Source organism: Emys orbicularis, chromosome 10, assembly GCF_028017835.1.
Source record: "Emys orbicularis isolate rEmyOrb1 chromosome 10, rEmyOrb1.hap1, whole genome shotgun sequence".
In the NCBI taxonomy this organism is placed as follows: Eukaryota; Metazoa; Chordata; order Testudines; family Emydidae; genus Emys; species Emys orbicularis.
This window is the reverse complement of record NC_088692.1, coordinates 80,757,148-81,333,863: the sequence shown is the minus strand read 5'-3', so window position 1 is coordinate 81,333,863 and position 576,716 is coordinate 80,757,148.

Sequence of the window (576,716 nt, the reverse complement as noted above, 5' to 3'; positions counted from 1 at the left end):
TGCCAGCAGTCCATGAAGAACTTTCTAGTGATGGAGTGTCTAGTCACAAGGAGCTGCCTACTCTCCTTGCTTTCATCTATGCATGCACGTTAAAAGAAGTAAAACATTCTTTAACTATATTTCTAATATTATTTTTCCCATGTGAGCAATTGCTGTGGTTGCTAAAGGGATATTATTCAGGCAATGAAAGTAGAGATTGTCTGCAGTCATGAATAGAAGTGATGGTGTCCATGAGACAATCTTCCTTGTAGACCATATCATGAAAAAGCTTGAGAACATCTAACCTCTGGGGAAAGTTTGGTTGGACATTATAAGCCTTTCCTCAGCTTATTCAGAATTATACAGCTTACCTTCGAGCAACTCTGAGGGCTTGATTTGCAAAACATCACTCGTCTAGGTCCCCGTGTGAAAATGTATGCATGGTTGTGTGTCTAACTGGTGCACGCAATCCTCATAATTGCCCATGCAAATTGGTTATTTGAATACACACATGGCCAGGAGGGCAGGCAATTAGCCACTTGAATGTGAAATTGCAGTAACTGCGTGTGCGTTTTTGTAGGCAGCCTTGGGATTCTGTCTGTTCAAAAATCAGGTCTTTAAAGTCTACTTGGTGAGTTTTCCAGAGGTAAACAAATTCCCTGAGCCCAATATCCTATTGAAATCAATGGGAGTTTTTTTCTAAGTAAGGACTGAATAATGATTACAGTACTGGTCCTAGAGCATCAGACTGTCAAGATGGCAACTTTGTGTTAGGTTTTTAATTATTCTTATTGATATTTAAGATTCCTTCAATTTCTTTTGAATGATTTTCTGCCCTTTGTAATTACAGAGGATGTGGTGATTAGGCTGCCTTTCACAGCACTTCTCAATTTTCCTTTTAAAGTGGAAGATTTACACGTAGATAAATCAGTGGGGCAGTGAGATGGGGAGGGGAGAATATTTATACCAAATAGCAATATTTTTGGCAAAGGTATTTGTGCTCTGGTAAAAAAATATTTTTGGTTGCTTAATCATCCACTTACGATCTGCTTCTTTGTGTCACGTAGGTGGGCTGCCAGTGGAGAAGCCAAGGAGGGCACAGGTGGATTCTCCACGCTAGTGCTGCACAGGCTGGCATTTAAAATGGGACAAAAAGTAGGGAACACAGAATCCACCCTCCTGGTTAAGGTGACTTTCATCTTTATAGTCAGATTCTCAGTTGCACTAATTTCAGAGGTGCTACACACCCACAAAACCCATTGAACTTAATGGGAGCTGTGGATGCTTAGTGCCTATGAAAATCAGGACACGTTTACCCAAAGATGGATTTAGGAGAATATATTGAGATGCCTAGGTTTGAAAATTTTGTCCTTAAGCTTTTAAACTTCAGAGCTTGTCCAAACCCATCCAGGCCGGTTGGTCTCTCTCTCTGCTAGTAAATCTTTTGACAAACTTTGACAAACAATACACTTTAATTCTATTGATATCCAAGTAACGCTCACAGTTATTTAATGTGTATAATATACCAGCCATAACCACCAGACTGAGATCAAAAGGAGCAGCTCCCTTTTAGTAACCAGACACACAGCACCCTTACCCTCCATAGTCGGCATCTTGAGATGATCCCCATCATCTCAGAGAGAAAACTCTAACTTTGCATAATTGAAATAAGGGAGCTGTATTATGCCATATTTTTGTTTAAATTATGCAAGACTGTGAGATATGCAGGGCATAAGGAAAGTAGGAACAAGGCCTTTAATTGAATTCATTATCCATTTCAATAGAATTGTTAAAAACCTAAAACAGAAGAGCAATTTTGCATTCTGCTAACATAATTCACCTCCATCTGCATTATACTTTTCTGTGTGTGACTCTCTCTCTCTCTCTCACACACACACACACACAGTCCTTAGTGCATCAGTTGAGAAGAAACACTCTACCATAGTAGCTAAACCACTTAGATCTTACATATGACAATAAAAATGGCTAGTATTGAGATAGTTAGAATAATCTTATCATCTACAATTCATTGCTAATTATAGCAATAATAAAAAAGGCTTCACCTAGAAATTCCAGTTGTCGTGCCAACTAGTTGCATTTATTCTCTGCTGCTGTCAATGAGTGCATTTACTAGGCCTTTCAAATGCAGCATTTTAGAAACTCCAGTTGCTGTTGGGTTTGCTCAGTCCACTGCAGATAGGAATTCAATCTGTTGGCCCATGGTTCTTGAAGGAGACTGATTTGTTTGGTTTTGCTGTCCTTTCAGTTAGTGCATGCCATGGATGGTAAAACAACAGGAATAATTAAGACAGACATAGTTACATATGCCCTGAGATCAGAAATATAACTTTCCAAAAACATCAGCCAGAAATCTTAAAGAATCAGGGGCCAGTTTGTATTGTTACACCTAGTAACAGTAAGAGAAAAAGAACTTATTTACGATTCTGAAGCTTACACAAGAAGTCTTCTGGAACTACTACTTCAGAGCAGTAATATATTTTCCCCTTTGGCAGATGTTCTCACAAGTTTTAATAGAATATTCCACATCTGAGCAGGGTGATCCTCTTGTGGGCATCTCCCTTTCCCACCACCTAGGCATGAACCTATTTCCTAGAACACAAATTTTCTCTATATTTAATTTCCTCCACTCTCATCTGTCCTGGCCCTCCCTTTCCCATTTGGCCCTCTGTTTCCCAGGCCCTAGTGATCTTTCCTCCTTCTCCCTTGCTGCCTGCCTATCTGTGATGACTTGTGCCCTGTGGCTGGTGTCTGACAATAAAGTCAGATACACCTGGACTCTATCCAAGCTCTGTGTCACTGATTTCCTTTTCCATTGGAAGCCAACCTGCAAGGTCCCAGAATTCTGCTACTGCCCACCGGAGGGACGTGTGTGCGCGTGTGACAGAGAGAGAGAGAGAGAGAGAGAGAGAGAAAGGGAATGGAACACTGGTGATAGAAGAAAGGGCAACAAGTATATGCATATCACCTGATATAGTCCCTGGATCAGAACTGTGAGCATCAGGTTTTCTGTGTGATATTCACACTGATGAGTACAAAGTTCACGTTCTTCCAATAATTCCTCACTTTCATTATTTCCCCCAAATACTCATTCTCCAGAATACGCACAGAAAACAAATAGAAAAGAAAGGCAAAGCAGACAAATGTATTGGTGTTTGATTTATTCCAACAAATGTTGGCAGGAATCTATTTCTGCAGCATTCGGACTCAGCTCCAGGCCTTATGAAGAGATAACAAACGTTACATACTATTTCCCTTTGCGGCTTTCTCCGGAGAAGTGTATCAGTAGTTGGGGGTAAAAGAAAAGTCACACACACTCCCATACTATCTGTTGATATTAATGCTGAGAGTCTCAAAGTTGAGGGGTGTCTCCCCACGAGTGCGATAAAGTCTATAGCTCATTGTTCCCACACAGTAACAATCAATAGAAATGTAATTACTTGTAGTCCTATTTGGCATAGCTAAAAAGGGTATCGCAGCTTGGTGCTAGTTCTTCCGCCAAGGACGCAGCTTTGCAAAACCGTTCCTTTTATCCTTCTTTACATATTTATTACAACTCTTTAGACTGATCCATGCAAACTAAATGAAAACAACCAATAGAAAGAGGCCTGCTTGTGCCAGCAATCCCCAGACTGTCAAGCGATCACTGAAGATTGGACAGGTCCTGATGAAATAAATGTTGGCTGCTGACTCTTCCAATTTTGCAACACTCCTCTGTGTCACTGGAGCAGCCTTGTCCAAGATTGAGATATTTGCAAACTGTCATCTTTCATAAATATCTGCCTTGAGTGACACTTTGCTCCCCCCCATTTCCCTTTGAAATGTACCTAGCTGGCACTGAGCCTGCGGAATTTCATTGCTTGTGATAGGTGATTAGCAAAGAGATGATTTCCTCCTCCCTTCCCGCTCTGCCAAAGGGCTGAGTGACAGGTCCAAAAGGCGAAAGGCAGACTGGGGAAGCAAATCTGCCAGAGGCATAAGTGATGACACTCCGAAAACACTTCATTCATCTTGCCAAATTACAGGCTGGGCTGAGGACTGATGGGGGGGGGGGGAGTCTTTTGCATTTTCCTAGTATCCTCTCAGCTCTAAAAGCTGAATATTGCAGAAGGGCTCTTGGCGTTGAAAGATGCTCACAAGAACAGAGTGCTCAGTTCCCCTCTCCATCTTTTCCCCTCTGAAAAACTAGCTCATACCTTTCTGAAGTTAGTGGCTTCCGGACCAAGCATATAAACAGTATCTGTCCTGGCCCTCTCTTTCCCATTTGACCCTCTGTTTCCCAGGCCCTAGTGATCTTTAGAAAACTACCCTCCTGTCGTAATAATCAAAAATTTAGGGGCAATTTTCAAAGGCACAAAAGAGAGCTAGGGGTCTAACCCCCATAGACAGTCAATAGGAGTGGGGCGCCTAACTGCACTACATGCCTTTAAAAACAATCCTCCCCTAATTCACTTACTAGGAAATGCCTCACATGGGCAAACTGGACACTTGTGTTTGAAATATTACTTGACTCTATTTTGGAGGGGCTATACCTCCCATGCTGGTGATCTGGGACAATGATTAGCTTGGTCCTAGGGGAGCTGCATTAATGGAGCCACCAACTTTTGGATGGCAGGTAAGACTGATGTTCTGAGGACTTAAAGGCCATATAACAATCCATGACATATTCATGCTTAAGTCCATCCCTATTCAGGACAGCACTCAAGCCCTAAAGAGGGATGGCTTCCTGAACTGGAGCCAATGACAGTCACTCTCTGTCACCCGGAAATAGCTCAGCTACCATATATTGAGGGGGTGGAGACATGGAACCCTTGGGAATGGGAGTATTTTAGTGGCTCTGTGGCCACTGTTTGATTTCTCTCAGGGATTGAGTCTCACCTCAGGAGATACTGTGGCCCTGTGTGTCCGTGGAGACTGGCCTGGTGGTGTAGCTCAAGCTGTGAACTATGAGCAGAGTTTGTAGGATCAGAATGAGACGTTTATACCTGCAGGGATCATTTAACCCAATTTAATCAGAGATGCAACCACTTCATGGGCGGAGGCTTACAGGGTGGACTACGCAGCAGGCTGCACAACAATGAAAGGACGAGGAAGGGAAATTGTCCAAGGACTCTGGAATGACAGACTCCTACCCTTACAAAATATGCTCCAGGAGCCTTCATTTCCAGGAGCAAATTTAGTTTTAAAGGCACTCAAACTTTTAGGTTTCACCTGAAAAATAATGGGCCAGATTCTAGCATCAGTTACATTGGTCTGATAGCACCAATGTCACAATAAGCACATGTTAAACATTAATGCAACTGTTGACTAATCACATAAACTGGACTGAGAACTAAACCAGGAATAACTGCCTATGTCACTTCACATTTTCCCTGGTGCAAATGAGTGCCAAATTTAGCCTTGTGTTGTTATGAACTTGGCTAAAATTTCTCTAGCATCACCTGCCAACCCCATCTCTCAGCAAGTACTGAAAATGGAGCCTGAGACATAATACATTGAATTCCTATTGAAAAATAGAATCCCTATCCTATGCTGGGAAGAGTGAAGTGGTTACTCTCTGAGTGGAAAAATACCTTCCATGCTTAGCTCACCATCACAGTATTGTAGAAGTAGAAGATGGAAAAGAACTATTTGATTATCCATTCTCAGGACTGTTCCCTACAGAACATTTACTAATGCTTCTGAGATAGTCTCGCCATGTAGATTTTAAATAATATTCACATTGCATCAGAACTGAATGGAAAGAGCTTTTAGAATACTCAGACACTTGGAATCAAACATAATATTGTTCCTTGCATCCGTAGAGCACTAAGGGTATGTCTACACCCAGCCGCTAGTTCGGCGGCTGGGAATCGAAGTTCTGGGTTCGACTTATCGCGTCTTGTCTGGACGCGATAAGTCGAACCAGGAAGTGATCGCCGTCGACTGCGGTACTCCAGCTAGACGAGAGGAGTACCGCGGCATCGATGGGGGAACCGCGGCGTCGACGGGGGAGCCTGCCTGCCGCGTGTGGACCGAGGTAAGTTCGAACTAAGGTACTTCAAACTTCAGCTACGTTATTCACGTAGCTGAAGTTGCGTACCTTAGTTCGAATTGGGGGGTAAGTGTAGACCAAGCCTAAGGATTAATGACGGTGGGGCCCAAAAGGCTCTGATAAGTGCCCTAGGCCTGCAAGGTTATACAAACCTTCCAAGCTACTTCATACTGCTGAAATGGAAAAGAAATCTCAAGTTAACAGACTTTCCTTGAAAACATTTTCAAGCTTTCTGCTTCCATCTGAGCTGGAAAACGAACCTCTTCTGTGATCATTTTGTGCTAGGACCAGGAAGCGTCAAGATATATGAAAATGGAAAATAGCAGGGATCAAACTTGGCTGAATCTTTTCAATGAATTTTGATATTAAAGTGTACAAAAATGGTCTTGTGCCATTTATTCTGGGTTATACTTGAGAACGTGTGTACAACAGTCATACAGCATTTACATAGTGATTTACATCTTCAAACAACAGCTAATGACATCTCACTCCACCATGCGAGGTAGGCAAGTAAATAAAGTGTTCTTATTCCCTCATGTTAGATTGGGAAACCCAGTAACAGAGAAATAAAGATGAGGGCTTCAAGAACACATCAAGTCAGTGGCAAAACAGGGATTAGAACATGGGAGCCCCAGGTTCCCTTTCCCTGGCACTAGCCACAACATCATATGTATATGGGTGTGTATGAAAACACATTTGGGTCCCGTATCTATATCTTTAGATGTACAGAAAGTGATAAATGGCATATATGTGAGCACGAGATGCAGTGTAACGCAACCGTCCACCTACAAACACACATACCGTACTATATGACAAATTAATTGTACATTAATCAGGACAGAGTGTCCTAGTGTTAATGCAAGCTACCATGTCATTTACCGTTATTACTTATACAGCTCTGGTCATTACTACATTACTATCATTTAATAAAGTGTATTATTTCAGTCCAACTAATGTCACTGGTGAACCTATTTCTAGCCAATTTGTATATTTCACATGATGATTTTGCGCTGGTCTGACTCTTGTGTTTTCACAAGGAAGCTGCCATATAAATGAGTTCTCTCAGTAGAGTTTTGCAAAACATTCACAATGTAAGGGAAAATGACTGCATTTTGTTTCTAGTTTTTTAAGTTCTTTTAAACTCCAAAATGGGCTAGTTTTGCCTTAAAATTCATCAGTGTTTGGAATTTTCTTTTGTTCCAAAATGGGTAAATTTTCCAGCGAGCCTATTTCTGTGTAAAAAAATGGGTTTACTGCAAGCCAAAAAATGCTGCCTCAGAATTTGACGTTCAAAATTTGGGTTTTCCCACGTTTGATTCAAAAATTGCTATTTTGTCACAAATGAAATGGCAAGTTAAAAAAAAAAGGAAAATCTGAAATGTCACATCCACATTTTTCTCCAGCTCTTCTCTGAATGTCATATTGACCCTATGCCTTAAAAGTGTTTTAAAGTTTCTCTTGCATGTTTTCTAGGACATTTCTCTTACTTGTGCTGAGTATAAAAATGCAAATAGGGAACATTGATCTAGAATGGAATATTTTTGTAATGTTTCCATTAAGCAGCAGATGCTGTTACCAAGCTGTCATCTCTGTTGCTAGGGAAATTTTATGTGTATGCCAGAAGACAATTGGTTGGGATAATACAGTCACCCTATTGCACGGGTTGTTGCACGAGTTCCTGTAACGCCATTGGACTGAAGAATCCCTGAACATGGGACCCACATCTGCAGCCCTTGCCCTCCTAACTCCAATGGGACTATGGATTGCATGATCAGAACTTCTTGCAGGTAGACTATATAAATACCTATCCAGCTCTCAGAGTCACCCACATACTCGCATATGCACTCAGGGACAATTTCCCCCCTGTTGTAACTGTTGACTTCATTGGAGCTATACGAGGGATTAATTTGATCCACACACAGATCACATTTAATTTCAAAGTGTGGCATCTCTTTTATCTGCAGGACAACATGGTAAAACTGATTTTGATATCTTTTTTCTCGAACAGCAGGCTGTGATCAATGTATGTATTCAGAGTATATATTGAATGGAGTAAGAAGGTTACCATGTTCACAATTCTCCAACATACTGATAAGAAAACCTTATCAGTATATTGGTGAGTCACAAATGGCAACAGGTCACATCAAATTTTTATCAAGCGGCATAAAGATCATAAAAGCAGGTTCCCAAGGCTACCTCTGCTTTAATAAAATGAAGTCATCCATGTGTTGCTTTGTATTAATATTGCAACTAGTTTAAACATATATAAGCCATTATTTTTCCTCAAGTGTTAAATCAAATTGAATCACAGCTTTTTATGAGCAATAAAATGATAATAGACCAGATCTGGTCAGCTAGGATAATAACTTGATTCCGTACTTGGGATGTACATGTTTAAGGTTTCCATGATAAAACTGTAATTTTATACCCTAAAGTGTGTTAATAACATTAAGTGATGTAATAGTGAAAGTGAACTGCAGAATATAATACCCATAGGGCCATCATAATAGAAATAATTTATAATGTAACAGCAATAAAATCTTTAATGTTATCTCAGTCTAGTCCTGTCCCCACGTCTGGGGTTTCGGATTACACATGATTTTTCTATGGATTTACGTGTTAACCTAAAATAATTAAGAAAATGGTTTTCAGAGTGCAAGAGCCTTTGAAAGTTGATGACCTGATGATCATTTTATTAACTCTTTCATGCCCAACAAATTCCAGTGTGGCTAGTAGCTAGCATAGCATGGGGTAAATATTTTCTTCTTAGAGATGAAAAACTATTTTCATATTTAATACCACTGAAAATGATATATATGAAAATGATATATATGAGCATGTAGATCCTATTAAAATGAGGCTCTCTCATTCAAAAAGATATGATGAATATACATCCATTCCCTGCCCCCTACTCCTCTCCCCCCATATAACCATATGCATATATTTACATAGACAAAGAGGAAGATTTTGAAAGTCTCCTAACAGATGTAGGATTTCAAGTCCCATTGAAAGGCAAAGAGGCTTGTGTTCTTAAATCTCTTAGGTGTGTTTGAAAATCCCATCAACAGATCGATATGCACTTATATATTAAACACAAACCTATATAAGCAACCTGAAAGCTGCCTTTATTGGCCAAATAATGATTCCTCTGACAAAAGGGGAATCCCTAGATAAACTAAAACTGGCTCTATACCTGCTCCCTTGCAGCTTCTGGGATATGGGGCATGTGGGGTGTATTGGGCTGGGGGAAGAGGGACTGTTGAAGGCAGTTGTAAATTAGACCAACTAAACTGGACTATTCCAGCTTATGGCATTGATGAGGGAAACACAAAGGTGGCATAAAACCTGTTGCTCCTGCCCCTTTGGGTCTTGTGCCAAGCATAGATCAGCCAAACCTGAGGATTATTACAAAGTGTTTCCAGTATAAATGATATAAAATAGTTATTGTGCCATTAACAAAATTCTCTGCATCTCAGATCCTCTCTGGGCCCTCAGGAGAGTCATGGAAAACTATGGGAAATGTACAAAAAAGAAACTTATCTTGAAATATGCATGTTATACATAATTGTCCCTTTAAAAGCATATGCATTAGAAAATATTAGGTCCCTAATCTTCTGTGACATCATTACACAGGCTTCCGATTAAACACAGGCACTCATTAAGTGTAACATTTTATTTTAGTTTCTTTGTTGGAATTGTTAGACTTCCTGACCAATTCCAGCCAAGCTACAATATGCACTATGAAAACTCACAACACTGTAGATATAACATCACCACCACTTGGTGTATCCATAACTCCTTTGATCTGAAGACCTCAAAGCACTGTACAAATATTATCTGGTGACATGATGTAACAGCCTTGTGCAGGGGGCAAATAATATTATCCCCATTTTACAGATGACAAAAGCAAGGTATAAAGATGGGAAAGTGACTTGCCCACAGTCGGATAGTGAGTTAGTGGTAGAACCCAGGAGTCTTGAGAAGGAACTGCTAAGAACCCCTGTTTCAACAATGGCTAAATTATTATTATTTTCTTAATTGCCATTGTCCTTTCTAGGTTCCTGTACTCCAGGAGGGCACGTGCTATGCAAACCACGGGCAATTGGTGGGCAATTTTGATCAGTGGCAAGTAGCTGTTTGTGTGTATACACACACACACACACACACACACAAATGCATCCAGCTACTATAGACTGACAGCTCCTTGTCTTCTAATAAAGCTGTGGTGTTTTCTTATGGAAAAACAGTGGGCCATTGATTCAATTAGTGTGTGCATTTCAACTGCATTTGCCACACTTACATGACACTTCAAAGTTCTGCAGATCTAAGATCAATATTTAGTCCCATGCAAGCACAGAGGATGATAGCAAAAGCGTTGCAGGCGTTGTCACCCACAGGCTTGGGAACTAGTTGCAGCAGGTTCAGAGGCAGATGCATAGAAAGACCCTTCTCATCCAGAGTAGTCTCCCAAGGGAGACTGCCTTTCTCCTTGTGTCTCCTGTGCATTTAGGAAGCCACACTAAGTCCTGGCTCATGTAATACACTGCACCTCATGGAATCCTGGGGGGTGGATCAAATATGGACCACTCATCTACCCATAAACTGAATGCATAATCCCAGCAACCAAGAGACCCTGAGGCAGCTGCTTGGATAATACAGGAAAACTAATTTCAATTCTGCTGTGTTCACAACTCTTACGTGTTTGCTTTCAATGAATAATCAAGTACTGGCACAAATACTAGTGAAAATGGAATTTTAAATGCCAATATTTGCAGTTTGGGAGAACCTCATTCAGTTTCACTCTGAATAGATTTGCACTAGCTTACATAAACCAGTGTGGGTCTAGTTTTGGCTGGTTGGGGTACAAAGCTCATGATAGAAAACTTGCATGGGAAGTACATATATTTGTCCCCAGTTCTCTGCTTCTGGCTCATCAAAAAACCTGTGGAAAAGCTTCTTTGCAGGCTTCCCACAAGAGGAACTTAAGCAGAGCTTTCAAGGATCGGGTTCAGCAGCACATTTGTGCATATGCTGTCTTTGATTTGGCAATCACATTTATTCTCAAAGCCCCTACCCCTCTGTAGACTCCTATTCTAAGAAAGAATCTTCTGCATGGAGGGGCTGTGCATAGGGCCACTGCAGGCCAGAATTCAGGTAAATGTTTATATGGCCAAATGTTTCACGAATAAGGCCCCATATGTGAATGTGTGTATATATCCCAGCCTGAGAAAGAGCGAAACAGCTTTTGTCTTGGATCTAAAAACACCTCGTATGTTGAAAGCTGAGTGGCACTGGCATTTGCTGCTGACGGCATTGCTTAAGGAGAAAAATTTTGCAGAATATAAAGTTTCATTTAACGCAGAGGGGGTTTCGTCCCTAAGCTGATCTAGATAAATATTTCTCAATGGTGTGCTAGAGAATAGGACTACTCTCTGGTCAGTTGCCACATAGCTGCCAGAGCAAAATAATTCAGGTGGTTTTTTTTAAGCCTGCGAGAGAGAAAACTTTGATATCCAACAGCCTGATGTGTTAAACTCATCTTAGCCTCTACGCTTTGGAAACAAGACCTCATGCAGTACATATAAATACCATCTGCATCCAAATTACGTCAACATGTACGGTAATTGACATGGCTGTAAATTATCTGCTACTGATGGACACCAGAACCGCTGAACTGTGCACTCAGGTGCCTCTTTCTGGCTACAGAAATAAAATTACACCTTTACGTAGCATCAAAATGTAAAACAGGCTGTGCTGATAGTGTACCAAAGCTTTTAGGCCTAGCTCTATTACAAGAGTAAGGAGTGGTAGAAATGCTTGTCACTTCTTCAGCTGGATAGGCATGACTGGCTTCAAAAGGAAACCTAGGAATGATAGATTAAAGGAAAGGTGGCCACCAACTCTTCTTTCCCAAAGAAAGTTCAAAGCCTCCTTATTTAGGTTTTTATCACACTAAAAATGGGAAAGGGGGTGAGGAAGATAAAAATTTAAAAATAAATATCTTAAGAAATTATCATCTGCACCTCCTCCAATGTGTCTGGTAAGCAAAGTGTTAAGTGAATTGTAACTAGATCCTCAGGAGACAGTTGCAACCTGGTTATCAGTGGCAGTAAATGGAAGATAATAGCCCCACTAGAGAGTTATGAAATGGCTTGTCTTTGAGCTGCCAAAGTGTTTAGACTCTCTTTTATTATATTCACAGTGGTAATCCGATATGTCCTGACTTCTGTCATCTGTATGTAATGCTTATCAACTCTCTGCCAGTGATTCACCCTCTTGTCAGGGACAATTATTCCTCAAAGTGCTGAGGTTATGACTGAAGCAATATTATGACTAGAAAGAAAATATGAAAGGTGCAGCACATCACAGCAAGCAATCTTGAAGCTGACGTCAAAGTGAAGGAGGACATTGTTGATAAAAAAGGGAAAGTTTTGTTCTAGTGCTCCCAGGGCAGGCCTGGGCATTGCTAAGGTCAAGTGCGCATACAACTGCAGTAATGGAAGAATTTCCACGACTTTATTAGAGCCATGTATTCAGGCCTCTCCAGTTCGGGTTGTGTCACCATTTCTGATATAAGTCTCTGTTTACAGGCATTTAGAACAGAACAGGCAATATTTTGGCCCTAGCACTGAAAGTTGGCAGATAAGAGCTCAGCTCAGGAGCAATTCATTTTCCTACAAATCATCACAAATAAGGAAAGCAATCGAGGGGAATCAGGATCCAGTTTGCAGTCATTCTGGGATCTCTGAAATTCCGTTAGAATTAGAGAACCTTATGAGTTTCAATTCAAACAGGTGATGAGAAACCTGATTCATCAGGTGGAATTCCCAACCTTTGAGATCCCCTTAAATGCGTAAGGAAAAGCTAATAACATTTTGTCACACTTTATGCATGGCTTATGGATTCAATAGCGGGAACAAATGACCAGAGTGACCACCTTTGAATGGCTAATGGGCTTGTGGCTAGGAAAGAAAGAAGGCTCTGGGGAAGCTAAGAGGCCGCGCTAAGCTGAGTGGGCTAACAAACACAAGAGGGGCACTGAAGAATAGAAAGCAACTTGAGAACTGAGGCATAGTTGGGGCCCAGAGGTAACAAGCTTAAGGCCAGTGGAGGAAGCTGAAAGTGTGGGACATGTCAGGTCATTTTGTCTCCTCTGAAAGGAACTAGAGACCTTGGTTCAGTAGGCTGTGCCAGTGATGTTGGGCAAAAGATTGTTAGTGGATCTTATGGTGCTGCAGGAAGGTTACCAAGTGGTGCCAATGGCCATGGTGAAGCTGCCACTGGCCAAAGGTAATACCCATTCTCTCTGTACCTTGTACACATACGCACAGATAAGAATCAGTATGGATTGTTCAAAACAGGTCAGGATATAATTCACCCCACTCAGTGTTTTTAGCATCGATGCTACCAGAACTGGGTGGAAGTGGTGGTATCTGTGGCTTTAACAGTCTTCTCTCTTTAATTGCACTGTGCAAATCCTGTTTTGTGTTTCATCCTTGCTAACAAGAGCTTAAGGAATGTCACTTCCTCGGCAGGGAGGGTCAGAGGATATCTAACTGCCAGGGCAGTTGTGATCCTGAGAAAGTCCCAATCTGTGGGTGAGAGCATGGAGGACGGGGGGAGAAAGAGGAGGTCAATGGTTAACTTTAGTGAAATTACGTTACGAAGTGGAGCTACTTAACCATTTGTTCCCCCAACCAAGTTGAAAAATACAGCCTGATTCTTTTTGTGAGGCTTAGCCTTGTATTTGATTGGCATCCCTGATTAACTGTACTTGAGGCAGAGAAAGAGAGAGAGCCCACATGCACCAACTGGAATCTGCTTTCGTCTGGGGGTCATGATCAGCAGGGTCAGCTGTGCTTCCAGCAAGAAAGAAAAGAAGCCTCCTAAAGCAACCAGGAGAGAAAATGAATCCCGGTGCCTTCTCTAGTATATTGCAGTAATGTAATATAGCAGCAATAACCCCCAGAGTAGCATCTGGTGAACTTGTGACTAAATGCAGCCTGCTTTGCTCAGTGTTCATGAGCTCAGGATGTGTTTATTCCCTCTCACGCATCACACTGCCAGATAGTTATTGCCTAAATGCAAACAGTTTCAAAAATATTTCTGGGCGCCTCCATGTGCTCCCTTCAGCTTGCCTGGCAGAGCAGCCTGGTATTGCTTTCCCAGCAGCATGAGGGTAGAACTTTCTGCAAGTAAGAAAATCCAGAAACTTGGGCAGCACAACAGATAAACTCCTGTATTGAGCATGACAGGCAGTGGTGCGGGAACAATGTGTGTAGTGGGGGTACTGAGAGCCATTCAACCAAACTGCAAACCCTGTGTGTGAGGGAAACCACTTCAAACCAGGGGGTGCAGCTGTCCCCACGGTTCCAGCTTCTTTTATGACCAACAAAGTCGACAAAAACTTGGTCTAGGCTATACAACGTATTGATATTTCTGACACTGCAAATTCATCTCTCTAGTGCTGTGTGTAACGGGGGTATTTCTGGATGCCAGATTTCACTCTGGCAGGTGGTATTACCTACCAGAAGCAAAAGGCACCATTCTGGCCCTGCAGGGTATGAGGGACTCCTCTGAGTTTAATAAGAGTTGTTCCTGCAGGGATAGAGAGTCACATCTAGGGACTCCCAGGAAGAAAGGAAAAGGGCGCGGCAGTCCCTTACCAACACATAGATGTGACCATTGGCTCTGCCACCAGCTACCACATTGCTTGGATTTGAATTACATTATGAAAATACCCATTCAAAGCCGAAAATAAGAGCAAAGGGAACAATTTAGTGGTGATGGCTGTAGCCCCAATCCTCTCTGCTCCCTCTCCCCCTCTCATCCTCCATGTTTCAAGGCTGTTCTATTCATCCACTTCTCCGTCCCCCCCCACCCCACTAGGTAGTTTTACGCAATCCCAGGTTTATAACATCATGTTAGCAGCAGCACTAATAACCCATGATTCCTTTCCCCTATTGTGTTTTTCAGAGGCAGTAATCTGGGCACTCCAGTAGCACAGTGCTGAGAAGCTATGGTGTGTTTCTATAGCAACCGACTAATCCACAGGTGGAAGGTGATTGGACACCTTTGGCACCGGCACGATAATTTGAAAGATCTTTTTCACTGCGCTGTTCTGCGGCACGAGTTCATTGTATTGCAACCCATCGAATCTTTATAACCCACCTTGAAAATGCAGCCATGGCTGTACAAATCATTGCAAAGAGTGAGGTGACTTCCAGCAACAAGCCCTTGAAATATTTCATGAGCGGTTAAGAGGCCAAGTTGGGAATGGTGAGATGGGATGGGCTAAAACAAAGGGCTATAACAATAAGCCAGCACTTACTCTCTGAAGTCAGGAATCCTGTGCATGTGTATGGGTTCTGGTGAATGGTAATGTTTGTTAAAATGGGCATAGTGGGAGGAGTGCTGGGCAAGGTCCCTGTAAAAGATGGCCTTCTCTGGTAAGGACCAGGGAGGCCTGGGACTGGCCAATCATGTTTAAATTAGCCCCACCCTGCCATATCTGTGCTGGGTGTAGGACTTAAAAAGGGAGGAAACTCAGCAGTTTGGGGCTGGTTGAGGAGGAAAGCAGTTGAGTTGGGTTATAACATTCCCACATCCAACTCTTCCAAACCCCATTAATCCTGACCTGTTATCACCATCTCTTCTAAGCCATCTCTTTTATAAATGAGTGAATTTAGTATTTGCGAAAGGCATTGGATTGAGATTCCCTAGAGCCTGAAGTCCCAGCCTGAAGTTTCAAAAATGACAAGTGATTTGTGTTTGGGGGGAGGGGAGAGGGGGGTATGGCAGCACAGGGCGGGGGGGGGGGGGGGGAACGATGACTAGATTTTTGAATGCCAAAAATCAAGGCACCTTAAAGGGACTTTATTTTCAAAAAGTGCAGAGCACCCATGTTCTGAAAAATCAGACCTCTTGACAGTGTCTCATGTTGAGTTCCCTAAATCTGAGGCATCTAGTTATTTTTAAAAAGGCTTTCAAAAGAGTCTTTATCTAAAGGACAGTTGTAGCACAGGCAGTGATATGGCAAACTTCTCTATGTTGTTCTATTTTAAGTTCCCTGGACCCGTGGAATCTGTTCTCCCATTTTCGTTTTCCCCCTCAGCCTTGTTGCCCTGCCAGTTACAGTTTGTGGCCAAATGGCATTACATACACTTTCTGCTCCCAACTTCACACCTCAAACAAAACTGGGAATATTAGATAAGTATACATAACTTTAAATATAAACATTAAGTATTATAATAGAATCATAGAATATCAGGGTTGGAAGGGACCTCAGGAGGTCATCTAATCCAACCCCCTGCTCAAAGCAAGACCAATCCCCAACTAAATCATCCCAGCCAGGGCTTTGTCAAGCCTGACCTTAAAAACCTCTAAGGAAGGAGATTCCACCACCTCCCTAGGTAACCCATTCCAGTGCTTCACCACCCTCCTAGTGAAAACGTTTTTCCTAATATCCAACCTAAACCTCCCCCGCTGCAACTTGTGACCATTACTCCTTGTTCTGTCACATTCACATTCCCAGTTCTGTGTTTGCAATGTGAAGTGGGAGCAGAAAGTATATATGATGTAACAGCTCAGCTCATAGGGATGGGAAAAAGGGGTCGGGCGAATCTTATAAAGAGAAGGAAATAATGAAAATTTGTCTTTAGGTCCATATAATCAAATTATAGAAAGAGGCGTTTATACCAATTGTCCAATTTTATTTTTTAAATTTTACCCATCCACTTGGAGCTAAATTTCATAGCAGAAGGATTTCAATAAGAAGGATATGTCATTTGAAGCCCCACAAAATAGTTTTGCTTGTCTGTTTAATAAAAAATTGATTTCAATGGAACTACACGGGGATGGCCCTTAGTTTTTAGGAGGAATCTGAATGAAGAGGTAGGCAGTTTGGATGATTAAAACTAAAGCATTCTCCATCCCACTCCAAGGGGAAGCAGACAACTGGGGCCTTTTTCATAAAACCCTTACAACAACTGTTAATGTGCTGGACACCTCATTAGAAATAGTTGAAGACAGGGTCCCTAGTCTGAATAAATTATCATTTAAATTCAGCAAGACAGACCAAGTGAGCGATCAGCCCAGGTGAGTATAAGATGGTCACATGGGATCTCGGGAAGGTGTGCAATACATCTTGATTATTCTCCAGTAACTCATGCCTTTAACTGGCATATCCTTGTTCCTTTGGAAGGGCTTGAATATACGGCAATGTTTTTCTTTCCAATTTACATCAAACAGCATAAAATTTGGCAGGCTTGTTGTTTTCTTTCTTTTTTTTTTTTTAATTATTAAAAGAAACAAATAACTGCTCATTTCTGAGGAGCACTGGGCTGTTTCAATTTTCACCATGCCCTTCATATCAGAGAGGTGCTGAAACTTCAGGCTGTGGCGAAATGGAAGATGCAGAGGCTTTCACCTCTAGGTTATCAGTTTGAATCCATTCTAGATCAGTAGCGATCCAAAGTTATCACCGTTTTGTAAGCTGTCCAGTGGCCTGTGCAAAGTCAGTTTGTGGTCTCGGTCCACTTCCCCGTGAACAAGTTTCCACATCACAAATACCATCACCACAATTAGCATTAATTGATAGCTTTGCTGACAGCATAGAATTCAAGGACTTGATAGGCTATAGAGACAACTCCCCACTTGACTCTCAGACCGTGGTAGTGGGGAAAGTTTGTACTGCTGCTGCCTAGGCTGCTCCTAGTCTGTGTTATACCAGAGTGGGCTCAAACCTGCGGTCCTTACTCAGCTACTGATACTTGGAAAATACCATTGACTTCATTGGGAGCTCTGCATTACTAACAACTGATGTGTCCACAGGAGGTCCATAGCCCTTTACAGAGCTGAATTGCAAAGGGGTTCCCCCATCCCCTACACTGCAGGGTTTGGGGGGATTAGCAGCATTAAACCAGGCCAGCCTCGGTTAAGTCACCATGCATCTGAACTGCAAGGGGTGAATGCAGGATGTATCGCATATCAGATTGTAAGTGACTGGTGTAAAGAATATGAATTCTGAGTTTTCTTGAAAAAGATATGGGGTACATCACTGAAATAAATCAGACAACATGTGAAGCTAGTCTGTGTTCTAAGAGACATGACAATTACATGACCTTGTAACAAAGCATGGTCAAGATGACACTGATACTACATGTGAAACAGAGCCTTGTGGAAAGTTGCTATTCTTCAAGCTCTCTTGCATCTAGACATCTTTTAAGGGATTTCAGAATTTAGGGTGAAAAGTGGATCTTAGGTCTTTTTAAAAAAGCCATTTCAAATCCTCATTCATATCACAAATGCTTTTTTCTCCTTTTTTCTGTAGGCCACTTAAATCTCTGGGGCCATGACATTGTCTGGCACTGAATACAGCCAGCCCCTTTTTATCATTATAAAGAAATAATGAAAGCACATGGTAGAGATGTGCTAGTATTTCAGCGTATGGTGCCTTCCTCATTCTCCATAGATAAGCCTTGAAGAACATATAGTATGATGATAACGTTAATTATTTCCAATATAATAATGGAAAATTCCTAGCAATTCAAAATCATTCCTGCTGCCTAGAATGAATATATGTTCAAAGTAAAAGAAACCAAACACATTCCCACTTTTGTGAGTTAAATAACAGCAAGTGACCTATATTTTATTACAGTACACAGCTGTTTTATCACATAAGTAAATAAATCACCATTGAACCAATGTTGGGAACAAAAATTTTGAATAATAACACAATTAACTTTTCCCACAAAAGTCCAAGCAGCCCACTTGCTCATAGTTGCTACAAGCTGTGATTCCCACGTGAAAGATATCAACTTATTTCCTTTTCCTGTCAATCATCTGTACCATGTGGGGCCATGGTATGTCAGGTTATGACCTTTCACTCTGGGCATGAGCCTGAAAGCCACTAGTGAATCACCCAGTTTAATTATTTAGGCTGTTTCTAATAAATATAAAAATGTGGCCCTAACATATTTCACATGCTTGTTCAGTTCTGGCTTTCAAGCCTTTCTTATCAGGCCTACCAGCCTGAAAGTTTGCTGTTAGCATTGGAAGGAAATCTGTCCATCACAAAGTCTATTACTTGGGCATTGGGCTTTTCTAATTGATTTTGAGCTTCCTGGCTCAGGAATCCATCGCCCTTCATATTGTCCACAGGGGAGTTTCTAAAACTTTCCTTGCCCCTTTTCACACAAAACTGGACTTCTGTTCATTGTCGCAATCAAGAGCCCTGATGCTTCAACGTTCACAAGAGAGTTCCTGCAACGTGAATTCAGGTGTGGGGTGAGTATTCACCGCCCGCCTCCCTACTCCACAACCTCATTCTCTATTTTAATTTTATTCTCTAATATTCTCTCCACCTGTGAAACAAAAACAAGTAACGCAGTAACTTATGATACAATGTTTTCATGTGCGATGCTCGCAGCTCCCTTTCCAAGCCCCTAGGAACAGGTTATGTATTTCTCCCATTCCTGGAACTCCAGGCAAGCCAAAACAGCAGGGCAACCCACCTCTGAAGCTTCACTAATACAGAGAATGGAAATCCCAATAAGGGTTTCCCTTAGGGAACTTCCAAATCCTAGAGCCACTGGTCAATGCAAGTCACTAGTCTGGTTCTATATTTAGCATTATTAATATGTAATGAGTTCTTACTGACTGTACTGCCATTTAAGTGGAAAGTACATTGTAATATTTTCTTCCCTAGAGAAAGGATTAATCCTGTGTACATTCTAATGCATTGCAAATATTTATGCTCTAATCACAACAAGACTTCCAACTGGTAAACACAGGATAGAACTAAATATGAGAAAATAACTGATGTTGCCTTTCGGAACAATAAATCTTTAAATCTAGATTACCAGACCCAAATATTACTTTGAAACATTCCCCAAACGTACAGCACTTTCCCAACATTTCTTGCTATTTTTTCTCCTATTGCTTCAGGCCTATATAAGAAGGCAAGTGTGAAGCACCATCCTCATGTTTATATATTAAAATATATAAAGGTATGCTAATTCAAAGGAAAAACAACCCTGTATGCTCATTCATTAACTCTGTCGGCTGCTCAGGACTAGACCTGGTCAGAAAATGGAATTTGCATTCTGTGCAAAAATACAACATTTCAAATTTTATTCTCATTCTGAATCGGAATGAAAAGTTGAAATGTTAAAATGTACCTCTAACAAAACGTCCATAATATTTTGGTTCAGAAACATAAAAATGACCTTCTTGAAATGTTTCAGTTCGATAAGATCAAAATGAACATAAAAGTTGAAACAAAATATTCCAAACTTATCAAAACAAAACATTTAATTTTGATAAGATCAGAAAGTTTAGTTCTGGCTTTTAAGTTTTATTATATTATATATATACACACATTATAGTCATAATATAGCATAAGTACAACCTTATCAAAATGTAACCTTATTGCAATGAAGGGTTTTACTAATGTCCCATCAATACTTTTAACGAAATTGATACATTCTCATGAAAGCTTTTGAATTGGTCAAATCAGCATTTTACAACAGGAAACTGTTTTGTTGGAAGCAGCAGAGGGTCCTGTGGCACCTTTAAGACTAACAGAAGTATTGGGAGCATAAGCTTTCGTGGGTAAGAACCTCACTTCTTCAGATGCAAGTTTTGTTGGATACTTGTTTTGTTGGAATATTTTTGACCAGTCTACTCAGGACACATCAAAAAAGCATTGAAAATGTAATATACTATAATACAGGGGTCGGCAACCTTTCAGAAGTGGTGTGCCGAATCTTCATTTATACACTCTAATTCAGGGGTCGGCAACGTTCGGCACGCGGCTCGCCAGGGTAAGCACCCTGGCGGGCCGGGCCAGTTTTATTTACCTGCTGACGTGGCAGGTTCGGCCGATCGCGGCCCCCACTGGCCGCGGTTCGCCGTCCCGGGCCAATGGGGGCGGCGAGAAGCTGCGGCCAGCACATCGCTCGCCCGCGCCGCTTCTCGCCGTTCCCATTGGCCCGGGACGGCGAACCGCGGCCAGTGGGGGCCGCGATCGGCCGAACCTGCCGCGTCAGCAGGTAAATAAAACTGGCCCGGCCCGCCAGGGTGCTTACCCTGGCGAGCCACGTGCCGAACGTTGCCGACCCCTGCTCTAATTTAAGGTTTCGCGCGCCAGTAATACATTTTAACGTTTTTAGAAGGGCTCTTTCTATAAGTCTATAATATATAACTAAACTATTTTTATATGTAAAATAAATAAGGTTTTAAAAATGTTTAAGAAGCTTCATTTAAAATTAAATTAAAATGCAGAGCCCCCCCGGACCGGTGGCCAGGACCGGGGCAGTGTGAGTGCCACTGAAAATCAGCTCACGTGCCGCCTTCGGCCCACGCGCCAGAGGTTGCCTATCCCTGCTATAATATGTCGGCAGAAAACCCAGGCCCTCCCTGGTGAAAGAGAGGTCTATCTCAAAGCATCGAGAAGGACATCACATCTTGGAAATGTAGTAAGAGACTGAGAAATTTAAAAAGCAAACAGTGAAACATGAGGGTGTCAAATTCATTTAGAGAACATGATATATTGCACGGAACATGCTTCAGTTTGCACTCACCTTATGTGGCTTTTCAAAGATTGACTTTTCATGCACTAAGTTCAGTGACAGGCAGCAGAGCAGTCTACCCATTACTGTCCCTCCCAGGGAAGCTGTGGATCAAATCAAATAAAGTTACTTAGTTGTGAACATGGAACCCCATTGTCAATTCTCTGAATCTAAACTGGACAGCTAATTCTCGCCTAGTAATTTGATATGGGCAATAGGTTGTCACAGCATCCATTTTTCAGTTTTAAATCAGGCATGGGTGAAGAACTTTGCACTCAGTGATAGAGGCTTTTTTTGTGTTCAGCTCTCTGGCGATCTTCCCAAGCCGAACACTGATCTTCCCAAGGCAGGATGGAGACTCAGAGGGCATTGACTGGCTCAAGGCCATTTAGCTGATGGTGTCCCCAGCAATCTTGCCTTGCCCACACATACTCTATATGTATCATCTCAGGACCAAAGTGCAGTTCTACTCTGAAAAGTGACTATGAAAAAAATCTCCCTTCCTTGCATGTACAAAGCCAACACAGCTTTGGGAGCTGCATGGTATTCTGACTTTGACATCATCATCAGAATCACCGAGTTCCAGTAGGAGCGCCAGTTTCTTTCCTCAGTTTCTCCAGTGTAACCCCCACAATGGAGTCTTTGAATGGGGCAGCCAGCATATAAACAAAGGCAGAATTTGAAGACTCATGACGTTGCCAAGTGCGATTGAAAGCGGAATTTGCTGCGAAGAATCTGTTGTTACTAGTGATGGTGCATTAATAACCCAGCCTGATTTTCAGATCCCAGGTCGGGATAGTCGGGAGAAAAACCTTGCCTTTTACTTCTCTATTAAAGTAATAAAAATACACAAATGCCAATTTACATTTGAAATGGAAATCACCCAGACATACTACACATGAAATCCCACAATGCTGTTATATAGAACCACTTAACTATAGAAGCCATTCAAAATAAAAGACAGAGCCTGAACCATTCTCAAATAAGGAAGTGCTGGTTTAAATAAAAACACCATACGTTTGCATAAAATAGACTGCCTATTTCCTAATTATCTCTTTTGTGTCCTCCCAGTGCAGCTTCACAGTACCTGTACAGCACTAGATATTATTTACAATAGTAGCTCTCGTGCAGTGCAGGTAAGTTCTACTAAGGTGGACAACCTGGGAGCAGAGGTGCTTATGTAACCCACACACCTTCTGGGTGTGGTGTTCTGTCCCTTCTAGTGGCACCGAGAGAGAGAGAGAGAGAGATTAATGAGTTTGCTCTACAGCCTTAGCTAATAGCCATATGGCTTTTAGCTTATGCAGTAGAGGGTCATGCATTAAGCTCCAAAAGCCCCAAGTTCAATCCCGCCCGCCGACGACCAGGTCCGGGATTTCAACTGGGAAGTCTCTGAAGCTTGGGATGTGCTTCCTCAGCTAGGGGAAGTATGTAACCCACACACGATCTGGGTGTGGTGTTCTATCCCATCTAGTGGCACCGAGACCACTACAGAGAGAGATTAATGAGTCTGCTAATAGCCATATGGCTTTTAGCTCATGCACTAAAAGCCATATGGCCCGAGGTTCGATCCCGCCCGCCGACGACCGGGGTCTGTCGGTGTTACGCTAACTCTCATGATTTTGGGTGGGGAGGTAGTAAAGCTCCACCTGCTGGAATCAAATTATTACTTGAGAATCTCAGCTTTTAGGAAAAAGAAAGAAAAAAATACATTTCGAGCTGTCCTAGCTGCGGAGAAAAGCTTGAACTCTAAATAAAAGACCTGTGGTCCAGCCGCAGCTGCTCTGGGTCAGCTGATTCAGGTTCACAAGGTCCAGGCTGCAGGGATAAAAATTTCAGTGTAGATCAGGAGTCGGCAACGTTTGGCACGCGGCTCGCCAGGGTAAGCACCCTGGTGGGCCGGGCCAGTTTATTTACCTGCTGACGCGGCAGGTTCAGCCGATCGCGGCCCCCAGTGGCCGCGGTTCGCCGTCCCGGGCCAATGGGGGCAGTGGGAAGCGGCGCGAGCGAGGGATGTGCTGGCCGCGGTCTGGAGCCTGGGCTCTGAAACCCCGTGAGGCAGAAGGGTCTCAGAGCCTGGGCTCCAGCCTGAGTGGGAATATCTATACTGCATTTTGTAGCCCCACGAGCCTGAGTCAGCTGACCCAGGCTCTGAGATTTGGTGCTACTTTTTTATTAAAGTGTAGACATACCCTATGAGTTCCAACTCCAGAAAGCAAACAAAACAAACAAACAAACAAATCCAATGTCTTTTTTTCCCCAATCTTATTAGTTTTGGTACCTGCTCATGATTTTTGAATGCTTGGAATTGGCACTATTGCAGCCGCAGTCATGTGACACTGTAGTGCATTCCATTATTCCTTCCTCTTCATCCTCAATACCCCCTCAATGAAAGGCAACTGGAGAGAGTAAGAGCTGTCTTAGGTTGTAACCTTCACATAGCTTTAGCCCACTCTCGATTGCTAAATAAACCTTCCACTGACTTCAGTGGAAGTGCCATATAGGGGTGGAATATGGCTTACAGATTTTGCCTAGAAACAAACCCATGAAGCTGCAAAGGAGCCCAAACAAAAAACAAATCTACCAGTTGCTTCTCCCATTGCAAAATCTATATGCAAAAATTGATCACACTGCATTCTCTCAAATCTCTCTGGCTTAGCTTAGGACAAGTTCATTCTCCCTTGTGAAAGCGAAGGCACTTCAGCATTAGAAAGCAACACCTGTTGCCCTTGGTTTCATATGCCATCCTACTCTTTTTAGTCGCCTCTTCTTTCCTTTTTGGGGTGAGTTCAGTCCCAGTTTTGAAGTTGTCGAGCAGAGAATCAGTTGGCCCTTTCTTTCTCAAACATACAGAGGGGATGCACCTTTGGGCATTCATTAGAACAGTGTTTCCCAAACTTGGGACGCCGCTTGTGTAGGGAAAGCCCCTGGCGGGCCGGGCCGGTTTGTTTACCTGCCCCGTCCGCAGGTCCGGCCGATCGCGCTCCCACTGGCTGCGGTTCGCTGCTCCAGGCCAATGGGAGCTGCTGGAAGTGGCGCGGGCTGAGGGACGTACTGGCTGCCACTTCCAGCAGCTCCCGTTGGCCTGGAGCAGCAAACCGTGGCCAATGGGAGCCACGATCGGCTGAACCTGCGGATGTGGCAGGTGAACAAACTGGCCCGGCCCACCAGGGGCTTTCCCTGCACAAGCGGCATCCCAGGTTTGGGAAACACTGCATTAGAAGACCAGAAACAGCAAACTCATGTGAGTTCCGAATTTATGTTAGATTTCAGAGAGAGTACCAGTGACAGTTATGTTTCCCAGCCCGCTGAATGGGACTATTTCAAAATAAATTGAGGACGTGATAGGAAGTGGAAAAAAAATTCCAACTGTATCCCTGCTTTTTCCTTGGATTCCTATGTTGACTGATGGGCCATTGTTTTTTAGGCTGTACCTGCTCCTTTAATAATTTCACCACTGTCAGCTGTGAAATCCCAAACAGCTTTCAAATGACAAAAGACAGAGAGGCTTTGATGCTTCCCTAAGGCCATGCTCAGATGTCTTTGACATGAAGGGCTGGAGATATGAGAGAGCCTCATCCAGGTGGATGCAAACATGTCCAAGGATGTCTTTTCTTCCCTTCCAATCAGCTTGTTAGCTTCACCATCCCAGACAACTGCAGAGTTAGTGGCAAGACTAACAAAAATGGCCCACATGTTATTTTAGTCATTCAGCCATTATGAGGCAGTAGCTTCCAGCTAGCTTGGCTAACATTAGCCCCGTGGAAACAAAACTGAAGTCAACTCTAACAGGCTTGCATTTGTAAAATCATGGCCTCCTACACAATTAGCAGGGTGTTACTAATAAAAATACACAAATGCATGAAAATGCCAATGATCTGGGCTGTCGTAAAAGGAGAGTCTTTGAAAGAATGAAACATAAACATGAGCATAAAAAGAAACAGAACTTGAAAAACAATTACAGACATCTGAGGGTTGGTGAAGAAAGAGTGAACTGGGAATGCTGATCAAATATAAAAGACAGGCCCAGACCAAACTCCCATATCCAAACATGCCTGAACTTTGGGGATGTTTGAAATGCAAAACTGGATCTAGATTTACATTTTACAAATACTCCTGTCTTTACTGTGGATGGAACCAAAATACTAGATTCAAACATCACCCCTGAACTTAAGGGTTCAAATTTTGCACCTTAAGCCCATCTTTGAGAAATACAAGAGCCCTTTCTCCTTTCATTGTGCCTACATGAATATATATAAGCCGCTGCTCGAACACAAGTAGTGAGTATATCAAGCTCATGTGAAACTGAATTGTAGGAATGTTTTAACATTCTATATGCTTTGTGAAAAACTTAGATTATTTGTATTATTGACTCGTACCAGCTAGGCTTGTGGAACTACCATCTGCCATCTTCTCTGTCTTTACACTTCTAGCAAGACGGATTAAAATATAAAATTAGGTCCTGAATCTTCAGAGTGTTGCTAAGGCACTGGTGAAAGGAAAGAGGGTGTGGATGGGCTCTGCATTTGGCTGATTTCCAGGTGCCATAACAGCCACTGGAAGTCATTGGCAGCTAGTGTAAGATAGAGCAGCCTAGAAGTTGCTCTAACTTACACTGTATATTGTACCAATGCCAGGAGATCCCAGGAGTGCAAAGCTGGCTAGGTAGACTATTAATAATACTATAGGTCAGTCTGATTTTGGCACTAACTGTTTTCAAATTTCTAAAGTCATTGTGAGTTGTACGGATAAATTCCATGAAGCTCTTTGAAAATGTAGGAAGCATTATCTTTCAGTTCAAATAACTTGTTTTTTTGAGTTAAATGGCAAGTACCTTAAATGTCCATAGGATCATATCTGAAGTAACCATCACAAAGTTTGCATGGATTTCCTGCAATTTCTATAGGAGCTTTTGTGTCAAAGTAAAGACGAAGATATGCTGGTGAAATAGTATTTCATTAATCAGAATAGTTATTACATACACAAGCATAAGCAAGAAAAATTTAGGGGGCACTCTGACATTGAAATAAGTGGTAATTTTACTTAAAACAATTATAGTTCTTTGTTTTGTTCACCTTGTTCTGTTTATTCTCTCTAACAACACATAAAGCTTCTCTGGTTTCTTTAAATTTGCAGAGAATGTTAACAGTGATTTCAGAACCTCATATACTTAAGCAATCATTCAGCATTTAAGCCTTGTGAATCAATGTTAAGATTACATGAGCTGCAGAGCTGTGGATGTGGATACAGGTATCTTGACATCATGAGGAGACAAGTGAAATATTCAGCTATTGCCTACGTTTAGAAATGTATTTGCCTGGCCATGAGGGCTTGCTAAATAACTGTGTTAATTTATTTAGATGAATGAAACATTTTCATTCTTATTACTAGTTTTTCCTCCTCTTCTTTGCTTTCAAATGCTAAATGTTCCTCACATGGAACACTTATAACACCAACACTCACAAATACATGCAATGTCAAGTGCAACACAATCTGACTTGAAACAAAATTTCAAGTGAAGGCTGACCCTTAGGAACAGAAGAACTGCCATACTGGGCCAGACCAGTGGTCCATCTAGCTCTGTATCCTGTCTCTGACAATGGCCAGTACCAGAGCTTCCAGGGGAAGTGTACAGAACAGAGCAGTTGCAGTGATCCACCCCTGTCTTTTCCTCCCGGCTTCTGGCAGTCAGAGACTGGGATTGCCCTGAGCATGAAGTTGAATCCCTGGCCATCTTGGGAAATAGCCATTGCTAGATCTATCCTCCATGAACTTGTATTTCTTTTTTGAATCCAGTTATACTTTTGGCCATCACAACATCCCACGTCAAAGAGTTCCTTGGGTTGTGTGTTGTGTGAAAAAGTATTTTCTATTGCTTATATCAAGCTTGTGTCCTATTAATTTCCTCAGATAACCCCTGTTTTTTTGTATTGCTGGAAAGGGTAAATAACACTTCTCTAGCCACTCCTTCCACACAATTCATGATTTTACAGATTATCATATCCCTCTTTATTTATCTCTTTTCTAAGATGAGCAGCCCTAATCTCTCCTAGTATGGAAGACATTACATATCCTTGATCATCTTTGTTGCCCTTCTCTGAAACTTTTCCAGTTCCACTGTAATCTTTCTGAGATGGGCTGACCAGCACTGGACAGAGTATTCAAGGTGTGGGCACACCATGGATTTATATCAGCGGTTCTCAAACTGAGGCAGCCGCTTGTGTTTGCAAAGCCCCTGGCGGGCCAGGCCGGTTTGTTTACCTGCTGGGTCCAAAGGTTCGGCCAATCACGGCTCCCACTGGCTGCGGTTCGCTGCTCCAGGACAATGGGGGCTGCGGGAAGTGACGGCCAGCAAATCCCGTGTCCCGCACCACTTCCCGCAGCCCCCATTGGCCTGGATCCCTTTTTTAAAAAAAATTTCAAGATCTGAAATTTCATCTATCTCAAAAACTTCTGAGCAGCCCTACGGATGCCCCAAAATGGTGTATAAAATGTTTATGAAGTTTTTGTCAAAGTTTTTCCCTTTTATGTTTTGAACATTTTTGACAAGTACCAGGACAGAACTTAGCATTTTTGTAGGGTTTCGTGGGTTTTAAGTGTGTTTCTTAAATATTAACTCATCCGTCTTCCCAAAGGTTAGAGAGACAAGGTGGGTAGCCTGAGACTGACATGGCTACAACACACTTCATTCACAAAGGTTGGTAGTAACAACTGAGAAACAGCATACGGGTTTCAGGTTCTTTTTTGCAGGGAGGGGTTAATGAAGACCCTCTTCTCTTCTGGAATTCTGAATTCAAATTCTGGCTCACAATGCAAATGCAAATGAACCGCGTGGTTCATTTTCCCCCTCACATCACAAAATGACAGCACAGTTTGGCATAAAACAGCACAACTGGCAGTCCTTGGGAATAGAATAGCAAGGTTTGTTGCATGCCAGGCTAGAGGCACATTGGGCAGCATGATGCAGTCAGGAATTAAATAGCAGGGGTGTTGCAAGCTGTAGTTCAAGTGAAATGGCAGTCCTGGGGGTATTCGAATTTAAATAGCAAGGAAGGCATTACTGACTAGCATGGAGGGTGGGGAAGCTTGCAGGTTGATGCCTCGAGCTAAAGAGTCCCTTGCACTAAATTCACCCTTAAATTCATTTCCAGTATCTCATTTGGGTTTTTTGTTATTTTATATATAGATTTTTAAAGCACTTCTCCTGAAATCAGTACATTCTAGTTTCTTTGCTCCGTAATTTAATAAAGGTCAAACCAATTCTTTCCAAAGAGTTACAGCTCCTCCCAGCTGAGTGCTTCTAGGTCAGGTTTCAGCCTGGAACAAATATTTTATGTTTGAGAGTTAAAGGTCTCTCAAAATTGCGGTTCATATTGGAAACCCTGACATAGCCTTAGCCATACTGGCGCAAGCGGGTGCTGCTTTAATAAAAAAGCCCTTAATCTCATTTGGCTCTACCTCAGTGGCAGCTTGAAGTACTTGGATCAAACAGTACAGCTGTGAGTTGTGACACTGCCTGGACTGAAGCCCAGAAAACTTTTCCCAGAGAAAACCCTGGAGGGAGGGGAAAGAAAAAAAAAAAAGGTTTGACAACAGAAATACAATACACTGAAGTGTAAAAAAAAAAAAAAAAACCCCAACCCCAAACAAAACAGAAACCCCAAAGATAGCTGGAATCCTTCTTCAAAAGGTTACTTTATAAGGTAGAAGAGTCAATTTGGGGAGTCTTCAAGCTACGGCTGCAACCCATACTTTGTAGTACGATGCCATATGACCAAAGCCAAACAAGGAATATGGGAGCTGAATTATACCACCCATTCAACGTTCATTTATTTTTTTAAAAAGGCAGCTTTGAATTTTTGAAGAAGAAGAAAACAATTGGGGTAATAAAAAAGGGGGTTGGAATAAGTGCCATAAAAATACCTAGCATGAGTGTGTTCACTTTTTTTTCCCCCCCATTATTATTATTTGAATCCTCAGGATGATCCCTTCCCCTAAAGGAGATAAAGAGGGGAAAAAACCCCAAACAACAAAAATAATAAAAACCACATCTGGGTGGAAGGAAATGTTCTTTTTTAGAAGGCAGCAGCCTTGCTCAGGAGTCAGAAGGTCAGAGGGCGAATTTCTAGTGATGGAAAACATTAGAGCTTGATATTTCTCATCTGTCAGTCCCATTAAGTACCAGTTTTTAAGGACTCAGGACTGTGCAATGTGCCTTTCTTCAAGTTAGCAGGATAATAAAGATTCCGCTGCCTTTTGCAGATGTTTAAAGACATGATGTGAAAGACAAATTCTTCTCCTAAAACCCTCAAGAAATGTCACTTCTGTGTCTTACCGAAAGAGCTCCAGCACATTCCTCACATAAACATCTGCCGGAAACATTTGAAAAAGGAGGCAGTTGAAATAATGGCTTTTGTAGGCTTCTTGCTTTTTTTAAAAAAAAGAAAATGAATTTGTGGAAAGTTCTTTCTCCCAAAGCAACTTTCCTCTGCAAACATGCATCAGATGATCCGAGAGAGCAAGCTGTAAAATGAAGGCAGGAAGAAATGGTTGAACTATTCCTTCACAGCCTTCTGTATCAATCACACCTCAGAGATGGGCCTAAATCAGAGCTTTCTTTTACTTCAGAAAGTTGTCACTCTTCATTGTTAGACCTGCGGCCTGCCCCGCTTCCCGCAGCTCCAATTGGCCGGGAACGGCGAACCGCGGCCACTGGGAGCTGCGGGCGGCCGTGCAAATGTAAACAAACTGTCTGGCAGTCTGCCAGCAGATTACCCTGATGGGCCGCAGGTTGCCCATCACTGGATTAGAGAGAGATGGAAAGATGTGTCGGGAACTTCATTCCTACCCCATATCAGTGAGTATTTTGCACAAATCTATGTATCTTAGAGTTTTGGCCCATCACTTTAGTATCCAAATGTTTCATGTAGTAGTCCCTAGTGGGGTTCATGAAGGGTTCTGTTCCTCTTCCTTCCTTGGTTATAAGAAGCTGTGCTTGGGGTGTGTGAACCCCACCCTGTGAACAGGGTTGTCAGCCCTGTGAATGTGTAATATGGGGCAATTCTACACAGACAAGGGAATTGATTGGATAAAGCACAGAAAATGTGATTGTTCCTTGAGACCAGAGATGGAGAACAAAGGACTCAATCTGCTACCCTTTCTCACCCTATGTAGTACCTTCCTGTGTGTGCACCAGCAGGGTCTACTAAAGGTTCCCTGGTGTGCTTTAACATAGTTCTGTTTCAAACTGCACAATGTTAAAGCACACTAACAGGGTCTACACAGACCAACTGATGGTCTTTAGAAATCACCCCTCTGTACAGTGTATTCCCCATGTAGACAAAACCTCATTAAATAGTCCCACTGAAATCAAAAGTACTATTTCTCCAACTCCTTGTATCTGTATTTGCCAGAAGCAAGAAGACAGGAGACATGCCTCCTAGGGTCTGTGGGAAAATGAAGCCCTAACTTTGATATAAGGAGTGTAGTAAACATTACGTTAGACTATTAGTGTAGACTAGAGTAGGTTAGAATGTTGTAAACCCTATGTCTTGAGTACAGTCTATCAGCAGAACTCAAGGACATGAGGAGGAAAGAAAAAATCACCTTCCATTTTCACAGACTTTAGAAGGGCTCTTCCTACACTAATGCCCATGATTCAACATGGTAGCCTGTACCATCACATAAATCTGCCCTCAGTTACATCTATGAAACCCCACAGACTTTAATGGGGTTGCATAAGTGGAACTGAGGCAGAACTTAGTTGATCTCTCTCTAAAGATTTGTAAAAGGCAGTTCATTCATGTGGGTCAAATGACAAAATAGGCTTAACTGTAGAACACTTAATATTTACAAATATTCATGAAATTATGACAAGCACATGGAACTTCACTAGATTCTGTCTGAAATCAATTGCAGGGCAGAAAATGCAAAGGGTCTGATTTTAAGTGGTCGGGTGCAAAACTACAATAAAAAAAATCATGCAAGCAACTGCATACCGCAATGACCTTTATAATCACCATGATTACATGTGCAATACATGTGCACACTCCCAGCTAAGCATTAGATTCTGCCATAAATGTTGGTGTTAGAGTTTACTAACATTCCACATGCTTTGAGGGATAACTCTTATTTCAGGGTTTCTTATGTTCGGTAGAAATGTGCCTAAAGTGTTAACAACATATCTTTTTTATTTCTACAACAAATAGAGAGGTGGAGGCCTTGTTTCCTTTTAGTTAAACAGTCTTGATTGTCTCATCAAGCTTACTGGGAAAAACCTCTTTCCAAGTTTAACTAATGGAGGTGCAGAAAAACAGTAACATTTTCCAATTGTTTCTTATCTATTGGAGCCCACTTTCTTAAGTTGCTAACAATTGTCTTTCTTGATGATTAGTCACCACTGGATATCAGATGGTTTTTATATATTTACAAAAAAGGTTGAAAGTTCAACCTTCCCCAGGTTTCCATACAGTAATAAAACATCTTTCATGTGATCTTAGATCCCAGAATCCCTTGTGAGTTAGAGGCAGTTGCTGGACTTCTCTCCTGCACATGGCTTAATAAAATGTAAAGTTCACTGGGTTTGTGAGAAAGACAGCTTATTTCCCTGCATATCCCCAAAGATGCTGCAGGATCTCTCCATGGTGTGACACACAGAGGCCAAAAATCAAGTTAATTGCCCTTGTATAGAATTTGAAAGGTTCATCTTGTTGCCCGCCTAAGGGGCTCGAGGGGACAACAATGGTCCATGGCCCGGTGTGCTTGGCACCAATAAAGACACCGAGGGGAGAAAGCAAGCCAAGTTTATTTCAGAGCTCTGAAATGGCACTAGGAGACCAGCATGTTTCAAATCCAGTGCAGCAAATACAAACAACTTTTACCTTTTATACTTCAAACTGTTTGCATACATCTTTTTGTCTGTCTGTTTTTCCTACCCCTCCCTTTTAGACAACTGTTACAATAAACTCTACATAAGCTTGTGAGAAAACTTTCCCAGTCTTTGCGACCTTGAGTTAGACATTTGCAAACTAACTACCCCCCTTTTTCCTTGCTCCTTATTTGTATTATTTCTGCTAGTGTGAGTGAAACTGCAGCCATCTGCTAGAAACGCTGACCAATACATTTCTGCTTCAGCCTGCTTCAGAGCATGTAAGCAGTTAACACAGAAGTAGGTGAGAGTTCACAAGATGGAGTTTGGGGGTTCAGATAGGCCCAGAGCAAAAGAGTTTCATCGACACTTTGGCCTTCCACTCTTCCGAGTTACCTGGTAGCTATGCCTAGTGGACCCCAACAATCTCACACTTTTGTTAGTGAATTGATTTGCTTTTCACCTGTCTTTGGCCAAATTCATTTTATGTGTGGCAGCATGTTAACATGAAAGTATTTTCTTGGTTTAAGCATTTAGGGCACAATCTCCAACTTCAGTGGGACTATCATCCATGTTGAGATTACTTGAATGAATAACAGTTGAAGAAGCTGGTCCTTTGTCCTTTCCTTAAAAAAGAAAAAAAAAAAAAGCTAAATCCTTCTCACTTGACCCAGGTGATGAATCTCAGGATTTGGTCTAAAGCAGGGGTCGGCATCCTCCGGCACGCGGCTCGCCAGGGTAAGCACCCTGGCGGGCCGGGCCAGTTTATTTATCTGCTGACGTGGCAGGTTCGGCCGATCGCGGCCCCCACTGGCCGCAGTTCGCCATCCCAGGCCAATAGGGGCGGCGGGAAGCCGCGGCCAGTACATCCCTCGCCTGTGCCGCTTCCCGCCGCCCCCATTGGCCCAGGACGGCGAACCGCGGCCAGTGGGGGCTGCGATCGGCCAAACCTGCCGCATCAGCAGGTAAATAAACTGGCCTGGCCCACCAGGGTGCTTACCCTGGTGAGCAGCGTGCCAGAGGTTGCCGACCCCTGGTCTAAAGTATCTGAGCAAAAGCAAAAATACAAATCGTCCTACACTAGTGTTTCCCAAACTTGGAACGCCGCTTGTGTAGGGAAAGCCCCTGGCGGGCCGGGCCGGTTTGTTTACCTGCCGCGTCCGCAGGTCCGGCCGATCGCGGCTCCCACTGGCCAATGGGAGCTGCTGGAAGTGGCGCGGGCCGAGGGACGTACTGCCCTACACCATTGTTTAACACAGCTGATAGCTACCAGCTACACAATAAGGCAAGATGGTTATGAACAGGCACTGCTTATATTATGTTGAATCACAAATGCCCCTTTCTCAGATAATTTGTAACTAAGAACACAATTCATCAATGGGACTTCAGTGAGAGTTACCTGTGCTCTTTCCTGCACAGGAATATATTTAAAATACATGCTTAAATACTTTGCTGAAACATGGCCTGAGTTGGTAAAGATGGACATTTTAGGAAGGTTTGACAATTCTTTTCAGGGAACTTTCTGCCAGAGTTTTAAGAGATCACTTTCCTAAACCATGTTGTGGGGCTTTTTACCTCTCTATATAAGACATCACTGAACATATATGCTTGGAAGCCCGACAAGGCTGCTAAAAGAATATGCCTTTTTTAAGCAACAAACCAGGTGTGATGCAGACAGGTGCAATATGATCTTCCCCCCACTGATCTTCACATAACTTCAGACCTGACCTGAATGAAGCACTGGGCCCCAGGGTAAGAGACAACTCGCTCATGAAGAAGAGAATGATTATGCTGCTGAATTATTTGAATTAGCTTTGTGAAATATCTTCTGTGTTTTAGGTACAGATAAGATCACTGTGACGGGTTGGATCACAGAACCCCCCTTGGGAACTGCCAACTGATGTGCCAAGACTACTTCTGCCCCTGCTTCCCTGCCAGCTTGGGACTCCAGCACCCTGTCTTGTTGAGCCAGACACACCAGTCTGCTCCAACACAGACCCAGGGTCTGAACCACGTGCCCCAAAGTTGCAGACTTAACTGAAAGCAGGTTAAGAAGTGTTCCTGTCTTTAACACTCAGATGCCCAACTCCCAATGGGGTCTAAACCCAAAATAAATCCGTTTTACCCTGTATAAAGCTTATACAGGGTAAACTCATAAATTGTTCACCCTCTATAACAGTGTTTCCCAAACTTGGGACGCCGCTTGTGTAGGGAAAGCCCCTGGCGGGCCGGCCGGTTTGTTTACCTGCCCCATCTGCAGGTCCAGCCGATCGCGGCTCCCACTGGCTGCGGTTTGCTGCTCCAGGCCAATGGGAGCTGCTGGAAGCGGCATGGGCTGAGGGATGTATTGGCCGCCGCTTCCAGCAGCTCCCATTGGCCTGGAGCAGCGAACCGCGGCCAGTGGGAGCCGCGATCGGCCGGACCTGCGGACGGGGCCGGTAAACAAACCGGCCCAGCCCGCCAGGGGCTTTCCCTACACAAGCGGCGTCCCAAGTTTGGGAAACACTCCTCTATAACACTGATAGAGAGATATGCACAGCTGTTTGCCCCCACAGGTATTAATACATACTCTGGGTTAATAAATAAGTAAAAAGTGATTTTATTAAATATAGAAAGTAGGATTTAAGTGGTTCCAAGTTGTGACAGACAGAACAAAGTGAATTACCAAGCAAAATAAAATAAAACATGCAAGTCTAAGCTTAGTATAGTAATAAAACTGAATACAGATAAAATCTCACCCTCAGAGATGTTTCAATAAGTTTCTTTCACAGACTGGATGCCTTCCTAGTCTGGGCACAATCCTTTCCCCTGGTCCAGCCGTTGTTCCAGCTCAGATGGTAGCTAGGGGATTTCTAATGAGGGTCGCCTTTGTTCTGTTACACCCCCTTATGAGACTTTGGCACAAGGCAGGAATCTTTTGTCTCTCTGAGTATCCCCCCCACTTTCTAAATTGAAAAGCACCAGGTTAAAGATGGATTCCAGTTCAGGTGACATGATCACATGTCACTGTAAGACTTCATTACCCACTTGCTAGCACACAGGTATACAGGAAGACTTACAAGTAAAACAGAGCCATCTACAGTCAATTGTCCTGGTTAATGGGAGCCATCAAGATTCCAAACCACCATTAATGGCCCACACTTTGCATAATTACAATAGGCCCTCAGAGTTATATTTCATATTTCTAGTTTCAGATATAAGAATGATACATTCATACAAATAGGATGAACACACTCAGTAGATTATAAGCTTTGTAATGACATCTTAGAAGAGACCTTTTGCATGAAGCATATTCCAGTTACATTATATTCACACTCAGCATACTTTCTTAAAATCATATAGAACGCAACGTCACAATCACTACACCTCACTTTATCAAGGTCCTGTAGCAAACAAGAGGGCCCATTTCACCCACACAAATCCACCCAGAGTGGAGGACGTTTGATTGATTTATTTTTGTAATCCATTACCATTGTCCTTTTTGAACACACATTAAATTGTCTCCATGTTTCACTGATCTCTGTTTTATCATCTCAATACAAAAGCTAGAATTTTATTCTAGTTACAAACAAACAAAATTAGGATCTGAATAACTTTTGCTTTGAATTCAGTATTTGTGGGCAACGATTTGAATGGGGCAAGCCAGGACCTAGTCTCAGCTGCAACATTTGGGTTTTTTTTTCATTATTTTATTTCATAGGGCGTACTGTTGAGGAGAAAAAGAGGTATCTCCAGCTGTCCTGTTTTTATGCGTTTGATTCTACAAGGTGCTGAATACCATCCGTTCTCAATGAAGTACTAGTAGCTGAAGTACTATTCAGCTGCCAACACCAGGGATTGCACAAAGGATCTCCAGGCTGCATACTTCTTCTGGACTGAGGAAGCTTCTCCTGCGTATCTGCAGTTTGAATCCCACAGGAGCTAAATTAGGGACCTCTAGTGCTGAAAGTCTTTCTCTATAGCCTGTGCGAAAGAGCCAGGATCTGTAGCAAGGGGCTAGAACAGACTCACATTCTCAATTGATCAGGCACAGAGGGAATTCATAACACACCCTGACCAGTAGATTACATCTACACTTAAGAATCTCAGTCAAAGTGAAGCTTCCCCTCGTGTGCATTCATTCATAGGCCTGTAGTGATCCCTCGGTCTGAGGGTCAGTTTGAAAATAGATTAAAAAAAAAAAAAATCTCAGCAGGAGGTGGCCAAAAGGAAATCAACAGTATTGAGAGTTGCAAAAGAACTAGCCTCACACTTTTTCAACGTATTGATATTCTCCAGACCAATTGGCGGGGTGTGGAGGGGAAGGAGCCATTACTGTGTTTAATTCTAGAAATTCTCCATTTCCATTATTGCTGGAAAAGTCAGCTAAAAAGCACTTGAAATTGGTGATGTATGTTGTTTACTCTCTTGAAAAAAAATATCCTCTCCGAATAGGGGAAAAGGTTAGAAACGATTTGTACTGCACTGATCAATTTACCCGAGTTGTCTTTCAACAGATTGTATTAATGGAACTTCATTTTCTTTTATTCAGTCACTGGCCAATTTCTTCTCGTCTCTTAAAAAGATCAATGAACACGTCTAACCGTCTTTGCACAAAATGAGCCTCTATTTTTCCCTTAAACTTTGAAAGACTTTATTATTTTCATTTGTAATAGATTTCCACCCCCTCCTCTTGCTTTCAGCCCCCTGCTGTCAATTTTCTGAGGCCTATCTATTCTTTCTCTGATATAGGTTCTGTCTAAACAACTTAGGCTTTCCTTTCTGCAAGGTTCTGGATGCGACAGGTAGGAAATAGCATGTTCAGTTGTCAGCCATCCATAAACAGGTGAGAGCAGACCTGGGTTCCTTGTTTAGTGCTGGTGCTAACAGAAGGCACCATCACTGAAATCGGAATACTGGTTAGTGAGATTATGACACCTTTACTGATTCCAGATAGCAGCTTATTCAGGTGAGTCATGCCAGTGAAATCAATGGGACCACTCAAAGTAAGATAGTATTCAGCATGACTAAGGTATCAGGCTATGGCTCAGTGTAACTAGTTTTAATAGGCAATAGTTTCAATATTTGATTGTTTTGACAGAGAAAAACCTTCTATTTTGAATACTTCTCTCAGCCCAAATCAATACGGTGGCTACATACCTTGGAAAAAGTTTGGATTTAGGCCCTGATCCTGCAAAGCTTAGACATGTGCATAAATTTTACTAATGTGGGTAGTCCCAATTATATCGATGGGCCTGGATAAAATAACTCACAAGAATAAGTCTTTACCTAAATCTCAAATCAAACTAGGGGACTGATTGTGTAAAGGCAGGCGTGGGTTCTTATTTTATCCAAACTCTTTCACCCATGTTAAGCTACAATTTTACATTGTAGGGTCACAGGATTTTTTTAAAAATCTTTAATTGTGAAAGTGGGAACTACAAATAGCTGTTAGACTGCTTTTCATGGAAAGATAAACCAACAAGCAAAATTCAAGTGACTTAACTTTGATTGCATGTCCCTTTTTGCCTATAATACTCATCATACTATATCCTTAGTATACCCCAATAGTTCATTGGTGCCTACTGCATTTGATTGCTATAAAATGTAATTTCTTTGCTCAGAGAGTGCATATGCTGAAGAGTCCTCTTCTGTCTGGGTTGACCCTCCTCAAACTCTATTCCATCAATTACTATTGTAATTGGCTCTTTCCTTTGGATATTCTTGACGGTACACTACTAATCTTGTGAAAACCTGCCCTAATTACTCATAATTTTTTGTCCCAATGAGCCCAACAAAAAATGTCATCTAAATAAATGATGGAACACAATCCATGCAGTTCACTTGTCCCTGGACTGCCCATTACGACAATGTGCTCAGTACACAGAACTTCTGGAAAGAACTTGTCTCAGTTCCCTTGAAGAAGGTGGCCAGAAGTGCAGAGATTTAAGAATTTACTGGAGGCCAGCTAATATTGTTTCAATGCTGCAACTGACCATCCACGTGAAATTTTCCATGTACATAGGCACCACTAGCAGCTGCCACACACCTCATTTGAAAACAGATACTGATGTCAGTGTACAGTGCTACATTAAAGAAGGCACTAGGGTCGTGGGTCCTCAGGCTTGCTTGGAGAATGCAGTGCTAACTGTGTAAAAAGAGCACTGGCTGCACCCATAACTCATCCTGAGAAAGCCCAAATATGGGCCCAACATGTGACAGACTCAGAATTAAAGACCCAAAGAAATTATTCACACCAGATATTTAAAATGCTGAAGAATTCACTCCTTTATTGTGACTCTAAAACCTCCATTTCTTGAGTCCTCATTTCCGATGTATATAATTCTCAACATTAAAAGCCAGGGGACATCACATTTGTTTGGAACATAGCTACCACGAGGACTAAAATGAGTCATGTCCTTCAAACTGATGGACAGTGGAGAGGTATGGCTTGATTAGGTTAAGGATTCAAAAAGCACTTCTAAATGCAATCCACACAATTACTTACATTCAAGGACAAGCTGAGCCAGGGTCATCACCAAAAAGCTCCTACTGAACTTGATAGTGTATACAGGCATGCATGCAGAGCACTAGAGCTTGCCTCACATTTAAATAAACACACCCGTATGTCATAGGATCATGGATGTTACAGAGGAGTTGGAAAATCCCAGAAAAATGCGTTAGGTCATTTAGTCTGAAACTTTCCCCTTAACAATTATTATTTGAGCTACAGTTTACACAGAGCCATCAATGACTGGTCACCAAATGAGATTTATTTGGGTCCCATTCTCTTTATCTATACAAGTACAAAACACAACACTCAAATTCCAATGTAAAGCTTTTTATAGTTAGGTTTGGTTATGTTCCACATATAATGAAATCCTGCATTCTGTAAAGAGAATTGATAAAACTAGTCAGTTTTGCTTCACTCTAATGGTGCCAAAGATCTAGCCTTTTAAATGAAATGTTGACAAATGGTGAATGATGGCAAAACCTAAAAATAAACATTCATGAGACTCCAACAACCTCCTAGGATTGGATTCTAGAGCTGGCCCAAACTCTGAATTGCTGTTCTGTGGAAAATCCCAACATTTGTTTCAAATCAGAAGAAAACCAAAACATTTCGAAAATTCTCAAACTGAAATGATCAAAAAATTGTTTGACGGTCGAGCAGAAGGTTTCGTTCTGATTTCGACTTGAAAATAAATAAATAATTTAAAACAAAAAAAGTCTTTTTGAAATGAAAAATCAAAACATTTCATTCCAGTATGGTCCTTATGAAACACTTTGTAATTTTTTCTTTTTGTTTTTTTTGTTAAAATGTTGTCAACATCAACACGTTCTGGTTGAAAATTTCAGGTTAGATGAAATAGCATTTTACATCCAATAAAAACTCCACTGGAAATGTTTCTATTGGAAACCTATAGGATCATTGTTACAGTGACTGCCAATATAAAGGCAGCATTTATGGATAGGACTGAAAGAGCTCAATGACTTTTTCTAGTACACTGGGAATCAGCAGTGATCCTGGGGTTTCCTAACCAACCTATGAACTTTACACCTTAGATCAGGGGTCGGCAACGTTTGGCACGCGGCTTGCCAGGGTAAGCACCCTGGCGGGCCGGGCCAGTTTATTTACCTGCTGATGCAGCAGGTTCGGCTGATCACGGCCCCCACTGGCCGCTGTTCGCCGTCCCGGGCCAATGGGGGCGGCGAGAAGCCGCGAACAGCACATCCCTCGCTCGCGCTGCTTCCCGCCGCCCCCATTGGCCCGGGACGGCGAACCGCGGCCAGTGGGGGCTGCGATCGGCCGAACCTGCTGTGTCAGCAGGTAAATAAACTGGCCCGGCCCGCCAGGGTGCTTACCCTGGCGAGCCACATGCCAAACATTGCCGACCCCTGCCTTAGATTCACAAGGCCAAGAGAGTATTTAACGTCATGCAGGGAGGGTGGAAGGGATCATGGAGTGAAATAAAAAGACACGTTTCCCATGAATCAACATGAAAACTTTGTCAACATGTAAATCACCGTGTAATCAACGTGTAAAAAGAGACAAAAATAAACTGAAATCTTGACGTTTGCAAAAGCTGAAAAAAAGAAAAACATTGATAGCTTTATCCTGTAGCCATCTTTTACCCTTGCACAGTTCTAGTTCCGTATGCAGATGCCTCTGACTGCCTCCCTTTGGCTGCTGTGTCGCAGTTAATAAGCAGGCACTGTATATTTGGCATGTTTTTGAGCTTCCATTTGCCATTCATTCCTTGTAGCACCTCCTTTGGTATAGGTCTAGCATAGGGAGCTGCTGCTTATTGGGAATTTATAGGCCACTTGACATATGGTGCAGGATAGTATACACTATTTCCAACCAAAGTTCCTTTCCTATCTTGTTCCAGGACTTTCTTTGGTCCATGCCCAATAGAATCCTAAACTCCTAATCAGATGTTAACAAGACTAGTTCTCTCCCCCCACATTTGCTGGCTTTGTGTGGCTTCCAATTTTTCTTGGGCGCAATAACAAAATCTGCTGGCATTCGCATACTGTGAATAGCTATTGCTGAGGTGCTCTAGCCCAGTAGTTCTCAACCAGGGGTCCGGGCCCCCTAGGGGGCCTCAAGCAGGTTTCAGGGGGGCCTCCAAGCAGGGCCGGCATCAGACTTGCTGGGACCCAGGGCATAAAGCCGAAGCCCCACTGCATGGAGTGCAAGCCCGGGACCCTGAGCCTCGCCACCTGGGGCTGAAGTTGAAGCCTGAGCAATGTAGTTTTGTGGCAGCCCCTGTGGCGTGGGGCCCCGGGCAATTACGCTGCTTGCTACCCCCTAACGCCGGCCGTGGCTTTTATATGCAGAAAACTCTGACTTCCCCCATGCCATTTCCTTGCCTGGGTGGTGTGGTACTGATTTTTCTCTCCCCTTTTCCACTTTGTGATGGAATGATGGGTTACTTCAATTACTGCTTTTCATCTACTTGGAAAGTGGAAATAGAGGTGAATCAGAACTTTCCCCAAGCTGTTCAGAGCCAGCATAAATCAGTTCAGATGTACACTTCAGGGAGGAGGAAATTTTGGATCCAGTGTTCCAATTTGAGTTCATTCCTATAGGACAGGCAGCAATCGGAGTTTTCCTATGGCCAACATCCCATTCAAAAAGGGAGTTATTCGCTCTGCTGATTTATTATCCATGGCGATGTTGTGGTGACTATGTGCTGTGTTGAACCTCTTCAATGAGGAACTGATCCCACTTGCATACAAGTCAAAGAACAACTTGAAGTGACTTAAATATGGCTTGATTCTGCACCAGTTAACTACATAAGTTGCCTTGGCTTTCTGGCTCTGCATCTTGGTGTCATTTTCTGTTACAACTTGTGGGTTATGAGCAATCTTACTCACTTGAGGTCTAGTGTTGAGAGTAACCAGCCACATTCCAGTGGAGATAATCATAGCACAAATCATTATTTGCTCAATTTGGGGCTGACCCACTGCTCACTGAAGTCAGTGGAAAGACTCCAATTGATTTCAGTGGGTACTGGATAAAGCCGTTCAGGGCCCCACTGAAATCAATAACAAAAGTCCCATTCACTTCAATAACTTCTGGTCAGCTACCTTTAGTCCACTGAGGTCCTAGCTAGATTCTTAGTCTCTGTAACGAGTTAAATGCCCACTCAGCCCATTCCAGTCAGTGCAGGGACGACTCAACTTACTGGAGAAATCCACTCCAGACACTGGCCACTAGCTGGAAGATGCAGCAGTACAATACTAAGCCTTTTGAATGAACAGAATATCTGCTGCTCCTGAAAACATTGATACATAGTGTTTGCAGCAGCTTTGGAGAAAGATTTTTGTAGGTGAAAATACCTGATTGTTGAGCATGGCCTGTAGCATACAGGCTGGTGCCCTCTTATTTAGGGAAGAACATGTTTTTTATCCCAGGTCCCATCAATATTCACTGACTCTGGATTACTGGCTCCTTGCAGCCCCTCTCTCTTTATAGTTTATATTCCCTTGCATTTTCTTTTATTCTGTTGTCTGCCTATTGTTGTTGCCTCTTTGAAAAGATCAATAACAGGTCTTACAGTCTTGGCATAAAATCAGCCCCTAATTTCCTTTAAACTTTAAAAGACTTCATTATTATTATTGTTGTTCATAAGAGGGATGTTTCTATCTTCCTCCTCGCCTTCAGCCCCCCTGTAGCTAAACTTTCTGATGGGGCTTTGTGCTTAAAAGGAAATTAACTGCGAAGAATGCACAATTTGACTTAAAACATATTGATACTGTAAAATGAAGAGTTATTTAATGCATTTTCCGTCCCCAGTGAAGTGCCGGTGTAAGAAACAGTGGGGGTTGCAGACAAGTTTCTGAAAATGGCATTGTCGTTGCAAAATATATATTTGTGCGAACAGGGGCTCCTTTTTCCTCTAACGATTTTGCACCATTGTTTCTCTTTTGTTCCTTCCATTAGTTTTCTGTGACCACAAAGGAATTTCAGTATCACAGGTGAGAAAGACCACGCCAGTGTTTCTGATACTGCCACTTTAAGTCCCACGAGGAACAATGCTGCTCAGGATATGAAAACACTCTGGTCAGTTTGTGTCACTACTCAGGTTAAACTCCGAACAGGAAAAATACAAACAAAAAAAACCCCCAACCCACCACAAAACTCTGCTTCTGGTGAAGAAGAAAAGGCATATAAGATATACTCCTATCACTGCTGGAGTTCCAACACCGTCCCCTACTACTGTGAGTATTAGAACAACACCCAGTAGTGCTGCTGTATTTCTACATCAAGTGGTATTTCCATTAGGGGTTGAAATAGTGACAGGTGCATTGTGAAGCCTTATTTATTAATGTCTGTAAAGTGCTTTGAGAGCCACGATTAAAGGGTGTATTGCTGAAAGCTTTCCTATTATCAGCAGGCGTGCTGGCCATGATACTCAGCTGCAGAGAACTCAGCTCTCAGTCACCTCTTTGCCTCCTCCAGTCATAGGGCAGTTGGTTGGAGGCCAAACCGACCCTAGTGAAAGACAAACTAGAACAGCCACAGCACTGCTTTAACTTATACTAGGTCCCCTAGGGGACCTTCCACTGGGCAGGATTCAACGGAGTGCATTGTGCTCTGTCCTTGGCTCCAGAACACCCCTTTCCTGCCCCAAGCTTGTCTCAGCTTCTCCCTGATTTATGCCACACGAGGTATCCTGTGTGCGCCAACACAGCAGCTTTCAGGTCACTTTGCACTATCCCCACAGTACCAGTATGTATGAGAAAGAGGGAGCGTTCTACTGCCTACAGCATGGGGATGTCCCAACTCATACCAATAAAACTTCTATACTGCACTATCCGATCCTGTATCCCACCCCTCTCTCTCATCTGGAGGTTTTATAGGTAGGAACTTGGGAGGGGATACATTGCACAAGTTGGGAAGACGCAAGTTATTTATGCAGGTCAATATACGTAAGTGACATGATGCCTGCAGAACATAGCATTGTACAGACGTGAAAGAAACAGATGTCAGAAATAGTTGAGCGTTATAGAAAATCATATAAATAATACTATTTTATCTCTGCACTTGCAAAGCCAGACTGCCTTACTTGCCATGAGTTTAATTCTCCAGGGCCCAGAGGAAAGAAAAAAGTATAACAAATACATTTTAGAAACCTCAAAAGTTACCTAAAGTAGTTTTTTTGTTTTGTTATATGACAGTATGGCAGCTTTAAGATCTAATATCTCAGGACATCCCTAGACACAAGGGCTGGAACAGTAGTAGCCCTTAGAAAGTTTCTTCCAGTTTGAAAGATTCTACCATTTAGACAGATTTTCTGTGCTTAAAATGGGAAACACCAATGGAATTAGCAATTCTAAAATGGGCAGATATATTTTTATTACAACTTCTGTGAAACCAGGAACCATCCCTTTCCAGTCTCAATTGCTCATGAGATATCAGACTATCAATCTGATAGCGGCATTTGTTATAAACCTGGAACTGATTTTTAGCTATCCTGCATCTAAGCACAGTGGAATTTGGGGGCAGGAGGGAAATGCCACATGTGGGGTGGAGAAGACAAGTTTTCTCTGACGGTGTTTTCGGTTGATTGATCGATCTATTAATGGTATCTGTTTGAATCTTCTCTAATGGTAGACAAGACCCTGGGCAAGATCAGTGGGAAAAGTAGAGGTGAGGTGGTCAAAGGTCCATAATGATAGTTAATTATAACATGGCTTCCCAATTTATCATGTGTCCACAATCTATAACATAAATTATTCTTTTTACTTTCATAATTGTTAATCACATTAAAACCTTTTTTCAAGATTGTGTGTGTGTGGGGGGCATGTGTATCCTTTGAATTTCAGCAAAGTCTACCCAGGTAGTCTTCCTCTCTCCCCCCCCACCCCCCCGCAAGGATCAAACAGGTATTTGGATCACACTTTACAAAAATAATATTTTTATCAATGGATAATAAATGATGAATTGTTGTTTAGATAAATGATTCACTGTTATAGATTCTTGTGGTGTCCAGCCCACAAATAGCCTGCTTATAACCATACCTTATAACCATCTATAATATATGCTTATAACATAGTAACCATTTACAAGTCCTTTATAAAATGTATAAATGTATCATTAATATACACCGTGACCATTATTTGGTGACCAGTACCCTACAACAGGGCTGGATTAGGACAGAGGTTTTCAGCCATCATTTTTAATATCTAGTCATTTGGGTTCTCCTATCCATAACCCACATCACTATCTTCTTCCTCGCTAGAAGGCATTTCAAAAGTTAACAGCAAACTGAATTCCAGAGGATTTCCTTACTCATGCAAAATTCCCACTGAAGGCTCCTACTGAGTCCTGATTAAAAGTCAATGGGAGTTTTGCCTGAGTTTTTACATTAGTGCCTCAAAGCCCATCATGAACCAAGACCCCATTGTGCTAGGCGCTGTACAAACACAGAACAAAACGACAGCCCCCAAAGAGCTTGCAGTCCATAAGACAAGAGATGACAGATTGGATGCAGAGAGATGGGCGAGAACAAGGAAACAAGGAGACAACATTGTCTAAACAGACTAGACACATCCTGGACAGAGGAAGGGGTAGAACACTCCAGCAGAGTGAACAATGTGGTGGTGGGTGTGTCGGGTTCGGTCACAGAGATTCCCTTGGGACTGTCACCTGATGTGCTGAATTTACCTCTGAGCCCATTTTCCCTGACAGCTTGGGACTCCAGAACCCTGCCTTGTTGAGCCAGACACGCTAGCCTGCTGCAACACAGACCCAGGGTCTGGGCCACACCCCTAAAGCTGCAGAGTAACTAAAAACAGAACAGCATGTTACCTGTCTCCAGCACCCAGACACCCAGCTCCCAGTGGGATCCAAACCCCAAATAAATCTGTTTTACTCTGTATAAAGCTTATACAGGGTAAATTTGTAACTTGTTCGCCCTCTATATCACTGATGGAGAGATATGCACAGCTGTTTGCTCCCCCAGGTATTAATCATTTTGGGTTTATTAATAAACAAAAGTGATTTTATTAAGTATAAAAAGTAAGATTGAAGTGATTTCAACAAAGTAAGTCACAAAGCAAAACAAAACAAAACACACAAGTCTAAACTTAATACATTAAGAAACTGATTACAGGTAATATCTCACCCTCAAAGATGTTCCAATAAGCTTCGTTCACAGACTAGACTCCTTCCTAGTCTGGGCCCAATCCTTTCCCCTGGTACAGTCTTTGTTAGTTCCAGCAGACATCTCAGGTGATAAGCAGGGGTTTTCTCATGGCTGGCCCTCTTTGTTCTGCTCCACCCACTTTTATAGCTTTGGCATAAGGCGGGAATCTTTTGTCTCTCCGGGTCCCCACCCCTCGTTCTAAATGGAAAAGTACCAGATTTCAGATGGATTTCATTATCAGGTGACATGTTCACATGTCACTGTAAGACCCCTAGTCTCCATTCCCCATGGGCTCATCCACACGGACCCAGGAAGGCTTTCAAGTAACTAAGGCCATTTACAACTCATTGTTTCTGGAGCACCCTTAATGGCCTCCACATAATATGTTTACATCAATGATACAAGTTTATATCTTATTCTCCTAACTCCATATATAGAAATAATACATGCAAATAAAAAGGATGAACACACTTAGTAGATTACAAGCTTTCTAATGACACCATAAAAGGGGTATTTAGCGTAAAGCATATTCCAGTTATGTCAGATTCATAAGCATATATCCATAAAACATATATAGTGCAACGTCACAGTGGGCAAATGTCATGTTAGTTCCATGATGCGGGGGGAGGGTTATCTATAAGAGATCAGCTAATTGGGAAGGGAAGGAAGAGAAGAGGACAGAGCATGAGGCGGGAACTGCAATGGAGTTCCATGTGATTTACCAGGTTGAGATCGGAGTCAGGCCCTAGATGCTTAATAACAGAAATCACAAACAAAGTTTTTAGTTCAGATGAAGAAAACAACAAGAGAGATTCATTTCTCCATAGACCATTCCCTGTCTCACATGACTATGCAAAGGTTTTGTGTGGAAGAGGAAAGTTTGGATTTCTAATGGCTTTCAGAAACAAACACAAACTGCAGTGTAGCAACTAAAAGTTAAACTTGCCTTCTAGGGTTATAGTCCTGTCCCTGACTGATCTGTTAGGCTTTGTTTATGATACAGAGACCAAATGATTTACGTTTTTTTGATTTAAACAAACCCACTTATGCAGAACACAGTAACATAGTAAAGTGCCAAAGAAGAAGGAAGACGCACTGATGAGAAACAGATATCACAGCCATTAGTATTGATTGGCAATTGATCAGGGTATGAGTAAGCAAAGGCCTGGAAATTCAGTGTGTAATAGGCACAGAATGATTAGTGTGTGTAAAGAAACTTGATTTAATCTGGTTCAAAAGGTGCATTTCCCATGAAGATGCACTTTGGTCAGAAGGCACAAACTCATTAGCACACAAATAAGAGCCATGTAGGGAGCCTTGTGATCAGGATTACTGAAGACCATTTCTTCACAAATAAGAAGATCTGAAAATATTTTTCAGAGGATACCTTCAATCAATAGCTTCATGTTCAAGACTCCATGGGTAGCCTCACCTGGGGTCTTAGTTTATCTAATTCAGGGGTTGGCAACCTCTGGCATGCGGCTCGCCAGGGTAAGCACCCTGGCGGGCCAGGCCAGTTTATTTACCTGCTGACGCTGCAGGTTCGGCCAATTGCGCCCCCACTGGCTGTGGTTCGCCGTCCCCAGGCCAATAGGGGCGGCAGGAAGCGGCGCAGGCGAGGGATATGCTGGCCGTGGCTTCCCGCCACTCCTATTGGCCTGGGATGGCAAACCGCGGCCAGTGGGGGCCGTGATTGGCCGAATCTGCCGCGTCAGCAGGTAAATAAACTGGCCCCGCCCGCCAGGGTGCTTACCCTGGCGAGCTGCGTGCCAGAGGTTGCCGACCCCTGATCTAATTAGTTGTTTTTGAAGACTGCTCTGTGGCCAAACCTTTATCATATTACTGTAGTAATATTACGAATAACTTTTTTTGGAGGGGGAGGAATTTGTGCTTCGGAAAAGACACGGATCCTAAGTGCTTGTTGACGAACAAAGTCTTTTGTTTAGCCAGTAGTCGGTTCCAAAATGGCTCAAGCTTAGGCATACCTGAAAGCGCTTCCTTTTGAATGTGTGTCTATTATCTCTCTCTATAAAAAAATTGTCATCTTGACAGAGGTATGTGAGTTAACTCTTATTACACGTATACTGAGCTAAAATGACATTGCTTTTCACTCTTGCCCTGGGACCTAATGAGCTTCAGCACTTGAGAAGTGAAAGACCAATAACTTAATCCACTGTTTGAAGCAATCCCTGTTTTTAAAGTAGTGGCTGTATTTGATTAAGCCACTGTAAAGCTCAGCAGAGCTGTGTCAAGTTAAATTATATTCTTTCCAGTAAAAATGCCATTTTACATGTAACATCAAACTTCAGACTTATTGCGTTTTTAGAAGACTGAGTACCATTTATTTACATCTAGCCAGATTTAACAGCCACATGGCCAGTTAATAACAATCTGCAGCCTGGGGATGCTACAGGAATGGGTGTGTTTTAAAGAACTAAAATGATTTATAGCTTAAGAATGTTGGGCCAGATTTGCAAAGCTATTTGCATCTGTGGGCACCTTAAATAAGTGCCTAGTGCAGGGATCGGCAACCTTTGGCACGTGGCCCGTCAGGGTAAGCCCCCTGGCGGGCTGGGCTGGTTTGTTTACCTGCTGCGTCTGCAGGTTTGGCCGATCGCAGCTCCCACTGGCCGTGGTTCGCCGTTCCAAAGGTGGCCGATCCCTGGCCTAGTGGTTCTTCAAAAGTTCCTAACTCCCATTGATTTCAGTGACTTAAGTGCCTAACCTGCTTAGATGCTTCTGAAAATCTCATTAAGCACCTATCTGCACCTTAAGGCACCTAATTACTTTTATAAATATGGCCCATTTATCAGAGTGATTAAAAAAGTAGCAGATTTGTCATAATCTTCTCTTTTTAAAATTTTTTATTTAATCCTGGGTGAAATCCTTGCCCTGTTGAAATAAAGAGAACATTTGCTATCGACTCCAGTGGGACCAGGATTTCAGGATCCCCTAAATTTTGGTGCTTGTGAAAGTGAGAGGCTGATCAAAATTAGTTCTGCCAATGACACAGCAATCCGCTACTTAACCTACAGCCCCCCACAGGATAATCTAGTCCTGTGCATTTCCTGAGCAAAGACTATCCAACAATGGCAAAGTGTTTGATATGGAAATATCAACGTGCACACAGAAGCACCAGCTTGACCCCCCCCCCCAAAAAAGCTAATTTCATTTGTGACCTGAGTCATATTTGGACCTCAATCTGCCAAAGTAAAAGACTAATCAACTATAACCATTAGATCTGGAAACGACCAATGAGGTCACCTAATGCACCCGTTCCCTACATTATACAAAAGCACAGCTTCACCAGGACTTCAGGTGATCAACTCCATACCTTAGAAACTTGAGGCACTGACCAGCTATATTACCATTAAATCAATTTTGTTCGGTTTCTAGCCCAGGCCAGAATTGGTTGGGAAAAATGCATTATGTGTATTGGCCTGGGTAGTTTCTTTGGCTCTTTGATCTCAATTGCTCAATATGCATTGACAAAGAATTGTAGTTTAAAATGTGTAGATGTGCAAAAAGGGACCAAGCTAAAGTTGGCAACCAAATATATAGTTAGGTACAAGGTACAAGTACAAGTTGTTTGCAGGGGCATGCGCAAGGATGTAAGTTTGACTGCTTTTGGAGGAGCACGTTAAAAACACATTAAACCATCTCAACACACGCACATGCATCATATGCACAGAACTAAACAGCAGCACACTCACCATTTCAACAAATATCCATGCTGTTTTTCTTCCCATTCTAGCACTACAGCAGAACTCTAGCATTAATCCACTGTGAATACGTAATTGGGGGTTGGGGGGGAAGTAAATGTGTGCAAACCAAGTATGTGTATATCCATAAACCTCCTGTTACGGGGGTACGTGTACAACCTGAGTTTGCATGCGCTCATAACTGCATGTTATAAGGCAATACGTTTACTTCGGTTTGGGAGTGCCAGTGAGAGAAAGCACAAGAGACAGTGAATTGATCTGCAGAAATACATATATTTTTGAAGACGGGGGGTGTGCATGCTCCTGCTGGCCCCCCTTTTGTGCATGCCACTGCTTGATCTCCAACTTCAGTGGGAGCTGTGAATCCTGAGCAACTCTAAAAAAGCAGGTCATCTTTTACTTAGATCAGACGCCTAAATATGGCTTTTAATATGAGTTACTCGCATTTGAAAATATTGGCCAAAATGTATTCTGAAGCAACCGGGATGGATTCAAGCCCTCTCTCAATGCACCACTTGTGAAGTTTTAACAGTGCTGATGCATAGTATATTCTCAGCAGACATGAGATGTTAATTCTGCATGCCATGGCCACAGTACCTGGGGTCTGCCAGCAGTGATGGGTGGAAACACAGACATTTTGCTGTCTTTCACCTGCCAGTGCAGAGGAAATAAATGTCATGCATTTTAGTATCAGATCATTTGGGAAGCCAGAAGTATGCTTAATACAGGAAGATCTAATCCCACTAGTAATTTCTCCCCATATGTGATTGTATATGTGGTATGTGAATCAACCATTAAGTCGAGTGCTTGGTAGCTGGAACACTTCAGACCCAATACCAGAATGCCTTGGGAAGCCAAACAAACTTTTCTTCTTCACTGTACTCATGGGAAGAAGTAGTTTTCCCTCTTGGAGGTTAAAATATTTGAAAAGTTTGGTCCTATATAAAATTCTGTTTGTGCCGTTGAAGTTCTAAACACTGTTTACCTGAAGTGTTTCTATAATTCGTAAACTTTTGAGTTTCAGGTTGGTGATTTGCGAGCAGCAGATTGCACTCTCCTGAACTAAATCTAACAAGCGCCACAAAGTGAAAATAAACTGGAGAGACTTGAAATAAAAATCACTTCAAGAAATCTAAGCATGGTGAGGGTTTTTCCCCCCCCCTCCCACTTTAAGCCAACTAAACTCCCAACACATTCTGATCATCTCGCCACAGTGTGTCTGTGCTGGTGACAACTGATTCATGTGTACATTTGCATATCCCCTCAGTGCCAGCAGCAGAATACAAAATGGGTCCTCCTGCTCTGGCAGATGACACAGCGCTGGCAAATCAGGAGGAGCTGTCAAAAACAGCTGTCCATTAAAAGAGTTTGCTGAAACAACTAAGAGCTGTTTGAAAATGCTAGGTGGTAGAATTTAATTGGAGTAGCAACTGTTCAAAATTAAGATTAAAAGGACCAGTCGGTAAAAGGGAGTTTCAGGTTTTTTGTTTGATTGTTTTTAAAACATAAAATATTTATTTAGGTTTTTACAAACTTAAGTTTGACGGTTTCTTGTGGCTCCTTGCTCATGCTGCATCTCCTATATCAGTAAACATGGTCAGACCCATAAAATAATCTTTTACAGATTAAGACTATCAAATATTCAAACCACTGCCCGGGACATTTAATCTTTGTTATATTTTGGAAACCAGATCAAGAATTTGTTCAGATTAAACTTCTGAAAATTGGCCTTCATTTGTGCGTGTGCAAACAGTCACCTGACACTTTGGAACACTAGTAGCATGGTGGATTTCATAGCTTGTGCATACTAGTAATGAAATGCATACATACAAAAACCCAAGCTCAAATTCTCCTACTTGGGCTCTCAGTGACAGACCGTACTGCATATACATCACAGTTTGTTTGCTTAGACTCCGGCAGAGATTGCAAACTTGCATATACACAAGTAGAGGCTGAAGTAGGGGCCCTTTCAAATATGCCCCTTAATGTGAATGTTTTGTTGATGAAAGACACAAGTGCACTGACCCAGGAAAATAAAATCCTCGTTTGGGGCTTGATCCAAAGCTATTGAAGTCAATGGTAAGCCCTGCATTGACTGCAATGGGTTTTAGATCAGGAACAAATGCAACATGGGTAGCAGAAGTATAGCCTTCCTTTGAACACACAGTTTTGAGCAACGTGCCTCCAATCTCACTTGTTGAGCCCCCTTCCACTCCCATGGGTGAGTGGCTAATTTAATCTCAAAGGCCTATTTTGTCCTTTGTTCTTCTCTTGTGTGAGAAGTGCTGGACTGTGTTGATAATTGATGCCAAAATAAAAATAATTTAAAACAAAAAACATGGGGACTTATTAATGTCAATAACATTTTAAATTGTACGTTTGCTGATTTCTATTTTTTGTAAACTATACTTTTCATTAACTCTGCGCCACATTGCAAAACCCTCTGTTTTCTCAATCCACACACACCCACACCATTTTCATGGCATTACTTGCTGTATGGCAGATATATTTAATTACACTATAGGTCTGAGTGCAAAGGGTAGTTTTTAGTTAAGGGTCTAGCCTAGGATTCAGAAGATCTGGGTCCAATTCATGGCTTTGCCTCAAATTCCCTGCATGACCTTGGGCCCTTAGATCTGATTCAGTAGAGTGCTTCAGCATCACCTAAGCAAACACCTAAGCATTTACCTAAGCACACACTTATGTGCCTTAAACATGTGTTTAAATTTAAAGATGAATTTAAGTGCTTTAATTAATCAGGTCCTTGCTCTCTCTCTCTCTGCCTCAGTTCCCCATGTATCAAATGAGAGTAAGGATCCTTCCTTTCTTCTGCTTTGTGTCTGCCTTGCCTATTTTAGATCCAAAGAGTTTGGAACATGGACTGTCTCGTACTTTCTGTATTAGGACAACGAGGCCTCAATCTCAGTTGGGGAATAATATGAGTGATAAATAATCAAAATATACATGAGCCTAGATATGTTAGTATCTTCAGACTTACAATTTTGCTTTGGATGGCCTAAAATAGCATGAAAGAATTCAGAGTAGTTATGGACATTCTTCTGTAAGATCTAAGAAGTTTTAGGATTGAGATCATTACAACTTTTTAGTCAGTTGCTACCCCCCCTTTAAAAAATAAAATCTGTTTTAAAATGTAAACATAAAACTAGAACAATAAATCAGCAAATGTGCAGCTACTAAAATTAAATTTCCTGGGCTGAAAGAAAAAATAGAAGTTGAAAAGGCATTCGACTCCGCTTCTGAGTAGAAACCTTACAGTAATGCCTATGACTGCAAGTATATATGCAATACGTTGCAGCCAGAAGTAGCAGTGACAGCTGGTGGGTTAGTAAACAGATTTCTTTTTTGGTTTTTTTCTGAAAATTATACTTTTTTTTTTCTTTAATAAGATTCTTCTCTACATCTTTGGTTTCCATTCAGTGATGAGACCCTTTCCAATTTGTATCCAAGCTCCATTAAATATTTTATTGGACTTAAAACAGATAAATAAAATAAAACAAAAAAACAAACAATTTGTCACATTCCATTGATGTTTGTAGTCTGTTGACATTATATAGAAATACAGGTCTAGTGTCTAGCAAAGGTTGGAAGAGGGTGGGGGTAAAGAGAGAACATGTTAAGAGATACACACACAGTCAAACACATGGATACTAGCACATCAGTCCTCTGAGGGGTTTTTTATTATTATTTTCAGCAGAGTTTTATTTGTGTCTTCACTTCCATTCTGAAATTTCCTCCAGGACATTCCTGCTTTTATCCCCCCACCTCCCTCCCTAAACTGCTCAAAATCTCTGCTGACTGAGGTAGACTTGAGGAAAAATAAAAATACCCCCTCCCCCAAACAATCCAGAAGAAATTACCTAACAGCATGAAAGACATCAAGACTGTTATTGTCTGTTTCTTTGCATGTATATTCATATACATCTATTCTTTGATATATTGGGGCGAGAACTAGTTTTAGGAATAGGTTGAAGGAGAGAATTTCAATTCAAAAATCGTAATTTCCGTATGTATTAAAGAACTGTATTTAAAGATCTATTTTATGTCAACTAGCTTTTAATTGTTCATCGGCCTCAGGGGTAAATTTTGAGCCAGTCACATACACAGCTCCTGTTAACAGTAATCAGGGTTGTTCACACTACTCCTTGTGTGGAAAATGTAGCCTTCAGGGAATAGGCAACTATGCTTCAGATGGAATCTGTTACTTTATTATTTCTTTTCATATCTAAATAATGCCCACACACAAGGAGATCAGTGCAGAAAGGCTAGTAATGTCCAAAGTAGTAAAATAGTTTAATTTCTAGCATTGGTAATGCAACTTCCAACTTGTAAAAAAAAAAAAAAAAACCCACAACCCACCAACCATCCCATAATATGAAATTGTAATGTACCTATACATCCAAACCTGGGAGGTGCTATGTGCCCCCTCCATGAGTGTGATGGGTGATGAGACAGTTCGGCACCTCACAGAATCAGTGATGCTGAGAATGGATCGGAATCCATCACTATTTTGGAAGTTAATGTACCTTTTCCACTCCTCTTTATGCAATTATCGGGTATCTATTTCATATCCATAAATAGTATTGTATGTCATTTTTTTCATATGTGTTAATGTGTGGACTGTAATACATGAAGGAGCAACTTTCATATTAGTTCATGTATACATCAACATATGAACTCCTAAGTCTTTGCATATACATTCCTAATATTTTTACATTAAAAAAATCACTTTATATAAAGCCCCTACATGGGGGAAAAAAATGTACTTACAAATTATACTATCAACAAAAAGATTGTCCACTGCCTTTGCACAGACATATACATGTATGTTTATATACACACACATATATAAATATATACGTGTTTATATATACATACACACTGAATAATCAGACTCAGTCACCCCAACACAAGACATGTATCACAGCAAAGACATGAAGAAAAGATTAAGCCCTTCACCCCAAAAAACCTACCACCCTTCTCTCACTACCTAGCCTCACAAAGGTCCTTGTGAGTCAGGGAGAAAAGATTAGCCTGGCTGGTGGAAAATACCATTCAAAGCTGAAAATGCACAATGCTTTGGTTCCATGGGCTCTGAAGCAAAATCAATAACATGGTTTCAATGCCTGAAGCTTCTAGTGGATTCAATCTTGCAATAGTGTATTTTATTATTGATAACTGGGCCAAAAGTTAAAATTTATGGGAAGCAAAAGTAAAGTAGTGCATTAATTTAAGTGGCATTCCTAAAAGGAATGAAGAACTTTCAACTACTGCTGAGGTAACACCGTTTCATCTTGATGAAAAATTAGCTTTTAGGGTGTAAGTTCTGGGCAGTTTTAGGAAGCATTGTAAAACTTCTTACTCAGTCCTTCTACTAACTGCAGATATTGGAATTCCCTTGGTAATTTGTCTCCTGTTTGGTATTCCACCATCTTAGGGTAGCTAGCGCCATATATGTAGCTTTGACGGAAACAAGAGTATCCAGTATGTTTCATATGCTGGGGAAAATGTGTTGATCTAAATTACAGTGTAATTGGTTGACCTAAAAGGCACATCATAAAATAATCATAGAGGAGAATAAGCTGGTATCTTGTACATTATTGTAATTACTGAATCAAGATCCATTCCATAATGAGGGGCCCACATTGGAGGTAAACATAAAGTGTACAAGTCTAGGTAGTTCAAATCCATTAAACTGGAGAGTTGTCACAGTGATTATCATGGCATTGTGTTAGGCTAAGGACTAGAAAGTGACTGCAGCAATTGTAAAGAACCCAATAAAAGAGGTGGAGGATTTGATTAAAGGGATTGGCAAACTTTGGCACGAGGCCCGTCAGGGAAAGCCCCTGGCGGGCCGGGCCGGTTTGTTTACCTGCAGCGTCCGCAGGTTCAGCTGATCACAGCTCCCACTGGCTGCGGTTCGCTGTTTCAGGCCAATGGGGGCTGCGGGAAGCAGCGCGGGCCGAGGAATGTGCTGGCCACCCTTCCCACAGCCCCCATTGAAACTCCACAAATTAACACTGATTTTCTTTTAGAAAGTACTTCAGATTAACAAGCATGTTAAACTAGCAGGTCTGAGGCAAACTAATGACTGGATGTTCTCTCTCTCCCCCCCAGGTTTTCTTGGACTGAGTGCATTACTGCAGTGCAAAGAGCAGAGTATCATACCAGTTGGGCAGAAGCTCTTAGCTTTCCTTGAAACAAACCTCTAAAGCCAGTGCACACAGGCCACTGAGAAGCCATTTTAAGTAAGTAAAGCTCCCATGATGGTTATCAGCAGGGCAAAATCCAAAAGCTGTCTCTGGGTCCAGCTGCATACGATGGGGTCAACTGCAGAGACAACACTGATCTCAGCCAGAGCAAAGGCGGCTGTACATACAAATGTAAATTGAGAAAGAAAAAAGGGGTGGGGGTGGGGGTGTAGAGAAATGAGGGATCACTCTTAAATCAAACGCTGTGGCAGGTCACATTGCTCACTCATCTGTGTGTGCACTTCGTGACTCTCATTCCGTTCTTCTGGATTCTCAAACAAAGTGCAGAGTCCTAAAAATATTTGGAACTATTACAAAGCATAAATTAATAATGTGTCGGGAAAATGGAAAAAGGTGCCTTGGGCCTACTTAGAGCACAAAATGATCTCAACCATTATTCAACAATGATATGAAGATCTTTTATTTCATTTCTTCTTAACAGTTCCCTGTGTTTGCTATCATTTCTTGCCCAGCACCGTGTCAATAATTACTAAATTAGCAGGACGGCTGTACAATTTCAGCTCAAGTGTTATTACTGACAAGTCAAACAAAGAAAGCTGATCGAAAAGATGGGACTCCATCTCCTTATTTAAATGGACCGTGTTCACAGAAGGAGATTGAAGCCCCTTTTTCTTCAAAGGAAAGAGGGAAGGGAATAGTTTACATTTTGTGCTGCTCAAGGACAGAGTCAGAGGAAATGCCTTTTTAATGTAAACCTCTTTTCATTTCCAGGGGACAAAAATGAAGGTTATTTAAAAGAATCATGCTTGGTGGAAGAAGTAATTACATTTTTTTCAAATCTCAGAGGAATAATGCTTTTATATTTCCCCAAGATGACCCAATTTGCTTTGTGATATGCTCCTTTAAATGGAAGTGTGCTGACTCCTTTGAACTGCATTGTTTTTAGTGTCTAAAGAAGCTCCCGTCATACCACACTGGAGATTAAGTCTCATACCAGTCTCCCAAATAGTCATAAAGCTATTCTTGGACTATATGGCCCATGGATCGAAACTGTAATATCCATGCACAGGTTCTTCCAAAATATCCATGGGTAACACCTGGATTTAGCTAATGCTTGGAAAAGTACCTCTTGGACAACCATAAGAGATTAGAGAGAGAACAGCTAATTCTTATATAGATCTCAGCACACGTTGAGATAAGTTCCAAAGCCTTGCTATGCTTATGGCAGTTCACTGGCCCCCACTTGATTTTTTTTTTTTAACTTGACCTCTTCAATGTTTTTAGGGGGAAAAAACGTTACATCGGCTTAAGTGTTTCTAAAAGTACATCAGTGGTGAAATATAGGTGCAATTTTTCCCTCACAGGAATAATGTCTACTCACAAGAATAGTTCCATCCACTTTAGTTGGACATTTCACTTCAATAGGAACTACTTTGGTGAGGAAGAATTTGCAAGATCAGGCTTTATATTCAACAGTTACCCAAACTGGTTCGAAGTTTGAAGTTCAAAAATTTATTTTGAGTGTTGTTCTTGTTTAATCCAAAACACCTGGCCCATCTCTGTTGCAAGTCTGTTGGGAATAGGCTTTTCCATGAGCATTTCTCCAGTACCTTCAATTTGGACTGAAGGTAGGAAGAGTAAAGAAAACTATAAAAATGTAAAACAAAACCACAGACAGACTATTTGCATTTTATAAACATTCTTGGTAATTTTGCTACTATCAATCTCACCTATCGGTCAGTCTTGTCCCTGCAAAGCATAAATTGATATCATTTGAGTCCAAATTCCCCATGATGACAATGAAATACATTAGATATGGGGCAGAATTAAAATCTCAGACCTGAAAAGCCCCACATAAAGTACCCACTCTTGAAATATTGACCCAGTCTTGAAATCTGGAGCCATTTGAATGCACCAGCTTGAAACTGTCTCTAAATCAAATGCAAATATATTCTTGGGTATTGTTTTAAAGAGCAAATTTCCAGGAACTCTCATAGCCACATGCAGATATAAATATGGATTCAGAAAATATGAATTTTCTGGTAGGAAGAGTGTAATTATCCCCAATTGGAATTTGACTAGTATTCTGGATTTAACATCCAACATTCCACCTAGATAGAATTTCAGCTTTGCAGCTAACCCACTTGCTGTTGAAAGTGACTTCATAATGCTGGGAACACTGAGCAAAGTAATGCCAGCTAAATCATCTACATTATTCCTCCATGTGAAACATTCCCCTTATTCTCAGGTTCCCAAACCCATCCAGGCCACTTCTGTGTTTTAAAACAACATCGATGGGAAACGACTTTTATGAATGCCAGAATGACTTTTCTTTTTAAACAGAATCAGTGATAGTGTTTACTTTGGCAAGGAACAGATTTAGTGCTAGTTAAAACCTTTTTTTGTTGACTTTTACACTCATTACATGCTGTTGCCGCAACTCACAAAATTCCTAGCACAAAGCCAAATAGGTTCTAAAATCTCTGTTCGTTGCCTCCGAGTCAAGTAAGCAGAGGTTACAATTTAAAGAAATGACATTCTGAAGAACAGAACAGCATCCTGAGGCATTAGTTCATAGCAGATTACGTTGTAATATTAGTTACATGTTAGGGTGGTTAAATGCCTTTATTATTTAATGTTACACAAGTAAATGACATTTTTTAAAAATGTCCCTGTGCTTATTATTATTAGTTTATTAACATTTTCAATTTCAAAACAAGTAACAACATTGAAGTATGGAATACGGACATTGACATACAAAAGAAATTATATAGAATATGTTTACGGAAACATATACACAGCATCTGATTCTTATTTCCACTATGGTCATTTCACACTGCACTGGCGGTGTACAGGGGGCTTATGTTGGTGTAAATGTGTAAAGGAGGCCTTTACACTGGCCCAGATCATTTAATTTAAGACAATTGTCTTTATATAGGTAGGGTGGCATTTTCAAAAGGGCTCAGCATTTGTCTAATTCAGCTTGCATCGAAGTCCACGGCAAATCTTTTCCAAAAGATATGCTGTAGCTCAACCTCAAGTTATACAGGAGTTACTGGGTGAAGTTATACAGCCTATGTTCCATAGGAGGTCAGACTTGATGATCATAATAGTCCCTTCTGGCCTTTCAAAGAAAAAAAAAAAAGATCTATGAAAATACCTTTTCTTTAGATAATGTGTGTGTGTGTGTGTGTGTGTGTGTGTGTGTGTGTGTGTATATATAAATATATATATGCACACACCCATCCACTTATACATTCAATATAGATCAGGGGTCGGCAACGTTCGGCACGCGGCTCGCCAGGTAAAGCACCCTGGCGGAACGGGCCAGTTTATTTACCTGCTGACGCGGCAGGTTCGGCCGATCGTGGCCCCCACTGGCCGCGGTTCGCCGTCCCGGGCCAATGGGGCAACGAGAAGTGGCGCGGGCGAGCGATGTGCTGGCCGCGGCTTCTCGCCACCCCCATTGGCCCGGGACGGCGAACCGCGGCCAGTGGCCGCGATCGGCCGAACCTGCCGCGTCAGCAGGTAAATAAAACTGGCCCGGCCCGCCAGGGTGCTTACCCTGGCGAGCCGCGTGCCGAACGTTGCCGACCCCTGATATAGATAGTTATCCTATCTTAAATTAAATTTTGTGGGACTGATCACTTCCTCTGACAGTGAAACCTACAAAAGAGGAGAAGAGGCAGAAGAACTCTTCAAGAAAATCCTTCATGGAGCTCTCTGCAAACTGCCACATCAAGAAGAAAATTTTTAAGTCCCTGTAGAGTTTTCAGGGGTGTGTGTGAAACCCACTCCCCCATAGATCTCCAGATCCACTGCTCCATCCTCCCCATGGCTGCCTTGCTCTGGGACACCCGCTGCTTCTATAGGTCCCCTTGCAGCTTACTAACAGGCATGGAATGGGGATCTGAGGGAATTATGGTATATCTGCTCCTCCCGTCCCCTTTCCCAGTCTATTCCCCAAAGTCTCAAGAGCCCTCTTCACATGGAAGGGGAAGGCTGATGCCTCAATGGCAGGGTCCTAGCAGAGGAAGATCTACAAGATGTTCTCAGGGAGACCATCCTGCCCAGTGCATGGAGAATAAGGATAAAAACAAAAACTTTGTAAGTTGTTAATTAAAATATAGTTCCCAATCCTGCAAATAGTTACTGAGTGAGTAGTCCTTGCTTGTGTGATTAGTCTGTTAAAGCCAATGGGAGTACTCATGTAAGGAGTAAAGCTGTGCCAATAACTCATTTTCAGTTTGCTGGCCAAACCAAAAAGTAAAAATAAATTCATTAATTTTGACCCCAAATGACAATTTTTTAATTTTTTTGTCAAAACAGAAAAGTCTAAAAGGGTTCATTCAGGGTCAAATGAAGGATTTAGGATAATTTTTGAGTTTCTTAAAAATAAGACTGAAGTAAAATTTGAAATGAACAGTCATTTCAAATAAAAAAAATTGAAATGCTTTGTTTCAAAAACGTAAAAATGAAAAGTTTTGATTTTTTTGGAAATTTGCTTTTGGTTGTGGTATTGGTGTTTTTAACCAAAGCAATTTGGCAAATTCAACACAAATGCACAAAATGTTTCAGTTGACTCAGCTCTGCATAGTTCAGGGGAAAAGGCTTCAACAGAATTTTTTTTTTCAGCTTTTGTACTGATTTCTTCACAAGTAAGTCTTTGCAGGATCATTGTTTCCATGTATGATAGAAGCAAATTCTGTGGTTCTATAGCTGGTGTTCTCTCCTCAGCAGGGATTTGGGGTGAGTTAGGATGAGGATCTAGTCATTTATTTTATTTTGAATGTTCTTGTTAAGACATTCAGGATCAGATTCCCAGCTGGTGCAAAATAATGTAGCTCCATAAAGCTATGCCTATCTGTACCTGATAAGGTTCGGGCCCTCAACATTGTCAATGTATTTTCAAGCTTCCATCCCCAATATTGAACGCTATGATGTTTGGCATCAAACATTCAATTATATGTGAGTTGCTTCTAAACAAAAGTTTTCTTAATTGTTTCAGATACACCATCTGTTTCTAATCAAAGCCATGTGGAAACTGGAAACCCTTATAAACATAGCCCTAGGTTTCTTTTTGGAATGAAATAAGCTCAGTAGTGAGGGGTGGAACTTCAAAGGGTTCAGGAGGTGCTGTCCTTATCCAAACCTACATGCAGTTTGTTGGTCTTATTGCGCTAGTAATCTCATGGGAGTCTTGCTTTCACACTAGACTTCTAATTTTCATCAGAGTGGGAAATACCATGAACATTTCTTTTCCCATTATATTTTAGTTTCTGGATAAAACCAGGGAAGGCAGAAGTGGTCAAGAATTTTTTGAAAGAACCAAACAGTTTGAATCTCATGAAGTTAAAGAAATAGTGAATATTTTGGCTGAAATACTTAGTTCCAATAAAATGAGAACATCCCTATTTCATTCTTCCCTAGAAATAATTTTCCTTACGCGTCAGAGTATTTCTTAACTAACCAGAGTGGTGTTTACATTCCCCATGTAGGACTTCCTGTGTAGCCCTATTCTCCTCTCCAGAAATCTACTACAGAGTAGCTGGCATGAGACAAATAAAGAAAACTTCCTTTGGCCAAACACCAACACATTTCAACAAGTCTTGTGATCAAAGTTCAAAAAAAGAAAATAGAACTGAGAAAAGTAATAGTTGCAAGTGCTCTCAACAGCTATTGTGGAATTGCCTAAGGCAGTGGTTCCCAAACTTGTTCCGCCGCTTGTGCAGGGAAAGCCCCTGGTGGGCCGGGCCGGTTTGTTTACCTGCCACATCCGCAGGTTTGGCCGATCGCGGCTCCCAGTGGCCGCGGTTTGCTGCTCCAGGCCAATGGGAACTGCTGGAAGCGGCGGCCAGTACGTCCCTCGGCCCGCACCGCTTCCAGCAGCTCCCATTGGCCTGGAGCAGTGAACCGCGGCCACTGGGAGCCGCGATCGGCCGAACCTGCAGACGCGGCAGGTAAACAAACCGGCCCGGCCCGCCAGGGGCTTTCCCTGCACAAGCGGTGGAACAAGTTTGGGAATCACTGTCCTAAGGAATAAGAAATGTTCCAGCTTATAGAATCTTTAAAATGATAGCAGCATTTCAATGAAAAACCAAAAAGAAAAAATCACTCAGAGAAATTTAGCCAAGTTCAGTTAACTTGGGGGTCAAGAAGGCAATGTTATTAGTCCCAGGTCTGAGTGAGAGCTTGTCAAGAAAAAATTGTTTAGTGGGCATGATATTTTTATTTTCTCCTCACCCCCAAAGATTTACTGTGTGTAATTGCTTTGGAAATTATGGCTGTAAATCACTAAAACACTTCTGTGATGGTAACATCAACCTGTAGAGAGAACCGTTAACGCTCCATTTCAAGCACACTTGAATTTTTCAATACACTTTAAGGAACATACTCTTAGAGGCCCACCACAATAGCATGGAGAACTAATATTCCAGACAATTAGGCCATCTGCTCCAAATAGGACAATTAAAGCACTGACATCTTTAAAGCACCTTGTTCCTCCTTCCTCTGGTGTTACTCAAAGTAGGGAGAAGGGAAGCTTTTATTGTTTATAAAGTATGGGGCTGAAAAGTGTATGAACATTTAGTAGAAACCAAAGCATCTTACTCTGTTGCAGAAGGCACCAGTTGGTCATCACTGGGCCCTGTCACCAAATGTCATCTCAACACGGTCATAACTTAAATTGCTATGGTTTTGGGAAGGGTATAGGTAGGAAGGACATAAAAGCAGAGTCCGACATCTAAAATCTTCCCCATTCCTTTATGACATTTCCCTTTAAAACTTATGAAATTCATGGTCGCTAAATAAAAGTGAAGGTCTTTGGTACTTGAATTTAAATTGAATATAATTGGATACCTGTATGTCAAAGCACTCAGACACACAAAGCCAAGTATCTGCACATCAATAGGAAGGCAACTGGGTCACAAGAACCTATAGTATATATGATACATCTTAAGGCTGTTCTTGGAAGCCAATGAATTCTCTTGTTACACACTGAAGTGGATGTCTCTTATCAAAGGGGTGTTTATAATGGTGGACAAAGCAACAGAGCCAGAGCCTACAGTAATCTTCCATCAAAGGTAGAGAGAAACCCAAGAGCCTAAAACAAATCTCTGCAATACCTATCATAAAACATTTGAGAATATTTCTGAACCTAGAAGAGAGGGCAAAGGGGAAGGAAATCTCTAGACTAATACAAAATAGCTATCATTGTAATTAGATTGTACAATTCCTAACATTTATTTTTCATGATAAAATGGGTTAGGATGCCTGAACCTAACTTACAATGAAGCTTGAAAAGGAATATAGACTGATTATTCTCTATTTAGTCAAGGTGTATATAAATACATTGTGCTAAGCACATTATTACGACCATAACATAAGTTTGAGCCTTACAGAAATATAGGAGGAGTAAAACAACAATATTAAATAAAACAATCCTAAAGTGGTAAAGTTGTTTTAAGTTTAGATAGCAGGCTGTAGGTTTAGTCACCGCCAGTATGCCCAGCTCTTCCTGTAAAACATATCAAATCCATAATCATTTAGCTGAAAATGGGGTTACGATGACAGGGTAGCAGAGTCATTGCTAATGCTGGCTACTAAGTATATCAGCACAACCAAGTACCTGAATCTCATAAGCTGAAATGTACAGGTTTTTAATACAAGACTTAATTTGACAAGGCCAACTCTATATCCCTTACACATACAAAATTCTGCTTTATGGCATTTATTGCAGTATCCTAACTGACTTCCCCACCCCGTCAGCCTGTATAGATTTTCTAAACTCATGCAAATTTACCCAAGATGGCTCATTTTAATACCAATTCCCCAAGTGCTAGCATTCTAATCATTAACTAATTGTCTCTGAGCTCTATTGACAACTCGGCCACCTTCTTGCTAATTTTGCAGACACAATGGAGGCCTCGGAGAACTAAGTTAACCTTTCAATGTCCATTGAAGATCCACAGGTCTGATGACAATTGATTGACCTGGCCTCTGTGTTAGATAAAATCTCATCAGCTTTCTGAATGATGTGTGTAATGAGGCATCGTTAATTGACAACAGGTAGGTGAGCTTAGATGTTCCCTTCTTTGTTTCTCTGAGTAAAATGGAGAATTAGGATGTGCGTTATGGGTGCAAATCTGCAAAACATCCGAGGTTGGGACTCTGCCGTTAAGGAAGTAGCAGTACAGATGCATATGTATAAATTTAGTAAAATGTAAATATTGAGTGCTTATGCTCTGCCCTCTATTATCAGTTACATAAGCATGTGCTCCTCTCTGTGTTCTTAAATGATCTTCTGTGTGGATCAATAGATTAATTCTATATAGAGTATCTATCACTATGGAGGCATGGCAGAAGGGGAGAGGCAATTCTTGATTTAGTCCTAAGTAGATCTGGTCCATGAGGTGAATACCGGTGAAGTTTGGTAATAGCCACCCTAACATATATTAAACTTAACATCTCTGTGGTGTGGAAATACCAAAGAAGCCCACTACACTAGCATTTAACTGAGGGATCGGCAACCTTTGGCATGCGGCCCACCAGGGAAAGCCCCTGGCGGGCCAGGCCGGTTTGTTTACCTGCCACGTCCGCAGGTCCGGATGATCGCGGCTCCCACTCCCACTGTTCACGCAGCTTCCCGCAGCCCCCATTGGCCTGGAGCGGTGAACCTGTGGACGTGGCAGGTAAACAAACCAGCCCCGCCCACCAGGGTGCTTACTCTGGCGGGCCGTGTGCCAAAGGTTGCCGATCCCTGATTTAACTTCAGAAACAGGAACGACACAAAAATGAGGAAGCTAGTTAAACAGAAATGAGACGCAACAGTCACAAGAGCAAAATGCCTGCAAGAAGTAGTTGGAAGCAAAAAAAAATAAAATAAACCACAGACATCCTTTAAAAATTGGAAGTCAAATCCTACTGAGGAAAATAGAATGGAGCATAATCTCTGGCTAGTCAAGTACAAGTATGATTAGGCAGGCCAAAAAAGAATTTGAAAATTTAAACAGCAAACAATTCAAGTACATTAGAAGCAGGAAGCCTGCCTATCAAATTGGTGGGGCCACTGGAGATCAAGATGCTAAAGGAGCACTCAAGAAAGACAAAGCCATTCCAAAGCGAAATGAATTCTTTGTACGGGTCTTCACTGCAGAGAATGTGAAGGCGATTCCCACACCTGAGCTGTTCTTTTTCTGTAACAACTCTGAGGAACTGTCCCAGACTGAGTTGTCAATACAGGAAGTTTTGGAACAATTGATAAATTACACAGTAGTGAATCACCAGGACCACATGGTATTAACCCAGGAGGCCTGAAGGAACTCAAATATGAAATTGTAGAACTACTAACTGTGGTATATACCCTCTCTTTTAAATCAGCTTCTGTACCAGATGACTGGAGGATAGCTAATGTAACACCTTTTTTTTTTTTTTAAATAAGGCTCCAGAGGTGATCCTGGCAATTACAGCCTGGTAAGCCTAATTTCAGTATCAGGCAAATTAGTTGAAACTATAGTTAAAAAAAATAATCAGACAGAGATACATGATTTGTTGGGGAAGAGTCAACATGGTTCTTGTAAAGGGAAATCATGCCTCAACAATTAGAATTCTTTGAGTGAGTCAACAAATATGTGGACAAGGGTGATCCAGTTGATATAGTGTGCTTGTACTTGCAGAAAGCTTTTGACAAGGTCCCTCACCAAAGGCTCTTAAGCAAAGCAAGCAGTCATGGGCAAAGAGGGAAGGTTGTCTTGTGGATCAGTAACTAATTTAAAAGACAGGGAACAAAGGGTAGAATAAATGGTCAGTTTTTACAATGGTGTGAGGTAAACAGCAGTGTCCCCCCGGGATCTGTACTGGAACCCATGCAGTTCAACGTATTCATAAGTGATCTGGAAAAATGGGTAAACTGAGATGCAAAATCTGCAAATGATACGAAATAACTCATGATAGTTAAGTCCAAAGCTGACTGTGAACAGTTACAAAGGGATCTCACAAAACTAGGTGACTGGGCAACAAAATGGCAGATAAAGTTTAATGCTGATAAATGCAAAGTAACACACATTGGAAAACATAATTCCAACATGCCTGACTAACCTAATTGCCTTCTATGAGGAGATAACTGGCTCTGTGGATGAGGGGAAAGCAGTGGATGTGTTATTCCTTGACTTTAGCAAAGCTTTTGATACAGTCTCTCACAGTATTCTTACCAGCAAGTTAAAGAAGTATGGGCTGGATGAATGGCCTATAAGGTAGATAGAAAGCTGGCTAGATCGTCAGGCTCAACGGGTAGTGATCAATGGCTCCATGTCTAGTTGGCAGCAGGTATCAAGCAGAGTGCCCCACGGGTCGGTCCTGGGGCCAGTTTTGTTCAATATCTTCATTAATGATCTGGAGGATGGTGTGGACTCCACTCTCAGCAAGTTTGCAGAGGACACTAAACTGGGAGGAGTGGTAGATACGCTGGAGGGTAGGGATAGGATACAGAGGGACCTAGACAAATTAGAGGATTGGGCCAAAATAAACCGGATGAAGTTCAACAAGGACAAGTGCAGAGTCCTGCACTTAGGACGGAAGAATCCCATGCACTGCTACAGACTAGGGACTGAATGGTTAGGCAGCAGTTCTGCAAAAAAGGACCTAGGGGTTACAGTGGATGAGAAGCTGGATATGAGTCAACAGTGTACCCTTGTTGCCAAGAAGGCTAACAGCATTTTGGGCTGTATAAGTAGGGGCACTGCCAGCAGATCGAGGGACGTGATCATTCCCCTCTATTCGACATTGGTGAGGCCTCATCTGGAGTACTGTGTCCAGTTTTGGGCCCCACACTACAAGAAGGATGTGGAAAAATTGGAAAGAGTCCAGCAGAGGGCAACAAAAATGATTAGGGGGCTGGAGCACATGGCTTATGAGAAGAGGCTGAGGGAACTGGGGTTGTTTAGTCTGCAGAAGAGAAGAATGAGGGGGGATTTCAACTACCTGAAAGGAGGTTCCAAAGAGGATGGATCTAGACCAGAGGTCGGCAACGTTCGGCACACGGCTCGCCAGGGTAAGCACCCTGGCGGGCCGGGCCAGTTTTATTTACCTGCTGACGCGGCAGGTTCGGCCGATCGCGGCCCCCACTGGCCGCGGTTCGCCGTCCCGGGCCAATGGGGGTGGCAAGAAGCGGCGCGGGCGAGCGATGTTCGGATCAAGTTCTGGGCAAATGTTTGAGGGAGGTTGATTCTGTCTCACCAAATCACCCCCATCAGGTAAGAGTAGCTCCCAGATGGAGCCCTTGGAAGCTACTGCAATACAATGGGAGTTATTTGTATGGTACAAATAGAATAACAAAGCAAAGACCTTTGGCTGCAAACCAGTTTGCCCACCCCTTGATTTTAGATTGAAGGAATGAGGAGATCACTTACTAGAAAAGAGAGAGTAGCATCCAATGTTTCTCTCAAACGAATTACCTGGCACATTAGAGGCAGAAGAACACCCTTGGTGAGTGCTATTATTGGTGCTGATGGTTCCACATTTAAACAGTGTAGGTGTGAAAATTCCATAGAACTAGCAGGACCAATGCAAAGAGTAACGCTTATTTAATCAAAGCTGGTTCTTGTTACCACGGGCAAAGCAGGGATCTGTCATCCATTACTAACTACAATAAGTAAACCTGGTGTATGAACAATCTAATAAAGAATGTTGTTGCCTTGGGCAGTTGCTTATGGATGTTGCCTACTCACAGGACCACCATGCTGATCAGTAGAATTCCCTTCTCCATCTGAAACCATCATGTGCTCATGTTTTCCTGTTACTAATGTAATGATTTTCCCATAGTCACAATATAATTAGTCTTTATAATTAACATGCGTTTTGCTGGCTATATTTTTCTTAACACCTCTTCAATTATCTAATGACTGATCGTCATAAGCAGTCAGTTTTGCTTTAGAGCACCATTCTAGACCACCACTATATTATTAAAGGCATATAAATTTTAGCCAGTGCAGCTTGAATTTTACTTCCTACTGTTGTGAAATGAAGATGATCCATTTTCTTCTCATCTATCTTTAGAGACATCCACTTGTTAAGGTGCTGTCTAGGTCATCTCTCAAATACTGCACGCTAAATTAAATTCATTGCCACACTTATACAATTAATATAGATAGGAAAATAGTATACTACCTCTAGAGTTACTATCATTTTTCACACCAGCATCATGATGGATTCTGAACTGTGTCGATACCATGATTGTAAACGTGGGGGCTGCGTTAAGGGGTTTTCCTCTGTAGCTTCTTATGATTAAAGTAGACAACTGGGAGTCAGTTTTCAATTTCCACAGACTCACTGACTGACCTTGGGCAAGACTCTTAAGAGGTCTATGCTTTAGTTTTCCCATCTGTAAATTGGGAACATTACTACTTAATTCATCACAGTTTGTAAAATACTTTGCAATCCTCAAGAAGGAAGACACACACTAACAAGGTCATTGTTGTCCTTCTCTGGTTATATTACAGTAGTATCATAGGGTCCTGATGGAGATCAGAACCCTGCGGGGCTATGGGCTGTACACACACACACATATATAGGAAACAGTCCTGTCTCAAAGAGCTCACAATCTAAAGATAAAGGAATATTTTAATCCCCATTTTACAGATGGGGAAAACCAAGATTTAGTGATTTACCTAAGGAAAGAGCTGGATGTTAAACCCACATCTTTTCTATCCCTTTCCATTGGCTAAAGCACATGGTTCATCCTTCTGCCCAAATGCTCTCAATCTGAGACAGTAAGTGTGTCTACTCATTCCTTATATTTTGTACTGGTGGCCTACATCATGCCCTCCCTTAAGAAAAACCCATGAGGGTGGACTGTCCTTGAGGAGTTTCCTTTGAATTCTCCTGTTGGACAAGGGTAGGCCAAGGATTGCCCTCCCAGAAAAAGCATGGGGTTGGCTCAGCATTTAGGGTGATTGGTTGGAGGCCCAGTAGCTCACTCTCAGGAACTCCTCGGCTCTCCATTTATGGTGAGTGTCACAGTGTTGAGGTCTCTTCATAAAAATGAATACAGCCCTGGAATATCAACTTTTCTGTCAATTCCTGGAAGGAGGAGGAGGATTTCCAGATCAACCAAGGGCACTAAACTCCGTGGGGTCTGGACTAGGGGCAGGCAAGGGGTGATGGGTACCACAGAGGCAATGTGGATTTCCCCTATCCTCCCTCTCCATGTCGATGGAGAGACTCCTCACTTGAAGATTCTATGCCAATGAAATCTGAAGATTGTGAAACCAGGAAAATGCCCATTCATCTCTGATGGGTGTAGAATGACATGTTGAATCCTAACACTGAAGTCAGGCAGGGGCTGTGCAGATTTGTTTGAGATTTTAAAGATATTAGAGATTGTGCTGCAAAAAAGAGTCAAACTAATTATCATTCAAGACTATAATGAAGGCTTATGGATAGTTTCTCTCGTCAGTTTCTACCAGACTGACCATTAATTCTGGGACTGACAAAGAGTACCTAAGCAGATCTAGTCTGTCTGTGGCAGGGAACAGCATTTTTAGATATCACCACATTGGAATGAATAGTCGATAGATAGGCACAATGGGGGCTGTGGGAAGCGGTGTGGGCCGAGGGATGTGCTGGCCACTGCTTCCCGCAGCCCTGGCCTGGAGCGGCGAACCGCGGCCAGTGGGAGCTGCGATCGGCCGAACCTGCGGACACCACGGGTAAACAAACCGGCCTGGCCTGCCAGGGGGCTTACCCCGGCAGGCTGTGTGCCAAAGGTTGCCAATCCCTGGATTAGAGGATCACAATGGTTCCTTCTTCAAATATTTGAATCAGTTTCCCTTCTGATTTAAAGTCAGTTTAACTTTCTGGTTCTCAGACACAAGACTCGTGGGTTTGCAGAGAAGTCCTAAAAGGAGATCGGGTTTTCATCGATCTTTAGAGAATGATGAAATTCACAATGACTGAAGTGCAGGGGGAAGTTGAAGTGAAATTCACACAGCTTTCGAACCCCACTCCTCCCACCTCAAAATCCTCTGCGCAGCCATTGCATGGGTTGGCATAGCCACCATATCTGGGTAATCAGCTGTTGTGATCACTCCCCATACCATCCTTCATCTCATCCTACAAGAGGCAGATGCAGTGACTGCCTCAGCAGCAAGATTCCGTGTTCTACCACTACCCACTGCAGGGCTAACGTGGCATGAAGGCCTTATGCAGACTACAGAGTGAATATCACCCACTGATTATTTTTTAATATTAAGGCCTTTTTTCTTTTTGCAGTAGGCTCCTTGCACCCACGCACAGCCCTGTTGACTGCAGCAAGGCTCTTGTACACAAGCTAAATGTAGCTTGGGCTCAGGTAGCCAATAGCCTGGTGGTTAGGATTCTGAATCTGGCTGAGGAGGAATTTGAATCTGGATCTCCCACATCCCAGCTGAGTGCCCTAAACACTAGGCTCCTAACTGTGAGAATCTTCCTTGATAACAATAATGGGGACCCAATAATAGTAACAATATAAATTCCCAGACTCAATTTAGTCCCTAAATCAATTGCATTTTTTTGTTATCCTTTTATACTCCCATGGTATAAAGATGGCTGAAGTACAGGTTCTTGCTAAGGGTATATTTTCTGATTAAAAATCAGACCAGACATCAGTTCTCCTTTTAAAAAATAAAATAAAATCAAAACTAAATTTGTTACCTTAACTGACTTTCTTTCAAGTTCAGTAGTATGATAATTAGGGCAGCAGTGTGACCTGTGTTATGCATCCAGGCAGGGAATTCAAGGGATGTAATCTACCCCTTGATCCTTTGACTTAACTACTTACGCTGTGTGTTGGGGAGGGAGGGGGGGAATATCAGTCTCTGAAGCTGGTTCTACCCTTCCCGGTCCTACAGGTGGGCAAGGAATGAGTGGTCAGAGCCTAGATTCCAGGCCCACAATGGACCAGCCTGTACAGCTGTGCCAGGATGGACAAGGAAGTAATCTGTGCCAGTGTAGGGCAGGTGCAGATTACTTACCCTTTGGAAGAAGAAGGGAACTAGGGACTCAGATTCCAAGGCCAGAAGGGACCATTGTGATCATCTAGTCTGACCTCTAGTACAGGGGTCGGCAACGTTCGGCACGCAGCTCGCCAGGGTAAGCACCCTGGCGGGCCGGGCCAGTTTTATTTACCTGCTGACGCAGCAGGTTCGGCCGATCGTGGCCCCCACTGGCTGCGGTTCGCCGTCCCAGGCCAATGGGGGCGGCGAGAAGCGGCGCGGGCGAGCGATGTGCTGGCCGCGGCTTCTTGCCGCCCCTATTGGCCCGGGACAGCGAACCGCGGCCAGTGGGGGCTGTGATTGGCCGAACCTGCCGCGTCAGCGGGTAAATAAAACTGGCCCGGCCCGCCAGGGTGCTTACCCTGGCGAGCCGCGTGCCGAACGTTGCCGACCCCTGCTCTAGTATAACACAGCCCATATGACTTCCTCAAAATAATTCCTAAAGTCTATTTAAAAAAAGTCCCATCTTGATTTAAAAGTTGTCAGTGATGGAGAAGCCACCACAAACCTTGGGAAATTGTTCTAGTGGTTCACTATCCTCATTGTTAAAAATGTGCGCCTTATTTCCAGTCTGAATTTGTCCAGCTTCAACTTCCACCCACTGTGTTAGACCTTTCTCTGTTAGATTGAGGAGCCCATCATTAAATATTCGTTCCCAGGTAGATTCTTACAGACAGTAATCAAGTCACCCCTTAAATATAGTCTCTGGTCTGCTCCAGAATCAGCACATCTATTACCCTTTATTCAGGATTTGTGCAACAGCAACAATCTAACCCTTAGTTGCATTGAAGGTTCAGGTGCACAAATCTCACATGGGATACTTTTGTTGATGGACCAAATCCTGCACTCTTAAGTTAGGCAAACCTCCCACTCCCTTTCATTGGGATTCAGGATTTTCAGTAGGAGTGATGCCTGAGTAAAGACTGCAGGATGTGGCTCAATATTCCTTGATTTTATTGGAGTCATCATTTTGTCTCTGATTCTTACAAGTGCTAACAGGTTTGAAAACAACCAGTCACAGCCAATACATTTATTTTTGTTTTAATACATCATCAGCTGGCTTTCTTTATCTTGCATTGACAAGTTATTTCCTCTGTAGTCAATGTTGTTACCTGCACTGCCATGCTGATGTGATGTTTCACTGTTTTTTCCTCCCTACCCTGAGTTTCCATGGAAGTAGTTTATTATTATCATCAAGGATGGACAGTCCAAATACATTTAAACAAGGATTATGCAGAATTTTGCAAAACAAGCTTGTAGCTGTCTACTTCTTCCAGCAAGATTTTATTTAAATAAGCAGTTTTCATACCAGAATACAGGAACTAAATTATCACTGATACAAGAAAATGTTATTTTTAGTACACCTAGCAAAGCAGAAAACCTATATTGGAAAGTTTTCAGTAGAACACAGAATCTTACTCAAGCTGTTATGGTGGATGTGACATTTTTATCAATATAAGTGTGTCGGGGGAAGGGAACCAACCCTAATCAAATCTGCCTTTTTAATAATTGACTTGATTATAATTTTTTTCAACAAAATAAAAAGCAAAACAATGGGATTTGCTATTCCAGATTTGTATTGTGCCCAAATAGGCTCTGATCCTGCAAAGATTTACATGCATTCAACAGGACTACTTGTGCTTAACATTAAGCATGTAAGAATTTTCAGGATTGGGGCCATCGGAACATGGTGGGGGGGAGGGAGGGGAATGTTTTCAACAGCTCAAAGTGGTTATTAGACATCCGCCTCCCATTGATAGCCAATGTGATACTAACTTTCAAAGGGAGTTGGACACCTTAATCTCTTTGTGCCTCTGAATGTCTCCACATGGTCCCTGCCCCAAGGATCTTGCAGTATGAGAGCCCAATCCAACCAGTATTTGGACACTGATCCTGCAAGCTTCTCCATGTGGGAGAATCTCTGTGCCTGCATGGAACCCCACTGAAGTCAATGGAGATGTGCCCACATCAAGCAGTTTGCAGGGTTAGGGTGATGGACTCTACCTCAAGGCCACCTACTTATGACCACTGGGGAGAATAAAACATAATACTCTTGCAATCGTTCTCTTTTTTTATAACCATCCTAGAGAATTTAATTGAGAATTATATTCCTGCTATAGAGTTCCATAAGAGTGTAAAAAAAAGTCCAGAGACAAACCAGATTCTATTAAATTCTGCAGGTTTCAGAGTAATTCTTTAGAACCCAAATGGTTTCATTCCTCCAGGATATGTTTTATAAGGCCCTTTTATAAGGGCAAAATCATTCTACTTGGGGGTGCATAGGGAACCCCTGCCTAACTGTGTCCAGTGGCTAACAGCCACCCATATCCTGTTCCCATCCCAACTTACAGTAATCCATTGGTTCCGCTCCTGGCAGTGTCCTCTGCTGCTATAAAAGGACAGACTTCCAAATTATTATTTCAACTTCACTAAATTTCAGAACCAAAAATATCAAAGACGGTCCCTCGGTCCTTCCTGAAAAGTCTTATGGAGTTTACCAGGGATGAAACAAATATAGTCCTATAAAGTCTTCAAAAATATCCAAAATAGGACTTAAGCATGCAAGTAAATTCACCCCTAATTCAGCAAAGCACATAAAAATATACTTAAAGTTATGTGCTCAAGTCCCATTGACTTCAGTGTGCTTATGTATGTGCCTAAGTCTTCACTTTGCTGTACTTTGCTGAGTACAGAGGGACCGAAATATGTGCTGAAAGTTAAGCATATGTTAAATTTACTGCTGAATAGGACTTTAATAAGTTCTATTGAAAATGACTCCAAACACTTATACAATTTTTTTTTATTAAAAAGAGATTATGTCTATAAATTCTTTGGACCATCCCATAGAATTCTACAGTAGGGATACAATTCTTCATTACATTCTACAGCATGATTCAAAGCTAATTATGGAAAGGTTATAATTTTCTACAAAATTGTATAAGGCTGTTCCATAAGATACACTTTAACGTAAACCAATCTTTGACTTGCTACATCTTTTGATTTTAATTCCTTTTCAATAATGCCATTTTACTTGATTTCTTTTGTATCTTATATTTTACATTAAGTGCCTGATTCAAAGCGCTCTTTACTTTACTTGATTCATGCTCTAGCCAAAAATCAAATCTTATTCTGGGACTGAGTGATGTGGTGCTGGGGGAATTCGTTCTTGATTTTCAAAATAAACTTCACATTAATTTGTAAATTGCCATTTAGCGGCTGATCAACACTGACATACATGAATTTCCTAGGCAATTTGTGAATTTCCAGTGTTACTTCTGCCGCTAAGACTATTAATATAAATTGCATTAAAAACCTCAGCTTCCATTGACTCTGTTAGCACAGTCAGAGCTTTCATTATAATTTTTACTTGCCATTTGATAGATTTGTGTTTAACACTTGTGGGGTTTTTATTAAACTGGCATTCCAAGTGCCATGGCTACACAACCGACAATGTCACTGTTAAAAGCTTTTTGCTTTTGTCTTTTGAACAGGCCCCTTTCATTTCACAGATTTTTAAAATATTGAATGTCTTTTTGAAATTGGGAAGAAACTGTGCAGAGTCTGAGCCTGGGAAACCCTTCTCAGACCAGTGGTGCTACAGATTTTTCTCTCTCCTCTTCAGAACCCTGTAGATGGAGCCCTGAACTAAGATCTTGCTGCATCTCTAGCACAGATTGACTTCCTTTGGGTTGATGATGATTGATCGTGTTGTTTTCTTCATTACTTTAAACCTAATCAGTGCTTGGTGTAATTTGAGTAATGATTGCTCATTATTGGCAATTGTGAAGTTTAAGGCTTTCTTCATTTTACCTCACACGGCAACCAGTTGGGAGATGCTAGTACCTCCCCATTTGTGCAATACTGGGGGGAGAGGGAGGCATGGGGGAAGCTTCATCTCAGTGATAGCCAGGAAAAAGCAAATAGTTTTGTGGAAGTTTTATTATTGTGCTTTTTATTGGCAGGTAACTCCTAGAGTTACCCCCTCAAGATCAGATCTGATCACGTAAGAGACATTTCTCAGGCATTGTCATTCAGGTCTTACTGAAATTCTTGAGTTCAATAAATCATGCTATTTCCTCACACACCATGTCTTATAAAGTGAGATAGATGCATTTCCAAATAAAAGCTTGCTGGGGGGGAGGGAGGGAATAGGATAATGAATGGGGATCATACATGGGCCAAAAATATATTGTGCATCATTAACAAACTGCACTTCTAGCTCCGTTATTTTAACTAAGTACAAGGGGCTTTTGTTTTCAAGTGGAGTGATTGATTTACTGGTTTTAAGCTTGGTAAGCACAGAAAAAGATGCTCAGATTTTCACCACTTACAGGACGTACTACAGAAGTCTGGCTAAGCGTTTGGTTGCTCATGCAGATTCATTTATGCTGAAATAATTTTTAGGACATCTCTTAAATCTACAGAAGTCAGAAAATTTCGGAGTCATATTTGCTGGAGTTAGGACAGTGTTCTTAAGACAAAAATTTTTCTTGGGCCTACTTCTGCAGTTAAATCACTATAAAATTATAGGGACTATAAAGCCACTAAAAATCAATGCATTTACATCACTACAACAAAGGGCAAAACTTCTCTTTTCAGCCATGTTGCTTCATGAAATATTACATATTTTGAAGTTTAAAAAAACAAACCAATTTAGTCCAGTTTGGGTAAAATATATGGAGCGAATCCTAGTTATGACTTATTACTCTAGTTCACCTCTAATGCTCTCCCTTTGATGTATTTATATAAGTGACTCTGTAAATATATATTTACAGCCCCATCATCTATTGGAAATGTTTTATATTTGGTTTCATTTTACATAAAAAAAAAATTCACACTGACCAGAAAACATATGAACCTCAATTTGTTCTACAGTAAACTAGCTAATTTTGAGGTGAAAAGGTGTTTAACGGTATCAATGGAGCTTGCATGGCCCTATTCCCTTTTTGTAATTCCACGAGGCATTTTGTAGTAGAGAAAGCAGGAATGCTTTCTCTCTCTACCTTACTGAGCTGACATCTAACAGCCAAGAGCGTAGTATCAGTGACATACTCAGTAACTGAGGTGCCTTCAAATGAGGAGGTTATGAGTTTCCTACCCGACATGATCACACTCAGCCTTAGGGGCAGTCTCAGTGCACGCAGCAGCACTGATAGAAAAAGTCTTAGCAACAAACCAGGCGCTTGCTGGAGGGGACAAGATATCTCATTTGCTTAAGTTAGACCAGAGGACACGATGTGGATAAATATCAGCTCCCCCCTCCCCCCCCAAAGAGACACTGTCTACTATGACTGTACAAGTAAAAATAAATACATTCTGATGGTTATAACATCACAATAATATGATCATTTGAATTCATATGGAGAACAGTAAAAACAACATGCTTTCTGATTGAATTATCCTAGCTCTTCGCTTTTAAGTTTCAATTATAGATACAAACAATGTATGAGAGAGAAAGTGAACAATAAATAGCATTTTCTATCAGATGTATAAAAAGCAGTGAATTGAGGGAAATGATTTTTTAAAAAGACAAAAGTGTAGCCCATCATTAAGATGAAATCTGTGGCACTAAAAGGCTGGCAAAATTCAATGTTGCTGTACTGTGGCATAGCACTATATATGCGATATTGCACAGACTCATTTGGATAGGATTCTGACTTCTTCAGTAATTACAAACCACAAAGCAAAATATTACAAGCAATAGGCATGTGATAACTATATTCTCAAATACTGAATATATATTAAAAATAACAAGCAAAGCATTTAAGTGTAAGAGGCCAACAAATATGTTTAAAACTCATGACGAGTGATAATCATGGCATGCATTTTTAAGAGGTAGACCAATATTCATAGTAAATATTGAAGATGCCCTGTGTATGTATATAGGTTTCATATGACTAATATTAGTTACAATATAAAACAGTCTTACCAAATAAGTCAGGTCCCTACCAGGTAATGCAGTAACAAACTGTATGCTGTGTATGCTCAAACACATACACGTGTAAAAACAAAACAACTGGAAAGCATTCAGTTTAATGAAGGTTAAAAACATTAAAAACCCACATGTTCAGTAACACTAAATTAACTCATTTTGTTACTGTAACCCTTGTTCCTGGATCCCCCATCACCTGTTTCCTTTTCTAGTCATGTCTTTACCTCAGGCCTGATCCTGCAAACACTCATATGTAAGAAATTTTACTCAGATGAATAGTCTCACTGAAGCCAACTGCACTACTGGTGTGGGTAAAATTATGTAAGTGTTCGCAGAATGAAGCAAAGCTTTATGAGCCTGCTTAACTTGTATGCACAGTGAGTAGCCATATTAAATTTAAATTTAACTTCTAAATTTGAAGTCAATATGGCTACTCACTGTGCATAAAAGTTAAGTGTTTGAAATGGACCAATTTTTAGGGGTTTTCCCCCTAAAATTTTCAATTCCCCACCCCCTAAATTGTGACAAAAAACATTACTGAAAATGTTTTCAAAATGGTTGATTTTTTCATTTATCAGTAAATGAAAAATTGATAACCATTTCAATCATTTTTTTTTAAATAAGGGACTAAACTTGTGAAAAAAAATCTAAAAAATTCAGTAATGTCAACAATTTTTGAAAAAGGCTCTTTTGATGGAAAAAAAACAAAAAACCTTTGTTCAAAAAAATGTCATCCACTTCTAGTGCCTGGAAAGTTTTTGGGTGTCCACTGAACAAATGATCAATGCAGTTGTTTGCTTTGGGCATGTTCCGCAATGAATGGGACTCATACTACTTAACTTTGACCTTCTTGGCTCTAACAGGATGGCAAAGCCTCATGGGATGGTGGGAGTTATTTCTCTACATTGAGCTGCTAAGGGTCCCAGATACAGATTATTTCTAGCAACTCCTTTTTCATTGAGTGACCTCACTTTCTCTCCAGAGACACTACAGCCCCCATAAATTGCAAAATATTCATACTTCTGTTTCTCAAAGGAGTGCATCAATAGCATTTATAGGAAACTATTTGGTCAGCCCTGATTGGCTGGGAGGCTTGCTTATGTACCACAATTTTCATTGGTCAGTTGCTCTGCATAGAGAAAAAAAAAATACTGAGTAGAGATGAACAACTTTGAATCCATAATTTTTTTTTGCACTTGGACCTCTGAGCCAGTCTTCTCCATAGATAAATGGCACTATTACACATATGATTTGGTCACAACTAAAATTTGTATAAAAATAGACATGAAAAACTAGATATGGGCACAAACACTGGATCTGAAACTTTGCTGACATTTGGTTCTGATTTCAGATTCAAAGTTCTCAACAAGGAAAAAATAATATAATTATATATAAAAATAGAAAATTTAAAGAGTAAATTTTTGCATTTTTTGGAGTATTGTTTCTCATTGTTGATCAGGCTTAGATTATACCAACATTTATTTTCATTTTTAATTGTTACAAAGTAGAGTCAATATTGCATGAGTTTTCCTGCATTAATATGAATAGAAAACTAACTCTGAATACACAGTATCTGAATATATTCAACGCTGCAACATTGTGTTTCATGAAGATGCAGGGGAAAGCTTTTGGGTAGAATTGTTGGCCTCCTGCCACAGAACTAGAGAAGGAAACTATATTGATCATTTCTAGTACTGAAGTAGGTGAACTTTGAGTTCAAAACTCAGTCTCTAAACACAGTATATTATTCTGAGCTCAGAGGTGCCTTTAGATCCATCCCCCCGCCCATGAATGGAATGTAGTGAAGTGATACTAACTGATAGAGACTATGGTCTTCTGATGGCAGTGGCATCCTTCTTTTATTTGTACATAGTGGGGGGAGGGGGGGGGAGGAAAGAGGTGGAAAGATGGTGTCATGTGTCAGAAGTAGTTACAGTGCCAAGGAGCTGCAAGATGAAAAATAAGAAAGTGCTGGTAACATTTTTTGGCTAGGGATAGAAAAGTGGAAAAAACCCACAAAGAAATAAAAAGTGTAGGATAGAGCATGAATACTGGAAGAGTGAGGATGATGAGTACTTAGCCCAACTCTTATATTTGGGGTGAGCGGGACCTCACAGTTAATGGGAAATTTTAACTACCTAGAGCCAACGGGGTAGGATTGGATAGGTTCCTAAGCCACATATAAAATACAGGAATTGGCTAAGATGTCATCTAGAGGAAATACTATCCTGGGTCTGCTTCTTACTGGCAAGGGAGACTGGCTGAGACTAAAACAGAGCTTGGTACCATTGACCTTGAGCTCCTTCAATTCTGCACAGTAAGCACACATAAAAATGGAACACATGAGTATTAGATTTCCAGAAAGCAAATTGTGAGGAATTACAAAAACCGAAGAGACAATCCTGTCCCTATGGAATCCACAAGAGTTTGAGTTCAGTGGGCACAGGACAGATGCAGTAGGAGCAGGAAGAAGGGTAAGGAATTCTAACAGACAGCATAAGTGAGATATAACAAGCTGCCACACCAGTAGGTTGAACTGACAGGGTTATCTATTTATCTTCATGAAGAGGCTTTTGTCCTCTTGTTTGTACATACCTCCCCACCACCAGGTGACTCAACAAGCAGCAATTGTTGTGAAGATATGTCATTCATTCTTGTTTCTGTGTGAATAAAATACTGCCAAGGATAATTAAAGCCTGTTTCCACATTTATCATGGAGTCACAAAGGTCTCCAAGGAATGAGCCTCAACCCAAGAAAGGCTTGTTAGGCAACTCCCCTTTCCAGTCAGTGCTCAGATGTGCCCCCAGTTTGCTGCTCTGTCCCAGCTCTCTCTTTGCTGGTACTTGTGCTTCTTAATTGTTGCTTTGGCAGACATGATTGAATTGGTTATTGAAATATTTCTATATTGAAGTTGTTCAAATTATTTCACTTATTGAAGGAATGTATTGCTAAGCTAAGCAAGAATGACATAATTTGCACAAGAAATTGATAAGCTCCTAGAGCAGAGAAGAACTTACAGCTGCTTGACCACCACTGAGAGAAATATTAAGCTGTTCAGTTGGCCCGTACATACTAGTGAGGCTCTGGGGAGCACCTTGTTAAAAATAAGTCACCAAGTGGACAGGACATTTTGAATCATTCACCCTGCCTCCGATGGAGTTCACCCCAACTTTGCTAAATCATTCCTGCCAGAGATACTTTTATCTCTGGGGCTGGTAAGAATTTCCACTGAAAAGAAAACAATTTTTGGAGTGTCTGGATTATGACCAGCATGAATTATTTTCAATAAGCTCCGTGGGGAAGCAGTCAGCCCCCCCAAATCCCTCTCAAAAGGGTCTTCATCCCATCCCAAATTACATAGAACTTTGCACAGTACTTAGGCCAGACCCCCTTAGCTGGTGTGCATTGATAGAGCTCCATTCACTTGAGTGGAATGATGTCAGTTTACACCAGCTGCGGATCTGACTCGGATACATTTTTCAGCCACAATGTATAAACATTTCTAGTGAAGGGCACTTACTGTAAGATTGCTGCCAAGTGGGTTTGCCTCTCATTTAATATTATTTAACTAGGAAGATAAATGCATAGATTTCACAGTACACTGCCCCTTCTTTCTGCCAGCTGCCATAGTACAAGGGGTTTATTGCAGGCTAATGGGGAAATATTTTGTGGGGCTCTTGTTATTGAAGTACTGGCAACACCCACTGTTAAGCAGGCATTTTGAGCTTGCTTGAACCTCTGGCATACTTCTGTGGCTGAGGAAAATATTTTCCTGCCTATCCCATGACTTAGTTACAAAAATAAAGGGCTGCCCTTCATTTCACACCCCTGCTGGAAATCCTGCCTTCCACAAGTCTGACATGGAGAGTGGGTAGGGTGGGAAAGAGAAGGGACTAGTCTTGATAACTGAAGCTCTGCAGCTGTCTTGGTTGTTCTGTGCTGGTATGAATGAGAGCTCCTTATATGGCACTACTGTGGATATACATATGCCCTTAAAAAAGTAAATGGAAGGTGAGAACATTCCTCCCTTAATATGTGAGTGGAATCCTAATACAGTATTACTGGTGCATTTCCCCCCTTTGAAGCAGTGCTGTCCCAAAGTTAACCTCCTTACATATTATTCCAAAGGGGCAATAAGAATGCCTACTTAGTGCTTCGTTGTCTTTTTAATGTGTTTTGATGTAATATTGTATCATCTTCTTGCTACCAGATAAAGAAATCAAAACCCAAATGGAAATCATCTCCTACTACCCTACATCATGGTCTCTTTTTCTGCATATTTGCTCAGATTATGTGCCCTTAAAGCAGTGTGTCAAATCTGATCAGTGATGAAACCCCACTGTTGACCCACAATCTTTGGAAGAGATTCAGCAAGACACATTCTTCCCAGTTACACTAAAGAACTCTAATAAAGCTCAAAATGGGTTCAATAGAAATCCAGATCAAAATCTCCTTGATCTTTGAGGAAGTTCAGATCTAGAGCCACACTTTGCTGCAGTTTATTGATTGTCTGAAGCAGCAAACATGTTGCTCAATCGTAAGAGAACAAACTCCAGTTCACTTTTCCAAGACATTCCATGATAAAAGATAAAATAAAGCTTATTTTGTTTCACCACCGTATGAAATATGGTCCTATTTTTTCTCCCCAAAGCTGAATCCTACAAAACCTAACCAAGTTCTCCCGATGTACATCAGTTGTAAGACCCAAACTTTTTTTTTTTGGCTCTTTTTGAAAGACTTTCCTGGCTGGCTCTCAGAGTTCTCCTCCTCAGTTTAATCAAAAAATAATTTATTATTGCTCACTGTAAAGTCATGGAAATCAAATTCCATGTGCAACATAATTTAAAGAGCACATTTTATAATTCTGCTCTCAGCGTCTTTTGGCTGTGATTTCAGATGGCAAGGAAAACTCTTTGGAGCTCAATAGTGTTCAAAAATTGTTTTGATTAGTAAAACTGTTATCCAGTCTTCTTGCCTGATCCCCAGTTGATTGACTTAGAGATAAAGTTTAAACCCTGAAATACTCAGCAACCACAAGGTGTATAAAGCAACTGCCCCAAGAGGATTCAAGTATTTCTACAAAACTATTTCCAAATGGTGCTCCATAGTTAACCCTGCTTAAAATGCAAGCCACTCAAACAGGTGGAAGCAGTTTGGTATCACGTACCTCCACTGTCAGTTTGAAAAAAGGATCTTTTGAATCTCAATACCACAAATGTCATTGTTGAGAGTTCAAAATATTGCATTCAGCTGATTTTTTCCTCCCGCAGTATGGGATTGTCCAGGGACCAGCAATGTGTACCACAAAACAGGCTCATATTTAATCTAGAGTTCTTGCCAGAGATTCATCTCATGCAAATGAAGCAAGCTAATCAGGATAGAGATGTAAACCTCTCTCACTCAACACATATGGCAGAGCTGTGCCAGTGCAGAGAGAGGTGAGGCGGCTTGTGCCCACCTTATTCAAGTCCTGCAGTGGCCCGTGTGGCTCTGAGATGCTCAGAGAACTGCTCTAAAAGGAGACCTAACCCTTGTTTCAATTCAGCCCTCTGGGGCTTTATTACTGGGGTGCAGGTCTACTCCCGTCAAGTCCCCAATTCATCTCATCCCTCCCCAGACCCTGCAGCTGGCCCACTTTTTTCCCCTCTGAGCCCAGGGCTGCTGTGGAGCTGCCATGGATGTTCCCTGGTGCTCAGTGTCTTTCAAGAGCTGCTTGGAAGCTCACTGAGTCAAACTCATTTTTACCTGAAAACAAGTGACCCTATTGCCATGGCACCGCAATGGGGCCAACCTTACGGATGGGGGAACATGGGCAACCACCCAGGGTGCCATGGTTGGGGCTGGGGGGCACCGTGATCAAGAGGCCACAGAAGGGCTGTGCCCACCCAGGAGGTGGGGAGGAGGATGAAGGGCGCTGCAGGGTGGGAACCAGGCACTCACATGCACTCCCTCTCCACCCTCCTGGTAACACGACACCTGCAGCGCTGCCGCCACTCCACCTGCTGAGTGGTTGCCCACTGCTTAGGGAGCAGTATGTAAAGGGTGCTAAAGAAAAATCTGCCCAGGGCGCCATTTTACTGAAGGCCAGCCCTGCATTGCAAGATAGACAACTGATGAAGTTCCAGCTTAACTCTGAACTGGATGGCATATGCCTGGTGAAAGCCGATGCTGAAAATGATTTTTACCTAGTTCCCATGCATGAATTTCGATAAGGAAGTGAAAAAAATCCTTCTGAATCAGACAGAAACTAGGAAGACTGTTTAGAGTTATCCATGTAACTGTTTATGGCAGGAAATCTCTCCTCTGTAACATGCCTCGTTTTTCTATCAGCAGTGGACATACATATTGAAAAGGAATTTGCCTGAAAGTGTGTGATTAGATAACCCATCTCACATTTAATGAGAATTTATGGGCATTAAGCAACTTCTTGTGGAGCCTTTTAAAACCAATTCAATGCCACTGAGCTGATCATTTATATCCGTCCTTGTACTAAGATAGTCAAATTCCATAATTCACTTCACCAGATAACTCCCTCTCAGCATAAGGCTTTGCTTGCACTCATTAGAATATCATTGATACTAAAGAATACTATTATTTCTCACTAATGACATTATTCCTCGTGAGTGAGGACGGCCTGTACCTGTTACTGTACTTTTGATTCTAAATAATCCTATTCTCTGTGTAAAAGCACGTCAGGACTCTGACAGGGGAGGTAGTCTAGGAGCACTGGAAGTCCTGAGTTCTAGGCACTAGTCCCAGCTCTGACTTGCTTTGTAGCCTTGATCAAGTCATGCAGACCTGCTGCTGCAGTCACCGAAACAGCAAAGCAGATTCACTGCAGCCTCAACCCCAAAGGCTTACCAGTGTTGCAAGTGCATGGCATACTACTGTGGCAGCCACTGGGGCAGAGAAATAGTAGTGTCTCTGCCCTGACCCTTCTGCATAGTAAGGGCCAGATGTTTATTGCCCCCTCCACTCCTGAAAGGAGTCTTGGTGGGAAAGACCTAATCAGTAGTGTTGGAACAATTTTTATAGTGTGGGTGCTGAAAACCATTGACCAAAACTGTGAACTCTGTATATGATGGAAACTACTTCAAGCCATGGGGTGCTGCTGCACCCCCAATACTGCTAGTTCCAACACCCCTGGACCCAATGAAAAGCAACTGCTCAGTGTCCATTGAAGACCTGGGGGGAGGGCACTGAGTCCCAGGACAGAACAAGTCCTGGTCATTCATCCAATTGTGTCTTTGGGTCACTCTCAGAGCTGTGGGAAGGGTAACAGGGTTGTGTGAACATCATTAGTTTACCTCAAATAATCGATAGACTGGGGTGAAGTTGCACAGATTCAGATGGAATCCAAACCCATCCCTGATTTCTGGTGCATTCTGGATTCCAGCCAACCTGTTTGTGCAAGTCTGATTGTGAGATGTGATTAATTAACTCTGTAAAGCACTTTGAAGATCTTCAGATGAAAGATACTATGAAAGGGTCAAGTATTGTTTTTCATTCAGTTCCTTTCTTAACAAGTTTGGCTTTAAGTTTGGATTTTTTTCAATTTCCTCCCCGGAGTTTGGAAACAGCGTTTTGGAGCATTCAATCTGTTCCAGAGATTGGAACCGGCCACCAGAACTGGATCTGAATTTCAAAGCTGGTCCCTAACACCTGCAATGTCTGGGCTCTCCATTATTGCAAGTGGCCATGGTCTGTCCTCACATCGCACCTGTGCAATACAGTTATAGCACTTTGACTGGGTTCCAGTCCCATATTCATTTATTTTTTCCTCCCTGAATGCTTGGGCATTTTGCTTATATAGGAGGTCAGAACCCAGATGCTTCAGGGGAACTTAGAAAAGATGTGATGGGAAGGGGAGTGTGGGGGTCCAAGTGGCATATGGAAAAAGGACCTCTCTCAATATTGATACTAAAAATATAATCTGTGTTTGTGAACCAACTTTTTTATCATTACCTGGAAAATATACCACTGTACATCACATGTGTGCTCACCATAAACTGATTTAAATTAGAATATAGACCTATGTGACATGACGTTCATTACATCTGGAGCGCTGAAGGAATTTCTCTGAAAGCTGGTACAATGACCATAGCCAAGTATGTCCTGTCAAGTCTCCTTTTTTATTCAATAGGAAAGACACAGGAAGCACTCAGTCCCTTTCCGGCATTGTGCACAGCCAGGTTCTGAGGAGGCATCAATTAGCATTTCTCTTGATGAGTGTTTGACACATTATTATTTAAACTCTTTCCACTGCCAGGTCTTTGGGATAATTCTACCCAGTGCCAAACAGTCTGTCAAAAATCTTGCCTAACGACTCTGTACATTCCATGCTTGAGAATTTAAGCAGATGCTTTATATGGCTAGGAAGAAATAGCTCTTTCCCTATGCTTACTGTGGAATTTCATGTTGTTTTAATGATGCCCAAATTCCTTCCCATCCGACAGGTTTCCTTCTGAATCATGCATAAAATACACCCTTTGCTAGAGTATTAAAACACTGAGGCGAGAACACATCAGCTGTGTTGCCTTGAAGGCCTCCATAATGTCAGGAAGCAGAGTGATATCAGGGATGACTTAAGGCTCCCAAATATACAGGCTATGTTATATACATGCATGTCATTGACTATATGTTAGCTGGATATTAAGAGCTGAGCATTGAGTAAATCAATTATATAATAGTAAGGACATAAAATTGTTTGATAAGATTTACTGCAACTCATGTTGAATAAAATATTGTAGCTATCGTGTGCTTAATGAATAAGGAATGGGGCCAGGTGTTTGGTTCTGGATCAGATATAGATTAAGATTTCGGCTAAGTGGTTTTAAAATCTTGAAAGCTGTTTTTCTAACTTCTGGGCCGCCAATGGCAGAAATCTCATGAATATAGGCCATCTCTAGTGAGTTCCGCCATTCAAAATGGAAGCCCCTGCAGTAGAGGCTCACACACTATGCTCCGGAGGTCCCAAGTTTGATCCCACCCACCAACAATTAGGGTCCGTCAGTGTTACAAGAGCAATTATTTTTGTGAGATTTCTGCCATTTTGGGCTGCAATCTTATGAGAATGAGCATTCCCATGAGATGTTAGCCATAGAAAGATGAAGAAATGAACATCTTTTCTTTCTGACTCTGAACTGCAACTGCGAGCAGCAGTTCAGATTTAAGGATTCAAATGGGATCCCCCTGAAATTCAAGAAGGGTAGGGTTCAAGGTTCCAGATTTGTCCCATTTCTAAGCTAAAACAAAAACAAAACAAAACACTTGCTGATCATTAACATTTTAACTGAGGCATGAAAGTGTCACACACAGGGTCATTTAAGCCTCAGTGTATTTTTAATATTTCATCGGCAACTTTTGATTCCATAACTAGTTATTTCATGTAAATTCAGAGATCTATTTTCACAGCAGTGCATGACAATAACTCCAATTGGCATTATGAGATGTGTGATTGTGTGGCCTCAAGCAAAGGCTACAGGCAAAGAGCACACAGTGCAGCTTAGGAGGGGGAATGCAAAGGTGGCTTTAAGTCACTTTTGAGTCTCTTCCTTTTCTGTCCATCTCCAATCCCAGGATAGCTGGGCACTGGTCTGGCCCTCCCCATGTAGCCTGGAGTCCGCAAATCCTGCTTCTTACCCCACAGTTTTCTCTTGTTCCCAAACCTCTTAGTTTTTTTCTTCTCCCTCAATCTCACTCCACCCCTCACTCAGTCCTTTCCTTCCCAGTTCTTCATCTCCCACAACTCTTAGAACCTCACACACACACACACACACGTGTTGGTCTGGGCAAGCTGGCCTCTTTGCTCAATAGCTGCAATAACACTCTCTCCCCTAAACCTGCAAACTACTCACAAGCCCTGTCTTGGGTTCCTTCTCCGGCTCCCTCTGGGTCTCTCACTGGAGGAAGGGAGAGGAGCTGAAGTCAAGGAGGCTGCCAGGGAAAGGAGTTTCAGCCATGGATCCCACCCATGCTGGCAGCTCACTAAGAGTTGGAAATGCAGCTGGGAAAATGGAGAATGGATTCAGAAGCCAGAGCCTCAAGCCAAGAGTCAGGGGCTAGGCAGGTCTGACTCAGAGATCATATCACATCACCCACTGGACAGAAGTTTCAGCTGCTGTGAAAGATAAACCAGGCTGTCTCCCAACAGAATCTCACAGTATCCTTAGAGTGCTCCAGGTCCTTATGTCCTGTGTGATGCATGCATGCATGCATACAATCACAGGAGTGATGGTCCAAACAAACATATAATAAGAAACTCTGGCAGCCACAGACAACAGAGAAATCATCAGGCCTGCATCCCAACCAGGATCCTCTCACTTGCTGAGAAGCTGTGGCCGAACATTACAGCAACTGAATTGCACATTCGGAAAGACAGTTACACATTGCAGTGAATGCAGGCTCAAAATATGCATCTGGGAGCAGGCACCTCACATATTCTTCTCTCCCCTCCCCCGCCCCCCCCCCCCCAGCACCACACTGAGCCACATTCAACGGAGAGGACTACAGTAGTGTTCTGCTTAACTGAGAATCTCCTTTTTCTCTTTACATCATTTTTGCTCTGTACAAGAAGGGGACAGAAATAAACAAACATTCAAAAACCAGCATTCACACAGCCAAACTACAAACCAACAAAACTACATCCCTCTACTGATGAGGAACCTTAAAAAGGTCTGGCTGAATCGTTAGAAAAACTAAGTGATCCCCTCTCCCTCCCCCACTCTAATATTCCCACAAAATGTCCCTCCACTCAATAGGCCATGAAGCAGGATCTCCCCATAACAATACATCTTCCCAACTTTGTGCTGAGGTAGAGTGATCTGTGGATCACCAGGAGCCCAAAGCCTTGAGTTCTATTCTTTGTGTTGTGAGAACTGGGGCAAATCACTTCACCACTCTTTTCTCGATTCCTCCATATAGAGAATAGGTCTAAGGATACTTACTGTCACAACTGGGGCATGGGCAGTCTGAGCTATAGGTCAGAGCAGGAGCGAGGCTGCCAGGAGGCCAGAGGCCAGACAGAATCAGGAAATCAGTAGGAGCAGGGATCACAAAGGAAGCAATGCTGATTATAGAACACCTAGCTGCATGGACAACTTCCTGTTCTTGTGCTTGGGTTAAATAGAGGCTGGGGACCAATCAGGACCCCCCAGTTTTCCACCAATCAGAGCCCAAGACTGGAGTCCTCTGTCAGAACTCAGTTGCTATTCTAGCAGGTGTCAGCAGATCAGTGTGTGGAAGGTTGGGTCTGTCAAGCTCCTAAAAGCCCTGTAGGCCAGGGTTCAAGACCTGTGGGCCTTGATGCTGGCTATCTTTTGATCTACACATGAAAAGTGTTCCATAAAAGCTATATATTATCATTGATAATTGGGAAGACCCAATATGGTTTGGAAGATTGCAGGCTAACACCACCTCCTGGGTGGGGTCATTCAGCCCCAATCCAGTGTGGTTTTAGAAAGACAAACAACTCTCAAACCCACGTTGTAACACTTCCTCAAATTTCGGGTATCCAACTTGAGATATCTTAAAAGGGTGGGTGTTTTCACTGTTTTCTGAAAATCAGGCCTCATTAAAGTCCCTCAAGCTGGATACCCAACATCAGTAGTCACTTTTGAAAATCTTGGCCCTATGTGACTTTGATCATTTAACTTCCACTATGATATAACCAACCTCAATTTAATAAAATACTGTCTGGAATTTTTCACAGACATCCAAAGAATGGAATTTCAGCTGAGGCATCATTTTTTTGTGTGCCAAACATTGCATGCTAATAAAAGTTCTTTGAAAAGGCAAGTTTCATGGTTTTTTCAAAAATATTACATTGAAAAATGTCTACAGCATAGAGAGCTCAACACATTTATATCAAAATTTTAATTTAAAAGGTTGCCATGATATCCTTTGGCTACTAAATATCAATCCTGGAACCTAGGCACTGACCCCTAGTCGATACAATAGCTGAAATATCTTACACTGGTTGCTATTAAAATGTCAACGATTACCCACAGCTACCACTCAGTGATAGCTGAGATTTTGTAGTTGTTTCTCCACACTATAATACATAACTGTGGTATCTCAAATAGCGCTGTCTGGAAACGGTTGGTATATGTTGATGTTTAATGGTAACCACTATAATCATAGTACCGAAGACCTGCCAACCCAAACTCATGACACAAATTATCATTGCTCTTTAGCTGCACTAACTATAGCCTATTGCACTTTGCAGCTGGAAGTTTCCATTGCAAGGAATTCCAAAGGATTTTTTTGTGGTGGAGGAGAAGAAAAGCGACAGGCATAAAAACTAACTAAACCTGGTTATTCAGAGAGGCCATCTTTTGGATATGTTTCCTTTAAGAGTACATTATATATGATAATGGCTTCATTGTCATCAAATAGAATACAATTAATTTTATTTTTTAGTGTGTTATCAGCAAGCAAACCACCACTATTAGCTAGATACCATCTGGGAGTGACAGTTTCCTTATTACAAAATATGTAAAAATATGGACTCCCTTAAGGAATCTGTTGCACTGCATCTGCTCAGATTTTTGTTGTATGCTAATGGATTTTAACCCAGCATATGAAGCACGTAAAAAAATAACAGAAAATTTTCAACTAAATTACTTGTTTCACATTTAAAGTGTCACAAAGACGGAGACAGCCACATATGCAGGCTTAGGTATAGGGAATTGAGAAGAAACAAAGAAGTAAGGAGCAGGCATTTCTTACCTGCTGTTTTGTTATCCATCCCTCTCTCTCAAGGGGGATTCTAGCTGCCCACATAATTAGGGCCACTTTATATGTGAGCAAAGTATTGGGACTATATACTGCTGAATCTCCAATAAGCTTAGGTGATAACAAAAGACTGATGGCTAAAGCACAATTTCTATCCTTATTTCTCTGTGTTTGTAATATATTAAACAATCACAATGATTAAATGGGCTATTATAATTATGAAACCATTCTCCAGGCTAGTTTCCTCCCCCCCATGGCCTTCATACATTTCCTTACCTCCACTTGCAATGCTAAAATACTGAAAATGAATAGGAATGACATGCAGTTTGGTTAGATGACGAGAAATCATCGGGATTGGCTGTGAATACAGTAGATTAAGACTCCTCTTTGCTGAAATATGGATGTCATCATCTTGGAGAGAATGACCCATTACCAGAGTTGGAAAATAAATGACTGCACTGCAACCACGGGGCAGAGGAGGTTTTTTTTTTTCTTTCCCTCCCCACTGTACAATTATGCAGAGCTGTAGCTTTAGGCTAACAGAATTTTTGCACTTGTAAAGCAGTTTAGTATGAATTGCTTTTCCATGGATCTATATCCCCAGGCTCTCCAATGTGAAATATACCAGGCATTACTTTTTCATTAGCATCAACATAGGACACTTCACTAAAAAATATTTCATGAGCTGTTTACACTTCATATATTTATATATATTAATTAGAACTGGGAAGACTTTGATTGCACATAAACTTTTTGCATAACTCCTCTCTTCATATAACAGTAACATACCACCTGCTGTGAAGTCCCAGAGATCTTCCAGACTATTTGGGAAGAGCATCATCTCTCTTACTTGTGTCCATATATAAAAAAGAAATTGTCTAATGAGATGGAAGCGGCGGCCAGTATGTCCCTCGGCCCAGGCCGCTTCCAGAAGCTCCCATTGGAGCCTGCGGACGGGGCAGGTAAACAAACCAGCCCAGCCCGCCAGGGGCTTTCCCTGCACAAGCAGTGACACCAGTTTGAGAAACACTGGGCTAACTGAATGATAGAGCCAGGAATAGAACTTAGGTGTCCCCATCATCTCTGTCCCCTTCTCTAATCTCTAGACAACATTGCTCTCCTATAAACAAAGATTCCCCTCATCAAAATCAAAATACGATACTCTCCCCCTTTTATTCTCAATGAGCCAAGTTCAGTATTTGCAATTTCCCAAACTTCCGCTTTGCTCCACAGGGAAATGCACAGGTGTAAAAATGCAAGGCCAGGTCAGAAATTCAAAGAGTGGTCTAAGCTTGCGGAAGGCACTTCTGTAGAATGTGTTCAATTAAAAAAAAAAGAATAAAAGTAATTTGAAATTCCTTCAAAAACCTAAGTCACATTTTGGTCTTTTCCACTGTTACATGACTTACTACCTGCTGATTCCAGTCTCATCCATGCAGGTTAGACAATTTGACCCAAATAAATCAGCATGTTTAGACACACGACTGTCATAACAGGAAGCAGTGGTTTATGACAGACTTTGCTGGCCAGACATTCCAGCTTGCCCCTCCTCACCAAAAGGGTGAGTGCCGTCTTCATGCAGAGAAAATGCAGCTGGTATGACAGCAGAGGATGGCTTTCTGCTGGGGCAGAGGGAAAAATAAAGGCATCTGAGAATAACACTAGGATTTGCCATTCTGACTGGCAGGGAGCATATAGACTTTGCTGGAGGAGGGGTCCCATGTTCAAATGACTTGGGTCTGTGGCTTCTTCAAAGAAATAAAAAACCACCAAAAACAAACAAAAAACCCCTCTGGTGTTAATGGTATAATGAAAACAATACTTCAGCACCTGGCTCCCCTGTGCATTAAGAAGGGAAGAGACCCCTGGAGTGCTCATTTTCATTTACATGGACACACTTTATAATAAGTGGCAGAGCATTGCTGCCTCATTTGGTAGTCGCCGTACTACCAATGACTTCTGCCACCTTTCACTGCATTATCAGCACACAAAGAGCATCTCTGAGTGGTTCTAATGACACTCTACCTTGGTTTCATGAAGGGTGCTGCTGATGTCTATCATATCCTCTTGCGGTTGAATGGTACAGATTCAGCAGAGAAAGTCAAGTCTTTAATACATTTTTATGTCTTAGGCCTTCTTCCATTGAAGCTGATGGCCAAACTCCAGTTGACTTCAATAAGAGCTGGATCCTCTGGGGTTCCATTTCTCGTGGCACGCCTTGCAACCTTTTGGGTAGCTTTCTCCATTGTAGCTGAGATTTTCCATCAGAAAGCATGCCAGACGGTAGAGCCGTGTATGACTCTAGTCGCCCCTTTTCAGAGGCTCACTCTCTGTTTTCTAGTTAGCATCACTCTTGATTTCGGTGTCAGTGGGGTCAAGAGTACAAAATCAATAGTATGGTAATACTGACTTTGCAGCAAGTTGATTTGGGGTTTGAGCACTAACTGCTGAACACTGGGTGAGAGAATTAGAATTCACCCACCTAAAAGCTGAAGATTCTCCAAGTTGTAGCAAGGTGTGTGTTAGAAAAGGCCAAAGGGGAGTTTATAATGGACTTCAATGAAGTCAGAGCCAGTATCATTCCAGTATATTTCTAACACGATGTTCAGGAATGGATTTAAGTGGTACTTAATATTTCTCTACCTACAGTACTTGCTGTCAGTAGGCGCTAAATAAAAACGACTTACAATGTAGCTTTGAACTTGGTGAGCCAGTAGAGCTCAGGAGAGCTTTACTAAAAGCCCCACAATAGTTCAAGTTCACAAAGACATAATTAAAATGCACAGAGAGAGGTGCTCACTGAACTGCACCTTCTAATATTTCACAAGTTACCTCGATGCTGTTTCTCCTGGCCCTGATAAAAGAGTTCTTCTTCTTCTCCTCAGACCCAAGCCTCTTGAATTTAAGATTCATTGCTGTCCAATTGGCAAAGGAAAGTTTCTCTCCTCACTGGCATTGTAACTTTACGAAAGCAGTGGAATTCTTTTTTCTGAGCATTTTTTTCTCATTAGATGGAGTGGTGACAATCAAACAAGTCAGAAGCACGAACAGGCAAATAAGGAGGGCCGCATTAAGGCATATGCAACCTGGGCACATGCCTACGGCATAATTCATGGGGCGGGGGGGGGGGGGAGGGAGGCAATATAAGCTAAGCTGTGCCCTGTCCACCAGGTCTCAATGTCACCTACTCAAATGTGGCCCCCTCATGACAGAGGTGCACCGGGGCCAACCTGAGTGGGAAGGCCAGCGCTGATGCCCCTTGCTACTGCTGTGGGACCAGCTCCAGCACAGGTACCTGAATCAGACCAGCCGAGGCTTCACTACCATCATCCAGGTGCCAGATGGGGAGCTGCGGTGAGTGCCCACATGGGGGAGCTGGCTGGGAGAGGGACGGCGGGGTGCTGACACCAGGGATTTAATAGGGCAGTGTCTCAGAGTGTGCAGCAGGAGCCAGTCACTGATTGACCTGGAAAAGAGATGATTAATTAGGAGCCTGTTGCATGCATGTATGTTTTTCTGAGGCCCAATCCAGGACTGCAAATAAGGAGCACCCTAGATGCACTGATGCCCTAGCCAAAGATAGGACTTAGCCCATTCATGATCTGCCACCCCAGTCACCTACTCACTGCATCCTGCTGCGCACTAGCCCACACCTGCTCCAATGCTTGTGCCACATCTTGCTCAAAATGGAAGTCCCTGCTTCTGTTTAGTCACGTGCGGCAGCTGATTTTTGCTCCAAAATGCTTCCGATGAATTATTTTTCAAGGCTCCAAAGACGGGACCTCAGCAGCCATTGCTTTGTGGGGCACATCTGGGATCCAAAGATGCCCAGTGCACATGACTGCTGGGAAATGAAGGTACCATTACCTTACAGTACAGGAGGCAGAGAGTGCTTGAAAAACTCCACAGGCAGAACAAAACGGTTCTGCAATGGCCACCTGGGGACGCTCCAAAATGTTCCCCGTGCTATTCTGGTGTCCCGTTAGATCTGCTACCCTAAGCATCCACCATCTTAGCCTATGCTTGAGGCCACCCCTGCAAGTAATTTTCTAGAGTGGTCAAGGAAGTTTTTCAGTTGTGACACTTTCATACGACAGCATTATTATAAGGTATTGGATGTTTTCCATTTCTTTCTGTCATGCAAAGTCTATGCAGCATTGAACGAGGAGTCAATAGCCAGGATTCTTCAAGTAGCCAAAAAATGGTTAATAAAGCCCACCGTTTTTGTACAGGTATTTCAAAAATATTGGATGAATGCAAATCCCAGGCTCCCAAATCAATTTATGTATTCTCTCTTTTCTGTTCTTGGTATTCATACATTTAACACCTAATCATTGTATTACTCACAATAGATTAGAACACTGCAATTTGAATCCTGCATTGACCTCTGAGTGTTTTTAAGGAGACACTAGCAGGGGAACTACTAGAAAGGCAAACCACAGCAGAGGAAGAGTGAGAGGTCTGTTTCATGTCAATGTTTCAAATTACCCCAAGGAAAGGAACACACATTTTTGCTTCTGGGAAGTTGGCTTTGGCAAGTGGGCAAAACAGTGCAAGAAATCTGATGAGATGTCAATACTAGATCAAAGAGATTCATCAAGTAAGCTGGAGAGTGAGTTGGGAACCCTGGGAATTATTGCTCGGTTCCCTCATGCTTTGGTTCTTTGCAAATTTCTTAAATTTAGCAATAAAATTCAGGGTTGCCCTCTCCCTTGTCCTTGCAGTAATTTTACAGATTTTGATTGCAGATATTATTTTAGACTAGTCTTTAACTGTTAGTTCTAAGTGCTCAGATTTAGCAGTATATTAGAAACACAGTAGCTTTACCTCCTACCTGTAGTTCAGGGACTTTGTTTTCTTCTCCCGCACGACTCCCCCTCCCAAGTTCAAGATTTCACTACTTAACAATTCGTAGTATTGATTCAAAGCTTTAACACACAAACTTTAATAACAGCAAAAGGCTTTGGCAATTTGGCTTTAGAAATGCTAAGTAGCTTTTCATTGCGTTTGAAAAAGAGGTTGGGAAAAGGGAACTGAAAGACTGATGTCAGATATTGGTTTGAAATCTTATAGACTAAGTTTAAATTTTATACTTTAACAATGGGGGTATTCATGTGATTGTAATTTGACTCATGAAAGCAAATGTTACTTTAGAAGGGGGTACATTCATTTTTAAGTCATATTGCCATAGGAAACCTTTTCACAAAACAACATTTTAAAGCCTTGCTACATAAATTTTATTTCATAAACATATCTGGACTTTTAATATTTAAAAGATTTTAAGGACACAACCTCATTTTCATGGAGACATTGGCCATGAGAGTTAAGCAGTATAATGCAGAACAGGCATTCTCAGGTTCTCTTATCGTTCTGGATCACAACTTAATGAAGAGATTGTCTCATGGACAACTCTCCTCTAATTAATTATCAGAAGAACCACCTCCATTTCCATTCACAATCACAAAACACCCCTGTGGCAACTATAGCAATTACTCACATGGAGAAATTAGACAAGTATTTCATGTATTTGCAGCTGCCTTATAATGTGAATACTAGCTAGAATGAAAGATGAGATGTAACCAATACTTGACCTTCCTGCTCACTTAGGACCACCAGGAAGTGTTTTATGGAGCATGATGTGAGAACCATTGATAGTAAATATTAAATCAAATTGATACAGGATAGTACAATGACACTGTCCTAAAAGGGTGTGGGTAGGTTAGGTGTGAGTGCATGGTAATTCATGGTGGAATTAACTAATGAAGGACCTGATCCAAAGGCTGGCAAAGTCAATGTGATTCCTTTCCAACGATTTCAATGGACTTTGGACCAGGCCTATATTGAGAGATCCAATTGGGTACATATATAACGAAATGAAGAAGGAACTGTACTTACTGTTCAGTGATACACCACAGCAGTGGCCAAAACAACCCAACTGCACTCCAGGGGCTCTGATCTGAATTGCACCATCATTTTGTACAATTGGATTTGTGCACAGGTGCACACAAGTTAGCGGACCATATATATGCTCAACAGCCCAGGTATATCAAAGGAGCATGAAGGCCTAAACATTCCTTGCAGCCACTGACCTCCTTCTTTCTGAAACTTCATGTCCAATCACATTTATTCTATTGACACTTTTTTTCCACATGTAAGATAAACATGTAGGTGAGGGAGAGAAATAATCTCCATGCGGAACTTTTGGATTATATTTAAAAGTTGATCAGATATACTCCTTAAGGTTCTCACCAGAACAGAGAGCCCACACAAGATTCTGCGGCCCAAGTAAACCTTAAGGGAAAATACTTTCCCTACTTCTTTGGGTTTGGAGAACATGATGACAGAAGAACTGGCATAGTGTGCAGAGTCCCTGAACCCTTGCATGGTTCAGAGTCCAGCTCTGTAGGGGGCCCATGGGCAGCTGCATGAGGGGAAGGAGTATAGAATCTTAGAAGTGTAGCACTGGAATAGGTCCTCTAGTCTTGTCCCCTGCACTCAAGGCCATTCTTGACAGGTGTTTGTCTAACCTGTTCTTCAAACACGCCAATGATGGAGATTCCACAATCTCCCTAGGCAATTTGTTCCAGTACTTAACTACCCTGACAGTTACGAAGTTTTTCCTAATGTCCAACCCAGGGGTCATCAACGTTTGGCACGCGGCTCGCCAGGGTAAGCACCCTGGCGGGCCGGGCCAGTTTATTTACCTGCTGACACGGCAGGTTTGGCCGATCGCGGCCCCCACTGGCTGCGGTTCGCCATCCTGGGCCAATGGGGGTGGCGGGAAGCGGCGCGGGCGAGGGATGTGCTGGCCGCGGCTTCAGCTAAGGCTTTATCAGTGCGGAATAGACCGGAAGAATTACTTCTCATGTCTTGCTTACAACACTCCTTCTAATACATCCCAGAATGATGTTTGGGTTTTTTGCAGAAGTGATACACTATTGACTCATATTTAGCTTGTGATCCACTATAACCCCCAGATCCCTTTCTGCCGTACTCCTTCCTAGACAATCATTTCCCATTTTGTATGTGTGCAATTGATTGTTCCTTCCTAAGTGGAGTACTGTAATTTGCATTTGTCCTTATTGAATTGCATCCTATTTACTTCAGACCATTTCTCCAGTTTGTCCAGATCATTTTGAATGTTCACCCTATCCTCCAAAGCACTTGCAACCCCTCGTAGCTCGGTATCATCTGCAAACTTTATAAGTGTACTTTCTATGTCATTATCTAAATCAGGGGTCGGCAACCTTTGGCACACGGCTCGCCAGGGTAAGCACCCTGGTGGGACGGGCTGGTTTGTTTACCTCCTCCGTCTGCAGGTTCGGCCAATCACGGCTCCCACTGTCCGCGGTTCGCCATCCCAGGCCAATGGGGGTGGCGGGAAGCAGCGGCCAGCACATCCCTCGGCCCGCACCACTGCCTGCCTCCCCCATTGGCCTGGAGCAGCGAACCGCAGCCAGTGGGAGCCGCGATCGGCCAAACCTGTGGACGCGGCAGGTAAACAAACCGGCTCGGCCCACCAGGGGCTTACCCTAGCGAGCCGTGTGCCAAAGGTTGCCGACCCCGATCTAAATAATCAATGAAGATATTGAACAGAACCGGACACAGAACCAATCCCTGCAGGACCCCGCTCTTTATGCCCTTGCAGCTTGACTGTGAACCAATGATAACTACTCTCTGGGAATGATTTTCCAACCAGTTATGCACCTACCTTATGGTAGCTCTATCTAGGTTGTATTTCCCTAGTTTGTTTATGAGAAGGTCATACAAAACTGCATCAAAAACCTTACTAAAGTAGAGCTATACCACATCTACCACTTCCCCCCATCCACAAGACTTGTTACCCTATCAAAGAAAGCTACTGTATTGGTTTGACATGACTTGTTCTTGACAAATCCATGCTGACTGTTACTTATCACCTTATTATCTTCTAGATGTTTGAAAATTGATTGCTTGATTATTTGCTCCATTATCTTTCCAGGTACTGAAGTTAAGCTGACTAGTCTGTAATTTCCCTGGTTGTCCTTTTCTCCTTTTTATAGATTAGCACTATATTTGCCCTTTTCCAGTCCTCTGGAATCTTCTATGAGTTTTTGAAGATAATCACTAATGGCTCAGCTATCTTTTCAGTCAGCTCCTTGACTATTCTATGATGCATTTCAGCAGGCCCAGGTGACTTGAAGACATCTAACTTGTCTAACTTCATTTTGTTATATATATATTTTAGCTTGTTCTTTCCCTATTTTAGCCTCAGATCCTACCTCATTTTTTCACTGGTGTTCACTGTGTTAGATGTCCAATTGCTACTGATCTTTTTGGTGAAAACTGAAACAAAAAAGTCATTTAGCACTTCTGCCATTTCCACATTTTCTGTTATTGTCTCCCCCCCGCATTCAGTAATAACCTTTATATTCTGTTCTGCTCCCTCATATCCTGTCCTGGTTCTTTATTCAACAGTGTCTGGAGTGGCCAGAGTATACACACATCTTTTGTAGTCTTCTTTCCCCTACCATGCAAAGTAACACATGAGGACCAGGAAGGCTTACTCCATTCCCCTGTGGAGCTCCTCAAAACCAACACTTCCACCAAGGCTTAGTGCATTATGGACTGAAATAGGATTTAGATGGTACATAGGACCTTGCAAGGGCCTTCTGCACTGGAGTGAACTTCACACTTTTATTTCTTATGCAATTTAAACACAGGAGTTTGGGTTTGACAAACTCCAGGCTGCTGCCCTCCACCCACTTCCTCCTGCTTGGATTCATAAGGGAGAGGCAGCTATGGGGAGGTAGGGGAAATAAATTATATAACATTGTTAACAAATTGAAATACTTGGAAAAGTGAATTCCCTATTTTATAGACTAAGGCCTTGGCTACACTGGCGGTGTACAGTGCTGCAACTTGCTGCGCTCAGGGGTGTGAAAATGCGCCCCCCCCGAGCGCAGCGAGTACAGCGCTGTAAAGCACCAGTGTAATCAGAGCCTGCAGCGCTGCATGCTCGCTCGCAGCGCTGCAAGCTATTCCCCTCGGAGAGGTGGAGTACATACAGCACTGCGAGAGAGCTCTCGCAGCGCTGGCGGCGCGACTACACTCGCGCTTCACAGCGCTGGGAAGTCCCGAGTGTAGCCAAGGCCTAAATAACTGTCCTAAAATTTTCTGCCAGATGGAAGTTGTTGACATTTTTCTTTTCATGGCCAGGTCCATGGATATCCATCAAGCTAAGCTGCAGGCAATGGTACTACGGGCACAAACAATAATTAACAATGCTAGATTCATCTCCTTTGAGTGCTTGGCATGGAGTCAGTGCAGTTACACCAGGAATGAGTTTGGCCATCAGTTGTTTAGCAACAGCACATGAGAGCTATAGTTTTCTGAAAGCTTCCGGGCCAGATCACCCTTGCTCTTTAGCACCTTTCTTAGGGATGATCCAAAGCCCAATAAAATCAGTGGTAGATGCCCATTGATTTCAGTGGGCTTTGGATCAGGTGTATACCTTTCTGTGTCTAATCCCAGAGCTAAAAAATAAAAATTCAGAAAAGGAAATTTTTACATGCTGAGAAATCACTTTCTGCAAGTGATTACATCAAGTAGTGCCTTTTATGCTGGAAACACTACAGAGAAATAATATAAAATTACACACACAGAAACACATTAAAAGAACATTATTAAGGTCGCAAAGTCAAGCATTCAAAAAAGTTAGAAAATGCCAGAATTAAGGTTGCTTGTACAACCTTAATTTGGCCCCCTTGTGTGTAAGCATTATTTTATAACCTTTAATTAGATGATCACATACTATTTTTTTCTACAGGACCATCTGACTCATTCAGAGCAAAGAATGGATGGTGCTCACTTAATGAGCAGCTATTCAATATTTTGTTTTCTTCTCATTGTTCAATGTGTGGCCCCCTGCCTTATTTACTGCACACTATTCACATCCTACTCTACAGCCGGAATTATTCATTTCCACATGGGTTTTTCTATGGTGCTCACCTGAGTGCTTCACAAACATTAATTTGATTTTCACAGTACCTCTCTGAGAGGAGTGGGTATTATCCCCATTTTGCAGATGAGGAACTATGGCACAGAGAGAGTAAGATCAAAAGTATCCACTAATTTTGGATGCCCAAATCTAGAGGGCTTGGACCTGATTTTTCTTGATTTTTTTTTAATATAGCCCTTTATAGGTCTCATTGACGTTAGTTGCAACTGCGAGTACTCGGCATTTCTGCAAGTCAAACCTAAGGGTCTCAGGTCAGACACCTAGAAAACAGGAACACGCAATTAGTGATCGCTTGAAAAAGTTTGGTTTAAGTGACTTATACACTGTCACATAGGAACTCTGTGGCAGAGGCAGGGATAGACTCCAGTTCTCCAGATCAACATTCAAATGCCTTAACCATGAAACCACCCTTTTCTTCCTGCAATCCCCTGAGTCATTCACTACACACCTTCCAAGGGTCCTTCCACGGAGCCATGAGCATGAGTGCCATATCTAGCGTGGTTCACGAACTCCCCGCACACCTGCCCCTTCTGGCGCACATCTACATAGAGTGTGTCAGATTGCAGTCCCTCTTCCGGCACCTTCAGAACCTCCTCCTGAGGTACTGGCTGCACTTCTCCCCCACACCTCCTGATCCTGGCACACCTTATCCATGGCCCCATAATGTCATGGGACCTTCTTGCCAACCTCCTCCTGCCATTGGCCAAGATGGCCATCCATCATACCAGGAGGAGGAAGTTGGATGTGGGGGGGCATTCTGTAACTGTGGGGCCTCTTTCTGTTCCCTTGTGAAGTCACATCTCAGAGCAGAGTTCTTCTGGGCAGCATCCACTGACTCCCTTGACACCTTTGAGGTTCTCTGCCCAGTGTCCTTTTCCAGTTCCCTGGTTTTCACCCTATGACCTTCACTCGCATCCCTGTTCATTCATTTGTTGTCCCCAGTATTCACCGGTACCTCCCTCTCAGTTGAGGGGGAGGGCCTTTAGCTATGGATGGACTTAGTGACACCGTCTCCTTACACACCTTCCAGCTTCTGCAACAAATGAAGCAGGGCTCCTACAGATGACAGTCTCCTTCACTAAACAACCATGACTGATCCCCAGAGCTGGTCCATCCAGTGCACTGAATCAGGCAGGAGATCCCTCTCCCCTCACCCCAAAAATATCAGCCTGAGGAAGACACCCAGTATGGAGAATTTCAGCCCAAGTGGTTAAAGTTTGGCAAAGTTATAAGCAGCTAAAAACAGGATCTTGTAATGGAAAGTGTCAGGCAACCTTCATAATAGGTGGTGGTACCAGTACCACCTGTAATAATGAAACCTTATTAAAAATAACCAGGAGAATGAAACTGTGGCACAGATTATAATTTTAGTTACACTAGTTTAAATACTGAGGAACTCCATAAAATTTATTTCCACCAGTGTAAATCAACAGTAACACCAGTAGAGTCAATGAAATAATTCTGGATTCATATTAGTGAAAATGAGGTCAGAATCTGACACTGCAAAAAGAAATCAGAATGTGGTGAAGTAAACAGGCTTCCACAATCCAGCCCCTGTTGTTATTTCAAAGTCTAGGGTTAAACTATGGCCAACATTTTTTTTTCATATGCAGTTTTCTACAGGCATGCAGTGTTCCTTTAAGAGCCTGTATTCTTTTAGTGCCTAAGGGTCTCTTTCCTCCACTTTGCCTCCCACCCTTGAGGTACACTTTGTCACTGAGAGCACTAATCTCTGAAGACCCTTTTCAGGATCAATGATTACAGTGTTGCTGTTCTCTTGCTTTGCAGCCTTTTAAAAATAAAATAAAATAAACAAAAACCCCAGCAGGATAATCAGGACACATTCCTTTTCATCTCTCATAATTTCCCGTTGCAGAGTTCATGTCAAAAATGCTTGATTTCCAACCCCCTTGCCCAATTGTAAGCCCTTCAAAGGGAAGAGAATAAAAGTTGGAGCCAGAATCCCTGACCAAATGCTCTTGCAGCCAGGCTCACGCCAGCTTTTGAAGTCCCTCAGCTCACCTCTTGATGCCAGGCAGGCCCCTATTATTACCAACATTGTTAGCCATTTCAAGCTCCATTTCCAGGCCTATGTGGACGAGAGAGCAAGGGAGGCCCTTTCATGTCAGACTCTGCAATGCTGCTTCAGTGTTTGAAGGATGAAAGTCGTCCGTGTTTGTTCTGTCCGCGGTGCACAACATTTGGCTTAAAAAGTGCCGGATGATGACTTTCTGAAGTGGAGTGGCTCATGCTCAACACAATCAACACTAATGGCGAAGCTGCAGTCAGAGCTTTTAGGGTTTTTTTGTTTGTTTTGTTTACATGTAACTAGAAGTGTGAATAAAATACTTGAAACAGCAGCACTTTTTAATTAAAAACAAAACAAAACACTTTCACAGACCAAAGGAGCGGGGTGTGTGTGTGGGGGAAGGAATAGAACCATTGCCCTGGGACGCTGCTACATGCGAAAGATTGTTTATTGTAAATAGGCCCAAGTTATGACAGCGGGTGTTGCAGAGACACAAAGTGGAAGGGGTTGCAGGGTGTCCTTCCCTCCTCACAACATGTGTGTGCTAGAGGCAGCCAAACCACAGCTAACTGCTTGCCCTGATCCCAAGGAGGCTCATAGCACAGAAGCAGCTCTTGATGTCTCCAAGAGAGGCAACTTCGGTCTGGGTGTGGTGGAGACATAGCTATGGTTCTGATCAGCCTTCCATACAGCAACTTGTGGGCTGTACTGGGGGTGAGGGGAGAAATACAGGCTACCCCTTTTTGACCCTACGAAGACAGGGTGTGTTTTTTACTCTCACTACGTCCTCTATTAAGGCTCATTATGTCCTCGCTCAGTCGATGAGCTTTTACCTACGTCTGTTCTTTAGGGGGTGGAGGGGAGAGAGAAAGAAATCCTCTCCGCTGAATTTCATTTTCTAGGGAACGAAGCCCTGAGACGTTTTGGCTGATTTCATACTGCAGCAAAGCTGCAGCAGTGAACGTGCTGAGATAAGAGAACCCAAAGCAAGTAAATAAATAAATAAAAAGGAAGTTCTTGTTTTGGTTTCTCATTAGTCATGATATTTAGCCTTTTATCGCAGCACAGTTCACATCCTCCCCCTAGAAATCCGGTGCTATATAGTCTTCACTAATAACAACAACAATGCTAAGAAATCTGAAAGGATGGAATGGGTGGTCAAATGTAGTTCTTGGTCCAGCTGTGTTTAGTTTTCAGATGCCCATGTGTTCCTTATTAGGCTGTCTTCCAGCCCTTCTCTGCCTCCTTTTCTATTCTTCACAGTCCAAAAATATGAACCAATTACAGGCCACAGAGTGAGCTATTTACCCCCTCCTGCCTTTACACAGCTATTTCCTGCCTGCTATCAGCAAAGTTAGACAAAGATGACAACAGGCCCAAGGTTTTTACCATAAATTGAACCATAAGTGGGGACCTGAAAACACCCTAAAGCTGTTACATTTTATGTAAGGGAAAATTTGAAAAGGATTATCCGAGGAAAGCAATCCGCTCCAGACTGAAATCTATCTCACTGGTGTTTATATGATAAAATAATTGCCATTTAGGCTTCTATCACAGTTGGAATATGAATCATATGTCTAGAGGGGTCTCCTGTGGAGGTTCAGGGGCAGAGCCTCCTTCTTCACCGTAGTAGCCTCTCTGGAGGTACACTTGGGTCTCTGGGCCAAAGAAAACAGTTGTGATTACAGAGTGATAGAGCCAGCCACATGCTGATTCAGAAACCTATAATCTTCTCCCCTCCCCCCAAAAGCAACAAGTCTGTAAAACTCATTCACTTGCCAGGGGCTGTTTATTCTGTTTAATGGCCACCTATCACCCCTTCACTCATTCTTTTTAGATTTACTAGACAAGCACAAAGCAAATTAGTGCAAAATGCTTTCAGTCAAGTGTCAGGTGGAATCAGACTTGATGAATACTATACTGCTGGGTTTTATAACTGTAGGAACACGTATACTGACAACATTGTCTCCTTCAATTAAAGCTACACTGCCTGTTTTCTGAATCCCTCGCAACTCCCCCAAAGTCAAACCTATAACTTTTTAATGTCTTATTTTAATAAAGACATTTTGACACACCCTGGGATGGAGCAAGCTGAGAAATCTCAGTGCTGGAATTTTTATGATGTGTTTCAAAAATGTATGCTTCAAAGAAAATATTTAAGTGACACACTGATCTGCAGCAAAGTGTGGATATGTTCGAAAATAGTACCGTGTCTGAACCTTGTAATGTAATATTTATAGTATAAATCTTGCTAACTTGCCATAAAAATTATTTTTCAGTCTTGCACAGCCACAAACATACAAGGCACAAGGTGGGTGGGGCTAATTTATTCTTGACCAGAGGGTGTATTTCCCCCTCAACACTAATGCATGGAGTTATATACACACATCGTATGTGCATGTACATGAACATTATGCTCGTTGTGAATGTTATGTACATGAACATAACCCCAAGGGATAAATTGCATGGGGTTTTAAGAGCATGATTTTACAGTCAATAGGAGCCATGTGGCTGAAACCCATACACATCTCTTTGAAAATTAATTGCCCTAAGCCTAAAATGGTTCCTATCAGCATACACTTGGTATGATGAGCACTGCTCTGAGTAAGGCGCTGGACAGTGCTGGGTCACACATGGAATGCAGGACAGTGCAACTTACTCCTCTAAATGCATGGAGCCCATGCAACAGCTATGTGTGGCGAACAGGCCAGGACTGGGACCAAGCCACCCTCCCCAGAGCATCAGCACAACAGACGGTCACACTCTGGCCTTCTGCTGTTACATTAGTGATTAGAAATATCTTATGCCATTTATTTATTTAGTGCCTCTTCTATGTAACCTAAAGCTCGTAGAATGTTTGGCTCCATGGAGGTTGCATTAAATCATCTACAGTTCCAAAGCTCTATATGCCAATCAGCACCAAGGAGCAGGATTTAAATAAGCCATTAAGGAAACTCAAATCTTATAACACTCGCAATCAGCTTGGGCCTGAAATTAGTTCTCCCCTTCTCTTCTCTGTAGTCTGAAGTTCAATACAATTTTTGCAACCCCCTTGATGTTGTAATGAATAGGTGCCCAGGAAGACTACAAATGTCCCCTAATCCTCACACTATGACTGCATAGATTGCCGAATCATCATGGAGACAGTGCTCAGGACCTTCTGTTTAAAAAGCAAAGCTCTCTACCGTGCAAGAGAAATGAGATTCTCCAGTAGCTGTAGTATAATTAAAATTTCTATTCTACATGGGCCTCCAGACACTAGAGGGCAAAATAATCACACAGCAGGTCTTGGGTAGGTCTGGCATTGCATGCCAGAGGAATGCCAAAGGCATGTCCAACAGGTCTGTGAAATGCAAGCATCCAGTGATGCACAAACCCATTCTGGAGGGCACAGCTAGTCATGTAATGGGAAGCAGTAGCTGCAGCCTCTACGCTGTAGTAACAATTGCAGGAAGGCTGCAAAGGTGTTCCACACACTGCCTCAGGAGTAGAAGGAAGTGTGACAATATCCACTGGTGCCAATTATGTGGTGGGGATTAACCTTCTCAAGGGGGATGAGGTTTGCCCCAAGTTAAGGATCGAGTGGTATCACTGTAGCTAGAAGCAGTTAATTCTATTCAGAAGCGCTTTTATGATAGTATTCTTCCATCACTGAAGGGAGAGGAAAAGTAGTCCCCCTAACGGACTGCTTCTCCAGTAAGTACAGGGCTACTGGTCCTACCATGGGCTGTGACTTTAAGAATTTTCATAACAAGACTTTAGCAGAGGATACACAGACTCATACAGAAGCTACAGAGAAATGACACAATCTCTGAGGCACTCTGATACCATGGTGATGAGTGTGGTATAAATAACTAACTAGAATGATGGATTCAATCCTTTTATCAAAACCCTTGCAATTCCCATTTAAAGGCAGAGAAAACAATCAAAAATGCAAAGCAAAGGTACTTAGACCAGTTGAATTATTATTGTTTAAAATCAACATAGAGCCATTGGCTCTTGCCAACTGTTTAAATTTCTGATTAATTAGCACAACACTTTGTAGATGAAAAGCACTATACTAAATATAACATTTCTCTCTTTTTTCCCCCAGAAGTTAGTTGGATTTTACAGAAAAAGTTTGGTTCTTCCTACTTTTATCAGGCACAGTATGAGCCTCACAAAAACAAACAAAAATCAATGATGCTTCGCAAGGATTGAAGAAGGACCTTGGTTCATAAAGATGTCTCCTGAGCACTCTTTTTACCTTAGAGCTGTTCCAAACCAAAATTGGAAATGTACACAATACCTTTGGAAAACATACTATTAGTAAGCCAGCTTTCGATATTTGCATTGGTAACTCATACTGATTGCAATAAGCAGAGGAATATAATACACATTTTCGCAAATATTCTCACTTATTGAAGGGCTCCCTTAGAAACCTAGGGACATTCCCTATTTCATCCACCTGATGTCATCCAACAACAGATGCCCAAATGGACTCAAGTTGATCTGAGTAGGGCTGTATAGTTATCCAACCTTTGAGCCACTTCAGCTCTACTCTAGGCAGTCATTTGTCCTTACTAAATGTACCAGTGATATGCAAGCTTAAATGCGGTGGGACTTCGGGAAAGCTCATTTCTTTCCCTCATCACATGTCCAAACTGCCTCCTTCTCCTCCCAGCCCTCCTTTCAGCCTGTCCTGTTCAGCTCCCTTGCCCTGACCCTGATCAAAACTCTTGCCCCTTAGTGATATCTGACTCAGGGTGCACATGTACATGGGGGGCCACTTGGGGCTTGGCACAGTCCTCTAGGCCAGGGGTCGGCAACGTTTGGCACGCGGCTCGCCAGGCCGCGATCGGCCGAACCTGCCGCGTCAGCAGGTAAATAAAACTGGCCCGGCCCGCCAGGGTGCTTACCCTGGCGAGCCGCGTGCCGAACGTTGCCGACCCCTGCATCAGACCATGGGCCACAAGCTCAATTGGTATAAATCAGCAGGGATTCACTGACACCGGTTTAAACCAGCTAAAAGTCTGGCCAAGACTGGACACTCCCATTGACAAAAACACCAATATTTTTAAAAGGATGGTACCAAGTTTAATGGAAAAGTCCACCAAGGAAATCTGTGAAACTTGCACATCTAAACCATTTAAAGCAATTACCTTTTCTCTTTTCTGCAATTTCATTTCCTACAGGGACTAGTGCAGGGGCTTATTGATTCCATGGGGAACTGAGAGCCTTGACATTTAATCCTATCAGGGGAAAGCAGCTAAGAATAACAATTTCACCTACAAATCAAAGTTGCAGAGTTCTCATTCAAACTGAATAATTCGGACAGATTTAACAAGCCAACTTTAAAAAACAATTATCAAAACATTGGCTCTTTCAACTTCCTTTATCTTTTTAAGGTGTGGCTAGTATAAAATTAGGATCAGAGCTTCCCATTTGAGGGACCTGTACTGGGACATTAGTTTGGCACCCCTAGGTCACCTTGTTTGAATCTCTTACAGTTGGGTATGGAGACCCGAAGTTGCCACCTTCAATGACTATTTGGCAACATATGTAAAATAAGTTCAGTGGTCTCACTCCAGTAACTGTCCATATCATAATTGTTACTAACTGTTCCCTACTTAGTGTCTGACTCAGCAAAAAGGATTGCATAGGCCTAGTCTCTTTCATTTGAGACCTACTTTTTCATCCTTTGAGATGGTTACTCAATCTCATGGGGGAGGCTCACTGATGGGAGGGCAGAGCCGCCCCTTGGGATGGTGAATCGGGGTGACTCTTCCAGGCCCCTCGCTTTGGGGGGCCCTGCGGGCCAGTGCGATTGGCCGGTGCGGTCAGTCCTGGAAGAGATGAATCCGTCACTTCCGCCCTGGACCCTGCACCCGCCTAGGGACGGCCCTATGGGAGGGCATGGGGAAACTATGAAATGTTGCTGTTAGAGTTGCTTGAATTTTTTCACCTTTCTGGGTTTTATTTAAATGAAAAATGGCATTTTTTGCCAAACCAAAAATTTTTCATTTTGGTCAATATCTGCTAACTTTTCAGTTAAAATAACAGAAACTAAAAAAATGGCAATGTCGATACTTTTTTTTTTTTTTTTTTTTTTAGTTTCGTAAAAATGTTTTTTTAAAATCTTCCAAATTGTAACAAAATCCCTAAACGGTTCGGTTTTTGAAAGACTGAAAATAATGGGAGAGACAAGGTGGGTGAGGTATCATCTTTTATTGGACCAACATCTGTTCATGAAAGAGATAAGCTTTTGACTGCCACAGAGCTCAAAAGCTTCTCTCTTTCACCAGCAGAAGTTGGTCCAATAAAAGGTATTATCCAGACCCACCGACAGAAATTCCGGGTCCCAGGGCCAGGGCTGTCCCTGAGGGGGAGGGCGTGGCCTGGGGCGGAAGTGACAAATTCGTCACTTCCGGGACCGCCCGCACTGGCTAATCATGCCAGCTCGCGGAGCCCCCAAAAGTGCGGGGCCTGGAGTGGTGTCACACGCCTAGGAGCCCTGTGGCCCACCCAGACGACTTTAAAGGGCCCAGGGCTCCCGGCCGTCACTGCTACTGCGGCAGCGGTGGCAGCCGGGACCCCCGGGACCTTTTAAATCGCCAGGGCCCCTGGGCAATTGCCCCCTTTGAGGGCCTGGTATTATCTCATCCATCCTGGGACCAACAGGCTACAACAACACTGAAAAAATGGGTCATGGTTTCAGTTTTTTTGATGAAAAAAGAAAAAAAAACCATGACTTTTTTTAAAGGAAAAAATTTCAAAATACCCTTCCCACATACATGCACAGAAAAAATTGCCATATTTTGACCCCTTTAGAAAAATCATATAAAATAGCTCCTTGCCCTCTTGGTTTGGTATTGAAAATATGATAGATTTTAATCATCCAAAACTGTCATTATTTAAACATATAAGGTCTTCCAATCCTTTAATTAATAATAGATAATGTTATAATAAACTCAATACCTGATCTTTCCCAAGCTACCCTGTGGAATAAACCCTATTCTTGGCTATGATGATTCAGCTGCATTTGTTGTCAGTAACAGACAAGATATTTTGGCTCAGTATATCCTTTTGGAGATTGAGTTTGGACAGTTGGATCATACAGAACAAACCAGGGACTCTCCTAGGAATAATAAAAGATTGGTATTTAAGTATATTGTATAACCAGTAAAATGCCTGAAAAGTACATACAGAGAATCAAAGAATGGTTGTGAGTGGTTCCTTATTTATGTTAGAATTTTACCTGTTTACCAGACTAAAAGCTAGATCCAAAGCTCACTGAAAAGATTTTAGTTGACTTAAATGGGCTTTCGATCAGGCCCCAGAACCTTGGCTTAGCCAGCCATTGTCTATGCCATTCAAAAGTATGTGCCTAGCTTGTAAGGGAACTGGATTGTTCAACTTATGCATGGTGGAAGGAGAGGCAGTCAGCATCAATACGTCAGGGCCCACCACTTGCACCTTATCATTAAGGTGCAGCTGAAGGAGCCTGAAGTACCAAACGAAAGGTAAAAGAACTGGTCATGCTATTGTGGTTGGAACCACAAGTCTATGATATTCCTAAAGGCAGGCAATTTAAATACAAAGTATTCACACCATACAGTGCCGAGCACAATGTGTTCCCGGTCCACGACTGCGGCTCCCAGATGCTGCTGCAATACAAATAATAAATAGGGAAGCTCTGGAGGTGTATTGAGCTTTTCACATTGATGCGAGGTTATCAGACTGGTCTATGCAGCATCAGGCATCCTGGCCTGAACATATGGGCATCTGTCTGGCAACTACTTAAAACCCTCACTGCTCATCAGTGCTGTTTGGGAGAACTGGTGGGAGTGAGATTGGCCTCTTGACTGGACCCATCCTCCTGGGTCATTTCATATTATGTCAGGCCAAATTCTGCTCTCAGCTATGCAGGCATAAGCATTCCCACCCTAACGAAGTCTATGAGGGAATTAGTCACATGAAAGTAATTATGGTGGGAGACGGGGACAGCTCTCCTGCCCAGCTTTCAGCAACCAAATGGGAGGCAGAAGAGCAGAGGGCAAGGATCAGCCTGAGGCTACTTCTTTGCACAGGGTTCAGATGTTTCCTCCTGACTCTCCTTTTCTGGTAGCCTATCAATTCTTTAATTGCCGTGTTCGAGAAGGAAGGAAACTACAACTGAATGGGAAGGAATGGAGGGATTTCCTGGTTCGCTATGAAGTCCAAGAGCTCCCTGGAGATTCCTGGTGCCAGCCAAAGCCCGCTGCTGGAAAAATCTGGAGGAACACAGCAGAGATCTGACCAAAGACTTCTTAGAATGCTGAAGGAGGCCAAAATTGGACAACCAGCACCGTACTGAGGGCTTCAAAGGGCAGGAGGGAAAAGGAAGGAACAAGAGAGTAAGAAAGAAGGTATACTGCCAGACACCTCATGTGCATGTGGCATCATGCTCCTGGGGGGGTTGGGAGGGTGGAGGGTTTGTTCCCCCCCAACTTTGGTGGCAAAACTACTTCTTTGGTTACCCCCATGTCAGTGAGTACAAAACATGGCTAGTTATCTTGACACTCACTGTGTACTGCATTTTTGGATTTAACGTTAAACCTCTGTTTTCTGCTATCTGATAGGCAAGAAGAGTACATTCTGGTGGTTAAACCATTGATCTGGGGTTCAGGGGATCTGAATTTTTCCCCCAGTTCTGCCACAGACTTGCTAGGTAGGTAAATTACTTGGCCTCAGTTTTCTCTTGTGCAAGACAATGATAATAATATTTATCTCTCAGGGGTGATGTGAGGCTTAATTAACATTTGTAAAGTGCTTTGAGCAATTGGCCTCCTTTTGTTCTCTCTTAGTATCCAAAATGGTTAGCTTCTCGGGTCTCATAAACTCATCCGACAATCTGTTTCTTCACTGCCTGTAGGGTTGCACAGAAAAATCACCCCTTTCCCACATTATTGGAAGCTCATATCAGAAGCCAATAGTGAAAATGACAAAGATGAGCCCCTCCACACCTCTGCCATTTATTTCCAGATTTCAGGCCTTCACTGAAGTGTGTTAAAGTGCATTCCCTATTACCCAATGTTAAAGTTCATTCCCTATTACCCAACTGACATGCACTGCTCAAAAATTATTTCATTCATTAGTAGTGCATTTCCAAAACCGGTCCTTTTTATGCTGCCAAAGAGTATGCGCCATAAAGCAGTTGTGAAAAATACTTTGGAAGACATAAACCAGCCTCTGTTGGGATGCACTAAATATGTCAAAGTGAACTCAGATGGTCCGTTAGCTCAGTAGAAGTGGCATCATGGTGAAAGGCACATTCTTCTCCTAGCAAGCAAGAATAATGGCTGAAACACTTAAAGACTCCACCTTATTTCTCCCTTGTGAAACGAAATGTAGATTTTACTACCCAACCATTTAAGTCACTCTGTTTATGGTTTGCATAATTTTTACTCTTTCCAACTATATTTCACTTTTAACAACCTCGAGAGTTTATCATCTGATGTAGCTAGTGTTTGAAATTTGTTGTATAAAGACATCTAAGAAACCACAAGCCAAAGGGTAGGATTGCTATCCCGGAAGCTTTCAGGACCAGGTTTTGCCATTACCTCTGCAATGCCTCCTTTATGCACTCTCCTTGGTCCTCATTCTATCCCTTGTACAAATTTGGTTAATCCCTGGTTTTGGACAAGAGTCACAAAACAATCCAGACAGCCCATATACTAAATCTACTGCAAAGTATGATTTCCTGAACATTTCAAAGATGAATTACAGTCCTAGTCTAATATATGATTTAAAAATAGGAAAAAGAGAGAGAGAGAGAGAGAATAAAAGATGGCTGACTGCCAGAGTTTTGTGTTAACTTGAAGTGCAGAGGTGATTTTTAATGCTTCAAACATCATTCATGAAATATTATATATGTAATTTGTACTCACAATAACATGCAAGCTCTCCAAGGAAACATTAAAATAAATAGCTTCTTTAACTCTTTTGTACCTTGATCCTATCTTATTTGGATGAATCAATAAAAGAGGGACATAAGATTGATGGAGGACAGATCAGTAGGGCAATCATGTACTTTATTACATATTTATGAGTCTGGAAGATCAAAGGATGTTTTTATGCACATAACTTGGCAAATGTGTTTTGCCACATTCAGATATATTCCAAGTGACTTTAGCAGGAATGTGAAAGGAGCTGGCATGCTGCCCACAGTGCTATTTGGTAAGACTTTGAATGATGGTGGGATTAAAAACCAAGATAATAAAAACATACACGGCAGAATGTTTATACATGCATGCAGTATATACACATACATATGTGTGCCTTTATAATGTGTGTATATATGGCATCTTACATACTGTGTTTTATATAGACACACACACTCAGAAAATAGGGCCCTTATGCACCATTCATTTAAGTTATTGGGAGACTTGCATTTTGCTTCAATGGCTGTTGAATTAGGTCTGTGATGCAAAGAAAGGAAAGAAACTGCAGTCGTACAACATTAGGTTACAGATTGCCATGCTCAAAAATCAGGAAATGAAAAAGTTTGCCTAGTAACATTAACTAACCAGCATCAGTTGAACTGTTACAGCTACAATGTGTGCAATAAGGGGGAGCTGATGTCGCTATTACTATCAGAACTGTCACTTTTTCCTGAATATGCGAAAACTTAATGTTTCCCTATCTTAGTTTTATGCATAAAATATGTGTCTTTGCCTTTTTGTATTGGGGGAGGGAGGAAAGGAAAGTGGTGGAGGGGCACTGCCTGTGCATAATAAAGCTAGAATTTCAACGCTTTGGAGGTCCCAGACTCAGGGAGGTGAAAGGGTTTGGGGATGCTGAATTCCCACCTTTGTGGAAGAAGGCTCTCCAAAATCTTACTTCATATGCACACAGTGCAGGAAGCTTTGCCTACTAGTCATGGACTTTGTTTTGAAATTAATCAGACACATTTAATTCATTGTCTTGATAACAGGACACAAAACTCTGCCAGGGACATAGTCATTGTGGTTCCTCGAAAAGGATATACGTTTTGTGATTTAGCCACTGGACTGGGACTCAGGAGATCTGGATTCAAGCCCCATATCTGCTACAGACTTCCTGTGTGACCTGGGACAAGTCACTTAGCTCAAAATGTTCAGAAGTATCCTGCGATTCTTGGGTACTTCAATTTTTGGGAGCCCCAATTTCAACCACCACAGTTTTCAGTAGTGCTGATCACCAGCACCACTAACAGAAGTCAGTGGGAACTAGAGCTTGTAACCACCTCTGAAAATCAGGACAAGGGTAGGCTCCAAATATGGAGGCACCGAGAGTCACTGGCCATTTTTCAAAATGCTGAAATCTCTCTGTGCTTCAGTTTCCTATCTGTAAAACTGAGATATTTCCCAACCTCATAGGGGTATAGTAAGAAAAAAAAATCAGATATTATGGGGAGAGAGAGATAGAGATAGAGACAGGCAGATAGACAAAGAAAATATCTTCTTAAAATTGTAAGACAGCAGGACTGGTATCACTCTTCAGTTATTGTTTAAGCTTCTGGGTTTTTTTTATTATTATGTAGTAGTTCATAGTAATTTTTGACTAGGTTTAGCAGAATTTGATTGACTCAAAGATGCTGTAGACGGCTGTCATAATGTGTTAATATATACAGTATCTGCCAACACCATGAAGGGAAACATCAGGATATTACCTGCAGCTACTGAGGTGGGGGGGGGCTTGGGAGTTCTCACTACTTGAAAGGTGCTACCAACATTTAGAATAAAATGTTAATGAAAATAAAGCTATTGATTCACGCACTGGTTATTAGAATCCCAGAAGCAGAGAGATTAGAGATGGACGAGACAGATTACTTATCATGCTGACTAATATTGTCTCATTGTTTCCTTGTATTCCTGTCTGCTTGCCTGTCGGTATCTATCTGGTGTCTCCTGATACTTAGGCCAGGTCTACACTACCGCGGTAGTTCGACAGCTGGCAATCGAACTTCCGGGTTCGATTTATCGCGTCTGGTCTGGACGCGATATATCGATCCCGGAAGCGCTCGCCGTTGACTGCGGTACTCCAGCTCGGCGAGAGGAGTACCGCGGAGTCGATGGGGAGCCTGCCTGCCGCGTGTGGACCGCGTCTGAACCGCGGTAAGTTCGAACTAAGGTATGTCGACTTCAGCTACGTTATTCACGTAGCTGAAGTTGCGTACCTTAGTTCGAATTTGGGGGTTAGTGTAGACCAGGCCTTAGATTGTAAACTCTTCAGTCAGGAATCATCTTTTTCTTCTGGGTTTGTACAGCACCTAGCACAGTGGGGTCCTGGTCCATAATGAAGGCATAAATCCTGCATTGGCAAGGTCCTAGGGTAATTAATAAATACATAATAAATCATCATCATCATCATCATCATCTACTCTATCCCCTTGCCAATGCAGGATTTCTGCCTACAATAGATTTGCCACTGCTTTCACCATACTAGTTTTAAATAAAGCAATAGAGCTTCCACTACTTCTCCTGAGCGATTGCTTGACCGTACAGTAAATCTCACTAACAACTTTTTTTCTTAAACTGAATCTTAGTTTTCCTTTCTTAACTGAATCCTATTTCTCCTTGTTATGAGGCTGTCAATAATTCTTTGGCCTTGGTGTTTATTCAGATATTAGCAGGGGTTCTCATGGCCCATGCTAGACATGGTTAGCAATTTACAAGACATAGTTAGCTGTTTTATTCATTTCTCATAAATTACTCTTTCTAGGTCCCTGATCATCATCTTCTTGTTCTCCTCTGCCTCCTTTTTTTGTCTCTGAGTTGCCTCCTCTTTGTCAATGTCACTGTCATTGAGGTACTCAGAAATGAACAAAGTGTTCCAGCTATGGTTGCACCTGGTTATGTCTATGCTAGACCTTTTTAGGAATTTCTCTCTCACTGCACTGACACCATAGCAGCTTCACAAGTGGCAGCGCAAATAGACGTTAGTATAGACCTGGCATAGCTATTTTTTCCACCATGTTAGTTATATGGACTGATATGTGGCTATTTACTTTTTTCCAAGCTTTACTTTACTTGTTCCTTATCAATAGATATTTTTACAGGGGTTTCCTTATTGTCTCAAGTACTAATTCAGCAAAGTATTTAAGGGTGTGATTAAAGTTGAGTTTATGAGTAGTCCCAGTGCCTTCCGGCACATGCATAAATGCCTTCCAGAACTTTAGCATGGGCTTAAGTGCTCTGATGAGTCAGGGCCTAATTCTTCAAACATCTTTTTTTTTAATAGAACAAAAAACAAAGCATCCAATCAGTTGTACTCAGAGGATTCTAGAGATTGCTACCCATGGATAGTAAGTCTGTTATTTTCAAGAACTACTGATAGCTTTGAACCAAATGTTTATTAAAATAACATTACAAAAAAAAAACCACACACACAAAAAACCCACACCCCTAATTGCTTCCCAAAACCACACCCAGATCTTTCCATGTACTCCCAGAGCTCAGTAAACAACAGTGTTATGAACTAGTTGGGGGGTGGAAAAGCATAAAGCCGCACTGAAAGTATAGCAAATCTAAATATTATATGTGAAATATTAGCATTACCGCTGAACGTTTCTCTGTTCTATCGGACAAATAAATTTAATTCATCTGTATGGTTAATCTCTACAGGAGGTGTCAGTGAGATGTATTAAGTGGGCGGGTTCTGTTTGTATTGCTACCTATTTCAGCAAAGGGGCAGAGAAGCACACTGAATGTAGGCTAATGCTGATCACCAAGCCATAAGCTCCTCCCCCTGCAGCTGCTTCTACCCTGTTCAGCCCCTCCCCAAGGTTCTCCAAGAGAAGTATCAGATAAGTGTCACTGTCCTGCCCTTGTCCCTGTTGATATGAAATCGGGGCAGGATGTGCCTGCCCTCATCTACCTCCCCTTGGCCCTGAGAAGACCTTCAAAGAGGAAGGATGGTTTTGTGGTTAAGGTTCTTGACTGAAACTCCAGGGGAGTTCACTGAATAAGGGGCATTCCCAACTTTGGGAGAGAGGTGCTTCAAAGCACTCCTTCAATACCTAAATGTAACACATTATGTTAAAGTAAAACTCCTGCACGTGGCTCAGCACCTCACTAATAATGGTAAGTGACAGCAACAAACAGCTATGTAAGCAGGTTTCTGTCTTATTTGGAGACACCAATGTATGAAGCAATGCAACAGAGAAGGCAACCTACTGGCATTTTTCAGGGACTATCTCCTGCATTATAGTAGATGTTACCCTCATAAGGGATGTCTCCACTGCAATCAAATGTGGGATTGCAGCTTGGGCAGGCACACCTGCTAGCTTTAATATAGCCAGTATGGCTAAAAATAGTAGTGAAGATGGATGGGCTTCAGTGCAGGCTAGCAATGTGAGTATGTTCTCCGGGTCCTGGGTTGGCTTGAGGAGCCTGCACGGAAGCTCATGTCACTAGGTCGACACTGATATTTTTAGCTGTGCTACACAGACTTAAATTAGTGCCTGGCCATACTATAATCTCACCTCTGATTGCCGTGGTACCCATAATGGTCTGATACACTGGGCTAATCGACCTTAGAAAATTGTACCCATATAACTGAAGGTGTGAATTTAAACTGAGATAGGGTATGTCCATGCTTCACGCTGGCGATGGGGGGAGGCAGGGGGAATTTTCTGCTATCTCTGAGCTAAAAATAAAGTGTAGCTGTGGCAGCACAAGCGGGGGTTGGAGTGGAGAGGGCTAGCTGCCCCGAGTACGTATCTAGCATCTTGAATGAGCACATCCTTGGAGTAGTGAGCCCCTCACACCACTTGCACCACCTTGGCTACAGTCTGGTTTTAGGATATGTCTCCTTGAGCTCGGAATTACACCCCGAACTCAAAGTGTAGTCATACTCATAGTTAAGCTGGTGCTAAAGGCTGTGTGGACAGTCTGATTTCGATATCAGCGGGGGTTAATTCGACTGAGTTTAATTAAGTCATTTAGAAACTGGCTTAACTAAACCAAAATAAGAGTATCCACACAGCCTTCTGTGCCAGCTTAACCATGGCAGATTAAAATTCAAGTTATATTAATACAACTTTCTGGTTTTGCTCTGAAATGGCAAAACAGCATCTGACTGAAAAACATAGTGGGCCAAATTCATCCCTGGTGTAATTCCTATTGTTCAAGATATTTATTATCACCTGCAGCTCAAGATCAAAGAAGACACGGCTAGAGGATCTAATTAAAATGTGAGCATGCAATAGACAAGCTCTGTCTTTTGTTCAAGCAGCTCTTACTTAACACTGCGATCTGAATTTCACATAGTTCTTGAGGTCAAGAGTTTTGTTCTGCAGCTAAATCTAGAGAGGTCCTTGTCTTGTCCTTTGCTCTGGAATAACAAGATCACCTGTCCTGCCCTGCCCTGCGCAGCCCAGCCCCAAACTATTCAATTGCAACATATTTAGCTATGGCAGGGCTTTCTTAGCTTTCAGTTTCTTATCAAAGGCCAAGTACAGAGAGAAATTTCAAATTGTGAGTTAATTTTTTATCCCATTGTGGGGTAAGAAACCTCCGTTACAAAAAAAATGAAGTATAACAAATCAGAACCCAGGAATGGCAGAATTGGGGACAAGGCCATCCCTCTGTTCATTTTTCCATCATATACACAAGACTGTAATAACTGTAATAGTAATATTAATTTTCTAATTCGGCTTCACCTGCTGGCTTGGTTTGATCTATCTCCTTAAATCACAATTCTTTGCATTCCTATAAAACCATCTCAGTGGGCTTTACAAGCATTAATCAACTAAGGTCGACACCAGCCCTGTGATGTTAGTGCTATCTTCATTTTACACATAGGGGAACCTAAGTGGAGGGAGATTAAGTGACTTGCCCACCGAAGTCAATAGCAAAACCTCAATTGGAGTTCATCAGAAAAAGATTCAAGATACAAGTATGTGGCAGAGTAGGGAATAGAATGCAGGTCCGTACCCACTAGGCAAAGCTCTCATTTTTTTTCATTTGTTGTTGAAGGGTCCATTTTTTTTTTTTTTAATGGAGATATCCCATCTCCTAGAACTGGAAGGGACCCCAAAAGGTCATCGAGTCCAGCCGCCTGCCTTCACTAGCAGGACCATGTACTGATTTTGCCCCAGATCCTTAAGTGGCCCCCTCAAGGATTGAACTCACAACCCTGGGTTTAGCAGGCCAATGCTCAAACCACTGAGCTATCCCTCCCCGTGCATACTTTGATTTTTTGACTAATGATCCTCTGCTTTCCATGTGTCCTGAAGAATTTGATTTGCTGTCATGAAACAAATATTCAATTTCCCCTATTTGCATCATTTGACTTTTTGCTAACATTTGAAAATGAATGTTCATCAAAAATATTTAAAAGGAAAACAAAAAGATATAAGTGCAAAGGGCAGTGGTGTACATAGTTACGGTTGACTACTGCTTTCCATAAGACAAGACTCGCTTTCAGTTACTTATTGTTTTCCCAAAGTTTAACGATTTGGGCTAACATTTTCTCCTTTTGGGCTGAAATATTTTGGAAAGTGACAGAAAAATAGTTTCAGTCATTTCCAAGAATGAGGTTTGGGAAAAAGAAATTGTTTTGCCTATATTAAAATGCATTTATAATCATGTTGTGGAGAAGCTCTAGCCCTCCATCCTTTGGCGCAGTGTCTTCAAATTTGACAGAAGGGTGACCCTGGGATTGGAGAGGTGCCTTTTACTGCCCTCATAAAAATCCACCCTCTGCACATGCTCAGTAGAGGTTTGTTAGAGGCTAGTAGTACAATTCTCTGAACAGTCTGTTTATGCTGAGTATGCTCCACCCCTGCAGGGCTTTATGCCAACATACTGCCCATGCTCCATCCCCATAGAACTCCATGCCAGCCACAATGGCTATGCTCCACCCCACAGGACTTTGTGCCAACAACACTGGGCATCCTTAACCCCCACAGAGCAGGACTATTCCTGTAATTGCTGTTGAGGACTGTTGTGGCACTGGGCACCATAACTGAGACCAGAGTGCTCTCAAGTGGTCTCCCAGGGGGTGCTTATGCTGTGAGGAGGAGGAGGAACAACCTGACTCAAATGCAGAGGGGAGACAGGTAAGAGAAGTAGGAAAAGAACAGCCTGGAAAGAAGATAAAAATGGAGAGGATCACTAACGGATAGAAACAGGGGGGTCTGTAACCACCACAGTAAACTCCTCACCAGAACCTGAAACTGAACCCTGGATCTCCGAGTACTAACATTCCTCTGCTGCTACCAAATATCTGCAATATCCAATGGCAATGTCTCTCTCTCCATCCCCGTCCAGTAGGTGGCCCACAGACGATAACAGCTTACTACTATTACCAGTTACTCCATTAGCTCAAGTGGTAGACGTTTGGGCTGCAGATCTAAAGATTGCAACCTTCTGATGACCTATGTGGGTGTCAACATGATGGAATTTCCATTTTAAGTCTACTTTTTTTTTTGAACCTAGGAAATTACATACAAAACACTATGTTAAAAGAACTTTAAGGTTGCAAAGTCAAGCAGTACAAAGTTAGGGAATGCCAGAATTAAGGTTGACCATGCAACCTTAATTCACCCTTCCCTGCTTTGTGCCTATGCATTATGGCACAGTTTTTACTTATAAGATCATATACTATTTTTGCCTCATTCCATGCTTGATCATATTGGTTAACCTCCTTGTGCATCACTTTCCTTGTTTATAAAGTGGAAATTATGTGGTATTGGTGTGCTTGAGAATCAATCAATATTTGTGAGGTTGTTTGAGATTCTTGGGTAGAAGATATGAGAGACTTGGGATTCAGTATGTTAGGTGCCATAGGAACATGCAGGAAAACATAATTCCTACTCTACAGAGCATTTAATCTAATTTAAGACAAAACACCTAAGAGGGTGTAATATGCAAGAGAAGGGATTGAGTGAAGAAGACTGAGGACAATAATGATAGGAATATGTGGTTACATCAAATATGACCTTGATGGCTGCAAGTTATTTAGTGTGTGTGGAGGTGTGTGTTAAGTATAAGATAAATAAACAAACAAATAAAATAGACATCAGCCCACTGCCCCTCTACTTCATCATTATTAGTTGGCAATTTTCTGTAGGCATGTTGGAAGAAAAGGGTGTTCCGGATGGATTTGAAGGAGGACAGGGTAGTGACTTTACAGACTATTTATGGATAGCATTCCATGCATAAGAGCAGCATGGAAGAAAGAGTGCAGATACTTTTGTGAGAAGTGGACAGCCTGGAATCATTGACAGAACAGCGGCAGTGGGGAATTGATAAAATACAAGGGTAGATAAATAGGGAGGGTTTGAGCTGTGAAGGGGCTATAAGGTGAGGACAAGAAACTTGAAGCTGATGAGGTGAAAAAGGGGGAACCAGAGGGATTGAAAGAAGAGAGTGACATGGTTGGAACAATGGGAGATGATCTTTGCAGCTGTGTTTTCAAGGGATTCAAAGAGTGTGCCAGGGAGGTTAGAGGAGGTAGTCAAGATGGGAGATGATGACAGCGTAGAGTGGACTTTTAACTGTGGAGTCTGGGATAAAAGTCTAAAACTTGGGAATGTGATGGAAAGAAGTGGCAAGATCTGGACATCGCCTGGATATGTAAGGCAAGGGGAATGGTGGAATCAAGATGGCACCCAAGTTGATAGGCCTGAGTGACAGGGAAGATGGTGGTGATGAAGTTGTTTTTCAGTATTGTCCATATTAAATTTAAGCTGACAAGAAGACATCTAGGATCAGATGTCAGAGGGAAAGGCAAAGATCCAGGGCTGGATGCTTGAAGACAAGTAAGCAGAGAAGTAGAATTGTGAGTTGTTAATGCCAAGGGAATAGTTGAAGCTGTGTGAACAGATATGGTCACAAACAAAAAGGGTGTAAATAGAGAAAAGAGAGGATCAAGGACAGAGTCCTGAAGGTCTGAAGGAGCCCCAGGAAGAGTGGGAGAGGTAAGGAGGACTCACTGAATGAGACATAGAAGGAATTAGCAGAGAAGTAGGAGGAGAACCAGAAGAGGATGGTTTCAAAAAGAAGTTTATAATCAACATTGTCAGAAGCAGCCAGGAGGTCAAGCAGAATGGTAATGGAATAGTGACCTTGAGATTTGGTTATGAAAGTTACTAGAGACCTTGGCAAGAGCAGTTTCAGTGAAGTGGAGAGGGCAGAAGCCAGTCTGGAGTAAGGAGTATTATTATCCACTGTGCTAATTGGATCTGGCGGGACCTGCCTCCAGTCCTGCTCTGTCAACAGGACATTTTGCTGTGACATAAGGGGCCAGATTCTCAAGTGGTGTAAATCAGCCCAACACCACTGAAATCAATGGAGATACATCAATTTATATTTGCTGATAATCCATCCTTGGGCTTCGCGAGAGGCAAAGCTAAAACATAACATTTTAATTATGTATTTACTTAATAGAGACAGGAACTTGGAGCTGATTTCGGAAGGACTTCCTATCACAAATAAATCACATGCACCACACAATGAATAACCCTCCCCTCCCCACAAACCTATAGACATAGTTGCTATTTCTTTATATTGTCTAAACAGTATAAAATTAAGCAGATCATAAGCCAACTACTCTCATTACACAGTTTGATTAATCCAACAGGGTAACAAACTCCAGGAAGAATGATTAGTTGTTTTGCTGTACATCAGATCTTTTCCCTCCTTTGTTTTTTTTAAATAACTTAAAAAAAAACCTTGCTAGAAATTAGCTGAATTATTAATCTCTTACCCTTTGCAGCCTTTGCCTTTTGGATAATAGCCAGGGGATCGCAGTACCGTATGTTGTTATAGGAATTCCCTTTTAAGATAGAAGACATATATATTCTTAGACATGCAATAAAACTTAGAAGCTTTAGAGTGTGCATGAGATGATCTCCCTTGACGTTTTATTTTTAACCCATCTATTTGGTGATTTAAAACCAATGTGTTTGAGCGACTCTGGAATCAGGTCTGTTTTAGCATCTTCAGTGTCAGTGACGTTGGCGCTGGAATTATACAGGAAATGCAGTGCTTAAACTTAAAATTAACAAGGGCTCTCCAGAAGGAACAAAAAAGGTATAAATTATGTCTGATTGAACAAACACAACTCCACTGTTGAACAGCCACTCAATGAAGAGGGCAGGGAGAGGCAATGGAGCACGGTAATGTGTAATATTACTAGTCAATGGTCTGTGCGCAGCACTGGGCTCCCAAATGCTGGAGGTGTCAGGGAGATAAATAGCAGAGTGTCCTCCTCAAAAATATGATTAATACCCTCTCCGGTCCACTGCTGAAGATGTAGTGGGTGCAGCTGGTTTGGACAGCAGTTGCACAGAGGAAAAAAAGCAGGACGACTGCAGCAGAGCAGAGAGGGCAAAGAGTAGGACAAGTAGTCAACTGAATGGGAGTGCTGAGCCCCAACAAGAGGAGAAGTAGGCCAGAGCTGGCTAAAGGTCACTTTTGGCTGCTGTTTAAGTAATGTTTATAGAACTTTCATGCATGCACAACTGAGTCTCAAGTGCATGGTCTTTGGAGGAAAAGAGGGAGAGAAAAGTGTTCAAGTTCATTGTCTCTTGTAACACACAGGCCATAAGTATCTTTCTGGAGCCATTATTCTCCCCTATACCACCACCTGCACAACCTATGCATTAGGAAGAGGCTGCTGGATATTGAGAAGCATTAAAGATTGTAACATTTTCTTTTGCTGCTGGCTGCTGTTTCATCAATCCTGAAAACAGTCAGGAAGATGACAGCTGGTTTTCACTTCTCATGGTTTTTAAGGGATTTAAATGAACAATTGCCTGAAGTTCTCAGGAGACATTTCTCCTGGCTTCCGTTGTTACCTACACAGCAAGAAGAGACTGCCCAGAGTTCAAACTTTGGCCAATAGAATCAGGGCACATTATAAGAAAAGTGAATCTAGACTCTAACAAAGGAAGAAGGGTGGTGGGAGAGGTACTATTTTAGAGCATCTACTGGTGGTTTTGATCCTTTCGGACGTCACTTCAGCAAGAACATGCTGTAAAATCTGCAACTCACCAGGGGAAAGGTTGCTTATGACAAATTATGAAATATATAACACTATCAATTTACACAGATACTTCTGTTAAATTGACACACACATACACAAAGTTCCTGTAAGTTCTTATTGATCTGAAAGACATTTGTACTGAAATGTGATAAATCAAATGTTTAATAATCACCAGTTCAGCATTCTGCATCACCACCACCTGTCACAACCCCCTGGAAACAGGATTAACATAAGAAGATATTATGCATGTCAGCATGACACCAAAGTGGCACTATATTGATCTGAACTTTAGAGATGTGCAGTGCCATTAGCAAAAAAAGAATGCAGATACCAGTAAACAGGGAGATGGTTGCCAAATTTACATTGATGTTTCCTTCCTCCTACAGTTTCTCAGCGGGCTCCCATATCTCTTCATTCGGATCCAAACATTACCAGCCTATGGTTCCTGATGGATTTGGTGCAGCCTCTAGCAAATTCATCAGCACTGATAAAAGGCCTCTTCCTGAGAGTCTTTTGCAAGATTGGGTCTGGACCAGGGGTCAGCAAACTTTTTGGCCTGAGGGCCACATCTGGGTGGGGAAATTGCATGCAGGGCCATGAATGTAGGGCTGGGGCAGGGGGTTGGGGTGCGGGAGGGAGTGCGGGGTGTGGGAGGGGGCTCAGTGCAGGGGGTTGGGGTGCAGGAGGGGTGCGGGATGCAGGAGGGGGCTCAGGGCAGGGGGTTGGGGTGCAGGAGGGGTGCGGGATGCAGGAGGGGGCTCAGGACAGGGAGTTGGGGTGCTGGAGGGGTGCAGGGTACGGCAGGGGCATCAGGGTGGGGGTTGGGGTGTGGGGTGCAGGAAGGGCTTGGGGTGCAGGCTCCGGCCCAGCGCCGCTTACCTTGAGTGGCTCCAGGGTGGCAGCGGCATGCAGTGCCCTGCGCCACTCCCGGAAGCGGCCGGCACCAAATCCCTGCAGCCCCTGGGGGGGGGGGGGGCGGGCAGAGGGCTCCGCGGGCAGGTACCTCCCCCGAAGCTCCCATTCCCTGTTCCCAGCCAATAGGAGCTGTGGGGGTGGATGCCTGCAGGTGAGGGTAGCGCGTGGAGCCCTCTGCCTCCTCCCCCCAGGAGCCGCAGGGATGTGCCAGACGCTTCTGGAAGCAGCGCGGGGCCAGGGCAGGCAGGGACCCTGTCTTAGCCCCACTGCGCCACGGGCTGGCAATCCCACAGGCCAGAATCAAAGCCCTGATGGACTGGATCCTGCCCGCAGGCTGTAGTTTGCCCACCCCTGGTCTGGACTATAATGCAGCTGATTCATTCAAAGGCCTAAATAAATCTACCTACCTGAACTGCTGCTCTGCGAAAACAGCAGGCTTCTTTAAGAGATCCTGGCAGAAGAGGCCCCTTTTTAATGTTTGCATTTGCTTTTTAATGTTGAATGTGTATGCAAATTACAATGTTTTGGTATTTATTAAAAAAATCTCTTGCACAAAATATGGCTAGGACATTTTAGGACAAAAATATAAAATACATGTTTTATGTCAGAAGCAAGGGTTAATATTTTTAACAAATGAGACCTTTACATGCATATGAAAATTGCATAACTGCTTTATTAAACTACAGTCCAAAATGCTGTCTTTTTTTCTTTTTTTTTGGAAAAAATCATTTGTGCAACAAAATATTAAGCATACTCTGCTACTCAATTGGTAAACATGTCAAGAGGTGGGTTAGTTATTCATGGTTCAGGGGCACAGCCCCTTTCAGAAAGAACTTTTTTTTTCACTCTAATGAAATGATGGATAATCTGGAAGTAGGTGCTTTAAGAAGATATTAATCATTCTCTGTGGTAATGTTAATCATGCGTTCCATCATCTCCAGATGCTGTGCATCACCTTCCTTGGAGATAAAGGGCACCCAAGCCAGTAGAGTCCTTTTGATCACCTTTCTCACAGTAACTCTCATATAAGGCATTAAAAGAAGTCTTCACATTTCAGGGCAACCTTAAAAATGAAATAGAAAGTGGGAGACTGAGGTAATGAAGGAAGGGATTCATGGACTTCAGTCCTGACCTTGTCACTACTTATTCTGCCCAGATAGGAGGTGGCTAATTCTCTGGCCCTTTGTCCTAACCTTTGACATTTTTCAGTGCATTATTTGGTATGAGGGAGGGTGAAGAGAAAATCCCTGATAATAGGAAATAGAAAATTCACAAAAAAGTTTTTTTTAAAGCAACATTAGTTTCCTGGAGTGGAGGGACCTGCAAAATTATTCCCACATAGTCCGGTATTCTACTCTTAAAAAACATTAGCAAAAGTCAGGTCAGATTTATCTCAGCATAATGTCTGTGATGTCTCCTCCAGTTAATAAAACGCCATGCCACTGGAGAGACTTCTGGCCAATTAGACCATTTTCATGAATAATCTTTTTATAGGCTTAAAAAATGTTGAGTATAAACCTAGGACATATCTTAGATGATGGCTAAAATATCTTCCATTGCTGATCTGATTCTTCATGTACGCCAGTGCATACAGAAGAAATGTTGAAGATTTCTTAAACCTAAAAGGTTACTTTGTATAAACTGTTGAATAAAGATAAAGCACAGGGGAGTCAAAGGCAGGCAGTGTTTCTGTCACAGCATCTAAGTGTAAAAGAAGAACAGAAATAGTATTAATTTTAAATACAATAATCCAGTTTTTCCCATGAATGTGTTTTTATGCAGTATATATTAGAATCCACATACATGGGAACTGCACTCCTCCGTTGGAAATGAAAATCCCCATTAAATGGAAGTCCTAATTAATACAGGAGATAATTTAAAAAAAAATTATACTTAAAAATAAGCACTGTATGAAACTAAAAATTATTTTGTGGAATTTCACATGGAAATTTTTGCAACCACTTTATGCAAAGCTTTGCATCACATCTTATTTAGTTTCTCAGGAATTTTTGATAAAAGGTCTAATTTTTTTGGCTTGGAAAAAAAGCAAGGTACAGGAATTTTCACATGTACTCCACTCGATTCTATCATTGCTTGTAAACAGACCGTTATTCGCTAGAACACATCAGGCATCTGACAGCATTTCCCAAATCGTGGGTCATGACCCCAAGTGGGGTCGCTCTATCAACAAATGAGGTCGCAGCAATCCCAAGTGTGCCGAGAACGCCATTTTATAAAATGGCATCCCTGGCACAGCGCGATCTCACTCACAGTATATGTGCCAGGTCACGCTGTGCAGAGGATGCCATTTTGTAGAGCAGGGGAAAAGTTTGGGAACCACTGCATCTCAGTGTGTGTATCTGTGAATATATATACATACATACTCACTATTATTAATTATTATTTGTGGAACTAGGTCATGAGGTGCTCTCTTGTGTTTTCAGCTAAATTTAATCCAATTTAATGGAAACATCTTTGGCACTGCCTTATGGAAAGATTTTAATTTTCTATGCCCACATGCCTAGAATCAAGGAGACATTTGCCCTTTACTTACTCTCCTATCAAAGGACAGAGATCCCTTAGGAAGAGGACCGGATTCAATGACCCAGGAGGTTCCTTTCCAGTCCTATGTTGCTATGATATACCCTTGTACAGAACAGTCAAGACCCAATTGAAATTAGAGAGAATAAAGCAAAGTACTGATTGGCAGTTTCAAATAGATAAAATGGAAAATAATATTATCTGTGAAACACCAGAAAGAAATTATCACCCTGATGCAACCTCACTGAAACCAACTAGTTTTGCCATTGAGTTAAAAGGGAGCAGGATTGTGCTAAATTCCTGAAGAGCAGCTTTAGACTTTAGCTGTAATGGAAAGCAGAGAAAAATTCTAATGCTGTCTGATAACCTACAGGCCCCATGTAAACTGGTCTCTTTAGATTCAGTTATTCTCATTCTCTAAGTATGATTCTTCTGGGAAACAAAAACTCTGCTGCCTTTCATATAAAGCGGTCTCAGCTATAAAACATGTTTATTATTTATGTTTTATCAAAGCATAGAACTGATGCAAAAGAGAAATTGAGGGAATCTATTTTGGGGTTAGGTCCAATCAACAAGGGAGCAAGAGAAAATAATAGGACATTGGTTTTTGCTCTAGCTAGTAAAAGATTGGCAAAAGTTTTGTAGCCATTGTGAAGTGAGCATGGAATGCATAGGGTTTTTTTCCCCCCTCTTTTCTCTGGAAAACATGAAATACCATGATAATAATTGTGGCCCAGAATTTCAACTCGGCCTTCACTCTCGTGTACACAAACAAAATCACTTTTGTACATCGTCTTCTGCGCATAGAAATGATAGGATTGATACACATAGGTCGTTTTGTCACTTGCATGCAGAAATGATCATATATCAAAGCATCAGAGTTTCAAAGCAGTTGGTACATCACAACCAGTTTATCAAAAAGCACGTATATTGACAGGAGGTAAAAGCGTGATCAGGAAAATGAGTGGGTAGAGAGAGTGGTGGAGAGGAGTAGGATGTTTGGTGGATACAAGGAAAATATATTTGGAATGAAATTTATTAAGTCCTGGAGGCATCCTGAGATAGTGATCTAGTCTCCCAACTTATTTGTTCTGGAAAGTGAAGTACGTTCCATTATTGATAAGGCTGCCTTTGCCATTCACTGCATTTCATGATATGAAAACTTCATTTGGGACAGAAGAGCTGGAGAATAGAGATACAAAAGGCCTTTTTGGGAGAAACGTATAAATCTCGGGAGAGCTTCCTCTCTCATCACAAAGAGCTGATTTAGAGGATGAAAGCTTCCCACAATTCCAAGCAAATTGCAATCACAGACCATTTGAACTGGCAGGGGTCAGGCAAGGGAAAGGGTGTTTGAAAGTTCATGATGGCTTTTGGACAAAAATACCTGTGCAAAAATAAACTAAACAGCAGCCTAGGTGCCTGTCAGGGTACCCAGGCACCAATCTAATCTATCCACAAAGTATAATTGGACAGTTACGGAACATAACTTAGCACTTTTAATGTAGACACCTTCGTACCTATGCTGCTATACAAATAATTAAAAAATAGTAACTTTGCAATAAGTCACATATTTCCTACATAGAGAGACTTAGTAGTCTCTCAGTGCTGCAATTACTTTTTGACACTCTATTATTTGATTCCTTATACATGATGAAAATCAAAAGATAAGCATGAATTGTTTCCAGATTATTCCAGAGGCTTAGTCATTTTCAGTGATTAGTTATCAATGAAATCTATCTCCTATAGATCTGATCAAATGCACTTAGCTGAACGGGAATCCTCCATTTGATTTCAGTGGGCTGTGGATTGGTTTCTGTGTTCGCTATATCTTTTTAATGACAGTTTTAGTGCTATAGTTACAGTTTTGCCACACTACTGTCTGTTAGTAACAGACATAAAAGCCTAGAAGAAAGGTAAACAGTGTAGCTTGATTGCTTAGTTACATTCACATCACCTTTCAAACACAGACAATATGAAATGTCCTTCTTCAGCGTCTCTGAATTTGTATGAAAGAAATCTTAACACTCAGATGGCCCCCATCACTGCAATATCTGAGCCCATCACAAACAATTATTTTTTTCTTACACCAGCCCTGTCAAATACAGAAGTATCACTACACCCATTTTACCACTGGTGAAACAAGGCACAGAGATACTAAAGTCACCCAGAAAGTCTATGGCCCAGCAAATGATTCATATGCTTTTAGAGATCTAATTAATTAAGCTCAAGGAAAGAGACAATGCAGATAATCAAACAACTAGGATTCTCTTTACTTTGATTGTGGTGATACTGATTTTATAATGGAACTGATATATGGCATGTGTGCATTTCCTGAGTATCTGAATAACAAACCCTTACCTGATTGGAAGACATCGGATTGCCTTGTGCAGTTTGTCTTATTTTGGAATTCAGCAGGGAAATGCAACAGTACAGTGACCTGCAACAGAAGATTAATACAATATTAGTTGTGTGTGTATTTAATATTATATATCTACATCTATATTAAATGATCTGAAGAGGGAATGTAAGGGTACTTATCTAGACTGACGACCAAATCTAGAAACCTGACTCGGTCATTATTCAGGCAAAACTCCTACTAAAGTCAAAGACAATTTCCTTGAATAAGGAAGAAATATGGAGTGTAGGATTTGTCACTGTGTTGAGGCGGATTGTTTGATTTGAATTTGATAGTGCTGAAATCTTATAAGCTCTTCTCGGATTTTGCTAAAAATGGACAACTGAACAAACATGGGTAAAGGAGTGAAGTCAAAACTAAGGTCAATTTGAAGTTCTCTCTGTCAGCTGGAATGCGGACCACTGTGAGGTATGTGCAAAGGGGAGGTTATTAATGAAGATACTGTCGAGGGAAAAGCTCGTTGAGTTTCTTGGTTGTGTGAATATTGAAATTCCGTGTAGGGTGACCAGACAGCAAGTATGAAAAATTGGGACGGGGGTGGGGGGGGTAATAGGAGCCTATATAAGAAAAAGACCCCAAAACCGGGACTGTCCCTATAAAATTGGGACATCTGGTCACTCTAATTCCGTGGCACTATGGTGGATCAAAGAAGGCAATAATAATGGTAAATATATGGAATATTACATTATGATCATTTTAACTCACATATTTAAAAAATCTTCATTTTCAAGAGTGCTCTTTGTGTTTATCAACTGAACATTATTCTTACATTGGAAGTTTTAGGGCCCTCCTCCACCTCTTCCATCTTATTTACTATTAGCTTTAATGAATTACCACAACGGAGTTTTCAGAGCAGTCAGTAGGTCCAGTTTACAGTTTAAACAAAGTCAAAAATGTGCAATTGAACAGGTCAAAGATCAATAAAAAAGGTGATACTGATCCTACCAGGTGCAGAGAATATATGATGCCAAGCTACTAAAGAAAAAAGGAATATCTAACGGCCCACAGACAATCTTTGTTCAACCCGATTTATTAAAAAAACCTCTTATTAAACACTGTAATTTTCACAGTGCTGAAAACGTAGAAGCTTTAAATTCCAATTTTAGTTGTGCTGAAAGATGTGAAATAGTTTCTTTTAAATACTTTTCTTTATGAAAGAAGACAATAAAGGCTGCTTATTGGCCCTCATTATCCCCACCTCGATTTGACTTGCCTACCTGCTCCACTGCACTGGTTCAAGACAATTAATCCTAATATTCCACCCTCCTGGTGTAATTTCTCATCTTGGCAGGTCTCTTTCTATAATGACTAAAGGGGAGTGGCCAAGTTCTCAAAACCTTGGGGGTGAGCCAGATACATTTCCACACACAAGCCGATAACAATTTGGGCCTGATTTGTTAACGAAAGGTTGCATTTTCAAACAAAACTGTATCTGAAGCCACTGGGATTAGCAAAAACAACTCTGGTCATTAATAAGCTGAACACAATAAAGCATAATTACAGTAAATTCTGCTGATACTGTAAGAGTGCATTGCAGGAGATTATTAATATTTTATATTTCAGAGACAATGTGAACATTTCCTCAATATCATTCCAATTTCATAATCGTAGATAAACCAGGTCCTATCAGACACACACAAAATTGTGGGACAGGTCCTCAGCTAGTGTAAATCAGTTCCGCTCCTTAGCTTGTACACTGAAGTCAATGGAGCTCTGTCGGTTTTCACCAGCTGTGGAATACATGCTTCAGACAAATCGTGGGCTAAATTCTGCTCTCAGTTACCAGGCTGTAAATCTGGGGTAACTTCATGGATGACATTGGATGGCTCTAGATTTAGAACCACTTAGATGAGAGCAGAATTTAGCTCATTATTTTTCTTTAATCTTCCTTCTTCTCTTCCTATTCACTATATTTTACTCCCTACTTCACACTGTGGAAATCCCTAGCTTCATGATCAGACCCAGATTTCACTTCTAGTCATGGAACAGCCTAACATAATAGACCTCAAAGTCCTGAGGGAGAACCTCAGCTGGTGTAACATGGCATAGCTTCTTCAACTCCAGTGGGAAAACACCAATTTGTACAAGCTGAGGATTTGTTCCAGGACAACTTTATATATAGAAAAAATATTTTATCTTATTTTAAAGGTGTTTTACATTTATTCAGATTTTAATTGGTTTAATGTATTCTGGGTTTTTTCCCCCCTGCCTTACTTTGAAGTATCAGGGATTGGCCGCAGTTGGAGATGGGACAGCAGACAAGGTGGACCGATGCTTTGAGGTGGTACAGAGAAGCCCTTCTACATACCTGGTTTGTGTGTCTTGCTCACATGCTCAGGGTTATAATGATCACCAGATTTGTGGTCCCGATGGAATTTTCCCCCAGGTCAGTTTGGTAGAGATCTTGAAGGGGTTTTATCTTCCTTTGTAGAGTGGGGCATAGTATGCCTACAGGGATCATCTCAGCAGAAACATTGAGGAAACATTATTGTGTTTAATTTTTACCTTACCGTCACTCTGGCTGGAGGAGATGATGTGTGTCAATTTTATCAGAATTCTTTAATTTACCATTAGTTAAAATTTCCACAGAAGATATTCATGCATTACTAGCTGCTCTCAATTAGGAAACAACAAGCAATAAAAATGGATTTGACTTCCAGTAAGTGGGCTAGCAACATACATGTTTTGAAAAGAATTAGGCCACAAGTGTATGAAAGTCATGCCAGAGGTATAGCGGTGCAACAAATATGACACAGGGTTACATGTAAAAACCTTGGGCCAAATTGGGTAAAAAAATTAAAATTCTACCAAATATTTTGGTAAGGTTACCAAATTGACCAAAAAAATTGCTTTAATTGCTTTATACTGGCATAATTTTAAAGTAACTCAGCTGATAACTCATAAGAAAGCTAATTTTAGTCTCAAATGTTCAAAGTCCATGAAATTGCTTCTGTACTCACAGAATGACTTTTGTGCATAACCAACAAAATGAAGACTCTTCACACTCAACTCCTGTTGATTGATATACAGATCAAGAAATTCACAAATGATTTCAAATAAGGACTAGACAGAATTTTTTTGAGACAGGCAAATTTTGAGATCTGTCGATAATCTAAGAACAGAAAAATGCGTGAAATAAATCAAGGAAATTATTTGTTGTGAATTATTTAGTAAATTCTTAAATTAATTAAGCTTTATAAAGAGCTTTGAGGTCCTCAGATTAAAGGTGAGCTACGGATCCAAAGTCTTTTTATAAATTAGCCACATATCCTGTCCCCCATATTAGCCATTTTGGATGCTCCAGTGAAAAGTGTAAACACTATACATTGGGTGGACAATTTTTTTCTGACTCCATCTGATGGTCAGTTTATACCCTAAAGAGTATGGTTTGATTTATCCTAGATAGTGTAATTTCAAATGTCATTCTCATTCAGACAGGCCCAAATTCAGCAAACATTTACACTGTGCTTAAATCCCACTGAAGTCAACTGCACTGCTCAGATGTTTAAAGTTAAATGCTTTGGTAGTTTGGGGTCAGAATGCTGATCATGAGCTTTCTTGCTCTGGTGAGTTAGGGCTAAAAATATTTAATTCTGTTTGCAACTCTCAAAGCTACCTACCTCAGTAGTCATCGTTACCTTTCTTTTTAAGCAATCAGCAGTAGTTCCAGCTACACTATAAAATACACAGAAGAGGATATGCCAACTCTATGCAGTCTCTTGTTTACCCCTCCCCCCCACACACACACTCAGTATAGCAGGCATGGTTGGGATGGCAGGGGGCAGGGAGTGGCCAAGAGCCGTGCACTCTTGGGAACCTGGGCCAGCAAAATGTAAGTGCTGACAGTGTAGGTTAGAGCAGTGGTTCTAAAACTAGGGCCCCCGCTTGTTCAGGGAAAGCCCCTGGTAGGCCGGGCCGCTTTGTTTACCTGCCGCATTCGCAGGTTCGGCCGATCGCGGCTCCCAGTGGCCACGGTTCACTGCTCCAGGCCAATGGGGGCTGCAGGAAGTAGCGTGGGCTGGGGGACGTACTGGTCGCCGCTTCCCGCAGCCCCCATTGGCCTGGAGCGGCGAACCGCGGCCATTTGGAGCTGCGATCAGCTGAACCTGCGGATGAGGCAGGTAAACAAACCGGCCCGGCCCGCCAGGGGCTTTCCCTGAACAAGCGGTGGCCCTAGTTTGAGAACCACTGGGTTAGAGCACTTACATAAGAACATAAGAATGGCCATACTGGGTCAGACCAAAGGTCCATCTAGCCCAGTATCCTGTCTTCCAACAGTGGCCAGTGCCAGGTGCTTCAAAGGGAATGAACAGGTCATCATCAAGTTATCCATTCCCTGTCGCTCATTCCCAACTTCTGGCAAACAGAGGCTAGGGACACCATCCCTGCCCATCCTGGCTAATCACCATTGATAGACCTATCCTCCATGAATTTATCTAGTTCTTTTTTGAACCCTGTTATAGTCTTGGCCTTCACAACATCCTCTGGCAAGGAGTTCCACAGGTTGACTGTGTATTATGTGAAGAAATACTTCCTTTTGTTTGTTTTAAACCTGCTGCCTATTCATTTCATTTGGTGGCCCCTAGTTCTTGTATTATGAGAAGGAGTAAATAACACTTCCTTATTTACTTTCTCCACACCAATCATGATTTTATAGACCTCAATCATACCCCCCCCCTTAGTCATCTCTTTTCTAAGCTGAGAAGTCCCAGTCTTATTAATCTCTCCTCATACGGAAGCTGATCCATACCCCTCATCATTTTTGTTGCCCTCTTCTGAATCTTTTCCAATTCCAGTATATCTTTTTTGAGATCACTTAGATCAGTCCAGAATCTGCTCTAATTTATCAGAGAGGCTGCACTGATCCCAGGATTGTGGAAGTGCAAAGGTGGCTTTTAAATAGAGCTGAGTGACTTTTTTTGGCAAATAGTAAAATCACCCAAAAATATGTTTTTTAGGGCACAAAAATATTTGTGAATTCATGTCGAATTCAGCAAATAGTTCAGCGAGAAAATCGAGATGGTTTGTTTTGGCTTCAACACTTCATTTCAACTGTTTCAGAATGAAAAGTTTTGACTTTTCATTTTGAAATAGCATTTCATTTCAAATTTTAAGCTTTTTTTTTTTTTTTAATAAAATCAAAACAAAAGAGAACGTGAAAAACACTGAAAATAACCCTACATGAAAAACTGGAAAAATAGTTTCTGGACAAACAAAATGAAAAACTAATCAAATTTCACTTTGGGTGGAACAAAATATTTTAAGAAGTCAGTTTTGGTTAGAACAGAACTGATTTTTGGGGGGGATTTGCCCCCAAACTGACAAATCTATTAGTTGCTTAGTGCTACGCTTTAATCCATCTTTGCTTCCCCCCTCAGATCCTGAGCTGACTGTAGCTTGGGAAGGCTTGAAGATTTAGCCCACAGTTTGTTCCCCTTGAAATGTGGTAGTCCAGGGACCCATTCCAACTCCAGACAAAGGCAATGAAAGAGGCCTATTTACGTCTATAGTTCTAGCCCTGAAGATGCAGACATATTTTGCAGTAGTGAGTTCCACAGCTTGAGGGCTTTTGTTTGAAACTCTTTTCCTGAGGTGTTTCAGAAAACTTTATTGTACTATATCTATCTATCTATCTATATCTCACCACTATCTTGTTGACATCTGAAGCCGCTGGCAAGCTAAAACTATCAAGATGATGGAATTATACACCCAGCTAGTGTTGCTTATATTCACAAATAATTTCTGAGTCTTGTAGCAGTAAAAGGTTCCGAATAAGACTCAGTAAAGATAAAGCTATCTCCCTGGAAGAAAATATTCACCTTATTACCAGTTGTAACCAGTCCGTCATCAGCAGCATATTTTTGTTTCTGTGCTTTAAGCACTGCATGCATTGTGCCTTTATTATAATACAAATTAGTCTATTAATATTGTTGCTAGTGAGTTTTATATTCTGCGTCGCTTTCCCTGCACCTTACAGCTGATTGTGCTTCTCCTTGCTCTGCTTCTTCCTGAGAAGAGTAGACTCACTTCCCTTTAAGCTTGCGAACTAGTATGTGATCAGTAGCAACCTGCACTATTTAGTGGCAAAGTATCACAGATTATGTTGTCTCTATCTCTGGAGTAACTAGAGACTGGAAGAGTGTTTTTACTGCCTTAAAACCCCTCACACACACAAGCGCACACGCAAAGCACAATGGCCTCTTTTATTCCCCCTGTAGGCTGGTGAAAATCAGGAGTAACTCCACTGAAATCAGTGGTGCTATACTGGTATGCAACTGGTGTAAGTGGAAGGAAAATCTGCCCTCGGGTCCTGTTGAACAGAATGGTGAACAGAACTGTTCAGACTCTGCGTTGACCCTGCTAACCACTTGCAGATATTAATTCTTAATATTTTGGACAGACACTCATGACTTTTCAGATGGCTTCTCCTTCTCATTTATCAGTCTCATTTATCAGTATATTTTAACGGTGGTGAGAGATTTACTGTCACTGTATTAGATACATTCATTTTGACTCATGCAAAAGCCTAGTGTGAGTATCCAAATGTTGGACACAGCTGTTAGCAGACAAAAGAGCGACCCCTTATTATTTTTGTTAAACCTGACAGCTCACACGTTGGAAAATCGCATAATAATTTGCAGTTTAGCAGCTCTATTACCTCTTTGTACTGTTTTCTCAGATGGGGGAAGGGGAACCAACTTGATATCAATCGTTCCCCATGCCAATTCAGAGTAGGGAAACCCCCCAGCCTTTCATTTCAAATCAGCGGCACCTCTGCTTTGATCCAAAAGTCCACAGCTGGGAAGCTGACATGAAAGACTCATGCTTCCCCTGCTCAAAGTGGTCTGCCTCCATTCCACCAAATTCACTCTCTGCCGTATACCTCTAACAAATGCTAGCAGAGTCACCTCTGCTCAGTTTTAGCAGAACCTTTTCCTCCCTGTCATTGAGGGAGCAGGCATATTAATCACACTCAGCCCTACTAACATTAACAATCCGTCAAAGTGGCCTACGAGATGCTTCATCTGCTGTAACTAGGAAATTCCCCTGAAGACCTGCTGATTTGTCCTGGCACTTCTGCCTGTAGGACAAAACAGACAGAAACCACTATTTCCTCCTTTTTTCTTTTCAATTTTTTCCACCCTTCTTTCTTTTCTGCAGTAGCTCAGAGCTTATCGAGCATGAACAACATTTTCGCTGAAAGAAATGCTTACCCAATGTTATCTCTTTCATGGTACATGGGTCTTTACTGTTGATGACATCAGGCTAGGGGTCGTTAAAAGTTCCTTTTGCAATAATGTCAGCAAGTCAATACAGTGACTCTGTGATTCTGGTGCCTTGCCATATTTTGACAACCTGTTTTTTACTCTTTCTTAAGCTATTTAACCATCAAAAAAGGTAAAAATTCCAGTTTCAGCTGGCCACAGCGGGTAAACTTTCACCTCTGAATGGATCAATCCTAAGCAGGCTGTTTGGAATGGGCACTACATGTGATCTGCCTATGACAACACTATAAATCACAATTTTGGCATAGTATGCATTGCTGATGGAACAGACCACACATGCTGTAGCATGCATTGTTTTTTAACTCATCATTATCACATATGACAATAGTGGTTCCAATTCACTGTCACCCTGAACATTAAATCATCATTTACCCCAGTGCAAAAAAAAAAAAAAAAGTATAAAACAGCACCAAATCAGAAGGAGTGTGTTTTGCATCCACTCTGCACTGGCATAAATAACTGCATGAAGTGCAAGGTATGGTGCATGATATCCAGAATTTCTTGTCAATATATTAATACAGGGACCTGCTTTTCTAATTTGCTACACAGAAATTGGAGACGGAATCTGCCTAATTACACTCCACCCTTAAGCATAGTATCAGAGGCTATAATCACTTATTAGGCAGTTTAATCGATCCTGGTGCTAGCTGAGGATCATTCCCTATAATACATTCCCTAGTGTTTTGTCCAATCTTGATTTAAGAGTCCCATGTGACTGGGCTTCTATCACTTCCACATGGGAGACTATTCCACGGTCTAATCCATCTCACTGTCAGCATTTGTCTTTATATTCAGTAGGGATGGGGGGAAATCAGACAGTTCAAGTGTTTGTGACCCTTTCAGACTATTATTAGGGTTTTCAAAGCTAGCTAGAGTTCACAAATAGGGCTCACTGGAAAACAAGAATTCTGTTCTGCAAAAAAATGTGAGGTTTCAATATTTGTTTTCATTATGCATTTGAATGAAAACTAGAGCTTTTATTTTTTTTTTAGAAAGAGAGTGAACCACCCCAAAACAACCAATCGTGGGAGTCGGGAGACCCATGTGCAAGTCACTGCTGTGCCTGGTTAAGAGCACAGACTTGAACCTGGATCTTACACAGCCAAGCAGAGTGCCCTAACCATGGGGCTATTGGCAAGTAGGCCAGCATATATATACAATTCCCCACCAGCACTATTCACAGGTCCTTCTTCCTGTAACTTAAACTCTCCCCACCTCTTACGAATGATTTACAAAATCAAAACAAATTTCAAGCTAAAGGGAAGCCTGACTGTATTAGGGATAGAAGAATCACCCCGCAAGAGCTAGAATGGCATGCGTGACCTACTATTTACGATGGATAGATACTGTATTTTAACATTTCATTAGAATTTTACTCACTCTCCCTTTCTATTTTCTCGTTGGATTTTTCTCTGTCCTTTTCCCACAGTCTGCCTTAACCCAATAATATTGAACATCAGAGTCCACAATGTTTGAGTGGCTTTGAAACTAGGCCAAACAAATTCATCCAGTCATCATATTTTGCCTCCATTTTCTCCATCTTAATTCCATCCATTTACTCCCAATTAAGTACCCTTATCCCACCCTAAAGAATTCCCATCTTTGGGTCTTACCCCCATTCAAATATTTGTAGTTAGATGGCCTTTTGCTTGCTAAGCTTATACCCATCTTAATCTTTTCTCATAAATCCATTTCTGCAAGCTCCATTTTGCTTGCTCTTTTCTGAAATTCTCTAGTATGTCTTCCTGGTAATGAAGTGATTAGAAATGAATGCACTGTTTCAGGTGTGGTACCACCAGACCTCTACGGAGAAAGGCTTCCTCCTTGTATTTCCTACTTGCTCCAAGGTTTGATATATGTACCTAAACCCAACACCGTCTATGGTTTTGCACTTTTTGCCTCTGCATTGCACTGCAATATTACGCTATAGGACATGTATACTCCAGAAGTCCTGGCTTTTTAGACAGTACCAGTAATTGCCCCCAAGAGGCAAATACATCCAAATACAAATACAACAAAGAAAAAATGCCTCTTTTCAAGCCATTGTACAGGATGTTCTTACTGGTATTGTTTAAAATGAAGTATTTATTTATTGGCTCATATACAAATAAGGCACTTTTATCTTTGCTCTCCATATATTCTGGTGAGTTGAAATAATTAAAATACCATTCTTTAAAATGATGCAGTTAATCCCATGCCTTTCCATAGTGTCCATCAGTGTGTCTGACAAAGCAGGGTAAATGTCAAGATCCTCATTTTACAGATCGGGAGGGTGAGGCATGGAAGGGTGAAATAAGTACCCTAAGGTCACCCAGTGACAGAGGCAGGAATAGAACACAGAGCTCGCCGCCCCAGCACTGTGCTCTATCCACTGGACAATGCTACCTATCCGCTGCTTACTGAAGGCTCAATTCAGCAGCCTTTAATCACAGTAGAGAGACAAGGTGGGTGAGGTGATATCTTTTATTGGACCGACTTCTGTTGGTGACAGAGACAAACTTTTGAGCTTACACAGAGCTCTTCAAGTCACTGAAGGTAGTGAAGGTTGTAGGACTGACCTCTTATTTTCTAATTTTGTATAAAACCTAATCATGAGCCTCAGGTATGCAGCAGAAACATCACCACAAACTACAGTTTAGATCAGTGTTTCCCAAACTTGGGACGCCGCTTGTGTAGGGAAAGCCTCCGGCGGGCCGGTTTGTTTACCTGCCGCGTCTGCAGGTTCAGCGGATCGCGGCTCCCACTGGCCGTGGTTCGCTGCTCCAGGCCAATGGGAGCTGCTGGAAGCGATCAGCCGAACCTGCGGACGTGGCAGGTAAACAAACCGGCCCGGCCCGCCAGGGGCTTTCCCTACACAAGCGGCGTCCCAAGTTTGAGAAACACACTGGTTTAGATACTAAAGACTCCAATTTCCCTTGGAGACCTGCAATTCTAACAAAACAAACAAACAAAAAAGTCGAAAAGTCACTAACTGGGAATAAGAAGAGCTAATGAAAAGAAGAAGCAAAAATGGCCGAAGATAACCCAGTCAGAAAGACCTCACAGCAACGGTGACATCCTGGCCCCATCAAAGTCAGTGGGAATTTTGCCGTTGACTTCAATGAGGCCATAATCTTGCACGAGGCTCAGCACCTCGTGTAGCATGAAACAAATTAAAAGCACTGAGCAACTTGTGGGAAGAAGGATCAGTCCCTATATCCTTACTAGAGTCTATCCTGATGAATATTCTCAGCTCTCATTAATTTGGGTGTTCCTTGGCAGCCTCCCATCCACCTATTGATGCAACCTGACCCAACGCAGCTGGTGATAACTGAGAGAGACTCAGCACAGTGTGATATGGCTCCAGAGAGGCACCAAGAAGTGTATTTATGTTGTTATTTTTAAGAGTGCCAAAATGCAACATACTGTCTGCTAGTAGCATAAAGTGGCAGGGAACTAATGCACTTAGGCCCTGATTCAGCAAAACACTGAAGCATATGTCTAACTTTAAGCATGTGCTTAAACCCCCTTGACTTCAATTGGATTTAAGCATGTGCTCAAAATTAAGCTGTGTGTTTTGCTGAATTGGGGTGTCACCTAAATACAATAGGAACATCAGGTTCTAAAAGATAGTGCTCTAGTAAGAGTTTTTCTTTTGTACCATTCCACATCCTGGGAATTAAGGTCTGCATTCACAGGGTTAAAAAGTTGGCACTTTAGCACAGATTAGGCCTGGGATATTTTTTTTTAAACAGGATCTTGGATGATTAGAATGAAAGGCCTTTGTATCTCTGAAGAGTCTGGATAGCCAACTTCGGCATTAATCCTCCAAAGTTAAGGATTTCTCTAGTTCAGAACCTCTCAAACTCTGATCCCTGGATGAAAGTAGCTCACAGAGCCTTCCTGGGCAGTCCAAGGTGTGAAACCAAGCAATGAGGGATTCAGATGTTAAGAGGGAAGGTGGTCTGTACAGAAGCCTTTTGGCAAAAGAGAGGTCTACAGAATGACAAGCGAGGAACAGCTGCTGTGGCCGATACATTATGCTGTTTACTTTAACATTTTCTCAACAAAATGGTTAAGATTGTGACAGTGAATAAGCAACCTCGAAAGCTACAAGAGAATTGCTTTGGCTGTGGATTTAATTTCACTAGCTCTCCCGTGCAAGCCAACCCGCTGCCCCTGAATCCCCCAAAAATAAGCTTAAACTAGAACTAAAATTTCTAATCATTCTTGAATAGAGGATGTAGGTGCACACAGTACAGAAAAGGGCAACAAAAATGATTAAGGGTATGGAACAGCTTCCATATGAGAAGAGATTAATAAGACTGGGACTTTTCAGCTTGGAAAAGAGACGACTAAGGGGGGGGGGGGGGGACTATAAAATCATGACTGGTGTGGACAAAGTAAATAGCGAAGTGATATTTACTCCTTCTCATAACACAAGAACTAGGGATTACCAAATGAAATGAATAAGCAGCAGGTTTAACACAAATAAAAGAAAGTATTTCCAATGCACAGTCAACCTGTGGAACTCTTTGCCAGAGGATGTTGTGAAGTCCAGGATTATAACAGGGTTCAAAAAAGAACTGGATAAGTCCACGGAGAATAGGTCCATCAATGGCTTTTAGCCAGGATGGGCAGGGTTGGTGTCCCTAGCCTCTCTTTGCCAGAAGTTGTCTAGATCTGTTGGTTGTATCTTGTCTTATACTTAGACTGTAAGCTCTCTGGGAAGGGGACAGTCTTTTCATTTCGTGTTTGTACAACACAGTCCATGAGTGGGGCTCCTAAGCAATACAATAATATAAATTATTAATAATAGTTTTTTTCCTAAGTAAAGAAAAACATAGCACCAAAAAACTTCCTGCATATTTAGAACTCTGCAGTTCACTTTTAGATTGTTAGATTATACAAAGGGATAAACTGCTTGGCCTAGATCAGGGTTTCTGTCCGCCACTTCCAGCAGCTCCCATTGGCCCGGAGCAGCAAACCGTGGCCAATGGGAGCCGTGATCGGCCGGACCTGCGGACGCGGCAGGTAAACAAACCGGCCCGGCCTGCCAGGGGCTTTCCCTACATAAGCGGCGACCCCTGTTTGAGAAACCCTGGCCTAGATCTTAAGGGGACATAAATCAATGTAGCTTCATTGATTTAAATGGAAATGCATCCAATCAGACCAGCTTAAGAACTAGCCTAAAGTTCTTACACAGTCTCAGTGTTGTCAACTCTTGGAACTTTACCATGAGTCTTGCATTCTTTAGTGGTTTTCCTAAAGCCCAAGCTCTTGGACCTTTGAGATCATGAGAGAACCTCACCTTTCATTTCAAAAATAAAATAAAATGTAAGTTTCTAGCGATCATGGCTGCGGAGAAACTCTTAAAAATGTGACTCATGTGAAACACAAAGGCTCAAAATCCATAGGGCAAATAAAAAGAATACAAAATATATTATTTTTTAAAAGTCTCGTGATTTTAAGTCAATCTCATGAAACCATGGAAGGAATGTAAGAAGACATGTACAGAAAAATGGCATTCAAATAAGGTGCCAGTGCACCCTGATGATCATAAAAATGCTACTGGATCTTTAGGGTCTAATTTGCTAACAGATACAGATCTGCATACTTTTCAGGCATTAACACCTGAACACACAGGCAACAGAATTCATACACCTACAAAACATATTTGTCCAAAAGGGCTTTACACACATCCCCTCTGCATGTTTTTGCATCAGACCCTTCAGAGCCACAAGTAGTTAGGATCACATTTTGGTGACCAAACATGTATCATATTTTTCAGGCTACTCACATATGGACCAGATCCTTTTCTGTGTTATGGAAGCGTTAGACAGTTTTGCACCAGTGGAACAGCATTCCCTGGCCTCAGGCAGATGTCCACAGAATAAGGGTATTCTTGGTTGGCATATACCACCGTAGCAGATCCTATACCACTTCCCCTTCCTGCCACTGGGGTAAGGTCTGTGATATGGAAAGCGGCCTGGCTGTCTAGTGTCTTAGTGGAACAATTTACAATGGCTCTTAGGCTGCACTAATATGTACAATTGGATTGTCCTAGACCAGAGTAGCCCAGCACTGGCAGGGTGCGAAGGTGGTTTAAACTCACTTTCATACCCCCATAGGGCAGATCCTCAGCTGGTGTAAAACGGTGGAACTCCATTGACTTCAATACATCTAAGCCAGTTGACGTGAGCTGAGCCCCACATCTCCAGCTGCGCCGAAAGCTCCTCAAACAGAGCTGAGGCTGAGCCCAGCAAACATTTGGGACTTTAAACAATTCCCTTTTTACAAACCCATCGCAGCTCTCAGTCACAGGAGATTTTAATTCTCAGCACATTTTTGACTTAAAACGATTAAATTAAGATAATACTAAGCATCTGTGTGATTTTCTACAGCGCGTCGTCTCCCTTCAGCGAATCTGGAGACGAGTCGTTCCCTGTTAGAAATACTAAAAACCTTTTGTTGGTATCATAGCGCTGACAAGTGTAATACTGACAGCAACATCATATGAAATTATAACAGGAATCTTCCTTTCAGCAGTAGGTCTTGATAAATTGGACATACAGATTCCTGCTATTTACTGCAAGGTAGTGTGGCATCACTTATTCTTTTTGTTGTGTTTTTTTTTTTTGTCTTTAACAGGTGCTAATTATTGAGCTTCAAATAGCGTAAAATATAACAGCTGTGCATACTGTCAGTGCTGCATGGGCTGCTGAGGGTGTCTATGTGTACATATGCCAATGTGTGAGCAACTGACAGTGGGTGGTTTTGCTGTTTGCTTTATAAATACATTTGAATAAACTGGATTTTTTTTTTTTGGAGGGCAGTGGAAATTAAAGTGGGTTTCAGCTGAATTAATAAGAAGTTGGCCCTCTAGAAAGTCTGTTACATCTTCACCGTGGCGCTAAACGAAGGGGCATGCTTCAGACTGCCTGGCACAGGTAGGGGGTAGAACAGGTAGCATGGAAGTGCTCGTAGAATATGGACATTGTTCTTGTCCCTTTGAGCTCAGCTCTCACAAAGTCCCATTAAGTCAGATCTTCAGAATGATTTTAAGATGCATTTATTGGAAGTCCCAGCATTTGAAAGCAGTGGGAGTTAAAGGGTCGAAAAAAATCAAGAGAAACCAGAGTTTTAATGTGCTATTTTCTATGTGAGCCACATCAAACTGCTGGAGTGGTTCACATAGCAGGTAAGAGTTGGTTGCTGAGACCCTTCAGTCTAACAAAACTTTTCCCTTTGTGATCCGATTTAAACGGTAAACCATAAATGCCTTGGTGCCTCCCTGACCAAGATAACAACCTCCAAAAAAAAAAAAAAAAAAAGGTCTAAAAATATTAGTGCCATCCGTTTTGTGGTAGGGTCAGGCTCTTAATCAGTTTCAGGGTATAGCTGTTGGAACGGGAATGAAAGCCTTTCTCCCTGAATAGTTTGCTCTCCTCGGGTTATAGTGAAACAAAATATGTAAAGTTTTTTTTTTTTTTTTTTTTTGCTTCTAAGTGTTACAGCCACTCTTTTAACTTTCCTTTTAAGTTGGAAAAATGCAGTGAATAGAATCGTTCTTTTCAACTCAAAACTTCTTCATGAAGGGCTGAGTCTTTTTTTTTTTTTTTTGGTTGCACAGGTACTAACACGCCAGCTTCAGATGACCTTTACAAGTATCACATGGAGGCTTTATTCTGATTAAAATAGGTCTATGCACACAGGGGGGAAGGCCTGTGACACCACTCCGAACAAAACCTCGGCAGGACAAGGTGTAAAAGGATAAAATATATTGCTTCCTCTAAGGGGAAGGGGTCTAAAGCCTCTGAATAACAGAGAGACATGAAAACAGTGTTTCACTTTGATTAATTCTAGACAGTTCTTCTTTAAGCAAATGACTAATGTGGCCCTTGACCTGCTAGAAGAATTCTTTTAGCTCCATCCTTCAGGAACCCCAAAGAAACAGTACTAAGGTTACACCTAATGCTGACCTACCTCATCCATCTGCTTTCAGTGGGCAAATGTCAAGTTCATATTCTTTTCATGACGATGGCAGGGGTGGGTGGGGGAAAGAGGATGCAGTTGGTGTAACTTAATACTGGTATCGAGATTTATTTACTACTGATCATGGCTTGTGAAGTTTTTGTCTCTTGCCTATGTGCAAGGCTGTTTGGGTCAAGGTGCATATGCCAAAAGAGAACAGGTGGGGGAAGAGATTGAGAGAAAAGAAGGACTAAAGGATGCAGCAAAATACTAAGGAACAAGAGGCTCAAGGGTAAATTTATAGTTATGTGATCTGAGCCCAGAGGGAGGCCTGTGCACGAATGCTCCCTGACCGTAAAAACGCACTAGCTGGTAATGGCTGCTAATGGTGCAGGGTGATTTTACTGAGTTAGACATGTGTGCGTGGGGGAGGGGAGGGGTCACATTTTGGAAATGAGCCGCTGGTGGGGTGAACACATAAAAAACATGGAGGTAGTGAAGTCATGCTTAAAATGATTAAGTTTGCTCTGCTTCCACAGTTGCCTTCCAATATATTAATGAGAGTCAAAAAGAAACATGCAATACATAATACAAGGAGCCTGTGTGGCATTTTATGCTGCTCGCTTGCATGATAGTTCAAGAAGTATATTTGGCATTTTTTCCTGTTAATTGTGCCGACCTTTTGCTCCCTATTCACAGTCTGCACAGTAGCAGTCTCCCCGTCTCAGGACAGCAATGATGAGGCAATGGATTTGTTCGCAAGTACTTTGGGTTCACACGTCTCCCATTTTCAATTAGCAGATGAATAAAAGACCTAGGGCTGGGTTTTAGCTTTGATTGCACTTTTTCAATTAATTTTTTAATACGTCTCCTCCCACTCTCACACCACTATAAAGTCCTTCCAACTCCAGCCTTTGCACTAATACCCGATGGACTTGGTGGAACAACGCCATTACAGGCATCCACAGTGCTTATTCTCATCTGGTGACTGGGGATGCTGGCTCAATGGTGCAAGGTCACTTGAACACCACTCCCCATTACCCCGAGGCAACTGCTTCCCAAGAAAAGCCAGTTACTCACACTAATGAGATCACAAAACCCACATGCTTTCTTTGAGTGTGATTTCCAGCCAAACCAGCAAAGCTAAGAAAGAAAACGGCTGTCCTTGTGTAGTCTGGCCTCTGTGCCTTCCTCTGCTGAGCTGAAATAATGGCCTAATCCAAGGCCAGCTGAAGACAGTGAGAGTCCTTCCATTGTCTTAAACAAACCTGGGATCAGGCCCTAAATAAATAAGCCGCTAGGGCAATTTAACTAGGATGGGGGCGTATGAATAGTTCTGGCTATCAAAATTAAAGACCAACTTCCAAGTTGGTGAGTTTACTTTGTTATCCTGTGATGTATGGGTGGTGTTTTAAAAAAAATGTAATTCAAGTGGTAAAATCTTCATTCTTTCCATGAATGTCTGATGCTGCATTTTAACTGAGTCTCAGCCTAAACTGAATTTAATGAGTACAGGAAAAGATAAGTGTGCCCCTGGCTGAAATGGCAACTCTTGCCTGTGCTTGTTTGAGACAAAGCTGCTCTGTGAAGGAGCAAATAGAGTAGACTCCTATTTTAATAGTTATTCTGTTTGCAGCAAACGTCACTATATGATCAGTAGGTCACTTTTTCTAGAATTGCAACTGACACATACAATTCAATCAATACAATTTTACCCTTAACATCCATTGGAGTTGTGCAGGAGTCAATGAGAGCAGAATTTCTCCCTGAGACTTCCTGTTCCCAAACCCACCCGAAAACCCATCTGCTCCACAAAGCTTTCCAGCTACAAGACCATATGCCACTCTGTTCCCCCCCCCAATGCTGTATTGTCATATTATACACACATGTTCTTGGAGACTGAGAGCTCTTTGGTGCATGGACTTCATTTGTGTACATGGAAGATACAGTATGAATAGATGATTTTACTTCACTATGCTCTCCTGAATGTGTAAAAAAAAAAAAGTTTCCCAATCAATAACTGGGATATTGAAGGAGTTTGGTCATAATTTTTCCAAAGGAGAGGCCTGTTTAATTGTTTTGCATGTAATTTACTTGATAAGAATGAATGAAAAAAAAGACATTCCAATCTGTAGTATATTGATGACACATTCCTGCTTTAGTTATTGCCAACGCCATCCTGAATTCTTGATCTTTGGCTGAGGGCTGCTCTCTCTCTCTTAAAAAAAAAACACAGATGGAGAAATTTAAAAGTAACTTAAAACACATGAGCGGACTTACCACAGTCAGGTTTAACATATTTGTTGGGTTGTATTGGCTGGAGGGGTTGGGGGGCGGAGGAAGGGGGGGAGATGCCAAGCTTTAAAATCTCAGTCTAGTATTGATTGCTATAAAACTTCCTATTCTAAGATGTTCAGAAAAGTCTAATATGATAGTTTAAAGAACAGGCTGTATTGTTTGAACCTAATGCACATAATATTTTATACATTAATTTGGGAGCTGTGACGTTTCTGCTACAGGTTGGGTAAGAAGACCCTGTTTTAAAGGAAAGGGTAACAGAGCGTATGAGAGAGTCAACCAAAATGAAATGTGTTATTGTTTCTTAAAGAATCACAGGCCGCTCAAACATACCAAGAGCCTCTCGTTAGAAGTCACCACTTTCAAAATGCATTTGCAAGCTGTAATGTTCCAGCTCTTGAATTGGATCATGAGTTCCTAACCTCCACTGGTCTGGCCTTTGAGCAGAACTTGAGAGGGGGAGTGGAGGGGAAAAAAAAGAGAGGGCGCGCAAAAGGATGAAGAAGAAAAGCAAAATAAATCAAAAGCAGCTTTCTTGGTAACACCAACATCTCAAAGGCCAAGTGTAAAAGGACCAGGCCTCTAATGATATCAATTAGGCTCAATACTCTGTGACATTTTAGATATATTGTACCCACAGAGTATACTCAAGTCCATATGTATAAGGTCATTAGCTGGGTCCAGAACATAACAAATTATGAGTAGAAGGGTTTTTTTCTCTCCTAACACTTTCCACTTTTTAAAATAAATTACACTCCATAATGGTTTCATGTTGAGAAGCTAATTCCACTTAATTTTTTCTTGCTATACCAGGGAAATGACTATTATATCATTGCATATATGAAAAAGAAATACTCACTAAATTTTCTTTGCTAACTTGCCAGAGCTAAGACTTCCTTTAGAGGATTTCATTGTATAATTGGTATAAAAGATAACAGGGACAGAGCCCTTACAAGACACTATCTGCCTTGGCTAATCTTTTTCACTGTCCCTCATTACACTGTGGGCTTCTTCACAGAACATAACGGCATGTTCTGAAAGGGAAATGGTAAACTGCTAGGAAACGCAAAACAAGAGTCTTCAATATTGTCTGCTTGAATGTTTTGGCAGCCCCTCAGAAATGTTATCTAGTTCTATCAGCAATGTCTCAGGATGTGGTGACCACCTAAAGGCATGCTCGGAGGCTGACAATAAACTTGTGCTAATCCCTGCACTTCCTGTAACAACAGGCTTCATGCTGGAGCTGTCGTCATTTTTCAGTCCTTGGAGAGGAACTATGCCAATTTAGGCAAACACAGCAAAATCTTGTTACATAAATTGAATCAGTTCAGATCGCAGCTCCACTGCGCTTTGCATGATTAGGCAGAAATGTTGCCTCCGTCGAGGATACACAATTGTTACTTATCACATTGAATGATAATGTCATTTCCACTGGAATAGTTTAAGACAAAATGCTTCAACATATATATGATTGAATATCCAAAAGCACACACACACACCTCTCTTACAAAGCAGTGGGTTGTTATTGATTCTAGATAAGAAACAAGTTCTCAAGTATAGCGTTATAGTTTGCTATATGAAAACCAGGCATCTATTTCTTGTTTTCTAGCCGAGCATCTCTTGTAAGGTCAACATCTTTCCAGTGCTGCCCCCAATAGGTGTGCAACACCTATAGAACTAACCTAGAGCAGCCTTCTGATAGCAGTGAATAGCCCAGAACTGTCAAAGTACTCAGCAGTAGGGCCACTTCCCCTCCCCATTCTCGGACACACTCTCTCTCCAGCTAACACAGCCTCTCCCATGGCATGACTCACAGCATAGGACCATGTGCTCTGGCTATACACAGCTTCTGCCTGGGGGGACTTCATCCCTGTGCTGGGGGCTCCTTTCTGGCCCCCATATGCTGCTGGGGTAGCATATAGGGACCAAGGCAGGGTCATTCTAGCCCTCATGTATTTTGATGAGTAGTCAGTAGCAACCAGAAAGTTGGCAGAGGGAATCTTGATTGCAAATCTTTCAATAAAACTGAGCTCATGCAAACTTTTTATCACTATTTCTTTGCTGTTACACCTTGCTTTCAACGTGCACCTTGGCTTTTTCCATCCACTCGATAAATGTTACATAACCTAGAATTTATTTTCACTTGCACTCTCTTTTTCCTTCTGTCTTCTTCCTTATCCAACACAGTCACATCTGTTTTACATTTATCTCGGGGGGAAATACTTTATTTATTGTCCTCTGTGTTTCTTATGGTTTAAATGTTTGTAGAAACGGGAATATCAAGGGAGGGAGATAGAGAGACAGGATCAGTTTAATTTTTCCAAGGGTTGGGTTCCCATAGTTCCTTTCTTTCTTCAGCTGTCAATGCCAGGTGATCTCCTAGACCCATATTTGTTGGGGACGACTGCATTTTTAAAACAAATGTCCATAAGTAGCTGTACTAAAGTAAATTATATGCATACAAACTTCTTATATGTAGTTAAGCGACAACATTACGTTTGTCTCTGTACAAGACACAGCAGAGAGCCCCTATATATACATTCATACACTGTACACTCTACTAAGCCCATTTACCATGCTGTAACTGAACTCATATGAATTTTCAGACGCAAATAACTTTCCTGTAATTTTCTGTTGAATAATAACCCAAGGTCGCCTTGAGAATTCCTTATAGGTAAAGCTGTGCAGGTATCACTGCCTGTCAGTATAAAATACCTGTGTATTCTTCACACCCATTGAAGAGCTCCTCTGGGAATGGTCATACCTCTCTTGCCTTCTTTCCCCAAAGAAGGCTTTCATGTCCCTTTGGAAACTCTGGTGAGTCTTTTCTCTGCTACTCTATGCTTCTCCTTTCTCAGGGACCTGAATCACAGCCACTATACCTTTCCTGCTTGGGAAGGCTAGCTGCCTGCCAACTGAGCCCTCAATCCTCACTGCTCGCTGAATTGGCTTGAGGGGTTATTGGTGAACGCTGCCAGGTATCCCCTCACTTTCCCTCTCACTCTAAAGCATGCTGTTTCTGCCGCATGCCAACCCCCTTTGGGTCCTGGGAGTTAAAGGATAAGAGAAAATCTTGCTGAGTTTAGAGCATGGTAGAACCACAAAAATATTAAGTTTATCCAGATAATCTTAAGGAAAATTTTTGTAGCATTATTTTCAAAAAGCATGTCTTGCCAGACAGTAGAAATATGCACTGATATCTTGGGGTTTATGATATGGGGCTCTGTAAATTCCAGCATTTTTATTAAGGTGGAGAATTTCATGGGTGTGAGAGGTGTTGGTTTGACAGCTCCCTAACTGTACACTTAAATATACCCACAAAACAGGAACTGCTTGGGCAGCGACCCACTATAGAGAGGGAACAGATGCAGAAGAAAAAGGAAAGTATGTATTAATATTACAAGAATTCTGGTGGACCTGCTTCAGGAGAGAGTTCTGTAACTGAGCTGAGAAGACCCAGCTACCACCAACTGCAGATAAGAACACAGGGCAGGGAACCGACAGCATGAGTGAGGTCCTGGATTATCAACACTTCGTTACAGCCGCTCTAGGATTAGCTTTGATTTATGGATCTTGAGTCTGGATTTTTGAAGTCCTATTTCTTATGAAGGATACTGTGACAGGTTGGGACTCACCACCCGGCGCCTCCTGCTGGTTGTCTCTGGGAATTAGCTCTGTCCAGTGGAGTGCCCCCTCCTGGTGGTGTCCCGTCCGTCGTCTCACCCTCGGTTGGCGTCTGAGCCCGCGTCACTCACCAGCTCGCGGCGTCCTTTTCGAGCCACTTCCCTCCGGCAGTGCCCTTAGTCCATCCTCGCCCCCTTCCGGGGGCAGGTCAATCCGCAGTCTCTCTGCGCCCCAGCCAATGTGGGCAACTGCACCTCCAAAGTCACACCCCTCTTGGCAGGGGGTTGGTGCAGCCCAAGACGGCCCCTCCCGTCGGCCGGGTGTAAGGCAAGGGGAAAGGGGGGGACCCAGGCCCGCCCACTACTCTGGGTCCCAACCCAGGGACCCTCTAGTGCAGGGGTCGGCAACGTTCGGCATGCGGCTCGCCAGGGTAAGCACCCTGGCGGGCCGGGCCAGTTTTATTTACCTGCTGACGTGGCAGGTTCGGCCGATCGCGGCCCCCACTGGCCGCGGTTCGCCGTCCCGGGCCAATGGGGGCGGCGAGAAGCTGCGGCCAGCACATCGCTCGCCCGCGCCGCTTCTCGCCGCCCCCATTGGCCCAGGACGGCGAACCGCGGCCAGTGGGGGCCGCGATCGGCCGAACCTGCCGCGTCAGCAGGTAAATAAAACTGGCCTGGCCCGGCAGGGTGCTTACCCTGGTGAGCCGCGTGCCGAACGTTGCCGACCCCTGCTGTATTATCATCATTTATATGTGGGGGAGGCAGTGTTCTTTCATGGATAGGGACATAGAGTTTAAGACCAGAAGGGACCATTAGATCAACTAGTCTGACTTCCTGTTTATCACAGGCCATTAATACCACCCAACACCCACACACTAAACCAAACATGTGAAATTAGACCAAAGTATTACAATCCACAGGAGACCTAACTATTAAGTGCCACAAGCAGAACATAGGAGCAACCAAGATGCACCACTGCCTGAGGCCCCTGCAATGGCAGGGAACTGATTAAATGAGATATATCCAGATGACCCCAGCAAGTGACTCGCATCCCACGCTGCAGAGGAAGGCGAAAAACCCCAAGGTCACTGCCAATCTTATCAGGGCCCCCATTGTGCTAGGAGCTATTCAAACAGTAAGGCAAAGACAGTCCCTGCCTTGAAGAATTTATAATCAAATTTAAAGCAAGAAGCATTAAGAGCATATAAAAAAAAATGGAAGAGATGGGGAGGAGATGAACAATAATAGGAATATGTAGTACATAGCAGCTAAGAATGTGATTGCTACCAGTTATGCAGGGGTTTGGGTTTTTTCTTAAGAAATAATCAAATACATCAAATTGATCTCCCAAGTCCCCATTGGCCATCTACCAGCCATTATCACTTGGTCATTTCCCTTAGGCAGCACAGTGAAAGTGGGTCTGAGGCAGGATAGGAAGAAGGCTCTACAGACTAGGTCAGGGACAGCATTCAATGAGTAGCAAAATAGCCGAGCATGTCTGTGTTTTTCTCCATGGCTGATCCACAGGGGGTAGGTGCCTGCTACTGTTCCCAGTGGTAAAGATCTGTGCTTTGTAGCTAGAAGTTGCAGTGGTTAGCAAGGACTGAATGTGGAACCTCCGGCTTCAAAACTTAAACCCTTTCCCACTTGAGCTAAAGGATTAATTCTATTAGCTAGGGGCAATAGCAGGCACTAATCCTCTCTGGACCAGCCACATAGGGGGAGGACACATTTGGCCATTGTGTTAACTCATTAATTCAGTGCTTTCTCCATCCAGGTACACAGAAAAGTCCCTCAGCTAAGCAGAGTCTCATATAAGTACTCATATCATTCTCCACAGAAGTGATACAACAAAGCCCTATCACCTGGAGTGTGATTTCTCTCTCTAGTCTACACGATCTCTCTCGCCTCTGAGAACACTATGATCCTGTGATATTTCCATTAGTGGAATATGAATACCAAAAAGTAAAATGAAAGCAAAGCCATGAAGGGTCTATTCATGATTTTATTTTATTTTTTTAATAAAAAGCTTTAATGTTAAAAAACAATCTGGTAAATTAATTCTCAGGTGCATGCATAAAATAAGATGTCCTTTAGGAGTTGGGAATTAGCCCAAGAGCATCAGGGATACAGTAGCAAAGGGCACGCTTTAAGAATGCCAGAAAAGATTTTGTAACAAATTAAGCTGTGGATGAAACTGTGCCTGATGTTACAGGCCATTATTATGCACAGTTATGAAACACTGGTATGCATTAATAATAAAGATCAGTGTCGCCTTCTAGGGAAAAATTGAGCATTCTTTTAATTAACTTAAATTTTTCATCAAATTGATTGAAAAGCTCTCATCCTTTTTTACTTTCATGTATCCCTACATTTTATGCCGTAGGCTCAGAGCAGTTTTATCTCCAATACTTGGTGTTTTTGAAAGAGTCCACGTGTTTTGAGCTTCAAAAAAATATCACAGCAACAAGCTAGAAGCAAGCTGGGGCATGAAATGAGAAAAAATATGGAGCAGCTTTCAAGTAAATCACCTTTTAAAACTTTATATATATCTTGGAGGGGAAGAAAGAAAATGCTTTTTCACTCACAGAGTGGCACTGGTGCACTGCGGTGCTCAGGCGCCGAGTTGGCAGCTACCATGAAGGTGAGGTGTGAGATTTCTATTGGATATGTGCAAGATGTCTAAAATATTGATGATTAACTTCTTTTTACGACTTATTTGTCTTCCTTCACTGCAAAACCTCAAGCCTCCAGTGTGGTTCAGGTGGTCTAAGAGCATGGACTCCTTCCTCAAAGGCTCTGGAGTACGAATGGATCCACTGTCTGCAGTGCACCTTGGTCACTTGTTCTGCAAAGTCGCAGTCCTTTTTCCTGTCTCTCTTTCCAGCCCAGTGCAGCAGTGTCATGGAGCAAGATAACTCAGAGCATTGTGTGGGGTCTCTATAGCCTGCCCCTCCTGACAAAAGATTTCATCCTTTGGCTCTTTGTGCGTACGGGCTGTTACGTTAGCACCTGTGTAAGCACAGTGTGCTTCAGCTGCACCCAGTCCCACTCAGGGCATAACGTAGGGGTTCGGAGTGGTGGCTCTAGCCAACTCTGCCAACTGAAAATTCCCCCACACCAGTGGAATACTTAACTGCTCACTCAGTCTCCAGTGTACCACCAGAGATGAGGAAAGGCCACTTAGTGGGCTGAGGGTCTAGCCATAAAATTCCTTAGAGATTTGGATACTCTTAAAATGGAATCCAAAATGTGAGGTCTTTCTCTACATTGAACCATAAGTACCTTTTGAGGTTTGCCCGTCACTATGTGAAAACTTCCCAGTTCAGTACCCAAATCAAACAGACAAAGGATTTCCAATTACATTAGTATCAAACCCGTGTGATTCTGAAATATGACTTTTGGAAGGGAAAAAAAGACAGGGAGGAATAAAATATTTTCATCATTCACTAAACACACACGTTGAGCTTCATCTTCCCATCGATATGCAAACACGGCCATCTCCACCCCATTGTCTGTTCTATAGTAATTGAATGGGAATATTTGATATTTTCAAACATGGCCTACAGTCATAAAACCTTGTGCAGTCCTGATCCTGTCAGATCTCGTATGATAGGAACTGTCAGGCTTGGTACTTCTATGGGAAATTACTAGAAATTTTATGGGAAATTTATTAGAACAGCTCTGTGTGCTGGGCCATGGTGCTGGTATTTCATCTGAGCTGGTACTGAACCAATATCCCATGTTGGTCAGAGAGGACACTGGAGATGGTATACCTGATTCTCCTCTCCCCTTTCACTGGTGTAAAAAAGGTGCAATTCTCTTTAAGTGAACTGAATTTCCTAGGCTCCGGCACTTTTATGACTACAAGTTTCCATAATACCTTTCATAAGAGTAGGGATTTTGGTTGAAATCCTGGTCCCATTGAAGTCAATGGGGCCAGGATTTCACCCAGGAAGTCTAGTGTTATCAACAAATTCTAACTCAGGTGATTATATTCTGCCTTTCTAAATCTCACTTGGAATTTGAACTGGGTAGTGTATTCTTCTTCGCTTTCTGTCTTCATACTCTTGTGTAGCGTTCCTGTGCACTGTTAAATATTGGCCGTGTTTCGTACCTGAAGTGGGCGCATTTCAAGTGTTTGTGCAAGTATACATCAGTTTGTTAAGTCTGTACAGCCCTTTAGGATATATAAAGGTGAAAGGTACCATATAAATATATGATACTGAGCCTAATTCTCAGCTACACCCACTTTTAAGCCCCCTTTACATTGGTAGAACAGAATAACTTGAATTCAGTGTATAATCTTTAGTGTAAATGAGAATTCAAGATATTGTTTTGGTTAAAACTTAGTTGCAGTGCAACTGTAAAAACAGGCAACTTTTTAAAAGCAAACCTGCTACTGTTTTTATTTAGCTGGTTTAAACCATCACTTTGTTGCCACACTTACAATTACTAATTAATGGATCCTAATATTATACTTTTACCCAGACACGCCTCCCTTTACTTTGCCATTTTTAATGTGTACAGCACCTTATACTGCATCAGCAAAGATTAAAGTTCCTCTCATTGACGTAGAATGAAGGCAAATTATACTGTTTGCAAGAGAAGAGATAATAAAGGAGAGAGTCTATAGAAATACTTTGATGAATTATATAGTGGCAATTTTCTGACATTAGTAATGTAGGGCAGAAGACAGTGTTTCTGATATATAGATGTAAATTCATCATCCAGACTGCATTAAAGAAAACCACATAAGATTCCTTGATTTTTGGATTGCTTACAAGAGCAATCAGTAAAATGTTATAGTCTCCTCCAAGAAAGCTCCCTGAGTGCAAAAGGTGAAGCATTACATAGATGAAATAGCTACCCTTCTGTGCTAACCATCATAAAAACAGAGTCATGCAACTGACTTTCAGGGGTCTGTACCAACATCTAAAGGAAAGTATCAGGGATTTGTACTATTCAGAAAATGGCTAATATGGCAGATAATGTCCGTCTCTGAGCACTGCTGGAAAATCAAATGGCGGCTTCTTCTAAAATGGTTTTACTTGTTTGTAAAACAAATTATTTTAGGTTTTTGGTTTGTAAACTAAAAAATTTAGTGGGTAGTTAATGGGGATTAAAATGACCTGGTCCCAATAGATTGAGCTCCAAATGATATTTTATTTACGAAGTACTCCACGCCCCTCTGGGCCAAGGTGCTCCAAAATAATTAATAATGAATATATAATAAAAGCAAAATAAAAATACTAATAGCATAAAACCAACCACCCTTAGTCTAACAATGAAGAATGCCAAGTATACTGCAGTTTGGACGTTAGGGCATCGTTTCTCAACCTGGGAGTAGATAGCAGGAGGGGTCCCCTAACTTTGTGTTATTGCTAAGTGGGGTCACAGTCTGGAAAAGCTTGAGAAGCACTGTTTTAGGGCATGTCACATGCTTTTCTCATAGTCAGAGCTTTTTTGCCCTGCATTGAATTTGAGCAAAAATTAAGTGAATTACAAAAACAACAAATATGTTTTATAAAGAACATGAGCTCTGCACCTACAGCAGTACGCTAGTCCTAGAACTATCTCACAGATCTCCACTTACCAAACTGTTGACGATACATTCAACCAATATAATACAAGCTAGGAGCATTACATCAGGTGAACAAACTCTCATTTGGTAATTGGTCTGAGGCAGGGCACTCTCTGTAACCAAGGCTGAGCCATTTTCCAAGTAACTGGTTCAGAGGTGTTGGAGACACCACAAGTCCATGGACTGAATTCTGCTTTGTTACACTGGTGTAAATGACAGAAGAACTGGTGCCCTTACATCCAGCTCCACAAAAATCACAAGGAAGCGTATGTCCTAGAGATTCAGAGCAGATGACTGGGAATCAGGACTCCGGTAGCTTACCCGAGCTGGGGTAGAGAAGCTTGAAATTGCTGTCAGGAATCTGGTGGACCCTCAAAGCCAGTGGCTGCGAGGAGATGTGATTAATCAGTGTATCCCCTAGCGGCCCTGACCACAACCTGTCCCCATCTAACAGACCCGCTCTCGTGGCTGCATAGACTGACTACAAGGAGAGTGCTGGTGCCCTTGTTGGGCTCTCTCCCCCTAGGGATCTTCCCCTGAATCTAGGCCAGAACACCTCTAACCAGTGTATCCATCTCTCAGACACACAAACATAAATTCTTACAGCTTTTCACAGAAAATAATTCATTATGGACCTTTTTTCAACTCGACTCAAGCCACTGCAGGCCCACTAATGTCCCCTGTCTCATGGGCACTCGCATACCACACGATGGGCCCAATATTAGACAGACAGACACGTGCAAATCATATATTCATGACTCAAGTCCCTGATCTGTATGCTCAAAATGGAGGCACGTGCATTTTTGCAAGCACACTATCACAGACAATGGCTGAAAAATTTGCCCTAAAATGTCAATTGACTTGTTTTCTAAAGAAACAAAGGGTTTCGCTTCGTTTTCTTCCCCCTCACCGTTATGAATTTGGCTGTTGAAGATAATGGGCAGATTCAGCATCTCAGATCAAGAGACCAGGTACTGCTGTTCACTTTGTAGTAAGGCAGAGAACAGTATTAAAGAAGCAGGACTCAAGGTATAAGGCCGGCAGCAGCAACAGTTCATCCAAAGCAGCAACAACTCAAGAAGGCAAGCCATGGCAACTGAGGGGAGGCTGGACTCCAGGATACCCGTGTTCTTGTTCTTATTATTACAACACAGCGTGACTAAAAAATATCAAATCAAAGAAAAGAAATTCCTGCAGGCAAGGGGCAAGGGAGGAGGCTGGCCACTGCTGGAAATGGAACTTATTGTTCATCTGTGTAGTGCAGCAGGAAACAGAAATCACAAAAGCAAAGGCCAAGATCAACAGCAGGAGTGGTGCTGAAAGCAACAACAATGTTCTGAACGGGAGCAACAGCCTCCAGAAGAGGTTCAACAGAAAGGGACTTCCCACCCTCTTGATCTTACCACTACAGCTCCTCCCACAAGGCATGCCTCAAGAGTCCTCCCAGGTGTTTGCCAATGGGGAGTGGCTTCTCCCCACTCCTCACATGGGTTGGGTCCTAGGTTCTTTATTTCAGCATCTGGTGCCTCCACACACGGTAACTCCTTTCTGTGCCTGGACACAAGAGGTGCTGTCCCTTGGGAAAAGAATTCTACTACTCTGTTCACAAGAAATATAATCCACTACACAAACAACTAGGCTGACCAGATGTCCCGATTTTATAGGGACAGTCCCGATTTTGGGGGCTTTTTCTTATATAGGCTCCTATTACCCCCCACCCCCTGACCCGATTTTTCACACTTGCTGTCTGGTCACCCTACAAACAACACAAACCATATTTCTTGCTCTCCCCTCCTCCATCAATGTTTGCATGTCCCGATCTGTTGACAATCTCTCAATTTACAGACTTCTGTCTACACAGAAACCTCTAAGCTGAACCAATGAATCTTATGTATTTAAATTGCTGATAGCCAGACAATGCAGCTATTGCCTTTAAGTTTGCACTAACTGATTGAGAACACCCAGCTGATTTTATTGAAACGCTCAACAATACTATGCACTTTAGTGCATGAAATCATGAGAATAAAGACAGAATGCCATCGAAGCTTTTGTCTTGTTGTTGTTGTTGTCTTTTCTATATATTTGTTGTAATCAGCAAAAGCAGCGGACCACACAGGAATGGCCACCACTCCACTTTCTAAGGAGGATTAGTGAAAGTGCAAGTTAGAGCCTGGAAGAACATTCCTTGCCACCAGGCTAGTATTAATTTCCTGTTCAAAAGGGGCTATATTGTCAATGTGACACTTTAATCAGCTACCAAAGTGACTCTGGGAACACAGGCTTCACAATCAATGTCAATGTATTTCATGTAGTTTCAATACCGCTTAGTCATTTTGCTTCAGAAGTGCGTGAGGAGGGTCAATACATTTCATTAGTTTGCTTCATCTAAAGGACAGTACAACATCACAACTTTGATTGTATTATTAGAATTGCCTTAATGTGACACCAGATTCCCTGATTGTGCAATACCAGACACTGAAGTGCTGGAGGGCAGTCAAATTATCCTTCAACCACACATATCCAGCCAGCCCCAGCGAAAGATGTTGCAAATGAAAAAAAGGAGAGAAAAGAAGATGGTGCTTCATTTACATAGTACACACTAGATTATAGCTGCTATAAACATATACGAAAACATGGGCAGACTGAGCTTACAGTTTCAAGGATGCCAGCTCTTGGAAAAGAAAGTCACCGTTCATTTTAGCTAAATATTTCAAGCTCTAAGGATATTTGGGATGCTCAAGTAACACAGCATTTTAGCGTCTGTATTTATTTTTCTATTTCTAAATCAATCAATCAATAAATGCACCCATTGCAAAAGTGTCTTGCCACTTCTATAATTTCTAAAAAATAACACTCAGAATATTAGTTTTTACCAAAAAAAAAAAAAAAGAATTTCACTCTAGATCAGTGGTTCTCAAACTAGGGCCACCGCTTGTTCAGGGCTGCTTCCTGCAGCCCCCATTGGCCTGGAGCAGCGAACCGTGGCCACTGGGAGCTGTGATTGGCCGAACCTGCGGACGCGGCAGGTAAACAAACTGGCCCGGCCCGCCAGGGACTTTCCTTGAACAAGCGGCGGCCCTAGTTTGAGAACCACTGCTCTAGATAAAACAAACATAGGCCTTGATCCCATAAGCACGTGTGCACATTTATTTATTAATTATTATTATTATTATATGTATTACCATTGCACCTAGGAGCCCTAGTCATGTACTAGGCATTGTGCTAGATGCTGTACAAACAGAACAGAAAAATAGTCTTTGCCCCAAATTCTTACGTATAAGATAAGGGACAACAGATGGATACAGACACACAGATGGGGAAAGAAGACAAGACAAGAAAGCAATGAGACAATGTTGGTCAGCATAATAGGCTGTGGTTTCAGCACACAAATGGCCCAACCATTGTCACAGCGAAGGAAACACTTCAATCATTTCATGGGACTACCAGACGATTAAATACATAAATATTTACATAATATTAAATGTTTTTGGAATGAAGGCCTATATTTGTTTTCTCTTGGGTGGAGTTTATGAGAGTTTACTTTTTGGGTTAAAACTGATATTCAGGGGGGGATGAAGGAGAAAGAAATAAGGAAGAACAGGAGCATGGAGGGCAGAGAGAGACTGAGAAAGAGGGTAGAACAGAGTAAACAACTCATCATCTGATAGAGAAGAATGTCCACAGTGCCACTTGTAGAATGCATTCTGCTGCCATAACCTGTGTCCATGATCTCCAAAGGTACCTGAACCCATCCTGCTGCTGCTCACTGGTATTTGTTGTTGGGGAAGTGCCTGTTCTTGGGGACTGTTTCCTTCCTAGGAGCTTTTACTCCACTGCTCCCAACCTACTGAGGCCTCTGGAGTGGGGGACTGCCCTCAAAGTAGAGGAGAAAAGCTCATATCCAGGGCCCTAGGACTTTTCACAACGGAGGTGAATTTGGCCCATTCTAATTACATATAATTTATTTCTTGTTTGCTTTTGGCTAGGAAAGGTTTCAGGGAAATAGCATCCTCGCTGCTAAAGGGGTATCATCTATTCCTGATGACTAATCCTTGCTTGAAGTCATCATCCTCTCTTTATGACCGAATCTTCTGTTACTGTGGAGATGCTTGTGATGTCATTAAGGGTATGTCTACACAGCATTTAAACACCAGCGGCTGGTCCGGGTGAGCTGATTCAGGCTTGTGGGGCTCGGGTTGCGGGACTAAAATTGCGGTGTAGACATTTGGGCTCAAGCTGGAGCCCAAGCTCTGGGCAGGGCCGGCTCTGGCTTTTTTGCCGCCCCAAGCAAAAAAAAACAAAAAAAACACCTTGTGGCGCGGCCAGAGCCAGGGTGCAGGGGGACTCCCTGCACTGCAGACGTGCCCCGGCTAGCGGGGGGTGGGGTGGGAGAGGCAGCGGGGGGGAGAGAGAAGGGGGGCGGCCAGGGCTTCAGCGGGGCGCTCGCCACGTGGCCCCTCCCGCCACGCCGCCTGCCAGGAGGGCTCCACGCCGCTCCGGTCGGCGGGGAGGGAAGGGCGCGGGCTGCCCTGCCGGGCTTGCTACAGACCTGGCACCGGCTGGGGCAGACGGAGTGCACAGCCTGCTCCCAGCAGGGCGCTCCCCTCCTCCGCACAACCGCCCCCTACAGGGCGGCCGGATCGGTGAACAAAACAAAACAGAACAAAAAAGCGGCCGTGCCACCCTAGGATTGGGCGGAATGCCGCCCCGTAGAATCTGCCGCCCCAAGCACGAGATTGCTCGGCTGGTGCCTGGAGCCGGCCCTGGCTCTGGGACCCCACAAGTGGGGAGGGCTTCAGAACCCGGGCTCCATCCTGAGCCCAAGCATCTATACAGCAACTTTTAGCCCCACAGCCTGAGCCCTAGGAGCTCAAATCAGCAGACTCAGGCCAGCCGCAACCAAGTTGGGGGTCTTTTATTCCAGTGCAGATGTACCCCAAGGGGCTGTATTCTGCAAAGTGCTGAGAGCCATAACCTTCCACCCTATTTAATGGGAATTGAGGTTGCATGGTATTTGACAGTATCAGGCCTCAAGTGAGGAAATGAGTTACAGTAAGAGATAAAGTCCCTAAAAGCCAGCATCCTGTTATATTAATGTACCTAATAAAAAGCAATGAAAGAAAGCATCAGAACAAAATGAACACTGGTTCTTGGCAAGCAGGTACTGGGTGAATCCCTTAAGGGAGAGAAAGAGAAATGGACTAAAAAAGAATTTTAAAAAGTTCAACATTTGTGTTTCCTGTGGAGAAGGGTCTTGGGACTGGTTTAGTATTTAAAGTAAATAGGGTAAGTCCTGCCTGGTGTAACTCCACTGATTTAATTGCATTTAGGGCAAGGATAAGCTTAATTCGGTGATGCAGGTCTATAACATTCTTCTATCATGCTACATCAGAATTAAGCAGTTTATAAATGGATTTAAATTTTATGTTGGGATCCCATAGTGATGATGTTCCTACACAACAGGCTTCGCATTGGTATTTTTAAATATTTAGAAGTCACTGGAACTATGCCAGTTTACACCAGCTGAAGATCTGACCCCGAACATTTCCCCCCAAATGTTTGCCAATGCAAGAAGTGCTTCCAGCCATATGTATAGCAGCAAGATACCTCCATGAGTGCAGCAATGCTTTTTTCATAGTTTCTCTTCACACATACACACATTGAGTATCTCAGTGAGGTCTCTTCTCTCCAGTTGAGACTGTAAGAAACCCACTGAAATTTTCAAATACAATGAGAAAATGACATTCCAGAAGAAGAAAAAGTAGGCTGCTGCTATTTCTCTATCTTCCTAACTTACACAAGCCCTGCAGTTCCTGCTGGTTCATCAACCAAAATCAGGTAAGAGAAATATTCTGGCACCTTATCTGCTGCATGCTAGGTCAAAGGTCTATCAGAAAAAGGCCTCCTAACATTACCTTTGCAATGTGGCCTGTCATTCTGGAGAAAAGCAGACATGTGGTAGTGATAAACACCACCAAGGAGTCAATCTCCACATCCCTTCCCTCCCCACCACTAAAATATTGGAAAACAAAGAACAAGAAGTAAAAATCTTACAGATGTTCCCCACAGAGACAAGAAGCAACACTACACCAGTCCAATTACTGCTTTAAAAGATCCTCTACTTCCTGTAGTTGTGAAAAGAACAGCACTATTGATGGAGACTCAGTTAAATCAAGAAAGTGAGAGTACTTTAAAAGGTATGGACCAAATTTCTAAAGATATTTAAGCAGCTAATGATGCAATTAGACACCTATGCATTTTTGAAAATTCCACTAGGCATACATCTGCATCTTTACGTGCCTAAATACCTAAAATCTCTCCCTCTTTTGCATCATCTGTTGAAAGGGAACAAAGGAAAACTTCCCCTGAATGAGAAGTCTACTTCTGAAAGAACTTCCACTCAGAAAGTGTACTTTAGATAGCACCACTAAAAAGACCATACCTTTCTAGTGGTACCAGAAAAGAGAAATAAAATAACACTTTTGTTTCTCCTCCATTTAAGATATCTTCAATTGACGGAAATTCTTAAACCCAGAAATGTTGCAAAACAATGGAAAATTAACCCCCAAACCACTCAACATTGGCCTAAGTTTGCTCCAACTGAAGTAAATAGTAATACTCCTACTGACTTCAATGGAAGCAGAGTTAGGCCAAAGTTGAATGATTTTGAAAATCATACTCTCAAAGCCTGAAGGAAAAATATTCCCCGTCTCTTTGATCATTACTTTGGGACGGAAATCTGGGAAGATTAAGATTTCTTGTGAGTTGTTTTTGCTCTCATTTGGTGAATGCCACATTAGATTACTGCTTAACACCAAAAATTTGGGTGCACAGTATCCATCTTTCTTTGATATTGCTTTCTGCATTTGTAAAGGGTAGAGCTCATTTTGACCAATCACCCTTAATAGTTTCACAAGATATGGATGGTGTGGTGCGGGCCGAGGGACGTACTGGCCGCCGCTTCCAGCAGCTCCCATTGGCCTGGAGCAGCGAACCGCGGCCAGTGGGAGCCGCGATCGGCCGGACCTGCGGACATGGCAGGTAAACAAACCGGCCTTCCCTACACAAGCGACGTCCCAAGTTTGGGAAACACTGCCTTAGAGGATTTGACCTATATAGAGGCAATGAAGACTTCGTTTCATGTTTAATGTAATTTTCCCTCTGAAGCACAGAAACCAGGGTAAATTCCACTGGAAATAAAAACAAAATAAAAATGTTCAATAAACTTAATATATGAAAATAATAATTGAGATATTTACACACCAAATTAACATAGTAAAAAACAAACATGGCATTTGTGGCTTGAAAACAGGTGTAAAATATTAGGAAACACTTTCAAATATTTTAAATAGACTTTGGAAGTGCTATATAGTACTAGGGGGGGGGGAATCTAATCAGAATGTATTGAGTCTTGTTACTAACATGAAACAATATAACCACAAAACCATTTAATTATAACATGGGAAAATAAATTAGCTTTAAAAAATGAAACTGCTTTTTAAAATTCTGTTCAGATTCAAAAAAGAAAGAGTGATGCTTTTTGAAGTCGGCACCTAAAGCAGCTGTGTTCTACACAGCCCTCTGATTGTGTTTGCTAATGGGTGAAATACACCGCACTCCATGCACACGTCTGATTGAATCTGTCTTGGCACTGAGAACACTACTGAGGCAAGCAGAAAAGGAATCTAGGTCCCCAACCTGCAGGCAGGTCAGAGGGCTGCAACCAGAATAATTTATTTCACTATTCCAGCCTATAGGATGAATTTAGTGGCTGCAATTCCGCACCACCTGCAAAAGGGGATTTGGGGCTATTGGATACATATACATGTAAATTACTAGGTCTCCACCACTACAGCAGGGCCTCCTATAGGCCTTATGAACCTGAGTGAATTTTACCTCAATTAAATCACCACAGGACAGGTCCCACAGTCCTCAAGCAGCCTGATAGATGCAAGGCTCATTGAAATCAGTTAAAAGACTCCCACTGACTTTCAACAGGCTTTGGATCAGATCTCTACACTGAGTAAGGATCATATAAGGGTCTCCAAACAGGACGGACTCCATTCAGAATGGTTAAAAGGGCTGGATTTGGCTATGGAACTGCTGCAGGTCCAGATTAACATCCCAATGTGGATTCAAATCCAGTGGGATAAAGCTGGGGAAGAAGACATGGGGTAAACCTCATGTCCTCCTTTGGGATATAGAAAACCAGGAGTTAGGATTGGGGTGGGAAAAGACTGCTCCAAGGATCACAAATTGAAATGAAGTCCTGGCCCTTTAAAATTCTCTGTGCCTTGGAGGCTGAAGGGGAAGGGGAATCTCTGTGTGTGTATTTACAGGAACTGTATGCTATTTAATGGAATTTGCCCTGTAGAATAAGAGTAATTTCAAAAAGCCAGGACAGTTTATAAATAGTCTTTTAAAAAAGTCGTAGTAACTTCAAATAATGGTTGATCATGCACCAAACATATGATGAAGCCATCCATTCTGCTTTTCAAGGTAGTATCTTTAGCATGAACACATTGTTGTATTAGAGAAGCTTCTTTTATCCAAAAATCTTTGATGGCATAGATATGTTACAATCTATTTAAACACACCCTGTACACTTAAAGTATTTTTAAATGTTATTTTATACTGAATTCCCCAAGACGTAATAATGATCTGGCACTTATTATAAAGTGTAAAGATATATTCTGCTCACTTCAATAACTTACAATTAGTTGAACCACATTTAATTATTATTTGTTTTTAAAAGTAAAGACTTTTCTAAAGACCTTTCTTGCCAAATTCTAACCCGGAGCATATTTTGACAGCTAAATTATAAATCACTAAAACCAGGGATATTGTACTGGGCCATCAACAATAGTGAAGCTAGTGGATGTTGCTATAATAATCATTATGCTCATCAGAGTTAAATAAAAGCCAAAATAAAGTTAATCAAAGCCTTTTATGTTGTATTTGTAGGACAGCTTCCTATGTCTTGTTGCATTCTTCATATAATAGGAATGACATTTCAAAGGCAGGTCAAAAAACAGGAATTCCTGGAGTCTTGAAAATTAACACCTTTCTCCAATTATAAGTCTATCGGGCAAAAACTCCCCAAAAGAATCCAAGAAGTCAATGCAAGTTCAATGGGATTCCAACATGTGTGTCCTAAATTGGTAGGCTACATTTAGGTCATTATGTTTTGCCAAGCAGCTAATTTTCATTTTTGAAGTGCTCACGGGAGGTCAGGACGAGTTTAAACATCAAAAGTTTATAAATTTAATAGTTTCATAGAGAACAGAGGGAGAAAACTTGCCTGAAGTAATACTCTATTGTGATACTACATGGTCAACCTTCTATCCAGGACAAACTACACAACAGAGAAATCAATACTAGTGCACTGGCATGTTGGAAAGTTTCAAGCAAGGGTTACCTTTAAAAAACAGATGAGATTTTTGTGCCAGAAATCATATTCCTTGCCACCCCACAGCCTGATCACATTCATACCTTCAAATGTGGGTAAGTGTGATAGAGTTTTAGAAAGCACTCTGAAATACTCTTTAGTATTTCCAAGACAGTATAAATGCAAAACTAGATATGGTAGGAGAATGTCAGGTTAAATTTGAGTGTTAATCAAAATCAATTATATACAGGATAATTAGAAAAAATTCCACAATTCACGACCTCTGGGTATTTGTCAGTAGGTAGAGTTTAATGGGAATGCTTCCCCTTGTTGTAAGCTCAAATGAATGGGTGAAATGTTTTATCCACTAGCAAAGACAATGCAGCATACATAGTTGCCATTAAAATGTTTATGTCCTGGCCCAGGCATGGACAGCCAGGGCTAGTGGTTGGAGCTGGACACAGTGGGTAGGGTTGGCACCAAACCTGAGTTCAGAGCCAAAGTCACACCCCTTGGGCATGATTCATTGCTGCATTACTCTGGGTTTATTCTGTTGTAACTCCATTGATTTCTGTGGAGTCACATCGGTATAAAACTGGAATCAGGCCTCATCTTTGCAATCTGTGAACACGTGTGCAATTGAATTTTACTAGCACAAATGGTAAGAGAGAGCAAATTTTAAACTCTCACACTCAAATACAAGTGCAAGGTGACTTTTCAATTCATTTCCCACAGACAACATTTGTGCCAGAAACCTGGTTATAAGAGTTATATTCTTCTAGTCAGGAAACAGAAATAAATCCATGTTGCTTAGGGGACTAACCACAACAAGGCAACACAACTGGCATTTTAAATTTCACTGGGCAGACAAAATTTGTGAAAAAATGTCAGATAATTTCAAATAATGAATGAATTCCAAAAGAATCACACTCCGTTGGTAGATGCTCCACAGACAGACAAAAGGGCTAAATTGATCAGATACAATATTTGTTGTCAAATTATTTCCTCAGCTTTATCGACCAGTTCACTTTCAGTATCTCTGAAGCTAGCATGCCACTATTCAAGAAGAGCTGTAGACAAAGCAGCAACAGAGGGAAATGAATGTGGGAGAAAAAGGGGAGAGGGAAAGAGAATGAAAACTAGTTGGAGGCGAGAAGAGGGAGGGGGAGCTGCCTCTGATGTGTCAAGCCACCAACTCATGCATTTTTCATGGAGACAAGCTTGTTTCCTATAATGCAACAGTAACCTTCCTGCTTTTGGACCACACCTAGGAGTGTCTGTTTATATATGCTGCAGAGTGCTCATCATATAAAGAGAACTCTTTGTTTAAGTTACGTTTAAAACCTAAGTAAAAGGAGAACTTGAAAAATAGAGATGTCTCAGGCCAGTTGCCATTTGCTAGGAGGAATGGGTTTTATGAATTTCATGGCTGTGTGGCATTCACTCCCATCGTTCTTTGAATTCCTAGCAGCAGCAGCTAAAATATTATTTTAAGCTGTGAGTATGCTGACCTTTTGGAGGTGGGTCCCCATCTGGAAGGTGAAGGGCAGGTATCCTGCTGGGATAATGTCACGCTTCGGCTTGCTGAAAACTATTGTGAAATGCACTCAGAGTATGACGTTATCTCAGCATGACACACACACACCCTGGAGTGCCCTACTGCTTAAATGACAATCCTGAAAAGTGGTGGAAGGATGGCAAAGATAGACACTGTTTCACTTAGGGATGCTGGCTAGATGGACTACAGAAGCTTAAAAAATAAATAAAACAGACGGAAGATGATTTCAAGATGGACAGAGAGTCTAAAATCTCAACCTGTCCCCCCCTCCCCCCCCAAAAAAAAGAATTCCCAGAAAACATCTTAGGTACAATATATTGGTTAGTGCTATTTGATTCAGTAGCTGGGAAAACTATTGGCCAAACATTCATTACATAAATCAGCTGTTACAATCATAGGTCAGTAGGGGCCATTTATATGAGCGTGAATTGTGCAAAACTTTATATTAATCAAATGTGTGGCATCATCTGGAATGCTGTATGTAGTACAGGTCCTGCAGTGGCCCTGTCACTTTGTGGATTAACTTTTCTCATTACCTTTTCTTTAAGGAGGAAATACGGATGCTTTCATATCACTAAGGGCTAGATTCTTACATACCCTTACATGCAGTGGCTTCTGTGGGACTATTTGTGGACTAAGGTATTATAATACTTGAGTAAGGGTATCAGGTATTTGTTAGGGACCTAATTCTGCCACTCTTACTCACGCTGAGTAGCACTGTACTATGCAAGGAGTCCCATTCATTACAGTGCACTAATTAGACAAATGCATCTGAAAACACGACACAGTGTCAGTGGTAAGTCATGACTCAATTATTCACTGATTTATTTGCCCACACAGGGCAGTGTGTGGGGCTCTTATGAAGAGTGTATTTTGTTGCAGCTTGGGAGCTTCCCCGGGTTAAAACTAGCCCTGTAAGCAAGACTGCGTGAACTACACCTCTTCCCCGATATAACGCTGTCCTCGGGAGCCAAAAAATCTTACCGCGTTATAGGTGAAACCGTGTTATATCGAACTTGCTTTGATCCGCTGGAGCGCGCAGCCCCATCCCCCCAGAGTGCTGCTTTACCGCGTTATATCCGAATTCGTGTTATATCGGGTCGCATTATATCGGGGTAGAGGTGTAATTTGATTGGCATTAGAACCTGATGATATCTCAATCCAGTATATGAACCTAAACCGTTTTTTTTTAAGGCCACCATCCAAACATTTCCCTGGAGGAAAAAAAAGTAGGACTGTTCCATAACTGAAGAATAGGTACATCTGGAGGGTTTGAATATGCCTATCAAGCGCTGGATGATGAATGAGCTGACCAAATTGTGTTTAATTGAGGTGGTGGTAAATTTGGACATTTGAGGTGGTGCAGCAAGGTTAGTCACTAGGCACAGTGTGATCGCAATTGCTATTGAGGTGAGGAGACACAGTAATAGACAAGCAACATGCTTATAGAATAGCACCGTTTTCTTTGTTTTGCCTGCCCTTCCTCTCTCAAAAATGGTACCATTCATTTCAAAGGGATTTTGGCTGGCATTGAGTTCAGACAGTTCACACTGAAAACCTGAGCCATTAGTACTGAGCATAAGTCCTGACATTGCCTGCCCTGCAAAATACTACCCACCCTATCATAGATAGGTAGAAATCCTTATGTCTGAAGGTGCTAGCACTTTTCAAAACCATTTTAGTCCATCTCTAATGGAAATCTAATGGAAATCGTAAATTACTGAAAAAGGTCCACAGGTGCTGAAATTTACTACTGTGTTGACTGCTGGCGAGGTCTGAAACTGAAGAACAATGCAAGATGTGCTATGAAAATGAAATATTTATGACATTCATATTCTCCCTCAAGCTTAAAAAAATCATAACAAACCTTTTGCTTGGTGACCAAATAATAAAGCAACAGAAAGTAAGAATGCTGACCTGAACTGGTATTTTTAGAACTATTTTTGCTAAATAGATCCTTCTAACAGCAGTTATTCTCACATTGCAACAGTCTCCGGGTATCAAAATAAACTGGTCGGAGTGGGGTGAAGAATGGAATTGTTCGTCACACAGAGTTTTGAATAGTCAAAAATGTTTCTCTTATGACTTTTTGGGGGGGGGGGTTAAATTTATGGAGGCTGGGGTGTGGAAGGAGAGAATTTTTGAAACTGCTGGAAATCAATTAGCAGTTAACAGCTTTAATTTACATAAAGACAGGAGTGATTTGGAACCTGAACATCATAAGAGAAAAAAAGTATGTTACAGACCTGATCTGGCTTGCCACTGGCAGCTCTGTATGGGCTTCACTGGGAACAGGATCAGGCCTGAAGAATAAAGGTTGACTTTGAGCAAGGACTTCAAAGATGGTACGTAAAGTGTCAAGGAAGGTTCAGATATTGTAAACTGGACCAGAAGCAAGTGGTCAGGTTAGGATTTTATGCAACTCTAAAAGTTGGTGGCAGTACTGTTTTAAACGGTTCACACCTCGCCACACTTGGAATCTTAGAGGGTATCATACTGATAACAAGCTGCAGGTGTGTACCATATGTATAAAAACATGGGATTAGGGATTTTACCTCAAGGGGCACATATGCATCTATAACACAATTCCATATATTGGTGCTAAATCTTAAAGGTAAATGTAAGATTGAGAAGTAAGTGTAGGTTGGTTATTATGAGATGCAGGGACACGAATGAAACAAAAAGTTTCAAAACTGTGAATGAACGGCGGGAACGTTTTAGAAAATACAGAGCTTCTGATTGCCAAGCTGCACACAAAGAAAGCCTGGCAATTTGGTTTAGAAAAGCACCGACTTGCCTGTCTTTTCACACGTTGGACCACAGAGATTGTCCTTTTGTTATAGGCATATACAGCGCAGAGCACACTGAGGCCACAATCTCAGATTGAGGCCTCAAGAAACAATACAAATAAATCATCATCGTCATCATCTACTCTGCAGCGTTATTGTGAAGTTGTACGATTTTTTTTTAAAGCTTTGGCGTACTATGTCTCAAGATTCTCATTAAAGTTTTACAGAAAGTCTCTCTTGTGACCCCCCCCCAACTCCAACAAGATCAACGGTTTACAGCTTTAGGTCCCGAATCTGCAACTAGTTATGCATGTGTGTGAAGATACTCACATGCATGTTTGCAGAATCTGTCCCAATTTGTGTATTTAAATTGGGATTTTTAAAGGAGCTAAGCACCCAAATCTCATAGAAATTCAATGGCAGTTAGCATCTTTGGGTTCCTTGCACAATCCCAGTCTTAACTGTTTTTGATAGTCAATATTAACATATTGATTTCCAGTGTCCGTAGACTGTGCCAGCAGTCAACTGATGGAACCCATATGATTAAACTGGAGAACTGAAGGTAAGAGGCATAACAGGAGCTCAGAATTCAGAACTATATGAGGACAGGGATGGAATTAACCTCTGGCATCCTGGTGCTGAACCTGGAGGTTGTTGGAAGTTCCCTTAGGCCCCGATCCTTCAAAACACTTAAGCATGTGCTTACCTTTGAGCACATGAGCAGGCTTATTAAATCAATTGGATTACTCAGGCACTTAAAATTACTCATGTGGTTAAGTACTTCACTCAACTGGGACCAAAGTCATTAAAAAAAAATTGACTGGCACTTGGAAGGACAGCTACACCAAACTTTTGTGAAATCTTAAAGATTTTAAGGCTGTTAAATGTCAAATCTGGAAAGAGCTTCCAAGTGCTGCTCTGTGTGTGTTGATTTGATTTGTATAAGGATCAGACTGAAATAGGTCATAGAGAGCAAATCACTTTAGCACGCTAAACAGTAGTAATAATTTTAAGTGCTATTTTCCCCTTGAGATTAATTTTATTTTCTAATACAACCAGAGGCCAGTTAGAGAAAGAAGAGAAGAAAATGACATTTGACTGGACTCTAAAACAAAGCTTAATGACTGAGAAGGGACTCAAATATGATGGTAAATGAGGAAAGACCATTATAATAGAGCAACACTTGGCATTTACAGAGGGCAAAATTCACCCTTAGGTAGAGGGCCTAAGCATATATGGGACTTAAATGTTGCACTGGCCACTCTGCACAGGGATGGATTTCACCCAGAGATCTTTATAATAGCCTAAAAGCTATACAAACAAAACCACAACAATTCTCAGAAAATAGCTAGCTAGCTTAGTGGGATCCCCATTTTCCAGCTGGGAAGACAGAGGCAGAGAGGGGAAGTGGCATGGCCAATGCCACATACTGAATGAGTAGCAGAGCTGGGATTAGGCCATTCTCCCGGGCATTGCAGATATTTATTAAACAACAAAACCCTAACTAAGAAGTGTTTTTACAAATTACATAGGCAATAAACCCAAGACACCTGGCAAGAATTCTCTGCCGCCACACCACGCAATCAGCTGGATGCTCGGTGAGGTTTGAGGCAGGTGCTGGCCACTAGCAAGGTGAGGACATTCCAATTTTCCCAGGGGCCTCTACTAGCAAGAGCTGCAAACCTTCTGAGTATCTGGACATGATTCTTCTGTCTCATTTCTCACTTCACAGTCTCCATCCTCCATTGAATAGCCACTGCTACACCACTGACTCTCCAGGGCACCCAAAAATTCCATCCAACTATTGACTCCTGTCTGTAGTAGTCCAGTTCCATCAGCTGAGATTTTGCCTCGCCAGATTTTGCCGCTGTGTTCATTCACCTAATCCTTGCTAGTAGCTTTTTCACCCATGTTTGTCCAGTAATTTATTTGAAACATATCAAAAATGTGCATCAAATCAATTATTTGTGAGTGTATTCAGCAAATTATCCAACCAGCTCTATATCTGGGTGAATAATTTTTAAAATAAATAAAATAAAATAAAAATGGATTTCCAAATGTTTCTTGTGCAAAGATATCTTTGTTCAAAAATACATATATATCCCCCCTTTTTATTTTGCAAAAATGTTAATTTCCCCCTCAATATTAAGTCATTTTTGCCCATAAAAATGATATATTTTAGTAATTTTCCCCACAAATGAGCACAAAATGAGCTCACTTTCAAGTTCGCAATTAAATTTACGCCTACCACCCACAATTTTCAAGTGGTTTTACGTTTCATTGTGAATCAAATGGCTCTAAGCTTTAGGCCACAGATCCTGCAAAGACTTGTACGTGTGCTTAATTTTATGCTTGAATATTCCATTCATCCTGCACATTTTGGAAGCATCAGGGCCTTAGATGCAATTAGATATTCCGATGATAGTGCCCATTTTTGCCTTGTGCTGTCTTTTCATTGGCTTACAACACCCTTTCCCCTCTTCTCTCTCTCTCTGACCAGCAACTCTAAAAACAACTTCCTTGTTTCCTACCACGATATCATGCTCTTTATAAATTGCACATGGCTGCACAGTGTAGTAGATAGAGCCATGACTTGGAATGGCAGCATGAAGAATTTAATTATGGCTTTTAGTCCTGTAGTCAGTATGGGATTAAGCCATCTCCTAGTACAGTCAATGAAAAGACTCCTGGGATTTGGATTGGGCCCTATATGCTGGTATGTCATTTGGAGGCCTGTGCACAGAATGTTTGCAGTATTGAGGTTTAAAACATGAACCAAACACTAACGAACTACAGTCCTAATCTTGAAGATTTATACACTTATGCACATACGTAACTTTATACATGTGGGCAGACCCACTGAGTTCATAAAGATTATTTACGTGTGTAAAGTTACTTACATGTGTGTTTGTAGGATCAAGGCCTAGAACCCGAACAGCAAAGGCTATTTTAAAAATAATGTTTCCAATAGCCCCTCTTGATCTACTTCTTGACAGTAGTTTGCTTTAGCAAGGAAAAAACATTCTGAGTATTATTTTATCTAGAGCTCTCCATCAGGTTTCAGTCTGATTCTCCACAACTCCCAAGATTTAGGGTGCAATATACAGTATTTCCTTTTATAATACAACTGTTTTATTCGATATGAAAAGCATATGGTGAAATTTGAATAAACTATACAATTTCCCCTGGAGAAAACAAACTGAAGTTGTAAAATAAACCTACTATGGAATCTGAAAAAGTAATCATGTTTAGAGCACACAGCTAACTACTGCTCTGCAATATTATATATTACTGAAAGTTGGAAAGAGAGCAAAGAGATTTTCCTAAACAAAGAAATATATGAACAACAAAGACTACATGAAAGATAGACCTGATAATTAAATTCAGAAAGCGTTTGCAACAAAGTCTTTTTTAGGTAATACTTTTGCAAATGTTTATTTATATTTACAGTGCTTCTTTTTTATATACATAACTTCCTCTGTTAGATTCACATTGTTTTGTCTTCTGCATCAGCTCCTGCATTGTTTTGGACTGTCAACCTCTCTACCATGCATTTGAACTTTCCAGTCTGTGTCTCATTTAGGGCTAGATCATACAATCGGATCTGTGTGGGTACATATCTGCACTCATGTGGAGCCCAGTTACCTTCAAATACAAAATACTGTATAGACAGCAATCTTTTCACCCATCATTAAAATGCAGCCACGTCTGGGGTGGAACTAACAGTAGATGGCACTTAACAAAAAGAAATGAAGGACATCATCATTCCCAACTGAAAAAACAGGGGAATTTTAGATAAGCGGAACATAGTTACCCAAACTGAAATCTGAATAGGACATTGAAATACTATAGGCATCATTTTTATATGTTCAAATTAGCTCTACTGGATTCCAAAGATGTCTGAGTGAAGCATAAACACCCTTTGTCATCAAGAAATAATGGGCTAAATCCTCAGCTGAAGTCAAGGGAGTTTACCAATATACAGGACCTGAGGAACTGGTCCTTTAATTGCTCTCATAATATCCTTTTAGGATTTGGAGCAGATTTTAGAGAGGAAAAGAGAACTAGGCTATTCCTAATAAATAAAATAAAATATAGTGTGCTTGCTATTTAAACTGCCCCAAAAGCAACTCTGTTCTCTTTTTCTCCTGAGCTACAGCCTACATGAGAAAAGAGTGACCCCTCATTAATACTCTCCTTACAGACTGCTTATTGTTTTTACTTGTTTTATTTCCTTGCACTTGGAAATAGAAGCAATAAATTTCCAGGGAAATGAAACTCACTTATCAGATTTTCCAAGCATCAAGTTTCATATTAGGAAAGTAAAAAATCATTCTAACTGGACTCAATATAGCTGTAAACCAATATATGGAAGCTGTATCAGAGATTAAACCTTCACGGTAGACTTGCTCATATGAGCTTCCCAATTCAGTCACAAAATCTTCTTGTAAGAGACAACAATTTACTGGGCTGGTATTTAACGATTCACAGTATAGTTGTCTTAAAAATAATAAATCAAATCAATGTAGATGACATTTAACAAGAGCAAATATTGTCCGCAATTGAGGCAAACTGTGAATTGCAGTGACAATCTTTATCCTTCTGCAAACCTCCTTTACCAGCTTGTCTGAGTTTTAAGACTTTTTTTTCCTAGTCAATCTGCAGTTTTTGTATTGTAAACTCCCTATCCCCCCTTACAAAACTCTTTGAAAACTATTTCTTGTTAATAAACAATAGATACACATTTTACAGAATGTTATTCTACGAATCACTTTTGTTTCTGACACTCTCATGCTATGAGCCTAATACAGAATTGGGCCTTAGAGATATATCTTCTTGCATAGGATTCTGCCATCAATTACACTGGTGCAAATCCAGATTAACTGCACTGACTTTAATGCAATGACTCAAGATTTACATCAGTTTCAATCAGAATTGGTCCATGGAATATAACTCTCCCAACAGGGTAAATATGGAATATTTTGTGGGGAAAAAATCAGTTTCATACTATTGACCAAAGGAAAAAAAAATAACGTAAAAGCACTTACAAATCAAAAAAAAAAAGAGAATGTTTGCAATTAAAAATCTGTATAATGTATGGTTTTGTGTGTATTTATATGTGCATGTATACACACACACACACACTCTCTAACCTATATGGAAATAAAAAAAATATAAGATATAGAAGACAATGGCTCAGTAAAGGAGAAGAAGCTGGATTTTTAATTCATTAGGGATTCCTGGTTCACCTTTAGTGAGCAGTTTGCCTCAAGGACTTTATTCACTGACAGTCTAACTGACAAGGTACCTGCTTCCGAGCAACCATTGCAGATTGTCAGACCAGGCTTAAATACTACATCAAAGTTACTGTTAGATTTCAATGAAGAGACACTTCAATGTGTCCCAATCATGCCTTAATTGTCAAGTGTTTTTTCTCTCTCTTAAAGGGTGGTGCTATATTTTTCCCCATAAATTCTAATTTAGCCAAAGAAAGCATTGGTAAGCTATGAAAACAAGTAGTTTTGCAGTAAGCCCCTTTTTCCACTGGCTGCCACTAAGAGGCACTGCAGCCTACTTTATGGAGGTTTTTTAAAAAAAAAAAAAAACCAGCCACCCGGGTGAAGTGCATATTCCACACAACCGTGGCTCTGGTGTCATTCCCTATTTAATGGCTGTCAGTGAGGGGGAAAGACAACGTGGTGGGTAATTAAAACCAAATTGCAGGCAGGAGATGACTGCACAAGAATGATATTGTCATTAATACTGATTTAACATGCACCTGGGTAAGGTGAGGGAGCGCAGCTAGGGAAATCGAACAGACACAATTTAAAGATGTAGTGTTTCCAGCTGAAGCATGTTTAAAAACTGAATAAAACCATCATATTTTGACAGCAGATATAAAACTGAAACAAATGTGCTACACATGTCTGTAAAATAAAACCCCTCCTACTCTGCATTCCCCACAAAGCAAGCTCTGTGCCCTCTCTGAAGTTCAAAAGTAAATTTTTTTAAAGGTTTTCTTGTTGGGTTCTCTCACATCTCATTTTTTAATATGCTCATTGCTTTCTCCGCCTGGACAAAGCTGACTGACAAGAAGGGACCTTTGATAGACAAAAAAACACTGAAAAATCCAGTGCATCTAAGGGGGGGGAAAAATCTACTCCATTAATATTTCAGTGAGTAAAGATTTCCCACCTGGTATTTAGTGCAGGATTGTGGTACAATTCACTTATGAAGAAAGGAAACTGCAGAGTAGCTAGTGAGATAGGAGATAAAACAAAGGACATTTGTTAACGATAGCATGTTGCAGACTACACTATTTTGTGATGTTGAAATCCAAAAATGGATTTTAAAAAAAAGCCACTCCAAAACAAAATCAAACTCTCAGTTTGAGCCCAGCTTCTGCATAGCTAGGAAAGGTTTGCCTTCTGATGAGCATACAGCAAAATGTAATGAAAATCAGCAGCTCCTAATAAGCATTCAAAATTAGCAGACTGTTTTCTGAGGGAAACATTGTAAGTTCGATGCTATGCCAATATTTTCACGATCTGTCCAGCTAAAGAAGTACATTTGCAACATCTGCAAGCCTGTTTCTATCCCAGAAACTTGCACCGTTAGGATTCATGTCCATTTCAAATAAAGTGAACAAATTTCAAAGGGTCTGTTTAAAAGCTGAATGCCAGAATAGCAACTAAAATTTAAAAATACATTTCTAAGAAAAGTCAGCATATTGGTACACGTGAAAGAGTTCCACCTATTACTAAAACCATAGTAGTGATTGATCAATTGTTTTCTGGTTTAACCTTAAATGTGTGCATTACAGAAATGGCTGTCCTCCTGCCCGGCTCCTAATGAAGTGACTCATTAGAGATTCCAGGAAGATATAGTGTCATTCCACAGAGAAAGTAAATTCAAAGAACATATCTCAAAACATGAAATAAAGAGCTCAGGTAGGGAAAAGAAAGCACGTTGGGCCTGATCCAAAGTCTATTGAAATTCTGGGAAGACTTCTATAGCCTGCAATAGACTGTGGCTCCATCCTGAGATTACTACAATAAGGCAGGATTTCACTTTCTTTTTTCCTCTTTAAAATAATCATGGTATAACTGAAACATTTCCACAAATTTGGGATTAAATTGCAAAATGGTTGTAGGATCATTCTGATCTTTTGCTAAATACCTCATAGGCGAATTATAAAAACAAAAGCAAAAGCAAACCACAACAAATAGACTACGGTAAAGTGTGTTTAGTCTGTCGTGGGATTTTGTTTGTATGTTTGGGGGAGGGTTGTGTTTGTGTGGTTTTGGTTTTGGGCTTGGGAAGGAGAGCTCAGAAAATGCACCGTATTTTTCAGTAGGAAGCCAGTGTTGCAAAGCACAGTGAGCACCTCTGGGTCAGATCAGGCGACTTGGAGCACCCTGACACATTAGATATGTTGAATCAAGGTAGCGACATTAAAAAAGCAGGGTGAGAAACGGCAGATGTAGGAGGTGGAGCAATAACTTGCACATGTACTGGGTCCACTAGCTGGCTCTGTCCCAGTCTCCCTGCGTGACCTGGAACAAGTCACAGTCTCTGATCTGTACAGTGGGGATGATAATGCCCTGCCGCAGAGGGGAACTGCAAAGATAGCCTGAGTCCGAATGCCTACACAGCAATTTTACAGCCCCACAGCCCGAGCCTGAGTCAGCTGACGCAGGCCAGCGGCAGGCGTTTAATTGCTCTCTAGATGTACCCTTAGATACTGTAATGACAGAGGCCATAAAAAGTACCTAGAAAGACAAACAAACAGTTTCTTTCTCTCTGAACGTAGGGGAGAGGTTGCTGATGTTTAAACAAAAACTTAAAAGGAGAGGTGAAATCCTGGCCCGACAATGGGAGTTTCAGTTACTCGGACAGAAAGGCTTGGAAACTCAATTCAGTATCAGACTGGAACCTCCAAAGTGGACGTCCATACAGATGCCCATGAGATCACATACCTGCTGCTCATCTTTAGCTCAGATGTCTCTCTTTCTAATGACCTAAGTAACTGGAAGTCCAATAACACTTAACTCTCACAATCCAACATACACTGGTCACAATGATGCACCAATATGTTAGGCATATATCCTATGACCATAATGTGGTCTATGATTTTTAAGATCAAGTCTGGGATTTTGCTATCAATTTGCTGGATTACAACACTTAATTGATAGTAATTTTAAAAGTGAATGTCTTACTTGGAGCCACACATATTTAAGGGGGAACCCCGCCCCTGTATCTTTATAACTGTTGCCCAGAGAAATGTCAAGACAAATTGCAATAGAGAGCAAAATTATTACTTAGTGAGGCACTTACTACAAGCAGTTTAATACATATGTATGAAAAATTCAGAGTTGGGGAAAAAGAGAATCAATCTCTTATTTAACTTGAAATCTCAAAGGCCCAAAGCCTGCAAAAACTTACGTACATGCTTAATTTTACTACCATGAGTAGTCCAAATGAAGTCTACTGACAACTTTTGGTAGTAAAGTTAAGAACATGTAGAAGAGGCCTACAGTAGTTTTCATTACAATATTTCATTTTGTACTTTTTCTTGTGAATGATGGCTCCTTTCCCTCCAGCCCTGTCTCTTCTTTTCTATCTCTTGTAAAGAACCTATTGCATAATTATTATTCCCATCTAGATGAATGCTAATAAGGCTGCCATCACCGTAAATCTGAGCACCAACGTACTTAAAAATAAAACAATAACAATTTTCCTCTCTTTTTCCAACCTGTAAAAGAAATGGCCTCGATTATAGATTATCTGTTTGCATGTGGATGCATATGAAGACCTATTCAAGAAAAGCTAATTTGGAGATATCCAAATATGGGGAGGTCAGCAGTTTCATGGTTTTGTTCTAATTACTTTAAGAAAAACAGTAATATATTTAAATATACATATATATTGGGAGAGGGGAAGCACAGTAGCCTATAAAATCTTTGCAAGTTTGCCGAGCCTGAGTTGCCAGAAAAATCTCAGCGGTGAGGAGAAAACCTGTCACTGGATCATCATCTTCATCATCTCCTCAAGCTTGAGGAAAGCTTATATTCAATATGCTCAGTGCTAATAAGGCTTCAAGTAATGTCACAAAACCATTCATGCCCATAGGGCACCTGACTCGAAAGGGAGTGATCACCAGTGTCCAAAGTAGTCTTGGTGATTCATCGACATTATTCTACTCATCCAAGTACGAGCCTTATCTGGTTGGAAAACAAAGGCAAACACATTTTAAGCTAACCCTGGTTCACAAAAGGTGATTGCATTATGGGAGCCATGTAGTGTAAGAGATTGTAAAGCAGTTACCCTGATGTTTAATACTGGGTTAACATCAGAAGAGAACTTTTACTGTGAAAAGTACATTTTCTTGAACTAATTTTTAAATAGGGCTGGTTGGAAAACAGCAATTCTGTGTTGTGAAAAAAATCGGAGATTTTGACACACTTGTTTTTGTTCTGATGTGGAATAAAAATGAGACCTTTCAAAAAAAGGTTGTGAAAAATACATGGGAAAGAGCAAAATGTCATTAGCCTGTTGGTTAGAGCACTCATCTGGAACATGGGACACCCATGTCTAAGTCTTCCTCTGCTTGACACGGAGCAAGGATTTGAATCTCAGTCTCCCACATCTAAGGCAAATGCCCTAACCACAGGACTGGAGTAAGTGCAATTGCCTATTTGTTTACATAGCTGTCCCTTTCCACGCACCCCTAAAAAAAAACAGTAAAAAATTGTCAGTATTTTTGACCTGCTCTATTACACTGTTGCCACAGCAGGATACAAACTTTTTTAAAAAAGTATTCCTTGTACTGGATTTATATGCTATCAGTGTAAAATATAGATAAGGCCAGATCCTGAACTGGTGCAAATCTGGGTTGCTTCGTGGACTTCAGTAGAGCTCTGCCAATTTACACTAGCTGAGGATCTAGCAAAGTATTTTTTTCAGAAAGGTGGAGATTGCCAGCAGCAAACCCAGAGACATCCAGGTTAGTTGCTGTTAGTTGCATTCTCACGAGAGCATAAAGGTGTGCTGATGAGACAGGTTCAATGGAGACAGACATACTGGGCCAGAACCTCAACCCTTGGCCTACTTGCTTTGCACTGGCAAGGCAGTGCAAAGCAGCTGGACAAGTGACCTAAAGAGGCATCGGATGATTTCCTTTGCATAGTGAATCTTGATTATAAACCTTCATTAACACAGGGTTATTTTCTAAGGATGCAGAAGAGTCAAATGTCTTGCTACCATTTCAGGACTTCCACAAAGAGCCATTTTTAAATTTTTTTCTTGTTTGGAGTAATGTAAATAGATTTTTGTTTGCAAAGAGAAATATTGAATGTTGGACTTCTTAAACTCAGCAAATACTGTAATATTAATGCATTCCCCGAGTGGATTATGAAATGTATCTTGTAATTTGTTGCTGTCATTAGTTGTCTTTTTGACTCCTGAAAAAAAGAAGTAAGATTTCACTTCAAAAAGTTCTTCTTTATTATCTAATTATATAAAGGTGGCAGACTAATTGGTTCTCGTGTATGGATGGAGACAATCACTTTATCTTTATGATTAGACATATGGAAAGGATTTCTAAGATCTGTAAGACTGTTGGTAGCAGTTCATCAGATGCTTTGTATACAACACGTCACCTGTACAAAATGCTGCATTCTGCATGCAAGCCAGATCCATGAATGCATACATCCGAAATTCATCCACATGTTCACATTCACAAGCAACAAAGATGTATTATAGTGGTTTCTGTTCTTGACACAGACTTGGAAACAAGATGATCATTAAATAAATACTTAGATATTTTGTTAAATTGTAATTTTCATAGGTCCAGATTCAGACACCCATTGAGTAGTATCTCAATCCTTGCATAGGTCAATGGGACAACTTGCAAAAAAAAGGTACAAATCAAAATGAATAAGCATATCAGAATCTGGTCTACTGTGAATAAGGGTGGAAAATATCCAGCCCTATGTTAGTTGTTATGCGTGTGTATGTGTATGCTTGCATATTCATCATACACATAGATATAGATATGACACAGAGAGAAAGAGAGAGTGTGGACATATTTTATTCCAATATTATTTCACAGGAACTGGACCTAGACTATGGAACTCACTGCTACAATATTATACACACACACACACACACACACATCTTATTTGAAATAAAAATATTTTTTGTAAAATACTGGTATGGTCAAGTGTCCAGAGCTCTTGCTCAGCTCTCTAGCAAGCTGTTGGCTACAACTCAGTGTTGTAATTCTCATTTGTAGTTTTGAGCAAATTGTTAAAGAAAAAATAGTGCTAGTTGTTTTATATATATAAAAAGTCATTGCTGCTCTTAAAATGGCACTTTAACTTGTGCTTTATCTAACTGTATCAATGCAATGAACATGGTGCCTCCTAAATGGTTATGAACTGGGAAGAGTACAGTGAATACCCAAATTCAGCAAAGTTGGCACAGTATTTGTATAAGTCATACAGCCCTGCACCAGCAAAGTCCATTGCATACTGGAAGGAATTTACCTCTGTGGAGGATGGGCAGTGAGGCAACCTCTGTCCCCCATCAAGACTTTTCCTGTGGGGGAGGTGCCATTTCGTTACCCCCGCCCCCCAGGATTCCACAAGAGCTCTGCCATGCAGAACCTCCAAAGGGGAACCATCTCCTCAACAGCAAAATTACTGAGCATGATCGATGAGTCCCTTGGCATGGGGTGGCGAGAAGGGATGGATTCATATCTTTCACTACGTGAGGGGAAATCTCATTAGAATTTTTTTTATAAAGGTGTGGGGAGTTGATACTCCTCCTACTTACACTGGTTTAGATCCAGAGTCACTCCACCGAAGTCAATGGAGTGACTCAGGTCCAAGTGAGAGAAAAACCAGGCTCTACAACTTCCTTACACTCAACCTTACTTGTTTATTTTTCCGAATTCCTGATATGAAGTAGAAATATCCTCCGTTTACAACCTTGGAACATTGTTATCTCAGCTTCTAGCAATTACCATTATCTGGCATATTCTCATCTCAATAACTCCTATAAAGCTTTACACATAAAGATTAACAAGGAAGGCCCTAGTCAGAGGAAGATTTTGTTCATAATTGGTGCTTCTCATATCGGTAAAGTTGGGAATATTTTAATGGCTTTCTCAAACAAGCACTTCATCTCGCTTCATGAACTTGTCATTGTTGTATGTTAAATATTGGTGTTATTAAGGATGCGTCAAATCTTTCTGTCCTTACAAAACGACACAATCATACTAAGTGCTGGGCACCTTATGCTAAGCCTCTGAACCCCTACTTTACCAAGTAGGAACTGAGCATGTAAGGAGAGCAGGATTAGGTCTCCTTTTAATAAACAAATGATATTTGATAAATAATTCCCATCTTAATAAATCAAAATCAAAAGTGTATATCTGAGAAAAAAATAGTCCCAATATATTCTTGTGGAAGATGCCCCTATTATGAATAATGTTCTAAAATATCCCATAAATGAATAACCTGCAATGCATTTCATTTAGTGAAAGTTGAGAGCGCTCAGCATCTTGCAGGATCAAGCCATTCAAATTTGGAGCCAGGTTGTGATATTCTTACTCACACTGAATAGTACCTCACACTATGGGTAATCCCATGGTGCAGAGCAAGTACTCCTCAGTCTGAAGAAGGGTATCCTCATTTATTTATGATTTGTATTACCGCATGCACCAGGACCCCACACAAACAGAGCGCAAAAGGACACTCTGTCAGAATCTGATTTCAGGTGCAAAGGGGGCTGTAAAATTTTGGAAAAGAAAAAGGTCACCAGTTTGTTCTGCAGGGTTTGAGCTCTCAAAATTTTGTTTCTATCAAAGTTTTTCAGACCTTGAAAATACCCTTTTTTCTCTAAATTCTGCAAAATTCACTTCTAAGTTTGAAACGGCATGAATTCAGAATTCAGCACGATTAACAATCACATGAAACTAAAGACCTTATCAAGGTTCAATGGTATCCAGTGTCAGTTTTGCTACCAACTTCAATGGACCTAGTATTTAGCCTTGTGGTGGCAACTAACCTTCATAATGTTGGCTTGTGAAACAGAGATCAAGGAGGTGTGGAGCAACATATCTGAAGTCACAAAGACCTTTACGATATTTGACATACCCAAATACACACAGATAGATGTGCCCAGAGATATATGTGCTCCCATTCTACATCCAAGACTTGTACCAGGAACTGGTCCAGTTAAGGACAAGTATAACTTAATTGAAACTGGCAGTCAGGGAAAACGAACTGAATATGAAATTGAGAGCAGACTGACTACTTTTGCTTTTATATTATTATATGGTATGGCAACTGATAAGGTATCTTGCTTCTCATTAATACACCCTCAATGCACCCAAAGCAGAACTGATTATGACAAGTATTCTGTAAAACAAACCTTTTAAACCCCTTCCAAACAACATGTAAAAATCACACAGTAAACTTCATTGTAGGCAACTACATGGGAAAGTATGCCATAAACCAGTCTCGCCACAAACAAATTATTTGTAATGCACATTATAAATCAATCTCCCCATAATTAACCACAAGTCATAGCATGCTGTGAGGGACCAATATGTAGTCAAACTACATGTGAAAACATGCTAGAAATAGAACAGGAGTACTTGTGGCACCTTAGAGACTAACAAATTTATTAGAGCATATGCTTTCGTGGGCTACAACCCACTTCTTCAGATGCATATAGAGTGAAACATATATTGAGGAGATATATATACACACATACAGAGAGCATGAACAGGTGGGAGTTGTCTTACCAACTCTGAGAGGCCAATTAAGTAAGAGAAAAAAAACTTTTGAAGTGATAATCAAGATAGCTCAGTACAGACAGTTTGATAAGAAGCAAGTGTGAAAATACTTACAAGGGGAGATAGATTCAATGTTTGTAATGGCTCAGCCATTCCCAGTCCTTATTTAATCCTGAGTTGATTGTGTCTAGTTTGCATATCAATTCCAGTTCAGCAGTCTCTCGTTGGAGTCTGTTTTTGAAGTTTTTCTGTTGTAAGATAGCCACCCGCAGGTCTGTCATAGAATGGCCAGACAGGTTAAAGTGTTCTCCCACTGGTTTTTGAGTATTATGATTCCTGATGTCAGATTTGTGTCCATTAATTCTTTTGCGTAGAGACTGTCCGGTTTGGCCAATGTACATGGCAAAGGGGCATTGCTGGCACATGATGGCATATATCACATTGGTAGAGGTGCAGGTGAACGAGCCCCTGATGGTATGGCTGATGTGATTAGGCCCTATGATGATGTCACTTGAATAGATATGTGGACAGAGTTGGCATCGGGCTTTGTTACAAGGATAGGTTACTGGGTCAGTGTTTTTGTTCAGTGATGTGTGGTTGCTGGTGAGTATTTGCTTTAGGTTGGGGGGTTGTCTGTAAGCGAGGACAGGTCTGTCTCCCAAGATCTGTGAGAGTAAAGGATCATCTTTCAGGATAGGTTGTAGATCTCTGATGATGCGCTGGAGAGGTTTTAGTTGGGGGCTGAAGGTGACAGCTAGTGGTGTTCTGTTATTTTCTTTGTTGGCCCTGTCTTGTAGGAGGTGACTTCTGGGTACTCGTCTGGCTCTGTCAATCTGTTTTTTTACTTCAGCAGGTGGGCATTGTAGTTTTAAGAATGCTTGATAGAGATCTTGTAGGTGCTTGTCTCTATCTGAGGGATTGGAGCAAATGCGGTTATATCTTAGAGCTTGGCTGTAGACAATGGATCGTGTGGTGTGTCCTGGATGGAAGCTGGAGGCACGTAGGTAAGTATAGCAGTCAGTAGGTTTCCGGTATAGGGTGGTATTTATGTGACCATCGCTTATTAGCACAGTAGAGCTAGTCAGGAATTTCTTGATGAAATGTTTTTTCATCAAAAATGCTAATTCATTAATATTGAAACTTTTAATGGGAAAAGTTTCTGTTTTGATGAATTTCTTGACTTGAAAAATTTGTGAAAGGAAAATTTTTTAGGTTGTGGGAACATCCCTTTTCAATATTTTCTAAATGCAAAGTTTCAGTTTTCTGTTAAAAAAATGACATTTTGTTTTAAAATTAATTATCAAAATCTAAACAAAATGTTTCAAATGAACGGATCTTGATTTTTTTGGGGGGAGGAGGGATTTTTAATTTGCAAAAAAATTTGAAATTGATTTTTCATCCTGATTTAGGATGGGAAAAATTTCCAAAATCTTAAAAAGTTTAGTGGAACAGGAAAATAGTTTTTTGCCCAGATAGAAACAAGTCTCAATATAAACTACATACAAGTTTAATGATACAGGAATGACAGAGGGTTGAACTGGTTGAGAAAAAAGAATACCATGGTAAACTTTATCTATTTATTTCTCTTTTTCTCCTGAAACTTGAAATGTCATCAAATTTAAATATTTCAACCATTTCTACAATTGATCAAAATTGAAGAAAATATATTCACAATAAATATTGAAAAAATTCCCATTTATTTATTAATATTTGTAGTTTGTATGTTTAATGCAGCCAGGGCCGGCTCCAGGCACCAGCTTAACAAGCAGGTGCTTGGGGTGGCCAAGGGAGAGGGGCGGCACCTGCGGCAATTGGGGGGCGGCAGGTCCCTCACTCCCTCTAGGAGCAAAGGACCTGCCACTGAACTGCCGCCGCCAATCGCGATTGCGGCTTTTTTTTTGCTTGGGGCGGCAGAAATGCTGGAGCTGGCCCTGAATGCAGCTAAAGGCTTAAAGCATGCCAGCACTAAGCCATTTGACCACCTGGGGTAGGCTCAGCCAACCATGAAACAAGGACCTTGTGAACTTTATGACTAACCAAAACGAGCCAATCAAGCTATTAGCAAAAATTTGCAGCCTTCTTTAGTCAAAAAACTTTTCTGAATCCAGAAATTTTGAAAGGGAAAGTTTTTAAGTTGTGGGAACATCCCTTTTCAGCTGGGTTTTTAAATCCCTCTATAAATTATGTCACAAATGCTGCATTAGTGTTTGCAGAACAATAATACACCAACTACCTGTGATATTACTTGTCCAGAGGACCACACTGAAAACTTGCCTAAGGCCCCAATCCTATAAACCTGTATGCACATGCTTAACTATATGCACCGCGAGTAGTGCTAGTCAAGTTGAAGTGTAAAGTTAAGCACGTGCATAATCGTTGCATTATTGGGACCTAACTGTGCATTCCATATATGTATTTATGAAAGCTGGTAGGAAAACAGAAAACATTTTTCATACAATATTTTTTGCAATATTTTCGGTCTCCTTTTGGGGCAAAATTTTGTTTAGCTGAAAATTACCTTCATACGCACCCATAAGTATTCTTACGAATCAAAAATGAACAGTGTTTAAAAAATGAAATCAGAAACATGATACTGTGATTCTGGAAAAAAAAATTACATTAAAATAATAGTAACGCTACATGGGCACCCAGATAGCATGGTGGCAGGCCCATATTAGCCCTTGATCCTGTAATTTGCTGCACCCATGTGCATGTTGTTTCAGGACAGGGGTTTAAGTAAGTAGAAGGTAGGTAGGCAGGCAGAAAAAGACCTTGTACTATTACTTTCCCTTGTCTGTTGTTCTGGTTCTGTCTGTGTCCCACATTTGGGCCTTGACAAACAGACCTTTCCTTTCGGTTATTGCTGTGCAAGTCTTGAAGTATTCCTCAGGTAACACCATATTAAAAAAACAATTAAATGTAAAGCAAGATTAAGCTTCAAAAAGAATCTGATTTTTTTATTTTAGTTTCTGACTTTTGAGAACAGATCTGTACATTTTCCAGACATCCCACACATATTGCCCATTCCCAATTTACAGAACCCACATGTCTCTCGATGCACCAGCTGCGTCAAATGAAAGTAATTATCACCCCAGACAGAGTCAGGTGTTAAAGGTAGTGGCAGGCATTTTGTGTAAGGAAGAAAAAATTAGGAAGAACAGAGGCTGATGAAAGGAGACTGATTTCTGTTAGTCTTTTGGCAGAGAAAGAGAGAGAGAGAGGGAAATAGTAAGTAATAAAAACCCATAGGGAGTACTTTCAAATGCAGTAGACAGTGAAATAAAAGTTTACTTGAAAAGATTTTTTTAAAATAAAGTAACCACTACCAAGCAAAAAAACAAAACAAACAAACAAAAAACCCCAAAACCCTAGGAATCAGATTATAGTCAATTTAAACTAATCAGAAAGTGGTGGGGACACATGGGAACATGGATTTACAGAATGGGATTAATGTGACACATGCCCCTCATAAAAAAAGATGAAGTATGAATCCTTGGGAAAGGCAACGGCATGCTACTGACAACGCACGCGGCTTTCTTTAGGGAAGCCTTCCTGGTCCATTCAGTGTCAGCAATGAACATTTGTTGTACAGTGTACAGAGCGAGCGAGAGAGAGAAAGAGGATACCACTAAAACAGTTGTTGGGAAGCAAGAACAGTGGGTTTCATCTGGGTGCAGAGGATGAGAGTTTGCTCACACCAACTACAGAGAGGTCAGATCTGCTCAGACTTCTTGCCTTCTTTCCAATGGTCTGAGAGCCTGATCCAAATCCAGATGAAGTCCATGGAACTCTTTCCATTGACTTTATTAGGAGTTGGTTGACAACCTAAGTATTTACCCTACATTTTTCAAGAAAGCAGATTTCAGTGTAGAACAGAGCATGTGAAAAGTTTGAGGAAGTAAGCAGGGTAAGTGTATACTCGGAAATGTTATAGTAAGGAAACTAGTGAAAATGGAGTGTTTGAGGCCTTAATAAACCTTTGTGTATGCATGGGGGATAGTACATATAGGTTTACTTATCTAGATAGTTCCCCAAAGCTTGAAATTCAACCAAGGCTCATCAGAAAGTTGCTTTGGTTCATGGGCGAAACTGAGCTAATTTATTCCTTTGCACTGAAAGCATGTGAATTTTGTGGTTTCATACAGTTTTGACACAAAACCAGACAAGCCTTTCCACTGCATCTACAGTTGAGATTTCTGAGTATTTTTTTTAAATCAGTGTATAACTCTGATAGCTATGAGTTTGTGAATTTGCATGAATTAAAACTGAAGAATATTTTTCACCAATCCTTGTGAAGCAAAAACCACGCACAGTGGCTCAGCAAAAGAGCATCCTAAATACTCCTAAAGGAACTCTTTCCAGGCTCATGGACCCCTAAATTGCCCTAAAAATAGGTAAGGGCCAAATATAGAATTTCGATAGGAGTGAGGCACCTAACTTCATTAGGCTCTTCTGAGAATCTCAGCCATAATATTGTCCACATATTGCAAAGCACTGTGCGTTTCAGCCCTTACTATTTTTAGAAAAAGACCTGAAATTCTATAATGAGCTATTCCCTGTATTGTCTATCAGATTCAATAGTAGAGCGGGTTGCAAATTTTCAGATGGAAACTGCTGCTTTACCAAAAGCAAAATGTGTTGCAGAAATGTGTCAATTTCAATAAAATTTCATTTAGAAAGAAAAAATGAAGAAAGCTTTTTCAGCCTGGAATGTTTCGATTTTGTGTTTTGAAATTACCTTCCATTTCCATTTCTCATTTTATACCGCACTATAAGATTTAAAAAGTCCAAATCAGAACAAAACATTTCACTTTTCTCTAAACAAAATATTGGTTTTTTAAAAAAATTTCCTTTTGCAGAAAATTTTGATTTTTTTTGTTTTGTTTTCATTCCATTTTGGAATGGAAAAAAAATTCAAAATCACAAGCTTTTCCACAAAATGAAGAATCCAGTTCCCATTCAGCTCAAGGCACTAGCATTAGAAGTAGTAGTTCTTAAGATTGCACAGGGAACAAGCAACAAAGGTAACTGGGGGTAATGCATCACAGCAAAGCACATTATTCCTGGACTGTATGACTCTCAACCCTCTTTTCCAAATGTTAAAAACTAGGCTTCTCAGTTCATATCAGGTCACATTGTCTTGACCCTGTGTGAAACACGTAGTTTCTGTTTGTGTTTTTCCTTGCCAAGTCTCCTCCATGGATGGCAGAAGAGAGGTGGTGTCTCGGCGGTGATTAGGTGAAAGCAGGGGTAATTTATCAGCAATTCTAGTGACTCCTAGACCCAGTAGGGTTCATTCTGTCCCATCATAAATAAAAGCTTTGATCAAACATCCAGGAAGAGAGGCACATGCACTCTACGTGTTGTTAAGTTGCTGAAATGGGTAAAACAGACCAGACTGATTCTACCCCAACAGTCAACACTCCAGTTATCAAAGTAATGTGAGTAAGCATAGACAAACTGAACCACGGAGATGGTTAGGGTTTGATCATCATGATCATTATCATTATTCTCACTGCCGCTTTCCCTGCTCTCTTGGAGAAGTCACAAGTTGTAGCACTCCTAGGAGAGCAATATTCTTTGTCCACAGCTTACCGGTAAGCAAGATTCGAGGTAAGCACACAGAAAGTGAAACTAAATCTGCCTGGTGTCTTTTCAAAGACTTTTTAGATGAGCATTTCCACCGTGTCCAAGAGGCAAAAATCCAGTGAATTACATGGGGTTTTTGTTGTTGTTGTTTTTTTTGAGCAAGGCTCTTGATGAAAGTTAGGTAATGGGTCTATCTTGGACTGCAATTAGTTGTGACTATGTGACTAGGTTCTTACATGTACCGTGAATATAAGAATCTACTGTATATACTTTGTCTCATCAGAGATGTGTTTCTTCAGGAACAATTCTCATTTTCCTGCTCTCCTTCTGTACAAAATGTTTGAAATTAACTGAGGTGCAGGGTACACAAAGTGCTTCATTAGTACACGTGGCTGCAGTGGTTGCACTATTAGTGCAGGGGTCTACATTAGTGCATGGGTCTACTACAGTAGTAATGCAGGCTCCCTACTGCAGACTGAATTGGTGTTAGCAGTTTGTAACGTGTGTCAGTCAGACGCAATACATTTGGTGACTCTGCAGTGTGTGAAGTTGGATGCTGAAAAACAGTTTAAGCAGAATTTAAAAAAACATCAGCCAAAATCTAGAACAATATTTTCAAAAACTACAAATTATATCAACTTTGCACCTGACTCCTTTTTTGCCATTGTGAAATGGAACTGGGGTGGACTAGACTAACGGAGGTGAGAGTATTTGGTGGAGAAAAATTCTACGGAAGAAATTTCTAGAGCAGGTGGAGATCACCTGTATAGATTTAAAGGCCTGATCCTGCACACACTTATACATGTGGATAACTTTTACTGACTGAGTACATTGGAAATACTGATGTGAATAAAGTTAGCACCCAGGAGGTAGTCACCTTTAATGACTTAGGGACCAATCCTGCAAACACATGTATGGCTAAGACATCACAATGATGAGTGCTATCCTAAATAGAATAAACTAGATCAGGGGTGGGCAACGTTTGGCACGCGGCTCGCCAGGGTAAGCACCCTAGCGGGCCGGGCCAGTTTATTTACCTGCTGACGCGGCAGGTTCGGCCAATTGCGGCCCCCACTGGCCATGGTTTGCCGTCCCGGGCCAATGGGGGCAGCGGGAAGCGGCGCAGGCCGAGGGATGTGCTGGCCGCGGCTTCCCGCCACCCCCATTGGCCCGGGACGGAGAACCGCGGCCAGTGGGGGCCGCGATCGGCCGAACCTGCCACGTCAGCAGGTAAATGAACTGGCCCGGCCCGCCAGGGTAAGCACCCTAGCGGGCCGGGCCGGTTTGTTTACCTGCCACGTCTGCAGGTTCGGCCGATCGCGGCTCCCATTGGCCGCAGTTCACCGTCCCAGGCCAATGGGGGCGGCAGGAAGCGGCAGCCAGCACATCCCTCGGCCCGCGCCACTTCCTGACGCCCCCATTGGCCTAGAGTGGTGAACCACGGCCAGTGGGAGGCGTGATTGACTGAATCTCTGGACGTGGCAGGTAAACAAACCAGCCCGGCCCGCCAGGGTGCTTACCCTGGCGAGCTGCGTGCCAAAGGTTGCCAACCCCTGGTCTAGAAGATAATATTTAGACCTGCCATGAGTGCAGGGGACTGGATTAGATGACCTCTTGAAGTCTCTTTCAGTCCTACAATTCTATGATTCTATGATATTTCTTTTGTTGCTTTCCGAGTTACTTAGGTCAGCATTTTCTAGACATAGCTTATTCCTGTTGCAGAAACAGACTTTTGAAAAAGACCAGACCAGCGGCATTTTAAAATGAAGTCATCAATTCTTGTACAGAACAGATACACTAAAGATGGCCATAGTGCAAGCTTTCCTGTTCACAGACACATCAGCCAGACCTCTCTTGCCAACTTGCCTCTATTTTGATATTGGACAACTCCCAGCAGAGTATACTTGTTAAGTTTTCACAGCTATGATGTACTTGGCCCACTTGCTGAAACTTTCAGTGAGGGCCTTATCTGATGCCAACTATAGAAGCAGCTGCTACTATTAGAAAATCTTGAGGTTTTCAGCATTATGTAAGTGGCAGTCTGAGATTCTGTTGATCAGTGGCCGTGGATTCACACACAAACTTGCTGAAATTACACCATGGGGAAACACCACAAAAATGAAATTGTAGCAGTACCATAAGCCCAAATGAAGCTTTTCAGTTTGAACACTCCTATCTCCTAGATTTGTGTCGATTTTGTACCTGGTAAAGAGAATATGAAAGACTACAAACTTGAAATGAAAACCGCACACAGTACCTTCTGACTGGGATCTCTTAAGAGCCTGATCAATTATATTACTTAAACATGAGTGTACCTTTATTTCAACATACTGAAGGCTTGGCATTTCCCTTAAATAATACTGAAAAAATGCACATGAACATTTTGGTAGAGGGATAAAAAATGCTGCAGTTTACAGCTCTGAACGTCAGCCAGAAATTAGTATAGATTTCTTTCTAGGGACATTGTCAGGGCTGGCAGACCTAAAATTAGACCTACCAGGTATGCACTTTGTGTTGTCCCTCAGGTCTGCCTGTCGACTCGCTGGGAGCAAGATTCTTGTATATTTCAATATCCTGCCTGCTCAGTGTATTTACAAGAAGGGAGCAGACAGGCAGAGTGGAACACTTCATGACACGCATACTGGCAATCATGAAGCACCTTGTCACCATGGGGTCTGTTATTGTAGGGTCACCCACTTAAACAGAAGCACTAAATCACATGGCAATAGAAAAAAAATTAAAACTAATCCGTCATGGTGGAAACCAAACACACATGCTTGAAATCTTGAAATATTCAGAGCTTTTTGAAGTGTTAATAAGAAATGAACTGAAAAAAAAATCAGTGGGTCTCTGGTGATATTTATTAATATTAACTAAAGGTCAAAAACAATAATGTTTAGTCGTTTTAGGATTTGTTTTTCACAGTTGACATTATTTCATTTTAAACTTGTGTCATTTGCCTCTACAGCTTTTTAGCATAAACCCGCAGTAGGTTTTAATTTACTAGATCATTTACTTATTTTCAGTTACACAACTGGCTCTAAAATTTATGATGGCATGTTCTTGAGTATCAAAATGATAATTTACTACTTGGAAAGAGATAACATGAGCCCCTCTCTACTCTGCCACAAACCATTTGCAACACCACGGAATCTTCATGGAAATATTTTAAAGTAATGTCTAAAACTATGTTTAGTTTAAAAAACCCACGGTTCTCTGAACAACTGTTTTTCAGCCACATGGCCTTTTGCTCTCATTTTTCATCCATTCTGGTATAACCCAGTCTGTCTGGATCATGAGTTATCATTGGCTGCCACGGGTACGCAACAATGCAATTTGTCTTATTGAAACATAGGCTAGCCCCACTTGACTACAAAGAATCATTCGCTTTATAATAAATCAAACATTTACTAATATTCTCCCTTCTCCTGACGTAAAATGGGGAGCAGACAATGTCATCTGTGGACTAAGAGCTGAAATAAATTCCCTTTTCTTTATGTGACGGACCTATATTTTGATTAATATACATTAAAAGAAACCCATCGTCCTCACCAATTTTTGAGCTATTTTCCTGGAACCCAAACAGCTAAAAGTTTCTACACCCTGGCAGTTGACAGAAATATCTTTAGATCTAGCAGGCGTGAAATCCTCCCTCCCTCCCACCCCCCTCAAAGTCAATGGAAGATTTGCCATTGACTTCAATGGAGCCAGAATTTCACCTCAGAGCTCGGGAATCTCAGTTATCACTTTCCATTTGTAACTGACTTTAGAAACTCATGTGTCTAAGCCATAAAAAGGTGGAAAGTGAAAGGTTCAAAATACAAAAGGGGTCGATTTTGGGTATATCCACGAGAATGTGAGCAATCGTAGCTCTGTTGCTTCTGAACAAGACCTCAGTTTCCATTGCTTCCGTCAAATCTCAGGAAGCCCAGTCATTTGGAGATGACGTGGAACTGACAACAATATCAAACAATTTATTTATTATGATCAGCTATGCAGTGATAAGCACTGCTTGGGCGAAATCCTGCAAAGGTGACCAAAGATAAACTCCCTTTGACTTCATTTTAACAACTGAAGGCTGAGCTCAGTTTGAGGTTCACGTGTTTTCCTAATTTAAGAAGCTTTAGAAATGTTTTATTAAGAATTACAGCTTTTTAATATGCACTATTGTGAGTCTCTCTCACACTTATTATACTGCTAATACCATATGACAGGGGTTCTCAAATTTTTCTGTATGACAGCTGTCTTACCCTTCCACCTCCCATTTAGCAAGCTGGGAAGGGCAAGGCAGTGGTGATGATTCCCTTATAGCTGTTTGCGATCCCAAGGTTTAGGACCTATGCCATATGCTATGGTCAAACTTTCCTAGGTGTAAATGCTGTTTCCAGGTCACAGCCCAAAGAACCCACTTGTACTCTAGAGGCATATTCGGGTACTAAGAGAAATTCACTTTGAGGCAGCTGTGATAGCCTTAGGGCTGCACTAGACCCTGCTGCTGCTGCACTCCCCTGCCACTGTGTGGGAAGTGCAAATGGATCCATGAAGTTACAGATGAGCCTGACCCACATACACGGTCATGTTTAGGGAGCCTGGACAGAAGGAGAGGCAGGACTCGTGCATGGGCTCCTAGTAGCTCACTGTTTTCCTCCAGGCAGCAGAACTACACATGTTCTGTTGTGATCGGGACTCTTGTCACGTACAGAGTGGGGGAGAGGGCAAGGATTTTGTCTTCTAGAACAGTGTTTCCCAAACTTGGGACGCCGCTTGTGTAGGGAAAGCCCCTGTCGGGCCAGGCTGGTTTGCCCCGTCCGCAGGTCCGGCCGATCACGGCCCCCACTGGCCGCGGTTTGCTGCTCCAGGCCCATGGGAGCTGCTGGAAGCAGTGGCCAGTATGTCCCTCGGCCCGCGCCACTTCCAGCAGCTCCCATTGGCCTGTAGCAGCAAACCGTGGCCAGTGGGAGCCGTGGCATCCCGAGTTTGGGAAACACTGCTCTAGAACATACCACAGACCTCTCCATCTGGCTATAGGTATCATTTTTTTCTTGGAGTATCTTGTGACGAATGGCTTGGCCAGGATCCAGTTGTAAAATGGTTATTGTGACTGTGTTGGGGTCTGAGCAGGACATGTTGCATGTGACTGAGGTTGCATAATAGAAGACTGGATGTAGGGAATGGGCAGTCTTGCAACTCCTGTGTTGACTACTGCCATGTTAGTGAATTGAAAAACTACTTCATTTGGACCATTTCCCAGCATGCAGCCCATTGTCTTCATAGCTGGCTCTGCAAACAGGTCGGCTGAAAGGTTCAGGAATGTGGGGCAGGCACAGTTATTACATACAGTTCTTTGAAGCTTACATAATTCAGACATAAGTGGGTATGAGTTCTTCCTGAATAAGACCTTCAGCAGGTGAGTTTCAAAAGTATTCAGCACTGGTCTAAGTCTAGAGTTTGGGCAATGGTGAGTGATTTTGGCAAGCCCACCTTCACTGTCTGGTTTACCATGGTGAGAACACAGAACTCCCTTACTGACTTCAATGGGAGCAGGAACAGGCCCTAAGTGCAAGAAAACTGTCTATCTCAAAGAGAATTTCTCCAGTTGCCAAATCTGTGATCAAATATTTTCTATGAATGCAGTTTAGTACCAGGGAATTCTCAAAGATCCAATATGCCAAGGGGACAGGCTGGGGGGAGGGATAGCTCAGTGGTTTGAGCATTGGCCTACTAAACCCAGGGTTGTGAGTTCAATCCTTGAGGGGGCCACTTGGGGATCTGGGGCAAAATCAGTACTTGGTCCTGCTAGTGAAGGCAGGGGGCTGGACTCAATGACCTTTCAAGGTCCCTTCCAGTTCTAGGAGATGGGATATCTCTATTAATTATTATTATTATTAAATGCTTTTCCTTTAGATTTACTGTTGTCAAGGTCAGTTTTAGCTGGATCTGTATAGTACTTATGCTTTACCCAGCCTTTTTCTCCTGCTGCAAGAACAATAATGAGAGTGTTAAGAACAAAGTCTAATGTAAATGGGTTTGGTATGTAAGAAACATGCTTTGATTTATCCTGTTTACATTTAAAACCATGCATCACTCTGGCTTTAATTCAAACAACTTACTTGCACAGATGTTGGAACATTCCAAGTTTTCCCATCACTCTTATAATGTAAGCAAAATCTAGTATATGGCTGGTGGCTATACCTTACATGCATTTGGAGGTAAAATAGCTATTCAGTGATATCATATTCACTGCCTTGTTGTCAGTACCCACAATGCTTTTCTCTCTCTGCTATTAAATAGCATTGCTGGTAGTGCAGTGGTCTTATCACAGACCAGGAAGCCATGAATTCCTGAATTCTAATCCCAGCTCTGCTACTCACTCCCAGGGTGGCCTCGGGCTAGTCACTCAACCTCAATGCTTCAGTGTCCCCATCTGTAAAGTAGGGATAACAGCACAGGGGAATGTGAGGCTACATGAGTAATGTTTGTCAAGTGCTGCGAAGATGAAAGGTGCTAGAAACTGTGCTGTAAGGGCCAAGTGTTATCATGGCTTCTGAGCTCTGAAATGTTTGATATGATTGTATGTGCACATAATTTTAATGGTAATTCAGAATGCAAATTTGAGATATTTACATTCCTTCCGGGCAAGCTTAATGTTCAGTTATCAAGGAAATTATCTTTTGCAGAAAGAGGGTATCACTTATTCAAAGGTTCCCTTAAGCCTTAAGGCCTAGCAGGTCTATAATTTTTATTTTTTAAGCTATCCATAAGATAACAGACTGTAGCAGTTTCCTTGGAGTTATTATGGATTATTGATCAAACAATGACCATAAATAAAAATGTCCATCAAAACTGGAGCTTAGGATAAGATTTCCCCCTCCCGCCCCTCAAAGGACAAACATTTTCAAAGAAACCCTGTCTTCATTTGTGTATAGTTTGCAAACCAATGTACACACCACTGGAAATATAATTCTATTCATAATGAACTTTTAAATGCAAGGGCCTGCATTTATTAATCCATTTCTGCTATAATAAGAGATATAAAGAGCACAGGACTAGCTGATGTTAGGTGACTTTGCTATTTTTAGGATATTTAGAAATATCAGCATTTCCGTTTGATTACAAATAGGCATTTGAAACAGCATAAGTTCTACTGCAGCATCTAAACTGCAGTGTCAGACAAAGGTTCTTTAGGAGACAATAATCCAGCCCGTGCACTCAGCATGACCTCCAGCACCAAATATGCCTCTACACATCTGACCTGTTCTTCGCGGCAGTAAAAGAACCAGTGAAGCAACATGGAGCTAAAGTTACTCAGACAAGATCAGACAATCAGATGGAATAGGAACCATTGCTTTGAGTTTGTTAGTGCTGATGGTTGTTAATTTATGTTTATTTGCTCATTAACCATTCACCTGCAGAGCTGGTTGATACTGTAGTTTGGTATAACATTGGTAGAAATTTCCTCAACTCAAACCATTCCAAAACTATGTCCTCTTCTGAATTTCTCTCAGTGTCCTGGATTCTAAATGTTGTTCTCTTAGGCCTGATTCTGTACACTGATTGGCACAGGTGATCCGTATGCCCTGACATCAATAAGGCTCTCTATGAGCACCCATGTTAATAAATGTGCAGAACTGCAACCTGATTGCATAATGTTTGGGGCAGATACTCTCTTTATTTTTGTCTCTAAATTCTACACCGGCAGCGCTTGAATTGGAGCCAATACCAGGGACTATGTGCTTTTATCGGAAGGCAAATACCTTGTAAAACACATTGGGAACCTTTGGAACGAAAGCCGCTATGCCCTGTAAATGTCATTCATCATTATTCTGTGGCCCAGCTGAAATTCTGATGGCTGGCCTGTATTCAGAGACATGTTGTGTGGGACATTCCCAGGTTTTCCCAGCACAGAACAGCATGGATTATTTAAGATGCCTGGACTCTCTTAGAAAAGTTTTACACGACATACATTTCAAAATAGAAAAGCAACAGGACACAACACATTGAGGCCATCAATACATTCATGAATCTTGACGAAAACATTTTCAAAGTAAATAACTGTCAGGATGTGTACACTACACACACACTACCGAGATTGCTTTTACACTTTTTCTGTCAGTATCAATTAATTTGGCTGAAGCTTCTAATCTTCCTCCCATCCAACCTCCACGTGTTTGTGTAGAGGTGTTCATTTGGATCGCACAATATATTCGTACTGCTGTTAGAAGCGCCACTGCAGAAATTCTGCTTAAAGCAGTATTAAGCTTCCTTTAGTGTCTCTGTCCCCTGCAATAAACAAAGCTTTCGGCTTTAACCTGGTTTGTTGAGAGAAGTGGAGATGTTGACCTTCCCTTTTCCTTTTAACCTTTGCCTCTTTCCGTCTCAATTTTGACAGCAAAGGAGAGGGCAGTCTTGACACTGGTGGGGGTAAAGATTGGTTGTCTTCAGCTATCAGGCCATTAATGTTTAGCCTCTTTAAGGGGTAACATTTAGAAAGCTACCTGGAATAAATGCCTGTCTGCTTCAAACAACATGTGCATCAAACAATGGATCCCAATTTGGGACTCTGGGAGTTCCTGGCCAATTGTTAAGACTTTGCACTCCTTTCACTCCAGGGAGGTCTGAAATGTCAAAATCTTCTGTCATCTCACTTGTCATATCACATCCCGCAAAGGAACACGGAAGCCATCATCCGTTCTGCTGTTTATTGTCATGAAAACCCATAAATACTCATTCTCCATAAACAGTATCAGCCCAATTAAAGCACTCTTTACCAAGCCTGATCATTTTCAGACAGAAAGTATTGATTTATCCACCTATGGGCACTGCATAGAAACATCTCTTAATGAGAATGATAGTGACCCCTGAACCCTGCCCTTTCACCCTATAATATACTCTCTCAATTTTCTGTTAAGTGGTCTAGTGGCACATCAGCAGAGATGGAAAGACACTCTGATTCTTTAATGTCGACACTGGAATGCTCAAAAGGAATGCTCAAATCTTCATTGTAATGGGAGGTGAACAGAAAGGTCACTTATATGCAGAGCTTTCAGCTTGTTTGACAAGTCTTCTTTAATAAGTGAAACATTGTTGGGGTACACTTGTCCATCAAACGCCGCGGCCACTCAGACACAACCAAACAAAAACATTAGCAACCTGATTGCTTGGTTCTGGAAACTGTTCCCCCACCACCTCTCCAAGTTCCTTTCCGGTAATTTGTATGTTGACTTATAAAAAAATACTCGACCTATAACAAGCATAAGAGACACTTGATTTTGTTCTGTTCAGAAACCTGCAATTTGTAACCCTACGGCGTATGTGGCTGGTAACTGAACTGGTATACAAGCCAGTACATTCAGTAGTTAGATTAATCCTCCTTTGGAGGTTGATAGTTGTTTGATATACGGTACAGGGCTGACACAGGTTATTCTAATGCCACTTTACCACACACATTACAAAATCGTGCAGGGAGTATACACCCTTCATGCAGATAAATGCACACAAGAGAAAATCCTAACAGCTTTTAATTTCCATGCTTTTCAGTTTTATTGATGTAAATGCAACTGTTTATAGGACTAATGACACAGGCTGGCTCGGCTGAGTCAATTACAACAGTAGGTATTTGGATCAGATATTTTGCCTGCTTTCCATTTGCACGGTCTATATGTCTGATATTTGATACAATTAAATTGCACCATCGTGCATTGGCACTTGCCATATGTTGTATCTCAAAGCATTTTAAAGGACAATGAAAAAAAATAATATATAACATAGTTCAAAGATTGTATGCAGGCATATGTGTCAATCAGTATGAGCAATATTCAGTAAATAGCCGAGAGTGTTACATTATGGTGTCCTCTAATCTGTGGTGGTGTTAAATGAATAGGAATGTTGCGAAGGATGTTAGGGACATCTACTGTTCTAAACTGTGTGGGATTTTGTGTGTGTGTGTGTGTGTGTGTGTGTGTGTGTGTGTGTGTGTGTGTGTGTATGTGTGTGTTTGTTTTGGGTGAGTGGGATATTTGGTGAATTTTAGTACTCATGAACGTGAGACACTAATGGCACCATCTGGCCTACTGCATAGTGCTGTGCAAACTTCCCACACACAGCTTTGCCAATGCACTTCAATTCTGACCTTCAACACCCCTTCAGTTCCTGTAATGAGTCTACTGCATCTCTTGAGAAGAAACTGTCTATTGTTCTGGTTTCAGCTAAATTGTGCAATGTTTTGCAATGTGGGCAACTGCCCACTGGTGACTAGCCTGGGCCACTAAATGCAAACCTGAACCTTGCCTTGTGGAGGTGAAGAGCTTGTGTAATAAACGCATACACCATTTTATGAGATTCCATCTCCTTTACAATTCACTCATCAAAAGTAAGCAGAATTAATTTGGATTTAACATCTGATTCAAAGCATAGCACCCACAGAGGACCCAATTCTGCAACCCTTACAGTGTCTAGTACTTATGCAAGTACTCATGCTTCAAATCACTGGGACTATTTGTGTAAGCACCACTTCACTTGAGTAAATGTTGTGCAATCAGGCCCTGAATGATTGATGCTAGATCTGCAATGTTATATCACTTTCAGAGACAGAATACTGCACTAGATGGGCCACTAGTTCCTGTGTTCTACAGTAGTTAGTTAACCCATGCATAGACCACACTAGAGCATATAAAAGAATGTGACTTCAAGGGCTGCAGTGTTTGTTGAGAGTCCATAATGCATTGAACAAAAAGGTGCATTTGTGCACCACAGTGCCCTCCTCGAATTTAGATCAAATCCACGCCTGTCATTTCGATTGAAACCAGCACTTGATCTCATTATCTATACGACCACTATGGTGCTTTTTGCAACTTGCATAGCACCTAACAGGGCTTATAATGACCAGGAAGGTAGGAATAATGTCATTCTTAAATGCATTCATCCTTTACTACGATATAGCTCTTTCTTGGACTCTTCCTTCCATTATTTAATTTAAAATTTTGGCCCGTTCTTTATTAGTTCAATGGCAACTTTCTATAGCCAGTAATAGAATTATCCAATAATACCTACCTAAAGTGATCAAATTTAGTCAACATAAAGGAAAAGTATATTATTTTTAGGAACTAAGAATACTGGATCAGACCTAATGTCCATCTAGTCCAATAGTGGTCAACACCAGATACTTCAGAGATGGATGCAAGAAACCCTGCCATAGACAGGTGTGAGATAAGCTGCTCCCCATGAAGGTCTGATCCTAATCTCAACTAGTTAGGGATTGGCTGAAGCATGAGGTTTTATCCAGCTTTCAAAATGTGATAGCATTAACTATTGCAACTCTAGATATTGTTGTTATTCATATAAATATCCAAACCCTCTTTCGATCTTGCTTGATTCTTGGCCTCAGCAATATCCTGTGGCAATGAGTTCCACAGATTTAAGGCACATGATGTGATTACAGAGGTTTTGATCAAATTAATTGGAAGAATTATATTAACTGGGGATTGAATTAAACATATAGAATTGTATATTTACATTTTTGTACAGTCCGTGTGACCTCCTATAAAAGTATTAGCGCCCATCAGTGAGATTCCTGGCTTGCAGGGGCAATTGCATTGGACTCCTGCAAAAAGGATAGTTTCACTGTAGGGCAGTAACACTTTTAGATGCCACAGCAAATGGCTATGGACTGTGAGGTTGCGATGTTGTAGTAAATGGTGATCTCTGGTAGGCACATAGAAATGGACTAGAAGAGCCCCTTGTGAGATTTGTGAGAATAATTTGATTTCTTCAGGTATGAACATGTGACCCACACATTTCTAGGCACTGCTCATTAGTTTGGGTTAACCAGCTGCCTTCTTTCTTCTCCTTTATCCTTCTGTCCCCTCAGATACAGAGAATGTCCACCAGTTTCTGCCCTTTATTTTGGTCTTGTGCTGGTCTGTTCAGGCTTCTGAGAGTCATGTTGATCGATTTGGCTCCTTTCTCTGTTGTTCCATATATTGTTTCTCTTGGCTGCTCTTCCCCGCCCCCCCCCCCCCCCCTCGTTTCCAGGTGGTGTCTGTATCATCACTTGTCACAGAGGGTGTGTTGGTGGAATCTTAATGCGAGTCCTAAATATGTCCATCATCATCTTACCATATATGATTCTTCAGATTGGTTTGTTCTACTTAGAATTTCTGATGTTGCAAGAAACTCTCCAATGTCCTCTGAAGATAGTCCACAGGCATTTACTTTGGAATGAATTGATTTTCTTATCCTTTCAAGGACATGAACACAATCATACTAGGCAAGCAATGGTCCATCTAGCCCAGTATCCTGTCTTCTGATAGTGGCCAGTGCCAGATGGTTCAGAGGGAATGAACAAAACAGTGTAATTTCAAGTGATCCATCCCCTCTTGTCCAGTCCCAGCTTCTGGCAGTTGAAGGTTTAGGGACACCTAGAGGTTCAATTTCTGTTGTAGATTTCCATGACTCTGTGGAATAAACGAGGATAGACATGATGCTGGGGTTAAAAATTTGTATGTTTGTGTGAGTGCCAATCATGCTACTTTTCCAAATCTTTTCAAGTTTATGAAAGTTGTTTGCTGCTTTTGATATTCGTTACCTGATATCTAGCATGGTGTCATCATAGCTGCACATCTCACACCCTAGATGGGTAAAATACCTTACTTTTTCTAGAGTTTCTTCATCCACTCTAATGGTTTCTTTTGGGGCATTGATTTTGTCTTGCCCTTATTGATGGACAAACCATCTTGTTTTACTGTATCTGCCAAAAGCTGGGTCTCTTCGTCCATTAAGTGTTGCGTGGAACTAAGCAGGACAATATAATCAGCTACAACGAGGTCATCCAATTGTGCTTTATCACTAGTCCATAAAATTCCTTGGTTGCTTTCTGTGGTTTTTTTCCTCATGGCCTCATCAATGACAAGTGCAAACAATAGTGGGGCCATAATACACCATTGTCTTACTCTGGTTGTCACTGCAAACCAATGGCTGATGTTGTCACCATCTCTGACAGCACATTCGGCATCACCACATAGCCCATTGATGAGTCTATCCTGTTGCCTTGGGGTAACTATTTTGGCAATACTTTACTGATAGCTGAGAATGTCACCCATGTTCTTCCCTTTGGCTACATTCCCAGTAAATCATGTTGCAGTGACCCTAAGCAAGCATTCTTTCTAAGGGGACATATTATACTCCCCTCCATACACAGGCATAATTCCACATTCCCATTAGTGTTACTGAGATGCACACATGTTTTCACACTGTAGTGGGCACAAACACCGGAGAACATTCTAATGCACTGACTTAATTTTTGCGTGTGTTGCTTTAACCAAAAACCCTTTTTCTTCTAGACTTTGTTAAACAACAATTAGTTCCCAGGCTAAGAGCGTGCAGTAGTTTAATACAGAGAAAATATTTACAGTAAATTACACTCTAATCTTAAGTGGTCCATGAGCATGCTACGTAAATACCCATTTCCTATACTAACTGCCTGCATGTTAGAAAGGATCATAAAGCCCTTTGCAATAAAAACTAGGCAGATGCAGAAGGAATCACTTCACCCATTACTGAAGTGCAGCAACCTCTGGGGTAAAAGGCAACAGATTTGTGCAGAGCACAGCAGCAGCATACAGCAATGCAGAACACAGAGGAATAGTTTAAGCTGGGCAGTGAAAAATACCTATACCAGTTACAAATACTGTATGAAATACAGTATTTTGTACAGCCAGATACTATGCAATAAAACACCTATGGCTGGCCCAGGTCACCTCACTCTGGCTTGTGGGGCTATATAATTGCAGGGTAGATGTTCAGGCTTGGGCAGGAGCCTGGGCTCTGGGACCATCCCCCCTTGCAGGGTCCCACAGCCCAAGCCCTGCGAGCCCAGTTCAGCTGACATGGGCCACCTGCAGGTGTTTTATTGCAGTGTAGACATACCCAGAGGGACTGATCACAGTTAGAACAAGAACAGTGTTTCAGAATAAGATACAAAAAAGCCCCCGGTTTATAGCTGGAGGTTTTTTCCCCCAGTAAAGTAATAATGAAGTTTGAAAAGGATTCACATCATATTACATGACGAGCAGTTTTCCTGTGCACCCATTATTCTCATCTTCTCATCCTCCCTATATTATCCCTTACCCCCACACTCACCCTTTTAAAAAAAAATTTTTTTTGAAGAGGTTGTTGCTATAAAGGAGGAGGGAGAAAAGATTTCTACAGCATGCAGAAATGGGGCTGAAATGGAAGGAGAAGGAGGGGAAGCTATGACACGTGTTAATGTAGAGATGATATTTACAAAGCTGTACCATTCCACCATATGATGCAGGAGTTTCTGTGGATGAAGTGCCAGTTGAAAAGCTATGTTATTTCAGCCAAGGTGCAAGTTAAAGCTACCCCTAAACAGCCCTTCCTTGGGAGGCATGTTATCTTAAATCTGTAATGTAACACAACAGAGTATTCATCAATCCACACAAGAAGTACCTGTTGTCACAGCACTGTACAATGTAATGGATTTGTTGAGGGCTAGGTTTGCACAGTGCGTGATCAAAAAAGGGAAAGACTTGCCCTTACAAGAGGGTGTTGCAGAGAGGAGGGAAGGTAGGATAGAACAACCCTAGCCACATCCACAACTGCAGGATGGCTTAGAACAGGGGTTGGCAACTTTTGGCACGTGGCTCGCCAGGGTAAGCACCCTGGCGGGCCGGGCCGGTTTGTTTACCTGCCGCGCCTGCAGGTTCGGCCGATCGTGGCTCCCACTGCTGCTTCCCGCCACCCCCATTGGCCTGGGACGGTGAACCGCGGCCAGTGGGAGCCACGATCGGCCGAACCTGCGGACGCGGCAGGTAAACAAACCGGCCCGGCCCGCCAGGGTGTTTACCCTGGTGAGCTGCGTGCCAAAGATTGCCGACCCCTGGCTTAGAATAACATCTGCAAAACACCTGACTGGTTCTGACTGCTGAATTCATAGATTCCAAGGTCAGAAGGGAACACTGAGATCATCTTGTCGGACCTGCTGTATAACACCACTCCCCCCAAATAATTCCTAGAGCAGATCTTTTTAAAAAAAAAATCCAATCTTGATTTAAAAATTAAGAGTGAAGGAGAATCCACCACGACCTTCGCAACGTTGTTCCAATGGCTAATTACTCTCACTGTTAAAAATGTACACCTTATTTGTCAAGTTTCAACTTCCAGCCATTGGATCGTGTTATACCTTTCTCTGCTTGACACATATGGCTAGCCAGCTGGGCATTGGCGGAGCCACAGAGCATGTTCCCATGGGGATATGGTTGCAGAGCCAGTGCCCTAAGCTTGCATGCTCCCAATACAATCTTGAGTACTAAGGAAGGATCCTGCCCTCTTGCTTGTGCAGCGAGAAGAGGATCTTTTCCCCCCTCTTCCCACAAGCAGAATAAAGGGCAGGCTTTAGGCCTGATCCAGCAAATCTATTCTCATGCGGACAGCCATCACTCATATGAGTTCTCCTATTGGCACTATTCATTTTCTTCAACTGAAAGGGCTACTTGCATAAGCAAAAAATGCTTACAAGAGCAAAGGTTTGCAGGATCTGGCACTTAGCTCTCTCTGATTCACACATGGGGGAAGATGATGATGTTGACATTCAAACCTACGAGATTGATTGGTTTTTCATGCATTGCACATTTATAAGTGTAAATGATGCAGAAAATTCATGCACATGATAATCAATTAATAACAGTATTTTATACAAGAACTAGGACTCCACATACTGTGAAACTGGCATATTTTACTCTAAATTGACCTAATACATTTCCAGGAATGTGTCAATTAAAATTTTAGCCTTTTGGAAGAGGGGGAGAGAGGCTACGAAATCCAGGCTAATAAATACTGGGAATAAAATCAGAATACTGGTTTCCAGCTGGCATATTAAGGGAGGTTATAATTTAGAGAAATAAAGAACGGGAATTAGGCACCATTTCAGTATAGGCAGCCTGCTACTGCCCCTCTGCTAAACATTTCATTTCTCTAAGTCAGATGTTCTAAATGTGTAGCTGTTCTAACCTTTTTTCTTTGGTACGATACAAGAAAAAAAAAACAACAACCCTCCTCTATCCTTAGGGACCTTGATTTGCTTCCAACATATGAAGATAAACAGCCACTTTCTAAACATGATAGCATAATTGACCAATATATATTATAAAGAAAAAGTATTCACCTGCGTCCCTCATGACATCTTAGATTATTGCAACTATAACACCAAAATTAAGAATCTGATCCACTTTTCACTCTTTCTGCTCTTTGTTCTCTCTATGCATTTCTCTCATCTCAGAAAATGAAATGGTGTCACTTTTGTTAATGGTCAGTTTCACATTCAGGTTCTCATTGCAATTGATTTTTTTAAATCACGGAAATGTTTCTATTTGGTTTAGATTTTGTTTTGTGTATGTGTGTGAATATTATACAAATATGTATATTTGGCCTCAAATGTGAACCAAGTCTCCGCTTGGGAACTGATTACACAAGGAACCAAATATTAGGAGTGAGATCCTGGCCCCACTAGAGCTGATGAGAGTTTTGCCATTAACTTCAGCGGGCCAGGATTTCACCCCAAAGTCGCTGTTCACAAGCACAGAAAGATCAGAGGTACAATAACAGTTTTGCCTTATTGGACACAAAATATGACTTCTAAAATTATGCCTGTCTGTTTTTAACAGTGCCCCAGTCAATCAAAATCAGAGATTATTTTGAAATGAATTAACATAGAAGAAAAATTCATCCTAACAAACTTTGAGGTTTGATTTTCAAATTCTTTGCTGATGAGAGGTTATCCACTGCTTACCCCTTTACTGTTTAAACCTTAGCCGTCTGTGTTTTATGTACATTTCACTGCTACTTAAGTATTGTGTGTTTTTGTGAGCTATTTTATTTGTCATTGAAACATTTAGAGGCAGGAATAAAGTTTACACGCTGGCTTAGCCTCTGGCTAGTGTTAAATTTCAGCTGGAGCCAAAGTGCAACAAAAGCATCTGACCAATGGAGAAGATACAGTAGCATTTTTGCTTCATGTCTTAGAAAAAAATATTGAACTCTAACCCAGGGAGTAGGGAAAATTCTTTCAGTCCATTTCATCAGTCTTCCCAGAAATAGCTACCATTTTCAGCATTTGGGGGTGCTTATCCACAATGCACAAGTATTGCCCAAAAGGAAACCAAGAAAGCGGTGCTAGAACAAAGCCTATGATCCCATTACCAATTTTCATTAAATCAATGCGGGCGAACGATAACGTTCTCTCAAATGTGTCAATCAGAAATTCCAAACTGGATCAGAATTCCATCATCCACATTTAAAATATCTAGATATTTTCACTACTCTCTCTCCCTATATATATATACACACACATGCATAGACACACATACGCACACACCCTTGCAATAGGATTGTGTGATTCGGGATGGGGGAGTGATTTATTTTTGTGTATGTGTGTGCGCGCACGCTCTGTCTTTTTGTCTGGTGGCAGCTGTTTCGTCTGACCTCTCCCATCTAAAACTGCTGGGCTGTGCAGTTCCAGCATATCTCATGGGGCTTCTGTAGAAACAGTGTTGTTTACCATCTCAAAGAAGCAGCGGTTTTGTCGACCGATCACACATAATAATGATAATGATCATGCCCGAAGCTTACATGTACTCATCAGCATGATGCCAGCTCCAGAAACACCTGAGGAAACATACATTTAAGAACAAAATTGTGGAATAATATCATTTCTATTCATGCCTCAACTACCTGTGCGTAGGTGCACTTCCCATGACTCTCACTACTGGCTTCATTAATATGGTATTTCCAGTGGATGAGAGTTTTCTTTACAAACTAGAGTCCATTAATATTTATTATTACAGCTGAAGGGAGTAGCTGGTCTTTCCTTTTTAGAAAAGGACTTTCAAAATATTTGAGAACATTCCTTTTCAGAAAAGCAAGTGGAAGCTGCAGACACTGTCCAGGCACTGAACTTGGTAAGGCCTTTCTACAGTCAAAGGACTTGATCCAAAACCCACTCAAGTCAACAGAAAGCCCAGCATTGATTTTAAAGGCCTTGGGATGAGGCCCTGAGGCACAAATTAGCACCAAGGAATGATGGAACAGCTTTCCCTCCACTCCCCCCTCTCTCAGCAACAAGATAAGGCAGCAAAATCCTGTATCTTCTAGGGTGAATTTTATTTTTGTTGGTTGTTGCCCTCACAATCATTTTGACAGCTGTGCCTGGGAATGACCTCCTGAGAAGCACACATGCTCTGTACTGGCTTTTCATTTTGTGTGCGTGAATTATAGCCACCTTAATGCATCTGCTAGGTGGACATAAAACAATTGGTCCTAATCCTGCAGGAGGCTGAGCATTTCCAAATGAAGAGCTGATCATCTTCAATTCCCACTGACCTATAATCAGGGCCGGCTCTACCATATGTGCCGCCCCAAGCAAAAAAAAAAAAAAAAAGACGCCCGGACTGTGCCGCGCCAAGAATGGACAGAATGCCGCCCCTTAGCATGTGCCGCCCTAGGCACGTGCTTCCTCCGCTGGTGTCTGGAGCCGGCCCTGCCTATAATGGATTTGAAAGCATCCAGCACCTTCCAAGATGGGCCCAGAAAGAAGCACTAAGCATTAAGCAGTAGGCATTCCTTACTCTTCAGTTCTTCACTGTGGGCCAGATCCTCAGCTTCTGTAAAACACCATTGCTTTACTGAAGTCAATGGCAGAACTGATTTACAACAGCTGAGGAGCTGATCTAATGACTGCATAGGACTCTGTTTAGAACATAATACTTAGCATATGTGAATTCATAAATAGGTGACAACAGTGTAAAAAGTCCACATAATTTAATAGCTCCATGGGGTTATGTCATCTTCTCCTTTGATTTAAAATGACTTCCTAAATAACATTTATTCTCTCTCTTTTAAATTACTCTTTTATACCAAAAAAATTTAATAACCGAATTGTTTGGTTGTTTAAAGCTTTTCTAGTTTCAACCCCTTTTTGGCATTGGAACCACAGAGCTTGTGTCATATTTAGAACCTTGAGGTTCTTCTTTCGCTGAGACAGTACAATTCCAGACTTTTCCCATATGAGCCAAATTACTAACATTAATTACCTTGTTTAAACATTGTTATTTAAAAACTATTAATATGTAGTAAAGATCTTAGGATGATGGGGCACCTAGGGGCTAACCACGCCTTTTCATGTCGCATTTAAAAGTATAGCAAACCTCAAAGGGAAAAAAACAGCCTGGGTCAATCCTTTTCAGAATGCCTGTTCATCCCTTTACTTTTTCAGTTAACTGAGAGATTTGTTCATTCACCAGAAGAATGTATTGGTGCAATCTTGTTCCACAGAGAAGAAATATTATAAGAAAGAATAACTAAGATATATTGTGCATTTTTATTTGCCAGGAAAATACACTTAGCTTTTAGGGGGACTCATAAGTTAATAAATTGCCTACGGGGGAAAAAAAATCCATCCATAAATCTTTGCTTCCTTGCTTTTAATTGTAAAACTCTATTACTGTCCCTCAAAGGGTTAATGGTTCTCTTGGCTGGAGAACAATTCATTCTATGGCTAAACGCAATGACAAATAACCATTATTCTTTCCAACTGCACTGATAATCGGGACAGCTTAAACATTTTCGCCGGTATAAGTGAAACCATTAATCCTCTTGGATTTCACGATAAGTGGTGACTGCGAAATAATGACTGTGTCATTGCAGGCAAGAAAAAATGTTAACAATTAAAACAAGTTAGCCATTATCTTACACAGTACTGAATCGCTTTCACATTTCATTAGCAATATTGTAAGTGATATGTACCTTATTAAAAAGCTCTTATTATCCAAGAAACCTAATTAGTCAAAATCTCTCAGTCACTGGTTTAATTTTCTAATGATATAAATGCCGTGTTGGGTAATGCAATGCGAGGAGCCTCGGCTGTTTGTCCAAAAAGAAGTTCCAGAATGAAATGCACAGGATGCTTTACAATGAAGCCTACTGTGTATAGAAAGCAAGCTCCTTTATTATTGTTTTTTTAGGTAAACTAGGATTTTGTTTTCAATATATCACATGAACACATGGGGGGGGGAAATCATCTTCTCCTTCACTACTTAAGCCAATTGCTAAGTGCTGTGCGGATTGTAAGGTCCAAGAAACGTCAATGTAACTTTTTGGTCAGGCAGCAAGAGGCATTTTTATTCTCCTCACATTCAACCCTGAAGCTTCCTATAAATGAAACTGATGAACTAACACCTGAGGCACAGCTACACCTGGAAACACAAGAGAAAGAGGCCTCTGTATTTCTCAAATGCAATGTCAGAGATCACATTTTCAAATCCTAGAGGCTTTAGCCTCTAAACCCCTAAAAAAGACCCAACGTAATACCATGGCTGCTGCTGCTGCCTTTAAAATATATACAGGACTAAAAATATGTATCACTTTTTAAAAACAGACATTGTTTGTGTTATTTTCTTGGCCGGTAGAACTTGGTGTGAATTTTTATTTAACACAGTATTATGGCCAATGTAGGGCTCGATCCTGCAAATGCTCCCAAGCACAGAATGTACTGCACTTAATACACCTGGTAGTAAATGTTTGCATGGCACAGTCCATACTTATTATTTCTCATTTATTGAATGCCAGCCTATTTGACTCTGTACAATAGATACAGCATATTATAATCAGAATCTATTATTTCCAACAGGAAGTGACTAGTTATTCATACCTGTGATTTCCCAATTCACACATATCACCATCCATAATACACAGAAACGAAACCAAATGCTCTCCTCAGATTTGTATGCCGAGCTCCCAATGGATGCGTGCATCTGCAGGTCAGTCTTTTTATGGGGCCGTTGCCTCTACATAGGGACACAGGGTCTGATCTGAAGCCCACAGAAGTCAATGGAAAGACCTCTATTAGCTTCAGTGGACTTAGGGTCAAGGCTTTGGATCAGTCACCTACTCTATAAGGTGGATAGAAAGCTGGCTAGATTGTCGGGCTCAACGGGTAGTGATCAAGGGCAACAAAAATGATTAGGGGGCTGGAGCACATGACTTATGAGGAGAGGCTGAGGGAACTGGGATTGTTTAATCTGCAGAAGAGAAGAATGAGGGGGGATTTGATAGCTGCTTTCAACTACCTGAAAGAGGGTTCCAAAGAGGATGGATCTAGACTGCACTCAGTGGTAGCAGATGGCAGAACAAGGAGTAATGGTCTCAAGTTGCAGTGGGGGAGGTTTAGGTTGGATATTAAGAAAAAGTTTTTCACTAGGAGTGTGGTGAAGCACTGGAATGGGTTACCTAGGGAGGTGGTAGAATCTCCTTCCTTAGAGGTTTTTAAGGTCAGGCTTGACAAAGCCCTGGCTGGGATGATTTAGTTGGGGATTGGTCCTGCTTTGGGCAGGGGGACTAGATGACCTCCTGAGGTCCCTTTGACTAGATGACCTCCTGAGGTCCCTTTGGTTCAGGCCCATATTAAATAAATATTAATTTACATCAATTTACAGCAAGATTGTTCAACCCAGGCTTACTATTCAACCCACGTCCTTTAATACAAACAAGTGTGACAGTTACTTTCATGCAACTGTAATTTACATGTCCCGAGCATCTAAAGCGATTTGAGATCTTCTTACCAAAGTTACTGTTGAAAAAACACATATTATTTTAGTAAAAGTCTGACAAGAAAAGTAGTGAGTGAAGGTAGAATGAGTGAGGAGGCTATTTCTTTGGTCCCTCCCTGATAAATATTGGCTTTATAATATATACAAGAACAAAAAAACAAAAAAAACCCCAAACCTAAAACAAATGCAACCAAATCAAAACCCTCCACTACACACAGTTTTCCCTCTGAGGAGAGGATGAGGGAAGGAACAAACGAAATGTGAGAGATGTCAAGTTGCCTAATGCACAACTGGAAGGCACTCAGAGGCTAGGGTGATGAGGACCTATAAGGAATAGGGTTAGTACACACCATATTTAAGATCAGACCTTTTCTCGCTGTCTCGACTGCAAAGGCTCTTGCTCAAATTGTTATCTGCACCCTTGATAAATTCAATACCCCTCCCCTTTCCCCCAGTGTCCATGACACTCGCATCAATTTTTTCCCCAGAGTGGCTGTTTTTGGGGGGGTTCCCCCCATTATTCAAAGGTTTTAAAATGTTGGTGTATTTATGAACATTTTGGAGCAAGCACCAATTACGGGGGGACGACACCCACACACACCCACACACCACCAGGGACCGGCATCTGTCTGGAAGGAACCTAGCACACTTTTGTGTGCTGCACAACAGCAGCAGCATGTCTATCATGAATCCATAGGGGGAGATTTTGAAAGGCCTAAATAGGAGTTAGGCACCCAATTCCCACTGAATTTTAATGGGACCTGGGCTCCTCACTGCATTTTGAGCCTTGAAAATCTTCCCCCATGTCTTAAACTGAGAAATAATTGCTTTCCTTTACAACTACTTCATTATTTGTCCACCAATGAGGCCAAGTCCCTCAAATTCCTAGGCCATGATGCTTGGCATTCATCCTGTCAGGTCTGTTTTCTTTGAATCGTAGTAAGACTAACATTAACGGGAGACCAGCGTGGAATCTACAGTGGTATTTCCTAAACAAACTGGCATCAACATGTAATTTATGGGGGGGAGGGGGGGTAATTATGAATTAATCAACAAACATACGCCAGGAGCAAGGCACCAAAATTGTAACCTACAACAGGAGCAGGTTGCAGCTGGGTATTTTGAGTCTTGCTTCAACCTGTGCATACTTGTAATATCTTTAATGCCAGAAGAAAGATTCTAGGATTTTTTCCCTTAAGCCTGAACCTTATTAAATTCAATTTACTTTGGCCTTTCCTAGCCGCTAGGGGAGAATGATATATTTTTTCTCTTCAGGCTGGACTGCACTTAAACGCAACCAGGGATTCATGCAAAACCATCCAAGACTAAGGCAAATGCTTCAGGAAAGAAAATTTAAATATAGCTGTTTCTGCAGTAAATTGTCAACTGATGTGTTGCTTCAGGATGGGTCAAATCAGCTGAAAGTCAGACCCCGGCTTTGCCAATGAGTCACAACTTTATCAGGTCCTGCCTCTGGTTATTACTGCTGATGTGACCATCTTGTAACTAAGGAAATGCTAGTGCAAAGCTAGGCCTGTCGTGTTCTATATAATCTCCAGGCCTCAGCCTGTGTCTGCAGGTGTTTCTCTGTATTGAAGTTCCCGAGGGAATCTTCGGCTTCACAGCAAAAGCCGGGTGAAGTGAAAGTGATTTGATTTGGATCCTATTACAGGCACTTTACCTCTTCTATTTCCGTGATAATAGCAGATTGGAGTCGATTATTGTACCGGGAGGGAAGTTAATGAGTTGTCGAGAAACATTGGTAAAAGTGGCACAGGAAAAGGGGCATAAATAAAAGTTTAGAGTGAAGTGAAATCTGGGAAGCAAACCTGCATAAATAAAGTGTGCTTCTCAGCTCCTGTCAGAGTTTTCTGAATGGCTCTGGATCAATTCCCTTCTTTATTTGGGCTGAGAAATGAAGGATTTCTTCTCACTTTAACCTCCTCATTACAAACCCTTGTACACCCCTCATTCCTGAGCTCTATCCCCTTTAGCAGGAAACTCAGCCACCCAAACAGAGTTGCCGCAAGGACCGAGTTTGCACTGATTATCTTGCTTTGTGTTCCCGGGAGTCCAAAAGTTTGCCAGCCTCAACTAATGCACCTCAGAGAGTTACAGAGGCAGGAATGAAACCCTAGCTGGGTTTGAAAGAGGCACTTTATGTCTGTTCACAAAAGAAAAGAAAAACATTGAAAAATTTCCAAGAACTCCTGCTAGGTGACAAAGTAGCATTTGTAAGATGCCCTTCAGTGCTCCTTCAACTTCAATACTGAAACCTTTGTGTTCTCTGTGGTGTGGGTTGAGATGGAAGTGATACTGGGTTAAAAAAATGCATGCTACATCAAACAAGACATGGCTAATAAGACAGAACAATCTGGTTTTACTCTGATTTTAAATGCGGCTGAAAATTTTTAACGTGGCTCACCCACAGGTTAGATCGTATTTTAACCAATGATCTGAAGACATCATAATAATTGCAATAGTGCCTTTCATCCACGAAGATAGTCTAACACTTTACAAACTAGATACACACAGCACCACTGAAAAGCAACCACTTCTGACCGCAGTGAACTGGCACATGGCAACACTTCCTGGCACTGTGTGCGCAGGGGAGGGAATGGGGGCAAATTTGGGGCAAAGATGCCAGGGCAAGTCTATACTCTTATAGAAAGTGGTTCAAAAGTGGCCTGATCTCAGATCTAGTTCCCTCTTTACTCTTCTCACTCCAGCTTTTCTGATTCCCCCTCTCCTGATTCAAATCCCTCCTGAAGACTCATTTCTTCCATAAGGCCTGCAAACACCAGTATTGCCAACCCCAGGTGTTATCCTTAGTCAGGCCTCCAAAATCATGAGACTGGCTTAAAAATCATGAGATTTTTAAAAGTACTACATATGGGATTCTTGTATTTTTCTTCCAATTTCTGAGCCTGTAAGGTACATTCATTTCATGTTTTCAGACTTTTCTCTGCAATGATGAGGGCTGGAAATTTTATTTCTTGAAATGTAGGCTGAGATATTCATACACTTGTAACCCACCGGTGAGTTTATATAACAAATCCCCCTCTGTGCCGGTCTGCAGCGGAAATGAGTTGTTACAGCCTCTAACTGCAGAGTGTTAGTTTTAGCAGTTTGTGCTTTTAGCTGTGGAGGTCTCTGGTTCAAACCTCGGTGTGTTGGCTAAGAAGATGGCCATCACATAATCTCTTGATTCTGGCAAGTAGGGCCTTAAGACAAGACCCTTGATAAAACTGTGAGAATTGACAACACTGCAACACTAACACAAAGTAGCCGAACGACTTCTGAACCCCACCATTATATGACTATGCCCTGATTCAGAAGAACAGTTAAGGACTGAAGGTATACCAGGAAGGCACCGTAAAAGAAAAAAAAACACTTAGCACACAGGCCTTTTCTATAACTTTTCCCCTCCATCTTACATGCTGATCATTAGGATATTTGGGGGCATTTTCAAACCAAGAAGCCCTTGGACCATGCACATATTGTCCTGGGCCAATTATGGTCCAACAGAAGGGAGTATAGGGGGTTTGCTTTTGTCAGTGAGGCAATGATCCTCCAAGTCCCTTCATTTATCTGTTATTTCATTTAGGATAAAGCTATGAAAGGACACAAGCCCCACTTCGTTTAAAAAAATTGAGCTGACCCATATTAACTGATACTTTCATGGATGCTGTGTTGTCGTCACCTTGGAGAGCCCTTAAGTGAAACACTAAAGCAGTGTTTCTCAAACTGGGGTCGCCGCTTGTGTAGGGAAAGCCCCTGGCGGGCTGGGCCAGTTTGTTTACCTGCCCCGTCCTCAGGTCCAGCCGATCGCGGCTCCCACTGGCCGCGGTTCGCTGCTCCGGGCCAATGGGAGCTGCTGGAAGCGGCGCAGGCCGAGGGACGTACTGGCCACCGCTTCCAGCAGCTCCCATTGGCCTGCAGCGGCGAACCGCGGCCAGTGGGAGCCGCGAACGGCTGGACCTGCGGACGGGGCAGGTACACAAACCGGCCCGGCCCACCAGGGGCTTTCCCTACACAAGCGGCGACCCCAGTTTGAGAAACACTGCACTAAAGGCTGAAAATATGTGTGGATTTCACATGCCCAACCTTCTTCAGCTTATAAATAGAGTTGGCTCAAGTGCTGCATGCCTAAAGATAACTGCTTAATGTTTTAATCGGCACAACACACACCCCAGAATGGTCTCATCGGGGCACACATAATTCCTAGAACTCCTAGCTCCCAGGTAAGATATGGCTGCAAAGAAGGTTGCCCCACAAATACTCACAGCAAGAGTACTGGCATGAGGTGGATGTGTGTTGTGCATACAGGCATCATTGCTCTCCACTGCATAAATGCAAACTTTTCAGAACAAAAATGGAGGTGGTAAATGACATCCAAAATTTGTTGGTTCCATCCAGAGAAGTGAGAATTACCATGGCCACCACTGAAGACTGTCAGCAGTAAAGAAACATATATTTCATAATCTAAATACAATTAAATCATAGGCTCAAAGACTGCACAAAACAAACTTTCTAATTAAAACAAAAATATGTGACTGTTTCTGACGGAAAGCACACTGAAATCAACGGGGGTCTCTTCAATGGCTGCAATGAGCTGTGCAGCAGTTTCTGTGTCCCCTCTCCTCGATCCCCTTCTTATTCTCCACTCTTTCTTCTCTCTTCAAGACTTTCATCCACCCTTCAGGTCTTTTCCTGATCCCTTTTACCCTTACTCCCCTCCATGTCCTTCAGTTCTCTTTCACCTTCCCCATTTGGTCTCTCCTCTCTCCATTTCCCTCTTCTTCCCCTTTCCAGCATTTTTGGTTTCTTCCAGTTGCCACCAGGCTCCTTTCTGCCACACCCATTGACCTCTCCTGTCAAATGTCAGAATTGTTCAAGTGTTCGTCAACTTCCTCGGCAAGCTGTTCTGCTCTTTTAACTCTTTTATTTATTACTCTGAGTTTGGACCGTGTGTTGGGGACTGATCCTACAAACAGCTATTGTGGAGTTAAGTTGTCATAACACAGTCCTTGGTTCTTCATTTACAGAAAGGACCAGAATGAGTTGTAGGAGGGACTTAACAAGAGAGACATGTGGGTAAAAGGTCATTCTCTAGTTCTCTGCTGAAGCACATGGGGACTGTTCTGAACAGGCGCTATGTTAACAAGTGGGATTCAAACCTATGCCCCCATACACAGTCCCATATACAACACATCTCGGTCCTCTCTATGAATTGGATGGACAAAAACGCTGTGATGTTGAATTAACTCCACAATTACTCTCCCACGTTGTACCACTGAAAATGATCAGGATTAACTGTTTTCAAGACCAGACAATTGGTTTATTACTTTAGAGCTGCCCCTGACCCTGAGTTGATGACACCATTTTACTTTAAGAAAAATATAGACTCATGATTCTGTTACTAAAACAAATGATGATAAAAATAATTCATACATTTTTTCAAGCAATTAATACAAAATTGTCCCAACCAGCTTTGGCAGTGTCCCATTAGAGTCGGGTGATTTTTGTGGGGGAAAGAGAAGAGGGATTGTTTTTATACATTATGCAGACTCTACATCCCATGCCAGAATTCTTTCAAAAAATTCAGCGCTAATAAGAATTATCATACAGAATTTACAAAGAAAGCCCAGACGCCCTCTAATAGCATGGCAGGAGAAAAGGTAATGAGAAGCTTTTATTCCAAAGGTTACTAATGAAGAGCTCTTTTAGAAGTGAATAATTTTGGCTGTGACATTGAGTCTTGTACACAAAAGAATGGCAAAGCTGAATTATCTCTTTACAATCCTTGTTCTACAGATATAATGCTTCTTTTCCCATTGGTCTATCAGTCTAAACAACCACATTTTAAAAATAATAGCTATTTTTATATCTATCCAGAGGAGAGTGGCACAAATAATATCTGACTGGAGAGAATGAAATTATCCTAACTCGTCAATCCCTATATACTATATATTTCACTTGAGATGGAACTGCCTCGACCTATCAGAGCCCCAGGATGTGGTGTAGTTACTGACGCATTACCATTACCATAGAGTCTCCCTCTCCAAGCAAAGCTTTCAGTTCTGACTAGTTGTTATAGGTGTCTGATTTACATAATGACTTTATGGTTCTTTCTCAACACCCAGGATATGAATCATTGTACTCAGATTGTCTTAAAGTCATTATTAGCCAATTAGAAGTTTGGGATTTAAATAATCCATCTACAGTTATTTCTTAGTAATCATACTGTGATATGCTAAATGGTGATTGGCAATTTGACTCTGGTTTATAAACTCAGAACTATCAAGGGGGGGAGGGATAGCTCAGTGGTTTAAGCACTGGCCTGCTAAACCCAGGGTTGTGAGTTCAATCCTTGAGGGGGCCACTGAGGGATATGGGGCAAAATCAGTATTTGGTCCTGCTAGTGAAGGCAAGGGGCTGGACTTGATGACCTTTCAGGGTCCCTTCCAGCTCTATGAGATAGGTATATCTCCATATATTTAAGTTGTTTTCCAGCAATAAAGACACCACCTCAGGTGCCCTACTCCCTTCAAAGAGATAAGGTGGGTGAGATAATCTTCTCACCCACCTTTTACTGGACCACTTCTATTGGTCCAATAAAAGAGATTACCTCACCCCTTCATCTCTCTAAAGTCCTGGGACCAACAGGGCTACAACACGGCATACTGCTCCTTTCAAGGGAAGCAAGAAAACCTTCAAAACTGACAGGAAAGAGAAGAAAGAAAAAAGGCAAAAGGTAAACAAAATTGGACGGTCAAACTAATTGGAAAGAAAACAATTGTCTAGTAGTGATTAGAGCAGAGGACTAGAAGTTGGAACTCCTGGATTCCATCCCCAGCTCTGCTACTGATTCACTGTGTAACCTTGGGCCAGTCATAAAAACCTCTCTGTCAAAGTTTCCTCACCTATAAAATTGGGATAGTGAGAATAATAACGTAGCTCAGAGAACAGGGCTAAAAATTCATATAGTACCAAGAATTCACTTGAAACTAGAGTGGATCCTGAAATCTGCTTATTAGACAGAGTTTCACCCTAGTTTACGGAATGTTCCCAAACAGAGATTATATTTTTGGTTATTCACACAAAAAGGACCCTGTAAGGTTTGCGTATTTCTAGGTACCTGTCTTAATGTTTGTCAGGTGCTTTTTGATCCATGGAAAAGTGTTACATGAGGCAAAATATGATCATTATTAACAATAATAGATAATAGAGAAATATGGGGGATATGTGATACTGCATCCAAATGGCTAATAGAGGTATCAATCTATTCATATTACAGATTTTTTTTGGTGCCAGTCAACAATGACATCTTGACCACTGAAATTGGGAAGCTACCAAGACCTTATGAGAAGAGCTGCCACCTCATGGCACATTCCCCTTGCAGGTCATAACAGGGTAGAGAGAGAGTTCAGTCAAAGTTACATATTTGGGCAAACTTGCAGATCAGGCCATTTTTTGTTGGGAAATCTCCTGGTAACACACTCTTGATACGGTCATGGCCATTTGATCAGGAACAGAAAACTACCCATGTGGATGATGAATCGTGTGACTGAGTAATAGCCTAAGTCAACTGTGGATGTGACCGTTCACTGGAAGAAGGCAGCGTAATGAAGCTGCTCCAGGGCTTAAGGGGTTAAGTGGCTTGCCGGAAGACGAGTTAATGATGTACTGCTGCATTCAATGAAGATTGATTGAGAATGGTATAAATGGGCAATGGGCAAGGACAAAGGGGCTTGCTTTTGGGAATGAAGCAGAGTGGTGGGGAAGAGACAGATTACAGCTGAAGGTAGCTGGTGTGCCGGGTTGAAAGAATAGTCTCTAAAACTGCAGGGAGAGACATTTCGGTGAAGAAAATTTCACTCATGTTTCCGACTGTGAGACAGACTGGGAGAAGAATGGTAGTGCCAAATGTCTACTGATAAGATTTACATCACATAAGGCCACTAAATTGCAGCACAGGTGTAGCTGAACCTTATGTTATAGTCTTCTGCTTAGTGAGCTGCTTTACACTTTGAACTAGCGTGCTGAATATTTCATATTAAAAGCAAAATGTAAACCAGTGTTTCTCAAACTGGGGTCACCGCTTGTGTAGGGAAAGCCCCTGGTGGGCCGGGCCGGTTTGTTTACCTGCCCTGTCCGCAGGTCCGGCCGATCACGGCTCCCACTAGCCGCAGTTCGCCGCTCCAGGCCAATGGGAGCTGCTGGAAGCAGTGGCAAGTACGTCCCTCGGCCTGCGCCGCTTCCAGCAGCTCCCATTGGCCCGGAGCAGCGAACCGTGGCCAGTGGGAGCCGTGATCGGCCGGATCCGCGGACGGGGCAGGTAAACAAACCAGCCTGGCCCTCCAGGGACTTTCCCTACACAAGTGGCGTCCCAAGTTTGAGAAACACTGATGTAAACCATAGGGATGAAATATGCAAGAAGGAAACAGCAAATGAATGCAAAATCCCCTTATTACGGCAGTGTGCTGTCCTGTGGTCTTGAACAAATACTGGGCATTAATATTTCAGGTACTCAGGAGAGGAAGGGGCATAACACAGAGAGACGATGACCACGCTGCAGTCTCATTACAAGGCTATCAGAGAGCGAATGTACTCAGAAAAGAGAGACCGAGCAGAGTTCACTACATCAAGTTCAACAGGTGACTGGCACAAAGGCATACAGAGAAATATCATTATAATCTAGCCAAAGTGGAAGAGTTTAACAGAGATAAATGAATAGGGTCTAATCTCTTTTAATTCTGGTTAATGCTGCATGTTATTACTCTAGCCATGATAAAGACAAAAGCTTTGCCCAATAAGTACATAAGACGCTCCAGTTACACAATGTAAATAAGAATAGTTTTAGTCTGCTACTGAGACAATAAAGCTAACACTGTAAATCCAAAATAGGAAGAGTGCTGGGGAAGGAGAGTCTGTGGCATGGATATCATACAAAACAGACAATTCTAATCTCTAGACTAGTTATCCTTTATCTAATAAGAAAGCCTGTTAGTACAATATAGCTACAACTTTTCTCAATAAATCTCATTATAACACCCATTTACTATAAGGAAAAGGACATTTATTCACAACCGCATTGCAGTGGTTTACTGTAATCCACCCTTCCTTTTTTAATTTCTCCTCCTGCACTAGAACAGACAAAGGAGTCCAGACTAGCCCATCTCCCCATGTATTTACACTCAGTTCTAGATACACTCGTAGTAATTACCTAACAGATTTCCATCACAACTTTCTTGGTTGATCATACCTGCCCCCCTCTCCCAAGTGGAAAAGACAGACCATCAACATCCCCTCCCTCCCAGTAAGTGAATCATCTTAAACACTTTATGTCTAGGATGGAATTCAAAATTATAGTGAATCATCCTAAACATTTTATGACTAGGGTGGAATTTCTCCTAATTTCCTTCTCCTTCCTCCAGCATCAAGTCTAAGGGACTGTTTGTACATTATGCAATGCACTAGGTGGGGGGTCCTTAATTCTGGGTGATTGTTTCAGTGTCATAAAGTGTTATAAGGGGGTCTAGAAAATAACCAAAAAATGTGATACGTAATTTATGGACAGCCTCTAATGGAGGCCAGTCCTAGGCGGACATTGGTCCAGTTGTGTCACTACTCGAAAGGGAGTACGCATGTTGCTACACCACTTTAAGGGGCGTGATATACTCCCCTCTAGAGCAGGTTGAGAAATAATCCTGATAGTCTTTCCTTTTGTATTTTATTTATTTATTTATGCAATTTGAAAACTCATAAACAGTTGAAACGTTTGGCCAGCGCTAGAGTTGGTCAGAAAAGATGGTGGGGAATTTTGTCAAAATCCCCCCCCCAGCTTTTTTTTTTTGAGTGAATTTCAAAATTTTTGATATTTCAACTTTTCATTGAAATTTGAAAGAATTTCAACCAGTTCTGCTCACCAAAATGGCTGGCACATGATTGATGGGAGAGGGAGTCATGGCACTGCTGTCTGTCTGCCAAATCCACCCACTTTGGGCTGCCAGGTGCAGCCAGAAGATTAACTGGGGAGCAGTTCCTGTGATTTCCTGGGTATGCGAACTAAAATTCTGCCCGACTCTTCTGCAAACTTCCCCAGTAAGCCCCCAGCCCCAATTTCCAGCTCTACTATGCACTCACATAAGTGCCAAACACGATCTAGTCTTGGGTGTTTGGATTTTCCCAAAGCTTGGTGTGAAGAGACCATTTCCCTCTCTTAGCATCATTCCATACTTTGAAAATAGGGGCTATTGCACTTTTATACTAGCTTTATAAAACCATATTGTATGACTCACATGCCTTGCTTTGTCCAATGTACCTTGCATCCATTTTGGTTTACCTCCCACAGTCCAAGAAAATCAAATGTTTCTGAACTGAGTTCAGTATCACAGTTTCAATCAAGACTTACTATAACCCACACCACACATGCCCATCAGTTTTGTCTATATGTTTTGCTTTAGCCATTCTTTGTACAGCTTCAAACAAAAAACCCCAAAAAAACAAAAACAGCCCAGTCAGGGCTAGATTAAGACATAGGCACTACAAGCATGTGACTAGGGTCTCAGTACTTGGAGTTATGTGATATCAGAATCTCTGTTTTCCTTTAAAGCAGTGTTTTCCAAGCTCCAGGCCAATGGGAGCTGCTGGAAGTGGCGGCCAGTACATCCCTCGGCCCGCACTGCTTCCAGCAGCTCCCATTGGCCTGGAGCAGCGAACCGCAGCCAGTGGGAGCCACGATCGGCCGAACTTGCAGACACGGCAGGTAAACAAACCGGCCAGGCCCACCAGGGGCTTTCCCTACACAAGCAGTGTCCCAAGTTTAGGAAACACTGCTTTAAAGAAAGGGGGGGGGGGGCGCTAAGCTTCTAGCCTTCATGGTTAGGAATAAAGATTTAAAATGTGAACCAAGTGTAAATCAACACAGTAACAACTGCCTGAGTATGCAGAGGGCTGGAAAGAATAGCTCTCAGAGATGTGAACTGCTCCATTCATCTCAATGGGGTGTTAACTCTAGATTCACTGCTCTGGGAGGCCCTGGCAACACTACTCAAACAGAGGATTGTGTGTGGCAAGAGGAAAAGAGTGCAGTGGGCCATGCCACACCCATCCCAGCAAAAACACATCAGCTATTTGGGATGCTCCCCTGCTGGAGTCCCCTATCATTCTGGGTGAGAAAGGTTCTCTTCCCACTTCAAGTGATGGACAGGGCTACAGAGCAAGGGAAGGGCCACTGAATGGGGGTGGGACCACAGGGCAGAGCAATGAAGGATACTCATTTGTGGTGTTCCATAGGGCCCAGGTTACTTTAATCTGACCTTGAGCATAGTCAGTAAATATTCTGGTTTTGGGGGATTCGATTTTTTTACAAAAACTCCAAATTTATTCAGAAAGCAGATGCTTTTCACACACAAAAAAAATGGTATTCAGCTAAAAAACAGTTTTGCTCAGTCTCAAATAGCAGCTGATTCTCCCTGAGCAATGTGCCCCAGTGACCACCGGGTCTCTATGATCATGGACACAGTGAGTGACCATGCTTCTTCACTTGACCACCAGCCTCCTCCCGGAAGAGGTTTACATGCTGCTATCACTGAGTTTAGCTCTGCTCTGTATGGGGGTGTAGAGATGCACTGTGTACTTGCTCCACAGCCACCCAACACTTTTCTGCTGCACTGAAGTTCATGTCCTCTGCTTCTAGGTGAATTTATATTCTAGGAGGGGCATTTAGATAATTTCATATTGGACCCCTCTTTCCCCCCCCCTTAACTGTACAAGTGTTTATAATGTGAAGTAAATAAATGCACTCAGTTCGGACAATTCTGAAATTATGCCACTTTCTCCCTGTGTCTGTTGGGCTCTCTACTGCATGTCCCTTATTATCTAATACTCTCTCCTCAGACTGATTTAAATCTTTTTTTCTCCAGGCCACACTCTTTAAGAAAGGGAAGAGGGAGGATGGGTTCTTTTGCTGCTTAGGCTCCCTTCCTATTTCAGGACGCCTTCCAAAACTTTCTCTCTCCCCTCTTGTAATTCAAATCTATTGTACTCTTCAAAAAAATCTGGGATTTATATTTCCCCTCCCCTTTGGAAAAAAAAAATAAAAGGTTTAATTTGATAATTGCCGAAATAAAAGGCTTCTTTCAAACCTGACATTAAAAATCTCTAATAAAATAGGGAAAATGAAGGTCTAGGATGACAGTCTTTATCAAAGTGTATATAGAGACATTATATGTTCCAGTAATTGTTTAGGCCGGTGAATTAATGAATCCCTCGCTGTAAGTCTCCATTTGAAATGATTTCAGTGGTGTCTGCTGCTCTGCTGCTTTGGAAAAGCCTGTTGTCTGAAGCTCTGGAGAAGGGCCTTGAACCCTGCCATTCAATCCCTTTCAGCCCATCAGCTGAGTCTAATTGCCAGAAAGCACACGAGACCCCTAAGCCTGATTGTTCCTCGACCTCCTTTGAGGTTCTGAGGCATGAAAAGCAAAAGGGAAAAAAAAAAAAAAGCTCTCTTTTGATCTTCTGTTTCTTTCTCTCTCTCTCTCTCTCTTTTTTCTTGACTACTCCTACTCTAAGAATGACACATTTCTTTATATGGCTTCTTCTCCTTCTTATAAAGACAATAATTAATAAGGCCTTTATAAAATGAGGCTTGAATTGGTGTCACCTTCAAGGGTGGTCCAGGGCTCTGAAGTGAAACCCCCGGTGGGCTTAGGCATTGCATGGCCTTTGCACAGGTCAGGTTTAAATACCCTGACCTCAATTTTCACTCTCCTCCACTAATGAGCCGATTCGCACATGGATACAAAATTATATGAGGGAAAAGACAAAAGGAGCAAGGTGTAGTTGACACTACACTGGCCAAATTTTATTATCATCTTTGTGTCGATGACATCACAGCTGTGGACATTCTCAAAGTGGTGAAATCTCTCTCTCTCTCTCTCTCTCTATTTGTCTCCTGCTATAAGCTTTATATAATTACTTTCACAAACTCGCACTCTCTGCCTGTTATTTGTTCAGATGTCATGAAGCAGCGGCATTAGGTGGGACTGGCGACCAGTTGCAGGGCTCTTGCGTGGTTACACAAGCATAACTGGGTCACTTTTCTGGAGGTTCTGCTTCACTGCCTCACTGTCAATTGTGAGGATAAAGTGGCATTATTTGTATCCATTCTATTTCACAGGCTTATCAAGTTGACATCAAAAGTCCCCTCGATCTCCCCTCCCCCCCCAAAAAAGATCAAACCAAAGATGTTGTGTGTCCATTAAAAGAAAAATGGTACTGGTTGACATTGAATGAGTTATCAAAGGTAGCACGGCATTGATGGCATAAGCTTCTTGGTTAATTTAAAATGCTTAACAGGTTTATTAAAAGAAAACTGTGCCCACCGCCAAACCCATGGGTTATAATCCTGTCAAATCTCACAAGCTAAGCAGTGTCAATCTTGGGCAGTATTTGGATGGGAGATACATAGAATTCTGGGGTGTCAGCAGAATTCTTTCCTCTCTGTCAGTAGAGCCTGCAGCTATACAGTATCCACATTTTTATGTCTTTAGTGGCTCAGGGCTAACTCCTGAGCCAATGCTTCCTCATGACACTCGTACAAAATGTTTTGGATATGGTCCTAAATATTTGTGCCCATTAAAAAATCCCATGCCATTTTTTTTCTTAACATATAACAATTGACCCCAGTGTTCCTAATCACATAATAACATTTTACCAATCTTACTGTTTCAACCAGATGTTATATTGGTCACTTCTTGTCCTGAATTGTTGTGCAGTGTTCCTGTTAAACAGTAACTCTATTCCTCAGATGCGGCTGAATGTCACTAGAGGTTGGAGTGATTCCTATATCCTTTATCTACCTCTTCAGGGTACTGTGAGGGTCAGTGAATGAATGTTAGCAAGGTGCTGTGAGTTCTTCAGGCAACAGTGCATTAGAAAGAACAACATATCACCACTAGACCAACTCCTTAAGTTCTTACTGGGTCCTTATTAAAGCAAAACTCCCATTAAGTTACCATAGTTCATCTTCAGAATTAAAAACATTCATTCGTTGGGTCTCATGATATCCCTATGCGGTAGGTAAGAGACAAATAACAATCCCTTCCTTAAAATGCAGCCACCTCTGGCCTATAAACCAATGGGTGTTTAGTAACCTTTCCATAGTAATTTCCCCATAATAAGGACTGTTTAAATAATAGAGTCAAGACTTCAGGATTTGTTTATGATTAATTATTCCTATAATTGTATTATGTGAGTAGCTATCATGGAAATCTAATGGGGGAAGAGTCCTGTGATCTGAACTATTTTTTTTTTTTAAATGATCAGTTTCAGTATCCACTTTGGCTTGTCTCAATTTATATTGTTTATTTTGCCAGATAAATGTTCAGAGGAAGCAGCCACGGAGATTTGATGCATGCTTATGCCCAAATAAATTTGTTAGTCTCTAAGGTGCCACAAGGCCTCTTCGTTTTTTTCTGCTGATGCATGGATATCACTCCTCCACGACAACAACATGCTACCTTTAATATTATCATACTAATCCTAAAACCCAAGAAATAAGAACCAAATCTCACTGGATATTTTTAAATTTCAAGAATTAATAAATAAATAAATTAAAAAGAAAATATGAATCAAAATCGCTTGTATTTCTCCTGTTTTCGAGTGTGTATGTTGGGCATGTGGGCAGGAGCGCTGCCAGCTTTTCTGCCGCCCTAGGTGGCAGAAGGTCCCACCCCGAAATGCCGCCCCCCACAGAGGCGGCGGAAGGTCCCGCCACCGAAATACCGCCGCGGTCACCACCCCCCAAATTGTAGTGTCCTAGGCGACTGCCTAGGTCGCCTAATGGGTTGCACCGGCCCTGCATGTGGGGGAGGAGTGGGAGCAGGTGTGTAGTATACAAATACTGGAGCCAGTCTAGCAAAGTGCTAAGCTCTCTCAGTGATGGTTGAAGGGGCTCAGAACTTCAGCAGGATCATACCTTACAACTGCAGGCAGACGTTTCCCATACTGAATAGGGACTTCCATGCACAATTGAAATGAGCTAATAATTCTCCTTGAGCAGGGGGTGAGGGCTGGACTCAGCTGTTAGTGGAAGAAAGCATGTTGGAATAATCTGATTTGGTCTCACCAATAGCTTTTTCCTGACAGCTAATGAGGGCTACAAGCAAAGAAAGGATTATTTTTCCCATCCTTTTGTCATTTTTTTATTGCACTTGCAAAGAGCTTATATATGTATGGACACCTTCTAGGACTGGAAGCAACGAAATATCACATATGCAACTGCTATGGTCCTCTTAGAATAAGAATGAATGTGAGTGTCACTGTTGTTTCAAAACTAACATAAAATAAAATTACTTGATCTATATGACTGTTGTGGAATTCAAGTTGTATGGGCTAGAATCTTCTGCTCGTGTAAATCAGCATCGCTCCACTGAACTATGCCAAGTTTTAGCAGCTGAGGATCTGTCTCTATAACTTTATCAATGTAGCATGTTATGTTAGTAAGAGACAGTAATGCAATCTGTTTCCGAGTCACTGGTGGGACTGAGGGAATATCAATTGATCTGACTGTTAACAGGTTACTGTAATGCAGTGTTATGCAGTGCAGTACAGGGCTAAGCTAACAAAGAGGAAATTAATTGAACGCTTGTTAAACAGCAAGTAGATGTGCTTTAAACAGTAAAAAAGTCAGGAAACACAAAAGTTAAGGTTCGCAGGGTAACCTCAACTCCCCTACATTATACACATGGAATGTTTCAGATTCTTTGCAATACTCTTAATATACTGCCACTTCGTTTCTGCTCTCTCAGACTTGTAACTCCTCATGATTTATCTGAGAGTAAAATTAGGTCCTAAGTGTGCATTGAAGACATGTGAAGGATACTATGAAAATCATATCTTTGGTACACCTGACTTGAGTATTTAAAATTGTAACCTGAATGTTACAGAGATTTGTTTTTGTTTTTGTGTGGGGTTTTTTTTTGTATTTCTATTTATACACATACACACACACACACACATATATAATGAAGAGGAACTATATATAATATTATAACTATACTATACATTACACACACGTTATACACCTCTACCCCAATATAATGCGACCCGATATAACACGAATTCGGATATAACGCGGTACAGCAGTGCTCCGGGGGGGGGGGGGGGTGAGGGGGGGCTGCACACTCCGGCAGATCAAAGCAAGTTTGATATAACGCGGTTTCACCTATAACGCGGTAAGATTTTTTGGCTCCCGAGGACAGCGTTATAGCGGGGTAGAGGTATATATATACACATACACATATACACATACATACTATAAACAATATATGTTAAATAGCTGCCACATTTCATGCAAATTGTGGCTACCTTTCACTGATGGGTGAAATGTGAATGTGTGTGTATTAATAGTGTGTGTATGTGTATAAACAAACACACACACACACTACATAAATATGTACATTATTTACATGCACACTTATACACAAGAATTATTTCGCCCATCAGCAAAGTCACTCTTTGCAATGAAATGTGGCAGTTCTTTAACAGTGCACACAGAAATGCACAAACGTTTATTTAGGACGAGGGAAAAATAACTTTCCCCTTTGTCCCCTTAGGCACTGCATTTTCTTTTTTGTAAATAATCAACTTTTTCCACTAAGAACATTTCCTCTTCAGCGGAAAAAAAAATAGAACTTTTTGCTAGAAAATTGTCAAAAGCAAAGGTATTTGATATAATACATCAGTTCTAAAGCATAACCTAGCTGCCTGTAGGATGGTTACTTACATCTACTCCAAGTTTTTAAATGGTACTTTATTTTCTTCCTCAAAAGGGATTTGCTGAAGTTTAGTGCAATAGAAAATTTAGTAGGGCCTAAAGAAGGGAATGTTTTCATGCTTAAAAGCTAGTTTAATTAAATGTATACATTGGTCCAATAATCTTCATTGTCCACTTTTTTCTAAGGACTGATAAAGCTATGTAGTGTCTAGTAAGTATCTATGACGTTAAAAGACTTTAATGATATTGTGGCTATAGCTAGGTACAACTACTTCAGTACCATTCATGCAAACCTAGAAAACCTCTCAGCCCTCATCTACACCACCACTGTATCTTCTGTTTCTTGCTCAGATCAGCACAAAGTTGACCCTCAGTGGTTGCCAGTAAAAAGCGAACATTTGCCAGCAGTTATCGTGCAGAAATCCTGCACCAATAAAGATGGATTAGATGACGTAATAGGCCTTTCCCCCTTCTTTATAACTCAGCAGAGTGCAGCTACCTTGGATATGAAATACATTCAACTTTACAACAGCCCAAGGCAACCTTACACAGAGTAGCTGAAGAAGTGAAAATAGTGTATTTAATAAATCGGATGGTGGACTTTGAGTAAGTTCATCTGTTTACATAAGAGTGGAAAGCTGGCCAGGACACCTCGGCTCATACTCCTTCTTCTACAACTGAGGTTGTCAAGGTCTACCTTTCATCTTTCGCAGTCACGACAGAGTCGTAAAACTTCCACTCTCCTTTGGATACCAGTCCATCTGATGATATTTCTAACATAACTATTTCTCTTTCTTTCTCTTCTTGGTCTGCTTGTGATCTTGCCTGATAATCTGAGTGCTGGAAGCAAGAGCCTCTGTGATCGGTGAGTTATGTACCCATAAAAATATGTTATTCTTTTACTTAGTGCCTCAAATAATTGTGCTCTTTTAAAATTCATCACCTCTTCATTCATAGATTTGGTTATCCAGCTCATTTTTAATATTCTTCTATAACACCAAAACATGAATGCTCTGAGTCTTCTCTCAGTGTCCAGTGCTATACAGGTGATCTGACCTTATGTAGCACTTCAGCATTCCAGTGCGGAGGTGAAGTTTTAACTTTCAACAACACAGAAGCCTTTGGAAGTTGGTGAATACATTTTTTGCAAGCTGTATCTTTCTCTTGATTTCTTCATCACATCTTCCGTCTGATGTTATTAGACTCCCTAAACAGGGGAATCTATTCATGTGTTCCATCTCTCAACATTCAAGATATAGGTATTGCCTGCCTTGTGCATCGATGTGTTTGCCTATTATCATACTTTTTGTCTTCCTAATTATTGATTATCATTCAGTATGTCTTGCTGACATTGCTCATAGCAATAAGTATATTCTGAAGTTCATTCTAGTAAGAAAGTACCATGAGAGTTTCAAATGGCTACAGTAACTAGTGCTTGGTTTTAAATGTAATCTGAAAGATGGTATCCTCCAGAATATAGTCCCCCAAAAGCAATACTGGAGCACTTGTTTAGTATTGGCTTACAAGGTGGAGAACCACCTACTGAAACATCATTAGACTCCCTCTCGCCCTCGGGTTTTCCCTAGAGGTCTCCCATTGATGGGTAAAATCCTGATGGGAATTTTGCCATTGACTTTCAATAAGACCAGGATTTCACCCCAAATATTTAATGGTCCTGAGAGGTATTCCCACAAGATTTCCAGCAAACAGCATCCATGTTGCACACGAACATGGTAAAATTATACATTGGGTGCAAAATACTGTAAGTAATAGCTTCATATGCATACAGTCTACATCAGAAAGCCACATAGGGAAGAAAGAATAGTAGTAATAATCCCTGTGGGCCAGACTATGAGACCTTTACTCATGTTGCATAGTAACTTGAATCAATGGGACTACTCATGGAATAAGGTACTATGTAGTATAAGTGAGGGCATCTGAATTTGGCATGATATAATTATTTTTATCAGTATTTCTCCAGGACTCAAATATATACAAATATTGTAAATTAGTATTTCTGCTTTAGCTGAATATATGTATTTAAGATAAAAGATAAATTACAATACAATTCATTAGACTTCCAATAGGATAACCATGTAAATTCTGACTTGTGTGATGGAGAAAACATGGGGAATGAAGATGTTTATTAAAATGCTCTGAAAGATGGCTGCTTGAGAGCAATATTTCATTTTTACAGTATATATTTCAGTTCCTTCCCTCCCCACCCCCAAATCCCCTCCTTTTCAGACCACCCACAATGAAAAGAGTAAAGAGCACATGGGTTTCCTCACAGATTCTGTATGAAACTGCTAATATCCACCAGCTAGTGTACCCTCCAGGGAAGTCACTTAGACATGAAACTAATAAAGACATCTGCACATGTTTTTCTGCAGATGCAGTTCCAAAAGCGATGACTTTTTAACAATATTCATTCTGACAATAACACAGCTAATAACTGCCTTATGAATGCTGTACTATGTCATCTTCTTATTCAGCACACATCTATTAACAGCACTGGGAACCTTAAATTCCTCCATATTCCACTTTAACTATCATCTAAAGCAGTGTTTCCCAAACTTGGGATGCCGCTTGTGTAGGGAAAGCCCCTGGCGGGCCAGGCCGGTTTGTTTACCTGCCGTGTCTGCAGGTCCGGCCGATCGCGTCTCCCACTGGCCGCAGTTCACTGCTCCAGGCCAATGGGAGCTGCTGGAAGCGGCGCGGGCCGAGGGACGTACTGGCTGCCGCGTCCAGCAGCTCCCATTGGCCTGGAGCAGCGAACCACGGCCAGTGGGAGCCGCGATCGGCCGGACCTGTGGACACGGCAGGTAAACAAACCGGCCCGGCCTGCCAGGGGTTTTCCTTGCACAAGCGGCGTCCCAAGTTTGGGAAACTCTGATCTAAAGCAATGTCAGTCCTTTGGTCTTCAGTCACTGGAGAGGTTTCTCATCACAGAAGCCACCAGCACAACTGGTTTACTTACTAGAGAGGTGAGGGGCCAGAGTCCTTGATGCCTGGCCATCCCTTTTACAACACTTCAATACATATTAAGGCTGAAGATTCAGAAATCTGGAGATTTTATACAAAAATATGTAATGCCCTAATTTCCATACTGGATGAATATAAATTTACCTTCTTTACATACATGACAACAAATGTCCTGTCTACCAGAATTCAGTCTCCATAAGGATGCTGCATGAAACTGACTTTAGGAACACAGGAATTGCTATGCTCCTGACTGGGTCTTGCAACTTATCTGGGCTGCTGTCTAGGTAATTCTGGCTGCTCCTTGAGACTCTGCCTCTGGTTGCTAGGGCTCCTGCTTGCCCTAGCTTCTTAGAGAAGGATCTAGATGTTTCCGGCCATCACCTGGGGTTTACTCTGGCTGGACTGCTTGCCCCTAGCTGGGTACTTAGCTTTGGTTATTCCTGGCCCCTTGCTTTCTGCTGAGGGGCTCTGGCTCCCCAGACCTGCTACTCCCGACTTGGGAGACAGGGTCTGGGGCTCAGGCCCTTGCTCCTGCTGCCTACTGGTCACTGCTTGCAGGCCTCTGTGGCCACAGTGTGATGGCTAGAGCACTCTACCATGGGCAGATTGGGGAACTCCATGCTAGGCCACATCTCTATGGTTAGTACCTTCTGGTCTGGGTCTCTATAGTTAGATTCCCGAGGGACTCCATAGTGATCCCATCTGGAGTGGCCCTAACCATAGAGATGCAGCCTAGGATGTCTCCTCAGCTCTCCCAATCAGGAGACAAACGCCTAGGCAGGAGCATTACAGAGAGATGCTGAAAATGCACTAGCAGGTCTACAGCCCCTCCCAGGATGGCTGTGAATCCCTCTGCTCAATCAGGGTTATGGCAAATGTAGTTATCCCTCCTCATTTAGGCTCTGGTCCAAAGCCCACTGAACTCGATGGGAGTCTTTTGTTTGACTTCAATGGACTTGGGTCAGCCCTTTATTCTCTGGGGCATTGTTGCATCTGTTTGCACCTGGGGCTGGCAGGCAAGCTGCTCTTGGGGCAAAGCCTTTGGCCATGGAGTCTGTTTTCTCCCCTGGTCCAAGGGAGTACATTACTTGACTCATTACTTTCCCCAGCCATTTTAACATGAGTACATGCAGTGCCAAATCAAAATCCTCCCAACCTTTGGAGGTAATTCAAAAGCTGAAGCAGGACCCGAATTTTGCAAATGGCCCTGTCTTTATAATGGACTAAACCAAATGTTCAGACTTCGGAGATGTTCAAAAAGTGGATCTGAATTTTTTGGCATTTAAAATAATATCCTGCCATCTTGGTAAAGGAGATCCTTGGTTGGAATTTGCTATGAAAGTGCAAAATTATGTTTTAAAAGATTGAACAGAGGAGGGGCATATGAAAATACCAAATGGCAAATACAAATGTTATTAGAAACTACTGCAGCAAAATCTGTTCCATAACACTAAGAGAAAATTAGTAAGTGTTCTATTATAAAGATACTGCAGGATGGATTAATATTTATGATCCAGAGTTCAGTGACTTGGATGTTTTAATTTTTTCCTCATTATTAATTGGATTTTCCACTATACACTGAAGTGGTAAAATGCATTTAATCAATATGCTTTGCGACTAAATGAGCAAAGTACTGATTGTGTTGTGCAAGGTTAAGTTATGTATTGTATATTTTTAATCACAGTATTCTCAGTTTATTTCTCATTTGTGAATCTTATGATCCTGTTATGTATAATGGAGTGAGAACATAAGAATGGCCACAGGGGTCAGACCAATGGTCCATCTAGCCCAATATCCTGTCTCTGATGGTGGCCAGTGTCAGATGCTTCAGAGGGAATGAACAGAACAAGCCATATTTGAGTGATCCACCCCATCATCCAGTCCCAGCTCCTGGAAGTTGGAGGTTTAGGGACACCTGGAACATGGAGTTGCATCTGTAGTAGAGGACGGGCATGGATTCCCCCTAGGCCGACACTCTTTGTGCATGCGGAGACAGGGAGTAGAAACCCCTATTGAAAAGGGGAAGAAGGGACTGACTGGAGCCTAGGAAGGCTGGAAACTGAGCCCCAATAGAGCTAAAACCCCTCATGGAGGAGGGCAGACCCTGAGAAGAAAGCTGTGGCTGGCAAGAGTCTGGGATAAAAGGTTGGCTTTGTGTTTCCTTTTGGACTTTAATTAACTCCTGAAGGGACCGACTTGTGATCCAGACTGAGGGCTAAGGACTCAACCTAGATGGAAGCTGGTGATTCCCCATCTGAGAGAGGGGAAACTAAGGCAGTAGACTGGGTTCCAGACTGAGATCACAGTTGCTTGAACACAACTCCTATTTAAGTAAATGGGATTAGCATACATGTGATGGGACAGAACCTGGTAGGTCTGCATCTTACCCTCCCATAGAGTTATATGGGCCCCCTGCACTATTTGCAGGGATATCATTTTATGCCACATCTTCCCATCTACTTTCAAAATTAATGCCACCTTCTCTCAAAAGAAAGGGGGTAACATTAAAGATGTGATTCCGGTAAAGGGAAGAGGATTCCCAAGATTGGTTTAATAGAATCTTTTCAAAGCGGAGCACAGGTAGAACATGGATTGCTTTGGCAGTATAACCTGTCCAAGGTTGGCACACTAATGACATTCCCCATGCACTCCTAGAGGCACTGAGACACACTGCTTTCAGCACTTCCCACTGGGTGGCTCTCCTCAACCTCAACCTCTTACCACACAGAGTATCTGAGATTAAACTGAGCTTTAATGGGTCAGGGATGGAAAGTAATGACTTGCTCAGAAGCAGAGAACCAGTGTTAACTGTACAACGGTGTGAATGGCTCAGATGTTTCAGGGCAGTCTATCAGGCACCAGCGAGTGTTATCAGGATCACCTGTCTGCGATGCTGCATTATCTGCTTACCCTTGGTTCATCTATTTTAAAGGAGTCACTGGGTTTACCTAAAACAAACCAAGCAACAGAAAAGAGCTTCCCGCTACGATTCTTAGAGAGGAGGGGGAAGTAACATAACGATAAATAAAGTGGAGCGGAGAGGTTTAAAATTTGCAACTGATGCTGTGCAGCCAGTAGATAAGAGTCTTCCAGACAAGTTAAAATGCACAGATATGCCAATCACCCCCAGATAGATTCAAAGAGAGGTGAACACATGTTACTCACATTGCACCGGCCTATCTCATGTTACGCAAATGACATAAATGGATTCATAATCGCACATTTGTCTCATTGTGTCACCGTTTTAACAGGGGAAAAGCCATTGTCCACTTCCAGTGGAAACAGCAAAGCAAACCAGATCAGATTATTCTCACCATTATTCCAAGTGAACTACCGGGCTGAGGGAGTGTTCTGCTTTTCTGATACGAGTGCAGCATCTGAGAGCAAATATGTCACCTGAATGCGTACAAGGGCCCATTCTGGAAGCCGTTAGTCAGGCAAGACTCAATGCTTCTGTCTGAAAATTTTAGACAATTGATTTGGCAAGCCACTTCTTTTCATAAGAACCTTTTGTGTATCTGTGAATACTGGTCTCTTGCAGCTCACATATAGCAAGGAAGTTTCCAACCTGGCTTTTCCTTTAAAGTTCCAGGGCACAAAGAGACAGTTAAGAATAACACACAAATGCAGACGGGGACTAATCCTGGAGTCCTTACTCTGGCAAAATGCCCATCTAAAGCCGGGCAAATAATGGGAAAAGCTATTCAGGAGCATTTGGGTAAATTAGAGAGGAAATGTCTGTTCTTCACATTTGCAACTTTTTTGTATTTATCCTTCCTACCGTTCACCCAAGTGGAAGTCTGTTGCTAGGAAGAGCAGTGAGGTTGCCAGCGGGATGATGTAAAACCATTTAGGGGCTCAGCAAACATGATGAGATAGAGACATGACGACTACAAATAAAAAATGACAGGCTCTGAGCTGGTGAGGATTTGTCTTCTACAAAGTCACTGAGGGTCCAAGCACAAAGACTGCTTAGTTGGGCTTTGCTTTGTGGGGGGCGGGGATTAGAATTTAGCCCCTAGTTTAGTAAATTATTGATTCCTCATGGGAATGCAGAACAGAATACATGCCAAGCTTCAGATGCAGGAACTATACCTAAGAACTAGGGCCTGATTGAGCATCCACTGAAGTCAATGGGAGTTGGATGAGGCCCTCAGAAGCTGAAAGATAAGGATATTGCCTCTTTAACCAGCCCTATAAGGATCCAGTCCCACATAATCCAGGAAAAAATCTGAGCATCTGGGCTACTAAGGGTCCTCCTGGATTCTAGTATGGCGTTACTCACCCACAAGCCAGTCCCTAATTGTTTTTTCCTGGCTTTGTGCAATCTCATGCTCTCCTCTATGATGTGTGCAGCTTCTAATGATTCGTATGTGACCAGAAGACTTTGGGTCTCAGATGCACCCAAGGAGGTTCATATTACCTCTGCCATGTGGCCACCTTTGACGTGCCAGTGCGGACAGGATTCTGAGGCATATCTGGGAACCAAAAGCAGTAATCTCTTATGTCAGAGGAGGAACACGGATCCTTTTGGTGGAAGAAAAGACATAGCTAGGGAACAGGGTGGTACAATGGGGAAGAAGCAGAAGAGATGAGTGAAGGAAGGAACTCTAAATTTGGTTTTCACTTGCTGCTAGAGTCCAATGCACCTGTGGGTCATATCCAATCAGATCACCCTTCCGAATTGTATTCTTTCAATAAAAAAGTAAAAGTAGCATTAAGCTTTCCTTCTGTATGCTCTCCCTGTGTTTCAGAGAGCTGCTTCTCGGGGTCCAAGCAAGCCCTTTGAGATTGCAAACTGATACCGAGAAACCTAAGAAAAACAGCTGTTCCATCACTGATTCTTATCTAACTTAGTTTTCAGTCCCTAACAATTCAGGAGAGGTGGGTTTTGCGAGCATGTTTGCCAGAACTCTGGCCTGCCTATCAAAAATCAGCTGGTTTGGTTTCTGAACAAGCTGTTGTTAACTTATCCCTTGTCCCTGGACAGCAGCTAGCAGTCTGTACTAGTGTGTGACGCTCTGTATTATAACACTGTGGTAGCAACACTATTTAAAAATGAGATGGGCACTTATCTTCAGCAGTTTATTACGGTGTGTAAAGCTGTGCTCGACACTTCTGTCCACTCCTTGGACACAGGGTGTGCTTTCAGGAATGGCAGCTTGACAACACAGCATCTTAAACTATTTTCCCCAGTCAATTCTCAGAGTGAAATTCCCCTCCACCGAATCAAGTCCATCTATTTAAGTGCAGGGATGTTAGGGGTGGATTTCACCCTCAAACTGAGACCCTGGGAGGGACTGCAGACCGATCCATCCTCCCCCCACCATGGCACCTATGTCACGTGTCTCAAAGAGTGGCTGCAGCATCTCTTCTTTACCTGTGTGGGTGCTAGGGCCATCCGAGTCCCATGATTATATATACAGTGGCCCCTCTCCTGGCATGCTCTCAGCCTTCTGCCATTGCCTCCCTTTGTAAGGCAAGCACAAACATGCCTTCTGTAGCCAGCAGAGGGGATAGGCCCCATCTGCAGGAAAACTACACCAGCAGCTCCTCACATGCAGGCCTGTTGCGGGGCTTAAATAACACAGAAGCTTTGCACAGACTATTTGTCCCAAGGCATCCATTCAAGGAGGTACTTAAGCACATGTCTCATTTTAGGTATGAGTGGGACTTCTCACATGCTTATGAACCTCGCTGAATCAGGGGCTAAGTGACTTTCACCCTTAGGTGGCTGCTCTAATATCAGCTGTGCATGTATTTCATGGCATCTCTCAACCAGATTAACAGCAGATTTTTCAAAACTTGTGGTGATTCACAACCACATAGATTAGAGCAGAGCCCTAAACCTAAAATCCAGCATGGAGAGACTGGGGATAATGAGTCATTGGAACTTCTGCTTTATCCAAACCTTCGTATACTTGGAAAAACATTACAGAGAAGAATAAAATAGAGTTGGTAATAAGGCTCTGTTTCTGGGCTGCACTAAACTATATTTTGAACTGAACGGCCCCAGAGATGTGGGTTTGGTGGTGATGGTAGTTTCTTTTGTTTTGTGCTAAAAGTGATAGACATTTCTGTGGTTTTAGTATACACAGTGCACAGAAGTTTTGTGAATATACCCCACAGGCTTCTGTGTGTCATCACTTCAAAGGCACCGGTCTCTTTTTTAAATATCCCTGTTGACGACTCAAATCTCTGATCTATACGTTGAAATTGACTAAACTGAGATCTGATAATATGCAGTTTTACTTCCAGCTGCATCCTGTGCTCACAGTACTAAAAGCAGTGATTATTTTTGATATGGCTGATGATGTTACCAGGATAGCAGATATTCCAGCTGGTTAATTTAATTTCAAATCTCAATGATAACATCTAATGGCTGTTTTTTAGCTAGTGCTACAGATTTCACTTGGTAGTGACCAGTGATATTGTTGAGGTAGCACACTTTCCCTCTTCCCGAGAGAGTTTCTCGCTAACTACTATTCAAAACAGAATCAATCACCAGATAATCACACAGTCTTTAACACCAGGCTGGAGAACTCAAATCAAAATCCCGGGCTTTGCGTTTAAAAAAAAATCATGGCAAAACCAAAAATATCTCTGAAGATAAAATAATCTCCAAATAAGAAAACTAGGATCAAGATAAAAGTTGATCAAGTCCATACCCACATTGCCAGCATTAGGATATGAGCCCATGAGAGAGAATTGATTAAATTGATACTACAAATGGGCTTTTGTCAAAAGACCAAGGCTATGTTGTTTTCTTTTCCATTTTCATCTCTAAATACTGATGTTGGAAGCTGAAGGACCCAGATGTCCCTCTCCAAGATGAATCTCTGCAGCAGTATCATTGAGTATCAGCTCATCTTCACTTGTCTCCTCCTGGACGTGGGCCTAAGCAAAATTAGGAAGAAACTTGATAAATCCAAACTCAATGTCCTTGTCCTTAGATGGGAATAATCCAACAGGAGAAAATCTGGCCCTTTATAAATAACTTGCAATTCCTTGTTAAATCATTAGATGGCATATGATTAAGAATTATGGAATTAAATTGGATAGAATCGGGTTGGATTGTAATCACAAGAAGCCTGTAATAGTTGTATTCAGGGCTGTCTATTAATCACAGTTAATGCACGCAATTAACACAAAACAAAATAACTAGATTTTAAAAAGCAGTCATGATTAATCGCAGTTTTAATTTCATTGTTAAACAATTATAGAATACCAATTTAAATTTATTATAATACATATATTCATACAAGTCCACTGAGTCCTATTTCTTGTTCAGACAATCACTGTCTGCTTTTTATTTACAATGTCACCTGAAAGTGAGAATAGGCATTCGCATGGCACTGTGGTAGCTTGCGTTGCAAGGTATTTATGTGCCAGATATGCTAAACATTCTTTTGCCCCTTCATACTTTGACTTGTAGGCTCTAAAGTTTCACATGTTTTGTTTTTGAGCGCAGTTATGTAAACAAAACAATTCTACATTTGTAAGTTGTACTTTCACGATAAAGAGATTGCACTACAGTACTTGTCTGAGGTGAATTGGAAAAATACTTTCTTTTTGTTTATCTTTTTTACAGTGCAAAGATCTGTAATCAAAAAGAATCATATAAAGTGAGCACTGTAAACTTTGTATTTTGTGTTATAATTGAAATCAATATATTTGAAAATGTAGAAAAACTTCCAAAAATATTTATAATAAATTTAAATTGGTATTCTATTATTGTTTAACAGTGCGACTAAAACTGCGATTAATCACGACTATTGTTTTAAAGAATTTAACAGCCCTAGTTGTATTGTATTCCACAACTGCTAGTGCTATTCTGTATTATGAATTGCAGACTTTCCTAGTTGATACGGATATATGCTGGCAGATCTAGCAAAAGTCTAAGCGGATGAACCCTGGGAAGCCCTGGGTATTGGACACAAGCAAAATTCTTCTGGAGCAGGTCAGGATTCCATATCCATTCCTGTTATACTACACTGCAGGATGGTTCTTACTGTTCTCTGCAGGAGCAGAATGCTCACCATACACAGGGATAGCTAGTACTCACCAGTGGGAATTCCATTGAAGTCAATGGGAGTTTTGCCTGAGTAAGGACTGTAAGATTTGACAGTATATATAATTATTTTTAAACAAAGTTTGAAATGAGGACAGTTTTGAAAAAAACGAGTTCCCGCCTATCAGTGCAGCAGGATCACAGATGCTACCACTGAAACCAACGGGAGTCTTGACTGAACAATGATGGAGGGGCAGGATGCCAGAAGTAGCCCTCTAACAAAGTAAGCAACTATATTTGCCAAGAGGAAAAGAACAAAGCTGGTGGAAATAGATACTTCTACTTCTAAACTCGTAGCAGGGCTGAATCCTCCCGCACACACTCTATACCAAGTCCTTGGCAAACATTACTCCCATACTCCCTCATTGTTCGGAGTGGTATAAAGCACTCCCCCCACATTGTGCTCTCTCTGCTTCAGCCCAGGAGCTGACTGCTGGTATGACCTTGACAGCTAAAGGACCCAGATGCCCAGCTCCAGGATGAATCTCCGCAGCAGTGTCATTGGGTCTCAGCTCGTCTTCCTTACTCTCCTTCTTGGCTTTACTGACAGACCTGCCTGTGGGGTCTGGTGCAGGGTCATCTGCTGCTGTGCTAATCTGTCCTCCTTGATGTCACTTTTCCTTGATTTCTGAGGATGAGGTGCATTCCCTTGACAAGATGCAACTACAGTGTCTGATTAGGGCAAAAAAGGAACATTCCCCTCTACTTTTATAAGCAGAGTGGGTTGGCTGCCTATTCCTCAACTGGTTTGTAAATGACAGATGAAACTTAAAGCCCTCTGGGAAGTGAAGTGGCATAATGCAGGAGAATAATTCCATGCAAATGGCTCCTTCTTACCATGAGAAAATATTGCCCAACTCGCCACATTGCATGATTTAATGTGTTATTTAATTCAAAGCAACACAGCTCTAAATACAAATGGTAAATATAATCACGCATGTTAATTAAAATTGAGCATCCATGAAATATAATGGGTCGGGAAGGAATTTTCCTCCAGGGTAGATTGGCAGAGGCCCTGGAGGTTTTTCGCCTTCCTCCGCAGCATAGGGCAGGGGTCGCAGGCTGGAAGATTCTGTTGTGGGTGGGTCAGCTTTTGTGGCCTGCATCATGCGGGAGGTCAGACTAGATGACCATATTGGTCCCTTCTGACCTTAAAGTCTATGAGTCTATGAGTCTATGAGTCTATGAAAATGTTTGTTTATTAGTAGATTTAAAACACTATTAATATATTGTTGAAATGTTTATCATTTTATTTTGAATAGTATATAAAAAATGGCCCACATGCCCCATGGGGCCTCCTTTGTATGCGAGGCTATATGAATATAAGAAAATATTGGGGCCAAATCCAGAAATTCTTATTAGGGCAGAACTGATTTCTGCGGGAGGAAAGCCTTCTAGACTAAAGGATTTGGTCAAGAGTTTGTGAGAACCTTATCCACTATCTAGGAATGTTAGCTAGAAGTGAAGCAGCAATGTGATGTGCTTATATATCTGTGATTAATTCAGGTAATCTGGTTTATAGAACCTCCTTACGTTGACTAAAAGGATTTACCTTTATGTCTGATTTGAAAAAAATAGACGTCAGATTCAGTGAACAACATATTGCAGAAAATGGTCTGGCTGAATTGCATGAACATGTTTCACAAATGCAGAGAAATACTGTATCTTCTTCATAAGGCAGTAATCCCAGTACCTACAAATTGCAGATCTTATCCTGCTTTACAAATATGCAGAAGTGGACAGCAGTCGTTTTCAAGGTAGTACACATCTAATTTATATTCCTTACAACACATGATTCAAAGCATAACAAGGAGTTGCAGCTAAAGACTTTTAAAGTGAGGAAAGGGCTGTGATTAATACTTTAAGAGGTAAATGGAGGAGAAGTCAACTATCAAAGAATGTCAGCAACATTCCTGTGTCCAGTTTGAAGCACTGACATTCTTCATGTGGTGAAGTGGTAATTCAGCTCAAAATATCAGAGCGGCTCTGGGCAGAGAATTTCCTTCACATGCATTGCCAAAAGGAGCTGCAAATTAACAGCCCTATCTTGCTCCCATTTAAGTCACTGGAAAAACTGCCACTGAATTCAATGGAGGATGCCCTAAGACACCTTGAGCCAGATCCTTGGCTCAGATTCCATTCCATTTGCATTGGACTTAAAACTGTCCTTAAAGGGCAGCAGGGAATTCCTGCCACATGGCTGGAAGGGGGCATGGCCATGTTCCAGTGAGCTCTGGCTGTTGGAATGGTCCCTAGAGAACCATGCCAGCCCATAAAAATCAGAACAGCTCCAGGGCTGTTCTAACTTGCACTTAGAATCACCTTTTGCCTCAGCTGCCAGGCTCTTAATTCCATCATTTGAAAATGTACAATATAGATTAGACCACTGGTTCTCAAACTGGGGCCGCAGCTTGTGTAGGGAAAGCCCCTGGCGGGCCGGCCGGTTTGCTTACCTGCTGGATCCGTGGGTCCGGCTGATCGCAGCTTCCACTGGCCGCGGTTCGCCGCTGTAGGCCAATGGGGGCTGTGGGAAGCGGCGCGGGACAAGGGATTTGCTGGCCGCTGCTTCCTGCAGCCCCCATTGGCCTGGAGCGGCAAACTGCGGCCAGTGGGAGCCGCGATCGGCCGAACCTGCGGACCCGGCAGGTAAACAAACCGGCCCGGCCCGCCAGGGGCTTTCCCTGAACAAGCGGCGGCCCCAGTTTGAGAACCACTGGATTAGATAAATTTATTGTATATACAGATACATTGGTCATTAAAAATTCAACATTTTCCAACAGGCACTGCCCTGTTAGCATAGACGTCTCTTTTGCTAAGTCTAAAGGTGAAATTGTGATAATTTCAAATGGGTGTGGTACCTGCTGGAAAATGCTGTCTTTTAAAATGGCCTAACACTATATAATGTACAATCATTTTCCCAACAGAGAAAAAAACAAAAATGGATTTGAAGGAAAACAATTGCACTTTGTGCTGCTTCGGGCCATACAAATAGCTCGTCATAGCAGGTAACATAAAAGAGAAATTGGGGTTGCTGGGAGTTCTAGATTCTACTTGAAAACAATAAAATAAATATGATTTCATTCCACCTAGCACTAGTTAAAAGGTAAATGTGCCTTGCGGTACTTGTAAGACAAACAAGATGATGTGGCAGAATGGAACAGACTATAATAGGCTTCCGCAGCACAAAGTTTAAGCTAATTTTCTTAGCTTAGTAATGATTATTATACCGGTATCTTTTTCACCCTGCAACGCACTCCTATATATGACTCCCATAGGTAAAATCGGTTTGGCCAGTTTAGTAAACCAGTGTAAATAAGCACAGACACACATTAAAGCTCTGACTCCAGATTAAAGCCAAATCAACCCCCTCTACTAATAGAGATGTTCAAAAAGATAAAACACCTCAAAGCAAAGCCTCTGTGTTTGTGCTGCTATTTCATGTCAAGGCAATTACAGTGATGCTATTAGGAGAGATCAGGGAGGGAGCAGTGTTGTCATATAGGAAGAAGAGAAAACAAACCTTTAAGCAATCATGTAGAGCATGCAGAACATCTTAAAGCTGGTGAAGGAACAAAGCTTAGTACTGTCAGGGTATTGATCTGTTCCAGAAGGTGCAGAGTTCTGTACCACAGTGATTGCCTTCCCTGCTGGGTTTAGAGAGGTCTGAAAGAATACGGTATTGATCTAGCCCAGTTCCTGAGAAGTAGCTTACTGATAAACACTGACTCAGGCCACCAGCCCTGAAAGCAAACTGTTGCAAATCACCACAGCTCAAATCACCACAGCTCATATGAGTTATAAACATTCAGCTGGCATAGCATTCGCTCCATGGCAGACTCTCTTTGTTATAGAAAGGTAGCTTGGCCTACTGGACAAGGAAACTTTGGTTCTATTCCCAGCTCTGTCACTGATCTGCTGTATTCTTTTTTGGAGGGTGGGAAGTGTGGGGTAAGGACAATATTTTATTATATGTTTGTGCAGTGTCTAGCACAACTGAGCTCCTGTCTCAGTAGGGGCTTTTAGATGCTGCCATAAAACAAATAACAATAAAGTTCTGTATTTAACAATGCATGGGCTGGAAATGTTTTCCTTCCATTTCTTATTCTGCACTTGAGTGCAATGCAGAGAATGATGAATGTATCTAGATTTTAGTCAACACTAAAAAAATCTACTCACACCTTTTATTCTATTCAATGTCTGCTGAATCTAAGAATTACATGGGCCTAAACAGATCAAACAATGAGTTTTTGAAAAGAAAACAATTCTGCTCTCGCTCAACCCCAAGGTACATATTCTCTTGCAAAAGTCAAGCTAATGTCAGAGGACCTTATGGGTGCAGAACAAAGGACGATTATGCCTCTAAGTGCATTAAAAAGAAACCTGGAGTCCCCTTGTGATGGGTTTGGTCACAGAGACCCCCTTGGGACTGTCACCTAATGTGCTGAATTTACCTCTGAGCCTGTTTTCCCTGCCAGCTTGGGACTCCAGAACCCTGCTTTGTTGAGCCAGACATGCTAGCCTGCTGCAAACACAGACCCAGATCTGGTCAACACCCCCAAAGCTGCAGACTTTAACCAAAAACTGCTCAGCAGGTCACCTATCTCCAGCACCCAGACATCCAGTTCCCAATGGGATCCAAACCCCAAATAAATCCGTTTTACTCTGTATAAAACTTATACAGGGTAAACTCATAAATTGTCCGCCCTCTATAACACTGATAGAGAGATATTCACAGCTGCTTGCTCCCCCAGGTATTAATCACTTACTCTGGGTTTATCAATAAACAAAAGTGATTTTATTAAGTATAAAAAGTAGGATTTAGTGGTTCCAAGTAATAACAGACAGAACAAAGTAAGTTACCAAGCAAAATAAAACAAAACATACAAGTCTAAGCCTAATACATTAAGAAACTAATTACAGGTAAATCTCACCCTCAGAGATGTTCCAATAAGCTTCTTTCACAGACTAGATGCCTTCCTAGTCTGGGCCCAATCCTTTCCCCTGGTACAGTCCTTGTTAGTTCCAGCAGGCATCTTAGGTGAAAAGCAGGGGCTTTCTCATGACTGGGACCCTCCTTGTCCTGCTCCACCCCTTTTACAGCTTTGGCACAAGGCGGGAATCCTTTGTCTCTTTGGGTCCCTTCCCCTCCTTCTAAATGGAAAAGCACCAGGTTTAAGATGGATTCCAGTATCAGGTGACATGGTCACATGTCACTGTAAGACCTAATTTTTCATTACCCAGGGGCTGGCCTACACGTACACAGGCACTCTTGCAGGTAAACAGAGCCATTTACAGTCATTTGTCCTAGTCAATGGGAGCCATCCAGATTCTAAACCACCATTATGGAGTGCAACATCGCACCCCTAATGAGATGTTCTTTCTCCCAGTTGTCTCATGTTCCAAGTGCGGTTGCACTAAGAAGTTGCAGATGCAGGAGAAGATGGTAGGTGAAACATTTTAAGCCAGTCTCAAAACTGAGCAGGCCAGTTTTTCACGTCCAAACTGAAAAACCTCAGAAATGATTATTTGTGCATGAAAATGCAGAGCCCAGTGTAATTTTTAGTGGCTGGAACATTTAGTCCTATAAAGTACTATAAAACTGAAGTAATGCTATCAGAACTGTGGGTTCAGCTCCATCAAGGCTTTAATGGATGCAAGGAAAACAACTCTTAAGCAGCGTTCGGAGTTTTAGCTCACAAACTATTACTTCACCCACTGTCTAGAGTGAGAAGAGGAAGTCTGCACAGAACACTAGAGAATGAGAGAGATATTGGGCCAAATTCTCTTCTCAGTTACATGCCGAATGAATTTGGCAGCATATCCACCTTCAGGTCTGAATGGCTAGACACATTTGCTAGACACATGTCTGAATTTATCATGATCCAGATGTGTTTAGATTTGATTGGAATACCCCCAGCCAAAAGGGGATGATTAAAGATCATTTAAAGCACTATTTCTCAATGGAACTCCCCTATGCCCTGTGTGGAGCACACACACTTTGTTCAGAGCTGGTATGAAGAATCAAATTTAACTGTCCAGCCCGAGGCATCTCATAAGAGTATCCACCAAGATTTTAATATTTTATCTCCTTGCCAAAACTTTGACCTCATATGGCTGCTATACTGCTCTTTGGAAATATGCTTTGTATAGAGAAAGACGATGCGAAAACAATATTCCCAATGACAATCCTGTCCTCCCAATGAAAGTCAAAGAGACTACTGTGAAGAGTAACAGAATCAGTGCCATTGTGACTTCAGTATACATCTGGGCTGGAGATAAGAATGAGAGCACCCTGGTAGATTATCATGCTATCTGTGTGCTAGTAAGTACAACAATATCATAGAATGTCCATGCACAGCAACCCTGGGAAATACTATGGTAATAGACTGTATTTGTTATGTTCACTGCATACACACAGAGAAGTTAGATTAAAAACATCAAATACCCTTGCTGGAAGATTGCAACATAACACTACTTCTGTTCTTATACAGTCATGTAGAACGATACACGGTAACCAAAAAGAGAGAGAAAAAGCAGGCTGCTTCCTATGCCAGATACATACAAGTCACCCAATTTTTTTCGAAGCTGTTTTTTCCCCACACTGCCTGTGATTGCACGCTTCACTACAGAGCCCCCCAGCCTTCACGCAAGAGAAGACCAGGACCAGGCACCCTGCTCCCCTTCCCCCTGCACACACACTTAAAGTGATAGCCCTTCCAACACATTCTTCAATACACCACAGTATTTGCATTGTTCAGAAAGTTGGGTGAGGAACAAGTATTGTGTTTAAAAGGACTGATGGGACAAAAACGGGGAAGAACCTCACATTCCTTCCCCCCCCCCACCCCGTGTATTGTACCTCGAACACTGGATATTTCACTAGGAACAGTTTCACTGCTTGGCTTCCCTTTTCTTTTATGTTAATCTAAAAAAATACCATTGGAAAAACTTCTGAGATCTTATCAAATGACACCCATATACATATGTGGCGATTTTTGTTGTTTGTTCCAGATTTGTTTCAAATTTCCAGGGAGTTAACGATAGATTCTCCCGCTGTGCATCTCAATCTGATTTTAATGCCTTAAAATTGAAGACTTCCATAGATTCATAAATGCTAAGGCCAGAAGGAACCATTATGATCATCCATTCGGACCTCCTGTATTGCAGAGGCCATAGAATTTCACCTAGTGATTCCTGACTGTGTCTTATAGTATTCTCTGGGGACCTTTATCTTGGGGACCATGACTCCCTTCTTCATAGCAGTACACAAACCTGACGACCACGGCCCATTTAGCTGAGAACCGCAATCACTGGGGTCAACTTCTCAAAAACAGCAAAGGCACTGACTTTCCTGAAGGACTACTCTGCTACCTGGGAAGTCCACCAAAGTGAAGCCCTTGAGAAACAAACTGCCTCCATCACTCCATCCATAGTTCAGGTGTGTAACTTGTGACTGCAGCCTCCCCCCTACCCCCAGCCAGATAAAATAAGCCACATATTTCGGCTAAGCAGCCCATTGATCCTTCACTGTACGTCTTATGAAAACAGCGAACACAGCTTGATTGATTGAATTTTGTAACTTTCATATCTGAGAAAAAAATTAAACATTTACAAGATCCTGACACTCTCTTTTTCTCTCTGAACTCAACATTGTTTTTAAATAACGAGTCACTGAAGCAGCAGACCTTCTGGGTCATCCAGGTCAGTTCCCTCTATCAAGCAGGATTTTCCCATACACTCTGACCCTCTCAAGGATTTTATCTCACCTGTTTTCTGAACACTCCTAATGATCGTGACTCAGCTTCCTCACTAGACAGCTTATTCTACTGCCTATCTCTAATTGCTCTTATGGTTAAGGAGGGTTTTTTTTCCCCTTGTGGTCAATGTGAATTTTCCCAATCTTATTTTTAGATCATTCCTCTCACTTTAACCCTCCTGAGGAAACACAGTCCTTTCCCTCCCATCTACTAATACCTCGCAAGCATGTGCACACTGTTGTCATATCCCCTTAATTTATCAAGGATGAGTGAGTAAACTGTATTCAGTTAAGGGACCAATGAAAATACTAGCAGCAGAAATATTTCCACGCCGGTGGTTCCTGCAGGGGGGCTCCCCTGAAGATGGCTCTATGTGGAAAGAGGAGTGGACCTATCTCACTGCTAAACCTCTGCCCCCTGAAGAATCAGAATGGGAAAGGGAGCCAATGTCAGAGGAAAGTAGATAAAAGACCACTGACTAATGAATCTCAGACCTCAGGAACTCTGCTCAAGAGGGTGCTGGGAACACTTGGTGAGCCTTTGGGGTAGTCAAGGACCAGTCAGTCTCCAGTTGTCCCAAGACCATGATTGTCTTCTCATTTTTCCGGCTCTAGAATCCAGAGAGGAGAGTCTGCAGAGTTCTCAGGTCAGCAGCTGGGGCCATGGTTTTCTCTTTAACTTCTCTTGGTGATGAAATAGTTGGCCATTAGTAACTCAAATATCCGTGGCACATATGGCTAAGAGCACTGATTAACAATAGGGCGGAGAGCAGCAGACAAGTGGATTGGACAGCTGACTACCTGAACACAAATGTTGTTTCATCACATGTCAGGTCCTTATCTTTTCAGTTTTAACAGTCTCTAGTTTTCATTGTTAAACAGGCAGGGATCCAGAAAAGGTCCATGAAAACTGGGGATGGGCCAACAGTCTCACACTGAAAATATGTGAGCAAGGTTTGAAAGTTTAATTTGAGTGTCCACATTACTGGGTTCAGTTCTACTTTGGAGACTCCCCGGGGGATAAAGAGGAACATAAAAATGATTTGATGGAGAAAAAGGTGAAAATGAAGCCAAGAGGCCAGATGTGAGGAAAAAAACAGCAGAGAAAAATACTAGGGAAAAGAAAAGTGTCATACTGTATATGGGTGTTTAGAGGAGCCACTTAAGTGAACTTTGTCATGAGTTGTTTCTTCTAACCCTAATTTAGGTGCCAGTTCAGGAAGGTACTTAAGGATATGGGTAACTTAAGTATATGAGTAGTACCCCTGAAGTCGATTAGTGAGGATCATATTTAAGTACCTTGCTGAATTGGGACCACATAGCACAGGCTCTCCTTCATCTAGAAAACCATCTGTGAAAATCCCCTTGATAAAAACCTGGTTGTAAATTACAAGGTAGTGGAAGAGGTTTCTTTGAGCTGGAAGGTTCATAAAGGCAAACTAACTTTGCAATCGCCCCAAAAAGTCTGAGAGATTTACAAAATCTGCAGGACAAAGAGCAGGACATCCTCTTGTTCTTAATTTTTTGTAAAAGTTGGGGGTATCAACTTTATACAAATGGAGTGAATGTTCTGCTACTCAGGTAATCAGCATAGGAATGTGTACAAATGGCGTTTATGAATGGCAGTGGTTTTCAACCAACGGTCCGCGGATCCCTGGGAGTTCGCAGACTATGTCTAGGGGGTCCGTGAAAGGTTGTTGTTACCATAGAACAATGGTTTTCAACCTGTGGTTCTCGGATCCCTGGGGGTCCACAGGCTATGTCTAAGATTTCCAAAGAGGTCTGCACCTCCATTTGAAATAATGTAGGGGTCTACAACTGAAAAAAGATTGAAAACCGCTGCTGTATGGCGATAAGAAAACAGTAACAGACTTGGGTTTTCTTTAAAAAAGGAAATGTTTTCTTAGTCTTGACAGTCTACGGGGAAAAAAATCAGGAACAAATATTTGAAAGGGGAAAGGGGGCATAAGCTTCTCCATGGTCACTAAAGGAGATGAGGGCAGAGTTGTAACAGACTTACTGAAGTGAACAACCTTGATCTGACCAAAAGGAGTCATTTACTTTTAGGTACTCCCCAAAGGTTTTATTCCTTTTGGCTGCTAGGCCAGGAGTGTCAGCCTTGTTGAGATGGGGCACCCTGGAAAGTGCAGAGCTGAAAGCCAGCAAACAGGTTCCGCATGACTGCTATTAGGTCTAGGAGACTCCACAGAGACCTGAACTCTTTGACCAGATAGGTGTGAAACAAAGAGGGGACTGGGTCATATCTTTTCAAAGTTTTCTTTGCTTTACAAAGGCTTCCCCCGCCCCCACATAGCTCCAATGGCTACAAACCTTCAGTCTGAAAAGAGAGGAAATTAAAACAAAAAATAGAAGTGCTTTCTCTTTGCAAATAAACCACAACAGAGAAAGGCCCTGCAGGGGAATTGAAGGCTTTGCTCTGACTGACTTAGCCCACTTTTATGGGCATTAACTAAAGCCAAAACAATAATGAAATTGGTGTGAATGTTTTGTTGTTTGGTGGTGGTGTTGCATGCAGCAGATCTCTCTGAACCTTAGGTTTGTGAGTTGGGAGCTCTTTTGGGAAGGGATTCTCTCTCACTATGGGTATGCGCAGCACCTGGCACAATAAGCCTCGATGTCGACTGAGGCCTCTACTCCACGCTGTAATGCAAATCATTGGTGAGAATGAATTGAAAATCGTGTCCTAATCCTCCAGGCACCAAGCTGAATGGGTGGGAATTTGGGGAGGGGGGGAGAGGGGGGGGAGGAAGGCAGGGACACGACAACATTCACAAACAGAATTCACCCAGTTTGTGGGACAGGTCCACAGTTGCTATTCCAGTTTCTGGGCCCTTGACCTCAATTGGGGCTTCTAGGCACTAACATAATACAAATAATAAATAATAGCAATTGCACTCTGACAGCTTAATAAATGCAACAGTGCTGTGGTCCTGCAGCAGATGCCTGCAGCTCAACTCCTAGAGGAGCTGTTTCATTCATGGTTATTTATATATATATAAAAACTGGGATGGGAGGGGTGAGAAGAGGAAGAGATTCCAATTATCAGACAATAGGAGCGAAGTCAATCAAGGAAGGGCATTCTCTCTCCCTCCCCAAAACAGCGAGGGTGGCACTGCCTCTAGTTTTCAGATTGCAACATGTGATGCAAAGCAACAGTTCAGCTTTCTACATTACTAATAAAAGGTTACGGCTTCAAGCTATTTTTTTAATTTAGATCTGTTGTTTGGTAATTGGAATAAACATTCAAATTTGAGCATCAAATTTCTCATTAGTTTCACATCAATACCTGTGCTGAAACTATGGATCAGTGAACTGAGTTTCTCACTGCCCAAGTGAATTCATTAATCATTCCCTCCAAAGATGGGTGTATAAGCAGACAGCTGTTCTAAGCAGCTGTCTTCTGGTAAAACTCCTAACGTACCTACTGTTAAAAAAAAACTTTTCAGCAGTCTGCTATTGTCTTAATGGGAAGATCTACCCGGTATTGACAGGTCTGGTAAGAAGGAACTGGATCTCCACTCAACAATGCATTCCAATTTGTAAATGGTCACGTTATGGTTACAGATAGAAAGTTTTAAAACCATTCAGACTTAGTTACCACTTCTTATCTGGGGTATCATGAAGAAGAAGAAATACAAAACCGAATGCTGCAAGTCCCAGACGGATGCATTCAGTGAACAAATATAACCTTAAACCGAATACAGATGAGTGTTCCCACTCACCCAAAAGCACATGGGCTTGGTTCCTCACCCTGCGCCCCTGTTCTTCTAATAATAGATATTTAGATTTATTTTCATATACCTTGATGGGCTGGAGCTACTTGGACAGATTAGAGTCCACAGTAGTCTCCTATTTTCCATTACAATCTAAGCAAGTGCTTAGGTAATCGGAGCTTATCCTTTTTAAATATATGCAATCAGGAAATTTGAGACCGCCTTGATGGACCATATAATATTTCCTTTAGAAGCTCCCTGATATGCCAGCATCTACAAGTTCAGCCATACAACAATGATCTCACTGGGTACCCTTTCTCTAGCAGTGTCACACACTTAGAAGTAAGATGAGACCATGGTAATTTTCTTTGAAAAAAATATATAAACAAGGACTTCTGGACTGACCTTGTCCAAACCAAGCCCACAGACAGAAAAATAATGTTTCAAAATGCCTTATAATGCCATGCTAAATGGCTAAACCTTTGCCCCACGTTAAAACTGATATTTTGTGTGTTTGATCTGAGGTGAAGTTTAAATATATTACTGAAATATAGGTTTTTTTCATTTAAAAAAATGCCAAAGTTCTAATACTTTGGCAAAACTGTAGATTTGCTCGAAGTGGAAATTTGCTATATCGGTAGAGAGATTTCATCACTTCTGTATGACCAAAAAAAAAAAAAAAAAAAAAATGAAAGGCTTTTTGTTGTGAAGTAAGTTTCCTGTCTGAATAAAGAGCTTAGTGGTTACAAAAATAAATAAATAAAATAAGAATTAAACCAATGAATCATTATGCAAACATATAAATCCACATTAATCTCTATAGAGATTTGGCCAAATCCTGATCCTAGTGAAGTCAGTGTGAAAACTCCTATTGACTGGAGTGCAATTTGGCCCTTAATTTGAAAGAACTGGGGTGTGTGTGTGTGTGTGCTTTTCTTTCATTTGAAGCATCAGACAGTGGTAACAGTCAGAAGCAGCATACTGAACTAACTGGGCCAGTGCTCTCATCACATGCAGATTCCAAATACTATTAGTTTTCCAACTTTTAAAATGTTTCTTGTTTTTGTAGCTTTTTAAAAATGTGATCTTTCATCAAATCAGTAGCACTATATGTATATATTGGTATTATGCCCAGCACTTATGGCTCAGAATCCGAACAAACTAATGGTGTTTGAGAATCAGTACTCTCATCTCAAAATTAGGCCTGGTCTACACCTAAAAACTAGATCCACCTAGCTATGTCGCTCAGGGCTGTGAAAAATTTTGCACCCAGTGTGACATAGTTAGGTTGACCTAACCCCTCACTGTACATGTAGCTAGGTCAGTGTTTCTCAAACAGGGGTTACCGCTAGTGTAGGGAAAGCCCCTGGTGGGCCCAGCCAGTTTGTTTACCGGCCCTGTCTGCAGGTCCAGCTCCCACTGGCTATGGTTTGCTGCTCCAGGCCAATGGGAGCTGCTGGATGAAACAATGCATTTAATCTATAGGATATATATATCTATGGAGATATACCCATCTCACAGAACTAGAAGGGACCCTGAAAGGTCACGGACTCCAGCCCCCTGCCTTCACTAGCAGGACCAAGTACTGATTTTGTCCCAGATCCCTAAGTGGCCCCCTCAAGGATTGAACTCACAACCCTGGGTTTAGCAGGCCAATGCTCAAACCACTGACTATTCCTCCTCCACAACACCTATTTATACCTTTGTTGATACATGTACTTTGCTCACATTTCTGTGCCTAAAAGGGAATGCACATTTCATTATGACAGAGCCAACTCCTGACTTAGTTCTAAATGAGAACTTTACCTGAGTAAGTACTGACTAAAAATTGAGAAAGGACCTCAGGATTCCACTCATATATTCCACATCACGATAGGAGATGAACTTGACCCAATACCCCAAATCTAATCACTCATCACTGCTAACCCCCTTAAATGTGGAAGAAATTTGGAACCCAGGTCTCTCTATAATTAACTTTTCCCCTCGTATAAAATAAATATTGTATGAGATTATTATACTTAAATATAACACAGCTGTTTAGAAATTATAAATCTTCTTTTTAATATTAAAACTCATTACTATTTACTTAATTTGTAAGACTTTTAGTAGAAAGTTAGCACTTAAAGTTAAACCTCACTCAACCAGTGGAAGCCCAAGTAATGCTGGTTTCTATTACAGAATATGAGATCCAAATGAAAATTGCTGGGTCTGTTCCTTATGTGAAAAGATCAGTGGTCTCTGTAGGCAGGGCACTAAATACTAGGCCAAACCTACAGTGTGGAAGGGTTTGACTGAAGCCTACAAAGACCAGAACGTAGTAGTTTAGCTGAGGGCACTCACAAGAGCATGTGGCCATCTAAGGATAACTTCTCAGTTCAATGTAATCAATGGAAAAACTCTCATTAACTTCAAACAGCCAAATTCTGACACCTTAACTCATATTGAATAGATCCTACACCATCAGCAGTCCCACTAAAGTCAGTAGAAATATACGTAGAGTAAAAGCTACTGAACTGGAATACGTATATCATAATCTGACCCAAGGGGATTAGGTTTGGGTGTATGTACTATATATGATGCAATTCTAGACACAATGGGGGTGAGAGAAGGCTAACATTACCCCATTTTCCACGTTACATTCCATATACATATTTAGGTCATAAAGGGAAGTCCAGGCCTCCTTCAGTGCTGATATTTAGCAATTACCTTTGGGACAAATCACCAAATTTTTAAAAAAGAAAAAATACTTTAATTGTCATCAAATTCCTATTAAAGTAATAATTTGTAAAAAAAATAATAATAATAACTTGACCAAAGAGTATATCAGTGGTAAAATGTGAGCAGTGGTTTCCTGAATGAGGTCAAAATAATTTTCAAGGGCCTTAGCTTTAAAAACAGCCACTTGTAAAAGTGTAGACCAGGGGTCGGCAACCTTTGGCACGTGGCTCGCCAGGGTAAGTTTCAGGCCAATGGGGGCGGAGGGAAGCGGCGCGGGTGAGGGATGTGCTGGCCGCGGCTTCCCGTCGCCCCCATTGGCCCAGGATGGCGAACCGCGGTCAGTGGGTACGCGATCGGCCGAACCTGCCGTGTCAGCAGGTAAATAAACTGGTGCTTACCCTGGTGAGCCGCATGCCAAAGGTTGCCAACCCCTGGTGTAGACAGTTTGGGGGAAATAATGTACAGTAGCCACCCTGACATCTTTCAAGGGGTTGGGAGCTGACATTTTAGGCACTTTAACAGATTATTAATTAATTCCTGTTAGTGATTCAAGAGCAAAATTCCCCATTTGCTTCTTATTACTAAAGGGAGTCCTGGGATGGGACTATGGGATTTTTTTTTAATGGATCAAGTAGAATCATTGGCCAGTTTTATTTTGTTTCAATATTTCCCTGATTAAAAATAGCCCCTTCCTTCATTCCCTGTGGTTCTTTTGTCTCTTTGGGAGAAAAAGCGTTTCCATGGCAGGACCATTGCTCAGCACGTGAACAGAACACACACTAACACGGCTCTTCCCAGTTAGGGAATCCAAACTCCATCTTAAGAGCACAGGACAAGGAGTGGGCTGCCAAATCAGCTAGAAGTTATGACACTTTCCTAGCTCACCAAATTCTTCCAATATCATTCCCCACAGTCATCTCCTTCCACCCAGTTCTCAGACCTTTCCCTCCCCTTGTCTCCTCCATCAAATGTGTGGTATAATTACAATTTATCATTTGTATTACTGTAGTGCAGGGCTCGGCAACGTTCTGCACGCGGCTCACCAGGGTAAGCACCCTGGCGGGCCGGGCCAATTTTATTTACCTGCTGACGCGGCAGGTTCGGCCGATCACGGCCCCCAGTGGCCGCGGTTCGCCGTCCCGGGCCAATGGGGGTGGCGAGAAGCCGCGGCCAGCACATCCCTCGCCCGCGCTGCTTCTCGACGCCCCCATTGGCCCAGGACGGCGAACCGCGGCCAGTGGGGGCCGCGATCGGCCGAACCTGCCGCGTCAGCAGGTAAATAAAATTGGCCCGGCCTGCCAGGGTGCTTACCCTGGCAAGCTGCGTGCCAAACGTTGCCGACCCCTGCTGTAGTGTTTAAAGGCACCAAAGAAGACCAGCGCCCCATTGTGCTAGGTGCTGTACAAACACATGATTAAAAAAAATGTGATCAAAGAGCTTATACTCTAAGTAGACTAAAGAAAGGAAGTATTATTATTCCCATTTTACAGATGGAAAGCTCAGGCTTGGAGAAATTGACTTGCCTAAGGTCACTCAGGAAGTTTATAGCAGCATTAGGAATTGAACTAAGATCTCCTGAAGGCCTGGCCACCACCTTAACCACAAGACCATCCTTTCTATTGGAAGCCTGCCTTAAATTCCCATCCATGACTTTGCACCAGGTTCCACAAAACCTAGGATCAGCTTTGCTTCTAACAGAGCTCTAAACTGAATATGACTCCAAGTCTTGGACATAGAGGAATTTCCCTTATGGGGCAGAGAGTGTACCCTGGTGTAATGGCACTGCACTTGCATGCTTTTATGCCCATACATAAGCAACCCTGAGTGAGGAAAAAGAGGGGCTGGGGGAAGGAATTTCAATATCCTTCATTGTCAGCCTTCATGCTAATGAACTTTACAACTAGAAAATAAAAATAAGAACAAGAAAAATTGTATTTTTGAAAGGACAGAAAGTGTATCATAGCGATATACTAATCCTATAATTCCTTAGAGAAGCAAATAACCTTTTCTCTTGATATAGGCATCGGGCATTGATCTGTCACACTGTTTGTTCTAGCAGAGCTCCCAGAGGTGCATTCAGTTTTTGAAACGTTAAGGCTAGTTCATTAGCCGTCCCTAGCTCGTTTCTCTGAGAGAATCAAGATAATACTGTGGTTAGTTAATGGCTTTCTCTTGTTTCCCCTAGAGCCCGCCTGTCTGAAGCCTGCAGGCCCAAGACGCTTTCTTTCCCCCTTCCTTTCACTATTAGTCACAGCTGGTAAGGCTCACAGAAGCCTAGACTGTTTGAAAACAGTCAGACCGTACAAACGTTTGAGTGTCTCTGCTGCAAACAACAAACTTGGTCCATGTTGCCATGATGGGGGTCTCCTGCTTCTACAGTATTGGAATGAAGAAGGCGGGGCTGAGGGAATCCTGAATATCTCATTGTGAATGTCTCTTATTGAACAACCACCACCAAAACATAAAAATAAAAAAGGAGAGGAGAGGAGAGGAGAGGAGAAACCCTCTCTGAGGGAACTGATGATCTACAGTATTTCCTGGAAGGTGGGGGAAACAACCAGCTAACTTTTAAGCGGAGCTCATGTCTCCAGGATTAGCCATGTGTGCAGGAGATGAAGATGATGCCATTCGTCCTGCTCTCAGTGTCTATTGTTCAGCATCACGGTTTAGTGGTTGAATACTCACAAGCAGCGACCTCTCCCAAGAGCCACCCCACTAGCTGTTCCTAATGGATGTTCACCAGCACTATGCTTTGCTTTATGTTTTTAACACATTTTGTCCTCACCATTCTCATGTAATTGCTGAAACAAAACAAGACAAGTACAGTTGTTCCACCTAAGCAGCATCACTAGCATCACTAGGATAAGTGCATTGCTCAGTAGGTTTGGCTTTACAATGCATTGATTTCTTTTGTTTAGTGCATTTTTTTAAAAAACTAGTATCTGGTTCTCATGAAAACGAGATACTGACCATGCTGGCTACTGTCAAGTTTTTCCAGGCAGACACTATCCAAGTTTCCTTTAGACAGTAATTTTATTAATGTACATCAAAACTGATCTGCTATCCCCTGCTATTCCAATGCCTTTCTCCCTATCTAGGTGTAGATTCAGTCTGTGCTCATCACCATGTTACCCGAGTTGCTATGGAGCTGAAACAGTCAGTCATGTATGCAGTGTAGTTTAGCTGTGTTGGTCCCAGGATATTAGAGAGACATGGTGGGTTAGGTAATATCTTCTATTGGACCAACTTCTGTTGGTGAGAGAGACAAGCTTTCGACCTGTCCCCACACCTCTAGTTGTCACCTACCATCCAACAATGGAATCCATATTAAGTATCATCAAACAACTATAATCCATACTTGATGCTGACTCCACCCTGAAAGAAATATTTCCTGAACCCCCTCTTCTGGCCTTCAAACAACCCCCCAACGGCCAACCTCATCATCAGAAGCAAGCTCCCCACAGACCAGGACACACCAACTCAAAGCAGCACCAGACCCTGCCAGAACAACAGATGCGAAACCTGCAGACATCTCCACTGCTACAATGATCAACACTCCCTCCTCCCAACACACCTTTCAAGATCCATGGATCCTACACATGCTTATAACAACATGTACTTTGCCTCATCCAGTGCACTAAATCTTCTAATAACTACTTGGGTGAAACCAGACAATCACTATGCTCCCAAAAGAACTCACACAGGAAAACACCCTATCCCCTATAGGTGAACACTTTTCACAAAGCGATCACTCTATATCTGACCTATCAGTCCTCATTCTCAACGGAAATATGCACAACACTTTCAAAAGACAATCCCGGAGCTTAAATTCATTAGTCTGCTACACACTAAAAATTATGGACTGAACAGACTGGATTTATGGCTTATTACAACATTCCGTAAACTACTAACCTCCTCTTTTTGTCCTATGACTGCAGAGGTGTTAACGGGCCACACTACCTTGAATGGTCCCTTACAATTTGTGCTAACTGCTTATGCTAAACACAGGTTCGGCTGATCGTGGTTCCCACTGGTCACAGTTCGGCGCTCGAGGCCAATGGGGGCTGAGGGAGGCGGCAGCCAGCACACTCCTCGGCCCGCACCACTTCCTGCAGCCCCCATTGGCCTGGAGCGGCGAACTGCGGCCAGAGGGAACCACGATCGGCCGAACCTGTGGACATGGCAGGTAAACAAACTGGCCCGGCCTGCCAGGGGCTTACCCTGACGGGCCGCATGCCAAAGGTTGCCGATCCCTGTGCTAAACAATCTGTTCCACCTGGCGTTTTGCTGTGATGCTGGAAGTTCCTTTCCCAGACCCGAAGCAGAGCTCTGTGTGGCTGGAAAACTTGTCTCTCTCATTTCCAGTCATGAAAGACTGGTGAAGTTTTTCTCTATCTAGGTTTTTGTTTGTTTGCAGACACTGATGCCTGATCTACACTCGGGGGGGTGGGGGGGGGGAGATTGATCTAAGTTACGCAACTTCAGCTATGTGAATAACGTAGCTGAAGTCGACATACTTAGATCTACTTACCGCGGTGTCTTCACTGCGGTAAGTCAACGACTGATGCTCCCCCGTTGACTCCGCCTGCACCTCTTGCCCCAGTGGAGTACTGGAGTCGATGGGAGAGCGCTCGGCCGTTGACTTATCGCGTCTAGACTAGACATCATAAATAGACCCCCGCTGGATCAATCACTGCCCGTCAATCCAGTGGATAATGTAGACAAGCCCTGAAGGGAATAAGGCGGCTCCTGCATGGCCCAAACTTAACAGACAGCTGAAGAAAGCTGCCAAACCCTCTGAGCCTGAGGACTAAGTGGGGCCACCCAGAGACGACGTGCAACTCTTGATGGTGGAGGGGCACAGTTTAAAGGTTGGGGGGAGAGCACATGACTGGCCTCTTTCCCACTCCCCCAACCTCCCAGACCCACTCAAAGCTCAGAAAAGGATTTGATGTTGATAGTGGATCATAAACTAAATACGAGTCAACAATGTAATACTGTTGCGGGGGGAGGGAGAGAGCAAACATCACTATGGGTTTATTAGCAGAAGTGTTGTAAGGAAGACACAAAAAGTAATTCTTCCACTCAACTCAGCACTGATAAGGCCTCAACTGGAGTACCGTGCCCAGTTCTGGGCACCACACTTCAGAAAAGATGTGGACAAATTGGAGAAAGTCCAGAGGAGAGCAACAAAAATGATTAAAAGTCTAGAAAACATGACCTACAAAGAAAGACTGAAAAAAATGGGTTTGTTTAGTCTGGAGAAGAGAAGACTGAGACTATTATAATAGTCTTCATGTAGGTTGTTATAAAGAGGAGGGTGATAAATTGTTCTTATTTACTGAGAACAGGACAAGAAGTAATGGGCTTAAATTGCAACAAGGGCAATTTAGATTAGACATTAGGAAAAACTCCCTAATCATAAGGGCAGTTAAGCACTAGAACAAATTACCTAGGGAGGCCGTGGAATCTCCATAATTAGAGGTTTTTATGAACAGGTTAGACACACACCTGTCAGGGATGGTCTAGATAATAATTAGTTCTGCCTCAGTGCAGAGGCTGGGATGAGATGACCTATTGACGGTCCTTCCAGTCCTACATATCAATGATTCTATGTACCATGACCTCTATACCAGCATTTACACATTAAAATGTTCAATAAAAAAGTCACCTGAAAAGAAAAAGAGAAGATCTGAAGGTCTTTCCTGGAAGACTCCTTGGCTGACTAGAGAATTAGAGGTCTCAGCTGAAGGGGTGGAAATGTTGAGTCTAACAAAAAAACTTGTCAACCAAGGCTTCTGACAAAAACCAAACAAACGAAAAAAAAACCCAAACAAACAAAACCCAGACCAGTTTTAAACCGTCTGAATAAAATCTTTTTTCTCCTCTTGATTGCTCAGGTTTTCCTCTTTTGTGATGTCTTCTTCCTACAAGTTCTCCAATTATCCACAGAGTCTTCCAGCAAAGGAACAGAGTGGGGGGAAGTAACAGCAGCAAAGCAATAAGCAACCTGCCTCAAAACATAATATTTGTTAAAAAACAAACAAAACGGGAAAACATTTCCCCCCTTTACAGATAATATTCCTGCTTCTCAGAAATTCACATCAGGAAATGCTTTTGCAACGAATTAGGCGATAATGTAGTTAAATAGCATTATATTGTTTTGCTTTACATATTTCTGCTTATTGTAAATTCTACCACTAACTTTAGTGTCTATTTAAAAAAAAAAAAAAACCTAGTAGGGAAAGCTGAGCCCATAGCTCAATAAATTAGCTATTTACCCCTGCAGGCTCGGTTTCATAGCCAGTTTATATTACAAATGTTAGGATTCATGCCAACCTCTTTGGTCTATTTATCAGCTTCTCACAGAAATGTGTCAGTACCTTCTTCCACACTGTCCTTATGCATGGAACACACTTCCTGAGTTCATCCACAAGCCCTCTAGCCTTTTGGCATTTAAGTCCCTCCCGGTCGACCACCTACTCCTGCCATGATGCCTACAGAAACTATCTATCCTTACAAGTTTGGGAGTCTTCCCATTGACTTCAGACATTGGATCAGCCTTTGAGAAGTAATTGGTCACCATTTATTGTAAATCATGTGTTAACTGAGCCTTATATTACCTGATGCCACCTTACCAATTCTGTTGTATCCTTTCCCCAAACTGTGAACTCTACAGCAGTGGTTCTCAAACTAGGGCCGCCGCTTGTTCAGGGAAAGCCCCTGGTGGGCCGGGCTGGTTTGTTTACCTGCCGCGTCCACAGGTTCGGCCGATCGCAGCTCCCAGAGGCCGCGGTTCACCGCTCCAGGCCAATGGGAGGTGCAGGAAGTGGTGCGGGCCGAGGGACGTACTGGCCGCCGCTTCCCGCAGCCCCCATTGGCCTGGAGCGGCAAACCGCAGCCACTGGGAGCTGCGATCGGCCGAGCCTGCGGACGCGGCAGGTAAACAAACCGGCCTGGCCCACCAGGGGTTTTCCCTGAACAAGCGGCGGCCCCAGTTTGAGAACCACTGCTCTACAGGACAAGGACTAGGCCTTCCCCTTTTCTTTTTGGAAAATGCCTAGCAAAACAATAAGGAGGGTTGTTTCAACCATGTGGGTGTTTTGTATAAAGTTTGGCGTGATTAGTTTATTATATTCAAGACAATCAGAATACTTTTTGTCAAGTCAGTATTGAGTAACAAAAGCATATTAGGAAGTTTAAAATAGGGATAATACTGCTTACTCATTTTTGTAAGGTTCTTTGAGATCTACAGATTACTATGTAATTACTCTGTAGTATTATTATTCCATCCTGGTTTGTCTAGCTTTAAGACAGCCTCTTGCTCTCATGAGTATAGTACTCAGTTCAAGAAGTACTGTCCTTTGTTCTGTCTTTTTTGTCAATGAAATTGAAGAAAACTAAAAACACAGCTTTTAACCGATATAGCCTATGGCCATGCTATTGTCATCTTATGAATATGCTGTGTCCCTGTGATACTAAAGTGGATAATTAATTTTCTGTAATGTAAAGTAAAGAATCGGGGACCAGAATCCATTGAAAAAGTGCTACATAACCAGGAAATAAACAACTTTGTCTCCACATCTGATCACCAAATCCATTTGATTATTTATAACTGTGTTGGATTTTTTGCTTTTGTTGGGTTTTTCTGAGCAACTTGGTACTACATCAAGTCTCCGAGCACTGAAATTGATGCAAACGAGAGAAAATGCTGTCAGGAAATCTGTGCACCTTGTAGAATAAAAACAGAACATCCTTTTGTTTGCTCCAGGGGACACACAACCTAATGTGGCATTTTTCCTACAGAGTCTGTGATCAAGACGTTCTTAGAAGATCTGAATTCATGACAAAATTAAGAGCGAGAAAAGTTCAGAACATTCAAGCCACTCAGCAATTCATTTTCAGATTTGCTCTCCTTTTGTGTTTTAATGAATGCTGCAGTTTTGCTTAAGAAATCCAGAAAGGGCATGAGCTGCTGCTTCTTTGGAACAAGGGCTTCTAGCTGAATACTAGTTTATGACTTCTTCCAATGAAGTCATAATTGGTTAGGACAGAGAATTCCCCCCCCCCCCCCAAAGCAAGATGTTTTCCCCCAGTGGTCCTCAAACAATTACAAAAAAGCAACATGTATATCAGTAACATTTCCGATTGTCCTACATGACCAAGACGCTGCAATTTCAGGACTGTGATTTGGAACATATAAACATTATTCATGCAGTTGATTTGTAAATTAATGTGTCTTGGTGCTGCTTCCTGTGCTTATATCACAATCTGTTGTTGGCCTTTTTTCAGTTTGAGATCTACACTTCGGAGACTAGCAGGGGCTGTTAGAGAAAGGTACCAACAGAAGCAACATGATCAAATTTCACTTCTAGATTTTGAGGAACTACCATAAAGGAACATGCATTTTTATTTTATGAAGCTGCCCCTAAAATCATTACATTGTCTGGAAGAGAAATTAAGATTGGCAAATTCTTTTGTTTCAGTTCTTCATAGACACAATATAGCCTGCATATTATTTTCTTTTCTTTTAAATGGCAGATAGCAATGACTAGTTCAACACAACAACAGGGAATTATCATTTTAGTCATTTATGACAGAGTATTTGTTGCAAGAGTATTCGAGTGTATTGCTAATCTTTTCTGCATTATTAAAGCCATGATCCATCAAGGCACTTAAACACATGCCTAACTTTAAGCACATCAGCAGTCCTACTATTGTTGTACTTAAAGTTAGGCACGTGCTTACGTATTGCAGCCTAGATGCACAAGTGTACTTAGCATCAAATATAAAGAGTTAAGCGTGAAAGGTTAGTTGAAAATCCTTTTTGTATATTGTATATTGTGTTTACAATTTGCTTTTTGGGATGACAATGCTGTTGAGTTGTATGCAAACTTGTAAAATAAAACTTGTAGTGTCTGTGAGAACTTCATTTCACATATGACCTTTTACAGTAATTGGATCTGAATTATAATCAGTCACCTGAGTCCTGAAATAGATAAAATAGTTTTTTAATGTTAAAAAGTTTTAGCCCTTCGTTGATTATCTATCAGTGCTTACAGTCCTGTGAAAATAAGATAAATGAGAAATTTGGTCTCTAATTAGACTTCACTAGATTTACAGCTTTTAATTTATACGCCAATGCAACTCAGGCCGGCACTAACACAGATAGAGATGGAGCCACAGTTTTCAATTGATTTAACAATTTAATTGCAGCATTAACATCCATTAACATTTAACTAACCTTTTAAACTAACCTCAGGCACAACCTTAAAGACTAAATGAAGTAAAATTGCATATAAAAAGGTACTAACATACAGCTGTAAGAAGCCAGAGTGAATCTTTAGGGAGATTTAGCATCACTTCCCCACATCAGCAGGAGGGAGTCTGTTTTCCTTCTTGAAAAATTCAGTAGGAAAGCATGCTCTAATTTATAGGAAAAGGAAATAGACACATTTGATGGTTATTAACTCTCATTTATATCTTCTTGTCTATACGTGATGCCTAAAGGATGCACTATCCCTTACATTGGTCACGCACTAAAAATCAATTTATTACACAGAAAAAACAATATTACTGCATTAACTGATAAAATCACATATAAGGGAATATAAAATAACTCACTGACGTTTGATATGAAATGGAAACAACATATTCTAGAGATAATAGGCAAATACAGCTCATTTATACCGGTACAAATCTAGAGCAACGGCACTGAAGCTAATGGAGTTACTCCAAATTTACACCTGTGAAACTGAGGGATAAAGCCATGAAGAACAGTGAAGCATAAACACTGAGTGCTTGATTTATATAAGTGCTCTGCACCCTAAACCTCCAGATGAAGACAATAGCGGCTGCAGGTGCTCGGTCTTCAGAAGTCAGATCCTTTGACCAAGACCCTCAGCTGGTGCAAATCATCGTCCTTTCATTGCTGTGGGAATTTACACCAGCTGAGGATCTGGCTATATATTAATAGGTGTTCTGTGCATAGAGGCCATAAATCTGGACTGGAGCACTTAGCATTGCGCACTGCCTTGTTCTAGGGTTTGCTCAAGATTTAATGTTTTGGGGTTTTTTTTTTACGAGAATGATAATGAAGATTTTTCAGAGCCATCTAAAATTGAATCTATACATTCTCATCCTGTAGGGATTCTGATTGGATTTTTAAAATTAATTTTTATTGTTCTACCTAATCAAAATTGCCTAATGATAAAGAGATTAGGCAATTTTGGCCTTTTTGTTGTAATATGGTTAAATGCTGACATTGGAAATTATGGGCTAGCGTGTGCAACCCTAACTCATGTTGGTGAGCACATGCTCACGGGAGCAGTGCTAGTGAAGTCAATGGGTTACGAGTGTAAGTGCTTGCCAGCGTAAGAGTTTCCAAAACTGGCTGTATACTAATTGTGCATGTGGTGTCACTACTTTACCATATTTAAAGTTTATATAACGTCACCTGAATGTCATCAAACCAGGATGACAATAATTTGCAAAGCATCATTAGGACCTTGTGCTTTATGGCTGTAATGATGACTGTTGTACACAGTCAGTATTATGTCTTGATGTGATACACCATTATGTCGGATAGTGTTAATGGTCCAGAGATTAAGGGTTTCCTAACAGCACATACTGACACCATACACTATAATGACTCCAATGGAGATGTTAGTCACGCCAGTGAGCGTTCTACACTACACCCTGACTAGATACCTCTTAAATGTATTAGGTCAATGATCAGAATATTAAAAGCTTCATTATTGTATGCACTGACACACTATAGTGTGTCGCTGTACAGTGCTCCATGCTTTCAGGCATCTCTGTTTCAATTCACGTTGCAGCACTTAGAAGATATATTGAGGGTATGCCAGATCCTTTGATGGATGCAAAATATGCTGGTTCTTCATTCCTCCTCAATGTCACGTGACAAGATTTGTACTGGAAGTAAAGAGCTGACCTATTTGGTGACATTTGATTTTCACTATAACTTCAATTTAAGATTCTTTCTTTATTAACTATTAACAGACTATTGTGGCTATTGGTGTATTTCATAATAACAAACACCATAGAGTTAACAGACTCTTATACCCGCAACATCTAATCAACAAGTTACATAATTACAGCAACTGATAAGTATGTTCTAGTATCATCCTTTTAGCTCCCAAGGTAACTACATTACCAAAGAAACAGAGGGCAAAAACAAATTTTTCATTTTAAAGAATCAAACAACCACAAGCAAACAGCACAGGTAAATTCCAGATTTTTAAAAGCATTTAGCCATTTCTTCACTCAGCTTTGCAAGCGCAACTGACTTAGAAGCCTAAGTCTCATTTTCAAAAGTGACTGAGGCTAGGTCTACACTACCCGCATGAATCGGCGGGTAGAAATCGACCTCTGGGGGATCGATTTATCGCGTCTCGTCGGGACGCGACAATCGATCCCCGAATCGACGCTCTTACTCCACCAGCGGAGGTGGGAGTAAGCGCCGTCGACGGGAAGCCGCAGAGGTCGATTTTGCTGCCGTCCCTACAGCGGGGTAAGTCGGCTGCGATACGTCGAATTCAGCTACGCTGTTTGCGTAGCTGAATTTGCGTATCTTAAATCGACCCCCCCCCCGTAGTGAAGACCTGCCCTTACTTAGGCACTTAAATCTTTGAAAATCTGGGCCTAAGTATATCTGGGGAACTCCCAAAATACCATATGCAAGTACAGTATATCATACAAGAGGCATTTTGTTGTGGATTGTTAACAGTCGAGGCTTAATTCCCCATATAGCTGCATCAATAGCGGCTAAATATAACCACATATACTATAGCTGGTTTCCATTCCACTGAAAAAGGGATCTTTTCAAATGTACTGGGGGAGATGTACTGTGTGGATCCACTGATCAGTGTTCACAGCCAAAATAGTTTCCCAGGGCATCAATACTATATGTGGCTGATACTGTACCTTCTGGAACCACATTTATTCGTAAGTGGTCAAACCTGGGGCTATGCATGTATTTCTAAATGCTAAGAAACTTAGTGAATCCTGTGACTCACATGTTAGAGCTCAGAGGTACGTTGATTCTGATTAGGATGTTATTCCAAAAGGAAAACTCCATATTCTGTGAGTTAATGGACTTGTTCTTTGTTGCACTTCCATCAATAACAGGTGGTATAAATATCTACCTGGTGTAATAGTCAAATCAATCTACTGTGTTTTAACTTCTGAAATTTCAGTAAAAGCCAGTAGACACAACATATCATTAATGTGTATAATAAAGTGTGAACATCCCATCTTTCCATGGTCCAGTATGCACAGAACATCACTTCCCATCTCCTCGATCGAATCACACAACTTCTTGCTTCAAATTTATGAATCATATAGTGTGACCATGATCCACAGCGGCGCGGGCGAGCGATGTACTGGCCGCGGCTTCTCGCCGCCCCCATTGGCCCGGGACGGCGAACCGCGGCCAGTGGGGGCCGCGATCGGCCGAACCTGCCGCGTCAGCAGGTAAATAAAACTGGCCCGGCCCGCCAGGGTAAGCGAGCCGCGTGCCGAACGTTGCCGACCCCTGTCCTAGAGCATCTCCTTTGGATAAACATCCAATCTTGATTTAAAAATTGTGAGTAATGGAGAATCCACCAATTGTTCCAAAGATTACTCTGACTGTTAAAAAATTACACCTTATTTCCAGTCTGAATTTGTCTAGCTACAGCTTCCAGCTGTTGGATCATGTTATATCTTTCTCTGCTAGATTGAAGAGCCCAATATTAACTATTAGTCCCCAATATAGATACTTATAGACTGATCAAGTCACCCCTTATCCGTCTCTTTGTTAAGCTAAACAGATTGAGCTCTTTGAGTCTCTCTCTATAAGGCATGTTTTCTAATCCTTTATTCATTCTTGTGGGTCTCTGACTCTGCTCCAATTTATCAACATCCTGCTTGAATCGTGGGCACCGGATCTGGACAAAATATTCCAGCAGCAGTAAAATCAGTGCCTAGTATAGAGAGTCCCCTGTTTATGCATCCCAGGATCGCATTAGCTCTTTTGGCCACAGCATCACACTGGGAGTCATGTTCAGCTGATTATCACAACCCCCAAATCTTTTTTTAGAGTCACTGCTTCCCTGGATAAAGTCCCCCATCCTGTAAATATGATCTATGTTCTTTGTTCATTTCATGATCTAGTTCCAAGTTGCCTTCCTTATTTTGTTTGGTTTATAAACCATCAATGATCTTGCTCCATCGTGGAGTTTGTCTGTCTGTCTCTTCTCCTTCTTAACTCCTCTGCTCATCCAGTCCTAGTCACCTCTGAGACCTTTCACACCATCTTATCACTGTGGCCAGATAAGTCTTTACTCTGCAGCTTCTGCTGTCTAAAAGAAGATTCCCGTCTCTCTCTGCCTCTTGGACTCTCCATATCTCACTTAAAATCTGAATTTCAAAACTTCTCCCTTGCCAACATCTCACAATTATTCTCTCTTTCTGTTTCAATTTAACACTGCAATTGTATTATTTAGAACAACCATACAATATTTTGGAGATATAAACTGAACAAAGGAGCTATGCAAGACGTTAGTATTGTGTTGAAATGAAAAAAAAAAAAGATCTGTAGTAGAGCTGTCAGAAATATCAGTGGCCATCTTTCAAGTAATTCATAAATGCTTCTGGAACCCAAGCATTAGCAGACCATCTAAATCCAGATCAGTGAATGCAAACTTTTTCAACCTCAAAATAGTGGAAAGCCATACAAAAAACAAAACAAAACCACACACACTTTCTCCAACAGCCGTATAGAAAGATCAACATGAGCATATAGATTTTAAAATGAAAACAGAGAAAGTTGCCCATGCGATCAAACTGATCTAACAGATTTTTGTTTTTAATTAAGCAATTTCATTCCATGTTATTTACTTCAGATCCTGCTCTGCTTTGCACTGTTCTCCTAGAACAAAGCTGCCCTAAAGCCAGTATCTCCTACTTCTGGTAGGCACCTCAGGAGGGGAAAAGCTGCTGCATCACTCCCATTACTCTCTGAGGTTGGCTCAGAAAGTAAGGTCATGGGATAGATTGACTGGGTTGTCCTTGCACAATAGCAATCCCCAGCTGCTGTAATGACCTCAATCGTAGGGGCCATTGACAGGCTGCACAAGTCAGAACAACCTTCAGGCTTCCATGGCAGCTCCTATGATTCTGGCTTAGGACTGGGGGAATTCATAATTGACCTATGGCCTTCTTTTCACGGTCATGATATGCAGCCTAGTAACTGTGATTTTCCTGGGTGACCAAGGGTTTGTTACAGAATCATAACCGAGGATGGCAAATGAGATGGCGCCAGTAAGCAAATGCATAAATTCCTCCTCATATCAGATAAACACCAGTGTCTCTGATCATTTGGGCAAAGGACAGTTCTGTGCGTGTGAAAGTCCAATATATACATGGGAACACCTGTTCATTCCTTACTTTAGGGGGAAGTGCCCGCCCACAGAAGCTATGGGTGCTTACATTTTAAATTTACAGAGCACAAATATTTCAATAAATACCCCATACATGTACGGTACCTGAGTATTCTAATTACCACAGAGTGAGTCACTGAATCAGGAAGTCAACTGCAGAGAAGGAAAAGGCCTGTCAGCTCATCTATCCCCTCTGCCTGAACAGAACGGCCTCTACAGTTGTTATTTAATGCTGTGCCCAAGCTGCTTTTAAGCATCCCAGATGATTGGACTTCCCAGTTTATCTCAGGAGATCTAGTAGCCTGGGATGATCATGGTGTTTACCCCTCTTTTACAGTCTATTCCATGCTCATTTTAGGCCTCTATGTAAGAGTTTAGGTTACACAGTAATTGCTTTTGGAATCTACTAAATATAATTACACAGTAATTTGCAGGAGCCTGTAATTACTATGTAGTTACATGTAACCTACCCTATAAAGTTACCAGGTAATTTAAGGAGTAATTGCATGACATCCAGGCTCTGTGGAATTAAAGTGTTAATATTTTTATGACTAAATAATAAATTTTACTTTGCAGGGATGGGGTTGTTTTGGCAAACTGGTTATAAATATTCCCTACTGCAAATATCATTTAAAACCTCACCTCAATGTTACTTTTTTTTTTCTTTTAAAGGGAACCACGTTTAATGTTTCAGTGCAACTGAAAGAGAGTCTATAGGCATAGGTTTTACAACAGAGTTCTCCACCAACTACTATGGACTTACGCTAAAGGTTCCTGAAAGGTTCAGACCCTGTTTGAACTAATTTTCTGCAACTTTAGCAGCAATGCACATATTTATAGTGGACAGGTCCCTCCATTAAACTGCTGGAAATATTGGCCCTGATCCTGGGCTTAGGCACTCTGAGCTTGGGGCAGTCTGTTGGGGCATAAGGGATAGGCGAAGGTGGCTGTACATAAACTCCGAACCACGCAGATTCATGGGATGGCCGGGGACCTGTGCAGTCCTGAGCAGCTGCTCTAACTTACCAGCTAGCTGTGCTGCAAAAGATCCCTCGGGAGACATCCGGCAGTAGTGAACTCCAACCATACCTCCTCCCTTCTCTGAAGCTTCCCCTCCCAACTCAAAGTACAATTTTTATACTTTTGATTGGACTTGGGCGGAGAAAGGTAATTCCATTTTGCAGAGGATTTTGATGCACGTGCACAGAGTTTGTGCTGTTCGCTAGAAGGGTGGCAAACGTCCTGCCATTCATACGGAAAAGCTTTGTAAAATGGACGGCAAGAAATACCTTTGTCCTATGGAAATCCTGAAAAATGTTGTACACCCTCAACATGTCCCATTACTGTCCAACAATTTTCTTCAGACCATACTGCAGTCCTCAATGGGCCTTGTTACAAGACTCACCCTCTCAAACACAGAGCTGCAGCACCTTCCACCTCATTTCACCATGCCAATCTTTGGCCTACTCCTGATGTACAGGTCTTGGCCCTTCAGCCAAGCCACTTTAAAGCATTCAACCCCTTCCAGGGTAACAGAGTCCTGTAGTCCAAGTCCAAACCAATATCACAGCACAGGAGTTTTCAGCCCCCTTCTTACAGAAATGGCTTATCTCACAATCTAACCACCAGCTCCCGAGCTCCAATTAACCAAACTATCAGGGTCAGGTCTATCTTCCTACCAAGGGCCAGCTTCTTGCCTCACATAGGAGCATGTTCAGGCTCCTTCCCATCCAACATTCAACTGCTGGGCTTTCCTCCTTTTAAGTCTCATACCTTGCATAGCTGTAGTGAGGTGGGACTAAGTGAACAGGGTTGACTGGCCCAAGGCCTCCTGACCCTTAAAGGGACAGATCACGTTGTTGCAGGCCTCAACTCAGCAAGATGAGAAAGTCCCATCAATTTCTCAATTCCTGACATTCTAATTGGGGCTATTTCAGCAGGAGTCAGTGATGATCAGCACCTCTGAGGATCAGGGCCTAGATCTGCTGTCCCTCAGTCACATTTACAGCTGGTTGATGTTTTTGAACATTCACATTTTTTGATGACAGCTAGGATCACATTTTTCGTGAGCATTTCCTCGAGAAATTCATCCCATTTGCCAGCCAGCTCTGGTCACATTTTGTATCTTACTCTTCTTCACCCCTGCTTTTACCTTACATAAATCACAACCGCAAGCGGGAACAAGTGAAAGCAGTATGGATTTTGGCTTCATATGCTGATAATAAGAAAGGGCGGACACCAGTCCAAGGAGGAAAAGGATAGTCTTGTGGTTAAAGTACTGAGCCATCTGTCAGGAACTATCATTTCAATACCAGCCTCCCCCAGTGTTTTTCTGTGTGGCCAGAGGCAGATCGCTCAATGTCTCTGTGCCTTAGTTCCCCATGTGAAAAAAGGGGTAATAATACTTCCTTTCTCTCACCATGTTTCTGTCTTTTCTATTTAGATGGTCAACGCTTTGAGGCAGGGCTTTTCACTCTGTGCTTGTACAGTGCTTCACGTAATGGACCTTGATCTCAGTGGGGGCCACTAGATGCTACCACATTACAAATAATTAATCATAATAATCAAAACTCAGATTTAGATTAAAGATGCATGCAGTAATATAAATTTTATTTTACAATCAGTAAATCTTAGAAAACTATAACATCATTTCCAGTCATTTAGAATTTTGCAAACAAAACAAAAAAATCAGACAGAAAAAAAAAGAAAGAAAGAAAGATCTTGACAGGAAATGTGAAGCTAATTAGCTTTCTGTCCTCAACCTGGAGCTTTAAAAAGTTCCCAGAAAGAATTCCATTTTTCCTAGAAAAGATGTGCAAATATGACTTGTCTGCAAATCCAATTAAAGTTGATAAATAATTCAGTTCAGGTAACTCAGTATTGAAATTGAAAGCAGGCATCCAATGAGGGGGGAGGGAAGCGTTAAAAAAACATTGTGAACACATTGTGTTACACTGATACTTTGCCACAGGAGCTGGACTTTAAATGAAATGTACTATTTTTAGTCAGATGGTAAATTGCTCTAAACTATAGCATTTAATAAATAATATTATAGAACATTAATAGTAATAAAATATTTAAATATTTATGGCATTCAAGACAATGGCAGAAGGACTGGGTCCTGAATGTTTCTGTAAAATATTATCCCTTATGCTATTATTACTAGACACTCAGAGTTCAGCTCAAAGAAGTACACGTAGATACAGCTCTAGTTTGCTATATCTTTGATGTAGGCCCTAATTGTGCAGGGAGCTCCATGTGGGCAGCCCTCTGTGCTTGCATTGCCGGATGGCAGGGTCTGTTGATCATGCTGGCCCTTTGACGGCAGATAAGGCCCAGCATGACTGTTACAGCGCCTCAGCTCCTTCAAGGACAGGCAGGCCCTGAAACTGATCATGTGTCTGGGCTGAGCGCAAAGCCTGATGGGAGAAGAGTCAGGAAATAAAAGGCAGGTTGTGCTACTCATTCTCAGAGATCTGAGTGCGAGTAGGAAGTCTCTCCGCTGGGCTACCTCAGGGGAAGAGCTGTGGCTATTTGGTGAAGCCTTGGGAAAGGAGCCTGAATGGAGCGATGGCCAGCAGTGAAGCACTATTCACAGACCCCCAGTGAGAGGGCTGTGGATTGAGCATGGATGGGAGGGGCATTTCCTGTGCCGGTATTGGAATTGAATTGGTCTATTAATAATAGGGAATTTGTGTGTGGGGGGGGGGATTTTTGGTTGTGTTGCCTGTGATTACCCCAGAGAATAGAAGGAAGGTGGTGAGGGAACTGAGGCACAGATACATATACCTGACAAACCAACACAAAAACAGACTGACTCATGGTGATGCTGGTTTTAAAAAGTCCAAAGGACAGATTATAGATTAATTTGGCATGTGGCTGCCTTTAGGTCTGTCAGAGAAATGTGGGGCCCTTGTACATTGCACATACCTACTCTACTGGGGCTCCATTCCCTCTCCTTTCATTTTATTTACACAGAAGTTGGGGGGGAGCTCAGTGGTTTGAGCATTAGCCTGCTAAACCCAGGGTTGCAAGTTCAATCCTTGAGGGGCTATTTAGGGATCTGGGGCAAAAATCTGTCTGGGGATTGGTCCTGCTTTGAGCAGGGGGTTGGACTAGATGATCTCCTGAGGTCCCTTCCAACCCTGATATTCTATTCTAGATGTCTTGGGAAATCCCAGTACAATTGTTTACCCTTCCCTCCACCCCACAGCAGCCCTGTGAAAAAGGAGGACATAAGCACTTAACTTGCACATGTACTTTTTGCAATTGCATCTGCAAATTGACTAAGTGTGAGTTATTGTATCTAATTATTTGTATGTGGAACTGTGGCTCTTGGGCATACAAAATAGGCATGCAATTACACACACAACTTGTTTCCAAATCTGGACCAAAGTCTAGTATGCTACTACTTTATGAAAGCCTTTTTTTTTTCATCCAGGTGATCTCAACTCAATTATTCTTCATCTCTCACAGAAAATGTACGCACAGGCAGATAATATGGCTGTGCGAGTTTATTTTATTTTTAAATCAATGCAGATGTATAGGGACATATTAACGGCATCTTTCCAGCTCCTGGCAAGCTGCTAATGAGGCACACAGTGCAGCAAAACCTGCTATAGCTAGTACGGATTCATGGCAAAGTGACTGTGGTGGAAACACAATGAGCACATGATCTGTGAGCTGGCACTTAACATGGTTCACTACCTATTCTTCATTACTTTTAGACTCGAGCTCGTGTGCATTTTCTGCTGGGATGCCTCATGGCAAGTTTTCCTGACAAAAGAGGGTAAAAACACAATTCAATACAATACAACACAACACAACAGCATTCTCTTGGATTTCTTTTATTTTCTTTATATTTTAGTGGGGCCTTTGTATAATTTTTAAAAAGTTTTAGTCAATAGTTATTAAGAAAACATGTGAATAACATAGCGGAACAATGCAATTACACCACATGTTACGCAGTGCAGATTGTTTATTCCATTTTCCCTGCAGAAACAACTCTCTAGGCAAATCTTTAAAACATCTAGGAGTGTCCTGAGCCAAGGAGAGACTTGTATTTTGTGTGTAGAAATATGCTCAATTATCCTAGTGTCATTGCACTGTTGAGGTCCATGTAGGATTTTTCTGGGTGGTGATTCATATTATCCCATCAATGCATTAGGGGGAGATTTAAACTCTTAACACCCACCACCACACCCAGGGGAGAATAGACTACTTAATATGTATAACAGCACTAGAAGAAAAACACTCCACCCCATGTTTCTTCTGCAACTTTAAACTGGACACAAAGAGGAGGAGAAAAAAAGAGAGCAGAATAAGAGCGAATTAATAATGGAGAAACCTGATTAGAATATAATTTGTCCTCATTAGTACAGCATTCCTGACATAAGGCTGCTCCTTGAATCCTGTTTACTTTGAAACTCCAAAGAAAGAAAACCTATATAGTTGTTAACACTCGGCTTTTCAAGGATCGCTCCGTAATGAGGGTGGAGTGTATATGAGCCGGTTGGTTCTTTACCATCAGAGAACACTGAAAACACATCTGTGCACTGAAGCATTATTGGGCCTTTCAAACAACCTCTGTGGCCACTGCCTATAAATCTCTTCCCCTGTCATGTTTAACTAAAACCCAATACCCATTCAACATGAAATCCATCAATGTTATACAGAAAACAATGACAAAGCACTCTCCTTTGTGTCAGGAAAAACAAATAATTCTGCAGGAAAAAAAGGGAAACCCTTTTCCTCAAGCTTCTGCAAAGGCAGACAGGCAGGAAGGGGGCAGCTTTCTTTTAAAGCAACATATCCTCAGCTATAAAAATTCTCAAGGCCATATTATCTATACCAGGCATCATGATGGCTGTGCAAGATAATACATAATGCATCAGGAGCATCTATGTGTTGAAGCATTTTATCTCAAGCACGTTTGTCATAAGGACAAAGTCATCTTACACCATCAGCTGTACAATCCTATTAAATCTAAGTTGATATTATGTTAGTGGAGCAAAATATGTTAAAATTCATATTGTCTCTCTCTCCTCTCTCACAAACAAACGAAATGAAGGAACCTATTGGATGGATTTAGCCTCTTCCTATTCACAGATTATCTGCAAGAAATTTTAAAATTCCTGGAAGAGCTTTGTTTTTCACAAAGAATCAGTACATTTCTGCAAAAAAAAATTCTTGTTTGGTCAAACGTTCATGTACAGCTCTCTGCTAAACTATTTGCTATTCAGAATTGGTGTCGGTTAGTTTGGATTGGCTTCAAAACTGAGCTTGGCTTCAAGACTAAGCTTGATAAGTTTACGGAAGGATGGTAGGATGAGACTGCATACAATGGCATGTAGCCAATCTGCGATTGCTAGCAGCAAATATCGCCAATGGTTGGTGATGGGACACTAGATGGGGAGGGCTCTGAGTTACAACATATAATTCTTTCCCAGGTGTCTGGCTGATGGGTCTTGCCCACATGGTCAGGGTCTAACTGATCGCTTTATTTGGGGTCAGGAAGAGATTTTCCACTGGGTCAGATTGGCAGAGATTCTAGGGGGTTCGCCTTCCTCTGCAGCGTGGGAAATGGGTCACTTGCAGGCTTAAACTAGTGTAAATGGTGGATTCTCTGTAACTTGACGTCTTTAAATCATGATTTGAGGAGGTCAGTAACTCAACCAGAGGTTAGAGGTCTATTACAGCAGTGGGTGCGTGAAGTTTTGTGGCCTGCAATGTGCAGGAGGTCAGACTAGATCAGTGTTTCCCAAACTTGGGATGCTGCTTGTTTAGGGAAAGCCCCTGGCGGGCCAAGCCATTTTGTTTACCTGCCACATCCGCAGGTTCAGCCGATCGCAACTCCCACTAGCCGCGGTTCGCCGCTGCAGGCCAATGATTGCTGCTGGAAACGGCGTAGGCTGAAGGACGTACTGGCCACCGCTTCCATTGGCCTGGAGCAGCGAACCGCGGCCAGTGGGAGCCGCGATCAGCCAAACCTGCGGACGCGGCAGGTAAACAAACCAGCCTGGCCCAGCCCACCAGGGGTTTTCCCTAAACAGGCGGCATCCCAAGTTTGAGAAACACTGGACTGGATGATCATGATGGTCCTGTGATGGGTTGGATCACAGAAACCCCCTTGGGAGCTGCCATCCAATGTACCAAGACTACTTCTGCTCTTGGGAGCTGCCATCCAATGTACCAAGACTACTTCTGCTCCTGTTTTCCCTGCCAGCTCAGGACTCCAGCACCCTGTCTTGCTGAGCGAGACACTCCAGTCTGGCTCCAACACAGACCCAGGGTCCGAATTACTTGCCCCAAAGCTGCAAGTTTACCTGAAAACAGCTCATAGAAGTGTGCTTGTCTTTAGCACTCAGATGCCCAACTCCCAATGGGGTTTAAACCCAGATAAATCCGTTTTACCCTGCATAAAGCTTATGCAGGGCAAACTCATAAATTGTTCGCCCTCTATAACACTGATAGAGAGATATGCACAGTTGTTTGCTCCCTCAGGTATTAATACACACTCTGAGTAAATTACTAAATAAAAAGTGATTTTATTAAATACAGACAGTAGGATTCAAGTGGTTCCAAGTAGTAACAGACAGAACAAAGTAAGTCACCAAGCAAAATAAAATAAAATGCGCAAATCTATGTCTAATCAAACTAAATACAGATAATCTCACCCTCAGAGATGCTTCAGTAAGTTTTTTTCAGACTGGACACCTTCCAGGCCTGGGCACAATTCTTTCCCCTGGTACAGCTCTTGTTCCAGCTTAGGTGTTAGCTAGGGGATTCTCCATGATGGCTCCTCTCTCTCTCTTCTGTTCCACCCCTTTATATATCTTTTGCATAAGGCGGGAACCCTTTGTCCCTCTGGGTTTCCACCCCCCCCCTCACTGGAAAAGCACCAGGTTAAAGATGGATTCCAGTTCAGGTGACATGATCACATGTCACTGCAAGACTTCATTACTCACTTGCCAGCACACACATATACAGGGAGACTCACAGGTAAACAGCCATCTGCAGACAATGGGAGTCATCAAGATTCCAAACCATCATTAATGGCCCACACTTTACATAATTACAATAGGCCCTCAGAGTTACATTTTATAGTTCTAGTTTTAGATACAAGAGTGGTACATTTATACATATCAGATGATCATACTCAGTAGATTATAAGCTTTGTAATGATACCTTACAAGAGACCTTTTGCATGAAGCATATCCCAGTTACGTTACATTCACTTATTACCGTATTTTCTCTAAAACTATCCCAGTTACATTATATTGACTTATTATCAAGTTTTTATAAAACCATATAGACTGCACAACGTCACAGGTCCCTTCTGGCCTTAAAGTCTATGAGTCTGTGAGACACAAGTTATTACCTTGTGATAACAATTTTTAGAGGCCCCAACCCAACTGAGATCAGGACTCCACTGTGCTATATGTTGTCCCAGCACCCAAGAGTTTACAATCTCAATAGACAAGACCGACAAAGGGGTGGGACAGAGGAGGTAATATTATTCATCATATTATGTCCATTTTACAGACATGGAACCTGAGCCACAGAGAGATTACATGACTTGCCGAAGATCACACAGTAAGTCTGTGCTAAAGCCAGGAATTGAACTCAGATCTAAGCCCCAGCCCGATACATTCCTTTCTCTTTATACAGATCATGGTCTCGTTGCTGTTTTGCAGGGGGTCAGATAACAGCCCTCTTGGGGAGAAAGGACAGTTGTCTGGTTAAAGCACAGGAGGAATGAAACATGGGTTATACTCTTGACTCTGCTATAGACTTTTTGTGCGACTTCTGGCATGCCTTTTAATTGGTTGGCGCTTCAGTTCCCCTGTCTGCAATGTGAGGATAATACTGAACTAACACACAGTGAGGGTGAATTCAAGCATGTTTGCAAAGCACACTGCGATACTCATATGGAAGATACTCTAGAACAAAGCTATTTTATTGAAGTCTTGGGTTAGAAAATGGTGGGGTCTAGTCAGGAATTGTGCTCATGCTCAAAGCAAATGCTACAGTGAAATGCTGGGGAGTTCAGTATTGTTGATAGTGGCATCATTCAGATAAGTCAATAAACCAGGGGTTCTCAGACTTTTGTACTGGTGACCCCTTTCACAAAGCAAGCCTCTGAGGGCAACCCCCCTTATATATTAAAAACACCTTTTTATATATTGAACCATTATAAATGCTGGAGGTGAAGCAGGGTTTGGGGTGGAGGCTGACAGCTCGCGACCCCCCATGTAATTACCTCACAATCCCCTGAGGGGTCCCGACCCCCAGTTTGAGAACCCCTGCAATAAACCAAGGTCCTTGTATTATACACAGTGAAGTTAAAAATCACATGATACTTTTCATAAAGAGCGAAGGATATTCCCTTTCTTAACTAAACAGGTTCTAATGTTCTGTGTGCTCTATTGCTGAACATGGGAGCATGGATGAATTTGTATACACATTAACTACACTACTACTATCAGACTCTTTAATACAGGAAGTATGAAAGGTACTATATCAAGCTGGATTCTGGTGCAATACAATCAATAACTGCTGAAAACAATATGAAGCCTGATTTTAAAACCCTGAGAAGTCAATGGCTGCTCCTGTGATTGCACGCATATTGTAAACAACCTGGCCAATCACTGTGACTGCCTCTGAAAACCAGGAAGGTGCCAATGGTCAATTAGGCTGCTTATCCCTAGCCACAAATGACCTTCATGAAGGCAAAATGATGATTCTCCAAAAGTTCTAGGAGTCCTTTGGAAAACTTCCACTGCTACAAGAGTAGCATGAGGGGAGGAGTAGCAGACCATCAAGTGCTTATACGAACCCTGTCATTCTAATAGACTATGGATACAGTAAAAAACTATTCAATGAGGAGCTGATATGACAATCTGGGAGGCCAGGAGAGCATGTGGGAAGGCTGGAAATGTATTGCAGAGGCAGAAAGACTTTGGGGAGGTCAGAGGTGATTGGAGAGGGCTCAGTAAGCTGTGGGAGGGTAAAATGGATCAAGAGAGAAGATGAGGTAATGGTTGGAAAGGAGAGGGAAAAGAAGATGACAAAATACACCAGAAAAACAAGAATGGATCAGAAAGTTTCAGATTTCAGACTCAGAGATTGCTCATAGTGAAGGAGGTAACAGAGCCCATGGGAACATAAGCCATCTACTTAAAACAATGTGTTTAATACACTGTAAATAAAAGGGAGTGTGTGGGGGGGAAGTGGGGGAAGGTTTCCTTCTGTTAAATATTTACCAATCAAACACCTTCTATGACTTGTGGACCAGAGCAGAGTCTGTAGGGTCCCCTTTGTAAAAGCCAAATCTTTTTACTTGAAGGTAGCTACCCACATTATGCTGAACCTGTTCAACTAATCTCTAGGTGTGACACTTAATCCTGACTCTGTCTTTTAAGCATCCCATTACTGTAAAGACATTAGCTACCGAACTTAATTAATAAAATCAATCATAATTAATTCTTTCAGCGTTCATAGAGTCATTGCGGATATTTCCTTAAGAGTTTCATTGTAATTTGACATTAATGGAGACCAAAAATAGTCAAATGATTTAGAATATATAGAATAATGTACACCCTGCTGTACATAATAAGGGCCTTTCCATTGAGGGGGTGATGGTGGCATCATAAAGCAAGAGTGCAAAGCTCAGATAATTAATCACTGTCACTAGGGCTGTGGTGGAATTTCATCTGTATGTTTAAGGGGTATTTTATTCTTTACTTCCATCAGTTTTAAATGCTACACCACTGATCAGCCATGGCTTTCACAAGTGCCTCCATGAAGCTAGACCAGAGGTTCCCCCTTCATTCGTGCTTCCTGAAAGGATGATTAGGGTCTTCATTTGTAATGGTCTCGGTTGCGTTGCATGGATTTTTGCAGTGCAGAAATGGGTCTTCTATTTTGATTAAGTAGGGTATTGAGGACTTTCCAAAGACATGGAAGGCTGATAACTGACACAAAGCCGATTAATCACCTTTAAACACATAAAAGGACATTGGACATCCCTGTAATTGGCCATCCACAACACTCACATGCTAGTCTCAGATTTTATGCCCACCAGTAACCATAGCCATCCATGGTTGTTGCACATACACACATCCAAGGGCAAATTTTACTCCTGATCCTCTAAACTCTTAATTATGCAAAAACACCCTTAGGCTTTGAATGCAAGTTTTCCCTTACAAAGGATTTGCAAGAATGAGCACCTGGGTGGGTAGGAACTTCTAGCAGGTCATCTCATCTATCCCCCACCATGATGGCAGGATTAATTTCATTATCCTAAAACCATCAGTGACCAATGCGGGTTGCATAGTGCCTTGATCGCTCCTCTGAAGGCAATTCCACAAGCTTGCTCTGCCATCTGTCGCACTTCATAACCCTCCTTACAGTCATTAGACCAGATGATGATCTTGGTTACATTTGTGTCAATCCAGAGTAACTCCATGGACTTGGACGGATTTACACCACTGTGAGTGGAATCAGAATTTAACCTATGGGGGTTATAGAATGGGAGTTGGAAGAGTGTGTGAAGGAGAGAATATTAATTTAGCCAATTATCATTTCGCTAGTGTAGAAAGCATGCGTGTGCGCGCGCGCGCACACACACACACACACACACACACACACACTCTATATGGCCACACATATGTATGTGTGGATATATATACAAAAACATGCTATTAATTCCTAAGCAAAACTTTTAAAGTAAAGTGACACAGTATGCTTAGATTTCTCTCCCCCTTTTACCTGAATAGCAATTTCTTTTATTGCACATTATGACAAATGAGTGGAGAACACCAATTAGTGTAAAAACAACAACAAACAACAAACAAAAAAGGCGGCGGGGGACGACGACTATTTTCTCATGTTTAAACTACTGATTCTTCCAAATGCAAGGTACAACATGTGGTATCTATCTCTTTCTCTGGTCTTCATCCATCAATCAGTATAATCCTATAAGAGTTCAAACTTCAATACTAGTTACATAAGAGACCCACGGAATTAGATAAACTCAATCACTGCTGGTGATGAAATGATTATTTAATTACTGTCAACTATGCATCCAATATCACAGAGAGAAAATCCAAGAGCATTGACAGTCAATGGTAATTTATTAATCAATTAAACAGTACTGCTCGGCTAAGCATAATTTGCAGGATTAAATTAAATAATTAAACATAGGAGGTAGTTCTTGTAACATTAAAGGCTGGGAGAGGAAGGAACCTTCAAAGGTAGAGCTCAAAAATCGGTCGTCAGTGTAAGAAAAACAAAAAGGCAAGAGGGCTGGAGCTGGAGGGCATGTTTCTGATCTCACACCAGTTTAACTGCACTGTCATCTGTGGAGCTGCTCTTTAATTTTACCAGCATGAGTAAATTCATCATCCGAACCAGGTACCTGCCCCATTTCTCAACAGCCTGAGGTCATTAATTCCAAGTCTCTGAGTCAAGGGGAGAACAGACTCTCCTGACCTGTCAAGTTTATTTCAGAATGTAAATATTATTCCAATTACAGTGTAAACAGGTGAGATCAGTAATCTTATCTCTATCTCACTTCCTGGGGTTTGCTTAAATTCTTATAAGGCGGGATTGTAGTTCTTTCAGAACTGGTTGTTCCTTAGGTTTATCCCTGCCAGGCCTCCTGCCCCTAGCTCTAGATCTCTCTTGCCTCGGAGAGACCCTTGGGGTTGTGGTTGTTGTTGTTCTCTGGAGATACACACCCGGGTCTGACTATGAGGGTGAATGATCTCTTCACTTCTCCTAATTATTACTATTATTACAGTAGCACCAAGATGCTCCCATTGAAATTGAAGGGGGGGGGTGCTAGGCGCTGTACATACAAGTCTAAATAGCCTAAACAGATTGTAAACAATTAAAAATGCCTCCCTGTTCACACAACTTTTGTTACTGTGGTGTTTAGATGCTGCATGTGATTATTAGAACTGGCAGCACTGGCTGTTGGGAGTCTGAAAGGACAGGAAACAGGAAGGAGGGGGGAGGAGTTGAGGAGGCTGGGAGAGTTACAGAGTGTGCAGCTACAGCTTGGAAAAGAGACTTCCATTGTAAATAAAGTTCTGTTGAAGTTGTTAATACTTTGCTTGGTGGATACAACAGTTACTTACATGAAACTTGTGACTTCAATAGCTATGAAACTTTTAGGCATTTAAAATAATAGGTATTGGGCACACTGTCAATCTCTTGGTTAAATACTCAGTTATCCCATATTTTATAACATGGATGGGGTTTTGTCTAGTGACATGGCACTGGGACTCAGGAATCCTGGCTCTACTCCCAGCTCTCCCACTGACTTGTTCTCTCACCCTGGGCAAGCAGATTACCTCTCTGTGATATGAGCATGGTCCCTATGTCACAGGTATGTTGGGAGGCTCACTTCATATTTGTAACATACTTTGAAAGCCTCATGATGATGATGTGGAATGGGGGTTAGAATGGTGGAGCAGCCTATTCTAGGGATTGCAGTGATGGTCTTAGCTGACGGCTTTGGGCAGAAACCATGCAAAATCTAACAGTTTCAGGTGAGTTCCAATTTAAGATTTTTTGGGTTCATTTGAACCAGAGACATGAGGCAGGAGATGAGGGTACAAAAGCAATGCCACCGTAAAATGGGCAAACAAATCCCTGGAAACCAAAACTGCTGATTTTCAGGTCACTCCACCACTGAGGATCATTATCTGGAGTTGGATTTACTGTGTATCGTGATCAGGGAAATTCGAGTCAGAGGGTTCCTGTTCCCTAGAGGGACTGCTATTAACAGGACACTATAGGAACAGGGAACCCACAGGGAGTTAGGCTGGAAGAACTCACAGGGTTTAATAAAGTTCCATTTATTCAATTCAACCTGCCTTCAGCATCCCCGTTTGTGAACAAAACATACTGTACCTCTTGGACTAAATTCTGCTCCCTGTTATACCAGTGCATAAAATCTGGACCCACGATACTGATGTCGATGGAGTGACTTCAGATTTACAGTGGTGTAACAGAAAGCAGAATCTGATCTGTGCAAAATATTAGCTTTCCCATCCTTTTCTAAACCCCATCTGGTTGTTGTTGATCTTTCACTTTGTCTTGTTTATCTAAAACCAATACCTATTCAGACTCCAATCAATCAATGCTACATTGGGAATGATGACAAAAGAGTTCCAATTCTCTTGTTTAACAACTTGTTCAACACCTATTGCCTTCAGAGATCTTTCAACATCTACACTTCCTGACTTCGTACCTCCCAATCTTCTGAATTTAAAGGAAATAAGAGAGAGAGTCTAGCAGCAAACTGCAGTGGAAGACATCAAATTCTGTGTGGCTGAGGGCAACATGCCTGACAGAAATACCATTAGTAGTCTTGGGATCTTTACATTCTAATGAGTAGCACAGTACTGCAAACTCAAACCAGTGGGGTTGTTTTTGTTGCAATAGTGCAGTGCAAAGATAGCAGGAAAACATTAGACTGTGTGTGTTGCTCTGACTGTATTTCTCACAATAATTGAATTAACAGAAACTCAAAGGGAATACAGCATTTCAAGTTAAGTGACATCTGGGAATCCAAGTACTGCTGTTGCTGTGTGATAACTTTATTCACTCTTTGTACAGTAGTGGATTTAGTCCTAAGCTTGTGAGAAGCCTGGTTTCTCATCTGGTAAATGTGACAAATGCAGCAAAGTTGAGTCAGTCCAATGATTAAAAACACCATATATAGGAACTCATCTTGCAAACCTTTCTTATGTGTGAAGTACTATTTAAGGCATTGATCTGACATTCAGATCTAGACAGGACATTTGTGCTCATGCAGATGTTCTGCATAGCCATATGGAGGCTAAGGCTGAAGTCTACAACAATTCACATGTGTAAAGACTACTCAAGTGAGTAACAGGATTCAGGACTGGGTCCATAAGCCTGGAACTTGTGATCGTTAGAGGATGTTGGCAGAGTTTGTATCTGAGCTTTCCATGAAACGTAAGGGGTTTGGGATCTGGTGTCCCAGTTCCAGAGATCTGATCTTTTTCCTGATCAAAATCCTGTCTCAAGGTATTGAAAACACCATTCCAATCAGTAAAACAGACTTGGTGGTTTGAAAACCTGGTTGATTAAAACACAAAAACTGTCCAGTTCTCTTCCAGCTTTAAAGTGGCTATCATCAGCAAAGAAGCTGGATAGGGATATAGAATAAAAGCATCTGCATTTTCCTTGGCCTTTTCATGGATGTATTAATATTGTGCTGGAGGGTGATTTGGCTAACAAGTTCTGAGCTAGGAACTGGGGTTATTAATGTCACTGTTCATAATTCTTTTTTTATTGAATCAGAGCCCTCCTATATCAAAGACCAGTTTATAGTGAATCATCTACTCAACAAATGAAATGATCCGTAATGCACATTTTTAATGGGGGTGGGGAGTAATGCCTGTTACAATTTTTTGCACAAATTGTGTGGCCAGATACTACAAAATTTGTGAGCACACATCCTATGGCCATATGTTGGGTAGTATATAGTTAATGTTCCATTCCAGCTAGCATTGAATGTTCCAGTTCAATACTATAAAAGGAAGGAAAATCTAAATGTAAATAATGACTGTAACAAAAGAAAAAATCCAGACTTCCAGAATAATTGCGTTTTATTGACTTCTGTTACACTGCTGCATATGGATAAGATTCGCCTCATTCTCTTCCAACGTGCCCTAAACAGTGTGATTATTTTCAGTATTTTTATGTTGTGAAAAAGTGTTACATAATGATGCAACCTAATTTAGGGCCTGATCCTAGAGACACTTACATGTGTAACTTGCAATGTGTGAGTTTAATGAGTCTAGTCATCTGAGTAAAGTTATTCATGCCTATCTCTGCAGCATAGAAAGCTATAGGATTTTCTGAACGCTTTATCATTAACAAGATTCTTCTTATCATGATAATCAAAGGAATATACATACAGTGCTCCCACCCAATCCAAAACCCACTGAAGTCAATGGGCATCTTTGCATTGACTTCAGTGGTCTTTATATAAGGCCATAAAGACAAAAATTACCAAGGAACTGGTTTTACAAGGACGTGGGAAATGATATATCTAATTGGAGCTGGAGGTAAGAATTTAGAAGCTTTAGAATAGCCTCCCATCATGCAGCCATATAAAACGGTGAGCGATGGAGAGCAACAATGTAATGCAACGGTATGATAGTTTTAAAATCCCTAATCAGATTGAAAGAAATAGGCCCGCACTGCAAACTGCATTTTGATGATTTCATACACAAGTCTCTATGTGCTAAAATAGGAGCAATTGTTCCTACAACATTTTAAATACGACTTTTCTGGTTTAACATTACGAGACTCACGTTGTATTATAGGGGCTTAAATTCTGATCACTGTTGAGCAGCTGCGACTACCAGGAAAATGAATGAAAGCTGAGGGCACTCGGCTCCATGCAGAATGAGCCCCCCCCCCCAGTGGTATTTATTTACAGCTGCTTCCTAAAAAGATAATTTTCACTCTGAGAAATTTTCATAATTAAGCCTGGAATGGCTCATGCTACGCAGTTCATCAACAACGAGGACATAAAGAACGCTGAAGACTCATTATAGACAGCACAAACTTAACTCATTATCAGTACTTGGAGTGAGCAATCTCAGACCATTACTTTTAATGGGATTAGCCTTTCTTGTGTACAAAAGGCAGCACAGCTCTGTCGATTTAAGATCATTTCCTTATTATAACAACATGGGCCACGTTCATTCTAATGGGAAGCTGCTCATTCTAACTTCACTTCTTATGGTTGCGGTGGCACGGAGCACTTCATTAGAAATATGGGACAGTAACAAGCTGTTTTCTTGGTTTCTTTTTGCCTCTCTGGTCCCTGCATCCTTTTTTCATCTTCCTAGGCCTTACCTTTGATCACCAGGGAGGAATGGGATTAGCTCACTGATTCTGTATTAGTGCCAGAAAAATGGAATAGGTCTAGGTTGTGTCTTCACTAGAATTTTCATCTATCCCCAGATGCCCCCTCACTCCTCCACACCAGGGTTGGGAGAACCTCCACGGAGCACACAAGGATGAATACACCTTCTGTGGGCTCTCAAAATCCCATTCCACTTCTGCACCAGTTTTCTGAAGGCCATGCAGGATGTTCTCCACTGTGAGTATCTAGTTGCCTCTAATACTGTTCAGAGCTGCCCATCTCCAGCCCGGGGAAGTAATGGTGATAATGAACCAATGGGATTGCAAGTGGAACAGGTCCTCTTCAGCTCAGACAAACCTCAAACATTAGGATGCAAAATGCTTTGCTCTGTAAGTAATGTGAGAACAAATTCTCTCTTGAGAGCTCTAGTACATGTTGGTTTAGCAACATAATAGCATGGGAAGAGCATGACAACAGCCTTTCTCCTCATGTTTTAGTGTCCATACCGAGAACCTCAGTGGGAAAATGGAAATTGAACAAAATTCCATCATACTTTTTCAAACGTCACAAACTGTTCAGTATTAATTTTAGGTGATGTTTTCATCTGGTTTTTAATTTCATTCCCATGAATTTGCCCATCTATAGACTAGAAACCTTTAAAAATATGACATCCTATTTTATAATAATATGTTACATTTCTATGGAGCCTCCCACCTGAAGAGTAAAAGGTTAAGACTCAACATCTTGTGGTTAATATTGGCATCTCCATTTTGCAGACAGGGAAACTGACCAAGAGCGGTTATGACATTTGGAAACATCCACTGAACTTTTGGGATAAGAACCCCAGTCTCTCAAGTCCCAAGTCCCAGTCCAATAGCGATGAACTATCCTTCTCCTAAACTAAATCTTATAGAGAAAACAGATCTGTATTACAGCAAAAGATTTAAAGCAACAAGGACCTATCCCAGCAAAATGTGTTTGTTCTAACAGATGTCATGCAACTTTGGTTACTTTACTCCCTAGTGTTTGTTTATGAACTAATCTTGTTGTCTCATAGGGCTAAGCACGCAGGCCTGTTTTAACACACCAATTATAAGTAACTCTGACTAAGAACACGTGTGTAGATGTGTCAGCCTGGCTGCTGTGGGAAGCCACGGGTCTCTAATCTCCTGGAATTACTGCTTCAAAATCCCTGAAACATCAAAACTCCAGAGCTAGGCATTTCTCTTGCAAAGCAATATCCTTTAAATAAAGCTGTCAGCATGCTAATAAATAAGGAGTATTTAAAAATAAAAATCACATACCAGTAGGCGGGGCGGGGAGGTATAAAAGGGGCAGAGGGGGTGAAGACCAAGGCATCCAGACCCAGTCAAGCATAAGCTTATTTATGAGAGAGCTGCCGTGTAAACAAAGGCACGGAAAGGCTCCCTGCAGTGTACAGGTGCTTTCCAACCCCCACATGTCACAACTGAAGCTGATTATTGCCAAGAAGAGTGTTTCAATCAATATGTGACTTTTTAAAAAGAATCATTAGTCTTACAGTACAAATCCATCAGTTTCACAAGTTGGAAGCCCATCCGTTCACTATCCCGTATTTTGCTTTCTCCTTCCATATCCAGAAGCACGATACAAAGAGGTAAGCACATGTGTGGAAATCTACTCTGAACATAAACGGCAGAGATGAAAGAGGGAGATCCAGGACAATGGAACAAATGGTGGGGGGAGAACCCCCACTGAATCAGTTAAAATTGCTTTCTAAGTTCAAGCAAATGCTTCGAGCTGTCTCACAACTGTGGGGATAGCATCAGGCATTGTGAAACCACCATCCAGAAGTGCAGCAGGTCAAGATCTCCTTTAGACCTCGCACCAGGGTTCAGCGAAGCAATAAAGGGGTGCTGGAGAGCTGCTCTGCAGCTGGTGGGGCCATATCTGGTCTCCCAGCATACTCAGAATTCCATTTCCAGCGCTGTCATTGTTCATCCTGTGAAGTGCCGAGTCCTCTAAACTCCCACTGAGGCCCATGGGAGTAAAGGGTGCTCTGTACCTCACAGGATATGGCCTTATATATCCCCCTTTATTGTGAGATCACAAATACATCTGCCCTAAAGAGTGAGAAAAACATAAATCGTGGATTTTCCCCCCCTGTAAATTTGGAGAAAATAATGTTTCCTGTTGTCTTATCATGGCTGGCCGGAAAGCTTTCCACGCCTCTAATGAGACTAGATTGTGGCACCCCATACGAAGTCAGAGATGGAAACCTTTATAGAAAGGATTTCCACTCACAAAATGAAAGCCTTCGGAGTTCACTTCAGAGACAAAATACCAATAGAGACATTATTAACATCACTGACATGCACACAAAGGAAGCCAGAGGCTCGGAGCTCTGCCTCTGTGTGGTTAAAAATGTAGGCACTTAGCAGGGAAAGAAAATTACACTGTTCTGAGGTCCAGAACCTGCCATATTTAGTCCTGGAATGGTGCCAAAATAAGCCCAGCTAGAGTGGAGGATCAGAGAGAGATTTAAAGTCTGATAGCATTGGGGCTATAAACGAACTTCTGTACACTGTTGGAGAGCTACGAATCCCTGTTTTCCAAGAATACCAAGAGACTTCCTACCTAGAATTGGCAGGTCATGTATATATCATGTATATTGGACCTTCAATTCACATAATTCTAATTATTAGCTTGCCTGCTTATTTTTTGTGAATACAAGCGGTTATTTATTTAGAGGGGGAGATGTGACTGATGCCTTTTTTTTTTTTTTTAAATGGGAGGCAAAATTAGCATAGACCCCTGGGATCTACCTGTTTTGAGCACTCCAAGTGTGAGCGCTCATGACACTTTTAAAAATGTGGATCAAGTGTATTTGGAAGCACAAAGCCAATGGTAAAATTATGTATATTGGTTGCATATACTTTTCGATTGCAAAGTGCCTTTTGACAAAAGTGCATACAGCTATCTTTCATGTTCAGCACAGGATTCGTGCAATTGATACATGACTGCTGGGCAACCCCATTTATTTGAGTAAAATGGAATTTACTCCGGTCATTTGCCAGGGAAGGAAGTGCAGCAGATGCTCATCTGGGAACATGCTCCCAATGTAGTTTACCCCTCCCCCCAGAATAGCCAAGGTTTGTATAAGAGGGATTCCAATGAGTATTATTGGATGGCTAATGATAGCTTTCCAAAGTGCCCAATCCACTCATTTGGTGTGAATTGGTACGTATTGTGTGTGGTGTTGTTTTAAAAACTTATGCTGAAGATCCCTAGAGTCCAGGCTTTGATGCTTAAAATAATTAAACGTGCTCAATCTCTTACACTTGGGTATACACTGACCTCAACAAGACTCATCATGTGCACAGTGCTAAGCGTGTACTTAAGTGCATGAAGGATTGGGGTCTTAGATCTACATTTTCAAAAGCAATTTGTGATGCCTTGGGTTTAGGGAACCCAATCTGAGACACCTTAAAGGGGTCTGGTATTCAGAAAGGTCTATGCCAGTGTTTCCCAAACTTGGGACGCCGCTTGTGTAGGGAAAGCCCCTGGCGGGCCAGGCCGGTTTGTTTACCTGCTGCATCCGCAGGTCCGGCCAATCGCGGCTCCCACTGGCCGCGGTTTGCTGCTCCAGGCCAATGGGAGCTGCTGGAAGTGGTGCGGGCCAAGGGACATACTGGCCACTACTTCCAGCAACTCCCAGTGGCCTGGAGCAGCGAACCACAGCCAGTGGGAGCCGTGATCGGCCGAACCTGCGGACAGGGCAGGTAAACAAACCGGCCCGGCCCGCCGGGGGCTTTCCCTACACAAGCAGCATCCCAAGTTTGGGAAACATTGGTCTATGCTCTTCTATTCTATATAGGATTTTATACCACACTCATCACTGTAGTATCTGAGGGCCTATGGCTGAGCACTCCCCTATGAAAGGAAAGCCACTTCACGTGTCTCTAGCTGGGCAGCCAAGATCACTAGCAGCATTTGAAAACCTACACCATACATATTATAAATAAATAGGGGCATTCTTTACCTCTTTTGTTTGTTTGTTTTGGTTTAGTGGCCTAGACAGTATTAAAATACAAAAAACAAAACAAAAAAACCCACAACTATTTATTCTACACAGATGTTAAGAGATGTACAAACCATACAAAGGGTTAAAGCAGTTAAATAGAAAGATATATGTTTTAACGGAGTTGTGCTTTAAAATTACTTCTAATTTATCCACTTACCAGACATGTATGGAGGTAAAATGATCAGCAGTAATGTGCAGCAGAAAGATATATACTTTTTTAATTGTAGCCAAGAGGAAAAAAGCAGCATGGAATAACTTAATCGTTGCTAATTATAATATCACTGAGGTAATTACAATAGATTTTGATTGTCTCATTTTCACACCAGAGGAGGGCACAATACTGGCTTTTCTCTTAATACATATTTGTTTTTAGAGAAGAGCTGACAATTACACTAATTGTAGTCACAGCGTGAAACTTTGTTTTTAAAGAAAAAATTGTCGACATGTCACACAGACTGAACGCATCCTTTTTGTTTTGTTAGGTGCAAATTAAAGACATATTAATTGCTTTGTTCATTGTAACAATGCAGAGAAACACTAATGCAAACATGACCAATTCTCTCAGAGCCATACCAATTGGAAAGAATTCCGGGCCCAAAATGAACATGGTCATAGCTAGAAAAGGAACCTCTTGGTAGCTGTTATGGATGCCTTTGAGCTGAATCCATTCACTTGGACACTACAAAAAACATCCTATTCCTAACAAATGGGGGTTGGGAGTCTGGTCAAGTTAAAGTGGAAGGAAACAAGAAAGTGGGGTTAGATCCTCAGCTAGTGTAAACTCTATTGACTTCAGTTAGGTTTGTCTCAGCACCACAGAAGGTGTGTCTACACTTTAAACTGGGGAGGGGGAAGGAGTTAATTCCCAGCTTGAGGAGACATACACTCACTAGTCCACCTCAGACAGGCTTGTACTCAGGCTGGATAGCCTCTCCTGCCACTGCTCTCTAACTCAATCCTACCTAGGGTTGCCAGTTTTGGTTGGACATATTCCTGGAGGTTTCGTCACATGACATACTCTTTAATTAAAGATTAATCTTTAATTCCTGGAGACTCCAGGGCAATCGTGGAGGGATGGCAATCCTAATCCTACCTAGTGTAGGTACGTCTCCTCGCGATGGGAATTACACCCCCAGCATGAAGTGTAGACATTCCTAGACTGACCACACTGGATCAGACCTGGGGTCCATCTAGTCTACTATCTTGCCTGGCAGTGGTCATCACCATGTGCTTCAGAGAGAAATACAGGAAACCCCACAGCAGGCATATGTGGTACAATCAGCCTCTTGTGAAAGCCTCATCCTAACTCCTAATTGAGATTAAATTAAGCCCTGAAGTCTGAGTTTTTATATCCCCTCCAAACTTTTTTTTGGGGGGGGGGGAGGGAGCATTACACTGGTTACATTACACTATCTTGCTAGTATCGACAACATACTGGTGGGCGACTTGCCATTCCCTGCCTTTGAGACCCAGGAAAGATCACCAGTGGTGACAGCACAGACCTGACAGCAATGAATCTCTCCCCTCTTGGTAAAACGGGGATGGTAATACCTGCTCTCGTACCCCGCAGGGATTTTGGAGGTAATTTTTGAAGACAAAAAGTTATAAGAATTATTTTTGACCATTTTATGAATATATTATTTTTATTATGGTGGTGCCCAGGGACAAAATCAGTACAGGGGACCCATTGCCCTACAGACTGTACATAGATTAGTCTGAATAGGTTTGCATGTCCTTAGGAGGTATAAGTAAGCCAGATGGGTGGATTTCCCCTACCTCTAACACAGACAAATAGATTGTCCAAATGGATAGGAGGAGGATTAAGAAGAAATCAGGAAATCATCTGTTTGAACTGAGAGTGACTTGCTCAGATGACAGCAAACTTTATTGTGTACCATTTAAAATTTTCAGTGAGGGAAACCGGTGATTTGCCACTTAAACACATTATATCATTACATTGTATAATGGAACCTTGCCAAGTGACCTGCTCACATGTCAAAACATCAGGCACCCTTCAAAGAATGTTAAGTGGTATTACCTGTTTTCTGATGGGAATCTCACTTCCAGTTAACATGCAGGCTGCTCCAGCTGAAATATCCCAGCAGACTAGGACAATATTACAGATATTTTCACTTACTGTTCATGATCTTTGAGCTTCCTCCTACTCTTCCCAGTCTGAAAGCAAGGAAAACAGTTGGAGGTCAGCTCATCACCACTCAATCAGATCCAATGAATACATTTCATAGATCCACAAGTGCACATAAATTAGTCCATCCTTGACTAAGTGTGACAAGCAAGGTATTTGCATTATTTCCGTAACCTACCCTCACACTTTTTCAACATATAGATGAAATATTCCAGGAAGGAAAAATCTGCCTGCATATGAAGAAAAAAGTGCTTTCCAATCATGAACTTGACCATCATTATGTTAGCCAAGTCCTAGATAACCTGTACAGAAATAGGCTTCCATTTCAGATCAGGACTCCAATTGTATTGTGTCCCCTTACACCACAGCTGAATTTGATCCATTTATTACACCATACAGTAATCAAGCTTTAGAAAGTCCAAATATGCTTTCCAGATTTGTGGCTCTTTTTACAAGACAATTCTAGAGCCGGTGGAAACTTTTCGAAAATTCAAAATTTTGACAGATTTTTTGGTGTGAAAATTTTCAGAAATGTTTTTAAAAAAACAAAACACATTTTTACCAACTTTAATCCTTTTCAAGGCCAATTAAAGATTATGAACCAAGAATATACTATGTACACATATGCACTAACCCAGTGTATTATATATACACATAGCGAGGCAGTGAGCAAATAAGAGGTTTACGACAATTGTTACAGGTGACTGTCTATATTACACTGGTGGTAAAAAGCCAAACAAAAAAAATTATCTTTCACTATACAAGATGGAGGAACACTTTCTCCCATGCTAATTGGTTCCCTTCTATAATCACGATATCCTATCATATTGGGTTCATTTGATGCTAATACAGGGCCAGATCCAAATCTCAATGAAGTCAAAGTGAGTGCTTCCACTTACTTCAATTTTCTTTAGATCAGTCCCTGCAAATAACTGGTAATTTTTTTTTTTAATCTATGTTGTTACAGCACTACATTCAATGTAGTGAGAAAGGCAAACACAATCAATCCCCTATGTCGTTTCTTCTATCCAGAGTTCTCTGTGAGCAGTGTGATATGGTCACCTCCCATAAATCTGTTTCCTTCCCCCCTCACACTGGAAGAAAAGAAGCAGGGATGTGTCTTCATGGTCCTTAAAATGAAGCACATACTAAAGGCGCTTTGCTGGATCAGGGCCAGAATGTGCAGCCCCATGAAGGGTTGATCCTTAAAAGTCTGATCATTAGTGGTGCAGAACACCCCCAACTCCCAGTAGAGTGAAATAGGAGTTGAGGGAGGACTGACCACCCAGGCCCTGAATTTGGTTAGACAATGGCCCACACGTACCAGCAGTGCAATGCCATATTTAACAAAAAATGAAATTCTCTCTTTCTTGCTAACCTTTAATCAATATATTTTAAAATATGTGACTGAAGAACATGACAAAAGGACCCTATTGCTCTGCCTCAAATGTACTCAGCAATAGCTAATATCATTCCCTTCGCTATTTTAAAAAGATCTTACTAGAGAGAAGAATACAAAATAGTCTCTCTATTAATGTAGATTTTGAACTGGTTAGACCTTCAGAAAAATCTCTGCATATAAAACAGGAGTTAACGTTTGACTTTTAGATCCATGTTACCCACAGAAGAAATGCTGAGAGCAGTAAGTAGCTACAGGTTTTACATACTTAGTTAATTAGCAATTCTTACCAAACAGAGTGTATCTTTCCTTCTCAGGGTTCAGCCTGGTCTCTATTAGACATATTTACGGGAAAAGTCAATGGATAAGACATTAGAGGCCAACCTCAAAGTCAGAATAAAGCAACCATAGACCTTAGAGAAGTGCTTTATTAGCCAAGGATTGGTTGGTTATTGATCTTGGTCTATGTCTCTGGTCACAATAGCACTTACCCTAATTTTTCTAGTGTAAATATAAGTAAATTTGAATGGGTGTTGCTGAAAACAATCTGTAAATCTACATTTTGTGGTTTATGTTGTAATTGTAGTTACGGGAAGGTTCAATATCTGGAGCATGGTAAGGAGACAAGGCTGTGGCATGGCAACCTCAGCTCTGCAAATATGTCCTGAAGCACTTTCTCAGAGGTCATTAAAATGACTAGAGCTATCACTCTGCTCAGAAAGAGAGAAACCACATGGGTACTCATAAGAAAGGAACTGGGGGAAAAAACGTTGTAAAGAAAAATGTTATGCATTTAACTTCAGCTTTTCTTTTTACTGAGGTCAACCAGATAATTAAGCAAAACAGAGATGCAGAGTTTCTTTACTTTTCTGCAGAGAAACATTAATAAATTACTGCTTGCCTCAGCACTACCATAGTTTCTTTCCTTCTTTTTTTGTGTTTTCCTTCTTTCTATATTTTTGTTCCATCTTTAACATTTATTTTGAGGGCATCTTCAATTTATACTCTGTTCTCCTCTTAGGACCTCTGTCCTATTGGGAACACCTCTCCTTATCATGTGATTCTAGAGGGTTAATGAGGGTTAATGGCCATTGTATTTCAGTTTGATAGTACCAAGGAAATTTGAACTGGAAATATCCAAAAACATAATAGCTGTATTGACAACAGCACTTGTCTGAATTTAAATTAACACTGCCTGAACCTTAGTGTTGTATTGCTGAAAACATATAAACTTTAGTAGTTAAGGTGCTGAACTAAAATTCTCACTACTGCTGAGCTGTTATTTCTAAATTTTCTGTCCATTGATAAATATGGGTGAGATTATTACTTATTGTATGTCCCCATGCAGGGATGTAAGGAGACCCACATCCTTACCACTCCGGATTACCTAACCAGAGCAATGACTGGAGATTGCTACATGCCTTCCTCCACAGGTGGGTGGGCAAGAGTAGGCAGTGGGTGAAGCCTTCACCCTCTTTCCCCAACCTGCTAGCTAGCACAGGAAGGGAAGTAATCTGCATCACCTGTAGAAGTGGCACTGAATACTTCCTCCCTGGAGCAAAGGCGGGACCAGGGACTGAATTGTGACTCTGCACTCTATTCAAGGCCTGTGCCAAAGTCAAGGAATTATTTTTTTTCAGAAGAAAATCTTTATTCTAACCGGTTTGAACAAAAGTAAATCCTGACTATAGTATGGTCCAGTGTTTCCCAAACTTGGGACGCCACTTGTGTAGGGAAAGCCCCTGGTGGGCCGGGCCGGTTTGTTTACCTGCCGCATCCGCAGGTCCGGCCAATCACGGTTCCCACTGGCTGCAGTTCGCTGCTCCAGGCCAATGGGAGCTGCTGGAAGTGGTGCAGGCCGAGGGACGGACTGGCTGCCACTTCCCGCAGCTCCCATTGGCCTGGAGCAGCAAACTGCGGCCAGTGGGAGTCGCGATCGGCCGGACTGCGGACACAGCAGGTAAACAAACCGGCCCGGCCCACCAGGGGCTTTCCCTACACAAGCGGCATCCCAAGTTTGGGAAACACTGGTATAGTCTATTTATAAAACACAGCAGTCTGCCCGCATAACACAGGTCACTGTGAGCAAATCACCTTGGTGTTCTGCTCTCTGCACTATTTCCCCATTGTTCAAAGAGTCCAGTTCAAGCCCTTTGTCTAGATACTTCTTCTTTCGTATGGCTGGTGTAGAGCAGCAACTACAATTTCATCTGAAGTTGATCGAGCCAAATGGCTACATCAGGAGTAGCAGAATTTATTGCAGTGATGCCTCCTTCATATTAGTAAATTGGGCCGTAGGTACTGATGTGTTCAATGGTCTGTTGTGAAGAACCACACTTGCACGCTGGGGAGTCCTTGATTTTCCATTTGTGCATTAGATGTCTGCATCTATCATGGTTGGTTTGGACTTGGTTCAGAGTTGACCAAGGTGACTGTGGAAGGTCAAACCCAGGAACCTTCTGTGTGAGATCTGGCACAAGGTGCTTAATTTTTAAGTCTTGTTTAGCCCAATCTGCTTTTCAAGCCTCCTTCTGATTGTAGCCTGATTGCATGAGGCTAAATGAATGTTCCCAGAAAGGCGTGCGGGACTTAAGACGGGGGGTGGAGGGGGGGAGGTAGGAGGGATGTTGTCAAGGTCTTGGTGGATAGGAATACATCTGCAAAGCTCAGTGAATCCAAGAAAACAGATGTCTAGATACTCAAAGCCCTTCATTGGCTTTTGCCTTTCTTTACTACAACCTCCCATAACAACTGTGTTCCACTGGAACCACGAACCTGTTGACCAACAGGGGTAGGTTTGAGAGTGCAGAAGAAAGAAATTTCATAAAGCTAGACCTAGAATACAGAATTCACTTGAGAGAGAGAAAAGAATGAACAAAGATCTCACCGTTTTCTCAGCTAAACTTATCTCTTATCTCTTAGTTTTCTCCTAATAAGCTCTTCTCTCACATACACTAAATTACATAAACTAATTGAGCTATTTCTCCTTCCCAGGCTATAGGAGGAAAAAGAGAGATTGTTAAAGTTATTTCTATTTTGTAAACAAGTGGGAGGTGATCCAATACTATCTTGCAGATAATAGATCAGATAATGTAAAACCTGTGCTAGCAATTACCCTTATTAAAGCCACCTACTTTTGTAAGAGACCAACCCCAAACTATCTCCAAGGGTACGTCTACACTTCCCTCCGGGTCCGACGGCAGGCAATCGATGTTCTGGGATCGATCCTGGAAGTGCTCGCCGTCGACGCCGGTACTCCAGCTCGGCGAGAGGAGTACGTGGCATCGACGGGGGAGCCTGCCTGCAGCGTCTGGACCCGCGGTAAGTTCGGACTAAGGTACTTCGAATTCAGCTACGTTATTAACGTAGCTGAATTTGCGTACCTTAGTCCGAAGTGGGGGGGTAGTGTGGACCAGGCCCAAGTGTACTGAGCATAGTTCCACTCTACCTTTATTAGAAAACCTGCTGAGTTAAACAACCCATTTCTATCAGCTCCTTGAGTGGTGACTGTAATACAGTATGGGTTGCACTGTAATGTCAGAGTGAACAATTCAGACATGAAAACAAAATAGTTGAAAAGAAGGCGTTGAGGGGGACCTAAAAAAAGAAAAGACCAGCAGTAAATAGCAACCAAGATGACCAGCTAGCAGACAGATTATGAATGTGATCTTATGCTCTATTTTGAGATCCTTACTCTTCCTTAGGGGATATGTAGTTCATATGAAAGACAAAGGACATTATACCCATGTACTAAGTGGAAGAGCGTCAAACTTATCATTTTAAATTTTATACACAAATAACTCACATTTCAGCACTTAGATACGATGGCGATAAATGTCTCAGGTGGGTAGATTTACTGGTATAAATCTTGAGTAACTCCACTGACTTAAAGGGGAGTTATCAGTTTCTGTTGAATTAGCAAAACTCCATCTTGAAGAGATCCAGAAATAGTCGCTCTGGTTTTGCCTACGACCTGCAACTCAACCTGTAGGAGCTGGTTTGGGCAGTGAAATATGAATCCAAGTTCCCAGCCTGTCCCCACAAATCACTACAACAAGCGATATTTGAAGTGGTTCAAATTTGTACTCACAAAGTTGTTGCATCACAAAAACTGCATACGTGAATAGAAACAAGCTTTATAAAAGCTTAAAATCAGATTTGAGTTTGATTTGGTCTGAGAATTGTGTGACATTGGACTATATTTTGTTGTACTGAATCAGTTCCTCGTTCTTAATTTACAGGTGATTAAGCCCTACTCAGTGCTTGATCCAAAACCCACTGAAGTTCATGAGATAACCTCCCTGGGCTGTGGATCAGTTCTTTGTGAGGAGCTATTACCAGAGAATACCTAGATACGCTTCCCATGTTGGAATTATTCAGGGTTTTATTAGTAATTATTGTTGTTGTGTTAAAGGAAGTATCACTAACTTTAAATGAAGGCTGCAAACTAAATATCCTTTGAGGCGTCTCTAATTAGGCACTGGCTTTCTTCTTAGATAATCTTAGGACCTAACTAAATGAACTAAGTAGTTGCCTGTTGTGGGGTTGAGCTATAGCACTTTATAAATTCATAAATACGGACCCAATTCTTGGGGGGTGCTGAGCAACCATATGGAGATGAGCCCACTCAACTCCCATTTAAACTACTAGCGATGGAGAGTGCTTAGTAGCTCACAGGATCAGGCCCTTGGTATGCTGAGACATGCTACAATACTCTGCTGCTATAATCTGTCATTAACAGGTAGTGCCACCACGTCACAAAATATCTTAGCTGGTATTTACATTTATTCAAACAACGCAAAGGCAGAATCCACGCTGTGTCTGCCTCTCTAACGACTATTAGGAGACTATGGGATGAGAATCATCACAAAACCTGAATGGAGATAATAAAGCCAATGATGTTCAAGTGCTGAAACAAAGAGAATCCCCAGTAGGGCAGTGATCTTCTGAATGACTCAAACTGCTCTGCACAAGCCTTTGAATTTCACCTTGACGTTTAAATGAAGAAAGGGAGAGAAAAGCACAGGCCAATTTCATTGATTGGTGTAACTCAGAAATCTAACATAAAAGCATCCAGATGACTCAGTATATACACCATCGAAAGCCAAATTCCATTGACTTCTATTCCCCTTTCATTAAAATAGCCTTGTAATTTCTTCCTTAAGATAGATAGACGGATAGATAAAATCAAGTGTAGTCCATTGGGAAACTCTATGACTTTGGTTTGTAGGGTGGGGGCAGGGGCTGGTCAAAAAAAACCCTTTCTTTTCTGGATTCAGTTTTTGTGGGTTTGCATTCCCAGAGTTTCACTTTGAGGATCTGGGTTCTAATGAACCCCAATATTCAGAGTATACTCAGTGAAAGATTTACCTTGTTTGGATTAGAAAAGTTCACGTACACAACCCTTCCCCCCAAAACAAACAAACAAAAAAACCCACACCCAACAAAAATGGCATCAGAAGGAGGGGCCCTTGCAGGTCTTGAGAACACAGGTCTGATCAAAGCGCATTGTAGTGAGTTATATTGACTTCAACGGGCTATGGGTCAGGCCCCGTTGTGTTGTGCCACAGTATGGCAAATTCAAATTCAACACACATTCCTAAAACAGCACTCGGTGCAATGCACAGTCCCTACCAATGCAATCACTGAAACAATATGATCTAGTAATAAATACTCTGATGTAGTCACTTGAATGTATGATCACCTGCTCCACCCAACCATATGAGCTATTCTCATCCCAATACAGACAAATGCCTCACCAGAACTATGCCTGCCCACGAGCTGTTGAGTTTTGTTGACAATAAGTGGTCTCAAACATACAGACAATCCAAATGTAATTTCAGAGCTATTGACACAGGAGGTATAAACCTGGGAACCTAATTTTGCTGTAGAAATGTTTTATGTGAGTCTTCTGACTGCCTAACTTGCTGCAAGACTTAGAAAGGAAGACAAATGTGTTTTGACTTCTGGATTATGTAGGAAAATAGATGTGCATTTATCTATAAATTATAAAGGCCAGATTGTGAGCCTGGCTATGCTACTGCACAGGGGAGCTAGGAGGGAGTAAGGACGCACTTACTCTTATACGTGAGCTAACCACACTGTGGTAGCAGCAAGGCGTGAGAATGCAAATTGTGCAGGGACATTATGCATGTAGGTGAGGAGTGATTGGGGAGGGCTGGGGAGTGCATGAAGCCTTGGCTCCATCCCTAAACTAGTATACAAGGGCAAGTAATCTGTGACAAGTAATCTGTGCCATATGCAAGTAATCTGTGCCACCCCTCCGTCTGCTTTCCTCACTGGAACAAGGGAGCCATATCGCAACTCTCAGAATAAAAATCTGGTTCTTGATATGTTCCTGTGGCAACACCACTGTGCACTACTCCTTATTCAGGGCATGTGACAATGACAAAGCCATAATTGAGCCCGAAACATTTTTGGAAAGTTAAAGACCTGCTGTTACTGATATCTAATATCTGTACCTTTAAGATGCTAAGCATGCACTGAATTCTTCAGCAACATGTGTAATGTGCAGGTCAGTGTTGGGGGAGGGGGTGAATAGAATATGTAATAATTATTCATTACATTTTAGTTAATATGCAAATACAATTCAAAATATAGATTTTGGGGGGCGGGGTTTGACTCAATAGTCCCCTTTAATAACTTCGATTTTTTTAATTTAGTATATTGTGGCAACAAGATCAGCAACCCATCTTGAAACATTATATATGTGCACACATGGATCTCCTTTAAAAAGTATATTACACATACACACCGGCATATTTACATACACAATTTTTAGAAATACTTTTTATATACATAATGGTCAATATGGGAGTATATGTGTGCATTTCACTTCAATGTGTAAAGTTAAGCACAAGATCAGGCCCTTCTGGTACTCCCTTTGAGCTAAATTCAGGGAAGTTACTCACATGTGTAAGTGTCGGTAGGATCAGGGTCTTACTTCTGATGTTGCATTTACACACACACACACACACACACTTACATCCAATCCTGTGAGGAGTCGAGAGCCCTCAATTCCCTTTGGTTTCAATGGAAATTACAGTCATGCCTATTTATAGAAATCAGTGGGAGCTGAGGATGCTTGGCATCTCACAACATTGGGCTGTCTAAAAAGTGAGGTGGAGAATCAAGTAATAAGCTTACTACCTTGTTTCAAAGCACAAGTTTTAACTGAGAGTCACTGTATTGCATTAACTTAATCAAAGTGTTGACTGTGAAATCAATAGCAAATATCTTTGTTCTACTTTTTGATTGATACACTTCTTCAGTAACATTAATGCCAATATAAAGTTAAAATTGTACCTATTAATAAAATTTTGATGGATACTATAAGTAGCCAAAGTCTTACTATGGATACAATCAATTCTGCACAGATTCGGTGTCTTATTGACTGTTTGAGTGACTGGGGATGGTACCTTTTATTATTGTTATTATTATTAATTATTATGATTATTATTTTCTGCCCTGATGCCCCCATGCAGGCCCAAGGCCCATGGGTATTAAGCCATTTAATTTGGACTTCCTCTGACTTTCCTAACATGTAGCGCCAATGTAGGAGGATGCTGTTAGCGTACAGGCCCCTTGGGTAGCTAGTTATGAAACTTCAATTGCTGCACTTAAGCAAGATTGTCAGAACGCTTGGTCTCCTAGACACCATGGCTCCAGCTCCATCTACAAAACTTTAAGTGCCACTTGCTAAAAGTATGGAAAAAACCATATCCTGTCTTTGTGTATACAGAGCATCACTATTAGTGGTGTTTTGTAAGATCGTGAGTAAGATGGGCAAACAAAATTATGGGTGTTTGTCAGCTGAAAGCCTGATTTTCTACACTTGAGACTCAAAACACGGTTAATTTTAGAGTTGACAAATGGCTTTATAGCATTTGGTATAAACCCAGCTCATCTCTTGAACTGAACTGACATCAAACATTTTTGTAAGTTTGTAACGTTTTGGAGAAATTCTTGACACCCAGCAAGCCAGTTTCCACCTTGATAGTTTCATTAGGCTTGGAGACATCTGGGCCAGATCCCAAAGTACACCAAAAGCAGCACTCATCACACCCGGGGAAGGAGGGCAATGGTGGCTTTCCACCACCTTTCTGTCCCCCTAACTGACCATAGGGGTTTGCTCTGGGCTTAACTGGTTCTTGTCCTCAGGGATACTTTCACTTGTGATGACAGATAACAGCTCCCAAGGACCTGTTCCGCCATTCAGGATTACCAACCCCAGCCCACCCATAACCCCTTCTGCTGGAAAGGGCCAGGGCCAGCTGGCCTCATTAAAAAAAGTACCTAAATAAGTTACTTTCATGCTACCTAAAATTCTAGCCCACTATCTCCGTAGGGCAGGGGTCGGCAACCTCTGGCATGTGGCTCGTCAGGGTAAGCACCCTGGCGGGCCGGGCCAGTTTATTACCTGCTGATGCAGCAGATTCGGCCGATCGCGGCCCCCACTGGCCGCGGTTCACCGTCCCGGGCCAATGGGGGCGGCGGAAAGCCGCGGCCAGCAGATCCCTCATCCACGCCGCTTCCCACTGCCCCCATTGGCCCGGGACAGCGAACCGCAGTCAGTGGGGGCCGCGATCGGCTGAACCTGCCGCGTCAGCAGGTAAATAAACTGGCCCGGCCTGCCAGGGTGTTTACCCTGGCGAGCCGCGTGCCAAACGTTGCCGACCCCTGCCGTAGGGTTTTAGTGGGACTTAGGTCTTCTGCTGGTCCTCTGCACAGAGGTGAATTTCACCCTTAAAGAGGACTCATGTTGGAAACATTGTCAACATTTCAGGATGACTTGTTTAACTGGATAAAAACTGGGAAGACAAAAAGCCAAGCTCTTTCGACTGGAACATTTCAAACAGGCTGAATCAGAGAATGCGACAGATTTTCAGTAGTGATAGCCATCTGAATCAGTCCAGGTTCTCCTATCTGAAGCTCAGCCCAGTTTATCACAGCCTCCTTGGTGAAGACATCCAATCAGAGTAGGCTTATTTGTATGATTTCTAGCTCTTATCTCCAACTAAAATTGCAGAAGGAATTAATAAAAACAACAACTATTGTCACCACAAGTGTTAAGTGTAGAGCACTCATCACCATGGCCTCTGGTCCCCTAAACTGAGACATGAATTGACTTAATGAGAGAGATTATATAACTGTCCCCACTACTAGCTGCCGGGAAAACAAGTTCAATCAGTGTCCAGAGTCATACTTAAGTGTATTGACATAGGGAATCAATTTCAAAGGCACAGGAACACTAATAAGAATGCCCTGCTTCCAGTTCTACAAAGCTCTACCCTTAGGACAGTGATCCTCAGCATTCCATGTGAATATGGGTTACGTAGTAGGATGGAGATAGAGATAAGGGTCTTATGAGAAGTTTCAAAGAATCGTTAACAACCACAAGTGTTCAATACCATCATCTAAACTTTATCAACCTACAGTATCAAGTTAGGTTCTTAGAAGCGGGACGTACTGGCCACCGCTTCCAATAGCTCCCATTGGCCTGGAGCGGCGAACCGTGGCCAGTGGGAGCCGCAATCGGCCGGACCTGCGGACGGGGCAGGTAAACAAACTGGCCCGGCCCGCCAGGGGCTTTCCCTACACAAGCGGCGTCCCAAGTTTAGGAAACACTGCTCTAGAGCATTAAGACCGAGGAGTACTTGTGGCACCTTAGAAAATAACAAATGTATTTGGGCATAAGCTTTCATGGGCTAAAACCCACTTCATCAGATGCATGCAGTGGAAAATACAATAGGAAGATATATATACACAGAGAACCTGAAAAAATGGGTGTTTCCATACCAACTCTAACGAGACTAATCAATTAAGGTGGGCTATTATCAGCAGGAGAAAAAAACCTTTTGTAGTGATAATCAGGATGTCCCATTTCAAACAGTTGACAAGAAGGTGTGAGTAACAGTAGGGGAAAAATTAGCATGGGGAAATAGTTTTTACTTTGTGTAATGACCCATTCACTCCCAGTCTTTATTCAAGCCTAATTTAATGCTGTTCAGTTTGCAAATTAATTCCAGTTCTGCAGTTTCTCGCTGGAGTCTGTTTTTGAAGTTTTTTTGATGGAGAATTGCGACTTTTAGGTCTGTAGTTGAGCGACCAGGGAGGTTGAAGTGTTCTCCGACTGGTTTTTGAATGTTATAATTCTTGATGTCTGATTTGTGTCCATTTATTCTTTTGCATAGAGACTGTCCGGTTTGGCCAATGTACATGGCAGAGGGGCATTGCTGGCACATGATGGCATATATCACATTGATCGATGTGCAGGTGAACGAGCCTCTGATGATGTGGCTGATGTGATTAGGTCCTATGATGGTGTCCCTTGAATAGATATGTGGACAGAGTTAGCAATGGGCTTTGTTGCAAGGATAGGTTCCTGGGTTAGTGTTTTTGTTGTGTGGTTGCTGGTAAGTATTTGCTTCAGATTGGGGGGCTGTCTGTAAGCGAGGACTGGCCTGTCTTCCAAGATCTGTGTGAGTGAGGGATCGTCCTTCAGGATAGGTTGTAGATCCTTGATGATGCGCTGGAGAGGTTTTAGTTGGGGGCTGAAGGTGACGGCTAGTGGCTGTTACTTTCTTTGTTGGGCCTGTCCTGGAGTAGGTGACTTCTGGGTATTCTTCTGGCTCTGTCAATCTGTTTCTTCACTTCAGCAGGTGGGTATTGTAGTTTTAAGAACGCTTGATAGAGATCTTGTAGGTGTTTGTATCTGTCTGAGGGATTGGAGCAAATGCAGTTGTATCTTAGAGCTTGGTTGTAGACCAGGGGTCGGCAACGTTCGGCACGTGGCTCGCCAGGGTAAGCACCCTGGCGGGCCGGGCCAGTTTTATTTACCTGCTGACGCGGCGGGTTCGGCTGATCGCGGCCCCCACTGGCCGCGGTTCGCCGTCCCGGGCCAATGGGGGCGGCGAGAAGCCGCGGCCAGCACATCGCTCGCCCGCGCCGCTTCTCGCCACCCCCATTGGCCCGGGACGGCGAACCGCGGCCAGTGGGGGCCGCGATCAGCCGAACCTGCTGCGTCAGCAGGTAAATAAAACTGGCCTGGCCCGCCAGGGTGCTTACCCTGGTGAGCCGTGTGCCGAACGTTGCCGACCCCTGCCGTAGACAATGGATCATGTGATGTGGTCTGGATGAAAGCTGGAGGCATGTAGGTAAGTATAGCGGTCAGTAGGTTTATGGTATAGGGTGGTGTTTATGTGACCATCACTTATTAGCACTGTAGTGTCCAGGAAGTGGACTGTGGACTGGTCCAGGCTGAGGTTGATGGTAGGATGGAACTTGTTGAAATCATGGTGGAATTCCTCAAGGGCTTCTTTTCCATGGGTTCAGATGATGAAGATGTCATGGTGTTCTGTTCTGCATGGCTGAGGTTATGGGGCAAGTGATGCTGCTTTTCCACAATTTCAGCCCGTGCACGTCGGCAGAAGCACTCTATGTAGAAGTCCAATCTGTTGTTTCAACCTTCAGGAGGAGTCCACACAGAATCCTTCTTTTTGTAGTGTTGGTAGGAAGGTTTCTGTGGATTAGTGTGCTGTTCAGAGTCTGTTGGGTGGTGATCACCTTAATGAGACACAGCAGGAAGTAGACAATCCTAGGGAATCTCAGGATAGTTATGGTCAGATCCTAAGCTGGTGCAAATCAGCATAGCTCCCCAATTTACACTAGCTGAGGCTCTGACGCTTAAATTTTTTTCCTGCCACTTTTGCAGAAGAAAGGGAATTATATTTCACTATGTAATCAGACTTACCTAAAAATAGTTGGATTCTTTCCCGATTAAGCAGATACAAGGATATAAACCAGCTTTATTTGTTACTAGATTTTATATTCAATTTTCTCTTGTCACATTCCTACCAAATAATTCTGTGTATATCTAAGATGTCCATCAAAGAGATGCTTGTTCCCTCAACTACACTAACTCAAGCACAAATACTCAGAGCCACGTACATAACCCCTTTCCCACACATTTGTATGAATAACAAGCAGCTGCCAATTATCAGTGGAAAAACCATTTACAAAGTGAATAATTAAAACTGGTTAAAACTTTGACAAAAATGGGTTTTGTCTACAATACAGACTAACACGGCTACCCCTCTGATACTTTGTCTACAATGGAATTTTTCATAGAAAAAAAATAGCGTTCATTTAAAATAATCAGGTTTTCACTGAAAAATGGAAAGCCCGAAATGTGAAAAAGTTCATGTTAAGTCTAAAAATATTTCAGGTGGTTGCTTGTTTGTTTGTTTTTGACAAAAACTCAATTTTTTTTTGTGGAAAAGAAATTTGTTTCTTGACCAGCTTTATGAATAATCAGTGCCAGAATAGTATCAGAGGGGTAGCCATGTTAGTCTGAATCTGTAAAAAGCAACAGAGGGTCCTGTGGCACCTTTAAGACTAACAGAAGTATTGGGAGCATAAGCTTTCGTGGGTAAGAACCTCACTTCTTCAGATGCAAGTAATGGAAATCTCCAGAGGCAGGTATAAATCAGTATGGAGATAACGAGGTTAGTTCAATCAGGGAGGGTGAGGTGGTCTGCTAGCAGTTGAGGTGTGAACACCAAGGGAGGAGAAACTGCTTCTGTAGTTGGATAGCCATTCACAGTCTTTGTTTAATCCTGATCTGATGGTGTCAAATTTGCAAATGAACTGGAGCTCAGCAGTTTCTCTTTGGAGTCTGGTCCTGAAGTTTTTTTGCTGTAAGATGGCTACCTTTACATCTGCTATTGTGTGGCCAGGGAGGTTGAAGTGTTCTACTACAGGTTTTTGTATATTGCCATTCCTGATATCTATTCTTTGAGTCGGAGGTGGCGAAAGTAGGCTTCCAGATCACCGCAGAACTGTATCATGTTCATGGGGGTGCTGGGGCAAAAAGAGAGTCCCCGAGATAGGACAGACTCTTCTGCTGGGTTGAGTGTGTAGCTGGATAAATTGACGATATTGCTGGGTGAGTTAGGGGTACCCCTGTTGTGGCCCCATGTGGCAGGTAGGATTTTAGACAGCTTACGGTCCTTTTTCCTTTGTAGAGAGGTGAAGTGTGTAATGTAGATCTCCTGTCTTATTTTAGTAATGTCCATTTGTGTAGAGGGTTGGTTATTTATGAAAGTCTCCAGGTTGGAGAGCTCTTTCTTGATGTTTTTCTATTTGCTGTATAGGATGCTGATCAGGTGGTTCCTCAGTTTCTCGGGGACTCTCTTTTTGCCCCAGCACCCCCACGAACATGATACAGTTCTGCGGTGATCTGGAAGCCTACTTTCGCCGCCTCCGACTCAAAGAATACTTTCAAGATAACACTGAACAGCGCACTGATACACAGATACCCTCCCACCAACAACACAGGAAGAAGAACTCCACATGGACTCCTCCTGAGGGTCGAAATGACAGTCTGGACCTATACATAGAATGCTTCCGCCGACGTGCACAGGCAGAAATTGTGGAAAAACAACATCGCTTGCCTCATAACCTAAGTCGTGCAGAACGCAATGCCATCCACAGCCTCAGAAACCACCCTGACATTATCATCAAAGAGGCTGATAAAGGAGGTGCTGTTGTCATCATGAACAGGTCTGACTACCAGAAGGAGGCTGCCAGACAACTCTCCAATACCAAATTCTACAGGCCACTTTCCTCAGATCCCACTGAGGAATACACTAAGAAACTGCACCATCTACTCAGGACACTCCCTACACTAACACAGGAACAAATCAACATACCCTTAGAGCCCCGACCGGGGTTATTCTACCTACTACCCAAGATCCACAAACCTGGAAATCCTGGACGCCCCATCATCTCGGGCATTGGCACTCTCACTGAAGGACTGTCTGGATATGTGGACTCCCTACTCAGACCCTACGCCACCAGCACTCCCAGCTATCTCCGTGACACCACAGATTTCCTGAGAAAACTACAATGCATTGGTGACCTCCCAGAAAACACCATCCTAGCCACCATGGATGTAGAGGCTCTCTACACTAACATCCCACACACAGATGGAATACAAGCTGTCAGGAACAGTATCCCTGATGATGACACAGCACAACTTATTGCTGAGCTCTGTGACTTTATCCTCTCGCACAATTATTTCAAATTTGGTGACAATATATACCTCCAGACCAGTGGCACCGCTATGGGCACCCGCATGGCCCCACAATATGCCAACATTTTTATGGCCGACCAGGAACAACGCTTCCTCAGCTCTCGTCCACTCACGTCCCTTCTCTACCTACGCTACATTGATGACATCTTCATCATCTGGACCCATGGGAAGGAGACCATGGAAGAATTCCACCATGATTTCAACAGCTTCCACCCCACCATCAACCTCAGCCTGGACCAATCTACACGGGAGGTCCACTTCCTAGACATCACCGTACAAATAAGCGATGGCCACGTTAACACCACCCTATACCGAAAACCCACCGACCGCTACGCCTACCTTCATGCCTCCAGCTTCCACCCCGGACACACCACACGATCCATCGTCTACAGCCAAGCACTGAGGTACAATCGCATCTGCTCCAACCCCTCAGACAGAGACCAACACCTACAAGATCTTCACCAAGCATTCTCAAAACTACGATACCCACACAAGGAAATAAAGAAACAAATCAACAGAGCCAGACGTGTACCCAGAAGCCTCCTGCTACAAGACAGGCCCAAAAAAGAAACCAACAGAACTCCACTGGCCATCACCTACAGTCCTCAGCTTAAACCTCTCCAACGCATCATCAGTGATCTACAACCCATCCTGGACAATGATCCCTCACTTTCACAGACCTTGGGAGGCAGGCCAGTCCTCGCCCACAGACAACCCGCCAACCTTAAGCATATTCTCACCAGCAACCACGCACCGCACCATAACAACTCTAACTCAGGAACCAACCCATGCAACAAACCTCGATGCCAACTCTGCCCACATATCTACACCAGCAACACCATCACAGGACCTAACCAGATCAGCTACAACATCACCGGCTCATTCACCTGCACGTCCACCAATGTTATATATGCCATCATGTGCCAGCAATGCCCCTCTGCTATGTACATTGGCCAAACTGGACAGTCACTACGCAAGAGGATAAATGGACACAAGTCAGATATCAGGAATGGCAATATACAAAAACCTGTAGAAGAACACTTCAACCTCCCTGGCCACACAATAGCAGATGTAAAGGTAGCCATCTTACAGCAAAAAAACTTCAGGACCAGACTCCAAAGAGAAACTGCTGAGCTCCAGTTCATTTGCAAATTTGACACCATCAGATCAGGATTAAACAAAGACTGTGAATGGCTATCCAACTACAGAAGCAGTTTCTCCTCCCTTGGTGTTCACACCTCAACTGCTAGCAGAGCACCTCACCCTCCCTGATTGAACTAACCTCATTATCTCCATACTGATTTATACCTGCCTCTGGAGATTTCCATTACTTGCATCTGAAGAAGTGAGGTTCTTACCCACGAAAGCTTATGCTCCCAATACTTCTGTTAGTCTTAAAGGTGCCACAGGACCCTCTGTTGCTTTTTACAGATTCAGACTAACACGGCTACCCCTCTGATACCTGAAATTAGTGATTGCTGTAGATGAAAAAGCTGAATTACATGCCCCTTTCCCCTCCCCCCCCAAAAAGGGGGAGAGGGGAAGGTAGATTGAGCTAGAAAAAACCATTTAGCATTAATGACAGCAAATACAAAGGCAAAGCCATGTTATATTATGTGTTTATGCACTTTTATGCATGCAACCAATTAGACTCCAGTGTGTAATACTAATTCTGAAGGATACATTTCTTTCTAGAAATATGCAGAAGCTTTCTCAGTTCACAAGATAATCAGAAAATGCATCTCCCATTTCTGTTTTCTACAGAGTAGGTTTAAATAGAACAAGCCATTTGTTGCTTTACTGCCTATCTTACACCTTATTTACACTGCATGTTTATGTTCCAATGTGTCTTATTTTTTTGTTGGCATTCCCCACCATGCAGTTTACGGGGTGATGAAGACATAGCCTTGCAGGCACTGAAAAAGAGATACAACATGTTAAGACATAATTCCCTGCAGGGCATTCGAAGCTGAATTTGCTGTCACAATGAGTCCAAGCATCCATAACTATCCATGGTTTATGTGGATTTGAAACATAAAATTAGATTCATTTTAATCTTCTGAAACAGCAATCTTCCCATGAAGGCTGAGAAACAATAGCAGATGAATACAGTAAGAGAGAGGACAGAATGAAGACAGGAACTGAATAAAATGAGATGCTGGACTTTTCTAGTAAAAGAATTGAAGTTCCCTTATGGATAACAACATATCACGAAAACTCAGCTGAAAGGGATTGAGTTTCTGCCAAATTCCCTGTTTATATACAAGCGATCTCTACCGAGGCTACAAGGTGGGCTAACTATGTAAGAGGATTGGAAAGTTAGTGCTAGAGTGGAATTGACTATGCTGAGAGAGGTTCATGACACTGCACATTTGATAAGTAAGATCTGATTTATGACTATGCCCTCCACTCACCTAGGCAGGGACAGACAGCACCAACTGAACAATGCGAAAGTTCAAAATAATAAATCTCAAGTTTCCCTGGCTAGTCTGAGAGAAGTGCTTAAGGAATATGCTGCCCCAGTTTTCTAGGATCAGGCTTTGCAGCTGGAGTAACTTCAACCTCTTTACAAATTTTCTTCAGGGATTTCAGAATCCGCCCCAGCAGTTTGCCAGGTTTGTCATGCTGCTCTGCCTCCCTCAGTGTACTTAACAATCTCATTGGGAAAATATTTTATAGTCAGAACGACTTTAATTTTTTTTCTTATTAATACTTAGAATATTTGAGTATGTAAAAAAGTATATTTCCCTGTCTATAGCTGGCAGACACCACTGAACCTGACACAAAGCGAGGGGAAAAATAAAAGAACAGATCCTCCCTCCAATACTAATATTCTGAGATCTGATGCCTTAATCTGAAAACAATGCTAATTTTATTCTTCCCAAATAAGGCTGGACTAGATCCTACTCTCATTGGCACCTGTGTCATACCACTGCATCTTCTCTGCAGTCACTCCAGATTTACACCAAATGTGATGAAAGAATCTCATATCGATTACATCAAATTAAGTGAAACTAATGCTATGAAGTTTTAAAAATAGTTTCATAGCCACTTGGTTTTTGTTTTCAATCATCTTCCTCCCCTCCCATTCCAAATACAAACACAAAATATTCTGTACACCAATAAAGTAATAAATTAACAGGTTATGCTTTCTGCTGGTCCAATGTTCCAACAATTTGAGAGGAAAAAATATCATAGGTTAGAATTATAAACACTAGTTAACTTCCAATAAGACATAATAAAAACTGCCACTGATATCACATTAATTTTAGTTCATGTTACTAATGGCAATACAGTCCAAAAACCTATGTACCTGTCATTACAATCTGGCATCATGAAGGCTTGCTTCTGCCAAATGGAGTACTGTACTATGCAGCATCTAATTTACTTTCCTGTAAACAACGCTGCTTAAGTTATTTTCCAATGGTTCCTAAAGAAATCAGGTAATTAAAATGAAGCCAGTCTTGGATCCCAATCCAACAAAGCACATACCTAACTTTCAATTCAGTGGGACTGCGCATGTGCTGAAAGTTGAGCACATGCTCGAGTGCTTTGCAGGACTGCAGTCCTTGGCCCTGATTAAGATCTCATTTAAATCAGCATACGTCGGGTGCTGCTCCATAGATGAGGCTGCAGTGCTGTGAAGGAGATCAGAATCAGGCCCTTAACATATTATCCCATTTTAGCTATGGGCCAAATCTGGGTCCAGTGGAAGTGAAGGGCAAAACTCCTATTGATTTCATTGGGACCAAGGTTTGACTCTATGTATTTTGCCAAAGAGCTTAGAAAATGTCATACAGTATCTCATTACAAAGCTTTTCATAGACACTCCATTTACCCTCTTCTACTGTCCCAACAATTTTTCAGAATTAATAGCACAAACTCTGTGTTCTTTACTTGTCAGAAGTACAATCTCCCTGTCTAAGACAGACATTTTTCTTTTTGAATTCAGCTTCGCTAGTGGCATTTGTTTTTAATGGAACATTCACGTTCACCTTCTATGACTCCCAGCTGAACAACTGTGCAGGTCCAATCCTTTCCCTTGGGAAAAGCCCATGTAAACAGGCTTAGCACAGAGGAGTTCCAGCTGCGAAGACACCACAACTGGAACTTCTGCAGCTGAGTTTGAGGGTAGCTGGTCATCTGGGGAAACAGCTTGCTGCAGAGCCACTTGCTACTTACCTACACTTGACCTACCCTGCCTTGCCTCCACCATCTGTGCTACTCTGGCTCAAGCCCCTGTAAAGCAGTGCTCTATGGCATGCACAGGAAAAGGACTCTAAAGCGGATTCTCCACATTCACTCCCACCTCTCCCCACAGCAAGATTGCAATGGTTCTCCTCCCTTTCCAGCCAAATGTGACAATCAGATGGAAAGGGCCAGAGCAGATTCAGGCCATAGTGGAAGATATTAATTTTAATGTACAATTCCTTTCTTAATTGCCATCCGACGTCTAAAAACTGAGCTGAAGACCAGTAGGAGCACAGAGCAACAGCTAACACTCTCTCTCAAAACCAGAAAGAAAAAACCCTCCACTCATCAACTAAATTAGCAACAATTGGATCGAATGATTATGCATATTCCACAACCAAACACACAGAGGCCCAGCTACTAGCTGATATGGTTTCTATTCACTGTTTCTGCTGGCTATTTCTCTTGATATTCTGCATATCCAAGTTTTCCAGCATCAGACCCACAACTTTAATGAAACACAGAGATCTATTATCACTGCTGCTATGTTGAGATCCCCAAGGAAGAGAGGACAACATTTAATTGTGTTTATGCTGGCCAACATTGTATACAGAACAAAATATGACTGGGTATGTGCATGTTGCCAGACACCTTTATGCATAACGTGCTATATATTTTCCCTTCAACTCTCTCATATTGGAGAGAATAAAGTCAGTTAAAAATCTTTTCCTCTGGGATTTCAACATAGCTGTAGTGATAATAGAGAACTAGGTTTCATTAATATTTGATGAGTACCAAGCACAAGGGCCCCTAATCTTCACTGAAGCTACAATAAAAATAATAATAATTAGAGCTGATAAAAATGGGAAAAAATAACAAAATTTGAATTGATAGGAAAACGCCTATTTTCTAAAAAAAATGTGACTAGCCATAACAATAAATATTAATGATGGTGATGATAGACTTGCAGGGGACAGATGCTTCAATGAGCATAACCACACCTGTGTATGCATTTTTTCTGCTTATTTGTTCTTACATATTTAAGTGATAAGTGTGGAGTTAAGTTGACAGAACTCATGGAATTCTTGATCCTCCAATTCATAGAGAAGACCCAAGTAAAGCGAAGGATTTTTGGGTAGGATGCCATTCTCTAGTTCTTTGCTAAACACATGGGATGAAATCCTCACTCTATGGAAGTCAATGAGGCCTGGATTTCACCCATTGTCTGCTGCCACAACACCCACCACTGTTGTCCAGTTGTGTTTCTCTTAGAGCTGATAAAATTTCAAATTCAAAAAATTTTCAATGAAAGAGGGGGATACATTTTTTCACAAAACTTTTCACAACGTATTCTTCTGTTTTTCCACTAGCTCTAGTGTCTGTTGTTGTCCAGTATCAGTACCGCTTGGAATTAAAGCCATGCTTTTGCGAATAAAGTAAAAAAATGACAGGAAACTCTCCTACTTTGAGGTTTCATTACAAACTTGAACCTGAGACTAGATTTCTTGAAAGACTGGCTAAATTGTGAGCTTTTGGAATCTGGGGCAGTTTATGATTTCACATCCAAACAATATGCAATTTGTGGTTTCACAAGATTTTGATGGAAAACTTAATGGTTTTAACTTAGTTTTGCTTTGAGTTTTGGATTCATCTCTACAGAATGACACTGATGAGTTTCACACAGCACTAGCAAGATACTTTTTAGCCGATGCAACTGCTTCATTTCCCCCCCAAGATATACATAGACATAGTTACAGTGGGTGACCTGGAAAAAGAAACATTTCAGCTTAGCCTTGATATAAACATCTCATTTTAAGATTGCAAAGTAAGTAAAGGAAAATACTACAATTTACCAGAACAAGGTCAATACCACAGTAAAGCAGAGTTTTCCTTTTAAAGGTTAGCTTCTAAGGGGGTCAAAATATCCCTCTCCAAGTTAAAAACTGACACGTACAAGAAGTTTGTATTTCAAAATCAAATACAAGAGTCGTATTTGATCGGCCATAAACAAAAAGGGTGTGAATAGATATAATTTTTCCAAAGGCAGCTGTTCTAACCTTCCATTAAAAAAACTGTACATCATCAATTAGTTAATGAACCATAATTGTGTAAATTTCACTTATTTACTAGTTCTGTTTTATTTAATGTGGCACATAAATATTCTGGTGAGGGGCATATTGTAAGAAAGAAAAACATAGCTAGAGGGATTGGCAGAATTGCATGCTGTATATTCTTCTTTTCACTGTTCCTCCATTACTATATTAGCAATCCTTATAGTACTTAAATAAAGGTAAGAAAGCATCACCATAACCTTTGGAAAATAATTTTCATGCAAATTGTTAATCACTAATATCTCAGGCACATGGTAAATTATCATAATCTAGCACATATTGAGGGAACCTACTGCACACAGATATGACCAGTTAACACTTAATTTTTGCATTCCACATTTATGCAATTAATTAGAGAACACTTAACATTCTCTCTAACTTCAAGCTCTGCATGATCATGTTTGATCATGAGGGAATTTGAAATCATTTATGGAGCCAAGATTTAAATACAAGAGGAAACTGAGATGGTGAGTGTTAGAAAGAGAAGCATGAATATATTACATGACAGACTAAGCTGTATGCGTATGAGGAAGCCAACACAGATAGATAGCAGACACTTATTCAGACTAGGATAAACATACATCACCACATGTCAGGTAACTTTTGATGGGTCAGGAAATACACAGAGAGAGTTATATGACCTGCTGCTGTTCTAGTTTACACCAGTGGCTGAATTAGTCCTCATCTGCCCTCAGGATTGAGGCAGCACAATAATGGATTTAAGCCAGTTTTGCCCTTTTTACCTCACCTTTTGGGCCCTGCTCCAAGCGCAGCATGGATAGAGCCAAGGATCTGGCCCACTGACTTTTTCCTTCTGATTCATTTTCCTGGGTAATTAATTTCCTTAAATATATAGGATGTTGTCCTAGTTTTACAGAGAAGCCATTCATTTGATATGTCCATTTCAAACAGGTTCTGTGATCTAAGACTATAATAAGTGACTCATTGTTTGAGATTGGTAGCTCCCACATTGTCTTGAGGAGAGAATATCCAAGACAGCTGTCCCTGCAATCAAGATATAGCACAACCATTTAAACTGCTGAGAGGCTGGTAGCACTAACACAGTCCAGCCCATAGAGAGTGGAGGTTTTTTGGCCTGTCTCTCTGCTTTGAAACCATTTGGAGAAATACTGTATTCATAAGCATCCTGATAGTTATAATTAAATGGTTAGGAAATGACACCTCTGCAGCAGGTTTGTTAGTCAGGGGGCTTGCATCCTGGTCACTTGGTTTCATTAGCCTTCATATTTACACTGGCCTTGGTGACATGAATTACAAAGGGCCAAATCCTAAATTCATTAATTCACTCCCTACTGAGGTCCAAAGGAATTTTGACAGTGTAAGGTTTTCAGTCAGGATTTGCTCCCAAATTAGAGTTGGGGGAATGTAAAGAATCTCCTCTATCTTATTTTTGCAGAGATCACTAAAGAGTGTTTGTTAATGTACAGGTAGCCGTAATCCCAGAACCCATTCTCCATATGATAAAGGGTACCTATTTTTGAGGATTTCTGACTGCAGTGAGGGAAAGTATTACTAAATCACGTCATTAGTTTATGTGCAAGATGACACCCTGTGTTTCAGGATAGACTCAATGGAGGTACTGCATTGCAAAGCTGAGCCAGAATCTCTGGAGGTTTTTACTACCTGCCAATCCAAGCTCCAATGGATGAAGTGACAGCACCCTATGAATTTTAAATAGGCACCAGACCACATTACCTCCCAATCAAACAGTCTAGCTGAGCCAACTTGCAGTTATAGCCAAACCTAGCAGCTCACATAGGAGGTTGAGGTGATGCTGGGTTACAGTAGAAAGAACCCCATTACTATGCAAGTTCACTGAAGACTGAGTGTTTAGAGAGTCATTTAAGGCTGTGGCTAAGCTTAAAGTTTGGTTTTGAAGAGACTAATGAGCCCGATTTTCATTGGTGCTAAGCACCTACAGCTCCAAATGACTTCAAATGGATGCCTGTTTAGCAATGTTTCTAATTAATATATCACGGACATTTCAGTACAGGTGTGGCCAGGCCCACTTTTCTGCATGGTGCAGGGTTCCTCTTGCAAGCTTCTGGGTGTGAGCTACTCCCTGGAAAGTCAACTGGAGTTGAAGCTGCTCAACACACCCCAGGAACAGGCCCTCCCGATTTTAATGCAAGTACTTGTTCTAGTGTTAAATAAGCAAAATGCACTGAGTGGGGTTTGTCAGAGGCAATTGTAACTGTGGCAAGTGATAACAGCTCCTGTAGAAGAGTTACCATCATGAACCTCTCTTCTCAAATAGAAAGGGGGCCAAATCCCCAGTTGGTGTATACCCGGGTATTTGCACCAGCTACTGATCTGGCCCATGATGCTCATAAACAAACCCAATCGGTAACTAGTCACAGCCAGGGTGAAGACTATAAGCAATGACTGTGTTATTCTGTACAAATACCAGTCTGATAGTTAAAAATATCAGTTTGCGTCATTAATGTCAGCCTGTCTCTTTAAAATCAGAGATAGAAACAACAACTTCTTTTTGCTAGCTACATCACACTATAATCCGATAGGCCCTGTAAGAAGCTGTAATATTTAAGGTCTTTTAGCTGGTACCTCTAACATCCTGATTATCCGTTAAATATTAAATGCTTTCAATATAGATCCATAAAAGAGGCTAATGATCTCCTGCCACTTGAAGGATGAAGATGGTAAACGATGACTGATTTTTGTTTTGTTTTGATTCTGCCAGGCAGGCTGATGACTTTATATTCTGTGTCCATGGCTCAATGACCCACAAATCTCCTTTGATATGCCAGGCAGCAGAGAGAACCAAGCTGAACGGATCAGAAGGAAAGTGAAAGCGCTTCAGCAAGCCCCCCCCCCGAACCCCCCCTCAATGAAGCCATCATGTGACAGGAATCCTAAGACTCTGCTGTGAAAGGGAGGGGGGGGGGGAAGGGAATAGGGCATTGTGGTGGCACAAGCTGATAGAGACGTCAGAGCCGCTTCAGTAATCTCATGACGCTTTGGCCCAGTGTGGGGGCAAATGAGGCCCATATTCAGCATGGCGTGACAGGTAGGACCACCCCGAAAAAGCTGTGAGGGGGCAGGCAGTTGGACAAATCAAAGCAGAAGAAAGTAATTTTCGATAAATTAAAGAAATCTCCATGGAAATTAGCATGAAACATTTTCTAATCTCCCGCTTTTCACTGCCGACAAGGGTCACTGGTTTAACTTCTCTCTCTTATTTTATTATTCCCCAGCCACATTCCTCTGCTTTTTTTATATCCTTCAATTTTTACTACTTCTTTTTCTTCCAGTCTATCATTTTTAGCCTTCCTTACAGCAGCTTCTTAACCCTTTTAGGACTTCCTCTGTTAAATATTCTCAAGAATTAACTGATCCATGGCAGTTTAAAAGACATGCTCCAAAGCAGTTGCCATTGCTAAGAATCTGCCTATTGAGTGGGCCGTCATTTTAACTGTGATCAAAGTCTAACATTCCCTTCATTGCAAACATTGAAAACGATGGTTTGTTTTGTTTTTTGCAATCTCCTTTAAACTTATTATTAGACCACTAATGCTGTTCGAAGCCTACAGCAAGTGCATTGTTGGAGGTAACATTGCTAAGCCTGAACACGATCACTTTTTAGTTATTTCAAATTTGTATTTAAAGTATCTTTCGCTTTCTCTCTTTGCTACTCTGTCTTTGATATCAGAGGGGCTTTGGAATAATTCCTTTTCTTTCACACCTTTGTTTTAGAAGTTCAAATTTGGGCACGTTTTAAATTAAGTTGATCTGGGGATTTATACTTTTTTAAAAGGTAGCAACGTCTTTGTTAGTGAATCTGACACAGGAAAGGGGCTGTCATGTAAATAATGATTACATGGATAAAGGAATAACATTTCTCACAGGGTAACTTTCTAGTGAAGTGCATTAAACAAATAAAACTACAGCGGTCCATGATACAACATTTAGGCTAAGGAGAGACAGAAAACAAAAACAGAAGCATGTACTGTTTACGAACTAAACAGCTTAAATGCCAGACGTATAATCTAATCATTAGAATGTTTAATTTCAACAAGAATACTGGGTCAAATCTACAGCGGGGGTCAAACCCATCCTTTATGACTACTTAGCGGTAAAATGGAGGTTATATGCCACATAACAAACCCAGTAAGTCTTTTTGTGCGGGATCTATGCAAGAAAGATTTTCAAGACCTCTCCTGAGCAGGGTAAATTTGACAAGCTGAAGAGATCATAATAGTGTTGCATAGGAAAAGTGAAAACTTTAAAATGATTATTAAGGATGATGTAAATAGTGATGGCAAAGTTAGTTAAGTCTTGCCCCCTCCCCTCTTCCCCCCAAACTCCCTTCAGTGCTAGAATGTATTGCCTGTGAGAACAATGACCGCAGATGTTTCATGATAGGGTATAAGAGTGTGTTCCTTGGAACGGTTTTGATAAAAAGTGGTCCAAATGTGTCATTTGCCATCAATATGGAAAGGAGTTATATTTAGAATGATAACTGGTAGAGTTTCTATCAGTTTTACTACTTGCACAAGCAGTGTGCTACATGTCTCATTTTCTTGAACAAGACAGATGCCTCTGGTGTGAAAAATACAGATGTTAGAGTATACAACAGACAACTGTGGTTTATCAAAAATACACTACTGGCACTGACTGATGTCAGACTTAATCATTCAGCATTCTAGTGGGAGCGAGTGAATTATTGGGTCTTAGTCATGAGTAGTTTATGTTTAAAAAGTAATACGTCATCTTGTTTCTTCTTTATAGGGTTTGGAAACTATTGAGCAGACAGCAATGCCTGAGGCTTTAGGTAAGAAGCTGAACAGAACCCAGAAGTGAAGGTGCACAACAAGAGCGTATAGACGTGGACAAGTATCCATGTTTTTTCTGAAAAAAATGTCAATTCAAGAAAAAATTCAGCATTAGAAAGATTACATTGAAACATGGAGCCCTCGGGGCGGGGGAGGGGGCAGGAGGCAGGGGAGGAGATGGAACCTATGTTTATTTGAAAAATAAATTTCCATATGTAATCTCAGCAAAATATACATTACTTAACAATTATGTGTTTAAATCTAGGCATAGTTTAACAAACAGATTCTTAATTTATTCACTGCTTATCATATTCTAGATGATGTTTAAACAACATTACCCACACACACACACAGCACTGTTTTATTAGTTTAGCGGAATTCACCTGTATAAAGAAATTATTTTTATTCCACCATTTGCTTTTAGCAATCATAAATCAGGTGGTACACACCCGTGTTTGGGTTCACCAAATTGAATCATTCATTTCTTCTGTGCTATGTTCTTTCAGCAATAGCATTAAAAGTTGCTGAGCAGATATAAGTCTACTAACAAGGCATTAAAATTGCTCAATATTTTGTAATATGAAATATTTATTTAAAATTGTTCAACAAAAAAAAATTATATCAAGCATGCCCATAATTTGATGGAAAAATACTTTCCCTTTAAATAAAAAAATGACTAGCGTGAACCCAGGTAAAATGAAAAGAAGAAGGCATGTCTTGAAAATATCAAGCCAAACCTGAAAGTTATTTATATAAGCTACCCAGCTGAGATCAAATTTGAGGTCTGTGGGGCTGTTAACTCAAGTAACGTTTGAAGGATCACTGTATTGTGCAAAATGACTATCATCTACACACAGCTCAAGTGCAAAGCTAGAAATTTGAACACACTGTTGATCTCATTAGGAGTCACAGAGATGCAGTACATTGTCCCACTCACTCTAAAACCATTGCTGCCAAGTGTCCATGATTACATCTCAGAGATCTTGAGGAGGGAATCTTTTGGAACATAATAAATAACCGTCTTATCTTGCATATTTTTGAAAATTTGCCCATCAAGGAATATAATTTTTGAGAGGTAATATTAGTTACCAGTTAGCTCAGCACCCCATAGGAGTGGGTCCTGTATACCTCTATAGTGAATTTCTGCAAATATAGGATCTGATTCAATAAAAATGATCAAAGGGCTGGAAAGAATGGGCCAGATTCTCCAAGGTGGCTGTTTGCATGACACCACTGGCAAATTCTGGCTCTAAAGTTGCTCAGTTGACCCAGGTAGAATCAAACCAGTGTAAGGATAAACTTCTGGTGGCTGAGATCTGACATGGGGGACTCTTACACCACTTACCCAGCCTCCTATTGGCATAGCAGGGGTAAGTGGGTGTGGCCAAAATGATCCTGCACCATACTAATCTTAGGCTGCATATTTTGGCCCCTTGTGACTATCTGTAGTTAGCTCAGGAGAAAGACCCTGCACCGGGGACACAGTGGTAGCAGGATCAGGGGAATGCAAAGGTACACATTAAAACAACCTCGCACCCCTTGACCTGCTGCATTTCAGCTGCACCCTAAAATCTAGCCCACTGACCTATGAGGAAACATGAACAGAAATGAAGATGTATAATTTGGTTAAGTGATTAATAAGGAGGCCATGACACCAGTCTGCAAATATTTGAAGGATGTAGAGGAGTTCCTTAAGGAAGGGAAGGGGACTGCATGTAACTAGGAATAAGAAAATGAAATTAAGGAAGAAATACATATTGGTGTTCCCAACTGGGCCATATCATGCCATCAATAGTTAAGCAGAGGATGCTCAATGAAGTCAGCACAGAATTCTGCTTAAAAAACAAAGATACCGGTGAGATCCATCAGGCTGTGGAATTATCCTCTAGGCTAGGGGGGAAAGTGGAAACCCATCATTTGAGACATTTGAAATTAGTCTGGACAAAACACTAGTGCAGAGATCAATCCTGCAGTGGCATAGAGTAGGACTATGGAGGAAAGGTAGATGACTTAGTAAGTCTTTTCTATCTCCAGCCTCTATGATTCCATGCCTTCTGAATCATGGATTTTAATGATCACTGGGAGTCTGAGTAGGAATCCAGATTTTATTTTCATTTTTAACTCAGAGACAGATCAAAACCTGTTGGGTCAAAAAAGGCCCTCAATGACCTCGGAAACAAACAGCATATTGGTAAGGAAAACCTTTTATTTATGTGATAAATGTAATGTTTTTTAAACTCTGGTGACTGGACTAAAATGAAAGAACTGAGAAAGAAATCTACATTGGTCCAAAGATACAAGTGCCTGGAATATCTTCTTGGAAGTGGCAAGATTGGTGCACAAGTGGAAAACTCAAAGCAATTTAGGATTGCCTAAGACAAGATAACAAGAAATCCACCATCTCCTTAGTTCAACAGGATAGTACTTCATATTTATATCATAGTTTAACACCATCTCAGTACCTAAGATTTCCTATACTGTATAGAATGAGGAATCTGAGAAGTTATTCCTGTATCGTATGATCCATTTACATAAATGTCCTCTCAATTAGTCCAGACTTTGAGAAGCCCCTTAAAGTCAGGTGGCTAGCCTCTTTAGTAGAGAGAAACATAGTTTTACTGCAGGAAGAGAATGGTCAAGAACAAGCAATTGACTTCACTAGTGTGAAACTTTTCTCCCAAGAGACTCGTTATTCAAGGACTGAAAAAAGAATGGCTTTCCATCAAATGGACTTTGGAGAGTTTCAGGTACTATCTCCAGGGGCAGGAACTTGTATTAGAGACCAAATAGAGATGTCTACACTAGAACGAGAGAGAGAGATAATTTGTACTGTAGGAGATGGTACCTGCCCCTGCAGCCATATACATTTACCATTTTTCATTGACCTTGGCAACAGAATATGGCAGTAGATTTTTTCATGAGCAGAGGAATCTTTTCCACTTTCAGGAGAGGGACAAGGTAATGTAATGACGAGGGCTCTTTAACTCCTGTAAGCTGGAGCATGGCTGGGCAGATGGTTTTCGCTCTACCTAACCTAACCTTTCCTTGTCTCACTCAATCACTCCAGCAGCATTATTTGTCCTTTATCTCCATGCCTGGACTGAGATTCATCTGGAATGAATCTAGTTTATAGGGTGGGAATCTGGCAGTGGGAATGGAGGTATGCAGCAGCAAGACCATATTGTAGCATGTCCTTTGAAATGAGAGCCTGCGAGGTGCTAAATATTGAACTCTTCCATTTTCCTTGGCATGTGGTTCGTGTTTATTGGTGATTCTGATGGATCTGCACCTAGGGAAAGATTTTGATCGCATGAGAAAGAAGCCATTTGGAAAGCAGGTTAGTAGACAGAGGGCTATGATTGGTGGAGGGATTTATGGGTGGGTTCAAGAACCTTATAAAGCAGGCTCCTTTCCCCAATTAATTCACCTAAGTAAGGGAGCCCAGAGGGAAGATCTGGCAGAATTATTAAGGTAGCCTGATGGAGACAAAGAGCGTCTGTCATGTTTCCCTCTGGTTTTGGCTGGTCATTCTCTAAAGTTGAGCAATGCTCATGGGTTTGGATTTGCCGAGTTTTGTGCAAACATTTTTTTTTCAGTTCCTCCCCAAACCTTAAATCCTTTGTGCTAAATTCTGCCCTCACTTACATCCCAGAAATCCTGTTTTGTATTACAAGGAGTTGCCCAAGTGTAGGAAAGCACAGAATTTAAGTCCTCCTGTTTAAGCAGAGGCTTTTCCCCTCTGCAATGAAAAAAACCCCAAAACTATCCCTTTCTGTGAAGAATAGCCCGCATACGGGCTGGAAAGTCCAGATTTGAAGCTCATGGAGTTTATGTAGAATCATCCTGCTGGGGAGTGCCTCACCATGGAACAGGAGCATGCACCTCCAACATTTCCAGGGAATGTCAGATCTTGGGACATCTTCAGGTGGCTGGGACATTCGCTCACATACTTAGGTGCTTCAGCACTATTCCCTGGTTTCTCCCATTCCCTGTCTCATTCATGACAACATGACTCCTTTGGGACCCACGTTCCCCTGGACTGCTGACTCCCTACAAAAATACATCACTGCTTGGGTGGCAAAATCCCTACAGGGGAATGGAGGAGGAGGAGGAGGTCACAAAGAGCAACTAGTGCCTTAGCTCTCATACAGTACAGCAACACTTTATCCTTCAAAAGTTTGTAGCCTCCATTTTGCATGGGAGGTTTCTATAGCATGAGAGGAACTGAGGAGGAGCATGGGGTTTAGGCTCAATCTCCACATACGTATCCAAATAAAAATGGATTAAATCACTAGAATTTCCACTGTTTTAATCTCCTCCAAATGAAAAAAATAAACCTGACTGGATGATTTGGCCCAGTCTGTATTCTCCTCCTGTTGGATTCTGTAGGCCAGGGGTTGGCAACCTTTGGCACACGGCTCGCCAGGGTAAGCACCCTGGTGGGCCTGGCCGGTTTGTTTACCTGCCATGTCCGCAGGTTCGGCTGATGGCGGCTCCCACTGGCCGCGGTTCGCCGCTCCAGGCCAATGGGGGCTGTGGGAAGCGGCGCAGGCCGAGGGATGTGCTGGCTGCTGCTTCCCGCCACCCCTATTGGCCAGTGGGAGCCACGATCAGCCGAACCTGCGGACACGGCAGGTAAACAAACCGGCCAGGCCCACCAGGGTGCTTACCCTGGCGAGCCGTGTGCCAAAGGTTGCCAACCCCTGGTGTAGACAATACATCCATGACATCACAGACACTTCCATGGCAAGAGGTGTAGAATTATGACTACAAGACTGAACAGAAAGAAGATATGAGGGGAAACTCCCTTCAAAAAAGGTGATTTCAGCAAAGGGAAATGAGGAAGTCTAGCTATCTACATTTTGTAGAAACCTCACCTCTTTTCCAGGTGTGAAAGTCCTTTAAATAGACTTTATTGCAAAGGGTGTGATTCTGCTCCCACTTACACTGTGCAAATCAAGAGTAAATCCACTAAGTTATTTGAGTTCTAAACCAGTTCATAGCCAGCATGAAATAAGAATTAGACCCCAAACATATATACAGTACAGCACTATATATGTGTGTGAATAATTAATTGAAGTTATAATTATATTACTCATTATAGTGGCAGAGAATTTTATTACTTTGGTGAAAGGTTAGTTAGGCTTTTTTCTGTTTTGACTGTTTCAGCACATCAGGCAGTAATTTAGCATTCAAGCTCAAAGTCTTTTTTTTTTTTTTTAATGAAAAATTGTTTAGTGCTCCCGGGGAGAAAAAACAAATTTCCCTTTACCTGGTTCACCATTTTTTGCTTAAGGGACAACGGATTGCTGAGCAGGCTCCAGGAAAAAAAATAGCTTAGTTGTACAAAAGGAAAGTTTGCATAAATCATTTCAACTCTTTGAGAAATTTTTTTTGCATTTTCTTTCTCGCAACATTACTTTTGAATGCGAGACAGAAGCAGTTTTGCTAGTGATCATATAGCAAGTCCAATTCAGTATGGATGTGCTTTTTAACTTGTCAAAGATCCTTATCCCCGCAACCATCCAAACAAATTCTCCTCTTCCTCCCTCTTCTCCTCTCGCTGTAATGATTATGTTCACAGTGCACATAGAGAAGGTAGATAAAACCATAAATACTCTTGCAGGAAGGTTGCAATGTACCGTTACTTTATTTCTTAGAATTCAGAACAACAACACACAAGAACCCCAAAACAGAGAGAGACAAAGCAGGCTTCTCCCTAAAACAGAGAGGCACAACTCACCCCACCTTACTCTAGGCTGGTTGGCTGCTGACAGATGGATGCTAGACCCAGATTGCCCGCTTCCCTACAAATGTTCCCGGCCCTGCCAGCAAGCAGGGCCAGGACACCTCCCTGAAATTTAAAGTGACAGTCTACAATTTTAACAGAGTTTTCAACATGCCCCAATTATTATCTTAACTCTTGGGCCTGACACTACCCAGGGATCCCACTATTTTGGATGGCATACTCACCCAAGTTGGTTATCCCAGGGACTGCACAAGGCTGAACATAGTTTGTGCTGTTGAATAGAGAAACTTTTTTTCTCTATTTGAAATCCCGTTAGGGCAGCAGTCCCAAACTTTTGAGCCACTCCCCTCCTTCTGTAAAACAAAGCCAATCATGTCCCCTTACACCCCACCATGGTATCAGAGCAGCATGGGGGAAACTTGCAGGTCCCTGGTTTTGTGCCCCCTCAGCTGGCCTTTCATGTTCCACCAGGGTGACATATTCCACACTTTGGGTAGACCAGCTACAGGCAAACCCACTTGCACGTTTCCTGGCAGGTGAGTTTGCCCTTTCAAAGCATGAGGCAAAATTCCCACACCACTTTGGGTGTAGCCAAGCATCATCCCTTCTCCTCTCCCCTACCCTCAAAACACAGGGGGGGTGGAGAAATCCTGGCCTACATTGAAGTCAATGAGAATTTTGCCATCAGCTTCACTGGGGCCAGTTTTCACCCCGGAACTTCAGTCTGAGGCTGCAGTCTACTCCTTGATTCCAGCAGCAGCAGCATGAGGAGGAACTATAGTGACAAACCACTGGCTTGAGCCCCAGACTTCCATCGTTATAATCAACTCTCACGTCACTTTAGGACTTCCCTGTTACTTACACTTGAGCCCCGGGTGCTCTGAAGCTTTAGAGTTTACATAGATTTGGGTGGCTTTGGGCTTCCCTGGCAGCAGCGTGCCATGCTCTCTGGGGCAAGACTAATGGGGACGCTCCAGAGCAAGTGTAAAGTTTGAGATGAGCAGCCGCTGGGCCCTGCCTAGAGCCAGCCACCTGATCTTCGAATGCAGGGAAAGCTGTGGGGCACAAAAGAAAGCCTGGAGCATGTTTGGAGGGAAGATTGATCTAATCCGATCTGAACCTGAAAAATGGTCAGTTTAGGTTCAGATAAGGAGGGTAAAGGACGATTCTGGTGTATTCTAGCCAGGAATTGACATGCTGTAGTATCTGTTGTCTGACAGTAAGATCTAATTTAGCAAGGCTGCAAGACCATTAGTTTTAAGGTGATAGCAGCCTCTTCTTTTCCCTTTAAAGAGAGATCTTTTGATCCTGTATGGACAGTCACTGTCTGTTTCTTTCATTGTATGGCATAACCCATTTGTTTTACCCCGGGGATGGAGCGTTTGATCTGATTCCTGGCCTAATGGTGGAAAATAGGAACAAAATGGTGAAGATCAGGGTTTGCATTATATGCATGGCAATATAAAAGGAGCTTCTGAAAGGGGAAAAAAGTCCTTCGCAGAGAAAAGATGTGTCCCTGACATGGATGTGTGTTTCTGTGTATCCCGGAGACAGAAAGTGAGTTTGTAGTTGAAGAGCTGAGTAAATTGTGACAAGATTATGGGATTAATCAGAACCAGGCAAGCAGGGCCAGGGGAATGGGTGTCATTTGCATGTGCTGCCATTACTAGACCTAGAAGCAGTGCAGTACAAAATCCTTCCCATGAAGAGCTTCTCAAAGGCCCAGTGTGCATGGAGACTAAGAATTAAGGGTTAGGTACTGGCTAGCAGAAGGAGCAGAAGCCACTCCTTAGACCACTGGAAAATTATTTTAGGGGATCCAGGCCCCTAAGGGTCAGTGACCTTTCTCTTTCATTTTTACTAGGTCTTCATGACTTTTGACATTTTTACCATGACAAAATTACAGCCAGGACATGTGCATCCAGCAGGCAAACAGGTCAGGATTTATCTTTGTAGATCTACTGTACCTGTTTGACACTCATGCCTCTATTCTAAAAACAATCAGGGATGATTTTCTGCCACAAGAAACAGCTACTAAATCTTCTCTTTGCCTTCACCTCAGCTCAAAGGAAACCACAAAACACACCTTTTCTTTTGCCCTGCACACTTACCGTAGTTCAATGCTTCTTCCTGTTCAACTTACAACTCCTCCCTTGCCCCGCGCCACCACATAACAATGCAGTACTTTGATTTGATCTCTCTATTACAAATAGTGTATATGCAGGAAGAGTAAGTAGCCATTGGAGTTCACAGATACTGTCCCAATGCCAAAAGACCAGTCTCTTACCTCTTAGACTCTTGTCAGTCACACCTTTATCGCACTATACTGCTGTCTGATATGCTTTCCCCCACCTGTGCAATGCCTAAATGTGTCTTCTTGAGCACAATGGGGGATGATATTCACCTCCCAGCCTGGGATTTGTTTTCATTGCCCACCAGAGATTCATGGTTTTGCAGAAAGGGGGTCTGAAAACAGGAGTAGCATATGTGCCATCCAGCATTGCCTGGCATAGGGCCTGCTCCTGCTCCACTGAAATCACTCAGATCTTTGCTACAGTCTCTAATAGAGGCTGAATCAGGCCCACAGAGAAGAGCCATTTATGGGTCACGTTCTCTGTTGGTGTAAATGGAAATAACTTAATTGAAGCCTATGGACACGGCTTATTTACACCAACAGAGAATTTGGCCCTATGTCTTCAGGATGTTCTAAGTATCACCCAGCTCCTGCCTTTCAAGGACATGACCCTAGAGAGATTGTGGGAACAGATAGGGCTAAACAATTCAGGGATACAACATGAGTCGGAAACTTCTGCTGCCAGTCCCTGTTCAATTCCATCTGTCTACTGAGGGCAGTGTTTATTGCCTTAAATATTGTACCCAGGCAAGGTGGTGATGGGTGTAGATAACGAGAGAGAGGGAAAGAAAATGAAAAAAAGAAAAAAACATCTAATTTTGTTCTACAAAATAATGAGCAAAAGAGTTTTAGAAGATAGAAACCCACTCATTCCCCAAGACTTTGTTCCTCGTAACTGACAGTGTACTAACTCTTTAAAAGGAATAGAGAGAGCACTGCAAGTGATAGAGAGGTGACTTTCCTCTCCACAAAGGAGATCTCCATCAGCAGACTGACAAAAACTAATGGGAAGAAAATAATAAAAGGAGTTGAATAGGACCAATCTTTGATTTTTTGGGGTGGGGAGGAGAGAGGGGATGGGAAGCAGGCGGGGAGGGGGGTGTAGGATGGGAAGGCACTGTTACATGAAAGAAATATTCTTTGCCTTCAATTGCAATGTTTTCCCAAGCTTGTCATGTTAGCAGATTCCAGGGGGGCAGAAATCAGTTTTAAAGTATCACAGGAATCCCGCAAGAGTTTTAATTGCCAGGCATCTATGCTCTGTGCATTGTAGTTGAGTGTGGGCCCAGCCCTACAAAGTGCGGAGTGTCCCGATGGCCAACTGAAGTCAGTGGCTCAGCCCCGGACAAAAGTCATTTGGCATCTCCATGAACCAAGTCCTGAGCCCAAACCCAGCATGTGAGACCAGGGAGGAACTAGAAGAGCCATGTTCTGCCCCGACCACGTTGAGTATTACCTTACTCTGAAAGAAGTCCCATTGAAATCAGTGGTATAGCTTGCAGAGTAAGGTACTACTTAGCGTGAGTAAAGGTGGCAAAATCTGGGTCAAATTATTTCAGACAATAATAGTGTGATACATCCTGTGGGGGAGATGAATATTATCCTCATTTTACTGAGGCACAGGGAGGTTAAGGGACTTGCCCTGGGTCACACAGTAAGTTGGTGGCAGAGCTGAGAACTGAACCACAAATCTCCCAGTCCTGTCCTTTTATCACAAGACCAAAATTCCCCTTTAAAACACACAACCCATTAGGGAACAAACTGAGGACAAAACAGAAAAGGTTTTGAAATTTGCTGCAGAGGACACAGTATGATAAATGTGTTTCAGGGCTGCTCTACAGAGAAACTGGAAACAAAACAATGAATCCATGATAATTCACACCTTGGGTTATTGTCCTCTGTTTAAAGAAGTTGTTAAAAATTGACTTAAGTTACATGGAAATAGCACACTTTTAGTCCAAAATAAGAGTGCCCACACGGAGAACTGAACCAAAATAACTAAAGCTGTGAATCACAGCCATCCTACTTATTTTGGTTCCAGTTTCTGTCTAGACAAGCCAAAAGTGAATGCTGAGTCCTACTGAGAACTGAAGCAACGAGGACCAGCCATGCTGTTTTTTCAGAGTGGTTTCATGTTCACATATGGTGTCTCATTTTCCCTTCTGATCTATAGGATTGCTGTAGGATCTGAAAGATCTCATCCTGTAGGATTTGACCGTGCATCTTTGAACTTGAATCTCTAGAGATGAATGGTTAGTACATTAATTCACTCTACCACCTCATCCTCCCTATTGTTTATAACTAAATTGTATTCCTGGGACCCCAGCAACCATGTTCTAATTAGATACCTTTGTGGTGTGTTTCATTTGGTCATTTATTTTATATCCTTTCTAGCTCAGCTTCTTGAAACTATGCTCACCAATCTATAAAGCCTGAAAGCCAGTAAGCTTTTTACATGGTACGTATCTCTAACATTTATGTTCATTGAATAAAACTGCTGAAGGAACTTTGCCTTCCCTAAGGTGAAGAGAAATTTACCAAAGTTACATCTACATAGAAGCAACTACAGCTAAAATAAACCCCTATGTATTTTTCATATGTAAGATAAAAACGCAAAGGGGGATTTTTGCTCAAGACGACTGGCTAGACAACCCAGTCTTGCAGATATTCACTGTTTCTCCTAAGTGATGCCACATACGAGGCCTGCAGGTGCCACATTTCAAATCATATGAAATTACAAGTTAGCAAGCGCTCTCTCCCCATGGGCTCAAATACTATTTCTTAAAGGCTCAAAATAGGACACAGGCTGGAGGGGAATTTTATACTCTCTGAAAGGGAATTTCTGTGTTCACTTAGAATGACATATGTGATCTTTTCTCCCCTCAAAATGTCCCTGGAAAATTTTTATAATTGAGGACATGTCTATTATATCTGCAGCCCCTCTTGTGTGATACCCTAGTCAACATCTGCTTCAGACACAAATAGAACCAAGAGCTCCATGCTTTCCTCTAGCACTCATCATTCTAGTGCAGCAGTGTCTAGAAACAGGGGACACTCTTCTCTTGAATAATTTACAATTCTCTGCCTGCCACTCCCACACAACAAAATTCCAGTTGCTAAAATAATCCATGAGCACTCCTTTCAAAGCCAGTTTAAGCTGAAACAGGTTCACAATCTCCTGAATGTGCAATTTCATTTAAAATGGTTTTATCATCTCCTGCATTTGCTTTGTGTTCTTCTTCCCATGTGATTTGAGACTGATTCCAAGCAACATTTCCCAATTTCTGCATCAAGTTCTATTTCCTTGTGCTACCTGTTCTTCAATTCTCCTTCATCCCTGATAAATAGCATCATCCAACAGACCAGCAGGACTAGGGCAATATTTTAGATTTCCTATAATAGAACTCAATTTTTGTTTCAGGCAAAGTGTAATTTTGTCTCAATCAGCAGTCAGTAACCACATCGCCAATTAGATTGAAGTACACTTTACAACAAAATATGCAAAATTACTGAGAAAAAATTCACAACACAGACAGAAGCTCGATTGTGGGTAAAATAAATATAACTGATGCATCCTTCAGGCCGCAGCATTGATTATTATTTATTATTACAAACTCTTCAAAACAGGATGATTTGATGTCAACATGTTATTTTAGGAAGTGCACAATTGAAGAAAGCATTATTTGCATGGATTGAGTCATAAAATATGTTTACTAAGAAGAGATGTGCACTTTTATTTGAAATGATTTTGAATAATAAAGAGGAACTAAGACAATCTTGAAGTATGATAGTTGGAAAGAACATCCAAGTTTTTAAACAGGTTTCAATTCAGAAAGAATAGTTTTTGGATGAGGCTAGAGTTTCTCTCTCTCTCTTCTCTTTTTTAATTCGTGTAAAGTAAAATTCTATCTGGCTGAACTTAAAAAAAAAATACAGAGTAATAGCAAATTTAGGGTCACTCTCTCCTGAATCACAAGCTGACTTTGGAAACTCCTCTTGCATAGCAAGAATCAGTACTGTCTACTTGCATTGATCTCCTTTCCAAGCAGAATATCATCATGCCTGATGTGACATATGGAATGAGAAGAAAGTAATAATGAAAATCAATGAGTCTAAATATTCTCTGCTTTTAACTCCCCAGTCAGTCTCTATGGTTGTGGGTTTTTTTCCCAACTGCACCTTCTTGTTTAATTCATATTATCCACAGTGCTATACAAGAATATCTCAAAAAATTCAGTGTCAGTTGAAAAGCACAAACATTCAAAAAGAATTTTTCTCTCTCTGTATACACACACACACACACACACACAGAATTTCTTTTTGAATGTTTGTGCTTTTCAATTGAGTTCAGCTGACACTGAATTTATATACACACACCTCAGATGGATAGGGCATTGAACTGGGACCGAAGAGACCAAGGTTCAATTCCCGGGTCTGCTGTGTGACCTTGGGCAAGTCACGTCCTTTCTTGGGCCTCAGTTTCCCCATCTGTAAAATGAGGATAATGATACTGCTCTCCTTTGTAAAATGCTTTGAGATCTACTGTTGTAAAGCTCTATATAAGGGCTAGCTATTAAGGTTATTATTATTACTATAGTGTTTCCTAGAAGTGCCAGTCACAATCAGGGCCCCGTTTTGCTAAGCACTGTGAAACCAGAGTAAGTCCCTGCCCCAAAGACCTTACACACAAAAATAGCCAAGACAAACTCCACAATCAAACACAACGATAGACTGATATCCACCTGTACAGAATAAGGGCCCAAATATAGAGATGCAAAGAAAAGAAGCCATTAAGCCCATACTACTGCAAAAGCTCAGTCTTTGGGGTAGTGAAAGGGGTTCACCATTGTTACCAACCTCTATCCTCTACCCAGGATACTGCCAGGGTGGGCAGCTGTGACTGCAAACAGAATTCACATAAGTTCTGCCAGTGGGAACCTTGGAGGGGAACTGCTGCATCGGCATACTGCTACTGCCCTCATCGCATGGTTGTCAGTGGGAATCTGCAGCTTCCATTTACAGGAGAGAAGCAGGAAGTACACTGTAAATGGAAGTTGTAGATGCTTTGCTACCCCAACCAGAACTTTCTCCATCATTAGGGGCCTCTGCCTATATTAGCATACACCAGCCATGAATTTGGCCCCAGGACGAGAGGGCCATAGATCCTTTATGGTACTTTTCAACTTCTCATCACCTCCTAGAAGTGATTTTTTTTTATGATGATGATGTCAATATGAAGGGGGGGGGGAATCTAGTAACTGCTCACTATGTAGGTTTCCATACTACTACTATGTTCAAGAAATTCAGGATCACTGACGATACCTAGCTAAAAACCTTCAAGTGCTACATTTATATAGCTATATATGTGTGTCTATTTATTTCCCTTTAGAAAAAAAGCCTATCTTTTTAGTGCTTGTATGATTCCAAATATTCTTCTGAAATGCTTATAAAATCATTTTTAATTTTCAATTAAACGTGCAGGAGATTTTCTAACAGCTTTCAAAAGAGCCAAGGAACAAATCTAGTTGGGAAAACCACATATAATTTAAAATAAAAATTGGCTATCACAAAAAAAAATGTGCCTTTTTAAATACTCAAAGGCACTCAATATACTCTACAAAAGCATGTGCACACAGAAGACTGAAAATTAGTTAAGTATAGTGGCTCAGATAATACATTGATGAGGATGATAATAAATAAATATTCATTTTTTGGTGTATCACAACGAATTTACTTTCCAATTCAGGAGTGCTACACTAGGAAGGAATCTGGCACATTGTGTTTGGATGCCTAACCCATTAAGGCTTCTTGAATCAGTTGTTATGTAAAAAGAGGAAAAGGAAAGAATTGTATTTAAAAAGTGTATTTCTTTAAAAGCCCAATTTATCATTTTAGGTACCTAGGAAGTAGCAGCTTTTGTCCTTTTTCAGGAGCAATTGTAAAGTATTACAAAAGCAAACACCATTGTGCGTTTGGCTGCACATGTATTCTCTTAACAGTTCACCCTATTTCATGCAACGGAAAGAATTATTTCATTGACCGGTGTAGGATCAGCAAACTATGTAGTTTCATCGAGTAGTGCGGGCACGATACTGTATACTGTGACTATACATAAAGGGTGGGAGGGGGCTCCTATGTGCTGACACGGGGGTTGGAGTGAGCAACGGCAAGACCGGTACCTTTGTTATTATCACCACCCTATGATGGACAGGCTCCTGGAGCTCGGAGGCTACTGCAGCTCAGAGGCGAGAGCCGTCACCACAGAGCAGGTCTGTGGCCTATGCAGGTGAAAGATGATTCCTCCTCCTGACCCCTGCAGAGTTTCCCCGTGTCAAGTCCCTCTATTTGGGCTAGGCGTGGAGGACACAATTTGCCCCGAATGCTTTCAGAGCTTCATTTAGAATGTTATGACTCACGACAAACAAGCGGCTCTGACTGACATTCTGTACAATCCCACTGACTTTCCCCCCTATTGGGGTGCACGGAGTAACAGTCACTGCAGAATCTGGATCTAAGAGGCGCTTTAAATATTTCTTAATTTAATGCCCAGTTTAGTATAATATAAACCCAGCAATTTGATTTACCAGTACTTTTATCCCACTAAAATTGTGTGCTACAAAATGTGAGCCTAGAGTACATGGTTTGACCAGATATTCAAGACCTCAAGCTCTTAAGGATTTGACAGAGAATAAATGTAATGCACTGCTGCTCGTGAAGGGGATGGTAGCAGATATAGACCCACAGTACTATTCCCTGATTTTAAAGAATCAGTGCTTAGACATCCGTTCTGGAGTTATAGTAAAACAGCTGAAAATTAAATAGCTTGCAAGTAGACCATGTCACTGATAAAAACAATGTTTTGTTTTTAAAGGTTTATATTTTATAATGCAAGGAAGAAAATTCTCTTTCCTTTCCTTTCTCATTTTTTTTTCTGAATTAAACTTCTTTCATGCAAGAGAGGAATTTATTAACTTCAAAGTTGCATAATGACAATAGTTCTTTGATCTTGAATTCCATCAAATTTCAGGTCAGCTTGGGAAAGGCAATGACCAATTTAGTTCAATAGTCAGTGACATAAAACCAATGATTGAGCGCCTTAAAAATGATACTTCAGCTTTGGAATTACAAAACTAGGGAGACTGACAAAAGTTCTACACCAAGACAATAAATACTGTGCATATAAAGCTAAATTCCTGTTAGCAGTACAGGTGCTGGCAAAACAACACGAATTCTCAAGAACAGGCTTATCAGCTGGAAAAAAAAAAGGGGGGGAACAGAGTCTTGTGTAATCTATAACCTTTATAAGTACAGCATATATAGGCATATTAAATAGAAAACAAAGACTACATTCACATATTGAACAATAGAATTGCAGGAATACATATCATTCTCCTATAATCTGCAAAAATATTCCTTGGATTCCCCAGCTAAAATGACACACGCACAAAAGTATTCCAACAACTAGAAACAGTTAAAATTTTAAATGAAGAGAAATTCTGAGAATGTATTGGGTATATGACATTTGGGGGTCCATTGTGCGCTGTGTCACTCCAGCAAACAAATTAAAATTGCAGTAAATAGGGGTCTTTGTCTTTAATTTAGGAAGAATGTGTGTGCATTTGATCTTGACTAGCATTGCTCCTGCAGATTCCCAAGCATAAGACAGATGGCAGTGCAACCAAGCTAGAATATCGGCTTCCGTTCGCTCCCCCTGGGTCTAACTCCTATTATCCACTTGTAAATTAACCTGTCAATTTATCAATCAACACCATCTTGATTCTCCCCTGTTCCACTGCCCAGCATTGCAGTGAATTTGCCTCGTAAATAACTGGGAGCCCCATGTTTGTTAGTATTGTGAATGAGTTTATTATCACTTTGATGACTGCTATGAATCACAAATGCTGCCGAGAGCCTGATAAGAAAAAAAGAGTACACTCACACATTAACAGAGTTGAAACTATTTGGGAGATAAAAGATGGAGTAACAATGATAGCAAATCATTTCAATTGGGGAAAAAATGGACTAAAATTGTATTTTTTGTGTGTGTTGGGCAACTCTCTGCTAAAAGGGAAAAAAATAAAAAGGAATAGTTTCATTTGTAATGCTCAGAAGTGTCTTCAGTGCTACATTGCGGGGCTGTGGCAACTTGCTCCTAGAATTTCTGAGAGACTATTAGATTGCATGGTCTATTTGCAAATTTCAGAAGAAAAAAAGCTGTTCTTTTAGATGCAACAAGTATTTATGTTTATGCTATTTTAATACTATTCAGAACTGTAAGTAAGTTATGATAAGGAAAAGCCAATGCGTTTAAACCAAAAATAAATACAAACAAAACAGTAGGAAGGGAGAGGACTATGGATTAAAGACAGTGGTTTCAATACTGATCACTTCTAGAAAATGCACTAAAATAATAATGTGACTATTTGTTAATTATACAATTGTTTTGTTTTTCTTTTGAAAAAGTTTCAGAGTATTTGTTCAAATGAGTTAACTTTGTTCTGATTCAAAAAATGAAGGACTGTAATGTCAGATGACAGCCTAAGTGTAACATACCTTAATGACTTTAAATGTTTTATAGTATTACATAGTATGAAAAGTACAATTGATTTTTACAGATTTGTGTTCAAAAACTCACCTAGTTCAATAACATAGCAAAGACTTTATAAGGTAATACATGTGCCTTTGTAGCCCATTGAAACATGTACCTCAAATCTAAATAAGTGACAGATTAGATGTAAAAGTTAGAAATAGCTAAGCCTGTGTGACTCATATTTTGTATCAAATGTAAAATCATGTTCTACAGAAGTTACATTTGGAACTTAAAATCATAATATAAATGTATGTTTATCTAGAAAGTTAGATCACTATAAGCAAAAAGAAACAAAATCTGTTCTGTTTCACCAGTGTAATGCCAATGAAACCACTGAGCAAGCAATGGGTAAAGAAGGGTAGAATCTGAACGTAGGTTTATATGTTAAAAACAAAAACTCAGTTACAGACTTTCAAAAGAAACCAACAAAATTATCTTGCTTCATTCTTTACATTCTGCTTTTTTACCCTGCTAGTTATTTCTCGTTTATTCATCTCTTATCATATTCTTTTAGCATCAATAATATTTTTAGAGTGCTACCGAGAAGTTCGTGGCAAACTTCAGACAACTTTTTCAATTTACTTTGCAAAATATCCTGTAAAATCCAATTATTTTATAAAAATGCACTTGGTTTGGACTGATACACTTTTATTAGATCTATACTTTTTTTTTTTTTTTTTAAGATCTATTTTAGTCATGTCTTTCCAATTCACCGACAGTTTCTGGGCCTGATTCTGATCTCAAATCCTGCATAAATCAGGAATGATTAGAGATGCCAGTGGAGGGTCACAGTTGTAGAAGTGGGGTAAAATTAGATCAGAACGAGGATCTATATTTATAACTACAGAATGTGTAATTTGTAGTAGATTAAGATTTAAAAAACACAGCATTTATAGAACTATTTCTCAGAGGTTTTGTGTATCTGTACTGCAAATCTACAACACACAGTTGGTGGAACACGAGTGGTAAACAACACAAATGCACACAGAGAAGTAGTTGTTATACAATAAAATCTCTGGCACAATTAAGGTAAAGGAACAGGATGTATGCTCAACATTGTTATGCCCAATATATCATTGGTGGAAAAGTAATGGAAAGTGAAATTATTTGTTAGAATGCAATTTAGGGAACCTGATAGGTTGTCCATTTTATTCAATTTATAATTAAGATAGTGTTTAAATTTGAAATGAATTCTATATATGCATGTTCAATAGGCTATAGCACAACAATAAGAATGGAATCACATCTCATTTTATCATAAATTGTGTAATAAGCGATAAGGTAAAAACTAGGGCTACAATCCTTCCAGCAAAAATGAAAGAGAGCGACCTCAATTGCCCTAATTCATTCTGCTTTTTTTTTTAGTCTCTTCATTTTCCCTCTGTTCACATTATTAGCTTACACATGAGTGCATTATTAGAAAATAACAAAGCCAAACGGGGAGCCTTGGAAGAAGTAGGAGATAGGATCCCCTCTACAGCTGAAAAGTATTCTCATTTCATTTGTTAGGAGTTGCAAAAATAGTTTTATTGCCAGGGAGGGACAATGACCTCTCTCTTTCAACAAGCTTGGTGGTTGGTCTTTTGATGGAAAAAACAAGGGGATACAACATCTGGTAATTTGTGTTACCGGGCTTAGCTGAAGGTCTTAACGATGTAAGCAGATTATTTCTGAAGAAGAACAAAAAAAATTCCGGAAGACTCAATGAACTATTTAAAGTTATTAGCCGGTGCATTCTGGCACTTCAGCACTCTTTTTGGATTCCTTTTCTTTTTAGAGGTACGCCTTGGGAGCAGATTGTTCTAAAAGGAGTTCTACCACCTTCTAACTCCACAGCACTTTTCTGGTGGTCCTTGCGTGTTCCATCATGCATGCTGGGCCCCATTTTTCCCCCCTCCATTGCAATGGAGACAATTATTTTTCTGATTACGTTTTCTCCTGCCAAACATTAAGAAGCCTGTACCACCTGTTCTGGGCAGGGAAGGCTGAACAACGCACATAGCAGCAGTCGACCTCAGATTTTAAACAGCGGGGGGGGGGGGGGAGAAAAATTGATGGGTTGAGAGTGAAGAAAAAGATAAATTATGTGTTCACTTGTCCAGGAATTCGAGGCTGAAAAAAAATGCCCTAAGGAAAACATTCTTCGCTTCCCCCCTCAACCCATGCAAATTGCCTAAAAAGTCTTGCACAATTTTAGTTCTTTATTCCTTCCTTGAGTTCCTATACTCCAAATATTTCAATTGCCAGTAGTGTGGTGGTTAAAATATTTGCTAGGTTGTATAGTTTTCATTGTAGGAAGTTGATCCATATTTCCCACACAAAGAAAAGTTATAGAAGAGTCTATAGGTTTAGATTAAGGAACATGTTCTTTAGAAAGCCACATTGTCAAACAGAACAAATGGCCAAGTTTTGGAGAGGAGAATACAGGTTAGGTTGAAGATGGAGCAAACTCACTTACTAGGGTTAAGCTAAAGTTTGACTATAGCCACAATATTTCAGTTTGAAAACTATTGTCTTCATATTCATTTTACCAAACATCTGCAGTACATAGTGAAATTTTGCATGTAGAACTTTATCAGGGAAGATACAATAAGTAAATATGCAAAACCACAAACACCAACCCCAAGTCTTATGTTAAAAGCTCGTTATACTGTAGATTTCAAATGGGAAAAGCAATGAAATTCAACAGAAATCTGAATCTCTTCCAGGACATTTTTATGACCCACTGTTAATTGCTAGCTGTTGTGTGTTTCAGGTTTGTATTTTCCCAGATTTATAGAGTTTAGGGGTAGTTCAATAGTTTGTTCACAAAGATAAACATCCACATTAGAGTCTAATAAGAATTTATCATTTCTTTTTCCATTGGTGTAAATCAGAAGTAACTCTATTGAAGCCAATGGAATTACACAAGTGTAAGGAGAATTTGGCCCACTTTCTGTAAACATTGTACCACACTGGTATACGGCACAGTACCTTAATGTATATATAAGCCCAGTTATAATGGGCCAGAGTTTCAGTTGTGCTCAGCAGCAACCATTTAGACACCAAGATGCGTGGTCAGATTTTCCCAAAGAGGTTAGAATGTTGGGTAGGGAGTATTTTGAAAATCGGGCCAAATAAATGTTTGTCCTGGGACAACTCTGCCTCTTAAGAAGGCAGAAAGGATGGTCTTGGGTTTACGTTCTGAACTAGAGTTAGACAATCTGGATTCTTTTCGGCCACAGCGCTCCTCAGTAGCTTTGGGTAAAATACACGCAGTATGTCTTTACTGGTTTTTTAAAAAGTGGCGGGGAGGGGGGGAGGGTTCATAACTCAGATTAAAATCGCAGCAACAATGCGTCAGGTCAGTTTTTAAACTCGGGGGAGCATCTTGAGTTCCACCCCAGGCTCCCCTATAGGCTTTAATTGAGCTACCAAGTTAAAAGCCTCACTACCGGGTCTTCACTGTTATTTTAAGCAGAATTAGTTAACCAAAGTTAAGAGCTCATCTCTTATTGCAGAGAAGCCATACAGAGCCTTGTGCCTCCAAGTGCTAACTGGGAGATAACAATAGTTAACTCATCACTGTGTTGTTCATTTAGATCCGCGCACCGCTTTGAGATCCTCAGATGGGAACGCAGTATACATGGGTAAAATGTGACTATTTTTCTTTGTGGGCAGCTTAGTAAAGCACTGTTACCAACCCTCAGGATTTTATCATGAGATTCGTAATATCTGATGTTTTATTTAAAGCCCCAGCTCCCGGAGACAAGAGGTTACACTTGAATCTCAGCACCTTTAAAAAAAAAAAACCCCGCTTCTAGCCCTTGCGATTCTGAAGAAAAAGCTTGAAATGTGGCCTGAGTGAATCATAAAGGCTAAAAAGCTCCAAAAAATAAAGAAAAAGCATCTAAAGTGAAGTTTCTGGGGGGGGGGGAGGTGTCTTGATTTTTTGAAACCCGTCTAATGATTTTTTGGACCCTGACTCATGATTTTTGAACCTCTGGGGTAAGCCATAGTGGGAAAGGTGCCATGTACAACTACAGTGGACCACTAAAAAGTTCATTCTGATCTTAGAGGTTTTACAGGTGTCAGTGCTGTTCCCTGTACTTAAAATGGGAAATTACTGCTAGAACAAATGTTTTATTTCAAAACTGTAATGTACCTTTGTGTGTGCCCGCTGTATATTTATTATGTGCTTATTTTCAAAAAGAAAAACAAATAAAAGTTATTTTCTTCTTATTTCAGAACCCGACTGAATCTCGGTTTTATGTTATATTATTTCATCCACTAATAATTAAGGGTCAGATCCTATAGGCTTTTCTAGGGAAAAATTCCCACTCAAATCAATGGGAACTTTGCCCACGTGTGTGTGTGGGGGGGGGCTACTGTCTAGTGCCCCCTTCAGGGATATGAGTGGTACTGCACATGGTCCCTGCTTTAGTCTGCAAAGTTTGACTGCCAGTCTGGGGCAGGGTAGCCTGTGCTGTGAACTTGGCATCAGTGTTGCTATGAGTCTTGGCATCTGCCTCAGAACAAAAGCAAGCAAGCTTTCTTAACTGACCTGGTGGTTCTTGACTGGTCAGTATTTTCTCCTGGCCTTTCTAGGCTTTTGGAGGACTGTCCTATTGGTCACCCAGGCTGAGTGGATTTTCCTTGGCTGGGGAGTGTCAGGTCACTAATGCCTCCAGCAGGGGGCACAGAAGACCTGATAGACCTTGTCACACTGTGTGAGGATTGTAGGATCAGGTTCATTGTATTGGAAACCATTATTGTAATACAGTAAATATGAGGAAACAATGAGGAGTTAATGTGTGCAACAGATGTGAAGCCAAGGGTCTAGTTCCACTGGATTTATGCAAGGTTGACATACCTCACCTATGGAAGTACAGACCTTATTCTTCACTTATGGCCTGGCACCTTACAGTGAGAAAAAATAGTCAGTGTAAACTCAACTTGCCAAACTCAATCTAAGCCCATTTCCTTCCCTATTCTCCTCAATACTAATATCCTCAACCATTACAAAACAAAACAAAGCACCCAGCAAAGCTCTTTAAAACAAAGGTGTCCAGGGCCTGAAACCATTTGCATTGGAGTCAGTTGCAAAAATCCCATTGTTTACCCCTTTATGGTCCTTTGACTCCAATTGAAAGATAAATGGTCACCCCAGAATTTGACATTTCTGATAATATAGTTGTTTTGCAAAACCACAAACTGTATTTTTTTTTAATCAGAAAGGGGCTTTATAATGGATGTCCTAACTCCATCCCGCAACCTGATCCCAGCAACAGTGCTGGGTGTAACAGTAGCCACTGCATTCATGACACACTCATCCATAACATGTGACCTTTGTAACACTGACCCAGATCATGTGCCGGAGCCAGGAAGTAAAGTTTCAGTTAGTTTCTTGCCAGCACTTGTGTGAGTTTAATACTGATAAGAGGGGACACAATTTAAAGCCTAATTTTCAAAAGTGCACAATACTCAACAACTCCTGTTACTCTAAAAGGGAGCTTTTGGGTGCTGAACTTTTTTGAAAATCAGGCCATCTGTGATAGGTGTTTTAGGAATCCTTTCTTTGGGTGAAGTTCCCTGCCCCACAGAGACATAGATGGGAGCACAGGGACTTTGGGGGAAAGGGGACAATTTTAAAAGGCACAAATGGAAACCAGGTACTTACAATGGGAGTTGGACACCCAACCTTGTGCCTTTGAAAATTCTCTGAGAATATTCAGAATCTTACAGTTTGGGCATTTCAGGAACATCCATTTTTATGCTGCTCATATAGGTGATAGTATATAATACAAGCCTATTTTCTCATAATCCAGTAACACAAGGACCCTGGTGGGCTTTAAGGCTTCTCAGTTTCTGGTAGGAGTCAAATATTCTTTTTATTTTTTAATTGAGAAATGTCGCTGTTAAGTGGTCATGATGAACCAAAAGCACACATTGCGAAAAAAGCATTTAAGGTATTAAATGCCTTCTCCATACATCTCTAGCCACAATGAAATGTTTTAGAGACCATCACTGTATGGAAAAATTATTTGTGGGGTGAGGGAAAGCATTCCACACAGTACTGCTGCTCAAATTATTTTAGGCAACGTCACATGAGAATGAAGTGAAAATACAGCCCTCCTCTTAGACACAACATAATGTTTTATGTTCCCCTGATAGAGTATTTTGCTACTGCACCACAGTCACAAAGGCCTGTTTCTATAGCCTGTTTCCGTACATTATATGCAGCAAGTGCTTCAAGCTCTGAATAACTTAATAAAAGGGCATTTAAGGGTTATCCAGACACTCTAAGTCTGTCACTTTGGGCAGTTAGTCAGTTTGTCTGCTAATAAACTACATAGCATTCTGTCTTCCCCTAAAAAAATCCCTACTTCTTCTATTCTCTGTTGGCGCTACATGAATTTACTCTGTACGTAGGCATTACTGGAAGGAGAAAACAAATTTTAAAAGTTTTGCAACTGGTTTATATATTAGGAAATGGGCCCCCCAAATTATTACTGTGTAACAAAGTCAGCATTCAGAAAGATCAAAAGCATTCAGATGATGTTAAAGCTATATAGCACAAATTCTCCCCTAATTCTCTCCTTATTCCACACAGAGGATCAGATCCCTGTGTCCTCAGTGAAACATATGGATATGAAGGGGAAAAGTAGCTCTAAGCCACCTTATGTTTTTCTGGGACTGACTGGGGTGTTAAACCAGCCATCAGTGTAATTTAGAGCAGCCTACAGGCTGCTCGAGATTATAACAGCTAGAACTGGCCCTAAAAAACTACTCCATTGGTTGGGAATCACTAGTCATGCCCCCTTTCTCACTCAGTCATTACCATATCCGAGCAGGAAGGCATCCTGTGTTGATATTGCACTGTCAAGGGATTACCTGTTAGGAGAATCCCCAGATGACATTCTGGGGCATCTCTCTATGACTGGCTGAGCGTCAGAACCAGTGGGTATGATCTGACGCAGAGTATTAATACCAAAATTTGCACCAACTTACATCCTGTGCAGTACTCTGTTGGAGCCAAAGGGATTTCAGAGGGTGTCAAAATATATACTTGGGCACATTCCTTCAGCATATGCAAAGCTACCAGAGAGGCAAGTTAAACCTACTCAGACTTCGCAGTTTTAAAACTGTCAGGTGGAGCAGAACTGCTCCCCCTCCGTTAGTGAAAGCAGTTAGTAGAGCTGCGCTGGAGGAGCAAAAGACCAGTCTCAGGACCAAACTACATAACTCACCCCTTTGACATACACACATGTGCCCAAAACAACTCCAAAATCCACTAGCGGTCTGCTGTCAGGAGGAGAACATAAAAACCTAGATGGTATGCTCTTTGGAACAGAGTCTGTCATTTAGTGTATGGCTGTACAGCACCCTGCACAATGGGACCCAACCTGCTGGTGACCTTCAGGTGATATACTGCAGTATAAATATTAAATAATATATCTGGATTAGGGGAAAGACCTGGGGAGAGAAGGAAAATGTGTATGTTTGGAAGCAAATACAGGGTCAGATACTTCCAGATCCACTCCTATTTCGAAATACCTTAGTACACAAGTATTCCCATTGATTTCGATGGAGCCACAAGCAGAATAAGATCCTACTTAACAGGAATAAGGCTGACAAAAGTTGGCAGCAAAGAAAGTTAGAGACCCAAGTCCTAGAGAGGTGTTTAGGGTTTGTAACAGAAAGAGAAATGTGCAGAGGAGATTGTGAGGAAGAGGGAGGGCTTTTAATATATGCAGAGTACTTGGTGAAGAAGGAAAAATTGTCTCCAGTTGAACTAACTCCCACTTGGAAATGTTGCCTAACTAAGGGAAGGAGCAAGTTTAGTCCTTTGTGAAACAGGAAGGATGAATCTAGATGCCCCAGCAGTGTGTATATTAGAGATGGACAGATAGAGAGTGTAGAACAAGATAAAACTATTTGACGATGATAGAGCCTTACATTAATGTCAACGTATGAGGATTCAGCGAACACTATAAAATGAATACATATATCGGAAGTCAAACATGGTTGCATGTGGGACAGACAAAAAACTGACCATGACCATTGCAGGTTATTATATGCTTGCTCTGTGCTGTTCCAGTTGTTCACATAAGGTGCTGACATGCCTTGCTTCAAGAAGGTTAATGGCAACATGACAAATCTGCTCCCACCTTGCTCTGTTAAGGGCTGTTGCTTCCCAGTTCCTGAGATTGACCTGACATACTTTCAAGTTTGACTTCCATGTATCTGTATACAATTTGAACTGACCATCATGAGAGTGGGTGCCTTGCTTTAATGCAGTGTTTCCCAAACTTGGGACGCCGCTTGTGTAGGGAAAGCCCCTGGTGGGCCGGGCCAGTTTGTTTACCTGCCGCATCTGTAGGTCCGGCTGATCGCGGCTCCCACTGGCCGCGGTTCACTGCTCCAGGACAATGGGAGCTGCTGGAAGCGGCGCGGGCCGAGGGATGTACTGGCCGCCACTTCCAGCAGCTCCAATTGGCCTGGAGCAGCGAACCGCGGCCAGTGGGAGCCACGATCAGCCAGACCTGCAGACGCAGCAGGTAAACAAACCGGCCTGGCCCGCCAGGAGCTTTCCCTGAAGAAGCAGTGGACTGGCTTTGAGAACCACTGGACTAGGGTATTCTCAAGTTGGCCATATGAATAATGCACCCAGATCAACACTGCTGAGCTGTTATGAGCATACTTTGAACGCTGGACATCCAAAGATTAAGGAATTCGGTGTTAGGAATCTTGGTCCACCATTTGACCAAAGACAGTGCATAAGGAACCGATCAAGTTTCCTGATATGGTGGTAGTATGTTGTCTGTGTCTCACAACCCTATAGAAGTGTTGTTAGCACAACTGCCTGATAGACATTTCATTTAGTGCTCATTCTGATGCCCCTATCATCCCATAGGCGATGTGACAACATTCCAAATGCAGAGCTCACCTTGGCTACGTGATGAGTAATCTCATCATCACTTGTGACATTCTTTGACAGCATGCTTTCTAGGTAACAAAACTTCTCTGTGAACTTGAAAGGAGCACTGTTGTTCTTAATAATTGGGTGGACATGCGTATTCCTGGCACAGATTGATACAGTAGTTTAGCTTTCTGTGAAACTGCATGAGCAAAGTGATCAGTTATAAATTGAACATCAGTGATCAAGTGAACAACCAGTCATCAGCAAATCAAAGCTCCTTTTGTGCAAACACAGAACCACTTCCCAACTAAAACCCTAAAACCATACAGGAAGAACTAAAATAACATACTTGTGGTGACATTCAAAAATGAGTCTGTGAAACACATTGGAAACATATCAACACTATGAAATCTCCCAAATGTGCTGCTACCATACCACCACCAGGTCTCCATCATGAAACTTCCATCTAAAATTGGATCAAATTCTCACCTACCCATCCACCCTGAGATCTGTTGGAAACTAGGAGTTTGTATGAGTTGTGTCCCCTTAATCTTTCCTGTAGAGGAATTTGACAGATGGGCTGGATGAAGGGGAGGTAACTGAGAAGAAGCACCTGTTAATTTCAGGGAGTTGAGGGAAATTGGGAGAGAAAAGAAATCACAAGTGGGTGGAGGGGTAAGAGCCCTGCTCTATTACTGGGTATCTTTTGAACATGACTGACAGCCCCTGCGTGTCCATGGTAACATCTGCCCACCTCTCCTGGGGGGAAAAGCACAACAAAAAAACAATTTTGAAGAGGCAGCCTTCAAGAGCATGAGTCGAAGAGGTGGATGATAAGTTGTCAAAAATTATTACATACCAATGCAAAATATATGGTGGATGGTCTATTCCTGTAAAGAGAAGGATGGAAAGGAGTGGGTGACAAATGTATGCTTATTCTTGCTGCCAAGTGAGATATTCTGCCTGAGAAATCACGTCTGGAAATCAAACGACACGTTCCACTTCGGCTTTGTGCTTTTGGACAAGAGGGAGTTTTTGTCGGAGGCGTCCTTGAAAAGTTCCTCTGATTTCTTTACAAAACTTAATACTTTCTTGGGGGGAAAAGAGTAAACTGATATAGTCTTTGATGAAGACAGCTGGTGTGCTCACACTCTCTTACCACTAACTAGAAGCACTGAGATCTTTTAGAACTGTTGTTGTATTGTGCCATATGTGAGACCAAGGAGGTAGGACTTCATGGAATCCTATATGCTGTCCTTCATGAAAGCAGCTGCCGGCTTGTATAAGGAAGTCAATTTAGCAGATATAAGGCCAGTTCAAGTGTAGGGAAGAAGAAAAGGAGATGACCTAGCCATTGCTAGATGGCTAGCCCAATTGGCTGCACGTTCTTAAAGGTTTTTCAGTACAAGTTTGATATTAATTGTATGTACATATACATATGGTTATATCCTCAGCTGTATAAATAAGCATAGATCCACTGAAATCAGTAGCACTACACCAAATTACATCAGCTGAGGATCTGGCCCATCTGTGCTCATTTCTAGAGTTTGTGTTTCATTCCTAAAGTTTATTATCCTCAGCTATATCACTTATTCCCTTTGAATTAGGGTACATATGGGGAAATGGCTATACCAGTGTTTCCCAATCTTGGGACGCCGCTTGTGTAGGGAAAGCCCCTGGCGGGCCGGGCCGGTGTATTTACCTGCCGCGTCCGCAGGTTTGGCTGATCGTGGCTCCCACTGGCCGCGGTTCGCTGCTCCAGGCCAATGGGAGCTGCTGGAAACGGCGGCCAGTATGTCCCTCGGCCTGCGCCGCTTCCAGCAGCCCCCGTTGGCCTGGAGCAGCAAACCGCGGCCAATGGGAGCCGCGATCGGCCGAACCTGCGGACGTGACAGGTAAACAAGCTGGCCCGGCCCGCCAGGGGCTTTCCCTACACAAGCGGCGTCCCAAGTTTGGGAAACACTGGGCTATACAATTTTGTTATGTTCAAACCAAGGAATAAAAGTAACAATGATTTTTAAACAGCCACAAATATAGCCAATAAAATGTCTGATGTCCTTGACACAACAGTACTTAAAAATAATCTCAGTAAATCATGGAAAAGCAAGCTGACTGGATTTTTCAAAGTATATTAAAAAGAAAAAAAGCTAGTATATTGATTTATATTAAACAAATCCTGAGAATGAATCCCGAGCTGCTGTGTAAGAGGAAAAAGCAACTTCTCTGAATCTGTGAATTTTTGAGATCTTGCTTTTCCCTGTCTAGTTTATTAATGGGGTACAAAACTGGGCAACCTATTTGTACTCAGTCTTTAAAAATATGGCAAGCCCCTTTTCCTAAGAATGTACTTTATAAGAATTTTATTCCATCAAAGTTTGGATTAAACCTGTTTAGGCAATGTTGTACATTTTGCACTAGACAGTAAACTTTCAAGTTGTTTTTCTTTTAAATCCACTAAAAGGTGTTAATTAAAGCTGGGTAAATATTTCCTAATGAACGGTTTATTCAATGAATGTCACCTCTTTTTCTGTTCATGAATTGTCTTTGTGCAGACAGCAATTTTCTTGAACTTACTTGTTACTCAAAAATTATTCAAATAGTTTACCTTGATCTGCAACTCATTAGCAATCTGTGAATTGTGCGTATTCAATATTCGGAATTTGAGATGTATTGATTTGTTTTGATTGGGTGCATGGATCAGATGGTGTTGTTTCTGTTCCCTTATTGGATGAAGAGAAACTTTTAGAATCAGATTTGTGCTGTAAATACTGAAGTTTATGTATTCAAAGTTTGCTGTTCATAAATATCCTCTATTATTAGCCTGAATTTCATTCAACAATCTCACCAGGAAGCTGGTTCACAGGAATATTTGTCAGAAGTGAATACAAGAGGGACAAGGACACAGCGAAGGCCCAATCTTGCGCCTTTAGCTGTCATTGGCAAAGCACCCAGTGACGTCAATAGATGCAGGATTGAGCTCTAAGAGCAAATTCATTTATAAATTCAAATGAATATTCACATACAAATGTGAAATGTTTGAATGTCCACCTAGCTCTAATAATATTATATAAACACAGGTACGCACACGTACACATATACACACGCACACTCTTCTAAAGCCTACTACAAACAACTAACCCTCACAACCCCTCACCTCCAAGGTAAGAATATATTTCCAAATGATTCCCTACAACTGAGACCTTAATTCAGGCCAGAATTTGTTTGTTTGTTTTTTAATGATCTATTTCATTTCTCTTCAAGATGATCTTTCTTTTTTAACATAATACCTGAGTGCTCGTTTACTAGAACCTGACCAATACAGTCTCTTAACCTTGAAAATCATCACACCGCTTTTTTTTTTAATTTCACCTAACGAAAAAATGCCTAAGCGGGAACAATAGCAAAATGATACGATCCAAGGCCCACAAACACAGATTAGGTCTGTGTGAAAATATCTTTCCTGACTCCATTTGGAATCTGCGTTTGTGTGAGTGTGTGTGGAAGAAAATATGGAAAATAGCATCTTCCATTTAAAAAACAAATAATACAAGCCGGGGGTTTTGTGCATACCTTTGACTGTAGCCAATAACTGTCGGTTAACAACAAGCAAACCAGTGATCGGGGGATTTTTAATGCCGCGTTGGCCCTGGAAGGAGGACTCTTTCATTTCCCATACTTTGTCACTCACCATAGAGCGGGCTGACATAATGGACTTTTACAACAAGCTCAGAAGCAATTGGCAATTAAGTGGTTTGAAGGGGTTCTTCTGGGCTGCTGTGAAAGGCTTCAGGTGTGAAACGCTTGTTTTCAAGAGCACTAAGCAAAATGTATAGTTGCTTTCAGGGCCCCCCTTGTCCTTCTGAAGGAAGGGGGAGAAATGGGGGAAGCAAGGACACTCAAGAGCAATTTGCTATTCAATGTCTGAATGCTGTGTGCTTTTTCTCTCCCCCCTCCCCATCCTTGTGCAGCTAGTAAGAAGGGCAGATTGCGATGGCACAAACAGCTTTCAGCACAATGGCAGATCAAGAGAGAGGCAGGGAAAATGAGGCAGAGAGAGAATGGAAGGCTGAATGAAGTAAGGATGGCTTGATTGTTAATTGTGGGTAAATGTGTTGCAAGGGTGAAAAGGGTTCATGGACTACTTTAAAACTATACCCAAGCAATAAGTACAGAGAGTTGTGGAATAAGGAGATATTCCTGACCCTCTGAAGAGCTATAGTGGTGCATCTGGCCCACTTGAAAAGTAAATTGAGAACTGATAAAAAGATAGACAAATACATTTGTGTGCATTATATACTTGTATTTCTAAAGGAACCCTGGCTAGCAAACAAACTAGGATGTCACATATACAATATTCTCTCTCCCAGGATTACTGAGCCCCTATGACATTAAAATCTCTAAAATATGAATATTGCCTAAAAGACAAATATTTAAAATGTGGCTTTTTAAAGAGTGGGGGAGGAGAGGGATATAAGTTTTTATTCGAGGACAAAATATTTTGTTCTGAGGCTAGCACAAGGGTAAAGGAAACTTCAAACAGAACTAAGGGAACAATATCCTTCATGAAGACTGTTTCATGTCACTTTTCCTTGTATGACCTTTACTTCCAACATATTGATTTTTTCCTAACCCTTTGCTTTGCTTTGCAGAAAAAAGGAGTATTGAGTCTTTGAGTTGCTTACATATCACTATTGTACATTCATTCTTAAAGGTGAAGGATCCCCTTTCAGAAGATGACTATCTGATTGACAATATGATTAGGATTGTCTGAGGACTTTTCATTTTAAATGTAGTGAGCCATATATATATATATATATAGTTTGAGGTGGGAGGACGAAATGTCTCCGATCAGCCAGACTTCATGGCATGTTTGTGTAAGACAGTGTTTCCCAAACTTGGGACGCCGCCTGTGTAGGGAAAGCTAAATGGGCGGGCCGAGGGACGTACTGGCCGCCGATTCCAGCAGCTCCGATTGGCCTGGAGCAGTGAACCACGGCCAGTGGGAGCCGCGATCGGCGGAACCTGCGGACGCGGCAGGTAAACAAACCGACCCAGCCCGCCGGGGGCTTTCCCTACACAAGCGGCATCCCAAGTTTGGGAAACACTGGTGTAAGAGATCCGCTAGTTTATATTTTTCATATTTTGGGGGAGAATGGGGTGGTGGGGAAAATGAAGGAAGCGTGACTGTTCTATTCATTATACCCCAGCATGAAATGGATTTCACCATTCTGTGTATTGACATTGCTAGATGGCCATTAGAGGCTTTCCTATCATAGCTCACGCAACTTCAGAGATGGGCCTGCATTTGAAACAAACACAATGAATATCCAATCAGACAGATGAGCTCACCTATGCCCTAACTGTACAAAAGTGTGGGTGCATGACGTGTTAAGGAATAATTACAATAAAACTAAAATCTGTTGATTTAAAACACACAGGGCAATGGGTTTGGGTAAAATCTGTCAGACCAACACTGGAATGGTTAATTCTCTCTCTTATTCTCCACACTCACCAGTGTGAATCAGGTGTAACTTCACTGAAAGGGTAACATCTTGTAAAACCAGCATGAGGAGAAGGATCATTGTTTCTTCCTTACCCCCAGTCTTTCCCTCACTTTCCATCAAAACAAAACTCATGTCATTTTTGCCAGACAGCAAAGGCAGCTTGTTCGAATGGCAAAACATCTAACAGCAACTCATACAGCTATTCCATGTGAATAAGACAACTCCCACCTGTTAATGCTCTCTGTATGTGTGTATATATATCTCCTCAATATATGTTTCACTCTATATGCATCCGAAGAAGTGGGCTGTAGCCCACGAAAGCTTATGCTCTAATAAATTTGTTAGTCTCTAAGGTGCCACAAGTACTCCTGTTCTTTTTGCGGATACAGACTAACACGGCTGCTACTATGAAACATTCCATGTGAAGGAACCCTCCACTGTCCATCCATTCCGCCCTCTGGTTCTCATCTACTGCCTGTAACATGAAGAACTGCAGTATAAATAAAATGCTATTGGAAAGTATGAAAATACCTATTTCTAGTACTCTGCCCCCCTTCCATTGAGAAGCAGAAACAGTAAACTGGAGAACTGTTGCATTTCAACTATTATTGCAATTGAAATGCTGTTGATATAATTTTGGCCACAGTTTCAAGGAGGGGCTTCCTCTTGTGCATGCACAAATGATAAAATTTACATGCACAAAACCCATTTGCCCCTACAGGGAAGACTCCCAAAGATGTCAATGGGAGTCTTTGCATTGACTTCTATAGACGTTAGATCAGATCTACAGGTTTTACTCATGCACAGTAAGTTCATTTACACACACGAGCTGGTGATAGTACTCACAAAGCACGCACGCAAGAGTCTCTGCTTGCAAAGTTCAACACAGACAAGCGCAAACCAGGTCCAGAACCCGTTGAAGCTTCTTTTCAGATGCAAATAAACCCATGCTGCAGTGGATGTGCCAACTGTGGGGCCTGAGGCCTTTAAACCCACACCCAGAAATGAGAATGGCACGCAGCATTGCCAACAAACTGGTGCTCAGCTGCAAGTGTGTTGTGCTTGCAGAGACTGCAGCGTAAACAAAATAATATCTTCATGCCATGAGGTGCATCAATTTATGCATGTAACCTCTGACTCCTGAAGATGAGAATAGATACCCTAGTTGTTGTTTTGTGCATTACTTATCGAACTTTAGGAACCTAGATTTTTTTGAGGGAATGAGCAGATCTGGTCTAAAAAGTTGAGAACATCTGGAGAAAAAAATAGAAAAAAAATGAAAATTTGTAGGTTTGCTTGAAATTTTCCTTTTTTTTTCAATGAAAATTTTTATTTTGGTTTGGTGGGGCAAATAATTACATGCTCTTTTTAATTTTGCCCGCAGGGGAGAGGGAAAACAATGTTAAAGTGTCTCCTCCTCTCTGCCCCTGCAAAATGAAAGTTGTATAATGAGACATTTTCTTCAAAAAACAACATTTGAATTAAAGTGAACATTTTTCATATTTTTTTTGGTCAAAAAGGTCTTTTACACTGAAAAAGTTGCAAGTGAAAATGTTTCCCCAGCCCTCATAATGAGTCAATCACACACACAATTTCCTTCTGATTTTTGCTAAAAAAAACAGCACTTTTGCTGAATATGCGAGTTGCTGCACTTATATACTCATTAAGCATCATAAAATTGGAAGGACTGAAGAAAATTTCTCAGAGGTGATTTCTTCAATGGTGTTCTGACCTTTTCATGCACAGCCTTGCTCAGAGATTACCTGGTGGAGATAGTATGGTACTCTGTGAGTGCTTCCAGCTTTGCCTGGGATGAAGTTATAACTCAGTGCATTGTAATTCAGAGAAACAGCTGGTGCTGTATGCCACAAAAATTCTAACCAGGTATTTAAAAGCTGTAATGTATATAACTCAAATCTTTAAAATTCTGAACAAAAATTGCTGAGAGTTTTTTCAGTTTAAGGGCCTGGTCCTGAAGTCAATGGAGATACTCCACTGGCTTCAATGGATATTATATCAGGCTAAATCCAGAGAAATGTCACTGAAGTCAATTGAATTAATCTGGATTTGCACAAATGTAACAAAGAGCAGAAGTTAGTTTTCAATATATTGTGGGACAAAAATTTGGTATATGTGACACTCAAGAAAGAGTTCTATCTTAGGGATCATTATAAACCAATGAGAGTGTGTTGATGACATAATGCTTCTATCTTATGCTTCAATCGAAGTGTTGCAATACCCTGCTGAGAAAGTTGTGTGGATGGAGTTTCATAAAACTGGTCTGAAATAAAGCTGTTAATATTATTCAAATTTTGAAGTGAATGAAAAATATGAACAAAACTGATATTTTCATTATTTCTAGTCCCTCATTCCTCTGGCCAACTGTAGGTCTAGTTGGAATAATTTTGAATTTCAAAATATCAATGGACATTTCAAATTTTGATAAAAACGGGGAAAACATGAAAATTTTTTAGGGTTTTTTGCCTTATGGATTTCAACTAGTTTTTAGTCGGGATTTGTCTCTTTGGCTTCTGGAATCTTCCAGCTATTGTGCTCATACATCCCCCCCCCCCTTTTTTTTTAAAAATACAGTAGTTACAAATTTTCTAATTTCCTTCCAGACTCTATAACCCCAAGAGACAAAGATATGTACAATTTGGTACCAAACAGACCTCTTTTTCTGATGGTTGACTTTTTGATGTACCCCATTCTCACATTGTGAACCAAATTAATAATTAATAATATTGCACTTAGCACTTAATACCATTCTCCAAGTTCAAAGTTCTGTACAATCAATATTTGATTCCAACTTACACAGGATTCTTAGGACAAAATAATCTACAATTATGTAACCCACTGGTGAGTATGTGTAACAAGTCCCCCAATACACAGAGACGATGAGTTATTAAAAACCCTAGTCGAACTGTAGCTGCTCATGCTTTTAGTTCTGGAGGTCCCCACTACAGTCTCCAGTGTGTTAGCCAAGAGGGCGGCTATCACAGCTGCATAATGTTTTTTATTGTATGCAGTGTTGTTGTAGTTGTGTTAGTCTCAGAACATTCGACAGACAAGGTGGGTGAGGTGGTCCAATAAAAGATGTTACCACACTCACCTTGTCTCTCTAATGTTATTTTTTGGTTATTATTACTACTACCACCAGCTTTCATTTCTCTTTGGTATTAGGGAATGGATCTGTGTTTTGTAAAGCACCGACTACATTTGCAATAACATGTATAACACAGAATTTGAATGTGTAAAGATACAAGAAGAGACAGGGAGGTCAAATTTAAGGCCCTCTGTTTCTTTTTATTACCTCAACTATCTGCGGTAACAGACTTTTTTCTGAAGAACAAGTAATTCTCTCTGCAAATCACTAGTGAACTCTCATTATAGGAGCGTCTTCTGCCAGAGAATGGCACCTTAATGTTGCCAAACTATCACATGCTAAACAACAGTTTCCCATGACTCTGGTGATTTTCAGTATGTACATAATAAATATGCATGCCTCAAATACTTCACTATGACCACACGGTTTACTAAATCATTGTATGGAACCTCTCTCAAAATCTCTACCAGGCCTAGAAAGCTCTTCACCCTCCTCTGCAGTTTGGACTTCAATTGGATTTGCTATTTTGAGAAAAAAGGTTGTCCATAAAAGGCCAGATCTTGTCTTTTCATAGTGCTTATTACTCCAAGCCGTCCCATAAAGCCAGATTCTGAGACCTTTGCTTCTCAAGTAGTCTCATTGAAATGAATGGGAGTATTTGAGGAGAAACATGCCACTCAGTGAGAGTAACGGGATAGGTATCTGGCCCATAATGAGTTCTATGATCAATAGTGGGTGTTTGCAGAATCAGGCCCCTAAAGAACACTAGTAGTGGATGTTGAACTGTTAGGTCCTTTGAAGATAAAGTGCCACTTTCTGCTTCTGATTTAGCAAATGCCTCTGTCACAAAGACGTTTCTGATCTATGCACCCATATGACAAGGCTTGGAAAGTTGAACCAGTAAGTCAGTACTCACATTGAACCATTTTTGTATTTGCCCCACTAAGACCAAACGGTTAACAGGATATTGGGAAATCTCTAGCATTTCTACGTACTCATGTACATTCCAGAGATGCATAATTCAGAATGGAATATTGGATGAAGTAGCGATTGAGTCTGTATGTTTGACAAGTCACATTGTTGTCTTTCAGAAAATCACAATAAGCATCCTATGGAAGAGGTATATAGTTGGTCAGTATCATTGGCCTCTTCCTTCTTCTTGGTAACTACTCCTTGGCAGTATTCAAAATGATGTGCCAAATACTTTGAAGGGAGAAAGGGAAGAGTAGTGGAGCTCTCAAATTAGCTTTTAATAATGCTTTTTTGCTCAGTCACTGAAAGAAAGACCTGAAAGACAAATTAGACTCTTCCCCACACACACACACACACTCTTAGAGTTTTCAATTTATCTCCCATGGACTGTTTCATTTTGGAAGTCTGATTCTGTCACGTTTGTTTTCTCTTATAGTGCCCTCTCAACTTTTACTCAGATGTGTTGTCCTTTCTTGCTTCTTAGGGCTGGTCTTCACTACAGGGAGATCAACGCTGAGATCAATGGCAGAGCACTTTCCAGTCGACCTTGGAAAGGTCTCTCCGAGAAGAGTAAGGTAAGTCAACGGGAGAACATCTCCCATTGACAAAGCACAGTGTAGATACCAGGGTAAGTCGACTTAGGCTACATCGACTCCAGCTATGTTATTCATGTAGTTGGAGTAGCGTAACTTAGGTCAACTTACCATGGTAGTGAAGACCCCTTAGAAAAGATCTCATCAAACAAAATTAATAATTACCATCCTTTCTTTTCCCCACCATCCTCTCTTTTCCCCACTTAGGTCCAAGTTTAAAACATAAGACTGTGCACTAGAATTATGAGAGTTCTCTCTTTTGGTATTACCACCTGCTGCATATAAGCCAGGGGTCGGCAACCTCTGGCATGTGGCTCGCCAGGGTAAGCACCCTGGCGGGCCGGACCAGTTTGTTTACCTGCCGCCTCCGCAGGTTCGGCCGATCGCGGCTCCCATTAGCGGCAGTTCGCCACTCCCGGCCAATGGAGGCGGCGGGAAGCGGTGCGGGCCGAGGGATGGGCTGGCCGCGGCTTCCCGCCGCCCCCATTGGCCCAGAGCGGCGAACCGTGGCCAGTGGGAGCTGCGATCGGCCAAACCTGTGGAGGCGGCAAGTAAACAAACTGTCCAGGCCCTCCAGGGTGCTTACCCTGGCAAGCCGCATGCCAGAGGTTGCCGACCCCTGATATAAGCACTGCTAGACCGTATGAAGAATTCACACACAAACTGTCCAAATGTGGAAATGGAAACCCAAAATAAAGGAGCATCTCCATATTCCCTTGGAGGCACTATAATACGGTGCTTGTTCTGCCTGTATGCAACCAGAACCAGATAATATCAGCAATTTTGCAAGAAAACATGATTTCACAATATTTGTAAGCGTTCCCAAAGAAAATTGGGTAAGATTTGAGTGGCCAATCAAAAGAACCATTATGACTTGAATTTTAAGGTTAATTCATTCATTCCTAGTCAAAACAATTGGAAAATTTCTTTTACTCATTTTTGGTATGAGTTTCAATGGGGATTTTATTCTGCAGATTTTTGTTTGTTGTTTGAGTTTTATTTAACACTGAAATTTCTATGCTATTTCTTTGAAGCAGATCTGGTCAAAACACACATTTAATACAAATCTGGATGTGCCACAGCCAATATCATCACTACCACATGAGTCTATTTAAATCCTGGATGCTTAAGTAGTGAGATGATTGGGTCACAATATAAGCACATATTATTTATATTATTGTTGTGCTTAGATGCTCAAACCCAAGTTTGGTGTTAAGAACTGTCCAAATACATAGTAAAAGATAGTGGCTGACGTGAATGCAGTCTAACTAGACAGGATAGGCAAAGGGTGGTGAGGTGAAATGTTTTGCATAAGGTCACAGAGAGAGTCAGGAATAGAATTCAGTTCTCCTGAGTCCTCTAGTGCTCTGCCCACTAGACCACACTGCCTCTCTGCAAATAGGCATCACAGTTCTTGCATTCATAAGGTTTAACTTTAATTCAGTGGAATGTTTAAGTGGTTATTGCACATGCCCAGTCGCATTCTGACCATTAATCTCTCGCGCATACTTCCACTGATTAGTTCCAAACTGTCAGAAGAGCTCTGGCCACATTCAATCATTTTTATTTGGGTATATTTGTTTACAAATCAAACTTTTCTTCTAGCAGAGTCAAAAAAAACCTGTTTTTTTTATTTTTAGTGACAAAAAATATGTCACTGATTTTGATTCAACGTTTTACTTTTTTTTAAAAAGAAGTTTCTTCCAAGTTGAGCAGCCACATTACAACCTTTACGCCACTTCTTGTGTGCATTTGATAAAGTCCTCAGAGTAGAGGTTCAGCCTCCTGATCTTGCAATGTAATCTGCTGTCCCTGTGCCCACTGACTTCAACGGAACCCCGGGCAGGCTACTGGGGAGTTCTCACTAGTGGACTGCTTGCAGGATTGGGGCCTTACCCTGGAAGAAGTGATACAGAACAAACTCTTGAGGTTCATAAAATTCTACTTAGCCCTTAGTGTAGTAAATGGGAGTTTTGTCTAAAGACGTAGTGAAAACCGAGGGCCCAATTTCTGCCACATTCACATTAAGCAAGTTGTGGTGATGAGCAAAGTGGGATCAATAGCATGCAGACTAATCCTATGAATAAGGGTGCCAGGACCAAGCCCTGAGTAAGGACTTCTGAGTTCAGCCCTTGAGCCCTCTTCTCAGCATCATTGGCTCTATTTCTGTGGGGAAAGCAAGGAGGGTTCGGCCTACGGTATTAACGACAGTTTCACGTACACGACAGTACAATATTTTTAACTGTCGTGTTACAGCTTCCTGCAGGGCTCTACAACGCTGCTGCTTACCAGCAGTGTCCCACTCTTAATTAACATTTTTGGAAACACTGCAATTCAGCTGGATGGCCATTCCATCTCAATTGACAGCTGACTAGAAGTGGTTTTCACAGCTGGGCTGCTGATCCAATGCCGAGAGAGACTGCAGTATCATTAATTTTGCAGCACGGTTTACAGCCGTAATTAATATTTCTGGAACCACTGCAAGTCAGCTTGGTGGCCATTCTGTTTCACTTGATAGCCAGTTGGAACTCATTTTACTGCTGCTCTAAGCCTGCTACATGTAGAGTGGCTGCACCGCTGTACGGAACACTATATATCACCCATACAGTATTACCATTATCTTAAGGGCAAGGGCAAGTCTTTAAACACGGGCAATTCTTAACTGTTCCTTGTCCAGCCACCAAGTGAAGATTTATTGAGAATCTCATCACGTTCACCTATTTCACGTTTCCCTGACACCAAGCTGAACAGCTCGGGATTCCAAACCTGAGATCTGCTCTTACTCCAGTTGAAGTCAACTGGAATTCTCCTATTGACTTCAGAGGGATCCAAGCTGGGTTCTCTGCAAATGCACCGTATACCATGTCACCCTGAAAATCTGCTTCATAAAAGAGGTCACACAGTTGCTATCACTCACAACTGGGATCACTATCCATTTCTATATTAATATGTCATAGTAATATATACTGATCTCTTCATAACAAACAGAGGAGTTAGTTTCATGTGGAGAGAATAGACCCCTTAGCTTTATTTACAGTGATAAAGCTCATACTAAGAAGCCATGTTTGACAGGGTGAGAAAAAAGTTTATTATGCTAAAATCCATTATGAAACCCTGGTTTATGGGACCCTGCGGCTTTCTGACCTTATTATGTACGTGACATAAATGACACAAGGGGATTTAAAGTTAGATGTATGTTTTTACTTTCCTGCCAAAAAATATTCATATTTCTAACGACCCTCTCATCACCTATCTTGGACCAACAACAACAGCAGCAAAGCGAAACAAGCAAACAGGAGCAACAACTAAACACACAGTCTTTTTTGATGGTTTATGAAACATGCCACTGATACAACTAAAACTCACAAACAGAAAATTTGTGTAGCTGCTAATACGCAGCATATATCAAAGCTTTACGTTAATGTTTATAACTGAAAGCAGAACCAGACAAGCTTGTTACATATGCTTCCTCCGAGATTTCTGAGGTTCACAGCGCCATACGCAGGAAAACAGTTAAATGAAACCTCATGAAAGACAGCATTGTATTTGCTTTAAAATAAAAGTCATCTGTAGCCCCAGTTGTTCACTTTTTTCCCCCCACAGAATTTACAAAGCACATATTTGATTATGCGGATTTTCCAAGCTCTGCTGGCTTTTAATACCAAGTTGTCCATCATAAGAATTTCCCCCACTACTTGTGCAGTGCATAGTCTCAGAATAATGTTTTAGCTATGTAACAAATGTCATGCATTTTTATATATATCGCTTGTTCTATATATAAATCTTGTTTCCCTGTAATGAGAAAGTGACTTTTTTTAACTTCTAACCACCAGCCTTAACCAAAGGTGTGGAAAGTGGCCAGTGAGGGGAAAGAAAGAAGATCACAAACTAGGGCCACTAAACAAAACAAAAGGGGGGGGGAGATTAATCTTATTAGGATCGTATATCATGAGGTTGTCAGGTGTGAAAGCAAACGAATGGCCTCTGTTTATCTGAGCTAAACCGAGTGGTTCACCAAAAGACTCACTCCAAGCAGGGTTTTTTTTACCCTTAATAAATTGGCTAAGTCGGTGCAGAGTGTTGATAATGAAGTATGTGCGAGTGAGGTCTGAGCTTTCGTCCTAGTGTTTAGATGCAACTAAGCTTCCCCCCCCCCTTTTTTTTTTATCACAGCTGATTCAGAAAGCCCTTTGGAAAGATGAAGTAGGTAGAAATCAAAATAAATGGATTCTATTAAAACCAGCAATGCATCAACTGCTTGATAAAGTGATTAATAAACAGCGTAGGATGGTGATTGATTAAACTCTTTAATCAAAGTGCTAAACTGACTTAATATGGATAGTTTCAACATGTTCAAAGTATACATTTTCTCTACCGAGGGTTCAGCGTTGTTTATGTAACTTTTCTGAAGTGTCTCCCCTAGGTCTGACCTTCAGATAGCTAGGACTGTGGAATGTGTAAGGATTATAAAGTGCTAAATATATTGCATTAGTCGCTAGAAGTTCGCAGATAAATTATTCTGCTGTTTCACTGGTCAACAAATATTTTTTTCCAGAATTTCAGATACCTTAATAAAACAGTTTCTGTATCGGGATTTTTAAACCCCTTTGCAATTAAAGGGGATAATGCAACATAAAAATCCATTTTATATCACATTTCATTCCCTTTTTCCCCTCCCAGTATTTATTAAGATTATTGTGTGAAGTCTAGAAATCTAGATTTTTATTCTTAGACTGGTTACACATGTTTAGTTCAAACTGGTATATTGAATTTAATCCATAGTCTGCGTCAAGATGCAATTTTTGACACAATCATCTGTTGGTTTCATTAGGCTAATTTACCAAGACTTTGCACTGGAAAGCCTGTGATTCTGATATTTTGAGGGAAGAAGGGAGAGAGAAATTTCAACTCCCTTGATTTTATTGTGAGTTTCAGAATATTTGGTATTTTAACTTAAGTCCCACCTCCTACCTGCCTCTGGAGATTTCCATTACTTGCATCTGAAGAAGTGAGGTTCTTACCCACGAAAGCTTATGCTCCCAATACTTCTGTTAGTCTTAAAGGTGCCACAGGACCCTCTGTTGCTTTTTATGAATGCAAGAGAATCTCAGCTTTCATTTTTTTTAAAAAAAGTACATTTCAAGTTCTCATAGCTGTGGGGGAAAAGTTTGAAAATGTGATCTGAATGCACCCTAAAAGCTAAGAGACCAGACAGCCAATAAAAAGAACGAAAATCTATTTTTAAAAAATCTCATGATTTTTAAGCCAATTTTGTGGTGGGGGGGGAGGCGGAGGCTGACTTATGGTTTTTCAGGGCTTAGGACTGGCAATACTGTGCCCGTTAGGGAGCTGAACATCCAAATCCTATTGGAATTCAATGGGAGTGGAGCAGCTAACTCTCTTAGGCTTCTTTGAAAAGCCCAACCTTACAGCTTCACAGACTTTGGAAACGGAAACCGTTGAAAGAGGGTCTGACTGTTGATTGGTTGTTGGTGGTTTTTTTAAGACACTGGGTGCTGCCAAGAGGGATGAATGAACTAGTCCCCAAGGACACAACCCTCTACTCTGGTCAAAATTGTGTCCAAGTGAAATCTTGCCCCTTTTCAGAAGTTCGTATACAAGGAGGCCAGCTCGTTGAGTCTGCTTCAGCCTGGGAACTCTTCAGAGCGACAGACGCCTGGGGTCCAGTCTAGGCCTCTGTAGCCTTGTACAGCATAATAAATGTTAGTAAGTTTTAAATGCACCATAACTATTCCTGCGATAAAATGATCAATCACTATTATACGTAGACCCTCTGTGCACACATACCAAAGTGTCCAGGTAGCAATGCAGTTATCCAGTTACAAGCATGGACAAAACAAATACCCCATATAAGACCTTGCAATAGCAAGGTGCTTCACATTTTGAATCCCCAGAGGAGGGGGAATTCTGCAAGAGAGGACTAATAATGTCCAATGGTTTGAGCACCAGCAGTGAATCTGCACAGGGATTATCAATAGTCTTGTCACCTAGAACATATGGGACAAACAAGTCACTTAACTAGCTCAGTAGGTGGCTGTGCAGTGTTTTATAAACAATCAATAAAACATTATAATCAATATCTTGATGAACCACCAGCCATTGAAGGTTATTAAGTAGAGTGATTTTCCTACAGAAATACACAATAGGAACTGTGATTTCACAGTAGATTAACAGTCCAATTAGTTCCATGTCCTGCTGCCAGCAGTGCCCTATGCCAGATATTTAAGAGGAATATCAACATGCCCCAAAGCATCTAGTCAAGTGTACAATACTATGTCATGGAACAATTTGTTCCTGTTCCCATCTGATGATCCCCCTCTGCCCTGAAACACAAGGATGGGAAGCTCTTCTATATCTCTGTTCTGTTAGCTTCCTTCAAGGCTTAGATGTGCATAGTTTCACAGAGCTGTTGGCACTCAGAGCCAGAACAACCTGAATCTTCATATTTAATTGATTCTTTAGCAGAAAAATATGGTCACAATTTTTAGATGAACTTTAAAAGGAAATGTATGCATGTCTGGCAATCTTCTTTTGGGCGCTTCAAGGAGTAAACAGGGCTAATTCACGCCATAAGAGGTGGAATTTACAACACCATCATTCATTGAGTTTCCATATATCTGTTTCCAAGTGGTGGATGGGCTTTTTTTTTTTTGGGGGGGGGCACTGCTAGACTCCATTCAGCCAGGGTCCCTCACTAGCCAGCACTGCCCCAAACATGGACCTCTCTAGTCCTACCCTTTCCACAGCCTATAACTTTGCATTGCCCTTTGACTTAGGGAAACCCTGTTGAATTTACCTTTGACAGGTCGTCTTTACAAGTGCTGTCCTGTTTTATAGTAAAGTTGGTAAAGAATTTTTTAGCTTTTAACCCAATTTAAATAAGGCAAAGGATGGGTGGCTGCTCAAAACTCAGTCTAGATTGACGTGGTGTTTAATTACAGCTCATTAAGAGCAGCTGGTGTGAGTGGAAACTTACATCTCCATTTCAGATTCATTACACCATTCAGAAATGGGGATTACTTGCACTATTTGTTTAAAAGGAAGTGGGTAAAAAACAACTGAAGTTTACATTTGAACGGTGCGGCAGTAAATTGAAATGACAAACAAATGCTAAGCTGTTTCGGGAACACATATTTCAAATCAGCTTTACTTGTCCTATTGAGCACCTGGTAAGCTGTGTAAGCTGGTGGGTCCAACTTATCGACCAGGGCATAATACAAAGCTCCCAAAAGCAAAAGAATTTCGGTCCCTTTCTTCACAGATGGGTTTATTTCTCAAATACTAAAACAGTCCAACATAAATTAAATAGATATCCTGGGTCCTTCTGCTGCTGCCTGGACCTTACCATGTCTTTCCCCCCAGACTCAGAGTCTCCTGATGGACCCTATGTGTTCTCTTCAGCCTTCTCTCCCAACTGAGCAGTTTGTTAGCCTTCTGTCTAAGACCCATCACCTGGGAGGCAGCTAATTAGTTTCAGGTGTGGCTAAGTCCACTGGGGTGTGTTGAGGACTGTGTTGAAATTGCAAGCTATCACTTTAAGAGTGAGGGATTTCCTGGTCATGTTTGTGGCTAGGGTGCACTATACGAAAGCATCATGGGATCAGAATCAGGATGGAAAGGGCCAGCTTAAAGCAAGGTGGGATGAGCTGTGCTTCTCGGAGCCTGTTTCCTCTGTTTTGAGGTTCTTGTGTGTAATCATTCTAAATTCTAAGGAATAAAGTAGTGATACACTGCAGCCTTCAAGCAAGAGTATTTGTGTTTCTGTGTGTATTAACACTCATCTTCCTTAAAGGGCTATCCCTATCTATGAGAACACAAATCCTAGATAAGGATAGCAACCACAACCAAATCAGACGTAATTTCATAAAAAAATCAGACAGAAATGTACAAAGTACTAGGACCAAATGGGAATGATCTGAACTTGCGATAGAGAGTATCAACTGAGAGTAGCCTACGTCAGATGAGTTGTTAGTCCATCTAGCTCAGGGGTCGGCAACCTTTGGCACGCGGCTCGCCAGGGTGCTTACCCTGGCGAGCCGCGTGCCAAAGGTTGCCCACTCCTGGTCTAGCTACTGCTAGAAAGACAAGGTGGGTGAGGTAATATCTTTTATTGAACCAACTTTTGTTGGTGAAAGAAACAAGCTTTCAAGCTACATGGAGCTCTTCAGGTCTGGGAAAGGTACTCAGGACTTGTCTACACCACGCAGCTTTTAGCGACAAGGCTTGTCACTAAATGTTGGCGTGTGTAAACGCTCTTTGTCGTCATGTTTGCCGACAATATACTTCCAGCCCCGCAAGCAGCGTTCGCTTTATCGGCAGGAGAGCATTCCTGCCGACAAAGCCACGTTCACACTGCCACTTGCCCTGGCAAAACTTTTGTCTTTTGGGGGTGGGGGAGCTCTTTTAAGTACCCGTGAAAGACAAAAGTTTTGTTGACAACTTGGCAGTGTAGACAAGCCCTAAGTGTCACAGCTAAATACAAGGCGGACCAGATTGTTTAGCATAAGCAGTTAACATGTATTCTAAGGGATGATTCCAGGGGAAGTGGTCCATTAGCATCCCTGCGGTTATAGGACAAACAGGGGAGGGAGGAGCTGATAGGTTACACATTGTCGTAATAAACAATAAATCCAGTGTGTTTATTAGGACTCTTTATTAGCTCCTATTAGACAGTAATCAACATCAGAAAACCCATCATTCTTGCTACCTTCAGTGACAATCTCAGTGGACAGGCCAGGAATTAAACTGACATGTTATTGAGCTATACACTCACTCACGGAGCTTTGCATTCCAAGTTAGGGTGAAGGTAGGGTGGGGAAGCTTACTCGGACGCTGCCAGTACTGTAGGAGAACTCTATCAGTGAATAAAATGGAGGAGTCCATTGCTGAGTGATGCAATCAAGAGAAAAGACTGGCCCATTGACGACTGAACAACAATTGGGTGGGCAGGGGAAGGAACAAAGACTGAGAATATAGGGGGCCTACTGAAGAATGTAAAAAGTTGGACTGTCGGAAGGGACATGAACCTGTCTCATATAAAACTTATCTGTACCACACAAAGCATACGAAAAAGGGAGAAAGAAGATGGTTTGATATTTATAATCGAAGGCCAAGTGCCTTTCACATGAACAGCTTTTTCTAGTTTTATAGAGCAAGTGCTTGGTGAACGCCCGCACTCACACCTCTTGATGAGCTATACTTAATGGACATCAAAAATTCATGCAGTCTCCCATTAAATGTGGAGTTTTATCAAAGAAGCAAATTGGATAAATATATGCACAATTCTTTGATGTATCTTGGAGTCACATATGGTAGCTGTTGGCATTATTTTCAATAATACATATCTAGTGAGTCAATGCTATTATATTAATATTATTGCATATCTGTGATTCAGTAATATCTCTCCAACGACTAACTTAAGGGCACCATAATTCAGAGGGGTTTTCCCTCAGGAGGAGACATTGTGGCCACTTTGCATCACAGTAACATTCCCCAGAAGCCTGTCCATGACTGGGGACCTAGGCTTATGTTCACGGCAGAGAGCATTATAAAGCCAGGGTGAGTTCAGCTCAATATCGATTGTTATAAAAATCATGACAGGTTACAATTTCTGAAAATTGCATATTTAAGTTTAAATGGAAGACGTTTTAATAAAATATCCCAGATCTCTGTCACTTTGTACTACTGATATTTTTCTACTCAGAACTGTAACTGGTTTGGACTAAAATCAGAAGCAGAAACTGAAGCTGCACACGCAGGGGGTTCTCACAATATTTACAACATGGCTGAAACCAGAAAACACAGGAAAGTTGGAATCATCTTTCCCTCCACCCTCAGGCAATACCATGGTGTTTGCCTTCAGCTGAGGCTTTCAAACTTCCTGGTTTAAACTGGAGGGGAATGGCAACAGGGCATGCTGAGTATGGGTTCTTGATTTTGTTCCTTACAACTGAGACATGAAGTTGGCAGTTTTCTAAAAAGTTCTGATTTAATTTGGACACACCACACTATAAGAGTTACTGTGTGTGGTGGTCTTATTAATTAAGGTCAGAGTCTTCTGCATCCCCACTGCCTGCTGCTGTTGAATGAACAATTTATTTTAAGCCAAATTCAGCACTTTTAGGTCCTGATCCAAAGACCATTAAAGCCAATGGAAATCTTTCCACTGACTAAAAAATCCAAACCAAAACAAAACAAAACAAAAATATTTGAAGACACTGGAAGAAATCTCATTGACTTTAATGATCTTTGGATCATGCTCATAGTGAACTCGCAGTTCAAGATCTTCAGTTTTTTGTATGCACAATCTACTGAAACGTCTGTGTATGCCAAATGCTGGATGAACACTCTACAGCCACTACAGCTGCCTCTCTCTGTTCAGCAAAGGAAAGTTTCTCACCAGCAGTAAAATAATCTCATTTGATGAACGTCTAGCTGCTTTACCTTTTTGTCTATGAAAAAGAACAGATCTTATTATAGCCCTATTACAGGCGACTGTCTTAAGAGACCAATGAAAAGGGAACATTTCCTTTCTAACTTCTCTAAACCATTCCACACACCTTAGTTCAAAGAAGGACTTTATCCTATTTCTTTCTCTTTAGAGAACTACTAATTATTACAATCCAACCAAACTGTGACTTCACCTCTATAAATAGATTTTTTCTGTGCATGACTTTATTTGTTAAGAGGAAAAACAATACTTGCACATGTATATGTTCAGGGCTAACGAGCAATGCCATCTGTACGGCTGGAATATTTTCACACTCCTTTTCTGTTATACCAAACAAACCCTCTCCAGCTGATTTCTCTCATTGTAGAATGCAAATTGCCTATAAAAGACCTCAGGGTGTGAGAAGACACTTATCAGACAGATATTACACAGGGACTCATACTAACTACACTATCTACTATACAATTTTAAATGCATTAAGAACAAAAAGGTATCAGCAAATCTGCTTTTGTGTGGCTATAGTAATTATAATCTGAGGTATTTCTGTTTGTTAAGACATGTTGCTTAGGAAGCTGATCTTCCTTACTTCAGGGCCAATACTGCACCTACTTCATAGTAAGTAAAGTAGTGAGTCTTGAATAAAAGATCTGAGAGCAAAATAAACTAATTTCACTCCTTCCTTTATTTATATGCAGTAAAACCAGCACCTCTAAATTATTCAGATAGAACCATAGTGTTTTGAACAGCTGTGTCTTATAGCCACTATTGTAAATATGATACAATATTATAGAAACTTTGCTCATTAACCCCTTGATGCAAGATGTCCTGATTCCCCCAAATTAAATTTACTGTTGGTAACTGACAGGTGCAGTCCTATGGAACTAACTGATTTGAATGAAAGGAACTCAGTAATTCAGAGCCAAATAATTTTGCACAGTTGTACCTGTCAATTCAGAACTGAACCAGATGCAGGAAAAAAAACAGATGTACAGTAAGTAATAATGATCTCGAAGAGGCTCCATTACCGGTGTCTCTCAGCAGAAATTGCCAGAGGTAACTGTGAAGACCAGAATTTATATAATACACACCATTTAGGAATACACTGTGCCAGGCCTCAGGGACACTGCTAGGGTATCCAAAACAGCACTGATCATCAAGATTTCTCACTTTGGCAAGATATGCCTCTGTAAAGAGGATTCTGGAGAATTAGATTATGTGGTTGAATTAAAAAGTGGAATCTTGGTACAGTATTCTGTACCAGTAATCTGGCCAAGCAAAGCAGAGCAAACTCACTGTGCTTGGCCAGATTAGTCTCAGGTTTATGTTGCTCACTGATTTCTGCACAATGGTTAGTTCAGTTTGATTATAATTACTTTACTTTTAAGGGACATTTGTAAAAATCATGGGAAGGAGGATCACAGCAAGTGGAGTTCTCCACAACCTGGCCCTAAAATTCAACTTCCTTGTTCATACAGGGAAGCCATTAAGGTCTAATCATTTTTAATGCATCATAAATAATCTTCACACTTGCTGTTAAGTTAATTAATATAATCAGTAAAGCCAAATGCATCAAAAATGAAGCTTATTTTGCAAACATGCAAAATGTTCTGCCTCATTGCCTCTCTATTAAAATTAAATGTCATTTCGCTAACAACCCTTTCCAAGTTTTAATTTCAATCCTTTTTTATCACAAATCCTACATTTGTTTAAAAACAAAAAAGGTCCCCTTTAAACAAAGATATCCTTGTGTGACAGACTATAGGAAAATAGTCACATGATCGCTAATTAGGCACATAGGGCCCAATCCTGCAAATACGGATGTCTGATCTTGCCAACAATTATGAGGTCAAGGTACTCAGGGCCATAAGTGGATCAGGATCAGGGCCTTGAATTTTACACATTGACCTACATTACCTTGCCACAAATTACTTTTGTGTAAAATCAAAGCAAGATAGGGGTTCTAAATAGTTTGTTAGTATATTTCCATGACCATGAGCTTAAAATAAAATAGATGCCCATAAAGACAAAAATCTATTACTAACTTGTAAGAAAATAAATGCAAGGTTAGAAACAAATAAGTGCATGGTTATTCTTGTGTTCATGTAATTGCACCATTATTTTTCAATTCACAGGCATAGTTCATAACAATCAAATAATATTTACACAAAACAAAAGGTACAGAAGAATAATTGTAGATATTTTACTGTCCTCTGTGCTCCAGGGAGGAAAGATTGAAGTTCCACCAGGAACTCCCTAGTATACTGTCAACCTGAGGCTATGGCAGTGATATGCCGAATTGGTATGTTTTCCAATCATGTGTCCAATTAATGACACACTTTGGGTTTTTTTTTCTGGTTTCCTGTGGCCCCTCAATGAAAGGGAGATTGTGGCGGCATTCTCTCTGCTTGTAGCTGGGCTGTCTCTGAAGACCCTTTCTCTTTTGGTTTCAGCCACCACAGACCATAGGTTAATGCAACCCAAAGGCTACATCATTCAATGCCCGTTCTAAGACTTATCAAGTTTGATACATGTATATGAATTTTCATAAGTATTCAATGTCCTGCTTAACTGAGAGCGTAAGGAGACATACCTTATATTCAGTTCTCCGTAAATTGGTTAAAAGGATTCTTTTTTGTATATGAAGTTAGAGTAATTAGATAAGAAAACTTCCATAACCCAGGTCTTCCTTGCTCAGGCACAAGTACCAGTGAAGTCAAATGGGAGCTTGAAGTCAATGAGACAAGCAGGAATAAATTATAAAGTTCCAATGATTAGTACCCTATGTTCCTCCTTACGTTCAGTTTCTGTTCCTGGTAAGAGTGGTGCTTCATTTCTAACGTAAAGGCTGATCTTTCAACCCCTTATGTGCACAAGTAGTTCTTATATACAGAGGCGGTTGGCCTCATAGTTCAAGACACTGCATATACTGATAGAAGTATTTGTTGCAAACCATGTATTGAATACATTGAGGGGTGTTTTGTTTTTCTTTGTTTTTTCTCTCCCTGTTTGTGTACAGATCACAATTTTGATCTATTTATCCATTAATCATAATTCTTCAAGTAGCTTTTCAATCCTATGTAAGCCTTGCATTTTCTTCAAACATTCCATGATAGGCACCCAATATTCAGGTGTCAGGATTTGAGCTGCATGACTTGTAATTAAGTCATATGTTTCTGTTTCTTTTCTGGAATAGATGACCAAACCTCCATAAACTACTTCCTTTTCCACTCAAGCCAAATTTTTTTTCATTTCTCTATATTAGTGGTTTTGCTGTTGCCTGTTGGAGAATCTAAGCGTCTTCCATATAAAGTCAATAGCAATAGTGAAATTCCTAGTGAACATGTGAAGTCTCTAGCTCTTCTACTTTTCAGACAAATTCTGCTTCCCTCCAAGAGGAATCTCTACTACAGGCTTCAAAATTACCACTCACAGACATCTGTATGAACAAAACTTTGCTTGTGTGAATGTTCAGGAGCAGTGCATAATAATGAAGCATGGACTGGCCTAAGGAAACCCTGCTGTTTTCAGAACAGCTTTCCACTATATTTAGCAAGTTCTAGGCCCCAGTTGTGCACCGACCTCCCTGAGCTCATGAGGAACTCCGTGCAGGGTTCTGCCACGGTGGAGCTCGTAGACTGGCAGGAGCCTAGTCCCGGCCGAGGCTCTTCGTGGTTTTGGTACCCTATTTAAAGAAGCAAAATCCTGGTTATCGCATCAGAAAATACTCAGTTAAAATAAACCAAAACCATAATACGTCCAGAGAATAAATCACCTTTTTAAATTAAAGTTGCTTGGCCACTAGCTGCCAATCCTACAGCAGCTCATTCTAACAGCAAGTTAACTCAAACAGCAGGCAGTAGACAGTACATCACATCTCTGGAACATCAGAGCTGTTTCCAGCAGCCTTCTCATTATTAGGTTTTTATCCTAAAGTTGCTTTCTTCACATCTGAAACAATTTACCCCAGCCAGGCTTTAAATCAGTGGCTTCCTATCAGTGCTCATTCATGTCTAAATGAGTATTTTATTTTAAACATAGGCCATTCACTCTAAATGAGTTAAAAGATATTAAATGCAGCTCAATATTTGAGAGTGAACACACTCCATGAGAACAACGTTAATTTCAGAGCAGGTCAGTGTGCTAAGTAGACTGGCTGAAACTTTTCCCCCCCATATCAAATATGCTTACAGCCATTGGCTCAGGGTCCAGGCAAAGCCCTCCATGATGCAGAAGACTTGATTTCCTCTTGTATAGAGGGATGGAGGCATGGATAGATCTGCTCTTCTGGAGGCCCCTGCATCTTCTTTCTACTGAGGAAGTGGGCTCTTCCTACAGAAGATAACATTGTGGATGGGCTTGGGAATAGGCTGCTGGATCTGAACTTTGGAAATGTCTGCTGCAACCATTGGGGTAGACCAGATGGGGCTGCAGACTCAATACATCCTCTGGCTAGTCCCTGCCATTTCATTCTAAAAAAACCACATCTGTGCTCCTTATGCACGGGTAATGGGACAACCACTTAAGATACATGGGGGGAAAGATCAAGAGGGAAGAAGTGAGAATATGTTAGTTCAGCCTTGACAAAGCCATTAAAAGGCTAGCAATAGAGGAAAACGGTAAGACGTGCTCAGTTATCAACTCCTGAGAAGTTGCTGTGGTCTCTCAACATAAGCACAGATCCAGGGAGCGAAGTGACCCTGACAACAGTCCATCCCGTAATTCTCCTTTCTGCACTGGCATATTCAGAGTGGGTTTGGAGCCCACTTCCTTGGCATAAAGAGATGCAGTGGCTCTCTATGCAGCTTATCTGCTCCCGCCCCACCCCATATTGAGGGATCATGGGATTATAGGCTGGAATAAGGACTTGTGCTGCAGCATTGCACTTCCTCTTCAGTGAGGGGGTGATTTAATCCTGCCAACACTGCAGAACAGATGCACGAAGCCCGATGACTCAGGCTTTAGAGAAGTTTCAAGAATTTTACCCTTGATTAAAGTAGAGTGCCTCGAGCTTCTACAGCAAACCTGAAAATGTTAATGCTACTTTAAACTCCACATACACAGAGGACAAAGCACTTGTTGACTTCTATGGGAGCAGGATCTGGCCCAGATATATGAAACATTTCAAAAGGAACCTTGTCCTAAAACAAGAATAAGACTAGACAAAAGTATTTGAGTCAGGGCATTGCTAAGCAATCTTGCTGGTTGTCAGATCTCCAGTGTAATGACATGTCAATTTGATTTCTTTTGTGCATGATCCCAGAGCTATCCTTGGGCCGAAATTCTTCTGTACTTTAGTTTTTCTTTTGTTCTGATGGCACTTCTCCCAACATTACTTGACAATGAGTGATGCTCCAAAACCCTGATCTTTCACACCCTGTTGGTGACCTATAACTTTTCATGCATAACCTTTGACCTGGGTCCTGACAGTTTGATTTATTGTCCAGTGTTATGATTTATGAGTATCTTCTCAGAATAATTAACGGACAACAGGTGGCGGCATAATAATTTTGATTACCCAGTGGTTCATGAAGCCACTTCAAAGGTGACTTCATTTACTGAATAGGAAAAGGACAACAATTAGAAATTAAACAAAGCAATCCTTTTATGCTTTCGTTTTTCACCCCTTTGTCCATCAACACAGAAGACTTTATTTAGACTCTCATCTTGAACACCAGGAACTTCAATTCTGTGCAGAAGACACCACTTCCCAGCTCCTGGTTTTGGTAGAACTATTTTTCTGTTGTTGAAAAGAGACTTGATTAATTGCACGTTGTCAGTTTCCATAAACCTGAGGAGCTTTTTTTAAAATCTAGCTTTTGGAAACTTATCACCACCAGAGGCAGAATTTATTCCAAAATGCAAATTTTTGACAGTTTATCTTTTTGCTCAGGAAACTATTGAATCACTACAAGCCCCATCCCACAAGGTGCTGAGCACCCTCAATTCCTGTTTAAGTAAGAGTGCTCAACAACTTGTGGGATCGGGCCCTAAATTATGCAATTGAAGCATTCAGTTCAGGTAATTCAATGACATTATGTTCGCCAAGGGCCCCAATCTGCAACTTTTATTCACAAATGAATAGCACTCACCTGAATATCTGTATTGAAGTCAACCGGACTACTTTTGTGAGTGCTACTCAGCGTGAGGAAAAGCTGAAGAACTTGAACTCGGGATTGTAGTCATAACAACAAGTTTATTCAACACCCAAATGCAAACCATTACTAGTGGGATATAATTATGGTTGCTTATTGTTCATTCACTTTATAAAATTGATCTAGAATGGAAGGATATTGTTTGCATATTTTCTTCAATTAAAATACCTTTCTTTCCTGCAAGCTCATCGTGGACCCAGATCCTACTGATTTCAACAGTCCCTTTTCTTTCTGATCACTAAGTTCCACAACATCCCAATAAAGGCGCAAATTTGCTAACCAGGTTCTGACAACACATTTTATTCTCTTCTATACATACTTATTTTAGAAGGCCCATAATTTCCCCCATTTAATTCAGTTGATTGTTTTCCATTGTTATTTTCAATAACACCATGCGTTGCTATGGAGATGATGATGATGATGTGTTCTGTATGGGTGCTGGGTTTCAAGGCCTGATTTTCAGAGCAACTGCAAGTGCTCAACATTTCTGAAAATCGAGCCATCCATTTGTCAAGAACAGAGGTTCTGGATTTATGTTTAAAGGATAAACATCTGATTGCAAAATAAAATACATACTTTAATGCACACTATCCAGTCAATCATTGTTAGACATGCCTTTAAAAATAGATTAATATTGAAATAAGTAGGTTAATGGTGCTATTTCTCAATGTTTACAGAAAGATAAAGGGGCTCAGCTGGAGTAAATCAGTGTAGCTCCACTGAAGTTAGTGTAACAATGCCATCTTGCACAAACTAAGGATCTGCCCCCAAGAGCTCTTCCTTTTCATCTCAGTCTAAAGATAAATCTAAATATTAATAGTTGTTTGCAGGGTTGTTGTAGTTGGGTGGGTCCCAGAATATTAGAGAAACAAGGTGGGTGAGGTAATATCTTTTATTAGACCTTGTCTCTCTAAATATTAATGACATTTAACTACACTCCCCTCTCTGTGTCACAATTCCTCTTCACACCCAAGCAAGCGCATGAGAAATGAAGTTTTGTACAGCGCTACAATAGCGATATTGCAGGCTTATCATTTTTAATTGACTTCTTGACTTATAAAAATATTCCTACAATCCTGCTTTACATTGCAGTTTAATAACAGCTTAACACACATCTATGAAATATTCATTCCTGTTACATTCAAATTTTAAAATATCTGATGAAGAGCCTGGTTAATAGATAAAGCAGAATCCCTAGAATATTAAAATCACTCAGGCTTTCCGCAAGGTTCCTCAGTGGAAAGCGAAGAAATTACTACTCTTGTGATCAGAGTTACTTTATTTTTTTTCCCTCTAGAACTCATAACGACACCCCTGCAACAAAACACTATTACAATAAAGCCAATTTTGTCCTATAGTAGTTTTATCAAACCTTTAATACCACATTAGCTGCTTAATATACAGTAGATGTAGCGATGGAAAACCACTCTCCTCCAGACTCTGTGTTCAATAAAGACGAAGGAATAATTTGCAGCAACTCATTTATCAGATTAAGGTAGCCTCTTTCAGCTCATGAAATAGCCAAAAGCTGATCTGGATTCCCACAAACGTGATAATAAATAAAGTAAAATAATATAAATAGTGCATGGATTGATCACAAACGGTTTGCAGCAATTATGGTAATTAACATTTGAAATTCAAACTGGATTGCTTAGTGATGATCGATCAGGTAAATCACATGATGCTGTTTTTGCTCCTTGATTGGATGATTCACATGTACTTCTGGTGCAAATACTCCCACATGCAAATCTTAAATGGAATGTCTGTGAATATGCACAACTGCAACTGTAATTTGGGCATATTTCAGCAAATATTTGTGCCACTAAAACTTAATTATTCAATGCTGGCATGTGTTTAACCAAAGCAAATTAATTTCAACATCTGACTGACTACTTGTAAAATTGTTTTTGGTTTGTTTGTTGGTTGATTTGGGGTTTTTTTGTGTGGGCAGTATTCATCCAGGTATAATTCTGTTTTATGCTCCAATTTTCTATTTTGATTTTATATTTTATTCTACAAGTAGTTCATAGAGAAAACTATTTTTCAAATAAAAGCTTTTAGTAACAAGAAATCTGCATCTAGCAAATGTACATACATAAATTAAGGGGCACAAATTCTGCATTCCTCCTTTCTTTGAATCCTACTGACCTCTTTGGTTTGATTCTCACTCGGGAAACTAGTTTACCTTTAAAATGGTAGATGCTCTTGAATCATGACGTGATGTTAGTACTTTGTTCCCCGTCAATTTTTAAATTAATTATCTGGAAGCAACCAGCGGTTACTTTTTGGCCATAGACTTTTTGATTAGAAGCTGTGACCCTTTTTGCCTTTTTGGCATACTCTATACAACACCAGTGACCCCTGACACCTGATTCAACTAAAAGTAACTCCCAGACAGATCTTTCATATTCAGCAATCTCTTTGTTACACTGGGATGCTTATCCACTTCATTCCTTAAAATCAACTTTGTTCGTCTCCTCTTCACTCCCATTATACCCCCATTCCCCATACTTATTTTCTAGAAACATTTCTATCCTTCCATTTGTCTCTCTCCTTCGGTTTTTAAACTTTACACTATACCATCGTCCCATATGTTTGTGCTGCACGCAAGGAGGTTTCTTTAGAAAACGCTGATGCTAATTATAAATTTAATTTGCATTTTAATTAGAACGGTAGCAAATTAAAAGCGTGGCAGCTGGAGAATTTTGAACGCTTTGCAGAGATTTGGTGTCAGTATCTCCCTGCCTCTGACTTCGCTGTCTTTTCATTTTTTCCCCTCACTATCTTTCATTCACACAAACATATTGGCAATTTTTCTCCTCTCTTGTTTCTTTTTTGTCTATTTTTTATTTCTCCATTCCCCCCCCCCCCAAGGATCAAATTATAAATTATTTCTTTTTTGTACTGATAAACAGTATACTCTTGTCTTGTGCCAGTACACCATGTACTGTAGTGATAGTGCCGCTTTTAAGTGAGCTTTTGTGCGGCCCTGTTAGTACTGCCCTATTTTGCTATTTATATCTGCCATTTATTTACAGGTAAGAATCTAGTCTATTTCCCCTTGACTAATTTCAAATTCCTGGCTCTAAGGCTTCTGTAGCCTAGACCAGTGCATTTTTTGAGAGAAAAAAACATCCTATACATTTGCAGTAGTCTGTAGAATCTTAATGAAAGCCATTCAGAATGCATTGGGGATTTCACAACTTTATTCTTCGCAAATGCAGCATTCAATATTGTGCTTTTGGACAAAAGGCTGAAGTAATCTGTCAGTCTTTCGGCCTATAGAATGGCATATATTCTGGCCCTACTGTCTCTCAGTGTTTTCTTTCATTTGTGATGTGAGCATGTCTGATTTTAGCACACACGTGAGCTCATTTAGTCAGTCCTGTCGTTTTCCCTATGTTGTATCTCCATGGTCATTTTCATTCCTTCTGTTCGCTTCCCTCACAGTGTCCTTGCTCAATAATATTCATTAATTGATTGACAGCTCTGATAGACCCAACTAACCTCTATCTCACTCTCATGTCGGTTTTTAAATAAGTACTTGTACGTCCAATGACCTTGTCGCCTCATCAGATATCAGAAAATGAGCATGCAGATATGGAGGAACCTGATTAGCAAAATGAGGAAGATCTCACTTCTGGCGTAAGTCCATAACAAGCACTAACAGCTAAGTTTACAATTATGCATTTTAAACAAAAGAGACCTACAAATGAGGAATAAACAGACCTTAACCAGTTCCATGAGCATTGTCTCTAGTGAAAGCATAAGACAGAGCGCTCATAACACGATGGGTTTTCTAGAAAAAGCTGGAAAAGAGCCAACATTACTCAATGTGGTCCTGTTTGTTTGAATTTTAGAAGGTAGTCTTTTATTTTACTGTTTCTAATTGCATTTTAAATGGTTTGTATATTGTGGTAAAGCACCCAAAAATGCATACACAGGAGAAGAGGGGGATTTAGAGATAAAATTATAGTTAATATTACTTAGGAAAGATTCTGCACAGTAAAGACTTTTTCTCTCAGAAAAATTGCTTAAACGCTTGCAAAGCTTTGGGCTTTATTGTTTATTTATATTACAGTAATACCTATAGACCCCAAGATTGGGATGCTACTATGCTAGGTGTAGTACATACTAAACATCAATCCCTGCATTAAAGAACTTAGAATGTAAATAGACAATGCAGACAGAAGGAAATATTAGCTTCCTTTTACAGATTGGGAACTGAGGCACAATGACTTGCCCAAGGTCACGCAGGAAGTCTATGGCAGAACCAGGAAGTAAAGCCAGATATCCTGAGTTCCAATCTGTTGCCGTCTTCTTCCATTTTTCAGTGTCTAGTCATCTGGACTTAGCAATTACAGGTTTGAGTTTGGTGAAACTAGTGCTTTGTTTTGCCTTTATTTCAATGATAAGGTTTTTGATGAGGTGATTGTAACAATGTTAGGACAGATTGCGCTTGTTAAATGGGCTAGATTAACAAAGCTGTTTATTATACCATAAAATGCCTTATAAAGACAAAGTTCAAAGTGGATTTTAATTTCTTGGGAGCTACTTGAGAGCACTGATTGGGAATCTGTTAGGATCACATGGGGATGTCATACAGTCTCCTCCAATTGCAGGGCTGGGAAGGAAGAGGGCTGGGGCTGGTTGACCTTGATCTTTGATCTTGGTTCTGTATTAATCATTCATGTTGGGTGAAATTCACCAGTGATAATAATGGCCATTAGAAGACCTGCAATGCAGCAGTACCCAACATCTTCTGGGCCTGGACAACTGCAGAGCATTCACACAGACAGACTCTGTGCACACCACAGAAAAAAAATGTTGGATTTGGGGTTGGTCGCTACTTTGCATGAAGAAACGTGACCCATTCCTAGTAATGAGATAAACACAAAGTTAAATGAGTCCATCATCATGCTTACCCGTTATATCATGGAACCATATCTAACTGCTGCTGCAATTACTTTCTTAATTGTCTCTCTCATGACAATGCACCTTGTTTTTCAAAACCAAGCCTGGAATCAAGGGTGGTTCATACTCAGGCTTCATTATATTCACACTACCAAAAAACAGAATCACAATTTTATATAAAATTCTGGCATTGGGCCATCACTGATATGATCATGAAGATCAAGATGAGGAAGGAACAAATCAACTAAAAAAGAAGAAATAGAATAGAAAACACCGAATCATCTGCAACACAACAAACTTTAAAATATGACCTGGTGTCTTGGAGCGAAGGTCAAGTTTCTTTCAAGAAGTGCTGTGCTTTCATAGGTGGAGTTTATTTTACAACAAATCACATCTCCAATTTATAATTCTCACTTATACAAGATTCAGCTCCTGAGCTTTTCAGCACCAGGTGAGGAAACTAGAGGCCTGCAGAGCTTTCTTCTCATGAGTAATCCTTACTCAGGTAAGTAGTCTCATTAATTTCAAAGCCTTATTTATGAGCAACCATTATTCATTGACCTCAATGGGACCATTCAAGTGGGTATGGATTACTCACGTGAGTAAAGCTTTGCTGGATCTAAATACTCTAAATTGCCTTCAAGAGCTAATTTCTGAAAATGAAAGATAACATTATGCAAAATGTTGATGTCTGGGTACCCTAATAAATCTGCTATTATCATCACATGATTGCATAGTAAAGTTCTAATTTTATGTCACCATGAAATTCCCCAGATCCATTACTCCTCCCCTGCCCCCAATAGCCTTCTAAATATTTTGATTAGCCCTGGTCAACTGAATCACTTTGCAATAACTTCTTATGGTGAAATTGACCATAGAGTGTACAACACTCCCCAAATTATAAATCTTTCACCTTGGCACTTTGGAAAGGCTTGGGTGTTATTTCATGTAAGTTTTTGCAGCTGTACAAAATACTTTCATTAACCCAAGAATGGATTATTTGGAGTGCTAATTAATTGATTCTTCAAAATGCCAATTGACATACTCCCAGGGAAAACCTGATCTAAGCAACTATGTTAATCAAGCTATTGTACTTACGGTTCTGTCTGAATATCAGACCATCTGAAATGAGGAGAACTTTGCCATTACTGTCCTGGACCTCTTGTGGGCAGCTAATTAATATGAGTAGAATATGACAGTTGCACTTGTACATTCACTGTACTGCCTGACAATAACTCTATAAAATTACATTTCAGCTAAAGAATGGAAACAGTGTTAAATACCATTATTTGCCTTCCTTTGATGTCTGAGAGTCATTATGAAAGCAATTACAGCAGTTTCTCTGTCTGTATGTCTACAGGGTATTTATCTGTATCTGTCTGAGTCCTTTGCCAGGTGGAAAATATATGGCATATTAAAGACAAGGGAATTCAGCCTCAATTATCAGGCTATGAACAGAAGAAGAAACAAAATCAGAGTTTTGCAGATGATCCTGCCAGAAAACAGTAATTTAATATTAAAGCCAGGCAAGCTGGGGAAAACTTGCCTAGTGCAGGAGCTTTTTATTTTAATATTTGTTCCCCCACACACACACACTCCATTGCCCTAGTTTGTTTTCCATTCTCCCCCCCCCCCCAGTTCCTCTGTTTATTTTAAATAAGCTCACACTTGTGATGCTAGGGAACTTGGATGTTTCTTTAAAACCCACATTTTGCTTTTTAATTATGCTGTGGACATTCTTCTGTCTAACCAAGCCCACAGAACATTGGGTTTTGGAAATTGTATAGAGGGCCGGTTAGGGGAGGGGGGCGTGGCCCGCTCCCCCCCCCCCATCCACCCCGCCGCTTCTGGCCCCCTGACAGCCCCCCCAGACTCCTGGCCCATACGTTGGCAGGTAGATTGAGTGGGTCTGTGTATTCTATGAGGTGCTGACAGGTGATGAGGTAGCTCTGTACCTTTCAGGAGATGCTGGGTATCTTGCAGAGTTGAGCCCTTGCACATCACATCACAAAGTATGTCTGTACTTATGGCAGTGTGTGGAATACAGACACCACATGCCCAGCAAGCATTGGTATAAAGAGCAGTGTAGACACTGAGGCACAGTTTAGATGAGTAGAGTGCCCTATACACCTGAACCGCCAGCTATGGACCCTACATGGGCTCTCTACATGCCCAAGCAGTGCCTCCCACACCTACACTGCCAAAGTGAAAGGCTCTGGCAACAGGGAGGCAGGCGGTGGGATAGCTCAGTGGTTTGAGCATTGGGGGCCATTTAGGGATCTGGGGCAAAAATCTGTCTGGGGATTGGTCCTGCTTTGAGCAGGGGGTTGGACTAGATGACCTCCTGAGGTCCCTTCCAACCCTGATATTCTATGATTCTACCTGATGCAGTGACAAGTGCAGATGCAGCCTGCCTTTCACTGCAGCATGTAGCTACACGTATAGTGCCTGTATTCTCTACACTCCACCATAAGTGTGCACAGCCTCAGACATGCTATAGTAGTTTGAACTTTGTGCTCACCTGCTTGCTGGAGCCCATCCCTTCTTGCACTGACTCCAGCGGTAGCATGATTGGGTCCATGGTTTGGAAGGAGGGAAGTTGTGTTCATTTTACACACACACACACACACACACACACACACACACACACACACACACACACACACACACACACACACACACACACACACACACTTCATAAGGCCAAATTCTATCCATGGATGCATTCAGATGTCCTTCTATAGCAGCCTATTGGGCAGAATGAAGGAGTCCATTTGAGGCTCTCTGCTAGAAGTGATTGAGCTTGTTGAAAATGTTCCATTGAAACTTTCTTCAATGGAAAACTGGGTTTTCCGCACAATGAAAGATTTTGCAGAAAGTATGTGCTTTCCTTGAAAAATGTAAGATTTTTTTCATCAGAAAACTGAAACAATGGCTAACTCAGTGGCTTCCATGCCCCTGTGCAGTGTACGGTGATACATCTTCTCCTGACCTGCTTTTTTGGTTCCCCTCCCCAACTCAAACACACAGTTGATTTTGTCCCCCTTCCTTCTAGCCCTTGCTTCTTGCCAGTGGGCCAAATTCACCACAACTTCTATGCCAGCTTCTGCCAGTGAATGTCCTGGCAGACAGCGCAGTTCACCATGATGGCAGGATGGTGTAGCAGAATGGGAAGGGCTCAATGGGCTGAGTGCTGCTCAAGAATTAAACCCTCTAAAAAGGGCATGACCAGCTGGATTCAGTACAACTCCTCAGTAGTCTCTGCTGGAGGGCTTGTATGGAGCCTCAATTGCAAGCTAAAGCTGGCAGAAACTCCGCTCTGGGTGGATCTTCCCCTATGGCACGGGAAGCCAGCCCAGATCCAGATTTGTAATTTGCACCTCTCTGAACCAACCTGGGGGTTGTAGAAAGAGGCTTAATCATCATTCTGTGTTTCACTGCCGGGGCAAGCTGAGCTTCATCAAGTGACTTCAGGAGTCAGACTTGCATGGCACAGACTCTTGTAAGAGCTTCTTCATATACATTAGATCAGTGGTGGGCAACCTGCGGCCCGCACCACTTCCCGCAGGTCCCATTGGCTGGGAACGGCAAACCGTGGCCACTGGGAACGGCAAACCGTGGCCACTGGGAACGGCAAACCGTGGCCACTGGGAACGGCAAACCGTGGCCACTGGGAACGGCAAACCGTGGCCACTGGGAACGGCAAACCGTGGCCACTGGGACCTGCGGGCGGCTGTGCAATTGTAAACAAATGGTCTGCTGGCCTGCCAGCAGATTACCCTGACAGGCCGCATGCGGCCCGCAGGCTGCAGGTTGCCCACCACTGCATTAGATTCTCGTGAGCTGTATTTAGTTGTCTTCTCCATTCTTCAGCTATTCTAAAGTGGCATCCTGGTGCACAATTTATGTACATACTATTGTAACAAGCTGTGCTAAATCAGGCTAGATTTCTCTTATTTCTTGTCAAGCCTCTCACACTTGACTGCTGAAGTATTTCTGGATTGTCATTATTACTAGGAGTTAGTTGTCATACCAAATAAACTTAGCTGGACAGTGCTCTCATACCACGCCATGGACACTGATTCATGTACTGCATGCTGGTTAATAACATGAAAGAACTCCATACGTAAAAAAAAAAAAAAAAAAAAAAAAAGCCAGTTTAGTTTTACAAGAGAATGATTTACAGAGATGCTTCAACTGCATCTACCATTCAAACCATGTGCACACAGACTGGCTTTGTGGTGCCTCTTCCAAATTCTTCCCACTTGCAACCTGTGCTCCTCTCCAAGTTCCATGCAGGTTGCTGCAGAAAACACGCCATATTGTTTCAGACAAGACACGTTTAAGCCCACAGATATGCCCAGTCATTAGCAGCTGATGCTGAGGGAGAATCTTGAGTCAAAGTTTAATAAGTGATGTCTGCACTTAAAAACATACTGTACGGGCTCCTCTTCCAAAGAAGACTTTTGTGCCTGCTGCCATCATCTGCTTTAGGGAAACTTGTCTGTTTTTTCTCTCTTGTAACATAAAGGTGCTGTGTTGTCCTCAGTTTTAAATAGAAAGCTAGAAATATTGCCAATACTTAGTTCCAATTCTCAAGCCTTCTGAAACTGAAACCTCTACGAACATATCCGCTGCCATTGTAATAATTGTATTATAGACTCTCTTTTCATGTTCTCTCCTGATTTGCTCTAGGAAAGTATGTAACAACTCATTAATGCTCAGTAAGCCCCCAGAGGCAAGTTTGTCAGAGAGAAGGCATAACACATTTATTAATTACTGGGCTCAGTATCAGATTGCTCAGGCTTTACAAAACATCGAGGGCCTGATTCTACATTGTACCGCACCATGTGTAGTCATTAATGCCAGGGAAAAGTGCGTGAAAAGTGGATACAAAATGCCATCAGTTCGGAATGGCAGCACCTTACAACCCACTTTGTCCTGGTGCAAATGACTACGCAAGGTCCAGAACAAAGGAGAATTAGGTTTCTAGTTCACAACTGACCTGCTCAGAGAGGCTCTATGCAGGCATTAACACAGTCATTCCATACTAGTACTATATCATCTCATTGTATTGTCACCATTTAGAGCAGGATACTTACCCATGCAAACCTAAGCATGGTTTGATTTGTACAAGACTTGTGCTATCTGCAGCTTCACATACATGGTAGATTCAAAGGTCACAAATAAAGAGTCCAAACTATTCTCTCTGCTCTAGCTGCTTATTAGAGAATTTCATCCATTTTAGGCTTTTTGATATTGTATGTCACAGGCATCTTTGTTCTTCTCTGGAATCTTTTCCAGCATTTATGATAGACACGTATTTCCAGCTCCATGTTCTTTCTGCTTAAGTTTTCAAAGTAGGGAGTTATTAGACCAAGGCAATTTTCTTAGGGCCATGTGAACCATTTTAGCATGTCTGAAGTGGCAACAGCTGCATTGGTCCTGCAAGGGTCCATTTTGCTCCCCTTGAAGTCAATGGCAAAACTTCCAATGACGACATAAGAAGGAATAGATCCTACTAAAAACATAGCCCCTTTGAAATGCAAGGCCTATGCAAAATCCTGTGAAATTAGAAAATTGACCAGAAACCAGTCCTCGTGTATATTTACTACAATAGTTTTGTTACAAAAAGATTAATGGATGACAGAAGTCAAGATGAAGATGAAAAGATCTTAACAATTTTTGAGATATTCCATAATAGGGAATGGAGAAAGGATTTGAAGGGATAATAGTTGACCATTTTACAATATAAATCTGGTCTTGGTTAATTAAATCTACAAAGTATATCAGCCTATCCTTAGGAAGCCATGGTATTTTACAATGCATTTAAAAAAACATGTTTTGGATATTTAAACGAATATAAAAAGGTAGAGGAAAAATATTTTTTAAGTTCATATGAACTTGCATAAACATAGAAATTCATTTCATTCCTTTAATTAAAAAGGAAAAATACAACTTTAAAGAAACACACTTATTTTCTTCAAAAAGGATGATTAATACAGGTTAAAAAGCTTTTCTCGTTTTACAAAATTAATACCATGTTTAATTACATGAGATTAAAATTTCATTACACATTATACTTTAATTGGCATAGACGGGGCCAGAGGTTAACACCTCTGCACGAGTTACCTTTTGTACTGTTCCGATATCTAATAACAGAGGAGTTTTAAATTATAAACCCTGACAACATTTAACAAGTTTCCTACACGTTTTAATTTTACCCTAGTAATCTTTTATGTGGATCTCACTGGTGTTCCTGAGGTCATCATCCTGAATGATGAAAGGAGCTGAGAAAGAAATCATTATAAAACCTATGCAACTGGACATTATTGAATTATGGTAAAGATGTTATCTGAAATAAGAATGTCTACTATAGGTTTAAGTATAATTAGTTTAGGGCAGTTGTGTTAGGGCAGTTGTTGGTTAGAACATTGTATGTGTGTGTGGTGGTGGGAGGAGAGGGGGGCAATTCACCTCATAAAAGGGTCTGGTACCGTTCTACTCAAGAAAGACCAAAGAGAGATCTGGAAGACCCCTAGCTATGAAGAAGTGAAGTGCTCTTGAACTAGATGATCAGAGATGCTACATTCTAGGGGTAGGACTTTCAAAGGACTAAGGGAATTAGGCACACAAATCCTACTGAGTTTTAATGGAAATTGAACACCTAATTCAGGGGCCTTTCAAAATCCCAGCCCTACCTATAGCAACATTTCCCCAATGTAAACCATCAGAGGTCACTGTTTCAATGACACACACCTTCTATTCCAGGGGTCGGCAACCTCTGGCACGCGGCTCACCAGGGCAAGCACCCTGGCGGGCCGGGCCAGTTTATTTACCTGCTGACGGGGCAGGTTCGGCCAATTGCAGCCCCCACTGGCCGCGGTTCACCGTCCCAAGCCAATAGGGGCGGCGGGAAGCAGTGCGGGTGAGGGATGTGCTGGCCGTGGCTTGCAAATGGAACTTTCACCAGAGTTCATCACTTGCCTTTGGTTATGCCTCTTCACTGTAGCTTTGGCGGGTGGAGTGGGGAGGTGTTTTTTTCTTTATTGAAGAAAGCTGACAGTTCAGTCTTGTTGCATTGAACTCCTGTTGGCTGATGGAAGTTGAGGGCCCTCAGGCCCAGATACTCCAAAGGTATTCAGGCACCTATGGGAGTTAGGCACCTAAATGCCTTTCAGGAACTGAGCCTCAGCGCCTTGCAGAATCAGGCCCAAAGTGAGCCCAGTAAAAAGAGCAAGTCTACATGTAACAACCTCTATGTTGACCCACACTGGGGATTAAACCTCCAGAACCAGGAGCATGAGTCTCTACAGCTTGAGCTAATGAGCTGGCTCTATAGTTGGGGACTCTAACAAACTCATCATATCCTCTGTAACCGGGGCACGCAGGGGGATATGCCACACACACTGAGCAGTAGATTACATACACACCACTTTTCCACTCTCTTTATTTCACTACTCAGTGTGCGCAATTTAAGGTTTCTGCAATACGTGGTTCTCAATCATTTTCTAATTGCACTTTGAAATCTTTTAATTTGAAAATGTTTTTTTAAGTGACGGATTCAGGAGGACCTGTGCAACAGACACTGAAAGTATGGTAAAAAGAGTGGTAAACTGAAATTTGCTTTAAAAAAAAAAAAAGGTACTCATGATTTTTACATTGAATTGCTCAACTCCAATATGCTTAAAAAAAAGTTGATCTATTTGGCTACCACATGTTTTAAATAATATGCCTCCTAGATAAACCCAAAGAAAGCAGAATATTTCAAAGTGCCATATGCAACCTGACTAGACTTTGTATTATTGAAGTTTTTAGAAGTATTTCTCTGGTACTGATCATTCTAGATCTAGATGCCTACAGGATCACATTTCATATTTTGGCAAAGGAGTAGGAGCAACTCTGTGGTGGAAAAACTAAACAAAAAATTAAAAATAAGGACAAAGGACTGTAAGCCCTACCCATTGTTTTTCTCTCACATCCCACTGTGTTCCATGCCCTCAATAGCTGAATTTAGTCTTTAGTGGTCCTCTGGATGGTCTTGTCTGGCTCACAGACCTAATCTACTTTTTCAGCAGCAGTAAAGAAGATAGAGAAATTTACCTTTATGAATCAGAATTAACTTCTGACACCGTAGAGCCCAAGAGGCTATCAGTTAGTATTGAATTGAGCACTTCTTGATTACCCTGTAATATTGACAAGGTCAGTATCTGTATAGATCACCTGCCATAAAAATGCCAGCCAGGTGAATTAAAATGCCTTGGAGCAGCATTAAACTTCATGCCAATTTATCCAAAATTTTCTGCATTCTTGTTGCTTTTCCTACTCAACTTGTGCATATGCTCCCACCCGCACCAGTATTTCCTGAGCAATTGCTACTTTGTGCAGCAAGCGACCCATTAAACTTAATAGCCATTTTATGTAAGTTGCATAGATGAGTAGCACTCTGCTACTTTTCCACTTATGGTTACCTAAAAATTGACCTGTAGGGAAGGGATGTATGCATGTAGCTGGTGAAATTAATTGAGAATACAATTCTGGTTATCTGAGTTTTTCCTACCCTAGTTTACAGTGGAATCTGATTATCAGGCCACTGTTTAATCAAAATACAGGATAATCAATATTGCACCAATGCAGCTACAATATAAGGCAAAATGTTGGAAGGAAGGCAATATTCAGTCTTTTGTTAACTGCTATAGCTAGAACTGAAGCTAAGACAGGACAAGAATTTGCAGCAATACGCTTTTCAAATATTTATGATCAGTCTCAAATTATATCTTTAGACATTAAAATCAAGTGGTCCAAAGCTCCAGCTGACATAAACCAGTGTAGCTTTATTGAAGTCAAATCAAGCTACGCTGATTTGCCTTTGGTGGTCAGGCCCCCATGTCTTTTTGAGTAACTGTCTCAACTTTGGGCCTGATGGTTGCTTACACAGAAAAGGAGTGACATCAGCGTGGTTTGGGGGTACTTCATGAAATGCAGGATGAGACCTTTAGTGAGTTACTACAGTAAGTAACTTCAAAATATCATCTTCATTAAAGGAACAAACTTTCTGAGCCAGCAAATGAAATTTTAGTAATTAAAATATGTTTGCTTAAAAAATAAATCTGTTATGGCTCAGACAGTGAAATAATATCCTTTAGATTAATGTTTAATTGAAAACGGCATTTACTGCTCTAGTGCATTTGAGGGAGCTCTTTACTGTTTCTTTATGTATAATTGTGTTTTGCAGCCAATTTAAAATAACTAGATGAATGCAGTCCTTATAGCAGGTGAAGATGAGTCCTGGCAAGGATAGCAGCGTCTACAGGGGTTTCTTTCTAACAGATATGAAAAAGTAATTTCCATTCTGCTACTTTTGTGTGATCCTTTCTGCATATCAAATGTATCACACACACAAAAACCTAACTCAATACCTGAGGAGAAGAATATTTTCTAAAAATGAACAACATGCCTTATTTTAATATTCCCTGGGTCTACGCGTTAAAGAAAAAATAAGGCAATAATCATTACAACTTTTTTCTCTCTGCAATACCTTATAATTAATTTTGCTAACACTTGTTACAATATGGGAATTTGAATGTTCCAATAAAAAAAAAAGGAAATGGATCCATCTCTAGACTGAGTTGGAGATACTCAATAGGAGAGAGATTCTGAGGGGGGTTATCAAAGCACCTCAGTGATTGAGGAGAGAAAGTCCCAATAACATTCAATTGAACATGTCATCCTAAGTTACCAAACTGCATTTGAAAATCCGACCCCTAATCTTGCTTAACGCTAATCACAAGTAGTCCCGCTGACGTCAGGGACCTTGCAACCTGATCAGTATGGGCACTGAAGTCCAAGCTCACCCAACCCTCTGGGTCCAAGCTTGGATGGCTAGCCAGAGCTGCCATCTGTGTGGCAAGTCCACACTGTTATTTTTAGTGCACTAGCTCCAACTGAGCTAGCATAAGTCTATCTAATCACACTAGGAATCACACCTCTCTGTTGCAGTGTAGCCATAACCAATGGGTCTCTGCCATTGGTGAGCCCCTACAACCAGAGCCGACGAGGCGGGGGGAAGCCAGTACAAATTACCGGGACCCGGCGGTCCAGAAGGGGGCCCGGGGCCCGACTTCCCCAGCTTCCCCCCCCCCCCCCCCCATCGGCCCTGTTTAGCCGGTCCGCCCTTGCTGGGGGGCCCGGAAAAAATTTTTCACCGGGGCCCAAACCCGCTCTCGGCGGCTCTGCCTACAATGTATCATCTTTTACTGTTCCCAAGGTCTTCTAGCCTATAGGAAACCAGTAGCCCACACAGCCTTCAGTTTGGTGCATGTGTGACAGTTTTCAGGCTGATGATGTTTTGAAGCTGGGGGGTGGGGGGGAGGATTAAAAGTTAAAATTCCACATCGTGATTCCCTCTTACTCCCTTCTACTCACATCCCACATGGATCTGCCTGTGGAGGGTGATCTTCATACACAATTCTTGAAGGGAAAAATCCCCTCCTCCAGCATTATTACCCTGCCTCATAGAAGAGTTACCGGCTTATTTGATTCATGTTGGTAAATATGATCCTCAGATGGAAGGTGCTAGATCTAAATTTTTAGTGTATATCATTATAAAAGTTAACAATGAGCTTAGTTTGGTAGAGTGTCTCTTTACACTTCCACTTGTTCTTGTCCTCCTCATACTTTCTTTGGCTGTTTATCTTGCAATGTCTTTTGTCTAAATTTAGACTTTAAGTCTCCCAGGTCAAGGACCTTGTCTTTCTATTTACCCATAAAGGAACAAGCCCAACTATAGTGCTATCTATAAACAATTAATACTAATAATTCATTTTAACTGTATTGTTTTATAAAAAAAACAGCTTTCAACCAAGAGAGGAGAGGACCTTACTCTGACTTACTCATTAGCATCTGAGCTGCTCACTACTGTCAAGAACCTACACATAGCCTGACTGCATTTAGTGTGTTGGACTATTGTTATAGACAAGAAAATGTCTAACTCTCTCAAGGTTAATTGACTACTGCTCTTTGAAATATGCATGAGAGACTTTATTGACTATCCTGCATCCGACCTCACCTGTCATGCAGGAGGAGGAGGATAGTAACAATGAAAAGGACTCCAGCAAAGGATTAGCAGGACAGAGGTGAAACATAGTGGATTACACTATGTTTTGCCAACATCACTGTTTTCATTCTTTGATGTCCACCACATAGTCCTTTATTCTACTTTTGTGATAGCAAAGTCCCTGAAAATCAATGTACTTCTGAGACGCCAGCAGCCCTCCCAATATTACCAGGTCAGGAGAGACTTTAATTTTAAACAATATGCAGTGTTACGCAAATCTCCCAGCCAACTCATTCCAACAGTTCAAGATTGGTACAGTATTTGGACCTTGTTTCTTATGAATGGACATTCCATGTATTTCCATGATCTGGGGAAATGCCCTGTATCATCTGGGGACCCCAATTATATGAAGGTCCTGGGAGGGGAAAGGACCTGCATTCTCACCTCAGAACATCCTCCATCCCAATCTAGTCTGGTTCTTGAACCAGGTCCATATCCATGTTATCTGAGCATCCCTACAGGAGTCTCACAACACAGAAGAGAAAGGTGTGTAAATTATACGCAAAAATTCCATGGGATTGGAGGGAAATGCTGCCTTCTCTATGACTATCACAGCATCCCATTCATTCTCCATACATGGATCCCAAACCTGCAGAGCCCCTGAGGAGGTCCCTCTGTGGGGTCCAGGGAAGACTGGAGGAATATCATATTGGTATTGATGTCACAGAGGGAGTTCTCTCCACTGGCATGACCCCAGGGGCCAAGCTACCCATTGTTCCCAGAAGCCCTAGGTAACCTCTGGCCTAAGTGTTTGCTTTGAGGGTTCTGGATGTTTTGGCAAATGAGACACATGGGAAGACAGTTCATGAAACAACATCTGCAATTTTTAAGCATTGTCTCTCCCCTGAAAATATGCTACTGACATTTGAACAAAAATGTGCTGCAATTAAAAGCAACAGTCACTTTTAGGCGATCAATGTATAGGTCACATTTCATCGAAGAGTAATTATTGTTATGCCCAAATTGGAAATCTTTGAAAAACAGGGTTTATCCTAGAAATGCTGACACAGCCTTGCAGACAGAGCGCCTCCCTGAGAGCATGTATGCAGGCCCAGGCCTTTAGAACTGCTTGGTTACTACCAAAACATGGGCATGTCTAATTTTTAGTATATTTCCAAGACTTATGTCTCCATCATGATGAGTTTCCATAAGATAATTGTTTGATGACCACAAAATAAGCCCTCGTGATGCTTCCACCATGGCAACTGATTTTTTTCTATAATTTACCATGACCCAATTACAGCCCTAATGATGATACATTGCATTCCACTGCCAAGCTGTCTAAACCCCCACCTGCTTGTAACAGCTCAAAACAGAACATGTGAGTATGACCAGAAACTATACCAGTAACTAAGGGGTGGATTGTCTAAGCCTTACTCACACTGAGTAACACTTATTCAGATGAGTGATCTCCACTGAATTCACTATTCAATGTGAGTAAAACTTACAGGGCTCTACATGTGTACTATATGCTACCACTCTGAAGAAACTTTGAGACTGAAAACAGACATCTATATTATATAGACACACTGTCAAATTACCATGCCAACCACATACTGTGGTGAAGTGCCAGGAACTCAGAACCGGTTAAATCCAGGGGTGCTGGAACAATTTTAATAGTAGGGGTGCTGAGAGCCATTGAACCAAACTAAACCCTATATATGATGGAAACCACTTCAAACCAGGGGGTGCGGCAGCACTCCTAGCATCCATAGTTCCAGCACCTATGGTTAAATCTCTTTAGACGAGATTCAGTTTCCTGCTAGATTTCATAATATGGAAGATCCACCTACTTGGTTTGTGCTGGACAGACATATTTTCGTTACTGAATTTCAGCCCTTGGAGATTAAAATATGCCTTTAAAAAAATCTTTCATCTCCTATCCCATATCCACTAGCTGTATAGCATATTTCCCTGGCCACTAATTCTGATCTGATGCCCTAATGAACTCATTTTATCTTTTGGTATAAATCAATTCCAATTAAAATATAGTTTGTCAACCCTCATTGGAGTATTGTTTCATATTAAAACATTTTTACTCATGAGAGCAAGTGTGATTAACTTCAGTAGGAAACTTAAAGTTCAACTTACTATGAGCAGAGGGAACCGAGCACAGTTCTTCCTTTGCAGAATACTTCAGGCTTGCTGTCAACACAGGGGAATAACACTCGTGGATACATTTACACCAGCCAGTTCCAGACCAGCAGGGACCTAGGCAGACAAAAAAGATGGACGTTTTAAAAACAACATTTTGGTTATCGGTATTACATAAGAGCTCAGTACAAATGGAAAAAGACAGTGTTCTTTTTTTTAGGTTCAAAAAAAAAAAAAAAAAAACCCCAAAGTTTTAAATGAACACATTTGAAAAGTAAATGGAAAGCGTTTTATATTTTAAATACACCTTGTGAATGAAAGGCAGTAGGCCAAATTCTCTGCTGGAGTAAACGGACGCAGCTTCCTCGACTTTATTCTAGCAAAGCGCTTGGCTGTCGTGGTCCCATTTGTCTTGGGCATTCACAGACATGCTGCTCACCTTCCCCCCAGGGTGCTGCTCTTTGGCTGTCTTATATTGCACACTCAAATACCTAACCAGCCGCTGGTGTGCGACTCCCACTGCCAGATGAACAGCACCAGCCCACTCAGCACAATGTCACCCTCTCCAACTCTGCAGCACATCAACACTCTCTCCAGAGTCAAATTGGTTAATGTCTGTCGATTTACAATTTGCATTTATTATATTTAGGGCCCAGAGGCTTCAGCTGAGCTCAGATACTGCAGTGATGGGCAGCACTATAAAACCCCTCAATAGACAAGGAAGATTAGGGTCCCATTGTATTAGGCACTGTATGACCACATAGTAAGAGACAGATCCTGCCCTGAAGAGCTTACAATGCAGGATTTTATGTAAAACAAGAATCCTTACTCTGATATTTCTATTCCCTCCTAGAGAAAGCCCAAGATGGGGTTACTTCCCTAGAACTACAGTACCATGTGCAGCTCCAGCAAAAGGATAGAGAAGGGAAGATCAACATAGAACTGACAGGAAACAGAAGGATCAGCATTTATCCCCCAAAGAGCAAACAGTCTTTAATATACAATATTCATTGAGTAGCTTGGGTCCAATCCTATTATTCTATTGCAGTACTTGTTATGGGCCAGGACCCCATTGTGCTAGGCATTCTACAAACACAGACCAAAAAGACAGTCCCTACTAACTGCATTATGTTCTGACCTGCTCCCTTGGGCAAAACTCATTTTTAAGTCAAGGCTGAACCATTTATTTGCATGCTGGATCCAGTATATTAATTTTTAAAAGCATTATGGAATTTTCCTCCACCCTTCCCAAACATTCTTACATTTCAAAAGGCAAAAGGAAGCAGCCTCTGACTTTTTTTTTTAAGGTTAATCCACCCGCTAATGAAAAAGAACAAGCCAGTTTGGGTCATGGGCCATGGTCATATGCTGCTATTGTTTGCAGCCTATGAACACATCACCTTGTGCTGTGATCTTGTGCAATGTCACAAGCTGATCGAAGCTGTAGTACATTAATGGGTGATTTCCAAGGAAAACCCCAGATACATCAGAAAATAGTATTGGGGATTTAATAGTTAGTAGAAGGCATGCCAGTTTTCAGCTAATAGCCCAGGACAGAATTAAATGTATTGTGCTGCTCTAGGATGAGACATCAAGCAAACATCTGAATAATTCTATTCATTAAAGATCAAATCCCAAGGTATTTTTGTATATAAGTGGGGCTGTTACCCTGGTGTCATGGCCAAACGCTAGCTCACATAAATGTCTTCTCTTCCTACATTGTGTTTTAGAGACAGATGTGGTGTAACGCCATAGACCAGTGGTGCCCAAACTTTTCCTGTCATGTCCCCCCTTACCAGTAATGGAATCTGTCTGCACCCCCTCCACTATTGCACAGCCACGGCTTTTTTGGCAGATGAGCTTCAGCTGATGGTGGAGCTGGGAGCAGAACTGGGTATGGGGGAGTAGCTGGGGCTAGAGGCAGGACTGGCCTGGGGATGAAGAGGGAATGAGGGGAGAGCTGGGCTGGGGGTCGAACGGGGGCAGAGTGGAGCTGTGGCTCAGAGCTGGTTTGGGGGTGGAGTGGGGCTGGGTGGTGCTCCCTCCCTGCCCTCCGTGGGGGCTGGCCCAGACCCTGCTACGCGCCTCCCCCCCGAACGTTCCTCCGCACTCCCCTTGTGGGCACACCCCACAGTTTGGCGACCACTGCCTTAGAGATGGCTGTGTTTCAGTGATAGGCCTTTAATTAAAGTTTGTAAAGTACATTGAGTTCCTTTGATGAAGGAAACAATAAAAAATTACTGTTATTGTTAGTAGAATTTACCTCCCCAACTCTCTTGTGTCACTATATAACGGCCTAGACTGGCCCCTTGCTCAAAGGTAAAAATAGAAACATTTTTACCCAGTTCAGGCAAATGACATTTCTTACTATTTACAAAAACTGTATGTCATTTTTTGCAGAAAAAAGTGAAAAATGCAAAGCAATAAAATCATATATATATATATACACACGCGTGTCTGTGCATATATATATTATATGTGTGTGTGTGTGTGTGTGTGTGTAGGCAAGCATTCACATGCACGCACACACACTTCAAAAAAACATGATTTTCCCCAGCGAAGGACAAAATTCTGGCCCCATTAACTTCAGTGAGGCCATGATTATACACACACTATTTTTCGGCACTACTTTTGCGCCGATCTCTCATCTAGCTGCCATTAATGGGCACTTCTACCCATTGGATTAGTGGGATATCAAAACAGAGGAAGGCTTGATGTATTCCCCCGTGCTCATCCACTTTAATCCTCCACAGTTCAGTCAGCACCCTAAAGATACATGGAGGTTTCTGGTAGAGCTCACCACCACTGTCCCTCGACTTAGACATGGCACCGGACATCAAAACTAAGCGAGTGAGAAGTTATTTCACACCAGTGTAGCTGCTATATGCTAATAAAAGGGCTTCATTTGGCAAATGGATTTCTGATGTTGTAATGAATACGATCATTGCATTTGCCATTAACCAGAAGGTTTTGATGACTGCAGCCATCAGAACTTTGATATATTTCCCTTAAGTTTTTATTCAGTCAGATTCCTTGAGTGTCTTACTGCACAGTTTTGACAAGTACAGCTCCAGATTAACAAACTGCAGTTTTGTTTGACCCTAACTACCATGTAAGCTCCTAGTTTTCTCTAGTCTAAAGTACACTGAAGTATTTTTCTGCTTTCCTGCAGTTTTTAAGTAGATAATAAGTCCCAAAAATTCGCCAGCCTTTAGCTGAAAGAAGCTTGTCACGGTGGTTGGTAGCTAATGAAGATCCCTTTAGTTTATCTTCATCAATTGTCAAATATTTGAGTCCATGAAGTGGTGTGATGAGGTACAAAGACAGATATTTGAAGGGATTTTAACTCATTTGAGCAATTACATGCTTAACTGCCCTGCAATAATCTGTCAGTCTGAGTCTTTTCTACACAGCAGAAGTGGGGAGTATTAGAATAGCTGGATTTAGAGCATAAAGGCCTGGTCTGAATGGAAGAAAGGCAGCAGAGAAATTAATTGCCAGTAACAAACAGCAGGACTGCTTGCAAGTTATATATCACATAGTTACCTACCAGCAGTGATAGAAGCTAGCTGTAAAAATAACATACTGGATTGTGACAAAACAGTCACTGCTATGAAATCAGTGAATACCATGAAGAATTTAAACCAGTGTTAGCTAATTAAGTATACATATATTATGTACAGATTTGTTGTTGATACATTTTTAGTAAAACCCACATATTCCTAATGGCAGTTTAATGATTTTTTAAAAGGGATCAGATAATTTACACACACATGCATAATTTATATAAACACACACATTATATCCTATAACACACACATTTAAATATGCATATAGCATACATACAAAGACAGAATCAAACAATTATGGACAGGAACTGTGAGTGGAGGGAAAAGGGTTGATTGCTTAACATATTGTAGGTTTGTCTTAAAAGAATAAAACTCGAGATTGAGACCCTCCAAGCCTCTGGCTGACAATGGAAGTGGATGATTAGATGTTGTCCTCCATCCCTTGTTGTTCCCAATAAGGGCTGGGAGCAGCCAAAGAAAAGAGCCACCCGGGAGCCCATTGCAGCTTTCTAGTCCTGGAAGAAGGGCTCCTTCAGAGTATGCCAGCTAGGTAGGGCCCCCAAAGGGCTGGTAATACCAGACAAGGATCGTGCGGAAGGGACATCCCCTTCCTGCACTGATGACTGAGCACATATATGTGTTGTGTGTATTACACACATATCTACACATGCGCATGTGTATACATTTATATACACGCACTCTTTTCACAAACCATGCTTTTCATGTCCCCAGTGACTTCCTACACCGGTTGTTGAGAGGGGAGCAGTATGGCACTGTCACGCTCAGGGATTCCCTATCTGAGGGAAATCCCCAGGGTGTCCCTTATACAAGCTTTCTAGCCCCTTTGTAGTCCGTTGTCCCTAAATGTCACAAATTTTAATCTTCCTCTTTCAAATGACACCAATAATTCATTACCAGGTGGGTGGATACTGGACTAACAACATTCCTTAGTGATGCTTCAAAATGCGTACAACCAAATCTCATTGCTACCTTGGTAACACTGCTCATAAACAAACAAACCATGCTTAATATGCAGAAGACCATTTTATTCATATTACCCATGTTAATTCTGATGTTTATTTTAGATTTTCAGGCTCTCTGAGGTGCCAGCTCTGAAGAAGCTACTTAGCATACTAGCATTAGGTACAAAGCAAAAGCCTTTCACTTCAGGGACCATGCTTCAATTCTGACCTTAGGTCATAGAGGAAATAAGATAGGTAATCTCAGCTCTGTCCCTAATGACCAGTATTCCACATCACAATGCTACACATGGCTGTCAACCTCTACTCAGAAGAGGCTCAGGACACAGCCAACATGGAGAACTAATTATCCTTCACTCCTGGTGAGCAAATGGGCAGTCCAGCTCAGCAGGCTGAGATCACTGGTGAGATACTGCAAGCAGGCTAATCAAGTAGAGGAATGCTACATGTATGGCTGCGATGTACAGTGCATGAAGCACTTTATCTGATTTCCATTAATGAGGGTTTTATTTTAATCACACTGTACAGCATCAAAAAGAGCAGAGCTCATTTACTCTGTAAGGCTGGTAGCCATCAACTTCTGCCTTTTCATTTTAGGGCACGGAGGCAGAATCTAATCCCTATAGGCCAAATTAAGTCTGGCCCTTCCTGGGGCAGAGAGGGCACTGCTTCCCTCTCTAGCTTACCTGTAGAAGAGGCAGCCATAAACTGGCTGTAAATGCTGGAGAGCACAGAGGGAGACTCTCCAACCCTGCCAGTAGCATTAGCTGGGCCAGCCAGGGCTTGCCTGATTAAGAGGGTGAGATCAAGCCCTCAGTCCTTCCCAGCACCTGCAAGAAACCATGGGAAGGATACACTAGTAGGTAACACTTTTCTAAGATCTGCTGCTCCTCTCAAACCCCTGGAGCTACTCTGACCTCCACTGTCAGTGGGAACAGAAAATTCTTCCCCTTCAGGAGGCATCAGAGACTAATTGGCTAATAACCTAATATTTATTGGGATGCAACAGCTTACAATAATTACAATGTTCAGTAACTAGCTAGACCATGGGGTGAAGATACCTGGGCCAAGCAACAGCTTACAGCCAGTACATGTATAAACAGGTGGGAGTGGTTTCATTGACATCAGCAGTATTATTAGGCAAGCCGGCTATTTCCTTTGATTTGGTGTGAGCAGGGGTAATACTGAAAAATGCAAACCTCACTCCAAGCCACAGAACACAGGCAGTGAAGGGAGAGGATTATTTTTAATAAAGACCTGTATTTTTCTGGATGTTACAGTAGCAAAGGAGTTATCCCCGGGAAAGAAAACATTAAGAGGCCAATTAGACATTATGCAATCCATTCATCAATTGTCAAAAAGATACCTTGAGGCAGAGTTTTTGCAGTCAATTATTTGCTTGTATCCTGGGATGATTACCAAGAACTGAACCAACCCTACCTAACATGACTATTCTCTTTACTGCAGAACTCCCCAGAACCTGGAGTTTATATGCCTAGAAAGAAGGTGTGCCCCCTGACCCTAGGTCTGTGGTGTTCTGGGAAATGTAATTTAGGAGTCAAGTGACCATTTTGAGGCAGCTTGGTTCAATTAAAGAATATGATTTAGTTTTGGGTTAGCTGGTCAGTTTGGATCATATATGAATATTTTTCTTCCCTTTTTGAATGAAGAAGCAGCTCTTAACTTTAAGTGACAGATTATGAGCAAGCTCTTCTTTAAAAGGGGCCTGAGCTGAACAGCTGTGGAACTGAACCCAGGTTCTTCTAGCTCCAGATCAAGCTCAGTAGGGAGGAGGTGCAGTTGGATGATTGGTTCTAGCCATGAGCTTGGGGCTCTAACTTCTGGGGCATAGTTAAGGGTACAGTTGATAGGGCTCTTCTTCAGTTGAGTTGTGGCAGATTTCTGATATATTTTGCTAACTTCCTCTTGTAATATTTTTTAACAAGAGAAATTTGTATAGCAAACCTTCCTGGTTCCTCACTGAGACCTACCAACCTCTCGCACCCTACTAAAATGCTCAAAGATATCACTTTGGGCTTATGTCCTTTAATAGTTAGTCTTGCATAATAGTGGTTTTCCTTATTCAGGCATGATTTTTAGAGGTTATTGCTTCTTACTTTAAGATAGACTTTTTAAAAACAGTTTGTATAGGAAAGAGTCTTCAAAAGTCAGATTATATCAGCTTCTGTTGTTTCATTGTTAGGGGGGCAGATGGCAAGCTGTGAAAAAAAGTTTAGAGAGTCAAGTTTGGTGTAACTTATACTGTTTTCCACTCCTCTCACAGAATCCAGTTCAGAGGTGCAAGAGGGAAGAAGTTAAAGCAACCCCTACTCTACACAAAGCCAGAAAAAGAATTGCACATACACCCACCTGGATTAGAAAAAAAATTGCCCTAAGCATTTAAGATTCACAGTAATCCAAATTCAACAAGTGGGTATGAGTTGTGATGAATCCAGGAGCTCCAGACCTTAAACATAATTATTATGTAAAATCTCTCCTGGACACAAACACTAGACTAGAACCCTAGGCCTTTTGCTCCAAAAAGCATAGGCCCTTTCCAGTTGAACTAAAGGAGCATTAGTGTTTAGTAGCACATCAGCTATGGGGAGCCACCCACTATCAGTCAGTGTTACTCATACCAAAAGTAAAGAAGAAATCCAAGCTGATGATTGTCTAATCTACAGGGTGGCTGAACTATTTGTGTTATAGGTGCCACTGAATTCCTTTCCTATTAAACTTTCACTTTATGGCTTCACCCACATCTGTGATGTGCAGTCTCATATTAATTCTAAGGGTGTAAAAATGTATACAAGCACCCACTGAAACACAACCAGGGAGCTGCTGGAGGCAGCGGCCTGTATGTCCCTCGGCCCGTGCCGCTTTTAGCAGCTCCTATTGGCCTGGAGCAGCGAACTGCGGCCACTGGGAGCCGCGATCGGCCAAACCTGCAGATGCGGCAGGTAAACAAACCGGCCCAGCTCGCCAGGGACTTTCCCTGCACAAGCGGTGGAACAAGTTTGGGAACCACTGCTCTATGTGTTACTCGAGTATCTAGGTGGTGGGATAAGCATGTGTGACCATTGCAGAGACCAGTAAATGGCAGGTGTGACTGCTGACTGGCTACCCGGGCACAGAGTATGGCTGACTCTTTGGATCCTGGCAACTGATGGCTGGAGCCCATCCCCTGCAAGGAGCCAACTGAAGGTGTTGAAGAACAAAAATCAGGTGACCTGTTTGCCTAGGAAAGAGACAAAGGATGGAGGAGGGGCAACAGGGGTGTCTGAGAGTGGGCTGCTAGAAGCAAATCAGTCTCCTGGTTTGGAACTCAGTGGGGAGGGCCGTGGGCTCTGGATCCCCCCATGATGGACTTTACTAAATGTTCCTGATTTCTGTGCTAACAAGATCTGTTCTACGCTGTGTTCCCTTTGACTAATAAACCCTTCTGTTTTACAGCTCTGGCTGAGTGTCACTTCTGATTGCAAATTTGGGGTGCACGGCCCCTTTGGGGGCAGTAAAGCTTCCCCAGGTGTCCCATCCAGGTGGATATACACTGTGTCTCGGTGTTAGGACCATGAGAGACTTCTGTAGGTCTCAGCAGTTATCAGCCAAAACAAATTATGCTTTTCCCATGTTTTAAGTGCTTCCACAGAGGAGGGACTTCCTGCAGAAGTCATTTGCAATTTGTGCAGACTCCCACCTCAACATATGTCCAAATCAAATTGTCAGACCAGCTGCTGGGTAGGCAGTGATATCAACAGCAAATTTCCTATCGACTTCAGCGCAATCAGGATGCGCTCATTAACTGAATCATTAGACCAAAGACTAGACAACTAGCATAGCAGGAATAACTACCAGTTATGTTTTTTTCGAGCACGTGTTTTTTATGAGCATGATTGGCACTGACAAAAAATACAAAATTTTAATACCAGCATCATGTCTGCCCTCCTTATGGATCAGAGTCATGGAAATCTAGAACAGAACTTCTAGAGAAGTTCACTCGTTCCAAAGTAAATGGCTGCAGAGGATCTTTAGAGTACATTGGAAAGAGTTTCTTGCAATATTAGAACTTCCATGGAGAGCAAACCAATCTAAAGTGCCAAATAAGAGAAAATGACAATGATGGATATATTTAGGACATGCTTTAAGGATGCCACCCATATAACTGCCACTGCAAGTTATAATATGGATACAACCTGGACAGAGAAAAAGGGAGTAACCTAGAGAAACTTTATGCAGAATAGAGAAAGAAGCCAAATCCACCAACATGACACTCAGAAGCCAGCACAAGACCAAAATAAATGGAAGAAACTGGTGGACACCCTGTGCACCTGAGCATGTGGAATTATAAAGAAGTTCCAGCCAGAAAATGCATACAGATGCCTATCCTTGAATCAGGCTTGTAGTTTTATGTTCTGTGACATCAGTAACCCAGCATTTAGCTGGGGTAACTTCCAAACCCCAAACACTCCTTTTGCGACGTAATCAGTCCTTGTCAGCCTGATGTTGAGGTACTTATTTTTTTTGCTGTATAGTTGGTAAAACCCTGTCCCCCCGGAGTCAATGGGAGTTTTGCCATTGACTTCAATGAGAACAGGATTTCATCCCAGCTCTTTTGTTTAAAGTTTTCTGCCCTATAGGTCAGGGCTTACTGACATGCTACAGCAGGGGTTGGCAACCTTTGGCACGCGGCTCGCCAGGGTATGCACCTTGGCGGGCCGGGCCAGTTTGTTTACCTGCTATGTCCACAGGTTCGGCTGATCGCGGCTCCCACTGGCCGCGGTTCGCCGTCCCAGGCCAATGGAGCGGTGAACCGCGACCAATGGGAGCCGCGATCGGCTGAACCTGCGGACGCGGCAGGTAAACAAACTGGCCTGGCCCGCCAGGGTGCTTACCCTGGCAAGCCGCATGCCAAAGGTTGCCGACCCCTGTGCTACAGAGACTAGGAGGAGCTAGAAGTGGAGGCTTCCAACTTTGTTTTTGGCTCACATGCTGACTCCCCATGTAATGGACAAGTATAAAATAGGCTACAACCATACCCTCTCTTGATGACCACTATTGTCTCATCGCTTCCTTATACTCCCCCATTGCTCTGTCTATATCCATCTGTTGTCTCTTGCCTTATATTTAGGTTGTAAGCTCTTTGGGGCAGGAACTTTTTTAGTTCTGTGTTTGTACAGCACCTAGCACAATGGGATCCTGGTCTATGATTGGGACTCTTAGGGCTACATCAGGGATCGGCAACCTTTGGCATGCAGCCTGCAAGGGAAAGCTGCTGGCGGGCCGGGACGGTTTGTTTACCTGCAGTGTCTGCTTGTTCGGCCGATCGCAGCTCCCACTGGCCGTGGTTCGCTGTCCCAGGCCAATGGGGCCTGCGGGAAGCAGCATGGGCCGAGGGATGTGCTGGCCGCCCTTCCCGCAGCCCCCATTGGCCTGGGACGGCGAACTGCGGCCAGTGGGAGCCTGCAGACGCTGCAGGTAAACAAACCGGCCCAGCCCACCAGTGGCTTTCCATGGCAGACCGCGGGCCAAAGGTCTGCCAATCCCTGTGCTCATTATTACAAATAATAAATAATAAGTTTATATGCTATAGCCAACTTTCTGCTTTTAGAACAGTATGATTCAGAACTTCTTTTTTGATTTATACACATCTAAAGGTTGCATACCATTCCGCCTTGATGGAGCTTTACTTTAGGAAATCATTTAACTGAGCCTCCTCTTAAAAAAAGAGAGAGTGCAAGCAAGCGAGCGCATGCACGAGATGGGAGACTTCAAAATCTATCATCTACTTTATTTCACAAGCAGAGATAGCCATCTGAAATTTAAATCTGCAAGGAATACAAAAGACAGAAGTTTTGCCTGAAATATATATCGTCTACTTATTAACACCATTCCCCAGGGCTAAGTATTTTTGAGTGTAATACAAAGTTGTTAATGCGATGAGTATAATTATAATGAGGATTGATTAAGTTGGTAGCCAAAGTACAGTAACTTTATATCTGAGAGCATCATAAAAGAAAACCACATAAAGAAGTTGTGGAGTATACTGTATGCAAGGATTGACAATCAACTCCTTAGTGAAGTAACATCAAAGCTAATGCATATTGTATGCAAAACACCCCACAAACACACAGAAATTAATCTAATTGTTTTAAGGTTTCCATGTTAGAAATTTAAAATCTGAATATATTAGATGCTGCAAAGGAGAGGAAAGTATTGACAGTTGTAGCTGCTATTCCATGCAATTAAACTCAAATGTGCTACCTTTTTTCACTAGCAGTTGAACAGCTATTCTTGCCTTTGGAATCTTCTTCTAAGTTTAAGAAACACTAAAACAACATGGGAAGAATTCTCTTGCAAACAGTTACTGGGCCTCATTCACTATTGATTTCAGTGGAGTAATAACAGTGTAGAATTGGATGTAGGGAAGCGTGGAGTCAGATCCACTGTTTATAAGCTCTTTCTCCTTTTGTTTTATCTTTCTGTTTCATATCTACCTGCAGATCCCACACTGGGTCTGACACATGAGCATGTTTTGAATTTATAACAGTGAATCCAGGTGGCTGAGGTCAAGACAGAAGTCTGAACATTTCATACGCTGGAGTTCCACATGTGTGACATGTACATCTCTGCGGACACAACTTTTTAATGATTATTTATAGATCATCCTGACTTTGAACTACCAAAAAGCACAATAATTAGCTGCACTGAGTTTTTGAAGTGGAATTACTATAAAGAAATTGGGACGTAGTTGGGCCTGGGAATTACAGATTTGATCCTGCAATGTGCTGTACATTGTGGGCCCAAATCAGCAATAAGTGAATGCTTAATTGTATTCACGAGTCATTTAATTAAAGACAATGGAATGACTCAAGTGCTTAATTTTAAGCATGTACTTAAGTTCTTTGCTGAATCAGGGCCAGAGAGGTTAGCATCTTGCAAGATCAAGCCCTATATCACCTAATGTGTAATATATATTTAGATTGGCAGGAGGGGTTGTATATCAGATATTTTACACAATTGTGGAGGAATCATATTTCTTACACTTTTCCTGATATAAAGCTAGAGACTCAAGTTGCAGAGATCTTAGGTCAGGGTTGGCAACCTCTGGCATGCGGCTCGCCATCCCAGGCCAATAGGGGTGGCAGGAAGCGGCGCGGGCGAGGGATGTGCTGGCCTGGGACGGCGAACCGCGGCCAGTGGGGGCCGCGATCGGCCGAACCTGCCGAGTCAGAGGTAAATAAACTGGCTCGGCCCGCCAGGGTGCTTACCCTGGCAAGTCGCGTGGCAGAGGTTGCCGACCCCATCTTAGGTAATTTTTAATTTTGTGAAGAAATATACAGAAATATTATTCTCCCATTTTCATTGTGTTTTATAAGCTCTTACTTTAAAAAATGCAATTAAAATTAAAATAATTAACGAACAGGAGTGTGTAAAAAAATCAGTAGGAGACTCGGTATAGTAAATACTACTGAATCAGATACAACAGCACGGATAGATAAATGTGGCATATAGAGAAATACAGTCTGCTTCTGCAGTGAAGTGATACTGTCACAATTAGTTCGGTGCGGTTTTAAGAATTTACCAAAAAAAAAAAAAAAAAGACCTTTGGATTTTTCATCTTCAAAGGTTACTTCTAATTAGCATCCAGAGATAGCATATTATAGATGCTTTTAAAAAAAAAAGATATCTGAGCTCTAACTATGAGTACTAACATGGTATCTATCAAAGTCTCATGGTGCCTGCAATTCTGACAAAAGGCACTCCAAAGAACTGGCACATGCCACCTTATTTGCATTTTTGCATCTCATTATGGCCATAATTGCATACCACCACATCAATTCTTCCCTACTATCTCAGAAAACATGATCAGTGACTGAAATAAAAGCTTAAATGTCAACAATTGACGAGCAAGAAAGGCTGACCTTTGAAGGATCTCATTCTTTTGAGAGTTGCCCTGGTATGACTCACTCCTTAACTTTCTGTTTGTGTTTGATAACACCAAAGGAACATAGTTGCTGTAAGGATTGTTTTCGTCTGTTGGAAATAGAGAGGAAGTCAAAGAACTGTAAAAATACAATCCATTTACACTAGCAGTCATCTGGGATTGACTGAACATTTGCAATGACAGTTCTTAAAGTCATTGAAACATTAAAGTAAGTGGACATTAACATTAAGCTACAATGGAATTTCTGTGGAATTATATATTACATCTATATCAGAGCTAAAATGTGATTAATGTTATGACAATGAACAAAACAACCTTTCTTCCACAAACATGCTAACCACTTTACATACTGTAACAAGTGTTTGACAATTACAAATAGCTAATCTAAAAACAGGGATAACCATTCACAGCCATATTACATATACTGCAATATCTACTGGCCTTCATTGGATTGATCTAATATTTTACTATATTCCCCCTTCCTACCATCATTTCATGGCCTCATTTGCTTTGATTTGCATAGCAATTTTGGTACACGTTTTTCAAAAAAACACTAATCAATTTTAGCTTAAAATAAATTACTCCACCACAGAAATTGCTGCCAGTGTCCAAAAATGCTAATCAATTTTGAAAATCTACATCATGGCTTGCATCCCAGATTTTTTCATCCAACCCACATCAAAAAGAAATGATAGAAAATTATGTTAACATGTTCGACTGCTTGTTTGCTTGTTTTAGTTGAGGCATTGGTTATGCTTCAATGGCAAACTAATAGCCTGCTTAGAATCTCATCCAGTTTGTGCTACTTTTTATTTTAATGGCAATATGGAGAGGTTGTATAAGGAGATGTCTGACATGGTCTGTAGTAAAAGTTTAATTTTCTAACAAGAGTATATTTTTATTTCACTTTCGGAAACTATTACTAAGAAGAAAATTAAACTGTTTGTTTCCCAGCATCACATTCTCTTGTGGAAGGAATTCATTTCCCTGTATCAGAATTCATTTTAATGAGCTACAAAATTCAACAGATTCTTTAAAAAAAAAAAAAAAAAGCTGAGAAATGTCACCTTTCAAATCCTATGAAAGATCATTAGGATATTTGAACATTTTACATAAAACAATGGTTTAACTCAGTGTTTTTCATCCACTTCAGCTCTTTGCTTCATTCAAGTTTTGGGCATTGACTGGAGGTTGGATTAGATTCATTTTCAGGCCAAGTTTTGTGTTTCATTTGGTTTGACTTTAAGGCAAATATTCAGGCTGGTTCTTATTTTAGCCAGACCAAATTCACTCATTCCTAATTACTGTCTGTCACAGCTATAGAGCTAGCTACACCTCTGACCCCTCTCTGCATGCATTCCTTCAGGTGTTAGCCGTGTGTCTGTACCTTTCTCAGGGTGGTATCCCGCAGTTCTCCCACTCTTAGACTGGATCCCAGGCTACAACATCCTGTGTACCAACCATGATTACTTAGCAGGCCCAGCTGGGTTCAGCACCTGCAAGACTTCCCTTTGGGAGCTTGTGACCAGTAGATAAAACAGATGACCAGACAGCTCTCTCAGAAAAAGAAGTAATTTGAACAGCAGGAAGAAAAATAGGAGGGAAAAAAAGAGTTGAACTCAATAAAAGGTCTATCTTTTATCTATAGTCCTGGGCAGGTCTATCTTAACCCCCAGGCCCTCAACCTCTGGAGCAGTGTTGTCACCTCTGATGCAGTTCAGGTGTCAGTCTGCCCCAGCAGTCTCTGCTTCACTCTCTCCCCGTCTTTCAGGCTGGGGCCTGTTGTAAGGAGAGCAGAGCAGGGCAGTTGCCCTGGCTGCCCACTTCCAAGGGCCACCAAAGTGCTGCACTTTTTGTTTGTTTTTTGCTCTGCTAATTGGCTGGCTTGGATGGAATTACAAATTGTATTATACTATTAGCTACAAGGTGGTGCTGTGTGTAACATACAACAGCTATACCTGCTGGTGCATTAAGGTGTCTTAAAGAGAACATCTCTCTTGTATCTCTCTGGAATGGAAGCGCTGTAACCTGTCCACATCTGGTATATGACAGGCAGGGAGGGGCACCAAAAACATTTTCAATCCTGGCTAGCAAAATGGCTAGGGCCGCCTCTGCTTCAGGGACTCACTCCCTGATTGAGTTCTAGCAGCCCAGCAAGATATTGGAGGTATGCATCAAAGTGGATGGTTCTGCTTTATCTCCTATCCCTTGAAGTGTTTGCCAGGAGATGTGAATATCAGATCCAACCCCCTCTTTCTGGGTGCGTACCCTGACAAGTGAATTAATTCAGTGTATGCACATAGTAAACACCACCAATCCCGGTCAAGATACAATATTACAGGTCAGCCTCACATCCTACATACTGCCAACAGATCTCGAAATAAAATTCAGCTGCTGCTCTTTTGCAATTACAAGTATCATTTTTAAAAGGCCGTTTCCATGGCTGAAGAAATCTTTGTGTAACTTAAGTCTACTGAAACTCTTTAAACACTGTTTTCAGGGACACAAACCAACTGCAGCATGTCAGGTTGATACAATGGATCTATCTTATCAAAATTAAGTGTCTTTTAGAAGAAAATGTCATGGGGAGGTAAAATTCTGGCCCCATTGAAATAAATTGAAAACCTCCCATTGGTTTCAATGGGGCAGTATTTCACCAGTGTTGACTAGGGTTCTGGTCCTGCAATGATATGCTCACAGGCAGATGCTGTGCATGCAGGGGTCTGCTCACACGTATCACACTGCAGGATGAGGATCTAATATTGCCTATATAATTTTGCTTTATTCTTAGAAATCCCTGATTTCTGAGCGCTGAAGAGGAAAGAAATATACACTAGATCTCTGTGGCCAGAAAAGTCCTTATGTTGCATTCTCCATGGCATACCACAGAGGTGATTATTCCTCCAAATCTAACCAAACAAGCCATTGCACTGAATTAGGTCTTGAGGATATTAGTCTTTTTTTCCTGTTTGCAAAGTGCCATGTACATCTATTGTACTACATAGCAAATCACAAAATGTCCAGCTCTAGACCAGGGCTCTGTGGGAAGGGTCCCTGGGTTGTTTTGAAATGGTCCTCTTTAGGGTCATGCTGTGGCCCAACTCTGTGGCATGAGGAGGAGCAGGGGCCGAGTACCCAGCAGCCATCCCTGAGCAAATAAGTGCGGAGCAGGGAGCAAGCAGGAGGGGAATAGGTGGAGACTTGGCTGCACCCCCAGCATCTGCACCATCCTTACCCAAAACCAGATGGAAATGCACAATCTGATCTTTAGATTGGTTAGGCTGGATGACAAAGTTCAACACTACTTAACACCATCTTTCCACCCCCCTCCCTAAAAAAAAGTATTAGTTTCCCATCTTTTTAAATAAGTGAGATTTCCCTTTTTAAAATCTCCTAGCCCTAATTAACGTTGTATACTTTGTTTCCTGCTGCAAGAAGAGCTTGGGATAAAGCCGAGCCTCTCATTATAAAATCCGCTACAAGAAGATTTTCAGGCCTTGTTTTAAATCAATCTGTAAAAACATCTACCCTCCTGGATATGATTAACAATCAAGATGGAGCTGTTGCTTGCTGTCAATAACAACTTCCCGTATTTATGAAGATTTTTTTTTCAATTTATAATAACCACAAAGCATGAAGTATTCCCACATAAAAATAAAATCAATATTCCTTATGAAAAATGGCCTTGGAAATACTTAAAACAATTCTTCAGTTTATGTCCTTTTTGTCCACACATGGAAAATGAATCTTTTTTATGTTATGGATTGTTTACTATAAGAACATTTGTCACTGTTGTTGGTTGAAAGATAAAATGCTGGAAAGGTACAGTGCACTTATTGGACAATTTAACATGCTAGGGTCAGGCACATTGAGACTGTATAGCAGCACAACAAGAGCAGATACTGAAGATGTCTGAATTCCAGATTATGGTTTTCAGAAGACATGGTGTATTGTTCACCCAGGTTGAAAGCAGATGTATGTTTATATGCTTTAATCTTGGCTCAGATGTGAGCTACCATGTTAACAATTTTGTTGCCCAGGCTGCCCTGGCTTGGGATTTAAATAAAAACAAATTACAGGTCTTAACAGTGATAGATGGACTTCTCTTACATTGGTGTAGAGTATTTTTGCCTTAAGATTAAAGGCTTACGCATTTATCTGCATAAACTAACCCCTGGAGTAGGGTACTGCTGACATTTTCCAAGAAAAATGAATATCCTAACTTATTCCAAAGAGAAGACTTGGTATTTGTATGGCCAGAGTGACCTTTGCATGTGCCCTTTCAGATTAGGTGCACTACATGGAAAATTGTGCTCTTACAGTACTCCATAAATCATACCTACCAATTTTCTTTAAAGGGGTATGTAAATATCAGTGTACCAGGTGGGTAAACAACACTAACCTCGTACAAATGGCTTGAAAATTGAAGAAAAGCACCTTATTTTGCTGCTGAAATTGCTTTTGAAGCCCAGCATCGTGGCTTGGGTTGTAGAATGCATGAAATGAGTTGTGCACTGGGAATAGAAAATGGGTTGATGATAACGACACTCGACACAGTTCCTATGTTTCTCAGTTCTTTCGATGATCAAAGATATCATTGCTGTATATTACTTTTCTTTGCAGATCCCAAATGCATGTGAATTTCAAGTGACATACACATTATCTGCATGTTTCCAAAATGGTCAGATGGCTTTTTAGTTTGTGTTTCTCATTTGAGCTGGTTAATGTTTCTGGTCCAGTTTCAGTGCGAGTCGCCTTGCTCTAGGCACATAACATTCCATTAAAAAAATATTACTTCCCATGCTAAGGAAGAAGAAATGAAGCTGCGGCCTTTGAAACTGCCCAAGTGTGATCTGAATAAGTACCGACTATGAAACTGTGTTAATTGTTGCTAAGACAAATTGGATAATAGTGTAAGATGTAAATAAAATAAAAATGCCTGATTTTATACACATCAATACGTGCGAGATATACGTTATGCATGTCAGATCACACTGGTGTAAATCCAGGGATCTACTTCAGATGAGATACTCCAGATATGATTTTGGTATAACTCATTTCGTTTGTAAGTTTCATTCATTTTTGGAATGTCTCGTTTTCTATGCATGTGTTATTGTTATTATTGTGTTGCTTGGCTACGGCATTGTTCTGCCACATCTTAGAGCTTTTAGCATAAATCAGGTGTCGGCAACGTTCGGCACGCGGCTCGCCAGGGTAAGCACCCTGGCGGGCCGGGCCAGTTTTATTTACCTGCTGACGCGGCAGGTTCGGCCGATCGCGGCCCCCACTGGCCGCGGTTCGCCGTCCCGGGCCAATGGGGGCGGCGAGAAGCCACGGCCAGCATATCGCTCGCCTGCGCCGCTTCTCGCCGCCCCCATTGGCCCGGGACGGCGAACCGCGGCCAGTGGGGGCCGCGATCGGCCGAACCTGCCGCGTCAGCAGGTAAATAAAACTGGCCCGGCCCGCCAGGGTGCTTACCCTGGTGAGCCGCGTTCCGAACATTGCCGACCCCTGGCATAAATATCTAAAGAAAAAAGTAGGTAGCTCATTTTATAATGGATATTGAAAAGGCAGAATTCATAGAGGCCTCAGTTCAGCCTAAAGCCTGGGCTTAGCGTTAAGCATGTGAAGAACCTCAATGGAACTACTTACCACAGGGCCGGCGCAACCCATTAGGTGACCTAGGTGGTCGCCTAGGGCGCTACAATTTGGGGGGTGGTGACCGCGGCGGTATTTCGGCGGCGGGACCTTCCGCTGCTTCTGTGGGGAGCGTCATTTCGGGGCAGGACCTTCCGCCGCCTAGGGCGGCAGAAAAGCTGGCGGCGCTCCTGACTTACCCGCTTAACATTATTCTTTGCTGAACTGGTGCCAGGAATGATGCAAGTTTATCACTGAAATTCCTAGGCATTGGAGTCTGGCAATTTTGTACTTCTCTGACTCGTTCATCCAAAGATTTACGTACTTTATCAATATTAATTATTTTAAGGCTCACCACATCCATGTAGGTAATGATTATTGTGCCCCTTTTACTGAGGGGTAAATTGAGGCATAGAAAGGTTAAAGCTAAAATGTTCAGAAATTTCCATTAATTTTGGCTTCATTTTTTTTTTGGTGCCCAAATTGAGAGACCTTTTATCTGACTTACAAGAGTCCAGAGCTCCCACAACTCCTACTGACTTTGGTATCATATTTGCGGATGCTCAGCACCTCTGAATATCAAAGACCAGCCGGCTCAAATTGGGTACCCAGGAATTAAGCTATCCAATGTTAATGAATGCTTTTGAAAATGTGGGCTGTAGTGACATGACTGACGTCACACAGGCAGTCAATAGCAGTCAGGAACAGAAGCCAGGATCCAAATCTCTGCTTCTAACCACCACACCACACTAAAGTACATACTTAGATGAAAATTATAATCACCCATGGGAAAAGAATAAAAGATATCATCCATTTTTAGCATATGCATAAGCAGGTGCCTCAGAGTTATACTGTATATCAACATTTCCAAGATAATTCTTCAAAATCCTAAAACCGGCTCAGTTGAGAGTGCCTTTGGGGCACAAGACAGAAGTCTCTGAACTGCTCGAAGCAAAATATTTGAAGCATTTCTGAAAACAGATTTATTCTTCACAAAAGGGGGTGGGACCCAACAGATCATTTTCGCCTCTTAAGGAAAAACAACGCGGCGGGGGGGAGGGTTGGCGTTCCAAAGTCGGCAAGTTTGGCAGAAACTCCGCAAGTTCAAATCCGCTTCCCACTGAGGAGGGGAAAGGATGGGGCATGGCCTCATGGCATCGTCAGCCTATAGACCTGTGTAGAAATCAGGGTATCCCCACAGATCTCAGGATTTCTGCACTGCTCTTTGACCCCTTTCTCCCTAGGCTTGCTGAGAAGTCATGCTCCCACCTGCTAAGCCTGTGCAAGGGGGCAAAGGTGCAGAGTAGAATTTAAAGTAACAAGTGGTAGCATTAACATACCTAGTGCTGTCCTCTGTGTTGCCGGGAGCGTATCCCCCATGGAGTATTTGCTCCTGGTTTCATACACAGTCTCTAGCCTGATGGTGTCAACCTTCTGCACGGTTTTGACTTTTTGACTCTGCTCCAAACCTTGCAATGGAAGGGGAACCATGCATTGAGATAAAGGTATAGGGTTTATTAAGGCACTGGACTTGGAGGTGAAGACACCTCCACTAAATGGGGACTCAGGAGACCTTGGTTCAAATATGACCTTGGGCAAGTCACTTCATCCCTCTGTGCCTCAATTCCCTATCCAAAAAGGAGGGAAATAATATAATTAACCCATGGAACTCATTGCCACAAGGTATCACTGAGGAAGTGCTTAGCAGGATTGAAAATAGTATTAGACTTCTATATGGATAAGAAGAATAGCCAGAGTTAAAGTAGTAAATATATTAAAATTAAATAATCACAATCTCTGGAAGGATGTAAATACTCAAACTTCAGGCATAAGCCAACGTCAAACTTTGGGTGAGAAGAAAATTTTTCCTGGGTGCAGGTTATTCTATAACTTCCTAATGCAAGTTTGTTTCCTCTGAAGTAGCTGGTTTTGAACACAGTCAGAGACAGGAGAGTGGTCTAGATCAGGGGTCGGCAACCTCTGGCACGCGGCTCGCCAGGGTAAGCACCCTGGCGGGCTGGGCCAGTTTATTTATCTGCTGACAGGGCAGGTTCAGCCGATCGCGGCCCCCACTGGCCGCGGTTTGCCATCCCAGGCCAATAGGGGCGGCGGGAAGCCGCGGCCAGCACATCCGTCGCCTGTGCCGCTTCCTGCCGCCCCCATTGGCCCGGGACGGCGAACCGCGGCCAGTGGGGGCCATGATCGGCCGAACCTGCCGCGTCAGCAGGTAAATAAAACTAGCCCGGCCCGCCAGGGTGCTTACCCTGGCGAGCCGCGTGCCGAACGTTGCCGACCCCTGCTCTAGGCAATATGTAATATAAATGATAGTAATCTGCTTGCTCTAGATCTTTGTTTGTAATCAAAAAGCATGCTTAAATGCTCATCTTTTCCAACACCGTTATTCATCCACCAGAAACTTGCCCACTGTGGGTATTTCCCTTCCTAAAAGTCTAAGATAAGTATTTTGGACATCAGAATGATGGCTGTGACAGACCCAAACGGTCACCCAAATCCTATTTCAACAACACCTAACATCTGTACCATATTTTTTTCCCTCTGTAGTCTGGTAGGCCTGTCCACTAGTTTGGGGGTGAAACAGTCAGCCACGCCCAACTCTGTTTTAGCTTTCTGCGGAAGCGCTTTTATTCTTCTGCCACACAAAGGCAAGACATTTGGAAAAGTAACAAAAGGGTAGTCCTGACCTGGGCTGATACTGCAAGGGCCTCTACCGCCCCCAGGAGCTCAAGGTTCATAGCCTTCCCATAGCATACACAGCCTGCACCTGCACCTGCTAGGTGCATAGGCTAGGGCTTGTTGCTCCCAGGCACTGCATGCCCTTAAAGGGGCCGCCAGCTCAACTACACTCCCCTTTTAAGTGCTATATTTGGATTCTTGCAGAAAACAAAACTATATCTTATTTTATAGTGTTTGCCTTTTTTTTCCACTGTGGTTTGTTTGTAGGAGGAGGAAAAGCAAGAACCTCTCAGCCGTATGCACTTTCAACAGATAACCCTTTGTTGTGTCAAGTACTTTCTACACACAGCTAGTGGAACTTAGAAGAGCTGTGTGGAAATTTAATATTAATATGTCTAAGCTCTGCTTTTTTCCCTTGTACAATCGTTGGGGTTTTGACTCAAATAATCAAGAAATGGAAAATTTTGAATTATATGCATTTTTTTCATACTGTTCAAAAAAGGCATTTTTAGTTGAAAAAAATGTAGAAGACCATTTTTCAATCAACCCTACTTACGGGTTAAGTAAACAAGACAGAAAAAGGAGTGGAAAGGAAAACAGAGGCACAGAGAAATTAAGTGGCTTGCCCACGGTCACACAATGAGTCACTGGCAGAGCTATGAATGGAAACCTTGTCTCCTGACTCCCAGTGTAGTGTCCTACCCAGTAGACCATACTGCCTCTCTGATGAGTCAATTTCTTAACAAGAAGTGATATTGAACTAAAATGGAAGAGTAAAACTCTCACATTACTAGCTCAGTATTAAATAATGACACTAAACTACATTATAAAAAGGAGAAAACTAGATTTCCTTGCGGCCTTCTCAGTTTACAAATATACAGACAAATGAAGATGTTAGCTGAAGAATTTAACTAACAAGTGAAAACAGACATAATTACAATTAGTTAGCATTGTATTATAATTGATGCATATAGGGTCAGGTTTCTTTATTTGAACCATGTGAAAACAAAATCTATTTCATATTTGTTAGCAATAAAATCCAACTGATTAGCAAATCATTTAAAAATCTGTCACATTTTACCTGAATTTATGTCTGAGGGAGAGAAAAAGGTTAAAATGAAGAAATATGGCAAAATATAGCATCACATAAGTGCTAACTTTTCTGTCAAATGACTGCACTTATGTAGGAAGACTGTACTTGGAGATGAACTTCGAGAAGGAATTTCACTTTATCCATTTTAAGACGACTTTCCTAGAAAATACTACAAAACACTAGCTACATATAATACTAGTTATAAGGGCCAGATGTAGATTTCCAGTAATAAAAAAAGCTCTCAGAAATGGGAAGAGCAAATAAGCATGTTCATGTTCATTCATGCTAGGTAATGCCAATTTTGTGAATGAGGACTTGCCATGCAAAAGTTGAACAACTGATCTGGGAAAGAAAGTAACCACCTGGCATCCCTCTGTTTGGAGGCAGATTATTTTGGATGGCCAACTAACATGTCTGAGTTTGTCTAATCTAAGAACATCATGAGGATGTAAATAATCTAATTGAAGTAATTATCCATAAATTTGAGCCAAAGCTTGCACTGGAATCAAAGCAAACGATCTGATTTCCAATAATGCTTGTGAAATCAAGATCTCATCCACATTTATATGCAGAACCTGTAAGTCAAAATGATGCCTAGACATACACAGATGTATGTGCCAAATTATTATTCGTATTACAGTAGCATCTTGAGGTCCCAACTGAGACTGGGCCCCTTTGTGTTAGGTGTAGCACATGCATAAAGCTTACAAAGCTCTGAAAAGCTTACAAAGTTGCCACAGTCATACCAGGTAGATGAATTTTCCTTTGGTAGAGTTTCCATTGTACCAAGCAGTTTCCAAGGTCATAGGTTTCCTGTCATTTAAGATGAAATCATGCAAAAAGGGGACATGGCACAACCCTATTTTTTTTATTATTGTTTTTTGTTTTTGTGACAATAAACACACAATACATTTTAAAGGAAAACACCTTTCACCTGCATGCCCGTTTATTAAGAGAAGTCTTACAGCTCATCAATGCCTCACCATAGATACTGATTTAGGGTATTATCCAAAGCCAATTGAAGTCAATGGAAAGACTCCTATTAGTTGTCATACTGCAAACTCAGACAGAGTAGTAATGAAGTTAGCTTCCTAGGCAGCTATTGTCTAGGGCCACTAAGGCCTGACTACAGTAGCTTTGAGAATTCCTATGTGATTAAATATTCTATGACTATAGGAACCATGAGAAAAGACGTGAAAACCTTTGTGTTATGGTACTAACTGTATTTTGCATGAGATTTCAAATGAGCCTATGTGATTTAGGAGTATACGTCTTCTTAAAAGCCAATAGGGCTTGCACTCCGAAATCACCTAGGTGCTTTTGAAAAGCACACTTTTTAAAAATACCTTAGGTCTGGATTTTCAAAGGAGTTTATGGGAGTTAGGCAGACATGGTCACTTACGGACATGCTTAGCTTTACACATTTGAGTTGTTCTATAGAGAGTTCAGTAGGACTACCCACATGCAGAAAGTTAAGCGACTGCAGAATTGCATGGTCAGGGCCTAAAACATCACATTACAGAACTCAGCCCCAGGCAGACTACAAATAGTCTCACGGCGACTTTCCTTGTTCAAAGCATTTTCTTAAATAGTGCAATGCTGCATACAGCGTATTGCTGGGGTTGTGGTGGAAGCTCCTGGCTAGACCTCACTTTCTTCAACTGGGCCTGGAAAGAAACATATACTGGTATTATTAATTATTCATGTATAGCAGTGTTTCCCAAACTTGGGACGCCGCTTGTTTAGGGAAAGCCCCTGTCGGGCCGGGCCAGTTTGTTTACCTGCCGTGTCCACGGGTCCGGCCGATCGCAGCTCCCACTGGCTGCGGTTCGCTGCTCCAGGCCAATGGGAGCTGCTGGAAGTGGCAGCCAGTACGTCCCTCGGCCCGCGCAACTTCCAGCAGCTCCCATTGGCCTGGAGCAGCGAACCGCGGCCAGTGGGAGCCACGATCGGCCAGACCTGTGGACGCGGCAGGTAAACAAACCGGCCCGGCCCGGCCCGGCCCGGCCCAGCCCGCCAGGGGCTTTCCCTACACAAGCGGCATCCCAAGTTTGGGAAACACTGATGTATAGTATAAATGAACCCAACGGCCCCAGTCAGGATGGGTGCTCCCCTTTGCTGTGTTCTACAAACACATCATACTTCTAGAATCCTTGAGTGAGGGCAACAACCCCCCAACATTAAAAGTTTGGTCATGGTTTGAGGGCCCAATCCTGTCCCCACTGAAATCATTGATCTCAATGGTACAGAGTGTGGTCCTTTATATACCATTATCTTATTTATTTTTTGATACTTCAGATGCAGACAACCCCTAGCCATAATACCTGATCTGGATCTAAATTATGCAACTTAAGTCTATGTCTAGTTTCAACAAACTCACCGATTAAAAAGGAATGTAAACTGGGAGGAAATAACTTAGTAAAAATACCTATTCTGCAAACGCCTTGGTAAGACAAATGATATAATAATCACACATACGAAGAATGCAACAAAACAGAGGTAGGCATTTAAATCCATTTACTGTTTACGGAAATTTCAAACCATCACATTATCTTGCATCTACCCTGCAAAATAGGGAAAAAAATAATAAAAAAAGAAGAAGAATTGGATTGACAGGCAGTGCTAATAATGAAAAGGTTTTTAAATGTAAGCTATAGCTGTGTACCAATCACTGCCTAATCAGGGTTATGCTTTTCAAATTATATTGTGTCTACTTTCACCTCCTGCCTATTATGTGAAATAAAAAAGAGAAGTGCTTAAGCAAATCCTCGATCTGTTCACATATATTTTTAATATTAATATGTCAGAGCGGCAGCAATGATGATATTAGGCAAATGACGGAATTCTCCCCCCAGCTGGACATGTTAATTGAGAAGCCAAGTTTTGGAGGCAAAGTTCACGTCTGTGCAGATGGCGGGACAATGGAGAATGGCAGACCTAGGTCAGTGTCAATCCCAAACCGTACTTTAATGGCTCACTTCTCTGCTTTTTCAACGTCAGCTGGTCCCTGTGGGGTGTATAAGTTAGGGAAGTCTGTCTGTGCATTTTTTTTTCTGCCCTTGACTCTGGTGCAGTAATTTCATGTAAAGAAGATGCCCCTCTGTCTGATCAGAAAAAATAAGAAATTCCACTTCCTGGTTTAAGCCAAAATACATCTGAGAGCCACATTTTGAATTCTCTTTTCAGCTTTCAGCGCTAACTTATCTGCATTAAAACCTTCATCTGCAGCACCTGATCCAAAGCCCACTTTCCATTAACCTCAGTGGGGTTTGGATCAGGTCCATCAGTGCTGGCCAGTCCCCTGTTTTTCTTGTTTTAATCATTTTGGTCCTTTCTGTTCAACATCATGGGCCCAATTCTCATTTACAATAAAGCCTCTTTCATTGTGCTAGCTGTAAACTGTCTGTAACACTCAATTTTAGACCCTTTACATGACCTGAGTGGCATTCAGGAGCCTTAGTTTAAATAAGAATCAGGCCCTGTATATTGTTTACATTTACTTAGCAAATGTATTATTTCTTTTAACATGATCTGTGAATCACAAGCAGATTACATATCTATATGCAGTGACAGACATATAGCTATACTGCACGGCATCACGAGAAGACTTTAATCGTTTCAGTTTCCTAAGTGATATAATTATTTATTATCTCTAATTAAAATGCAGAGTTTGGCTGTCTCTATGAGACTAGATGAAAAGCCTTTTTAATGAAAAGAGCAACTGTGAGCTCTAAATTTCTTTATGGAAGAGATAACTTATGTAATCACTAGTAACCTTTTTCAAGAATATTATCTCACTATTTATAAAACAATGCCTTCTTTACTTTAGAAATTCCCATTTGCATATGAAAAAGAGCTTTATTTATTGATGCTTGTGACTGATGTATATTCCTCATTCAGAGGTGCTCTTTTTCCAGTCTTTCATATACGGTAGTGTCTAATTTTCTTTTGAAACTACCTAGAATAGTATTTTTACTATCATTTTCCCCTCCAACAATTAATAAGAAAACACAGGGCTTTTTACACCTAAACTCACTTTGTAATGACTTGTTTCCTAGTATAATTTCAAAATTTAAAGACTGCAACCTTTTTATCTATTAGGAGTAGTTCTGCAACAAAAAGAAAAGCTTTTCATTTTTCTTTCTCATCTGAAAGTAAATTTTTGAATGATCAGTTCGCTTGCTAATGTATATATTAAGCTATTTTATTCATTACAAAATATAAGCAACCAAAAAAAAGATGGGAGTATATGACTGCAAAACACATCCACAAATCAAACATATTAAAAATCATATCGACTAATCAGTCATATGACTTGACTTCTTTAACTTGTATATAAAACTTGCCATTCAAGTCTATTTTTGTACAATCAATGGAATACAAAGTGTATTAAAAACACCTGACAGCTTTATGGGCAAATTTTGCCATCCTCTACACCTGTCTTGTAGTATCACTGGCACTACTACTGTCTGAATCTGACAGGTAAATCTGTCAAGTATTGTTGACACCGTTTTCTGCCAATAAGTGCAAAACAAAAGTATGCAGTAAACAAGTTTTATATGAATAAAATAGTAAGGCAGCTATGTCATAGCACAAATTGATGTGTGCCCAGTATATTTTGTATATTGCACAATTATATGTGGCCCGATCCAACGCCCACATGAAAGACTCCCACTGATTTCAATGTGCTTTGGATCAGGCCCACAAGCCATTTCTTGATCATCTGTATTCTTTCAAGGAACAGAACAATTCATCTTCTGTGGGGCTGGTGTTGTATCTGAGGGCAGAAAATGACTTCAGTGGAAGTAGCATGTGTGTAAATGAGGGCAAAATCTGACCGAGTGTACTGGCAGGCAGGTGAAGTTGTAGGCAAAATGCCTAAGTGTTGAGCTAAACATTACAATAATCGGCTCTTGAATTTCCCTAGTTAATGGCTGTGTACAGCAAGAATGAATACTCAGATAAACCTCAGTTTTAAATCCATTTTCTGTTTACAGTCCTTGTCTTGTGATTCATTACAAATGATTAACTGCTATCTTATGCTCTTCTTCCAACCAGTACCTCCTTTAGAACCAGTACCTTGCTGTGAACGGCTCCGACTTTCACGCCGCTTCATTTTTACAGTAAATTCTATCCTAACTGGCACAGGACCTGTTAGTCAGACTCCTGAGCCAGGGTCTCCTAGTTACCTCTAAATTAGCTTTCCTTTAGTCACTTTGGAAAATATTTGTGGGCCATTCTGGACTCTTATGTTTAATCAGGTGTAATAGACTAGCACGCATGTATATTTTCTCTTTGTGCTTTAAATTCAGCAGAGGTGATTTCTGCAACTGAATCTTGACCAATAGATTTGCTCTTTCCCATGCTCAAACTAATCTATGTAAACCACTTTAAGCTTGGACGGTCAGTCAGAATAACATTCCACACAGGAAACATAGTATATTGATCAAACAGTTAATACTGGACACGTAACAGTCAGTGAAGGGGAACTCCTTTTGTCTTAAATTGCCTTTAATTTCATTCAGAATATTGTTAGGTAACCCTTATTCTAGTAATGAATGATTCATTCTATATCAATTTTTATGGAATGACAGCCAATACCTTAGACTACAAAAGCAGGTAGCACAGAAAAATACAGAGAGGAAGCGCTGCCAATAATCCATAAAGAAAGCTGACTGAAATACAACTATCAGTTAATGTTGAATATTATTTACCGCCATGATAATGTAATCCTTGAACGTTATTTCAGATATCATATTAAGGGCGCTTTCTCATTTATCAGATGAGGATTTTCTTTAGTAATTCCCAATACGAGGAGACAATATAATAGGGCATGAGCCAAAGCCCACAGAAGTCAATAGAAAGACTCCCAATCGCTTCAATGGGCTTTGCATCAGGGTGATAATTGGCAAGATTTTCAAAGTTAGTGACACAAAATTGGTTTATTTATTTAGATGTATCCATTAAAGTGCCTATCCATTCACTCTGGGCACCTTTGACAAACTTAAAAATGGAATTCCCTTCATTATAACTAAATTTCAGCCATGCCATCCCACCCCCACCCCCGCCAGCAAACCAGAGGTACTAACAATTAAAATACTTCCCCTTATGTAACCATTATTCACTCTCACAATTTTCTGCACTTTTGAGGCTTAAAAAAAAGGCTTTGCAGCACACAGCTGTATACTTAGTCTTGTGTATGTCTAATTTACACAGGTAAATGTCCAATGGGAGTGTGCAAATGAGGTGTCTTCATGCATATATGGCCAGTTAGATGAGCATATCGAGTTGGGTAAGTGCAAATATATGCTCATGATTGTGTACACCTAATTTGAAAATCTGGCCCATACATTTTAGTTTGGTAAATGTATGCTGTTCAAGTTCTTGTTTTATATGAATTGGCTAGTATTTGTCCGGTCATTTATACTCCCCTACATTCGGTGATTAAGGATTTAAATAATTTGTAACCAATTTACTTAAGAAGAATCAATACATTAGTGCTACTCAGGTCTGAGTTAATCTCAAATGATGCAGATTTACAACATCACATTACAAAAGCTCAGAGAGGAACAGGCAACACAAGGAAATCTGGGGAAATTCAGATCATTCTTTTCATGTGTCATTCAGATAACATTACACAGGCTTCAGTATTTGCCATCACCAGATATTTTTTCTGCCTTTTTCATCCTAGTTCTCTTGGCAACTGTGTTAAGCACTAATGCAGTTTGCACATTATTATCAACAGGAAATCCCTGGCATCAAAGGATTAATTTTATTCGTTGTCTCTGTTTTAGTAATAGGAAATAAATGTTACCTAGTCATTGTCCTAGTCAAGTCAAATAAAAGAAACCATATCTGCTGACGAGCCATTATTATCACAGTCAACTAGATTAACATTGATTTACTGTAGGTAAGGGCTTTTGAGGGGTTCATTCTGTATATGCTCAATAGCAGCATGATTATTTACTGTAAACCTACCCTCTGATTTTCTCCTTAGGCTGCTATTGTTGTTATTACAGCTAATTCACATGAAATTATGGTAGCTCTCCAGGTCTACAGTCCTTGGTCAGAGACCTAAGCAGGTGTTTGCTTAATAATTTGGTCAAAGATCAGTGAGTTAAAGGTTAGGCCATGGATAGTGAGAATGGAAGGGTCAGAGCACTTGAAGGAGGGGGCTGAGACTTGATCTTCCTGAGTCTGGAACAGTCAAACCTCAAGGTCACCCATTAGTGATCCTGCTTTAACGAACTGTGAGATGTCGACCATAAATTCACCACGCCAGCACCTTTAACCCTATTAATACTGTTAATATTGGAAGTAAAACCAAGGACTCAGAAGGAACCTGCCCATGGAGAATTATTCACAAAACGCCTGTGATATTAAATTGATATAGTAAAGATTGCAACTGTTAATATTATGCTTCAAGGAAAACCTTTCTTTACTTGTACCTCTTTGGAAAGAGGTTTCATATATATAAAACTAGATTAGATAGATAGATAGATAGATAGATCCCTTCACATATAATATATATGTGCATGTGTAAATGTCTATGTATTAGTGCATATATTGATACACCTACATATTATAAGTGTATGAGTGTATAAAACTGAGACCAACCCTCACCCACACCCTAAATTATTGTATGCATATATGTGTGTTCAAAGTTTTACTATTATGTAGATTTAACAGACAACGTTCTATCAAGCCATCATCTGTTGTCTGGTTACCAGGACTGGATCAATCTAGCAGATGTGCTTTGTCCTTGTTCAAGTCAATGGCCATATTTTGGTGGTTAGGTATTTTGACACATAAGAACATGTAATCACGGGTTCTACGATGTTTTTAATGGCTGTTCTCATGCAGGTTCAGTGACATAGGGACAGTAATAGTATGGAGCTAGGAGTCATGGTTTGCAAACCATTTTTCCCCATGTCAATCTGGGTGGGTTTGTACTCCTGAAATTCATCTTGAGCTTTTAGGATTTGAAAAGTCTTGGGGGAAAAAAGGTAAAAAATTAACCAGATCTACAGATTTTTGAATAATTTGGGGTCTTAACCATGTGAAGCTGCTACATTTCACCAAAATTCCTCTCTGTGCAGTCCTCATCTCCCAGATCTGGGCTGTCCTCATCTTTTCCATCTTTGGAGGGAGAAGAGCTTGGCTTCCTGTAACTCTTGCCTATAATAACTTCAGTAGATGTTCATCTGGTTCCATCTTCATTTATAGATGATTCCAACACCCCAGAAGGAACCATTGTCATCATCTAGTCTGACCTCCTGTATAACACAGGATATACAACTTCCCCAAAATAATTCCTAGAGCAGATCTTTTAGAAAAAAACATCCTGTCTTGATTTAAAAAATGTCAGCAATGGAGACTCCACCACAGTCCTTGGTAAATTGTTCCAGTGGTTAATTACCCTCACTGTCAAAAAATTACACCTTATTTCCAGTTTGAATTTGTCTAACTTCCACTTCCAGGCATTGGATCATGTTATATCTTTCTCTGATAGACTGAAAAGCCCATTATTAAATATTTATTCCCCAAATAGATAATTATAGATTGTAATCAAATCACCTCTTAACCTTCTCTTTGTTAGACTGAGCTCCTTGAGTCTATCACTATAAGGCATGTTTTCTAATCGTTAATTCATTCTTGTGGCTTTTTCTTTGAACCCCCTCCAATTTATCAACATCCTCTTGAATTGAGGGCACCAGAACTGGACATAGTGTTCCAGCAGCGGTCGCACCAGTCCCAAGTACATAGTAAAATAACCTCTATACTCCTACTTGAGATTCTTCTGTTTATGTACTTCAGGATCGCATTAGCTATTTTGGCCTCAGCTGATTGTCCACAATGACCCCCCCAAATCTTTTTAAAAGTCACTGCTTCCCAAAATAGAGTCCCCCATCCTACACACTTTGTTTCTAGATGTATACAGTTATACTTAGTCTTATTAATATGCATATTGTTTGCTTGTGTCCAGTTTACCAAGTGATACAGATAGCTCTGAATCAGTTACCCTGTCTTCATCATTATTTACCACGCCCCCATTTTTTGTGTCATCTGTGAACTTTATCAGTGATGATTTTATGTTTTCTTCCAGGTCATTGACAAAAGTGGTAAATAGCTTTGGACCAAGAACCAATCCTTGTGGGACCTCACTGGAAACACAACTGCTTGAGTTTGATTTCCCATTTGCAATTACATTTTGAGACCTACCCTTTAGCCAGTTTTTAATCTGTTTAATGTGTGCTACGTTAATTTTAAAGTGTTCTAGTTTTCTAATCAAAATGTTATGCAATACCAAGTCACCATGCCTTACAGAAGTCTATTACATCAACCAAACTTAAAATCTCATAAAAAAAGATACCACGTTAGTTTGACAAGATCTATTTTCCATAAACCCATGCCAATTGACATTAATTATATGACCCTCTTTTAATTCTTTATTAATCTAGATGTTCAAGGACCACTGAGCAATTTGGTCCCTCCATCTTCCTCTTTGAAGAGTTGGCAAATTGAACACTCTGCCTTCAGCCCCCACAATATCTTCCAGAGAACAGGCTGCCTGCCCAATCCCCCATTTACCATCTGCAGGATGCAAGCAGCAGCTCCACCCAGTTCTACATGTGACTTCTTACTCCATTCTGCGGCTTGATGTTGCCAGAATTAAGTATTATTATTTATATAGTGCAATAGGTGTGCATGGCACCTCACAGAATAGATAAAGCAGATGCCCTGCCAAGAAGAGCTTGCCATCTATGTTAAGACCAGAACTACATCAGACAATAACACAGGGAGGGGCAGTGAAGGGATAGGGTGAAGGCAAGGATTACAAAGACACTTGGGAGGCGAGTGCATGTGTCCAGCCTTTTAAGAAGGGTCTTAAAAGAGGAAAGGGATGAAACATAGCACACAGGGTAAGGGAAGGAGTAACTGCTATTATTAACTACTTTATAGCACCTGCTCGGGTGCCAGGAGCTTTACAGAAGACAAAACAATGACAGTGTCCTGCGCCAAAGCATTTACCATCTAAGGTCCTGAGTGTGCAATGGGGCCCATTGCAGGATCGAGGACTAAATGAGTTCCAGGCATTGGAGAAGAAAAGCATGGAGATGGGAGTGAGAAGACACAAAGCAGCCATCTGGATGACTCACTTGAGCTGAATGAAGAGGTCACAGAGGAGTAAAAGGAGATAAGGGCAGGCAGTTACATGCATGGTTAGGGCACCTGGGCATTACTGAATCAGTAGCCCCAGGTCAGCATTAATGAAATACTCAGGGAAGACAGCCACACAACATATACTCAATAGTGTGAATGGGAGAACATTTGGGGTTCTCTGAATCTGACAGTGAGGAAGGTTTCACAATTCCCTATTGTTCCTCCTATCCCCACATTTCTGAGGTCTGAGCCTGGAAAAAAAGTGTTGTGAGGGAAAGAGCTTGGGACTAGAGCAGTGTCCTACCACGTACTGAAATCATAGGAAAAGGAGCTGGTAGGGAAGAGCATGTTCCAGGAGAAAAGTAGCTTTTGCATGAATACAGATTTCATAGGGATTCCAAATTGCAGGGCTAATCCTGCCAGATGCTGTACCTACAGGGTACAGAGTCACCAACTGACATCAAAAGGTTCTGGGCACCACTCAGTACCCTGCAGAAGTGGACCCTCACTCCAGAACACTTGGCTTCAGTTCATATCACTTGAACTCATGTTGTTTGAATGGGCTTAAAGCTTTATACAAACTGTTTGCTCAATCGCCTTGCATACCGTGCATGATGCTGTGTGCACCTGTTCGTTTGATAGCCAGCACAATAGGATATTTTTGGGTTGAAATCATCACTTGTAACAAACAATTTTTTTTAATTGAGAATAATTCCAGAACTGAAGACACAATGAGAATATGTACAAAAAAATTCCTTCGAAAGGCTTGAAAAGTAAAATGTGTCAAAATATTTTTAGACCCTCATGATGTATTTTGGTGACACAAAGGCAGTTTTCAAATGGGGGTCCTCTTTTTTTTTTTTAATGGGCACAGGCTTCTGTCTTTAAGATGATTTCTTCTGGGTTTTATTTAGCTGAGCCTCTAAAAATATTTTCTGCTTTAAAAATAAAGAGAATATAGTTGTAAAACATAACAATTTGCATACTTATTGCGCTGGATGTGCTGCCTGCTAATTAGAAAGGGAATACATGGTTTAAAAAAATCTGATCGGGGGGAAAAAAAATCAGTAGGCCTCATCCTCTGAGCCCTCTGCATGTGGAACTCCCATTAATTCCAAAAGCTTCCAAAATCAGGTGCATTAAGACCTCGATCCTGCAATGAGCTCTATACCCTTTGCAGGATCAGGGCCTACATTTTGTGTAAACCAAGAATCAGCTTTATTCAGTTATTTTTTAAAGATTATTTGATACAAATTGTTTTACATTCAGACTTTAACGTATGTAGGCATGTGCCCTACTGAAGCCCTCAAAATAGGATTTAACTGGGACTTGTGCACAGGCCTCATACTGGCCCTCTGCCCAGAGGGTGAATTCCATCCACACAGAATACTCAGGTCACATGCCCTACACTCCTGTTGTATTAGGGAGCAAAGCAATGCTCCTTTCCTGGGTGGCCAAGACATTAGGGCATTGCCCTAAACTACTACTTCCTAGTCTGAACAGAAGAAATTGCATGGGCTTATTTTCATACAACCAAACAATTCCCTACTAACCCAGAAAGAAAATATTTGTTCACCAAATAGTGGAAACTTGATTTTATCAAGTCTTACAGAGTGGGAAACTATGTATTATGGGGGTGCCATTTCTATGATTTACCTTGGAGAACAGCACACAGATTTTGTTCATGTTTTGGGTTTTACCTTCCATTTTTTAAATTTCCTTCTCATATGATTGTACTTAGGCATGACTATTAATATTGGAATGTAGCTTAAAGATTTATGCATGTGCTTAACGGTAGGCATGTGAATAGCCTCAAAGACTTTAATGGGATTTCTCAGGTGTGTAAAATTAAGCGTGTGTAAGTATTTAGAGCATCAGGACTCAAGTTGCTTTGGCATGCATGAAACAGAGTCTGATTAAACTTTTCAATGCTTGTATTTCTTTTTTAGAAATATGTTTTCAGGCATTGGAGCTGAGGCTGTCTCTTTCATGACTGACTAGTCTTCCTCTGAGAGTTGTTTAGATCACTTTCTGAGAGGGTTAGGGAAAGACAAGAAACAAAGGTTTAATGAATTGCAAATATATTCAGGTTGCAAGAGAAATATGCACATTCTGGACATCTCCCAGATTGAAATAGTCTGAGAGTATGAATGGGAGTATGGGGAGGGAGTAGATGCTTCAGATGTCCCAGAAAGAATTGTAAATCAGAATTTACTATTGTAAATTCTACCAGCAGCTCTTTAAAGTGACCACAGGTGAGTCTCTTTGATATACAGCAATGGGATCCAGAATTGCTGACACACTTGTTTAAAGCAATCTGACCATCACTTTATAGTGCTTAGGAAAAGCTGGAAACTTGGAACCCGATTTCCTAAGTTGCTCTGAACTTAGTATGTAGCTTGTTTTTTTCTGGTGATACTTTATGCAAGCTGTATGTGCAGCCTGACGATTATCACTCATTGTTATTTAGTTAGCGGATTGTTTCTAGATGCAGTACCATAAAAGTTCCTTCATTTATAAAATATGAAATGGCTGACCTAAGTTAAACCAATTACTAAATTCTTTATCATTTTTCCAGGTGCTTTCTTCATTATCAGATATCAGTCAACTCCAGGGCAGTAAACAAGCTAGTTCTGGAATTTGTGGAATGCTCAAATCATCAATTCAAGGACATGCAGTTCAAATCTGAAATATTAGCAGTTCAAAATTCCATTAAGATGACCGTCAGATGTGTTGTTACAATATCCATTTTGAAATGTGAAGCACAGAAGCAATCAGCGACACCTTGGTATCAAAAGAAAATATTTCCTATTATTAGGATGTTCGGACAAAAAAAATCTAGATTGCATTTAGTGGGCAAGATGAAATATTTCAACCTAGAAAATGCTTCTTTTAGTTAGATCATCCTCATTAACAGAGTCCATATTACATTCTTTCAACTGTACTGTAGGTGTAAAATTATAGCAAGAAAAGCTAAAGGAAGAAATGGAACACAACTGAGAAGTGATTTTTTTATATAAGATAAATAAATATAGCACTTGGGTTACTACAGTGTTGGGGGGTTATAAGAAGATAGACAGTGTGTGTTTCATTTAAAAAAATACTATGTATAAAATGATGACCATGTCTCATACCCTTATCTGGTGTAAACATGTAGCTCCATTGACTCTCAATTTGGCTCCATGTGTATTTTTATATAGCCTTGTATTCTACTTGTATATATATTGTTCCTTTTAAACAGCCTGGTAATTATGTTAGAGTGGGATGTGGTTTTTTGAGCTTATTTACATTAAACGTGGGGGGGGGGGAATCTGTGTTGGGGTTTATTTTCTGAATTTGGGACTACTTGGACCTGGTTCTGCAAATCTTCACTCTCTCATAAGGGCTTTACTCATGTGAGGAAGGCATTGGAAGGATCAGGCCAACTGTTCACAAGAGGTGTTGATGTAATAAAATTAGTGTTCGAGAAAAAGGCAGGTTAAAATGATAAATGTCAAATATTAGTAGCTCTTTTTTTTAAAAAAAAGACATCTCCCATGACACTTCACCCTCCACCTCCTGCTCTCTTCTACAGATGGCAAGAAGGTGCACAGTAAAAGAAATTAAGATGATACTGTGTTGACAGGAGAAAGGAGACTCCAGTTTTCATCCCTTCAGACAACAGGCATGACATCATGTCTCCTCAAACTGACACATTAATGAATTGAGCAACACCTGAACTTTTCTAGAGAAGAGAACCTTTTACACCAGCAAGTTATTTGGTGTCAGTAATAATAGGATTCTGTATCCTACCCCACTCTATATTTGATGGCAGAATTACCTTTTGGGCCCTAACAAGTTGACAGGGGTTCATTTTGCTTCCTCTTTTAATGACATCTTCTTTTGCAGGTGAACTGCAGATGTAATGACTTCCTCTTTTGCCTCCGAGTACTGCCGAAATGTCATTATGACCCAAGATGTCTCAATCTGGCTTAATGCAAATGGGAAGCAAAGGGTTTTTAAAGGTGAAACTGATCTTGCTAATGAAGAAGTATCACTCTTCATCTGGACAGGGAGCACAAAGCTTGTTAGATCAAGTTAAGTGAATGTCACAGGTTAGAGTTCAAGCATAACAGAATCGTGACTGAAGATTTTATCATCTATTTGTATAAAGAATCTAATTGAGAGATGCCCAGTCAAAACAAAGGAATATATGTCTAAATCTAGGTATTTTGGAAAGACCCAGCAAGATATGCAATGAGGCTTTACTTCAGAATTCAGTAGTTTGGGGACCATAATTATGACAAGTTTAAGAATATAATCTGCTCCTTTAGTGCAGTAAAGTGAATGTAAGTACAAACCGCCTGTTCATTGAGGCTGGAAAATTAATCCAAAAGTATCTGGGTTTTGTGCTTAACTACAGTCTGTAAAAATTATTTACTCTTGTCAATAGTCATGTGTCAGTTTGCATTTAGATTATTCAAAGGCTTGTTTAATGCAAGAGAGAGCTACTTATGAGGCTAAAATAATCTGAGATCTGTTCTTCGCTGCAAATGGGAAGCAATCTGGTCTTAAGTTTTGATATTTCACTTCCTAGATGGTTGAAATACCATGAAGAGACCAGAGGTCACTTTATTTCAGACCCACCAAAGGCTCCCTATAGCTATTCAAAGCTCATGAAAAGCATAAATTTAGATACTGAGATATTCAGATTTACATGCAACTTGAAAGCCCCACCCAGACATAGTGCGAAAAGAATGCTATCATTTTAAGAAGCCTAATCTAGTGTGGTAAACATTAATTTGTGAAGGCATCACAAACTGAAAAGAAATGGCACCGATCAACAAAATTTAACGTGTGGCTTTGCAGATGTTTCCTGCATGTTTAAATCATTCAGAAATACTTTGTTTACAATCCAGTTCCTAGTGATACTCTTCTATTAAAAGCAGAACACTGTTTGTAGGATTGCAGGGATGCCTGAGATGCACACATTTTGTGAATGGGCCCAGATTTAAACTAATGCAAAACCAGTTCAACGATTCACCAAGAGAAAATAAATAAAAAAGCCCCACCAGATTCCAATGCCTGATTGATTCAGGGAACATTTTCAAAACACCGCATGAAATTTTAAGTGGGGGAGGGGGGAAGCAGAGATTGGGAGATACAGGCTCAGATTTTGAAAGGAATGCTTGCAAATATACATGCAAACTTCTGTGCATGTCAGCTTGAAAATCTGGGCTGTTTGCACAAGCAATAAATGTATGTTTTATAAATAGGTTTATTTTAACTATCTTTATTCAAACTTTTGAAAACTCTTTTATGGAAAAAGCGGAAATGCAACTCTAGTATATTTTGTGTCCATATGATACAAACTATACATTGACTCCTTATAACTCCTTTTTTCCCCCTTTCCATGGTTTTTGTTTACATTTGCTTTACTTAAGATGCTTTGCCTAATTCATTAACACAGGAGGTCACAAATAAACTCTGTACAGGAGATGGATCTAAAAGGGGGATGGATAATTTTATACTCGGTGATATCTGTGGTTATAAGTGATAAGCCAGATTCATGTAGAAAATCAGTGGGTTATGCCAGAGATGTATTTTGTACAGTATCAAATCTCACAGTTCAAGATATCCATTTTATTGACATGGTTCAGATATACAGCATTGTACACAGGGCCAGTTGCATTCCAAGCTGAAGGGGTGCCTTGGAACTAGTCCACTACCAGATTTGACCGTCTACTCATTTTATGCAATGTCGCAAATCCTGTTTCCTGTGTTTCACAGGGATAATAACTGGCTGATTAATTTTAGTCTGGCTACCTTGAAAGAAAAAGTAAAGTATTTGCAAATAAGTTAGAATGAATTCTCAATTAAAACATTTATAGGAGTCCCAGCCTCTGTGTCGGTTTAGCAAAAACAAGCAACTACATTTGCTTCTAACAGGTAGAATAATGACTTTTTCACCTGACAACTGCCAGCTTAAAATTCCCACACATGTAGACCATTTCTGTTTCATCTTTTCTTTGAATTTCAGCTGCTTTGCTTTTCAATGCCTATGCTTTGCTGGTGTCTCCTTTGTGTCTGAAACTCTCACACTGAGTTCTGCCTTTTTGGTGCTGGGTTTTCTTTTCACAGTGACATTTCAACATAAACAGTCAATATTCATTACCTCAAAGGAGACTTCTCTATTGCTGACCAATTAAATACCAGCTGAGCTAGGCAGACAAAGGTAAAGAAGCTGTACTACAAGGCTGTCTTGGAGCATACTTTCTGTTCCCATAAAGGGAAAATCAAGGTAATCAAAACAAAGAACTGAAGATATTGGGAAAATCCCAATCAGCACAAGACAATATCTTGAAATGTTATATTCCGCCTCTTTATCTTGCATAGTCCTTTCCTAGTTTTATTTAATCTTAATCAGGGATACAAAAGATTCACACACGTTTATATATAAGAGGACAGAGACAGCACCCAGGTATGCCTTTGAAATCTCTTTGACTTCAGTGAGATTGCATGACAGTCTAATGTTTGATGCCAAGAAATATGATTTTCTTTTACTGTGGAAATAACAAATTTGATTAAAATCTGTTTTTAATGTTATTATATTGTACACAGACCAATGCAGCTTAATTCAATTTATACCATGTGGTGAGCCTGACCTGACATTGGAGAAGTCCATCCAAATCAGTCACAAGTCGGACAAGGGTAAATGAATATAGGGCTAGTGGAAATAAGTGCCAGAGGGATTGCCCTGGAGGCTGATAAACCTCTGTTTAGTCCACAGAACAGTTATGGCATGGGCTGCAAAGTTACCCACTGCCCCAAAAATATAGGCACCGTCTTGAGGCAAGAGGACAGTTCCATCTATGGCATGTGCACAGTTCGAGCATTCTCACAGGTGACTGCACCTCCAAAGTCTGCACACACACAAATGGAGTCCATGGAGAGGCCCAGCTGATGTTTTAGCCCAGTCTGCATTTCTAAATCTGTAAGTGTTTACTCAAGGTTTTAGGTGATGAGGATATTTTTAAAACAGGTAAGAAAATACCATCCTGATTTTTAATCTGCAAGCGTTACAGCAACTTAATTACTTGTGTCAGCATACGTATCAGTAGAATGTCTGTGCAAAGAGAGCTAAGCACTTATGAGCAAAAAGTTATGCATACCTTCAGGATAGCCCAGCTACAAATGTGGCACTGACACAAAATCAGCCTCTTTAGAAAATGCAAGTACATATTAAGGACCCGATCCTCAAGAGATACTGAAGCCAAAAAGGCATAGGTTGCTTAGCATCTTTTCAGAATTAGGCTTTATAGATATATTCCACAAATCTGTTATATGTTGAAATAACATATTTAATTCTCTGGTATGAAATAACTATTGTTTTTTATATTGATATACAGCAACCTCTGTACTTAAAGGGTTCTTTTCTCTCATTCAGTTAACAGACAGACGGACATTTCTATAACATAGTAGGGCCCAATCCTGACCTCCCTACTCAGTGGCTGGTTTGCCTAAGCAAGGAATGCGTTTTTTATACCATTAGGTATAAACACAAATGCAAAGAATTGGTGCATATGTGTTGTGTAAAGATAACAATTTGATTCTCTGAAATAAACAAAACATTTTTACTTAAATGGATGTGACACTGCTAAGAAAGAAACTTTATCCTCATGAGTGATCTTTATTAGGCAGGGTATTTAACCCTAAAGATGAGGAGAATTTAATAATCACAGAGTTGGATCTATTTTGTTGGTTTTATTTTTTTCCATTTGGGCAACCAGCAGCTAGAGGGCACAAAAGAATACTTTTACCTTATATTCTATCATATAAAGGAGCTCTACAGACTGCACAAACAAAAATTCAATACCAATTTTTAGTATATCACATATTTTGTTAGGATGTTAATTTCTGTCCTAGTTTGCAACAGGCAGTGACAATTTAGAAAGACAATGTGATATAAAGAGATCAGGCTAATCAAATCACTAAAAATGTGTATTTAAACCCCAAAGCATAACAGGTAGTCGGCACATAACCACTCTGAATTTGGCCATCATTACTTGCCTTAACTGTTTTGTAAAGCTTTTGTTTAAAACGAACATAAACGCATGTTTAACCTCCTTCATTCTTACATCTTAAAAACTAATGCTGGCTGTGAATCTGCATTAACAACAGCTATTATTTTTGCATTCATAAGGAGCTTACAAGGATAACCAGGGAAGTCATAGTACAGTCTTCCTGTCAATTAAAAAGAGAGTCAGTTGTAGTTGCAGAGTGCTTTATCTTATCATTTCATTCAGGACATTTCCAGGTTCATGGATCTGATCTGAACGGCTCCAGCGATAATAAATGTGTAAACACACAGAATGTACTGTAGCAAGACAGCCACAAAGGAGGTTATCAGTGATTACCAATTTCGGAGTCTCCCCATCTTGGAAAGGGTATTATCACTAGCTACTAATACTCAGGAGCTAAGGTATTATATCAGGACCATTTATTTGAAAGCATAATAGTTTGACATTTTTCTATAGGAAATCCTAATAACCTCAGGAGTCACATCTGTTGCTGTAGTACAAAATGGGTTGGACCTCAATAATATTATATATAACTCTCCCCCATCTCCACCGTATGTCCCCTCCTCCCCCCGCATGAATTGTACCAACCCCTTAGGCACAAATGAGTTGGATCTGGATAGAGTGCCATTTGCCAAATTGTAAATTGCCTACATTTATTTTGGGAGTGCACTAAACAGAGTGCTAATTGCCTTGTTTAGCACTTTCCTTTCTTTCATTTGCACTGGTGTAAAATCTTAGTAAATTAACTCGGGATTTTATTATGTAGGTAGCATGTGAACAACTCTGAATCGGTGAGAAAGCAGCATCAAAGGACTGATAAAAGAGGAGTTGACTCTACCCATAATGCCGTTTATATGTCCCTGAAATTAAAAAGGTTGAAATTAACTTTTAATCCTTCTGCTTTTCATATAGCTGATCTTAACGTAACATGTATTACTCAGTCATTTTATTTGCATTTATTCATTTCAAAATGTTAATAACTGTGATTGCAAGCTTGCTCTATGAGAATGTGCAGTTGCTTGTATTCATACACGTAAGTGTGCAGGATTCCATGGCAATTTTTTTTGAGTTGCAGCCAAGCACAGAATTGGGACGCCTGTTTATTGTCAAAGAGATCACCCCCATAAAGCAGATCTCATCTAGCTGTTTGGTGGCCTATGCAAAATTAGTTGGTGGTCTCAGACCAAATCCTAGTGGAATGGCGTCTGTCCACATTACAAATAGCAGCACCAACTGTACTTTATTCGGGATATTGTACATTAAGTCCAAGGAGAAAATGGACAGTGTAGATTAAACTACCCACCCACTCCCCTTTCTTAGTTGATTTGAGACATGTTATTATAGTTTGGTAGTACAGGGAAACTTTCACTGACACTACACTCGGTAAATAAATAGAATATTTCAAGGTGAAACCTTTGCCCCACTGAAATCAATGGCAAAATCCCATTGAGTTCAACAGGGTTGGGATTTTACTCTCAGTGAGTAATGCTGTCAGGCTGTAAGCACAGCATTTTCTTTTAAGGGAGAAAAGACAGTCCAGTGAAATAATTTTGGGTGACCATCTTGAGACACGTTCATTTTAAGAAGTTCTGAGAGCTCACAACTTCAACTGATTTTAACAGGAGCTGCAGGCACTCAGCGCCATCCAAAAGAAGGTCCATATGGTCCCAAAATAGAGGAACCCCTAATCACTGGCCACCGTTGAAAAATTTGGTCTTACTCTCCTCCTTAGTTTCTTCATCTGTAAAACAGGAATAAGCATCCCACTACTCTTCCTCACATGGTTAACACAAGAGGAATTTGAGATCTTCAGATGAAGGACCTGCATAATATAAATTATATTATTATTATTTTTAAAATGAGAGACAACCCTTACAAATTTTATCCAAAACAAAACAAACAAAAAAGATCGGCCATTTTTAAAGGAATAGTAATACGGGAATTAAAACCAAAACTTACTATTTATAAGAAAGCAGGAAAACTGGAATGAACTTTAGTCCGACTCTCAGTCCAAACCAAAAACCTAATATAAAAGTCATGGCTAGAATCAGAGCTGGTCAAAATTCAGACTTTTGGAATTTTGAGATTTCAAAATTTGGTTTAATACTAAATTTAGCCAAAAAAAATAAAATCAAAATCTTGGAATCTTTCACAACATGAAATATTCTGTAAATATTTAATTTTGGCCTTATCTAAAACTTCATTTCAGCTTTATCATTTCAAATATATTATATTTAACAAAACTGTGATTGTTTCCCTCAAAAACTTAGACAATGGATACCATAAAAAAACTGATTTTGTGAAATCAGCATTTTCCAATGGACAACTATTCTGTTAGAAAATATTCAACCAACTCTAGCTAGAATCATGGAAATTAAAGATGGAAAATTCTGCTATGTCATCGACAGTAGTGCATTTTGCCTGCCAAGGCAAGATTGATCCATATGATATATTTGTTAGTTCATTGTCCTATCTGATTTCAACAGCTGTTAAATTTGCATATATAAAGAGTTTACAAGAATAAAAATAGACCGATTGAAGTTAAGAACAGTTGAAGTAATTACTTTAATAAGAAATGCTGTGTGGCTCTCAGTTTGATTTGAGCCAGGATTTTTTTAAAAAGAAAAATACGAGAAAGTTATTTTTTTCTTGCAGTACCTATGATCTCACTGAAAATAGGAAACACAAGGAAATTAGGAATCAAAAGTTAACGGGAAGTGGATGCTTAACTTCCTTATGCACCTTTGAAAACCCAGCCTAAATAAATAGAAAGTAATGTGTTCCTTTATAGGCCCCCCAAACTGTACACCTTAGGGTTCCTTCAAAAATAGTACAAGGAAGCTCACAACAAAGCTGTGTTTTCTATGAGATTTTGAATTCAGTTTCCAGACCAAGGTGGTTTGGGTGGGTTCCAGATAAGTATCTGAACTTTTGGATGATTCTCTTAAATGAACCGTCAAACCTTTTGATGTGCCTGCATCATTATTTGACACCTGGCTCCACTGCAGTTGAATTTTATGTAATGAAACAAGATATGATTTAGTGTGTGTTAGCAGCTATTTGCCAATGGAACAAAAGAGCGAGTTCCTAACAATCATCTGTAGATAAATTCCTAATGCAGGGCTAGAACCTGCTCCCAGAAAAGTTAATGGAAGAGAGAATAAATGACTCTGTAGTCCAGTGCTTAGGGAACCTCCTGGAGAGGGGGGAGACCCCAGGTCCAATCCTGCTCCAATCACTCTTTCATTAGTTAACCACAGTGGAAAAGCTTCATCAGAAAGGATTGAGGAAGCCCCACATCAGAATATCCCATAGCTTAGTGGTCAAAGCACTCTCCTAAGAAATTAGAATCCCCTGTTCAAATCCTTTCTCCCTTTCTAGCAGAGAGCGTCCCACATTCCAGGTGAGCGCCTGAACCATAGGAACTAAAAGTTATAAGGTGGGCACTACTACCACCTTCTTAGGATTCTGACAGATTTTGAATGAGACCCGATCTGGTAGGCGTGCTCAGAGGTCGCTTTCCAGACCGGGCCCTATATGGGACATATACAGCTGAGTACCTGTCTTGCCTGGTTCGTGATTTGTTCTGAAGCTTAGGCGGGAAATAGGCATCCGGATGCCTAGAGGGACGCAGCAGTACACAGCTCATAGGCATGGATGAAACTCTTACCCTGAAAATGTAGGTGTCGAGTGAGTTTAGGAATTTACAGGATTCAGCAGGCATTTTATGGATTGTAGTGGAGACATAACTGGGATTTAGGTGCCTAACCTGAGACTTAGGTTCTTAAGTACCTTTGTGGATCCCACCCTTAATGACCACCACCATTTGGCTACCTTGGCCTTGGGAGGTCAAGAGCTTGGCTTTAAGAAACAAGTCTGATATAATCAAGCAAATTGAACCAAACATCTGCTTTTGATCCATTTGTGTGTCACTATTTAAACACAAAAGACATCTGATGCTAAGCAGAAAAAACACACATCCAAAGTGAAAACAATTGTCTATGAATGTAAGTGAAAAGATTTTTTTTTAAAAAAGCTTCCAATATAGTCCCTGGTCTCAGGCAAAATTAATGTGCTAGAGAATTTCCATGAAGAACATCAATACAGGGCAGTTAGCCTCAGTTAATGTTCCAGATATATGCTGCCCAATCCCACCTTGTAACAGAAGGCCAGGGTTTATTTTAATTTATATTTTACTGGAAAGGTGCCAAATACTCTACTCTGCAAGCACAAATTCCTGTAGCAGTACTGTACAGGAGCCTCTCCACCTCCATGAAGCCTCTCAGAAATACACAAATGAATTTTATTTATATAATATACATATAGCAATGTCTCAAAAGAAGAGAAATAGCCAAAAAGAAACAATCTAATTAAACATATTGTTTAGAATAACAATGTAAAACTAAGCCCTGGCAGGTGATGACATTTGCCATGCATATATGCACCGGCAGAGACCACACGCTGCACATCCCATTAAATATCCATGCATTTGTGCCAATTAATAAATTAATTTTCAGAGCTAGAGCTGGGATTAGAACCTCAGTCATCCTAAGCAAGTGCTCTGCTGATGTGAGCTAAAAGATCAGGTCCATTATTTGTTTCAGATTAGGATATAAATTTCTTCTGGAGTATTTTCTGCCATACACAAATTCAAGGGTTGAATTATGGAAGATGATTACATAAATATGTAGGCATTTTGAAAGTTTTTAGTGGCTTCCTGAGGATTATTAATATTTATTATTTATTTTTATTTCTTATTTATAAGTGTCCCTACAGCTCTTATTACATAATACCTATTTAGGATATTATACAGTGTAGGATTTGTATAGTGTCATAGAATTGTTTGTGGCACTTTACAACTAGCCAATATTCCAAACTAGAACATAATCTCTGCCCAAGAAGTTTATTGACTAAGGCTCTGATCTTGCAAACTGTTACACATATGCTTAATTTTAAGTCAGTAGGACAACTCACGTGCTTAAAAAGCTAAGCATGCTTGTAAGTGTTTGCAAGACAGGGGGTAAGGATTTGATCCAAAGCCCACTGAAGTCAATAGGAATCTTTTCACTGACTTCAGTGGGCTTTGGATCAGGCCCTAAAGGCATAAGTACAATACAAAAACAAAACAAAACAAAAAACCCTTGAACATGAACAAGTATCAACTCGGATATCTCAGTGGTATATGTGGTCACTGAAATCAGAGTGCCTCACTTGTCTTTATAGGGAACTGAATGATTATGAAAAGTGTTAGACTGTGTGACAGCGTTGGAAAGCAGAGTGGGAGAACTTATTTTGGAGTCTAGCATTTGGCTATAACTTGAATACTATAAGGTTCATATTTCTTATTCCCTGTGGGAAAAGGAGTAGAAAAAAGGGAAGACAGAGAACATTTCTAATAGAAAAGTGTGTGTGTATATGTGTGTATTTATATGATGTATGCACACACATTGGTATGCTTATAAACAACATATTACATAGATCAGTGTTTCCCAAACTTGGGACGCCGCTTGCGTAGGGAAAGCCCCTGGCGGGCCGGGCCGGTTTGTTTACCTGCTGCATCCGCAGGTCCGTCCGATCACGGCTCCCACTGGCCGCGGTTCACTGCTCCAGGCCAATGGGAGCTGCTGGAAGCAGCGCAGGCCAAGGAACGTACCAGCCTGGCCCGCCAAGCGCTTTCCCCATCCAAGCGGCGTCCCAAGTTTGGGAAACACTGACATAGAGAAATACATTAAAAGAATATTTAGGTTGCAAAGTCAAAAATTCAACATTTAGTAAACCCCAGAATTAAAGTGGCCATGCAACCTTAATTTGGCCGCTATGTGTGTATGCAGTATGATACAGCCTTTAATTACATGATCACATACTACTTTTTTTTCATAAGAATCTGCCAAATTCAGTGCACTGGCTGGATGGGGTAACTCCTTTGCTGAAATTCCCTTCCCTGTTCCAAAGCATAAAGGTCCTACAGCTTCTCAACAAAAAGGCTGTGATAATTTTTGAACATGGATGAAACAACTTATTTTTGCCTAGGCTCATTCTCAAAAACTGCTTATCCGGTTCTGTTGAAACTTTCCCAAAAGCTTCAGCATGATGGAGGAAAATGTAGAGCCACAAACAGACCTGGATAAACCAATGTGCACTCGGTGCCCTTGCACAGGGCCCCCAACCACTGAAAAACAAAACAAAAGCTGAGTGGTGCTGCAATTCTGTGCACCAGGTCACAATGCCACTCACTTAAATTTGGCCTGGCTGCCCCTGTCATGAAAGAGGGGAGGTTATGCCAATCCTGAGTGAGTGACGGTGTGACCTGGTGCTTGCCTCTCCCCTGCTCACTTCTACCATAATCGCCAAACCATCAGAAGGCTCTCCTCACCACCCCAGAAAACGTGTCATGCCTTCCCAGGTGAGGGGACACATCTCCTGAGTGAGGAGAAGCTGGGCAGCGAAGTTTTGCCTAGGGCGGTAATTGTTTTGTACATCACCTGGTCTGTCTAGTTTAAGGAAGTTAGGGGAGCTAATTTTCATAGCGCACAGGTCCCCAGAATACTTTAATCTGGGCCTGGCCACAAGTTAGAGTCTTCTACAGTGAAAAGGGGAAGAGAAAATCTGTAGGATCATGTGACACTCACCTAACCAGAAGATGTGGCACACCTAATGCAAATGAATAAATAAAAATTCAAAGTAACAGATAATAATAATGACCTATGTGGTAGTACAGTGGTATGATTCATGTAATAACCTGCAGATGTGTTTAAAATATTGGTACTTCTGACATTTTAAAAAGTGTACAAATAACTCTCTAAAATATTTCTATGATAGTCTTTCTATCAGATATGGGGCACATTCAGAATACATGAGGATGTGGTGTGGCATACCGGTTTTATTTGCACTCATTTGGGTCAAGCTGCAAAACTCGTTTTTGGCTTCTTTTGTTGCTGGACTTTTTGGCTTATAGGGAAAACTATTGACTTTATCTGTCAGTCACCATGGTATCTGAAAAAATAACCTCTAATGCAGGGGTCGGCAACGTTTGGCACGCAGCTCGCCAGGGTAAGCACCCTGGCGGGCCGGGCCAGTTTTATTTACCTGCTGACGCGGCAGGTTCGGCCGATCGCGGCCCCCACTGGCCGCGGTTGGCCGTCCCGGGCCAATGGGGGCGGCGAGAAGCGGCGTGGGCGAGCGATGTGCTGGCCGCGGCTTCTCGCTGCCCCCATTGGCCCGGGACGGCCAACGGCGGCCAGTGGGGGCCGCGATCGGCCGAACCTGCCGCGTCAGCAGGTAAATAAAACTGGCCCGGCCCACCAGGGTGCTTACCCTGGCGAGCCGCGTGCCGAACGTTGCCGACCCCTGCTCTAATGCATTATATCCCTATAGATGTATTATCCCATTTTTAAAAAACCTATGGGACAAAAGCTTTCCGCTATAGACCTGGGGTGAAATCCTAATTCTACTGAAGTCAAAAGAAGTTTTGTCACTGACTTCAATGAAGCCAGGATTTCACCTCTAATCTACACTCTTATCAGTACAGGCTGTTAGCAGTTACAGATGGAAAATACATACACCTCTACCTCGATATAACGCTGTTCTCAGGAGCCAAAAAGTCTTACCGCGTTATAGGTGAAACCGCGTTATATTGAACTTGCTTTGATCCACCGGAGTGCACAGCCCCGCCCCTCCGGAGCACTGCTTTACCGCGTTATATCCAAATTCGTGCTATATCGGGGCGCGTTATATCGAGATAGCGGTGTATTAGGTCAAGTCATCACATTGTTTAGACAGGATACCATCCCAAAGAGAGGATGTTATAACAATACTATTTTCACCAGTATATTGCCTCTGATGTATAGAGGCTCTCAATGCACTTTATAAACACTCACTGAGGTTCACAATCTCTCTGTGAGATCAGTTGATACTATTTGCCCATATTACACACAGTAAAAAATGGCAAAGTGATTAAGAGACTTGCCTGATGCTACCTAGGAAGTGAGTGGCAGAGCTAAAATGACTCTTGTCCTGTGCTGTCACTACTAGCCAACATTGCCTTCCTGGTTAAACTGAGCCTACATTTTTTTTAAGCCAGGAGTAGGCAACCTATGGCACATGTACCAAAGGTGGCATGTGAGCTGATTTTCAGTGGCACTCACACTGCCTGGGTCCTGGCCACTGGTCCGGGGGAGCTCTGCATTTTAATTTAATTTTAAATGAAGCTTCTTAAACATTTTAAAAACCTTATTTACTTTACATACAACAATAGTTTAAGTTTTATATATTATAGACTTATAGAAAGAGACCTTCTAAAAATGTTAAAATGTATGACTGGCACACAAAACCTTAAATTAGAGTGAATAAATGAAGACTTGGCACATGACTTCTGAAAGGTTGCCGACCCCTGCTTTAAGTCAATACCAGTAGCTGCACAGATGTGAAATGGTTAACAGAAATGTGATGATATTTAATTTCCCTGCCCACTGAAATGAAGTCTGCAGTATGTGACTCCTAGGAAATTAAGTGTCTATTAGGAAAGGGTTAAAGACAGATTATGTAAATAAGTATATTGTCATTTGTCCTATATGTATTATGGTGTAGTGAAGTATGCTGGGATTTATTTTTTAAGTTTTCCTTTTCCACAAATTGAGAGATTAACCTGGTCCCAATTGAAATGGCAGCCCATATCATACCTTCCCTTGATCTCACAGCATGGCTAATAACAGCTGGGGCCTAGCAAGCAGGCTTCTTTATTTTTCCTTTATTGTTCCAGGCCACACATCCGTGAACCTTCAGCATGTTATGTACTTAAGCATGGTCAGGTTGATGTCATTATTTTCTTATTGTTGTGGAGCTCCCTGGGTGTTTGCCCATATTCATAGAGAGGAGCTTGTGTGCTCTTTGTAGGTTAACCTTTTAAAAAGGAGATGCTCGACCACTTGCAAATTTAGCCTAGGGCTGTGACATTGCACTAGGCCGATTGGTACGCTTCAAAACACATATTAGCACCACTTGTGCTATTTCATCCCTCTTTTTAATTTTAACCCAGTCTTGTTAGATAAATCTTATCTGCGCCACAAGCAAATGCTTGATAGAGCACATTTTTAAAGCCTTTGGGGGGAGGGGGAGGCATGGTATGTCTGGGTCACTGTGTGCTTTGTCTAACTATAAGCATAGCTATTTGCCAGTTTATCTGTCCGCCTGTCCCTCTGTCTATCTCTCTAGTTACCTCGCAGCAAACAAGCCATGAACATTAGCACTGAATTGTGAGAGCTACAGGGGATAGTGCTTCTCTGCATGAACCATAGCCACATTTAGCTTTTACAATCCTATAAAAATTGGCCTACTTGATATCAGTTCAGACTGGAAATCAAGCAACAGCTCTCAATTGCCTCAGGCTTTGATGTAACCACCCCAGAATATTTCTGTTTAAACTATAGCGGAGAGAAGACACCTATAAAAATATTAATTAGCTCCAGTTGACACCAGATGCAGTTAACATACTGCGTGCCAGCTCTGAAATACTGGAGTTTTTATTAGGTAAGCTAATGTTTATTGCGATCATTAAAGTCTGAGTCATAAAAGGCTGAACATAAGATGTTTCAGGTTGCTGTTATTCCCACTGTGTGTCAAATATAGGTTTGCTAAAATCCTACTTTCAGGGTTAATTTTTTAAGATGTCAAATTGCAAATGCAAGTTTTCAAAAAAGAATTTGCAAGGTTTTTTTCCTTCAGGCGGTGGGCCAAATTCAGATGTGTACACGGGAGCATCTCCATTGGTTTCAATGAATTTGGCAATGTAACTTCTAAATAGAGTAGCTTCAAGCAGTACCACAGATTAGACTTAATGTCTGAATTACTTTAGTAACATTAATTATGATAATGGTAGTCCTAACAGCAATGTTTCCTTTATTATGTTTTTGTAGGTTGGTAGTTGGGGCTGATCCTGCACTGGTCTAAACTAGGGGGGAGATGTGTCGGTGCCAGGAGAGGTAACCACACACAGAAGGGCATCAGACAGACTTACAACCCATTCTGGTCACTGCCAGCTCCTTAGGATGTGAGCTGGGTTAATGGGAAGTGAAACAATGTTTGTGTATATGGTTTGGGGATTAGGCTTAAGGTCATCACCACTCTGTGCCCACGGCTAGCTCCATTTGCAAAACTTGTGCTGTGTAGAGAGTATGAGAAACCACACAATGCAGAGATTTTTACAGGATAGAGACTGACTAGTCTGGACCTTTGATGGCTTTTGTGTACATAATGTGGTTTTCAAAGCCCTTTCACACCCTGTGCTGGCCCATATAGGATTGTCTCCTTAGTGTTTCCTTTGATCATTATAGGAAAGACAAGAGAGTGCCAGGTTTACAATGGCTCCAGTGACTCCATGGAGCCAGGCCCATGCTCAGAAGGGGACCCAGCCTGCTCCGCTTACACTGCACCCCAGACCCCGCTGGCTCTCCCCACCCACCACTTGTTCCTCTCGGCCTGTCCGCCGAGGGCTCCTCTCAGCCCCCTGGCTGACCCCATTGCACCTCCGGCTCTGGGCAGTCTCTGCTTCCCACCACCTGTGGGGCCCCACCTGTCTCCCCAGAACCATCTGGGACTGGTGCAGAAACCTGGCCAGTCTCAGCCAGGTGTGTGTGTATGTGGGGGGACAGTGTGGAGGGCTTGGCCGGGCCCCTTCAGGCAAGTGCGTCTTGAAGGACCCCGGCCGGGACAGGTCCTGGCCTGGCTGATTGCGCCACTCCCGAGAGGCCAGAGCGATTCTTGGCCCTGGGACCAGCCCTGGCTGTGCTGCCCGCTCAGCCCAGCAGGGCTGGTGAGTGCGGTTGGGAGGCAGGGCTTGGGGGAATGGGTCTGTGGGGAGTATGGGGGGGTGCTGGGCTGTGAAGGGGCAGGGGAGATCTGTGTGTGTCGGGGCACTAGGGAATGGGGGTTCTGTGGGGGGTGCTGGGCAGTTGTGGCAGGGCAGTGGGCAGGGGTGGTGTTGTGCAGGGCGCTGTGCATTTGTGGGTGGGTCTGGGGGGTGCTGGGCATAGTGGGTGCGGGGGGGCTCTGGCCATAGGGAGTTGGGGGGGTGTTGGGCGGAGGGAGGCTGTGTGGTGTGGCATGGGCCTGCCCCCGAGGGGAAGGGGCATGCTGGCAGCACAGGGCTGGGCAGGCCACTGTGCGTCTGGCAACTGCCAGTTTGTAAATAGTGCCCTCACATTGGGTGGAGCAGGGCCGCCCCTGCCATGCCATGCCCCTTTGCCTTTGGCTGGCCCCTCTCTCCAGGGACTGACCTCCCCATGCCGTGCTCCATTGCCTCCCTGGGGGCCCACAAATACGTTTGGCGCCGGGCCCACAAAAGGTTAATCTAGCCCTGCTGGACTTAAGGAAAAGAAAGTTATTTATGAGTTCATATTTTGAAAGCTTTGCAAATACTTTTATGCATAGCCCCTGTGTCTCTTCCATATTTCTGTGCGTGTGCACATTTGCAGAGTGACAGCAGTGGAAATACAGTTATTCATTGCAGTTTCACCTTTGCATTCTGATAAACTTTTGTTGTTTATTGTTAAATATTCCCATATTGTATTGACCTACAATACAAAGTAGCAACCATCTGAATTTAGTTTTTGGTTGCATTTTGTATCTTATAAATTTCTCGTCCACAACACAAGACAAAGTAAAATTAACAAACACATGCTCAGAAAAACTAGTTATTTTTTCGTTACCTGCATAGAATTGACCTTTCCCCCCATAAAATTAGAAGTTTTTATAATTTTCACAAAATATAAATAAACAAACATTGAAAATTATATCCTTGTGAATTTTTTTCCCAACCTGCTCTAATTTTAATGGGTCAAATCCTGAATATTTGATTCAATCTTTTCTCATGAAAAATTATAATCAGAGTCAATGGGAGCTCTGCTTGGGTGATAACTGAGTAAAGACATCAAAACTGACCCTCTGTACATTTTATGGTCTGTTCCAATAGGATGGAAATGATATATATTATTGGAATGCTGTGATGAATTATTAATGTATTAAAACCTCATTAATCTGAATCCTGATTATCTTAAAGTAGGCCATGTTCCCTGAAGTGTAATAGCTACATTTAAAAGTAGCCCAGCTTACCTGAAACCCCATTTATCCAAATTTACTTTCATCTTCCTCAGATAATCAAGGTTCACCTATACATATCAATATCTTTACATAGGATTTGCAATGGTTTCATTATCAACTGCAAAGTGTGATTCACTCATGTATCCTCAACATGACTACTGCCCTTTGATATGTCATGTTAGGGCAAAATTTAGGGTCAGGTTTGCCTGAATCATTAGGTATATATAATTACAAAAAACCCTCTAGCAATCCAGTGAGTTACTCTAAGGGTCTCTTCTTCACAAAAATATTCTTAATTTTCAATGGTTTGCAGGCTAAGACAACATCCTAATTTTATTCAGAAGCTCCCCTTGACCCTTTTTGAGGCCTTCTGGTTCCCTCAAAATCCAACAAACAATAAAATTGGCACACTTTCCCCTCTGAAAGGTATTATAATCTATGATGTGGTCACCCCATATGCAAAATATGCCTTCTATGTGACACCCTTTCACGCTATTGGTGCATAAGTGTTATGACTGTATAAAATCCTTACATATTTTAAATGATATTCAGAAATATGCTTATGCATTTTTAAAGAAGATCCTATTTTCTTATCTGAACTCTTTTAACAAAGGTATTATGCTAAGTATAAAAGCTGTCCAATTTTTTCCAACCTTTTGCTTCTCTCTAAACCACAGTCATTTTGCTAGACATTGAAAATGTCTTGATTTAGTTGTCTTGCTATTTTGGGCCTGTCCTGCCCCCTGCAGTGGTAATAAGGATGGGGTTTCCTGCTGGGCCCTGAAGAATACCATTTCACGGCCGCCACATAGCTGGCGGCTTTTATTTATGGAGCCAAGAAAATGAATGGGTATTAGTGTCCAAACATTTCAACATGCTCCTGCGGCCATGCACAAAAGGGACTGATTTGCAGCAAATTTCCACTTATTTTCCAAAAGTATTTACCTTGCAGAAGCTTGGCTGATCGTTATAATGGCATAGCTGAGGGGGAAAATGACCATTTCAGAACCCAATTTTTATATATGTTTCCGAACCTTAAAAGAGCTATACTTCTTCCGAATAAAGATAATAACCTTGGTTGCTAGGCTTTCATGGATATGTGGATAAAGCCAGGCCTTTTTTATTTTATTTTATTTATTATTATTATTATTATCTTTACTACACATGAAATAGTTATTACCTAAAAGTAAAAACCTCTCTCTGAAATGCAAACTACAAGAATATTTTTTAAAGAAATTCTGGAGAGTCCAATGCCAAAGTTTGGCATAGGGAGTACCCACTGGAATAACAAGTAGAATGGATATTTCTGACACCTGTACCTTTACTTACCTGTTGGGGGCAATGCAGTGTTTATTTTGTTTATTTCCTAGAACATCCTCCTCAGAATTTTGGAGGAGATTTTCAACCGGCGCACCACTTTGCAGGCATACAAAAATCACACCTGAACATAGCACCTACAAACAACTGCAGCTCTACTAAGATTTGCACAAGCCCTTTAACTCATGTGGATATGCATATGTAGCTAAGACTTTCCCCCTAGGAATCCACCTGGAGGTGTCTACAACATGTGGCGTTCAGGTGCACAGTGCAAACACCTCCACACAAGTGCAGTTCAAGTGTTGAAGATCACCCCTTAGCATTTATAGGAAAGCCATAACATAAAGAGGCAAAGCTGCACCACTCGCATTACAATATCATTTCTTGGAAGTTCCCAGCAGGTAAGATGTGAATTCTAGCTAATAGAATCATAACACCACAGTAGCTGCTGCTGTACAAGTTCATGTGGGCCACACTTTATATTGCAGTCGGCAACCCTTTCATGTAAGACTAAGAAGAAACAATATATATATGAGAATTTGGCAGGGCCAATGAACTTGCAATCCCTCCATTTTGTAATTATTTTTATACAATAAACTATTCTAGATATAAACTACATCTCTTTGCTAACTATTTATAGTTGCTTCACCTACTCTGCATTAAGAAATGTATGTGCTACTATAAATGCATTCAGAGCTTGCCTAGTTTTACATTCATATTTGTATCTACCATTATTTCTTTTACTGGAATGCTAGTTGGTGATTATAGCAATATTTCTTATTAAATTACTAAAGGCATCACTCTGTTTCTTAAAACTATATACAAACCACGGAAGCAAAAAAGCCTCACAAAGGTTTGTGTTACATGAAGGACTCCATTCCTTTTTATGGTGAGACAGATAGGTCATGCACTAAAGGGGAAAAGCTTTGTCCCTGCACATGGGAGAGCCAATGGATTCCATAAGGGAAGGAAGCCTGAATCCTAGACAGTTGTGCTACAGTGGAGCTATTCTCCAGGTAACATTGAAGCTTGACAGTTGCTCCATGCCTCTTATTTGGTCTTTGGGTCCACTTGATCAAGGATTCAGAGGCCCCCTCCTGCAAGCTGGCATGAAGGAAGCCCCAGTCAGTACACAAGGTGTGCAAACCCACTGCTTAAGCTGGCTGTCCTCATCATGTGACCATCCCGCACCCCATCCCCAGGCATGCCATGGCTCCACTATATGCCTGCAAAAGGGGCAGGTTAGATTTCCCATTTATAGTTCTGAGGAATAATGGTGGGATAGAGAGAGGACGATGCTGAGGGCATCTCTCTTCCTGCATCTACACCTTGCAGGGAACCCATGGTGGATACAATGAGAAAGGCAGAGGGTACAGGGCAGGCCCCCTTTTCTTACCCCAGTTTTTCTATGGTTGCAGCAAGTTTGACTCTCCTCCAGTTTATATGGTAGAATAAAGCTCTGATATTTCAGTTGCAGAGAGGCAGTGTGGTGTATAGAATGTATGGAGCACAGGGGCAGACATCTGGCGTTCTAATCCAGGCTCTGTCACTGACTTGCTGAATGGCGTGAGGCAAGCCACTTTCTCTGCCTCAGTTTCCCCTGCTGTAGAATGGTATAATCATGCTTACCTGCCTATGGACAGAGGTGTTGTGAGAATTAATCACAAAGATTTAAACAAGTAAAGCACTAAGTAATATTAATTTTAAAAACAACTTTCAAATTCTAGTCCTTTCATAGCTTCTGATAATATTGGATGAAAACCTACAAACAGCCTTAGAAATCATCAGCTATTGTGCAGTCGGTATAACAACTTAGCTTTCAGAGGCACCCCAGGCCTATTAAACATCAAGCACTAATGGCCCTTTTAAACAGCTAGCCTGATTTAAACAAATATGTTAGAATTTGCTTGGGTATCTTTTTAACATCACAATGTGCTATTTATTTTCCTGGCTCTGAACAGTATAATTAAGATTGTGAGTTTGTGAATACATTCTTTAAAAAAATCCAATAAAGAATATACTATCCTGAAAACTCTTGTGGAAGGTACAGTAGATAAAAGCTTGTTCTTCCCACTAAGAAATTCTGACTTGATTTCATTCAGTTGTAATGAAGCAAGAGAACTTTAACAAAAATGAATACCCTGTGGTCTCTTTTGTTCCCTTTTTTAATACATCTTGGTTTAGTCAATGATTGAGGAAGTCTATCAAGCTCTGCTCAAGGTTCTTTATTCAATCGTTAGAAGTGAATCATCTTTAACCCCCCCACTTATTAAAAATGTTCAATCTTGTCAGGTTAGCAAAAAAAAAAGTAAATTTTGCTTTCTTTTTCCTGGGGTTAAGAATTACTTTTATCTGACAATGGCTTTGCATGTTACAGCATTAATTTTGCAATAAATTACAGTGCAGGTAGGTGGAATTACTCACATTGCTTGACCAAAGTGTCTGACCTAGCCAGACCTCTGATTGATGAATAGTTTTTCATTTTGTTCTGCCAGCCTTATCAGACAAAATCGAAAAACTGGGTGAAAAAGATCCTATTTTATGTAATAGCATTTTGTTATATATCATTAGCACTTAATTCTGTCACCAGCACTAGGTCTGTGTTAACTAGGTCTTTCAACTTAATTCTTTTGCACCTCCATGTGACATCCATTGTGGGAAATTGATGCCCCAAAACTATTTGTCCCAAAGAGTGAAATAATTCATAGGCTGTTATTGAGTGATTCAGTCCACACCCTCTGAGAGAAGACACTCATGTATTGTGTTACTTTCATTCAGAACCTCTTTACAGTGTGTCCACTAGTCTTATGGTAGACTTCACAAAGTGCTGTGAAACCAATTGAGAGCTCCTGATATGGCCTAACATTTTGTATTTATATAGGACTCACCATTTGAAGTGCTCAGGTTTGGCAAACATTGGATCACAATATCACAGTGACATAGGGGAGTATTATTAAACCCATTTCAAACACAGGACAACTACAAGGAAGAGTGACATTCACTCCATTGTAGGGTGCCATGTGTTTAAGGGCTTATGTGGGACTTCGATAATGCATAGGCCTTTCCACAGGCATTTTGAGGAAAGAATGGCAAAATTTTCAGCAACCTGATCTACATTTTGCCGGTTCTGTTTTGTGGCTGAAAATCCTACTCCCTGTAAGGGTAGCTAATCAACTAGTATGAACTCACAGAGTTTTGGCAACAGGAATTTCAGCAGGTGGTCAGCCAGTCAACAAATGAAAATCTCTATTTTGTGGAAAATCTCTATATTGTTTACTTTTCCAAGGGTCCAAAATAGACCGATTTTTCCTTTTTAAAAAAAAATTCATGATTTTTTAAAATATTTTTATGAAAAACATTGTCAAAACAGTTAAATTTTTTGTAATAAAAACCCAGGTTACCAGCAATCAAAAGTCAGTAACCATTTTGCTAATACTTGTAATCAATCATATTTTCCATAAACACTTTGATGACAATTGTGATTTAAAATGTAGTATTATTTTGTAACAAAAATGAAACATTTTGGCATTTTTTACAAGTAATCATAAAAAATTCCATTTATGAAAAAATGGGCTTTTTTTATTAAAAAAAACAGTTTGAAAAATGTTGACCATTTCTAGAAGGTCGGAATGATGTAGCTCTATGCAACTCTCTCTACTCTCTGCTTACTTTCCTTGCAGAAACAAGTTCACTCTTGTTATCTTTGAAAAACCAACAATCAGGGGAGAGCAAAACTGTCAGGTCTTTTTCTGACTGTAGGATCATTACAACTGGCAATGGTGTAAGAGGAAGAAACTATAAAGTGGGATTTCCAGATACCAGATTGATTTTGCAGCATCGGAAGTTGGAAGGATAAATAATCCTCACCTAGAAGTTACAAGCTTAATGCAGGAATCATTGGATTAAATTCTATAGCCTATGTTATGTGGAACATCAGCCTAGATCATCACAATGGTCCTTTTTGGCCTTAAAAATCTATGAATCTGCATCTTTTTGACCCATAAACTGACAAAATTTGCTACAAAAGTCAATGAGGGAAAAATTAAATGCAATGCCTGGATGCCGGAAATGTCTAATTTAATAGTTTTCCCAGGAGCAAATGTAAACAGTGAGGTTTTCATTCAGATATCACAAGTAGATATAGGAATGTTTCTACATTTTCCTCAAAAACTACATTTTCCACATTGCAATTTTCATGGACATGGGCCATAACACTACATTCCAGTTCCCTACTTGTTAGACGATACGTATTCCATAGTGCCTCTCAATTAGATTTTCCCCTGTACATGGAATACCTCCCAGAATTGGTTCATCAAATCATAACTATCTCTCACTCAAATCTATATGTAAGACTCATTTTTATAATGGCTCCTTTAAAAAGTGAATCAACTAAATAATTCTCTCTAAATTTCACTATTTTAGGCTCCTATCCTACAACTAGATCCATGTGGGTGAAGTCAATGGGGGTTTGTGTGAGTACAAAGGACCACCTGCATGGATCTGATTGCTGGATTGGGGCCACAGTTTATAAGACAACATTTATTTATTTGTTTATATTTTAGCTACAACAAAAATCAGCATGCGTTGAGCATGTCTTTGCTGAGTAACCAGTGACCATTTTCTGTCCTCCACCACCTCTAGCCTAATATATTGGGACTAATACATTGAATCATGTGCAATTTGGATTGCAAACTCTTTGAGGCACGGGCTATGTGGTATTTATCTTGAAATTAGGCTACTGTAAAATAATTTAAAAAGTCAATAACTGTTATCACAAAGCCTCATAGTTTTGTGTCCGGTTTTCTGCATATAATAATTGTCAACTGTGATAAAGATTCTTGGTATCTTGACCATCCTCACAGACTATGCTTTTACACCTGGCATCTTCCTGGAATCTGTTCAGTCTGTATTACAATTTACAGGGATGGATTCTGATCTCAGTCACAGTGGCTATACCTGCAGTCATTCCACTGATTTCAGTAGAGTTACTCCATATTTACACCAGTGTAGATGAGATGAGAAATCTGGCCTCTGATGTGAAAAAGGCTATTTATGCAATTTCACAAAAGACAGAAGTCTGATAACTTTGGGTCTACACAAAAATGAGACACAAATATGTTAGTGAAAAGCACCAAGTTTTCTAAATGTAGATGAACACAGATTAAGAAAGCAGTAATTAATTTCCTTTGACCTCAAGCGGAAATTCCTTTCTAAAGCTGTCATAAAGAGAAAGGGGCCAGAGAGAAGAAGTGAAACTGTGTAACAATGCAATTAAACCCTTGTAATGAGGTCAGCCATTGGACTTGTTGCAACTGATATCATTATAGGAATGAGGAGGCATTATACAGATGGCCTGATTTTTTACTTGATTCATTTTTCTCCTTTAACTCTTTAACAGTCAGATATGTACTTTATAAGTGTTATACAAATAATTGTGGTTTGCCACTGGACTAGCTTTCTGATCTCACTACTGCTTTTCCAGGAATATTGATAAAAGAATTAACAAATTTTGGGATATCAGATAATAGTATAGTTCTGCCACAGGTAACGCTTCCTCCAGATAATATTTTTGCTCAACGGCTGTCAGAACTGTATATCTGAGTGCAAGAAACTATTCATAGGACCAGTTTGAACTCTGGCATTTCTGAGGCTGACAGCTGAAAATCTTTCTTTGTTATACTGTGAGCCTGATTTTCAGTGCAACTTCTGTCTGGCCTTTGCTTCCATGTACAACTTTTGGTGCACACACAGCTGCATGCACACATTTGGTGCATTAATACCTGACAGTATTTGTCACCTGTATGCCCAGATAGTAGAGAGCCTGGGTACATGCCAGTGAAAAGTGGAAGCAACCTGCTAAAAATCAGGCCTTTAAATATTAGTGACAGGCAACTCTGTATTACATGGAAGTTCTGGGTGTTCAGGGAAAGCAAAATTAAATCCCAACAGCTAATTTCAATTTGAAAGAGCCCTGAATAGTTTGGATACTCATCTGAAGCTTGTTTATCTATTTATTGGGCTGGAAAAAGAATGGATCCTGTTGCAAGATTATTCATTGATTTCAGATGGTCTGGAAACATCTTGTTTTTGCCTGTCTGATTAGGGCAGAAATCAGAAAATGCATAGAAACTTGTAAAGGAAAAAAATGATGATGTAAACCTCAGAAAAGATTTACTTATTGCAGTTCAAGAACTGAATGAAGCTTTGAATCAGTCCTTATTTTATCCCAACTGGTCTGCCCATGTGGTTTAAGGTAGGCTCTCTGGGCTCTAGGTATCTGGCCATCAGGGTCATAAGGAGCCTGGATGCAGCAGTGAGTTGAAAACAGAGTAACAAGCACTACTGTAGTACACATATGATTACTGCAGAGATGCTACTGCTGGGATGAACTGGCTCCCTCGCATAGGAAGAAGGGTCAAGGACTCAGGAGTGGGAAGGGGATAGAAGTCCATCTGAGTTACTGAGCTAGTAGAAAGAATACGTCAAGGGGGTCATGAAGATTTTGTGGTCCTAGAAGGCTGATAGATTGGGAGGTTATTTAGCCTTCGTGCTGGTCTTCACTACGGGGATATCAATGCTGCTGCAATAGATGCAGCAGGGGTTGATTTAGCGGGTCTAGTGAAGACCCGCTAAATCAATGGCAGAGCGCTCTCTGGTCAACCCCGGTACTCCAGCTCTCTGAGAAGAGTAAGGGAAGTCAACCGGAGAGCATCTCCGTTTGACGCAGCGCAGTGATGACACCAGGGTAAGTTGACCTAAACTACGTCAACTCCAGCTACATTAATAATAGGCATAACTTAGGTCGACTTACCCTGGTAGTGAAGACAAGTCCTTAATCTACCCCTGCTTGTTCTTCATAAGAATGCAGTGAACCTCAGAGAATTTCAGAATAGTTGGTAAATACAACCACAAATCCAGATGCTTCTCTGAACTTGAACTGTTAGAACCTCTTATATGGCCTGATCCAACGTCCACTAGAGCAGTGACTTCAGTGACTTTGGAGGTTTCTTCGTTTCTTGTTTACAGCTCTGGTTGGAAAATAAAGCAAGGACTTCTTCCTTCATGGGATTTCTGTCCTTCTGATCCCAGACAGAGCCAACAAATTAGACGCAGCACCAAAATAAAATAATAATAATAGTAATAATGCAAAAAGTGAAACTTGAACATTTTCAAACCTCGAAAAAAGATTCAGTTCAGGTTCAGTTTGAGCCACAGACAAAGGTTTGGGTAAATTCCTATTTCATTTGAATCCTAAAACATTTCAGACCTTTACGGCACCATTATAAGATAGCCTTTTAACTAGAAATAATGGAAGGCAATATGGTCTGGCAATTAGAGCACAGGACTGTGTGATCTGCTCATATGCCAACTCTGCCACACGCTCAATGTGAGCGTGACCTTCGAGAAGTCACTTAATATCTCTGTACCTCAGTTTCTCCTCTGTGAATAGTACTTAGCAACCTTTGTAAAGTGCTCTAAGCTTTGGAGAAGAAAGGCTGTATGTAAGTGCAAAGTGGTAGCATTTTAAGGATATTTTTAAAAGAGGCAGTTGAATGATGTCCTATAAATTTTGTCATCTTTCTCTCCAAATGGACTACAATATAATATTTCCTCCAGGAATGCATTTATTATTTAACACTTTTCCGTGAAAGGTTTCTTTTACATTGCAAATGCTAAGAGGTCCTCCATAGGGCTTAGTCTATTGACCCTTTACCTTAAAACAAGCTATTAATGCTTAACACTGCTATTAGTATTCAGGGAAGTAATGATTGGTACTGAAATGTAAATGTGCAGTAAAAACAGCTTCTATTTTGTAAAATAATTATGTAGCCTAATAATTATTTCATATGACTCTTTTTGATTGATGGGGAAAGGGCACCAAGTAGTTTGGAATCGTGATTCTTTTTGGTCTAAAATTCTAATAGCAACGACCAATCATTGTTTCAGATACAGTTACTTTTTTTATAGAAACTGCGACAGGATGATCCCTGAATCTGTTTCATCAAGTTACATCAGATATGGTATTTTTAATTAAACTTGTTTTTTGAATGGCAAGGAATTATTATTCTATAAAGGGCAATACCAATTCTTGCAATCTCCAAGTAAGTCATTAGAACCCCGAAGGTCAAACATAGTTCAAGTCTGCAGTGAAGTGAGACTTTCTCTTTCCACTCTGCTGTCATTGCACCTGACCCTAACCTGGTAAAAGCATCCCCAGTGGTGCCAAAGAGGCCTTTCCATTCTCAGTGTACTAGCTACACAGGTCTTTCACATTTGAGGCTGCCAGATAAATGTCAAATTGCAATATTCTTATGATGTTTAATGGGAACCAGGCTGAGAGTGCTTCAACCTGTTTCACTTTGGAGAAGTTTTTGTCACTCTGGCTTAGATGGAAAAACAAGTCACAGATCAATAATGTACATAAATGGAAGAAATTCACCACACCGGGCTTTCCTAGCTGGTCCACAACTTATAGAAAAACTGGAAAACCTATCTAGTCATATGTATGTGTGCTCTGTACAGAAATGGCTACAGGATTTTCTTCGTTCTATTTTAAAGCAGGTTAGTCTATATCTACACTTCTCTTGAATGAATAATGTTATAAACTCTTATAGTAGTTTTCATTGCAAATGTACAGGTTTCGTGTAAGTCATAACTGGGCGTATATGGGTATATGATTATATTTAAATTTATCTAGCTGTCCTTGTAATTTGATTTTTGTGCTAGTTTGGGATTGTTTGATATTTTACATTTTTAATTTTTTTAATTCCAATGTTTTAACTTAGAAAACAATAAATATTACACTGGTTTATTGCCTGATAATGTACAATATACAAATGGATAATATGATAATATGGTAATGTACAATATACAAATGGATTGCAAATGAATGGAAAATTATAAATAAAAATGAATCAATTACATGTGCATGAATACAAATTAAGATAACAGGAAAGATTGTTACATACTGTTATAATTTAAATATAGAATATATTTGGTAGAGCATCACCACCATAACCAAGATGATGTATACCAGGGGTCAGCAACCTCTGGCATGCGGCTCGCTAAGGTAAGCACCCTGGCGGGCCGCGCCAGTTTATTTACCTGCTGACGCGGCAGGTTCAGCCGATCGCGGCCCCCACTGGCCACGGTTCACCGTCCCAGGCTAATAGGGGAGGCAGGAAGCAGCGTGGGCGAGGGATGTGCTGCCCGCGGCTTCCTGCCGCCCCTATTGGCCTGGGACGGCGAACTGTGGCCAGTGCGGGCCGCGATCGGCCGAACCTGCCGCGTCAGCAGGTAAATAAACTGGCCCGGCCTGCCAGGGTGCTTACCCTGGCGAGCCGCATGCCAAAGGTTGCCTACCCCTGATGTATACAACTGCTGCCCTGATTTTTTCGGTGAAAAAATTCTGAATTTCAAAAATTTTCAACCAACTCTAGATTCATAAATTTTAAGTCTAGAAGGACTATCATGTCCATCTAGTCTGACCTCCTGCATAACACAGACCATAGAAGCTCACCCCATAACTTCTGCATCAAGCCTTTATTCTGTTTGAGCTATAGCATATCTTTTAGAAAGATACCAGTTTTGATTTAAAAATGGCATGTGAAGGAGAATCCACAATGTCCGTAGTTAAGTTGTGCCATAGATTAATTATCTTCACTGTTAAAAAAAAAGTGTGCCTCATTTCTAGTATAAATTTAAATAGCTTCATCTTCCAACCCTTGGATCTCATTATGACTTTTGCAACTAGTTTAAATACCCTTCTACCCTCAGAAATCTCTTCCCATATTGGAACTTGTAAACCATGATAACCTCCTCTTGGATAGATTAGATAGATTGAGCTTCTTTAGTCTCTGACCAGAAGGTATGTTTTCTAGAGCTCAAATAATTCTTGTAGCTCTTTTCTGAACCCATTCCAATGTTTCAGCATCATTTTTGAAGCATGGATATCTTACTGGACACAGTATTCCATTAATGGTCTCACCAATGCCATTTACAGAGGACATATCATTTCCCACTTGATACTCTTTTGGTTATATATCCAAGGATTGTGTTCACCCTCTTAGCTACACCATTGCACTGGGTGGTCATGTGCAATTGGTTATCTGCCATAACCCCTAAATTCTTTTCATAGCCACTACTTTCCAGGATACAGTCCCCCATCTTATAAATGTGATCTATGGCAGTGCTCAAAGTCGGGCCGCCGCTTGTGCAGGGAAAGCCCCTGGCGGTCCGGACCAGTTTGTTTACCTGCCGCGTCCACAGGTTTGGCTGATCGTGGCTCCCACTGGCCGCAGTTCACCGCTCCAGGCCAATGGGGGCTGCGGGAAGGGCGGCCAGCACGTCCCTCGGCCCGCGCCGCTTCCCGCAGCCCCCATTGGCCTGGAGCAGCGAACCGTGATCAGTCGGAGCCGCGATCGGCCAAACCTGCGGATGCGGCAGGTAAACAAACCGGCCTAGCCGCCAGGGGCTTTCCCTGCACAAGCGGCAGACCGGCTTTGAGAAGCACTGATCTATGGTCTTTGCTTCTGGATATGTGACCTTTTATTTGACTATATTAAAATGTATGATGCTCAAATGAGCTCACCTTCCCAAGTGATCCAGGTCATCTGAATAAGTGACCTGTTCCCATCATTATGTACCACTCCACTGGTTTTTGTGTCATATGCAAATTTTACCAGCAATGATTTTATATTTTCTTCCAGATTATTGATAAAAATATTGAATAGCATTGGGTCAAAAACAGATTGCTGTGGCACACAACTAGAAACACCCTCATTTCCCATTTACAATTACTTTTTGAGATTTATCAGTTAGCCAGTTTTTAATCCATTTAGTATGAATTACATTGATTTTCTTGCTTTTTAAAAAAAATCATAATGCTATGCAGGACTAAGTCAAATGCATTACAGAAATCTATGGCAACACAGTTACCTTTATTAACCAAACTTGTAATCTCATAAAAAATGCTACTGAGTGATTTATTGAGGAATTGATTACTTGCTCCTTCCAGCTGTTATCATAGCTAGACAGGAGCAGTTCTTCAACCGGGCCTGAACTTGGTTGATTATATATCCTCTCACTCCCCCATACCCACACAGAACTAGACACAACTCACCCTCCCGGTAAGTAAGTCCATTTAGTTACTGAAAATACATGTGCAGTGTTTTTGCTCTTCTATTTTGCATTATGAATTGAAGTATGTGTGGTACTAGCAGTACCGATGGATTCTCTTGCAGATGGCGTACACAGAAGGTAGAGAGAGGCTGTCTGTTACAGTATTAGAGACTAATCCCATTACTTCACAACTAATTTTAATTTAAACATTTTTTTCTAGTGCTTTAATGCCAAGATTGAGCAAGTAAGATTCCAGACTGACAGGCAAAGGACTGGATGACGGGAATCTCCAATTTGCTAAGGATAGTAAGCAACACAAAATGTCCTTAAAGCAGCCACAGATGGACAGTAGACGATTCCCTACAGGAGGACTCTCCACTGGTGTAAAACTGGCAGCCCTACCCCCACAAGTAAAGGCATGTTTGGAGTGTTCCAGGGGTGGGGCTTGGGTAGGAGGAGAATGAGTATGGTGGGATGGAACTACACTACACTCAATCCTCCACTGGTAATGGTGTAGGTTAGGCCTTTCCCTGGGTAGCCAGGGTCAGGTGGCTCTGAAACTTTAAACCTCTGTGGCTGCCCATCTTCACTATGCAGAATGGATGTGATGGAGAATCAGGGCTTGAACTGGTACATCAAGAGCAACAACATGTCATCCATCCATTTATCTAATTTATGATATTTTAAAGTGCCAGTTACTTTGTTACCTAAAAGCGAATATGCCTCAATCCTGATCAGAACAAGATTACCTTCAAAGATGAAAGTGTAGTTCAGTCTCTGTCATCCATTTGTTCACTGGCTGCTCTACTGAGAATGCCAAACAGTGGTGGTGTTGGGTTTTGGCCAAACTCATTTCATGTAGACTACTAAATTGTCAAATAGTAAAAACGTTTGTTCATTGGTAACCTAGACCGATTTGAATGTACAAACCTACTGAAGAGATGAAAGACTCTCTCACACTTTGTTGGTTCCCCTCCCTACTTTTCCATCATTATGGAATGATAAACAGCATGTTATCAGGAAAGATATTCATTATTAAACTCCAGATGGGAGTGGAATTTTTTAAATCATGACATAAAAAGCACACAAACTTACTGTTTCTAGTAAGGCAGGGATTTCTGTTTTTTCCTTTGCTATTTTTCCTTGGTTAGCAATATGATGACCTTGATGGCTTCTGAGTCCAGCTGGTAGCAAAAAATAGAGTAAATCTTTTGAGAATACTGGTTCTCATGAGATTGCCAGGAGCTTTCTTTAAACTCAGTTGATTCATTCAAGGATAGTTTGCATAAGCATCTGAACTTTTAGGCTAAATTCAGATTAGAACCCAAAGCTTCTCAACCTTTGGCAATGCACCCATCACCAATTACTCGATCATGTCCAATAGAGAAAACAGATAATAGACAAGCATGCTTACCTTACTATGCAAAATTAGGAAGAAGATTTCTAGATTACTGAAGCCAACTTCTCACTATTCTCCTGCTTAGACCCCTCAATTGCTTTGCCCTTATACAATACAAGCCTGAAATACCTTCCTATTGTTTATATGTCAAGCTCCCTTCATCTCCTATTCCAACAATGTTCTAAAGCACCCCCTAATTCTATAAAGCAGGGATCGGCAACCTCTGACACACGGCCAGTCAGGGAAATCCGCTGGGGGGCGAGGATGGTTTGTTTACCTGCAGCATCCGCAGGTTCAGCCGATCGCAGCTCCCACTGGCCGCTGTTCACCGTTCCGGGCCAATGGGGGCTGCGGGAAGTGGCGCGGGCCAAGGGATGTGCTGGCTGCCGCTTCCCACAGCCCCCATTGGCCTGGAACGGCGAACCACAGCCAGTGCGAGCTGCAATCGGCTGAACCTGCGGACGCTGCAGGTAAACAAACCGGCCCGGCCCGCCAGCGGATTTCCCTGATGGGCCGTGTGCCAAAGGTTGTCGATCCCTGCTATAAAGCATTCCAGTGATAATGACCATAGTCCTCTCAGTTACTTTGTGCATCAAACTCTATTGTATTCACTTGTCCTACTGCATTTAATCTCTTTGAGGCAGGGCCCTGTTAATTCTTCACCATGGATCACTATAGCATTGTGGGCCTGATCCCATTTGAAGTCAGTGGGAAGACTTCCAATTACTTCAGTGGGGGCTGAATTGAGTCCTGTGGGCGCTTAAGATACAGCATTATCTTGCCTCTCCTTATCATGTTCCTGTAGCTTTTCTTACTAGATTTTAAGTTTTTTCCAGTATAAATTGATTGCGTGGCATATTTATGCACAGTCCCACTTTTCTTAGGGCAGTTTCATCATCGATGGTAGGTACAATTTTAAAATATGTTCAGAGCTGGTCATTTCTCAAGAAAAAAAACCTGCCAAATTATACCATTGTGATTCTGCTACTCTGAGGACTGAGCTGAAAGGAACTGTAACAGCAATGGAATCACTCCCATTAGTGTCATGTTCTCATTGGAGTCAATGGGACTTCTGCAGAGGAACAGTGAGTTTTCATTCCTTTGCATATTACAATTATTTTTAGTAGTTTTTTTCTAAAAATTGGTTTTAAAAAGAAGAAAAGAGATGTTAATGTTTAACATTTCTCTTTCCTGAATGTGCATGTCTGATCGGCCCAAATGGGAAGAAGAAACTGGTATAAGAATTTTGTTCCTGTTCATTTTGTTAATAATCTTCTTGTGCTGAGTCTTGTCTGGATGCTTTGTAACTGGGGCCTGGCTTTTTCTTTTTTTCCCATTCACATACTCTTGCCAAGGATATCATTATGACATTCTGTAGTAACAAGCATTCTTCTGTTCAAATTTATATCAATTAGTTTGGGACAGTAATTCAATCGGACGGCCCACTGGATTTTGAAAGACTTGCAACCATGTCAAAGTGGCGACCTTTTTCCTCAGCTCTCAGCCAAAAGCCATTTTTTTTTAACAAGGAGCTCTTGAAAAGAAATGCCACTTTGATAATTAGTTATTGATCATGGACAATGTGGTGACAAATACCATCGGATTATCCAGACGCCAGTCGGTCGCGACACTAGGACTTTCTTATCGCAATAATCTGCAAAAATAAATGTACAAGAAAGGTCATTAAGGCCGGTCTTCAGGGAATAATACCCAGATAATCTAACTTCATTATTAAAAATAAAAATACAAAAGCTCTTGGACATGTCAAATTCTGTAATAATCCTGTTAAAACAGCCGCCAGATAAGGAAGATTTGGGAAGTAGAGCATTTGCTTTGAGACAACAATATGCAAAGTTATTTTGATAATTAACCTTGCTTTGGCCAGCAGTTATACCTCAGTAGAACACCATTAACCCTCGTGCCCTGAAATGTCTATTAGAAACAATTTGGGATCTGAGCACAAGAAGACCATAAAAATTATAGACTTAAAAGTATAATTGACTTTTTTTTAGGGCAAATTTAGACAGCACTTTGAGAGTTGCATAAAATTGCTGCATATGAGCCATTTAATGGAGAAAAAACTGGAAAGAACAATTCTATTGTACTTAAAGAAAAAAAACACGTTTCCATTAGTTGTAGAGTTTCTTTCTAGGACTACTAATATAAAGCATCTCTTCTGAAACTGAAAAGGATATACAACCATCTATGCCACAACTTTGTTGGCTTGGGGATACAGTACATAACATACTGCTATCAACAGAACAATATTTTGAGAGGGGCACTCACTAAAGTCCTTCTCTAACTGAACTGTTTTGACACAAGTAATAATACAGTGTTTGGCTTCATGGGACATTGCATTGATAGGTGGATACAGAATGTTTCACTTCTAGATCACTGCTTCAAACTAAATTCAGAGCAATGTTCTTTTATTTGTAGACATGTCTATGATGTTTATTTATGAATTTAGCAACCCTGTGAGATAAAGTAGTATCATTATGGTGTGGAAACTGAAGCACAGAGGGATTCAGGGACTTGTCTAAGACGATACAGGATGTCTGAAGTCTATGACAGAACTAAGAATGAAACCCAGATCTTTTGGGTCCCAGCCCAAGGGCACATCTACACTACCCGCCGGATCGGCGGGTAGTGATTGATCTATCAGGGATCAATTTATTGCGTCTAGTGTAGACGCGACAAAATCGATCCCCGATCGCTCTGCCATCAACTCCAGAACTCCCACCACGGCGAGAGGTGGAAGCGGAGTCGACGGGGGAGCGGCAGGGGTCGACTTGCCGCCGTCCTCACGGCCAGGTAAATCGACCTAAGATACGCCTACTTCAGCTACGCTATTCGCGTAGCTGAAGTTGCGTATCTTAGGTCGACCACCCCACTCCCCCGCAAGTGTAGACCTAGCCCAAGTGTTTGACAAAAAGGCCATTATTTTGTTCAGTTATGTCCAATGGCTGTTGGGTGATCTATGTTACATTTGCATATCCATGTCACAACCCACAAAATAAAACAACATAAGATACAAAACAACCTGCCAACACCACCTTTGGAATCCCTCTTGGTTGTTTCAGCAGAGTCTAATGGACATGGAGTCTAGACACACCTTACCCCTAAAGGTGGTCCTTTCAGATAAGTTTCGTGTCATATTAATGGGGAAGCATGCAGTACCTGTTTCATGGATAAAGGTCCGCAAATTATTAGGCTGGTCAATCCATCATGAGCACTAGTTAGTTTTTTCTTGTAGTCTATATCACTTTTATAAATGGCTTCCTTTACTTATTGGAATTTTATTATTTTATATTGTATCAAATAATTTATTTTTGACTGAATTCCCTTTGCTTTGAAGAGCTTCCAAAGAGATGTTCTTGGTACTGTTATGTACATGCAAGCTATTCTAAAATATGGTTAAGGTAAAATGAAAAGGTACCATTTATATCAATATCCCATTATCTTTGGTATAGTAAACTACTGTAAGGTGTTTGAACTCAAGGTTACTTCACTTTATTGTTGAGACTGCATGATATCTAGTCTTGAGGAGGAAACTAAGAGTTAGTTAAAGTCTGGGGGAAAATATGACTATCACAAACGTGAAATGACATACTAAATAAATAGGAAAGGTTCTACAGTGAGAAAATGAGCACAGTTCTGGAAGACATACATTTGTTAGTTCTAATCCCTGTGCTACCATTGATTTACTTCGGAAATGTAGGACTGGAAGGGACCTTGTTAGGTCATGTAGTCCAGTCCCCTGCACTGAGGCAGGACTAAATATTATTAGACCATCCCTGAGAGATGTTTGTCTAACCCATGGATTGGCAACCTTTGGCACCCAACTCGCCAGGGTAAGCACCCTGGCAGGCCGGGCCGGTTTGTTTACCTGCTGCGTCCGTAGGTTCGGCCGATCGCAGCTCCCACTGGCCGCGGTTCGCTGCTCCAGGCCAATGGGGGTTGCGGGAAGCGGCGCGGGCCGAGGGATGTGCTGGCCGCCATTTCCCGCAGCCCCCATTGGCCTGCGACGGCGAACCACAGCCAATGGGAGCCCCAATCGACCGAACCTGTGGACGTGGCAGGTAAACAAACCTTACCCTGGAGAGACGCGTGCCAAAGGTTGCCGATCCCTGGTCTAACCTGTTTTGAAAAACCTACAATGACTAAGATTCCACAACGTCACAAGGTAATTTGTTGCAGTGTTTAACTACCCTCGCAGTAAGGAAGTTTTCCTAATGTCTAAGCTAAATCTCTCTTGCTGAAATTTAAGCCCATTGCTTTTTGTCCTGTCCTCAGTGGATAAGGAGAACAATTTATCATCCTCCTTTTTATAACAAACTTTTACATACTTGAAGACTTATCATGTCCCCCTCAGTCTTCTCTTCTCCAGACTAAACAAACCCATTTTTTTTAATCTTTCCTCATAGGCCATGTTTTCTAGACCTTTAATCATTTTTGTTACTGTCCTCTGGATTTTCTCCAATTTGTCCACATCTTTCCTGAAGTGTGGTGCCCAGAACTGGACACAGTACGCCAGTTGAAGCCTTGTCAATGCTGAGTAGAATGGAAGAATTACTCCTCGTGTCTTTTGTTTACAACACTCCTGCTAATACATCCCAGAATGATGTTTGCTTTTTTTGCACAGTAATACATTGTTGACTCATATTTAGTTTGTGATCCACTATAAACCCCAAATCCTTTTCTGTAGTACTCCATCCTAAGTAGTCATTTCCCCATTTTGTATTTGTGCAATTGAGTATTCCTTCCTAAGTATAGTACTTTGCATTTGTCCTTATTGAATTTCATCCTATTTATTTCAGTTTGTCAAGATCATTTTGAATTCTAATACTGTCCTCCAAAGCACTTGCAACCCCTCGCACTTTAGTATCCTCTGCATACTTTAAGTGTATTCTGTTGGACATTAACATACTCATTTATGAAGATATTGAATAGAACTGGACAGATCCTTGTGGGACCCCACTCGTTATGCCTTTCCAGCTTGATTGTGAACCATTGCTATCTACTTTCTGAGTATGGTTTTCCGACCAGTTGTGCACCTTATAGTAGATTCATCTAGGCTATATTTCCCTAATCCCTATGTGGAGTTCTGTCTTCTAGCTCCCTCAGTTTCCTCATCCGTCAAATGGGGACTACATTATTTCTACAGTATGAAGACCACAAATAGAATAATTCCACCCCTATACTTTGGAATGCTACTGCAGAAATCTGTAATATTCTGAATGTCAAAGTAGCATGTAGTTTCTGGACCGTCCTGGACTCTTTATTTCTCTTTGGCATCCAAGTGTCTTCATTAGCTAGCAATACTTTTCGTCATGTTCAGATGCCCAGGAGGCTGCACCCCTTTCTAGCCCAATGAGCCACATGTTAATCATCTCCCAGCTCAGCCACTGCAATATATTGTCACTTTTATTGGGCTGGACCCAGAATATTTTAGAAACTACCACCCTTGCCGTAGCCATGATCTATCATGACAGCTGTGCACTTCAGGGACAGTGAAGTTGACTTTGTCTAAAGGGAAATTCACAAATGCTGCAGGGCATTGGCCTTTCTTGTCCACTGTTTCCAACCTCTGGAAATTCCTTCTGCAAGGTATTAGAATGAACATAGATCTTATCCTCTTCAGAACATAACTTAAGATCCTTCTCTTTTCCTGGGCTTTCCCCATATAGCCTATCACTGTGCATGCTTTCTCACTGCATCTTGAGGCAATAGCAAGAATATAATCCTTCAGACCGATTGTTTGAGCAGATACCATGGTGATGGGTGCATGATGAGATAACAGAGTTTATTTTTACAACAGGATAATAATTCTTACTTACCTACTTTACAGGGTGTTGTGAGGACTAATCAGTTAGTGTTTGCACAAGTCTGTAAAAGGCTATATAAGTGCAAAGTATTATTATTATTACCTTATTATGATATTGACTTTGCCTTGTCAAACTGCAGTACTTTCCCCTACTTAGGATGTAATATCGCCATGAAGTGTTTATATTCCCATAATGTAAATGTTTCCTTTTGAAGGTGAGTTGAGTGCCATGTTGTTACACGTGACCAATAACATGATTTATTTGCATGGTGCAGGAAATTCAGGTGATTCTAAATAAACCTTCTGGGGACGCTTCCAGTTAAACCTACTTATGCTTTTGCATTCGTGGTTTGTCCTCCACGGTGTTTGTTGACATGCATTTTTAAAAATCTGTTGGGCCAATCCATACAGCCCTCTGGGGTCCTGTGTTTTGCTGCATGAGTAGGTATGCTGTCATTAGTTTGGCACTGAGATACAGCTGACTATAGGAACCGGGGCTCTGTTTTCCTTTCAGCCTGATTTGGAAGTGTCTAGCTTTGGCCTGAGAGCAAAGAATTAACAATTGTATAGAATCAATCCCACTATCCTTCCTTGTTGCGATTAGCTCTTAAAACACATCCAAAAAAACCTACAAAGCCACCTGATCTGTCAAGTCTATCCTTAGTATCCCTATGCCACGCTGACAGATATTTACCCCCTCCTCTCCCCTCTACATCTGGATGAATAGGGACAGGTTCTCCACCCCTCAGAAGATTCACTTACATTAAGTGGTGCGGTGGAAGCAGTGAATGAACAATAGACGGCTGTCAGGCTCGACAGCAGGGCATGGATGTATGAGCGCGGAGCTGACAGCGAGGGCCTCAGAGGGTAAACTGCTTTGCTGGAACTAATTAAACAGATGAAATTATTACATGAATATGCAGATGTTGTTTACATTTTACCATATGGTATTATTTCAGGTAATAACTCGCAGGAGGATCCCTTCCTCTCATCAAGAGGAAATGGGTTGAAAAGGAGGCTCCATGTGTCACCTTTCAGTTGCTAGGCAGACATTTATATGGCAGGCTTCTCTCCTGGTCACCGCTCCCTGTGACTCTTCTTGTAACCACACTATGCTGGAAAGATCAGCGTTCTCCCTACCAGGCAATGTAGGAAGAGATTACCCTTTATTAAGCTCAAATGTTTATGGTTGCTAATTTTTTTTTTCAGTTAAGTGAATAAGTCAGTCACTTTTCTGAGAATGACCTGCAGCGTGCACTTTATAATTGAGAAGGTGCCAATCCATAGTCCATAGGTAAGAATTGACAGATCTGTCCAAATATGTAGAGGCTAGGAGCGTGACATTTCCACAGAGAGCCCGACATGCTGCCGAGTTTGTTAGCATTTACTGCATTGCCAATGTGAAATGTTGATAACGGAGGCACTCCTTTTCAATAAGTTTCCATTCATCATATTGAAAAGGTTGCTCTCTAGAATTATAGAGGCAAAGGATTATCACAGACAACAATATAAAGAATCATTAATAACAGGCATTTAGGGTGGGCAGTCAGACACTGACACTACACAATTACTGTACATCCCAGGCAAGGATACATAGCGAGGGTAATCAACATAGCAAACATTTTTTAAAGGATGTTTACTTTAGATGCATGACAGCCACAGACCCTAGCAGGCACAGTGCTAGCACAATCTGCTTTGGGAGCTATTTAGCATAGCATAATCCCAGGCAGGGTAAAGGAAGTGGTGTAGCCATGCTGTATACATTCAATCTCAGATAAAGAAGGGACACAACCTCGAAGATAAATTAATTTGGATATAATTGTCTCATATGTAAATCCATAGGCAAGGCCAAAGTAGGAATCTTACTGGTATATTGATCACGCCACAGCTCTGCCAATTTCTTAGAACTGGACAAGGGACTGTCTAGCCCAGGGGTTCTCAAACTGGGGGTTGGGACCCCTCAGGGGGTCGCGAGGTTATTACATGGGGGGTCGCGAGCTGTCAACCTCCACCCCAAATCCCGCTTTGCCTCCAGTCTTTATAATGGTGTTAAATATATAAAAAGGTGTTTTTAATTTATAAGGGGGGGTCGCACTCAGAGGCTTGCTGTGTGAAAGGGGTCACCAGTAAAAAAAGTTTGAGAGCCAGTGGTCTAGCTATATCCTAAACTCATCATACTTTAGTTCTAATGCAGGCAATACCTCTACCATACTAGTTCAGCATCTCATTTCTATCATGATCACTTTCACATTTTCACAGGTTGTCACTGGCCCCACCTTTACAATCAAACACATAATACACCTTTCTCTTGCTCTGATCATTACCTCTTTATGTCCTCCTGTCTGGTATGTGGACCAATCAGTGGTTAGTTCCCAAAAACTCATGTATCCAATATGTTTCCACAACACTTTAGCAGACGATGCTGCCCAGGTGTGCCACCAATACATTGGCAGATTGGCTGTATACAAACACTGAGACATTTGGCTACTAAATGTCCTGTCTTACCTGCATCACCCTCACAGACTACCTTAGGCCACTGATGACCTATGTTAGCATGAAATGCAAAGGCATGATTTTGAGGTGACAAACATGCAAGAGGTGGTCTGGATTCTTACCCTCATACAGTGTCTCTGAGAGAGACCAAGAGATCTCTGTCTTGGCCCAATATCATCGGCAATTTTTCAGTTTGGACAGCAAGCAAGACAGCCTTCAGTCACTCTGAGTAACTCATCAGGAAAAGCCAACCAAGTCTGAAGCAAGTTTTTCTATCTCTGATGACGTTAGTCATGTTGCTTATTGCACTACTGGAAGGTGATCAGGTACTATGGTGATAAGCATGGTATAAAAACCTATATAGAATAGAATATCTTCCTCTACCATTGCCCCTCCTATCTGAACAAGCAATGAGAAGTGCTTGTTTTCTCTGATGACTGGATAATCAATATCCTGTTAAGGAGAGTCACCTACCATCTAGTCACTGTGGCTATACACTCCAACCTGATCTCAAGAAGCCAAATCACAAAGGAGATGATCTTGCCAACTACTTTCCTTTCTCTAACTTTCCCTTCTTGGTCAGCATTGTTGAGAAGTCGGTGATGGCAAAACTACAAGTACTTTTGACCTCAGTCATTTAGAGACCTGAGTCCTCTACCGTAAATAAGACTACTAGACTTTCCAGGTAGGAAAACATCTATAAACCCCCACAGGTTATCCTTCTAAGTTTAATGTCATTTTCATGTTGTAATAATATTAGGAATAAAATTTTTAAAGAGTATTTCTGTAAAAATTCACATGAAATTTTGTTTTGAAAAAACACATTGTAAATTACAAAGTAATCTTTCAAAGTAGTAGAGCAAGCCCTATATTTTGTATGGCCCTGTGCAAAGAAAGTCAGGCAGGAGGTCCATCTAACTCCTCCCAGCCTGTGACCCACCATCAGGCAGAAACCGACTCTTCTCTGCTTGTGATCACTCCAGGTTGTAGATTCTTGGTTATGAACCTCTCTGGCTTCTGGCAATGTATGCACTATACATTGATACTACTAGAAAGAGCTTGGAGAAAAAAGGCAACAGCAGGGAAATAAATTCAAGAACTTGAATTAGAATGAGAAGAGCAGAGAATTGACTGAGAGATCAGAACTAGGAGAGAGATGAGAGGAGAAATGAATGAGAGAACAACTGGAATGGGGACTGCCCAAGGTAACAACTGGAGCTGAGAAAGTCCCCTTATTGACTCTTTAGTTTTTTGGGTTGACTCTATAGGTGTGCACAAAGACCACTGGGTAAGCACATCATAAGGCTACCACTGCTGAGCTGTAATCATGGTATACCTGTTACTGATAACAATATAATAGTGCTTGGAGTCTTCTCAGCAGCCTTATAAGTATCACTTCCATAAGATTCTAAAGGATTCCAGGAGAGTACAGTTCTATTCCATCCCCTCAGGTACACAAGTACTCAGGAATTCTTGAAGCCCTATCACTTCACCTGCTATAATACCTCTAAAATCCAACCTTTCTTCTCTCTTTCATTTATCATAACTCTTGTTCATTACCTGATCATTGCTCACTTTGGCTCTGGTAATATCTTTCCTGGGCCCTCTCCTCACCAATCTGTCTAAAATGCTACAGTTAAACCATCTTTCTTTTGTGTTACACCTTGAGCACTCCATGGACACATTGCATCCCTCTCCTCTTCCTGGATGCCTGCCTTTAGATTGCAAGGTCTCCTGGACAGAGACTTCTTCTCTGTTTGGAAAGTGCCTAGCACATTGTGGATGCTACAGGAAATAAATAATAAATAATAACAAAAGAGTAAACTGTTCCTACCTTCAAACTTTAATTCATCCTGCTTAAACCATAAGCTGCAAAAGAGTACTTCTCTGTGTAAGGTACATTTTATATATATATGCAATTAAAAATAAAAATAAAACAGTTAAAAATAACAATAGCCTGTTAATTAACCACCTATATGAATCACCGTACAAAACTGGGATAAGAAGTGTCCTTCTGACTTCACTCGATAGGCCCTTTGAGCTAAGGGCAGCAAAATGTCTGTTAGCTTTTTAGTAGCAGATTCTATTTCAGTGACTAATGCCTCAGCATTTTGCAGTGTCTGGTTCAAATTTATCCATGGGGGATGCCAGCTGAAATACATGGAGTTACACCCATGATATATTTGGCCTCAGTGTCTCTTGGATGAAGGCCCAAATCTGAGTGTAGAAACACTTTACAACTTTACATTCAATGTAAAGAGATATAAAGGAACTGATGTGCTCCTGACACAGAGAAGCCAAAACTGTATAACATTACATTAGTCCAAATTACACTATGATCTGTGTTAAAGAGCAGAAAACTTGAGCCAGACCTGGAGTTTTGCCATGTTAAATTCCATTGCGCTAGCTCCAGTTTAGCAGATAGGTCATGTCAGACTCCTAGGTTTTTTCAGCACTCAAGTGTCTCCATAGATAAGCACTTTTGTGAATAAAAACTGTGGTAAAATGTCTATGCATTATGCATGTCATATATTATCTAGAATTTATGGATACATTTGTGCCATTTCAGAGGTTTTTAATTAAACAGAAACAGTTCTCAGTATCCCTAATGCTATTTCCAGAATTTTCAATCTTTTCAGAATTACACGTTGTTCTTCCATTGGGTGATAACAGCCAGAAGCAATTTCCTACACTGTGTTATTTTAGGTGTTTCTGCAGAGATTATGTGGAATTGACTCAAAGAAAAAAATCAGCAGGCAAGTGCAAGAAAAAAATATTTTAAAATATTTTATTTTTAAAGATGTATTTTAGGGACAGATTTTTTCAAACACCAGTCTCCGCTTCAGCACTTTCAAATTCTGGCCTTGAATAATTGCAGGACCACTTTGAAGTCCTGATCTAATCTGGGCAGATCCCTGCACCCATACCCAGCCCTACTGAAAATAATGGCTCTGCACGGGCACAGGAATCAACCATGCAGAACTCATTGTAATACTGGGGGCTAAGACATTTAGGGCTTAATCTTGTAAGGAGCTAAACTCTTTTGTGAGATGCTGAGCAATATTCAGCTCTTCCAAAAATTTCTCAGCAGCTTAGAGGGTCAAGGTCTTATATGTCAAAATGTCTGATTTGTGGGTGCAATCAGATACTTAGATGCATAAGTACAAGTGTGTATGTGTGTGTGTAACACTACATGGAATTGCTGAGCAAAACTGTCTAAAAAGGGTTGAAAATGTGGTCCCTAATGTTTAAGGCTCCAGTCCTGCATTAGAATCCATTCAGCTACACATCTCTTTTCCTGCTATTGAAACTTTATGTTTTCAGAAAATTTCACAACACCTGTATTTGGTTATAAAAACATGGAGAGCCATGATATTTCATGTCTTTACAGAACAGAAACATTTTGGTTGGAAAGGGGCCCATTTTCGGTGAAAGTAATATTTCACCAAATTTTGCAAAACCCAGACCGGTTTTGAATTCACAATGAAATATAGAAATACTCACATGCGTTTCATACTTTTCTGATTACTTCCAGTGCATATTGGTTATATGTCTAGATGCACATTCCATAAGCAAATGCTTTTCTTCTGTTACTTGGTTTTGCACAATAAGGTCCTGTTAGATCTGAAATAAGCACATCATTTTGAGCCTGAAAATAGAAATTTCATCTTAAAATGGTATGAAAAAATAAATACTGTTTGTGAGCAAGTTGCTATTAGAACAAAAGATGGGCCTTCCTGGTAGTTTTAATAACTGAAAAGGGATTAGCAGGCTTTGATATGGTCTCTGAAGGCAGATGGCTAACTTAAAGGGAAGAACTAATGATTCTTCCAGAACTAGAGCTAACCATTTGAGAGTCTGGCTCCTTTCAAGAGGAGTGAAGGAGGAAAGGGCTCTATAGAAAAGAGTTCTCCTGTCACAGATGAATGCCTAATGGTTCAATTGCATGTCTTGTATGCATTATTTGGGAGTTAACTCCACCCCACCACAGTTGTCTCTTTTGAATAGTTTCTTACTAAAGGTCTGGATTGTTGGCTTTGTCACAAGCCCAGAGTAGGGGCAGCATGTAGTTGCATTGCCCAAAGAGCAGACCCAGAACCATACTGTGACTTAAATCTCTGGTCCCCCTGTTCCAGGAGCCAACCTACAGCTGGCACACCTTGCTCTTCCCTCTGCTGTTCTGGTGAGGCTAAATCAAAGTTCCACATCAACCTCCACAAGAAAGGGAACAGCTGCCCCCAGATGCTTATCTCCTCTAGCACTGGGACCAGCAAAGGAGCATAAGGGGATGCCTTACACCTTCTTTGTTCCCCTGTATTTGGATAGAATGTTGTGGAGAAGAAGAGGAACAAAATCACACAATAGAAGTGATTTGAGGTGTACCTCAGATCTTCTTGTGCTATCCAATGTATTGGCCTCCAGCCATTCCACCCTTAGAGCACTATAACAAAAATATTTATGTTCAATGGTCTCTTGACCATTTTCAAAAAATTCTCTCCACGGCAGTCAGGCCACACACTTATGTGTATTGGTATCTAAGTGGACCTAGCAATTATTCAAACAGTTCATTTTGCATCAAATTATTTTATAAATAGTCTATAATAGAACCAAAAGATTTTGCATCTGAGAGTTAAGCCTATAGAAAAAAAAAAAGTATACAAAGGTGCTGTCAGTTTCCTTTTTCAGGAGCTAGTCCTTTCCTCTCCATTTGGAAAGAGCCTCAGATCATCAAGCTTCTAACAGTCCTCAGCTGTCAGCATCTCTCTAGGCCTGATACCTACAGACTGGGCTTTTCCTCTCACATCAGTGAAACAGTTTAACTTCTTAATGGTGCAATGATGAATACACATTCAACTAATTACTTTTTTTCTTTTTTAGTGTGGCAGAGGCATTTTTTTTAAATACCAGTATAACTGAAAGCAGAATTTGAACCTTTTTGTATAACATGTACAGATCAGTATATTGGTGTACAGTATATGAATGGCAGAATATACTTTAAAAATGAATTTATTTTTGAAGTCTGAAGAATAAAAAAATGGTTATGTTATTGAATCTGGAGATAAATTTGGTAGCACTGAGGCCGCAATCCAGCAGTACCCTTAAGCATGTATTGAACTTTAAACAACTTTAATGGGTCTACTTACATTCTTAAAGGTAAGCGTGTGCTTAATGGCTTTGATGGATCCAGACCTTAGTTCTCAAGACATGTCAGGATGAAAATCTTAATGAGGGGCTTTGAAGGAGGGTAGGTTTGTTTCTTTGGAATGGAGTTGTGGATTGCTCTTATGAAAAAGTTCTATAGAATTTAAAACAAAATATCATCATTCCTATGCATTTTTATTAACCACCTTAATCCTACAGAATTCTATCCCTGCTCCAGGACCATTTAGGATAGTTCAAAAATCCTACTAAGTTCTATAAATTGGTTAGAGTCACTTTTACTGAAACTACTGTCTTCACCCCTATTAAATTCTAAAAGAAAAGTGGGGTTTTGCTTTTGCTGTTTGTTTGGAGGAGGGTTGTTATGTTAAATTTCTACCAGACTATAAACAAAGGTATCATGGCATTTTCACTGAAGGTATTTTACATGAAGACCAAAACAAAACAAAAAAATAGCAGAAGCAACTGATTTCATATTAGATTACATTTTGGCAGTTCAAACAAAAGACATTCTGACAAAAATTAAATTGAGGAGCAAATGATGTGATTAAGACAATTTATATCTGTAACAGTTGTGAATGGTAGCATCCGTGCTTGGTAATCCTTTGATAAATTCTTGTTACCTTTCATTTCCCAAATGTATCTATGCAGGTACGCAGCATATTGTAGGCAGATGCTGCAGCAGACGAAAGTGTCTGCCAAATACTACTCTTTTCTTTTTCTTTTTGGTATCTAAGTGTTCTTAAACAGTACAGTTAAGTGCATTAAGTAGTTCTTATTCCTGGAAAAACATATGCAGTATACACTATGATACCAGCAAATACTGGTATCTGTCTTTTTGCCTTTCTAGTCCTTGATCCCACAAGCCTTTACTCACACATGTAATCTCGCTAACTTCAATGGCACTAATCATGTGAGTAAGAGACACAGTGTCAGGCCAGAGTGATCTGAAGAGCCCTATCACCTTTGATCCACTTCACAACAAAGCTTCTGTCTTAACCTTGACATGTCATAGGGGAATATACTAAAATGGAAGCAAAATTGATTACAGTATAATTAAATGGAAGCTAGTGTTTCCATTGCAGTAGCTAACAGCAATGCAAACACTGCACACTAGACCACTTAACAACAATATTGCTTTAAAAAAGACCTGCCTGATTTGGAGAAGAAGCTTTAGATCCTAAGCATCATGTCTCTCTATATGGTTTTTACACTGCTGCCCATCACTGTAGTGTCTGAGCTCCTTCCACATAAAACTGATAGCAATAGTAAAGTCCCTCGTGGACTTCGTTGAGTCTCTTGCACAGAGACATTTTCAATCTAAAAGCTCTGCTTGGAATAGGGTTTCTGGTTTCGGTTTTTAGATTTCATTCATTTACTCGTTTTAGGTTGATTTGTTTCAAGGGTTTTCAAAGATTTTTTTGGGGGGAGGGTTGTTTGGTAGGTTGGATTCTTTGAGGGTAAAAGGGGATGTCAATGTGAATTATCCTCCGTCATGCCTTTCTTCAAAAGATGGTGTGTGTGTGTGTGTGTGTGTGTGTGTGTGTGTGTGTGTGTGTGTGTGTGTGAGATATTGTTATAAAATAGACTGGTAGGGTTTGGGAGCTTGAAAGCAATATCTTTCCCCACTAAACTGCTTTATTACTGCCTTTCCCCTCCCTCTCGGGCATGCATTCAGCTGAGACTAGACCAAATTGGCAGTCATTTTCAAAGTGCTTGGCAGCCCTATGATTCCTGGGAGTTTTCAGCTGACATCTCTCTCTCAACCTGTCTACACAAGGGTCAGTGGGAGACCTGACTCCCAGGCCCTGGCTTGCTCAGGCTGTGTCATGAGTCAAGACCAATATAAATTAAAATCTTAAAGCCATATTGTGAAAGCATTCTTTACCCCCCGAGGTATTTTATTTCCCTGTGACAGTTCTCCTTTCAACTGGTTTCCTATTTTCCTATTCTTAGAGACTACAGCAGCAACCACATTCTTGGGGATGGGAGTGGGGGTAATATCTGGCTAAGAGAGGGTTAAACTGACACCAAATTTTTAATACTTTTGGTCAATTTGTTGACATTCGATAAGCAGCAGTGAAATAACAATAATACTTGGGGCCGCTTATCACTTACAAACAATAGTCCAATGACAATGCTCACACTGACGGAAAAAATGGGAGCAGGAATTAATAGTGACAGTCCTGCAGGAAACAAGGGAGAAATTGGATACTAAGTTATAAAATACAGACTAACCCAATAGGCACATGCTGCTGTTATTATATTAATATTGTTAAAAATATCAAAGCAGTTTAAAAATGGAATTCTACTGTAGGTAGATGGACAGTATTATTTCCTTTCCTCCACTTTCTTTTAAATAGAAATGTTCACTCCTTGTTTGGCTTGGAGGCACGGATATAATTTGTTACTCAAAACTGGGCGCTGAGATCTGTGAAAATAAGTCTGAGGATTAAAGTCTCCCATCTGAAGGACAGAATAAGACTATACCCAGAGTTCTCTCTGTTACAAACAAAACCGTCTGAGTCACTGTGCTTATGAATTTCATTGAATTTGTTCAAAAGTTAAGGAAAGGGTTTTTTTAAATTAGTCTTCCTGAAGACAAGAATATAGGAGAAAAGCAAATTCAACACCTGCAATAAGAGAACTTTGTGCTGCCTGTGCATAAAGTCTATGTGAGGCTGGTACATACAGCAATGTTCATCTCTGCGAATTGAATGGCAATTGGGCAGCACTATAGCTGTTGCCCCCTGCATACCAGGTGCTTAATTTGTAAAGAAAGAGGTGCTGGGGATCAAGCAAATTTTTAATATTCATAAGTGATGCAGCAAGCCCAGAGGTGCCAGGGCTATGAACGGCCAAGCCTAATGGTGTCGGCTCAGCCCTGGCACAAATTAAGCACTGTGCATACCCATAAGCAGAGCTGGTATAACCTGGGGGAGGTGTGTGGGGGGGTGCTCCCTGGGACTCCTGGTGGAATTGTGTATGCTTGAGGCACAATGTCTCCTGGATCTCCCATTGAGGGAATGCAGTTCTCCCCAGCCCTCAATGCAGGCTTGTACCTTAGAGACACGATCGAGCCCTTATTAAACGAATATACCATGTTTCAAAGCTTTGTTTTAGTGAGGTTTGTCCCTGTAAATTGTAAATAAAAATACTTGACCTAGTGTAAAACTGACTATCCTCTTTCTTTCAAGATAGGATAAACGCAAATAATTGAGATCTCTGGCTTTAGTAACTACATGTTTCTTTCCCCTTCAGCTTGCTTTTAATGCTCCCCGAGACAGACCTTCATTTTCTGCAAGACATTGAGACTTGACTTAACGGGCAGCTGGGGTAACATATCCAGCTTTTTACATGTAGGGTATCCTGAGGTACATACAAGCCTAGTTCTAAGATATGATGAAGTAATCTACAGCCAGGCCCAGCCTGCCAGTTCAGGCCTAAAGGGATTTGATTCAGTGTCAGAACCTTTGGCTCGTGGGGTCACTCTGTCTTCTTGCTTTTCTTATAACAAAAGCAGAGGGGTTTTTTGTTTTGTTTCTTTCTCTCTCCCTCCCCCCCCCATCTTGTGAATTCATCAACTGCTGTTTGGTGCACTGGGCATTTATTTCAGCCTACTGAAACGTTTTCATTAGATGGAGGCCTCTGAAGTATGCTAGAGGCTGGGACTGTGTGAGTAAAAAAATCTTAGGCCTCTCCAGAAGCAGGCTGATTGAAATCAGCACTGTGTCAGGGGCTGTCATATCTCAGACAAGACATAAAACACACGGAAACATCAATAAGCAACAAGCCTCTGACAGCTCTGAGACATTCCAGCTGACAAGAAGAGAAAAGGGGTAAGGTTAGGGCTCATGGGGGATATTTAAAATGCCTAACAGCCAGTCGAAGTGTTGGCAGGCTTCAGGGAGGCCTAGAAAAGACAAGATAAAGTCTATCAGGTTATCACCTGGTTCGAGACGGATCCCTCACAGCAAGGCCACAGGGATGAGACAATGACACAACTGCTTTTTTTTATTATTATTATTCTTTTATTATTTATTTTTAAAGGTACGCAGAGGAACAGGCTGTATTTACACCGAGGTTACCCAGACAACGTTTGTGCCGAAGAAGATTTAAAAAAATAAAATAAAGAAAGAAGAAGAAGAAGAAGAAGAAATGTAAAAGGGGGTGGAAGAGAGGAGAATTCTGTGAATTAAAGAATTCTGCTTCTAGCCACCATATACAGAAATCAAAAAGGATTAACAAGTTTTTTTTTTCATTTAATTTCCTGTAAACCAGCCGCTTTTGTTAAAAGATCAGAGATATTGCTATTTACTGAATTTTTAATATGATCTTTATTAAAAGGCAGCACACATGTTTGGTTTTCTTTTTCTTTCCTCTTTTTTTTTTTTTTTTTTAAACATGCATGGATATAAAAATCAAAGCTCAGGAATGAGCCATGGTTGTTTGATATTGGTCCCTTTATATTATGTTATGATGATTCCGATTCTTATTTAAATTTAAAAATAAAAAATAAAAAACCCACAACCCCACCTCTCATCCCCCTTTAACGCTAATTTATCCTGCAGAGTAAGCAATGGGCATTACACTTTAACCCCCACAGAAGCACGCTAACCAATCAGGTAAGTTCTAAATGTCTTCAGAGCGGCATGATAAGACCCACCAATCAAACTATGAGGAACACAGAGTAAATGGGGCTGTGTGTAATTATTTTACAGTTCCAGGTTGCAAATTACCAGCAGTTTTAAGGATCAAAATCTCACCCTGCCCTCATAGGTTTTTAATAATTATTAGAATCATAATCATAGAAGTGGTGATGACTGGAAGGTCATCTAATCCAATCCCCTGCACTCAAGGCGGGACTATGTAATAACTAAACTATTCCTGACAGGTGTTTGTCTAACCCAGGGGTCGGCAACCTTTGGCACACGGCTTGCCAGGATAAGCACCCTGGTGGGCTGGCCGGTTTGTTTACCTGCCGCGTCTGCAGGTTCGGCCGATCATGGCTCCCACTGGCCGCGGTTCGCCGCTCCAGGCCAATGGGGGCGGCAGAAAGTGGCGCGGGCCGAGGGATGCGCTGGCCGCCGCTTCCCGCTGCCCCCATTGGCCTGGGATGGTGAACCGTGGCCAGTGGGAGCCACAATCGGCCAAACCTGTGGACGCAGCAGGTAAACAAACCGGCACGGCTTGCAGGGTGCTTACCCTGGCGAGCGGCGTGCCAAAGGTTGCTGACCCCTGGTCTAACCTGTTCTTAAAAACCTCCAATGACACAGATTCTACAACCCCCTAGGCAATTTGTTCCTGTCCTTATCCAGCCTGACACTTAGGCCTAAACCTCCCTTACTGCAATTTAAGCCCATTGCTACCTATTGTACATTGGTTGTTTGTTACAGATGATAACGAGTCCAAGTTAGCTTGCAACTTGGACTACATATCCGCACATAGGAATATGAATTGTCCTACACAGCACATTTGTATCTTGAGTTCAGGTGAAGTAGCATATATAGGACTAAGTGCTTGTTTACTCCATCCCCAGAAGAGGTAGGTGGTGATATGGGCAAAGCCTGACCTCCAGATTCCCCTCCTCATTAGCCAGTGCAGAAGAGCCAGGACAGTGGTATAGGCCGGCAGCAAATTTCTACTTTCTGGGAATGAGGGGGTGGGGGGAAACAGGGAAGGAAATTTCCTTCTCTGAGATGCTCCTGTTATGGCAGAGATACATGGCATGTAGTCGTACAAACTGTGTCCTTGTGACAAAATCTAGACCTAAGAAAATAAATTAAAATAATAAAAACTTATCTGGATTGGCAAGCAGAAGTATTCTGTCCTATCTATCCATCTATGGGCCTTCTACAGTGCCCATTACTATACTATGCAAACACTTCCCAAGGAAATTACAGGTCTGTCACATCTTACGCGCATTTAACATGCGCGATTTCAGCTTTACGCGGTCGGCAAAAACAAAAAACAAAAAAGAGAAAAATAACCATTTGAATACTGTACCTGTAGTGCGGGCGATTCCGCCCGCCATTGAACTCAATGTAATTTTGACTATACGCGGTTTTCGCTTTACGCACTAACCGCGGAACGGAACCCCCGCGTAAGACGAGACAGACCTGTAGATATTTTTGGCAAAGTTGCCAGCGAATTCCGTGGAATTGTTTGCTCATTTCCCTTATCCTCCTCTTGCTGATACCAGTGTAAATCCACTGAAGGCAACTGAGTTACACTGGTGTAAAACACAGTGCAAGTCTTGATCTTGATTCTGCTGAAGTCAATGGCAAACCTCCCATTGATTTCAATGGCTGCAAGACCAAGCTATGGTCCTGCAGCAGGAAGTTGTGGTGCCACTTGGTGCAGGGGATCATACCCATGAGCTTCCCATCTCACACACACTTCTCAGCCCCAGAACTAAAGCTCCAGCAGATGAAGATGAAGTGTTGCAGCCTCATTGCTGGCACAGGATGGGGTCAGGCAGGTCACTCACTCCCCTAAATATAACTCAGAGGGGAACAGAATTACCAGTTGCTAAAAAAAGGGAGGAGTGAGCCAACCATCCGCTCCAAAAAGACGGAAGATGTTAATAGTCATTACGCTGCTGGTGCCTGGTAAGGAGGAGGAAGCGATTTGGGGGAAGGGACACAGGTGAGTGGAACTGTAAAATATGGTTACACGGAATAGCTGTGTACACAATTAGCAAGTTAAAAATAACAGTAATTATGTCAGTAATTCCTACTAGTGAGAGAAGGGAAGATGGGGAAGACAATGAGAGGCTTCCTTTGAAATATGACCACATCATTCATAGGGGTGTGCTTTGTTATGTGACCTGGCATGAAGTTCAGTGGGCCAGCAGTTGCACATCACCATGGTTCTCTTCACCACCACCACCACCCTGGACCCACAGAGTTGATCCAAAAGGCCCTCTGTACCAGGAGTGGAGAAGGAGATGCTTCCCAAGCTGGGTTGCAGACACTCCATGACAGAACAGGTTATTTCTGCCCCTGGCAATAATTACTGAATATGGGACCCTGCATGGGTCTATGCCCGGTTTTGCAAAACAATTGATTCCAGCCTGGATGCACTGTCCTGGAAGTGCTACAAATACAAAATGAAAAGCATTGTCAGCTCTGTATATGGGAGCAATTGCTCCCTTTTTGATACATTTGGATCACATATTCTACTAACTCCGGTCTAATATTTCCCACTGGCAAAAGGGGTACGGTACTACCTGTCCCCTCCTCATCATGTGAAGGCTGGGACAATTTCTAATTTCTATAGGGACTATACAGGATATAATCTGAACCTACCTGCATCATCTTAGGGGAAATTTATCCAAACAAGCACAATCTAGATGTGATCAAAGATCAGAAGCTTCCAAAATAGGGCAAGAACCTTGAGTCTGCAGACAAACCCATTTCATACAAATATCTTGTAGGATGGAGAATCTCAAAGTGCTTAAGAAATGTAAAAATATATTATACTGAACACTCAAACTATAGTTTTATGTACCACAAGCCTGCAGACTTTACAGTCATTAAGCTCTCAAGAGGCCAGATGCACAAGTGAGGTGTGTCTACTTTGAACGACATTGCTGGCGCAATCTGAAACAACTGGTTTGACTGACTCATGGAGGATAACCCAAATGTAAGAGTGATAGACCTGGTGTAGACTTATACCACTCCCTTATAGATATGGAATGGGAAGCATGGCCAGGATGTCCCTTTGGAGCTGGTGTAAATTAGAGCTGACCTGAGGCAAATGTGAGCTTTAATTGAACTGTGCATATACCTCCTCCTCACAACCTGTGAACTCTGAAGACCAGCCATACCCCAGAATTTGGCCAAAAATCTGGAAAATGAGCTATTCATTTTTTTTCTAAATAAATTATTTCTAGGAAGGAGAATATTCTAAAACAGATGGACCGAACTATTCTCCAAAGGACCCGAACAGTCAGTCAAAAAGAATTAGATATTCAATTGTCTTTAAGTGGGGGAGAAACCATATTTTAAGCTGCAGTACTCAAACCAAGTAAGTGATGGTCTTTTGCTGAAGAAAAGAAAACCAGGTTATTTCATTCTTTTCCTTTCTCTCTCTGCCCCTCTCCCCGCACACCTCTCTCGGGACACAACTTCTGAAAGAAATAAAGATCAAACGTGCGAGTATTTTTTCTCCTCCTTAAAAAGAAAAAAAAGGTACCAGAAAACCTCCTCCTTACTTTTTAAAAGAATTCCACTAGGTGAACTTAAATAGATGCATTTTTTTGCTCTTCTGCATAAGAATCAGACTGTAGAAATTACACACAAAACCTGCTTAAGAACCTTCTACATTTGTCAGAGTCAAGTTCACTGATCACTCCCTTTTAAGTTTATCTGGCAATCAGTGCTGTTTTTAAGAGTTAGCGGAAAGCAAAACGATTTCTTCTTAGCCTGTAGTTATTAGGCGAGGTACTCAAAATCCCTTATTATGAAACGGTCTGTGTTATGAGATATTGAGTTGGTCCTGACTAAACTAATGAAAGCCTCTTTTGAGCGACTTGATTCTTGGAATCTCAAGTACTCAGGCTCAACTTTAGCTTGCAGAGGCAATGAACTCCAAGCTACAACAATTGATTCACCCAACACATGGTTTTATAAAGTAATGCATTGAAAAAGCTAAGCATTTAAAGAATATGTTGACAATAATAGTTTACACAAACAACAACAACAACAAAACAGCCTGACAGCTTAAATTGACTTCAATGAGACTTAAGCATGTTTAAGTACTCTGCTTGCTGAATAGGGATGGACTTAGACACATGCTTAAAGTTAAGCATATACTTAATTGCTTTCAATTGGGGACAGAAGTGGAGAGTAAATTTGGGCCAAGTTATCGTGAGCATTGCAAGGACATTTTAGACACCCATCAGTAGCTGGGATGAATGTGGTTTTAGGGGTTACAAATGGACTGTATGGCAGTACAGAAGAGGCTCGATGATTCTCAGTTACCTTTGAAGTGACTGTTATCAGAGGTTACCAACAATATTGAGTAGATGAAGATTATCATCAATATCTATTGGGATTGTTTATAGCACAGTATGGTTACAGAGTCATCCTCCCCTGGTCACTGGAATGTAACCATATAGGTTATGTCTTCATTGCAGGGTTAGCCTGGGTGATAAGCACCTAGGTTAGCCAAACCCAGGTGTGAGCAGCCACATTGCAAAGCCCTATTTGAGTTAATGCATCCTCTCTGGTGTTGCTTGACCCCAGGTGTGTTGCTAGGACTGCTGGGGGGCATATTCCAGGAATGCAGTAAGCTGAGCTGCTCTATCATTCTTTCCCAGTGAATTGTGGGAGAACTTGTCTGCCCTTCTGGGCACACATGGGGAACTGTTGGAAGGCACTGGAGGACTATCAGCACTTGAGTGATTTAGCCTGCATCCTCAACACAAAGTGGGTGGGATACCAGCCCCATTGGCTGAACATGGGCTGAAACCCACCCACCCCCAAGCCAGGCCAGCTATCCCAGTTTGAAAGCACCACTAAACTCAGGTGAGAAGTCTGTGTTTGTGGATGGCTGGGCTATGAGACAACATCAGGGTAAAAGCCCAGGCTAATTCCTCAGTGAAGACATACCATAGTACACATGCTGCCACAGCAACAGAAAATAGAAGGGATTAGGAAGGAACCAAAGCACAGTTTATCCAATTACAAGCCCAAAAGGAAATTGGACAGGCAAATTGTATAGTAAGCACCAACGTCAGAATTGGTCAAGGGCATGTGGGTCCTCTTGCAATAAATACTGTGGCCAGGGTTTCAGTTTTATAGTTCATGGGAATGATGTCTTGACTTTGGCGCTGAATACAGAAGCTCTTGGGGTATGTCTACACTGCACACAACAAAAAAAAATCCAGTGGCAGCGAATCTCAGAGCCTGGGTCAACTGACTCAGGCTCATGCTACAGGGCTAAAATTTAGCAGCGTAGAACAGTGGTTCTCAAAGCCGGTCCGCCGCTTGTTCAGGGAAAGCCCCTGGCGGGCCGGGCCGGTTTGTTTACCTGCCGTGTCCGCTGGTCCGGCCGATCGCGGCTCCCACTAGCCGCGGTTTGCCATTGCAGGCCAATGGGGGCTGTGGGAAGGGCGGACAGTAAGTCCCTCGGCCCGCACCGCTTCCAGCAGCTCCCATTGGCCTGGAGCGGCGAACTGCGGCCAGTGGGAGCCGCGATCGGCCGAACCTGCCGACACGGCAGGTAAACAAACTGGCCCGGCCCGCCAGGGGCTCTCTCTGAACCAGCGGCGGCCCTAATTTGAGAACCACTGGTGTAGACGTTCCTGCTCAGGATGGATCCTGGGCTCTGAGATCCACCCCAGCCTGAGCAGGAAAGCCTACCCTGCTATTTTTATCCCTGTAGCACATGTCCCGCAAACCCGAGTCGGACAGAGGCTCTGAGACTTACTGCTACAGGGTTTGGGGTTTTTTTTTGCAGTGTAGATGTACCCTTGGATTGCCATCACTATTAAGGAGAGCGCAATTTACTAGGGCGAAAAGTAATTACATGCAGCTTCAACTTCAATGAGTTCAGTGGCAATGGAAGTCTAACTAAGTGTCATGTTCATAGGGACATGAGTTCAGCTGGTATGGAGAAAGTGAATAGAGAAGAGTTATTTACCCCTTCACATAACACAAGAGCTAGGGATCACCCAATGAAAGTAATAGGCAGCGGCCACTGTCAGAGGCAGGATACTGGGCTAGATGGACCATTCATCTGACCTAGTATGTCCATTCTTATGTAGTGCAATGTTGCAGTGAGGACTATGGAAAAATATTTTCTAACATGCATGCTGGGAAATTAGTTTTCACAAGAGGATTATTCTTCTCATCATAATAAACCTTCACTTCCTCCCTGCAGCAACTGCCTCATTAGGGTTTGTAATGGCACTAAACAGAGGGCCAAATTCTATTGTCCTCAACCTCTATGCAACCCCACTGAAAACAAAAAACATACTGGGGTTCACGTTTGGCAGGACCCACTGGGACACTAGTCAGAGCCGGCTCCAGGCACCAGCCCAGCAAGCAGGTGCTTGGGGCGGCCAAGGGGAAGGGGCGGCACGTCGGGCTCTTCGGCGGCAATTCGGCGGCAGGTCCCTCGGTCCCTCTCGGAGGGAAGGACCTGCCGCCGCAGAAGAAAGCGGCGTAGTGGAACTGCCGCCAATCACGATTGCGGCTTTTTTTTCCCCGCTGCTTGGGGCAGCAAAAACCCTGGAGCCAGCCCTGACACTAGTGCTACCGAAATTACCTCTGGTACCCATCCTGCATGCCCCAAACAATCCAGGTATATACAGTACCACCAAATATCACCATTTGAAGAAACCTGTTAGGTTAGCTAGTGCCAGAAAAGACTGCTCATCAAGTAGTGTGACTATCAGAATTTGTGAGCTGTGCTCCGGACTTTGATTTAAGAGCATTATGAAACTATGTAATTTTGGTATAGTCTTTTTATTCCCATGGTAATTTATGTCTGTGGGTAAGCATTTTATTTTATCAGAGGCATGGCGCTAGAGTTATTTTCTGAAGCTCTTGAGTTTTCCTTTGATGCCATTGAAATTAAAACCAGAGCCGCAGATAGTACCCATGCTGTTCGTCACAGAGTCAGAGGTTAGAATGCATTTGCTGCTATTTATTGTGACTCATCCACTGCAATAGTTATTGTAGCTCCTCACATGGGCAATACGGAAATATTAAAATCATAGGCACCAAAACATTCAAGAATAGTGTATAATTGACTTTGTCAATCACATCAACATTATTCCCAATAGAAACGTCTACGTAACATAATGGCCTTATGTTATTTATATTGGGAAACTTTAAAATAAAAATTAAAGCTTAAATAATACTTTATTTAAGATTTAACTAAGTGAATGACTTGCATTTCTAGTAAGTAAAGAGAAAACATAAGCAGTATTCCTGCATCTACCATATTTAAATTAAATTTTGTAAAATGTACATTGCCCACTACTGATAATAAAGTTAAATAAACAGAGATATCTATCTAAATACATACACACACAATAGCTAGATAATAACAGAATACACCTTTACACATTACTATAACTTTTGCTGTTGAGAATGCTTAAGAACATAAGAACGGCCATACTGGGTCAGAACAAAGGTCCATCTAGCCCTGTATCTTGTCTTCTGACAGCGGCCAATGCCAGGATCCCCATAGGGAATAAACAGAACAGGCAATCACCAAATGATCCATCCCTTGCCGCCCACTCCCAACCTCTGGCAAACAGAGACTAGGGACACCATCCCTGCCCATCTTGGCTAATAGCCATTGATTGACCTATCCTCCATGAATGTATCTAGTCCTTTTTTGAACCCTGTTATAATCTTAGCCTTCACAACATCCTCTGGCAAGGAGTTCCACAGGTTGACTGTGCGTTGTGTGAAGAAATACTTCCTTTTGTTTGTTTTAAACCTACTGCCTATTAATTTCATTTGGTGACCCCTAGTTCTTGCATATGGCTTGCATATGCATATACATATTTTAAAAAGAGCTCTATGCAACAGGTGATTTAATAGAAAATGGTGTTTTTAAAGGATACATTTCTTGTATCTGTCCAAATAGTTCTGATTCTATAATTCTAAAACGTAAATAATACAAAAATAGACTACTCACCTATCCAAAATTATTCAGTGTTTTGCACACAGAAGTAAATTATAATTTAACAAGGATTTTAATATCTAAATTTTTAAAAAATGAAGCCAGTGTCAGATCTAGCCTCCTAGTTCAATGGGTGTGTTCTACCAAACTCTAGTGTAATCACAGTATGAAACAAAACAAAGCATAAATACAAACAGAGCATGATACAATGAGCGCACCGGGAAGTTAGGGGGTGTGGTCCGGTGGGAGACCCGGGCCTGGCCTCACTACAGGGCCTACTTCATGTGGCTGCCCAAGAGCTGGTCCCAGTAGCCATGAACCCAGCACCCCATTCCCACATCCCTGCTGCCTGGAGACCAGAAAACCTGAGGTCATTGTCCCATATCCCACTCCTCCCCCTGCGGTGCTCCTTGTGGCAGCTTTTGCCATTTGGCCTTCCACAGCAGCACACGACTCTGACATCATCACACAGCGACGTGGCTGGGAGCTGCGCTATCATGGCGCAGGGCCCAGGCTGGGGAGTCTCACACAGTTTCTCATGCAAAGGAACAAACATGGCTTCCTGCCCCCTGCCTCCCGCACGGGGTGGTTTTGCACCCTTGGTTTCATGATTTCTGTGGGCGCCGTTGAACCCATGAACTCCAGCGAAAGCTGCCACTAACTGAAGCATGGTCCTAAACTCACAATGCGCATCCCAATACCTAGAAAAATCAAGTCCATATCCTTACCTGAAACAGAGCGAGAGTGGGGGGAAATAGTGGCACTTTTTCAAGTTTCAGCCACAAAATAAGCTCCGCCCATATAAGTTACCAAAATGAGACTCCACGCACTATAAAGTGTACAGATATTCAAAATACGATAACGTGCCCTCTGAACTCTGCTGGATCCCTTGAGCTGACTCTGTCAATATGTCCATGGGCTCTGCTAGGCTCTCTGGGTGTGGCTCCTTCTTGATTGAGAGGCAAAATAAACAGTATCTCCCAAGCAACACCCACGCCACTTGTAGCATCAAACTTGGATTCACAGCAAATTGTGCAGATCTGTGAGCTTCGCTCTCCTCTCTTACATGAGGAATTAAATGGTTAATAATGTTGACATTTAAATGCTGTCATTAATGGGCATCTGAGTTGACACCTTGATGAGGCAGTTCACATCTCTCAGAGCTATTGTTCCCGGATCTTTCCAGGCACATGTGGATCAGTTCATCAGTTAACCTCATAAAATGTGAACTGAGTGTTTCTTCACAGCCCTAACAACTAGAGCAGGGGTCGGCAACCTCTGGCACGCGGCTCGCCAGGGTAAGCACCCTGGTGGGCTAGGCCAGTTTGTTTACCTGCCGCGTCGGCAGGTTTGGCCAATCGCGGCTCCCACTGGCTGCGGTTCGCCATCCCAGACCAATGTGGGCTGTGGGAAGCGGCGCGGGCAAGGGATGTGCTGGCCGTGGCTTCCCGCCACCCCATTGGCCTGGGACAGCGAACCACGGCCAGTGGGAGCCGTGATCAGCCGAACCTGCTGACGCGGCAGGTAAACAAACTGGCCCGGCCCACCAGGTTACCCTGGCGAGCTGCGTGCCAGAGGTTGCCGACCCCTGAACTAAAGACTGGCTGTTTTATGGTTTGGGCGAGGGGTGGGGAGAGGGTGGTTGTTGTTTTTAATAAAAGCTGAGATTCTGGAGCACAAGACAGCATCTTTAAAAAGGTGCCATGATGACACATGGGCATGTCCCTCCTATTTCTGAACCTGGATCTGGATTTTGTAAGCTCATACCTATTTCTACTATGAAAATTAATGAAGAGCAAACTTCCAAAGGTTCAGAGTTTGGGTTCAGTTCAAATAAGCAGCCAAAATTTTGGATGCTTATTTAAGCTTCCAAACCTCTTTAGTCTATGGCAAGGAAAACCTACAAGATTTTCAACCTTGACTAGAAGCCAGAAGGAATAGGAAAATATTTTGAACATATCTGAACCATCAAAAGATTTGGTTACAGTTTGTTGCTGAAAAGAAAAAAAGGTTAAAGAAGGGAGAGTGGGGAACGTCAATGTATTTTGCGCATCTCAGTGATCCCTATCTCAGCTGAATGTGTTGGCAGCTAGCAGAGTTTAGAGCAGTCTGAAGGCTACTCTAATTAACCCTGGGAAAATAAAAAAAAACACCTTAAAACTCCTCCCCATGTCCAGTCATGCACTGTACACAGCTCAGCCAGAAGGAAGCATCTGACCAATAAACTGATTGACAGAAAAATGTGCATGCATTTTAGAAAATTAATTTAAAAATTATAAGCAAATGTGTGCTTTAAAAATAATATGTAATTAACCCTTTTTAATTACTACTGCACTGCCACTTAGATAAAGGTGATCAGAGTTCAACAGAATGAGATGCTTTATTCAACAACAATTTAAATTAATTTACTCATTCATACACTCTCTCTAATGATTCCATGATACAGTTGGTTTCTTTGATCCAAATTTTAGCGCACATCTATGAACATAATAGCTATCCCAAACTACCAACAGCTGTAAAACCCTGATAAATCTTATGGAATTAACTGTTTTTATAGAGAGAAAAAGTGACTTGGTTAGTTGCCACATGTGTGATTTGCACCTACAATTCAGTTAAGGGTAAGAAGTAGCCAGATTTCTCTGCCTTTTAAGAAAGAAGAGAGAGGAAAAACATATGTACTGAGAACATCATCCTCGAAATCTTGTTGCTCTAGCAAGGGTATGCTGTCTGTAGCAAATCTGCTTCACACATGGTCTCCTTTTGTTGCTTTTAATCATCTAGAACATCCAAACTAGGAGATTCCTCTGTGGCCTGTTGTCTTTACACCTAATCTTGAATGAAGTTTCAGTAGCAGGATCTTGTAATAAACCCCCTTCCTGAAGAATAAAGGCTGCACCTACCACTATTGTTTGAGAGAATGAGTCTTGATACCAATCATGAACCTAGATATGTTGCACTGGAGCATAAAGAGCAGTTCCGAGGCCCCATCATTTAACTATGATACGTGTTACTTAAAATTTCACTTAAGTTTAATTCAACCCATGCAGTGTTTTGTGCATAATAATATATTTAATGTAATATACTTATACATAATCTGATCACTGACTAAATGTTATAACAAAGAAAACTGAAATACGATTTTTCTTGTGGCCTATCTAGGATAATGAATCTTTTCTTTTCTGCTTTGAAAAAAAAATCTTAGGAAAAACCCCAAAGCAACAGTCGGTTGCCTGTATTATTGCTCTTCAATCTCTCATTATATCTGTTGACTGTCTTGAAACGGAGAATAGATATTAGGAAACTACCCTGATTTAAAAAAATAATTCTAGGAACTCCTAAGTTTCACATATTTTTGATCTACTGTAACAGTTCCTAATTTAGTGAGCTCAGCCAAATTATTCAGATATAGCTAAACTGGAAAAATATCATTAAAATCTTTATTTAAAAAAAAATGCATTTAGTACCTGAACTGTTTCTGACCTATGATATTTTCATAAATAAACTGAGGCAAATAACTATTCCACGCATTCCAAAAGACAGATCATGATAAACTTCTTCATTAGGAAAATGCGTAAAGTGATAAGGCTAATTTTGCCTATATTTTGGCCAACAACGTATGTCCAACATAACAATAGCATGCCATTATACTAACACGATTTCATTATATCACTATATTTGCTACAGCCAAACACTAATGTTCAACTTTTGTAAGGTTATTAGAAAGACTTAATTTAATCTTGCCATATGTACAACATGTGTATGGTTACTGACTGATAACAAAACTAGTAGCATTCATTAAATATTGCTATAAATCTCCTACTGAAATAGCAATAATATCGCCTTCCAGCAACCACAATAAATGTAATGCTTAATCTTCCTCTGTGATATTGTATAACTCTAGCCTGCAGCTAGACTTCCACTGTAGGTGGTACTGTAAAGGATGCGTCTGCAATGACAGCACATGATGTGTTCCTCTTTTCCAGCATATGGTAGTTCCTGAGTCTGAAAAAAAAAACCTCTTGTTTTTTCCTTGCCAAGAGAACACAGGGTTTAGAGTGGGATAAGAAAGTAAAGAGAATAAACGTGTTTTAAGGGGGTTCAATATTGCACTATGTAGGTATCCTATGAATTTCGAAAACTTTTATCTAAGTGCATATTTCATCTGTGTTGCTTGTAACTTCACCTCACGCTTATATCTTATAGCTCTCGCTTTGATTTACTTTCTCCGGCACTGAGGATGATATAACTAACTCAGTAGATTATAAAGCAGGGGTAGGCAACCTATGGCATGCGTGCCAAAGGTGGCACGCGAGCTGATTTTCAGTGGCACTCACACTGCCCGGGTCCTGGCCACTGGTCCAGGGGGCTCTGCATTTTAATTTAATTTTAAATGAAGCTTCTTAACCATTTTAAAAACCTTATTTTCTTTACATACAACAATAGTTTAGTTATATATTATAGACTTATAGAAAGAGACCTTCTAAAAACGTTAAAATGTATTACTGGCACACAAAACCTTAAATTAGAGTGAATAAATGAAGACTCGGCACACCACTTCTGAAAGGTTGCCGACCCCTGTTGTAAAGAGACAAGGTGGGTGAGGTAATATCTTTTAGTAGGCCAAAAGTAGATTATGTGGGAATTCAGGACTGTGTTAGCATATCTCTGCATTTTCTTGTTTTGGCAAAGGAAATTCCAAAATACCAAAAATCTATTTTCAGAAAAGTGTTGAAGCCCAATTTCCAGACCCTAAAGCTTTGGGAACCTTCAGAAAAGCATCCAAACTTCCAGATGCTCTCCAAACAAAGTCCTTCATTTTTTTGCTTCTCCATTACTAGTGTAGCTTCCAATTTTAAAATTAGAGGTCAAAGGCCCCAGTCATGGAAGATATTCAGTGCCGTCAGACCCCATGCACTCAAATGCACGGGATGCACCCCAGTGAATCCTGTGTGGCTCTGTGAGTGTACAGGCCAGCCCAGGTGCAGGAGTCCCCGTGTGCAGCAGTTTACAAAATCAACGCCTAAACAAGGAAGCTGCGTGCCCAAATTCTGCATCAGAGTACGAAAAAGTAGCTCCCATTGCAAACTAAAGACCAAATCCTGCCATGTTCCTTTCCTGCTGGGATGAGGTGAGGGGAGAGAAGGAGTGCGGCAGTGTGCATCCATTTGTACAAGAGACATCCTGCTTGTGCAGGCCTTGCAGCCATACCACACAGAGTGTGTATGAACTCTCTCTCCTTTGAAAAACAGCAGCAGCATTCACCCCAGGCTAGTGCTTGTTGAAGACTGAAGCATGTGTGACAGCCAGCTGGGGACCTGTCCAAGGCCTCTAGCTCGCAGATCATGCCCTCTCAGAGCTCTGGTTGTCACAGTAGCCTGTTCCCCCCTCCCTCATGCTCTCTTGAATGTCAGGTTGTGATCTTGCCCTTCTGTTGCATGTGCTGGGGAGAGAAGCCTCCAATAGCCAGTTCTGCCGCTAGCACAGGCATGTAATATAGGGCACGTTTCAGCCTAAATTTATTTTTTTCTGTGCCCTACAGAATATTTAGGCCCCTGTTCAGCAAAGCTTTTAAACACATGCTTACTTTTAAGCACATGCTCAATTGCTTTATCACAGCCTTGGTGCTGTACAAAACACAAATCAAAGAGACAGTCCCAGTTGAAAATCCTGAGGCCTTGATTCAGTAAAAATGTACTCATTGGCTTATCTTTATGCACATACTTAAGTCCCATTGAAGTCAAATGCTTAACATTAACTACATGTGAAAATGTTGGCTGGATCAAGGCCTAATCTAGAATTCACAATCTAATCTAGATTAATCTGAATATTGGGGAGCCTGTAGAATGAATGGATATTAGAGGAATTACACTAGTGAATATGAAAAATAATGATGCCTTTCTCCAATATAACTGTTTTCATATGTATTTTAATAGTTCCTTAATTCAAATAATTTTTAAAGGAGAATCTTTAAAGGTAAAAACTTAAAATGGGCAATTCACATGCAAAACAAAAGGCACTAATTACAGCAAAATGCACTCATGTTCACTGTACACCCACATATGCAATTTCAAGATTACTATTTTAAAGTGTGTATTGCATCCTTATCTAACTTGTCCAGTAGGTGCAATTATTTGCAGAATTTGTTCTACAGTTCTGCAGGAATTTTTCCGTTTGCCTCTGCTGTGATTTTCTTCTGACTAAACATCCTCTAAAACATTTTTTTTTGATGCTTCCCAGAATTACTGGCACTCTGATTACAATATCCTGTTGGATGGATACCATGAAAGCTGCTCACTTAGGTAACTATGTAAAGCAGTTAGAGAGAGAGAAAGAGAACTTTAAACCAATCACAAATTTGAAAGTGACCTGCTTATCATTATATTTTCCTTTCATATTACTTTCCTCAGTTATGGTATTTATAATACTTAACACCTTATATCGCACACTTTTATATTGCTAGTAATTAGGAACCGTTGCATTTCATAAGGTTTGTCTCAGATTGGATAAACAACTTCCATACTTTATTAATTTTGATGTAAATCATAACTGAAAATGATGCTTCTCCAAGGCTCTAGCACCCTAACACACTATTAACAATATAATTAAATCTCAGCAGCTGTGATCAAATGATCACTTCAGCAGGAACCCAGCCAACCAGCCACCTACAAAAACTCCTTTCTGCCCCTTTCTCATCTAGGAAGCATAACCTCAGCCTTCTTCAGAAATCCTATCAAAGAGGTATCTTTTGCAGCATGCCTGGAAAATCACCGAATTTCAACTATTTTTGGACCAAGGGGGAGCAGTAAGTTCCACAGTCCCAGAGGCCTCACAGAGAATGCCCCACCAGCCTAGCCTCTAGAAAAAAAAATGTAGCAACCTTGGAAGTCCTCTACTTCCCTAGAATTTCATGAGCAATAAATGATGCAGCAAACAGGCAGAATCCAGAACCTCTGGAATCCACACCAAACTAGGTCCCCCCTCTTGAAACCTGACCCTCTTTCTGCAGTTCCACTCATTATAGCCAGGCATGAGACCATTTTCTCTTCCTAACTTGTGATGGAATACACCCCCATGCAGAAGGACAGCACGACAACTTGTACCTCCAACCCTTACGCTGAAAGCTTAGTGAGACAAAAATGGAACATAGGCTGTGCACTGGCTCTTTGCAAAGAGGTGAATCTCACTTTCGGAATGTAATGGTCCAGCAAGTGTCATACTCTCTCTTTTGGACTTGCTGCTGCTCTTCGCTTTAGTGGCTTCCAAAAGAGCATCTGGGAAGCATCTTAAGTGCCCTGGTGTCAGTAAAGCTTCAAGGCTCTGGTTCTTGCCAATTTTTTTTTTAATATAGCCACGGCAACACTATATTCAAATAGAGAAGAAACAGCAAGAATGACAGAGAAGCTGTTGTCCCCTGACATCTACTGCTGCCGGGGTAGGGCTGAGGGAAATGGAGGCCTCTGACGAGCCTCATGATTATTTCCCCCTTAAAGATGTAGCCTGGAGAAAGGGCTTTAGACATTCCAACTCCCTTGAGGCTCCTGGTGGGAGAGGGAGCTGGTCTTTTACTTACCCTGAAGGTGCTCCTGTCACTTACGCATTTACATTTCTAATGTAGCTGCTTTATTTTTTTTGAAAAATGCCCTTGGAGCTGAGTCTGATCCAATTTACACCAGTTTCATACCAGTGTCACTGCACCCACTTCAGTGGAGTTACTTCTGATTTGCAGTGGTGTAGAAAGGTCAGCAACATTGACTTCAGTGGCCTATGGATCAGTCCACACATTATTTAAACCTTCTGATTACAATACTGGTGCGTGCTTTATTTATTTTAACCATCCAACATTCCTATATAGTCCCCATGATTGTGGTATCTGTGCACCTATAGAAGGTTCTTATTGCAGAAGCATTCCGCCATCTTTTATCCATTCATGTTGGGGCTTGTTGTTATGGGAAGATGTGCTGCCTTAAATGAACTCCACAGTATACCAAAAGCCTGACACACCCTTGCTGTATTCCAGCATTACACCTTTCAACTCCGTTGAGTTCAACAGTTACACTGGAGTAAAAGTGGAGTAAAGCAATGGAGAATCAGGACCAAAGTTTCTAAACAGAGTTTTAGAAGGAGTCAGTGCAATTTATTGCCTTCTTTTAGTTCTTTCAGATTCTTTAAAAAAAAAAAAAGACCTATTTTCTTGTGATTTTTCCCTTCGACAATATCTCTGCCAAAAAAGAAAACTCCTTGAACCTTGACTTTCTGTCCTACTACAGATAATGAGACAACTACTTAAACTGCATTTAAAAAGTGCTGAGTAGTTGAACTCGATGCCTAATGATGTTACTCAGCTAGTCGGCATCTGATTGACACTAAAAGTAATAAATTAGAACAGAAAATGATTTTACCAGATCCCTGGGATGACAGACAAGCTAAGTGTAATATCTTCTATTACAGTTGTCACTGGATTTTATACAGTTCAGATCTGAACAGCGCAGTCAGGAAAGTGGTACAATTTCAAGGGCCATATCCTCTATGGCGTAAAACAGCACAGATCCATTGAAGTCAAAGGAGCTCCACTGCTGGGGATCTGGTTCCATATTTTTAGACCTGCTTCTGTTCAAGCACAGGGAATTAATTCATACAAATGTGGGCAGATAAAGGCAGAGATCCTAAAAGTGAGAATTGCTAAAGCCTGATGTCTTGGCTGTACTGTTTCTTTCTTCTTTTGCTATCTTAAAAGATAGAAAACAGTATTTAAAGCTCGGCATCACTGATTTTATAGGCTGTCTTCATTTCAGGAAGTCCAATAGTAAATCCATAGCTCTGCAGAAGCATCTTTAGAATCATTAGCATTCATTGTTAGAATCATTCGTAAAAAAAAAAAAAAAAAAAAAAGACAAAAGGCAAGCATTGCATATTTCACCAATCTCAAAGAGCCATTAATGTTTGGGGTAGCTGCAAAGAAGAAATTAATACCTATATTTGAGCTTTATTTATTTGCAAACTATTAGCACCGATTTCATTTTTCTTTAAATGATAAACGTCTATCCATAAAACTTCTCTTTAGGATAAAACAAGCCACAATATAAAGTCCCTTTCAAATAAGGTTTATTTTAGGCTTAAGAATCAATGTGGATGATTTTAATTCTGATTCATTCAATGAGCTCTTCTAATGCAATGATTTTCTCCATGGAGGATCTTAACCACAGTGGCCATTTGCAGCTGATGATTTTTTTTTTTTTTGTATAAATAATTTATAAAGCCACTGCACACTTATACTTTTACACTGAGAAAGAGAGAGGGAGAGCGAACAGAATTGCATCTTAAACTCTATTTACAAATTTACTTTGGCAGGCCCTCTTGCTTCCAGTAGGAAACCATGTTGCATATTTAATTTGCTCTTTTGTTACGATGGGGCTTAGGTTAGTTAATTTCAATTTTCGATTTCAAAAGCTATCAAATATGGCTCAGATGAGAAATCAATTTTTCTCAGCTGCCTCTGTTTTTGTGATGGGGAGGTTTCTCATTGGTTGTAGGTTAGCCATGTGACATAGCAAGAGATTAGTTCACTAGACCCCGTGTTTCAGCCACCTCAATTACTGACTGCCTCTTGTAATTTAGCCTTATAACACCTAATTTCAAGATAGAACTCATATTTAATTCATGAAAGCTTCCACAAGAGTAATTGTGAAATAAATTGCCATAGAAAATATCCATTTGTGACTCATTTTAATTTTGTATGCTAGTAGCATGCTATTTGTTCTACTTGTTTAACACTTTAGCACAAACATTTTTTTATATTGAACTTTATGGACTGCTAATAGGTTATTTTTCACTATCTCCCCCTTCCCCCCCACACAATTAAATATCCCTCTCCTTTGCAAAACTCTCAGGCTAGTAACATTTAAATAGGTTGCTAAATCACAGGAACTTATAATCTCCTAATAACTGAATGGATTGTTATGATCTGCTCATAACTTTAAAAGTAGCAGATGAAATCACAAGTGATGGCTTGTAAATGGTAGTTAGATGACAAGGATCACTTGAAGGGCCAAGGAATAAATACAGTTTAATTTCTGTAATGTTTTAAACAAAGCCATTCATTACACATATTGACATTTCATGATAACATTGGTATATATTTTAAGTTCTTTAACCAAAATAAATGTTTCCACTGTATACACACCACTTTGTCCTTTTCCTCCCTGTTGCTATGACAACAAGGTGGGTGAGGCCTCCTCAGCTGCCAAACTCAGCTGTCATCCCTTCACCCTAAAAGCCTTATAATTGCTTTTATTTGCATACGACAATTAGGCAGGATGGCTCACAGCAAGAAAACCAACCTTTCTCTCCCCCCAGTGCACACAACGCCAGCCTGTAATTTATAAAAGATACACGCCATGTGGTGGAGCACTAAAATAGAGTGATGAGTCCTTTCATCTGATTGTAAGCCATTAACAAAAGAAAACATCCCCTTTCAGGCTGTAAAAAATGCCTATCTGGTGTGAACCTGCAAAAAAAAAAAAAAAAACCCACAAAGTTTTGCCTCCTTCATACAGACCCTTCACATTCATTATCACACTGAACTCAGCAAAAGAGTTCTATTGAAAGAGTTACATTTCAGGGCTTGATGAATAATGGAGCGCAAATAAAACTGACGACAGGGCAAAACTGGATCCAGGTTTTTGTCTGGGCATTACGTCACAAACTGAGATGCCAAGCTGCGATGGTCATTGCTACCCGCTTTGCTGAAATGATTGCAAGAAGAGCACGGGCTTGTTCTGCATTCAGGTCCTATAAATTCTCAGGCAAAGCTGGATGCTTAAACCCTGAAGCTCTGTATGGCTCTGGTTCAGAAAAATATCCTTATTCAGCAATGCACTTTGGCACATGCTTAAAGTTGAAGCAGGTGTGCTTAAGTACTTACCTGAATTGGGGGCCTATATGTCTACCTAGATTAATGTTACAACATATCAAAATCCATGGAACGTTTTATACATCATTTACTTTTGATGAGATACTATTTTTAACTCTCAGAATTAAGAACACTATTCTTCTGGACACTGTATGTCAACACCTTAGAATTCTAAGGGAACCCATTAAACAACTTCTATCCAAGGAACTGTTCCCTCATTTCTTCTCTATACTTTATCTGAAGAATCTGAAGACATTCAGGATATTCTTCATATAACTTTTGAAATACTTGAGCTCCTTCTCTTATGAAATGTCCCTTCTCTGACCATAAACAAGAACTTGCCTACGGCATAATCACTATCTTGAATCAGGAGCAAGCTTGTCAGTGAAAACAGAGTGGATCAAAATTATGAAGACAAATAAGACACTTCTTTGAGGTGGGGGGGGGAGATTTAATAGCAGGGAAATGAGCAAGCAATAAATAGGTAGGTGTTAGTCATCTGCTGCTAGTGTAGACAGTTCCATCTAAAAAGAAATCAACTGAGGGCTGGTCTACACCAGAGGGGGGGGATCAATCCAAGATACGCAACTTCGTATCCAAATTGAAGTATCTTGGATCGAATTACCTGGGGTCCGGACGGCGCGGGATCGACGGCCACGGCTCCCCCGTCGACTGCGCTACCGCCGCTCGCTCTGGTGGAGTTCCGGAGTCGACGGTGAGCGCGTTCGGGGATCGATATATCGCGTCTTAACGAAACACGATATATCGATCCCGGATAAATCGATTGCTACCCGCCGTATCGGCGGGTAGTGAAGACATACCCAAAGAGACTAGTTGAGGGAGTAAAGCAAGAAGGATTAAACTTCTCTAACTTGCAGTTGGAACTGATTCTGCCCTCAGCCACCTCCAGGATCCGAGTGGGGGGAAGAGGGAAGACAATAAGGGAGAGGGAGGAGTTTCAGTAAGGTGGCTTGGAGACACCTGTACCTCAGCTCCCTTGTATTCAGTTGCCCCAAAATCTGCTGTGGTGCAGATGAAGATTTACCCCTATTTTTTTAATCCAGACTTCTTCAAGTCTGTTATCTGGGGCGGGCGGGCGGGCGGGGGGGAGGGGGAGGGAAGAGGGCACGTATTCTCGTAACCTTGACAGTTCACTGTTCTGTATCACACCAGCCAGCCAGCCATAGAGAACTAGACAGAAGTGCCAGCAAAGAATTGGGCTTGGGAATATAACCTAAAGTCTGCAAGTCTCTCCATACAAAGTAGGATTACCAGATGATTATGCCAGTCCTAGATATCATGAGAAGAACTGTAGCCTTGTGATTTGAGCTGGGTTCGATTCCCAGCTATGCCTTTGATTTGAGGTCTGAGCTTGGACAAATCACAACCCTTTTGTGCCTCAGTTTACTCAGCTGCTAAAAAGTTATTTAGTTACCTCACTGAGTCGGTGTGAGCATCAGTTAATATAGAAGTTAGAGATGGGAAACCACCTACTAGTCCACGCAGTGCATCTCCCTATCAGCACAGAATTGTTGCCTATGGTAGATTTGCTAAAGTTTTGTCCATTCTAGTTATAAAAGATGCAAACAGTGGGTGCTTCCACTGTTTGGAAGCGTATTCCACAGTCTAATGCTCACGGCCTACAGACTGTCTAGCCGGCCTACATTTCAGTCCATTATTCCTCCTTCCAACCCCATGTTTCACCTTAAGTATTTCCCCAATCCTTGTTGGTGACCTCGCCTCATTCTCAATACTTACAAAGCATTTGAGATTCCTGAATAATCCATTATAGAAGTGCAAATTATTGCTCCTCCAACCCCCTCCCATCCCCCCAGATATTTTTCAATTGAAAAATAACAGAACCTGTTCCTGTTTTTCCCTGAAGTCAACGTGAAACCTCCCGTTGATTTCAATCGGAGAAATAGACTGCTCAATATTGGAACAATTTTTTTCTTGTATATTTAATCTTAAAAACATACTGTCGCTGAGCTTTTAAAACATTTTGAGTCAAATTCTACCCTGGAGTAAGCAGGCCCCACAGTAGTTGGGCCTGCTGATTCCAAGCCTGATTTGGGGACTGACCAGTCCTCCACCCAATTTTTTTTCTAATTACATCTTTGTGGTTGAGGAGTTAAAAGGTTGATTATAAGAGTCCATTGTAAAAGTAGAAGCTTTATATGCTAAGATTCCTTCAGATCAGAGGAAACTATGATTTCCTGATTCATAAAAAATGCATGCACCACTTATGTGAGGTTTTAGTATATTTGTTTCAAGTAAAGTCTGAATTTTTTGCTGTGTACTTAATAATCTAAAGCACCCAGAAAATAATATGTTGTTCTAAACACTGAAGGGAGCAAGTCAAGTGGCAAAAAACATTTTTTTATTTATCTATTTTTCTTAGTACATTATTTTCCCTGTGCAAAATTCACAAACCCGGTGGGGTGAGGAGCAAACCATAAACAATTAGGCAAAGGAAAAGTTTATAAGATGAAGCTTCCTGAGGATGGCCCTATCATGCACTCTGACCATTTACATAGATTTTGTGTCACTATTGGCTGTAGTACTCAATAAAAACACTTACAGTACAACCACAGCAATGTGGCACTGTTCATCACATGCACATAAGAATCAGAGCTTAAGCACCCACTCCCTGAGCCATGAGCCAAATTCTCCATTTATTTCCACAGGTGCAAATCCAGAGGACCTGCAATGAGGTTACTCCAAATTTATATCAATAACACTCACGGCAGAATTTGGTCAGAGTGCATACAGTACATAAAATGGGATCTACAGAGTTATATCTAAGTGCCTCTGAGTACACAGAGTTTTCAGTGTTTCTAAAGCTTGATTTTAAGAACATGCTGTTCTTCTATACAAACTTTTCCCTATCTTCTTCTAGAAATTATCCAGTACATGAGAGAGAAAAAAATATGTGAAAGAGCCGCGTAAGGGGAAGAGGATTGTGCTGGCGTATGGGACTGCTGCACTTTCCCTTATTGTGTAATTCAGTTGTCAGTGGGGCAACACGGCACAAGGCGGGTAAATGTTACTTTGCTGGTCTACATTTTCCAGCCTGATTTTCATCCTGGCCTTATCTGGGCCTCTTTTTCTGAAAGCAGTTGAAGGTGAAATGTGAACCAGCAATTATTTGCAGCTACTGTTAGATGTCTAAGTCCTTTATTGCATCAGCAAGTTGGAATGGAGGGAGGAGAGTGGAAGACATCTAAGTGGTCTAAATTGTGGATGCAAATAATGGCACTCACCATTACTGGTGCCTGAAAAAATGGAAGCCACCGTCTGAAAATCTGCTAATATTGTTGCTCACATCTGATCAGTCTTCTGTATCTGAATAAATATGTAGTGAATGAGCGTTTTGCCTGAATAAGTCTTACAAGAATAGGCCCAGGATGCCTGTATATTTCCACCTGTCTGCATGACAGATGCAGCTTGATAACATTTCAATTTTTTCCACTATTGAGATGAGCAATAAAGTCCTAGTAGTTCAATCCATAAACAAGCACACACACAAAAAGCTTTAGTGCTTTTTATATGCATCGAACTCTGAGAACATTGTTAGTATTATAGTTCACACATTTCTCTTACAGGTAGAAGAAACTGATTCAGTTTATAACAAGGGACTTGATCTGTTCCCATTGACTTGACTGGGGGCAGGAGAAGGCCATCAGATTACATATATGTTTTTATGCTGATTTTGTGATGTAGTCTTTAGTGAAATAAAAATAACTTGTTAATCAATCTTGTACATAGATACAGTGCAACTGTTGCACTGTACGTTTAATCTCTCTCATTCGATATGCAGATTTTTTTTCTCTTTATTTCCAATGAAAGGCATATACACTTTTAAATGAAGCCTCGTGTGTGCTAATATTAGAGAGACATTAATAATAAAGTTGGAAGCAGGCAAGTCTAAGCTGATTTCTGACTTGGGTTTTGTACCTCAGGCACTAGAACTTGAACTGCAGAGTTTGACACTGACACTTTTTAGGGAACAAAGTCTCTCTACTGCTACCTCATCCATCCTCCAATTCAAATCTCATCTGAGAAGTGCTGAAATGAAGCTGTCATTCAGGCCTGCTCAGGGACCTGTCAGCAAAACATTGAGCCTTTTCATTTTGATGGGTCAGCCTGCAATCCCCTTGAAAGAGAAGTCCGTGCCACTGTGGTTTTTCTTTCCACAGGAATTCTGAATTCTAATGAAACACCAAATCGCTCAATAAAGGCAGGGGCACGGGGAAGTAATCCAACCCAGATCGGAATGAAATTTGTATTTTATCTTCTTTTTTCCCCCCCCCAAACCCATTATTCTAATAGCTTAGATGGTTCACAAAGGTTTTTTTTTTTTTTTTTTTTGCAGGGCAGACGCTAGCGGAATGAGGTGTCCTTTCTCTTGATGCTACACTGAGATTAGGTAGCGGCTCTCTGAAAATGAAAGGGCATGGCTCAAATTTTCTTGGGTAAATATCCATCCACCTATTGCAGTTTGCACCTACAGTGCTACATCCATCTCTAATGTGTGACTGTGCTAAGAGAAAAGGGGGGGGGGGAAATCACATTAGTATTCTTTTTTTTTCCAGAAGAGACAATCTTTCATTAACACTGTATAAACCTTCTGCAAGCCAAAAAGAGAAATCTTACCTCCCCCCAACTTTTCCACCCAAGATTAGTCTCTACTTATGGGTGATTTAGGAAGAAGAAGGAGGGGTCAGACAGAGTGGGAGAGAATCATAATTTATATGATAGGCTGATGTTTTCTCTTGAAAGTGGTTTTATGACCACACATGTTTTATGTTTTTAAAATATGTATGAATTCAGAAGCCCTTTTATGTTTTCTGCCACTGAAGACTTTGTTTATTTTAACAAGGAGATAATTGTATTTTGCTAACTGTTCAAATTGGAATCATTAAAGAAGATATAGGCAGTTTGAACAGTGATAGGATTTATTCCAGGGACTATATTATAGGTTTGCATTTTATTTTTAGTATATGGGTTAACTAAAGAGTGATCCTAATCATTTTATTTATCTAGTCTTCGCCTTTCCTCTGCGGGGCACAATAATGTAAAATACAATTATTGCAATAAAAAATATTAAAAAACCAAATAATTTGGCAGTAACTAAAAGTGCAGAACTCTTTTCTGCTGAATCATATGCATGGAAAATACATGAAAATGGTTCTATGCTAACAACATGATATGGAACTAGAAAATAATAATATATATGGGAAATACTGAGGAGTAGATCGAGACGTTTTAAATGTGGAAACACACTCTAGTGTGCCTATTTAAATATATCAATTAGTCAGTATATCACTGCTAATGGCACAGTGGCAAGTGTTACCTAACTCTCTTCATCTTCTGGTTAACTTGCAAGTGTCCCCAATCAGTAACGTTCCAACAATGCTACAGCAATGCTGCCCCCCTATAATTATGTTTATGCTATTCAATCTTGCAGAATCACCATTTTCAGAATCTCACCCTTCCTCTGGGAGACATGACCTCAAACATCTCATCTTCCTTGGCTCTGTCTGTCCAAAGAGAATCCATTATAACCCCAGGTGATGAAAAGCCCAGATATTATTGTATAGTATGCAATAGAAAAATGCATGCATGTGTATGTGTGCGCATACGTATATACCTCCTTGCTATTTTCTTGAGCACCAAGATGAAACTTTGATGCTAGCAAAAGAATAAAATAAAATTTTCCTTCCAGGATTTTTTTCCCTCCCCTTGAATTGGCACACATCTCCATGGGAAGTCATTGTAGCAGGTCCCTACCTCTCTAGCTAAATTGACAGAGTATGCTAACTCTGCTCTTTGCTCGCCCTGCTATACCTTAGTATTGCACAATAGGTGGCATGTATGATTACCTAGTGTTCTGAAGGTGCATTATATCTGGACATTTGTAGATGAATTAAGGCAATGGTAGACTGTTTTATTTCTTTTGTCAGACTATCAAAATCACTTCCCTCCCCCTTCTTTTTTTGTATTAAATTCACTGCTTTATTTCTGAGTAAGAATGGTACTTACAGTAAACAATTTTCCCATCGCAATTAAGACCTATATATATGCTTTTTTCCAATTAAATATTTAAATGCTTTTAAAATTCTCCAGTTCAGTAGGTACTATGCTTTCTCAAAATGTATGCACCACAAACATAGCCTTTGACTATATCGTGGCTATTTTGTTGTGTATTCTGAACATAAGATACACAGCCTTATAAATGGGGGAAGGTTGCATAATCATTTTTACCTTTCCATTATATTCACAGAGCTCACAAAGCAAATGTTTCTCATTCATTGTCAAGTACTCTATGATTGTTGATTACAAAAACTTCATAATGGAAATTTTCCTTTCATTGTGTATCAGCAAATGTTTGCCCTCACATAAAGAATAGTATAACCATCCACCTTGGCAACTTACATTCATTAAAATGTTTGAAGTAGACTAGGGTATTGTTTAGTATATGTAGCTTGCCAGTGCCTTGTTCTCATATTGGAGAACTCACCCTTGCAAGGACAGGAGGTAAACTTGTCTATATGGCATTTTACGGCCTGATGCAGTGCCCACTGAAGCAAACTGCATCAGGCCCTTCCTCCAAGGCATTGCACGTCCATACAGACTCCACATTAGATTTTGAGTTGAATTAAGGACATCAGACAAATTCATTACACTTGCCCAGACTGAGGGCTTGTCTACACGTACAGTGCTACACCGGTGCAACTGTAGCGCTTTAGTGAAGACACTACTACGCCGATGGGAGAGCTGATGGATTTAGTTAATCCACCTCTGCAAGCGGCGGTAGCCATTTTGATGGGAGAAGCAGGGATTAGGTCGGTCTGACTCCATCTTTCAGGGGTTTGGATTTTTCACACACCTGAGCAATGTAGTTATACCGATGTAAGTTTGTAGTGTAGACCTGGCTTGTGCTATCTTTACCACTCTGAGTCCAATTCATTCGTGAAGGAGCTCCTTCAACTTCTTGGAGTTGCACCTGCTTGGAGCTGGGGTAATTTTTGTCCATTATATTTTGCAAAGAAGTTTGGTGGCATCTGTCACAAATGAAAAATCAGAGTGTGGGAGGCAAGGAGCAGGGAGCATGTGAAAGTCACAGAGTTCAATTCTGACACTGGCATGTACTGAGGGTGCAGCAGATCCTCCTGTCACAGAGGGAGCTTTGAGAATCATTTTCACTCATGGGGAGTGTACCTACTGATACACCTCTTAAGGAGTTCTGGGCCTGCCTCCAACCTCATATTCCTACAACTTTTGTCTCGGCTACCTAGGAGCACTCACAACCTGGCCTTTAATTTCAGGCCTCTGAGCTACATCTTATCCTCCCATGAATAAACCTACAATTTGGTAAAACATGCACCCTGAACTCTTGAGTTAGCAGTCATAGAGTTACAATGGCATTTGGCCTAAAGGTTGGAGAAGTTGGGCGAGGGCGGGGGGAGGGATGCAGCTGTAATTAGAGCACCAGGGCACTACTGCTTTCCCCATCACCTGAGAAGACAGGGTGTAGAAGACTCTCGAGGGGAATTACTGCTGATGTGGCTTATGGAAGCTAAGCTGCATTTTAGAAATACTTGAATGGATTCTTAATACTCGAGCTTTAATAGATTTTAACACCTCTTATCTTCTTCCATCTCACCCTTCCCACCTAATTTACAATCTGCAATAATCAACAACTTGATTAATCAACAACTTGATCTCACAAGACACCCAATGCAATTTACAAATCAAAGGAATCTAGACAAGCTACTCCAGAACAAATCCCTGAACATGCTGGGGTACACCGCCTATGGGTGTGATCAAACACCAAGCTTTGGCCAACCTATTTCTTACCTCTTGCCCCCCTTTTAGGGCCTATTTCTGCAACCTTTAGTCACACTGAGTAGCATGTACTTAAATGGGATTCTGCACATGAGTGAGTCCTACTCAGTGTGAGGCCAGGTCTACACTACCGCGGTAGTTCGACGGCTGGCAATCGAAGTTCCGGGTTCGATTTATCGCGTCTGGTCTGGACGCGATAAATCGATCCCGGAAGCGCTCGCCGTCGACTGCGGTACTCCAGCTCGGCGAGAGGAGTACCGCGGAATCGACGGGGAGCCTGCCTGCCGCGTGTGGACCGCGTCTGAACCGCGGTAAGTTCGAACTAAGGTATGTCGACTTCAGCTACGTTATTCACGTAGCTGAAGTTGCGTACCTTAGTTCGAATTTGGGGGTTAGTGTAGACCAGGCCTGAGTGAGGGCTGAAGAATCAGATCCCAAGTGACATGTAGCATACATTTCAATGGGCTTAGTTCACCTCTATGCTAATTGATGCCATTGCAGGTTTTGAATGAAGACACTGCAAACTCAGTAGCATTCCAGCTCCCATAAGAACCTCTAGTATTTTTGATTATTTTAAATTGCTTATTATAAATCTGAATCTCCCAGTAGCCTGGTATTAATTACTGTGATAGAGAGTCAAGGCTGAGTTTGTGCCAAAACTACATTTTTTAACATTCGTAACATTATGCTAAAACTAAAACCAGAGTTGTTTTATGAGTCGGTAAGATACACTAAATATAAGCGATATTGCCAAACAGATATTTAAAGCCCATTGTCTGTTTCTGTTCTCAAGAATAAGATCTGTATCTTGCAGGTCTTTATTATGTTTACCAGCAAATTACGACACTGATGTATTTGTTTTGTTCTTGATTTTAAAACTAATCAAAAATAAACCTAACCAACCCCTGCCAGACGTTAAGCACCAAAACGATACGCCCATGAAGCACTCCAGAGACATCTACAGTAGCGAGAGACCTGTTCCTTGTGCTCCCAACCCCCTAGTAATTGGTTACGATGTTCAATATAAGGGATAAACGAGTGCCCCTCTCCTGCCTGCTCACAGTATGCCATAAAGTACTGAAAGGGTTAATTGGTATTTTAAGAAAAGGTAATTGTAAAGCATAACTGCCGGGGTTATCCCCAGAATTGGGAGGTGGTGATGTGCAGGTCTCCCACCCACTGGAGCCTCTCACATCTTGAAGAGCATGCTGAAGACAAAAGCAGTGCCACTGCTGTTTCTTGATTTTCACTTTCAGCAGTAACTGCTAACCCCCAATGTGCTCTTTTGAGTTTACTACACCAAGCTAGTACTTACAGCAGAGTGCATGTACTGTGTCCTGACTGTAAAATGACATCAGCATTGCAAGCATAAATATAAATCATTGTGCGTTTTTTTTTTTAAAAATCATTCATATTCTACTGCTGGATTTATTGGCTGTGAAAGAGCAGCCAACTGAGTGGAGTGGGTATTCCACAAATTGGACTGAGATACGTATTTATTTATTCTTGACAAAAAAAATATTTTGAGTCAAATGTAAAACCTAGTATAAAAATGATGTTTTAAATAAGTAATTGAAAAGTCAAATTGAATCTGTGTAAAGTCCCACTGTAGCAATTTACGCATCAGATCTGGAATTGTTCGTTTTTAGTAGACACACACAACATTATGATCCTCCATAAGAAAACATTATGTTGACATCTTTCAGTTGCATGTTGAAACATAATTTTTCCCTTGATATAATTTTAAGGCATTCCAATAAAGGCTTGTACTAAAGGAAAGTGAGCTGTGTCTAAGCTCAAACAAACAGGTAAAGGAGACATAGGAGAGACAACCAGTTACATTCCCCCTGGCTTCCACTCCTTGGGGATATCAGGGAGAATTACCAATTTAACAGAAGGTTTTGTTTTTTATTTTACTGTGGCCAAATTTTCCTGCTGACTCCTAAATTACTTTTATTTGGGAGCCAAGCTTTAGGCACCCAGGTATGCAAATATTAGGCTTATTTCAAGAATAAATCTTTCTTCCAAATCATTTATCTCAGTGCCCAAAAAGGGACAGTTTCACTCATTTAGAGCTAGATTTTTTGTCCCTTACAAATACTGACTAACCCCTTACTTCATGACTGTTCCCACTGAAATCAATAGGACTGCCTGTAAACTAAAGAATTGCTTATTGTGCAGAAACTGGTCCTGGAAATTGGGCAACCCTTTCTCACTTTGGAGAGCACTCACTGACTGATGGAAGCCATTCAGACTACTTGTGTAAGGACTCATCCGTGTAGGGAAAGGCTGAGCAACTTGGCCATCGGTAAATATCTTAAAACTTTGTTTTCCATAAGTGATCCTTTAGATTGACTGTTGTCCCTCCCACTCTTGTAATGTCTCTTTGCGGTCTCTTTCTGCCTTTTTCCTGTACCTGAGTCCCTCTCCCAATTACTTTTATTGTTTTCTAATTTGAAGAGGGCATCGGTATTGGGGTTTTTAACATGGTGTTTTTACTGTTCTATCATGTTTTAATTAGCTAGTAGTATGTCCTGGAACACCTCTACAGCCGGGCAGTTACTTGTTATACCCTATGTATATGAGACATTTCCGTTGTATTTATATTATGTATATTTTAATTTTCTCCCACTTTATCGCATCTGCTCAAAACACATTAGGAGACGGGGCTTGATTTTGCCCGGCCGCCATGCAAAGGCATAGCAGTGAGTATGGACTTCCACCAGCTTGCACAATCCACCTGAGGGCTGAGCACAATTGTAGGTCAGGCATTTGAGGCGGAGCTCCAGCGGTTTCCCCTCCCAGAACAACTGGGCAGAGAGTGGGCAGGGAAAGGGCATTGCTCTGTCCCCTTTACATGCTTGCTAGTGGTCTGTCTGCACAGAAGGCAGCATGCTCTACGCTCTGAAAGGTTGTAGGAAATGACATCATCTCCCAGTAATTCAGAGCCCTAGGAGACACTGAGACTCTCTTCGACACAATGACTTCCAGCGCTTTCCCAGGGTGCTGTACCTATATACTGCCTCTTATTAGGGGCTAATAACACAGTCTAACCCCCTATAATATTTAAAATAGTGTTGTGCTCTCAATAATTTCATTCTATATTGTAATATTAATGTACAATGGGAAATCTTTGCTGCTGTAACTTTTTGGGTGTGAATATAAGCTAGGAGTTAGCAATTTATACTCCCAATCGACACTTCTTTCAAAAGTATTCCATTGTATTCCTCTAAAAGGTATTCTGTCAGCATGAGAGCACATCTCCAAGATTCTTTCCCCTTTGTCTTCTGCATCTTCACTTCTTTTTGAGGATGCCTAATGTAATATAATTGAAACAATTTTATTGTCTACAGCTATTCATTGTAATGTTTCAAAGACAGAAAATACTGGTCAATTTGACAAGTTAATACTACTTTAGTGGTCATTTGAACACCTTTAAACCATTGGGCACTAAAATTGCTCATCATCTCCCTTCACCTGCAAACTGAATACAACTGGCATGTGAGGAAGGTAGAAGTGGGGGTGGGGAGGGAACTTTTCCAGTGAAAATATTTTCTGGAATGGGTAACCGCCCGTTTTGCTAATTGAGAGGACATTGTCCTTTCTTATCAACAGGATTGAACCACTCAGAGTCAATACATAGCACTGCCAACTGGCACCTATAAAGCCCTGAAACTTTAGCTTTTCCTTTATCCACAGAGCTGGATTATGCTTAAATGTAGAACAGGTTACACAGGCATCTGAGTTTCTCCTTTGCATAAATGAAGATACATTACAAAATCTAAACCATGTAGTTGTTAATGAATTCAATGCCTATTGCCCAACAAATGCACTTCAAACTTTAATGTCTTAACTGTATAACCGGACTAGACCTTTGGTGTATACTGGTACCATAAATTCTGGAGGATCCTTAAAAATGACAAACAATACTTTTTTTAAGAAAGTGCATGTAGACCTCATTGTCACTGGATATTAATTAAGCCAATAGTATAATGGTTTTCAAAAAAGGACTAGACATTTGTATGAATAATGAGAACATCTCAGTCAGCTAGATATGATCAAAATAATTTTATAGGGGATATAAACATTCATTCTTCAAGTTCCGTGTAAATATAAGTATTTAATTATTATGCAAATTCAAATTATATAAAGAACCTGATCCTGTTCCCACAGAAGTCCATGGCATTCTGATGTGAATAGAATCCAATCCCATATACATTCTTTACTCTAGATTTTTTTTTAATTACACTTTTCCCTATATGGATTATATATACCATGTGCCCTAAAACATCAATCATGGTTCCCACTGATTTACAGAGGCAACTACAAGGGAAGGTACTGTGGTTAGTTCCTGCCAAGAGGTCACCCTAGGATGTTTCTGATAAATCAATGGGAGCTTTATGAACTGGTTTTATCCTCCCTTCCAGGAACAAATGCTTGCACAGTCACTGTCTGGAAACTTGTTTCTCTGCAATGACCTAAGTAGCAGCACCAAGACTAATTCATCAGTTTGCTGAGACACTCCATTCTGGTCTCCTCTTGCATTTTTTCCCTTTTACACCTTATATTTTGGTTAGTAGCCTTTAAAAAAAAGATTAGCTAATATGAAAACATAAATATTCTAAATGAATACAGGGTCTGTGTATTACTCACCCTGTACTTTAGGGTCAATTTTCAAATCACATAACTTCCATTGATTTTAATGGGATCCACATAACTAAAATCCCACATGACACTTTGGTAAGGTTTATATTTATAGTACCAATCTTTCAAACAGATACTCAATAACATAATAATCCTGTTAACGGGATAATACCCCAGATTTTAAATAGAAAAAACACGTGATTATCAAGCATGTTGAATAAGTCTGCTCTGAACCCATAACAGCAGAAATTCATGCTTATAAAATGCTCCCCCACATAAACACATTTCTAAAAGAAGAAACAACGAATGGATCTGGGAAAACATAACATATATTTATATTACAATAGTCTAGAGTAAGATTACAGTATTCTAATGTAATAGTCCAAAACACTGATGCTTTTAATATTAATATTTCAGTTTTGGGGCTAATGCTGCTTTTTATATGGGTATGTGTTTAAGGGTAATTCATATTCACTATGATTATTAAAGCATAATGGGCCTGATTCTTGGACTGGCATCACCATAGATTTCCTTTTAGCACCTGCAGTGTTGCAGATGCAAATAATTGTGAGTGCAATTTTGCATCTGCAGTTATCGGCAGGTACAGTTCATGTCCCTTCAGTATTTAACTATCAAACCACATTGCAGGTAGTTACACATAGACATAATATTAGTCGTGCCTGCAATTTGCAGGTGCAAACATAAAAATGTAACCCAATGAGAGCATCTCGAACACAGGCATTTGAAGTATGTGGAGGGTTTCAAAGCTCTGGACAAAGGGATTTCTATTAGTTGAACTAAAGTAGTGTATGCAATATTCATTTGAACTGGACTCAGACTGTTGTGACCACTTACTGTATTGTATTGGGGGGGGGGGGGGGGAAGAGGCGTTATTGGGATATTGTAAAAGATTACTTGGAGGTAGGCATGCCAAAAGCTGTTCTCTGGAACAGAAGGTGGCCTAATTATTAAAAGAAATGGCTCCCATCTCTGTGATGGTCTGACTGTTTGTGGATAAAATCCTACAACTGTGAAGGGCCTCGTGCACTGCGAGGGGGGGGAGGAAGTAGAGAGAGAGAGAAAGAGAAAAATCAAAGTGTTCAGCAGCCATACATCAGAGAGACTCTACAAGAAGGGTATCATATTTTTAGAGCCCCCAGAATTCCTGACCAAAGTAGTAGTTAGTACCAGGTCTACATCAAAAGAAAACAACATTCTGTGTCATTGCTGGCCTCCTCTCTGATGTTTTGCCCTCAGCTTCATAATAACCAAAAAGTCATGGTTAAAAAAAGACAGACTGTCCCTTTAAAATTAGATCATCCGTTTTATTAATATGCGGAATGAGTTGTCAATTGACCAAGCAACAAATGTACATCCTCATATCCTCATTTTCACTTCTATCTATGAATATTTTAAAACCCTAATGTGCGCTTGGCCATTTGGGTTTTAAGCAAAGACTTATCACAGTGTAAAACCCCTCATTTTTATCCCTTAGCTGAGGGCTTCTTTTTCCCTTTTCCAGGGTGTCATTAAAAATCTGATGCCAAGAGCTGGGACTTGGCAGGGTTTGCAATATAATTTGCAATCTGCAGTGTTTGCTGGCTAGCCCCCACCTACCCCCCTCTCTTTTTTTTAAACCAGCCTGCCTGCTAGAGTCAATAGGGGGCATCCCTCATCTGTCTAAAAGAAAAATAGCAGCATACTAATTAGAATTCTATTTGCCAGAAGCCTCAGAGTTGCTGTGCTTATAGATTTCAAGCTTCTTTTGTTTGAATTAAATTGCCAACTTTCCCCCCCCCCCTTCCTTCTTTGCACTAGGCATGAGAGCGCGGGTGCCTTATTTGATTGAAAGGTGCAGGGGTGGGTGGGGGGAGAAGCCTTAGCTATGGAAATGCTGAGGAAATGTCAGGGTTTTGTTTAAAAATGCCTGGTATGCTTTTCAGTATGTGACTCCTATCTTTATAGCCGGGTTGTCGAGGGGAGGAAAGAGAGGTTGGCATTAAGTAAAGGCACTCTGCCCCCTTTCCTTGACACTGAAATTCTGGGGGAGAGCTGCCATGCTTTTACCCAGCTCAAAGCCAGATGGTTCAAGCTTGGATAAAACCTTAGGATGAGATCACAAAGCTTGTTCATAACGGAACACACAACATCTCTGTTTTTCCGTTAATACCTCCTTTTGTATGCGTTGTGTGTGGGGGTGCGACCGAGGGATATGTCATAAATCCAAAGAAAAATGTCATATTTAACATTAATTTGTTTTCATAACCCTGTAAAAGAATTCAAAGCTTTCTCTATTAAAATGTCACAATTAACTATCGAGAAGTTTTACGGGTTTTTTTTTTTTTTTTTTTAGTTCATGAATAGCTGAGTGAAATGTATGTTGGAAAGTTTCTCAGCACACTGAAGCCCCAGAATGATTTATGAGTAGGGAAAGAGTGCTGCAGAGTGAGCTTCCATTAGAGCACAACAGCATTTATGTCATCTTTCGAAGGGCAGGTATCTAAATAAAATTCAGGCTGAATTCACCTTTCTAGTTCACAAATTATGCTCTGTCGTTAGGAATCAGGCCTCATATGCTGATCCCAAACCAAGGATGAGTGAATCATTGATTATTTTCACCTCTCTTACTGGCTGGGGAATGTCTAGAAAGAGATCATAATTATTTTCAGTTTTATTCATCATGCAAAATTACTTGATTTTTTTTTTTAATTTCCTTTCCGGTTCAGCTTGTTATTTGAGCTTACTTAGCCGTGATTGGCCACAATCATTCACATGCTATTGTTTCTGTTCCCTAACTGCCTGAGCTTTTATCTCTTATTATTTGGTTTTTGGCATGGAAGTTCCACTAAAGTGAATTTAAAATTGTTTAAAATTGTACAAGCTTAAACTTTGCTTTATTTATTAGCATTTAGTGGTGCAAGTAAAACTCAATTACATAAATTATCATGGGAAGTGAACACTTTCTATTCATGGGCATGAGCATGGTCAGAGGACATTCATTTAAAAATCCAAATAAATATTCTCAGGAACATTTTTGTCTGGTTCTACTCTGAACATGCCTAAAACGTGATTTCTGAAGCCAAATTCTGATCTAGTATACCTTGGATCCGATTTTAGCGCTGTATTAAAAAAAATCAGTATCTCTGGCATAAATATTATTTTAGTGGCACCTAATAAAACAGTTAAACCTGTAACAAAATAAAGTTCTTATTTTCTCCTGAAGTTGTCATGCTCATACCTAAAACACTGAGTTCCCCTTTAATACACACACACACACCCCTGAAACACTGGATTCCCCTGTCATATTCATACATCCCATATTTTATATATATATATGTATGTGTGTGTATAAATATAAACATGTATATAATAATATAATGTGTGTGTGTGTGTGGATGGAAGGAGAGAGAGAGAGAGAGAGAGACTCTCTATCTCAGTAATTGTTAATGTTATTTTTTGCAGTGTTTAAACAATTTCATGAATGAAACTGCTAAAATATCAGCTAACCAGTGCATTTTTATGTGCATTAAAGATAAAATCTTCAAGGGAAGAGGGAAAATACGGACATTAGTAACTCTTACATATACTTCTTGGTGCTATTATATTTTAATTAGCACAATTTGAAGACTGTAACCTTTCCCAGGCCTACATTATGCATGAATATTTTATTTGCATTAGTATAAAGTAAAAATAATTTGATCATCATTTGTACTATTTACGATTACATGTTTTTAGACACGCGCAGTGTCCCTATTTATAGCCTACTTTAAAGTTCTTAAATAGCATAGAGTGCTGACAAGCAAAGTATTGATGTTTACAGTATCATGCAAACCCTGAAGCCAGCCATGCTCACATCTCTTTGAATTACTTTTCCAATTCCAAGCCTCTAAGAATCCAGTCCTCCTTTATCTTTTCTCGTTATAAAAAGTGGCAGGAGGCAGAGTGGCAGAATGACCCACAAGATGGCACCTGTCACCAGTGGGATTTCTCCTGCATTCTGCAGGCCAAATTTTGTTTGAACTCACTGTGGCCTCTGTCATATCCTCATTTTCCCTTCCACTCTTGGCTCTCCTTCTTAATCCCTTTCGTGCAGGCTGAGGCTCTGTTTACCCAGCGTCCAAAACCTTTTTCTGCAAGAAGCCAAAGTAAAACTTTAATTTGAAAGCTGGGCTGAGAATTAAGCAGCAAAACACTGTACTGTAAGCGGTTAGCTAAAGCAGCTGCATCCTTTCTCTGGGTTTACTTAAAGACATCTCCCTCCCCCCCCCCCCTTATAGTATCAGGAGGCTCAGTCTTATAGATGTGCATCTGAAATACATGATTACTTTAGGTCTCAAAGGTGAGGGAGTTGATTAGCACTCTAATGAAGCCCTTTGTTATTCCTTAAAGGCAAGGTACATCACAAGTAGATGAAATGTACAGTAAGTAAGCTCCCGTAGGCTTGCCCTGCTGTATTTTAACCCTGATGGGGTAGCATGCTGTACAATAATGAGGTTCCTATTCATATTGAATAATGGTTTTAGTCTGCAATAGAGTTGTGGGGGGTGGGGTTAAACCCTTCTAATACCAAGCAGGAGGGAAAGGGAGTAAGGAGATAACATCTCAGGAAACAAACTGGCTAAGTCATCTTTTACAAATTGTGTTATATTTTGTCCAGAATGGTGTGGGAAAAATTTCACTGGTCAGTTAGGAACAAATATGTAAAGAAAGCACTGATGAGTATCCCTTTTCTGCCTTGAATACATGATGAGGCAAATCCAGAGGCCCTTACAAGCAGCTCAGCATCCACACAAGAAAACCCCACAAGCTCATAGAGATTCTCTCTCTTAGTTCTGCTGGGTGCAAAGGAGGATTGCTCCTTTGAAGAAAAGGGCATAGGACTCATCCCCAGGCATAGCAGATCATCTGGAACCAGCTTGGATCCCAGGGGACCTCCACCCAGAAGCCCACACTGGTTCCCATCTTCAACACCCCTTCCTCCTCTATCTCCATATCCCAGGAGCAGCATTGACAGAGATTTCTCCTGGTCATGTCATGATTGGGACCAGCTTGGGGTTATATGATGTTCTCCCATGAATTTCCATGTGACTGGAGAATGACCAATATGCATCCTCCTCAGCCCTCTCCCTACCCATTCCTCCTCTTCCCCCACAGCAGCTTGCAAGATCTGTAGCATACATCAAGGGCATGAGGTGACTCGATGGTGTCCACTGGAGGTCAGGGGAGAGAGAATGGTTCTGTGGAGGATAACTAAACTCCTTCCCCCATCCCTGGAAGGAGGAGATCCACATGTAGTCCTCAGTTCTCACCCAGAGAAACTTCCTCTGAAGTCAATGGAAAGTAGCCTCAATAGAAGCTCAGTAAGGACCTGTTCGGCCTGAAGGTATGAGAGAGTAACAACTGGCTTAGAACATAACTTATGTATGCTAATTCAACCAAAATTTGTGAAAATAGTATAGTCATATTTAGACACAGGTTATCAAGGGAATTAAATACACTATTATTAATTAATTATTATTATTATTATTATTATTATTAAAGCCTTTAAAATGTTAAGATGATCACATCTGACAATGGCCAATGTCAGGTGCCCCAAAGGGAATGAACAGAACAGGGAATCATCAAGTGATCTATCCCTTGTCGCCCATTCACAGCTTCTGGCAAACAGAGGCTAGGGACACCATCCCTGTCCAACCTGGCTAACATGAAATTGTGTTAATTTCGCTGAAAAGTCATTTTGGAGGAAAAACAGGGGAAAGAGTTACAATGTTGAACCGTCCCATTTCAACATTTTCGGAACCAAAAGTTTTGATTTTTCATTTTTCAAAGACATTTTGGTTTACTTTTTTAAAATGTTTGTATTATATTATGTATCAAATAAGAAAATATCAAAATTGAAACAAAAGAATTCCTACTGATCTGAAACAAAAACAAACAAACCAATTAGAATTTTCCTTTGTGGAGAATTTTAATATTTCCTGTTTCATATCAATTGGAAAAGAAGCCAAATTTCACAATCTCAAAAGTCTTCACAAAATGGAATTTCTGTTCTTCACTCTGGTCTAGAAGACATCTTCTCCTATAGGCTTCAGTGTGGATGAGGAGCCACTCAGCAGCAGTTACTGCAGCACCCACTCTGCTTGAGCCTATGATTCCCAGGAAGCAATAGCCAGTGGATCAGATAGTGATGCATCGCCAAATCTTGTCCTATACCTTCCCAGCCTGCCATAACGTGCTACAGCCCCCCAATACGGTTTAAATGGTTCTCCAATAGAGGGGGCATGCCCTTATTTGCTCCCCAAATCCTTTCCCTGACCTCCTACATGGTACAATTGCTGTTTTTCTGCTTCATGTTGGCCTTTCTCCCACTCAGATGAGTGGGACAGTATTTCCCTTCCTGACAAATCCTTGACTTAATTTCCAAAACATGGGCATAGCCCTGGATAATAAATCCAGTTTTTAGTTTGCAGTAGAATTCTGGGAGGGGAAAAAACCCTAACAACAAAGCAGCTGGGAAGAGAACTATCGATAACATCCTAAAAGGCAGAATTACTTATTATTATTATTATTGTGAAAGCCTTTAAAATGTTAAGATCATACTTTGATTATTAATTCCCTTTAATAACACTCTCTACAATTAAATCAAACAGCAGAGGGCTTTGTTCCATTCCACATAAGTTTATTTTACGGCTAAAATGCTGGATGATTAACAATTCTAATGCACAGCCATCAGGCCACAAAGGCCCTTTTTGCAGAAAGGCCCCCAAAATTGCGATTTTGCCTTCTAGATATTTTGGCAGAGTGAAACTCAGAACAATTTCAGAGTTGTTGGGCCAACGAACTTGCCACAGGAGTCAAAGGGCCAAATTCTATTCGCAGTGATACCAGTGTCAATGCAGAGCAATACCCATGCCTTCACTGGAGTTGCCCTGTAATGATACCAGTAAAAGCGGGAGCAAAATTCAGCCATAAGGGTTTATGTCAGCACCAAATCTGGCACATGGCAATAAAGGTGCCTGTTTTTACAGAACACAGCCTTCCCAGTCTCCTCCAAACATGGATGCCCACCTCCTTCTCAACACTCCATAGACATCTCACTGTTTCCCATTGTGTGATCACCAGCAGGTTGCAGGCTGGTGCTTCCCTTCCCGCCTTTCGGCACTGCAGGGGGTGGATCTGCAAGAGGGCTATCAATACAGCGTGTTTGACTGAGTTGCCTGCGCTTTTCAGAAATGACTCCAAAAATGGTTTGGGTTTTGAAGCATTGTAATTAAACTCATCTACAGCTGGTGTAATGAAACAAATAACAGAAATTCTTTGCATGTCAAGGACAGCTATCATTTGTGCTTTTTTAGCACTGTTGTTTCGCAGCATTTCCTGTGTGAGCTCCATTACTTCTGCTTCTTTTAACTACCATCCTGCTCACTTGGGAGTCATATTTAAGGTCAGCCAGTATACATTAATCCTGCCTGGAGTAAAAATTTACTCCTCACACTGGAAATGACAGGCCTGTACAACAACACATGAAGAAAAAAAAAAAGTCATTCATTATTTATAAAAAAGCAAAAGTAATGGGCTGTCTTTTCTTACATTACACACGTCTTGTATGGAAACTCTAAACTGTATATTATTATAAAAGCTCTGTTCCCTGTAATATCTCTTTGATTTTGTAATTATTTTAGGCTTTCCACTCAGGAGCAATAAAAAGAGCTTATATTTTCTCAGCACTCAGATGAAATAACTTTGAAATCATGCTTCCTAGTTTGCTTTATGCTTTCTAGTTCTCTATAGTATAATTTATCTCAAGATGTCATCCCCCTACCCCATATGACAGTCTCTTTGATGGGACCAGGGGAAAATAATAAAAAAAAAAGGATATTTTGGGTTTAATTTAGGTTAGCCACTCCTTCTCCCCACCAAAAAAGATTACAAAATCAAACAACACAGCGAGAAATAATCCTCCACAAATAAATTTATCAAGAGAGAATTTTCTGCAGACTTACTAAATGGTCATAGGGGATACGAGGTAGGGATCAAATATACCGTTGAGTAAGGAAACAGAGAGCACAAACTTTGTCCTCAGCTCGGGGACAATGATGCTCAAAGATTAACCCACCCTCTCAATTAACACCTCACATGAAAATCCCAGCAAGGTCATGGGATCTGTGCTGCGACTCGGTCAATCAGCATTGCCTGCCTCCATACAAACCAAGATCGAATGCAGAATTAACACTGGTCCCCCAAGCCTTCACTCGCAGACTCACGTCAGATTAAGCCCTTGCATGGAGGAGATATGAAAAGCATTTCTAATTAGGGTCTGAGGTTACTGGTTAAAATGCAGTCGAGCAGTCTACCAACCATTCTTCTCCTTTTTTTTTTAATATAATTTTAATTAAACTCAGATACTATTTAATTCATACCTGCATATATTTAGTACTACTTGAATGCAAACCTGATAAAGAATACTCCTGATCCCCACTTTGCTGCCACAAGGACTTATTAAAGGGAGGGTGACTGTCTTCAAGATCTTTCATGGGTCCTTTTGCAATAATTACTTTTACTATCAAATGAAAAGCATAATATTTTTCTGTAAATATTTTTCCCCCTTGTAAAACCTCGACACCCCTGCTCTCATGACAAAAGTATAATTATAACTTGATTGGAGAGGTTGGGTACTGGCAGTCTAACCCATTAGGAATTTATTCCACATGTGTTCTGCTCCTCTTTTTCTCCCAGCTCACAGCATTTGTGAAATGCACATTGGGGGATTTTTTGTGCACCCCTTTATTCAGCATGGAAGTGGTGCTAAACCTCCTGCATTCTGAAAACGAGATATGTTGGCATTCACCAGGTCCTGTTAAATTATTAGCAATTCTGTGGCACTGTTCAACATTTCTGCCATTGTGCGATTAGCAATCTAGATCCCCTGTACCAATTTTTAATATCTGAAATGACCCTTGAAGCCTTCAAAGCACACCTTCCGCATACTAAAGCCCAGCTATTCCAAATTATGGCTTTGAATAATTCAGGAATCGTCACAGCAGCTCTGTACTTATTAAAGCATTGGGAAAACTTTGGAACTCTAATATCTACAGGGCTCTCTTTTGTTATGCTGATGGTAAAGATGGTTTTATATGCAATATTGCTATTCAACACACCTCCACAATGCAGTTTATGAGGAGTCAAGGAATGACCCAAATAAGCGCCAGTAGTAAGCAATAGCACCTGGGGGGAGGGGGTCCTTAAGATTTTCATACAGTAAGCTGAAGTTTCCATAGGAGTTGGGGGAGATGATGATGCGATGATCTTTTAATCTAACTTTAAACAATAAATCATATCACCCAAAAATAAGGTTCAGCGAGCACAACAGTGATCTGCTACTTCCCAACAACTTCTTATTTTACAGCAAAGCAAACAAAATAAGCTAAGTACAGAACTTGAGGGGTTTTTTTTCTTGATTGTCAGAAGGACAGAAAATTCATTTGACTGTTTCAACAACATACCCATGCTGATTCCAGGTAAGCAAGTATCATAGGCCTCACTGACAAGGCAGATCTTAAGAAAAGCTTTCACGGAGGTGAATTTTTCATAGAGGTTTTATTAGGTCCACAGACTATCCTCAGCAAAGTCCAGACCTCAAGTCATACCAGTTCTAACATCCAAAAAGTCTTTATCTTTAACATAATCAAAAAGTGTATGTCAGTTCCACAAAGAAATCTCAAATCAACAAACAAACTTCAAACAAATAGAGAACTTGCTTTCGAAACTCAGATTTTAAAATCCCCGAGGAAGGATGTCATACCCGAGTAGCTTTGGTTAGATTTTAAAATATGGGAATTATCATATTAGAATAAATCACTGGGCCTCTCTCATCTGGCAGTGACCTATGCCGGATGTGTTATTAGAAAGATGAAAACACCCAAGATAAACCTAGTTAACTGTATGGTGTTGTAGTAGCTAAAGAGATTGTCAATATCTTTGGCAAAGTTCATACAACCAGTTCTGTTTCCAATCTGCTGAGAGAGTACCAGAGCACTCACATCCATGCTGACTATCCTCAGTCATGTGGTTTAGTAGTGCTAGCTATGAAAAAGGAGGCTCAGAATGTCTGTGCATTATTTAGGATCCAAAACATCTGGTATCAAAACATCATACATGGCAGTGACCCAGTCACCCACAAAGTTCTCCCTATTTTAGTCACTTTATGGGAGACATCTGAAGGGCCCATAGGATGTGATTACAGAGATGAAGGGAGATACCTCCACAGTGTCCCAACATTTTTGAAATATCTAAAGTCCATGTGGGAGAAAACTAGTCCAACTCACTGAACTGGCTCAGTAAAACCAGCAAAGGGGGTTAGAACAAAAAGAAATACTAGTGTGACCACATTCATGCTATCTGGTTTAGAGCAGGTGATAAGGTTTTATTTACAACCATGCTCGTGATATCTGGTTTGAAGCAGGTGATAAGGTTTTATTATTGCTGCCTACTTCGAAAAGCAAATTACTTTCCAGGTGGCAAAGCAGTACATCAGACATGACCTGGTTTGACTGTGAAATCTGTCTGCCCAGGAAAAGGAGGAATAAAAATTCCACCGTGCTAATAAAAGGTATAATGGGTAGGCAGTGAAAACTCTCTGTTTGAATGCCACCTTAATGTGAATATCAACACTTGGTACTTTCACTTGAGGGTTTTACGGTACTTTGAAGTGCAGTAAGAAATAGAACCATAGTCTCCTGGCTTCCATTCACTTTTCTAGACTCCCATCCACTCACCAATACACCACACTAACGTCCTCTCTCAAGCAGGAGTTTATACTGAGGAGGTTGTTGCTATAGAAGTAGAAGAAGCTAGAACAAGCCAAAAGAATTTGAACTAGTTTATGAGTTTCTTCCAATCCCAGTTTATGATGCATGCAAATTGACATACCTTGTAACTTTTTAAGCTAATGCAACTGCAAACGTTATTTCCAGTCTCTTCGTGCATTCTTAGTAGGAGACTCTTCTGCCCCATATAAGAACTTTCCCATATCTGTTCATCTCAATGTCACATTTCCTCTGAAAACATAAAATTCTTCACCCTTGCCAAATACATCTTAAATTTCTCTCTCTTTTGGTCCTTGACTTTGTTCCTGCATTATTTCAATTTCATGGGGCATTTGGGAGTAAATGTATATGAAAGGCTGTCAATGAATTAAGGGAGTATTGAAGAAATGTTTAATGCATCTTTGAAGCGGGGCAAACTATTTGCCTCAACAAACTGCTTCAGGCAGAAGTGGGGGGAAAATGTTGAACATTTGCAAAAGTGTAATGCCAGAAAATTGATTTTTATAGGACTAGTCGTCTAGGGCTGAACACTCTCGTAAGGAGCTTAGTACCCTTGACTCCCACTGACTTCCCACTCCTGCAAGGTACGGAGCAATCCTGTGATATGTTGGGTGCCTTCATCTCACCATGAAGTCAGTGGGAGTTGAGGGAATCATGCAGGATGGAGCCTAGTGAAGATATACATGCAGTTTTCTCTGTTTTTCTTTAGAAACTCTACCTACCACCAGAGCCATCAAGATTTTTGTCCCTTAATATATAGCCTGTTCTGAAGTTATAGGTAGCCAGCGCTTCCTTTAATGAGCTTATCACAAATCATTTCGGACCAAATTTTCAAACAATGGCAACTTATTTACATCTGCAGAACATCAGTGTGCAAACAGGTAATTAAGAGTCCCCTGACAAAGGTTTTTCTTTATTAAAAGTGCCATTATTTTGAATAACCTGTACATTGTCATTGTTAATCATCATATTATTATGCTTGCCCCTTGTTTATATTCACCTGTTTGACACCCACGGGGCTATACTTGCCCTTTGATATGCATAAAGGTCTCCCTTGTAGGTCAGTGGTAACCACATGAATTCACTAAAGGTTGGATCCCCTGCTCCAGCTAACTAGTCTTGTTTTCGTTTCAACTCTTTGGGTGAAATTCACCATTATGCAGCATGTTAAATCCAATTTTGAAGATTTAAGTGGCGCATAAACCTTGTGCTGGCTCTCAGCACAGTAACGAACAAGACTAAACCATTGAAACCAAATTCTGAGCCCTATTTTTTCCCTCCTGATATTTGATTCACTATTCTTTCTTGTATATACTGGTTTCTTTCAGAAGACCGGATCTTCTTTTCAATGCCTTAACAAACACAAAATATGCACAAGGTAACATACTGAAAGTATAATAATGAGACCAATGATGATATAATAATGATAGTCAAAACTCTATCAAACATGCAATTAATATTTTAATTATAGTTCTCTGGTATATCTTCATCCCACTGTGAAAAATAACTGGGTCTAGCAATTTTCAAGGAAGATGACAAGATTACTATTACTAATGTTCCAAGGTACAAGTATTTATTTTTTAATGTTATTAATGTTACTAATTATGATGAATATGATTATTTAGAGTCATTATGTGGTAGAAGAGTTTGATGATCCATTCAGGGGCCTAGAATTTAACGTTCAGCCTATACCAATAATTTACTGTGGAAAATTAATAGCACTGGTCGAACTGTATTGTTATAAACATACACTGCAATTAAAATTATTTTTTTTAAAGTGCTAACAAACAAAAAAATTCAAATGTACAGATTGCTCTGTTAACCAACCGAGCTTGTGTTTGCAAGATGATAAGAAAAGCAACCTTAAAAGAAAACATTAGACACTGCAAAAAAGGATAATGACTTTTTCAAAAGGGAGAGAAAGCTTTCCATAGCTTGCTCCAATAAGCAACCTTCCTCAGATGAGCCATTCTATTACAGATCAGGAATCTTACGCTAGATGCTGTACATATACCCAGTATGAGACAGTGCTTACGAGCTTACACACTAAATCAGGGGTCGGCAACGTTCGGCACGCGGCTCGCCAGGGTGCTTACCCTGGCGGGCCGGGCCAGTTTTATTTACCTGCTGACGCGGCAGGTTCGGCCGATCGCGGCCCCCACTGGCCGCGGTTCGCCATCTCGGGCCAATGGGGGCAGCGAGAAGCCGCGGCCAGCACATCACTCGCCCGCGCCGCTTCTCACCGCCCCCATTGGCCCGGGACAGCGAACCGCAGCCAGTGGGGGCCGCGATTGGCCGAACCTGCCGCGTCAGCAGGTAAATAAAACTGGCCCGGCCCGCCAGGGTGCTTACCCGGGCGAGCCGCGTGCCGAACGTTGCCGACCCCTGCACTAAATAGACACGACAAAGGAAGTATTATGCAATGCCTATTTTCAGGGCCGGCTCCAGGCACCAGCTTAACAAGCAGGTGCTTGGGGCGGCCAAGGGAGAGGGGTGGCACCTGCGGCAATTCGGGGACGGCAGGTCCCTCAATCCCTCTAGGAGCGAAGGACCTGCCACTGAACTGCCGCCGCCGATCGCGGCTTTTTTTTTTTTTTTGCTTTGGGCGGCAGAAATGCTGGAGCCGGCCCTGCCTATTTTGCAGATGGGGAGCTGAGATTCAGAAAAATTAAGTGGCCTGTTCAAGGTCACACAACCTCCTTGCTAGAGGCAGAAATTGAACTCAGAACTTGAAATTGAACTCAGAACTTCTGAGGCCTAGGCCAGGGCCTTAACCACTAGATGACTTTTCTATCAGTCTCACCGGTCTCAACAGGGCTACTTGCATGAGCAAGGTAAGGTTCTGAAGACCTGGGCCAAATCATGCCCAACCACACTGACTTCAAGGGGAGTTAAGTGCAATCAGCACTTTCAACTAGGTGCTCAGCACCTTGCAGGATTGGTCCTAGAGATTCTATGGATATCTTAAACTTAAACTGCCCATTTACTATGCACAGCTGTCTCCACTGCAACTATGTCCCTGATGGCACACACTGAGAAAGGGCAGAACCATTATTAACTAGTTAAACCTGATAAATACAGACTCTCAAAAAAGGAAGGAAAAAAGTGAGCATTTTAGCTTTGTAATATATTTACATCAGTGACTGGCACTCCATTAGGATTGGTATCAAAGGGGGTGGGATGCTGGTGTCTTTGCATTTGGGCCTTTCACATCTTCTGATTGATGGAACTGAAAGGTTTCTGCTTGTAAAGCAGTCACCCCGCACAGCTGTCTCTTGCTCCAGTCCTCCTTTCCACTGCAGTTTATGCAGCTCTGATTTCATTTATCAGCCCCCTTGAATAGCAACATTCTTACAGTGGGAGTAAAGCCCTGTATTAAAGAGGATGCTTTGCAATTTGCATGCACACACTGTATTGCCAAGTGTTGAATGGGCACTTGCTTGCCAAGGGACATGCAGCAATGTGTATTCCCTATCTTCCCCACTTTGCTGGTTTCTTAAATTATGTGTGTTTTACTTCTCTTTCATGTTCAAAGCAGAGCAAATTTATTTGATATATTTTGAATGCTAAAGCATGCCAATGACATCAATCAAACTACAGAACACTGAGAAAGCTGCAATAGAGTAATCAGAATTGGCCATAAGCCATAAATATCTACTGTCTCGTGATTCTTTTGGCTGCTATGCAAACTTTGATCATTAGCACTGATCAATGATCATGAGGGATAAAATGGTATTATGATATAATGGCATGTATGCTACAGCTGATACTAAGGCTATATACGACCTGTTCTTGACTAGATCAGCCTTCTCTACACTCTTGGAGCATTCATTTATATGGCAGACTTTTGTTTTAACCTCAGTGAGTAAGTTAACAGAATACTACAGTCAAATCAGAATAGGCACAGCCGTTATGGTTATTTCTGTATGTTTGGCATTTGTATTCTATGTAACATACCCCTTATAACAAAGGTGACTAGCTCATAGAACATTCCTAATTATTCCTGCTAGGTCGTAAAATGCACAGAAACTAGATTAACGCCTTTTCATTATTTTCTCCCTTGTAAATGAATTGGGCATTTCCTCTCTTAAAGGCACAATAAATCAAGCACTCCAGAGGCATGTCTCCCACTGAGGACCTACGCACAGACTATTTGTAGGACCAGGCCCCAATTTTCATCCAATGCTTATTTGCACTTTATACATCCTCCAGTTGGCCTCCTGGTGAATGTATCATTTTATTCTTCTCACAGGCTGGTACAAAATCATACTTGCTGCCTCACTCGAACCCTATCCTCCTGAATGAAAATAAACAAATAGGCCATGATTATGTGTTTCTCTTACTGCCAGTGCAGCTCTCTATTGCATATTCTGCATTCTGTGCTCGTATGACACTACCATTGATGTCAGGTTTGTTCCTGAGGTCCAAATGTAAATTATTTCTTCTTGTTGGTTCTGTGGGATGTAGCCCATTGCCAGTGTATTACTGGGCTTAAAAAAAAAGCATAACTGGGGTAAACAAGAATTAGATAAGTTTGGAGGATAGGTCCATCAATGGCTATTAGCCAAGATGATCAGGGACGCAACCTCATGCTCTGGGTGTCCCTAAGCCTCTGACTGCCAGATGATGGGACTGGATAACAGGGAATGGCTCACTCGATAATTGTTCTGTTCTGTTCGCTCTCTCTGAAGCACTGGCCACTGTCGGAAGACAAGATACTGGGCTAGATGGACCATTGGTCTGACCCAGTATGGCCATTCTTATATTCTACTGTGGTCTACTGTGAATGAACCAGCATGTGTAATTAAGTAACAAGAAAAAAGAAAACATCTTTAGCAAGGTTTATTTTAAAATATGAGGCTCAAATCCTAACATCCTCAATTTTTACTCAGGCTAACTCCCAGCGACTTCAGAGTTTTGACTGATTGTGGCTTTTCCCTATATGCTGGAGCCGAGAAAAATTAAACAAATACAGTACTATTGCATGCTCTTTAAAAGCATGTGTGATCAATGATAGACCTTCATTCTAATTTCAATGGTGCATATTTTCTCCAGAAGTGGTGTATTTTACACAGTTGCACACACCACTTGACTGCTCGACACAGGAGTGTGGACTAAACCCCTAATGAGCCCAAGAAGAATCTGACTTCATCCTTTGCTGCTAGAGTTGCTCACAGATAGGCAGTTACTTTATGTGGACGTGATGACAATAAGTTAAATATGAGCTGGATGCACGGCCAGTATATCTTACCGTAGCCTACTTTTCTAGGAATGCCCTGGAGAAGTCATGTATGGCCTAGACAGGGCCGGCGCTTCCATTTAGGCGACCTAGGCGGTCGCCTAGGACACCAGGATTTGGAGGGGCAGCAATTCGGCGGCGGGGGGTCCTTCCACGCTCTGGGTCTTCGGCGGCAATTCTGCGGCGGGTCCTTCACTCGCTCCGGGACCCGCCGCGGAAGTGCACCGACGACCGGGAGCGCGGAAGGACCCCCGCCTAGGGTGCCAAAAACCCTGGCGCCGCTCCTGGGCCTAGAAAGGAAAAGGATTTAAATGTTCTAAAATTCCCTCATCTGTTACTTCTCACAGAGCTATTCAAATACCTTCCTCCCAACTGTAAGAGTTGTGCTCATCCAGTCAGGGCCAAGAAACAATCTCTGAGGGCTTATGTGCCCAATCACAATTAATGCAGCTCAGAACTGATCATAAGTAAACGCTTCATGGTTAATGTGTACAGTTATGATAAAAAGAAATGCTGGATACATACACCCACTCACACACACACACACACACACACACCCCCCTCACATCTTAATAATGACTAAATTACAGGACAACACCTGACCAGAAAGAGAGGCTATATTTGTCAAGGACGTTATTCACTGTGAATTTTTCACTTTGCTCTATTAATATTCCTTTGAACTTCTATAAAACTTTATGTCCAAAGTTCTTAAACATTCATTTATTAGTGAAGTAAGAGTCACATTTTACAGATAGGAAACCAAGACAGAAAGACAGGAAGGCCGCAGCACAGCAAAGAACAGAGCCGGTATCTCCAGAGTCATAGTCCAGCAACTTAGCCATAAAACTTTATTCTACCATGGGGAAAGCATCCACTGGAAAGGAGTTTTAATTTCCAGATATTCTTGGCTTGTTTGTTTTTTCCTGTGTCCCCCTCACTGCCTGAAAGTCACTAAAAATCTTGAATTAAGGGAGAAAATTATTTAATTTCTTCCTGTGACAGATTTAAACCAGCTGATTCATGCATCGGCATTTCGCTCTAGGTTAGAATAAATTGTCCTCCAAAGTAACACTGTTAAATTGAGTGGAATTAGCACCCTCCAAGTTCCAAGGTACATAATACATATTATAAACTTGTCTAACTTGGCACTGATTTGACAGCCTCAGTCTGAGAGGGCAGAGAATGAAAATGAGTTTTAGGTGTCAGCTATGTACAGGCACAGTATCCATTTATGTACAATCCTTCAGCTGATTGCCCTGTCTGCCTAAATACTTGGACTCAACTTCAGTGCTGTCGTTTGGTCATAGAGCCCCCAACAATCCAGGATTCCCCAAGCTGAAGTCTCACATAGCCCATTTTTCTTTATGCAGGATCCAAAAGTTTCCTGCTATTTCTTCAACAGATCCTAGAGGCAAGTAGCCAAATTCTGCCACACCTGCGTAAATCTACAGGCACTGAAGAGACCTATAGCTCAAGGAGAATATTTATTAACTAATTATGGAGAAAGTGCCGGGTCATAACTTTTCTGGAAAGCATGAGACCAACCATTTAGGAAGGTTGGGACTCAATTTTGAGTATTCAGTAAATAAGTTTTCATTTCAAGTGAGATTCATTAGAGTAGTCAATATTTTCAGCTAAACCAAAAGTTTGCATTTTTAAAAGTTTTTAAATTTTATCTTAGTAGGGCAAATCCCACTGTCTGTCATCTCCCCCCCCCCATTTTTTTCCACTGTAAAATGGGGAGACAGGAAACAAAAGTGAGAGAAAATGGGTTCCTCACACCCCCCACCATAAGAAAATGTAGCTGCCCATTGACCAAAAAAAAATTAAAATTTTCATGTAAGCTTTTGAATGAAACAAAAACATTTTAGTTTCTTCTGAAATATTTCACAAAATACATCTTTTTTTTTTCAAATCAGCCCAAAAAATCACCCCATGCAAAGGGCCAGCATGTGGTCTACGTACCATGCAAAGACTAAAGCAGCAACTGTAGATTTCCCCCACCACCACCACCACCAAAGAGGACATTCTGGGATGAGGAAGGGATAGTGCCAGATAGCAGCACCCAAAGACATATTGCAACAGCCCTATCTCCTGGTGCAAATTTCCAGTTTGGCCCCTGAAAGGATCAGGTGAGCAGACAGGTAGCACCTTACATGTGCACTGAGAACTGCATTGGCATGACCCCTAAAGATCTCAGTGCAGTTACTCTGGATTTACACTAGTGTCACTGAGTTCAGATTCTGGCTCCAGTGGGTTTCAGACTCTCCTTGTTCACTTTTGTTGTATTAACACGACTTAGAGCCTTTAATATGGAAAAAGTTCCATCCTTTGTATTTAATTTGAAGGGAAGAGGAGGGGAATCTCTATTAAGTCCTCTATTAGATTTTCTTAACTCATCTCACTGAAAACACAATAACTCCTGAAGAAGAAGAAGAAGAAGAAGAAAATAGTCTGAGATATAGTGTGACTTTTTGCTTTACTGTCACTCTGAATTTCACTCTGCATGGCTGGTAGAATAAACTACGCAAATCATCAGAAAAAGAAAAGACACTGATAGAGACTGATCCAAGTCCCACTGAAGTCAATGGGTATCTTTGCCCGGTCTTCAATGGGCACTGGATCGGGCCCAGACGGGGATGATTTGGCACCAGAACAGCTTTCCCTTTTTTCCTCCTAACTGTCATTATCTCAGTCTCACTGGCATAGTCCAGTTTTGGGCTTGCATCACATCCAACCACCCATCTCCCTATCAAGGACATGATAATGATGATGCTGTTACGGTGCACTGATTATTATCTGATGCTTTATGTAGTCCATTGGCTCTCATGTTGGGAAATTTCCCACTGGCTTGGTGGCATGATTTTTTTTTTAAAGCTTTCTCTTCATTGTGAGCCTAATGGCTATATTCAGGCTTGCAATAAAAAGCAGCCCTACTGTTTGAATGACAGCAAGTTCAAGTGCTTTTGTGGGCTCATTCTCTACAGTTTGTGACATTGGTAAAGTGTTTGCTGCAATTCTGCAAAATAAGCTCCAATTTCCCAACCGAATTTCATGTGAGCAAATCTGCAGGTGCACACTGCTGTGGGGTGAATAGAGCCTTTTGCAATACACACACCCAATCTGTTCCCAGAAACAAACATACAGAATGGTTTGTATGTAATATCTATATCTAGAGAGACTGAGAGATAAATATAAGCAGAGAAAAATCTTTCAAAAATATTCAAGTAGATTTCATGCTAGTAGAAGGTGCCAGGTAGTCAGCCCTAGAGACTGAATACCATTAAATCGCCACTTAACAGGTACACTATGTGCAACTGGAGTTTTAACTTCCTCACGAGACTTTGCCATTGCGTCTCAGCCTGAAGAGAGAGAGGAATTAGCAGCAAGACTAAGAAGGTAGTTCAGTCTGCATTCCCATTACATGTTTCCCCTCTACACAGATGGCCACAAGAGCAGACATTAATGTCAGTTGTGATAGTGATGCCGCAACATCACCTGCAAACTGAACAATGAAAATCTGTTTTTTAAAAGAAGCTATCTATCAAATATGAAATATACTCTATGGATCTGACCCTGCAACCCTTACTCATGAGAATAGTTCAAAATGGAACTCTTTGAATGAGTAAGGTTTGGAGGATCAGGACTTACAGTCCTTAGAGATAGTCATTTATTTATTTATTTTGTAAGTTTGAAACTGACAAAAACATTTCAAATTTTTGAAAGTAAAAAAAAAAAAAAGAATTCTATTTTTAACAACATGTTCACAAATTCCTTCTCCTTCCCCCATTTTTCAACTGGCTATTGAACCGGTAGAAATGTTTCCAAGTTGAACAACATTTTGAAATCTCAAAAAATTGAAAAAAAATATATTAATTATTTTCCTCTCTTTTTTGACCATCCCTTTCAGACAGCATAATATGGAGCATTCGACTGTAAGTCCTCTTGAAAATGGGTATTTTTGATCGGATTTACTTTACTTCTCTGTTGTTTCACTCTGTGCCAGCAGTGGTAAAACTGTATTTTCAAACCTTCTGGCTTACACATGTCACTCTTCCCTGGTACCTGAATGCCATGCCTTGGGGGGGTTGGTGGATTTGCATGGCATGTGCGCTAAGCTAAAATTTTTCTGCATCACCCATTGCTAATATCTGACTTGAAAAATCTCACCCCATTTGCTTTTCTGTCTTCTTGAATTTAAATCCTAAAACAGCTCAGAAATGCTGCTCTCTTTCGATCTCGCTGTCTACTTAACTAATAATATGACTCATCATCATGGTATCTCAGGCCAAGATTTCAACAGAAGTTAGGAGCCTGTATACCTTTGGCGATCTGGGCCTGACTGCCTATCTATCCAGTATCCACAGGAACACTCCTATCTAGTCCTATGAATGTCTTTAAAAGACCTTCCTCCTGTTCTAGTTATTGGTGTGCACCTGAACTGGTTGCTTGGCCTTCAGGGTACTTGTTTGTGATCAGGCTCATATTGTTCATTTGTCTCTGGAAAGTCTCAAAGGCTGACATCGTATCATTATAGTTCAAACAAACTATATCGACCATGGCAGCAAAGCTGTTGTTTAAAAACCTCTAGTATTTCCACCCTTGAAGAAAAATTCTTGACACTAGAGTGTTGAAAATAAACACTAGTCAGCTCTTTTCCATTTATTTCATTTTTGACAGTTAGTGGCAAAGTTAAATAGCACTAATGCTTTGCACTTTTTCCAGATACATCAAAGAAAGAAAAAAAATAGTATTGCCAAGCAAAGTTTTCAAAGAGCATATGTATATATTAGAAACCCTGCTAGAATATTATATATATATATATCTTTTCTAGCAGGCTTTCTAATGGAAATTATTGTCATTTAGTCCAAAGCTTATCTTGATTAACCCAAAGAGAGCTCCATTTGGTGCCAGGCAGTGAAGTACAAGAATGACCTTGGGACTGCTGAACACACTTTGCCTTAGCACTTCACAAAGTGATGCGCTTTGTTAGTGTTCTTGCACCTTGCAGTATAAGCGGATGTTGCTGTTCTATTACAAAGTCTAGACCAGAAAATACCTCCTCAGCTTTCAATGAGTAACCTGGAACATTTGTGTGTGACTATAAAATCCATGGTATCCCATATAAGTAGGAGGAACAATACAAATTTGTCCCCACATAATTATTACCAGGCCACGTCAGACATTGCCATTTTCTGGTAACTTGTCCAAGCCTTACCATACAGAGCCCCTTTCATGAGCATGGATGGTAACAATTAAATGTCAGTAAGCATGGATTTGCGAAAACTAGGCAAACAAACATATTATATAGATATATAATATTTGGATTACAAAATTAGTTGATAATGGTAACTATGTTGACATAACATACTTAGACCCACTCGATCTTCCTATTCAAAATATTAGCACTATGCAAATTCAACGTTGTGCATGTTAAATGGATTAAAAACTGAATAACTCATAAATCTCAAAATGTAACTTAGTGGGGAATCAGTCAAATAGGGGTGTTTCTAATGGAGACGTTGGAGGGATCTGTTGGATCCAATGCTGTTCAGTATTTTTAGCAATGATCTGGAAGAAAATATAAAATAATTGCTGGTAAAATGGTAACGTTTGTAGATGATGTAGCTTGGAAGGGTAAAAAATTTTAAGGTCAGGTTAGTAACACAGAGCAGTCTGGAATTCTTAGTAAGCTGGATACAATCAAACATGCATTCTACTGCAGCCAAATATAATGGGATACATCTAGGAACAAAGAAATGTGGGGCACACTTACAGGGTGGGGCACTGTATCCTGGAAAGCATTGACTCTGAAAAGGGGTCATTGTAGATAACTAATGAACCTGAGCACCCCGTGTGATACTGTGGCTAAAAGGGCGAATACAATCCTTGGATGTATAAACAAGGAATAGAGAGTACGGATTGGCAGATGGTATTACCATTACATATGGCAGTGTTTCCCAAACTTGGGATGCCGCTTGTGTAGGGAAAGCCCCTGGCAGGCTGGGCCGGTTTGTTTACCTGCCCCGTCCGCTGGTCTGGCCGACCGCGGCTCCCACTGGCCGTGGTTCACTGCTCCAGGCCAATGGGAGCTGCTGGAAGCGGCGCAGGCCGAGGGACTTACTGGCCACCGCTTCCCGCAGCTCCTATTGGCCTGGAGCAGCGAATCGCGGCCAGTGGGAGCCACGATCGGCCAAACCTGCGGACGGGGCAGGTAAACAAACCGGCCCGGCCCACCTGGGGCTTTCCCTACACAAGCGGGGTCCCAAGTTTGGGAAACACTGGTCTACAAGCATCTACATGGCAAGAAGGTATCTGATAATGGAGAGTTCTTTACTTACAGGCATAACAAGATGTAATGGTTGGAAGTTGAAACTAGACAAATTCAGCTTAAGAAATAAGTCCCACACTTTTCATAATGAGAGTTGTTAACCATTGCAACAACTTACCAAGGAAAGTGATAGAGCAGGGGTCGGCAACGTTTGGCACGCGGCTCACCAGGATAAGCACCCTGGAGGGCCGGGCCAGCTGACGCAGCAGGTTCGGCCGATCGCGGCCCCCACTGGCCGCGTTTCGCCGTCCCGGGCCAATGCGGGCGGCGGGAAGCCGCAGCCAGCACATCGCTCGCCCGTGCCGCTTCTCACCGCCCCCATTGGCCCGGGACGGTGAACTGCGGCCAGTGGGGGCCGCGATCGGCCGAACCTGCTGCGTCAGCAGGTAAATAAACTGGCCCGGCCCGCCAGGGTGCTTACCCTGGCGAGCCGCGTGCCAAACGTTGCCGACCCCTGTGATAGAGTCTCTGTCATTTGAAGTCTTTAATACAACACTGGACATCTTTCTAAAAGAAGTTATTGGGCTTGAGACAGGCAAAATTTTATGTCCTCTGTTTTGCAGGTGGTCAGAAAAGATGAACATAATGATTCCTCCTGGCCTTCAAATCTACCAGTCTATGAATCACTGCCTCATAGCTGCCTTACCAGATCTTATTGCAAAAATTACAATTTAACATTATACCACTCTTCTTTCTCATAGGGATTGTGATACCAGATCAGAACACTGGTCCCCCTAGTCTAGTACCCTGACTCTGACAGTCACTCCAGATGCTACAGAGAATTATACAAGAAACCCTGAAATGGACAATGCTCTTACAGGAAGTTTCTTCTTAAGTCAATGGTTGGTTTATGGATAGGATTTAAATTTATATATCTCTTTTCTAATGTAACTGCTGGAGAGGTGAGAGTTGGGGTTCCTGGTCTGTCAGGGGTAGGGATGGCTCCCCAAAGGGTGCCCCACTCCTACGTGGTGTTGGGGGGAGCATGGGAAGGTTTGCATAGGGCTTTGATTGGATAGTGCATGGGGTGCAGAAAGAGTTCACTGACTCGCCTCTCCTCCTGGGAAACATCTTTTGTACCATTCTTGGTAAAGAAGATTCTTGGGAGGAGAAAAAAAAACAGCTGAGGTTGGCAACACCATTACAGATGGAGCAACTGGGCTTTCAGACCCCCTGGTGCAACACGGGGGTCACTCCTGAGGGCCTTCCTCAGGGCTTGTCTAAGGCCTTGAGGACTGCAATCCCTTAGGCTCGCCACACAGCCCTACTAGGTCATGTCACATTAGCCATGGGCTCCTAGGCACTGCCCCTCAGCTGGATTGCACCACCAGATTTCCCAGTGGCTATGGGTAAGTACATAGCCAAGAAGAGGATCCCAGCCCTCCTGCCCTGGGGAGAAGCAGTAGCCATACAGACTGCTCCCTGCTGGACATACTTTGAGTGTTTCCTGCCTTGGACCTCATGGCATCTGAAACTGGAGTTGGGACAGTCTCAGGCCGGCAGGATGGTGTCTCCTGCTGCACATGGAAAAGACAAGAGGTGGGTGGTGTGGATCCTTTGAGCCCTCCCAAGCTGCTTCTATCACACAACCCAGATCTCCTGCAGTACTGAGGCCAGCGGGTAAAGCCTTTTGTCAAGGCCCGATTTGCAGTCCAACCCGTGGGAGTGATGTGGGGTGAATACAGATCAATTCGCTGCCAGAGGGAATGTCATTAACGATATAACTGACCCATATCTGTGCTCAGACCACGATGGCTCGTTTGACTCTGCTTGTTATCATAGTGCAGGTAAGTGCCCTATTAGCCTAATGTGACATTAAATTGAATTCCAGGATCCATCCTTCTGACTCCAGCCTCCTAAACTTTCATTTTTAAAACCAATTATATTGTGATAAAGCCATGCCTATGGGCTGCTTCGTATCATATTCAGCCTTTGAGTAATTCAGCATGGTGCTTGAACAAGCTTGTAATCATCTGAGTTGTGCCCAGGGATGCACTACTTGGACCATTTTTATTTGCCAGGCAGAGAGAGTTTTGCTGACTCTATTACAGAGTCTCAAAGATGGGTTGGGTATCCCATTGGTTGGGAATCCTGCAGCAGATCCTGGCCTCCCATAGATCTCCTGGGATCCACCACGCAACCCACCTACCCCTCCGGTGGGATGATGAGAGTGAATATCCTCAAAGAGATCTCCTCACCTTGAAACTCTTCCCACAGGTTTTACCACCGGAAGTGATAATTTGGGCAATGGATTAGTCTAGAATTTAGATTTAGATGAAATGTTGACCATTTTAAACTTGCTTGTTTGGGCAGAAATAAGGTTCAGTTTCAAATATTAATGCGCTGGATAAAATTACTAATATTCCACTAAAACCCAAACATTGACATCAAACATACATGCCAAATCAGTTAACAAGTAGTTAGTGAAATTATCTTTGTAGATATTTTTAGCTCAAGGTGCTCTTCATGACCCAAGCTATATATTTGGCAATCTCTGTTTCTTATTTGATGCTAACAATATATAAACTGATATTATTATTACCAGAGTCACCATGTATATGTTGCCAATTACAATTCTTTTGGAAGAAATGTTTTTCTCTTTCCAGTACATAAATTTTCTTCCCCTAATAAAGTGTGGAAGGCTTCCCAAAGAGTTTAATAACCCAGAGTCGCTGGAGTGTAGCTGTTAAAACAAGCTAAACTGGTTTAAATTCTGAGCTGTCAGATTTCATTTGAAATGATGAGGTCTGACCACTGTTTTCATGTGTATTGGTGAAATTAGGTCATTTCCAAACGATATGCAATAAATATTTAAAAGCACGCCAAAGTTCGAGTTATTGTTCTGAACTCTGTATGGCTTGAATGTAAACAAACATCCAGATAAACTATTAGTTTATTAAAACATACTAAATAATGGTTAAAAAATTTAAATAATCTGTGAAAAGCAATGTTCATCTAGTTAAAACAGATCATTTTAGGAGGGTATTTTTCAACATTTCTTTAAAAAATAAAAGATAACTAGCTCAATCTTTTTTTTTCAGACTGTAAAAGCAAATGCATATGGCATGAAAATCTGTTAAAACATAACACCTTATACCTTGAGTTGTACCTGCTCCAAATATATTTGTCTATAAAATTAACTGCACATGGTGGTTTTCACATTGGCTTATTTTATCCATGTGTTCAAGAAACTGATTTAATTTATCATTGATATTCGGTATAATACAGTTCTCCTTAGCAGACATGAAAAAGAGGACGGGTAAAAATACACCTAACTTGTTATCCTGCATTCAGGATGCAAATAAGGGAGCCTACTGCCCCAAATGCCAGTCATTTATAGGGGGAGGGCACTCGGACATTTAGCTTCAGTTAATGGGGCAAGAGTCAAGACATTCAGAGAGGGAGTCCCAAAAAGAATGCACCTTAAAATCTCTTTTCTTTTTATTAAAAAAAAATATCATACTTTGAACTTCTATACCAGTGTCCATCTGAAGAGCTGAAACCCCTTTGCAAACACTATATAATCAAGCCTTAAAAAAAAAAATGTACGGGAAGCAGCTAAGCATTTTTATCCTCATTTTACAGATGGGATAACAGACACAGATGGGTTCATGGCCAGGCTATGAAAGGCCCTTATCATAAAAGGAGTCTCCCTCTCCCAGCACAGCCCACACAACAACCTGTCACAGTCCCAAGGTCTCAGCCCCAAGACTGCACTTGGCCTGCTCCGCAACTGGGAAAGAGGGGTAAGCCCGTGTAGTCCCCTCATGCACTAAGCAGCTACATTCATTCCAGAGCTCACGATTGCAAAGGTTCAGCACCATCTGGCAGTCAGTTCAATGGCTAAATGCCACCGTCTAACCCTAAGAGACTTGCCCATGAATGCCAATGGAAGTTCTGAGAATAGAACCCAGATCCCCTGGCTTGCAATGTGCCTTCACCACATGACCCTTCTTCCTCCCCTGAGCCTGAAAAATCCACCAGCTCTTCCATAAGCAAGGCTGTAAAACAAATAATGCCCCAGCTGAGTCACTCACACACAGTTCCCTCCAAGCTGGGACTGATGTTTATGGTGATGCGTGAACCTCCGTGGACAGTAAAATCTCACCACTTTTCTTTTCAGTGTAAGTGAAAGCTGCCATATGGACAGCCCTGGAGACTGAAGTTTGCCACTTACTTGCAGAAGAGAAAAACCACAGACATGTCCATATTGCCCTCCTAATGCACCTTAACCCTGGCCTAGAGGAACTACCTCCAAAGGCAAAAGGATAATTTAGTTTCTCCTTTACCCATTCAACCAATAACTTTGCTGAAAGTCCCAGCGAGGGTAGTGGTTTATGGCAAGTGGAAACTGCACTGAGACCAGAATACTCCTTTCATATAAGCCATAATAAAGCCATGGTAACAACTTGGTCATTACTAACCTGGGCTGGATTTGACCTGAAAACTTAGATTTAAGATGCTCTATATTCCTCTATAGTCCAATGCCAGCTGGCACATTTCGTTAACGAGGCTGCACTCTGAAAAGGTTAAAGCTCCAATCTTGCTAAGACTTGCCCATGTGCTTAACTTACGGCATGTAAATAATTCCATTGAATTCAACAGTCTCAATCCAGCTGCACTCAGTGGGACTACTCACATGCTTAAGGTTTACTATACGCTTAAGTCTTTTCAGGAGCTGCACCTAAACAACATGGGTTTACAGCCCATCAGCCAGAACACTTTTCTCGGGACATTCACTGGACGTCGCTGGACAAAGCTGCCCAGCAATCCCTGCTGATCTTGTCCTTTGAGTGCTAAATTCTTACAAAATTGAATCCCTTACCTTCTTATAAGAAGCAAGTACACAGAGTAGAATGACCATATGCATGAAGTATATGGCAATAGATAGTAAATCTAATTCTAGCCTCTCCATCTTAACCAAATTATTTTTGGGAACCCCAGTGCAAAACAAACTCTACATGCCCTGTTGGGACTACTCACCTGAGTAAGGGTTTACAGGTCAGGTCCCAAATCCTAGCCCTGCAAGCAGAGCTTTTCGGGGGGGGGGGGGACGACACTATATTCAGGACCTTCTTTTAATTTTCTTCTTGAGGTTTAATTAGATTACAGGAAATGTTTGGCTAAGGTATGGTTACTCATCATGATATCTCTATTAATAGCAGGATCAGAGAGGTTTGAGTCAATTTTTCATTTTCACTTGGCTTTTACTTCCAGAATATAATTATTTCCCCTACTTCATTTATAATGTGTTTTAGAAATAAATTATATCTTTTAATTTTCTGTTAGTAAAAGAAAAGCTTTTTCTTTTTAAAAAATGTACATTGTAGTGGGCAACATATTTAGAGCTTACGATCAGCAATTTCTCTAAAAAGGAAGATTTTCAAGGGGAAAAAAGTGGCTCGAAAAGTAATTTCAGCAGCAAAGTAGATTAAATATCCACCATATTAGTCACAGAGCATTAGATGGAATTGGATTGACTGGGAAAAGGTCAAAGAGTTACTGAAGGTTTTAGCCCACCAGAGGAGCAATAAAATTCAACCATACTTAAAATCATTAGCTTTAAACCCTTTGATATGAGATCCAAACCTCCAGCACTCACACAAGGAACCTCCAAGCACCATGCCAAGTAAAAAAGAAACCCTTCAAGTGGTCTAAATTTCATGAAAACCTTTAAGTGAAGTGGAAGAGTGAAGAGAGAGGGAGAGAGACAGCATGTGTGTGCACAAGGGAGATTGGAAAGCAATCAAAGTGGAGGAAAAGAAAATGTGGCCTTCCAAGAATGCTGATTCATAAAATACCAATAGGCAAATTCATTTTAACAAGCCAGTTTTAGAGGAGCCTGAAGTTCATTTCTTGGAGAGCAAGGAAAGCCACCTACAGATTCCTGCAAACTTTCTCCAGTTCCCCCCTCCCCATTCCTGGCAGAACTGCTCCAATGCTCATTTCTACCACCTCATTTTCTTGAGATGATAAGCTGAGTTTTTTTCCTAATGAAGAAGGGTTGTGTTTGTGGAGCACAGGTGGCACCAAAAAGAGACAATCAAACAGAGATCTGGATCCCATGGCATGATAAAGCAAAGAGGCTACGAGCTGACAGCACGGCATGGAGGAAATCTATAAACTCAGAAGTCGTCTAACACAGAGACAATCCAAGAGAAAGAAGAAGACAGGAGAGTAATTAAATACCCTGAAGACAGTGATGGGTCTCAAGTTTTTGAACTGGCTCCTTGTCTAATAGAAAGAATGGTTTCTACCCGAGAGAAGAGAGATAAAAGAGAGAGACTTTTCTGTAACTAATAACCAACTGACATATTTCCGTTGATTTTGTACGTTTTTCTACTCATTTTGAAAATGACAAGTATAATTAAAGTTGTTAAGTACACTGAGAGACTTGTCAGTCAACTAAAACATCAACTCTTATAATTTCCCTCAGTAAGTACTGCATATAGCATGATGTGCAAGTAATGAATCTCTTGCTAGAAAGGTTAGTCATCTGATGTTCATTTCTAAAAAACCACATCAAGATCTTTTATTTGCTGGATTGGGGGGTGGGGGCAAGCTGCTGAGTCTTCTTTCTTGCATTTGTACATTCAGAATGTATTTAATTTAATGTGCATAATTTTGGGGAATTACAAAGAATATGTCAATGTCCAGTCTGATAGACTTAGGTTTTTCATTTCAGTACAAGTCCTGCCCTTTATAGAAACACATAGCCCAAGCGTTACTATCTTTCTCAAAGGAAAGTAAACAGGAGTTAAGGGGTGCAGAGGCTTTGTGTTGCTACCAGCAAAGAGTGAATTTCACCCCAGCTGATGAGCAGGGAATTTATGCAGTTAACTCATTTGGACTGACAACAGCTCAACACGTACACGGTCTTTCAAGCCTCACAAGCTGTAGGCCAGTGGCTCTCAAACTTTTTTTTACTGGTGACCCCTTTCACATAGCAAGCCTCTGAGTGCGACCCCCCCCCTTATGAATTAAAAACACTTTTTATATATTTAACACCATTATAATTGCTGGAGGCAAAGAGGGATTTGGGTTGGAGGCTGACAGCTCGCGACCCCCCATGTAATAACCTTGCGACCCCCTGAGGGATCCCGACCCCCAGTTTGAGAACCCCTGCTGTAGGCTACAGCTCGCTTTGGTTGCCATCCAGCCTATGCATCGTAAAAGGCTTGTCTACAGGAGAAGACACCGAGCCAGAAAAGTTGAGTTGGTCTGAAGGGGGAAGTAAGATGCAGCCTGTATAGGGCTTCAAGTAAATGACTTTCCTCTGGGATCAAAGGGGGAACAGAGCTCCTCTTGGGACAACACAACCATGAGCTGCCCCTTACTCGGTGCTGTTAGCAAAGCCTCAATCCAGCCTTTAATTAGCACAATTGACAAATATACTATGGAACATCAACTAGGCTTTTATAGTAAAAATCAAATAGGCCTGATTATTGAAGGGTGTTTAATATTTACTATTTTCCCTTTTTATTCTTACCAATGAAACACAGTTTTCCTTACCCAAACCCTAAATGGAGTCTCTACTAGTTATATGTGAAAAATGCAGCATTTTTGCTGTTACATATTTTATAAGTGATTGGCTAGGGACAGATCAAGCATCTTCCCTCTTGCCAATGCAAGGTCAGGCCTGATCTGGAAGGATTATTTTGGGTGATGAAAGAACAGTTCAGTCTTCATGGTAGTTTAATACTTGACCTCTAGGCTGAGTATGCCAAATTGGTGGTTGTCTGTATGCTGTGGACATTTGTCCACTAAGAGCTGGAATGGGACCACTAATTCATTTCACATAGTCCATCTGACACCTGTTAGTATTGTGCAAGCTTTAAGTCTGATCCTGCTCCACTGAAGTCCATCAAAAGTTTTGTCAATAGCTTCAGTGAAACCAGGTTCAAGTTTTGTTTTCCGGGTGCATGCAACTTTAAATATGCTATTTCGTCTTAAAATAACTGACCCATTTCAATAGAGAAGTCTTTAAAACCATCTAAAAATTCCTCGTGATCTTTCTTCTTGATTTACTATGTCTAATTGGAATGTAATGATTTACTAATCTGGAACATAATGTGGCACAAAGACAACTCTTCCTTTCTTTCTCCCCGCCAAAAAAAAATTATAGCGGGAAACCTAAAATTCTATGGCATACATTCCTTTAGTGTGAATAACTCTCTCTCTATGATGACATTTTCATAGCTCTTTATTTCCGATTTTAAAATTTTTCAAGAACAAACATGAGGGGACACAGAGTATGTGTAGAATATAGGTTACTTTTGGGATATAAAAGGTAATGTCCCTTGATATATAAGACACTTGTGAGGCAAGTGATGCACAGTGATTGACCCCATACAGCTGCAGAATTTTGACAATTCTTAACTGGAAAAAAAAATTCCCTATCTGCATATTTTATAACAACCTTGTAACGTGGATAAAATTTTCCAATAAACTTCAGAAAAAGGAATTTTTTGAACGTTGTGAAAGTAAAGCTAGAGAGTATACAAAATTTATGGAACGTATTGCTTAAAACTGTTTTATAACTAGGTATCTATTAAATGTTAGGATAAAATATTCACACTCAAAAGTTAGTATCTGATGCTATTAAAAAGAAAATTTCCAAGGATGTATTATACAAGAGGCAGAATATACTATTTTATCAAAGCTAAAAGCTTGTGTTCCATAATTTAAATCAGACCTGCAGGAATAAGGCTCAAGTGATCCATTTCTTTTCATGGATAGTGACTGAAAGAAGTTGACATTTAATAGGTTTCTAGTCTCTAAAATAGTCTGTTTTCCATCTCTGAAGGCTTATTTTTCTTTCTAAAAAATGGCGTGGGGCCTGGGGGACCCACTTAAAGTTTCTTGCCATACTTGGCCAAGAAACACAAAGTGTTGGTGAAGTATAAACACAGAGCCCTTTTTCTTTGACGCACTCTGCAGTGTGATGGGATAGTGTTGTTAGTTTACATGAGAGAAAATAGCATAGGCTTTCTGAAAAAAAAGTGGAATTGGATTAAGGCCTTTGTGCAAGCCTCAATGCTGAGGGGAATTAGCAATAGTTGTAGGCACTTAAAGGAGCTCTCATGCTGAAGCTTATCCCAGATTTTACACAATAAACATTTGAATATCAACAGTGTTTTGCAACTTGCAGCACTAATGTATAAACTTCTCCCTTTTGAAACCCCCCAAATCCCTCCAAATGTCCGCAGTACTCTCTACATAAACATCTAGGGCCTATAGTGGAAAACACCCAGTCAGTGATGTAAATCTGATTTTTTTTTTTTTAAATCCACAGAATGTAAAATGTTTTAGTATGATTAGTTGGTTTAAGCATTTCTGAACTTCTATTTTTTTAACCATTCAACTTCCCCCCCAACCCCCACCTAAAAGACAAAGATGCCAGAGAAACATAAGCTCAACTTGGCTTTATTAATCTTAGCTCTGTTTGATACTTAAAAAAATAAAGCTACCAACATTTTAAGTGTTTCACTTTCAAATATACGGATACATCCCTCATAAATAACACAAAGTTTATCCATGCACGTGCACTGCACCACCTTTCTAGTCCTCAACTAGTCTGCTTCACAGTATACCACACTAAATCATGAGAATTTGGAATGAAGGTTCAGTTCCCACCACTTAAACTAATCTGGTACTTTGATTCAGAACATACTGACAAGGTTTTTAGATGCCTTCCTTCCAGTTGTTCTAGTATCCATAGATTTGGCGTCATTAGCATTAAGTGAACTCTGTCAATTTGTTACATGATTCTGAATTTTGTTCCATCATATGTCGCAAACTCACACTGCCATAATGGGGGAAAGTCCTGCATATTTTCTTATAGTGATCCACAAACTTGCAGAAGAATCTGATTTTCAAAAGATGTGACACTTCTATTAGTTTTTGTAGGTGCTCCTTAATTTCAATAAATTGTACAGGGGGTATCAGCCAGATATAGGACAAGCGCTTTAGAAACAAGGGGTTTTGTGCTCTTAATATGATCTCAGAGCATATACTTTAGATATAACATAGAATCTTCATATATAAATCTCCTATTTCCCCTGTAGTTTGTGTTAGCTAGGGACATATGTAATCATTTTAAGGCTATGTAGTCATCCATGAAAATGTTTTACAGGGAAATAAGTCTATAGTGATCCAATATGGTGGGAAAACACTTGTGGGAGATTATTTTTGGTTACAGTGTTTGTTTTGTGCTTGAAAAGACTGTGATAAAAAAAAAAACTCATTGCATTGAGGAAAAAATGAAGACATTACTGCCCTGTCCAGTTCTGAAGCATGTTGAAGCAGTTTGCCCATTGAATTTGATACAATGATGTGTAGATGAATAAAGTTATCTCCAGTATTGAATAGGATGGTGTCAGTGGGAGGGTAAAAAGGGAGGAACTTGGAATCTGAAAAGAATACCTTTTTTTTTTTTAGAACTTGAAGGTCAGAGTCCAGCTGCCGTAAAAGGCATAAGGACAAACAAAATGCTGGACAGGCCTAAATAAAGACAACTATAGACACACCACACACACACACACATATTGCAGAGGTTTCTTGCTTCAAGTAGCTATTCTATTAACCCACATTTCTATAGGCGAAGAACATTTTAGGTTTCACACTGAGGAAAACATAGGATGATCAGGAGCAGCTGTAAAAATTACAGCTTTAATGAAACAGATGAAACAGGCCAGCAAAGGTAGGAAAAATTAAAAAAAAGAGAAGAAATTCTAATGATTATCATTTTGTTTTAATAGATTCTAATTATTCTGATTGAGATGGACCAGTTACATTGTCCTCCCCCTTTTTGAAACAAACAAAAATAATCATGAGCTATTAAAACTATTCTAGTAGATGTGTTGCCTAGTATGATACCGGGCCTTTAATAGCAAGGAGCTGAAGCCTTTAACTGTGAATCAGCATATGAACAAATACACACTTTTAGTTAATCCGTGCTTTTAATAAAGCAGTTTATTTGTAAGAGTTATCATTCTGATTTATAATAACCTATCATTCACAACTGCATGATCTTGGAAATAATGGGAAGACTAGTCAGTGAGATATTCAAAAGGGTTAATATAACTGATTGGGGGAAATCATCAGTTAGCATTAAAACATCAAGTTGATCTGCATTTTGTCATTCAGGCTCAGTGCTGCTTATTGTTTTGTGTCTTGTAATTATTCCAAATTTAAATGCCTCCCTCTAAGATGAAAGAACCATTACCATCCTTTTTAAAGAGTAAATACTGGTAACCTGTTCTGCTAGGGTTTTTTACTGAGAAGAAAGAGAAAAGCTGAATGTATAGAGTAGTTTCAGAGTTTGAAGTTCTTACTCTCCTATTACAATTTTCTTCCCCTTGGAAGAATGTATTTATAAACTTCAAAAGAGTGGTAGTCATGTGTATGCTGTAAAAACCAGTCCAATGTACTATCATATTTTTGTTTTCATTTTCAAATAGGGACATTTGCTCATCAGTTCCTCCTTTGTAATGTTTCTATTGCTAGTGTAAAATTCTTCAAAGTGAGTCTGAAAGAATTAACAAGTTGTTGCAGGTAGTATACAACTAGATCTTTCATCAAATAAATTTTTAACACGACCATTCTACTGCCACCAAATGATGAACAACCAACATATCTACCGCAGCTTTAATACTACACTATGCGTTTTATTATGTAACTGAAAAAAAACCACCAGAAAAATACTTCTATTAAAAATGGAATTCAAGCATTTCCATCTACACAACAACTAGCAAAAAATGTTCTAAAAATTAAAGTCAGAATTATATTAAAGCTGAAATATAAAGTAGATGAAAAAAACAAGGTGTTAGTAAAATAAAAATCTATAAAATATTGTATCAGTTTTAACATATATGTTGTAGAGCATTAACAAATTGCATTATCTAGCAGGTGGAAATGATACACTGTATGGTGTGAAGTTACTCTCTTTTGTCTACAGTAGATCTTTGAGTTTGATTCAATCTATATTGAGAAATCCAGGGATTAATCTAGAGGTTTAAATGGTTTAGCCACAGGTTGGTCCTGCTTTAATGATGACAGCTGATTTGTATTACTTTCCACACCGATTTTTTTTATGATTCCCCTACATAGTGTATCTTGCAATTAGACTGTTGACAATCTATTATGTTGACGGCAGAGGTAGAGTTACACAGGGAATTATACAGCACACTATGCTGTAAATGTTACTCACAGATGTCTTTTAAGAGATGGTAGTTTGTCCCATGTGCTCATATATATGCTGCAGTGCATCTCTTGAGTTTCAGTTGTTAAAGCCAGAATTGATGACATGCTGAGTCTAATGCAACTCTTACCAACAACTTTCAGAGATTAGGAGCCTGTCAGGATGATGTCAATGGAGGTTTAAGCACTGCTTTCTGAAGTTGTTCTGAGTTAATAATTAATGGATATCTTTCTTTGATAGCTCTTTTATATCTGGATGCAGCTGTCTGAAAATCAACCACAAAGGAAACTTGATTTTGTTTGTCATTAATTTTGACTTTACTTAGCAAAGCATTGCTGTGTCCCAGCATCAGAGCTTTACTAATCTGGCCCCGGTCTAATGTGAAGATGAAATACTTGATTAATACAAAACAGCTTAGTCAATTTTTAGGGTGATTTTTGTGGGGGGGGAAACATTTTTCCCAAGTAGTTTTCAAAACACTTTTGTAGATGTGTTAAATCTTCAAAGCAGCTCAGTGAATCATAGCAGTTTTTGATGCAATGAGCTAGATCCTCAGTTAATGTAAAGCAGAATAACCCCAATGAAGTCCATGGAGCTATGCCTGTTTACATCAGCGGAAGTTCTGGCCCTATATATCCGGGAAATACAGATCTGGGGTTCAGCTTCCTATGTATATTTTCTGCCAAGATCAGCTTTAAGAATGATGATGTGAATCATTTTTGTATATTATTATTTGCATTCTGGTAGTGGTCACAGTGTGCAAGGCGCTGTCCAAACATATAGGAAGACACAATCCCTGCTTCAGAGTTTGCAATCTTCTGTCATGATTTATTTTCAAATACTACCTATTATGTAGGCATGTGTAAATTAAATCTGACTATACTGACACTAAACCACTTGCCTTTGAATCCAGTTCTGCAAACACTTATGCACCTGTGAGTAAATTTACGCATATGAGTAACCTCAGTAATGATTCATGTTGGCAGCCCATGTAGATATATTGAAGAATCCATTAAAGTGTTCTACTCAAACTGATCTGGTCTACTAAAATTTGTTTTACAATTGAAATTAGGGGAAAAGAAGTGCAAGACTGAAAAGACATGAGATGGGGGGGAAAAAAAACACATTCTGGACATTCAGACATCTTGTCAACAAGTCTTAAATATTTTTGTTTCTCTGAAGAATTACTAATAACTTTATCGTGTGTATTATTTTGTAATCTCCCTAACAAAGAAAAAATGAATTAAACAAAATTTTGGCATAACTTTGGTAATAGGAAATACACATATGTAGACTGGTGGGTTGAGTTATATTATATACCAGAAAATACTTAATCTCTTAATGTTGGCTTATTCCTATATCTGATCACACATGACAAATTAGTACAGAATCTAATAGTTAATAACAGCTTTCAATAACTGTCCATGATGTTGCGACCAATACATAGTCATATTAAAAACAAATATTTTACCAGTCAGATAACTAAACAGCTGCAAGTTACTTTTCTTAGAGGGTAAACATTTTTATTGTTTTTTTAAATTATCTGAATAAAGTACAAAGTGTCCGTTATTAGATTTTTTTTCTCCTCTTAGAGCTGAGTTTCTACCTCATAAACAAGTGGTATTTTGCATACTGCTCAACTTTTTTAATAAGGTTAGGAAATAAAATTAGATTCTTGGGAAATGATGTGATTTGGCTAATAGCTGTGCTATTAGCTACTGTACTAGGATTCTTGAAATGCTAGGTACATACACTTTTTTGGTCTTGTGTTTAATATAGAGCCTATGTTTCATTACAGTGCTCTATATAGCAGGTTAACAGTACTGAAGAACTTGCTGTTCACCTTTTGGCCCAATAAGCAATCTTTTCCTGTACTTTAATACTAATAGGGAGACAACATTTTCACTCTGTGTGTCTTAGAAATACATTTGAGTGTTTGCACATGTTTTAAAGTTACAAATGACACTTAAAAAACTAAGGGAGGCTTGATCGCCTGTGATCGATAACAGCATCTCTCGCTTTTTTTTGTTTGTTTGTTTTTTATCTGACAGGTGTCAGACGTAGGAGCTGAAGACACATTGAGGTCTTAATATATTTCTTCATGTCCTCACCTGTTTACACAAATCAGGCCAGGGAAAGATACTGCTTTGGTCTTTCTCGATCTGCAGTAACTATTTGAGCTGGACTTGAGAATTTGTCGGAGTGATGCACAATATTTCTTGGGAGTAGTGGATCTTTCTACCCTCCATAACAAATATACATATATAGAGACACACATATTCATATACAAAGAGGCAAAGAGTGTATAGAAACTAAAAAGACATGCTTATATGTATATCGAAAGAAGTGCCTGCATCCAAGAAGGCATCGCTATCTCTAGTATTACCCTTTCCATTCAAAAAGAGACAAGGATAACAAGAAACTTTCAGTGAACTAGTTAATTACACACTTGACAGTTTCATCTGCAAAATATATTTTTTGCAGGAAGTCACCATTGTTCAAATCATCATGTTTTGCAGAGCCCTCAAATATCAAGACATTAGAAAGACAGAGAGAGAGAGAGAGAGAGAGAGAGAGAGATTTTGAAAGAAAAATTGGCATTATAAGGACTGACCAAAATCTGTATCATTTCAGTGCCCATAGTTGGATCAAATAGTGACAGAAGGCATGTACAAATTATTATTATCCCAATTATGTTTTAGGGCTTGAAATAAAGAGTTGAGGGAACATCTTTAGCTCTATGTCATGTTTTTAATTTGAAGGAAAACCTGTTGTAGGAATATTGCAGAAGGAATAATAACTGTACTAATTCCAAGTACTCACTGCCTTCCTTACAGTATATTCTTTGTCTGCATGATCATTTTATAGTTATCTAATCAAGGATCATTTCATTTCCAGGGCAACTGTGAATTTTCCTTAGGGAAAAAAAATCCCTATGTTTCAGCCAGTTCTAAAAATTGTCTTTTGCCATAAGAAAAGGTATAAGATACTCACAGAATGTATAGCAATCTGACATCAGTGTTAACATTTCCTGAGTTGATTTCAGAAATGCCTGACAGAAACTTGATTAGTTGGAAATGATCAGTGTAATAATATTGGACAAATTCCTATGTTAGAATTAGACAAATGTTTTAAACAGAAATGCATGAATACTTTCAGTATTAGATTCTCCCCCACAAAATAAAATGTAACCAGCATCCTCCAAAAATATTAATTTTAAACTAGTATGCTATATAACCATTTTTAAGAACATTGATTTCTTCATTATAAAATCTCTTATTTCCTGATGGAAAACCATTGCTTTCCTATACAAGTAAACAACCTGACAACTGACTTTGTATTACAAAAATAGGACAAAGTCATGTTTCTTGCTGAAGTGTCACTTTTGCTGATGTGATTACCTAGATCAGTAACATTTGCGCTAGTTCTTGTCACTTTAAAAATGTACATATAATTAGGGTGACTAAAAGAAAAATATTTAAATCACATTAAGTGAAGCTGCAGATAGTAAAAGTCATTCTATTCACAGATTTATTCTACATGATTGTGAAACTTCTCAGGACTGATCCTGCAAACTCTTATGCATGTGAATAACTTTACTCATGTGAGTAATCCCATAAGCTACTTCTGTGGGTTACAGTTACTCATATATATAAAGATTTGCAGGATCAAGTCCTTAATTCTCCACTCTGTCCCCAAATTTTTATTAGCCTTTGCCCACAAGAAGAGCGTACCTGAATATTAGCACATGAAACAATTTGCACAGTTGCTCCAGTGTAATTGTTTTAGATGTTTGTGCTTGAAATAAAAGCTATGTTAATAAGTGCACAGTTAAAAGCTTTGGTGTCTACAGAGCTAAGATGCTTGTTTTCATTTGACTAAAATTATTAATACTAAAACAAAAATTGTTTTGAAACCATTTATATGGAGTACATACCTATCTCTTTAGTTAAAATCAGTGATCCATTAAGGCTTTTCTCGCTTTTTTCCAAGCTGTGAGCATACTGAGTATTTAAGTGTGTGTAAGAGTGAAGGTGGGGGGTAGGTTTAGCTGAATAAAAGATTGCTTGATATCTTGAAGTCCTTTGAAGAGTTTTATAGGCTTATAGAGCCCAGTGTGAATGAATGACATTTTTCCCCCTTTACTTTTACATATTGAAGTTTGTTAACCTACGTTTCAATTAGTGAGTAATTATTAATTATACTAATTACGCATTTAATGAGAAGCACATACTTTGTAGAAAAGTTAAGCTTAAGTCTGAAATTGTAGCTGCAGACTTAGTGATGCTTTAATGAAGGCTGCAGCAACATTTTCAATTTTATATACGAGCCCCATCCGTGATGAAATGTTATAGCTTCAGAACAACTTTTGAAAATAAAAATGTATGAATAATTGGTTTTAAATGTAATAAGAGTAAAAAATATAGACTTTTTAACAGATAGGAATAACTCAGATTGAGTATGTATTTTCAAAGAGAACTCATTATGATCTATTAGGGATCTGGTACAGTTTGTAAAAATCTTCCTCATTTTGTTATTTGCCTGGCTACCCAACAGAAAATAGGAGAACTAACAAATTGCAGTTTATCGCCTGCCATAAAATATAATTCTTTGTTCTAAAGGAAATTAATATTACATATATTATTTTAATTAGCAATAATGTGTGACACCAAGAAGCAAAAGCCAAGGAATTCAAATCTTATCTCGGTACTCTATCCTCACCTTTTTCCACCACTACATTTCCCCTCATACTCTATTAGTTCAGGATAGAGACGAAGACTTAATTTGGAATTTCTTAGCTTGGTTTGTGTCAACCATTTTTATTTTTGTGTAGTTTTTCTTTTAATTATACTTTCAGGTGAATGTCTCAGAATCTCATGTAATCTATACTATATTTTTTTCTCTCGGGAAATGGACATTTTCAGAATATTTTAAAAGTATGCCTGTTTATATATAAATTAGGAAATTGTTACTTCTACCTTTCGGGCGCATATGCACACTCCCTAACAAAACTAGAAACCAATTATATTTTAATCCACCATCAATCATGAGTTGGAATCAAAAATTGAAACGCTAACATGTTAAAATATCTATCTATATAAAATAGCTAATCAGTTCTTTCACGATATGTCTTGAAATTATCTGAAAAATAAAAAGCAAAGAGTATAAAAATTATGGCTGCTTTTCCAAACTTTTTTGCATATTTAATATTTCAATTTACCCAGGCAGGCGACTGCTGTATTTTGTATTTATTAATCATGTATTTCAGATCATAAAAAAGTCCCATCACATTATCATCAGACAGAAACTAAGACAAATAATCACATAATAAAAAGGCATGTGTATAGATAATATCAATAAATGTAATTAAAACCATCTAATTTTTGTGGGTTTGAATGTGGGAAGATATAACAATATTATTTATAAATTACCATTCTACAATTAATAATATTAACATTTTAAAAATTAGCATGCAAGGTAGCTAATGACTGTTTTATTTTAAACCACTCTTTATAACATCCTTGTTACATTTCCCACAATTAAGTTGAAACTTAATCCATCAAAAGTATATACAATTAAATCAACTATAAGCAGATAAAATTAGTCTTCAAATTTTTCCCCTATTTAGATAGAGACATCCAAAATTAAAGTAAATTAACTAGGTTATTGAAATCCACTTTGCGTGATCTTGATTTTAGATTTAAACAATATTTTAGCAAATACAGGCAATTAAGGTTTATACAGTAAACACCTGAAAACTGATTGCAATTCTATATGAACTGGATTTGAGAATATTGACAAGAAATTCCATTTTTGGAACCAGAATTAGACAATGAATTATTATGGTAAGCAATATTAACTATATTGTACTGCATACCGCTTATTGAAAAAAATATATTCAAATAACTAAATATCCCACTTTTTCAATAACTAACTTTATTTGCCAAATTGTAATTAGTAAGAGAGAAATTAAAGAACATAAAAATTATTTGATTCATTTTAAAATGCTAATAGCAAAATCTGCAACCATTCATCATCTGAGCAAACTCCAGAACCGAAAGCCCAATCCCAGGACCCCTTCCATTCAAATTAATGAATAGGCCCAGATCCTGCAATCAGATAAATGTGGGCAAACCTTATACCAGCACAGAGTCTTACTACATTCGCTCCCAAGACCCAGTTGTAGGATCAGGGCCATACAGACCCTGAAGGAATGGGCCCCCCCTTTCTCCCTAATTTGAGCTCTTTAACAAAGGAGTTAAAGAACTATCACATCGTGGTTGTCTGACAGTTTTAGTTGAATGGTTTTGTGAAGAGCACTTATTTCCTTTCTTCCTCATCATTCTTTTAGGGAACTAGTAAATAATTAATGTTAGTTGCCTCCTTTGCAGTCTCCATGCTACTAAAATAAAGCAGTAGTGGAATAAGGGCCTGATCCTGGACTTGACAGTTTCCTCCCATGTTATAAGCCATGTTATAAACCTCCTCTGTGGGAGGAAATCTCCTGTACCATCATGGGCATGGGAACTGGATTTGCTTCCTCTCCCCCATTATCCATTTGAAGAAGAACTGGTGGCCACCTATACACCTGACAGATTCCCCATGATGCACAGTCCGGACCATCCACACAGAGGCCACGCCTGCCATAAAGTATGGCTCTCTGCAGCTCTCTGGCAGCATGGATCCATTGGAGATCTGCTCACTGACACTCCTTCTTGGCCACAAAAGCCCCTGAAACTCCCAGGATCAGGTTTATGAGGCCAGAGGGGAGACAACGTGCATCTCTTCCCCTACTCCCTCCCCCCACAGACCCCAGACTGTGGCAGAGAACTCTCCACAAGTCACGATGGAAAGAAGCAGTTGTGTCTCCCTTCCATAAAGAGGGGGAAGTACTGCTCAGAGAAGGGCAAGGAAATAATCTGGCTCTCTGAGAGGTGCTGAGCTTCACCCACTGGAGCCCTTTGAATGAGCTTCAAGTCCTCAGCAGTAGGCCCTAAATTTTTTAACACTGCTGGTTGAAGGTTGGAATATAGCCTTCATTATTCTCATCAGAAGGGCATCTCCAACACTGTCATGACAACATTTGGTTGTTGTGAGGAACAGCAGTCGTAGGCCCTCCATGCTACTTAAACCTGGCAGATGAGAATAACTATGGAGACTTTCCTGCCTATGTCCCTCATGCCACAGAAAGCGTGTCCCTGCCCACTCCACAAAGGCCAGTGCAGAGAGAAGAGATGGGGACACACGTACATGTTGTATGGAGGCAGCGCTTCCAGCACACCACAAAAGTGGGGCAGAGAGGCAACAGTCCCCAGGCCTGGCCTCCGGTCTGGTGGGCGGGTTTCACCTCCGAACCCCTTCCCGAGAGAGTCCTATTACACTCTCTCAATGTGAATGACCTGGATTTCACCCCAAATGTATAACTGAGAATTAGGGAATTGCTGTAGAAATCAATATATCTCAAAGCTCTTCCATCAGAAAGGCTAGACACACAGCAACCTGCAACCACTCATTTGATATAGAAGAAAGGTTATCAGCAGTAGCCCATATCAGTGCTTACATAAGGCCTTCTTCTGCACTCAATATTCAAGCAAAATTCCTGCTGAAGCCAATGGAAGTTTTGCCTGAATAAGAATTAGGGACAAGTGTAAGCTGACCCTTAGCTGAAATATCTAAAAGTTCTGAGGTGGAATATTTCAAATGTTATCCAGGATTGATTGATTGATGTGTAAACCAATGGACATGGCTAAGATTTAATATCTCAACTCAAGAGTGAGGTACCAGGACTGCAGAGTCTAACTCAGCATCTGTGGAGCAGCTCAAACTCTGGTCTCAATCAATGACAATTCATTATTAATACTAGAGGTGAGAAAATAATTTATTTTTTGGTTTGGCCACCGAACCAAAAAAATCTGGGGAAAAATGGTTTCAGGACACCCAAAAATGGAATTTTTTCCCTCACCAAAATGAAAAACTGAGGGGAAAAAATTCATTTTGGGACAAACTGACTGTTTTATACCACCCAAAATAAATAGTAGTTCAATTTTTCTTTTTGTTTCATTTACAGGTGATTATTTTTTTAAAAAAAGTAGAAAAATGATCTAGCTAAATTTCAAAACAAAATGTTCCTTCAAGACAAGAAATAAAAAAAATTACATTTTGACTTTGATTTTTTTCAGTAAACCCTATTTGTCAAATCAGACCTGAATTCACAAATAGTTTCAGTCACCCTGAAATTGCATTTTTTGGCGAATAACCTATTTGTCTGAAAAATTTCACCCAGCTCTAGTTAACACTTTCCAAAAGTCTCTTATTTCTATTCACGTAAATTCTGTGGGATTACTCAGGTAACTGAAGTAACGCACATGCTAAGTGTGTGCATGATTTCACCTCTGAACTTTCACATTCAAATACAGAAAAAAAAATGTTTTTTCCAAACACCAGTTGTCAAACAGAGCCTAATTCAGCCCCTTTGTGCATTTACACTATGAGATTGTCTTTAATTTTACATGATCACATGTGATTACTGAAAACAGGAAAACAAAGTGTTAGGCTACCTTAAGCAGAGGTATCACTGCCAGCTCTGCCTGTAATATGGTGCTGTGTTGACTATGGGTCTGATTTTGTATTTCTTACATTCTCAAATTTCCTATGGAAACGAATGGGACTTTTGAATGGCTAGGAACGTAAGAATGGCTGCAAATATATGAATACAGATAAGTTTGCAAGCACATAGGGCTTGATTTAAAGCCAGTTGTAGCCAGTGACATCCATTAACTTTAACGGGCTTTGGATCAGACCCAGACTGTATATGCATCACATTCAAACAGCATTTCCTGGTAGGACTACCACCCTCATCTTTTTCTTTCTTCCTTTTTTTTTTTTGCACAAGAGACAGCGACAGGGATACGGTATTATAAGTTGAAAAAAATATTTTAAAAAATATGCCTGTTTGCAAAGAGATGATTTAAGCACCATTCCTACAAGAAAGACCCAATCCTACAAGCCTCACACACATGCAAGACTCCCACTGAAATCACCCACAATATAAATGAGATAGTGTTGAAAAGTGATTTACTTCATGCAATGAACAGCCTTGATGGCTAATTCTTTGGGCTGCATTGTGCCCATAAGCACTGCCCCATGCTGGGGGCAGCACGGAGCTGCCCTGCCCCAGTGAGTGCTCCAGGAGGTATTGTGCCTCAGGACATACTGTATGCTACTCTGCAAAGCCTGTCAGCTCCCTGGCCCCTTTGGCTGGCTTGCGGCACAAGTCTCACTCAAGCGTTTTGCTCAGCCAAGCGCAAGCAGTCTGCAAGCATGCTAGGACCCCTCATGGGGGACAAATCGGAGGATGCTCCTTGAGCCCACTCAAAACTAAATTATGGGGCCAAATTCTCAGCAGGTACACATGGATGTAGCTATGCTCATTTGCATTGGGTGAGGATCTGGCATTAAGTATTCTGAAGAGAATCCTTTAACTATGATCCCGACCATTCTCGATAGACTGAAGCATCACCCAAACACCACCTTCCACGTGCAACCCCCAAAATAATCTGACTGGCCAATTTTACCAGGAAAATTACACACAGAAGTTAAAATCCCTTAGAAATTGTGGTTCAAACAGTGCTAGATGGAAACAAGGATGTCAGTCCAGATACAATAGAAGTATCTGTAACTGATTGATCCCTGATCCTGCCAACACCTAAGAATGGGACTCCTCACGTGAGGAAACTTACGCATGTGCTTAAGTATTTGCAGTGATATTGTGGTTCCTGAACAATGCAATGTTTCTACAGAAGGGCCACCTACAGCTCTGTAACGAAAAAGCAGTTTGCATAAACCCCACAAACTGGCCTGTTTCCTTCATCAAGATCCGCTGTGCACTGAGTTGATTGCATCCATGATTTGGGTTCCTTATCTCTATTTAGGAGAATTCTCTATGATAGGCAGTTCTGAGGCAGGCAAAGTGACAATGGGTCTCGGGTGGATTTGTGGACAAAGGAATAATATTATATCATAGTGTCTGTTTGGTGCCCTCTGCATACACAATAGCTCTGAGTGGCAGTGCATGGTAAGCGGATAAAGCAGTAAGTAGTATATGATCTGATGAGCTTGTTTAAGCTGGGGGCGTCTCCTCTACTCGGCTAAATTAAAAACCTCCCTGCAATTTCAGTCCTAATCACCCCCTCTGATGCTGTAATTGATGATGGTCAGTTAACTCCTTCATTCCTGCCACCATTTATTGGAACCCCAAAGGTTTACACATTAGCAGCCTCTTACTCTTTTAAACGGATCGTGTTAGTATTTTTTGAAACTGCATATATGGAAATGCTATGAAATATACAAAGAATCAGAGAGCAAATACCGCATGCCGGATCCTCTGCTGCTTTAGGGCAGCTACTCCACTGGCACAAGCTGCCCTAAACCTGGCAGACCCAGCTCATGGAGAATCTCCCCTGCCTAGGGGAACCTGAAGTGGCGTAGAATACCAAAGTGGCATATTCACCACAGGGACGCTGGCAGACCAGGTGCCAGCTCATGCCAAGATCCCCACGCCTCAATTGAACATTGACAAATACACAGCTGGAATCAGGTTGGGTTCACCTGTGTGTTAGTATTATTAAAATAGGTATTAGGATTATAAGAATGTGTTTAGACTTGATTGAATATTCGTGAGTTGCTGCATACGTTAATCTCATTTATCACATATGTATCCCATAGCGTAGGGCAGGGGTCGGCAACGTTCGGCAGGCGGCTCGCCAGGGTAAGCACCCTGGCGGGCCGGGCCAGTTTTATTTACCTGCTGACGCGGCAGGTTCGGCCGATCGCGGCCCCCACTGGCCGCGATTCACCGTCCCGGGCCAATGGGGGCGGCGAGAAGCCACGGCCAGCACATCGCTCGCCCGCGCCGCTTCTCGCCGCCCCCATTGGCCCGGGACAGCGAACTGCGGCCAATGGGGGCCGCGATCGGCCGAACCTGCCGCGTCAGCAGGTAAATAAAACTGGCCCGGCCCGCCAGGGTGCTTACCCTGGCGAGCCGCCTGCCGAACGTTGCCGACCCCTGGTGTAGGGTAATATTTAAGCATTTATATTATCAGCCTCTGTGATCACCAGACTGGAGAGAGACATTACACGCGTGTAAAGTGCTGGTCTCCAACAGAAGGTGTCTTGTCCTGGCCAACGGGGAAGGCCCATTGACACCAGACAGACTATCGTGGAACATTAAAGTGGACAAAAGTCTTTGTTGCTCTGCTCTTTCTCCCTCCTCTCATGAAAATGAGTCATGCAATCCCATCACCTGAGTTTGCAGTTGAGAGTACATAAGAGGAGGGGAATAAAACCCCCTAACAAGAAGGAACTGGATCTCTGTGCTTCTTGGACTCTGGGGCAGGGCAAGGTTTTGAGCAGGGGTTTTCAAACTGGGGGTCGGGACCCCTCAGAGGGTCACAAGTTTATTACATGGGGGGGTCGCGAGCTGTCAACCTCCACCCCAAACCCCGCTTTGCCTCCAGCATTTATAATGGTGTTAAATATATTAAAAAGTGTTTTTAATTTATAAGGGAGGGTCACACTCAGAGGCTTGCTATGTGAAAGGGGTCACCAATAAAAAAGTTTGAGAGCCACTGGTTTTGAGGTATAAGCAAGGGATCCCCAACTGCTTAGCCTGGGTTAGCCCTAAAGGCCATAATCAGCTTGGGGGCGGCGGGAAGTGGCGCAGGCCGAGGGATGTGCTGGCCGCAGCTTCCCGCAGCCCCCATTGGCCTGGGATGGCGAACTGCGGCCAGCAGGAGCCGCGATCGGCCGGACCTGTGGATGCAGCAGGTAAACAAATCGGCCCGGCCCGCCTGGGTGCTTACCCTGGCAGGCCGCGTGCCAAAGGCCGATCCCTGTTCTATTGCCTTTTGAAACTTACTCATTTGTATATATATGTTTACCTGCTTTAACCTCGTAAATAACTCTCATTTCCTTTTCCATAGTTATAAATCTGTATATAATTTCTTATAGGATTGGCTACAAGCATTGTCTTTAGTGTGAGATCTAAGGTGTAATTGAGCTGGGGTAAGTGACTGGCTATAACCTGGATATTGCTCTGATTCTTGGTGTAAGGGACCATTTATCACAAAGGTAGGCTCACCTGGGTGGCAAGCCAGACTGGAGTATCCAAGGGGACTGTCTGTGACTCCATATTAAGGCTGTTACAGTGCCTGGTTGGTGAAATCTAAGTTAAAGGGAACCTCCCTCTGGCCAAGTCAGTAGAAGCTGTGCTGAATTTGTCTTGGATGGAAGTTGCTTTAAGAAACTTGAAAGGGATTACTGGCTATAGAAAGACAAATAGAGTCCTGAATTTGATGGGTCTGATTCTCCTCTTTCTAATACCAGTTATAAACCATAATTCAGTGGACATTCAGGCCCTATACTCAGGGCTAATTTTAAAAGTACAGATGGAACTCAGCCACACATACATTATGAAGAGTGAGGTATCCCCTATGCTGGCCAGACTCAATATATTTGCTCAGAAAGAACAAAAACATCATATGTATATCAGATGTTAAAGGAAAGGCTGTGCTCAAAATATAAGGAAACCAGTCCTAGGATTCTTGGGTCAGATCCTAAAGTCTTTGTTCAGTTTCTACGCAGCCCAATTCCCTCAGTCAAACAGCACACACTGAAAGCCAGAAGGTTTGGTGAAGCCTAGGATAGGTATCTGGTTTTTGAACAGTGCACTTTTATACCAACTACTGACCAACATAGAGCATCTACACTACACTAATACCATTATCAGTGCTCCAGCCCCAATCCTGGGCTCCACTTGCAACCCCCTTATGGCAACAGAGGGGGTCACAAAGACAACTTAATTGACCAGGGGAGAATTTCCTCAGTACAGGAGGTGCCCTTGGGCTGTACAGGCCTGATGTCTTACGCCATTCCTCTTTTGCAGTCCCCAGTGGAATGGGGTGGTTGGTGGCAAGAGAGGACATATTGAGGGGGTATCGCCAGAGGGCTTTGTGTTCCTGCTATTCTGGGCCAATGGAGCCCTGACAGGTGGGAAATCTCAGTAGATTGGCACAGTCCCCTGAGAATGTTCTAATTTATGTCAGGGGCCAGTCACAGAATTCTAGGAGGCGAAGGATAGCTTAGAGTTATCTTTGTCCTCACCCCACTCCTAGTGATGTCTGCTGAGAGGCACATCTCAGAACTGGAGACTCCATCTAGTCTGTTGCCCCTTGCCTTTTTCTCTTCTTACATCCTCATTTTAACACTTTCATTGTGAGTGAGTGAAACATTATAAAATTAACTTGTATTGTATTGCCCAGGCTATTCCAGGAAAGCTGTCAAAAATCAGCATCATTAATAATAATACTTAGCACTTATACAAGGCTTTACATTTTCAGAGCACTGTAGAAACATTCACTCAATTAAAAAGTGACAGTTCTACAAGCAGAAACTGTCTCCACAGCACTAACCCGTGTGCCTGAGTTGTCCAGAAAATCTCAGACTCTGTGCACTGATCTCTATCTTTCACCCATTCAAGGAGGATGATCTTCCTTTTTTTCCTTCTCTTTTGTATCTATGCACTCATCTCACTGAGTACCAACCAATTAAAAAAAATTCAGGTGGAAGAACACTGATTTAGCATCAGCTAATTGGAAAATCCACATTACCCCACTTTTCAGCCTAAATTACACAAAAATCAGAGCTACATCAGGCACATGTCTGGGCAGAATAGGTCTCTAAATTGGTGTAAAGTGTACTTAATATTGATTGCTCTGCAATTTCCAGAACTGTTCAGAATCAGAGTCATATAATTAGGGCTTATTTGAATTTTTTCGTCAGGTTTAAAAAGAAAGAGGGCGAAAGGAATCAATATATTAACCTGACTATGAAGGCAAAGTGAGTGAAACACCTATCTCTAGTAATTAAGACAGTGAATTCATTGGGGAGAATAACATTCGTTTATGGGGACCATATTTCAAACCAAGTATATACGCTTGTACTAATTTCCAAAGCATAAACTTAAACATGTTCATGCTGCAGCTAGCTTGTTTTTCACTTCTAGCCCACAAAATTAATTCAGTGCACAAATGACACATACATATACAGACACAAGTCACTCCCTGTTTCCTTATGCATACCGGCCAAACAACTTTGCTCACCAGGGCCCTGATTCAGCAATATATTTAAGCATGTGCCTAACTGTAAGAATGTGAAATCTTTGGGACTCCTCACATATTTAAGTACATGGTGGACTGAGACCCATAACGGTGCCAGTTTCTGACTCCCCCACAAAAGATGTTGAAGTTATGGGCCATAGTGTGTCAGATACATGCGGCTCTTAATCCAAACTTCTACATATCTGACCAGGCACAGAGTGGCATGCATGGACTGGAGACATTCTCAAAGAGAGGCCCCGATTTTCCAGGTGGCATTGTACTTTAGCACGCCACAATGATGCCCAGATTTCACACTGGGGCATTGCAAACACCATGCCACCCCAGTGTAGGACATTGCCTTCATGGCAAAAAGCCAAAGAAATAAAACGTTCAGGTAAGAATTACTTAGAGAACAAAGTAATCAGTAGCCTAACCATGCAACCAGAGCAGCTTTAAAACTACCAGCATAAGTGTTTGTTGTCCCTGCCGTAAATTACTGTATTTCTCACTGGCTGACACGGCATTACTTTGATATCCCAAACAAAAAGAACACTAGTTCCTGCCATTGAGGGGCACGTGGCTCCACAAACACCCAGACCAAGTGGCTGTCTTGGAGAATCTGCCAGTGCATCTGATGTAGTAGTTTATTGCTCAAAAACACATGTAATGAGTCTATCATGCTACTATCTAGGTGCTGCAATAACACATAGGCTGATAAAGTGAGCAGGGTAGGCACAGGGACTCAAACAACCATTATGGCTGGGCGTTACTGACCTGTCAGCTTGCATTGGTGTTGTTTCACCTTTCCCCATGAGCAACAGTTGCTAGGAGCTCCCGCTTCCAAAACTTTGGCAAGTAAGATTTCATTCGCAATCAGAGATGCAGCAAGCAGATAGAGGTGTAAGAATCTGGGTTTTATAAAACATTATAAGAGGCCACTGTTATATGCTGTAAGGTTACACTGTTTGTCTCCCAGCTACTCCCAGAAGCCAACCCCTGAGATTCTAGTTCCTCAATAATCTAGTTCCCTCCTGAAATCTGATCCTCTTTTCTGCAGTTCCACTCCTCATCCTCCAGGATGGTGACTACAGGTGGGATTCAAAGAATACTGAGCTCTACCACAGGACAGTGTTTTAACTTTTTGTAACCTTGACTCAGGCCATGTAACTGAGGAGAGGGAATAAAGAACAGCTTCTTATTAGCATTCCTGTGCATCTCTCCTCCTTTACATCAGGCTCAAATCAGAGGCACTCCTCTCCAATTCATCACACTGGGAGACAGCAGTCAAGTGATCACAGCTTCCTTGTTACCAACTCATCGGGGTTTTTTTTGCAAGTCTCACAAGAGTTGGTGTTTTTCTTAAAGACCCAGCTCCTGGGGTCAAGTGATTATGTGAAAATTTCAGCTTTCATTCCAAAATTACTTACATTTCTAGCTCTCATGGCTTCAGAGAAAAGCTTGAAAACATTAACAGTAAAAGCTTAAACAAGGACATAAAGCCATACAACTAAGTTTTCCCTTTGACACATGTGTTGGTGGTTTTTTTTGCCTATTGGGATATCCTTCCTCCCACTCGTGCAGGGACAAAGTATTTGGCACGTGGAAATTATTCAGTGCTTGTCCAAAAGTTTCAAGAACTATTTGGAAATTCTGCCCAATCCCGTATTCTAATTCCAATTATGCTTAATTTAGCGCAACTAGCCAGAAATTAGCATCTCTGAAAATCAGGTTCTTTATACACTGCAACTGTTGACTATGATTTAGTCTGAACATTAATGTTCATTTTTAATGTAGGGATTTTTGAGAGAAAGGGAAGGAGGTTTTTTTTCCAATGTATTTACTTATTTTTATAACATTAATGTAAAAACACTGTGTGCAAATGTTTAAGATTGCACAAGATGGCCTTAAATGGCTCCTCTGAAACAGTTATGATCTATTGCGTAAATACCTGTGGTGTTTAAATGGCCAGATCCTCCGCTGGTGCAAATCAGCATAGCCCAATTGACTCTAATATACACAGTAATCTGGCCTAGTATTTTTAAAGACTCAATTACCCAAGCATGTATCATAAAATCCAAGTTAATTGTTTTAAATCTGGTCTTTTTAAATTTATACTGCAGCATAAATGCATCTTAAATTGATTAACTATTGTGTGTGTATGTAAAACTAGTCAAACTAATTTATTTAAACAAGATGAGAAATGTCTTTATACTGAAACTCTGAAACAACCTTCACACCAACGGTATTAGGCACTGGGGCATGGTTCTAATGACAAGTCACCACAATTTTCCTTCCTCTAATAGACAGTTCAGACATTGGCAAAGCTCCTATCAGAGCATTTAGTATCTGCTGTAAGCCTCTATTTAGCAAGAAGATTACATCCCCCAGATTTCACAGTTCAAAAGTTCATACTGTACTGTTCTATTTATAGACAGCCTGATATCGCCTCTTCTTTAGCAAGGAAAAAAAATCAGTAATATTTTGAAACAAGGACTTAAAGAGCTTGTTTTATGTAGGCAATGCCAGAACATCTCCTAGAAACAATCCCCAACCTTAGACCAACTGATCAGATACCTTCATTCACTGGTGAGGATTGGGCAGCTATTTAAGAATTTATCTGACTTGTTATTAGACTTGAAATTTTTAAAAGGAAAGAAAAATAAAAAATATTGAATAATAAGCACTGCAGATCTTCTAGTTTTAGTTAGTGCTTTTCTTCCCAAAGGGAATAGCAATAACCTTTAACAAGACATTTAAAGTATCCAGGGAATAGAGAGTTTAAAATAAAAGTTTGCTTGTATAGAATTGCTATGAATGGAAAAATTGTTAAGGGTCATTGTGAGACTAAGGGTCTGTCCATTTGGTAAGAGGTAAAACAGATATGCCATCAAACTGTCATCATTAAAGACTGCACAGTACTTTTGCATGTTATCCCTTAGCCAAATTTAAAGCAGGATAATTTCTTGCTATGTAACTTCTCCATTCAGTTTTAATTAAATAAAATATTATCCATTGCTTTCTGTGCTGAACTGCTGGTGTGTGTTGCTGTGTGCTGTTAAACAGCTGCTACGCCCTACCATAAAGCTGGCTGCATGTCCAGAGTGGGTGAGGGAAATCCGATATGTATAATAATTTGTAGCAAGTACACAGTGCTTTTGATCTTTTCACAATACACTATGTATTACATAGACAGGTAATTATTGTCCCCATTTTAGAAACTGTGAAAGTGAGGCTGAAAGATTAAGCGATTTTCCCCAAGGCAACGTAGGGAGTTCTTGCCAGAATTAGAACCCAGGAATTCCTGTTTACTGGTATTGTTTCCTCACCTTTCTATCTAGTCTGTAAACCCCTTTGCGATTCTTTAGGAAGGAAAGCACGGTATGAATGTAAGATGTGGTGACTGCTTTTCTAGCGGCAAGCCAGCCAGTCTAGTGGAATTACTTTGGCACCAACATCAAAAAAAAAAAAGAAAAAAAAGCAGACAGAGTTTCTTAGAAACTTGCTGCCTTGTAAATTGCTACCCTGGCACTGAGGCCAGATTAGGCCAGAAAGGGAGCACCAATGTGGAATCATGGCAGCTGAAGTTCATGTCTTTAGCTTGAGCCCTCACAAAGGGATGCAATTCCCCCCCACACACATCTCCGTCATCTTCCCTAGAAGAATGTTCCTTCCTGACAGAATAATCTTTGGATTCTCAAACCAGAGCATGCTCTGAAAAGCTTTCCTCTAGCAGTTCTTGCAAGTGGCTCCAGGATGTCACCCTCCCACAGCTCCCTCAGCGAAGGTGACAGAGGCAGAGCTATTCCAGTGCCACGTCTCATCCTCAAACAGCAAGTAGTGAGCTGCTTACACAACACAAATCCTTCTCACGATCCTCTGAATACGACTGGCCCAGCGCCAGATACGTCCACATGTTAACACAGAACAGTAGCCCTGGAATACCCAGCCAACCTGCAGTGGTGGAAACTCTGTGATAGCAGACTGCGTTAAATATTTAATTGTGTGATTTCTTCTGCACAGACCTCAAAGCAGTTTTCTATATCAATACTCGCTCTATTGAGATGTAACCATATTTTGACTTTAAGAAATCCATTCAGGAGCAATAATAAGTACTTCATAAAACAGTAACTAAAGGCCGGTTGTAGTCTTTAGGCAACCTGCTGCATATTCTAAGGTGGGTGCATGTACTTGAAGAGTGTATTAATTTCAAATAATTTTAAATTATTCTTTTTGGCTGTCGGCTTTACCCTGCTGAAGATCTAGGCCAGCATGATTCAATCATCATTATATTGTAATATGAATTCGCTATCCTCCCTTCATACAACCTACACAACATGATTCAAGGTTAAGAGCAGAATATCAAAAGACTCAGAGTATGGACAATTTTAATGGTAAGGGAACCTTGACTTTTCTGATTATATTAGTTCAACTAAAACTGACCTTCAGTATATGAAGATTTCATTTTCACAAATAAATGGTATGATTTATGGTTTTTTATTAGGCTTACAAAAAAGTGGTCAGAATAGAAGCGTTCAAGGCCACAATCTCTTTTCATTTCAGATTACAGAAGGAAAGACATCGTGATGCGGCCTTAAAAGCGAAACTAATTTTTGTTTTGTTTTGTTTCTGAACTAGGTAGTAGTATTTGTATTTATGGGAACCTGTATGGCTGCCAGCTAACAACATGCCACTTTCCAGCGTTATCACCAGAGTTGTCATTTGTGCATATTTATCCTGTTAATGGGATGGATTTATTACTAGTACTGAATAATTTGGACCTGGGCTACACTCATGTATTTTATGGCATGTGGTCAACATAGCTATGGGTCTGCAACTTCTCTGTAAAGTGGAGCATGAAGTCATTAAAATGAATGAGCACAAGTGTCTGCTATGCTGTTTTTAATTATATGTTTATCTCTTTCCCTTTTATACCTCCATTGTATTTATACCACATGTGGTCACACATGCTCCCTAGATGTTGTCTTATGGAGTTTAGGCAAATCCTAGGCTATCACCTTACTTTATTTTGAAGTGTCTGGCTTATCTTGGCAGCAATTATAGGTCTATGTATCTTAATCTACATACAAATTCCTGATTTTTAGTGGAGTCCAATATTGAGAGTTGAGGGTATTCTAAAGGGAAAATGAGCAAATGGATTTCTCCATCATGTGGAATAGTTTGGGATTGTTTTAATGGTTATCACGGGTTAATCATAGGTTTATTATTTAAATTGGACATTTAAATTAAGACGAAAGACATGACCTGAAGAGTTTCTGTAATGACTCATATAGAATAGAAAATCCTAAAGATGGAAACCCTCCCTAATCCATCAATTAAACCATAAATTTATGACACTTTGGGGACATGCTTCCATTTTTTTTTAAAGTTTCACCATGTATGATACATGTCAACCCTCCTATGGGTTTATGGAGATTAGGCAAAAAGGATACGATAGCCATTGGAGGAGGTCTCTGGTAGCTCCATTGGAACTGCCAGGGAGCAGGGGGACACTAGAAGCCAGACCCTGTACAGAGGCACAAGGTCTCTATGAGGATAACCTTTGTGGATCCCTGGAGATCGACTAGGTTCAGTGATGAGCCCTGTGGTTTATACCATTTGGGGGCCATTGGGCTCATTCCCAGAGGTCTCTCATGTGATTTCTATTGTGGAAACCATCCATCTGGGTCATATACAGGCTTAAAATTTGCTTTCCAGGAATGTTCATACTAGAGAACTCCATCACTTGGATGTTCGTGGAAAGCCAGGAGGACAAAATTACAAACCCATGAACCCACCACTTTGTACTAGTGAGGGCTTAAGGACCTGCCAGACAATTGTATCCAGACAGCTGGATCTATGGAAGTTCCCATACCTATGTTATTTCCCACATTGGGTTGGCTCTCGTTTATGTTTACAACATTGGCTTAAGAGCTGCATCTTTCAAATGGTAGAATATGAACAATTTACGCATTTAGCAAAATCCGCCTAACCTGGGTCAAACTACATTCACTGTTGGAGTTCTGCCATCCCAAGCAAAGAATTACATATCTGATGGTACATGCTTTGGTGAGAGGGGGGTTGGGGAGGCTGGGCAGATCAGCAGCTTAGCAATGATGCTTCTGGCAGCCTCGCAGGATAGAATTAGGTCCATTGACATTTCCAATCCAGCTTTAAAATTACGCTTTTAATTCTTTAACATAAAATGTTAGCGGATCTAGAAAAAAAATCTCCGCTCTGTCAATTGCTATATATTTTTGAAGTTTTCACCAAAAATCCTTAATGGGAGTGGTATAGGACTACATTGTATTATAACCACATGAAACTATGAGGATTTTCTTTTGCTTATTTCATATCCTAGCTTTGTTAGTAGGATACTTGCCTCTGAGTTCTTGGAACCTCATTTGAACTCTTTACTTCAATGAATACACGAGATTTGCTCAATCATTAGTAAACAGTAATGCATATCAAAATGCACTGCATTTAATTCAAGACCGTTAGCAGTCTCTGCACAAGAGAGGCCCCAAAATGGACTAGCATATAAAGGGGGGACGATACCTCCAGTTTAGAGCTGCAAGGCAAGGCAGGCAAGGCAAGGAAACGTTTCCCCCCCCTCCAGCTGTCTGCATCAGCACCGAAAGACCTATAATCTCAAGACGGAACGCACAAATGTTCACTTGAAGAATAGAAAACTGTAAATAAGCCATGTCAGAAAATGCACAAATATATGTATATGCTCATACATCACTTGCCTACGTTTCAGATCTGAAGCAGAACATGTGGAGGTTGAGTGAGGGCTCAGCTAGGTTAGGAAGAGTGCAAAAATCAACAGCACTAAAGCTACTTTTCAGGTTAGCATAATCTTCTGTCTGCAAACACAGTCTGTTTTATCTGATTTTTTTTTTATTGGACAGCTGTGATCTTCTCCTTTCAAAACCTTGTCACTGCCGTTCAGCAGAAATGTAAGTGATATGATTAAGGAACATGGCATCTTGTATAATCGGTCGTAATCATTATCTAGGGGTTTCGGTAACATGACACGTGCACAGCAACGGCAGCATCTGCTATGGACTGACAGATATCTCAAGCTCAGAATGATGGATACACACTCAGGGATTTGTAAACTTGTCCTCGCTAATGCCACTATCCTGATGTGAACTTGTTGTGGCTATGCTGCTTAAAGGCCAAAGATTAAAAGTGCTCTGTAAAGTTCATCCTGTCCCTCATCCACCTGCGTCCCCGACTAATATAAGATGTATTGCCTTAGCGGACCTTTCCCACTTTCACTGATAGGATGGCGCTTTTGGAAGCGGTTTTAAAATACAGCATTGCATGTTAATATCATGTCCCCACCTGATGGGGGTTTTCAGAACCGCTCAGCGCTGGTCTCAGTCTGTTCCCACAGAAGTCAAGAAAGTAAATTAGTTATAAACAATAGGGGCTGGATTCCCTGCTTCATCCAGCTTCCAGAGGAGGCAATTCCAGGGGGAGCTGCTATATTCTGTGCTGCTTGGCATTAGCCTCTTAGCGCCATCCACCAGCTGCAGATTGTTGGCCATACCCCATGTATTGGAACAAAGCGTAGGAGCTGCTCTATGCCATGAGTGGACTTCCCCATACTCGGGCTACATGGCCTGTTTCTTTTGTGCCCATGGAGTGGTTACTATTCATTGTTTGTATATGTTCCTGTGTGTTTTGACTGCACAGAGGATCCCCAGAAATACAGAATCACTCGGTAGATATGAGAAAACGTAGGCTGCTTTTATTCTCTTGTGTATTGGAGATGGTTTGTGCTGCCCTGCCGGAGTAAAGCTGTCTATCCCCAGCATATCTAGCCACTAGGAGTATCAGTGAGTGGTGTATGAGCTGGGGACATGGCCCCCAGTTGCTATATACCCCCCTTTTTGGGCCACTGGCAACTGGCATAACTTAGAGTAGCCTTAAGCTTCTCTGAGACCTGGCCCAGTGGCCAAACAGGTCTAGGAGCCAGGAAGCCGCCTTTGCCCACCCACTGTGGAATTGCACCATGTGTTCCTCAGCCATACTGGAGAATTGGGGTGAACATTTGCCACGGTGGTTTTATTACAGTTCCTAATTTTGACTTTGGCCCTTTCTAAATAACATTTCATTTTGACTATGTTTGCGCCCCTTTTCATGCAACTTTTCACAAACACAAGTTAAATCCCTGGAGCTGGGGGATGTGGCCAAACAGGAGCCCTCCCCCACAATTGGCCAATGGGTTCCAGAGACCCCAGGGGTGAGGGAGGAGCTACCTGGTATCCCTCAGTAAGTGTCTTTTTTCCCCCCTCATTGCTTGGGCAGTCTGCCAACCCCATCAAGTTCCCCCACCTGGTGACACTGGGTAGCATTTTTCAACTTCAACAACTACAAAGTTTTATCGAAAAATTTCCTACCAGCTCTAAGTAAGAGTCAGAATCAAATGCCTTTACTCACAATGAGCAGCACCTTACTCTGTAAGTAATCTCATTAGATCAGATTCTCAGCTAGCAGAAACTGGCTACACTGATTTAGACCCACTAAGAATCTGGCCCATTGATTTCAATGGAATGACTAATGGAAACCAGTGTTAATCAACCTGAGTAAAGGTATCAGAATCTGCCTCTAAATGTGTGTTCTTTGGACAACAGATTGAATTTGATCAAGAGAGCCAATTAATTACCAGCTTTTTATGAAAGAGACAAACATAGATTTCAGATGTGTCCTGTCCTCTACTGTTTCTTGTAGGGTTGCCTCATGAAACAAAAATGTTCATGTCTCTTATTCTCAAAGTCAACAAGGCTGAATGATTATTGTATCAGTGCCAGGATGGGGATTTTAAAATTCACTCTTCCTTCTTATTTTCATGCGGGTCAAAGCTTGAAAAAAAAAGTGTGTGCAGATAAAACAGACACAGATCAAACGTAAAACCTCATCTGCTCCATTTCTTAATGCTCTTCTGTTTATGATAATATAATTGAGAATTGGGTAGTACTTGGTAGAACAATCTAAAATTATTTGGAATAAAGATGTGTTTGAGAATATCAATCGGGATAAGATTAAACATAACAAAATGAACTGAAATGAAACATGGAAGAGAAGAATATAACACGAAAGGGTAATTATCGGAATCCCATCTCTCAAAGAGTTGCATCTACCCTAATCACACTGCTACAGGTGATGTTGTAAACTTTAACTTTCTATTTAGATTTCACCAAGTGCTCCTGCTCTTTGTTTGCCTCCAAGACTAGAACCAGCTAATAATATTAGCTACCTGTTTCAAGTCCCTACCAGAAGGAGCTTAGCAGATCATATTTTCATTGGATTGTGCAATAACATGAAGTCTTCTCTAATCTTATTTGGCACATTACCCACTGGATTTATGGAAATCCCTGATGAACCTTAACCTAGAGGTGTAACAGTCACATAAACTGTGCATGTGAGTGTGTGTTGTGGTGGTCACAAGGTACACCCTTGATTTTAACTACTAGCTAAGTCTTTGACTAGGTCTACAAGTAACCCTTAAATCCAAAGGGAATGAAGTATAAATATCAGACTTCCAAAAACATGGCACTTGGGCTGATTAGCAAGAAGAAGAAAAGAATTAATAATGAGCAGAAAAGAAAAAAAAAAGATAGCCAGAAACTACAAACACCAGGGAGCCCATTTCAGTGTTACTTGAAAATAAAGCAACAATAGGAAGACTAGTCATCTCATTAAATAATAATTTGTTATTTCCCTTTAATGCAGCACATGTTCTTTAATGGTTGTGACTTTTTATGCCAGTTTGATTATAATTCCTGCATATTTATCAAAAGGAAAGTTGTAAAACTTTTAATGAGTCCTTGAACTGACCACCTGTGAACAAGAGGTATTGTAAGTCTTGACTCTTGAGAAATGAAAAACAGTTTAATATTTTCCCCAATGTGACTGATCTCAAGTACATTGTAAAATTACTGGCAGACAGCTCATCCCATGCTCCTTGCAAAGTTAAGACAAGCCTACATCTTCTTTCCAAAGCATAGAAAAATGTCTCCGTTTCTCTCATTTGAAAAAAAAAAATGACAAATTAACAAAAGATAGAGGTCTCTGGTTACTAACGAATGATCATTGCAGTGACTGTGATCATGTCCCTTGAAAGCCACAAAAAAAGCAGATCATAAACGGAAATTTCCATCAGTTGAAAATGGGCATGATGACCTTTCACGTCCATATGACTCATGAGCTGGATGTTTATGAACAGAGTTGTATGTACCGTGACCAGTATTCTGGACTTTTAGGTGAAGAGTGGTTTCTAGTTTGGGATTAGATGAGCATAATTTATGACTGATACCTTTTTTTCCCCCCTTCACTCAATATCATTAAGGAGCACAAACATTTCTACAATTTAAACCTCCCTCCGTTGCTTTCTATTAAAATAATCAAGAGATAGATCATGTACTAACACATACACAAAACCAAACTGCCAGAGTTTCCAGGCAAGACATTTTGTTTAGACCAGTCTAATAACAGTTTCATGTAATGTGGCAGAACTGTAAGATGTGCCTCAGTTATGCAATTTTTGAGAAAAGCATACAGATGCCTAATGCATTTTAAGAGAGAAAGTTAAAACATACTCCATTATATCTTGAAAAGGAGGAATAGAGGAGAATCCCTGCAAAATGAGAAGTGATAGCATCAAAAATGCCAGACCTTTTGCTACAGAAATATTGGGGTATACGAGTTAAATCTGTCCTCTCTCTCAGCTGGCAATTACATGGCAGATAACTCAAAATTTTACTACCTTGGCAGATTACAGAGATAACCTTTGCATAATGAACAGGTTTCAAACACTTTTCCCCAATGTTCTGGCCAGGAACAGGCTTTTCTGTAATATAAAGCATGAATACCCTATTGTTTGCTCTTTTCTTAAACATATATTCTGACTATGGACAGTGGATGGAAAATAAAAATCCCACTCTCTATATTTGAGGTCCTGGATGTGTTTGTTCTCTCTATTACTGTATTTATGCGGTGGTACAATACCCAAGATGTGCTAGGTGGTTTCCAAACACAAAGGAATATATGGTCCCTGCCCGAAAGTGCATTCAGTCTACATAGCTCTAGGGATTGATGGGATACATAGTTGTGCTGTTTTAAAATATCATATCAATGCCATAGAATATTCTGTGCTTCTACTGAGTGATTTACTACATCAATAGTTTTGCCCTTTGGATTCAAATTATGGAACTAAATGGAAACATGCATCCACCCAATACTCTCTTTGGTGACACCAGCACCAATTGACATGGGGGTCTCTTATTTCCATGACATATTAGAATGGATATATAGTAGGATGTGTTGCCTCACACCTCCCAACCTTTATGTTAAATTTCATCTCCCAGCCGAAGAGCTGAGTCACATCTCACTATTTTTTTTTTTTTTAAATTAGCCTTGTTATGGCCAAAACTGTATGACAAAACCACACAGCCACAGTTGGGTTCCAAATAACCATGCCTACTGAAGATGGTATATACAAATATACCAGACCTAGCTACTTAAACATTGCTGCTCTAGTTTCTGGCAGCTTCTAACACATAGAACACAATGAGCACTTCTAGATGGATCTTAAAGAGATACTACCCTATTCCTCTACACTAGTGGTTTTCAAACTGGGGTATGCGTACCCCTAGTGGTACGTGAGTTCTCACCAGGGGATATGCGAGAAAAATCCTGTAATGGCAGACAATGCACTTTATTTAGTAAGACTTGGCAATCTAATCATAGGTATATTATGAACCTATCTCAGATGGGGATACACAGTAGACTTTATTTGGACAGCGGTATGCAACCTAAAAAGTTTGAAAACCACTGCTATACCCTATAGGCCTAAAGCATAAATATTTACAATGTGGCCAAAAAAATGGTGATAGGAACATGAATGAAGCGTTTAAAATTCAGACATCCTGTATTCGAAAATCCCGGTGGAAACAAATCAGTGGATATCTGAGGTTTGTGCATTTCAACAAAGTGTAAACTGATATCTGTAACTATTAATATATGTTTTGTTTCATTTGGAATGAGTTCTTCCAGGATTTTTATTTCCTTCATAAAATAGTTTTCAAATATTCAGCAAAACATTTTGAATAGTTCTAAAGGCTTTTTTAAAAAGTGCATCTCGTTGTCTCTGAGGCATCTTATTCTAACGTTTCAAGTTGATACCTATGTTAAAAACATGAGAATATATGCCAGTACCAACAACACAGTTCTGTTTTGTGGATTAGAAGTGGAATTTTCATCTTACCTAATGCATCAAAAATTGCAAATGATGCAACATGTCTGAATATTTTTTTTCATAACTATGACTCAGTAAATGCCAACCATAGACACAAATGTATTTAATAAATAATACAGGAAAAGCATAATAGGCCAAGTTTGTCTCTGGCATAGTTGCGGTGATTTCACTGGAAGCACACCAGGGAAGAATTTCCCTCCATAATACTTGCATCGGATAATGCCTGTTTTATTGTTATGAGACTGAGGCCTGTAACATGAAAGTTACACTCCCTTTCTGCCCAGACTGGCAGAAAATGTGATGAAAGGCTGTAACAGATACCACCTGTTAGCTACTACCTTATGTTTTGACTTAAATCACCCTTTCTGTCTTTAAAGACCTTGATATTCTGTGCTGGTGCAGAGTTCAGTGTAGACACTTAGAGGAGGTGTCTTCCATTTGCTGCTGGAACTGCTGAGGGCTGGTTTGAACTCTGGTGCAGTTTAGGGCAGCTCTGTGGGCTTTGCAGCAGCTAGGAAATAAGTGGGACATAGAAAAGTTCTGGTCATACCTCTTCCGATCGCTGGACTAATTCTTTATGACCCTTCACCAGAATGTGCTCTGTGATGGGTTCCTACAGGTGGAGGATACTAGGTTCCTTCTGGGAAAATCCCCTACTTTAAGGGTATTCCTCGGGGGGATGGCGGCATGGCGGGCAGTGAGGGAGGGGCTTATGGATGCTTCATGGATGCTTTGCACTGGCTATGGCAGCATAAAGTGGATGCAGAGTTTGGCCAGTAGTGTCCTTGCAGAACTAAACACCATCAGCTATAAAAAAAATTAAAAAAAAAAAATTAAAAAAAGGAAGAATATTGGAGAATTTTTTGAAATTTCAGAGTTGTTTCCATTTTAAATAATGTCTTTCAAAAATTTCAACAAAATATACTTGGAATATTTTTGTATTTTTGAAATTTCAATAAAGTTAATTATGTCAAGGTTTGTGGGGGAGGGTCACTTTTTCTTTTCCTTTCATTTTTTTATCCCTTTTCCCACTGTCACTCTGTAACTTTTCCGAAGCTGAAAAAGTTCTGAAAAGTTACAAAGTAGGAAAAGGAAACTTGGAAAAAGGAAACAAAACCAAAACAAAAATAGACATTGTTCACTCTATTGCATTCAGTGGCAAAAAAAAAAAAAAAAAAAAAAAGGGGGGGGGGAAGAAAAGAAAGCAAAGATCCATTTTTTTTAAAAATTCTCACTTTTTGAAAACAAACAAAAATTTCAATTCAAAGTGAAATGAAAAGTTTCAATATTTTTTTTTTGTCAAAACATTTTCTTACCCAAAACAAAAAATGCTTTCAGTGAAACCCCATTTTTTGGAGGGAATTTTTTTTGGTTAAAATATCTGTACGTAAGTTACATTGGAAGAACACAATGAGAGATCTTTAAACAAGCACCATTTTTATAAGGGTACCTAGAGAGATCTCATAATCCTAGGAGATTGCTTCAGTTAGGAGAAACAATGAATAAAGTATAGGATATTCATCAGTGCATGAGTCATTGGCTCACTTTATTGCAAAAATTCTGTTTTCCTCAATGCAGCATTCACTACCCTGACCCACACACTCTGGCTATGACTCACCATTGCATTATTATTGTTTGTATTACAATTATTATCTAGGAGATCTAGCATTATTCAAAATGTATACTGATATAACTCCAGTGAAATCAGCTCACTAATGAATCAGGTCCCATAATTGTGCAATTTAAGTTAAAGTAGTGTAGATCACAATTATCTTTTTTGGAGGGAGGGTTGTATTATTTTTAAATAAAAAATTCCATGCCGATGCCAAGGAATCCGATGCTCTAGGAGTGACAACAGAATGGCCCCATACTTGACATCTGGTTTCTTGGAAAAAAGTAAAAGAAAGTTCAGCCAAATTGATCCAATTGTTTGAAAACTGCTAAATTATAACAATAATTTTCACCAGCTATTTTATTTAGCTGAAATCACCATTGGGTTTAGCTTCAAATATTTATTATTATTCTTCTCCAAAGTTATGAGGCTTATTAACATTAAAAACAAACAAGTGCTTTGCAAGACAAAAACAAATAATCACATTGATCTGGAGGGAATGTGGGTTCTCTCTCTTCTTTCAAGCAAGCCGAGAATATTTGTGCAAGTGAGGCTTAAGGGTCAGGACAGGCAGTGCTTGTAACTGAGACTGTCTATCTTCAGGCCATGCAACTGTGCTGTAAGTTTCCCTAATGCCTTGGCAGTGATCCAGATCCTGACCCGGAGACACTGAGCTGAGACGAAGAAGCCAGTTAGGTTATAACCTGAAGTTGGTTCAAACAGAGGTTCCCGTAGGTGAACTTCAGTTGCTGTATTCACAGAACTGCCTTGAGTCAGTATAAATTTAAAACGGGAGTGAGCTGTTTATGCCAAAAATCAGAATCTCCTGTGTGTTTGCTTCCTTGTGAATCAGTGGAGACTAAGCTAATTAAAGAAAAAGTAGAATCTGTAAAAATTAAACATTGTCTATAAATTATCAGAGGGGTAGCTGTGTTAGTCTGGATCTTTGATTTCTTTTCTTTTCTCTGTTGCTGTCTATAAATTGGAGAAGCAGCATTATTTGAATCGGTTTTATCCGATTTCCAAGGACTATACTAATCTAATTAGGTCATTTCTGCAGCAAATCTGTTTTCTGGGAAATTACAGCACAGAAACTGCTCTGGGACAGTATTCTGATGAGCATTTCAGAGCTTTGGCATTTGTAGAATGGGGCAGATTATGAATGGCTGCTACAACAGCATTCATTATCTCCTCTAACATCATTCTCTTACTGGGGTTGACAGAGAAAACAAAAGTTAAGACAAACATTGAGGTCCAGCTCCACGGCTGATATAGTCATAGCTCCATCAGCGTCAATGGAGTTACACTGATCTACACCAGCTGAAGAGCTGCCCTGGATGTTCACAGGCATAAGGGGAAGGGGAGAATTTCATAAACCTTCCACTTATTGAGGGGAGGGGGTATAATATTAAGGATCCACATGCTAGGATGCCATGACTGATTAAATACTAATTAAACCAGTTTTAGATTATGGCACTGGAAAGATGGTTAAACCTGTCTGCTTATTTTTAAAATATGCTACCAACCAGCTGGGAAGGGGAAGCGATCAAGATAAAACTCCAGTTCACGTAAGTGAAATTCACCCTGATTCAGCAAGTCTGGTTAAGGCACTTCCCACCATTTAAACCCTGCTGTGGGGATGCATGGGTGAAGGGAGCCCATCACCAGTCCTCACACATGGGCATCCCCTGCACGTCATGGAATGAATCTCTGCACGTAGTCCCAGATGGGTCAGCACCAACAGCAGCACTAGGAGTGGACCAAGGTAGGGACTGTGGAATCTGTGATTACATAAATCCTCTGGCTCATCCACCTGGTGCAGGTGATAGAGTGGAGTTGTACAGGATTGTTCCAGCTCTCTGTGGGGTAAACGTGCTGCAGTTCCACATGCTGGATCTGGATGGGGAGATTGTAGTTTGGCACCTCCAGTCCCCATGTGCAATTCTCCCAGGCAAGTGACTTTCACTTTATAGATGGAGTGCTATGCACAGGATTCAAAAGTAATGAAAACCATCAAGCACAGAATACATAGACAAGCACGTAGATCTGGAGAAGGCATATGTGGGCAAGAGACAAAATATCCCTTTCCTTCATAGGTCTGACTGCACTGACTGTTCAGTGGCCTGTGTAAAGTGGGTTGGAATTCTCAATCCTCACAGAGGGATTTAAGTGGTCCCTGGGCCTGTACTGGCCCTACGCACAGGGATGAATTTCACCCTCAGAGTGCATCTGTCATGTTAGGAGCTTGTCTCTGTCCATAATGCTGCTTAGCAGCTTCGATAGCTTTAAAGCTACTAATTCTGGGGATTTTTGTTTCTTTCAAAAGATATACACCACACCACAGAGGAGAGGCACACATGCAGTTTGGAATCACAGCCCTGTCATCTCGCACCTCACAATGACACAGAAACATGTAATTCATGCAGAGACTTGTAATTCTGGTATCTTTCTTTCCTCTGATTTGTTTATTATGTGGCTCGGATGCACTGTGAAACTGATATGGCAATGAAATGATGACTGAAATGTATTTTGTCCTTTCTTGAAAAATATGCAAAATACACAACCAACAGCATGTAAGTAAATAGGAATGTGGTATGTATTTTGGCATGGGATTCTGGAATACTTATTGGTACTGAGTTGGACCTTACTCCACAAAGAGTGTCATGGAAATCTATGGAACTACATTGTTCTTCTATATTAAGGAGTGAGGAATAAAGGTGAAGGACCTGGCCTTTATTTTCTCTAGTGAACTGAGATATATTTTTTAAAAGTTTACATCCACGATTGATTCATTCATTCATTTAATCCCTCCACAGCTAGCATGAACATGTCTGCTTTAGCACTTTACTATTGATATTTGATTGAGCTGTACAGCTTACTACTTTTTTTTTTTTTTAATGCAGCCCTGAAGTCAGCTTCAGTGTTGACGCAAAGGCCATGACACTAGAGATTTTCAACCAGATGGAGTAAAAATAATATTGGTTTTGTGTTTATCAGTGCAGTAGGTGTTGAAAATATACAAAAGATGACCATTGATCAAAATAATAGAGAGACCCATTTCTGTGTCTGTGCAGATCTATAAAAGTGTCTCTCTCTTAAGTGTATACGCACACATTTACGAAAGTATCTTGGCATCAGTTTTATCTTTCAATTAGAGTTGCTTAATATTTTTGATGGGGCAATCAGAATGTATTTTTCTCTTCTTGTATGACATGCTACACATATAAGACCTTTCTTTAAAATCTTTACTGTGCTGTATTTTACTGCAGTTTCTTGTTTAATGTTTTGCTTTGTGTTTAAAAACTCTATTTATTTTACCAACTAATTCTTGGTGGCTTTGAAACGTTGTGTCTGGAACTCTGTCTTGTGTAATAGTTATATCTGTATCATTATTATATTCTATTGCAGCAGTCCCCTAAGGGATCTGATCAGGGCCCCATTGTGCTAGCTCCTGTGAAAACACAAAGTAATATGATAAACTCTGCCCCAAAGAGCTTACACTTTAATTTCTCATCTCAATTTACTTGAGCCCAGTCTAACTCCTAGGTATAGCTACTTTATCTAAAAACAGCACTACTTAAAGTATAACCCAGTTGAGAAAAGGTAATTTCATGAGAACATCCAAATTCAACCTACTAGCTCAACAAGAACTAGCAAACTAAATACTGGAGCAATAAGACACGCAAATCCCAGAACTGAAGGCTATCCCACAACAATGCTATGGCTTCCCTTTCTTCCCACTGAATTCAAATATGGAGGCTGGTGATCTCCCAAAGCTTTGCAGGATGAAGCCTAAGGTGCAAAGCAGCATCCAAGATAGGTCAGACTTTAGAGATTAAAGGTAACACCTTGAATTTCGCACATCATAAATCAGAGCAATCTACAGAGCAGAGATGTGTAAAAGAGGGATCCATATTTAATACCTCCATATAGATATTTAATAACAATAGCTCAAATGTATACAGACAGAACTTTTCACTTACAAAATATTTTTCATCCTTGGATCTCAAAACTCTTCATCAAGGAGAGTAAGTGCATTATACCCAATCTATAGATTGGCAAACTGAGGCACATTTAAGATAAGTGGGTTGCTCAAGGTCAGGTAATACATCAGTAGCAGAGTCTGGAACAGGGCATTAACCACTAGGCTATACTGATTCCCATTTATTTTGATTAAATATGTTAAGGTAGTTCGAGATTTACCAGAGGACAAGAAATTTTCTTTGAAAACCTGTTAATGTATAAAATGTTGACCTGCATGTGCAGTGAAGTGAGAGTTAACTTTAACAAAAACCTGTTTGTGCTTTAAAATGTACACAGTTTGTTTAATGGAAACAGATTAGAAAGTAATATTTTTAATATGCAGAACGTACTTATTATTGCACAACCAGTGTGCAAATGACCTGGGACACAGTCTAAACAAAAGTCAGCAGCTACTAATGAGGCTTGTTAGTGATGCTAATCTATGTAAATGTTATTAATTGAGAACATCTATCTTTTATCTCCAACATTTGGTAATCAGGCAATTAAAAAACAATGACATTCCCGGCGGTTGTTCTCCTACTAAAAAAAAGTGATCAAAGAGTCCAGAATAAGGAAAAGAAAGTCCCTTATCAAGAGCTAGGCCTTGCCTTGGGCTACCAGGCCTCATTAAAGGCAGAAAAGCTCTGTTGATCACCAATTAACCTGATTTGTAGGAACTCTGATAAAGACCTCAAACAACATGAGTTTTCTTAACTATAATAAATGACACAGTTTATTGACAAAAATAAAAGCGTTCAGTTTGAAAAAGAACATAAAGGGGCTATTCAAATTTGATAGCCATACCAAACACTGGTCCTGAAAGATGAGGATAGGTTTGACTTTACCACATTGGTGGCATATTATCAATGCCAGATACAGTCAACCCTATTAACAGCCATACAGACAACAACCAAATATATACATATTTTGTAGTCGTCACATAGATTTCTGTCATCTATAGTCATAACAGACAGCAGATTGCATTAATTATGTATGTGCTAGGCTCATGAATGGTAACTTGATGCTCTAGGGTGAACTATGCATCTTGAAACAAGAAAGTAAAAAAAAAATGTGAATATTTTCATGAAGCTTAATTGGTGGACATTTTGTGATCATGCTTGTTTTTTAATCTTAGCAGTTTCTTCAGATTATCTCAGGTGTAAATCTCCATATGCCTTTTTAACCCATTACTCCCCCTTCTCCAGAGTGTAATTCCTTCCTCTGAGGCCTTGTGTGGCCACAGGGACATCCCCAGTAGATAAAGAACTGGGGTGTCACTGTAAGCCATAATTTTAATTATTGCCAGTAGTGCATGAATTCAAGGGGCGGTTCTGTGATGTGACAGTGTCTCACTTTCTCTGTCTCTTTCTCTCAGGAGGGAGAAGGAATAATTAGCTACCTTAGAGATGAGGGCCTAGAATTGAATTCAAAGTACTGTAAATATGCTACCAAACTCAAGCCTTAATAATATATTATTTGGAGATATACCTATATCATAGAACTGGAAGGGACCCTGAAAGGTCATTGAGTCCAGCCCCCTGCCTTCACTAGCAGGACCAAGTACTGATTTTGCCCCCGATCCCTAAGTGACCCCCTCAAGGATTGAACTCCGAACCCTGGGTTTAGCAGGCCAACACTCAAACCACTGAGCTATCCCTTCCCTTGTCTACACTTAAAAGGTTCGCCAGTATATCCTGTACCCTCCATGTATAGTTTTTGCTGGTATACTGGCATCTATGCTATGGCTTTTGTCCCTATAGCTCTGTTGGCTAAAACCACACCCCTAACTGACATAGATATGCCTGCGCTTTTTTAAATGTAGCCCAGGCCTCAGATGATAGAATGTATTTGAGATTGTAAAAGTTAGGCCTAATGAGAGTTACTCTATTGAATCTTTGCCCTTGATCCTAGTGGGCTAGATCTGATTCCTAATGACTTTGATGGGCATCCGATTGGGTCCTGTAACCAGGCAATTGCACCCTGCCTCAGTTTCTTCTTCTGCTCAGAGCCCCCTAAGAATTCCACATAGTCCAAAAGACATGAGAAAATTCCTCTGCTGGGTTTCTACTTTCTTAAGTCCAAACAAACTCAAAATAAAGTCTCTTTCATTCAGACTCCTGCTGGGCCCAGTTCTTCTTACCTGAGGATCTTTAGTCTGTAGCTCTCCACCATCACATCTCACCAAGGTGTCACTGTCCTTCTTCCGCCCCAGTTGTGCTCCCTGCTCCCAAAAAGGAGGCTACTGCACTCCAGTCTCAGACTGGCCCAGTCCATTCTCCATGAGGGACTGTTTGATCCTGCTCTCTGAAAAGCTGGAGAAGACATAAGGTGCTTAGCCTCTCTCTGTTCTTGCTTCTGGCTGTCTCCCCTGTCTATAATAGGCCTCTGTTTTTCTACCCCACCCCAGAGGCCTGGTTTAGTCACATGACTGTCTATCAGGTGACTTAATTTTCTCCACCTGGGGAGGCAAATCAGCTGTATCACAGGTGGGCTGAGACCCTATCTCCCTTTAAAGGGCCAGCTACCCTTTGACAGGTCCTCAATAGGGAAAATGCCATTATCACTTCTCCTTACACATCCATTTGTCACATGCATTCCAGTTTATGTATAAAGAGTTTAGTTCCCCTTCTCTCCTTGTAATAGAAACTTCCATCATTGATATAAAAATTATATTTTTCCTCTAAAAATATGAGATATTTCCCCTTCATTTCCTGCCTTTTTTATGATAAATTTGTAAATACAAAATCTGCAATTAAATTAGCAATACAAATAATTTAGGAATATTCAAGAACCGTACCCGGGCAAATGGAATCATCTATTTTTCATGAGTCTTTGACCATAAAAAAATTGATCATATCGCACATAAAGCAGAGACTCTCAACAATGATCCTAAAAGCTAGAGCATGCTTTTGTAGGTGCATTAACAGCAAGATTATCTAGTGGGTGCCTAAAGTTAAATATGGAAATATATTTAGTGACCAAAAAGAAGTTACAATATCAATGGTAGCTATGGAGTGCCAGCACCTTTGAAAATCAGACCACATTCATTTAGGTGTAAAATACAGGTTCAGGTGTTTAACATTGGACAACCAAGTTTGAATGTTTATTTCTGGGTGCCTTTTTTTTTTTTTTTTTTTAACACAAGGCATCTAGATTTCATTTTTAAAAGATGAAAATAACTTTATTGCTCCATGCCTCCACTGGTCAGTTTCTGTCTGACTTTATAGATCTGAGCATGTTTTACAAGAAAGACAATTGTCTGAAACCAATTATCTTGATTGTCTTTGATTTAACTGTTAAAGCAGCTGCCATCACTGAGATGCTATTACACACAAACAATTGTATTGCATTGTTAAGTGCCCTGCATGCCTACCTCATTATTAAAAGCCAATTAAATTTTCTTTATGATAAAATGGAAAGACTTAGAACCAATAATGAGGCTAATCTGAAGAAATCTGGACCAACTGCAAACAGTACCTAGAAGGCCTGTAAACAGAAAAGAGCAGTAATTATATGACACGAGAAAAAAACAACCCAAAGAATAATATCCATTGAAATTTCAGAAGCAGGCACATAGAGCATAGATCTCTGACAGTCTAGATTGCTAAAGTAGAACTAAGATGTCTTAATTATACGATTGATGTAAGCTTCAAAAGAAAGCTTGGTCACCAGAATGGCTACAAGGCTATGAGTATTATCTAAAGGATAAAGAAAACCATTGAAGGAAACCACTACAGATGAAACTTGAGACCTTTGCATTTCAGTACCAATCAATAATATTTGTATCTATAGTAAATTTAAGATGATTTGATGACATCAATGATTGAAATAATTGTGATAATAACCCACTTTGTAGGATCTGTAGGGACTGGAAAGCACATCAGACAGTCATTTGAATACATATGACACTGCATCCCAGAGGACCCAGTTCAATTACCCCATGGAAGTACCTAGAAACAAAACTAAATTCAGCCCTGACAAATCAAGTAGAAACTAACACTTTGCCTACCTCAGTTCTCACTGCTTAAAGCAAGACCACTTTAAACTTATGTCACCATCACATTTTCTGCTTTGTCTTCAGAATAGTTTGCTGAACACAGCTGGTGGAAGAAACAAGCTTTGAAGAGCTCTGTGTAGCCCAAAATCTTATCTCTTCTACCAAAAAAAGTTGGTCCAATAAAAGATATTACCTCATTCACCTTGTTTCTCTTTAGATCAGGGATCGGCAACCTTTGGCACGCGGCTCGCCGGGGTAAGCACCCTGGCGGGCCGGGCCGGTTTGTTTACCTGCCACGTCTGCAGGTTCAGCCGATCGCGGCTCCCACTGGCCGCGGTTCACTGCTCCAGGCCAATGGGGGCGGCGGGAAGCGGTGGCCAGCACATCCCTTGGCCCGTGCCACTTCCCACCACCCCCATTGGCCTGGAGCGGCGAACCGCGGCCAATGGGAGCCGCGATTGGCCAAACCTGTGGACGCGGCAGGTAAACAAACTGGCCCAGCCCGCCAGGGTGCTTACCCTGGCGAGCTGCATGCCAAAGGTTGCCGACCCCTGCTTTAGATAGATAGATAGATAGATAGATGGATTGAAATGGCTGCCAGTAGCACTGTTAAAGCCATAGACACATTAATCCACAGAATTTTTTGAGTTAAGCCTAAGCATCCCCATAGACATCTTCTTCTGGGTTGCCTTTGGTGCAGTCTAAACTATCTGACCCATACAAAGGCCAATAGATGAAGCAGTGTCCTTCTCCACCTGTCTGAGCTGATTATTATTATTATAGAGTAACTCCTTTGCTTAGAGATACCCAAATATAATCTTAACACTGTTTGGCCCAATTCTATTTAGATGCCATTTTATGAGTCTTGATTGACCAAGTCTGATGGTTATAAGGGGAGAGTTAATGCTACATGCATTACACTGAAGAGACAAAAATAAAAGCTCTATTCTGCAGACAGGAGGGGTGAAGGGTCCATTGGAAATCAGAGAGATTAGCAACTCATCACATTATTTGTGGGTTATCAGGAGACAGAGGTAATGAAAGTGAGACCTATATCCTTGATCAATAAGAGTTTGACTGCATTTTGAGTTCATTTTCCCCTGCAGAGAGAGAGACAGCAAGCTTACTATTGATCACGGTGTTAATCCATAACTAGTCTGGGCCCTAGCCTAGTGGAACAAGCAGGAAAAATAAGATAATAAGCAGGAACTCTTGATCTTTTATTATGGTGTGCTAGATAAAGAGAGTGCAGAGTTCAAGGTGGAATACTTTATGGTTAACCCTTTCTTTGCTGCTTAAGTCTGAATGCATGTATCTAAGTGAATTAGCTAGGTCTCGTTTGTTTTTTAATATTGACCTGATTTTGATTAAGTTAATTGAAAACCTAACCCTAGGGCACCCACCTATATATTAAAAGGAATTCAGGGAAGAAATGAAGTGTGTATCTCTTAAAAAACAGGTGATGGTGACAGGGGGTATATGTGGAATATGATTAAAATGCAAGGGCCAGATCTTCACCTAGTGTAAACTGGCATAGCTCCATATGCTGATTTAAACCAGGCTTAAAACTCAGCTAAAATACTTCCCTTTTTAAACATAACATGCTCATCTGATGACATTGAATAGACAATATTTTTTGTTGCATATTTATTGTAGCTATTATTTCATATGTGTCTCAAATATTTTCTGGACATGGTAACACTTAAGAATATCTTTTAAACTGACACTGGGTGTAATTAAGACAACTTAATCCTTCCAATGGCAACAGCCCAGTGATGTCAGGGATGTCAAAGATTTTGAGGTGAGCAGTAGATAAGAAGTAGCAAATAATATCCAATTATCTTTTACTAAACATTGGGAGTAGAATTATCGCTGTTGTTGGGCATGTGTTATTTTCAATAATTTGGTGATAAATTATATCGTCAGTCTAATGTTAACATAACAGTTTTCCTTTCAAGATTTAAATTTAGTCTTTGTCTCTTCGATAAATTTGATTTGCAGCATCGGAAATAAAGATTTGAAGATGCTTCCTGTTAGTGTTTTACGAGAACGTCACTACAGTATTGAAATATTTAACCGTTTGTCCAGTCCCTGTAGTGATACAATAGAAATATTTATATTTATATAGGGCACACAGTCTTAGCACCTTCTACTGTGATCCTCTACAAGCTAACAAGATAAGCAGGTTCAAGCCAGGTCAGTACTTACATGAAAAACTCCCAAGAAAAACACAGGTTCTAGTTATGCAGTAGTTGGCACTTTTCTTTCTAAATCAGTATTGAGCTAATACTCAGCATGGCATTGGAGGGCATTGTGTGGCTGAAAGTGTTGTCTTTTGGATAAGATATAAAAAAATTTCTCACTGTGGGTAAATATTCAGGTGAACTGATGGGCTTCTGAGTACAATTTACTAGCGCTGATTGGAAAATGTTTTTCATTTTCAGCAACATTTCAACTTTTCATAACCCCCCCCCCCCCTGAAAACTAAACATTTTTGGCCAAATCCCAAACGTTTTTGGTTTTGGATGAAAATTTTCAGTTTTCAGCTCAAAAGTTCTGATGAAAACTTGAAATGTTTGGTGGAAAGCAGACATTATTCATGAAAATATTCTTTTAGATGAAAATGCAATTTTCAGTTGAAAAACAGTTTTGATGGAAAATTTTCAGCCAGTCCTACAATTAACTTATTGTTTCACTACTATTGCAAAACTGGCTCCCATCACCATGTGAGAGCAAAGATTAGCACTCAGATGCATAGCTATCTGATTAGCGCCAGCAAATCAGCTGATTATCCATCCAAATGCTAAGATCTTCACCCACAATGAATTCAGAGCAGAAAACTACAGTCACAAATTGTGGTCTGCAAAAGGGAGAGCAGGGAGCTTGAAAAATTATGTTAATGGATCTCATCACAATTTGATCATTTAATCTGATGCCCTGGCCAAATTATAAATCTGCACATTGCATTCTGACCACCACCTACTACCATTTCAATTGGATGTGGTATTCGTCTTCACTTTTGGTCCAAAACTATCGCATTCAGGTGGTGTGTGCTGTTAACAGATTCCACTGTCTACCTCACAGGTGGCTTCATTTTAGTGGTTGGTGAAGCGATACCTGAATATCATTTACCTTCCTCATAGATCTGTTGTGATATTTAATTAATGTTTGTAAAGCACTTTGAGATTCTTGGATGAAGGACAGTGGAATTGCAAAGAATTATTATCATCATTATTATTATTATGAATAAATACTACAACAAAGAATTGATGACAGCTCTCACATGCTCTTAAAAACACAAACCTATTGCTGAAATGTACTTTTCCAGCTGTGAGTGAACTATTGTTTCAGATACTCAAACAGAGAAAAGATTAATCTTCATGTAGTAGATATCCAGTTATTCTTTAGTGTTCAGGGCACTTTACACTAGGGTATGTAATTTAACTTCACATCATAACAAAAATCAATGTATGGACAAAACAAGAGGGGGGAAAAATCCCACTGTTCTTTAGTTTAATAATACACACATACAAAATTAAGAGGAAACATGCTAAGATGAATCCTGAGAACTGAAAAGATTTTTTTAAACATCAAATTGCTAAAATATTGCTTTAGGCAGCACCTGCAGATTAAGCTCAGCGGTTCTTCCTACACAATACCTAGAAACAGAGAGACTCCCGTGAATTAAAAGCAAACTTCTCTTTGGCAGTTTGGGGGCTTTTTAAAAAAACCTGAGATTTTGTTTTATTTATTTTTGTTT